Consider the following 565,712-nt stretch of genomic DNA (forward strand, 5'->3'; position numbering starts at 1 on the left):
TAAAGGTGAGGTTCTAGACCACAAATCCCAGTGAGGGATTGGCCAGCTAGAAGGGAGTCTACCATAGATGGTAGGGTAGGGGGATAGGGGTGGACGTGGGGGGCAGCTGCAGATGTATGTCTTCTTAACCAGTCTAGCCAGAGATTCTTTGGGTGTTTTCCTAACATTCTCACATCCCAGCCTATATCCATGCTCTGGTCTCTGTCTGAACATTTTTCCCAACATCTTTTAATCTTCCCTGTGTATTTTAAGACCCCAGGCAAACCACTCGCCTCCAGGAAGTCCTCATCAACCCTCTACAACCCCCCTGAATCCCCCATGGCATTTCCTTCTGTCTCTCAGGGAACTCCTTGAGAACAAGGCTCGCGCCTTTGCATCTCTGTGACCCTGGGGTATGGCACAGGGACAGGCATACTGAGCATTGGCAAGTGTTTGTTGAATGAATTCATGCCTACTCTGATGTTATAGACTCCATTTTTGTGCCCCACCCCCCAAAATACATAAGTTGAAATCCTAACTCCCTACGTGATGGTATTTGGAGGCAGGGCCTTTAGGAGGTGATTAAGGTTAGATTAGACCATGAGAGTAGAGCCCTCGTGTTGGGATTGATGCCTTTATACAAAGAGAGGAAGACACAGGCTCTCTTTCTCTCCGCTCCCCACCATGTGAGGATCCAAGGAAAAAGTGGGTGTCCACAAATGAGGAAGAGAGCCCTCACCTGACACCAGATCTCTCAGCACCTTGAACTTCCCTGCTTCCAGAACTATGAGCAACATCTGTCATTTAGGCCCTCTGGTCTTTGGTAATTTGTTATAGTGGCATGAACTAAGACACTCGTTTATGGTCTGCTTTTACTGAGAAAATGTTGGCACTTGGGGGATGGTAAGATGTCTATTTATGGTGTGGCACAGAGTTCGATACAGCTGTTGGCTTTACCTAGTTAACTGTATTGTTCATTTCTTCTATGAATTACCAGATTTTTAGAGTTAGAGTTTTAAAAATCATCTAGTCCAGGGGTTGGCAAACTTTTTCTGCAAAGAATCAGAATAGTCAGTATTTTCAGCTGTGGGGGCCAGGCGGTCTCTGTTGTAATGACTCAACTCTGCTGTTGTAGCTCAAGAGAGGCCATTGGCAGTATATAAACAAATGAGGGTGTCTGTGTGCCAATAAAACCGTATTTGTAAGCACAGGCAGTGGGCCAGGTTTGGCCTGTAGGCCATAGTTTACCTACCTTTGACCTAATCCAACATTTTCATTTAACTAGGGAGGGGTTTGCCCAGGGTCACGTGGGAAGTTGGGAGCAAAACCAGAACTTACTCTCAGGCCTGCCAACACCCTATCTTTATGCCTTCACTTTGATCTCTTGATTGGCTTCTATGAGCTCAGTTCAACTCATTTCCTGCGCTAATTGAACTGAGACTTTTCCCAGATGCCTCTGGGCAAGTACCAACCAGAAAGGGCAATGTAAATACACTTCTAACCACCTGTGTCTGTGGTAGCTGGATGGTTGCCTTACCTTCCCAGAGGCAGAGACTCTGCTACGATCTTCCCACACATGTATCTCATGCTTCCCTAAAGAGACTCAAAGAGGTGAAGTGTAAGTGGAAAAGCATAGGTTTTGAAATGAGTTAGAACTGGGTCCTAATTCTGCTTCACTGTGAGCTCTGCGTGACTGCTGGCAGGCTACTTTGCCACTGGGCCTAAAAGTTGTCCTATAACATGGGAGGAACAACCCACGTCAAAGCCAAACCACTTGTAAAATACCTGATTTTGTGCTTGGCATGTTGTGAGCACTTAATAGGAATTCCTAGGTATGGTCATGGCCGGGATTTGCTTACAACAGAGTGGGCGGCTTCTAGGGTGGTCCCTGTGGATCCCTAACTCCTGGTACTCACACTTTTGTATAAGCCCTACCCTTGAGAGTATAGGACTTGGGATTGGCTTTTAATGAACAGAATATGAAAAAAGGGATAGTATGTGGCTCCTTGGACAATTAAATACACAGTCACCCCATATGATCCAGAAATTTCCACTTCCTGGTATAGATCTCAGTATATATCCAAAATAATACACAAGGAAACTCTAGATGATAGAAGTGTTCCTTATCTTGATGATGGTGGTGATTACATGGGTGTCTACATTTGTCAAAATTGGATAAATGGCATGGGGGGTGGAGGGAGGGTGAGGATGATGGAATGCCACTTTCAAGATTAGGTTGTAGAAATCTATGACCTAGAAATTCTACTCTGAACTGTATAACCCAAAGAACTGAAAACAGGCATTCAAACAAATGTTTATAGCAGCAGTGTCTCAATGGCCAAAAAGTGGAAATAACCCAAATCTCCAACAATGAATAAAAGGATAAACAACATACCGTATATGCATGTAATGGAATATTATTCAGCCATAAGAAGGAATGGAGTTCCAACATATGCGACAATGTGGAGGAAGCTCAACGACACTATGCTGAGTCAAAGAAGCCAGACACCAAGGTCTATGGTGTGTGATACCATGCATATGAAATATTTACAACACGTAAAATCCAGAGACACAGAAAGCAGATTGTGGTTGCCAGGGACTGGGGCTGGGAGATGGGAAGTGACGGCTATGGGTACAGGATTACTTTTGGGGTGATGGAAATATCTTGGAACCAAGTAGAAGTGATGGTTATACGACATTGTGAATGCACTAAATGCCACTGAATTGTTCACTTCAAAATGATTAGTTTTATGTGACATAAATTTCACTGTACTTAAAAAAGAAAACCCCTCTATGACTTCTGTTTTGCTAACAGGGAAGAAACTTCTTGTTGGCTACGATAAAGGAAGTTGTCAGGTTGGAAAGGCCCCTGTGGTGGGGAATTAAGGGCAACTTCCTGCTGAAAGCTGGTGAAAAACTGAGGCTCTCAATGCAACATGCCATAAGAAACAAAATTCTGCCAACAATCATGTGAGCAGGATCCTTCTCAGGATGAGACCTCTTCACTCTTAGTTAATCCTTACAATGACCCAACATAGAGACGATGCTTGAATTTTAAGATGTAAAGTCACCTGCTCCGGGTCACACTTTTAGTGGGCTTACATGAGCCCGAGACCCTGCTCATACCCCCAGCTCTGTGGCCTCCTGCGGCTAAGATCTGTAAGAGGTACAAACAGCCAAGGTACAGTTTGCTTGGTAAATATTATTTTGATTCCTCTTCCCTTTCTTTGGTAGGGAGGGCAGAAAGGCATCACTTAATAGTTAAAAGAAGACTTCACAGATTTCTCTCTACAGGGGAAGACTACAATATACCCTGCATTGTTGAGCTGGAATTGGAGGTTTCTAGGCAAACTCATGGCTGATGATGGGCATAGATGACTGAATACAGATATGTGTGTATCATATTCGTACATATATTTCAAAGCTCTGAGCTTTGGGATCCAGAGGCTCTGCTTCCTCATCTTTCCTGCTTCAATAACCTTCCTCTCAATAGAAGGCAGAGTCTTCAAGAGATATTTGCACACTTGTGGTTACAGCAGCATTTTTCATATTAGCCAAAAGGTAGAAACAACCCAAGTGTCTATTTATGCGTGGATAAGCAAAAATGTGGCATAGCTATACTGGAATAATATTTATCCTTAAAAAGGAAGGAAATCCTGACCCAGGCTACAGCATGGATGAACCTGGGAGACATTATGCTAAACAGAGACATAGTCAGAGGGAGAATCAGGCTCCCTGTGGGGAAACCGACGCGGGGCTCAATGCCAAGACCCTGGGATCACAACCTGAGCCGAAGGCAGACGCTCAACCATTGAGCCACCCAGGTGTCCCAATGCAACTGTATTTAATGCCACTGAACCATGCATAGAAACATGGTTAAGATGGAAAATTTTATGTTGTGCATTTTACCATAATAATAGTAATAATGATAATGATGATGATGATGATAAAAGAACATTTCTTTCAACCCAAGACAGAGGAAGCTACTGAGCATGACTCCTGCAGCTATAATTAGGCTGGACTTGAGAGCCTGGTCTTCAGAGTTCTTACACCTACAGGGGCTGGCAGGGTCAGCCTGTCCCGCCAATCATCCTCCAGCCAGACAGTGGCCTACCCACCTCCTTCCCAAAATAGGCTGGGAGGCTATTTTGGTACAATCTGTTCTCTCATAAAATGAGATCCCAGAACATCCATCCCTGCTTCCAGGAGGAGAGCGGCTTATCACCCACACCCACCAGGTGCTAGATGCGCCTCAACAGAAGTGCTCCGGGGAATTACAGATCTGGTCTTGGGAATCGGGCTCCAGGCACTCCCTCTAGTCATCCTGAGAGGAAATTGAGCCTCAGAGAAGGGGAGTTACTCCCCCAACACCAGGCACCTTGCAGACAAAAAGCCAGGATGCGAACAGGTCTGAGAAGCTTTGCAACCTATTCTGTTTTTCCTCTCTCTCTCTCTCTCTTTTTTTTTTTTTTTTTAAGATTTCATCCATTTATTCATGAGAGACACACACACAGAGGCAGCCTGCAGGGAGCCTGATATGGGACTCGATCCTAGGACCCTGGGATCATGACCTGAGCCAAAGGCAGACGCTCAACCACGGAGCCACCCAGGTGCCCTGTTCCTCTCTTTTTTAGATGAAGGTGGAATTCTCAGCCTACATATCTGGAGGCTTTGGCAAAGACACACAGTTGTGGATTCCCCACCATAATCAAAATATAGCACCGTTCTATCCCCCCACCCTGTTCTGCTGGCCCCTTTGAGGCAGTCTCTCCCCCCACTCCTCAGGCCTGGCAACCATGGATCTGTTTCCTGTCCCTATAATTTTGCTCTTCCTAAAATATCCTCTAATGAGAGCACACAGCTCTCATAGACTCAGCTATAGTCTGAGTCTGGATGCATTTGCTGGGCAAATGCCTCTGAGACACATCCGTGTTGCTGTATCTGCAGCTCGTTCCTTTTCATCACTGAGTACTATTTCTTAGTGTGATGAGACCATGGGATGAGGTTCATCCACTCACCAACTGCTGTACATTTAGGATGCCTCCATTTTTTTGGTGATTTCCCCAAACAGCTGCTTTGAACATTTCTTGCATGAACACCAGTCTCTGTTTCATTCAGAAATGGGATTGCTGGGTTATATGGAAAACAATGTTTCATTTTGAGAGAGACCATCCAGTTGTTTTCTACCAGCACTCTGTGAGCATCCCAGTTGCTCTGAGTCCTTACCAGCACCAGCATTGTTACCTATTCTTATTTTATTTTATTTTATTTTATTTTTTAATTTATTTTACTTAAGATTTTATTTATTTATTCATGAGAGACACAGAGAGAGAGGCAGAGACACAGGCAGAGGGAGAAGCAGGCTCCCTGCAGGGAGCCTGATGTGGGACTCGATCCAGGGACTCCAGGATCACGCCCTGGCCCTGGGCCGAAGGCAGGCGCTAAACCTCTGAGCCACCCAGGTGTCCCTCTATTCTTATTTTAAACATTCTAGGCAGTATCATATTAACTTGCTATGGTGGCTCTAATGACAGACTGAGCAGCTTTTTAGTAGAAATTGATTTTCTTGGGGACGCCTGGGTGGCTCAGTGGTTGAGCATCTGCCTTTGGCTCAGCGTGTGACCCAGTGATCCAGGGATCAAGTCCTGCATCAGGCTCCCTGCAGGGAGCCTGCTTCTCCCTCTGCCTGTGTCTCTGCCTCTCTCTCTGTGTCTCTTATGAATAAGTAAATAAAATCTTTTTTAAAAAAAAGAAATTTCTTTTCTTTTCTTTTTCTTTCTTTCTTTTTTTTTTTTTTTTTTTTAGAAATTTATTTTCTTACAGTTCTGGCAGCTAGGAGTCCAAGATGAAGGCACTGACGGCACAAGTGTTTTCTTCTGAGGCCTCTTCATCGCTTGTAGATGGCCATCTTCTCCCTGGGCCCTCAGATCAGCTTTGCTCTGCTCAAGTCTGTGTCCTAATCTCCTCTTCTTATGTGGACCCCAGTCAGACTGCAGTAGGGCCCACCCAAAGAGCTCATTTTCACTTAATCACCTCTTTAAAGACCCCTTCCAAATATGGTTACCTTCTGAAGTATTGGAGATTGGGAGTTCAACTTGTGAATTTTGAGGGGACACAAGTCAGCCCCTAACAGATATGCCTGGCATTTTGTTATAGTTTTCACATGTATTTATTTCATGGGATTACATGCCATCCATGTATTCTCTTTGATGAACTGTCTGTTCAAATCTTTTTTAAAAAAATAGATTTTAGGGATCCCTGGGTGGCGCAGCGGTTTGGCGCCTGCCTTTGGCCCAGGGCGCGATCCTGGAGACCCAGGATCGAATCCCACATCAGGCTCCCGGTGCATGGAACCTGCTTCTCCCTCTGCCTATGTCTCTGCCTCTCTCTCTCTCTCTCTCTCTCTCTGTGACTACCATAAATAAATAAAAATTAAAAAAAAATATATTTTATTTATTTATTTCAGGGAGATAGAGAGGGAGAGAGAGATAATGAGAGAGGGCACAAGCAGGGAGAGGGACAGACAAGGAGAAGCAGATTCCTTGCTGAGCAGGGAGCCTGAGACATAGGGCCGGATCCCAGGACCTGAGCCAAAGGCTCACCCTTAACTGACTAAGCCACCCAGGCGCCCCTGTTCAAATCTTTTGCCTAGTTTTTTATGGAGTTTTTTCTTTCTTAAGTGAAATTTTTTTTTACATTTTTATTGAGATACAATTGACATACAATCAACCATACTTTTTTTTTTTTTTTTTTTTCAAATAGGCTCCACAACCAACGTGGGGCTTGAACTTACAACCCTGAGGTTACCAGTCCTGTGGTCTACCGACTGAACCAGCCAGGCATCCCTAAACTGTGCACATTTGAAGTATATAATTTGATAGGTTGTGATGTGCACATAAGACCTGTGAAATCAGTTATCCTTAACTACGATCAGGATAGTTAAGATTTCCATCACCCAGTTTCCATGTGCCTTTTTGGCCACCACCCACCCCCCCACCCGGCCCAAGCATCCACTGATCAGCCCATTGCCATATATTTATTTGCCTTTTCCAGAATTTTATATACAGGGGCTGGAGGAGTATATATCCCTCTTTACGCGGTCTCCCCCACCCTTCAATTGTAATGCAATTGAAGCTCACTCCTGTTGTCACTGCTGGCTCCTTTGGCTAATGGAATCGGTGAGCACAATTCTGCTGGGTGGAGCAGTTATTCATCCCCTCACCTTTTGATGGACATTTGTTGTTTCCAGTTTGGGGCTATCACAAAGCGCCTATGCGCATGGGTGTCCATGTCTTTGCAGGGACACATATTTTCATTGCTCTTGGGCGAGTACCTGAGAAGAATAGCTGGGTTATATGATAAATGAACATTTGCTTTTTTAAAGAAGCTGCCATTGTCTTCCAAAGCAACTGCACCATTTTATTGTCTATTCAAATCATTTGTTTATTTTTATTTGGGCTGTTTGTTTTACTATTGAGTTTTGAGACTTCTTTATATATTCTGGATACGATCCTTTTTTTTTTTTTTTTTTTGATTCTATTTATTTGAGAGAAAGAGATCATGAGCTGGGGCAAGGGCAGAGAGGGAGGGAGAAACAGACTCCCTGCTGAGCAGTGAGCCTGGCCTCCATCCCAGGACCCTGGGATCATGACCTGAGCCTAAGGTAAACACTTACTGACTGAGCCACCCAGTTACCCTGGATACAATTCCTTTATCAGATGTGTGATTGCCAAGTTTTTCTCTTAACAAGGCCCTGTATGGACTCTTAACTGCAAACCTTGATTGCCCCATTAATTCACCCATCTATCTACAAAGGGCAATGATAATCATTATCCCCCGGTCCCCAAGAAGCAAATAGGCTTGGAGAAGGGGAGGCCTTGTGATCTGTCGGTGGCACGGTGAATATTTGAACCCCAAACTCAGACTCTACCCACTGGGTCCATCCCTTCTTGGTGATTGGGGGCTGTCATGAGCCTCATCTCCCTGCAAACTCTGAGTATCTCTAAGGACAGAGAACCCTACTGTGTCCTGAGGCCGAAAGCAGGAATGAAAGAGCCAAGGCAATGTGCTTCTTCCATAACAGATTTATTTGCTGAACCTTCATGCCGAGCCTTGATAAACATGCAAGAGGATGAATTCGGAGCCTCAGGACCCATCCGGCTCCCAGGTGTCACCAATCAAGGCACTTTCCCAACAGCTGGGCAATACCTGGGACCCTGCTGCCCCCGTGCTGATGTTTTTTGCAGCTGTAGGCTGCTGCCCTGAGCACCCCTGTGCGGACGACAGCTCTAAGCCGGCCCCGTCTGGGCCAAAACACTGCCGGAGACTGGCCACACCTAATCTACCCATCCTCAAGGGTGTCCTGATAACAGGCTGAGATGGAGGGGTGGTGGTGGTGGGGTGCCGCTCAGCTACCATTCCCCTCACTCACCCCGAAGCATGTTCCCAGGGCCCAGCAGCAGCACAAGGCCCACCATAGAGCAAGCCAACTCCTCTGGGTGATTAAAGGAGCCCTGGAGGCCGCTAGCATGGGGGAGGCCCAATGTGTCTAGGGCCCGACAAGTACTCAGAACCCCTTTACAGACCTGGATCTTGGGGCCCCTGCCCAGCCAGCTGCATTTCTTTGGTTTAGGGGTGGCCTGAAGCCAAAGATAAGAACAAGCCTTCCTCACCCTCCGAGCTCTCAAGACTGGCCTAGATGTGTCAACTGAAGGCCTCCTCTGTGCCAGGTAACTTGTTGTGGGGGGGCGGGGGATGTTCTCTGATCCACAAACACAAATAGTCTAAAATGCAAAGCTGTTCTCAAGCACGAGGAACATCCATCAAGGCCTCCCCACCCGACTGCACGGTGCTTAAGAGTTTATAAGGCACACACCAGCACTTCCACACAGAGGAGGGCTGGGCGTCTCCACTATACAGAAGGGGAATGCAAGGCTCGGAGGGGGCAGCTTGCCCAATGTTGTCCAGGAGGAGTAGGTAAGAAGAGACAGAAGTCACAGCAGCTGCCTCACAGCAGACACTTAGGAATTGTCCATCAAATTCATGAGTCTCAACCTGACTTGAAGTTCTTTTAGAGTCAAGATGTAATTTTAGAGAGGAAATAATAGAACCAAGAATATAACTGCTAGGGTTTCTGGCTGGGGCCACTGCCCGGATGCTGTGGGCCTCCCCTCAAATAAAGCTGTGTTGCTATGGTGGCCTGGCAGAAAGAGAGGGACCCCTCCATTCCTACAAATGCCCCTCACCCCCATATCTCACTTAACCCCCCCACATCAGCCCTGGAGGGTGGACTGTCAAATGGCCCCAGTTTGCAGACTGGGAAGTAGAGGCCCGGAGAGGGGAGAGCTGAGTCCAGGATGCCCCCGCACCGGCTCTGAGGGTCTTGGGTCAGGGTTCTCTCCCTGGCACCCCTCAAGGCCTCTGGGCCACCCACTAATCTGCCTTCTTGGTCTTCTTCTTCCTGGAGCCCTCACTCAGCTCCTCTTTGGACTTAGCAGGCAGGGCTGAGTGTGGCGAGCCGGGCCCACCGCCACCATGGGACCCGCCATGGTTGTCATGGTGATGGTCGCCCCCCCAGGAGGTCCCAAACAGCACAGGGCAGATGTAGCCTTCCAGGACATCAAACGGGGAGCTGTGGGAGTGAGTGGCCGTCAGGAATACCTGAGGTGGGGTGGCAGAAGGACAGGGAGACAGCAAGACAAAGGGAGATGGAAGCGGAAAGCAAAGTGGGGGGAGGGGAGAGGAGGGAAGAGGGGAGAAAAGGTCAACTACGTCAAGGTCAGAGGTAGCACAGACCCATCCCTCTGGCTTTATGCACCCCCAGAAGGGTGACCAACTATCCTAGGCTTCCCAGGATGCAGGACTTCTGGTGCTGAAACCCAGACAGTATTGGGCACCTGGGGACAGTTGACCTCCTCCCTCCCCTTAGGGGTCCCCCAACCCTTGGGCTCAGAGAGGAACAATGCTTGGCCTGTGGCTGCTCACTCCCTTCCCCTTTCCAGTGGCCTATAGGTCCCCTCTCAGATCCATGGGGAGGACTCTGTAGTCCCCCAAGGCCCCTCCTGGGTGAGCTAACCCCAGCTCAAAGCCTCAGGATCAGACCAGGACCATTCCTTGTCTAGCCTGGGTCCTTGGTGTCCTGAGCATACCTTCTAGGGTCTGGTCCCTCAGCTTTCCATCGCTCAAGCATGAGGTCCTGATTGTCCAGACTCTATGCGCCCCTGCCCCACTCTCCAGCCTTTGCTCAGCCTGGACCCTCAAAAGGGTCTCCCCTGCTCAGAAGGCCTTATTCTCCTTACCTTGTCCCCACCTGCTGGACACTCCTCTTATCAGACCTTCCTCCAATGCACAGACCTAGTGCCTTAGGGTTGCCCTTTCTGGGACCCGAAACTGGAAACCTGAGCTCCCAAGCTGGAAGCTGGAAGTCAGGGCAGGAGGGCTTACCTTGCAGGACACCATGAACATGGTGAAGATGAAGATAAGGCTGGCTTTGGATACCGGGAGCCAGCGGGTCTGCTGGAGGGTGAAGAGTATGGCTCCGTACAAGCTGGCCTTTGTGGGGCTGGAGGGGGGCAGCCTCTGTTATTGTGGGATGCCATGTAGCTCAGGTCTTTTTCCCTCTGGCCCAGACCCTCTATTCCGCCTGCCCATTGCCACCCCAGCTTCTCCTGAGTGTGAAGCGGGATGATGCCTGCTTGCCAAGGATAAGGTGGTGTCTCCTTGCACGGTCAAGGGTGGCATATCTCTCTTTGGCCCAAAGAGAGATATGCCTTTCCCCCCGGCTCCTGGGAGGTATTCGCTAAGCCCTGGACATGCTTTGCCTGAGAGGAGTGTCTTTGTTTACTTGGGGACTTTGGGTCATACCAGTTAATAACGACGTGATTTAAGGTGGGGTCTTGGGCCACGTGGTATCAGCTCGACCTCTGGAGGGGCTGGAGACAGGGCAGGCATGCAGGCGGTCAGCTATGTCTGTGTGACCAAACCCCAGTAAAACACCGGACACCAGCACAGTGCCCCCGGAGGTGGGGTCACAACACATGGTTCTTCTTTTTTTTTTTTTTTCACATGGTTCTTCTTAACCTTCCCTTTCTTTCTTACAGGATAGGTTTTCAATATTTTAACTTGTTATGAAAGAGAGACCCGTGACTTCTGTTTCCAACGTCTGTTGTTCACTGCTGTCCTTAATGATGATAATTCTTCCGGATATTTCCAAAGCACTCACCAGGTGCCAGGGCCAGGGAGTTTATGAGTGTGATTCCATGGAGCCCTCACACTCAGCTGATGAGGTGGAAATAGAATCCAAGAAAGGAAACCACTTGCCTACTCAGTGGCAGGCAACACAACATTCTGGGGGCCCATTTCCTTGTCGGTGAACTGAGGGTGGGAGTAGATTTTTGGCAGGGACAAAATGAGATAATGCTCTTTTTTTTGAAGGGTGGAATGGGAATTTTCATTGGTATATAGGTGAGCCTTTAAAAAAATTTCTGTCATATTTTAATGGCTACCACTTTATTTATTGTAGATTGGGAGAAAATTTAACTAGTCCAAACCAATTAGGTTTTTAAAAATCTATAGGCTGGGCAGCCCGGGTGGCTCAGTGGTTTAGTGCCGCCTTCAGCCCAGGGCGTGATCCTGGAGACCCAGGATCAAGTCCCACGTCAGGCTCCCTGCATGGAGCCTGCTTCTCCCTCTGCCTGTGTCTCTGCCTCTCTCTTTCTCTCTCTGTGTCTCTCATGAATAAATAAATAAAATCTTTAAAAATAAATAAATAAAAATAAAAACTCTATAGGCTAAATGTAGCATGGAGCCCGAGGTCAGGTTCTGGATGCTGCCACAAGGTCCTGTCCACGTAGTCCCAGCCACACTCCCCACCAATGCCCTGTATCCCATGCTCTGTACTCCTCATTCCCACCCATATTCTGTACCCTGACCCTGCGGAACTGGGCAGAATCATTGCTCTTTTCTGACTTGACATTGGCAGAGGTGCTCACCTCTGTCCAGAGACTCCTCCTTTGCCAGAAAACTCCTACTCACTCTTCAAAACCCAAATCAACCCAAATCAACTCCCTGCTGCTCTGCCTGTCCCTTTCCTCTAGGCAGAACCATGACTCCCCTTCTGTTCCATGACCTCTGGAAGCTTCTGAAAGACAGAATCAGGCTTCTAAGTTACCAGGGCATCCAACCCAGGGTTGGGCCCCAGAGGCACCTATACGTACAGGAAGGATGGGGCGGGGGATAGGATACTCACAAGGACATGTGCAGGATCTCATTGGTCTCTGGCTTCCAGACCCCTCGGAGCAGCTGCTCAAAGTTGGACATGAGGGCGACACCAGAGCCTACGAGACAGGGTGCTCCTGAATGAGCCTGCCACCTCCAGCTCCCCATTCTTCTTGGCTGAGTTCCCAAGGAAGCAGCTTCTCTGCTCCTAGAGTCTTTTCCAGAGGGACACTGAGGCTGGGTGTATGATAATCAGTTGCAGTGGGGAAACTGAGGCTCAGGAGGATTACATGCATACTTGGAACAAAACCCGCATGAAGGAATTGAGATCATATTCTATCTGCAAGGTATGTTTTGAACAACAGCGTTGTCTGCCCTGATCCTCCTAGTCCAGGACCCTGAGCCGTGCATGAGGCTTTTGGAAGTCTCTCCATCCTAGGCTCTCTCCTCCTTAGGGCTCTGAACTTTCAGTCCTTCTCAAGCCATTTGCCCTCTGGGAGGCATGCTATACCCCTAGGGAATTCGTTCTATAGCACAGGCTTCCTGGAGAGCGAATAAGGAGACCCATATGGGACATAATGGCTGAAGTTCTAAAAGAACCTTTCCATTTACTCCAAATGTACTGGTCAAAGAGGCTTGGACACCTACTCCAGGAATGGCCACACTGAGGTCCCTGGTATGTACCACTGGACCAGTAGTTCATATCTGGAATGACTTTGCCCCCAAGGAGGCATTTGGAAATATCTGGAGACATTTTTGGTTGTTGCAACTGGGGTGAGGCTACTACTGGTGGGTTAAGGCCAGGAATGCTGCTCAACATCCTACAATGCAAAAGACTGCCTCCACCACAGGGCATGATCCAGCCCCATGTGTCAATGGTGCTGAGTACACTGTGGCTCAGTGGAGGGTACTTCTAAGCCCTGGCATTTTGGCAGTACCCACTTTGGTATAAGGGAGCAGGGATGAGGTGCCCAGTGGTATTAGCACCTGCTTGAGCCTCCTTTCCCTGTCTTTCTGTTACTCTTGCTGCACTTCTACAATTATTGTTGGATTGTCTATTTCTCCTTTAACTTCTTTCAGTTTTTGCTTTATATATTTTGGTGCTGTTTTTAGGTGCCTATATGTGTATAATTGTTATATCTTCCCAATGGGTTGACCCATCACTGTAAAGTGCTCCTCTTTATTTTTAGTAACATTTTTCGTTTTAAAGTCTATCTTGGTCTGCCTCTTAGCACAGCTAGAGGAGAAGGAAAAGGAGGACTTCAAAGTAGTAGGAATGGATGCTGAATTCAGAGGACCTGGAGTCAAACCTAGCTGCACCCCCTTAGCTGTGTGACCATGTGGAAGTCATTTCATTTCCTTCCTCAGTAAATAGGGGGTGATGTTAGACTTCTCCCGAAGCAAAGTCTTAAGAATCAAATGAGATTAAGCTGTGTAAAGGCCTCAACTCAAGTCTGCCCTGAGTCATAAAGTCTTAACTTGGGGTCCACGAACCCACACAGGAAACAGAACTACTTCATTTTCATGTGCCTCACTGAAATACACACTTTCCTTCCATTGTGAAGGAAGGCAGTAAGCTGATAAGGATTTGCAAGGCTGTGACTCCAACACCAATGGAATTCATGGATTTTTTTCCTTTTTCACAATCCCATTGTTGCAGATGGTTTCATAATATCATTTGTGCTCGACAACACTTCAAAAGTTCAGAAATACCTATGTGCTAAATGAATGGTCTCTTACTTAATGCATTGGTAAAGATGTATAAAATTACTGTATCATATTAAAACTTTTTGGTAACTATTTTATTAAAAATTTTTTTGATAACTATTTTAAAATAATGGACCTCTTTTATCATCCTGTATATTTTATCTTATGCATTTAGAAACATAAAAGTCTTTACCGGGCTCAAAGAGGACCATGGCCCACAAAGGTTAAGGACCGCTGTAGTTATAGGGGTGTGGTTTCTTCTCCAGGAGGCATTTGGCAACATCTAGAGACATTTCTGGTTGTCACACAGGTGGGTGCTACTGACATCTGGTGGGAGGTGGCCAGGGATGCTGTTCAATATGTTACAAAGCACAAGACAGCACCCACCACGAGGATGATCTGACACCAAACATCAGTAGTGTCGCAGTTGAGAAAACCTGCTTGAGAGACAGGTGTCATTGTCTCGTTGTCCTATTTATCCCTGACAGTTAAATTCTGGAAGAACCTTCCCACTAACTTTAAAGCTGTTGGCTAATGAGGCTGGACTCCCACAACAGTCCTCTGAGCCTGGAGTAATGTCTGGCCTGACATGTACCACTGAGCAGGGGTTCTCAACTGAGGTGACTTTCCTTGTAATCATGGTCCTGTTTACCTTTGACCCAGCCAGTGGCAATCATGACGAACCACCCGTGGTGGTAGTGGTGATGGGCGTGATGGATGCCCACGGCGATCTTCCGGACTCTCACTACCTCCTTCATGGCCACGAATATAAGTTTCACAGGCAGGAAGCAGACACACTTGTAGAAAAGGTCCAGAGGGCAGAAGAAAATCAAGTACCTTTGGGGAGAGAGCATGGAATGTCAGGGGGAAACAGACTGTTGGGGGTCCCTGGGAGATGAGATGGTGCCCAGATCCCCCTCCCCAACTTGCCGGGCTCAGGAGAGAGCTGGGCAGTGGACAGCAGTGCATTCAGGTCCACCGTGGAGGTTCTGTGATGGGTCCTGTTTCCTCCAACCTCCTGCCTCCCACTTCCCAGGTGGCTGGATCACCCCTGCCCCCAACTCTGCTCTCCCACACCCCACCAGCCTGACAGTGCTTACCAGACAGCTGAGGCCAGCAGGACGCTGGAATTGTTGCTGAAGTAGTCGATCAGGGGCTCCCCAAGGAGAAGATCAGCCAAGATGTAACTCCCGAAGCAGTGCAGCATGGCACACAGCCAGGATGCCATGGGATGGCGTCGGGAAAGCTCGACTGCTCCTGGGGGGCATGGGGGTATCCCCACTGTCACCAGGGTGCCAAGGGTCTGCTTTGTCCCCATACCCTCTGGTCAGCCCATCCTAATTCAACTGCCTTGCAGCTTGCCCACTTCAGGGGAAGAACTCAGGCTCAGAGAGGGGACAATGATGGTACTGCCAGCTTACATTTAGCAAGCACTTCCAGGTCTCAGACGCTGGGTTTACTTTTATATGAAGGACTCGTTAAATCCTCATTGATAATCACAGCCAAGGGATCACTCTCGTTATCCCTATAAGAGAGGGAGGCGTGGACACAGAGCAATGTACAGATGGGAACACTTCCATGCGGCTTCTCCCGCCTTGGGCTGATGCCAAGATCCCTACAGGCTCATGCCTGCCCTCTTGGTCTCTCCCTCTTTTTAAATTCTTTTATTGTGGTAAAATATACATGAAATGTGCTACTTTAACCATTTTTAAGTGCCCAGCTCAGGGGGCATTAAGCACATTCACATTGTCATGTGACCCTCACCACCATCCATCTCTAGGACTTTTTCATTGTTCTCCACTGAAACTCTGTCCCCATTAAACACAGACTCCCTATTCCCTCCCCCAGCCCCTGGCTCCCACCATCTACTTTGTCTCTGTGAATCTGACTGCTCTAGGGACCTCAGGTGAGTGGAATCACATAGTATTTGTCCATTTGTGTCTGGCTTATTTCACTCAGGATAATGTCAAGGTTCATTCACACTGTGGCAGTGTCGAATTCCTTCTTTTCTAGGGCTAAACAATATTCCATTGTATGGATATTCCACAGTTTGTTTATTCACTCATCCATCAATGGACATTGGAGTTTTTCTCACCTTTTGGCTATTGTGAATAATGCTGCTAAGAACATAAGTGTACCAATGTCTGTTTGAGTTCCGGCTTTCATCTCTTTTGGGGATATACCCAGAAGTAGAATTGATGGATTTTTTTGAGGAACTGTCATATTGTTTTCCACTGCGGCTGTACCATGTTGCATTCCTACCAGTGGTTCACAAGGGTTCCAACTTCTCTGCATCCTCCCCAACATTTGTTGTCTTCTGTTACAAGCTAGTGGCATAGAGAAGGAGCAAAGACACAAAAGCAGAAATGGCCAAGCACAAATGCCATCCTCTGGGAAGGCTTCCTTGCTCTGCTAGGTCAGTCACTCCTGCCTCTGGGCTCCCATGACCCTGTGGACTTCATCCTATTATGGGTCTCAGTATTTTATTTAATTTTTAACACTAAGAGAAGGTAGATTAGAGATTGCTTAGGCTGGAGGGAATAAGGGAGATGGGAGGGTGACAGCTAAAGGATACAGATTTGTTTCTGGAGTTGATGGGTACACAATTCTGTGAATATACTAAAAACCAATGAATGGGATGCTTTATAATTTTTATTTTTAAAAAATATTTAATTTCTATGAGAGAGCAAGAGAGTATAAGCAGGGGGAGTGGTAGACGGAGATGGAGAAGCAGACTCCCTGCTAAGCAGGGGGCCAGATATGGGGCTTGATCCCAGGACCCTGGGATCATGACCTGACCCAAAGGCAGATGCTTAACCAGGTGAGCCACCGAGGTGTCCCGAATGGGATGCATTCAATGGGTGAATTGGGTGGTATGTGAATTATGACTCAATAAAGCTGTTATAAAATAAGGACAACAGAAAAAAGGTGACTTATTTCAGTTTCTGTAACTGAGGATACACACTCATAAATGATAGTAAACTGAGTCTTTGTATAAACCCAGGGCAACAAAATACAAAAAAGAATGGTCTGGTCTTGCTTAGCAAAGAGAAATAGGAATCCAATCCATCAAGAAGATGGCTCAGTGCAGTGGCCTCCAATTTGGCTGTATATCAGCATTGCCCGGGGACTTCACAAACCAGATACTGGAGATCCATCCCAGAGCATCTCAGTTGGTCAGTCTGGGGTATGGCTGAGCTTATGGACTTTTTAGTGTTCCTGGTGATTCTGATGGGCAGCAATGTTAAGCACCACACAGAGATAGAAGAATGAGCTGGCTGATGTCCTGCAGCCCTGATAACCCAAGATCATCTATCTGTGGCTAGGAGGATAGGCTCTCAAGGACAAAGGTTTTCAAACTGTGTTCGTAGGAACCCTGGGGCTTGAACTCATGACCTGGAGATCAAGAGTCATACATTGTATTGACTGAGTCAGCCAGGCACCTCCTATCTTTATGTTAATGTGGTCATATCTCCCTATGGCCACACCCCCAAGTTGCGCCCTGGGTGTCTCCTGGTGTGACAACTGTGTCATCTAGACTCCTCCCCTCCCCGACTAGTTTCACTTTCCAGAGAATGCCTTTAGGATTAAGTTGTCAGGCACAGCTATTTAGCTCTCAAGGCCAGGGCTGGTACCAATAACTCTCCTTAAGCAATTCACTTGAATCTAATGACAATTCCACTCAGTGTGGGCGTGAGATGACAAGGTTACATGTGATCTATTAATCAAAAACTAATCAAAAGATATGATCTGTTCAGGTTTGTTTGTTTTTTTTTAGATTTATTTATTTATTTTAGAGAGAGCGCATGCACTAGTGGAACTCAGGTGGGGGAAGGGAAGGAGGAGAGGGAGAGAGACTCTCAAGCAGACTCCCTGCTGAGCACGGACCCCCCCCCCCCCCACACCAATGCAGGACTTGATCTTATGACCCCCGAGATCATGCTCTGAGCTGAAATCAAGCTTTGGTGAGTAGGGAGAACTCATCAGTCTTACCTGCAGCTGCACCCCCAGCACATGGTGGTGTGACACATAGTAGCTGCCCAAAAAATAGTTGTGAGTGAATGAACTACTGCCCTCATGGAACTTACATTCTAAATGTGGACGAACACCTCCTAGGCATTGAGGTTGCTGGGTACTGTGGGTCGCGCTATAACAAAACCTCCCCTGTTCCACATATTTGTGGAGTTACTATTTTGTCCCAGGCAACTATATGCCTTCACTCTGCCCTTGAGAGCTTTTAACCACACATAATATGAGGATCAATATCCCCACTTGCAGTGAGTTATGTGGGGGGCCAGTGTCCCCCTGCCCAGAATTCACATCTACCAGAACTTTAGAACGTGACCTTATTTGGAACAGAGTCATTGTAAGGTCTTTCATTCCAAGAAACATGAAGCTCACTCCCTTCTGTAGAAGGAGCTGCCTTCTTAGCTTGGTCAACCTCACAGAGAAGTAGGGGTGGGTGGTGGAAATATCTGCCCCTCCTCCAGAGGGGGAAAAGCCCAAGTTTTCCTCTACACACACATTGGGAATTGGGAGGATCTACAGGCATAACCACCTTGGAGGCAATTTGCTAATACTGAGCGAATCTGAGGCTGTGCATTGCTTATGTCTTAGCAATTCTGTTCCTCGCTACTGACCCAAAAGAAACCAGCAAAGGAGATGTGGAAAGGATTTCACTGCCACATTGTCACAGTGGAAAAGTAAAGTCTATATCTTTCAGTGATGGGGTGGAGAGTCACACACAGAGTCAGTATTTAAAAGTGAACTGCATCTACATCCAGGCTCAACCGCATGTGTCACTGCTTTCCTATGGGGCTGGATCATTTCCTGCTGCAGTAGGGGCTGTCCTGTGCTCTTGGGATGAAGAGCAGCATCCCTGGCTTCCACCCACTAGATAGCAAGGGCATGTTCCTACCCTGGTTGTGACAGCCGGAACTGCCTCCAGATATTGCCAAATATCCCTGGGGACAAAATCTCTTCTGGAGATAAATCAACATGGATAAATCCTTTGCGGTTATTACGGAGTAATAAGGTTAAGTTGCAAACTGATATATTTACGTATATTTTATGTATATATTTAAAACACAACACACTCTGAGTAGTTCATAGACACGTATATAGTGAGAAAGTGTAATTACAGGCATGAAACAATACACGGGGATTTTAGGGTGGTGGTCACATCTAGAGAGGGAGGAGGGAAAAGGGATGAGGTTGGCTGTGTCTCTCAATCTATTTATTAATAATCATCTGAAGTGGGGCAAGTGGGTGGCACAGTTGGTTAAGTGATCGAATCTTAGTTTTGGCTCAGGTCATGATCTCAGGGTTGTGGGATCAAACCCTGAGCTGGGCTGCACATTCAACTTGGAGTCCGTTTGAGATTCTTTCCCTCTCCCTCTGCCCTTCCTCTCAACTTGCATATTCTCTCTCAAATAAATGAGTAAATAAATAAATAAATAAATAAATAAATAAATAAATAACATCTTTTTAAAAAATTTGAAGCAAATCTATGTTCACATCTGTTAAGTCTGTGTGGAGGGGAAAGAGGTGTCTGTGATACATGTTCTGTGTGTATGAAATATTTAATCACCCAAACTAGCAAAAACAAGAGTCACCTGGAAAGCTGGTAAGCAGGAGGGACACGGGGTGCTCATCTGTTTCATCATACTGGGCTCCACAGGCTCCCTCATCAGACCCTCACTACCTGTCCCCTCTCTGATGGCCATGATCAGAGGTCCAGGAATAGGAGGTGGGCAGGGGGGAACTGTGCTATATCCTACTGGAAGAACCCAGCAAAACGTTCTGGAAGACTCTTAAAAAATCATGTTCACAAGCAGCACTATTCACAATTGCTAAAGGGTAGAAACAACCCAAGTGTCCACCAACAGATGAATGGATAAACAAAATGTGGTAGATTCACACAATGGAATATTATTTAGTTTTAAAGAGGAATGAAGTCCTAGCATACACTACAACATGGACAAATCTTGAAAACAAGCCAGACACAAAAGGTCACATAGTGTATGATGTCATCTATATTAAATGTCCAGAACAAGTAAATTCATAGAAACAGAAAGCAGATGAGTGGCTGCCAGGGGCCGGGGCCTGGGGGGATGGGGAGTGACTGCTCATGAGGATGGGGTTTCCTTTTGGGGTGAGGAAAATGTTCTGAACCTACATATTTCATAGAGGTAGAATCATATAGCCTTTTGCCTCTGGCTCTTTCACTGAGCACAGTATTTTTTTAAAACATTTTTTGCTTTAAGTTACATATCTTTTAAGATTTTTTAAAAAAGATTATTTATTTATTTATTTACTTATTTATTTATTCAGAGAGAGAGAGAGAGGCAGAGACACAGGCAGAGGGAGAAGTAGGCTCCATGCAGGGAGCCCAACGTGGGGCTTGATCTCAGGTCTCCAGGACCACAGTCCAAGCTGCAGGCAGCGCTAAACCACTGCGCCACCACAGTATTTTTAAGGGCAATTTTCATTTTTCTCTGCTGTAAGATAGTCCATCTTAGGAATAGATCACAAGTTATCTACCCATTCTCTTATGCAAACTACATTTTATAATCAGGAAGCATGCCTAATAAGAGTTGTTTGACAGAAAGTTATAAACACAATCCTCTTTCTCTTCGCCACCCCCAATTAACCATGTGACCTTGGACAAATCATTTTTCTTCTGTGTCCTGCTCCTTCTGTCAGGTGTGAACCCCAATCCTTTCTTTTCCTAGCTCCTAACAAGGGCTGGAATTGAAATTTCCCTCTTCAATCTCACCCTGGAGTTACAAGCCCAGAGTGCATCTTTTCCCTGCCCTCGAAGTTGTCCTAAGTCTCAGCATTTACAAAGGTCCTACAGTATGAAGCAGAATGTTCTCTTCTCTTCTCTGGGGTGTCTATTTAAAATGCTGCCAGCTGAGAGTTAATCCTTTGGAGCAGCTGGTGGGTCCTGCAAGGGCTGGGTCAGGTGAGGCACCCATGTTTTGCAGAAATGGATACCTCTGCATCTAAAAATAACCCATAGGGGTTGAATTCTTTCCAGGGTCATTCTTGTGCCCTCTGGGACCATCCCAGGGACTGAGGCCACGGAGCCCGGGGTGGAGGTAGTTTGTGGGAGTAAAGCAGGCTCCCGTGTTTGCACCATGGGTGAGTCCTGGTGGAAAAGTCACTGACTCAGGTTCGGCTCTGCTGCTAACTCTGGTGTGGCCTTGAGCAAATAAATGGTCTCCACCAGCCTCAGCTTCCTCTGCTTTCAAAAGAAGAACATGAGAGCACCCCCTGCCAAGTTGTATCATCGATGATTCAATGGGGTGTGTATGATTGTCAATATGATTCTTAGCATTATCAAACTTATCTCAGCAACCCCAGAAAGAGCAAGGTCAGCCTCCCCATTGCCACAGAGGCCAAGACGGAGGCTGATGGGGGATGAGCCTGCCCTGAAGATCCTTAGCAAGGTGATGCTAAGAACCTTCCCTCTAGCTCTTTCCCTTTGCCATACTCCTTCCTGAGTTCTCTTGCTGGGTTTTGGGGCAGCACCAGGAACCAAGAGAATGTGGATTGCAATCCCAGGTTGGCCACTAAAGCACTCCCCTCTCATTGGGGGAAGCTTTTGACTCCTGTCTCTGGGCCTGAACGGGCGTATTTGTGTATCATGAGGGTGCTATCTAGTGACCCACCATCCCAGTTGGCCTGACCAAGGGGTTTCAGGGATGTGGGACTTTTGGTGCTTGTTCTAATGGAACCTGGGCGAGGTGATCACCCCAGTGCTATTATTCCTTTCAAAGGGCACCAGTGAAGACAAAAAGAAATTGCTTAGTGCTTAGCAATTATGCACAAGTGATTCTTAGCATGGAATTGAAATGGAAAGTACCTGTGGGTGGAAATTTTAGCTGATGGATTTCTAAAAATCAGCTCTGCCTTAGGAGGGAGGAGGAAGCCGTGACTGCGTCCCTAGTTCTGGCCTGAGATAGGCACTATAACAGTCCCTCTCTGGGGTCAGTGTCTTGTCTATGGATGGCAGGGAAGCACTAGAAGGTTCCCAGGGCTCTGCAGTGGCTCTGTGCTCTTTAATCTGAGGTCTAAACATGGGAAGTATGTTTACAGAGCTTCTCAATGACTTGAAGGCAAGTCTTCTCCTGAGCCTTCAAGCTCGGGTGTCTGCCTTGGTTTCTTCCCCTGTAAGAGATGGCAGCCCCTGCCTTGCAAGGCTGGAGGATAGTCAGCCCTCCACCCTCAAAAAGCTTACAGTTCATGCAAGATGTTTCAAAACAGGGGTCAAGGAGCTGTCTCCTTAGCCCCACATTATTTATTTTAGAAGATGTTCAAACTGCAACCAAGATGTCTATTCAGTAGATGAGTAACTATGATGCATATATACTATGGGATATTACTCAGCGATGAAAAGAAATGAATTCTCAAGCCACAAGAAGACATGGAAGAAGCTTAAATGCCTATTACTAAGTGAAAGAGGCCAGTCTGAAAAGGCTACATACTGTATGGTTCCAATTCTATGATATATTGCAAAAGCTAAAACTATGGAGACAGTAAAAAGATTGATAGTTGTCAGGGGCTTGGCGGAGGGGGCAGGATGATTATGTGCAGCTTGGGGGATTTTTAGGTTAGTGAAACTACTGTATGATACTGATATGGTGGATACATGTTATACATTTGTCAAAGTCCACAAAATGTACAACACAAAGTAACCCTAATATAAATTCTAGACTTTGGTTGATAATATGTGGTAGTGATAATATAATTATAATGATGTAGGCTCATTGATTATAACAAATGTACCCCTCAGTGCAGAATGTTGATGGTGGGGATGTCAGAGAGTACATGAAAACTGTACTTTCAGCTTAATTCTGCTGTGGATCTAAGGCTGCTCTAGAAAACAGTCTATTAATTTTTTTAAGAAAAAATGTTATTCTTATTTAAAAATTTTTTAAATTTATTTTTACAATTTTTTTAAAACAAAAAAAAATGTTTGAGCAGCCAATCCATAAACATAGGGAACTGAAAATCACATTTCCAGCTAATCACTTTCCAGCTTCCCTTGAAAAATCACTTCTGGATGTCTGGATCTCACCTGGGGACAGTACCCACCTGGCTGGCTTACTGCTTCCCATATATCACCTGCCTGGCCCTTGAAAGCATTGGAGTTTGAGACTCAGTCTAGATTATTGGTTCTCAACTGGGGGCAGTTACATCTGGCGACATTTCCAGTTGTCACAATTGGGTGTGCTACCAGCATCTAGTGGGTTGAGCCAGAGATGCTGTGAAATATCCTGAAATGCCTGTAATAGCCTCCACCTACAGAGAACGATCTGGCCCTCACTGTCACTTAGGCAGAGGTTGGACAACACTGGTGCACAGAGTTGATTCTTAGCTGGGGAACTTAAAAAAAATACTGACACTGGTACCGTGCATAGTGCTCCTGATTCAAATGGAGGAGTGCTGTCGGAACAAGAGGAGTCTGAAAAGCTCCCCAGGTGAGTTGAATGTGGAGGCATATTTGAGAACCACTGGTCTGGAAGGTTCTTTGGTTAGGCTGAGGCTTAAAAGTGTCCAGGACTATCATTCATTCATTCAATCATGCAGCCGACATCCACTGCTTCCTCTTCTCTTCTTGCAGAGAGTTAGGGGTCCTGGAGCTGAGCCAGACCTGGTCCTCTCTGCCCTGTTAAGGAGCTCCAGGTCTAAGAAGGAGCTCCTGCCTCTTTTCATCCATCACTTCTTAAATGTTATGCAGATTCTGGTTCAGCAGGTCTGGGTGGGGGAGGGCCTGGCATTGTGCATTTCTTAACCAGCTCCCAGGGGCCATAGATGCTGTTCACCTGAGGACCACACTTCGAGCTCTGTCCTCATTCAGGATTCTCATGAAAGCCTGACCCAGAAAATGCCCGCATCCCAGGAAACACATCCTCCCACGGCCTTACAAATAATTGTAACAAGTGCCTTAGACCCTACTACCGACAAAGCTCTCAATACATCTTCACAATAGCCAGGCAGAAGAGTTCAGGATTATGTTCTGACGAGCCTATTTCATAGGCTAAAGCTCATGGAGGCGCAGTAACCAGCCTGATATTTAGTCAGTGGTAGAGTAAAACATCTGACTCTTAATTCAGAGATTTTTCCTAAAAGCCAGCTTGGCTGTCAGCTTCACAGGTGTGCTACCTTTGCAGTTGCCCAAGACCCTGTGTTTGGAAGGGTCCCACATTCAGCTTAGTGCTCTGTTGTCTCCATCTTGAAATTCTGAATTTCTGAGTGAGGGGCCCTGTAGATTCTGTAGCTGGTTCTGTAATCTGGCACATAGATTCTGGGAAGAAACCTTTATAGAGGCTCAGCAGGAACACCAAACAGGGGGCTAACAGCTAGGTCCAACACTTCCCTTTTCTAAGGGGAAGCAAGTACCCCAGGGAAATTGCAGTGAGTCTTGGGGTCTGGCAGACCTGGGTTTGCCTCCCAAGGCTGTCATCTACCAGCTGTGGGACCACAGGTTCGTTGCATATGTAAATTAGCTTAGCCACTATTTCCTATTTCCCCAGGTACAAACAGAGGGGGTTTGAATTGGGCAAGGGTTTCTGAATCTTGACAGCATGCAGTAATCACTGGGGAGGGGAGCTTGAAACATGGGCATGCAGGGCCCTATCCCAGATATTCTAATTCAATTTTTCTGGAGTGGAGATGAGATGGGGGGTTAAAAGCCCCCGGGAGACCCTAATAAGCAGCTAGAGTTATGAACCACTGAATCTTCCCTACCTTCAGGAACCTTCAGGCTCCAGTACCTCTAGTTCAGATGATTTATTTACTCTGGCAGAAATATCTAGACCCCCCTCCCTCCCCTCGCATGCTCCCAGCCAGTGAGGACCTCTTTCCTCTAGACACTTGTGTCCTACATCCTTACATGGCTCCAGCCCTCTACAGTTATAGATTTCCCAAGGTGTGCTAGGTTCTGTACTTGCCCAAGGGACTGGCCAGAGCCACCAAAAATTCATCTTAGACAAGGAAATGCAGTCCTGTGCTCATGCTAAGACATACAAAGCTTATTTTGCTTTGCAAAGTAACTGATCTGCAGAATAGCTTTTAAAGAATAGGCTCTGGCTTGTGAACGGGCAAAAATAAAATGGAACAAAAATACTTGGCAAGCAGAGTATGATCCCATTTGCATAAAATCGTGCTTTACCATCTCTAAGTACAGGGTTATAAAGGCACAGAAGAGAGGTCTGGAAGGATGGGCAATACCTCAACGTAATGATCTCTTTTGCGTTTCTCAGCTTGATTTTTAAATACACAGAAGCCCCCTTTTTTATAATTTGAAAAAAAAAGGTATTCCATTTCGGAGAGGAGAATACAGGGGTAATTTACATCTAAGTGGGAGAAAGGGTCACTAAGTTTCGGGATGACAGATCCCTTTTCTAAAGCTAAATTCTCTAGTCCGTTTCGTTTGCTGGTGTGCTATACTTGTTAAAACGCTAGGAGATGAACAAGAAACATTCAGTGAGCCTTATCTAAAAATAGAGCACATTCTAAGGAGGCTATTTACCATTATCTAAAAAAAAAAAAAACGCTTAAGAAAAAAAAAAAAAAAACCAACAACAACCCAAGAACCAGAGTCTCTTTTTCCTTCTGCGATTCTCCGCGAGGGTCTGGAGCTGGCGGCCGTACGCTAACCCCAAGTCACCCTGCCCTACGGCCGATGCTGCTCAGTAAGTAGAAAGGATCCGCGCCACGGCTGGAAAAATTCCCGCCGGGAGCAGGAGACCCAGCTCCGCTCGGCCCGAGGAGGAGGGGAGATCGCCCCAGGGCCGCAGCGGAGCGGGGGCACCGGTGTCACTTTCTGCGAACAGGATTACTGCCCCCAGCACTGCCGGCCCTTATATAGACACTCAACAGCCGCTCGGGCTCTGCGCGCCAAGGGCAAGGAGGGAGGTCACGGCTGCAGGCGGCCAGGACACCTGGGCAGGCCAGCAGCGCCGACCCCCGCCTGCGCCCTCACCATGGCCTGTGCCGCTTCCTCAAGTCCACGCGACCCTGCCGGGACCCCTGACCTTCTCTCCTAGCCCCCTCCCCAGCACCCGTTCCCTCCGCTCTGTGCAGCCGCATTCCTCTCCAGCCCTCCCCCACCCCGGCCCCCCCATCCCGGGGGCTTCTCTCCTTGCCCTCCCTCTGGTCTTCTCCCTCCTCCTGCCCTCTCCCCGCGGAGGAACCGCACGATCCCGGCACCTGCTGCTCCCCGGATCCAGCCCCGGGGGCTGTGCCCCGCCACGATCGGGGGCTTCCCGCACCTCGCCACCCGCAGGTTTACCCCCGCCCCGCGATGCCGGCCCCCACGGGCTCCTCGCCCTGGCTCACCTGGCTCATACTTGAGGTAGAGGATGGAGACGATGAAGTAGCTGAGGTCGAAGACGGGGAAGAGCGGCACCCGCGAGAAGCTGAGCGCCAGCTCGCCTAGGCTCAGCGCCGAGAGCAGCTCCATGGCGCCCGCCGGGTCCCACCCCAGACCCCGGCCCAGTCCGTCCCGCAGCCCGCGGCCCGGCGACTGCGCCCCCGCCGCTGGACCCGCCCCCGCCCGCCAGGCACCGCCCCCAACCCGGCCCCCGTGGGAGAGGAGGCGGGTCGCCCCGGGGCGGGTGGTGGGGCCGTCTTGTCCCCAAAAGCCGTCGGTGTCCCAGACTCCGTCCCTCGGGCCATCACGACCCTCGTCAGCCCAGCAGGGAGGGTGTAGGGGTCCCTATGGTGTGATTTGGACAGGCTGGCTGCCCATTGGGGGGTCCTGCATCCAGGAGGGATGGATCAGTCAGGACTCCTTAGGACCCACGTCCCCCGGAGCCCTTGGATCGCGACCTGCATCCTCTGTGGGTCCCGGCCAGTTGCGAACCCCATCTTCCCGTGCCCTAGAGGGTCAAGACCCCCGTCCTTTACGGAGCTGTCATGACGCTAGGCCTCCGTGGGGCTCCGTAAGTCATGACCTCCATTCCCCACCGGGATCCCGATTCTCCGAAGGGACAGCTCGGTCGGCCCTCCGCCCCCCGTAGCTCCAGCCTAGTGGGGATCCCTGCCTCCCCCCGCGGGAATCCTGCCCGGAGAGCCCCCTGCGTCAGGACCCATTCATTCCCCAGTGCGGCTCAGGGGGCAGGAGGCCGGGTTCCTCCGGAAGCCGAGCGGGAGACCCCAGCCCAGAAGGAATAGTTACAGCGCCAATCCTCCAGCGCGCCGGGGCCACACGCCTGCGCGGCACGCCTCCAGCGCGTAACCCAATCCCGCCCGGGATGACCAACGCTCCCGGGTGACGTCACGCTCCCGCCCCGCCCCTTCTTCGCTACCCCCGAGGCCTCCCCAGCGAGCAGGGGCGCTAGTTCTTTCCTAAAGGGGCCTGGGCCTGCGGAGGGCGGGACCCTGCCTGCCTTGGCCTTCGCTTGGACCAATCCTCGCCCGCGCGGCTTCAAGATTGGTCGGCTCTTGCCCTTCTCTCCGCCCCCTCCGGGACTTCCGCTTCCGGTTCTGACGGACGCTTCGGCCGTAACGATGATCGGGGACATCCTGCTGTTCGGGTAATTAGGGGGGCCAGAGGCTGGGGTAAGAAGGGTGAGAGGGACGAGGGGCGGTCCAGGTAACCTCATTCTCCCTTTGCAGGACGCTGCTGATGAACGCAGGGGCGGTGCTCAACTTTAAGCTGTGAGTAGGCCGCTTTGGATCGCGACTCCACCCAGGGGACCGTAGCCCCACCCCCCGCGAGCGTGAGCCCGCCCCGCGCTGCAGGCCACGCCCCAAGCCCCAGCCAGCCCTCTGGCCACGCCCCCAGCCTGGTCCTCCAGTGACCTTTTGCTTCGAGGTGACTTGAAAGCAAGGCTGCAGTTTCTCGGGGATCTCTCTTCCCGCATCCTGGAGAGCCTCTGGCCCTTCCCCTCTCTCCCCCCCACAATTTCTTTCTTTCTTTTTTTTTTTTTTTTTTTAAGATTTTATTTACTCATGAGAGACAGAGAGAGGGAGAGAGACACAGGCAGAGGGAGAAGCAGGCTCCACGCAGGGAGCCCGACACGGGACTCGATCCCCGGTCTCCAGGATCACGCCCTGGACTGAAGGCAGCGCTAAACCGCTGAGCCACCCGGGCTGCCCTCCCCCCCAATTTCTTAGCCCTATTCTGTACCCACGGACCAACCTCTCGACCCTGGTGGCTGCAGCCCTGTGATTGATGGGTAGTTGATGGCCCAGAAAGGGGCATTGAACCACCCGAGGTCACAGAGCAAGTCAGCTGCAGGGCTAGAGCTGCAATTGAGTGTCTGAGGCCTTCAGGGCTAGGGGACTGAGTGGACTTTATGTCCCACCGAAAGTGGACACTGTCTGTTCCTCTTTGTAGGAAAAAGAAGGACACGCAGGGCTTTGGGGAGGAGTCAAGGGAGCCCAGCACAGGTAAGGCCTCCTTTCTGGACTCTGACATTGGTCCATTGGAGAGAGGACAATTTTTTCTCACCAAGCCCTACCTTAGTTTTCTTTTCAATTGTGTCTGTGTGTATGTGTGTGCGTTTGTGAGAGGGAGAGAGAGCGAGATGGGCCTAATGATGTGCTGTTCCTTCTGTTCACTTCTATCACCCTCTTCTTTCTCCTATCAGAGCTCCCTGGGTAGCTCCTCTAACTTCTTGCAGTTATAATTTTCTTTTACGCATGCTATCATCTGCAGTTATGATTTTCCTTTACGTATGCTATATTTGCCCCTCACACTTGATCTTGCTTGCTTTGGCCCATTCCTGTGTCCTTGAGGTGCCTATCCTCCAGCATGAATGAATGAATGAGCAGGTACCTGTTCTTTCAGAGTGCTGCAGACCTGTTCTTTTTAAATTAGGTGCCAACATTAGCTTCCAGATAAATCAGATGTCATGTAAGGATTCAGATGTCTGATTTATCAAGAAAAATCTGAACATCCTAACAGCTCAGGGTTCAAGCAACTTCTTGGCACCCTTGGATCAAGTTGAGAAAAACAGGACCCCAGTGAGGCAGGGTCTGTGGCCTCTACTTCCTCCCAGCCCCAACCCCCTCATCTTTATATCATCTTACCTGTCCTGGAGGCCCTGAAATTTACACTTTCTGACGAATTTATTCATGTAACTGAAACCTAGTGGGACCTGCACATGACTCTTGTGTCCATGCATTTATTCATTCACCAAGCATTTACTGAATACTTGCCACGTGCTGGCCACTGTGCTGGATGCTGGGGACACGGCAGGGAATAAGACAGAAATTCCTGCCTTGTGGGTTGTACTACTCTGGGGTGGGACATGCAGTTCCTAAACAAGGAACCAATGGTGATGGAGGTGATGTTAGGTGAGCATAGTGTTGGGATTGCTGCTCCAGCTGCGGTGTGTGGAGGGAAGTTCCCCTGAGGGGGGTGGCATTGCAGCCATGGGTGCCATGATGGAGTGTTTCATGAATGCGATAGGAACACAAAGGCGCAGTGAATTTGATGACGATCTGACCACTCCCTTTCATTGGGTGCCTAGTTGGTGGTGGCTGCCTTGCCAGGTGCTTCCTGTGGGTGTGTCACTCCACCTCTATCCCTTTTAGATAGGAAACTGAGGTTCAGGGTTGTGGCTTGACTTGCTTGTGACCATGTAGGAAATCAGTGACTGTGTCGTGCTTCAACCTGGGTTTTTCTGCCCCCAGAGGTGGTCTTCTCAATCACTAGTCCATCCATCCATTCATTCTTTGGTTCATGTGTTTCATTCAGCAGCTGTATATATTGGTTGCCCATTGTGTGGAAGGTATTGTACCAACTCCTGGGGTGGTGGTCTAGAGATCTAAATTGGAGCTGGGGTGGGTGGGAGAGTAGAAGGACTTGATGGTGGTGAGAATGTCAGTGATCAGGATGGTCACAACAGTGACTTCTCTCTGATCAGGGGCTCTCTGCATGTTCCTTCCAGCCAGTCCTCTGTGCTTGCTGCTGCCACTGTGGAGGATGTGCCTCTCCCTGTGCCTGGCTCACCCCTGATATCGTAGTGGCTACATTTGTTGAGAGCCGTCTGTGTGCTAGGCACCGTGCTTCCTAGTGACTTGTCACCTCCATTTACACAGGAGGAGGCTGGTGTATGTATAGGCTAAGGACTGAGCAAGGTCACCTGTGTGGGAGGGCAGGAAACTCCTGCCGGTGTTTAAGGTTGGAGCTTATGCGCTTCGTCGAAGTTTTCTGACCCTTGCTCCCCGACATAGGCTAGGTTGGAATGCCCCCTCCCCCGCCATTGTATGCTCCCATGGCACCTGGTATAGTGAATAGTCAGGTGTGTGATTTCTTGTTTAGCATTTTTCCTGCGTGTGATCTTCTTAGGGCAAGGATACCTATCTTTTTCCTTTGTTCCTCCCTGTGTCCCCTGAGGTTGGCTATTGCCCAGAACAAGTGGCCTTCAATTAGCATCTGTTGATGGCAGGAGAGCCTGTTTTTGTGATGCTGGGCCCAGAGAAGGGCCTCGCAGGCAGAGCCTCTCATACATCCTGGGGATGGACCTGTGTTTGACATTTGCAGTTTGGGCTGGGCTGCATGTGGCTATCCCAGTGGGTTGAATAATACCGGGCTCGTCTAAACTGTTTGCTCATCGTGTATTGGATGGTGCTGCGGTGCCAGGTGGCTGTGTAAATTTCTGAGCTCCTGCCTGGTATTCTGTGCTTACTGGGCAGCCCTGGTCTAGAGATGACACTTTGGTTGGCACCCTTGTGGATTACCCCACCTGGACCCATTTATTTCATTCTGGAGGATTAGAGAGGGAGGATGATTGACTTAAAACCCTGGAGGAAGGTTCTGGAACCCATGCCTCTAGAATCTTAACGTACTAAACTGCTTCCCCTTGGAATGGGTTCTGTTCTGTGGCATTGGGGGAACTAGTGTAAGTCATCATCAAAGCAGAACTCCGCTTTTACTTGCCTGAATTAGTATGCTTTTTCAGTGCCAACACCAAAAACCCAGCCCAAAGTGGTTAAAGAAAATTGAAACCTCCAAGGGTAGAACTGTTTTCAGGCACCACCCAGACTGAGGCCTTAAATCAGCTCTCCTGCATGACCCTCTCCAGCTCTCTCTTTCCTTCTGGGTTGATTTTACTATCAGTCTGGCTTGTGTTGACAAAAGATGACCCTAGAGCAGAGCTTGGCACAATTTTTCTTTTCTTTTCTTTTCTTTTCTTTTCTTTTCTTTTCTTTTCTTTTCTTTTCTAAGATTTTATTTATTTATGACAGAGAGAGAGACAGAGAGAGAGAGAGGCAGAGAGAGAAGCAGGCTCCATGCAGGGAGCCCGACGCGGAACTCGATCCTGGGTCTCCAGGATCACGCCCTGGCTAAGGCGGCGCTAAACTGCTGAGCCACCTGGGCTGCCCTGGGCACAATTTTCTGTTAAGGTCTCAGATCGTAAACATTTTAGGCTTTGTGGGTCACACATTCTTGGTGCAGCATGTCAACTCTGTTCCTTGAAAGCAGTCATGCGAAAGAGAGGCATACCTTGTTTTATTGTGTTTGCTTCTTTTTTCAAGAAAATATTTTATTTATTTATTCATGAGAGAGACAGACAGAGACATAGGCAGAGGGAGAAGCAGGCCTCCTGCAAGGAGCCCAATGTGGGACTCGATCCTGGATCCCAGGATCACGCCCTGAACCAAAGGCAGATGCTCAACCGCTGAGCCACCCAGGTGCCCCTTATTGTGTTTCTTTATCATGTTTTGCAGATACTGTAGTTTTACAAACTGAAGGTTTGTGGCCACCCTGTGAGCAGGTCTGTTGGCACAATTTTTCCAATAGCATTTGCCCACTTCGTGTGCCCATTTGTCACATTTTGGTAATTCTTGCAATTTTTTCAAACTTTTTCATTATCACTGTATGTGTTATGGTAATCTGTGATCAGTGATAATCTGTGATCAGTGATTATGACTTGCTGAAAGCTCAGATGACGGTTAGCATTTGTTAGCGGTATTTTTGTAATTAATGTATCTACGTTATTTTTTAGACATGATGCTACCACACATTTCATGGACTATAGTGTAGTGTAAACATAACCTTTAGATGCACTGGGAAACAAGAAAATTCATTTGACTTGCTTTATTGCAATGTTCTGGAACTGAACCCACAGTATCTCTGAGGTATACCTGTATAAAAATAAGCAGGCATAGATGTATTTTGATAAAGCTTTATTAGTAGACACTGAAATATGAATTTCATGTAATTTCTGTGTCTCACAAGATACTGTGTTGGTTTTCTTTTTAACCTTTAAAAAGTGTTAAAAACGTTCTTAGCTAATGGGCCATACAGAAGTAGGTGGTAAGGGCAGGCTTTGGCTCACAGGCCATTGTTTGCCAACCTCTGCCCTAAAAGACTGGGCTTACATCTTCCTGGCCAAAAAGGGTGATAGAAAGCAAGTTCCTCTTTCCCAGTAGTTGAGACAAAAGTCCTAGGATTGACTCTTATTGGGCAGACATGCCCCTCCCTGAGCCATTCAGAGGCTGGGGGCTCTCAGGGTCTGGTTAGTGGCAGCTCCTGTCAAAGGGCCAAGGTTTGGGGAGCAGAGGTGACCCACAGGAAAAGCTATGCTGCCCCCAGAATGTGGGTCAATGGGATCGGGGCAGGCAGACACTGCAGAAACACACTGCAGCCGTCTCAGCAGAAATGTCAGCAGGGCTTGTAAAAACGCGTTCTGACTTTCCAGGTGACAACATCCGGGAGTTCTTACTGAGCCTCAGATACTTCCGAATCTTCATCGCCCTGTGGAATGTCTTCATGATGTTCTGCATGATCGTGTAAGTCCAGCCTGCCTGTCCCCTTTGTGTCCCAACCCTCCGTGTTGTTCTCCAAGGTGACCCACTACCTGGTTGTTCTCTGGCCTCTCTGTCTTCATTTTGGAGTCACACTTTCTGCTTTCAAAATAAGAACTCTCCGAGCTAGAGAGGGGAGCAGGGTCTGCAAAGGTTAAACTGTGTCACTGTGGTCTAGGCTGGAGCTTTGATTGGAACACGGTGTTCTCTGAGTCCTGGCTGTTCCTGGCACCTAGCAGAGGCTGCCAAGAGATGCCTTCCCTTGAGCCCATGGCCCTGTCCACCTCTTGCCAGCTCTGCTGTGTTTAGCCTATACTTGGTATCTGCCAAGGTGGAAAATGTGGCTTAATGGCCACTGTGCTGCTGGGTCCTGCTTCTACCCTGTCAGTAGCCAGCAGAAGTGTATTTATTCAGACTTTTTTTTATCTGTTTTCATGCCCATTTTCCATTTCCTCATTAGGCTTAAAAAAATCGAATTGGATTGGTTTTCCTTCCACAGTCAGAGCCTTAATTTTAATGCTGCTGATAACGAATTGTGAGACACAGTAGTGTTAAGCAGACTCAGGGGAAAAACAGTAGGAGAATCTGGCAATCACTTGGGCTAATCATGCTGGGCTGGTTCCATTCTTGTCCTAAAGAGGAAGAGAATGAAAAGTCAGCTCTCCCGAGTAATTGAGATTCTGAATTTGGGGTTGCTGGGTGATCCTTGTGCCAGCCCAGTGGCTGTTTGAGATGATTCCTGGACTTGGGACATTTTTTTTTTTAAAGATTTCATTTATTTATTCATGAGAGACCCACAGAGAGGGACAGAGACATAGGCAGAGGGAGAAGCAGGCTCCATGCAGGGAGCTTGATGTGGGACTCGATCCCTGGACCCGGGATCACACCCTGAGCTTAAGGCAGATAGAGGCTCAATCACTTAGCCACCCAGGTGTCCCAGGACTTAGGGGTTTCACTGGGCTACGGAAAGTGTTTTAGAGCCCAGAATGAGGACCGTGATATATGCCCAGAGAAGCCCTTTTCGGGAGCTCATATGAGGCCTGCCCGGGTACAAAGAGGGCTTGTGAAGAAATCAGGGAATTTGCACACGATAGGGAGTATCATTAGGATTCACAGGAAGTAGGACAGTGTCAGGTGGTGCTCTTCCAGCTTTGGTCTTTCCAGGTTCCCACTTGTGCTTTCCTCCCTTCATTTATTTACAACTATTCAGCGTGGGCTGTGCCTTGGGCTTATAGCTGAGACCAAGATAGGCATAGTTCCTGCCATCAGTGAATGCACAGTATAATAGATGGGACAGGAACAGAAAAATAAATAGGGAAAAAATCACTAATGAGGTGAATGGGAGGTTCTCAGTTTAGGAGATGGTCAGAAAGAGGCTCACAGAGAAGTGCTATTTAAATAGAAACCTGGGCAGCCCGGGTGGCTCAGTGGTTTAGCGCTGCCTTCAGCCCAGGCCGTGATCCTGGGGACCCGGGATTGAGTCCCACGTCAGGCTCCCTGCACGGAGCCTCTTTCTCCCTCTGCCTGTCTCTGCCTCTCTCTCTGTCTCTCATGAGTAAATAAATAAAATCTTTCAATCAATTAATCAATCAAAACCTAAAGAACATGTAAAAGCCTTGCCATTTGCAGAGCCGGAGAGACATGATAGCATGTGCAGAGGTCCTGGGGGCAGAGAAGAACACTGTGTTTTCATCATTCTTTTATGTCCATCAGCTTCATCATCCTCTCGCCCAGCTAGCTCCCTTTACTGTTCATTTGCTGGCCTGTGACCAAGATGGTCACCTTAGGCTCTGTGACCTCCTGGCTCAGCCCAAGGCTATCTTTGTCTGTAGCCCGGTGTCCTGATTTTGCTTCCTGGGAGCAGAGCCTGATTGACCTAGCTAGGTGTGACTCAGGTCCAGTTAGATTGGGGTTATCCTGATTCCAGCATAATCACTTAGGTCAAGTCAGCAAACCACAGCCCATGGGCCATATCTAGTCTGCTTCCTGTTTTCATGAATGAAGTTTTATTGTCATACAGCCACACCTATTTCTGTGACTGCTTGTGCACTACAGCAGAGGGGTTTGAAGCCATGTGACAGAAACTGCTAGGCCTACAAAGCCCAAATTCTTCATCCTGTGGGTTTTTGCCGACCCCTGACCTAGGCCATCTCTTTCAGTAGGGGCCACAAGTGAGGGAAGATCCTCTTCAGAAAAAGGTCTGTCAGGGAGGCAGTGAGTAGCTTTCCCAGGATATTAGAAAACTGGAAATCACCGGGGGCACTTGGGTGGCTCAGCAGTTGAGCGCCTGCCTTCAGCCCAGGGCGTGATCCTGGAGTCCTGGGATCCAGTCCTGCATCAGGCTCCCTGCATGGAGCCTGCTTCTCCTTCTGCCTATGTCTCTGTCTCTCTCTCTCTGTCTCTCTCTCTTTCTGTGTCTCTCATGAATAAATAAATCTTTAAAAAAAAAAAACAAAACTGGAAATCACCTAAATGTCCAAGAACGCGGGAAGAGTCAGGTAACTCAAAAGGATGCCCATCCAAGCAGCTGTCACGGCACTATCACTGTTGATGTGCTGAAAGTTCTGTCTACATGGGGGGCAATGTTTTGCAGGTAAAGAAGGCTGCCTGTCACTTATATGCACACTCTGGCCTCAGTTGTGATTTGCATATAGCAAACATTGAGTACATGCCTGAAGTCTGTGGAGAAAACCCTTCCAGCCAGGGAGTTGGAAGCATCTACTCCAGGCTGTCCACAGAGATGACTGTGCTCAGATTGGAGAAGAGATTAACAGGGCCTGAGAGGATGGTTCGCGGTTCCCTGCCCCCACTTTTATATTGTTTGAGCTGAGCTACTTTGGAAATTTTTAAAAGTCCTGAAAAACATGAAATTTGGAGAGAAACGTGCCTGAGTGTTTAGGAACTAAGAGTATTGATATCTGCAACTTAAGTATGAAATGCATCAAAAATAAGGTAGATAAATGAATAGGTACGCTGTAAAGCAGAATTATTTTTTATTTATTTATTTGAGAGAATGAGAGCATGGGCTGGAGGAGGAGTAGAGGGAGAAGCAGACTCCCCGCTGAGCAGGGAGCTTGACATGGGACTCGATCCCAGCACCCGGAAATCATGACCCAAGCCAAAGGCAGATATTTAACTGACTGAGCCACCCAGGCACCCCAAGCCAACTCCCTGCTGAGCCTGGAGCTTGACGTGCGGCTCCATCTTATGACTCCGAGGTCATGGCCTGAGCCGAAATCAAGTCAGAGGCTCAACTAACTAACCACCCAGGTGCCCCAGTAAAGCAGTATTGATTGTAGAATTGAGGTGGTATATATGCGAGTGTTCACTGAACTATTCTTTTAACTCTTCCATATGTTAAAATCTTCATGATAAAATGCTGGGTGGGAAGACAGGGAGAAAAATGAGCGTGTCAAACCATGGAGAATGATTAATAAGTAAAAAGTGGAAGTCAGTCTTTACAGTTCAGAGTTTTGTAGTATATTCATGGGGTTTTGAAACCCCTGGCATAATCCAGTTCTAGACATTTTCATCACCCCAAAGGGAAACCTCAGACCCATTAAGCAGTAACTGCCCATTCTTCCCTCCAGTTCCTGGTAATCAGTTAATCTACTTTCTGTCCTTTTGGATTTGCTAGTTCTGGGTATTTCATGTAAATGGAATCGTAACGATATATGGTCCCTTTTGTGTCTGGCTTCTCTCATGCAGTGTGATGTCTTAAAGGTTCCAGCGTGTTGTAGCGTGTGTCAGCACTGCATTCCTTTCTGTGGCTGAAGAATAGTCCATTGTGTGTCTGTGCCACAGCTTGTTTATCCTCTCATCAGTTGATGGATATCTGGGATGTTTCCATTTTTTTGGCTGTTTATGAGCATTGCTGATACAAATACTTGTGTACAAGTTGTAGTGCAAACTTAAGGTTTCAGTTTTCTTTGCTCTATACCCAGGAGTGAAATTGCTGGGTCATATGGTAACTCTGTATTTGTCCTTTTGAGGTTCTGCCAGAGTAGTTTTTAAAAGTAGCTGCAGCAATTTGCCTTCCCACCAGTAGTGTATGATGGTTCCAATTTCCCCCACATCCTTGCCAACGCTTGTTATTGTCATTATTTTTTTTTTAAGGATTTTATTTATTTATTCATGAGAGACAGAGAGGCAGAGACACAGGCAGAGGGAGAAGCAGGCTCCATGCAGGGAACCCGATGTGGGACTCAATCCAGGGACCCCAGGATCACGCCCTGGGCTGAAGGCAGGCACTAAACCGCTGAGCCATCCAGGGATCCCCTATTGTCATTATTTTTGATTAGAGCCATCCTAGTGGATGTGAAGGTTGATTAGCATTTCCCCAATGGTTAATGACATCAAGCCTCTCTTCATGTGTTTATATTGGTCATTTCTATATCTTCTTTGGAAAAATGTCATATAAGTCCTTTGTCCATTTTTAAATTGGGTTATAACTGAGTTATAAGGTTTTTTTTTTTTATAGTCTAGAAACCAGTTCCTTACCAGATACATGATTTGCAAGTATTTTCTCCCATTCTCTGGGTTGTCTTTTTTACTTTCTTGATGGTATCCTTTGAAGTGCAAAAATACTTAATTTTGATAAATTCTAATCTATTTCTGTAGTTTCATCGTTTGTGCTTTTTGTGTTGTAGCTAAAAATCGTTGCCCAAACCAAGGTCATGAAGATATAGGACTAAGTTTTGTTTTAAGAGTTTTATTATTTTGGGATCCCTGGGTGGCTCAGTGGTTGAGCCTTCAACTCAGGTCGTGATCCTGGGGTCAGGGGATCGAGTCCCACATCAGGCTCCCTACATGTAGCCTGCTTCTCCCTCTGCCTATGTCTCTGCCTCTCTCTCTCTCTCTCTCTGTGTCTCTTGAATAAATAAATAAAATCTTAAAAAAAAAGTTTTATACTTTTAATTTTACTCGTTAGGTCTACAATATACTTTGAGGTAATTTTTACATATGGTGTGAGGTAGGGATCCAACTTCATTCTTTTGATGTGGTGATCCTGTACCATCTGTTGTTCTTTTTTCAAAAGGCCTTTTTATCTTGGAAAGAGTTTAGATTTAAAGAAATGTTTCAAAGATATATATATATATATCTTTATATAGGAACTCTGTTATCTTCACACACACACACCCCTCTCCAGGCCTTTCCTATTCAGATTTTCTTCACTGAATAGAGTTAACTGTAATCACCTGTTTACTCAAAAATACCTTTTTTTTTTTCAATTTATGAAAGTCATCACTGACTTACATTAATAAAGAATGGGCTAAAATAAAATGTTATAGATTCTGATGAAGGAGATACTTTCTTAAGTAGCTTTTTTCTTTTTAAAACGTACCATGTTGGGATGCCTGGGTGGCTCAGTCAGTTCAGCACTGACACTTAATATCAGCGCAGGTCTTGATCTCAGGGTTGTGAGTTCAAGCCCTGTGTTGGTCTCCATGCTGGGTGTGGAGCCTAGTCAAAATAAAATAAAATATACTTTTTGGTAGTGTTAAGTATATTCCTGTTGTGTAACAGAAAATTTACTTATAAAATCAATAAACAATATAAAATAATCTTAAAAATAGTGACATAAAATATTTTCTGAAAGTGTTTTCCTAGCTAGAGCTTTCCATCCTTTCCATCCTCATGGCCATTTCTGCCCTCTGACTTTTCCAGGCTGTTTGGCTCCTGAGCCCCAGATACACACCTTCCTGGGAACCAGGAACCAGGAACCACCTTCCCAGATGCCGAGTCTCCCTTCTTCCGTTCCTGACGACTTCAAGAATGGTTTTGACCGGAAAACCAGCGACCTTCCCAGAAAGCCCAAGTTCTTGGTGGGTGGAAAAAATGTTTGCCAAGCTGCACACGGCTTCCCAGCCACGTCATTGTTTTCTTTTCAAAGATATTTTCACTTTGGTCTCTGCGTTGAAATGCTGTCTACTTAAGGAGTTTTAGGAGGGCTTATGGAAGGGGATATGATAACATTGCATTCCCCACAGACAAAAGAACGTGTCTTGATTGTTTTTTTAGATTGAAATTCCTCTTCTACCAGCCTTCTACGAGAAACTCATTTCTAGATGTTTCTTGCTTTATTTTTAATAACCATCCTTTTTGGTTCCAGTTATACAGATTTTTCAAAATAATTTTTATCCAGGGATCTGAAACAGAAAGGTTGGCTTTTAAGATTGATGCAGCCTCTTTATTGGACTATGTTTAGGAATAACAAGCGGGTTCATTGTTTCTGGGCCTATGTCCAGATTCCTTTCCTGTCTCAATGGGCTCTGCTTGGCCACTGAGTGTCACTGAGGTCATCCCCAGGACTTTAAGGGTAAAGTATTACTGATTCCCATGGAAGAGAGGTACAGAACAGTTGGCAGGCACAGATGTGGGTTTTAGGAGAAACTTTGCCCTGCCTTAAAGCCCTTCTGTTAAAGTAACTCTTGGGGCCACTAATTGTATAGTTTCTGGAATGAGAGTGACATACGTGGTAATACTGGGACCCAGTTCTGAAAGCTTGAAACTTGGGGTCTTCTTTTCAAATGAGTGATTTCATGATTGAAGAGCAGTGAGCCTCATTCGAGGAAATACAGCATTTTGGACAGAAGCTTCTTTGAAAGGCAGGTCCTTTAGCGCCAAAATGAAATGCCGGTGGTCGACATCCAGACCCTACAGTGTTTCATTTGTTTGTTGTGGTTTTTGAAATCCTGATTTGTAGGTAAACCTGGTGGGAGGAAGAAGTAAATCTACGGACTTTCAGAACTCAGCATTGAAAATAAAACTCATTTCTAAAAAGGATCTTTTGTTTATACATTTTTTTTTTTTAAACCAAGAAGTTAGTTGACTTCCAACTGGAGTTGTTTTGAATTACCCTCTGGGAAACGCTGAGGAATCATTTTGGAGGCTGTCAAAAAAGTGAGAAAAGAGGCACTGTTAGATTTCCCCCTTTTGGATTTTCCTTAAAAAATGTCAGGCCAGAATTGGGCAAATGTGCTTTTGACCTGGCTACTTTTAGAAGTATTGAAAGAGCCAATGAGAACAGTAGGGTTTTGCTAGACCAGGGTCAAATCCACTTTTACTGCTGCTTAGCTGACATTATTCTGCTCCAGTGCTCCTATAATTTAATTCCCTTGTCAAACCCCGGCCTACAGTTTGTCAGTATCAGGGAACGTAGCTGTTGAATCGAGCTTCATCTGGGCCTGTGTCCTTGTCAGCAAGAACAGGCGTGCCGAGATCTGGGCTGGTCATCCCTCCAGCTGTGTCAATGGTGCGAGGAAACCGAGGAAACCTCGCTGCCTTATTCAGACTGCTGCTGATGTTTCAATGAGGCGAGGCATTTGTAGTTATGGGGATGAATCATGCTCTGAGAAGAGAATGCTGTCATTGAGATTTTGTTTCAATAGTTGTATTTTTTCCCAGAGAACTGTTACCTCGTTGTTAAGCTCCTGCAAGCAGTGTAGCTTTGGAGGCTGCTGTCCATTTTAAAAGTTGCATCTCCCGGATGTTCATCTTTAGGAAGCTTTTCAAGAACCCTGGTTCACAAAGAAGGTTATCGAAGTTTGAGTTTTGGGTGCGTAGTGTTGCCCAACATTTAAGTGCTCACATTCTGGGCCAGTTAGACCTGGGTTCAAGTCCCATCTCTGCTCCTTGCCAGTGGGACCTTGGCTGCTTGCTTCCCCAACCCTTGCCTCAGTTTTCAGTTTCCGAAATGGGTCTGGAAGTCCCATCTGCCAGGGGTCGTTGTAAGGGTCAGCACCTCAAATGTGGGCCGACTGATTGAGCACCTGGCACCCAGAAAGCAACTGAAAACCCGGGTGTCCTCACTGCCAGCATCTTCTGTACTCTCACCCGCATTCGTGCATGCAGTCTGCACACACACCGTCAAAGGGATGTGACATCATTTAAAAGCATTAGAAACAGCTTTCCAGCATGAAAAACCTTCTCCTGTCTTCCTGTTTCCTTTCTAGCATTTTCATTACATGTATCGATATTCAGGCATACCTTGGAGATATTGCAGGTTCAGTTCCAGACTGCCCCAATATAGCGAATAATTGCAATAAAGCAAGTTAAATGAGTTTTTTGGCTTCCCGGTGCATATAAAATGTCGACACATTTATGTTTACACTACACTGTGGCCTCTTAAGTGTGCCGTAGCATCACGTCCAAAAAACCAGCGTGCTTACCTCAATTAAAAAATATTTTATTGCCAAAAAATGCTAATTGCCATCTGAGCTTTCAGTGTGTTGTAATCAGTGATCATGGATCACCAAAGCAAATACGGTAATGATGAAAAAGTTTGGAATGTTGTGAGAATTAGCGAAATGTGACACAGACACAAAGCGACCAGATGCTGCTGGAAATATGGGGCCAAGAGACCGGTGACGGCAAACCTTCAGGTTGTAGCAAACACAGTGTCTGTGAAGTGCAATGAAGTGAGGTATGCCTGGATACGACGTGGCTTGATAGGAGATAAGGTGGTGTAGGGTCTACTGTGTTCATTTCAGCGTCATTTCCTTCATATTTTCTGGGCTGCCAGACAGGCTTCATGGTGCTGGGTTTTAATTACCTCACGATGTCAGTAAATCTCTCTTTGACCTTGGCCCTCTTGCCTGTCCTCTTGTATGTGCTTTGAACTTGTACTTCGCCCACTGTTATAAATGCCATTGTGATTATTATTGTGATCTTTGTTGGCTCCCTTCACTGGTGCTTCTGCAGAACCTAGGGAGGCCACATCATTGTGTACCACCACTGGAGCTTTAGTGGCTTCTGTTTTGTTTTATGTTCAGGTTTCTTACTTACTATCAATGCATGTTCGTTGTAGACACAATTGTAAAATACAGCCTTCCTCTAAGGAATAAAACCACCGATAATCACCTTCCCCACCTTCCCTCATCACTCAAGGTACACATCCTTCTGGCTCTTTCTCTCTGCATGTGCCTTGGGTATGGTGCACACATTTTTGTTACATAAATTATATCTTTGTATCTTTAGCCTGCTTTTGTCACCTGAGAATACATTTCTATATTTTTTCCTACAATTACCGTTCTTAATAACTCCAAATAAGTCTTTATAATGACGTGACATAATTGCTTTAACTTGTCCCAGCCAATGGAGACTTACTTGAGTTGTCTCAAGTTTTTATCTATTATAAATAACACTGTGATGACCATCTCAGTATCATCCTGAATGAATTCTGGGGGTCACCTTTTTTTGTTTTTTAAGATTTTATTTATTTATTAGAGAGAGTGTGTGCATAGCAGAAGGAGAGGGAGAAATAGACTCCCCACTGAGGTTGGAGCCCGACGTGGGGCTTGATCACAGGGCCCCAAGATTGCCACCTGAGCTGAAGTCGGGTGCTTAATTGAGCCATCCAGGCACCCCTTGGGGTCACTTTTAAAAAGAGATCTGTCTTGACAGCTTTGGGTTAAGAACTCCAAAGAAAAATGCATCTTGGACGGTTTGCATGTTCCTTGTTCATTTGTTCATACATATGTACCTTCATATATATAAGAACTGGGTTCTAAATCCCCATCAGCTTTGACTGGGAGTGGTATTAGGCTACTTCAGTTGGTTTTAACCTGTTAATAAGGACGAGATTTTTCAGGCTTCATCTAGATAACTTTCTTTGTGCAAGCGACTGCAGTTGATATCACACCAGTTGGCTTTCCACCTTGGTCTTGATTAGGGACCTTAACCACCATCTATGTAATAAATACCCACTGCTACTTGCCCAGAAGCATGTTACATGGGGTCACGGCCAAGTGAGAAGCTGCATGTTGAGAATGAAAACAAGGCCGCAGTTGGCCACACCTTTTCTTTGGGATTCATGTTGGAAACCCCCTTTCGTTTCCTCCACTTTGGCATCTCGAGAGGTGGAACATGTCCTTTCTTTGGTGGGTTTCTCATTGCACTTCAGTTTCAGTTGTTCTAGAGCAGAAGTCAGAAACTATGGTTCCCAGGCAGAGCCTGGCCAGCTACCTGTTTTTGTAAATAAAGTTTTATTGGCACCCAGCCACACTCCTTCGAATATCTGTTGTCTAAGGCTGCTTTAGTTCCTTCTTGATATAATGGCAGAGTTGTGACAAAGACCATCTGGCCGATGGAGCTGAAAATATTGTCTTCCTGGCCCATTTATGTGATACATTTGCTGACCTCTGAGCTAGGGGACGATAGAGAATCTCAAGGTGCCCTTTCCCCCCAGAGCCACTCAAGTGGAGTTATCAACATACTTTGTGGTCTAGATTTTAATAAACACATTCGAATTTGCTGAAAATTGAGCCAGCCATTTTCAAGCGTATGCTTAATAGACCAAAACATAATTTTATTTCTCTTGATAGTTAGGGGAGAGATCTCTTCTGGGCTCCCTGTGATTCTCCTGAGTGAGAGCTCCTCCGCGCCAGCCACACAATGTGATAATGAGATCGGCTCTCCTCTGAAGTGGTTAGATTTGAAAAGCCATCGAGGCTGTCATTAGTGAGGCATTTTCTTTTCATTTCAACTGTTTCATTATCTCCTCCTTAACCACATTTGTGTTTATGAAATATTTGACAAGCCTCCCGATGTTTTCCCATGTTGATGAAAGACGTACGCTGTTTGTGTATAAAGCAAAAGGCCTGGTCTTTTTTAAAGGAAGATATAAATTCTACTTGGGGGTTTGTTTTCATCATTCCCTTGATTTCCATTATTGCACAGAGAAAAGTACTTGATCCGCTTTGAGCCCCTCTGGCACTTGAGAGTTGCTGGAAATGAGAGTTTGGTAATAGTGAGCATTCCTGCATGAGAAATTGAACAGAGGGGTCTAGAGCAAGATAGAAATTCAAAGTCCACATTTTTCTTTCTTTTTTTTTTTAAGATTTTATTTATTTATTCATGAGAGAGACAGAAAGGCAGAGATGTAGGCAGAGGGAGAAACAGGCTTCCCGCGTGGAGCCCGATGTGGGACTCGATCCCAGGATCCTGGGATCACACCCTGAGCTAAATGCAGACACTCAACCACTGAGCCACCCAGGTGCCCCAGTATTGTGTTGTATTGTATTGTATTTCATTTTATTTTATTGTAAAGACATAGGTGGATTCTGTTCATCTGTGTTTAGTTCACATTATTGTTACAGCTGTTAGTGATAAATGTGGGCCACAAGGCATGGAGTATGCTAGGGGGAGTTGTAGAAATTCTTTTAAGGGGAATAGAGCTTTAGTGCATTTAATTAGAGTTTATTCTGCGAATCAGAGGAAAACATGGAAAGGATGGTTATAGTAGAAAGCAAGGTAGAGGTCTGGGCTGGACCCAGGCTCTGTCCCTTACGGAGTGTCATGTGGGGCAGTGAAGTAGCATCTTTGTACCCCCATGTCGTCATCTATGATATGAGGACAGTGAGAGAGAGAGAGCTTTAATGTGTACCTATAACCTGCCTCACACTTGGTGGGCATTCAATAAATGGTAGTATTTTTGTTGCTGTCATTTCTTTTGTTAAAAGACCTCCTTGATGGGTTTTGTGAAGCTTAAATGAGATAGTGCCTTAGTCTGCTTGGATCATTATAACCAAATGCCACAGACTGGGAGATTTGAACAACAGACATTTCTTTTCTTATGTTTCTGGGGTCTGGGAGTCCAATCAAGGTTCCAGCAGGACTGGTTCCTAGTGAGGCCTTCCTCTTTGGCTTGCAGACTGCTGCCTTCTTGCTGTGTGTTCACATGAACTTTCCTTTGTATAGTATTTGATCAAGGGCCCACCCTATGACCTCAGTTAACCCGAGTTACCTCCTTAAAGGCCTTAAATCCATATATGGTCACTTTGGGAATTAAAGCTTTAACAGATGAATTTTAGGGGACACAGTTCAGTCCATAACATATGGTCAAAGGTCTGCCTGTAGTAGAAATTCAGTAGCTGTGAGTTCGTGTCCTTTGCTAATATGTTTCAAGGCATTAAGAACTTCGAAGAACTCCCTGTGGCCCAGGAACGCTGACCCTGATGACTGATACAGAGGGATTTGCCTCCTGATGTTCCCTAGTGTAGTATTTGCGTGAAATGGAGTGATGGCTTCGATCATAGTGTCTCAGGCTTTGGTGTCCTCATGAATCCCTGAGGGGTCTTGGCAAAGTGTGAATTTGACATAACAGGTGGGGGGTGGGGGGATGGGGGGAAGGGGACAGGCTGCTGTATTGCATTTCAGTCAGCTCCCAGGTGATGCCCATGTTTCTGATCCCCAGACCACACTTTGAGTAACGATGCTGTCTGTTCAGTAGCCACTAGTACCCTGTGGGGCTGTTGTGACCCCAACCCTTGAGTCCCAAGTACATTTCAAGTGCATTTCATGGCAGAAACCTCTTATTGGGCAACACTGCCTCTAAAAAAGAGAGAGTAAAAGGCTTTCTTTGTCAGGGACCTGCATGAGTTGCCCGGTGGCTGCTGTGACAAATGGCCACACTTCATGGCTTAGAATAACACAGATTGATGACCTTACGGTTCTGGAGGTCAGAAGTCCAAAATGGGTCTCACTGGGCTAAAATCAAGGTGCTCGCAGAGCTGGTTTCTTCTGGAGGCTCTAGAGGATAATCTATTTCCTTGCTTTTTGCCACTTCTAGAAGCTGTCCACATTCTGAGTCTGCAGCCCTTCCCTCTGCCTTCCAAGCCAGCAATGGTTGTTCAGGTCTTTGTCCTGATATCTGATTCTGCTTCTGGTTCCTTCCTCCTCACTTAAGGACCCTTGTGATTACATTGGGCCTACCAACTGGGATCATCTAGAATAATCTATCTTAAGGTCAGCTGATTAGCACCCTTACTTCTGTCTGCAACCTTAATTCTCTCTTGCCATGTATCATCATTTATTTGCAGGTTCCAAGGATTAGGACTGGGACATCTTTGGGGGTGGGGTGATGTTATTCAGCCTCACACAGGGCCAGACAGTAAATACTTTTGGCTTTGTGGACCACACAGTCTCTTGCTTAGCTGTGCAACTATGCTGTCATAGCATGAAAACAGCCAGAGGCAGCACACATCTGACCAGGCCTTGCAGGCTGTATGACTTCTTTTTGTATCTTTAACTTTCTTATGGAAAACTATGAACACGCAAAAAAGTAGACCAGTGCTGTGATTTCCTGTGTACCTATCAGGCGGTGGGTTTTGAATCTTATGCTTTGTTGTACTTGACTGATTGTCTGCACCAAACATCTGTTACCCTTGTAGTCAGGAAAGAAGAAACACACACAAAGATGTCAGCATCAGAGCATCTAGGAAACGTGAGGAAAACCACCATCATTACCACGTTTTGAGGTTAAAAAGAGAAAGACACAGATAGAGCTTATGGAACATTTATCCTTCTCCGTACTCCTCTTCCACAAGCCTGGAATGGAGAAGAGCTCGAGATGTTCTCAGGGCAAGCGGCAGCTCCTGTTAGATGGGCTGTGGGTTAGACCCTTTTCAAGTAGGACATCTGCTTGCTCCTGTTTCCTGAACTCTCTTTGTGATGTTTTACTGAGAGAAGGAAATCTCATCCAAGTTTGGTGAAATCATCCAGCTCTGAGATTCATTTTAAGACAAATGAACTGTGGAGTTGCTGGGATGATGGGAGGAGGGAACCTTAGCCATGGAGGGCTTTGGAGGGGGGCGGGGGGCGTTGCAGTTGGGGGACATACAGTTCCCTGGTTTGACCACTTTGCATCAAAATTTTACTCCTTCTTGGGAGTCTGTGGGCCTCAGCAACCTTGGAAAGCACACTGCAGGTTTGGGAGAGGCCAGGAGGAATTTTGATAAATGGCTTGGTCTTGTGCATATGTGTTTGTGCGTGTGTAAGAAGGAGAGAGGCGTATATGGACAAGTACGTGTGACATGTGAGGTATGCGTATGGTATGTGTCATGTGAGTTTGTGGCCTGTCAATGTGTGTGATACATGATGTGTGTGTAGCACGCATGTGATGTGTTCTGGGAGTTGCAGTATGTGTGTGTGTGGGGCAGGTGTGGTGTGAGATTGTGAGATGAAGGAGGTGTGGAATGCGCCCATGTGCAGTGCATTTTGTGTTACATGTGCTGCGTGTGATATGTGTGAGGTGTGTGGGGTGGAGCTGGCATGTGATGTCTATTTGTGTGTTACATGCACCATTAGAGGTGGGATTGGGGTTCCTTTTTTTTTTTAAGATTATTTATTTGACAGAACGATTAGAAGAGCACAAGCAGAGAGAATGTCAGAGGGAGAGGGAGAAGGAGGCTTCCCGTTGAACCCAGAGCCTGGTGTCGGGCTCTCTCCTAGGACCCTGGGATCCTGACCTGAGCTGAAGGCAAATGCTTAGAAGACTGAGCCACCCAGGCGCCCCTAGGGTTCTTTCTTGAACTGCACTTTTTCTCTTACTACATGGACAGAAGTCAGTCATCATGCTGAGGCTTTATACACATAACCTTTATGCTTTGGCACAACAAGTGGTGGCCAAAGTATCACTGTCATCCCATGTTTCCTAATGAGGAAATTGAGGTCAGTCCAGGGAAGTGACTTGCCCAAAGTCCCTGAGGTTATTAGCAGACCTGACATGAAGCGTGGTCCTCCTGCTGCACTCTCACCAGAATACTTTATTTGGGCTCTACCACCTGCTTGCTGGCATGGATTAGGAAAGCATGTGGCTCGTGCCAGCACACAGTAGCTCCTTACCTGTGAGACCTGTCCAGAAGCCTGGGATACCAGAGCCAATTCCAAAGTCAGAACCTCTCTTGCTTTCTAGCAGCATGCTGCATATATGCCACGACCCCCCTGAGGCATCTGCGCTAGCGCTCTCTCATTGAAGAATAGTATTTCTTTAGCAAAACAGCCTAACATTCACACAGACCTGGCCCAGCAAAGACCAAACAGCCTTGGACAAGCTTTGCCAACCAAATGGGTGTCATGCAAAGTTAAAGAAATTCTTTGGGCTTTTTGAGCAGTGGGGTTTGGGAACAATGGAGAGGGGGTCATGGGCCTGCACTGTGAGTCCCTACCTTGTCCCTTACTTGCCAGTGATTTGGGGACAGGTCATCACTCCTGTTTGTGTGTCAGTTTCTCTGTGACACCGATGGCTCAGGACCTAGTGTTGCCAGGACTTGACACTCTTCCTCTCTGTGTAGCTTGTAGTGTTTGTAGGAAATACTTTCTAGATCATATAACCTCTCATCATGTTGCTTTCAATGTCAAAGCGCAACACTGAGCTTTTGTTTCTAGGACATTCTGTTGGCCAGTTTGGGACCTTTTACTGTGGCTTCTGTCTGCTCCTGGTTGCTTTTTGACATCATTCCCTTGGTTCTTACTGCTCCTCAGGGAAATGGCTTGTACCTGATTTGGTTCATTATGTTTCTCTACTGGCCTTTGCACCCAGAGTTCTGGGTTAGGGTCATCATCTTGTCCAAAATCCAGTCACATGACTTTAGCTAGGCCACTCCTCTGAGGAACATGGACCGGGGTACCTGGTTGGATAGTTAGGTGACCAGTGTGATAGGAGGGGAGAAAACCCACTCTTAGGGATGGTGACGAATAAGGCTGACCAGGAACCCGGACAGTGTATATATGTGGCATGTTCCAGTGGGTGATATGTGTGACGTGCGGTGTGTGGCAAGCGGGCCTCACAAGGCCAAGGGCTTACATGAGATGAAGTGGGAGTCCCCTAAGTTTTAAAGCAGAAGACAAGAAGATCCAAACCCTTTGTCATCCAGAGCTGTCTGGAGCAGAAAAAAGCTACAGCAGATTGGTACTTTATCCTGCGATTCCTTTACTGAGGAAAAAAAGATGATCTTATTTCTGTGGACGCTTCAATAAAATGTTTATCAAAATCATTCACTAGAGAATTAAAACAGTCCCTGATTTTATTTCTTTGCTTAATAAGAGTCACTGCGAGAACATAAAACTGCATTAAGCAAAATGACAGCCTCTACTCTAGCAGTGATTTAGATCACTTTATCAAGTGATTAGATTATTTGAGCACTTCAAAGGCACCATTTTAGCAAGTTTTTTTTGGAGGTCTTTTTTAAAAAAAGAAAAGGCAAGAAGAATTTTATGATTACAAACCAAAACCAGACAAAATCGGTTTTACAGTCTCCCAAGCATATTACCTTATGTGTCTTCTTAAGAATTAAGTGCAAATGAAAGAGATCCATAGGAGTATACCTGTAGCTACCAGAAAAAAAAGCATGGGCATTCACCAAAAAAAAAAAAAAAAAAAAAGGCATGGGCAGCAGTGGAAAAGTGGAATCAAAAGAGAGAGTGATCCTTTATTCTCTTTGTGTGTACATGTGTGTGTTAAGATGATGTGCGCTGTGTTGTTTTTATGTATGATTATTCTTTACCCTGTACTTAGCTGAAGGTCAGCATAATAAAGGAGATAATTAAAGCTTAAAAAGAAAATAAGCTACCTGGACATGTGTGTGCTGCAGATCGGAGGAGAGAACTGTCAGCAGGCAAGATTGGGACAGGGCACAGGTTCAGGAGAGGACAGAAACAGGAGACACGTGGCCAAAGATAAACAGGCGGGAGGTGCCTGGGAGTTAAGGAGCCATGAGGGCCAGAGGGCATGGTTTGGCATTAGAAAGATCCAGCCTGAAATCCCAGCTGCACCATTTGGGGTGAAGGGGTCATGACTGTGTGTCTCTTCACTGCTGACCTCAGAGTCTTCCTTCCTTGTGTGTCACTTGAGGATTCCATTAGCAACTGTGTCTCTGTTAGCTAGCACTGAGTAACAAATGACCCCAGTACTCAGTGGCTTAAACCCTCTATTATTGAGTCACAGTTCTGTGGGCAGGAAATAGGATGGGGCACAGTGGGGCTGGCTCTGGGCTCCGAGGGCTTCTCAGATCACACGCCTGGCACCTCGCCTAGGGTGTCCCAGCCTGCTAGGATTAGGCATGTGGGCGTCAGTGTTGTCTCTCACTGGGAACCTTGTTCTTCACAGAGGCCTTGGGCCACTACCACTGGTTGAGTCCCTATATTCTGACGTGGCAGCTCCGTGTTCCCAGATCTGCAAAGGTGGATGCCACCCTGCTGCTGCTGCCTCTTTTTCATTTCTTCTCGTGCCTTTTTATGGCTAATATTCCAGCTTATGGACATACATTTCATCAATCTGTTCACCAGTTGATGGACATTTGGTGTTTGTACTTTGCACCTATCAATAGTCCTGCTGGGGACTTAAACCTGTACAAATCTATGAGTGTAGGTTTTCAGTTTTCTTGGCGAGATTGATAGGGGTGGATTTGCTGGGTTGGGTGTTAACTGCTAGGCCTTCTTAAAGCTTCAACCTGGACCAGGTAGGGCATGGTTCTCCTGCATCCTCTAAAGCAAATTGTAGGCCCCTTCCCCCAGAGTCAAGGGGAGAGGCTGACACAAGGGCCTGACTGCCCAGTGGGGTTCATCTTGGTCGTCAGGTAAAGCCCTCAGTGTGCAACCTGACACATGGTAGGTACTCAATGTTATTTTCTTTTTTACTAAGAATAATACAAAACCAGGGCAGTAGGGAAAACATAGTCTATTAGGATTTAGATGGACATCCATCATAGGCAAATCCATGTTCAGGATTTTGGAGATTATGGGCACGCTTCAGATTAGCAGTATCCAAATCAGAAGATGATAACTAAAGGCTACTAGAGGTCAGAATAACCCAAGCACTGGATGAGGTGAGGAGGAGGCACTCCATGTTCATTCTAGAAAATGCGAAACTTCAGGGACAAGTATCAGAAAAAAGATCACCTGTTATCCTGCCTGTCAGAGATAACTACTATAAAAATTTTGGCTTCTTTCCTTCCAGTATTTTTTCTGTGCATTGGGTGCATGAAGTATAGATTTAATAAAACCAAAATTAAGATTGTAATGTATATATGGATTATATACTGCATTTTAACATGTAATATGAAGTTGGGAGCATTCCATGTTGTTCAATACTGATTTCAGTGCCTGAGATTATCTGTCATCTGGCTGTCTAAATCTTTTATTTACGTATTTTTGAAGTATAATGTCCAGCTTTGTGAAATTTCTACATGTTGCATACACCCATAAGACCACTACCCAGGTGGAATTACAGAATCCTGTGGTCCCTTCCTGTCCATAACCTTCCTGTTTGTGAGTCGACCCCTAATTTATTTACATCCTCACCTTTTACTGAACACTTGGGTTGTTTCCAGTCGTTTGCCCTTGTAAATGATGCCGCTGTCAACTTGCCCGTATGCACACATTTGTCTGGATCTGATTGCTTGCTTTGGATACATTTCTAGAAGTTGTGAAATACTGGGGCAAAGGATATGAACATATGGAAATGATGTCAGTCAAAATGCTGTTAAACATCTTTCTTAGTCCTGCTGTCTCCAGAGTGGCTTTGTCCTCTGGTGTTCCGGTCCTGCTCAAACAATATACTGGGCCCCCAACCTATTTCCAGTGCTTGGCTTCTCAGGAGCAGGCTTTGTGCCTCTTAATATGCCTTTGTGTCCTATCCCGCTACTTGAAGACACAGTAAAGTTATTTGAAGTTCTCTGGTCTGTCTTTGGAGCCATTCCTAAAAGCAGTGATATGGGGACTATTCAAAACCAATTGAAATTTTTTTCACTTTTAGAAAAAATAGGACTTGCTGCAAAGCCAAGCAGGACTCTGAAGCCCATCTCTTGGTACTTCTGAGATCATCGAAAAGGTTGAATGAGTTAATATATGAGTGTTTTCAAAAATTTCCCACCAGATGTTAAATTCAGAGTAAACAAATTGGTCAAAGTGGGGTAGTGGTTTGCTCGTATTCATTTTTCCTATTAATCATCAAAGCCCTCACATACTTTATTGGGATAAGTCCAATCACCTCGCCTTTGAATTGCCCAACTTCTGGGGGTGTAGGTGTCTAAGGAGGCACAGTTGCCTTTCCTTTCTGAATGAATGAGTCCACCTGGCGAGTCCCTGCCACCATGTGGTGTCGCTGTTGAAGACTGGTCCTGAGCAGTTGTGGGAGCTGACCTGCTCACAGCTTCCTTCTTTGATGTCCTTGCCTGTCCATCTGGCTTGAGCCACTGAAGTTCATTGAGGGAGAAGGAGCTGGCTCCCTCACTGCCAAGCTTGGCTAAGGATGCTCTGCACCCAGGCTCCTAAAACCACCTTCCTGCCACTTCCCATGGCAAAAGCCAAGTCATGGACTCAGAGCCTCTTACCTTTTTGTGGGCCACCTCACTAGCAGGTGTGATGCTCCTTTTCAGGGGCATCACAAGCACAAAATATCTTGTCTTCTCAGAATGGGGGCAGGATAGATGTTCTTGGGACCACACTGTTGTAATGGAAGAACCATTACAAGAGGATTTACCTTGAGCCCCACCTTTTTTTTTTTTTTTTTTTTAAGATTTTATTCATGAGAGAGACAGAGAGAAAGAGGCAGAGACACAGGCAGAGGGAGGAGAAGCAGGCTCCATGCAGGGAGCCCGATATGGGATTTGATCCTGGGACCGATCCTGGGACCGCAGGATCACACCCTGGGCTGAAGGCAGGCGTCCCTAGCCCCACCTTTGTGTAACAGAAGTCATTTCAAGTATCTCTTCCTTGAAGCAGGAAGTCTTGCTAGGTGAACTGCAGTATCTGTCCTGGACCTAAGAGAAGCTAACAGTTTCTTTTTTAAAAGATTTTGTTTATTCATGAGAGATAGGGAAAGAGAGGCAGAGACATAGGCAGAGGGAGAAGCAGGCTCCATGCAGGTAGCCCGATGCAGGACTCCATCGCAGGACTCCAGGATCACGCCCTGGGCCGAAGGCAGATGCTAAACTGCTGAGCCACCCAGGGGTCCCCGAGAAGCTAACATTTTCAAGACTCTCATTGAGTGGTGATCTGATTTTTAACCACTACATCTATGTTCAATGTGGAATAAAACTATATACATATATGTGTGTCTGTGCATCCTAATGTGTACAGTATTTAATATTGCATTCATTTGTTAAATATTTATGGAGCCCCTCTATATGCCACATCTGTGGAGCTGAACTGTATACCTATGTCTTGGTGTGTGTTTAGAGCTGGCCATGCAGAACTCAGTCATCTTAATGTTTAAAAAAAGCAGGTAAGTTGAGTGCTTTCCACATTTTTCTTAAATAACATGACCCATGCAGAACAAATTGCTTCTATGTGACCCTTGATTAAAAAAAAATAAGATCTTGTACGTCTGAGTTAGAAATTAAAAGAAAGGCAGAACCAGAATATGCTTGGGGGAAGAGCTTGTTGATTTTGCTTATCTTAAGTGAGATAAAGAGTATCTCCAAATGGGCTGGTTTCCAACCTGGACCATGTACACAAATCACCTCATTTCTACGAGGGAGAGGAAATTAAAGGAAGTATTTTGCCCGTGTTTATTTTCTTCTACAAGTGTGATGTAAAACTTTTCACATGTGCAGAAGGAAGCAGCCACAACCACGTGCAGAAACAGCCGTTTTTGCAAATAAAAATGCTTCCCAGAAGCATGACAAATGCAAGACTAACAGGTGTAGCACAGATCCGAGGCGCGCGTGTGGTTCTCATCAGCTGCCTCTCTCCTGTTTTAAATCTAGGTCTTCCTGTAACAACAACAACAAAAAGTTCTCTCTCGGGAGGCTGCGGCTAATAACCCACTCAGCCTGCCTTCTAGCCCCATAACAGTATCGGGGCTTCCAGGCAGCGAGGTGGGGGTGGGGAAGGAGACTCCACTTAGACTTGACATTGAACAATTCTGGGTTTGACCTAGAACTCTGGGTGACCTTGGGCCTCAGTTTCCTCTCTTGTGAAATGCTTTGTTCAGAGAATGAGGGTTTCCGTTTCTCAGCACCCTCCGCGCCAGCAGGGTTCTCCACCGGGGCCGCCCTGCCGGCCAGGGGACGTCTGGCGATGACTAGACATTTCTGGCTGACCTGACCGGAGAGCGCCACCGGCGTTGAACGGGTAGAGCCCCAGGATGCGGAGTACCCTAAAATGCGCAGGACGGCGCCTGCGGCCGGGGCCCGCCCACCCACGTCATCGGTGCCCAGGATGAGCAACCCCGGCGGACTCGGGTTTGCGACCTCGGGGTCGGTGGGCTCCCTGGGCGGGCCGCGGCGTTTCCCGAGCTGGCGTGACGGCTCCGCCTCCCCCCGGAGGCGCTCGGCGACCCGTTTCCGTGATCCCAGCACGCCCAGCGCCGCAGACCTCCGCCCTCGGGGGGGCGCCCCCCGCTGACCCTGCCGCGCGCGCTACCACAACGTGGACCTGTCGCCCTCGCCCTCGGGGCCGAGGACCCCCGGCTCGGAAAACGTGGCAGCCTCCCCCGCCCGCGGCTCCCGTCACCTCCGTCGGTGGGGAAAGCTTTTCTCCCCAGTGAGGAGTCCTTCCGCTGCCCCCCTCTGAGGCGGCCGCCCGGGGCGCCCAGGTTCAAGGACTCGGCGCGCTCCGCGCGTTTCCGTCGGAAACCTCAGTTCCCCACGGCCCGGCCGGGGGCGGGGCCTCCAGGCGGCGGCCGTTGCCCCGCCCAACCGCCTCCCAACGGCTCCCTCGGCCGGGCGGTGGGCGGGGCGGGGCGGCGGTCCAGTGCGCTTGCGCGCGCATGCGTGTGGGCCCTGGGCGGGGCTCGCGCGCAGCCCCGCCCAGGCCCGGCGTCTCCGCCCGCCCTATCTCCCAACCTCCTCAGCGTGGCGCCGACGCTGCGTGCGGCGCGGGTTACCCAGAGTGCTCCGCGCGGGGGCAGCTCACTGGAGTTTGGTTCTCGAGGCGGCGGCAGCAGCGGCGGCGGCTCCGGTGGCTCCTCCTCCTCCTCTGGTGGCGGTGGCGCCCCGGGCCCGAGCCCCGGCTCCCCTCTCCGCCACCCCGCGCGCCCCCTCCTCCCCCGGCGCCGCGGGGAACATGAGGCTCCGCTCCCGGAGGCCGGCGAGTGAGTGACCCCCGTCCCCCGCCTCAGCCCGCCCGCCCGCTGGCCCGGCCGCTCCCCCCCGCCTCGCCCAGGCAATGACAGCGGCTCCGGCGTCTCCGCAGCAGATCAGGGACCGGCTGCTGCAGGCCATCGACCCCCAGAGCAACGTAAGTACCCGCTGCGCGGGCCGGGACGGAGGCCGCGTGGGCCCGGGACCCTCCCCCTCCCCAGTGCCCCTCGCCCGCTGGGCTCCGGGGAACCCGCCCGACGCCCACCTACCCCCGAGGGCCGCTGCCATCCCGGTCTCTCGCCCCACGGGCCCGAGCCGGGGGCAGGTCGGGCAGTCTGGCGGCGCTCGGTACGTGAGGCCGAGGCTTCCGTGCGGCCTGGGCGGACGGAGCAGACGGGAGCTGAGGCCAGAGCTTTCCCTTCTTTCTCGCTCCAGCTCTACGACCCCTGCTGCTCCTGACGGAGCTCACCCACCTCGCCCTTCCCCGGGGACCCGCGACCCCCGGGAAGTCCTCCCGGCGTGGGGGGAGGGGAAGGAGAAAGGCTGTGGAGCAACTGGTGTCCGGGGTATGACTCGGGAGCCTATGCCGCCTGTGTCTCGGCCTTTTGGGTGATCAGGGAAGTCCTCCTTCCCTCTTCTCCCGGCTGGAAGCACCTTCCTGGCTTCATAGGGAACCCCCAGCCTACTTTGCCCTTAGCCGGTTGCCCAGGGCGCGTGGAGAGTCCCCCCTTGGTTCTGCCGGTGGACATGCCTTTGCCCGATCCCTCCTGGGAACGCTGCTGACGGTAGATGATCTCGGGGACGGTGGGATTCTTCCTATTACCTTTCTGGGCCTAAATGCCCGTTGCGTCTATAACCGAGCCAGAGCCCCGCTTCTTGGTGTGAATTAGAGGTGATTATTTTCTCTCCTGTTTGTTCAAGAGCCCTCCTTCGTCTATCCCTACCCCTCACCTGAGTGTTCCAGCTTGGTGGTTTGTCACCTAGACGGTCAGGGTTAACCCCAGAGTGTGGCTTTCTCAGACGGAGGTCCACCGAGGCTACCGTTTGCAAAGGGATCTCCTCTGCCCCCCTTCGTGTGTGTAGGGGAAGACTCATAGTGTTCTCATATTTTCTCCAAAGGATTGTTGGCAGTAGGGGTTATTTTCCCCTGTGGCAGGAGCAGGTTGAGCAATAGGAAGATGTTGTGGTATCCAGGTATGAAGCGAGCCCCTGCATTTGCTGGGAGACCAGGAAGTGGCCATTAAGATCACTTTTTAATATGCTGGAGATCGAAGGAAAAAATATTATCTTGGGCTAGGTAACTCAGGTTTCTCTTTCTGTAGGGTTTTTGTTTTTCCTTACATGAGTTTGACTAATTACTCTTAACACTCTGTTTTAGGTTGGTATTTTTAGAGTTATTCGCCTTGGCTTGTATAATTTTGGTAAAAATTGCGAAGTTATGATCTTCTTAAGACGCTGGTTTTTGTATCATAAGTAATCCTCTTCAGGCCCCAATAAGATCAACTTGGTGGTAATTGTCTTTAACAAATGTCGTATACGTTTTTGTTATGACTTTGGGGGTGGAGTAGGCGCAAGCTATATAAAACCTTCTAGAATTTTTTGCAGTACCTGGTGCTGCTGCAGTTTCCAACATTGAAATATTAGAGGACAAAACAAGTGACACGAGAAACGTAACCTTGGTGACTTTTTGCATCTTTTATCCAGAGTGTAATTTCTTGAATTCCATGTGCTTGTTTGCCTTCAGGAGAGTCTGAGAGGTTGCTGAGATATTAGCACTGATCCTTAATGCCACCTAGGAGAGCTTTGGGATCAGGAGGCGCTTTGACAGGCGGTCACGATGTTGTAGATTAGGTGGAGCAGTGACCTCAGGGGTTCCAGTGTTCTGTAACGCTGTAATCTAAAAGGTTCCTAGGGAGAGAGGAGGAAGGAAGGTTAGCCAGAAGAGAGAGAAGAAAACAAATCTCAGTTTTTTTGTATTTTAGTGAGTGCAGAGATGATACATTCATAGAAGCCCATGGTTTTAATGGCATGTAGTTCACATTTCATATGGTTTGTTTTGAGGGACTACCGATGGGTGTGCATAGAGTTCTGCTAATAAAAGTGTGGTGAGTGGAATTGGGAAACATGTCTCTGAATATGAGCGATGAGGAAAGTGCCTCTTTAAATGCTGCCATTGCTAGTGACCATCCATGAGCCTCGTCAGAACCTTTTGACAGGAGTGTGGCTTTGAGCAAACTCCACTGAGAAACTGGAGCCGTGGCAGAATAGGTTACCGGCAGAGATGGTGCGACCATAATTTTGCAGTTTCTCTGGATTGACCTGGGCTCAGGTGAGAGTGAGGTAACTACAAGAAAGCATCGCTGGCGCACAGCTGCTTTTCTCTACCTTGCCCAATTATGAACTCCACTTTGGGATAGTTAGTTGACACATATTTAAGATACTCATGGAAAAAAAAATGGGGACAGTGTTGAAGAGCCAACACTAAAATTAAACCTCTTCTGAGAGAAGCGACACAGAATTGTGTCATATAATGCTTACCTTTATGGGCATGCAGTTATGGTTAACAAACTTAGCTTTTGCTTAAAAAATCAATGTCAGGCAGCTGACCTAATACCCACAAGTATCTGAGAAGTTAGTGAAGTAACAAAGTAACTGACCATCTCCTTGACAAATGAGTCCTTAAGAGGAAAGTTGTCTTTATGTTCTCAATTCTAGCCTCTGGAGTATTTGAATTTCTACAACAGCAGGCTCTGAGTTAATAATTTTGTCAACTCAGTAATAAAGCAAATCCTTTATACTCTGTTTCAAAAAGCAACTAACAGTTTTTTCAGAACAACCTAAGCCTTACTCTCCTTGTGGCATATGTCAGCCAGGGTGTTGAAAATCTCTGAAGTGCAGTGTGCGCATTTGTCCCAGCTTAATCTTGGTGCACAGAGTTGGGGGCTGTATCTTCCTTCTGCCTAGAGATTGGAGTCTGTCCACCTAAACACGGTCTCTTCAGCAGGTGATTAGGTTCTCGTCTGTGTCTGTAGAACACTCGTTTCATAGGAGTCTTCCTGACCAGAATGTGGGCTTCAGTGAGTATGGTTTGTTTCTTTTTCTAGAGCAGAAGCATTAGGTACTTTAGAGACTGGTTAAACTGACTGAACCCTAGAATCCTTCTTGGGCCTGTGAAGCCTGTGTGACTGCTATATGCGCTGAAGTTCAGTCTGCGCTGAATATTCTAATTCAGAACTCTCTAGAACCGTGAAGAACACAGATGTTAGTCCAGCATCTGAGAATAGGTCTGACAGACAGTAGAGTGGGTACTGTATCACCATAACAAGGTGAATAATGACACAAGGCAGGCCTTGCTCAAAGCAGGTGAGCATCTCTGTAATCAGAGCAGAGAGAGGCCAGAGAGGGCACTGGGGGGGGGGGGGGGGGGGCGGTGGAAAGGGACTTGAACTTGCCCAAGGCATCTGTGTAAAGGCCTCCCGGTGGTCAGGCTTTCCAGCAGGAAACTTCAGAAACTTTTTCTCACAGTTATGCAGACATCAGGCGCCAAGGGGAGATGGTCAGAGACCAAGGGGCCTCTACAGAGAGGCACACACACAGTAATTTTCCCACCTAGGAATTTGAAGATTAAGATGTCACTTAGCTTCTCTGGGCTGCAGGGTCCTTGTGTACAAAGTGAGACTGGGAACCATGTATACACCCATAAAGCCCCTTCCAGATCCTGGGTTCAGATTCTAACATGAATTGTTCTAAGAGCTTTTTCTTTTAATGCGAGATGTGTTGTGTGAACTTCTTAAAATAATAAAATTCTGACAGAACTCGACAGAAAGATATATACTTTACATGACTTTGCATTATTTCACCAGGGTCTCCTGCTTCCCCCCAGCAGCTTGGTAAGGGAGGTGGAGCAAGTAGCCCATCTCCCCTTCCTGCAGGGCAGAAGCCAACAGCATTATGATAGTAGGTGCTGTTTAGTGGGCGCCTTCTGTGGCCAGGAGAGGACAAGATGTTTTTGTTTCTACTGACTTCATTTGAGGCGACTGCCCTAAGGTTAGGGACTTACCCAGAGTTTAAGTGTTGGTGCTGTTTCTACTTCTTTTTTTTTTTTTTAATTTATTTATTCATGAGAGACACACACACACAGAGGCAGAGACACAGAGGGAGGTGTGGGCTTCCCCGCAGGGAGCCCGAGGTGGGACTCGATCCCAGGACCCCGGGATCACAACCTGAGCCAAAGGCAGACGCTCAACCACTGAGCCACCCAGGTGCCCCTAAGTGACAGCACTTTTAAACTCACAATGCCACTACACACTGCTCTCAAAGGTGGAAAGATGACTTCAGAAGAGGCCTGAGAGAGCAGTGTTCTGAGCTGGTAAGAAAAGATGTGGGGAGCCTCTTCTGTCCCACATAAGTTTATATGAGATTACAAATTGGTTTAGATTTACCTGTGATCGATCTAACAGGCTGATGATATTAGCCTGTCCTGGAAACATCTTGAGGTTTCTGTCAGGGACAGAGTCCTAGGCCAGACCATGCTGTGATGTATGGCAACTGCCAACTGATATGGAGTTTTTCATAAGTCTTGTGTGCCAGCTTGATTTTCTGCTTCAAGATTATAGCATTTATGATGTTAGCTTAAAATGCTGTTGATTCTGCAGAAAGGAGGGCTGTTAAAAATTATAAAAGGGAAGACTATTGGTTCTGATTCTCTTCAGCATGTTAAAATCTAAACATGTGGATTCTCTCTGATTACTCTGGTTGCTCAAATGCAGTGGCATTCTCATCTTTGTTCTTTAGATATGGCCAGAATGTATGGAAGACAGCAGTGTGGCATTTTATGAGTTTGGGAAACAGGTGGGTAACAAGTGTCACTTTTGAAATCAGTGTAAGTCCTTGTTCTTTCTCTCTCCTTCAGAAGAAGGTGGATTTTACTTTCTTTCTTCACAGACGTCTCCTAGTGGTCCTCGAAAGTGACTTGAGTTGAGATTAGAGTACATTGTCCTGGTTGGAAGGTCACAGAGGCCTGGAAGACTGTCCACAATCAGTTTCTGGGAAGGGGCTTCTGTCTTGATACAGATATAAAAAGGTTATCCATGGGCTCCTGGGCTCAAGATGTAGCTGCATGTGGAAGGACATGCACCTCAAGAGTGTGCCTTGGGGTTAGGTGAAGGAGAGGAGCTGTGTTCACCTGCACCTCAGTTTTGGGGTCTAAGTCAGCATCTTCTTAGAGCTCCACTTAAACTAGAACCAGAACTCAGTCCAGTCCCTAGGTGACTGCAGGTCCTGCCCGGTCCCCACTCTAAATTGCCATCTGGAAGCTGGGGGATTTGTCTCTTCGTGGAAGTTGTGCCTCCCCCCCCCTCCTCCCCTCGCCATGGTGCTGTCCTGAAGAACCCCTCAGCTGGTTGTTGGGATGGGTGACTGAGTTTGTGGTTTGATGAGTGACTGCATAGGCAGTGCATTTTCAACCTGGCCTTTCTAGTGCCCACACTTGGAGCCCCCATCTGAAACTCCTCCTCTTCATTCACTCTCTCAGGGCCTGCATGTAGAACTGAACAAGTATGACATGGGGGGGATTCTGTGAACTGGAGGATATTTCCTACATAAGGAAGACATAACCAATATTCTGCATGCGGTGTTTAAAAGTGGTCTCTGAATTCCAGGTCTGGGGAGGCCATACACTTACATCTCAGTTGCCAGCTGATTACACTGTTTATGGCAAAATATGGTAAAACTGAAAAAGGTGGCTCAGCAGTTGAATAAACATTTCTAGCAATTACTTATGGTGCTGGGTATGTGAGATTCAGACCTGTAGGTGCCCAGCTCCTGCCCTAGAGGGACCTGGAACAGGAAGAGAATTTGCAAATGGGCAGTCTGGGGTGGGGTGTGACGTTGAGGGGGCAGGGGTAGTCTTACAGGGCTACAGCTCTTAGGTCCAAATGGAAAAGTTCTTTGTGTGTCTTATTCAGATATAGATATAGAGGATATAGATATCCTCTTATTCAAAGAGGATGAAATTACTTCTTTAGAATGCTTTATAATTTGAGTTGAATGAAAAGTTTTAGAGTCAGATGCAGGAAGTCAGTTCTTGGTTCGTCTCTGACCCAAGGGAAACAGAATTTGGAGGGATAGCTGGCAAATTCTCTAACAGTTTGCCTTCTCAGTAGTGGGATGGGAAGGGGGCAAGTATCAGGCTCTGTGAAGGTCCTGGGGTCTGCTTTCAAGTATTTGAAGAGCTGTGTACCCTCGGGTTGGGTTAGCTCTGTGTGGCTTTCCAAGGCAAACCCAGAAGGGGAAGGCAGGAGTTCCTGGGAGGCAGGCCCTGCTGCGCTTGGGGGAGCTCTTGCTTATTGCCAGAGCTGGCTCGAGACAATCCAAAACCTCTGTGCCAAGTGGGTTTGCAGACATGCCTGGGCCTTCCATCTAGAACCTCTGTCTGGACCCCCAGACTCCTGCCCAAGAGTTCCTAGAGGTTCTGTGATTGTGTGAGGAGCCCACTAAAAAGGTGAAGGGTCACATCAGGTGATGTGCCACTGCCAGGCAAGTAAGGTTGAAAGCCTTTGAATGCTCCTGGGACCAGAATGAAGTTTTCTGTCTCTACCTGCTGGAGGCTGTAAAATGGACAGCTGTAGCCTACAGAGCACCTACTATGTGCCAGGTACAGAGTGAAGTACTTTGCATCATGGCTTGCTCTCTGAACTAGTCCTGGAGGTAGATGCTCCGTTTTCATTTTAGGGGAGAGCAGAGATTAATGAACTCTCCAGTGTTGCAGAGGATGCTATGGGCCTAAACCTGGTGCGGGTAGGCTTAAAAGTGGTGGGCTTAATGACAGTCTCATGCCTCCCACGCAAGCATTGCCCAGCAGGGAATTTGGACTCCACTGTGTCTTCTGAGGTTTAACCTCATAAATACAAAGTGTTTTTAAATGTTAAGTTTTGTGTTTCCATTTCCTTCACAGTTCCCACAATCTTTCCCACTTTGAAATCTTCTAGCCTAGTGTTTCCTAATCTTTTTGCCTGTCAGGATCCATTTCTATGATCAGAAATATTCAGGAGCTTCCACATAATGACAGGTGTACTTTGAGTAGCTGTTTTTGAGAAAATTCAAGGAAAGAACCTACTCCTAATCTAGTCATGCTTTGAAATGACGTCGTGTCTTATCATCAGAACAACATCTACTTAAATCTCTAAGCTAACCTTACTTGTTTGTGTGTGACACATAGGATGGGACCCTCTGTACCTCACATTTGTGGCCTTCTAGAATCCCTGCTACTCTCCTTTTCCAGGAACTTTACCTGCTTTCATCCCAGACAGTTGCCCTCAGGCACTCTGCATAACTTAAAAACCCTACATTCCTGCTGATAACAGGTCTTGTTGATTACATTTTCCATGGGCTTGCAAGCTCTTTGGTAGTGGAGCATGAGTTAATCCCCATGTTTCTAGGACTTCCGTAGCAGGCTGGTGCTCAGAAGGTTGTTGATCTTCCTGTGAAAAAGGCCAATCTTAGGAGCTGGCTGTCAGTACTTACTGAGCAGGTAGTAGGAGCCACTACTTTTCAGCACTTCTCAATACATTTAATCTGTACAGCAACACAGGGAGGGAGGTACTATTGCATAAACTGAGGCTCTACAGATGCACAGTTAGAAGGGACCACACTGGGATTGGGAACCACCCCCCCACCCCCCCATCAGTCCTCACGCATGTGCTGCCGCCTCCCATGTCACCCGAGAGAGCATAGTAGGTACAAGGTAGCATTCCACTCTCCTGCCCCAAGTCTGGATCCTCATGCTGGATTTCTGTAGTATGTTTTTCTGCCAGGCTGGGAGGAAAGTTGTACCTGAAATGCTTGTGCTTTCTCTTGAACTGACTGAGGAAAAGGCATGAGGCGTTTTTTTTCCTTTTTGTATTTGTCTGGCATGTTTCACCCCAACATAGAAAAGACGACTCTTAATCTTAGATCCCTGCCTCTCTATGGGCCCTGGAGATGCTGTTCAAATGCTGGCTTGGGACCCCTTTGGTCACGTGACAAACCAGACCTTTCCTAGACACCCCTCCCCGCTGGGTTTCAACAAGGCCAGAAAGTGGGTGATGCTTCCTCTAGGCCATACCTTGTGGTGGGTCAGCCTCAGGACTACTGGGGAGATCCTGGTCACCTATTTACTGTGTATAGAGTGATTTCTTAGGTGGCTGGCTGTGGCTGGCCTTGACTCTCTGGTGGTGGCAGGGTGGGGGGCGGAGGCAGTAGTTCTGTGGTTCTTTCTAGAAGATTCATGTATATGTGACTGCAGCTTAGTAGGTGGCCTGGCAGCCCTCTTCGAGGCACTGGTAGCCCCACTGCCCTGCCCATACCTGTACCTTTGGCTCCACCCGCTACCCTCACCTATGGTCACACTTGGCTCTGGGTAGCCACCTGATCCACTAAGCTGACTGCTTGCACACATGGGGACTGGGTTCTTTTTGTCCTCCCTCCAGTTCCATTAGCTCTCTTGATCCCTCTTGTCATCAGGTCCCTGGCCCAGCTCAGATTGGAGTATGAGGGGTGACCATGTTCTATTTCCCCAGCTGACTTCCAAGGTAGCTACCTGCCCTCCTCTTCTTAAGGCCAGCCCTTCTGGAAGCTACTTCAGGTAGATACTTCTCAATTTTATTTACCCCATGCATCTTGCAGCTTTGCCAAGCAAGCAGTTGGCACGCTGGCTTTTGAGTGCTGTCTATGGGGGATGAGCGACGATGATGTGTAGTTAAAATAGGAACAGTTTACCCTTTTTGCCAATTGTTTCACTTTATTTCTTTCAAGTGTTCAGTTAGATAGATGCCAGCAGAGCATTTGTCTTCTACTTTTACTAATTTTATTGGCCAGCTACCTCCAGAGGGAGGGTCGTACTTTGCTTATGACAGGAGCTTAAATGCAAAAGGGCTGATTGGCTTGTGCCAAAGGCTTAAAGGTGATTCTGTTCTCAGGTGAGGATCTGGCTTTGCTCCATCTCTTTTGTAGTATTCCGTTCACACAGTGAGGTGTCTTCCAGCTCCCCCAGTTGGAGATTCACCTTCTTTGATCATCATCCAGAAGGAAGAGAAGGAAATGCTTTTCCACAAGTTTCAGCAGACGTTTCTTGGTGCTTTTCTGGGCTTTGGTAGAATTAGTAGGCTCTGTTGATTGATTTACTCCAAAGTCTGAGCATGGTATTAGTTCCTCCCAGAATAGAGAGGATCCCCCCAAGAAGCATCAGGGTCCTGTTGCTGGGAGGGAGGGGATTGTGGGGGGGGAATGAGCTGGCAATGTCCCCTGAGTGCATGCTGGTTTAATCACCTCTTTGACGTGATGATACCATTAAAGAGTTGGGTATTGTGCTGGCCTGGGAGACTTGAGTCCAGACACAAAATGAATGTGACTGAAACGTAAGGTCTGGAGTAAGCAGTGGAGTGGTTTGGATGATATGAGGTCACGGCATGGGGTTCTGAGTACCCACTCCTGGTTGCATCTGTAGACTCTGATTTGCCTGTAGTCACACTTGGGTACTTTGCTGTTACCTTGTATCCGTGCTGGTGCTGGGTTGCAGCTTCTGACTCCATTCTGGGCTGAGGAGCACTTCAGTAGTCTAGGAGAACCTGCCACAGTGCTGCTTGATCCCTAGTCCCCATCATTTCTCCTGGTGCTGCAACCAGCCCAGGCATAGGGATGTGCTGCAGTCCAGGAGGCCTCTTGTCGCCATGAGGCAGCACCTAGAAGCAGGCAAGAGCTGAGTTCTCCAGACTTCTCAGAGGTATGGATGGGCACTGGATGGTCTGTTCAGATCTGATTGTCCAGCCCATTTCCTCTTGCCCTTGGTTAACCTGGGTAACTGGAAACTGGTACCTGTACTTCCCGGCCTGGCTTCTTCCCCTTAGGTTAAACTGAGAAGGGTAGGGTCAGGTGATCTTTCACAGCCTTCTCTATTTTTCCCTCCCTTTGTTTTGGGGGAAGGGGCAGCTCTCAGAAAGCACCTAAAGTTGGTGATGTGTGCTCCCCCTTTGCTGGATTCGGGAAGCCTAGCAGTAAGAGAAGTGGTCCACATGTTAGGTTTTAGGCATGGTCATGGGAGGAAAGGTTTGTGAATGGGTATTTCACTTTCACTTCTATTTTAAAGGAGCTTCTCAAGCATTTAAAATTGTTGACAAGGTTGGTGGTTGGTGACAAGACAGTGCCGCCACTGAGTGCAGGAGCTTAACTTCTTACCAAAGAGCAGAAACATCACCCTACCAGGTCTTATATGAGCTTGTCCTGCCTTTGCTTGTAATGCCCATCAGACCCATCACTGAGTTAAAGTGGTATTTGTGAGTGCGTGCGTGCGTGCGTGCGTGCGTGTGTGTCTGTCTTGTGGACAGACCTCTTCCACATAGTGGGAAATGTAGCAGCTCCAGAGTTTGACTTCTTGAAAGGTAGGCCATTGAAGAAGAGGGGATTTACTCTCTTGCTTCCAGTTTGAAAACTCCTGGAGAATCACCCTGGCTTGGCTTGGGGGTGAAGGAGGCCTTGTAAGAAAATAGCAGTGCCCACAGGAAGTCAGGGAGGAGCATACAGAAGCAGGGTCTGCGGTTCAGACAAAAACAATAGGTGTCCCCAGCCTGCTTTCCTTCTCCTGTGTGACAGAACAGGAACAGTAAGGACACTGGTCCAGAGTGGGGGTAAGCCTATCTTGGGGTTTCTGGTGAATCTGCCTGTCAGCTCTCCTTAGAGGGGAGTGGGTGCCTGCTTGTCATCACAGGAATGATACTCCTGTTAGGATTACAGTGAATGTGATTTTCTATCTGGTAGGGGGTGGGCTCCTCCAAGTTGGGAAATAGGAAGTGGCCTCATCTGCTTTGTGAGATGAGCTGACCTGGGCACAGGAATGTACTTGTGTTTGTACTCCAGGTTGTCTTCTTGGGTCATCATAACTGTCTTCAGTTCCTTACTATAGGGTTGGTGCTGAGTGCACCTGTGCAGGAGTGAATGAGGCCTGAGGCCTAAAACTGATCAGTGCCCTGTTCCCCTTGCACGTTGCTGTGTTGGCTATTCCATTGTCTCCAAACCCTCTGCCTCTGCCATGGTCCCTCCTTATCCCTGAGCATTTTGGCTTTGTCCAGCACTACCCAAGGCCCTGTCTGTCTTTAAGGCTTACTCCAGGTGCTCTTAGAGCCATGGTTTCCAGCAGCACCTGAACCCTGTCTCTCCAGCTGACTGTTGTCCTGGATGTACAGCAGCCCATTCCAGAGTGGAGGCACCTTCTTCCCTCCTGCCTTTGGTATGCTGCCCTGTGGTGGTTGGCGGTGCCACCGCTCCGCAGGCTACCTCAGAACTTTCCTGGTGTCCCCCTCCTGTGGCAGCCCTTTTCCTGCAAATTGGGATCTCCTGGGAGGTCTAGTACAGCTGCTTAGCAGCTGGTCTGCCTCCTGCTGTCCTCTCCACACCAGCTGAAGAGTGAATGTCCCAAAACACAGACGTTTCATCCCCTCTGTTGGGGCTGTGTGGCTGACTGGATAATGTGAGTTTTTTAGATAGCATATAGTGAGTGAAGAAGACAGTCTTTCTCTGGATGAAAAACTTGGGCTTTGTCATTAGGCAAAACCAAGTTGGAATCTTGATTTTCCTCTTCACCTTGCAGCCTTGGATGAGGTCAGGTTTTCAGCCTTCATTTTCTCAAGAGGATATACATATGCTGCTTAGGAAGGCTCTTGAGGATGGGATGTGGCCCCAATCCCAAAGTGCCCTGGGTGCTGACATACATGGCATGGCTTGATAGTGGGCAGCCATGTAGCTGCCAGTTCCTGTCCTTCCCCTCTGATTCATGCCTGTTGGATTCATGACTGGGAACTAGCCAGTCATTGGGTTGCCTCTTCCTGGCTAGTGATTGGTTTGAGAATGGACCTGTGACCCAATCAAAGCCTGTGAAAGTTTTAATACTTTGCTGGGGTAGTAGAGGGGAGACATGAATGGGAGAGGATATGAGCAGTTGCTGCTAGGGTCTCCTACTTGGGGACAGCCTGCCCAGGAGTGAGACCAGCCCAGAGAGTTGAAGGGAGGATTAAGTCACCACGGCATGACTGGTCCAAGGTGAGCCCTGTCTGAACTTTTCAGTTAAGCGAGCCAGTGGCTTCTTTTCTGAATGAGGCCTATTTGAGCTGGCTTTTCTGTTACTTGCAATCAAGAGTCTAGACAGAATCCGTCAAGTACAGTATGCTCCAGTCTCTGGCTTAGGCATCCTCTCCCGCTGCTCCAGCCGTGCTCCGTTGCTCATCAGGCAGCTCTTGAGCTGCTAGTGTACCCACACCTGGATAGCTCTCCCTCCCTTTTTTCTCCTTCCCTCCTCACTTCTTACCTGCCTCTCTGGGCTTTGGGCCCAGGGCACCTCCCCCAGGAAGGACAGTGCCAGCTATCTCAGGAGCACTGTCTTCTGGCTGTTCTGGTATCCTGGTCTGATCTTTCCCACAGCACCTTCAACCTGTCTGACATGCCTTATTGCACCCCCTTCCTCCCACACACGCACATTGATTGTTTTGCTGGTGCATAGTGAGCCCGTTCATTCTGTTAGGGTCAGTGACCAGTTTATGAACTGATGTGGGTCCATGTCTGATTTCAAACTATAGACGAACACAAGCAGTGCCTAACTGGGGAGGGTCAAATTGGGTTGAGGATAAGAGTTCAGGTTTGATGGGGCCTGGGCAGGGCAGCTGGGATGGCTGGGTCCCTGGAGGACTCTTTGTTCCTATTAGGACTACGTGGCCCTCTCCAGACCTTAGCCTTTTTGGGTCCTCCTGTAGTATGTGAGTTCTCTTGGAACTGTAGTGGCATAGTTAGCACTCAGGTACTGGGCCTGTCCCGTGTGTGCCCCATAGTTCTAGGGATCCTGGGGATCCTGGCAGAGAGTGACAGGACCCAGCGCTCTAGGTGTCGCCACACTTGTCTAGCCTCTTCAGTGGGCAGTGAGCCCTTCAGGCCCAGCCCTGCAGGAGAGCACAGGCTGCCTGCCTCGTCTCATGAGTGAGTCTCCAGCCAGGATGACTCCTCCCCACTGCAGGGGCTTCTGAACCCTGAGCACCTACTGTGCAGTGAGAGCAGCAGCTTCAGTCCTTCTTTTGCTTTTGTCTGCTTGGCCTTGAGGCAAATCACTTCCTGTTTCTGAGGCTCGGTCTCTTTATTTGTGGCTCGGGGCTATTGGAGCCATCACCTGGTAGTGGTGTCCTGAGAGGCTAAGCATGTCTGGTACAGTGCCCAGCTTCTGTTGAGTCACTGACCATGAGGGAACAGGTACTATCTGTGTGATAGGTGAACAAAAGAGGGAGGGAGGTTGTCCTTGCTGGAGGGCATGCAGAGGGGGGAGAATAATCCTATCAGTGACCAGAGACCTGCAGATGGAGTTCATAAAGGTTATTTTTAAATTTTGAGGCCTTAATAAAAAAAATAGGAGGACCAAAGCAGCAGCTCTTAAGGTGTCCTTGCTCTCTGCTAGGTATTATCCCATTTCTCCTCCCATAGAGGTGGCAGAGTCTTATTAGCAGGTTGAAGTAGCTAGTCACCTGGCCACTGCGTAGCTGAACTCAGAGCATTTGCTTTCATCATGAGATAACACTGCAAGCCTGCAGAGCGGGAGAGGGGTGTAAGAATCCCTGTGGAGGTCTTTCCTTCCTTCCAGAGCACTGCATGCTGATGGAGATGATCAGTGTGGTGATCACACACGCTGTCCAGTGTAGTGGCTCTGAGCCACACATGGATGGTGAGTACCTAATACACGTGTGGCTGGTAAGACCAAGGAATTGACATCTAAATTTCTATTTAATTTAATGACCACCTGAATTGGACAGCGAATTTCTGGGGCCTCAGATTACTTGTGCTTCAGTTAAGAGCTTGGGACTGTTATCTTTTTCCACATGGGAAGTGGGGGAGTAGGTTGTACCTGGCCTAGCAGAGAGGTGTAGAATGGGGTTGCTGTCCCTTTCTGGCCACGCACTTGTCTCAACCCCTCTCCAGCTAGACAGCTCTGGTTTCTCTAATGTCTCTGAGTCTCTGAGCCATATCAGCTCCATTCATGAGGTCTTGTCTTAAGGAGAAGAAAGCCCCTTCTCATTTCTTAGGTTTGGGTTGATGAATGCAGTTAACAATCAAATAGAAATCCTTTGAGCCTCTTTCCTTAAAAAAAGAGAGAGAGAGAGAGAGAGACAGGTGGACAGACAGAAAGATAAAAAGAAAGTACTTAATATGCAGGGGTTTTGGAGTTAGATTCGGGGTTCAAATCTCTACTGCTCTGTCTCAGATGTTTGTCATGGGACAGTCACATCACATATTTGCTCTCAATCTCAAATTTGATGTCTATAAAATGAGAACAAAACAAGTCTTGCCTTAGTAAAGGGTACATCCTAGACACTGAACCATGTATAAGCCCCTCCCCACCTTTCTGGGAATGGGGGCAGGAACGGTTATTCCCCTGGATGAGTTTGTAGATATTTAACTTTGGTTTTCACAGATGCTGTTCTTTCTCAAAGATAGTCTTCCCTTTAGTGTGAGCAGTGAGCAGTTACCAGACAACATTGCATAATTTTACACATTTCTAAAAGCTCCCTGGGGGTGGGAAACAGGAAGAAATAGGTTGTAGAATAAAATCTGAGTCTTGTAGAACGCATGATGCACTTCTTTGGAAGAGGTGCTTTGGTTGGAACTCCCAGTCAGAATTAAAACCTGTCTGAACTTTTCTGAATCCCATTGTATTGCATTAGTAGATGCGGGTGGTCAAGATGTGAATTTGTGAGTGAAATAGCCTTTAGGAAACAATGTCCTTTCTGAATGGAGAGGGTATTCACAACTAACAGTCTCAAGATCTCAGAGACATTACCAGACAGAGAAATGTTGATGTGGTTAATAATCAGAAAATATACCTTGTACTCAGATGTGTGGGAAGAATGGCATTGGCAGGAAATCAAGACTCGAATCGAAGCTACCCTGTTGCTATTTTACATCTCTGAGTCCTTCTCCCACCCTGCTCACCTCATCCCACACCACCCTGCTGCAGGAACAGGGGATCCAGGAGCTATTTCATACTTCACTCTTTTGAAAAATTTTTATGTAGGGAGAGGCATAGCCACGTTGGTGTCCTTTGATCTAGTCATTTTACTCCTAGGAATCTATTAACAGGTACATGATAATTTTAATGACAATGTTAATAGATACATTCACATAATAATGATTGTTGATGTTATTAATTTAACGGCATGGGAGAAGCTTAGGAAACACGGTGCATGTACAGAGTCAGGTAGCATAGAGCTGTGAAGAACAGACCTAAAAGCTCTCTGGGGGATCCCTGGGTGGCGCAGCAGTTTAGCGCCTGCCTTTGGCTCAGGGCGCAATCCTGGAGACCCGGGATCGAGTCCCAGGTCGGGCTCCCGGTGCATGGAGCCTGCTTCTCCCTCTGCCTGTGTCTCTGCCTCTCTCTCTCTCACTGTGTGCCTATCATAAATAAATAAATAAATAAATAAATAAATAAATAAATAAATAAATAAATAAATAAATAAAATTTAAAAAAAAGAAGCTCTCTGGAAAAATGGACAAGTCTTGCCATGATGAAGGAGTATTTTTGTCAGACAAACACAGCTTAGGAAGGCACAAAAACTAGAGCTTTAGATAAAATGAGAACCACTTGTATTGGGGCAGTAGGAACACTTTTTGTTTTTGTTTTTCCTATGCTCCATTGTCTTTTTAATTAAACAGTAAAAAAATGAAAATAAAAAGTAGACTGCCTTAGTCTGAAGAGCACTTGAGAACTATTGAGAGCAATCAGATATGGAGTGGGCATGGGGCTGGTGTACTGCAACCAGTGGAGAGGATAGTTATTACTCATACATATCCAGGAGGTTTAGAGCAATGGTGTGCAATGCTTTGCTCTGGTCAGGGCCACTAGTCCTGTTCTTCATGTAAAATAGTAAATTACACAGCCCTCTTTCTTATCCATTCTCTGTACCAGTTGTTTCACAGATTGCTTTCTTTGATTTTTGCTGAACTTTTGTATCTGTAGTCAGCTTATGAGTGTAGTTCTGACATGGATGTCAGTTGATAGTTTTGTTTATTATTATTATTTTAAGATTTTATTTATTTTCATGAGAGACACACACAGAGAGGCAGAGACATAGGCAGAGGGAGAAACAAGGCTCCCTGCAGGGAGCCCGATGTGGGACTCGATCCCAGACTCAATCCTAGACTTGATCCCTGAGCGTGACACTCAACTACTGAGCCACCCAGGCTGTGTATTTTACTATTCATAAACTGCAGGGTACCTATCCTGAATATCAGAGTAAAATGTATAAACCAACCTGTGTATGTATATGAATACTTTTCTTTTTCCCCAGAAAAGCCAATTGCCAAACGTTTACTGGCACACCACAGGGTAAATTAGAGTACATTACTTCAAAGAACCTGAAATAAAGTTTGAAAGAAACAGAAATCTATTTGCATAATTACTGTATTTCAACATTACATACAAATTGAAAAGAAGGAAGAACCTGGATTCATAGATATGGCAACTCTTGTCAATTACTGAATGTTTACTAAAAATTGGCTGTCCCAATAGTTTTGTTTATGTTAATGCTGAATCAGATAATTTTCAGGTACTGGAAGGATATGTTCTTGTTTGTGCTATTCCCCTTTTTTTAAAACAATTTTTAACAGATTTTACTTATTTGAGAGAGAGAACGTGCACACAAGGGTGTGCTCAGAGGGGGAAGAAGAGAGGGAGAAACAGACTCCTTGCTGAGCCTGGAGCCTGACACGGGGCTCCGTCCCAGGACTCTGAGATCATGATCTGAGCTGAAGGCAGACACTTAACCAATTGGGCCACCCAGGCACCCCTGGTTTGTGCTGTTCCTAATGTAGTGGCTATAGGCATGACACACTTAAATTTAATCTGTATTATTAACATTTTCTCCATCACTTTCTTAAATCTAAATTCCAGGGGTTGGCAAACTATTTCTGTAAAGGGCCAGATGGTAAATATTTTGAGCCATAGTCTGTCACAACTCTGCCTTTATTTATAGCATAGAAGCAGCCATAGACAGTATGGGAATGGATGGTTAAACTGTGTTCTGATAAAACTTTATATGGCTATATTCATGTTACTTTAATTTCATTGTGATAAAAAGTATATAAAATGAAAAAAAAAATCCTGTATTTACAAAAACAGACATTGGACTAGATATGGCCCAGGAGTGAATGAAACCCTGATTTGTAGTGTTTGCCAATTTCCATGGTGTAAATACTTCCACTGTGGCTGATTTCCAGACACTAACATGATGTCATCACACATGGAGTTGGAAAGAGATGCTTCAGTAGCACATCTTCTCCCTGCAGATAACAGTAGTCATAAATAAACTAAAAAAAAATCTAGATAATAGTAATGTGGCAAAATAAGTAGGAAGTGATGAGTTGTATTTTATCACCTTTTTTTAAAAAATATTTTATTGGGATCCCTGGGTGGCGCAGTGGTTTGGCGCCTGCCTTTGGCCCAGGGCGCGATCCTGGAGACCTGGGATCGAGTCCCACGTCGGGCTCCCAGTGCATGGAGCCTGCTTCTCCCTCTGCCTGTGTCTCTGCCTCTCTCTCTCTCTCTGTGACTATCATAAATAAATAAAAATTTTTAAAAAAGACTATAACTGCACCATTTCTACAAGCGTTTAAAAAAAAATTTTATTTACTTATTTGACAGAGAGCTAGAGGGAGAGCACAAGCAAGGGGAACAGCACAGGGAGAGGGAGAAGCAAGCACTCTATTCAGCAGGGAGCCTGATGCGGGGCTCGATCCCAGGCCACTGGAGTCATGACCTGAGCTGAAGGCAGATGCTTAACTAACTGAGCCACCCAGACACCCCATCACCTTTGTTTTCAGTACAACTTGTTATGAGTCTCTATCATTGCATTTTTCACTGTGTTGTGTTTAATAGCTGGTTCCCAAGATTCCTGAAAGCTTCATCCCAGGCTTTCATGAGTTGGTGTGAGCTGGCTCCGGCACAGTCCTGGATAGAGTCCTTCCACCTAGCCAGTGTGGACCCTGGCTGCAGGGCAAAGCAGTCCAGGAAGAGCAGAAGTATTGGTATGTGTGCAAATGGAGATATGGGCTCTAGGCCACAGGCTTTTTGTCCAAGATGGCATCACTGCCTTTTCAACTGGCTGTTGGGGTTGTTCTCTTGGTTCAGAGGCTGTGCTCAGATCCCATCAGGGGCATGTGGTTAGCCAGCTGCCCTGAAGGTAGGGCAGGGCCAAAACTCTGCTCCAGATCCTGTGCCATTCTGGTTCTTTGTGGCCCCTGGGACGGAGGTTCCCATCTCTCCTGGCCAGCCGTCAGAGGAAGCGTTCCTGTAACATGGCACATGATTATAGCTTTTGGTACACTCACATTGTCCCGTTAGCCTGTCTGTTGCCCGCCTTCCCCAACACGTGTGGAAGTCTCACAAGCTCTGTCTGCTTCCTGACTTCCTCTTCACCACGTGCACAATACATTTTTATTTTCCCCGTAAATAGATAGCTGCTGAATGAACGCTCGTGTCTGTTCTCTGCTGGCTGCAGTAGTTGGCAGTGTGCAGTCCAGATGGGCTTGGGCTCCCACGTCCAAGGTTTTCCTGATGTTAGAGACAGGCATTCCTTCTGAGTGTGTACAGGGTGCCCTCCCCACTGAAAAAAGCAGCTCCATGTTCTGACTGCTTTCTCCTCCCAGTCAAGGTATCACTGTTAACCTTACCTGTGGGCCATAAAAGTTGCTCTAGGTTTCAGTATGGCTAATGCTATATTTGTTTCTGCTCCCTCAAAAAAGGAAAGAATGTAACCCAAGCTCAGTGCATCTTGACACTGCCATGTGCTGGTATGGGCCTTGTTTACAGGGCGAGACAGCTTTGGAGAGTCCAGAGGCTCAGTGGTTTCTCCCCTGCTGGCCAGAGGGGCCCAGCATTCCTGCTTTATGGAGAGTCACACTGCCAGGTCAGTGAGGTAGAAGGACTGGCCCAGCTTGGAAACCTGTGTCATTCCTAATTAGATGAAAGTGTTTGTACTTTTGGGGACCCAGCCTCAAAGCCATCAAATCCCTGGTCTTGTAGGGAGAAGGGAGGTAGCCGCCCCTGAGAAACCAATCCATGGCAGCCTCCAGGTGGGCCCAGGCCTGTAGAGCCCTACTACATCCACTAAGGATGAAGTAAAGCCTCCTGTGTGCTCTTTCAAGCTGCATGGTAGGTTAGTGATCTGATACTCATCCCTTTACAGGGAGGTGGAAATGAAGAAGTGTGTGAGTTAGGTGAGTGAGGAAGGAGGAAAGCTGACCCCACTGAATGACAGATTTGCTCAGAGTTGGGTAAGAAGACAAATGTGCAAGGGTGCTTTATTGCTAGGAGCCCCATGCAGCCTTCAGCTGTTGCTTTCAGAGGGGCTTTCATTTGCAGGGTGGGCCCTGTAGGTCCATCCTTCCCAGCGCTATGGAAGGTGGGCTAGTGCTCTTTTCCCTGGGCATCTTCCACCTCACCCCTTCCTCTGTCACTGCTTCCGATGTCTCCCTGCCCACCGCTCCGCTGGGCCTCTCGCCTTTCTGTTAGTGCCAACCAGCACCAGCTGGAGACTCTACTCCTAGAGTGCCTCAGCATTTTGGAGGTGCCACCTGTTGGCAGGGTGCCCTGTGCCAGTCCCTCCTGCGGCTGCTCTCGCTGTGTTGGGAGAGATGTGTGGAGATGGACTGTAGGTGGGTGCTGGCAAAGGCCAGTGGAGTTTCCTGTGGAGGCAGGCCCCTGGGTCCCCCCCCCTTTTTTTTTTTTTTAAAGATTTTACTTATTCGTGAGAGACACACACAGAGAGAGGCAGAGGGAGAAGCAAGCTCCATGCAGGGAGCTGGACATGGGACTCCATCCTGGGTCTCCAGGATCGGTCCCTGGGGTGAAGGCGGCGCTAAACTGCTGAGCCACCCGGGCTGCCCTCCCTCTTTTTTACATCCATTTCTTCTTTTTTATTCACTTGGTCATGTGGCCTTCAGACTACATCTCAGTCTGAGGACCCTAGGGTCTCACCCAAGTCCCGCCCATGCTGGTGTCTTAAACTCTGTGTGAGCTGTGTCACTTTGGGCAGGAATCTCGTTTCTGAGTCTCCTGTTTCTGAATCTGTAAAAATGCACTATGTCAGTGCAGCTCTGGGACTTGTGAGACAATGCCCTTACAGTAGTGGCACAGTGTGTAGCCTACAGTAAACATAGGAGGTGGTGGTGTACGTGAGGCCTAGCTATGATTCATTGCCCTGACCCCATAGACAGGGAGACTATATTTCTTATCCTCCATACCAGGACGTTTTTAGAGTGAACTAGGCACTATTAAAAGTTACACTGGGCAACAGGTGTAAATGTGTATTCTGGCAAACCAGGTCTAGGGTCACCTTCCACACCCCACTGTCTCTGTTTGAAAGCTGATGTCCCTATGTGCAGTTCCTGCAAATTCAGAATGTCCCCTCTGCAGAACCAACTCTGGTGAATCACAGCCCTCCAGAATCTTGGCGACCTCCCCAGCCTGCACATCCAGGTGTAGCCTGTCCTCTTATGCTTTCCTTCACCCTATCCTCTGCCTAAAATGTTGTGTTTTCTTTCCTTTTCACTAATCTGTTGGTACACAAGCAATAAGTACTTTTTTTTTTTTTTTTCTTTTTAATGTGTTTAAGCTACAGCTTTGGCCTCTTTGGCCTCTGTCACTGATGCAGTTTCTTCTGTCACTCTGGAGGGGAACCACTGTCGTGAGTCTGGAGTACGTCTTTGTGTGTAGAGATACATCCTAGAACACCATGCATGGTTTTTAAATAAATGCTGGCACACAAGTCTGTCATTTTGAAGGCAGCTCATTTCCCTCAGCATGTCTTGGCTCTTTGTTACATGTGAGTATAATTCATTCCTTTAACTGCAGCATAATATTCTGATAGTATCTGTTTCATTGTCATGGAACTGGCTTCCAGAGTTAATTAATAAAACAGTGCTATTTGAATATTTGTGTGCATGTTTCCACTGAGTCTATCAGACAGTAAAAGTGTAGAGTGCTGGGTTTCACAGTGACAGATGTGGTGGGGCAACTTCTGTGGGTGCCCTCTCCGGGCAGGGCAGGGCAGGGCAGAGCAGGCAGCTGCCACCACAGGGCCCTGTGAACCCCTCCCTCCTATTCTCTTTCTCAAAAGTTGGAGTTAGGTGTGAGAGGGCAGGTGCGGGTGGAGCTGGCATTGGCTCCAGGAGGCAGGCCTGGCTGAGCGCAAGGGCATGTCTGTCCCTGACACACAGAAGCTGCTAGTGTTAGGGCCTTGCTATTTTTCCCCGGGGAGACTGCTGAAGTCTGTTGCCTGGATCTTCTGCGGCTCCTGTCAGATATGACTTAAGCATTTAGAAAAGCCCTCAAGCACTCAGGAGCACATCTGGTTTAGCAGTAGCCCAGAGAGGTGATGATTGCAATGATTCCCGTTGCACAGATTGGGACCCTCAGCTGGCCAGCACTTGACCACGTGCCAGGCAGATTCTCAGACAATCCCATGGGAGGGTGATCCCCCCCACCCCCCGAGACACAGAAGCTGATGACCTTACAGTAGAAGGCTCTGGGTTCTATGCCCCACCTCTTTGCTCTTTTGGCTGCCCCATCCAGTTGCATATGCAGCGCTTGTCAGCCACAGTGCTGTGTGAGCATGAACAGGGTGACAGGGTGTAGTGGCTCAGGGCAGAAGAGGAGCAGAGGAATGACAGTGGATGAGGTGGATGGGGCGAGCCAGAGGAGGGGACTTGAGGGAGGGCAGTCCAAGCAGAAAGGACCTCCCAGGAGCTCAGGCGTGCTGAGGCTTCTTTCACTAGGGCCCCAAAGCTGTTTTTGAATGGAGTGTGGAAAGGTTGCTGGTGGAGCTGTGGGCGGATTGGGCTGGGAGACGTGGCATTTAGGTATGGCAACTGCTACCCTGGCCCCGGTGGGAGGAGAGAGGCTGTATGCCAGCCTTAGGATCTGTTCAGACATGGTTGAGGGGAGGGGATGGTTGGGGACAGTATCTGGTCCCAGGTGGTGTGTTGGATGTGAGGGAGACCATGTATTCTGCCCACCTTTGTGCACTCAGGGTATGAGGACTGTGAGGAATGAGGTGTGTCCCTTTCAGTCACATTTTAGAGTCTCTGGGGCCAGGCCATGTCTTCCAGTTGGCCCCATTTGTCTCTCATGATTGGTGACAGAGTGGCGCATCTCAGGGTAAGTGAAACAGGATGATCCACAAGCAGTCTGTGCTCAAAACCTTGGGAAGTTAGCAAGCGTCACTGGGACATTGCCACAGTGGTTCCCTGGCATCCAGCTGCAGGGCCTCCCTTCCTGCCCTGTCCCTCTCCTCAGGCAGGCCCTGAGCCCCTGGGACCTGCCTCAGGGCCCCCCCGCCCCCTTATCTCACATCCACCCTATCTTGCCTGTCATCATCTCTGTGGGGCTGGCTAGCACCTACAGATTTTCTCTCTGCTTCAGCTGTGAGTTCTCCACCAGGTAGCTGGATCCAGCTATTTAAAACTGTAGTTTGATCTGTGTCACTCCTTGCTCTGAGCATGGCGTGGCCCCCCTCTTACTCTTACCTGGTATTCTCTGTAATCGTGCTGCTGTGTGCTCCTGGTCTGGCCTACAGACTGCTGTGCACTCTTCAGGCCTCCTCCAGAGACAGACTCCATCCTGCTCCTTAGAGGCCTCAGAATACTCTGAATATCCCAGAGCCCTGCCTGCTTGCCCAGCCACACTGGGAGTGCCTTCAAGGCCACGCTGTGCTGTATCTGTGTATTTCTGTGAGAGGCAGTGGAGCATGTGGTGAAGAGCCAGGTTTTGGTTGCCAAGCTGCCAGAGCTCCAAACCCAGCTGTGTGACCTCAGACAGAATAAGTGACCTCATTGTGCCTTAACTTCCTCCCTGTAGAAAGGGGCTGACAGAGCCTGACCCCTTTGGACAATAATTTGTAGAGCTATGTATAAGAATTTCTTTTCTTTTTTCTATTTTTTTTGTGTGTAGTAAGAATTTCTTTTCTTTTTTAATTAATTTATTTATTTATGATAGTCACACAGAGAGAGAGAGAGAGGCAGAGACACAGGCAGAGGGAGAAGCAGGCTCCATGCACCGGGAGCCCGATGTGGGAGTCAGTCCGGGTCTCCAAGATCGCGCCCTGGGCCAAAGGCAGGCGCCAACCACTGCACAACCCAGGGATCCCCTGTAGTAAGAATTTCTTCATCAAGTAGTGCCTAATTGGCCTTACCGAGGCTCTTTATAGCGCATCTTCCAGGCAGAGCTCCCACAATGAGCAGCGCCTGCAGGCTTATCACTAGGAATGACAGACTGGGGAGAGGGGTACCCAGGGACCTCCTCATGCTTGGTGGGAGAGCACTATCAGAGTTGCAGTGAAAGGAAGCCTTGGAAGCAAGGAACCTGGGGAGCTGGTCGGGGCTTAGGAACAGGGCCAAGACTTCCTGACAGGGCCTCTGGGGTCTGGTGGTGTGTGCATGCGTGTGTGTGTGTGTGTGTGTGTGTGTGTGTGTGTGTGTATTTGTTTCAGAGTCTTGGTCAGGCACTCAGACGCAGGGGCCCCGTTTAGGTGTTATTGGCAGACGTGCAGTTAAAGGAATCCAGTTAGGGGAGGGGGAGATTGCTGGATTTAACTGAAGAGGATAGGCCAGGCTACCCCTGCACCCTTAAGCTCTGGGTTAAAGAAGATTCTGAGGCCAGATCCAGTTTCAGGAGCAAAGGGCCCTGGTCAATGATCAGCGAAGGGGAGGCAGGGTATATCTGCTGTTCCTTCAGTCAGCCTGGTGGGAACCCAGTGTTACACCAAGAGGGAGGCAGAAGCAAAGCTGGTGCCCCTATGGCAAGTGGTGGGTAGTGCCCTTTGGTAGAGCTACATATAGGACCCCAGGGTGTGGGTTTTGTACACACTGCAGTCCTCAGAACACTTATGAGCTGGATGGTGCTGTCCCCTCAAGGCACAGACGAAGCCTGAAACAGCTGACCCTGCCCCATGGCAGAGTGCTACAGCAGAGCCCCAGTTCCAGCCCAAGGCTGAGGGAAGCAGTGTCAGCAACATGTGGAAGGGCTCTGGGCACATGGACAGATGGACATTAGGGACTTTGGCCAAGGGACTCAGATGGGCTCAGGACACTTCTTCAGGTGTGATGGGAACTGCAGCTCAACTCCGTCCCCTCCACTGCATACCCTTGGGGCACCCCAACATCTATGGACCAAGCCAAGCTTGGAGTTCCCAAATCAGTGTCTGGCACAGCAGACCCCTGCCTACTTCTTTCTCCTGGCCTCACAGTTCCCCTTACCTCCCCCTATTTTGTGTCTATGCATGCTTGGGGCTCTGCGCACCCCCCCACCCCCGTTTTTCCCTCCTGAGCCTCATGCTCATGAAGGCCACTCTGCAGTGCCTTCCCTGGAGCCCTGCTTGGTGCACTCACTTGTCTCCACCACCAGAATATGGGCTTCTATGAGCCAGGGCTTGAGAATAATCCCCTACCCTACCCCAACACAGAATCTGGCACATAGCAGGCACTGCACCAGGATTAGATGAATGCCTGCCACCCTCAGAGGGGGCGCCAACCAAAGTCCTAGAGAAACAGGGAGGAGTGAGAAGATCCCCTCGTCAGGAGTTTGGCAGAAGCAAAAATGCAGCAGTGTTTGAGTGGTTCTTCTCTGGCTCCCGCCACCTTACTGTGGGGTTCAGGGCCAGAAAAAGTGTTGAGTAGAAGCACGGTCCTGCCCTTCCCTCTAGTTGCTGCTGCAGTCCCATTCTTCTGCTTCCTGCAGGGCCTGGAGATACTTTACGTCGTATTTACAATCTTTTTTTGTGAGATGCGTGGAATCTGTTTTGGAGGAACAGAGACTCAAGCTTATCTGTGAGTTCCAGAGACCACCAGTAAATAAAGGCTGTGGGCTGGGGGATCAGTATTGCCTGCCATACAGAAGGGCTTTATAGGTTTGTTGGAGGTAAATATATTTTATTTTGATAGCTGTGCATTTATTGTAATGGTACTAGAAAAAATACAACCTGCTTCCCAGAGCCCAGGCATTATTGCTTAGAAAAAGAGTGAAGTGGGAAAAATGTAAAGGGCAAGCCATCAGGTGGCACTTGGAACCCTGAACTGACTAGCAATCTCTTTTTGAGGCTTCTTCTGCTTCAGGGCTCAGGGGAGCATGGACTCCTTCCAGGGGCTTCTTGGGAATATTTGTGGGGCTCAGGAAGTTTGAGTGGGACCCAGGATTTGGTATCAGTTGTTTTTACAGTTGATGTACTATATTTTTTGTATTACTTCGGATTTGTTTATTGAAGTTGTTAGATTTCTGTTCATCAGTGGTGTCTGTTCTGATATGTTTGTCATCTTAGCACATTTCCCCTCTTACGGTTAGTCTTACTGCTTTTTTACAGGTGATCAGCATAGCTTGGGAGGCCTGATATGCTGGTGTCAGAAGTGAGGTCATCTTCATCATTTATCATTTGTGTTGCAGGTGGCCTGGGAGCTGTGGACCTATGGGGTCTCAGGGCATCAAGCTAGGGGCCTTAGCTCTGGAACAGCCCAAGAGACTGGGACTGTTGTCTAGTGCCATGCAGCTTGCACAGTTCAGCTGTCAGAGGGTGTGCAGAGGATGCTGATTGTAGTTGTGACTTCTCAGTGGGTAACAAATTTCACAAATTTTATTTGCTGTGTTGGGAGAGAGAAAAACAGGATTCTAGTGTGAAGACTAGGAGGCAGGCCAGGCCCATTCACCATTGTGTTCCCAGAACCCACATGGGATCTGGATCAGAGAGATAGTTGGTGTTTGGATTGGCCTGGGGCTATGGGACCAGCCTGGGCTCTGGGAGCATCAAGGAGGCAACTTGAAAACAGCCTCAGAAAGTGGCCATGTGGTGATGCTGCAGGACTATGGGACAGCTGATGGTTGAGGCCTCCAGGTAGCCCACACAGTCAGGGGCACTTCTGTGTGCCAGTAGGAACTGGAGAGGGCAGACTCCGGGAAGGTGGTTTCAGTGTGGTTTCTCCAGGGTTTTCCAGTGTCAGTTTTTGAGAATGAACTTGTCTTAATGCTTGCCTATGCGTGATTGTCTTAATTCATTGCTTCCAGTTTCTAATCTTAAACATATGGATATTAAACAATAGTGGGAAGTTGACTTCTTACTTCCAAAGAAAGAGATTGCCAAAATAGACTTTAAAAAGTAGAAACATTAGAGAATTTTTTATTGCAGGACACAGTATATAGGGTAGAAGCACCAGAGCCCTTGCATTTGGAGTCAGGTGGGTGTGAGTTCAGATCTTACTTTAGCTCGTCTGGCCTTGGGCAAGTCCTTCTACTTTTGTAAGCCTCTGTGTCCTCATCTGTGAAATGAGAATTTTAGTTTTTATTATTTTAAGTTTTAAGATTTTATTTGAGTGCACCTGTGTGGCTCAGTGGTTGAGCATCTGTCTTTGGCTCACATCATAATCCTGGGGTTCTGGGATGGAGTCCTGCATCAGGCTCCCTGCAGGAGCTTGCTTCTCCCTCTGCCTATGTCTCTGTCTCTCTCTGTCTCCCATGAATAAATAAAATCTTAAATGCAACCACAACCACTGCATCAAATCTTAAAAAAATTTTTTTTGGAGAGAGAATGAGTGAGAGAGCACAAGCTGGGGGAGGGGCATAGGGAGAAGGAGAAGCAGACTCCTCGCTGATCAGGGAGCAACATGGGGTTCCATCCCAGAACCCTGGGATCCATGACCTGAGCAGAAGGCAGAAGATGCTGAGTGGCCTGAGCCACTCAGGCGCCCCTGTGAAATGAGAATTAAACTTGCCTTCAAAGCTGCTCTGAATAGAGATTGTGATCATCAGCCTGTAGTGCTGGGGACATAGACTGGAATGGTGGCTGGGGTTGTCATCCCATGTGATCATCAGCCTGTAGTGCTGGGGACATAGACTGGAATGGTGGCTGGGGTTGTCATCCCAGGCTGTGGCTCACCTACCGTACAGATCCTAAAAGTACCCAGAGCTTCTGGAGAAAGAGCCAGACACTGCCACCATCTAGGTGTGATGTATGGTGGACATGCTCAAGGGCTCATGCCTGCTTTCTTCATGGGCCTGAGGGTACTTGTTAACTCTGACATTCTCTATCACATGGGCACAAAAGGACCAGCTTCTTGATGCACAGTGTGCAGGATGTAGACCTCACGGTGGGGTTTCCGTCCTCTTGTGGGTTTGAGTCTGCATAGCCTCAGGCTGGCCCAGTTCATGGCTAGTTGTTTTCAGGTTTGGGGTTGTAGCATGGTGTGCCACACAAGGGTCACGGGCTGAGAGTTGGGGCCAACAGGAAGGGACAACAAGTCATACCCTGTTCAGAGCCTCACTTGCCCAAGACACCCAGAGGAGTCTCTAGAAATCCCATCCCAAGTCCTGTTGCCCCATTCTTTTTTGAAGGAGTAGAAGAGAGTGATGTCAAGGTAGGGCTATATCTCCTGTTACTTCTGCTTCAAGCCTCCTGGCCTGCCCAGATTCCCAGGAATGTCCCCAGCCCTGTACCATCGTGTTCATGTGGGTATGTCATTGCCCTCCTGAGTAGAGTGACAGTCTCATTGATAATGTGCCTGTCTCCCCAACAGCTGGGTGGTGGGAGTCCAGTTCTCTCTGTTATGTCTGTGCTGGCAGGTGGCTTCAGTGCCAGACCTGGAGGATCACTTGCACTGGGTCCTCTTTCCCTTGCCTTCTGGCAGTCACATCTGGAGACACACTGTCATACTCTTGCAGAGTTGATGGATAGATGAAATGGGCAGGCTAACAGCCGTGAAGCCTGTGTGCGGTTTTGCCAGGCAGGTGAGGCAAGTGAGCCCACCTCTCTGGGAGGCTTTGCTTTCTTACTCCCCTTGGCAATGGGATCACTGCATTGTGTAAACTGAGAGTCAAAAGTATTTGGGGCAGTATCAGTTGCTAGCAAATTTTAATACCGGGGAGTTATTCCTAAGGCAAAAAAAAAAAGAGAGAGAGAGAGAGAGAGAGAGAGAGAGAAGGAAGTTGCATGTGTGAAGACCTTCACTTCGATATTGGTTGGAATAGGAGAACATGGAAGGAGATGGAATGTCCAGCAGTTGGAGACGGTGAAGGGAATTCATTGATGAAACATTGAGCTGTTAAACATCATCATTATAAAGATTATATGGCAACAGGAGAAAATAAGGGTTAAATGAAAAGAGAAAATAGCATATATAATGCAGTTTCAACTGCGTCATTTTTGGCTTGCTCAGGACAAGTACGGGAAAGTCACCCACAGAAACATTGCCATGGCTCAGGTCAGTGGAATTGCAAGGGGCTCAGGGGAGACAGTGCCACAGAGTTTGGCTTTTGGGGTTGGACCTGAGCCATGTCAGTATCTACCTCTTGGGCTGTCGGAAGTTTGAAGAAACACGTGACAAAGATGGGGGCTCAGAAGATGCTTTCAGAGGAGAGGAAAACCAAAGGGGATTAAGAGACTCGGTTTGGAAAGTTATGGAGCCATATGTAGTAGGCATGCTCAGACAAAGCACCTGTCACAGTTGGCTCAGGCCCACCACCATATCAGGGGGTTACAATGAGAGTATGAAGAAGGCATACTTGGGGTTTAATGTGGGGGGGTTTGTTTGGAGGTGCAGTGCCTGCCACAGGGAAGGGGAAAGGGAGCTGGCTAGTGGGCTTCAGGCTCGCCTGCCCCACCCATGCTGTTCCTCCGGGCACACAGGCCTTGCAGGAGCAGGGTCCATCGTGGGGTTGGGGAGTTGGCCAGTGGCCTGTGGACACCCTTTGAGGGTGCCTTTGAGATGCGAAGAAGAGCTGCCAGGTGGTTGGGTGGGAGATCCGTATGTCGCACCTGGACTTGCAGTGCAGATTTGGAGTTGCCTGAGGTGGGACTGTCCAGGAATGCCTGAGAAGTGGAGACAGAAGGAAAGGGTGTGGGGCTGGGGCTCAAGGAGCACTGGGTGGAAGGAGATGAGGCTGCAGAGGGGCTGCCTGGAGGGACTGCTGTGAGAGATGAGAGGAGGCAGGGCTGACAGCTCCCCAGTTTTTGGTGACAGGTTGCCTGGGCAGAGCCGTTTTGGTACGGTGACAGGTAGGGATCCTTTTTAATGTTACTGTAGGTTATAGTAAAATCTTGCCTTCTGTTTCCTCCTCTAGTTGTACTACAGCATTTTTTCTTGCTGTGGCCGACTGTGTTTGGTTACTCAACTTTACAGTGGGGATGAAAAGGGGAAAAAACAGACTTAAAACACATTAAGAAATAGATTTAAAATATTGAGGAAGTTATGTTAGCAGATGATACGTAGAAGGAAATACAGTGAAAAGCAAAATCGTCTCTGTTCCGAGTGCTGCTTAGCCGCCTTTGCCTGCCTGCATTTAAGACAAGGAAAAGCTGCAGTAGTGCTTCTCCTGGAGCCCAGCTGGGACCCTGCCTTCCTTGAACCTTGGTAAAGGAGACCTTGAGGCTCCCTGCAGGATTTTGTCCTGTGACACTCAGCCACAGGCGGGCTCCTGGTCTCAGGATCAGTTTTGCTGCCACTTTCCTTTCTGTGAGAGACAGGTAGTTTGGGGCAAGACAGGGAGTGCCACGGGAGTCCACTCCAGCCCAGTGAGCTGCTGTTGGGCTGTCAGGCTTTCTCCCCTTTTAGGCCTCCAGCAGAGAAGGTTGTTAGGAAGCAGTTGATTTGGCTCCTGGTGGCAAGTAGCCTCGGGAGCTGTGGTGACTCTCCATTGTGCCCTCATCTTCTCCCAGCAGCCATCCACTCGTCTGCCATGCCAAGCAGTGCCACCACCTTGCAGATGATGCTGTCACTGCTGTCCCCGAGTTACCACTGTGGCTGTGATGTTTGGTTTCCATGTTCCTTTTATGTCTGGCTTTGCAAAAACCTCACATGGTTTCTCTTCTCCCTCCTTATGTAACCCCTTGGAATAATTTCAGGGTTGCCAAGAAGGTAAGTTGGAGAAAATATTTGTGGTTATAGTAACTTCCAGGCCACTGTATTGAAAATGAAAGACTCTCCCCAAAGCCACTGAGTCCTGCTGAGCAAATATGTTTGTCTGGAGGAGTAACAAAGTCTGTGCCATCCCAGCCACGGCCTCAGGAGACAGGAACAGCTGGCTTCCTCCTGTTCTTGCCTTGGCTTTCCCTCTGCCTGTCCCCCTACCCTCCACCCCATCCCCAGACAATGGTGCCTTTTGCCTTGTTCTTCCTAGGGATGCTTGAAGACCACTGAAGAGTCACCTCCCTGTTCCCTTGACCCTCGGGAGGCGGGTGGTCAGCTAGAAATGGGACAAGGTATGTTTGCTTTCTGGACACCAACTTGGAGGCAGCAGATTCTGACTTGCCACAGAGGGAGACCTTTGAGATATTTGCGATATTGGAATAAACATGGTACCTATCAACGGAGGAAAGTAAAGTGGGGCCCTCATTCATCTATCCGTTTGTTCATTTGTTTGTTCATTCATTTATTCACTCACTTTTCCAGTTCCTGTTATGTGCCAGGCGCTACTCTAGGCACTGAGGAAGCAACAGTAAACAAGACCAAGGTCCTTGCTCTTATGGAGCATACCTGCAGACAACAAGTAGGACAGTACACAACAAGCTGGAATGTTGTGTTGTGTGTGGGGGGAATGAGGGCTAGGAAAGAGAGAGCAGGCATGTGGGCCTCTCTCAGCTCACTCTCCCCTGCCCATCCACCCTCCCAGAAAAACCCAAGGTTAAGATGGTGTGTTGGCCTTACTTTCTGCGGTAGCAGTTACGGGAGGGGTGCCCGTTTCACCATGCCTTCCAGGTAGGTTCCTTGGCACCAGGTTCTTGGATCCATGAGATATTGCTGAGGGTTGTTGAAGTCCTTTCCTATTTGGGGACTTGTGCTTTTCTCCCTGCAGGTCATGGAACCTGGCAGTAGGTAGAGTTTGGATGGGTAGGAATCTGGCAGAAGCAACACCAGCTGGTCAAGTTCTGTGAGGGGTTCAGCTGTGTGACGTGTGTGAGTTACTTTAGTTGACTTGTGCTTTCAAAACTGAGTTTGGCGATGTTCTTAACAGCTGCTACCTTTTGAAACAGGTATATTCCTCCAAGGCAGGGTATGTAAGTAGTTGACTGGAACCTGGAAAGTTCTTCTCCCCTTATTTAGAGAATGTCACCAATGTTGTAATTGGTCATCAGCTCAGCCCACAGAAGCTACTTGGTCCTTGTTGGAGCTGAAGCAAAATTATTTCAGAAATGCTGGCTTTGTGGTTTGGAAGAGGGGAGATGCATTTTGGGGCAGGAGCTCTGGGAGTGGATGAGGCCTGGGCCCTGGCAGCCCTGGGGCATGGTGGAGGCTGCCCAGGTTATAGAGCTGGTGGTGACAGGTTCCACGTGTCATATGGGGTGAGTGGGTAAAGTTTGCTGCTCTTGGGCTCCTGTTTGGAAGGGACATGTGTAGTTTGATTTGCTAATGTCCGCTGAGGGGGACTGCCTGCGCACAGGGCTCTTCAGCCCTGCAGCCTGCGTTTGCCATGTGTTGTGGTTTCTGACAATGGGCACCACTGCTGGCTGGTGGCAGCACATCCCTCTCTTCCCCTCAGCCTGGCCGTCAACCATCCTTCCATTCTGTGATGGTTCATCTGGACCCTGTCACACCACATCTGGGCAGGGCTTTCCCTGGGGTTGTCATGAGATGGACAGGGTCCCACAGCTGGGCCCATTGGGCTCTGTGGGGAATGGATGTATGCACAGATTCTGCAGCCCGCCACTGGTGGGGCAGTACAATGACCTGCCTGGCCTGTGGATGTGTGAACTTGAGGATATCACATCCTTGTCCAAATTTAGGTTTGTTCAGGATTGGAGGAACCCTGTGCTCTGGAAAACAGGATGCTGCTGGTGGTGGTGGCATTACTGCTGGGGAGTATCTGAATGGGCTGGGCTGGGCACAAGGTGCCAGACAGAACCTTCTGCCTTGGGAAGGGTGGTTCTGTCCACCATCTCTCTGTTTGTGAATTTTCTCACAGGCTTATTCAAATGCATCTCTGATCTGGGAGGTCTGGACTTGAGTCAAGATTGTGCCTGTCCAAGCAGCTCTGGGTGACACTGGTGCTACTCAGCCCCAGGTCACACTTGAAAATAGTAAGAGTCTAGCTCACCTGTCTGGAGGGAAAGTCAAGATTTCAGACAAATTCAGTTACAGGAGGCTAATTCCCATTTGGAGAAAATCATGCAGAGCTAGGAGGGAAAAGAAGCAATTAGATAGATGCATGGAAGGTATTTTCATGTCAGGAGGATGGATACCAGGTTATTTCTCACACCACTGTTTGGGGGAAGAACAGATTGTCATTTGCCTAAGATTGATTCATTTCTCTCTCTCTCTCTCTTTCTTTCCTTTTTTCTTTCTTTCTCTCTCTCTCTCTCGTTTTCTCTCTCTCTTCCTCTCTTTCTTTTTTTTCTCTTTTTCTTTTTCTCTTTCCTTTTCTTTCATGTGTATGTATGCCTAAGATATTCTGTAGATGTTTGTGGCCACTGGCCTTTCTCTCATTTGAGCATGGGAAATTGGCTCCCTCTCTTGGGTCTCCAGTAAAAGTATGACAAAACTTTGAGGGCAGGATGAGGAAGGCACATGTCCTTAAGTTCAGCCTTTGATGGCTGATGAGCCTTTTTTTTCACAACCTTTGAGACATTGTTATCCAGCTTCAGCCATAGTCTGTCCTCCTGAGGGCTGGGGCCCAGCTCTAAGCCACAGATCACCTGTTCTAAGCCATAGTTCTGATACACAGTCTGTTGGATGTGCAGGTGTTTGCAGGGGCATGTAGAATGTCCTAGAAAGAAAAGCTGATATTTAGTGGTGCCTGCTGGAGCTGTTATATGCAACATTGGGTTTGTTGTTCAATCTTTATATCCCTTGGTTGCCCAGGCATGATAGTCCTCTTCATTTTACTGAGGGGAGAAGGTTCGGCCCCATCCTCCAGCCCCAGGGAGGGCTGAGCCCAGGTTGGGGGTCTTAATGCCTCCTCTGCAACAAAGAAGTGTTTCTACTCTCTGCCTACCACCACCCCTTCTTTTTCTGGGCTCTTGTTACATGTATCATTTGCTTCCACAGTAATTTACAGCTTTACTGAAGTATAATTGACATACAGTAAACTGTGTACATTAAAGGTGTGCAATTTGATATATTTTGACCTATATACATCTGAGAAACCATCCAATCAGGGTAATAACATATCCATCATTTCCAGAGGTTTCTTTTTGCCCCTTTGTAATCTTCCATCCAGCCCACCCTAGTCCCCATGCAACTGCTCATATGTTTTCTGTCACTGTAGAATTTGCTTGCCTTTTCTAGATTTTGTGAAATCATGCACTATGTACTATTTTATTTTGGTCTGGCCTCTTTCATTCTGCATATTTATTTTCAGATTCATGCATGTTGTATATATCAATAGCTCATTCTTTTTTGTTGCTGAGTATTAGTGCATTTTATGGGTATACTACAATTCATTTATCTACCCATGTGTTGATGGACTTTTGGGTTAAGAATCTGCCTGAAGGACTTCCAAGGTGGTTGTATGATGTTACACTCCCACCAGCAGTGTATGAGAATGTCATTTGCTCCACATCTTGGCCAGCATTTGGTATGGTCAGTCTTTTTCATTTTAGTCATTCTAATAGGTATGTAGTGATATCTTACGGTGATTTTAAGCATTTATCTAGTGACTAATATTGATGTGCATCTCTTCATGTGTTTATTTGCCATGCATCTCTCTTCTTTGATGAAAGACTTGAATATTCTTTTTTTTTTTTTTTTAAGATTTTATTTATTTATTCATGAGAGACACAGAGAGAGAGGAAGAGACACTGGCAGAGGGAGAAGCAGGCTCCATGCAGGGAGCCCAACAATGGGACTTGATCCCGGGTCTCCAGGATCAGGCCCTGGGCTGAAGGCAGTGCTAAACTGAGCCACCCGGGCTGCCCTTGAATATTCATTCAAACCATTTTTCCATTTTTTTCCCCTTGGGTTCTTTGCCTAATCACTGAGTTGAGTTTTTTTTTTTTTTTAATGTATTCTAGATGCATGTCCATTCTTAGATATATGATTCATTTATACATTTTCTGGCTTGCCTTTTTTTTAAAAAAAAAAAATTTAAGTGTCGTGTTTTATTTATTTATTTATTTATTTTATTTTATTTTATTTTTTTAAGTGTCGTGTTTTAAAGAGCAAAGATTTTCAATTTTGATGAAATCCAATTTATGTTTTCTCTAGATTTTGTGCCTTTTCTTTTGTACTTTTAGTTTTTCCCAAACCCAAGGTCACTAAGATTTTCCTCCTATGTTTTCTTCTAGATGGTCTATAGTTTTAATTAACTTTTATATTTACGTTTGTAATCCATTTGGTGTTAATATTTGTGTATCTTATAAGGTAGAGATTGAGGATTTTGTTTTTTATTTGTTGTTGTTGTTTGCATATGGCTGTCCAATTATTCTAGCACTATTTGTTGAAAGATCATTCACTGAATTATCTTAACACTTTTTTGTTAAGGATCAGTTGACCATGAATGTGTGGGTCTGTAAATGGACTCTGTTCTATTCCATTGATCTGTTTATCTGTTTTTAGTACCACATTGTCTTGATTATAATCTTCTGGTTTTCTTTTTTTCCAAATGTGTTGGCTATTCTAGGACTTCTGTGTGATTCCATATAGATTTTAAATCAACTTGTCAGTTTCACTCAAAGACCCTGCTGGAATTTTGATTGCAATTGCATTGAAGCTATATAGATGAGTTTGGGGAAGAAATGACATCTTAACACTCTTGACTCACTCTTGACTTTTCAATTGAAAAGATTTACTCAGTATATCTCTTCATTAATTGATGATTCTTTTAATTTTTCTCAGCCATGTTTTGCACTTTTCAATGTTGCACTTTTTGGTGTTGAACTCGTTCATGTCTTTTGTCAAATGTATTCCTAAGTACTTGCATATTTTTTAATTGCTATTATAAATGGAATTGGTTTTTTGAGATTTCATTTTTCTGAATGTTTGTTGCCTGCATATAAAAATACAGTCAGATTTCCTATTGAACTTGTATCCTGCCATCTTACTAATAAACTCACTTATTCTGGTAGCTTTTTTGTAGATGCTATAAGATTTTCCATATGGACTATTCTGTTATTTGTGAATAAACAGTTTTACTTCTTCTTTTGAATCTTGATGTCTCCCCCTCCCCCACTCTTTTCTTGCTTTATTACATTGGCTAGAATCTCCCGACAAGACTGAATAGCAGTGGTGACCACATATCCTTGTCTTGCACCTGTGAGCGGGGGGACATAGAGTCATTCACCATCAAGTGTGATGTTAGCTCTGGGAATTGTTGAAGCACTTATCAGGCCAAAAAGGTTTCTCTTCTATTCCTAGTCTGCTGGAAGTTTTTTATCAGGAAAAAATGTCCAATTCTGTCAAACCTTTTTTCCATATCTTTTGAAATAAGCTAAGGCCTTTTCATTTTTGGCCTCTTAATATGACAGATTACATTGATTTTCAAATGTTATCTGCCTCCCTCACTTTAATTTCTAGTCTCCCTTACTTTGATAGCTTTTTCTTGGGTTAGGCACGAAGAGTTTCCTTATCCTCATTGTTCCATTGCCCTCCTTCAAGCCAGCTGTCTATTTCTGCCCAAGTTACCAGCATGACTTGTTAATGGCCTATTGCATGGAGTCAGACATGGGCTAACTGCATAGGATTAGCAGCTTAGATCAGTAATGAACCTGTGGCCAGATGTTTAATAGGTGCCCTGGCTTCCATCCTGGGGAAACAGCATAATACCTACTTTAGGGGTCTGTAGTTTCAGAAGAGACCATGGTATGGTAAGAGACAGATGCCCAGCACAGCACTGGCCAGCAATACCTAGGCAGTGGGTGCTGCCTGCCTGCTTATCCAGTAAGTTTAGAGCTTACTTTTCTTGAGGACACTGAGCTGTTGAGTGCTTCTTCCCTGGAACCTACAGAACCCTTGTCCTGCTCAGAACTGAACCCTGCCCAGGGCAGGAGTGTATGGACATGTTTCTCTGAGCTTTGAAACATAGTGCATGCTGTGTGTCTCAGAGATAGCCTGGGCTTGTGCAGCCCTCTCTGTGGGACCCTGAGAGGGTCTGTGCCACTGTGGGGGACCCAGGGGCTGACTCACCAATGTCTCCTCCTCTTCAACCCCAGCAGTTCTCTGGCATCTGTTTCTAGGCCAGGATGGCCTCATCCAGAAAAGCGTACAAGTTGTTAGCTTTACATTTAATTGAATGCTTATGAAGTGAACTCACCTGAGTAACCTGCCACCCAGGGCAAAGAATAGAGCATTTCCCGAGAAGCTACTCTTGTTCCCTTTCCCAGCAACTCCCCATCCGTTTTCCCTGGCTTTAGTCTTGCCTGCTTGGGAGCTTTCAATCCAATACAGAATGTATTCTTTTGTGCCTGGCTTTTTTACTGGACACTGTTTTGAGATTTATCTCTGATGTTGTGTGTAGCATAGTTTGTTCATTCTGCGCTGAATGGATCGACCATGATTTAGTCACTCATGATGCCAGTGATGGCCATTCAGGTGGTTTTTAGTTAGGGCTGTTCTGAATATGTTCTCCATGCATGGGTGTTCACGTTTCTGTTGGTATGTGCCTCAGAGTGAAATTGTTGGGTCGCAGGGTATGAATATCTATCCTTATACGATGTTTGACACAGAATGTACAACTCACCTTCCTGTTTCATGAGTGACTCTGTTCTTGGTTCTCTCCATGGCAGCCCCTGTTGCAGGAATGCCCGCTGAGAAAAGTCCCTGTGCCCAGTGGTTCCTCTAGCTCCACATGGAGCCTTGAGTTGCAGGGCAGCAGGTAGGGGGAGGAGTGGCCTTGGGGCTGATGCCTGCCAAGTGTAGGGGGTGACTTCTTTTTGAGTGCTGATAGGTGTGTCAGGCAGCATCCTGGGTGTCCATGTGTGTCTCTTGTTCCCCTTCCAGGAGCCTGTAGGAAGCCTCTGTCATCCTCCTACTTAGTGTCTGAGGGAACAGCTGAGTGGGCTGAATGGGTGGGTGGGATCAGAGCCATCTACTGATCTCTGGTGCTTTATGCCCTGGAGCACTCAGTATAGAGTTTATGGCCTAGCTGATGGCCACCACCCTGTGTAGGACAGGCACACCCACCCTTAATTATGTTTGTGGTGAGTTTGCGGGTCTGTCAGATTCCTATTTAAAAGGAGACAAGAGCTCCTTGATATTTAACCTGAGACTTGCCAAATGATTTACCCATTGTGGCCCCAACCCAGATTCTGGCAGTTCCTGTTGCTCTTTTCCTGTCCGCTCAGCTCAGAAGGGACATGGTGACCCTGTGGGAGTGCTCAGGAAAAGGAGAGCTACCAGACCCTGCATGTCATTTACATGTCAGTAACACTTTTACTGCTTACCTGGGGCATCCTGGACTTCATTTATGGTATGGTTACTTTTACCCAGCGTCCCATGGCAGCTTCTTCAAGTTCTGGGGCTAGTTCTGGTTTTGAGTCCCTCTGAGAGGGTATGTCTTGGTTCTCTACTATGTAATCCTTCTCTTCTAAAAGAGCTTGCTGGATGTTGCTGCAGTTCTGGGCTCCTTGCACCTGGGCTCCTGGCAGCTTAACTGAGCCTCAGTCATGATGTTCCCCCTATTGTGTCTGTCCTTGCCTCCGGCCATCCCTCAGGACTGGGCTATACATGCCTTCCTGCGTACTCTAGGCCTGCTGTAGTTGTTCAGAAAGCATTTGGTGACTTGTCAAGGGGAATTCTGGAATACCTTTGGCTCCCAGGATCTTTCAGCAGCCCAGGTTGGTGGACTGGTAGCCTGGTACCATGCTGGGCACTGTGCTGCCTGAAGGGATCTTAGAGACCACAGAGCAGACTGTTAGTGAACTTGCAGAGCCCACCTGACCTGGCCCCATAGGCAGAGTCTCTCAAGATGGTGGGCAGAATGCCATTCGGATTCTACAGAAATGATCTGTGGTTTTTCCAACATTCCGCCCAGGCTTCCCTGTTGATGGAGGAGGAGCTGGACTGATTTGTGGTTGGTCTTGCTTAAGTCCGAGTTGGGCAGCGTTAGAGGCTAGGTTCAGCCCCACTGTATCTTTGTACAGCTCTATTGCCTGGCCCTTCTCTACCCAGCCCCACCACTGGGTGTTTCATTTGGCAGCACAGGAGCTCACTGTTGTCACCTTGATGTTTTACTTCACAGTCTTTTGGAGGTTGGCCCCTATCAGTTCCTAAAAAGCTGGCTGGTTCTCACTTTGGATTGCCTATATTCTGCATGCATGTGGGTCAAGCATTGTGTGCGCCCCTCTCGTGGGCATTGGTCCCTTCTGTATCTGTATTCTTACTGCGAGGATGGGAGAGGGAAGTCCTCACCTGACAATGAGTGCTGTCATCAGATGCTCTGCTGCTGAGACCCTTCTGTGAGCATGTATGGCAGAAAGGAAATGCTCTGCCTGGCTTTCTAATAGTTGTGTCAGTGCAGGAATGAACCAGTTCACAGATTACATATTGAGAGCTCTTGTGCTCTCAATATGTAATTCTCTAAAAGAGAATTGTGTGTGTCCTGTGGACCTGATTCAGAGGTCAGGAAAGTTTAAGTACATAGTTTTGTCGGAAAGAGCTACTGAGATAAATAGTAGTAGGGAGAGAGGGACAGTTTGGGTGCTGGGGCTGCAGGGAGAGTGCTACCTCTCCTCCCCTCCCCACATCCCCCTTCCCATCTGGTAGCCTCTTGGTGACCAAGGATGGCAGTTGCTCGTGCTGCTCATGTGTGCTGATGAGGAGCTCCAGCTGCTGCCCTGGGCTTCCTCTTCCTGCGCTATGCTGCTCATGGACACTGCTCTGCCTGGTCCCTGGTTGGCCCAGGCTGGGGTTTCTATCCCCTGGGCCGAGTTGCAGCTGCAATTACATGCTCTGGCCGGCCGCGGGTGTTCTGTGGGCTGTGTGATGGTCAGGGCCATGCAGGCAGTAGCCATGTTCCAGCTGTGGACTCTCCTGGGGAGCATATGGGCCCCGCTGATGAGGAAGTGCTTTTTTTGTAAGTGGTGAGCTTGGCGGCTACAGCTGGGACACAGCACCGCTGCCCCCTTCCCCCGGCCCAGCCATGTCATTCTTCTAAGAAGCCATGAATGAAAGAGACTTTACTCTATGGGTGTGAGGCTCCCACTGGGGTCCTGGAAGAGAACGGTACCTTGACCAGGCCAAGTGCAGATGACCTGAGGGAGGTTCCTCTTGCTCCTGCCTGGCTGTGGAACCAGAGCAAGGCCAGGAGGATGCACCTTCCAGAGCCAAGAGGAAGGGTCATGCCACACTGATGCCTTTTCCTTACTCAGGGAAATGGGGTGGGACATGCGCTGTGCTCAGCCGGGATCTCTGGGGGATGTAGGTGTTGCCACCTCTTAACACCAACTTGTAGCGGAGGCAGTTTGAACCACAGAAAGAATGGCACCCACCTGGGAATGTGTGTGCAGTTCATCAGAAGCAGGAAGACTTATGCTGTGTGCCATTGCCGGGGCCTACAGTGCTCTTGTTGTCTACTAAGTGACCTGCTGCTTAGGGCAAGCACTGGGTGGGCTGAAGCCCCTGTTGTGGGTAAGTGTATGGATCTCCCTGGCTCTAGGCTGCCTTGGAGGGAAGGCAGAGGCAGCCCAGAGATCTGCTAGGCACAAAGCCAGTGGCTCTGTGTGGCTTCAAGGAACTCTGTAACCTGTGTGTTTACCTGCTGTGGCAGGTCAGGGAGAAAATATGGGGGCGAGATGCCGACACCACCAGCCTGGTGGCATCTTGGTGCCCTCCCTCATCCCACCTAGTAAAGTACCAGCGGGGCTGTCTGTGATAGGCGGAGTATATGCCTGGCTAATATAAGACTATACTCTGCCACCTTCTGGCTGAGTAGTGAGCCCTGGATCTCCATTACCTTTCCAGACCCTCAGTTGCCTTATCTGTAAAGTGGGATTGCAAGGATGAAAAGCTAGAGAGCTTAGCTCCTGGAGGAACCCAACAAATGGTGGTCCTCTGAGAATCAGGCTGAGGTGGGCTGCTCACAGCTCACTAATCGTGGGCCCCATCAGTGCTCAGACCTCAAGGAGCACAAGGTTTCCCCTTTGCCACCATGGCTGCACACATCCAGCTTAATTTCTAAGAGAATGGGGGTTTGGGGCAGGACAGAAACCCTTGATGCATGGAGAAAAGAAGGGTGAGCAACAGGCCTCCCAGACTCTGAAGCTCAGTGTCTCGGTTCCTTGTTTCACATGGCTTTGGAAATCCCCCATGGGGTGGTAATTACTCAGGGTCTGGGGTTTACCTACATAGCCCCTGAAATAGGGGAGGAGGAGGCTGGTCAATGGCAGGTTTACCCCACTGCACTGGCCCCACCTCTGCACACGAATCCAGGATCAGACCAATGATCTGATTCACAGAGCAACTTTCAGACATGTGATGAGGGCCAGTTAAAATATTTTTTCCAGTGGGGTTTTGTTTTAAAGATGATTCCATGTACCTTGTTACAGGCAGGTTTCTGAAGCCAATCTGGTTGGCGTCCTGGACTCTGGAGGAGCCAGTGATGACACTGGGTTTCAGAGGGCTGCCACAGGGCAGCATTGGCTGGCTGTCCCTTCCCTCTTCACTCTTTACCGTGTTTCCACCTTCTCTGGTCACCCGACCTGACCTGGGCCCCACTGTGAGATGTCCCCAGACTTTGCCCTTCCCCTAGCTTCTGACCTCATGTGTGTGTGAACACACACATGCTAGCCTCTGCAGATGGGCAAGTACTTTGGTGTGGCTTGGGGCTTGCAGTCTCGTCAGAAGCCTAAGGTGCTGACTCCTCCCTCCCTGGCCTTAGCAGTCTGGCAGCCCAGCCACAGAACCTGCTTTCTCTGTGGGTGTAGCCATCCCCAGCTCCCTGGAGAGCCCCTCAGGAAGCTGTGTGGCCCATGTCTGGTTGGGTGCCCCCCTGGACCCTGTGGCATCCTCCCTGAGGGCAGGGAGCAGCTTTGGAAGCATGAAGAATCAGACATGCCCAGTTTCCAGTTCTCTGTGGGCTCTTTGCAGGGAGTTGTGGACCTGCCTCAGAGAAAAGACCCCAGACCTTGTTCCACACCAGGGATGCAGGCAGTCTTTACAGAGTCTGTTGAGTAGCAGCTCAGTTGCCTGCAGGGGGCTTAGTGAGAATGTCCAAAGGTTGCACCAGATAGAATGTGCCCTGTAGTTTGACTCAGAGGTAGTGGGGGCTGAAAGCAGGCTCACCGTGGAGGGAGACGGCATCCCACCAGCCCTTGGCCTCACTCCCCACACAGGTACCAGATGAGACAGCGAGAAGCTACCATGTGCAATTGGAAAACAGGTATTTGCTCACTTCACTTCCATGCGTTGGTGTGTCTGCCAACTGCCGTCTCATTCCATATCCAGTAACCCCTCCCATCCACATGTGAGGAAATGGGTGAATTTTGTAGCCATTTAGATTTGTGGCTAATTTCAAACATAAAAGTAGAATAATGTAACTGTGCCCTGGCTTCAGTAAAAATCAGTTTACAGCCAATCAGCATCACTTCATCCATCCCCTCTCTGCCACCCACACCCAAGTGCATCATTTCTCCAGTAAACATTCTGAACTGTGTCATTAAAAGCTGGGGTGAGCAGTGTACCTTTAGCGGTTCCCACAGAGCTCAGCGTGCCATGGAGTACCACGCAGACTCCTCACTGCCCCCACTCGGCCCCAGGGGGTGGGGGAACAGGGATGTCACCAGCCTTGGGCACAGAGTGGTAGCATCCTGTGTTCCTTGGCCCAGAATTGTGCCCAGGCTGCTTCTATGGGGTGCTGTCCTCTCCTTTGTGCTGTCACCTGTGTGCATCCAGCCCCCCTTCCTCCTGTGCTCTGTGAGCCAAGCAGCAAATACCACTGGTTAGCCTGGCGGGAGTGGTGACTTAGCATGCTCTGAGGGTCTCCCCAGGAACAAAGGCCTTTCTGCTTCCTCTGTGCCTGCTCTTGGTTCTCATATGGTGGGAAGACCCTCCCTCCCCCATAAAAGCCCTGGGAACTGGGTTGGTAGTAAGGAGCATGTGTCCCTGGGGTGTCCCGTAGATGTGAGTGAGGATGTGCTTTCTCTCTCCCCATGCCAGAGCTGGGGGGTACCTTGTTTAGGGGTGCCTGTGTATCCAGTGCTGCAGACACTGGCTGATTGAGCTGCCTGTGTGACGCTGACTTTCCTGTCTTACAGAGTATATACGTGATTGTGCCCCCATGAACCTCCAGTCTAGGATCTGAAAGCACTCAGTGAGGTAGTTAAGGAATAACTTCCACCAGTAGTCACCTACTGGCTTCCTGCCCTTCCTTTGGAGCAGACCTTGGGGTCTTCTCTGTGTGCCCCCCCCCCCCACCACTGCCCGGCCTGCCCTGCCTGCTTCCTGCACTTCCAGAGTAGCCCTCCTGTTCTGACACTTTACTTGCCCAACTACCATGGGCACAGGGTAGGGCAAAACACTACCAACCTGTGGGCTCCTTAGCTAGGTGATTAATTACTTCCAATGAAGAGGGCGTTCAAATAATAAGTGGACTAAGATGGTGAGCAGTTCATTCACATGGGAAGTCCTCATTGGTAGAAAGCAGAGGTGACACTTGGCTTTTTTAATTAAGGGTATACAAATTAAGTTGCATCTGCTGAAGGAGCCCTAAGGAGAAAATGAGACTTTGGGCACTCAGACATCCTTCAGTGTGAATCCTGCCCCTTTTGGGAAAGCCCTTTGGCAGGTGGTTTTGAGAGGTGTTTTTGTTTTTGTTTTTTGAGAACAAATCTCAAGGGATAGCCAGAGGAGGAAAGGGCCACCGATGCACCAGGCTATTCCTGACAGCAAGAGGTTTGCACATGGCCCTGGGACTCTGGCCTGCAGAAGTGCCCAAAGCCCCACTTGAGGGCAGTGCCCAGGAGCTGCCCAGAGGCTTCTTCCTCATACAGGAACGGAACAGTATCTGTGCTGTGATTATGAATGGTGAGTATATTTTCCTACAGACAGGTGCCAGGAGGGACCCAGAATGGGGCAAAGACAAATGGTCTTTTGGGGTCATGGCAGCAGTTTAGCTCCCACAGAAGCTAAAGTTGAGAGTCAGGTTGTGTAGGAGCCAGCTCACTTCCCCACCGTCTCTTCTTCCTCCTGGCATCCTGGCTCATGCCACTGTCTTCACACTGGTCCTCCCTCCCCTCTCCAGGGTTTTGGTGCCATGTCACCATCTCCTTAGGTGCTAGGACCTCTGCTGTCTACCCTGGGAGGCCCCACTCAGGTGCTGACCTCTCCATATGTATGCCTGGTGTGCCTTACACTTCACACTGACCTCCCAGGCCTGAGGGCCCTGTGCTGAGCTTTGCAGGCCTGGAACCAGTTAGGAGCTTCCCAGTGGCCACATCTCATCCCGTCTCTGCTAATCATAGGGCCCTCTCATCAAGAGTGAGAGGTCTGCCACTCCTATGTGGGTGAGTGGGTGGGTTGGTAAGGCTGGTTCAATAGTCTTCCATCTTGGCATGCCCAACCCAGGCAGAGACATGGGTTGGCTGGGGTGACACTGCTTACTGGGTCTGAGGCCCAAGCCTGGCCAGGCACTGCACAGACTCCTGCCTATTGGGTGTGGTGAGCGTTAGGGCTCGGGGCCAGACTCCTTGTAGCATTTTCTGGGTCTGCTTCCTGGTCCTCAGGGGACTGACTGCACCTGGAATGCCCAGGTGGCACCTCCCACACAGTGCTCAGTGCCCTCACCATCATGACTTTGGGGTGGGGCAGAGCCAGAGGAATGAGCCCCCAGGATGGTCCTGAACTTCTAGGCAGCCAGGGCAGAAAGAGGTAGGTGGGGTAGCATCTTCCACAAGGTTGAGAGGTGGAGAGCCTGCTCAAAGCCAAACTCTGACACGCACCTAAGTGTAGGAGCTGCTTAGCAATGTCAGTATGGCCTGTAGACTTCACCCTGTCCCATTCCTGCACGGCTTCCAAGAGGGGCTCCAGCTGCATGAGCCCTATGGTACCAGCTTGCTTCCAGCCTCCCGAGTTGCCCAGGTGTTGTGCCTCCCCCCTCTTATCTGGCAGCAGGACAGTGTCTGCCTCAAGGACAAGGACAGTCTGTGCTGCCGAGCTTGCTCTCCAGGGACTGTGGTTCAGGAATATGTGGGGACCCAGGGCTCTAAATATATCAGGGTGAGGTCACTGCGGTGGAGATAGGCCATGTGGCAAGCCCAAGACCCCATTGGGGCTGGAATCCCAGGGCTGGGGACAGGAAGTGGGTGGCCTCGCTGTCCCTGTGGTACTGGCCTCCTCACTACCCAGTCTCCTCTTTCGCTGAATCCCTGTCCCTGGCACGTCAAGGATATGTAAAGGATAGAATGTGTCTCCTCTCAGACCTATTCCCTCAGTGCAACTTGGAGTAGGTTTTTGGGGCCCCCTGGCAAAGGGGCAGCTGTGTGAGAGCTGTCAGGCAGAGTCAAGGCAACTGTTGTTGCTCTGTGGTTACTGCAATTTACAAGCAGAAAAGACACATGGAACCTGAGGTGGCAGTTGGAGGTGACAGCTGCCTTCAGCTGAAAATAAGGCAGATAAGCTGGGAATACACATGACCAGCAAGGTACCAGCCATCAAGGATGTCTACATCCTAGTCCCTGGAACCTGGGCATGTGGTACCTTACATGGCAGAAGGGACTATGCACGTGTGACTAAGGGTGTAGACCTGGATTGTCTGGGTGGGCCCAGCCTAATCAAATCATTAGAACTGGAGACTCTTTCCTGGCCGGGCCAGGGATACAGTATGAGGACTTAGCCCTGTTACTGACTTCGGAGCTGAACTGAGGTGCCATGAGCTGGGGAACGCAGTGCCCTCCAGAAGCTGGAAATGGCCTTCAGATGATAGCCAGCAAGAAAAGGGGCCCCTCAATCCTACGGCTAGGAGGAGTAATTCTATCAACACTTGAAGGAATAGGAAACGGCCCTTGAGAGCTTCCCAGAGAGGGTGGCTTGCCTACACCTGGATCTCAGCCCATGGGGACCTGAACCACACACCTGAACCACGCCCTCCACAACCTGACATGATATACACGCATGGTATTTCAGCCACTCAGTTTGTGATCCTGTATGATCATTTTGGCAGCAACAGGAAACCAATACAGCACAGTGCTGGCGAGCATGCAAGAACTAGGCTTCCCCACCTTCCTCTCCTACAGTGGACATGGAGTGGGAGCAGCCTCCCCAGCAACTAATTACAATCATTGATGACCTTGGTGCCAACAACCCCTCAAGCAGCTTGTGTTAGCCCTCTAGTAAAGGTGGAGATTATAGCTTTGTCTGTAGCAGTAAGTGAGAAAGGAGGGATACAGCACTGTTCAAGTGCCCCTGCCCCCAGCTGGAAGGAAGAGCAAAGCGGGGAGGTCTGTGATGCTGGGGGTTTCTGATGTTAGAAGAAGCAAGGCATGGAATCATACTTTGCTTTGGATTTTTTTTTTTTTTAATGTGCAATAAGTGTATACACAAGCTTCTGTATGCAAGGAGTGTTTTTGGAAAAGATACAAGGAAACCCTGCAGCGGCTGGCTAGGAGATGTACCTTTCCTTGTGCCCTTTTGCGTGCCTGCGTAGCTCAGTTCTAGTGTGTGTGGGTGTGTGATGTGCTTACTGTGTGATCTTGTGGGGGAGGGGGGCTTCCTCAGGGTGTGGGCTGCCCTGTCCCGCCAGCCCACTGAAACCAGCAGCTGCTGAGCAGGAGCTCTTTATCTCTTCTGGAGCCGAGCCCTTCACTGGGCATGCTTTGTCAGCACGTGCTCCCAGGCTGAGGTTTGCTTCTTGTAGTAAACAGAAGTTCTGAATCGTGAAGCCTAGTTTGTCAGTATTTTTCCTTAGACAGTGACTGCTTTGGAGGTCCTAAGAAATCTTTGTCTACCCCAAGGTTGCAAAGATACTTTCCTGTGTCTCCTAGAAGACTTAAGAGTTTTTGCATTCATATTTAGGTCTGTGATTGATTTTAGGAGCTAATATATACATATTATATATAATTTTTAAGAAAGCTCTATGCCCAACATGGGGCTTAAACTCACACATGCTCTACTGACTGAGCCAAGTTCGTGACTGATTTTAAATTAATTTTTGAGCATGCTCTGATGTTTGGTGTAAATAGAATCATGCAGTCTGTGTTTTCTGTGACTCTACTCTCCGTGATCTGAGCTTCATATTGTTGGTGCACTGAGGCTACTGTTGGCTTACTTCTGTTGCTCTTGAATTTTTCATTCTGTTACTTTGACTCTTGGAAAGCACTGGTGTTGCGTGACCTACACCTTTGTATGCCGTCTCCTATCTATAAAATGTGATGATAACGGGGCCTTCTCCTTAGGGTTGTCGCAGCTCCAGAGTGGTGCTGTATGGACACATATGGTACGAGGGTAGGGCCTGGCCCACAGCAGGCAGCATACAAGCGATGGGATGGCTTGGTCAGAAGGTCTGCACACGTGAGACTACCAAAGGCCATTGCTCCCCAGACTTGGCTGCGCCCCAGAACTACCGGGTATTGTCAGATGCCACTTCTGCTGGTTGGCGGGCATGTCTGTAGGGCAACTGCTCCTGGCTTCCATCTGTACTCCCTGATGCCTGTGAGAGCTGAGCACTGGGGATGCCATCTTCTGTTTTACCCAGTGCCTGTTACTGTCTGCTGGCCTGGGGTTTCTGTGTTCCAGATACAGATCCTCAGGGCTGAGTGGTATCTGTCTTCTCCAAGTTTGTGACTTTGTGGTGACTTTGCGTGAACTCTAAAGATCTGGTTAATATAGCCAAATTGATTGGATTACTGTGTGCAGGCATTCATTCCTCAGGAGATACTGCAGATTAGGCTTCAGACCTCCAAAATAAAGCGATGGTCGCAGTAAACCAAGGCAAATGAAGTTTTTTGTTTCCCAGTGCATATAAAAGTGATGTTTACACTATACCATAGTCTGCTAAGTGTAGAATAGTAGTAAGTCTAAAAAAACAAGGTATATACCTTAACTAAAATACTTTATTACTGGGGGCGCCTAGGTGGTGCAGTTAAGCGTCCAACTCTTGATTTCAGCTGAGGTCATGCTCTGAGTCATGAGATCAAGCCCTGAGTCGGGTTCCACACTGGTTGTGGAGCCTACTTAGGATTCTTTCTCTCCCTTTCCCTCCCCTAATTTCTAAAACAAAAAACAACCCCCCGCCCCCAGCTTCATTACTAAAAAAAAAAACAAATACTAACCATTATCTCATTTTTAGCGAATCATAATCTTTTTGCTGACCGAATGTCCTGCCTCTGTGGTGATGGCTGCTGACCGATCAAGGTGGTAGTCGCTGACGGCTGGGGTAGCTGCACCAGTTTCTTAAAATCAAGACAATAAAGTTTGATGCATTGATGGGTCTCTTCCTTTCATGCCCAATTTCTCTGTAGCATGCGATGCTGTTTGATAGCATTTTACCCGCAGTAGGACTTTAAAGAAAATTTTTTTTTATTTATGAGAGAGAGAGAGAGGCGCGCAGAAGACACAGGCAGAGGGAGAAGCAGGCTCCCGACGTGAGACTCGATCCTGGGTCCCCAGGATCAGGCCCTGGGCTGAAGGCGGCGCTAAACTGCTGAGCCACCCAGGCTGCCCAGTAGGACTTCTTTCAAAATTGGACTTAGTCCTCTCAAATACTATTACTGCTTTATCAACCCAGTTTCTATATTCTAAATCCTTTGTCATTTCAACAATCTTCATAGCAGCTTCGCCAGGAGTAGGTTCCATCTCAAGAAACCATGTTTTGTTCACCCATTAGAAGTAACTCCTCATCTGTTCAAGTTTTAGCATGAAATTGGAGCAATCCAGTCCCATACTCACGTTTCACTTTTTTTTTTTTCTTTTTTTTCTTTTTTTAAATTTTTATTTATTTATGATAGTCAGAGAGAGAGAGAGAGAGGCAGAGACATAGGCAGAGGGAGAAGCAGGCTCCATGCACCGGGAGCCTGATGTGGGATTCGATCCCGGGTCTCCAGGATCGCGCCCTGGGCCAAAGGCAGGCGCCAAACCGCTGCGCCACCCAGGGATCCCTCACGTTTCACTTCTGATTCTAGCTCTCTTGTTGTTTGCATCACACCTGTGGTTACTTCCTCTATGGAAGTCTTAAACCCTCAAAGTCATCCATGAGGGTTGGAATCCACTCCTTCAGATTCCTGTTCATGTTGATATTTTGGCTTCTTCCCATGAGTCACAGATGTTCTTAATAGCATCTAGAATGGTATACCCTTTCCAGAAGTTTTTCAATTTACTTTGCTCAGATCCATCAGAGGAATCACTATCTATGGCAGCTATGGCCTTATAAAACATACTTCTTAAATAATGAGACTTGAAAGTTGAAATTATTCCTTGATCCATGGACTGCAGAATGGGTGTTGTGTCAGCAGGCATGAGAACATTAATCTCATTGTTCGTCGCCATCAAAGCTCTTGGGTACCATGTACACTGTCAACAAGCGGTAGTATTTTGAAAGGAATCTTTTTTCCTAAACGCGGTATGTCTCAAGAGTAGGCTTAAAATAGTCTGTAAACCATGTGGCAAATTGATGTGCTGTCATGAGGCTTTGTTGTTCCATTTCTAGAGCTCATGCAGTCAATTTGGCATAATTCTTATGGGGCCCTAGGATTTTCCAAATGGTAAATGAGCATCGGCTTCAACTTAGTCACCAGCTGCATGAGCCCCCAATAAGAGTCAGCTTGTCCTTTGAAGCTTTGAAGCCAGACATTGACTTCTCCTCTCTAGCTATGAAAGGCCAGCATCTTTTCCCAATAGAAAGCTGTTTGGTCTACATTGAAAATCTGTTGTTGGATGTAGCCACCTTTATCAATTATCTCAGCTTCTTCTTCTGGATACCTTGCTGTGGCTTCTACATCAGCACTTTCTGCTTCACCTTGCACTTTTAGGTTACGAAGTTGGCTTTTCCTTAAACCTCACGAACCAACCTCCACTGGCTTCAGACTTTGCTTCTGCAGCTTCCTCACCTCTTCCAGTTTTCAGTGAATTGAAGAGAGGTAGAGCCTTGTTCTAGACTAGGCTTTGGCTTAAAGGAATGTTATGCTGTTTGATCTTATATCCAGACTACTCAAACTTGGTCCACATCAGCAGTAAGGCAATTTTGCTTTCTTCTGCTTGTTCACTGGAATAGCATTTTAATTTCCCTCAAGAACTTTCTTTGCCTTCACAGCTTGGCTAACTGTTTGGAACAAGAGGCCTTTCTTGGTTTGGGGCTTGGGGCAGGCCTTCCTCTCACTAAGTGTACTCATTTATAGCCTTTTAAAATTATTATTAAAAGGTTTTATTTATTTGAGAGAGACGGGTAGCGAGAGAGAGCACAAGTGGGGAGGAGAGGGAGAAGCAGACTCCCTGCAGAGCAGGGAGCCCGACTTGGGGCTCAATCCCAGTATCATGACCTGAGCCAAAGGCAGACGCTTAACAGACTGAGCCACCCAGATGCCCCCCATTTCTAGCTTTTGATTTAAAGTGAGAGATGTGTGACTCTTCCTCACTTGAACACTTCGAGGCCATTTTGTAGGGTTATGGGTTGGCCTAATTTCAATATTGTTGTGTCTCAGGGAATAGGGAGACCCAAGGAGAGGAGACAGAGGAATGGCTGGGCAGCGGAGCAGTCAGAACACACACAGTATGAATCAAGTTTGCCATCTTGTATGGGTGCAGTTTGTGGCACCCCAAAACAATCACCAATAGTAACATCAAGAATCACTGATCACACAGATCACTGTAACAAATATAACAATGGAAAAATCTGAAATATGATCAGAATTACTAAAATGTGATACAGAGACACAAAGTGAGCAAATGCCGTTGGAAAAATGCCACCAACACTTGCTCAATGCAGTGTTGCTACAGACCTTCATTTGGTAAAAAACACAGAATCTGTGAAGTGTATTAAAGCAAGAACAACAAAAGGAAGTATGCCTTTATTGTTCTTTTAAACTTGGTGTTTTATTTGATAAATCTTCAGCACCCTGCCCCCCGCCCCCATGAGATGGTAGAGTAGAACACCTCTGCCATATCAAGAGCAGATCTTATTTCATGAATGTCATGGGTTTCAGCCATGTGACAACCACTTGGGCAGGCAGGCATGTCCATGGACGGGCTCATGAGCACTGGGTACCTTGTTGGCTCTGGGAGCAGGTAGGAGGAGGAGGCTGCATGGGGTGAGAACTCTGGTGTTGCTTGACTCCACTGGCCCTTGGGGAGAGAGGCCAGAATGGGCTAGAACAGGGAGAAGGGCAGAGGTTTGACAAGCGGCTCTTGTTTTGCAGATCCGGAACATGGTGGCGGTGCTGGAAGTCATCTCCAGCCTGGAGAAATACCCCATTACCAAAGAGGCACTGGAGGTGAGTGTCCCCAGGACCCAATATTGGGTGGGCAGAGCTTGGCCTCCCCCAGCCCAAGTCCTTCGTGGCTTCTTGGAGCCTTGTGCTCTCACTGGCCAGATGAGGACTTAGTAGTGCTGAGTGAGGGGGGTGCATACTCTCCTGGCCTTTGCTGTGCCCAGAAGCAGCATTTTCCTATAGGTACTGCAGGAATCGGGTGGCTTTAGTCCCAGGCCTGGGAGGCATGCCTGAGGGGTTAAGCTCCAGTGAGTGATGCTGGCTCAGGCCCTCCGTTTGCTGTTGCCTTTGCCATAGCATTTCTCCCAAAGAGCTTCCTTGGCATAGTGTCATTTCACTGGCTTTGATGGTCCACAGCCTCCAGGTCAGAAGCCTGTGGGATGGTGCTTTTTTTTTTTTTTTTTTTTTTAAGATTTTATTTATTTATTCATGAGAGACACAGAGAGAGAGAGAGAGAGAGAGAAAGAGAGAGGGGCAAGCAGAGGAAGAAGCAGGCTCCATGCAGGAAACCTGATGCGGGACTCAAGATCATGCCCTGAGCTGAAGGCAGGCGCCAAACTGCTGAGCCACCCAGGGATCCCGGGATGGTACTTTTGAAGATGCCTCCTGTGGCCCTGAGACCCTAAAGTTTAAGGACTAGATTCTTGAAGTTAGATGTCACAAAGGACACCAAATCCTTATGGGTTTTGTATCCAGGAACTCTGTGGTTTAAGGGTCAGTGGGATTAATCAAAGACTAGGGGCCCTTCCCACCGTTTCTGGCTCAGCTCCCTTTTCATGGGGGACTTCTTTCCCAAAAGCATGTCATCGTCTCTCTGGTTGTAGGAGACTCGACTTGGGAAGCTCATCAACGACGTCCGCAAGAAAACCAAGAACGAGGAGCTCGCCAAGCGGGCCAAAAAGCTGCTGCGGAGCTGGCAGAAGCTCATCGAGCCCGTGCACCAGAATGAGGCGGCGCTGCGAGGGCTGGGGGGAGGCACCGGCTCTGCCAACGGGGGTGCTCATAACTGCAGGCCGGAGGCGGGGGCGGCCGGCACGCCTAAGAGCATCCATGACCTGAAGAACCGCAATGACATCCAGAGGCTGCCTGGGCAGCGGCTGGACAGGCTGGGCAGCCGCAAGCGCCGCGGAGATCAGCGTGACCTCGGCCACCCTGGGCCACCTCCTAAGGTCTCCAAAGCCAGTCATGACTCCCTGGTACCCAATTCGTCCCCTCTCCCCACCAACGGGATCGGTGGGAGCCCCGAGGGCTTCCCTGGTACCCTGGACGGCAGTGGGCACTCGGGCCCTGAGGGCGGCCGCCTGGAGCACGGCGAGAGCGACAAGCACAGCGGCAAGATTCCGGTCAATGCCGTGCGGCCGCATACCAGCTCCCCGGGCCTAGGCAAGCCACCCGGCCCCTGCTTGCAGACAAAGGCTGCAGTGCTGCAGCAGCTGGACCGGGTGGATGAGACTCCAGGCCCTCCCCATCCCAAGGGGCCGCCTCGCTGCTCTTTCAGTCCCCGGAACTCACGGCACGAGGGCTCCTTTGCCCGGCAGCGGAGCCCATACACACCCAAGGGCTCCATGGCCAGCCCCTCTCCACGGCCCCAGTCGCTTGATGCCACACAGGTGCCATCACCGCTTCCACTGGCCCAGCCGTCCACACCACCTGTGAGGCGGCTCGAGCTGCTACCCAGTGCAGAGAGCCCGGTGCGCTGGCTGGAGCAGCCTGAGGGCCACCAGCGGCTGGCAGGGCAGGGTTGCAAGGTGGGGCTGCCCCCAGCTGAGCCCATCCTTCCCCGGGCGGGCTTTTCTCCGGACTCCTCCAAGGCAGACAGCGATGCTGCCTCATCTGGTGGCTCGGACAGCAAAAAGAAGAAGAGGTACCGGCCTCGTGACTACACAGTGAACTTGGATGGGCAGGTGGCTGAGGCGGGTGTCAAGCCTGTTCGGTTAAAAGAGCGGAAGCTCACCTTTGACCCCATGACCAGACAGATCAAACCTCTGACCCAGAAAGAGCCAGTGCGGGCTGATAGCCCTGTGCACACAGAGCAGCCCAGGACAGAGCTGGACAAGCCCGAGGCCAAGGCCAGCCTCCAGAGCCCTTTTGAACAGACGAACTGGAAGGAGCTGTCGCGCAATGAGATCATCCAGTCCTACCTGAGCCGGCAGAGCAGCCTGCTCTCATCATCAGGCGCACAGACCCCTGGGGCTCACCACTTCATGTCTGAGTACCTGAAGCAGGAGGAGAGCACCCGGCGTGGGGCCAGGAAGCCGCATGTGCTGGTGCCTCACAGCGCGCCCACGGACCTCCCAGGCCTGAATCGAGAGGTTACACAGGACGATCTGGACAGAATCCAGGCCCACCAGTGGCCGGGGGTGAACGGGTGTCAGGACACACAGGGTAACTGGTATGACTGGACGCAGTGCATATCGCTCGACCCGCACGGCGACGACGGGCGGTTGAACATTCTGCCTTATGTCTGCTTGGACTGACCAGCCTGTCGGCCTCTAAGTGCATTCCCACCTTGCAGTTAGCATGGCAGGCGGGCAGCCGGGGCCTGGCTGCCTCCAGTGGTTGGGAATCCGGGGAGTCCGGCCCGGGGCGGGAGGGAGGGGGCGAGAGTCTCGAGGTCTCTCCGTGCTCTTCCCTCAAAATTCTCCTTCTTTTGTGAAATGCTGCTACCAGTTTACTAACAAAATTGCAAAGGAAGGACCGTGTGTGGAAGGAAGGCCGGCAAAGTGAGTTCAGAACTCTATAGCAAACCAGCTATAAAAAGCGTTAGTTCCCCACCCCGGAAGAGGTGTGGACACTTCCCAGCACCCGTGAGCTGGGACCTCAGTTGCAGGCAGGCACAGAAAACCTAGGGGAGAGGTTACCTTTAAACACAGCAACAGAAGCACGCATCTCATCTATTTGCATTTTCCTTTTTTAAATTTGGCCCTGAGTGTCTGAGGCAGTGGGTGGACCTACACCATGGCCTCTGTTTGCACCCCACCTGGCCAGTGCTTCAGTCCTGACACGAGAAGCTTGTCAGCTGCAGCAAGCTGCTGGCAGCAGTTGGGCCAGCTGGCCAGCCAATACGACCTACACTCCATGGGCATCCACACATTTTCATCTGGTTTCGGTTCAAACCCCGGTTTGAAAAAAATGCTGCAAAAATTTAAGTTTCCTAGGAGTTTATTTTATCCCCCCCTTCCATCTGACCACCAGCCAAATAATTTTCCTCTTTCTCCTTTTTCAGTTTCCCCTTCCTGCACATAACTCAAGAATTTCACCTTTCTAGAGTCCCCTCCCAAAAAAATACAAAAGTAACCGCGGGTGCTACTGGTGTGTATGCTGTATTGTTGGGCAAGAAGAGACCTGTCTGTACGCTGGAAACACTCATAACCATTCCTTTAGATTCGTTTGCCTTATGGTTATTTGTCATAAAAGCGATTTGCAAAAACAAGGAGCCTTAGTGAATGTACAGTACCTAGACTTCTGTGTTCTCAGGACACAGAAGGGAGCAACTTTGCTATTTGGTCCAGTAAGTGGACACCTTGTGATATAAATGTGGAAATAAAAAAAAAAAAAAACCATTTGCACAAACCAGTCTCAGAATCGTTACTAATCTGGTCCTTTACAGTCAAATCAACCTTTCTGGATTTGCTAAGACTGGGACCTCCTCGTGTCCGAGGTTTGGGCTGCATAGCCAGACTGCAGGGAGGTGGACAGGGCAGGGTGGCCAAGCCTGCCCTATTATTCTTCTGCATGAAAACTGATCTCTGCCGGCCTTTCCCTCATTTGGGTCCAGGTTGCCTCTCCCACCTCAGGGGTCACCTGTTAGCTTTGATTGACAGAGACTGAAAGTCCACATGAAGGAATGTTACCCCGTCTCCATCTGGACCTCACCTGCCCCAGAGAAAGAAGCCCTCCAAGGAAGTTCCACGTCCCAGGTCTCGGTAACCTTGTTTTACCCCACAAAATATCAGGCTCTTACAGGGTATGGCCCAGAGCTATTTCTGGCAGTGTACCCCTTGGCTCTGCCGCAAGGCTGCTAGGTCCCCATGCAGGCCTGGGACTGTCTTAGTAACTGGCAGGTGCTACATTTTAAAAATAACTTTTCTGCCTTGACTATAAAGGTGATAATATTTCCTTCTCCCTCCATCCCTCAAACCATAAGCTAAGAATTTGGTTTTCAAACGTTTTCACTCCAGAATAGGTCATGTTGGATGTACTACTTTATTTCACAGATGAGGAAGCAGCTTCCCCTGAGGTACAGTCCCCTAGAGCAAACCAAGGGGTCCAGGAGCAGTGAGTCAACACAGAACCACAATCTCAGAAGCAGCAGGAATATCTGACCTGTCCTGAGTGCAGGGACCCACCCACCCTTAGATAAGGGCAGTGGATGAAGTGGCTTTGAGGACAAGCTGAGGTTGAACTCTGGACCTGCCATCTATCAGTTTGTGTGGCCCTAACAATCACTTCACTCCTGTACACATGTCTATCTGGAAGATGAAAGTGCTTACCGGGGAGCTGTTAGGATAAGTTAAAAGAGTTTGGGGGGGGCTGTCAGGGGGCGCATTTCAGTAGAACCCTTTGTGCTATGGAGTAACTACTTTCCTAAGTTACTGTGCCTGTAATGTGGGCCAGCCCTGCTGCTGTGAGTGTCCCCAATAAGTGACTTACTCTGTGACAAAGGGTCATAAGCATAGCTGGAAGACCCTAGGGTACAGTCTGGCATCTTAGGAGCACCTCTTTTTCTCAGACCTGGCTCTCTGCCCCCACCTGCAGGGTCCAAGTCTGTGTCTGAATATCCAGATAAACATGCTGCCTGCTTTTGAGAACACAAAGTTAAGCTAAGATTTCCCTTTTTCACATTTTGGACATCAGTGGGTTGCCACTTTCTAATTTACCAAGTAAGGACACTGTAAAGGGGCATTAAACCTCTCCCCCCACCCCTACCCCACAAAAAAGTTGTCAGTACATAATTTTTGGAACAAATCACAGTCCTTTAGTATAAGACTCTCGCTGAAAACACCATGTTTTCCTCCGCTGGGGTCCGGGGCTGCTCTGTCCTGCCCTTGGTCATCAAGCACTCCTCCCTCCTGCAGAGAGCTCCAGAGACCCGTGCCGGAGCAGGCTACCATGGCCACGGCTCCCCAGTTGGCCAAGTCGCCTCCCTTCTCTGGGCTTCGGTCTGTCCGTCCGTGAAATGGAGATGGTAATACCTACCGCAGAGCACACGTCGCAGTGGTTCCCAGAACGCACTCCCGGAGACCGGGCGCTGGGGCTAGCCCTTCTGTTGAAGTCGGCCACGGAAGTCGCTCCCCTGTTTTTGCAGAAAAGAAATGAGCCTATGGGAAGCTTTTCACAATTTGGTTTCTTTTCCAGAAAGGTCTGATCCTTCTTCCTTGGTGTCCGCCGCTGCGCGCTCATCAGGAATCTGGTTGGAGGGCGCCGACGTAGCGCGGGCATCGAGGTTTGACCCCGAGCTCAGTGGCCCGCTCACACACCCTGACGCGGCAGGGCCCTTGCACGCCTGCACACTCAGCTGGAGCCGGGGCTCCAGGGTCTCCTGGGCCAACCCACAGCCGGCTCTACCCGGCTAGGAGCGGATCCATGTCCCCACCTTCCGCTTCCGCGACAGGCGCCGCCCCCGCCGGAAGCCCACCAGAGGGGCGGGGCCTGCGCCCGCTACGTGGTGGCCGGCGCGTCGGCCGGCGCGAGGCGGTGACGCGAGGCAGCGGCGGCCAATGGGGAGCGGCGTTGGCCGGCGCGCCCGCCCCTCCCCGGCCCCGCCCCCGCCCGGCGTCGGGCCGTCGGACAGGCGGGAAGAGGTGGCCGCTCGGGCAGGATGGCGGCGGCGGCGGCGGTGGGCGCGGGCGCGGGCGCGGGGGGCCCGGGAGCGGCGGGCGGCGGCGGGGCGCGCGAGGGCGCGCGGGTGGCGGCGCTGTGCCTCCTGTGGTACGCGCTGAGCGCGGGCGGCAACGTGGTCAACAAGGTGATCCTGAGCGCCTTCCCGTTCCCCGTGACCGTGTCGCTGTGCCACATCCTGGCGCTGTGCGCGGGGCTCCCGCCGCTGCTGCGCGCCTGGCGCGTGCCCCCCGCGCCGCCCGTCTCGGGCCCCGGGCCCGGCCCACATCCGTCTCCGGGCCCGCTGCTGCCGCCGCGCTTCTACCCGCGCTACGTGCTGCCGCTCGCCTTCGGCAAATACTTCGCGTCCGTGTCAGCGCACGTCAGCATTTGGAAGGTGCCAGTGTCCTACGCGCACACCGGTGGGTGCCGCGGCCGGCCGGGGGGCGGCGGCCGGGGCGCGCGCCCGCGATCTCGGCGCTCGGCTAGGAGTGCGCTGGCCGGGCTGTGGCCCGACGGCCTGAGAGAAGTCCGCCTGTGTCAGGAAGGCTGAGAGCCAGCAAGGCTTTTAGCAGGGGAGGGACTCGCACAAGGGTTTTGGGGAAGGAAGTGGCCGAGGAGAGACCTGGGAGCTGAGCAGGGCAAATCACAATCCCACAGCCCCTCCCCAGGTAGGCTGGCGGGGGTTGGAAGAGCTGCCAAGCCCTCCCATTGCACTCGTGGAGTTGGGGCAGGGTCCCAGGGTGGGTTCTGGGACTGGGGCGGCTCCCTGAGAGCCCCTTGCCTCTCTTTGCAGTCAAGGCCACCATGCCCATCTGGGTGGTTCTCCTGTCCCGGATCATCATGAAGGAGAAGCAGAGCACCAAGGTAACCCAGGAGGGTTCTGGGCAGGTGGGGGCCCCAAGGGCTTCCTGGCTGGTGCCCAGCTGGTGACGTGGTCCAGGCTCCTGGTTTCCTCTCAAATCAGGAAGTCAGCTTGGAGGCTTCTGGTGGCCCTTTACTGCAAATGTTCTGTAATTGCTTTGGAGGCAGTGATGTACGTCCCTGAGTTACCTCTGCTCTGTGGTCTCGGGGATGCCCCTCTTGGGTCCAGCTTCCCTTATGTCTTGATTCCCGACGTGTGGTTGCTGGTAGGCAATGACTTGGTCCCATCATGGCCAGCCATCACGTGCCCCTCCAGGGGGACCAGGGATAGAACATCTGACGCCTTGTTGAAACTCTGATGAAGTCTCCCTTCTTGGCAAGTGACAGTAGTCAGGTTGGGGACTTCTGGGGTCAGAAGTGAGATGCCAGTCAAAATAGTCTGATTTGGGCAAAATCCAGCAATGTCTTCGAAATAGAAACAACCAGGAATTGTGAGTGTCTGGGAAGGGAAGTGAAAGCAACATGCAGAGCCTAGGACTGCATAAGGAGGATGCTTTGGGCACAATCCAGAGTCTGTTCAAGATGCCAAGCCAGGGTATTTCCTGGCTTGGGGCGAGAGAAGCTGTGGCTTCAGCCAGAGACAGCCTTGTTCCTTAAGTGGAAGTGGGACTCCTGTTGTCCCAGCTGGAATCCATTTCATGCTGGACAGAGCACTTCTTTTCTAGATGGTTGGTTTCTGGCATCCTGTATTTTATGTAACCCAGAGTGGCGGTGCCCTGGATTGGCTTATGGAAATTGGGCCACCTCTGGTTGATTTTTTGGTTCAGCCCAGCTTTCTCTCTGCAAGGACCCGGGTGTGCTCTGTAGCCTGCCCCCAGGGTGATGTCAGGTGTGACTTTTTTCCCCAGGTCGGAGTTGCCTGGGAGTTGTGCAGCTTCATCACTCGGTATCACATCATGTTTATCAGGTTTCCTTGTTGTACAGGACATTGTACCCAGCTTGGGCAAGGAGCCAGCACCTTACCCAGTGAGGAGGGACTGAGGAATGGCCTAGGCAAAGACTAATGATAAAAGCAATATGTATGGACCCAGCCTAGGAGACAGATAAGGCAGGTTATTGTCATTCTTGATCACATGGGAAGAAATGGGATGTAAAGGGGTGAGTCAAGTGCCTGAGGCCCACAGCCAATAGTAGCTGAGCCGGAATTCAGGCCCCACAGTCCAGAGCCTTTGCTCTATCCTCCAGGGATGGATAAGAAGCCTACACCCCCCCCTCCGAAAATTTCTGCAGTGCTTCAGTGTCCTTTGTAGGAGGAGGGTGAGCTGGGAGTCAGAAAAACTAGATATCAAAAATGGATCCCATTTCCCTGGAAGTTTGGAGCCATTTAGCCACCAGAGCTCAAGAACAATTGCATACACTAGGCCTTGGAAAGTCTGGACCTTCTAGAAAGCCTCGTGCCACGGCACTCTTTCTTCACTCAGCCAGCACTTATTGGATGCCTGCTATGTGTTGGGCATCAGGACAGAGCAGTGAACAAGGACTTGCCCTAAAAGAGCACAAGGATGCAGATGGGCCCTTTCAGTGGGCGGAGAAAGCCCCAGGCACCCGGGGACCTGACAGGGTCTTGCGGGGAGCGGGGAGGTGCGCTGGGGAAAGTTCTCCTGGTCTGTGAACTGAGACCTGAGGGGGAAGGAGGTCTCTAGACAGAAAAGGTGTAGAGGGAGTGTCCCAGCCAAGGGTAACTGCTGCATGTTGGAAAAGACTAAAATCAGAGATACCTGGCCAGCCTTTGGAGGATTGGGGTTTTATACCTTGGTACGTTGGCAGTGGCAGCTGGTTAGAGCTGGTAGGGCCAGCCCCAGTTCCTAATAGAAGTGATGATACAGAGATTGGGGCTGCACACAGTGACACAGCCCTGGCCCAGGTACTCTGCCCCATATGCCTCTCTCGCCCCTCCAGCATCACTGCCACAGCTAATGCTGATGCCCAGGGGGTAGGTGGAGTCCCTTTGCTGAGGGAGGGGAGAGCAGCTGAGGCTTTCCTCCAGGCATCTGTATTGGGCAGCCTAGCTCAACTCTGGCCATCAGCCCTTCCTGCCCTCCTCCTGCAGGTATACTTGTCACTCATCCCCATCATCAGCGGCGTTCTGCTGGCCACCGTCACCGAGTTGTCATTCGACATGTGGGGGCTCATCAGTGCCCTTGCTGCCACATTGTGCTTCTCGCTTCAGAATATTTTCTCCAAAAAGGTATTTGGGCACCATCTGGGATATGCCTGATGATTTGGGGGTGGTACAGGTAAAAAAGTGGTCAAGTAGGGATTTCTGTGGTGTTGGAACAAGAAAAAAATCCTGTTGCCCTTCTACTGGTTTTGTATTTGTTTCATTTTTTCTTGGAGTTTGTTACCTATAATAAAATTAGCATATGCTCAATGTGAAAACAATAGAAAACCGCCCCCTGCCCTGCCCCCCCAGCTCAAAACTCAGAAACTTAGTGGGTGCTGGAGATGAGTAAATCAGTAAAGAACTGCCCCCTGTCTGTGGGTTTCCACTCTGAGAAAAAGTCACAGTACTGTCCCTGAAGAGAACTATTAATGCTAGGGGGCTTTTCTGTACAGTTTTTAGAATTGTAATATTATAGATTCATTTCAAATTTTTGCTTTGCTCATTTATTATAACATTCTCCCATATCATTAAAAAATATTGCTATAAATCCTGTAATATACTCTTTTCTGGCACCACAGTTCATGTAGTCAATTTCCCTACTGCAAATGCAGGCTATTTCCAACTCTTCATCATAAGTAACACAGTAATGAACATCTCTGTGCATAACATTATTCTGTCTGCAAGTTATTTCCTTACAAAGGCTTACCATTCTTGGGTCAGAGTATATGAGATATTTATGGCTCCTGGTATACTTTGCCTGGTTGTATTCTAGAACCACTGTATGCCAATTTAGACATAAACCAGCGGGATTTCGGAGTGCGTGTTTCACTGCAGCTTCACCAGTACTGAGTGTTGTTGGGTTTTTGTTTTGTTTTGTTTTCCTATTTCTCAGTCCTTCATATTTGTTTGGGGGCATTTTGTCTCATTGCAGGTGCACTCATAGGTTTGGTGGTCAAGGTCAGATGTCAGGGGCTAATGTACAGTCACTGTGTTTGGGACCTGGGTAACCGGAGCCCTTCTTGCCACTTAGAGTTTCATTTGGCTTTTTTTTTTTTTTTTTTAAGTTTTATTTATTTATTTTATGATAGACATAGAGAGAGAGAGAGAGGCAGAGACACAGGAGGAGGGAGAAGCAGGCTCCATGCCGGGAGCCTGACGTGGGACTCGATCCCGGGACTCCAGGATCGCGCCCTGGGCCAAAGGCAGGCGCTAAACTGCTGAGCCACCCAGGGATCCCCTCATTTGGCTTTTTTTTTTTTTTTTTTTTTTTCATTTGGCTTTTTAAAAGGTTTTTCTCTCTTTAGGTTTTGAGAGATTCACGGATCCACCATCTCCGGTTGCTGAACATCTTGGGCTGTCACGCTGTCTTCTTTATGATTCCCACGTGGGTTCTGGTGGACCTTTCAGCTTTCCTGGTCAGCAGTGACCTGGTGAGTTGGCCAGCGCAGTGAACAACACCCTTTTCTTGAATAGTTCCAGAGTAGTTGCTTTGTTGACATTTGGGGCCCCTGACAGCCAGCCCTCTTAACATTCAGCTTTGTCATGACTCATTTTTCGTGTAGTCGAGGAAGTTGGCTTCCTTTGCATTTCCTCCTCCAGCGGGCTAGATCTCAGGTGTCGACAGCTGCTGCATTTGAGCCAGTGGCATCAGGAAGAAAAAAGTGCCAGCATGGGCTACTCTCTTGTCTCGACAGCCTGGTTCAGATCTCACTCTGACTTGTTAAAACTGCACTTGCATTGCTGGATTCCTTTGTCAGTGTCATTTCTGTCCATATTCCCATGTATTATGGAGGCACCCATAGCTCTCTGAGCATAGGAAAGGGAATCTGCCCACCACCTACCTGCAGGGCCAGCCTCCAGACAATGCACTAGACACGCAGGTGACTGTGATAAGGAAAAGGTGGGCGTGGTTTTTCCAAGCATGAGTTAGAGAGAGGAGCAAATGTGTATTAGGACTTAATGAGGTCTGATGAGGTTCTTGACATTGGTCTTTAATCGTTATCGTTACCTGTAGACATAGTGCCCATTATCTCCAGTCTCTAGCTGAGGAGACTGGCTCTATTCTAACTTCCTGTCCACTCTATTCTAACTTCTTCTATTGATTAGCTGTAATTTTTCTGCAAAGAGCTTTCCATCATCGACCAGGAATAGTTGTTACCTTGAAGTACACAAATGGTCAGTGCTTCTCCTTTTTTTTTTCAATTAACAATTTTCAGAGAAGAGTTCTAGCTTACTGCAAATGTTAACCAGTGAGTTGGCAGGGGGGTAGGGTTGGGGTAGTGAAGGAAGGGCCTTCTTTTTTTTTTTTTTTTTTTTTTTTTTCAATATCATTGTGGACTCCTATGTCAGTTGCACACTTCCTCTTCATAATCAGATTATCCTGTCCAGGGCAACGGAGTCCTTCCCATGGGCTCCCTGTCCTTCCGACAGCACAGGTCAGCCTTCAGCAGCTTTTGGGCCCAGCAGAATGTATGTTTTTCTCCTCTTGCACGTCTCCTGTCTCTGGCCTGCAGTCAGCCACTCCTTTGGGAACCTGGGTTGCTTGTAATAGAGAATGTGGTTTAGAGACACAGTGAGTGCTGTGTGTGCTCACCACTGTGAGGTTGTCTTTGCTTTTGAGTCTTTGCGGTGACAAGTTAGGAAGGTCCTCTTGGGGCAGAGGGGAGGGTTCATACCAACTTACTCCAATTCTGATTTAACATTATGGAATTTATAAGTGCTGTGATTTTTAAATTTATATCTTTTCTGGTACACTTGGTTCCTTGCAATGTTTGTTCTTTGCTTATCGTACCCCAATTATTCATGTACGAGACTCTACTACACACACATTATCGCTGCAGAGCGAGAATCCCCACAGAACTGCAGGTAGAATACTGAGAAAAGTTTAAGCTTTCTTTGCTGCTCTGTTTGTCCTTAGGACATGTTCCATTAAAGATGTACAATTGGAATGCTGTGTTCTTTTTTATTTTTTTTTAATTTTGGAGAGAGAGAGCAGAAGCAGGAGGAGGGGCAGGGAGAGAGGGAGAATCCCAAGCAGACTCTACACTGAACACACAACCTGGCGTGGAGCACAGTCCCGGGACCCTGAGATCATGACCTAAGCTGAAATCCAGAGTCAGATGCTTAACTGTGCCCCCAAGGCGCCTATGGAATGTTGTGTTCTAAGAGCAACAGAAGTAATTTTTACAATGTGCTTGTATCATTAGCTTGCCCAGTTGGGTTCATCTGCTTCCATTTGTTTTCCATTTTTAGGCATTGCTTTTCTTTTTCCACACTGAATTTGTCAGACTTTTGTATTTCCAAAGCCAGATGATATGAGAAAGTTTATTCCAAGTCTGACTTCAGTCCGTCACCTCCCCCACCCCTTCTTGTCCTTCCCCCACAGGTAGTTATTTTTATGCAGTTGGTTTACCTTTTCAGTGTTGCTTTTGACAAATATAAGCAAATCTGTATACCTACCTTTCTCTTCCTTACACAGAAAGTGACTTTATAGATAGAAAAGAGCACCTTGCTATTTTCACTCAATGATATGTCTGGGGAATCACTTACTACTGACATATTTAGGTCTTTCTCATTCTTTTTATTGGCTGCAAAATATTGCTGATAGGTTTGGTGTCAATTCTCTTATTTTGGCCTATGTTACAACTCTTTGGTGTCTATATGAATACATGCATACAAATATGTACTTCTAGGTTTTGCTTTGGTTACTTTGTTTTTATTTGTGTTCAGGGACTTTTAGTTTTATTCTAGTGATTACCTTTTTTGGAATACCTTTAATTACCTGTTTCTTTTTTTCTTTTTTTTTTTCCTTAAGATTTTAATTTATTCATGAGAGACACAGAGAGAGAGGCAGGGCCCCTTGGGGAGCCTGGTGCAGGACTTGATCCCAGGATCATGACCTGAGCCAAAGACGCTCAACCACTGAGCTACCCAGGCATCCCCTGTTTCCCTTCTTGAGGCCATATGTATTTTTTACCTTGATGGGGCCCTTGTATGCTCTAGTAGTTGCTCTAGCAGCACACAGTATTTGACAGTGCTGCAGTCTGAAGGCAGTGTTCCCACCTATCTGGGCTCCTCCTTTCTGCCCTGTGTCTCCCATAGATGTCAGGTGATTTAGTTCTGTCCCAGTCCTGTGGTTTATAGTGGTAGGAAGAAGGATCATATGGGAGAACATGCCCTGGAGTCTGCAACTTACCACATTACCAAGAACCAAAGGCTACAATGGGTAATTCCTGCATATGGGCAGCCCCACTGCTGACAGCCTGGCTGAAGCCAGGTGGGGATCACCAGACTCTGAAGCAGGCTGCCCCATTTTAAAGTTTGGACAGGATGAGTGAAGCAGCTGTTTGAGAACTGGAAAGTAAAGGGCAGTGGACAGGCTGGGGTTGAAGACCAGATTTCAGTCTACTGCTTAGTTAGCAGTCAGTTTGCCTCTCTTTTGCCACCTGTATCTATAGCCTGGGCTTGAGGCAGCCCAAAATGCAGAAGTAGGCACTGGGTAAGAACAGAGCAAGAAGCCCTCTCCTTCTGGATCATGGAATGGGAAAGGGGATTCCTGTTGCTCAGAGGGAAATTCCCTGCTGGGGATTTCTATTATTTTTGTTTCTTGGTTCTCTTGGGTCTCAGGCCCCTGCCAATCCCGTGGTGGTAGTGGCAGCAGGGTCCCACACGAGGGCAACCACCCTCTGCAGTCAGAGTAGGATTAACTGTCATTGTGTAAATTTTTCTCTTTTTATCTGCCCACTGCTTGGTCCCAAGTGGAGGTGCAGTTGTCAAAAAAACAAAGCAGAGTGGGGTCATTAAGCCCCAGCTCTCTGATTAGAGGACTGAAAAGGGGAACTCTAGGAAATAGCAAATACCAAGGAGATCATGGAGAGGGAAGAACTTGGGAAAGTGACCTCATAAAATACCATGAAATCCTAGGCTCACCCCTGAGCTGCACATGTAAAGATCTGATCCTAATAGCATAGCAAAGACTTAGAAACTGAACTATGGGATAGACTACTGCCCCGATCCCAGCCTGACCACTCGGTAGTGCACGCTCAGGATGGAGCCACATACCACTGGAAAGGCTTTGAAAACAGACTCACATTGGAACCACAGCCCACAGAAGGCTGGTCAAGCTTGTAGCCTAAACCCAACCAAGCTAAAACAAAATATCAACATTCTGTATAGGATTTAAATAAGACCTACAATCTTATAATATTCTAAATGTCCATGGTATAATCCAAAATTACTTGGCATATGAAGAACCACGAAATTTTAAGTCTTATAGGAGAAGACAGTTAACAGATGCCAACAATTACATGACACAGATGTTGGAATTATTGAACAAAGACTTTACCTTTTTAAAATATTTTATTTATTCATTTGAGAGAGAGCAGGAGCAGTAGGGAGGGGCAGACGAAGAGGGAGAAGCAGGCTCCCTGCTGAGCAGAATGCCCAGGACCCTGAGATCAAGACCTGAGCCAAAGGCAGATGCTTAACCAACTGAGCCACCCAGGTAGGTGCCCCTTGAGCAAAGACTTCAAAGCAACGATTATAATCATGTCCCAGGAAGTAAGGGTAAATACTCCTGAAACAAATGAGAAGAATGGAAGATAGGAGAAACAAATGAAAATTTTGGAAATTTAGAAACAGCAACTTAAAAACTCACCAGATGAAAAAAATAAATAAATAAAATAAAAAATAAATAAAAATAAAAACTCACCAGATGGACTCAATAGTAGAATGGAGATGACAGAGGAAAGAGTCAATAACTTGAAAATAGATAAAGAAAAATTATCCCCTTTGACCCACAGAGAGAAAAAATATTAAAACACAAGCAAGCAAAAAATCTGGAAGTAGCCAGAGAAAAATGTGCAGTAATTATGGAACAGCAATTTGAGTGACTGGATTTCTCATTAGAAACCATGAACACACACACACACAAAAAGAAACCATGAACACCAGGAGCACCTGGGTGGTGCAGTTGGTTGGGTGGCCAACTCTTGGACTCAGCTCAGGTCGTGATCTCACCTGAACTCATGTGATCTCAGGGTCCTGGGATTGAGCCCTGTGTTGGGCTCTGCACTCAGCGGGGAGTCCATTTCAGGATTCTCCCTCCCTCTGTTTCTCCCCCTGCCCCTTGCCGCCTTTGCACACTCTCGCTCACTCACTCTTTCTCTCTGGAATAAATGAATAAATCTTTAAAAGGAAAGAAAGAGGGCAGCTCGGGTGGCTCAGCGGTTTAGCACTGCCTTCAGCCTAGGGCGTGATCCTGGAGACCTGGGATCGAGTCCTACATCAGGCTCCCTGCATGGAGCCTGCTTCTCCCTCTGCCTGTGTCTCTGCCTCTCTCTCTCTCTTTCTCTCTCATGAATAAATAAATAAAATCTTAAAAAAAATAAAAAAGGAAAGAAAGAAATCATGAATACCAGAAAGAGGTGAAATAACATTTTTAGAATACTGAAACTACCAACACATAATTTTATATCTAGCAAATATAGAATCTCCAGAACCAACAGAACTATAAAAAATTAGCAAGAATAAAGAACTGAATAATATCATCAACCAGCTGGATATCTATTTCATTGACATTTATAGAACATCCTACCAACAATAAGCATAATAGTCATTCTTTTCAGGTATTCATGAAACATTCACCAAGACAGACCATATTCTGTGCCATAAAAACAAAGTTTAATAAAAGATCTGAAAACATACTAAGTATTCTCTGACCACAGTAACTGAAAGGTAATAGGAAAATCTCCAAACATTTAGAAATTAAACAACATATTTCTGAATAATCCATGGGCCAAAGAGGAAGCCTCAAAGGAAATAGAAAATATTTTCAACTGAAGCAAAACTGACAGAAGAAAAAAAGATGACATTACAAATATCAGGAATGAGAGGGGGAGTATCACTATAGACCTCGCAGATACTAAAGTAGTAAGAATAATACTGACAACTCTATATACATAAATTCATCAACATAGATGAAAAGACCAATTCTTTATAAACCGTAAACTACAAAAACTCACCCACCCAAGATGAAATAGATAATCTAAATAGTCCCATAGCTATTAAGGAAATTGAATTCACAGTTTAAAACCTTCTAATAGAAATCATCAGGTCCAGATGATTTCACTGGCAGATTCTACCAAACACTTAAGGAAAAATAAATACCAATTCTATACAGTCTCCTCTAGAAAACAGAAGACAAGTGAACACTTTGGGACATATAACAAAACCAGTATGGTTGCATCGTGGACAATGATGCAAAAGTTGTTAACAAAATACTAGCAATATATAAAAAACATCACTATGACAAAATGGGATTTAAATTAAGAATGCAAGACATTCAATATTTGAAAATCAATATAATCTATAACAGTCTAACAAGGAAAAATCACATTCATATCAACTGACAAAGGCATTTGACAAAATCCAACAACATTCATGAAAAAAAAAAAGTCAACAAACTGGAAATAGAAGGAAGCTCCCTCAGCCTGATCAAAGGTATTCCTGCTAAATTCAGGAATAAGTTCAGGATGTTCACTCTCAACATGCCTATTCCACATCATACTTGACATCCTGGCCAGTGCCATAGGACAAGAAAAAGAAATGAAATAGATTCAAAGTGAAATAAAATTCTAACCAACAAGATCTTATTCTCTTTTATTTTTTTTAAGATTTTATTTATTTATTCATGAAAGACACAGAGAGAGAAGGCAGAGACACAGGTAGAGGGAGAAGCAGGCTCCATGCTGGGAGCCCGATGCCGGACTCGATCATGCGACTCCAGGATCACGCCCTGGGCCAAAGGCAGGTGCTCAACCACTGAGCCACCTGGATGTCCCACAAGATCTTATTCTCAATTATAAATAATTGCTTGAATTTTAACTTGAAATTTTTTCCCCTTGGAAAAGGTGATGATGAAAAAAAAATTGAGATACATTAATCTATACAGGCATACCTTGTTTTATTGTGCTTAGCTTTATCACACTTCACAGATAATACATTTCTTACAAATTGAAGGTCTGTGTCAACCCTGCATCAGGGAAATCTATTGGTGCCATTTTCCAAATAGCATTTGCTCACTGTGTGTCTATGTTTCATTTTAGTAATACTTGTAATCTGTCAAACTTTTAAATTATTATATTTGTTATGGCGATCTGTGATCAGTGATTATGACTCACTGAAAGCTCAGATGATGGCTAGCATTTGTAAGTAATAAAGTTTTGTACATTTCAGGCACGCACACTTTTTTTTAAAGATTATTTATTTACTCATGACAGACAGAGAGAGAGAGGGGCAGAGACACAGGCAGAGAAAGAAGCAGGCTCCATGCAGGGAGCCCAACGTGGGACTCTCGATCGGGGTCTCTAGGATCACGCCCCAGGCTGAAGGCGGCGCTAAACCGCCGAGCCACCGGGGCTGCCCAGGCACACATATTTTTTAAGACCAGATGCTATTGTGCATTTAATAGACAGTGGTATAGTGTAAACATAACCCATACATGCACTGAGAAAAAAATTCACTTGACTTGCTTTATTGCAATATTTCCTTTATTGCAGTGGTCTGGGACCAAACCTGCAATATCGCCAAGGTCTGCCTTATATCTGTGTGTGTGTGTGTGTGTGTGTGTGTAGATAGACAGATAGATACTACATTTTTTTTTAACATAGAAAAGCTGATTGGGAAATGTACTTAGATAAAAGAACTACAGTAGTCAAAATTAGTCTGGGAAAGAATAAACTAGGAGGAATCATCTTACTTAATTTTAAGACTTTGTATAAAGGAACATACTGGTGAAGGCAAAGAGACATGAATCGGTGGAGCAGAATAGTGTGAAACTAAACACACTCAAATTTGAGTAATTGACTTTTGATAGAGAATAAAAGGGAAAAGTAAGTCTCTGTAACAAATGGTGTTGGAACAATTAGACAACAATGTGTAAAAATCTGAGCCTTGACTTAGACTTCACACATTATACAAAAGTTAACTCATAATGCATTCTAGACTTAAATGTAAGAGCAAAAATGATAGGGGCTCTTGGATGGCTCAGTAGGTTGAGCGTCCCAACTCTGGATCTCAGCTCAGGTCTTGATCTCAGGGTTGTAAGTTCAAGACTCGCATTGAGTCCCACACTGGTGTGGAGCGTACTCTTAAGAAAAAAGACAAACTAAAATGATAACCTTTAGGGAAGAAAACCAGAGAAAAAACTTCATGACTTGGAATTAGTTCTTAGACATTACACCAAAAGTGAAGTCCATGAAGAAAAAATTGGTAAATTGAGTTTCATCAAAATTTAAAACTTTTGCTCTGTGAAGACACTATTTTTTTTAAGATTTTATTTATTTATTCATGATAGACATATCATGAATCCCCCTGGCAGAGAAAGAGAAAGAGAGAGAGAGGCAGAAGCAGGCTCCATGCAGGGAGCCTGACGTGGGACTCCATCCTGGGACTCCAGGGTCACGCCCTGGGCCAAAGGCAGGTGCTAAACCGCTGAGCCACCCAGGAATCCCCAAGACACTATTAAATGAAGGGAAAGACAGGTTACCAACTGGGAGAAAATGCTTGCAAACAATAGAGGACTTGTGTTCTGAATACATAAAGAGCCCTTAAAACTCGAGAGTTAAGAAAACAACTTGCTTAAAAATAGGCAAAATTTCAACAGACTGTTTCCCTCTGAGGATGTCAAGATGGCATATAAATAGGCAGGTAAGGTAAGTTCAACATCATTAGTCACTAGAGAGAAACAAAAGCATGATGAGATACCATTTCATACCTATTAAAATAGCTACAATAAAAAAAAATACTAAGTCAAGGATACAGCATAGCTAGAATTCTTATGTATTGTTGGAGCGAACACAAAATGGTACAACCAACCTAGAAAACATTTGGGAGTTTCTTCTGAAGTTAAACAACACTCACCATATGACCCAGCAATCTCACATCTGTGTGTTAATTTTTTTTTAAGATTTTATTTATTCACGAGAGAGGCAGAGACATAGGCAGAGGGAGATGCAGGCTCCATGCAGAGAGCCCGATGTGCGATTCAATCCCGGAACTCCGGGATCACGCCCTGAGCCAAAGGCAGACACTCAACTGCTGAGCCACCCAGGCATCCCATGTGTGTTAATTTTAGAGAAATGAAACTCAGGTTCCCACAAAAGCCTGCACACAAATGTTCATAGCAGCTCCACTCATGACCTCATGACCACCAAAAACTGGACACAACCCAAGTGTCCTTTAACAAGTAAGTGGACTAAAAAAACCCAGAACTTTGGTACATTCATAAAATGAAACATTACTTGGCAATAAAAAACATCACCAACTTTTCCTTAGGACAACTTGGATGGATGGCAGCGGCATTGCTGAGTGAAGCCTGTCTGAGAAGTTTCCATTCTGTATCATTCCACCTATAGGACAAACTCTAAAAGACAAACCTAGGGATCCCTGGGTGGCGCAGCGGTTTGGCACCTGCCTTTGGCCCAGGGCACGATCCTGGAGACCCGGGATCGAATCCCACGTCGGGCTCCCGGTGCATGGAGCCTGCTTCTCCCTCTGCCTGTGTCTCTGCCTCTCTCTCTCTCTCTCTCTGTGACTATCATAAAAATAAATAAATAAATAATTAATTAATTAATTAATTAATTAATTAATTAAATAAAAGACAAACCTAGGAGCACCTGGGTGGCTCAGTTGGTTAAGCATCTCTTGATCTCAGCTCAGTTCTTGGTCTCCGGGTCATGAGTTCAGGCTTCATGCTGGGCTCCACACTGGGCATGGAACCTACTTAAAAAAAAAAAAAAAAGGGATCCCTGGGTGGCGCAGCGGTTTGGCGCCTGCCTTTGGCCCAGGGCGCGATCCTGGAGACCCGGGATCGAATCCCACGTCGGGCTCCCGGTGCATGGAGCCTGCTTCTCCCTCTGCCTGTGTCTCTGCCTCTCTCTCTCTCTCTGTGAGACTATCATAAATAAATAAAAATTAAAAAAAAAAAAAAAAAAAAAAAAAAAAGACAAACAAATCTAGAGTGAAGGAGAACAGTAGTTGCCTGGATTAGGGGAGGGGATTCATACAAAGAAGTCTAGGAGAGTGTTTTGGGGTGATGGAGCGGTTCTGAATCCTGATTGTGGTGTTGGCTACGTGAATCAGTGCAGGTGTTAAAATACATGGAACTGTGCACTGTGAGGAAGACACATTTGACTTTATTGCATGTCAGTTGACTTCATTGTAAGTAAATTTTTTTAAAAAGCTGGATTTGCTGGGGTTTTTTCCTGAAAGATAGGTATCTATGCAAGCTGGCTGGCTTATAAAAATAGCTCCTGAGTCCCTATTGGTGACCTCAGGGAAGGACTCCTGAAAGAACACGCCAGCTCACCACAAAAGCATGCTGGTGGGCTTACATGCCTTACAGAGGCTGTTACACCAACTAGGGGCAAAAGTCGGGGTGACCTTGAGCAGGTCATCTAAGTGTATCCCGCTCTCCTTTGAGAGGACCTCATGATCCCTCCCTCTCAGAGGGTGGTGGAGATGAAATCAGGCAGCCATTCGAAGACTTTCAGCTCCCATCCTGGCAGGGCCACTAAATGCCACCATTCCTGGGGGACCCTGCTGTGTCCTGTGACCAGTGCCAATGCAGCCTGAGAATTGGGATGCAGAGAGCAGGTGCTGCCAAGCAGCTGTGGCTTTGCTCCTTTGACTGAGCCACACTGGGTGTTGAGACTGCTGTATGCTCAGATGTCCATGTCCAGAGTACTGTCTCCTGAGGTCATTCCACTGTCCTGGCAGCCCTGCCCTGAAACAGCCTCTTGGTTCCCTCTGGTTCCCCAGGACTGGTATCGAGGTGGGACTGGGGGAGGTGGGGAGGCATGGGAGTGTGGCTGCAGCCCTGAATAGATGTCCATAAATGTTCAGTGCTGGGCATCCCCAGCCCTCTGGCCAGGGCAGCAGCCATCTGATTGTTGCCTGCTGCCTGTTCTGGGATCAGCAGAGACTCGAAGGTGGGGCAGGGAGTGGGTTGTTCTGTGGTCCAGATGTCTGCTAGTTGTGGGTTCTTAGCTTCTCAGCCCCCTTAATCAGAGTGCCTCATTCTGGTGAGGGTCAGATGGTTACCAAATTTCTGATAACTTGTTTTTGGCTTGGGGTTGTTTTAAAGCACTTTCACACCGTGATCCCTTTGATCTTCACAGCAGCAGCATTGTGTGGGCTCACAAGGATCAGTCTCTTCTGTTGCACAGAGGAAGAGTGTGACTTAAAGGGTCAAGTGGACTGGGTGGGGAATCTCCCAAGGACAGGGCAGACCCAGGGCTTCTGGCTCCTAGCCTGGGGTTCTTGTATTGCTAGGTTCTTTGCTTTCTCCAGGGCTGCCTTCCCAGGGCCTCCCCATCCTATAGAATGCATCGTGTCTGCTACAGTCTGAATGTTTGTATTCCCTCTGCCCAAATTTCTGTTGAAACCCTCTCCCCTCTCCCCCCCGCCCCCCGCCAAGATGATGGTATTAGGAGGTGGGGCACCTGGGTGGCTCAGTGGTTGAGTGTCTGCCTCTGGCTCAGGTCATGATCCTGGGGTCCTGGGATCAAGTCTTGCATCAGGCTCCCTGCCGGGATCGTGCTTCTCTTTCTGCCTGTGTCTCTGCTTCTCTCTGTCTCATGAATGAATAAATAAAATATTTTTTAAAAAGGGGGGGTCCTTTGGGAGGCCCTATCGGTGGAGCCCTTGTCCAACAAGACTAGTGTCCTTATAAAATGAGACCCCAGCGAGCTCTCTCACTCCTCCCACCACATGAGGGCACATTGAGCAGACCCTACCTATGAACCGGGAAGCTCACACCAGACACTGAGTCTCCTTGATCTTGGATTTCCCAGCTTCCAGAACTGTGAGAAATAAGTATCTATTGTTTATAAGCATCCCCCACCCCAGTCTGTGGTATTTGTTATAGCAGTTTGATTGGACTGAGACAGTGTCCAGTAAGCAGATCTTGCTCTGGTAATCGCAGGGCTCCCAGTGTTCACTGTCAGGGACGAGGGAAGCTTCAATTCCCATCATGCTCTACACCCTTTGGGCACCTGGCTTGGTGTCTTGGGAGCCTCTCCATCCTCAGTAGGAATGAACTAATTATTTGTCGTTGTGTTGTGCATGCAGAGTGTCCTGTCAGAGGTGCATATGAAGCACATGTTACTACATACCACACAACTGGGTCTGCTGCCTGCCAACACTGACCCTAGTTGGCCACTCTGCGTCCCTCCCCCCACCTCTGCCAGGACCAACATATGACCCCAGTGCTGTTCTTGCTTCCTATCTCTATAGACCTATGTGTCCCAGTGGCCCTGGACGCTCCTGCTCCTGGCTGTCAGTGGCTTCTGTAACTTTGCCCAGAATGTCATCGCCTTCAGCATCCTCAACCTCATCAGCCCTCTGAGCTACTCTGTTGCCAATGCCACCAAGAGAATCATGGTCATCACAGTGTCCCTGATCATGCTGCAAAACCCAGTCACCAGCACCAACGTCCTGGGCATGATGACAGCCATCCTGGGGGTCTTTCTATACAACAAAGTGAGTCTGGGGTGGGGGCTCCCCTTGATACCTAGGGAGGCACCAAAAGTTGGTGGAGGGGAGAGGAAAGGGACCTTACCAGGAGCTAAGAGACTGGGGCTCTGGCTTCAGCCCTGCCACTGACTGGTTTATGGTGGTGTGGCCCTACCTGGCCCGGTCTTCCTTTCCCATGTAGATGATTCTAGGTCTGTGCAACTCCAGCCGTGGCTCTTGGGTCCACAGAGGCTTTGTCAGGGATTTCATTGTCTCCTCGAGAAGGCCCTGTTTAGTCCAGTGTAAAAACCTGGATGGCTAAGAGGGAGGGCCGGCCATACCTGAGGCCTGCTTGGGTCAGTGCTTCACTGGGCTGTGAAGGGCTGCTTAGATGCCACTTGCTCCCTTCTGTCCTGTGAGCGTGCCCTAGGGAAGGAGCCAACTGTCTCATTGCTCTCTTGACCTTGCAGACCAAGTACGATGCCAATCAGCAAGCCCGGAAGCACCTCCTCCCTGTCACAACAGGGGACCTGAGCAGTAAGGAGCATCATCGGAACCCCCTGGAAAAACCCCACAATGGCATCCTCTTCCCCCAGCACGGGGACTATCAGTATGGCCGCAACAACATCTTAACAGACCACTTCCAGTACAGCCGGCAGAGCTACCCAAACTCCTACAGTTTGAACCGTTATGACGTGTAGAGTCTAGAGGGCAGGGCGGTACCATTGTGTGACTCCTCCCCCCACTCCCTAGCAGTACCAGAAACTTCTGACAACCAGTGAATGTACAACCCAGCCGAGGGGACGGTGCATAACCATCAGCAGACCCTGGGCTTCCCTGCCCCCTGGGGGTAGCAGGACGCTGCCCCGCAGGAAGGACCACTGCCCTCAAGCTCCAGTGTCCCAGGCCCTTTCTTCCTGGAGTCTATCATCTGAGGGCTGTGTTGGTATGGAGATCTTAGCCAGGTTTTTAACCTTTCTTTCTGGACTTATTCCCCGAGTCATGTATTTGAGAGTTCTTGTTCTGCTTTCCAGATAATATTTCCAAATAACTCTCCGGAAGGGTGAGATCGCTGTGGATACAGACCTCCAAGCAGGCAAGAGGGTTTCCTGGGGGCCAAGGAAAGGATGTAAGGAAGGGTGCTTGAGAGCGACAAACTAGCTGCTTCCATTTCACTGCTCAGATAGGTGAAGGGCTGAGGCAGGCATGGAGCAGAGGAGCGCCAGAGTTTATTAAAAGCATCTCCAGAAACAAAGACAGACCCAGTTTCCGGTCTACCCCATAGCTGTTTGCAGCTACTGGCAAATGTCCCAAAGAGAAAAAAAAGCTGCAATTAAGCCTGGAATACCTGAAGCCTAATTCTTTGACCTGCACATCAGAGCCGGTGTTGTGTCCAGATCCAGAGGGAGGGCAGCTGCGTCTCCTGTGCACTCGCTTCCCTTGCCAGAGCAGGGTCTCTCTCCTCTCTGGGGATAGCGAGGAGGAAGTGACTGTGGGGCTGTCAGAAGGAGCATTAGGAAATCATGTCAGTGTTTCAAACTCTATTTCTGTAATACTTGTGTTGTCTTTTCTGATGAGTCTTCACCACTGCTGTGAGGACTTAGTAGGATATTTGGTGGGGAGATGTTAATTTCATGAGGATCTTGCATTTTTCTAGGGAATGTTTTGTAGTTGTGTATATTTATGCCTTGGTTCCCTGTGGGGGGGGGGGGACGCATGAGGGAGGACTGGCTTATGGACTGAAAACCCTCTTGTTCTTAAATGTTTAAAAACAAGAAAAGCTCCTACTGGCAATGCCTGTCTTGATACATTTCAGCATTAGTAGGAGGTGATTCTTTGATTCCATGCCCTGATCTGGCAGTGTTTGCATTAGGATCTGAATCATGTCCTGGTGAAGGGGAGAAGGGGCAAGCACCAAGCTATGATTTGGGTTTGGCTAAATCACAGATCAGGAAAATGATATGGCCCCAGCAGATAACTTGTGTGCCGAGGTTCAGGTGAGGCTCTCCGTCTTTCCCAGCATCACAAGAGGACCCTGCCCTCAGAGAGGACCTCCGGCTTGGCTGGTGAGTCTTTGGTGATGTCTGCCGTCCTCCTTCAGCACTGTGCCTAACTCGTCGAATAGGCACCTGGGGAGCAAGCAGCAGATGGGATAGTGGGTCACCCTTTACCTCCTGGGGAGAGACATCTTCCTGTCAGAGGAGGTACCATAGCATATGATTGATTCCTGGTTTGGTTATTTTGTCAGCTTATGAACAGGCTGTTCCTGGAGAGGTCACCTGGTCCCCTTCTGGCTTGAGTTTATGCACCACCGGCCTCAGGTCCCCGTGTTGTTCGTTTGCTTTATAATTATTTTGGCCCCAAGTTTTGAGACAGTTGCTGTGTAAAACTGGAAGGAGAAATCCTGAAGGTATTTGAAAAGAGCTTGCCGAGTGCTTCTGCCAGAGGCATTACGGTCTATAGCTGAACTTTTCTCACTGGGGAATATAGCAACAAATGGGGTGAATTTTACAGCACAAAGATATTATAGTGGTTGTCTTTATGATGAAAATAACAGACTCCTTGAACAGATAACCAAACTCCAAAATCAACTACACGTCTTTTCAGGTTTAATGAAATTCCTGATGTTGCTAAAATTTGTATATTCATTTGTTTTCCTTTTCCCATGCAAGATCTGCTAGTGAGGGGAAATGACTCATTTTATTATGGTTTATAAATTAATAAATGGGGTATTTAATTCTGTACATAAATCTACAGCCAAGTACATACACTGGAATGAATGAGACAATCATATTAGACCAAATCATCAGATCAAAAAACAAAGACATACTTTTTGAGACTTGAAGGTTCAGAGCTGACACTGACCTCCTGAAGGCCAGCTTTCCAGCCACTTTGGCCCTGGCCCACCAACCCCACCCCACTCCCACATGCACATTCGCAGCTCTGTTCCCCTCACCCTCCTCCCTGCTGGGGTTTGTGGTAGCAAATTTGTCTACCCATCCATGGTATGGTCTTGCCTGAGACACTAACTAAACCCAACTCCTTCATTTTACAGAAGGGGAAGCTGAGGCTCAGAGGGCATTTTTGAATAGTGTTCATTCACTATTTTGAGACTCGGTGTGGACTTTTTGAGCACCTTATTTTAAGTCATTCGTTCTAGGGAAATCAAACCCTTTTTACAAAGGAGAGAAGCCAAATATGTTGAAGTGAAGAAGCCCTTGGGATTTCTGAATTTTGCTGTGTATTTGGCATACACCATAGAACAGGCCCTTTATTATTGCTGGGACATAACCAGACCTGGATACCTTAAGGCCTCACAGCCTTAAGGGGATAAAATATTAAATTATTAAAGGAATTGAAAATTGTGGATTCTTTTTTCAATTGTCACCTGTTTTCAAGACTTAAATGCTATAAACTTCTGTGGGAATGATACTGTATCTATATTCATTGATGGCATTTACCAAAAATAAAAGATGGTCTCCAGGGAATCACGATTGGTCTTAATTTGTCAGGGTCTTTCTGAGTGACCCTGTCTTCAGTGTGCCCACCAACAAAACATAAGACATAGAAAGAACAAACCAACTTGATTCTCCCATCAGAGTACACTGCAACCTTCCCCCCCCGCCCAAGCCAAAAATTAAGACATCTGATCTGTAAATTTATGAGATGGTAGAATAAAATTAGAATCACAGCTTGGCAATTAACATGCCTTTATTGAACAGAACACAGAAAACCTAAGAACGTGTGGCAGCTGTGCATATGAAGCAGATTTCTGAGGAGTAATAGCTAGTACTGAGGACCTACTACGTGCCTAACACACTGGTGGATTTTTCACACAATCCTCATAAGCCCTTTATGTTAAGCTTTATTAACCTTATTTTACAGACGAAAACGAGGCTCAAAGGGGTTGTCACTTGGACTCACACAGTAAGTCGGCCTCCAGGGCCTGTTTCCCCCCCCCACATTACTCAGAAACCAGTTCCCAACAGAATTTTCTTCAGTTACAGTTAAAGGGTAGGAGTTTCTGCTAAAACCACTGCCCACATCCTTTCAGTTCATAATCCTTTCATTCAATTATTTACTGAACACTTAATATGTATAGGAAACTGAGATAGATACAAGCCTCAGAGCACACTTGACTTAATTTATAGACCTATAACTAAGTAAGTGGTATATAAGCGCTATGCTAGATTGGAGGTATGTGAAAAATGCTAATAAGCAAAGTACAGGGAAATTAATTTGAGGGGAGCAGAATGGAGATGTTTTGACTTGCACTTAACGATTCTCAGGATATTTTATTTGCGTATTTTGTATTACATACATCTCATTTAACCATCAACACCCAAGTAAATATTAGCCCCATTTCAGAGGGAAGTGGAAACAAAAGTTGTGTTTGGCCCAGGGAACAAGCCTGGAATCCAGGAGTGTATGATTCCAAGCCAGGGCCCTTTGCCCTGCAGAGCAGCCAAAATAAAGTGAACTGTTTTGTTTTTCCTCACCTTTGTCATATATTCCTAAGAGGAGCTGGTGCCATCCAAGGTGTAGCCTTTCACTGCAGTGGTCTGGCCCACACTGCCACAGTAAGACCTTGAAGGAGCCATCCAGTCGGAGCCACCTAGTGGCTTTGTAGCCTGCCACTGCAGCGCCAACAAGTCAGGGCCTGTTCCCGCAGAGACTAGTTCGTGCTGCATGTGGCCCCACGGTTCAGACACTAGTCTAAACTCCTACCTGGGAGTGTGCTCTCCAAGGATGGGAATACTCCTGTTTGTCTCCCCAGGGCAACTCCTCTGTGACCAGAGGCTTGCTTGGTGATGCGATCAGGCCCGAGGAATGCTGCTGCCCGCTCCAGGACAGAACAGGACTTTCTCTGTTCCCACGTCATTCCTCCTGCCATGCCTTCAGCTGGTTGACCACAGGCAGTTCAGTTACTGCAGGAAACAAGGTGACAGTCACACCCAAGCTTTGCCTTTACTGAGATACAGGTCTGAATGGGCCTGGAGTTCCTTAGTCATCCACTACTTTTTTAAAATAACAACTTCTATTGCCTATGTATTTAAGTTTGAAAAAAACTGTTAAAGCTAAAAGATATCTACACTTTACAGACATCAAAAAGAATGAGATAGATCTATGTATAGCGAGAACAATTTCCAAAATAATGATATATAAATGTGCTTGTGAGTACAGAGCTTATTTCTGAAAGGACAAAAGACTGGACACAGCAGTTGCCTCCGGAGAGGATATATGCACATTTTTTTTTAATAATCTGCTTAATCTCTGAATTCCACCCAAGGCAGATCACAAATTAAAACCCTGATATAGTTCTTTACTGGCATGAAAAAATACCCACACTATCCAAATTACTGAGCTTCTTACTAAACAGACCAATCCCGTATGTTCCCTTTGCCTGGAGTATTCACGTAGCTTGCTCCTGATTAGGATCTCAGTACAAACCTCACTACCCAGAAGCAAGCCCCACTCTCCTCCCTTATCAAAAATCCTGCTGTTTTTCTTAATAACGTCGTAATGATGTATTTGTTTACTGATTTATGCCTCCTAGACTACACACTCAGGAGAGCAGAGTTCAGCCCCAATTCTATCCAGCCTCTTTTTTGTGAACCAGGAGTAGTCTTTACTGGTGGACATTTGCAAAATCAATTAGTGGCAGGAAAAACCTACTTAGAACCGCAAAAAAGCGCATTCCATTCTCCTCCTCAGTAGACCCGTATTTTAAAAACTTACTAGATTTTGAAGGCCACCAATAAAAAATATTAGGGCTGTTTCTCTCTTTGGTTATGCAAGTACCTACATGATATCTCAGTTTTGCCTCTTGGCCCACACGGCCTAAATATTTGCTCTCTGGTCCTTTATAGAATACATTTGGCAATTCCTGGCCTAGACCACTATCTCGCATACCGGAGGCAATCCCTAACCGTCTAAGCGATACATTTGTAACCAAAAAAAAAAAGAAATGTATCTAAAACATGGACATTTATTTGCGTAGAAAAAAAAAGGGGGGAGCGGAGGTACAATCAAGTGTTAATTAACAAGGGCAATCTCCAGAAGGTCGGATTACCGGGACGTCCACAGTCTACGCTAACGTTTACTGCTGCTGGTCACCGTTCTCTTCCCCAACCACCGGCACACGTTCACTTCGTCATCATTTGAGAAGCAAGGTAACTGCATCTCTGAGGAAGGCGCCGGGCACCCGCAGGACGTGGACGCTCCTTCCGCGCCGCTCCAATGACTGCACGGAAGCCGGGCGAGCCCCGAGGGGCCGCAGGGTGAGGCCGGCGCGGGTGGGGAGGTCCCCCGCCCCAGAGTCTTCCCTACCAAAGCACTGCGTCGAGCGGGAGGGTCCTGTGAACCTCAACGAGCCCGGTTCCATCCCTGCCACACCCGTCGCTTCCCGGTTCTGCTTCCCGGCGTCGCGGCCCGGGGGCCTCCCAGACGCACCTCACCTCGTAGTCTTCTCACCGCAGCCCCGCGGGGAGGATCCGCCCACAGCCCCGGTCCAGGGGAGAACGCGGCCTTCCGGGCCCTCCGGCTGCGACGCAGAGGCGGGAGGCGGCCACGGCCGTGGCTAACGGTAGTCTGCGTCGTTCCAGCCGTTCCGGGGCGTAGCGCGACAGCGGCCCAGTCCGCGCAAGCGCGGGAAAGCCCCTGCGCGTGCGTATCGCTAGGCCCCACCGCGCGCCCGACCTCGCGCGGCTCCTTCCCGCCCGCCTTCTGCCCTCACTTCCGCGGTTTCCCGGCGACGGCCGTAAGTGAAGGGCGGAAGCAGCCTGCGAGACCAGCCGTAAACGGCTCCCTCGCGCCACTTCCGGCCGGCTTCCGCAGACGGGGCTGGTGGGCGATCGTGAGGCGCCGGAGGACGTTCCCTGCGGCCGGAGCCATGGAGATGCCGCTGCCGCCCGACGGTGAGGCCCAGCCTGGGCTCGGGGACCGTTTCTCTCTCCTTGGAACCCCTTCTTGGCCCGCCCGGCCTTCCGGGGTTTCCGGGCCTAGGAGGGGGCGGGGCTCGGCCTCCCGGGCTCGCCTGCGGCCTCTCCCGCGGGTCCCCGCATCCCCGGCGCGCGTGTGGCCCCTATCGGGACCCGTACAAGGGCGGCCCCTCCGGAGCCCAGCCCTAGGGACCCCGGCCCGGCGGACGGGGGCTGGGACGCCAGGGCCCCCGGATTTGGGCGGTCCTCGCTGACGCCCCGCGTGGCCTTTTCTCCGTCTTCCAGACCAGGAGCTTCGAAATGTCATCGACAAACTGGCCCAGTTCGTGGCTCGCAACGGGCCCGAGTTTGAGAAGATGACGATGGAGAAGCAGAAGGACAACCCGAAATTCTCGTTTCTGTTCGGAGGCGAGTTCTACAGTTACTACAAGTGCAAGCTGGCGCTGGAGCAGCAGCAGCGTGAGTTCTCTCCAGCTCTCAGGCCGCCCCTTGGAGCGATTCCTTTCTCTGACTCCAGTTCGGGCTCTGCCACAAACCGCCTTTTGGGCCGCATGCTCGGACTTTGAAAATGGGGCAGCTGGGCCTTCATGATCCCTTCCGCTGTTCCCAGGGCCTTGCACCGAGCGGCTGCTGGGTCCGAGTGTAATACGGAGCGAGGTTATCGATCCTCCTCCTGGGCTCCGCATCAGGGATTTCCCTATTGTTTTTGCAGATGGGATGGCTTAGGTTAGCAAAGGTAGAGCAGCTGTTTCAATGATTTCTAGGGTGGAAGTGATAGAAGCTGGACCGGGACCTTCTTAGCATGCATTGTCCAGCACTCTCTTCGAGCTGTCTGTGGGTCTAGCGAGATTATTGTGCATTTCGGGTGTTTGCAGTCCAGATCCAAAAGACTTGCTCTTTGGTTTAGTTTTTGGCCGTTCTTTATATCGTTGTTCACTGAGCTGGTATCAGGATTCCAGCCCTGCCCTTAAGGAGTTTAAGGTGGGTTTAGGGATCACAGCTGGCCTTTGAATGATGAATAGGCACCAGGTGGTAACGTCCCTTAGGGCAGAGCCCACATCTGTCTTGTTCCATACCGCATTTCTAGGTATATTGTTTGAAGGAGTAGGGGGCTGCCAAGTAGATGGGCATTGACAGGTGAATTGTTTCCTAGACTACAAGCTCCCTGAGGTCAGCCAGACCTTGTTTGGGTCATTGTTGTTCCATGCTACGTGGTACTTAGATGTTCAATAAAAAGTTTGTGAGAAACAGCAAGGTGTGGTGGCTTGAATAAATACAGTGTGTTTAGGGAGCATTAAGAGAAATCATGAGAGGCCCAGCATGGCTGGAGCATGGAACGTGTGTAGAGGAGGGAAGGGTTTGATCTGGAGTGGTAAATGCCAGGAGTGAAGTTCAGATTTTCTCCCTCAGTCTAGGGGTTCATCTGGTGCCCAGTTAAGTTTGAGATGGGGATGGGGGAAATTTGCCTAAAATTGTAGGCAAATTGTTGTATGCACTTAAGTGTTTTTTGGAGCAACCATTCCTTAGCCCCAGCACATCGTTTTGAAAAGTGCTCCTGTAGGCAGTGGAAACTCAGAAGAGTTTGAAAGAAGGGAGAGTGAGTCGGGTTTGTGTGGCCCATGTAGAGGACAGGCTGGAGGGAGCATGAGTGGAGCCTGGGACCAGGGAGGTCTGCAGGTGAACGAACAAGGCAGTTGATGGTAAAATCTAAGTTAGATCAGCGGTTGAGTCAGAGGGAGTGGGCATGGGGGCAGGTGGGATTTAAGGGGTAGAATTCGTGAACTGGGGCACCAGTTGGATATTGATGAGGGTGGCATAACCGGGCAGAAGAGGTCAGTGCTTCAGCTCATGTGACCATGAGTTGAGATGCTTTTTTTCCCTGCAAGGGGAGCCCGTTCCCTCTCTGGAAGGTCAGAAATCAGGAGCCACTTGGTACTATAATGGGGGGAAGGATGGGGTGCTTTTAACAGGAGAAGATGGGGGCTCAGGAAATACCTTCTGCAGGTAACAATGTCTCAGCTAAGGTTAAAGAATGTGTCAGCCTCATGGAAACACAGGAGAGGAAAGTGTTCAGGTAGGGGAAGGAGCCTTGGGAGTGGCTGGGAGTGGAAGGGGCAATAGCTCAGAGTGTTTTAAGTCTAGAGAAAGAGGGACGGTTGGAGTGGACAGAGGCCAGGGTGCAGAGGAGGGAGGGCTGGCTGGCCAAGGACTTAGGAATTTTCCTGGAAGCTTCTGGGGAGGTCTTGGAGGATTTCAGGACTGTTGTAGAGCAGGCTTAACTGCTGTGTACCTGGCCCTTCACCTTGGTAGTTTGAGAAGACTGACCTTCAACACTGTTCTAGAATGGCACTTCACAAACTGGTGAAGGACTAGCTTTTTTCATTTTTTAAAACTTCCAACTGATTGTGGAACTCAGCGGTTGAGTCAGAGGGAGTGGGCATGGGGACAGGTGGGATTTAAGGGGTAGAATTCGTGAACTGGGGCACCAGTTGGATATTGATGAGGGTGGCATAACCGGGCAGAGGAGGTCAGTGCTTCAGCTCATGTGACCATGAGTTGAGATGCTTTTTTTCCCTGCAAGCCTTGGGAGTACAAGGCTATTGAGTACAAGTGTACTATTTTGCAATAGTACACTTTTGCAAAATACAATAACGTGTGATCTGTGAAACGTCGAGTTGCTATAAGTGTGACAGAATGATCCCTTGGCATTTCTTCTATCTTTTCTGGTCCGGGTTTCACCCAGGGCTGGCCCTCAGATCACACAGGCTGTGCTGTTGAGAAGTACAGGGGGCAGGACCAGAAACAGGGAGATCAGTTCCAAGGGTGATGCAGGTGACAGCAGAGTCACAGAAGTGACGGCAGGGACACAGGCTGGAACCTGACTTGACTACACGAGGTGACTTGTTAATGCAAGGTGCAAGGGAGAAAGAAGTGCTCAGACCTCCTGGGCTTCAGGTGTGGGCATAACCTTGCCAACCTTGGGGGCTGGGAGGGCCCGTGGGGAGGTAGAGCATGTGGCAGGAGGACACATGGGCCTGTTTGAGGTGTCTTTGAAAGCCAATGGGCTGTTTGGTCCGTAATCAGATCTATAGCAGGAGGAATCCATGATGGCGATTGTAGAGGTAGGAGTGGTTGCTTGCAGTCCCTATGTCCTGCTGCTCTGTGGGCTGGCCCAGAGGAGAGGGCATAACCAGGCATCCCTGCATTCAGGGGTCTGGCAGAGAAACACTGAGGGGCCTGGGGGCGGCCACACAAGCCAAGTGAGACAAGTATTAGAGACAGGGCTTGCAGGGCTAGGGAAGGATGTCCACAGCAACCCGGGGTGGAAGAAGGGGAAGGGGGGAAGTGCAGGGCTAGACTGCCATGGGGCAAGGTAAATAGAAGCTGAAGAATTGAAGATGAGTCTCAGGTATAAAACGGTTGCCAGAGGGGCATGGAACAAAGGGAGAGATTTTAAAGATGGATAAGGAGGCGGTGGGTGGGGGACATGGATGAACGGACATACCCCTGGGGAGGGCTCTTTGTCCGCCAGCAGCCATGGTCTGGGTTCAGTATAGGCTCAGGCCTGGGGGAGGGGCAGACGGGAAGGGGCTGGGTCTCCACTTAAAGGCCATTGGGCAAGGCCAGATGGTCGGCTGGAAGAGGGGCAAGGTGACGTCATGCAGCAAAGGGTCCAGGGCTGAGGTCCTGTGAGTGGAGAGCAGGGTGGGCCTGGCAGGCAGGTCAGGAGGGCCCAAGTGCAGAGTGAGGGGGCTGCAGTCTAGCACAGGAGTCCTCTTCTGGGTGACAAGTATAGGGAGGGGCGGTCTCTGGCTTGGAGCTGCCCAAGAGGCAGCTGAGGGGACCCTGAGCCGTGGCCACCTCTTCACAGGGGCCACCTTTCCTTCTCTCCCACCAGTTATCTGCAAGCAGCAGGCCCCAGAGCTGGAGCCGGCCGCAGCCCTGCCGCCCCTGCCACAGCCCCCGCTGGCCCCTGCAGCACCGATCCCACCGGCCCAGGGAGCCCCATCCATGGACGAGCTCATCCAGCAGAGCCAGTGGAACCTGCAGCAGCAGGAGCAGCACCTGTTAGCCCTCAGACAGGTGTGGCACCTGCTCCTCCTCCTCTCCCTTCTTCCCCACCTTCCCTCTGCATCACTACATGTCAGCACTGAGGGCAGGGCTGCCACCACCTGGGATGTGTTCAGCTCGACCCCTGATGGTCCACAGGTTGCTTCTTGTTTGGTGAAATCATCCCACAAGCTCTTCGACCCACGGTCTCCCTTTGTGCTGGGATGGATGCCCACAGGTCGGGCTGCACGTTAAAAACTGTGGAACAGTGAATGCCAGGTAGCCTCTGGTGCCACTGGCTCCAGGTCCTACTAGCTAGGTTGCCCCAGGCTGTCATGGGAAAGGAACCTTTTTCTCCTGATTTGTCATTGTCTGATTTTTTGGTTGAGTACAACAGGACGAATTGTCAGAAAAACAAGGCAAATTAAAACAAAGACCTCTAAAACACCAACCCCGTTTTTATTACTAGATAAAAGATGTAAAATTACTGTCATTTTGCTGAAAACAAAAGCTCTAGAATGCTCCTCAGTTTCCGCACAGAGATAGATGGTCAGGAACTGGGTGGCCCGGCTCGGCCAGCCCTGAGCTGACGGCCCAAGCCTGCAGCAGCTCTGGGCCTCAGTCGCTTTCCATTGTGCAGATCAAGAGTGCGAGGCCCTGCATCCCATTTTAATTCCTGTTTCCCTGACTGCTTGTGCACTTGTTCTCCTTTCCCTAGACTGGCGACGGTTTGCACGTCCTCTCTGTGCTGTCGTCTGGCCGCACCCATCATTCTGTTTTTATTCTGTTTTCATTGAACTGACTTGCTGAGGTTTCTCGTTCCTCTGGGTGTTCATTTTTTCCATCTGTCGCCTTGGGGCAGTCGTCGTCTCCTGCTCCGTCCTATCTTGCTTTATTATCCTCTACCTCCACTGCCTGCTGTGATCACAGCCGTGACTATGACTGTCCCAGATGCCTGGCTGAGGCTTTGGGTATGATCTCCTGGTGAACGACCAGACAGGCTAGTCCTAGGCTGAGGTCTCTTCCCTCACGCAGTCTCCCTCCCGCTCGGCCTCCCAGGAACAGGTGACCGCAGCTGTGGCCCATGCTGTGGAGCAGCAGATGCAGAAGCTCCTGGAGGAGACCCAGTTGGACATGAATGAGTTTGACAACCTGCTGCAACCCATCATCGACACGTGTACCAAAGATGCCATCTCGGTGAGGGCAGGTGGGGGCAGGGGGAGGTGCTCCCAGGACCTGGTGCTCCTGATGAGGGGGGCGCCCGCTGCAGCCTGCCTAGGCTGGGACTGCTCTAGGGAAGCCCCGTCTGTCCCTCCCCTTCCCTCTTGACCACCGTGGGCAGGACAGCACGTGGGCAAGGTGTGCTCCCGGCTGAGCGGGAGCTGACAGGCAGGCAGGCAGGCAGCCTCGGTGTGCCGCTGGCCCCTGGGACGCCACACCCTTGGGGTGTGCCCTCAGCCTCCCGGGTCCTGCACACACTGTGGCCCCAGGGAGCCAGTCCCTGCTCACCATCAGCCTGGCTGTTTCAGGCTGGGAAGAACTGGATGTTTAGCAATGCCAAGTCCCCCCCTCACTGTGAGCTGATGGCGGGCCACCTCCGGAACCGCATCACAGCCGACGGGGCGCACTTTGAGCTGCGGCTGCACCTCATCTACCTGATCAACGATGTCCTGCACCACTGGTGAGGGCCCCGCCAGGCTCTGCCTCTCCTCTCACTCCTCGCCCTCTGCTGGGCTGCTCTTCTGCACTCAGTAGCTTGGCCTGGCCTGTCCTGGGATGTGGGGTTCACTTGTCCAGGACCACAGAGGAGGGTTGGTCTGAGCCATGAGCCCTCCTTTGGGAGGACATGCCCCCCCCCCCCCCCCACCCCGCATCTTGGCCCCTTCCCTGGACCCTGACCCGGGCCTCCGTCCATCCCTTCACTCCTCCTCCTTGGGGCCGCCAGCTTCTGGGTGTCTCTGCGCCTGTCTGTATCGTCTGCCGGCTTCTCTTTATGACCTACACGCAGACACAGCCCAGTCACCCGACTGCTTCGGGCCCTCCCTGCTCCCCCGTGGGCTCCCTTTCTCCCCTCTGTTCCACCCTGCTGAGACCAGCCTTCCTGAGGCCAGACCAGTGTGTGTTTCCACATAGCCTCTTAGGTTCCTTATGATAAAGGTTCATTTAAAAAAAAACCACGCACCTGGGCCAGAACAGGTCCAGCAGGGGGCCGGCAGAAGCACATGTCGCTGGCGAAGCTAGTGCTTAGCTATCTAGACTGGCTGCCAAGTTTGGCTTTGAGCTTGGCCTGCCTGAAGGGGATGGCTCCCCCGAGAGCAGCAGAAAGTGACTCTGCCTTTTCCCTGCCCCTTTCTCCATCTTGCCCCATCTCCTGCTACGCACACGTGCAGCCTGGGTCCTCACCCTCTGCTCTCTGTTTCCCTGTGCCACATAGGTGGCTCCCTTGCCACTTGGCTGCTCCTCACCCTGCCCCTCCCTTATTTTTCTGCTGTTGGGGAATAGGCAGCTGCTCAGAACCTTTTCTGCTCTCCTGCTGCCACCAGCCACTCTGCTGACCAGGGCAGCTCTGCAGAGACCCGGCCCCGTTTCTGGCATTTGTCCAGCCACACTCCTCTTGCTCGGCTCTATGCAGAAGCCCAGTGCCGCTCACCCTGTGCTCGGCCCCTCCTCTCCCCGTCCTGGTTCCCAGCCTTGCACTCACTGCTGTCTCTGAGCACCCTCTGGTGGACTTGGTGCTGGGAGGGCTTCAGGCTACTCACCTTTTGCCTCCCTCCTGTCAGAGGCAGCACATGTGCTGTCGGGCTCTGCCGCCTTACGCACGGCCATGGGGGCCACGGCCTCTGCACCCCCTTACACAGCCACCCCGGGAGGATGTGAGGGCAGGCTGCCTCACGTCCCTAGACGCCTGGCTTGCCCCACACACTCCCCCACCTCCTGAAAGGCGGGGATTGAGCTGTGGTTTCATTGTGCATAGGGGGTGACAGGGCTGAGTGAGGCCACATGGACAGCTGGGGCTCCTCAGGCCTTGGGTCTGTGCGTCCTTGTGCCACCCCGGGAGGGAAGGGTTATTTTACGGATCAGAAGACCAGGGTGACAGCCCTTTCTCTGAAGGTCCCCAGGCTGTTCTTTCCCTTCTCCCACTTGCTATCTACCTGTCACTCGGGCCCAGGCGCCAGCACAGGTCTTGTGGGGAGCCCAGCCCTCGTCCCAGCCGGGTTGGGGGCCCGTGTCCCGAGAAGGCAGAGGGTGCTGTGGCTGGAGCCGCAATGGTAACGGGCGCGTGGCCGGGTCCCGCCCCAGGGCCCTGACGCGCGGAAGGTCTCTCCCTCACAGCCAGCGCAAGCAGGCCAGGGAGCTGCTGGCCGCCCTGCAGAAAGTCGTGGTGCCCATCTATTGCACCAGCTTCTTGGCCGTGGAGGAGGACAAGCAGCAAAAGATCGCACGGGTACATGGGGCAGCCAGGAGAGACGGAGGGCAGAATGGGGGTGGGGATTGCTGGTTTTCCTTCTGACACGGCCTCTCCTTCCTCCGCACCCAGCTCCTGCAGCTCTGGGAGAAAAACGGCTACTTCGACGACTCCATCATCCAGCAGCTGCAGAGCCCAGCCCTGGGGCTCGGCCAGTACCAGGTGAATACCTTCCCCACCCACACAGCACCGAGAAGGTGGGGGGCTATCCCCAGAGAGTGGGGCAGTTGCATTCCAGCACGTTCCCAGAAGTCAGGTGGCCAACAGCCCCTGCCTGGGGTGGCACCTGCCGGTGGGGTGGTGATTTCGGAGGCCAGGTAGCATTTTGCACACGGGACTCCCACACGTGTCTCTGGAATGATGGTGAGAGCGGGAGGCTAGGGTCTGAGCAGCAGCCTGTGGGCGGGGCTCCTGCTCTCTCCACAGTGACCAGCGAGCCCCTTCCAGGTGAGCCCGCCTGACTATTTTCCTGGTGCTCTTGTGGTCGGGTGGCCCTATTCAGGCCCTGCTCATGGCAGTGGCTTTGGCCTGTCGGCCCTGGTCCTTTGGGCTTGCTTCTGCATGATGGAAGCATAAAGCAGCCTGGACGTCACCTAGGCTGTCATGGCCACATTGTGCATTAGTCACGTCCTCTGTGTGGGTTTGTCTTCTCTCTGGGGAGGCATCTGCTCAGATGATGGTGGCGCAGGGCAGAAAGGGAGGGCCAGCCAGGTCTCCTTGGTCACTTCTGCTGTGACACCAGCCTGGCTGCCCCGTCTACAGCTGCTGGAATAAAGGCAGAGCTCACACCCCCTCTTCTCAGGCCGGAAGCTGTGGTTTTGGAAAAGAGGAGGTTGAATTTCAGAAGCTGTGCTGTCCATTTCCTCTGCGACGGCCTGGAGGCTACCCGCACAGGGGGGAAGCTTTCATACTCCCACAAAGGCATATGAGGAACGTGCATGTCCAGTTGTGAATTTTTTTATCTTTTTCATTGTTAGAGCAGGCTTATCACACCCTATCGCAGCGGCGTTAGCTGTTCCCGTCCCTCCCGAAGCTGGTGGCCGCAGCTCGTGTTTACTCAGCCACGCTAGTCACTTTATGTGGTGTTTCACTGGGTTGTCCCCACAAATCCTTGAAGGGAGGTCCTGTTATTGTTTTACAGAGGAGGAAACGGAGGCTCAGGGAGGTTATGACTTGCTTAGAACCCCGTAGCAAGTGAGCACCATGGCCCGTGCCTGCGGCTTAGACCATTTGTCTGAGTCGTATCTCTGATAGTCGTGTGATAGGACAGGGCATGGCTCCTTCCTGTTGTTAGGGAATCACACACCTCACTGCAGCCAGCGCTCTGGTCACTCGTTTTGGCAAGATTTATACACTCTGTGCTTGACAAGACCATGTTAATTGTTTTACATGACAGTCACGTGGCCACCTGCTCCGGGCTCTTGCGCCTCAGCACCTGAGGCCCTGTCCTGAATTCCCGGGGCTTTCCTGGCCCTGTCCCTGGGTTCTGCCAGAAGGGATGGGCCCTGAAGTGATCCCCAGGCTTCCATCCTGAGTGCCAGCTGCTCCCCCCTCTCTCTGCCAGGCTACGCTCATCAACGAGTATTCCTCGGTGGTCCAGCCAGTGCAGCTGGCCTTCCAGCAGCAGATCCAGACCCTTAAGACGCAGCACGAGGAGTTTGTCAACAGCCTGGCCCAGCAGCAGCAACAACAGCAGCAGCAGCAACAACAAATTCAAATGCCACAAATGGAGGCTGAGGTCAAGGCCACCCCGCCGCCGCCCGCCCCGCCTCCGGCCCCCACGCCTACCCCTGCCATCCCACCAACCACCCAGCCTGGTATGGGGACTCCTTCGGCACCCCTTCCGTGGGGTGGGGTGGTCTAAGAAGGCAGCTTCGTTCCCCAGAGAAGGGCTCTGGTTCTGTGGACCAGATCCTAAGGCCGGATTCTGACCTGTTTGCAAACACCAGGCCCAGGGATTTCACAGGTAGATGCAACCAAACCCTTAAAGCTTGGGTGATTGCTGTACAGACTATCCCAGAGAAGACAGAGAGGAAAGCTGCCCAAATCATTTTTCAAGACCAGGGTAACTTTTACACCAGATGGACAAAGAGAAAGTTTCATGGATATCAGGCAGTGTCACTTATGAACAAAGATGCAGAAATATGCCACACCTGAAATCCAGCAAGGTGTTTTAAAACAAGAACAACAAAAAAAAAACACCATGATAAGATAGGATTTGCCCCAGGAATGTGTAAGGGTGGTTTAGCACTTAGAAGTTGCATGAAACAACAGATGAGGCGGTGAAGAAACCATCTTTCAAGTAAATGCAGAAAGAGTTTTTAAGTACAATTCTGTAAGTGATTTTGAGTGAACTAGAACAGGTACAGCAGGGTAAGGTAAGATATTTATCGTAAAGGTTTCAAAGGAGGGAGTGTGCCCCGTGTCAGGTCAGCCTCCCTGCTGTCACTTGCTTCCTGGGGGCCATCAGTTTCAGGCAGGCTCACACAGCAAGGGTTTCCCGAGAAGTAAAGGCCCAGTCTGGGTGGTTTCCTGCTGTTGCTAAACATCGTTTCACTCAGCGTCCATGGACATTTGCTTCACTGACCACCTTCCTGTCTGGCACTAGATGACAGCAAGCCTCCCATCCAAATGCCCGGCTCCTCTGAGTATGATGCCTCAGGAGGAGTCCAGGATCCTGCTGCCGCCGGCCCCCGGGGCCCTGGGCCCCACGATCAAATCCCACCTAACAAGCCCCCATGGTTTGACCAGCCTCATCCTGTTGCTCCTTGGGGCCAACAGCAGGTATTTTCCCAAACTTGGGTGGGCCGTCTCCTGTGTGGGTCAGCAGGCTGGTGGTGGCTCGCTGGGGAAGCAGATTTTTGCAGCGGGGCCTGGGGTGGGCAGGTGGTGGGGACCAACCTGCCTCATCTTCCTGAGGGTGGAGGGGTGGGGGCAGTCTCCAGTCAGGACTTCATGCCCATCCCTGCTGCTGGCCATCCAGGCCTCTTAGGAATATAGGTCACTGTCTGTGAGAGTCACGTGGTCAAGTACAGGAGATGAGGGATTTTCCTCCCCTTTTTTAACTGGTTAAACATTGGTTAGCTAGCATGGTGCCAACATTTTGTCACCCTGGAAAGAACATCGTGCTTGCATAAAGAAAGGGAAGGTCAGACATGTAAGGCTGGCAGTGCTTTCTGGGGCAGAGATGCTGGTCACTCCCTCTGGTTCTTTGGGGTCAGAAACTTCTAGACCAGGGCAAGGGTCATCTGACTCAGCTTAGCATGACTGGGGAACCTTGGAAACATCCACTTGCCTCTGGCCACTGGATCTAATCTGACGGAGCCTTTGGGCAGAGCCCGGGCCATTCCTGGACATCCACCTTTCCCTTGATGGGGCCTAGTGGCTGCAGCGCTGCCAGGTGACTGTGGAGAGGGTGGGAGGGAGGCAGCTCCAGACCGACAAGTGGGGCTTGTGGCTTTGAGTCACCTCCCCCACCAACCTCAGCTTCAGGAGAAGAGATTTAATTTCACAAAAGACTGGGCATTCCTGTGAAGATAGCTCCCTCCTCTGCTAATTTTGAGCCATGTACTGTTGAGCATTTTATGGCTATCATCTGTGGGGTATGGGTTTACTCATACTCATCCCTGTTGTGTAGGTGTGGAAATGGGCCCTTGGTATCTCCAGGATCATTCTCCTTTCTGGGGACTAGTGGGATGGGCTCCTGACGATAAGGGTCACCTCCCTGAGGGTCTGCCCAGGGGCAAAGGTACACTTGGCCTGGCCTGCCCATTTGCTATCTTACACATTTTGAAGTAACTCCCACATTTCTTAAAAAAATTATTATTTATTTTTTGGTAGACATTTCCTGGTTTGGGCCCTTGAGAGCAGACCCGAGACAGGATTTGAGGGCCGGTAGTATGGGAGGTACCCAGAAGACCATGTAGGGCAGAGGGGAAGTGACAGGGAGGGGGCAGTCGTCAGAGCAGGCTTCTGCCGTGTGTCCCTGGGGCCTAAACCCTCCCTGCACTCTGCAGGCTCTGGGGGATACACCTCTGCCCCATCTGCCAGCTTCTGTGTCCGGCAGCCGTGCTGGGAGCGCACAGATCTCCGGCACTTGGGGCCTGCCCAGCCTCGATGTGGGCACAGGAAATTCAGCTGAGAGGCAAGTGCCCTGTCGGAGCATCTGAGCCCAGGGGTAGCCTCCGCTGCACCGGGTCAGGGCCAGGTCGCCTCCATGGTTGGAGACTAACTCTGCGGATGTGTGGCTGGTGCTGGCCAGAGGAGGTCATGTCTGCTCTTTGCCTTACAGCCTCCCGAGCAGCCCCCCTACCCACACCATCAGGGTGGGCCGCCCCACTGCCCACCCTGGAACAACAGCCACGAGGGCATGTGGGGCGAGCAGCGTGGGGACCCTGGCTGGAACGGCCAGCGCGACGCACCCTGGAACAGCCAGCCAGACCCCAACTGGAACAGCCAGTTCGAGGGCCCCTGGAACAGCCAGCACGAGCAGCCGCCGTGGGGTGGAGGCCAGCGCGAGCCCCCCTTCCGCATGCAGCGGCCGCCACACTTCCGAGGGCCCTTCCCGCCCCACCAGCAGCACCCGCAGTTCAACCAGCCGCCGCACCCCCACAACTTCAACCGCTTCCCGCCCCGCTTCATGCAGGATGACTTCCCTCCGCGGCACCCCTTCGAGCGGCCACCCTATCCTCACCGCTTCGACTATCCCCAGGGGGACTTCCCTGCCGGTGAGTGCCAGGGCGCCCTCTGCGGGGCCTGCCCTCATCCCAAAACACTTCCCTCTCCTGCCCTGAGATGGTCACAGCAGCTGCTTGCAGGGGGGCACCTGACGGGCTACCCTCCTAGTGGGCTGATGGTGCTGCTTGACGTCATTGCCGCGGGACCTGGCAGGTCCCCAGAGTCGAGGTGACAAGCAGAAAGGGTCACGGGATGGTGTGGAAGCCCAGTCTCAGCCCTTGGGAAAGTGGGGAGACAGACTGGCGGCCCTGGTCCCAGCATGTAGCCCACGCCAGCCTGGCCTAGAGTGAAGTCCTGTTGCCGCTTCCTATGGACCCTGCGAGTTGGGCACTGTGTCTGTCTGGCTGCAGAGGAGGAGGGACGAGAGCCTGATGGAAGGAGGGTCACTCCTGAGCCCCGCAGCAGACGGGGCCGGCCAGGGCAGGGTGTGCAGGACCCATGGCGCCTGTGGGCCCTCCCCACTTCCTTGTCTTCACTTTTTTCACCAGTTTTTCTCTTTTATTGTCTTGTTTCAAAGAATCTCTAGATTTAACTTTTTTTTTCTTCTAAAAAAAAAAAGCAACTTATTTCTACTCTGCTGCTGCTTCTATTTTTACTTTAAAATCCATCTTTTTACTTTAAAATCCATTTACTTTAAAATTCATTACTATAAATCCAGCCAAGACCACCAAGCACATTTACCGTCAGTACACATTTCCTGGGGGTGGCTTCCCTGGTAGGGCTGCTTCCTCCCAGCTCGAGGGGCTGGATGTCAGGGGGGTGTGGGGGGGCCTTCTCTCCATCTTCACGCCATCCTCCCCCTGTGCATACCTGTGTCCTGTGCTCCTTACCAGGACGCCAGTGGGGTTGGGGTGGGGCCTGCTTTCGGGGTCTCCCTTCAAGCCAGTCACCTTGTCCAGTGCCCTGTCTCCAAATATAGTCCTGTCCATTCGGCCCATAATGCTGCTTTAATGTTTTATGATTTCCCTTGTGGGTGCAGGACAGGTCCCCCCCCCCCCCCGCCCCGAACCTGGCTCTTTGCCATCTAGTGCCATCACCCTGGGCAGCGGGAAGCAGCTGGAGAGGAGGTGCCAGGCAGGGCTGCCCAGAAGCAGGTGTTGGTGTCTCTGGCACTCACTGAAGCCTCTCCGCAGGCTCGGGTCCCCTTGCAGATCCCGACTGTGCCATCGGCAGCACCCAGCTCACAGCTCTCCAGTAGGCCTGAGAGGACTTTCTGTTTTACAGAGATGGGACCCCCTCACCACCACCCTGGCCACCGCATGCCTCATCCTGGGATCAACGAGCACCCACCCTGGGGTGGGCCCCAGCACCCCGACTTCGGCCCTCCTCCTCATGGCTTCAACGGGCAGCCCCCCCACATGCGGCGACAGGGCCCTCCCCACATCAACCATGATGACCCCAGCCTGGTCCCCAACGTGCCCTACTTCGATCTGCCTGCCGGGCTGATGGCTCCGCTTGTGAAGGTAACATCGCCATGGCGAGCACCCAGCCTCCTAGTGTGCCGCTTCCGGGGCCTCCACATGAGATGCTCCTTCCTCTGCCCCGTGAACGTGACTGACTAGTCATTGCAAACATGCCCTGGCCAGTGCCTCTCCCTCCACTTGAATTCCTGAGGCCCGTGGTCCCCTCTGCTCCTTCCGCGTGTCCCCCCTGGTGTTGGACATTCTGTGGCCACCCGGAGTGAGCCGTGCCAGGCTGGGTGTGAAGTGTGGGTTCCCTCGATCCTGGCCCTGGGCAGCCACCTTGTCCAGCAGCTAACTGGGAAGGGATTTCTCAGAAGGGGCGGCCTCTGAGGAAGGCCCGCAGGGAGCATGGGGAGGGCAGTGCTGGAGACCAGGGGAGCGAGGCTGCGTCGTCGGGAGCAGCTCTAGCTTGAGAGACTTGCTGACGGAGGAGTCGCTTCCCATCCCTCTGAGGCCCCGTCAGACCAGAAGTTGAGAAGGGCCATACTCCTTGGGCTGCAAGCAGCGAGGGGTTCTTTGGGTGGGGCTGAGGCTGTTCTGACCCCGGAGGGGCCCCAGGGTAGGGAGTAGGACTCGGGAGCACAGGGCAGAAGTCTGCAGGCGGTGGCATCTGGGATCCACATCGCGTCTGAATGAACCCAGGGGTCTTTTCCATCAGTCCTACTTGGAGAACATGTGTTTTCTGGAGAGAAAGCTTCAGGCCCTCACTGGCCCCAGAGAAGTCCTCCACCACCTTACTTAGGAATCGGATCATTGGTGTGGCTGCAGCCCTAATGGGTCCCCCAGGAATCGGGAGGAGGAGCTCTGATGCCCAGGGTAACCCTGACACCGCACCAGGGCCCTGTGTCCCCCGACCTGCTCCCCCTGTCACTGTAGCACCCCGGGTGGGCCTGAGGGGGCCTCTGGCAGGGCGTGCATGACAACAGTTCTCCACTGCAGCTGGAAGACCATGAGTACAAGCCTCTGGACCCGAAAGACATCCGCCTCCCGCCCCCCATGCCGCCCAGTGAGAGGTTGCTGGCCGCTGTAGAGGCCTTTTACAGCCCCCCGTCCCATGACAGGCCCAGGAACAGGTATGACACTTGGAGGGACCGGCGGTGGGGGGATGGGGAGGCCTCTGTCCCGTCTCTTAACCTGACTTCCCCTGAGATTGCTTCATGAGACTCTTAAATGACCATGCCTTCTACCCAGGGTGGTGTGAGGCCCCGGTGAGGAAATGGGGTGTCCTGTGAAACGCTAGGCCGAGTCAGGGTCCCTCTCTCTACTGGCCATGGGTAACGTGTGTCACACTTACAGTGGCCCTCCCCACAGGGCCTCTCGTTGAGCTGTTTAGTGTAAGTTGTCATCTCAGGGGTGGGGTGTTTCAGGAGCGGCTGGCAGCTGGGTGCAGGCAGCCCCTCTCCTAACCCCCCTCCCACGGACTTATCACCAGTCTGGCTAAAGCCACCTCCTGCCCTGTGCTGGGTCACAGGCCTGTCCATCTAGGAGTCAGAGCTCCTTGTCCCCAGTTAGGAAGATCACAGGCAGGAAGAGCCACCTGGGCTACTTCGGGAAACATCAGTGTGGAAAGGCACAGGAACCAGGCGTGCGGCCTGGCCTCTCTGCTTCCCAGTGGGCCGCCCGACCTCAGCCTGCTTCCTCGTGCGGGGAAGGGCAGCCCGTCGTGCTGGGCCCTGCTCAGCCTCCGAGTGAGTGAGGGACGGGAGGGCCACATGCCGGGACGCGTGTCTGGCAGGTCAACTCCTGCCGACTTGCATGAGTTCCCTGCGGGAGGAGGCTGCAGAATCACGCAGGGGACGCCTGTGTCTTACAGCGAAGGCTGGGAGCAGAATGGTCTCTATGAGTTCTTTCGAGCAAAAATGCGGGCACGGCGGAGGAAGGGCCAGGAGAAGCGCAACAGGTGAGCGTGGAGGTGCCCGCATGCAGCCATCCTGGGTTCCCAGCTAGTGCGTCCTGGCCTGTGCCCGTCACATGCTGCGGCAGACCCACCTTGGAGTCACACTCAGGGCCATCCTGTCGTCCCTCCAGGGCAGTGGGGGGTCAGCTCGGCCTCTGTGTAGGTTGGAGGGTGGGTTTTCCCACAAGGCCCAAAGCGTTGGGGAGCACGCCTCTCTGTGGGCAGCACATCCGGGGCCAGCCGCTCACCTGGCATCTCCCTGCAGTGGGCCCTCGCGGTCTCGGAGCCGGTCCAAAAGCCGAGGGCGCTCTTCCTCCCGCTCCAACTCGAGGTCGTCCAAGTCATCGGGCTCGTACTCCAGGTCCCGATCACGCTCCTGCTCCCGTTCCTATTCCCGTTCCCGCTCCAGGTAAGCTGGTGTGCCCCGAGGCCCCCACCCCCCACCAGCACCCATGCCCACCACCTGCTGACCCGGCTGTCCTTTCCTCTCTCAGGAGCCGCAGCCGTTCCCGCTCCTCCCGAAGCCGCTCCCGCTCCCGAAGCCGCTCCCGCTCCAAGTCCTACTCCCCCGGAAGGAGACGTCGGTCACGCTCCAGGAGTCCCACCCCGCCGTAAGATTTCTGTCTTAACTGTCCAGTGATCGCCGGTAGCTCCGGAACCCTCTGATGCTTTGCTGTGAATGTTGAAACCTGTCGCTAGAAGATGTGCTCACGGTGGCCCGTGCTGAGGCGGTGCCTCAGGGACCCTGAGTTCTAGCACAGTGACAGTGGCACCTCCTCATCTCACACCACGCTCTTAACCTTTTTATGGTAGAGTTGTAACACCTGACGTAGCGGCTGGGCTGTGACCGGTCCTGGGGTTCCGCGTGGCCTGCCCTGGCTGCACGGTGTGGGGCTGGGGCCTCCTTGGGGAGCTCCCCTCCCTGGCTGGCGAAGATGACCGAGAAGAAGGCTAGAGCCCCGGGCTGTGTGTGTGACCCTCTAACACTGGTGAATGTTCACATACGCCACATGCTGTAATATTCTAAGCGTTTTCATTCCAATAAATGTCTCGACTCTTTTTTTAAAAAACGTAACCTGTCTTAATTTTAGTTCCTCGGCTGGTCTGGGTTCTAATTCAGCACCTCCTATACCTGATTCAAGGCTCGGGGAAGAAAACAAAGGACATCAGATGCTGGTGAAAATGGGTAAGGCTCCTGGGAAGAACCATCAACCACTTTGGGCTTTTGGGGCTGGGGAGCCAGGGAAGGTTCCAGCTCGTGGCCAGAACTGGCAAGGCCGAGCCTGTAGAGTTGTCGCTGGGCGCTGTCTCTCACCACAACAGTTTGACGTTTGTAAGCCACACATGTGCGTGTCGTTTGGCTCTGCACGTGAGGTCTGGTTTAACTTCATGGATAAATGTGCCGGATTTTGACTTTTGTGCATTGTAACCACCCTCCCCCCTTTCTTCCTAAGGCTGGAGTGGATCTGGTGGCCTCGGTGTGAAAGAGCAAGGGATCCAGGACCCCATCAAGGGGGGGGACGTCCGAGACAAGTGGGACCAGTACAAGGGTGTGGGCGTGGCCCTGGACGATCCATACGAGAACTACCGCCGGAACAAGAGCTACTCCTTCATCGCCCGCATGAAGGCCAGGGACGAGTGCAAGTAGGCACTCCGTGGGCAGGAGCCACTCCTCGGCTACCGCGTCGGGCTGTGGGACCTTCCTGGCTTCTTGGCAGTGACAGACGGTAGGGACACCTCGGTTCTCACAGTCTCCACCTCCGGGGGGCGACAGAAGAGAAGGAAGACCACAGCATGTGCCACCGCGTTGGAGGCCCTGGGCCCTGCCTGCAAACCAGCTCTAAAGTAGAAGCAAGAACCCACCAGAAGGTGCCCCCGGCCAGCACGGCCACGAGCTTACTTCCCCTGACAGAAGTGAGACACGAGACCCTCCACCTCCACCCCTGGATGAGAATCCCTGCCACCCGAAGGCACGGCTGTTGCGCACCCCCCGCAGGCTGCTCTGAGCTCCTGCTTAGACCGGTAGGAGCGTGTGGAGCACAGGCCCTGGGCGAGCGCCCCGGCAGCTCAGCCAGGCACTGGTGACAAACAGAAAAACAGACCCTTTCTGATTGGCAGAGTGACACAGGGCCTTCGTTTTTACTCCAGATGTTTAGTTTGAGAGAAGGGAATGTTGATCTCAGAGGATCCCAAGGAGAAGTTGCAACCTGATTCCTCTAAGACCTGCCAGCCCGTAGTTCAGTTACTTTAGTTGTTTGAGTTGAAATTTTTTTCCCCAAACGTTAGCCGTTGGCTGTCCCTGCAGACACGGGTTCTAAAGAAACTGATCTGAGGCATCTTCAGGTCACGGAGCGACGCCCTCCAAGAGCCCGCACCGTTAGCGTCTCTGCCTGTTTTTCACTTAGAGGAACCCGACACCAGCGCTCACGTGGACGGCCCGCACAGACCGGGGTGTGGAGGGCGCCCCCGGCTCTCCCTCGGCCAGCCCAGCACCCAGGGAGGCCAGGCCAGGAGGGCAGACGCCGCCGGGGCCTGCGTGGGGACTGGCTGCGCCTGGCGTCTGTGGGCAGCTCGTGTGGCGCCGTCTCTTTGTACAGAAACATTTTTGAAAAATTCTTTTCAATAAGATGCAAAGTCCTCTCCAACTTTTCGACCTGATGTGATAAAATATTTGATTTTGTTCTAGATTTCCTGTAGCTGTGAATTGTTCAAACGTGTCTGATTCAGGATAAAACGTAAACACGTGCTGTTAACGATTTCTTGTGGATTTTACTGTTTTGCCTTCAAATAAAAACTTTTTTTAAAGACCTCTTTCTCTGTGTGTTGGAGTTAGAAGTGTGCTCAGGCAGGGTCCGGAGGAGGCGTGTCCCGGCGTCCCACATGTTGTCCCTGGTGTGGACACCTGGCGCTGGCTCCGCGGAGCAGATGGGGCTTCTCGCCCTCCCGTCTGCCTCAGCTCATCAGGAAGCCAGCACCTGGCCCCCATGGCTGCTGCGCGGGGCTCCACAGGCAGCCGTCCTATGTCCTGCTGTGGCTGGTGACTGCGCCACCCGGGGTTCCGTTTCCACTGGCTTATGTGTCCCCTCGGGTGGGGCGCCGGGCACACCAAGGAGGTGGGGGCTGGGGGAGAACCACTCCGCTCTGAAAGGCTGGACCCGGGATGCCACTCAAGGGAGTCTTGGGTGCCGCCTGCTCCTGCCACCATCACCTGGGAAACAACACGTGAGTGTCAGAGCCGGTGTGCCCGGCCAGCGTGTTAGCTCAAACCCACAAATCCTGCCTCACCTCGTGGTACTCAGCTCCTTCTTCACCTCCTCCAGGGCATCCTCCATGGACAGCGGGGCAGGCCTATGCCGCCTGAGGTACTGTGGGGCACAGGACAGACATGTCACCCTGCTGCCTCGGTCTACCGAGGCCGTGGGCGTTAGAGGCAGCGCCTGTCCCCACTGGTCCCGGACAGGCGGACAGAAAATAAAATGGCGTGACAGTGCTGTGGAAATGCAATGAACCCAGACGGGCTCCAGGCAGGCAGCCTGCGAGGGGCGAGCCCTGACGGCCTGAAAGGGAGGAAGACGGTGGCTGGGGGCGGGGCTACGGGTTCCCTCAGAGCGTGGAGCCTGGGTGCCACTCCCAGCACCCCAGCACCCCAGCACGTGGGCCCAGAGCAGGCAGGTGGCAGCTCCAGCCCTCCAGCTGTAGCCCATCAACCGAAGTAAAAGGATGCTGCAGGGGCTGCGGGGGTGCTTGGACAGTCCAGAATGGGGGAAACCGCCGAGCAAACCACCTGCTTCCTTGAACAAATAAAGTGCAAGGAAGCATGGGGGGGGCAGGAGCAGGGGAACCTGCAGGGCACGGGCTCTCACGGTGGGTCCCAGGTGTCCACAGGCGCCCCGGCTCTGACGCTGCCCAGAGCCGAGGGCCACAGCTCTGACCAGGAGTCTAAAAAGACCCTAGATGATCTTGGTGTGTGGATCTTGGGTCTGATAAAAAAGCAACAAAATGTACAACTTTCATAAGACCAGGGAAAATCTAAAACTGGATATTAATCCCATTGGGCTTTGGTACTATAATGGTATCGTGACCATATTTTTCAAAAGTCCTTTGTTTTGAGAACCATATACTGAAGTATGTATAGGTACGAGGACAGAAAGCACCATGCAGAGCAGCTCATCTAGCATGATGCCATCTCTATAAAGAAAGAAACCATACTAAAAACATTTGGGACGTCTGGGTGCTTAGCGGTTGAGCGTCAGCCTTTGGCTCAGGGCGTGATCCTAGGGTCCTGGGATCAAATCCCACATCGGGCTTCCTGTGGGGGACCCTGCTTCTGTCTCTGCCTCTCTCTGTGTGTCTCTCATGAATAAATAAATCTTTTTTTAAAAAATGAAAATTTAAAAAATAAAACATATATTACAACCCAATAGGTATAATGTTCTCTTTATTTTTTTTAAGAGCAGGAAAGGAAGCCTGATGTGGGACTTGATCTTGCACCCCGGGATCACGCCCTGAGCCAAAGGCAGATGCTCAACTGCTGAGCCACCCAGGCGTCCCGTAATGTATATTTTAGAATATACAGTAACATGCAATGTCGTACATTTTATATACAATGTAGTTCATGTTTTACACCGGGAAGACCTAAAGAACCTCAAGGTGGTAACAATCACCTCTGCCGTCATGGGGGGCTTTATAAATCCCCTATCTCTAACAACATTTTTATGAAAAGAACGGATTGTTTATAATCAGACAAAAAGGGCAGCCCGGGTGGCTCAGCGGTTTAGCGCCGCCTGCAGCCCAGGGCGTGATCCTGGAGACCGGGGATCGAGTCCCGCGTCAGGCTCCCTGAATGGAGCCTGCTTCTCCCTCTGCCGGTCTCTGCCTCTTTCTCTCTCTGTGTCTCTATGAAGGAATAAATAAAATCTTTAAAAAATAATAATAATCAGACAAAAATTAGATTTGGGGAGAAAGAAGTGAGTGTGCCATTCTCTGCGTTTCAGCTGACTGAGGAGGAAGCCCGCGGGCAGAGCTTGGGAAGGGTCTGCCTCTGCTCCGAGGACAGAAGAGGGCTCCTTTGGGGGGACCGCAGGTGACTTGGGTGTACAGTGGCCCCAAGGCCCCCTCCGAGGCACAGAGGCTCCCGCCCTCCCCCGGGGAAGGGGTGTGCGCCGCAGTCACCTGCTTGGTTTCCTCCAGGGTGTGGTAGTGGAACGAGTCCTGATCCAGGGACCGCACGAGGGAGCCGTGCAGGTGGCGGCTGGCCTCCAGGAACTGCTGCGTCAGGCTCAGCTGCTGCTTCAGCATGTCGTGGAGCGCCAACACGGCCGGGCTGTAAGCTGTCAGGGCTGCACCGGCTCTGGTCACCGGGGCGCACCCCCTCCCCGTGACCCCCAGGGCAGGGGAGGTCAGCCGCTTTGGGCCCGTGTGCTCAGCAGCGCCCCCATGCGGCCACCAGAGGGACCAGAGCGCCGGGCTGTCCCTGCTGTCCCTGCCGATGGCTTGCGAGGGACTCTCAAGAGCTGCACACGTGGGAGGCCAGCGGCCAGGCAGGCCCACGGGTCTTAACCAAAGTCTTAACCAAACGTCCAACCCGCAGGAACAAGCCCCGTAAAGTGGCACCACGAGTGCCGCACCCGCACCACGGGCGCCTTCTCGGTGCCGCTCACCCGGCACTTAAAAATGGCCAAGGGGGTAAATGTTATGTGTTTGGAAACACAAAACTAAAGTAATTAAAAGTAAAAATACAATTAAAAATAAGAGTTTTAATTAAATTCAAAATTCATCGGAAACCGGAAGTTGTGCGCCCGCGCTGGAAAGGCCACTGGGAGGCCTCAAAACACCCCGGGCCACTCCCTGGGCTAACAGTAAGCTAAACGGGAGAGTTGTCTGCAGGGACAGAAACATTCCCGTTGTTGTGCCACTGTTTTAGTAGCTTCATCTTTAAAAAAACTGAAGAGGGCAAAAACATAACCGGTACTGGACGGACTCTAGTTTGTGTCCCTCAAGCCGCCAGTGGCCCCATAGGGACCTAATGCAGCCTGGGCTCCTGATGGTGGCTGCTGGGGCCGCCTGGGACCCCGCCACTCCCTGCACTCGCCAAGGTGCCAAGGCCTGTGGCCGCCACTCAGTACCGGCCGAGGAAAAACTCTATGTACTCTGGACACAACGGCTCAGAGGGGAACCCACAGCAACAGCCCCGTTGGCGTGGAGGGGCAGAGGGGCAGAGGGTGCTGCCCGAAACTTCCCTGTGTTATCTGACACGGGTGTCCTTTGGCAACACAGACTGAAGGTTCTAGGATCCCAGGAACCATGGCAGTTGCCCATGACTGCAACAATGTCACCAACAGATTCCCCGAATCCAGCACTAACGTGGGGCCTGCCCCTCCCACGGTGAGCGCGGATCTGTAGCTAAGCTGCCTCCACTTCACCGCCAGGCCCCGCCGGGCTGGGCTCTTACCTTCTATCGAGTCCGCACTGATGACATGACTGGCAACGGGCACAGGATCCACGTAGGCACCTCCCAGGGCTGGCCCGATGGCCGCCACGCCGGCCCCTGTCCCAGGGACAGAGGGGAGGGGATGAGTGGGCAGGAGGCGGAGCGACGCCACTCATCAGCGGATGGATGTGAAACAGGCTACACAAGTCTGATCTTTTCTCCTCCCGACAGGACAGCCACCCTTCTCGCTCTGTTAACCTCTACCCCGTACAATTTCCCCAGGCCTGCCTCCATCTTTCTGGTAGATTCTCCAGGTACAAGTCAGTTGAGCTGGCTCAAGCAGTCACTGCAGTCACACTGGCAGGTAACCCAAACATCACGCTCTCCCCACCCTTGGCCTTCCTGCCACAGGGTCACATGCAGGCTTCAGACTGTTCCCTGGACTCTGATCAGCCCGTTTATTTAGGCTGTTTTCCTCTCCTTTCAATGTCAGGCCTGGTCTAGGAAAACAGCATCAGCTGCACTTTACAAAACCTCCCTTTAAATTCCAAAATAATGGGGATCCCTGGGTGGCGCAGCGGTTTAGCGCCTGCCTTTGGCCCAGGGCGTGATCCTGGAGTCCCGGGATCGAGTCTCGCGTCGGGCTCGCTACACGGAGCCTGCTTCTCCCTCTGCCTGTGTCTCTGCCTCTCTCTCTCTCTCTCTCATGAATAAATAAATAAATAAAATTTTAAAAATAAATAAATAAATAAATTCCAAAATAAGACAGAAATGCACATATTTGTCTGCATTTGACAACCGCTATGCTGTCGGGCAGCAGGAGGCTGTGGAGAGGAAAACAGAGGTTTCTAAGTCACAGAACCGGGTCCAGTAGCCTTGAACACCTTCCAGCGATGTGACTCGGCGCATCTGACTTTCCTCCCCGAGAAACGAGAGAATGGGCATGCCCTACACTGGGGTGCAGCCCAGGCTGATCTATGGCTAAGCCCCCCCAAATCAAAATGAACACAGGTGAGAGTTCCACCCCCTTGCACAGTCCAGGAAAAAGCTCTGGTGACACCGTGGGTGTCCATCTAGATGAGAAGAGAGTGAAGAATGTTTAAAAGAAAGGGACCTTTCCATTCAGATGGGTCAAGGCTAAAGCTGGGGATAAGAGAAATGTCTGGAAGTCATGCCTGGGCGTGAAGAGAAACGTCCCCTACACCATGGGAGGGAACCCACCAAACACACTGAGTTCAGACAACCAGCTAGACTGGCTACCCAGCTACGCTGGAAGCCCCCATGCAGGGACTCCCAAGCCACCTGAAAACACACCGTCCCAGAAGGTGGCTCTGATCTCAGTGCTGTCCCCAGGCTCACCTAGGCAGTGCCAATGTTTGGGGCTGGGTCACTGGTGGGGCCATTCTGGGCACTGCAGGACCCTGAGGAGCATTCCTGGCCTCCACCCACTCCACTGTCACCTGGTAGCGACATCCACAACTGGCACCAACCTTGAAGTCCCCCGGGGACAGGATCACTACCATGAGAAGCACCTCCTGGGTCACTGATCCTGAAACCTTTCAGGATGTTTCAGAGCTCCGCGGGCAGCGGCAAACCGCCAGGGCAGCTGCCCCTCATCCTTGGAAGAGGAAATGGGGCCCTGAGGCCCGCCAGCTGGGTACTGATGACGACCCGAAGCTCTCCACCGTGCTGCCAGGATGCCCGCGGCACGCACCTAGAGCCCGCGCCTCCCTCCTGGGGCCCGCATGCTCACCCTCTGCCCACTGGTAGGTGAAGGCGGGATCGAGGGTCTGCACGGCCATCTCCCTCACCACAACTCTGGTAACGTCCCTGACCTGCGTTTTCCAAGGCTTGACGGTCGGCAGGGGAAGGTCTGTGTGCAGGCTTGCGGAGAATTCTGACGAAGTGTCCAGCATCCTGTCGGGAGACTCCTCAGGATGGGCCCTCGACTCGGATGCCGTTGGATCTGGGGATGTTTCAAAATCTTCGGAGTAAGCCGAGCTCATTGTGCTCGCCATGGGTTCTTGGGACGTCGGCCTCGGGCTAGGAGCACCGTCGGGCCTGGCGGAGGCGGCGGATGGCTCAGTCACGCACTCTGAGACCTCACTGCCAGTGGGGGGACCCCCTGCCTGGGGGCGTTGGCTGAAGGCCTTTTCCAGCTGGCCTTCTTTCTAAAACGAAGAATGAGAGAGGTAACTGGAAAGTGGCTTTACGTGATCAATACGCTCAAAATACCCCTGCACTGGAATGGGGTACAGGGTACCCAGGGGGCCCAGCAGGTAAGGGTCTACACTGGTCCTTCAGCGGCTTTGGGCAGGCCCAGTGTGGGGAGAACTCGTTAAATGCTTCAGCTCGGGGATCCCTGGGTGGCACAGCGGTTTAGCGCCTGCCTTTGGCCTAGGGTGCGATCCAGGAGACCCAGGATCGAATCCCACGTCGGGCTCCCGGTGCATGGAGCCTGCTTCTCCCTCTGCCTGTGTCTCTGCCTCTCTCTCTCTCTCTGTGTGACTATCATAAATAAATAAAAATTAAAAAAAAAAAAAAGATTAAATGCTTCGGCTCGGGGCTGCTGCACTTTAACACTGATGGGGTGAGCACGTGCCGGTGGCCCGTGGATGAGATCTGCTAAAATGTCAGCACGGATCATGACAACGCGCATTCGGTAGGGAGGAGGTGACTAACTCGACAAGAATCACAGCCAGGCCCCGGGATGGGCACAGGTCATGGGGTGTCGCTACGGGGTGGTTTAGTGGGAGCTGCTTCAGTGGTCTGCTACACGGAGTAGCTTTATCCTGTTACCACCTACATCAGGGTCCCCGACCCGGGGCACTCTTGGCATTTAAAACCCAAACATTCGGGCAGCCCGGGGGGCGCAGCGGTTTAGTGCCGCCTGCAGCCAGGTGTGATCCCGGAGACCCGGGATCGAGTCCCACGTCGGGCTCCCTGCATGGAGCCTGCTTCTCCCTCTGCCTGTGTCTCTGCCTCTCTCTCTCTCTCTCTCTCTCTCTCTCTCTGTCTGTCTCATGGATAAATAAATAAAATCTTAAAAAAAAAAATTCTTTGGAGTGGGACGTCCTGTGCATCGAGGGCCACTGAGCAGCATCCCCGGCCACCACCCATGAGATACCACGAGCAGCCTCCACCCCGTCATGATAACCAAGTGTGTTCTCCAAACGCCGCATGTCCCCTGGGGGCTAAGGACCGAGGGCCCGAATGAAGCACAACAGCCACGAGCCTTTCCACATAACCTGCAGGGAGAGGTGAAGCGGGCTGTACTCACTTTCTGTTCCAAGTCTGAGTTCTCGCTGACAGCTGGAGCCAGGTCATCAAGGGACAACAGATTGATTCTAAAATCTGTAATCAAAAACGTAACACGGCAACGTTTACTCATTTATTTACCCCAACGTGTTTACCATTACGTGCAAGACACCAGGTGAAGGCGAAGGACAGAAACACAGGAAGCGTGCGGGTCTGTCCTTAATGAGCCAGCGCATGGATCTACACGCTTTTTGTCTAAGTGTTTTCCACTTTGTATCCTAGACCGTCTCACGGGAACTCCTGGTCCTTGAGGTGCCAAAGCTACCATGGGCCGTGTGTAAACAAATGGATGTGGCCGTGTTCCGATAAAACTTTATTCATAAAAACAGACCCTGGGCCAGATGAGTCAATGATGACAATGCAGTGAAGGATGCGTGGTGACAAGCGAGCTCACGGTAGGGGGGGGTGGGAGTGGGGGGACAACTCATCAGACACAAGGCTAGACCCGAAGGGTCCTAGGTTCCCACTGAAAGCAAGGCAAGAGCACAGGAGGCTAAACTGAACCAGCACCGGGCACGTCAAATGGCCAGGCGCCAGCGCCTGAACGCATGGGTGCTGAGACTTGGGAGTCCAGAATCCCCTGTGGAGTTCTGGTGTTCCACACAGATTTCTTTCTTTCTTTCTTTTAAAGGTTTTATTTATTTATTCATGAGACACAGAGAGAGTGAGACAGGCAGAGACATAGGCAGAGGGAGAAGCAGGCTCCATGCAGGGAACCGGATGTGGGACTTGATCCCGGGATCCCAGGATCACGCCCTGGGCCAAAAGCAGATGCTCAACCACTGGGCCACCCAGGTGACCCTCCACACAGATTTCTGTGGACCCAACAGATGAACCCGCGCCTCCAGGCAGGCGGGCAGGAACCACTGGACCAACATGAACAGGGGCAGCCCAGGCCCTGAAGCACACTCGGGTGGTGGGGGAGGGGTGGGCATAGGAGGGAGCAGGGCCCTCTGTCAGCAGAGCTAGAGGTGAGAGGGCGAGGTCCCCCTGCCTGCCCCTGCCACCTGCCCGTCCTAAGCCCTAGAATAAATCCCCCTCATCACCCAGTCCGGGGGGCTCACCCCTCCCCTGAGCTCCCAGACTCTCACGGTCACCACAGTTCATAGGGCCGGCAGGTCCAAAGATGCATCCCTGGAAAGGCCTCTGAACCAAAAGGCGTCCCAGCTGGCCCAGACAAAGGCACTAGGGTGATCTGGGACTCGAGCACTTGGGACCAGGCCTGGCACTGGCTGAGGAACAATGTTATCGTCACGTCGGCCATCCCTTCCACGCTGCCAACCCCGTGGAGGACCAGTCGAGGTGCTTCACATGCACTAGCTCACTAGCGTGGCTCGGTCCCCACTGCGCAGATGAGGAAACTGAGGAACAGAGAGCCCGAGATTGCACAACCAGTTAAGACGTGAGGCCAGGACGTCCACCCCAGAAGGTCCCCCTCTCGCAAGAGCCCAAACTCAGATTGCATTTGCCACTCCCAGCTGCCTCCCCTTCCCTGAGGCTACCTCTGGACATTTGAGGGGGGCAGGGGCTGGCCACCAGGAGAGGCCCCTCCAGGCCAGCAGGGAGGACAGAGAGGCAGCGGGACTGGCAGTAGGGACAAATGGCAGAAGGGCAGGAAGGTGGGTCTGTGGCCTGCTGCGCCAGCCTACGCCCACCTTCCCATCCACATGCTGAGCGAGGCGACATAGGACCAGGGGGACAAGGACACTTACCAGCCCCTTGGCCCCCAGGATCAGAGCCCCAGTGAGTGAGGTGTCATGTGGCATCCAGTAGATGGCAGCCACTAAGGGGGCCCACAGAGGCTTCTCACATGGGCAGCCTAGAGCCTATCCCCCTGCGATCCCTGATCCCATCGAGGGCCCCTGGAAGGGGCCACCTTTGTTGGCAACACCCCACACACACACTTCGGCAGATCTGCTGCTGCCCTACCAGGGCCTGCACACCCACAAGAGTCTGTGACAGCGTTCAGGACACGCCACCCCGAAACCCGGCACCTTGGCATACTGATTAGCTCAGGCTGAAAGAACCTGAGCAACGGCAGGTGCTGTGAGTATTCTCGGCCCTTCTCACACGAAGCAGTTCCAAAGACCCTCGTGTGAGAAGGGCCTTCCCTCTAATGTAGGCGAGGAGCCTCCTCTTTCTAAGATGGACAGACGCCCGGAGGCATCCCAGCAGGCCTCACTGGGTTTGCCTATTGACCACCCTCAGCTCCTTCCCTTTTGTGCAATCATGTTTTCCCACAACTTTCCACTCCCCATCAAGCCTAGCAGAAAAGCGCTCACATACAACTGATTCTTCGGGTCTTCGTTTCCTTAGGAAGGCTCCTATGTCATGTGAGACTTAGATTGGATATTTATTTAATATTTATTTAACATCTGTATGCTTTTCTCTGGTTAATCTATCTTTTGTTGCAAAGACAAGGAAAAAGCGATTTTTCCTCCCCTACCACTGAGTCAAGGAGTTGCGGGTCACCCAGCACGCGGGCAGCAGGGTGCTCACGGGCCTGTTTGCCATCATCCTCCTGCCAACACGACACTAGGCGAGTGCCAGCGCCCAGTGGACCGTCAAGACACGGTTTAACTTGGATCTCATGATGAAGCGCCCAGACAGAAGACAGAAGTGTTGGCTGCACATTTTTTCCTGTTTTTTAAATACGTGTAATTTTTTTAAGACTTGTTTATTCATGAGAGATAAAGAGAGGCAGAGACAAAGGCAGAGGGAGAAGCAGGCTCCTCTGGGGAGCCTGATGCGGGACTCGATCCCAGGACCCTGGGTCCAAAGGCAGATACTTAACTGCTGAGCCACCCAGGTGCCCCTAAATATGTGTAATATTAAGATAAAAATAATGTTGGTGTGCCTGGGTGGCACAGTCAATTGAGCGTCCAACTCTTGGTTCAGCTCAGGTCATGATCTCAGGGTTGTGGGATCGAGCCCCGCGTTGGGCTCTGCGCTCAGCAGGGTGTCTGCTTGGGATTCACGCTCCCTCTGTCCCTCCCCCTGTTCATGCTTGGGCTCACTCCTTTCTCTCTCTCTCTCAAATAAACAAAATTTTTAAAAAGATAAAAACAGGGATCCCTGGGTGGCGCAGCGGTTTGGCGCCTGCCTTTGGCCCAGGGCGCGATCCTGGAGATCCGGGATCGAGTCCCACATCGGGCTCCTGGTGCATGGAGCCTGCTTCTCCCTCTGCCTGTGTCTCTGCCTCTCTCTCTCTCTCTCTCTCTCTCTGTGACTATCATAAATAAATAAAAATTAAAAAAAAAATTTAAAAAAAAAAAAAAAAAAAAAAAAAAAAAAGATAAAAACAATGTTGAATAATGTTGAAATGAGAAAAATGTCTAGTTGTGACTGGTTAGATTTACTTCCTTTTCTGAATTTAAAAAATGAGGCAAATTTGTCTTTCACCAAAAGGAACACTGAGTTGCCCTTCTACTGTACATGGCTCTAGGACTTTGTTTTCGGGTTATTGTTCTATAATTGGTCAGGGTCACTGGATGAAGACATTAAAGATAGAACAAAATTCTGACTTGACCCCTCCTCCAGGAAAGGTCAGGAAGCAGAGGGTGTAGCGTGAGCCATGCACTCCTCATGGCAATACCCAGGGATCCTCCCTCCCAGAACCCCTCCAGGTGGTCTCGCCCTTCCTGCCCAGAGTGACTGCGTGGCATGGGGCTGCAGGTTACCGTTCAGGCTGTCATCGGCAGCTTCTGAGGGCGATTCATCATGAGGCCCAGCCTCACTCCTTCCGGGAGAGGAGAGCTTGCCAAGCCGCGTTGAGCCTGACTGTGGAGAGGTGCCAGTGATGGGAAGCGACGCTGTGCGGGCGGCTGTATCCTCTGAAGTGTGAGTCTGTGGGGAGCGAGCTCTTGAGCGCGTGCTGCGAAGGGTCCTGTCTGTGGACTGTGAGGCTGGCAGACGTGATATCCGAAAGGACTTTGGGCTGGAAAGTTCCTCACTGGGTAGTGAAAGGATTCTTGGCTGAGTTGGGATCTGATCCTACTTTGGCGGAAATAAATGAAATTAATTACCAAACAGGTAACAATGAAGTTCTTTTTTTTTTTTTTTTTTAAGATTTTATTTATTTACTCATGAGAGACACAGAGAGAGAAAGAGGCAGAGACACAGGCAGAGGGAGAAGCAGGCTCCATGCAGGGAGCCCAACGTGGGACTAGATCCTGGGTCTCCAGGATCACACCCTGGGCCGAAGGTGGTGCTAAACCACTGAGCCACCCGGGCTGCCCGACAATGAAGTCCTTATCACTGAACGACGTGGCCGGGTCAAGGCATGAGGCCAAGGAGCAGCCATCAAATAGTTCTCTTTCTCTCCTCATTTCTGGAAGTCAAGCTACATTTAGACCAGAAATACTCCACAAATAATCAGAAATATCACTTGGCTTTCAAATATATTTTTTTTAATTACACCTTTTCTAAATTAAGGGCCCTGTGGGGCATCTGGGGTGGCCGAATCGGTTAAGCAACTGCCTTCAACTCAGGTCATGATCTCAGGGTCCTGGGATCGAGCCCCACATCGGGGATCCCTGCTCAGTGGAGAGTCTGCTTCTCCCTCTGACCCTCTCCCATCTCATGCTCTCTTTCTCCCTCTCTCAAATAAATAAAATCTTTTAAACAATAAATAAGATAAGTGAATGAATGAAGTCCCCTGAGTACATGATCCATGACAGCTGGGACCTTCAACAGAATCAGTATGTACGTGCGGATTTTTTTTCCCCCTTAAAATACAGCCTTCCCATCACTTCACACCCACAAAGATGGCTCAAGTCACCAGTGTTAGCTCTGACCACAAGTGCTGGTGAGGATGCAGGGAAAGGAGAACTCTCGTGCACTGCCAGTGGGAACGCGAAATGGAGCAGCTGCTGTGGAAAACAGCGTGGTGTTGCTTCAGTATGTTACACGTGGAATTCCTATAGGGCTCAGTAATTCCACTCATACGGATAGAGCCCAAAGAACTGAAAACAGGGACTCAGATATGTGTACACACGTGTTCATAACAGCACTATTCACAAATAGCCAAAAGGTAGAAAAGATCCAGGTGCCCATCAACGGATGGTGGATAAAGAGGATGTAGTATATTCACACAATGGAGTGTTACTCAGCCATAAAGAGGAATGAAGCCCTGACAAATGCAAAATGTGGATGAACCTCAAAAACATTATGCTGGGGATCCCTGGGTGGCTCAGCGGTTAAACGCCTGCCTTCGGTCCAGGGTGTGATCCTGGAGGCCCGGGATCGAGTCCCAGGTCGGGCTCCCTGCATGGGGCCTGCTTCTCCCTCTGCCTGTGTCTCTGCCTCTCTCTCTCTGTGTCTCTCATGAATAAATAAATAAAATCTTTAAAAAAAAAAAGAAAAAAAAAAAACATTATGCTGAATAAAAGCAGCCAGTCACAGAAGGCCACATACTGGATGATTCCTTGTACATGAAACATCCCTAACAGGCAAATCCACAGAGAGATGTAAAGCTGATTAGATGTTGCCAGGGGCTGGGGGAAGGGAAAACAAGGAGTGATTATTTAACAGGTCACCTTTGGAGCTGATGGAAATGTTCTGGAACCAGACAGAGGGTGGTGGTTGCACAGCATCATGAATGAACTAGATGGCGCTGAATTGTTCGTCTTAAAAATGTTAATTTTGGGGATCCCTGGGTGGCTCAGTGGTTTTGCGCCTGCCTTTGGCTCAGGGCGCGATCCTGGGGTTCCGGGATCGAGTCCCGCGTCGGGCTCCCAGCATGGAGCCTGCTTCTCCCTCTGCCTGTGTCTCTGCCTCTCTCTCTCTCTCTCTCTGTGTCTATCATAAATAAGTAAAAATAAATCTTTAAAAAAAATGTTAATTTTACGTTTTGTGAATTTCATCTCAACTGTAAAGGAATCGAAGTGCAGCTACAGCACGTTTCCCAGGTGGTGCCACCGACAAGCAGGTGTGGACCACCACTGGCGAGCAGTCACACAAAGTGCTGACCCGAGGTGTACACACTTCCTCCAGATATTGCGAACTGCCTAATATGTCCCAAATCCCGTCACCCACAGAGCAGACCCCAAAACAGGTAGCTGTGATTGGCTGGAGCCCAACCGCTCCTCAGTAGTTCTTGGGAGACAGCCGCGGTGGAGTCTCTAGCGCCATGGCATAAAGAGCAGAGGCAACGCTTTGTTAAATATAAGTACACATGGGGCACCTGGGTGGCTCAGTTGGTTAGGCATCCGACTCTTGATTTCAGGTCATCTCAGGGTCGGGAGATCGAGGCCCACATCAGGCTCTGCACTGGGCATGGAGCCTGCTTAAGATTCGCTCTCTCTCCCTCTCCTCTCCTCCCCTTGCTCATGCTCTCTCTTTCTCTAAAATAAATACATAAAATCTTAAAAAAATAAATAAAAAAAGTACATGCAGGGGAACCTGGGTGGCCTAGCTAGTTAAGCCTCCGACTCTTGGTTTCGGCTCACGTCATAATCTCTGGGTCGTGGGATCCAGCCCAGTGTCGGGCTCCACACTCAGGAGGGAGTCTGCTTGAAGATTCTCTTTCCCTCTCTGTCTGCCCCTCCCCTATCAAATAAATAAGTAAATCTTAGGAAAAAAAAAAAAAGAAAAGAAAAAGTGCATATGCAAACCTTACCGAGAATACTTTAGTCTGTTCTTTCTCATTGACTTTGGGGATAATGAAACGCTGATTCACGTATGTTTCTTTTTCTCTAGAAGATTCTATCAAGCTTCCCAGCAACTTTTTCATTTCCTCCTCATCGCTGTCTGGAGAATCTAGTTTTCTGGTAGGTTTTTTCTCTTTGGGTGTTTGAAAATTCCTCTCTTTTCCAAAATGTGCCTCAGGGATGATACTTTCAATGCGTGGTTCCCTCCTCTTTAGAAATCTACTGCCCTTCCCAGTCCAAGTGCTGCTCTCAGCCACAGGAATTTCCTGGGCTTGTTTCTGGGAGGTTTTATCCAGGCTGGGTGGAGAAAGTTTGGCTGTACTCCTGGGAAGGACCATGTCTGCACTCCTTGGAAGACTGTCCTCAGAGGTCTTCAGGTCAGATTCCGTGTCAGACAAATCCATCTGCGCCTTCCGATTCATGATCTTGGTTTCTATTTGAGCCAGCTTCGTGAGTGCAGCGCTGGCCCTGAGCTTCGAGGCAGTGGTCGGGGGTCTGCCCGAGGACAGGCTGCGCCAACCCTCGACAACAGCCTTGTCTTTTAGGAGTGAGTGTCCTACACCCATGGTTTGGTTTCCTTTTAGAAATCTGCTATGACCAGGAGCTATTTTGGTAAGACTTCTACTGATTTTCAAGTTTCTGATTTCTTCCATTTTTGAATCTTCTAAGGAAATGTCACTAAAATCACCAAAAATGTTGTGCACGGGATAGCCGGCTCTTCTTATGTAAGCCATTCTAGGGAGTAAAGAGAGAAAACATAGAGTAAGAACACCTGGTGTTTGAGGCACCTGTGTGGCTCAGTCGGTTGAGTGTCTGTCTGCCTTTGGCTCACAGTCCTGGAATCTCAGGATCCAGCCCCCACACTGGACTCCCTACTCAGCAGGGAATCTGTTTCTCTTTCTGCCCCTCCTCACCCTACTTGTGCTCTCTATCTCTCTCAAATAAATAAATAAATAAATAATTTTTTTAAAAAGAATACCTGATGTTTATATCGTGCCTTCACATCTCTCAATGCCTCCCATTTGAGAGATCAAATTCTTCGCAGGCTGGCTAGAGCCTTCCCTTCAAGCCCCACAATGACAGTGAAAATGTCAACACCCAAGAGCACCTGGGTGGCTCAGTGGTTGAGTGGCTGTCTTTGGCTCAGGGCATGATCCCAGGGTCCTGGGATCGAGTCCCGCACTGGGTCTTTGCAGGGAGCCTGCTTCTCCCTCTGCTCTGTCTCTGCCTCTCTGTGTCTCTCATGAGTGAATAAATAAAATTTTAAGAAAGAAAAAGAAAATGTCAACACCTAGTACCACCAACTGAATTATGGCTCTATGTCAGGTCTTCAATGAGACATGTTAAACCTTAAACAGAAGAGCCAGTGCTTCTCAGGCTCCAGTGGTGTGCCCACACTCTGCTCAAACTGCATTATATCATTTAAGTTTCATGCAACCCTGAGTCAGTGACCTTATCCCCTTTTAACAGAGGAGGTGAAGGAAATGAAAGGTTAAATAGTCCCTAAATAAAAGGTTAATAAAACCCTGAAAGGTTAGGTCATCGGTCAAGGTCACCAGTCGAGGTCACCTGGCTAGTGAGCAGTAGAGCCAAATTCAAAGCTCAAGTCTTATTCCAAAGGCCCCCTTCCCCACCATGCTTTACTGCCTGCCCAGTTACACCATCACCACTCCAAGAGTCCTGCTCCCGACTCACTCCCCAAATCAGGGCTCTTCCTTTATCCAAGTGTCCTCAGCTCTCTCACAAACAACTGCTTGAATACAATCTGTATATTTAAGGAGCCCCCCCAGAAAACCGTACTTTACTTTAATTGTGAAAACCACTGCTCTGGAAGGGTGGGGGGGCTACAGACACAGCACCCCCACCCCCTCACCACCAAATACCAGCTGCATGTTGTGTGCACATGCTTGTGTATGTTCTTTGGGGGAGAGGGGTCAGTGCTCTCATCATATTCTGAATTTCCATGAGCCCCTAAAAGAATAAAAACAACCTACTACGAGATTTACAAAGGTTTCCAAAAAGTTTAAAATCTTCAGATGGAAAAATCTGGCACGAGCGAGGGTGCGTTTGCTGCAACCCCTTTCGTAAGGAACATGGTGGCTGCAATGAAAGTGGGAGATGCAGAGACCCTGTGACCTGGCAATTCCACATCTGGGAATTTACCTACAGTTACACTCGGAAATGCATACAGGGATGAGTGTTCAAGGAGTGTCACGGCAGCATTGTTTGTACTCATCAAAAATCTGAACCCATCCACAGAGACCTGGTGCAGTCCAGAAGAGCGCATGCATGAGGGAATACGATGTAGCCATTAAAAAGAACGAGGGAGAGCTGTTTGCATAATAACGTGAGGCAGAAAAGACAAGATGTACAACCATTGCTTGTTTCCGTACTATTCGAGTGTTTTAGCAAGGCCATGCATTATTTACTTATTTTTTTTTAATTCACTGTGAGACCTGAAAAAGCCATTTTTTCCCATCCCTGTCCACTTGGAAAACAAGCTTACTGGGATTGCCAGATTAAATACAGGACCCCCAGCGATGTGAATTTATTTTATTTTATTTTTAAAAAATATTTTATTTATTTATTCATGAGACACAGAGAGAGAGAGGCAGGGACACAGGCAGAGAGAGAAGCAGGCTCCATGCAGGGAGCCTGATGTGGGACTCGATCCAGGGACTCCAGGATCACATTGTGAGCCGAAGGCAGGCGCTCAACCGCTGAGCCACCTGGGTGTCCCGTGATGTGAATTTATGATAAATAGTAAATAAGTTTTAAAATATAAGTATGACCCCAATTTTTTTTAAGTAGGCTCCATGCCCAGCAGCAGAGCCCAATGTGGGCCTGAACTCACAACTCTGAGACCGAGACCTAAGCCGATCAAGAGTTGGATGCTTAATCGAGTGAGCCACCCAGGCATCCCTGGCCCGGGCATTTTTAAACTAAAAACTAGTCTGTTCCAAACACTTTCAGACTAACAAAATTATTTGCTATTTATCAGAAATTCAAACTCAACTGGGTGTCCCACATTTTTATTTGTTAAATCTGGCAATCCTATGTCTTCTGCACCTTTCAAAGCTGAACTCAAATGTTTTGTGCAAGGAAAAGTATCTAACCCAGCACTAAGATTCTGTATAAGAGTGAATTATTTTGGGCAGCCCGGGTGGCTCAGTGGTTTAACGCCACCTTCACTCAGGGCCTGATCCTGGAGACCCAAGATCGAGTCCCACGTCGGGCTCCCTGCATGGAGCCTGCTTCTCCCTCTCTCTCTGCCTGTGTCTCTGCCTCTCTCTCTCTGTGCCTTTCATGAATAAATAACCAAAATCTTAAATAAAAAAAAAAAGAGTGAATTATTTTTCTCTCACTCTGTTTCACATTCTGCGTGGTGTGCTTGCCTGCTTATCCTCATCTTAATCACTTGGGTATTAAGGACTGCCCAGGGTACTAACAATGCTTAACACAGGCCTGACCCCAGGGGTCAGTGAATACAAAACCATACCCGACAGAAACAGTGCAGAATTCCTAGCCTGAGTGATACTGGGCAAGTTACTTGACCACTCTGTGCTTCAGCTTGCTCATCTGTAAACCGGTGGTAGTAACTATCACCCTCACGGAATTCCTATGTTCATTGTAGGGCATGGAATAAATAGTAAGATTTACAAAGTAACGTTTAGAATACCTGCATTAACTGAGCTTTGAGCTGGAACCACCCAGTAAAGGGGAAGTGGAGACCACTGGCACATCGACAGCTACCTTTATTAATATTTTTGTAACTGAGGCTCAGGAGAGGACTTGGTCCCCGCCATCCTGTGGGTCAGAGGGAAAGCCTGATCACCAGGCCGGGTTTCCCCCACATCTAGTTCTTCTGAAAGTTCCCCTAGGTTTAAAAATAAATCAATAATGGTTAAAATGGCAAATTTTGCGTTCGGTCCATTTTACCTCAACTAAAACAGATACATTTTTAAAACACCCAATTAAAAATAAACCAATGGGCAAATGATATGAACAGATACTGAAAACAAACAAACAAACATACGAATGGCCAACAAACACATGCAAAAGACATTCAACGTCACTAGCCACTGGGCAAACGCAAATCGAAAACCACCAGGTCTCCCTTCACAGCCACTGGAATGCCTATAATCCAAACTACAGAGAACAAATGTGGGCGAGGATGTGAAGAAATTGGCTCATACACTGTCACGGGGGATTGGAAAACGGTAAGCAGGCCAGTTTGGAAAACTGTCGGCGGTTCCCAAGATGATGGAGACGTACGCCAATATTCCTAGTAGCACTGGTAGTAGACAAGAAGTGGAGACAGCGCAAAGGTCCATTAACTAGTGAATGGAGGAGAGCTGAGGTCCATCCATACGAAACACCAGCCAGCAACAAGAGAACAAATGCGCACACGCGCACACACACACACACACACACACACACCAGCATCCGTGCGTCTCAGACGACACATCATGCTAAGGGGGAAAAAATAGAGAGAGAGCACACAGGATCCCAAGCAGAGAAGGCAGAGCCGTAGGGCCGCAGGGCACCGCGGGGGTCGCGCGGGGTGGGAGCGAGCAGGGACCGCAAAGGGCCAGGAGGGGCCCCCGTGGGGCGGCGGTAAAGCCCAACAGCCGGCTCGCGGCGACGGCCGCACTACTCGGCAAACTTAGTCAATACGAGTACCTGAGTTATATGCTCAAGCGGGGTAAATTGCACGGTACGCCAACGAATCCTCAATAAAGTTGCAAAAAATAAATAAAGCCAACTTTGGAAACCCCGGCGCCCCTCAGACCATCGGGCTCTTCCCAGCTCCCGGAGCTCCCACCCCCGACCACGCTGCCAGGCGGGCCGCGAGGGGAAACAGGCGCGAGGCGCCGGGCCGCCCTCCAGCCTCCCTCCCGGCCCAGCTGCAGGACGCTCCCCTGCTCCCGCAACTCCTCTCCCGATTCTGGGCGCCAAGCCTCGAGCAGCCCAGCCAAGCCTTCCAACCTCCTCCCACGACGTCCATCCGCAGAGGCCGCCGCCGGGTTTCCGGCCACTCTGGCCAGATGGGACCGTTGCCCCGGGCAACAGCGCCAGGGCGGAAGAGACTACATATCCCGGCGCGCGCTGCGCTCTGAGGATCAATGGGCGCCACCACTCCGCCCCCAGGTCATAATCGCGGAGCATCATGGGAGTTGTAGTACCGGGGCGGACCCGACGTGCACTGCGCGCTGGGGGGCCAATGCTTGCCTCAGATCACAATCGCGAGGCGTGACGGGAGTTGTAGTTCTGGGACGGCGGGCACGCCTGGGAGACAGCTGGTAGCAAAGGGGCGGTTACGAGAAGTGCCACGTGCCTTCCATGGCTTTGGTTCACGTTCCGCTTTGGGCGGTGTGCATGCTGCGGGTGGCCCTGGCCACCGTCTACTTCCAAGAGGAATTTCTAGACGGAGGTGAAGAGGCGACCCCCTTGGTGGTGGAGTGGGGGTGTAAGCTCACCAGCCCATAGCCCGAGTCCCCGCTGGCCCCGATCCACCACCGCGAGGTCTGTGGTGGCGAAGCCTTGAAGCTTCGAAACTTCGAAGGTTCGAAGCCTGGAGCCTCCTTCTCCTCCCCTCCCCCCGCAACACATACACCCTCCCTGACTCCAATAAGGAGCCTCAGCCCTAACCGGTGTTGTTTTCCCCCATAGAGCACTGGAGGAACCGATGGGTGCAGTCCACCAATGACTCTCAAATTGGTCATTTTAGACTCTCGTCCGGGAAATTTTATGGTCATAAAGAGAAAGATAAAGGTCAGTGCAGGAATGGTGAGAAAATCGAGCTAAGTGCACTCACACACACACACCACCACCACCACCACTATGCCAACCTTTCAAGGTAGGTGTGGCACACTCCTAACACCTCTTACAGCCCGTTCACCACTGGGGAAACTAAGGCTTGCATAGGGTCTGGCATTACTTTTCCTCTTTCCTTTCTTTACTTGCCCAAGATCGCCTCATTGTACACGAAATTGGTCGCATGAGTTTAGAGACCCCAGGTCTTTGACCTGCAAAGGGAAAAAGGTCAGGGGATACTTCTCATTTTTGTTTTTACTTTACGAAGAAGAAAAGTGTGGTTAAAAGGTATGTGCTTTCAGGTGCATAGATCTTATGGGTACAGAAAGGTTTATATATGTACGCTCTGCTCAAGATAGGGAACATTTTCAGAAGTCCCCCTTGTGCACACACCCCCGTCTCCCCAAGTCATCCCGGTGCCAAGGATGACTTCTGTCTTCTTCTCATTCCTGATGGTAAAAAGTGGACAAAGCGCAACTCGTTTGCCACCTACTCGCACAGAGCTGGTGAGATAAGAATGATTTTTACATTTTTTAGTTGTTGGGGGAAAGTAAAAAGGGGGATATGACATAGTATTTTATGACATGCAGAGATTACATAAAATTCAATAAATATATGAAATTTCAGGGTCCATAAACAAAGTTTTAATGGAACACAGCCATGGCCATTTATTTACATAGAGCTATGGGTTTTTTCCTGCCCCAAGGCAGCAAGTTGGGGCAGAGACCATATGGCCCACAAAGTCTAAAATATTTGTTCTCTGACTTTATAAAAAAAGGTTTGCAGACCCCTGATTTAGATGGAAAGTTTCACTTTTCACCAACCTCCCACTCAGCCTCTACCTTGGCTATTACTCCAGGGTTGTCTTCATGGCAGCTTCCGGTTTTCTGTTGAATGTACATTGTTTTCTAAGTTACATGTTGACCAAAGAGTTGGTCAAAATTCACCCCATAGTACAAAAATGGAGTGAAATTAACAGATTGTTCCATCAAGCTTGTCCAAGGATGGGGTTTCCACTTAGTCATTTGGGGTTTTCCCTCACAATGTTTTTTCTTCTTCCAATCTGGAATCCCGAGATTCTGTGTTTCATTCACTCCAGCACACATCTACTAAGAGAGCACAAGAGCAAGACACTGGGGATACCAATTAATTTGGCCCCTTTCATTGTGGTCTCCCAGGGCCATTACACAGAAGTGGTAGATGGAAAGATGAATAGAATTTACTCCGACAGAGATGGGAAGTGGTGAGAGATGTTGGGGATGGTTGAGGAGGGTGGTGAGAGAGAGGAAAGTGGTGAATCTTGGCCTTAGGAATTGCCTAGATGGTAAGGTGGTAGAGAAGGGGGTGAACCTATGAATTATTTGAGAAAGGAAGGATGGGAGGGGGAGAATGAGAGAGAGATGAGTGTAGTAGTGGGTAGTCAGCTATGAGTTCAGGCTTGGACATATTGATAGAAAATGAAAATACCAAGTGCATTTATGATGGATCTCAGCATTGGCAGGTATGGGGGCAGGAATGTGGAGCAAGGAAGACTAGATTCTAGTAAGACTGGATCTATTTTCAAGTCTATCTTCTACTCCAGTATAAAATAAGGATTTGGTACAGAGCCTGGTGGCTACTGAAAAAAGAAGGGTTTAGTCTTGAAGTGAACACCTTAACTTATAAAATATGAGATGATTCATGTGACAACAGGGTGGTATCTTTGTAAAAAGAGGGCAGCTACAGGCCAGTGCATCCCGTGTAGTGAAGTACATTTTTGCAGGTCAGCACTCTGTCCTCCATTCACTGTGGTATATCTGAAGCAACTATTTCAAGATGCAATTTAAAGAAAAGATGTAGGATGCTCTGTTTCTTAATTGAGTTGCTACATAAGCCTTAATGTATATTCCCTCCCTTTGGAAGATGAATCGAAACAAAATTCACTTCTTATCCATAATTAGGTTCCATATTTATCATTTAAAGCTGAAGTGTTTTTGTAATTTGAGACATGACAGTGGTATACCAAGCAAAAAAACAACTGTGTGTGGAAAGTTCTGTGGCAGCAGAGAGGCTGTTAGTGGTATGTCCATCATGTTTTATTGTAAAAATGCGTTTTGAGGCTCTGAATTAACATAAATTATTATTATTGGGGATGGGAGGACCACTATTTAATTCCCTGTAGAACTGAGCACAGTGTCATTCCTAATCTTTCATGAGTATTTTTTGTTTAAAGGTCTGCAAACCACTCAAAATGGCCGATTCTATGCCATCTCTGCACGATTCAAACCATTTAGCAATAAAGGGAAGACTCTGGTCATTCAGTATACGGTGAAACATGAGCAGAAGATGGACTGTGGAGGAGGCTACATTAAGGTCTTCCCTGCAGATGTGGATCAGAAGAACCTGAATGGAAAATCCCAGTACTATATTATGTTTGGTGAGTTTAGATAGTACAAAACCACCATTTCTGGTGACTTTGAATCCTTCCACTTCATAGAATCCTCAGACTAAGACTTTACCGAAGTAGTAGTATCGGATATATCCAACCAAAGGTTTTTAAACTAATATAAAAAGGCAACTGTGCCATTCTGTTGTACTTTCTTTAAATATATATATATTTAAAGATTTATACATATATTTATATATATTTACATATATATAAATATTTTTATATATTCATATATATTTATATTTATATATATATATATATAATTTTTTTTTTTTTAGAGAGAGAGTGAGTGGGGGAGAGGGGAAAAGTGAGAGAGGGAATCCTGAAGCAGACTCCTTGTTGAGTGCAGAGCTGGATATGTAACTCAGTCCCAGGATGTGTAACCCTAAGACCATGATCTGAGCCAAAATCAGGAGTTGGCCACTTAACCAACTGAGCCATCCAGGTGCCCCCTATTGTACTTTGAGAAAGTTACTCAACATTAATGTAGCCTCAAGTATTGGAATATATCAGGAGTCAGCAGACCTTGGCCATGGGCCACATCAGCTCACAGCCTGCGTTTGTTATGCCCCATGAGCTGATAATGGTTTTAACATTTTTAATCATTGAAAAAAAATTGAAAGAAGGATAATATTTTTGACACATGAAAATGATAGGAAGGCCAAAATGTTTCCTGTCTAGCCCCTGCTGAGCTCTGGTATGCTTTAAATATTTCCTGATAACAGGAGTAATTGATTAAAAGTTGTGCTAGAATTGGGACAGGACCATGTTGGGCCACAGGAACTAGACATAACTGAAGGATGTGGATTCAAAAAGCTTTCAGAATGAAGAGGATTTGGGGAAAATGGAATAGGAAGCACCAGGAATCCATCTTCCCACCTAGACAACTATTGTAACAACAGAATCTGATGTAACTGTTTTGGAACTCTGAAGTCTGTGGAAGGATTGCATCTTCCAGGGGAAGAATGGAAAGGTTAGTTTTAGTCAGTTAGCTCTTAGCACAGTAAATACGTAACCTCCATTTCAAGTCACTCAGCAGGCAGCTGTGCATGTGCTCCTGGAGCAGTGTACACACAGCTTACAGAGAGGGTGGACAAAAAGGACCCTGTCCTCCAAATGTCAAATCTGAGCTCTGATTGCTGATTGCTGCTTCTGATCACAGAGGTGCAGACAAAGAGGTGAACAGCAGAGTTTTGTGTGTTATTAAAGTTAAAATGGTATAAATTCAAATTAGAGCATTATAACTTTAGGATGTTAAATGTAATCCCCATGGTGACCACAAAGAAAATATCCATAGAATATACACAAAAGTAAATTAAAAAGGAATTAAACATTTCCCTGAAAAAAAAAATCAAGTAAAAGCAAAAGACAGCAATGCAGAAATGAAGAACAAAAAGCGGTAGGGCGTATAGAAAATAGAGTGACAGGTGAGTCCCTTCTTAGCAGTAATTGCTTTAAATGTAAATGGATTAAACACTCCAGTTAAAAGACAAAGATTGGCAGAACACATGATCCACTATATGCTAATCTACAAAAGACTCATATGAGATCCAAAGACACGGGTTGAAAGTGAAAGGAAGTGAAAAGATATTCCAGGCAAATAGCACCCAAAGGAGAGCAGGGTGGTTATACTAATATCAGACAAAATCGACTTTAAAGAAATCAAAAAGGCTATAAGAGACAAAGGACATTATATATTAGTAAAAAGGTCAATATAGCAAGAAGATGTAACAATTATAAACATTTACACATCTAATGAACATCATAAACATGAACAAAGAATGGTAAAATTGAAGGGAGAAGTGAATAGGGATGATAAATATTAGAGCAGAGATAAATGAAATCATGAATAGAAAAATAACAGAGAAAAACAATAAAATCAAAGTTGATTCTCCAAAAAGATCAACAAAATTGACAAAACCTTTAGCTAAATGAGCAAAGAAGACTCAAATTACTGAAACCAGGAATGGGATATTACTTCCAATTTTACAGAAATAAATAGAATTATAAGACAGTGCTAGGAACAGTTGTACACTCCAAAATTGGATAACCTTGATGAAATAGACAAATTCCTAGAAACACAAACCCTGCCAAGACTCAATCATGAATACACAGAAAATCTGAAGAGAGCTATAAATAGTAAAGAGAGAAGTAAGCTGAACTCTCCAAAGAAAAGTCCTAAATCTGTTGATCTCTCACAAATTCTACCAGATATTTACAGAAGAACCAATACCAATCCTTTTCAAACTTTACCAAAAAAAATGAAGAGGAAGGAACGTGTATTTCCTGACTCATCCTATGAGCTAGCATTATCCTGACACCAAAGCCAGATGCTACAAGAAAACTACAGAACAATGTCTTTGTGAATATTGATGCAAAAATCCTCGACAAAGTGCTGGCAAGAAGAATTCAGCAGCATATTAAAAAGGATTGTACCCCATGACCAAGTAGTCTTTCTTCCTTGTCTGCAAGGAGGATTTGAAATATGAAAATCTGGGGCACCTGGGTGGCTCAGTGGTTGAGCGTCTGCCTTTGGCTCAGGGTGTGATCACAGGATCAAGGACCCTGCTTCTCTCTCTGCCTATGTCTCTGCCTCTCTCTCTGTGTGTCTCATGAATAAATGAATAAAATCTTAAAAAAAAAGAAATATGAAAATCAGGCAATATTATATGATACATCAACAAAATGAAAGAAAAACACATAATCATCATAAATGATCAGAAAAGGCATTTGACAAATTTAAAATTTTTACCATTTCAAAAACAGCTGACACACTAGGAATAGCAGGAAACTACTTCAACATAATAAAAGCTATCTATGAAAAACTCACAGCAAACCTACTCGGTGGTGAAAGATAAAGCTTTTTCTGTAAGATCAGGAACAAAGAAAGGATGCATTCTCACCACTTCTATTCAACATAGTACTGGAAGTCCTAGCCAGACCAATTAGGCAAGAAAAATAAGTAAAAGTCATCCAAATTGGAAAGGAAGAAATAAAATTATCTCTATTTGCAAATGATATGATCTTATACATAGAAGACCATAGGGATTGCACACAAAAAAACTATTAGAACTAATGAATGAATTTACTGAAGTAGCAGGATACAAAGTCAACATACACACATACAAAAAAACAGTTGCATTTCCTGTATATGAACAATGAACAATCTGAAAGGGAAATTGCAAACACAATTCCATTTATAATAGCATCCAAGAGAGTAAAATACTTAGGAATTGAGATGAAAGACTTGTACAGTGATAACTACAAAGTATTGCTGAAGGAAATTAAAGAAGTTGTAAATGAAAGGAAACATATCCCATGTTCATGGATTGGAAGACTTAATAATGTTAAGATGTTAGCATTAGCCAAAGCAATCTACAGATTCTATAGCAATATACAGATTCAATTTAATTCCTATTAAAATTCCAGTGATTTTTTTTTTTTGCAGAAATGGAAATATCCATTCTAAAATTCATATGAAATCTCAAGGGAGTCTGAATAGCCAAAATAATCTCAAAAGAGGAAGACCAAGGGGCACCTGGATGGCTCAGGTTGGGTGTCTGACTCTTGATTTCAGCTCTGGTCATGATCTCCGGGTCCTGGGATTGAGCCCCGTGTTGGGCTCTGCACCTGGCAAGGAGTCTGCTTCGGGATTCTCCCCCTCCCTCACCCTCTGCCCCTCCCCCCACTTACACATACACACGCATTCTCTCTCTCTTTCTCTCTCAAATGAATCTTAAAAAAAAAAAAGATGAAAGCTGGAGGACTCAAGTGTCCATCAGTGGATGAATGGATGAACAAATGTAATGTAGTGTCCATACAAGGGATTATCTTTCACCTTCATAAAGGAGACAAATACTGACACCTGTTACAACATGAATGAAACTTGAGGACATTATTCTAAGTGAAATAAGCCAGACACAAACAGACAAATACTACACAACTGTACTTATTTTAGGTCCATGGAGTAGTCAAATTTACAGACATCGAACATAGAATGGTGGTTGCCAGGGGCTGGGGGTCGGGGGGAATGAGAAGTTAGTTTTATGGGTATAGAGTTTCAGTTTTATAAGGTGAAAAGAGTCAGGGGATGGATGTTGGTGATGGTTGTGCAACAGTGTGAATGTATTTGATACCACCGAAGGTACACTTTAAAATGGTTAAGGTGGTAAATGTTGTGAGTATTTTACCACAATTTAAAAAATGAAAAAAAATCTTTTAAGAATGGAGATGTAGTTTTAAAATATTCATTGGTAATTTAAATTTGAGGAATTGTTTTTTTTTTTTTAATTCTTTTCTCTCACAATGTGGATGTCTTGAAGAAGTTTCCTCTGAATTTATCATGATCAGCATCAGGTTTCAGATACCTATTATGCTGTACTTGTGTTTGTATACACCGCTGGTCATAGTGTTATACAGAAGCAGACAGAATAGATATTAGATTATTTATTGGACTTAGATACAATCCCAGGGGCAGATACAGCAGATACATCCTACCCTGTCTTGGAGGGTGAGGTGACTTGTCCAAGGCCACCGCGTTACGTAGGTGTAGAGTTTCCGCCAACTGCATAGTTCCTGAGCCCTGCTCACTTCTCTCTACTCTCCCTTGCCTCCCTTTTACTCTTGAATTTAAAATGTGGAATGGAAAAGGTCTTTATTTTGATTAAAAAGGAAATTAAAATGACTTGGTTTGGGTTGTTATTATTCTCTTAAAATAGGATGACAGATATATCTGGCAAAAAAAAAAAAATATATATATATATATAACCTGTTGAACCAGAGATGATTTCACAGATATTTGATTTAGTTAGGTGTGGTGAACAAAATCACCAAATATGAGCCAGAATCCCCATCTTTTAAATATACATAGTATATTTGCTGCATCTGAATTGTGAAACCGCATACTTTGGAGGGAAAAAAAGTGAATTACCTGTATTCTATTTGCTCTTTTTTTTTAAGATTTTATTTATTTATTCATAGAGATGCAGAGAGAGAGAGGCAGAGACACAGGCAGAGGGAGAAGCAGGCTCCATGCAGAGAGCCTGACGTGGGACTCAATCCAGGGTCTCCAGATCACACCCCAGACTGCAGGCGGCTCTAAACCGCTGTGCTACCGGGGCTGCCCTATATTTGCTCTTAACTCAGTTACATTTAACTTAAACCCACCGTGTTACTGTTAGAACACTTCCCTGTGATGCCTCAGCTCTCCCCCTTGGTAGGAGAGCAGCTTGCTGAGGCTTGTGATGGTGAAGGGGAAGAGAGTATATTTTATGGGGCCATTGCCATGGGCCTTACAAATGCAATCTTAGATAACGTTTAAAGCCCTAGGAGGAGCACCTGGGTGGCTCAGTGGTTGAGTGGCTCCCTTTGGCTCGTGTCGAGATTCCTGGGTCGTGGGATGGAGTCCTATATCAGGGTCCCCACAGGGAGCCTTGCCTCTCTCTCTATGCCTCTCATGAATAAGTAAATAAAACCTTAAAAAAAAAAAAAAAAACCCTAGGAAACTGGTAACACAGCTCTATTTTGCAAATAACAAAAGAAAAAACTGAGGCTCACAAAGATTAACTTTCTTGCCCAAAAAGGCAGGTCAGCCTGTTTAGAGCCCTTCTGTCTGCCCCATTTCCTCATAAAAATACATGATGTGCATAAATATTTGATGATCGCTGTTAACAAAAAATGTCCAGATTTTCTGGTCATGTCTGGGCATGTTGTGAAGCTTAATTTAATATTTAAAGCATGTAGGTGCTTAGAAATAGGGAAATTCTGACCAATATTGCAGGAAAAATTTCATGGTTTAATCCCCAGGTAGTAGACTTTCATACAAATAGTTCACATACCATAGCTTTTGTTTTAAAAATTGAACTGGAATGTTTTCCAGTGATAAGAAAAAAAAAAGGAAATTACATAAACAAGCATCCTCTGAGAGTTCTGGGAGGTAGACATGGTGTTCTTTGTTGGTCCCTCAGGATGCTACTTCCAAGTTCAATGTCACATCCACTCTGGCAAATTGATAATATCCTTTAAGTAATTATATGCAGCCTGGATCTCTCTAATTCGGAAGGTTCATCACTGCAAGTTCTAGAAAAAAAATCGTAGTCATCTGCCTGTGTTTACACAGCCTCACAGAATCCCCAGGGGCCGGTGCTGGCACGGGTCAGCTGTGGTGGAATTTGATTTGAAACAGAAAGACTCTCGATGCTCTAGTACATTCCTATTGCTTAAGGTCAATAGAGCAGCGGCGGGGTAATTCCAAACATCCTCGGAAGGTCTGACAAATTTTCCAGATCCCTCTTGCAAACCTTGTTTAGTATATTCAGAAATCCTTAATCTGAATGTGTGTGTGTGTGTGTGTGTGTGTGTGTGTGTGTGTTTGGTGGGGGGGTGGTCTTGGGACAAAATAATAACAAATAGTGAGCTTTGCCATATTAAATGCTTTACACACATTAGCGCATTTAATTGGCAAAATAGCTTTGGAAGATTAACATCCCCATTTTAGAAAACAGGACACAGGCATCGGGAGCTGGATAGTTGCAAATATGTCTCAGCACAATGAATGAGAGCTGGAATCCAAGCCAGCTAGTCTGGCTCTGAAGCCCTCACCCGGGCACAGGACACCGCTCAGAGCTTTGGAACCAGCCCAAGCCTCAGACAGCATGTCAGGGATGCTTCCTAGGCTGTTAAATGTTTTTCTTACTCATGTGCTGCCTTACACTTGAGTCCAAAGTAGCTGCAGTGACCTGAGAAGTAACCTGAATGGAGAAGGGAGTCACTGTATCCACGACAAAGTCTGATTATGCCTGCACACGTAAGCTTCCGTCCTGGGATGTTACTCCAGGGGAACGGTTGGAGGTTTCCTGTGGTGATGCATTAGAGAAGGAAATTGAGAGCAGCTCGTATTTTTTTTTTTTTTTTGTAGGACCCGATATTTGTGGATTTGATATCAGGAAAGTTCATGTTATTTTACATTTCAAGAATCAGTATCACTCAAACAAGAAATCAATCAGGTGTAAGGTAAGCGCTCTCATAGTCAAATCTGTAATTGTGTTAGCTCTTAATGATAACATAATTTAGAGAAAATAGTTTTGATCTTAAAATACGTAATTGAACCAGGGATGGATCTTAGCAACACGCCCCTTGCCTCTGGTTTCCAGTTTAGCAGGCTCGTTAGAGACGCGTATATACTTTGGTGGCTTGTTTTCTGAAGTTTGTGCCCATCAGGAGGGCAGACTCACTTTTTACTGTGAGCGGTATTATGATTTGCCTTGTAAGGGTTACAACAGTATAGTCTCATTTTGGCTCTATCCATCCTCACTAAGGAATGAAATATTCAGGATGGGAAAAAAATGTCCTGGAGAAATTAATCTTCAAAATACCAAAGCATTTACAAATGGGAGTGTTTCAAAAATGAGAGCATACTTTCTTACCCATGGATCCTGTGAAAATAACACTTTATGCCTTGAGGCCCAGCCAGGGCTTCTCCAAAGAGGCAGTTTGCATCAGGTCCTGGGCGCTGGGCCCATGGAAGGGAAATACACTTCCTGATGCACCCTCTCTACTTGACTGTGGCCGCCAGGAAGGAGGGGCCTGTCCCCGGGAGCACTCCTAGTGCTCAGAGCTCCAACATGGGAGGCCTCCATGGATCTGGGCAATTCTGGGCAGGAGGCCAAAGTGCATTTCCAGAGCATGTTGACAGCATGAAGGGGAAGTATCCATAACCACCCTTTATTCAGTCCTGACCCAAGCCGGGGGTGTGGGGGGAGGTGAGTCTCCATCAGCAGCAGCATGGTTCTTCTTGGGGTTCCACCCACTGACTTCATGGCTACAAAAGATCATTGGGTCCCCTCTACACGGGAAGGCCTGACATCCCTCCTGTAGGTGTGAGGGAGGGCTCAAAATCCAAGTCTTTCTCCCCTGTCAGCATGCACATTTTGCAATTCCCAAGAAATTGTCTAGTTGCGCATCAGGTGTTTGGGAGGAAGCAAGGGTGATACCATGGAGGCTGTGCAGTCTGGCCTGAACTATGTTGGGGAGGTTAGAGCTTGATCAGCTCAGGTCAGCCAACCAATAGCCCTCACCACCCAGAAGGGCACCCTCAGGCTGATGACACTCTCAGATGTGTGCTATTTCTGCAAGCTGTTAGAAAAATAAAATACTTCTATTGAAGGAGCACTGACAGCAGGGAGTCTTCTGAAGTAAGGAGCAGCTATCTCCGGGGAGGGGCTTCTTTTCATTCTGTGACGCCATGAAGGAATGGCTGAGAACCTCCCCTGCAGGTCAGCCCTCAAGGGTCTTCAAGGAGAGGGTCAGATCTGCATGTTAGAAAAATACCTCAGGTGTTCTGGGGACAAGGGGCGGAGAAACATGGTGATCAGTAGGCAGAGAGAAATGTGAGATTGTTAGGCCAAGGCTTCAACGGGATGCAGAACAGGGGAACGTTTTGACAGATAATTCAGGGGTGGGACCCAGAGGACTTCACAATGTTTGCAATGTGAGTACTGGGGATGTGGACATTAAGTCTCAGCAGCATTGATTGCTGCTAATCAGCAGGAAAAGCAAAGGCCAGTAAGGGGGCCAGGGCACACTTGGGATTTGTGTCTAGAACTGTTGGTTGTGAAATCCTGGCAGGCATCCCGGTAGAGGTGTCCAGTAAGTTGTTGGAGACTGTGGTCTGAAGCTCAGGCCAATGGTTGAGATTAAAGATCCTGGCTTGGAGCCACTGTATATGTGCAGGGGTGGATGTTCTCTCTCAGGAGGCTCTGCACCTGTGGATTTCTGTGGTTAAGTCCTGGAAGGTCCTAACAACCCGGCCAATGAGGCCAAAGTCTAAATTAGGAAAGGTGAGTGGAGACCAAGACGGGCAGGGATCAGGGAGTGAGCATTGGAAGAAGTGTGTACTCAGCTGTCACAGCAAACTACAGAGGTTGAGAGGGACACAGAACAGACAGAGCCATTTGGCCATGGCGTGGACAGCAGTGGCCTATCCCGCAAGGCAGAGCAGAGGCGTACTGCAGGAACTCTGACTTTTGGCTCTTAGCAGAGGGAGGATAATCCTGACAGAACCTTTAAGATGCTGAGGCCATGGCTTCCAAACCTGAGCAGCATCAGCATCTCTGGAGGGTCTGTGAAAGAGACTGGAGGGTCCGCCCAGGGGCAGATACAGCAGGTCATGCTGACCTGGTGACGGACATTCCCCAGGCATCCCAGTGACCCCCATGCTGTCCCAGCCCCACTTCAAGAACTGGCCGCTGCTGGAGCATGATGCAGGATTCCCCTCTGCTGCTGAATGCTTCCCTTGGGTCTGGTCTGGGGCTTTACGACCAAGACAGGCACTGGGCCTGCCCTCGCAGAGCTTAAATTGTTGGACAGCTCAGAGCATTAGAAAGTTCTTCCTTGCATTGAGAAATCGACTGGGCTTCATTTGGTATCTTTCAGAGTACCGAACAGGAAGTTGTTTTCCACGTAACTTGTCATAAATCAAACAGAGCAGTGGTCCCTTGGCTTATGCCCACCACCCTGTCGTAACCACCTGTGGGGGGTCTAACTAGGTAGGAGCCATCATCTACGCCAAAGGGGATCATCCACTCAAGTCTGCTTGGCAGTGAGGAAGTTTGGTACAAAGGGGTGATTTCTTCTGTAGGACGCATTTTTTTAAGTCAAGTCAACCCTGTCCCTAGAACCACTCTCCTTGCTATTTGTAACGAGCCTTTGAAGTCTTAAACCACATATGTAGACCTGCCCTGAAATGCCAAGGATCTCATCGTTATCCTTTCTCCCCTTAAAACATGCAGGTTGATGGCTTTACACATCTCTATGCTCTGATTTTAAGACCCGACCTCACTTATGAAGTGAAGATTGATGGTCAGTCAATTGAATCCGGCGGCATCGAGTATGACTGGAACTTAACATCACTTAAGAAGATGGAGAAGACCTCTGCAGAGTCCAAGGATTGGGAGCAAGTTGAAGATAGCAAATCCCAGGTGTGGATTTTCCCCCAAAAATTCTAGAGAGTGTGCCAGTGAGGTTTGTAAGTACTCAGGTCCTGTGGGATTGTTGTGATGCTAGTAATCAATCATGATGTCAACATTATCACAAAATGTCTTCTCTGGGGGCACCTGGGTGGCTCAGTCAGTTAAGCATCCAACTCTTGATTTCAGCTCAGGTCATGATCTCATGTTTGTGAGATGGAGCCTCATGTTGGGCTTCCACGTTGGCATGGAGCCTGCTTAAGATTCTCTCTCTCTCTCTCTCTCTTTCTCTTTTTTTTTTTTTTTTAATTTTTATTTATTTATGATAGTCACAGAGAGAGAGAGGCAGAGACACAGGCAGAGGGAGAAGCAGGCTCCATGCACCGGGAGCCTGATGTGGGATTCGATCCTGGGTCTCCAGGATCGCGCCCTGGGCCAAAGGCAGGCGCCAAACCGCTGCACCACCCAGGGATCCCTCTCTCTCTTTCTCTCTCTCTCTCTCTCTGCTCCTCTACTCTGGCTCCCAGCCACACTCTTTCTCTGTTAAAAAAATAATAAGAACTTTTAAAAATCGATCTTTCTAAAAAAAGTGTCTTCCCCAGAGCATCTGCTGCTGATCACAAAGCTTCACCCAGTGATGTAGAATAGTTTTATAATATTTGAGATGAAAGCAAGTAAATTTTATTTTTTAACCAAATTTTTTCTAAAAAGAAAAAGGAAAATGCATCAGCAACCTTTATAAAAATGATTTTTTTGTAATTTGGAATTTGAACAAAGTATTTTTTGAGCATCACACTTGTCACTGACAACGAAGAATCCATTACCATAATGGCTACGCATTCGTTTCCTAGGGCTGCCATAACAAAGTACCACCAAGTAAGTGGCTTAAAATGGCAGAAATGTATTCTCTAATGGTTCTTGAAGGCAAAAGGCAGAAATCTGGGGGTCAGCAGGTTCACACTCCTTCTAAAGGATCCAGGGGATAATCTGTCCTTGTTTCTTCCAGCTTCTGTTGGCTCCAGGAGTTTCTTGGCTGGTAGACATCATTCCCTGCCTCTGCCTCCTCATAGTCTTCTCTTCTTGTGTTCTTTCTGTCTCTTATAAAGATGTTTGCCCTTGGGTTTAGAACCCACTGGATAATCCATAATGACCTGCCTTCAGATCCTTTTCTCATTATAAGCTCGCATTCCAAGATTCTGAGATTTAGGATGTGGACAAACCATTCCTGGGAACCACCGCTCAACCCACTGCGAGCTACCTTCTGTCTTGTTTTGTTTTCAGTTTGTGTTTATTGTTGCAACATTTTATTTTGAACATCAAGCACCACACCAAACCCATGAGCCATTTATCTTAAGACAATTGTCTTTGCCATAACTAAAAGTACTGGACTATGTGGTTTGTTGTTGTTTTTTTTTTTTTTTTTAAGATTTAAGAGTGATAGCGAGAGCCAGAGAGAGATAGCATAAGAGGGAGAGGGAGAGAGAATATGAGGCAGACTCCCATGCTGAGTGCAGAGCGTGACACAGGGCTCCATCTCACCACCCTGAGATCACGACCTGAGCCAAAACCAAGAGTCAGTCACTTAACAGACTCTGCCACCCAGGCACCACTGGACTGTGTTTACAGTTAATTTCGGCAACTTAAAACTGATCGGTTGCACTGTTGATGATCAAATATGCCATCATGGACAATGTAATCAGTAAAACAAAAGAACAAAGTTTCTCCCTCCCTTGCTTACCTTCAAAACAGAACAAAATAGTAGTTTTCACCTGGAAAGAGCACTTACTTTATTTTTTTAAAAGATTTTATTTATTCATGAGAGACACACACACACACACAGATATAGGCAGAGGGAGAAGCAGGCTCCCTGTGGGGAGCTGATGAGGGACTCAATCCCAGGACCCTGGGATCACAACCTGAGCCAAAGGCAGTTGCTCAACCACTGAGCCACTCGGATGCCCCAAGAGCACTTATTTATTTATTTATTTATTTAGAGCACTTACTTTAAACAAGGCAGAGAATGGCAAAGGAACTGAACCTACAGCCCTCTGGGTGTGCAGAAGACAAGGTCTTGGGGTGAAAGTCCTGGATGCCTGAGTGCCAGCTAGCAGGGCTATGTGTCTCAGGGCCGAATGTCCGCAAGCGGGATCCCTGGTGGAGCCTAATCAACCTTTCAAAAGCTGGCCTCCAGACTGGCTGTGTTTTGTCCATATGTTTGGTTCCGTGTGAGTTCCTCAACAAATTAGTTCATGATGACATTATGATTTAATTGCCCGCAATCATAAGGAGCCAGCGACTCAGATTGAATTGTAACCGTTTCCTTGTCCCAGCACAAGAATGGTTCATCTGTTTCCAGCTGGGGTAGGGGCCAAAAGCAGTAGGGGAGGTGACCAAATCCTGGGTACCAATCATTGAGAAGTATTACATATCATGGAAAAGCCACAGTCTAAATGCAAAATGTTACTGTTTTTCAGTTATTCTAAAAGAGAAAGTATCTTTATATACAACGTTTATGTGTTTATGTTATCTGAATATTAATCCATAGCACCTTTTCTTCATCCATTTATTCAAATATTTGTTCAATACTACTAAGCCACATATATACAGAGATGTGTATGTATTATGTACATGTGTATATATGTGTATTACATGTGTGTATGTGTACGTGTACCATACATGTGTATTATGGATGTGTATACAGATGTGTTCATATGTATCATATGCCTGCATATGTGCATATATGTGTACATATGTATCTATATGTGTATAGTGTGACTGTTTATGTATATATAGAGAAGGTCTATATAACATAACTGCTTTTCTCCTGCTACCCCAGATAAGTCTTGGAACATTCCTTGGTGGTCCAGCTTCTCTGGAACATTCCATGTATGAGTGCTATGTAGAAAAATCACCTAACCAGTAGTGACTGTGTGGCCCCTCACTTCTCATTCCCTTTTGGCCCATTTTTTTTTTTTTTTTAGATTTATTTACTTATTTTAGAGAGAATTTGTGCAAGTGGGAGGGAGGGGCATAGAGAGAGAGGGAGACAAGCAGACTCTGTGCTGAGCAGGGAGCCCGGCACAGGGCTCAATCCCAGGACCCTGAGATCATGACCTGAGCTGAAGCCAGGAGTCGGCCATTTAACTGACTGAACCACACAGGCGCCCCTTGTCCCCTCATTTTAATTTCAGCCACTATTTTGAGTTTCGCCCACTGTTGTTCCTCTCACCAGCGTGGGAACGGTAGTGTAATCATGCCAAGGCTTATGGGAAAAATCCTGGCAGGGTGTGGCCCCCTGAGACCCTCGGTGGGACTGGGAACTGAGCACTTGGCCCTTTAACCACCAAATTGATTGCGATCAATGCCATGGACCCACTCCTGACTCTTGGTAGGCAAGAATTTCTTTTCTCAAATCTGGGAATCAGGTTTTTTTCTTACACACATTTAAGGACTGGGAGAAACATTTTCTGGATGCCAGTGCAAGCAAGCCAAGTGACTGGAATAGTGAGCTGGATGGGGACTGGCAGGCACCCATGCTACAGAAGCCTCCATACCAGGTACGTGGCACCTTCTCCCTGGGATGACCCTCCCTGGCCTTGGCCTGCATCCTTTGGGGTCACCACTTAGAGTTTGTTGTTGCAGGATGGCCTGAAACCAGAGGGTATAGACAAAGACATTTGGCTCCACCAGAAGATGAAAAACACCAACTATTTGACAGAATATGACCTCTCCGAATTTGAGAACATTGGTGCCATTGGACTGGAGCTTTGGCAGGTCATGTGGGTTTTTTTTTTTTTGAGATTTATTTATTTATTCATTCATGAGAGAGACAGACCGAGGCAGAGACATAGGCAGAGGGAGAAGCAGGCTCCCTGCGGAGTCTGACGCGGGACTCGATCCCAGGACCCCGGGAACATGACTTGAGCCAAAGGCAGATGTTCAACCAATGAGCCAACCGGGTACCCCTGATCATGTGGTTTTAAGTTTGCTGTAGTTTGAGGACTCTGAGCATCGGCCTAAACTCCTTCATTAATATAGCTGGTACTGTGTGCCTGGCGCCCATACCTGGATCCGAGACATACAGTGCAGACAAAACAGATATCCTTTCTGCCCTCTGGGCACTTCCTAGCTGCCGCCCTGCCCCCTGGGAATTCGTCACTCTTCTGTTTGGGTGGTGCTGCCACTGCTGGCCATGGCCTACTTTGCCCAGTAAGGTTCTCGGGCAGCAGTTGGCAACCATCGTGGAATGCTCAGGTCACTTGGGTGCTCTTCCAAGTCTCCATGCCCAGATAGCACTGAGGACCAGTTAAATCAGCATGCCCAGGGGTAAGGACAGGCATCAGGAGTTTCTAAAATGTTGTTGGCAATCCCAATATGCAGCTAAGATTTTTTTAAAGATTTTATTTATTTATTTATTTATTTATTTATTTATTTATTTATTTATTTATTTATGAGAGAGAGAGGGAGAGAGAGAAGCATGAACAGGAGGAGGAGGCAGAAGGAGAGGGAGAAGCAGGCTCCCAGCTGAGCAGAGAGCTGCCCGTGGGGCTTGATCCCAGGACTCTGGGATCATGACCTGAGCTGAAGGTAGATGCTTAACCAACTGACGCACCCAGTGCCCCAATATGCAGCTAAGTTTCAGAACCAGTACCTGAGAGGGAACAGGACGTTTTAGAAATGGGTTTAAGCAGGTGCTACTGTCAAGGGTCAATCACTGTGATGGCACTGAGCCAAATACAACTGTTTCTTGGTGGAACGCTGCCATATTCCTCCCATCAGTAAGGAAGGCCTCATTTTCATCCACAGGTGAGATCAGGAACCATCTTCGATAACTTCCTGATCACAGATGACGAAGAGTATGCTGAGAATTTTGGCAAGGCTACTTGGGGGGAAACAAAGGTACAGTGCACACAATGAACTTTTTGTTCATTATTCATTTATGTCTGTACTTGAGTCTAACATACAGGAAAGGGCTTGATGACTTTTCAATAGTGAACATCCCACCCAGATCAAGATACAGAACGTTAGCTGGGTTCCGGGAACCTCCTTGCATCCCCTCCCAACTGCCACCCGTCCCCAAAGGAACTACCACCACACAACAATTTGACTTCCTTTTGAAATTTGTATAAATGGAGCCACCTGATATTTACTCATCTGGGCAGTGGTGTGAGATTCATATTATCAAATATGGCAGCAGCTCAGTTTTAGCGTGTGAATATTTCAGAAGGTAGGTACCCATTCTCTGTTGATGTGGCTCTGGATTGCTTCCAGCTTGTGGCCTCATGAATAAAGCCATTACCATCATTCATGTGTATGCCCAGGAGAGGACAGGCTGGGTCACAAGATCCCACGCAGCCAGTTTTCAAGGTGTCATCCTATTTTCTGCTTCCTTGTGCGGTAGGTGAGAGTCTCAGTTTACCCACATCTTTGGCTATTGCTTGGTACTATTGTTAGTTGTTGACGAGTCAGATTTCTGAAGTATAATTTAGATACTGCAAGACACTCTTTTTTAGTGGAGAGGCCTGTGAGTTTTGGCAAATGAATCCAGTTGTGAAACCACCACCACCAATCTAGATGCAGAAGAGTGTCATCACCCTTAAACTCTCCTTGGGCCCTTGGTAGCCAGACCCTCTCCCACTCCAGGCCTCCACTGATCTGGTATCTGCCCCTATTGTCTCACCTTTTCCAGAGTGTCCTTAAATGGATTGACCTAGCATGCGGTCTTTTTTGAGCCTACTTCTCAAGCATAATGTGTCTGGGATCCGTCCATGTTGTTGGGGTAGCAGTCAGTAGTTAGTTTCTTTGTATTGCCGAGGGGTTTTTATCTGTTCACCAGCTGGCAGACAATTGGGCTGTTTCCAGTCTTCGACAGATGAAGGAATAATAATAATAAATAATAATAAATATTATTATTATTATAATAATATTATAATAATAAATATTTGCTTACATTTTGTGTGTGTGTGTGTGTGTATGTGTGTGCTTTTAGTTCTTTGGGATAAATAGCCAGGAAGAGCTGAGTCCGACAATAGATATTTAACCCCATAAGAAACTGCCAGGCTGTTCCCAAGGGCGCTGTGCTGTCTCCCATCCTCACCGGTGCTGGGGAGTGGGAGTGTCTCTAGGTAGGTAGTAGTAGCTCCAGTTTTAGCTTTAGTTGTGTTACCCTGATGACAAATGAAGGTTGGCACTGTTTTATGGCTTTTGTGGCCATCCAGACATCCTCTTTTGTGAAATGCCTGTGTTTTACTTATTGTTTTAATTGAAGTACAGTTGGCATACAATATTATATTAGTTTCGGGTGTACAACATAGTGATTCAACATGTATATACATTATGAAATGCTTGCCACCATAACTCGCTACCATCTGTCACCATACAAAGTTATTACAATATCATTGACTATATTCTCTATGCTCCACATGACATCCCCATAACTGACTTATTTTATAACTGGAACTTTATACCTTTCGACCCCCCTTCACCCATTTCACTCACCCCCTAACCCTGCCTCTGGCAACCATCAATGTGTTCTGTTTCTGTAAGTTCATTTTTAAAGAACAATCCATATAAATGAGATCATATGGCATTTGTTTTTCTTTGTCTTACTTATTTCACTTAGCATAATGCTCTCATGGTGTTGCAAATGGCAAGATCTCATTCTTTTTTTATGGCTGAGTAATATTCTACTGTGTGTGTATGTAGACACACACGTACGTATACATACATATTTATCACATTTTCTTCATCTGTCGATGGATAGTTGGGTTGCTCTCGTGTCTTGGCTATTGCAAATAACACTGCCATAAACATGGGGGTGCAGATGTCTTTTTGAGATAGTATTTTCATGTTCTTCAGATAAATAGCCAGAAGTAGAATTACTGGCTTATATGGTATTGCTATTTTTAAATTTGGAGAGGGTGTCATATTGTTTTCTGTAGTGATTGTACCAATATACATTCTCACCAACAGTGTAGGAGGGAACCCTCTTCCCTACATCCTTGGCCAACACTGCTTATGTAGTATTTTTTTGGTACTAGCCACTCTAACAGGTATGAGTTAATATCCCATTGTGGTTTTATTTTTTTAATTAATTAATTTATTTATTTATGATAGTCACAGAGAGAGAGAGAGAGAGAGAGAGAGGCAGAGACATAGGCAGAGGGAGAAGCAGGCTCCATGCACCGGGAGCCCGACGTGGGATTCAATCCCAGGTCTCCAGGATCGCGCCCTGGGCCAAAGGCAGGCGCCAAACCACTGCGCCACCCAGGGATCCCATCCCATTGTGGTTTTAATATGCCTTTCCCTGGGACGCTTGGGTGGCTCAGTGGTTTAGCGCCTGCCTTCAGCCCAGGGTGTGATCCTACAGTCCCAGGATCAAGTCCCACATTGGGCTCCCTGCATGGAGCCTGCTTCTCCCTCTACCTATGTCTCTGTCTCTGTCTCTCTCTCTGTGTGTCTCTCATGAATAAATAAAAATCTTTTACAAAAATATTATGCCTTTCCCTGACAATGAGTGCTGTTGAGCATCTTTTCCTGTGCCTGTCAGCCTTCTGTATGTATTTTTTGGAAAACGTCCGTTCAGATCCTCTGCCCATTTTTTAATCAGACTTTTTTTTTGCTATTAAGTTGTATAAGTTCTTATACCTCGGGTATTAATCCCTTATCAGATATGACTTGCAGGGATCCCTGGGTGGCGCAGCGGTTTGGCGCCTGCCTTTGGCCCGGGGCACGATCCTGGAGACCCGGGATCGAATCCCACGTCGGGCTCCCGGTGCATGGAGCCTGCTTCTCCCTCTGCCTGTGTCTCTGCCTCTCTCTCTCTCTGTGACTATCATAAATAAATAAAAGTTAAAAAAAAATTAAAAAAAAAAAAAGATATGACTTGCAACTATTTTTCTCCCATTCAGTAGGTTACCTTTTCATTTTGTTGATGGTGAGCCATTTATTCTCAAATCTGATTTCTGCTGCAAAGCTTTACTAAAGTTCTTCAAGAAGAACTTTGGAAACCTTCTTGATGTGCCTGTACCCCTAGCCCTTCTGTTGGTCCCATGTGCCTGAGCTTTCTCAGTTAGGCTCAGAGGACTCCTTCATTGCCTATCCACTGCTCAGCTTATTGAAGGATGGGGGCCCAGATACTCTGGGAATAGAAAGAAGTGGAGGGGGTTGTATTTATTCCCTGTGACTCTTGCAACAATTACCACAAACTGGATGGCTTGAAACAACACAAATTTATCACCTCACAGTTCTGGAGGCCAGAAGTCCAAAATCCAGTATCACTGGGCTAAAATCAAGGCCTTAGCAGGGCAACGCTCCCACCAAAGGCTCTAGGGGAGCATCCTTCTTTCACTTCTTGCAGCTGCTGGTGGCTCCTGATGCTCCTTGGTTTGTGGCCACGTGGCTCTAATTTCTGCCTCTGTCTTCACATTGGTCTGTTCTTCTTGTATCTTTGTATGTATCAAGTCTCTCTCTGCCTGTATCCCATGAGGACACTGGTGATGGAAGTTAGGGTTTGGGATAATCTTCCCATCTCAACATGCTTAACTTAATCATATTTGCAAAGAGCCCTTTCCCAGAGAAGGTCTAGGGATTAGGGCCTGGCATCCTCAGGGTAGGGGGGTGCGGTTCATCCAAGCTGCCCCTGGGGCAGTGTGGAGGCTTGCAAGAAGGCAGAGGCAGGCTGAATGTGGACACCCAGTCCACTCCCTGGAAACATAACCCCCAGCAGCTAATGTCTCATGTCTCTGTTTATTTCTCCAAGGGCCCCGAAAGGGAGATGGATGCCATACAGGCCAAGGAGGAAGTGAAGAAGGCCCGTGAGGAAGATGAGCAGGACTTGCTGATGGGCAGGTTTGGTGGGCAAGAAAACATTTTCCAGAGATTTCATAAGAGGGATGAACTTTAGTCATTCCCACCTCAGATAAAGATGACTGGTAAAACCTTGCCTTTACTTTAATCGACATGTAAAAGTGCAAATGTCAACATACGTGGTAATTTGTCCAGTTTTCTTTGAAAACGTTCCTATGCTTCTCAGTGGGGTTGGCCTGGTGTTCCGTCAGCCTCAGCCCTGCGTACCAACATGTTGTCTCTCGACAAACCTGAATGCTAGGAGTCAGAGGCCGGTAAGGGTCTGGCCAAAGATACGATGCTCTTTCCTGAGCCCCTAAAATGTTTTATAAATAAAAGTTGGTAAAACATATTTTTAAAAAGGAAAAATGATGCCTTATTTCTTCAGGCTGCAAATTACCAACAGCATATGCTAACCTTTTCCAATATGAAAACTTTACACAACGTCATTAGTGTAGAAAGGTTTTGCAGGCTTCACCTGTACACTGGTTATTTTGGAAAACCCGGATGTGTGTGCACAGACCTTTGACGTGCCATACAGAAGCCACTGCTTCTTTTCCCTCTGTGACCCACTTCTGTGGCCTTTTGTTCTCTGTAAGACAGAGGAATGAAATTCATTTTCTCAAGTGAAAATAGTAATTACTTCTCACTTCAATTTTTTTGCCTTGATCAAATAATTTGCTTTTTATTATTATTATTTTTTAAAGATTTTATTTATTCATTCATAGAGACACATAGAGAGAGAGGCAGAGACACAGGCAGAGGGAGAAGCAGGCATCATGCAGACAACCTGACGTGGGACTCAATCCAGGGTCCCCAGGATCACACCCTGGGCTGCAGGCGGCACTAAACCGCTGCGCTACGGGGGCCGCCCAATAATTTGCTTTTTAAAAGTCATGCATAACAGTCTTCTGATTTTTTAAAAAATATTTTATTTATTTATTCATGAGAGACACACACAGAGAGAGAGAAAGAGGTAGAGACACAGGTGGAGGGAGAAACAGGCCCCATGCAGGGAGCCCGACATGGGACTCCATCCTGGGTCTCCAGGATCATGCCCTGGGCTGAAGGTGGCGCTAAACTGCTGAGCCACCCAGGCTGCCCTAGTCTTCTGATTTGAAGGCAACTTTTTTCATACAGAAATCTGTGTTGGAAGTAATAAAATTTAGGACACTAAATTTGGACACTGGAATTTGGAATCCAGTGATATTACAAATAAGCTGGATACATTCGAAATTATATATGGCATGTTGCTGGATGATCAATGTGGAAAGTCTGCCTATGAAGTGAAATTCTGGCAAGTTTTGTTCTCACTTTGGCTGAAGTTGGCAGACCTTCAAATGTGGACTAAAAAAAAAATTATTTTTAGAGAGAGAGTGCGCATGTGCGCGTGCTCACACTCATGCATGTGAGTTGGTGGGGGTTGGGGGGCAGAGGGAATCTCAAGCAAGCCCCCCGCTCAGCACAGAGCCTGATGAGGGGCCTCTCTCACCAACCCTGAGATCATGACCTGAGCCAAAATCAGGAGTTGGATGCCCAACTGAGTGAGCCACCCAGCTTCCCCTAAATGTGGACTTTTTGACTGATGGCTAATGGTTTCTTGGGGGTTGGTTATCACTCTCAGAAATGACTCATTTCCATGAAGTACAGGGATGGGATTCAACAGTCTACCTCTTTAATCTCTGAACCAGGTAAGAAGCTACTGAGGAAAGAACTGAGGAAAGAAGCAGAAACAGGTTTAGAGGGAAAATGCTGGAAATAGTTGTATGAAGTTGGGTCAGACCAGCTCAGATCCCGCAGAGCTCATCTCCTGGAGCAGTGCCATCCTGGGGAACTTTTCTGTGAAGATAGAGATGTTTCCCACTTGCACTGGCCAGTATGGTGGCCACTGGCCACACGTGATCCCTTGAAATGTGGCTAGTGGGATTGAGGAATGATTTTTTAAAAAGATTAATAAACACTGGTTTTAGAGTAGTTTTAGGTTCACTGCAAAACTGCAGAAAGCACAAAGAGTACCCATATGCTCCCACTTGTACACCACACATCCTCCCCCACTATCAATATCTCACAACATGGTGGTACAGTTGTCACAATCATTACCTCCCAGAGTCCATAGTTTACATTAGGATTCACTCCTGGTGTTGTACATTCCATGGAGAAATGGGTTTTTAACCTTATTTAATTGTAATTAATTCAAATTGCCACTTGGACACACATGATGTATGGCCACCATGTTGGACAGTGTAGCTCTGGACTCTGACGAGAAAGGTTGCAGGATGGTGGCTCACTGCCCGGTGTGGTGGGTACAGGAGGAAAAGGGAATCACAGGCCGCTAGCTGGGTGGGACTCATAGCATCAAGCTTCTGTTTCCAGGCATGGATGATGCAGGAGAGTCTCTGTGGTCATTGCCTCTGTAGGTTCTGACACTAAGGCTGGAAGCCTGCATATGACAGACATTTCACAGACACCCTTACCCATTGGTTTCCTGTCATGTTCTGTCACAAAGACGCAGGAAGGCAGGCAGAGAGGCCTTTTTTTTTTTTTTTTTTCTTTTTTCAGGCTTCTGCCAGCACCTTAGGCAGTGGTGAGAAAAAACATCAGTGACTTTAGCAATGGCAAAACAGCAGTAGCTGGGTTCCTGCTCATGGCCCAGTGATGATGGGTTTTGGGTAACACTTTTTTCCCTTTTGACCTTTAGCCCTAGAAGGGCTAGCAGTTTCCTGCAGTTTCTAGTCTTTAGGTAACCTTATATTCCTGTTCTGTTTTTCCCAAACTTTTACACTTATTCTCCTATATCAAATGGTCCTCTGCCTGAAATATCTAGAATGACATGACGTTTCCTTATGGAACACAGACTGATAAAGGAGTCAAGACAGCTAAAAGCCTCTATTACCACACCTGGACCACTGCTCTGGCTTTTCAGCTGGCCCACCCCCATCCATCCATCCATCGATGCTCAGGCCACTTTGCCTGCTGCATTGAGAGTCACCATTCTAGAACACAAATCTGATTGTGTTCAAACCCTCTGGTGGCTTCCCATTGCTCTTTACATATTGAACGGAAGGGTAAAGGAGCATGCTAAGCTTGAAAACTTGGAACTAAGACTGCAAAACAGTCTCAAGAGAGGATCAGATGACACATGGTCTTATCTCATTGCTATTGGCTCATGGGTGTCTCATTAAGACCAGCAGCAGCTTGACTCCAAAATGGAGGAGGTGGACAGGAACCTGTGCCCCACCCCTGCGATCACATGGCCTCCTGGCTTGCCTGCCTAAGACACGGTTGCCTGGCTAGGTTTACTGTGCGACCATCACAGGAGGCCAGGCAAGGGAGGCCCACCTGCCCTAAGGAAACCTTGTGCCACTGTGGTCAGCTGCTTGGCTGCCCTGTTGGTGGAAACTAGCCACAGATGAGTGTGTGTCCCTAGGCAATAGAAGACAAAACATCTAAAGCAATAAATGTCCCCTCCAGTATCGGTTCTCCAGGAAACATCAGGCCCAGCTCTGTGCCAGGCACAGTGTGAGACGTGGAGGGGGAATAACAGCAAACACCTATTACCATCCCCTCTTTTCAGAAGGGGACTGGGGGCTCAGAGAAAGTACTTAGGTGACTTGCCAAGGTCACTGTGCCAGAAAGTGGCAGTTGGGAACTTAACACACACACACCCCTATCCTAGAAACAGGGAGCGTTTGGGCACCGCGGGGTTCCTGACCCTCTGCGGGGTGGGCAACAACTCCCCACAAGGCGTTTGGCAGGTGCACCGGGAAGGGGATGAACGAGAGCGCGTCAGACTTAGGCAGCGGGCCGGGCCGCGGGTAAGTGAGCAGGTGAGCTTGGCGCGCGCTGGGGGTCCTGCGCTCCTCCCCGGCCCCGCCCCCGCCCCCGCCCCCTCCCGGCTGGGCTAGGCGTGAACGGCCCCGCCCCCGGCCCCGCCCCCGGCCCCGCCCCCTGGTGTTCGGTTGCGCGTGCGCAGCCCCGCTTCGGCCCCGCCCTCGCCCGGACCCAGCTGCGCGCGCACCGCCCCTCGCCCCCGTGCGCACGCGCGGCACCGCCCCCGTCTCCCCGGCGCTCGGAGCCCGAGTCCGCGGGAAGATGGCGGCTCCGCTCATCCCGCTCTCCCAGCAGGTACGGGCCGGCGGGAGGGGGTGCAGCGCGAGGGCGCGGGGCGCGAGGCTGGCGCGGCGGACAGGCTGATGCGCGGGGAGCCCCAGCCGGGCGGCGGCGGCTCGCGCTGAGGCGCCCCCGCGGAGGGCGGGCGAGTGGGCGGGCGGTCCTGAAGGTGACAGGCCGGCCCAGCCCGCGGCCTCCCGCGCCCTGGCGACCCTCTGCGGGTGGCGTACAGGCGGGGCCGCTGCCTGTGTCTGCACGGCCCGGGCCCTGGCTCGGCCCCGCGCCCGGCCTTCGCCGCAGCTCGGGCAGGGCGAGGCGCTGTGGCAGCGGGCTCTCATTCGGGGAGGTGGGCGAGGGGAGTGAGCCTTCCTGCCGGTGCGTCGGCCCCGCGGGTCTTTGTCTCCTGCCGGGTCCCAGCGCCGGGGCGGACGGTGTCCCCGCCGGGGTGGTGGGGCGGAGAGCCCTGCCAGAGCCGGGACCCTCCCGCAGCGCGATCCCGGACTCACCGCCTCTCTTCCTTGGGAGCTGTTTCTGCCACCCTTGAATCGAGAAAGAGGAGATCGCACGTCCCCGAGACCCTCTCCATGCCGTCAGATGCGCTTGGTGGTCTTACTAAGGGGCAGGAGCAGTGGCGCGACAGATGCGTGCAACAAGGAGCCTTGCGCAGGCAGCCCTGCTCCCTGGGAGCGACGTTCATTCATTTCTCCGTCAGACGTGCAGGGAGTGCAGCCGTCCCCCAGACAGACAAGGTCGCTGCTCTCCCGGAGGTGACACTCTCATGGGAAGTGGAAACTACCTGTGCCCTGCTAATAACAGCCGCCTCTATTGACGGAATACCCGTGTCGTACCAAGCACCGTACGATAAGCATTTTGCCTGAAGTATATCTGGCACAGAGGTGGGAGTAAGAGTGAAGACACGGGGTCATTATCGTCTTGTGTTTATTTCTTGGCTCCATCATTTATTTCTCTGAGTTTCCTTGAGCGACACGTTTAGAACTCATTTGGAAAATGGATATATAAGGAGTATTGGGATAACGTGAAGATTAAGCCTGTAAAGTGCGTAGTGCAGTGCCAGGCACATCACAGCACACAGTGATACTGTATTATCATCATTTAATTCTCTGGCAGATTGGGACATATGGGAATGTAGACCACAGCAGCAGGAATGCTAAACCTTGAGAGAGAGCGGATAGATGTGTTGACATGACCATGACCAGCTGCTGTTCAGAGGAGGAACACATGCACACCTGCTAAATCTAGCAAGAACCAGCCAATTTGTAACACTGTCACTAAATTAAAAGTATTAAAGACCAGTGGTTATTGACTAGCATTCTCATAGCAGACACCAAAGTGCTATGTAAACTAGGTGCTCTACAGATGTGGGGTATTGTTGTCATTGGCCAGTTGTTACAGTTGAGGGTATGTGTGTGTGTGTGTGTGTGGGGTACAGGTTCGATTAATGAGAAAGTGCTCCCAGTTTTTTGGGGGAACCTTTTTAGAATTCCTATCACATTTTGACAGTAGCCCTAGTTTGAACTTTAATGAAAATAATGGCTAATGTTTATTGAGTGCTTTAGAGTTTAAGTGCTTCTTAACATGTTGACACTTATCCACACAACAAGGGGAGGGGAATTCTTATTTTACTGATGAAGAATTAGCCTCGGAGGAGGGCAGTGGTTTGCCCTTGTGGGTTAAGGTAAGAAAACCTGAATCCGGTCATGTGATTCACCTGCTTAGCACCTTTTTTTTTCTTTTTTAAATATTTATTCATGAGAGACACAGAGGGAGGGAGAGAGAGAGAGAGGAAGAGACACAGGCAGAGGGAGAAGCAGTCTCCATGCAGGGAGCCCGATGTAGGACTCGATCCCAGGTCTCCAGGGTCATGCCCTGGGCCGAAGGCAGTGCTAAACCGCTGAAGGCAGTGCTAAACCGCTGAGCCACCCGTGCTGCCCTGCTTAGCACCTTTTGGAATAAGATCTCAATTCCTTCTCAGGAAGCCTTGCTGGTCTGGTACCTGCCTGCCCTCTCCCACCTCATGCTTTACCTGTACCCACACTGCAGCCATGCTAGCTGCTTTTTTACTCCTCCTATAGTCCAAGCTCCTCCTATAGTCTGACCTCAGGGTATCCTCACTGGTTGTTCCTTCTTCCTGAAGTTCTCTTCATAGTTTCTTCTCTTGGTGCTTTCAGTGCCTGGCTCTTTTCCTGTCTTTAGGTGGTAGCTCATTCTTCCCAGAGGCCTTTGCTGACCCCTCTGCCGTAGCACTAGCAGTGTGCTAGTGTCCACACACCCCTCAGTACCAATCATGGTCTACAGATGTCTGTTTCTCCCCCATTAGACCAGGCACCCAGTGAGAGCAGGTACAGGCCTCTTGTTCCTATGACCAGCACCCAGGAGGTGTCTGGTAAACTCATGAAGCAGGAATCTGAGACTTACACCTATGAGCGCTAGTTACAGATGGCTTTTCTTCTCCATGTGTGGAATGGGGCTAGGGGTGGGAGTGGAATTGAAAGAGGCCTTGCAAGAGACCGTCAGCCAGGAGCCTGTGACAGCTTTAGGTCTCTGACTTCTATATTTTTTTCTTGTTCCTTTATATGTCAAACAAAGGCATGACCAGCTTTTCTTCCTTAGGTAGCTATGCCAACATTTCTCTATACCTCTTCTTATGTGGAGTTCTGCGCCAGGTGTTCCTGTTGCCCTAGGTGGGAGGTGTAGCCCTTCCATGTGTTTTTAGCCCAGCTGAGGGATCACACAGGTTCAAGCATGGGTATGATTCCAGGATAGTTTCTGGTGGGTGGCAGTCAGGGAGCCCCCTGGAGCATGAGGCTGTGCTCTGGTTGGACTGAGGTGCCAAGTGCACTTGGAACACGGGTGGCCAGTTGAAGGTGAGTAAAGTGGTTGCCAGCAGGTTTGCAGAGGGAGAAAGGGGTGTTTCTTCTCTGTCCCCAGCACTTTTCCTATTGGCATCTTTCCTGGTCTGCTCTATTATCCCCAGGATCTGTGACACCTCTTTCACTGTATAGTCTCTGAATACAAATCTTTCCCGTTTGAAAAGTGAGGATTCTAGGGTTGATTTCTTCCTCCACTGGCGTCTGGGTGATTTCTGTTTCTCCCTGCCTCCAACCACAGCTCCACTGTGCTTCTCTGACCCCAGATATGACCCATGTCCCTCACCCCCTTTGTACCATGTGGTCTCTTAAGCTACTGGGCATCATGCCATCCTTAACCCCAGTGGCCTGTCGTTGGTCATCCTTGAGCCCTACCACATGGGTCACTGGAACCCACCAGTTGGCCTTCATTGTCTTCTGCATCCTTTCTCTCTGCTCCTGTTTTAGGGCCTCCCCACAGAGGATGCCCTTTCCCTACCAGGACCCTTCCAGAGTCTAGCCTCTCTTTTCTCCCTTGCCAACCCCACACCCCACCCCCATTGGTTGTTTGCTGGAATTGGCCACCTTCTTGCCACATCCATAAGTTCACAGGGCTGGGGCTGTCCCCCTTCCTACTTAGCCTCTCCCTCTTAGTTCATTCCACACAACCACCCTCCCTGCTCCAGCAACTTCCAGCTGCTCCTGTTTCACTCCCCTCAGTATGTCCAGCTCGACTGCTCCTGGTTTAGCATTTCCCACGCCCCCTGTGCCTCCACCTGACCTTGCCGGCTTGGTCTCCCACACTTGCACCATTTCCCCATATACCCTTGCTCTTCCCAGTGCTCCCCCTATGCCCTCCGTGGTGCTGTTGCTCCCTCCTCATGCTGTGACCTCCTGCTGTAGCCTTCCCCACGTTCTGCCCACTGGAGGCCACTCTCGGAGGCCTCCTTGGTGGTGTCTTCCCTCAGTCCCACCCCAATGACAGTTCTCTCTGCTGCACCTTTTGTGGGTCCCTTGTGTGGCCCTCGACCCAAGAAGCACATGGAAAGCCTTGGGCTCATTGATGAAGAGAGTGCCCTGTGCAAGGAATTCCACACCCCCACCCCCAGGTGCCACTGGGGTCCTCCTCCTCTGCCATGTGCTTCCTATGCCCAAGCACTTAAGATACATCATCTTTTTAATGGGTGCCAGGTTCTAGGAGGTTTTTGTTCCCATTTTGCAAACAGAAAACTGAGAACCAAAGGGATTTAGGTAACGGAAGTCCCATAGTTGGTGAGTTGAGCCCACATCTGTCTGCCTGCAGAGCCCTGCTCTTTCCCTTCTTCCAGGCAGCCTTCTGGGCACCTCGCCCAGAGCAACACCCGGTGAACGTGTCTGCAGTGAATGCCAAGTGCTTGGGACACTTGTTTGTCCTTTCGTTCCTTGTTTTTTTCTCTAAAATAATTGCTAGTCTCTCTGTCTTACTAGAATGCTAATGGTGATGTGTTATAAATTGGTGGGTAGAGAGGAGGTTTTTAGAGTAAAGACTGGCCCTGCCCTGGAAGATCCTGAATTCCCTGTCTGTATCTTACTGACCTGCTCTGGCCTGGCATTTGTGAGCTGAGTAGCTCCCAGTTAAGTACGTTTTGCTCCCTCAGCCTCAATTTTGAACTTTATTTTTTTTATTTTTTATTTTTTTTAAGATTTTATTTATTTATTCATGACAGACACAGAGAGAGAGGCAGAGACACAGGCAGAGGGAGAAGCAGGCTCCATGCAGGGAGCCCGACGTGGGACTCAATCCCGGGACTCCAGGATCATGGCCTGGGCCGAAGGCAGGCGCTAAACCACTGAGCCACCCAGGGATCCCCCAATTTTGAACTTTAAAGCAACTTAGCTATGCCTATTTCTTTAGCCGATCAGCTGATCTGGGAAGTGAATGTCTTTGATCAGGTGGTACTTGAGAGCTGAGTGTCAACTCTCTGATGCCTCAAGCCACTTCATGTCATCATACCGACAGATGGATACAGCTGCTGTCACCTTCATGAGAGGCACCCTGTCAGCCACTGAGGGGGTGCTCTCAGGCTCTCCCCATGCAGACCTCACCTGAATATCTGGCGTCCGTGCAGAAAGCTACTACACATTCTTTCCCAAAGAGGACTTCCCCTTCCCATTTTCATTTGAGGTCCCTTTAGGGTGTGTGTGTTTTCAGTGTTAGGGTCCCCAGATGTTCTTTCAGTGCCCTCAATTGTGTAGTGTTTTCAGTTTCTCCACGTGCGAGCTGACAGTAATTCTATATTATGTGTCTGCCTCCTGACAGTGGAATGTCAGCACCTTATGTGTGCACTGTTCATTCAGCAGATACATATCAGGCATCTTCTCTTTGCTGGGCACTTCCAGGGCAGTGGGATGTAGCTGTGAACTGGAAGACAGCCCTGTCCCACATAGCCGAGGGTCTCAGGAGCAGGGCACAGGTGGAAGGAAACAAACAAGTATGTAGTGTGTCCCAGGGTGAAGTGATCTGCACAGTGAGAACTGACTCGGAGTCTATGGTCCACGTGTGAGGTTGGGGAGGCCTCAGGCGCCACAGACTGACCAGGAAAGGCATTTTGCATTGCTCACTGTATCCTCCCAAGTCACCCTAGTCAGTCTTATTCTCACTTTATAAAAGGGTAAACTGAGGCCCAGAGGCATATGTTACTTGTGAATGGTCACACCTGGCGAGCTTGCACTGATGCAGCTCATCTAATGCAGGCCTGGGGCTCTGTGTTGCATTGTCGGTTCTATTTGTTTGTTTATTTAAGTAGGCTCCATGCCCAGCATGGAACCCAGTGCAGGGCTTGAGCTCATGACCCTGAGATCAAGACCGTAGTTGAGTCGGAGGCTTAATTGACAGAGCCACCCAGGTGCCTCTTTTTATTATTATTATTATTTTAACTGCCAAGCATACAACAGTGTGAGATCTCATTTGGTTTTAAACTGGTCGTGGGACGCCTGGGTGGCTCAGTGGTTGAGCGTCTGCCCTCGGCTCAGGGCGTGATCCTGGGATCGAGTCCTGCACCAGGCTCCCCACAGGGAGCTTGTTTCTCCCTCTGCCAGTGTCTGCTTCTCTCTTGTGTCTCAGTGGTTGTGCCACCTAACCTCTAGATACTGTGGAGTCTGATGGAGAGAAGATCATTTGTTTAAATTCTTATTTTGTTTTAATCATATCTCACTGAAAAGTCATGGGAGAAATGGCAAGGCAGCCTTATCGTCTTTACAGGTTTCCCTGCTCAAGTGGGTATTTGTTGCTTCACTGAGACTGATGCAGAAATGAGTAAGCCATGCCTGGCCCATGAGGAGGGTTGGTTTGATCCAGGCCACAGTGGAGGCACAGGCCATGAGTGGTCAGAGCTGGATGAGGGGTGGATAACTTGCGTCCACTTGGAGAAGGGGCATTTGGGCTGGGCTGTGGGGATGCTGGGAAGAGAGGAACGAATGCTTTTTCAGACGGAGGCAGAACAAAATGAACAGAAGCCAAGACGCTGGGATTCTAGCTCAAAGGGCCAAATGTGAGGCCAGGACTGTGTTCTCTGGGGTCCACAGCCCTCTTTTAACTACAGTGATTTAGAGATTAAAGGAAGGAGGTGGTTTGGTAAATGGAACACAGTCTGTGCTTGGCCTACAGATTGACCTGAGACAAAAGGGACTGATACGGTGTCTGCTTGCTTAGAGAGCGGCCCATGTTGAGGGAGTGGGGAATAGTGGGAAGGAGACCTGCCTGCTGGGTGACCCAGAGGGCTCCTTGGAATGCTCTGCCTGCCATAGTAGGCCCAGCCCTTAGTGTCACAAACTGCTGGAGGGAAGTAGAAGTTGCAGATGACCACAAACAGCCATGTCCTCAGACTTCCGTCTGGCCTTACCTATTGGGTGGGATTGTTGTACTCTTGATGGCAGAATCAATTTACCAATTCTGTTTCAGACCAGCTGATACAAAGTCAGTTCTCCTTTTGTAGACACTGGTTGAGAGCAGGAAAGGATGGTGCCCGGAGGGCTGGTTGTCCGTCACTGCAGACTGGAATTGGGCTTCTGCCCCATCCAGCTTCCTACTCATCTGCATCCCACTTTCCCAGTTTTGCCCTCCCTGTTTGCTCTGCCCTGCGGCCCCTGGGCCTTTTTAAAAAATATTTATTTGAGAGACAGAGAGCGAGCAAGCAAGCTCACAAGCTGGGAGAGGGACAGAAGGAGAGGGAGAAGCAGGCTCCCCGCTGAGCAGTGAGCTCAATCCCAGGACTCTGGTATCATGACCTGAGCTGAAGGCAGACACTCAACTGACTGACCCACCCAGGTGTCCCAACCCCTGGGTCTTCCTTTCAGTTACTTGTTCAGGTGACATGCCCTCTTGCCTCAGGGCCTTTGCACGTGATTTTATGGCCCTTTTCTGAGATATTCTATCCCCCACTTTATTTCTGGGTTAACCTCTGCTCCTCCTCATATCTCAGTTGGCACATCACTTCCTCAGCTAAAGCCTTCCCTGACAGGCTGGCCCAGCTTCTCTGTTGCTGCCTGTGGGGATACTCTGTACTTTTCCACATCCCAGCCTGTAATTTTCTATTGGTGGGATTATTAGATTGATGGTCATTCTCTCCTACCATGTAGACTAGGTCCACAAAGGCCTGTTTTAACTCGTCCCTGTTCCCCAGGTGCTCAGTAATCATCTGTTGAAGGAATGGCAGAGTGATAGGGCAGGTCCACAGTATGTGAGGCAGGTAAGGGCTATGGCAGGATCTTAAGGAGTGAAGTGACTGGTGGCATAGAGAATGGGCAGAGCTGGGTACTAGCTCAGAGACGTTAGTTGTGATGTGGGCATGAAGTGATAAAGAGTAGCCTGGCCTGAGGTGGTTTCCGGAAGAGCAGAAGGGGTTGGTGATTGAAGGAATGTGTGAGATGGTTATTTGCACCAGAGCCTTCTAAGTGTGGGGAGGAAGAAGAGGCAGGTGGGGTGTGTTCAGCTAGCAAAGCAAGACCAGCTTTCCTGGGTGTTGCCAGGTGGGTAGCTGGGTCAGTTGAGACAAGAGCCATCACCTTGCAGTGGGCCCTCCGGGCTTGATGGGGCCCTACATTTAGGTGCAGTTGAGAAGCAGCCTAGCTCCTGGGGTCACTGTCACATCCCATTTGCTGAGCACCCATCCTATGCTGGTCTGGGACTAAGAGAAATAAAACGGAGCCCCCACCCTTTAGATGGCTCAATTGGAGCTGGGTTCCCAGGCACACAGATAGATAGGACCCCAGGTGGCAGATACCCTCATGGAGGTCAGGTGGCAGCCTGCAGAAGCGGAATGAATTGCCTCCACTGGGTTGGAAATAAGGAAAGGAGGAAGAGAGGGCCTGGGTCTTCCTTCCTTTTTTTCCTCTTCTGTTCCAGCAGGACTGGAGGAAGCAGATGGGTCCAGCCTTTGAGACAGGCCACTCATCATCCTCTCTGACCCTGTCAGAGCCTCCTTCCCTGACTCTGGTAACCTAGGTGTTGGGGAGAGATTGGGGGTGCAGGTCTTGTACAGAAGTAAGGGAGTGTGGTTGGACACCCACTTTGTGCCCATTCACCACTGACTCCCCATTAGGGAAGTGTCATTGTCACTGTCTGTGCTCGTTTCTGAACAAGGAAACTGAGAAGGATAGAGCTAAAATGACAGGTTCCAGGCCTCCCAGGGAGTTGGGGTGCGTGCTTGGATCAGATTGCAGCTCCAAAACCAGTGTTCTCTCCTGTGGACACTGCACCGTGGGCTCCTAGGGGGTGGGCAGGAGCAGCCCTGTCCCTGCTGTGTCCCTAGTCCCTGTAGCAAGCGGGTGATGACTGTTGATTGGCGGCTGCTCGCTCCAAATAGCAGCCAGGAGCAGTCTCTAGCTGCCATTCACAGTAGTTGAGTGGAAATGTCTTATCTCCTTGGTGAAGAAGCAGGAACCTACTGCGCTGGTGAGGTAACTCAGGGAGGCCTTGAGGGCCAGCATCCTGATGGCCAGGCCCCCACCTTTCACAGGGCTGCCCATGTCTCTGCACTTCAGCTATGAGGTGTGGGGAGGGTGTTCTCTGATTTACTAATGACAGTAATAAGCATACCTGTGGAGTCATAGAAGATGTGTCTTCCTTTTTTTTTTTTTTTTAAGATTTTATTTATTCTTGAGAGAGAGAGAGAGAGAGAGAGAGACAGGCAAGAGACATAGGCAGAGGGAGAAGCAGGTTCCCTGTAGGAAGCCCGATGCGGGACTCATTCCCTGGACCCGGGATCACGCCCTGAGCCGAAGGCAGATGCTCAACCGCTGAGCCACCCAGGTGCCCTGAAAATTGGCTTTTCTTAATCCACAAGGATGTTTGCCGCTTTACTTACCCAGTGGGGAAAGGAAATGATTTTTCGGACTGCTTTTAAAGGGGGAAACAAACAAAAAAAAAAAAGAGAGAGAGAGAGAGAGAAAAGGCCTGTTGATGGTGAGGTCCTCACAGGGAGATTATTAAGCCAGGACTGGAAAGTTGGGGGCATGGATTAGCCCCCTAAATTACTCCACATCCTAGAAACAGCTAGAAACAGCACTGTTTATGGCTAGAGGTGCCCACATGCAACCGACCTAGGTGTGTGCTATTGAGAACATTTCTCCTGTTGGGAGTGTTCTTTGATCAAGACCAGAAGGGTCTCTGTGCCCTCAGTGCTGTACCCCTGGATCCACTGTGGACACAATCCATGGAGAAGAGGATTCCATAGGGGATGAGCAGATGTCCACGGTTGCTGAGTGGGTGCAAGTAAGTGCTGCTGTTTCTCTCGCCTACACACCAGCTCAGGGAATCGGCATTTTCTTTCATGCCGAGCTCATTCTGTTGGCATTCGGCCTCTTGATTTAATTCTATGTTGCCTTTTAGCTACCAAAAATTATCCTTTAATTTACAGCTGCTAAGCACTTAACCTACTGTGTGTGCAATTGCCCACTTCTTTTAAAAAAATAAATAAGACTAAGAGAACTAGTAAAAGACTCTTGGGAGTGGCTCAGCCAGCTAGTTGAGTGAGAGTATGAGTACAACATGTACTGCAGCGTATCCAACATTTGGTGAAATATTTTATTATTTTTTGGCAAAGATCATTTGGTGTGGTGTGTTGTAAGGACTGTGATTTAATTCCTGCCAAACACGCCCTGATTAGTAGCCTTGCCTGACTTCCCTTCCCATCCCCCATGATTCCTGGTCAATAAAGCTTGCTCCTCTGTCTCAGTGATAGTATTAAGAAGGGTAGTAATGGACACAGTAGCGTCTTGGGGTTTGTAGAGTGCTTTACCTACATGTTCTCATCTGGTACTTGAGGTAGTCCTCAGGGCAGACACTGTATTATTCCCACTTCATGGATGGGAAAACTGAGGCCCCAAGAGGCTTTGTAACTTGTCTTCACTCTGCTGCTAAGTAGTGGAGCTGTGTCTGCTTGAGCATCAACATCTCTGCACCCATCTCACCCACTCCCTCCTGAGGCTCCATCAATATCTTACCCATTCTGTAAACAGTTTATTAAAAAAAAAAAAAAAAGTCTACGGAAGCTTCACTTACAGTGCCAGCATTGCAAGAGGTAGAATAAATCTGAGACTTCTACCCCACTCCCTACACCCCAGAATTGAAAATATAGGAAGGAGGGAGCCCCAGTTGTTACAGTAGCCTTGACAAAAATTGGACATTAAGAAATGTCCCATTTGTAGATTTGGGGCTATGGGAATGTGGAGGAGAGATGCATTTCTTTTGGGGGGGAATTTGGGTGGCTTTTTAAAGCAGGGGGTCGGTTTTGGGGCTGGGAGGTAATTGGCCTTGAGCCGCGCCAGCCCCTCCCCACCCCCCCCCACCCCTGCCTCAGGCACAGGGAATGATTTGTGTCAAGATAAGGAGTGTATGGTGCGCAGGACGTAGGGCATCTGCCAGTGCAGGAAGGGAAAGCTGGGATTGAGTGCTGTGTGTGCACAAGTGTGTGCAAGCGTCTCTGGGTGAATATGTATCAGCATCCAGGTGTATGGGTGTGTGTTGGATGTGGGTAGTGGAATTAGCTCAGAAGGGGCAGGGGATGGCTGAGAGTTTGAATCTTGTGCTCCTCACCAACCACAAAGGGTCTTTTCTGAGCTGGGGAGTGACCAGCTGGGGAGTGACCACTGTGTGAATTCCTCCCCCTGCTCCTGCCAGTGTTTACTCTTCAGTGTTTGTTCCCTGAGCAGATCACTGTGCTCCGCTCCCCTGTGGTAGTGGTGAGTGTTTTTTGCTCACAGTGGAATCCAGGAGCCTACTCGGTGCCTGGTGCCTAGAGGATCCAGGCTCTGTAGAAGAGCAGTGGGTGCTGGTTGGCTGCTGCTGCCACCCACAGAGAGGAGGGGAGGGGCACGGAGAGCTGCTGACCCAATCTGCCTTGGGGATCCCTGAGTCCTGGGCAGTGTGCCTGCTTAAGAGGTAGTGAAATATCGGGCCAGGACTCAGATATGGTAGAAGATGGTAGAGATGTTGGAACCCCAGTGTGGCTGATCCAGGAAAGGAATTTTGGGAAGATTCAGGGCACACTTGGGAAAAGTTGGGAGCACTGTGGGCCATGGGCAGTGGGCATTCTCAAGGAAGACAATAGGTGCCCTGCTGTGTGGGGACCCTGTCACCCCTGTGAGTCTGTTCAGGGCCTGGTCCACTGTGCAGAGAAGGAAAGACAGAATGGATGGGCGGGGGGGGGGGGGGGGGGTGTTCTGTGAGATACTGGGAAGAGTGACACCAGAAAGGGCTCTAGGGAGGCCAGGGTTGCTTTTGATCTTAAGCAGTATTTTTGGGAGAACAGGCTAGAATCTGCCCCATTCTCCACCGGGAGCTTATTGCCTGATCCTTTTCTGTCTTATCCACCTGCCCTCTGTGTGGCTGCACTAAACCCCATACCCCTCCCTACATGCTCAGCCCCTGGTTCCTTCAGGATCCCACTGCCTTGGTGTTTGCCCACCAGTGGGGACTCTTTCCATCTGTGTTGTAGGCCTGTCTACCCCAGTGCTTCAGTGCAGGTGCTCCTTGTCCTGTAGCCCCTCAGGCAGGCTCAGCTGGGGCCGTGGTGGTCTCCCCACTCTCACAGGTGCATGTTTGGTCTGCCAAGCGCCCCCACCACCCCTATCTGTTCTCCCAGCACTTAACAGCCTTCAGTATGCATTGTCATGTGTGATGACATTCCCCTCCAGAGTAGGAGCACCGCCAGGCACTCTGTAGAAAGAGACTGCTTGAATGAGAATGAGATTTCCACCTTGATGGCCCTTGAGGACATCCCAGAGTAAAGTATTTAAAGGTGAACAGCCCCCTTTCTCTGTGTTTGTGCAGAGTGAGTGGCTGCATTCCTTGGCCTTCCCCTCCTGGAGGCCCACCGAAGTCTGTCCCTGGTGGCTCTTCTGTCACCTACTCCGAGTAGCTAAGTGCTTATTCAGTTCACTGGTCGCTAGCACATCTGCTCAGGTCACCATGGGGACCACATTCCGGGCTTTTCAGTGGGTGGGTACAGACTCTGTTACTCACTGGGTCCACCCTTACCGGCTGGCTGAAATTGTGCTGAATGACTCCCAAGTTCCTGGCGGCCCCCTCTGCCTTGGAGACACCTTGCCCATCCCTGACCCGTGGCTCAGGCCCTGGAGGCTTCGGTCGTAGACCTCATTTCCTGTGGCACCTTGTGATGTAGTCATGCTCTCAACCTTTCAGGCCTGTCTCCTCATCTTGAGCACTGGAGCTCTGTCTCACACCCTTTTGTATCCTTGATTCTTCCTCATAGTATGGCCTTAACATGTGTGTGTTGAACGCACGAATGAATGAATTTACAAGTTCCAAGGCAGACCACTCTTTCAGGAAGTTGTCTGTGAAGAGTAGGGGGGAGGTTGATAGTCTAGGGTGGAACTGACCTAGGGACACATTTATAGGGATGGGATACATTTTCCCATTGGAGCTGGTGGAAGGAGAGGACAAGGAAGAAAACGGGCCTGTAAACAGCTGGCATTGGAGGAGTGCTTACCCCATGCCAGACTCTGGTAGAGGGCATGCTCATCCTTAGTTTCCAAATGAAGAAACTGAGGTACAGAGAGGTTGTTCACTCTCCCCAGAATTGTACAGTACTCTGGTGGTAGGTTGGACTTGAGTCCATATTTGTCTGGTGGCACCTCTGGTTGACCTCTCTGGTTCTGTTTCCTTTGGTGCTAGGAATGCCAGGCAAAGAGGTGTGGGTGGAGACCTTTGGGCCTAAGTCTCCTCCTTGGACCCTGCCTTCTATACAGGGCAGCATGTCAAGGTGGGAAGGTTGCCTCAGGTGACCATGGTTTCTCTTTTACTTCCATTTCTGGCAGACAGGGCCAAGGGCAGTGGTCTCCTGGGAGCACTGATGCTTTTATATCTTGAGACTGTCTTCCTCCTGATAGTTCCTGGCCTAGAACTCCCTCTGGCTGTCTTGTTTGCCTTGAGGATGCTTCATTGCATGTCAAAACTTCCAGGCATGGTTCTTCTGTTCTTTGGTTCTCCTCATAGGTGGGGAGGCCTTACTTGCACGCCTTACCCACCCCCCCATGACATGTTCCCACCCCAGGCCTTGTGTTCCAAGTGGGTTAGACAGAGGCCCTGCATGCTGTGCTGAATGGCAGGTACACATCTTCCCCTAGTCCTTCATCATGGTGGTCATTTGGGCCCCCAGGGAGAATCCTGTAGCTTTACATCCCTCCTCTTGTATGTGGTTCTTTCCTTTTCTTATTTACAAAAGCAGTATGCACTAATGTAGAACACTGACAGACTCAGCCACGGCAGAGAGGGGAGGCAGGGGTAGCCAGTTCACTGGTAGGAACCACTGTTAGCATATGGCGTCCATCCTGCCACATTCTGGTCCATGTGCATATATGATCGTTATGGGCTTACCAGCCAGGTCATAACTATGTTTGCTGGTTTGGGCCCTCCCTTTGGACTTAGCCAATACATGACGATCATACCTCACTTGTAAATGTTCTGCCCGGATCCTCACCTGTTTTCAATCTTTGCCCTCACCTGGAGTCCTGGCCCTCCAGCAGGGTAAGCTGATACAACCCTCTTGCCTTTCCTCACCTCCTGCATAGTTGATCACTTCCTCAGGGTAGACTCCCAGGGCGAGACCTTACAGTAGCAGAAGAGTGTGTGTGTGTGTGTGTTAAAGAAGTGCTAGTTTTTATTGTTTGATAAAAGTATGACACTGCTGGTGATAAAGCTACTCTTCGTTTCTAATACTTAACACCTGAGATGGCTTGTACTATTAGGATCCTTGACAAAGCAGAGACATATCAAATGTTGGTCTTTAATTATGTAACATTTTACATACCCTCAAAGTAGAGGGAAGAGGTTAATGAACTCCCATGTGCCTAGCACCATTTACAACAAATGCCTTTTTTTTAAAAACTGGCTCCATGCCCAACATAGGGCTTGAATTCACGACCCTCAGATTGAGTCATATGCTCTATTGAGTGAGCCATCCAGGCACCCCAACAAATGCTGTTTTGCAAGTCTCTCTGCAGTTGTCTACTATCCCTTGTCCTCTGCCATATGCATTTTTTCCACATACATTTTTATTTCTGAAGCTTTTTTTTTTTTTTTTTTTAGAATTTATTTATTTATTCATGAGAGAGAGAGAGAGAGAGAGAGAGGCAGAGACAGGCAGAGGGAGAAGCAGGCTCCACGCAGGGAGCCCGACCTGGGACTCGATCCCGGGACCCCAGGATCACGCCCTGGGCCAAAGGCAGGCGCTGAACCGCTGAGCCACCCAGGGATCCCCTATTTCTGAGGTTTTTATTTTAAATCTCAGAAATTGAGGCGCCTGGTGGCTCAGTTGGTTTGGCACCTCAACTCTTGATTTCAGCTTGGGTTGTGATCTCAGGATTGTGAAATTAAGCCATCGTGCTCCTCACTGAGTTGGGAGTCCACTTGAGATTCTCTCTTTCTCTCTCTCTCTCCTTCTCTCCCTTTCCCCCATGCTCTCATTGCTCTCTCTGAAAATATCTTGAAAAAGGAAATCTCAGAAATCATGTTTCAATTTGCATCTCTGACAGAAAGACCACTTTTCATTTTGTAACCATAGTGCCATATCAACACCTTACACATGTAATCATTCTTTAGCATTACCTGATTGATACCAAGTCCATTTGCAGATTTCCCTGATTGTCTCAAAATGTCACCTTATTTTGTTGTGAGGTTTCCTGTCTTTCTCAGTATCTTTTTAAAAATTATTTTGAGGTAATTATAGATTTACATGCAGTTAAAAAAAAATGCAGAGAGTAATCCTGTGTATTCTTCACTCTGTTTCCTGCAGTGGTAGCAGCAAATCTGTAGTACACCATCACGGCTGAAACTTTGACATTGCTGCAGTCAGATGCAGACCAATTCCATTCCACACGGAGATCCTTACTCTTGATTCTTTTAGCCACTCCTATGCCTTCCTTAACCTCTGGCATCCACTGCTGTTCCTTTCTAGAATTTCAGCACTTTTATCAGTTTTTAAAAAAAGATTTTATGTATTCAAGAGCGACAATGAGAGACAAGAATAACACAGATAGTGAGAGAGAGAGTGAGAGAGAATAAGAGCTAGTAGGAGAGGGGGAAGGGAGTCTGATGTGGGGCTGGATCCCAGGACCCTGAGATCATGACCTGAGCCAAAGGCAGATACTTAACTGACCGAGCCACCCAGGCACCCTAAATTCAGCATTTTAATGATGTTATATAATAGAATCATACAGGACATAACCTTTGGAAATTGGCCTTTTTTACTTAGTATAATCCTCTGGAGATCCTTCCAGATTGTTGTGTGTATTAGTTCATTGCTAGGGATTTTTCATTGCCAAGTGGTGCTCCACGGGTGGGGAGGGGGCGTCACAGTTCATTTAACCAATCTCCCATTGAAGGACATCTGGTGTGTTTCCAGTTCGGGGCAATTATGAGTAAAGCTGCGCTAACCATCTGAGTACAGGGTGTTACATGAACCCAAGTCTTCATTTCTCTGGATGGATGCCCAGGACAATTGCTGGGTCCTGTGACAGTTGCAGGCTTAGTTCTTTTTAAGAAACTGTTAAACTGTTTTCCAGAGTAGCTGTACCTTTTTACCTTCTCACTGTCAATGTGTGAGTGATCCGGTTTCTCAGTGTAATCAGTGGTGTCATTGTTATTTTCACCATTCTGATGGCTGTGTGGTGGCATTTCCCTGTGGTTTTTAGGAAATTAGCATTTCCCTAATGACTAACGTATGCTGACCATCTTTTCATGGGCTTACTGGCCATCTGTATGTCCTCTTGGGTGAAATACCTCTTATACCTCTTCATGTCTTTTGTCCGTGTTCTCATTTGATCATTGGCCTTTTTTTTTTTTTTTTTTTTTTAAGTAAACTATACCCAACGTGGGAGTTGAACTCACTACCCCAAGGTCAAGTCGCATGCCCTACTGACTGAGCCAGTCAGGCACCACCCCACCCCCCATCATTTGCTTTTGTGCCATTGAGTTTTGAGGGTTCTTTATATATTCTGGATACTAATGTTTTGTGAGATCTGTGATTTGCAAATATTTCTGTGACTTGGCTCGTCATCCTCTTACCAAGGTCTTTCACAGAGCAAACATTTTTAATTTTGATGAGGCCCAATTTATCAATTTTTCCCCTTTTTTTTTTTTAAGGTTTTATTTATTTGGCAGTGAGAGCACAAGTAGTGGGAGTGGCAGGCAAAGGGAGAGGGAAAAGCATGCTCACGTCCCAGCAGGGAGCCTGATGCAGGTTTTATTTTCCCAGGAACCTGACCTGAGCTAAAGGCAGAAACTCAACTGACTGAGCCACCTGGGCACCCCTCAATTTTTCCTTTTATGAGTGAGCCTTTTAGTATCAAGTCTAAGAACTCTGACCTTGATCCTAAATATTTTCTTCTATTTTTTTTTTTTTTTTTTCTCAAAAGTGTTCAGTTTTCCATTTAAGCCTGTGATCCATTTGGAGTTAATTTTTGTAGAAAGTGTGAGACTTAGGTTGAGGCTCATTTTCTTCTGGATGTCCATTTGCTTCACTGCCATGTGCCGCTCAGGCCTCTTTCCTCCTGAATGGCTCTGCACCTCTGTCAGTAGTCAGTTGAGTATACCCGTGTGGGTCTGTTTCTGGGCTCTCCATTCTGTTCCATGGCTCTGCGTGTCTACCCCTTCATCACTGCCACGCTACCTTACAGTGAGACTTGAAACCAGGTAGACTGCTTCTCCCACTTTATTTTTCTTCTTCAAAATTGTTTTAGCTATTTTGGTTCTTTTGCTTGTCTCTCTATGTTTTAGAATAATCTTATTTTTATCTACAAAAAAAAAATCTTGCTGGAGTTTGGTAGGAATCAAGTGAAGCCTGCATATCAGGGGTGTACACGTTAAGTGTGCAGTGTTGTATGGCCCTCCAGAGAAGACAGTTGGTCATCTTCCCACCCACAGGACCCAAAATGCTTGTTCCCCCTTTGCTGACTCTGCCAACCTGATAGCAAACGCTGGCACTTCTGTTTTGCAATGCGGAAATTGAACATTTCCCCCAACTTTGCTGTGTCTTTTCTTTCTGAATCGCCTTTGCCTTCTACTTTGCTCATTTTTAAATTAGGATCTCTTTTTCCTTGTGATTATAAAAGCTCTCTCTCACATCAGTGTTCTTCTTTTCTCAGCAATGCTTACCATAACTCTGGTTTAGAAACCTCCGATGGAGCAGTTGGAAAGAGCTGTCAGTCCCTGGGAGGTTAGGGATGCCTCAGTGTTTTTTAATGTTTTTAAATGCTGCTGAGCTAGATCCCAGTTTCCTCAGCTGCAGAATATGACTGTGCACATAGCCAAGGTAATGGCTTTGCAAGCAGTGAGGGCTGCTAATGGTAAGTGGAAGAGAGAAACATAAGGACTATTAAGTGTGAACACTTCTTTGGGCTGCATTTAAAAAAAAATCATTATTATTTTAAGTTTTATTTATTTAAGTAATCTCCGCACCCAATGTGGGGCTTGAAGTCACAACTTTGAGATCAAGAATTGCGTGCTCTATCAACTGAGCCAGCCAGGCACCCCGTGGGCTGCAGTTTTGTATCAGCATCTGGTTTCCCAAGTAGAAACTCAGATCTGGATGTTGTTTAGTGTTACCTGCCTAATTCCCACAAAACTTGGCAACCTGGTTGAAAAGCACACTATTTGCATTTCCCTGATGATGCATGATATGGAGCATCTTTTCATGTGTCTGTGACATGAAATGAATGAATGAATGAATCTTTTCATGGTTACCTTCTTTGGAGAAATGTCTGTTCATGTCATCTGCCCATTTTTTAAAATTAGATTTTTTTCTTTGATGTTGAGTTGTATAAGTTCTTTATATATTTTAGATACTAACCCTTTATCAGATACATCATTTGCAAATATCTTCTCCCATTCAGTAGGTTGTCTTTCAGTTTTGTTGGTTGTTTCCCTTTGCTGTGTAGAAGCCTTTTATTTTGATGATGTCCCAATAGTTTACTTTTTTTCTAGTTCTCTTGCCTAGGGAGACCCATCTAGAAGGATGTTGCTATGACCAGTGTCATAGAAATTATTGCCTGTGTTCTCTTCTATGATTATTATAGTTTTGGGTCTCACATTTAGGTCTTTAATCCATTTTGAGTTTATTTTTATGTATTTTGTAAGAAAGTGGTCCAGTTTAATTTTTCTGCATGTTGCTGTTCAGTTTTCCCAACACCTTTTGTTGAAGAGACTATTTTTTCCCTATTGGATATTTTTTCCTGCTTTGTTGAAGATTATTAATTGACCATATAATTATGGGTTTATTTCTGGACTTTTATTGTTTCCATTGATCTATCTATCTCTTTTTGTGCCAGCACCATACTGTTTTGGTTGCTACAGTTTTGTAATATAACTTGAAGTCTCAAATTGTGATCTCTCCAGTTTTGTTTTTCAAGATTACTGTGGGTATTCAGGGTCTTTTGTGGTTCATACAAATTGTAGGATTGTTTGTTCTAGTTCTGTGAAAACTGCTGTATTTTTTTATTTTTAAGATTTACTTATTTATGATAGACAGAGAGAGAGAGAGAGATGCAGAGACACAGGAGGAGGGAGGAGCAGGCTCCATGTCGGGAGCCCGATGCGGGACTTGATCCTGGGACTCCAGGATCGCACCCTGGGCTGAAGGCAGGCGCTAAACCGCTGAGCCACCCAAGGATCTCCTATTTTTTTTATTTTTTAAAGGATTTTATTTATTTATTCATGAGAGACACACAGAGAGAGGCAGAGACACAGGCAGAGGGAGAAGCAGGCTCCATGTAGGGAGCCCGATGTGGGACTCGATCCCGGGTCTCCAGGATCACACCCTGGGCTGAAGGCGGCGCTAAACCGCTGAGCCATCAGGGACGCCCCAAAATGCTGTATTTTGATAGGGAGTGCGTTAAAGTGTACATTGCTTGGGAGTGGTATAGACATTTAAAAAATATTTGTTCTTCCAGTATCACTCATCATCAGGGAAATGCAAAACAGAACCACAGTGAGATATTACCTCACACCAGTCAGAATGGCTAACATCAAAAACACAAGAAACAAGCGTTGACGATGATGTGGGGAAAGTGGAATCCTCATTCACTGTTGGTGGGAATACAAACTAGTGCAGCCACTCTGTAAGACAGTATTAAGGTTCCTCAAAAAATTTAAAATAGAACTACCCTGCAATCTAGTAATTGCACTACTGAGTAGTTACCAAAGGACACAAAATCACTAATATGAAGGGATATATGCACCCCTATGTTTATTGCAACATTATTTACAATAGTCAAACTATGGAAAAAGCCCCAAGTGTCTATCGATAGATGAATGGATAAAGAGGAACTATATATATATATATATATATATATATATACACGATGGAATACTACTGAGCCATAAAGAAGAATGAAATCTTGCCATTTGCAACAACTTGGATGGAACTAGAGAGTATTATGCCAAGTGAAGTAAGTCAGTCAGAAAAAGAAAAATACCACATAATTTCACTCGGATGTGGAATTTAAGAAATAAAACAAACAACAAAGAGAAAAAGACAAACCAAAACCAGACTTTTAACTACAGAGAACAAACTGATGGTTACCAGAGGGGAGGTGGGTGGGGATGGGGGAAACAGACAATGGGGATTAAAGAATACAATTATCTTGATGAGCACTGAGTAATATATGGAAATATGGAATCACTATATTGTACACCTGACACTGATATAACACTGTGTGCTGACCACACTTGAATTAAAAAAAAAAAAAAAAAGATACAGCCATTATGGGGTCTTGTTTTCTGGGGGAAATGACAGGCTGCACTGGTTTTCAAATCTGTTTATATACTTGAGTTGAATCTTGCACTCTCACCTCTTGGATTGAATAAAATGCACCATTACATAATCACATGCATGCATTTTTTCCCAGGCTTCCATGGATGGGAGGCTGTACTGTGACCAGTGCCCAGTTCTGTCATGCCTGGACTATTTTTTCCAGTTGCAAAGTAGGTTAAGGGCCACATGACCTGGGTGCTCCTCTAGCTCTCTCCCTTATTGGCTCTGTCACCTTGGGCAAGGTACCCTCAGTCTCAACACCCATAAATTAGGACCAACAATATACCTGTGCCATAGTGGTGTTGGAAGATTAAATGAGGTGTACTGGATAGGAAACATTGAGTGCTCCATAAATGTGACCCCCTATTTATCAGAGCAAGGAACTAAACTTTTTCTCCAAAAGTCTTAAAATGAGTTTAAGAAATGCCAGTTTGAAGTGAGCAAGGTTGGCAATCATTGTTTTGTTTTGCATGAAAGCACATCTTTTGTGGGAAGAATGGGAATTCTGATTCCGGGCATAAAGATTTAGGAAGGGTCCTGCCTGTGGACAAAAGTGGGGATCAGATCTGGGTGGACTCAATCCTCAGAGGTTTAGGAATGGCTAGAACCCCGATCATCAGAGGATTTCCCCTCTAAAGTGGTACTACTGTGTTCGTAATCTCAAGATGCTTTCTCCTGCATTAAAATTGTGTGTGCTCACATGAACTGTCATGTTCAAAGCTCTCCCAGCCAAAGGCTGTGAACTTGTTCTTAGTACACTCCCTTCCCTGTCACCCTGCTTATAAATTACATCGAGGCTGGAGGATAGAGCAAAGAGGCCAAAGGAACTTTTCATGTTATCTCTGAGTATTTTAAGATACCACGAGCAACTGAAAGGTCAAATTGAAAATTACAATCGAGGGCAGCCCCGGTGGCTCAGTGGTTTAAGCGCCGCCTTCAGTCCAGGGCGTGATCCTGCAGACCTGGGATCAAGTCCCACCTCAGGCTCCCTGCATGGAGCCTGTTTCTCCCTCTGCCTGTATCTCTGCCTCTCTCTTCTTTCTGTGTCTCTCATGAATAAATAAATAAAATCTTTTAAAAAAAAAGAGAAAATTACAATCGAGCCTCATCAATATTTCAGTCACTGCGAGTTGAAGATGGCCTCTTAGCAGAGTGGGTTGGCGAAGGAGATCGCTGTCCGGGCTGGCTGTGTCCTACTTCCATTTTCAAAGACCTCACCCAGCTCTCTGCAGCCTCTGACACTGAAAAGCCTTGTCCCCTCACTCTCCCTTTGTGCCTGTGCCCCAGGCTTGGCCCTGGGCTAACTTCGGGGTCAGAGAGAGGGGAACAGCTCTGGTGTCCACTCTCAGTGTGCTCTGTCCCAACAGCTGTAACAGTCCCACTGGGAGCCGCTGCCTGCATGGGGGAGCTGGTTGTGATGGAGATCTTTGCCCACAAGCTGGCCACATTGACCACCAGTCACTGGGCGATTCATGGTATTAGTGTCTTCAGCGCGGTCTCAGTGGCATATTGGGCAGCTTGCAGACATGATTTCCACTGTCCCCAGGATGAGGCGGGGTAGTGAGAGGAAGTGCCAGCTAGTGTTTCCCTCTTTTTCCCTTCTTTTGCTTTTGCAATAGCTGAAGTATGAGTAATCAGATGGAAGCTTCTAACTGTGGTCATTGTCCCAGCTTAACTGAATTGATTCCCATAGAGAAGAATAGTTGAGGCATACTTTTGTGGTTTTCTGTCACTTGTGAATCGTGTGGGATTGAAACCTGGCCATAGACTGGGGGATGAGCCCTTAGCACAAATGGTTGGACCTTTGGGTCTGGTGCTTCAGTGGCCTTTCCAGACTATTCAGGGTCATGTTTTTCTTGTGTGTGGATGTAATTGCTCAGAAGCAGTTGGGAAGTTGGGAGATGGTTGTTAACTCTGTATGCCCCAAATACTGTAACTCTTTTCACTAGAATTACAGTAGCTTGGAAATTTCTTTCTTGTCTACCATGAGATATTAAAAAAAAATCCCACTGGAAATGTATTTCAGACCTGAGCCTCTCTGATTGTTGGTGGGAAGGGAACCTTTGCCATCAAGGTGAGGGCCTCTGGGGCTTATGCAGTCCATTCCTGTGAGCCAGTGGCAGGAGATGTGCCGTCTGGCCGTGGCTGCTCTCACCTTGACAAACAGCCTGCCTGACTTGGCTTCCTCTGTGGGCCCTGCTCTAGGGAGATGTGCTTTGGGAGCGTGCCAGGGTTTTAAGCCCTAGAGGTCATGCAGGGTGTGATAGCAGGCACCGTAGTCTAAGGTCCAAAGGAGCTGAGTGAGGGTGACAGACTCCCCCAATGACCATGTCGGGCAAGTGCACCAGGCAGGAGGAAGCAGCTAGCCACGGAGGTGCTGTAGCTGTGTACTTACCTCTGGGTCCTTCTCCCAGGTGTTGTCTACTTTTCTTTCTCCGCTTCTTGTCACCTGGCCTTCCTCTCCTTTCCATGTTGCTCTGTGTTTAGTTTTCTCTGCTTTTATAAGATTTGCCCCTTTTTTGTTTTGACTTTCCCCTTCCCTCTTTCAGGTCTTCATGCTCTTCTATTTTCATTCTGTCTTGGTGGTGTTCTCTGCACTTTCGCTTCTTTATATGCTTGCAGGTGTTGGCATCCCCCAGAGAAGCTGACCGTAATCTTGGCATTATTTTTAACCTGAAGTGAATCTCTTTATGCCACAGCAGTATGCAAGTGTTAGGCTGGTTCAAATCCAGTGACTATAACTGGAAGAAACCCACCTCCATCAGTTTTATTCATTACAAAAAAATCACAGGACAGCATTCAAAGACTTTTAAAACAAACATGGTATTCCCACCTCTCATTCAGTCCTCGCTTTCCCCATCTCTCTTGTCTTTAGTGGTTTCTGTGCCTGTTCTTCTATACGATTAAGCATAATTGGGTATTCTTTACTTTGCTCACTAAGTCGACAGGCTTATGTACTGCTATTTTCCCTTCACGTGGCAAAACATCCAAAAGTGTAAGCCTTTAGAGCTGACATTTTAGTGGCTACTTAATTCCTCCCCCAGCTGACATCTCCCTTGGGGGACAGCTCGCTAAGGTCGGGAAGAGAGGCTGTGGACAGGTGCAAAGTGTGAGAGTTTGGCCGCCAACCAGGCCAGATCCAGACATGGCTTCAATGAGCCACATGACCCTAGAGTGGGTGGTTCCCTTTTCTAAACTGTGATATCTTGGGGATCTGATGGCTAGAATGTGGAGTGTCTTCTGTGCTGAGCTGAGGACTTTGAACTTCTGGCCTGCCACAGTAGGAGTGGTCACTAGCCAGCTGTCTCCCAACAGGAACCAGTCAGTGTGTATCCCTTGGTGGCTGGTGGAGGACGGGATGGGTGGGGATGAGATATGGGGCAGGGAAACCAGTCTGAAGCTTGCCTGTCTAGTGATTTGTGATGACATGCAGAAACTCCTGTTTGGATTCTGGAACCAGAGAACAGTCTCAATGGATAGGGTGTCTTTTCCCTCTGAGCTCCTGGGTACATTGAAATCCCTTCATTTGGTGACTGGAAGTCATCTCGGCTGCTCCTGCTCCCTGAGTGCCAAGTTGTTTGTATAGGAATTAGGACTTGAGAAAGAGCATTAGCGTTTCCTCTTCCAGACAGAGTAAGTATGAGATCTTTGTCTAAAAACAAGCTGACCTGGGTGGCTCAGTGGTTGAGTGTCTGCCTTTGGCTTGGGTTGTGATCCTGGGGGTCCTGGGATTGAGTCTCGCATTGGGCTCCTTTGTCTCTGCCTTTCTCTCTGTCTCTCATGAATAAATAAATAAAATCTTTTTTTTTTTTTTTTTTTTTAAGATTTATTTATTCATGAGAGACATAGGCAGAGGGAGAAGCCGGCTTCCTGCAGGAAGCCTGATGCGGGACTTAATCCTGGATCCCTTGAGCCATAAGCAGACACTAAACTGCTGAGCCACCCAGGTGTTCCAGTAAATATAAACTTAAAAATAAATAAATAAAAACAAGCTGCAGTCTGTGTAGGGAGGACCTTCAAAGTACCTACATTTTGATTTTCACTATTGTACATTTTGGTAACAGCACTTTGAGGGGATGACACCTTTTTTTAGGGTGGGCCGTGTCCACTTTTTGACCAGTGTCTGTGGTTTTGTTTACAGATTCCCACTGGAAATCCATTATATGAATCTTATTACAAGCAGGTAAGTTTCACTGGTGTCTTTTTGGATTGAATTAGAGAGGACCTATCTTGGCAGGCACAAACCTTAATAGAAGCCCAGTTTAGTCCCTTTCTATCCTCCAAGTTATCAGCCAGTAGCCAGTGGGCTATGCACTGCTTTATCTGTTGTCCGTTTGCTGAGGTCTTGTCTCAAGAGTTGTCTCCTATTCTAGGTAGACCCGGCATACACAGGGCGAGTTGGGGCGAGTGAAGCTGCGCTTTTTCTAAAGAAGTCTGGACTCTCAGACATTATCCTTGGGAAGGTACGTGAAGATGGATAATGACTTCTCTTCTGAGGCCACCCTCAGGGCTCCCCTGGCAGGCAAAGACCAGACTTCTCTTCAAGGGGATGTGCCTCCTGGGGAGTGGGCTGGTCACTGTGAGCCTGGCAGGCTGTCACTGGTGGATATTCCACTTACTTCTTGGGCAGCAGACAAGAGGCCTGAGTGCTTTGGGGATCTTGACAGCTTATGGGTTTATTTTGGCTTTGGAGCCAAGTGGACCTGGGTATTCTCTAGGTTTTGCCACTGACTAGCTGTGTGCCCATGGGGAGCAGGCAGGTCATTCATCTGTTCCAAATTTGCCTCCTCACCCAGAGCTTGGGAGTGACCATTCCAGCTGACTTGTAAGGCTCAGACACAGGGGCATCAGTTCCTGTTCTGTGAATAAATGGGCAGTGGTTGGCAGTTGTACTTATGAGCACTTTTGTGTTTCCACAGATATGGGATTTGGCCGACCCAGAAGGTAAAGGGTTCTTGGACAAACAGGTATATATATATATATATATATATACACACACACACACACACACACCATAAACACAGCAAGTGGAGAGGCTTGAGCCAGAACCCCACAGGCTGGGTCACCTCTGCTCTTCCTTCCTTGTTACTGCCGCGGACAAGTATTACTAGACATAAGTGCGGCCATCAGACCATTAAAATTGGAAGGTTTCATTTTGAAATAAAGGTTTTTTGAAAACACTTGGAGGGAGCCATCTTTTGTGGTTAGCAGATCTTTTAATATTTTGTGTGCTTACAAGTGATGAAAATGTTTTCAAAATGTTCTATTTTGAAATAAGACTCATGGAAATTGCAAAAATAGTTCAGAGAGTTCCGGTGTATCCTTCCTCCGCTCCCCACAGCGAGAGCTGCTTACGTCACCATAGTGTGATGCTCAGAGCCTGGAGTGGTACTAAACTAGAGGCTTGCTCAGAGCTGATTAGTTTTACATGCAATTTTTGGTGTTCTTTGGTGTGTATAGTTCTGTGTAATTTTATCAGTTGCACAGATTCATGTAATTACCATCAAAGGATATAGAACTGCCTGGCCCCCAGAAGAATCTCTTGTGTTGCCCCATGGCAGTCACACCCTAACCCTGGCACCCCACTGGTTCTTTCTCCATCATGACTTTGTCATTTTGAGAATGTTCTGTAAATGGAAGTTTATGGCGTTTACAAATGACTTTAAGTGGTTGTATTTTAATTCTGTTCAGTCTTTCCCTAAACTAAATCCCAAGGGAATGTTGTTCCTGTTGTCCTACTGTCCATGATCTGATCCATTGGGAAAGCACTATCAGCTATTTCTCCCTTCCTTGAGATTTGCACTGTATGTCTGCATGTTGAAAGATTCTGAGCGTCCTTGTGGGCAAGAAACCTGTTAACTTTGTCTGATGCAGTTCCTAGAAACTTTCTTACATCCCCTTTTCTGCATATGCCACCTGGGCATTCTTGGACACCGGTCTGAGAAGGGCTGGTTTAGTGTTTATCTCTTTGAGGAGGTTTTTAAAACTGTACTTGTGTTTACAGCTTTAAAACAGTTCATGTTCTCAGACTATTTGATCAATTTAAAAAATTAGATGATGCTGCCTGAGTTCACTAAGACTGTGGCATGGCCAGTTCTGGGTTAGGAGGAGGCAAGGAGGAGCAAAGGTCCCTGATGGCCTAGTTCAGGTCCTTTGTCCCTGTGTGGGAATGAGGTCCACATTAGGCCACAGAGGGCAGGTGGGAGAGGCTATCTCCAGCAAGCCAGGGGGATCATAGCGAATTGTGCGTATCAGTTCCCTAACAACTATATCTGTTTCAAACCATTTTTAAAAAAGTCAACACATATTTGACTCATCATTTATTTATAATCTTAAACTTTAGTTTGTTACTTACCTAATCTAACATTTTCCTAAATGTTGGGAGCTTGTTATTGCCTAAAATGTATTTATTTGAGGGGTGCCTGGCTGGCTCAGTCAGTAGAGCATGTGACTCTTGATCTCATGGTGGTGAGTTCAAGCCCCACATTGGGCATAAAGCTTACTTAAAAAATAATAAAGGTATAAAAAAATACATTTATTTAAAATTTTACAGTGTCCAGAGTGTGGTGGACTAAGTCCACTTGGCAGGCATATTCATTTAAACAGTGCTCCCAGGGGGAAATTTGTTCAGCTTGACCCTCAAGTGACTTTTGCACATTCAGTCTTTCTTGCTGCAGTGAAGAGAAATCCCTCTTTCCTGAAGCCCATGACTGTAGACAGCTCTCCCCCGTTATCGCCAGCCAGCTGGTGTTCACACCTCTCCCTCTTTTGGATTTGCAGGGTTTCTATGTTGCGCTGAGACTAGTGGCCTGTGCACAGAGTGGCCACGAAGTTACCTTGAGCAATCTGAATCTGAACATGCCGCCACCTAAATTCGTAAGTATTGAAATCCTTCAGCTCATGCTCTTCTACTATGATCTATATTCTCTCTTTCTTTAATAGAGGTGGAATTTATATAACCTAAAATTCACCATTTTATTTTTTTTTTAAAGATTTAAAAAAGCTTATTCATGAGAGACAGAGACAGAGACATAGGCAGAGGGAGAAGGAGGCTTCCTGTGGGGAGCCTGATGTGGGTCTTGATCCCAGGACCCTGGAATTACAACCTGAGCCAAAGACAGATGCTCAACCATGAGCCACCCAGGGCCCTAAAATTCACCATCTTAAAGTGAACAACTTAGTGACATTTAGTCCACTGACAGTGTTGTACAACCATCACTTTTCTCTAGTTCCAGAATATTTTTATCACCCCAAAAGGAAACCTTTTACCCACTGAGTAATCAGTCACTCATGGGTCCCCCTCCTCTGGCCGCTGGTGGCCACTCGTCTCTCTGTGGATCTACCTGTTGTGGGCATTTCTGGAATCCTAGATCTGGCTGCTGTCACTCAGCATAATGTTTCCAGGGATCATCTGCCCTGTAGCAAGTGTTGGTGCTTGGTTCCTTTTCATTGCTGAGTCGGATTGCATTGTATGGCCCATCCATCCCTCTGTTGGTGGACGTGATAACTTGTGTTCCGGGATTTGTTGGTGTACCTGTCTCTTCAGTTCTCTTGGGTCTCTACCTCGGTGGGTAACTGCTGGGGCATATAGTGATTCTGTGTTTAACTTTTTGAGATCTTTCCCCATTTTGAAAGCACTTTGAAATGTGTGTCCCTTTTTTTTTTTTTTTAAGATTTTATTTGAGAGAGAGTGAGCGCACAAGCAGGAGTGGGAGGGGCAGAAGGAGAGGGAAAAGCAGATTCCTTCCTGAGCAGGGAGCCTGATGTGGGGCTTGATCCCAGGACCCTGAGATCATGACCTGAGCCCAAGGCAGACACCTAACCAACTGAGTCACCCTGAAACGTGTGTCCTTTGCACAGACACATTTTCTGTAGTTGAATTCTGTGCCATCCACAGCAGAGTATTTCTCTTCCTTTACAGCATGACACCAGCAGCCCTCTGATGGTCACGCCGCCATCTGCAGAGGCCCATTGGGCTGTGAGGGTAAGTGACCCCCGGGCAATGCCCCTCAGGCATCCCTTTACGTGCAGTTGTATCAGCCATTTGTGGTGTTCAAAACGTTGGATGGGATGATTGTTCTGTTTCAGAGTGAGTCTGCCACAGAATTTAACCAAGACACTCTTTCAGATTAAAATCTGAAATGGCCGTGACATTTTTGGGTGTTGCCCTGCTAAGGCCATTAGCTGAGTTTCAGGCAATGGATTCTTAAAATTTTACAGTTAATATTTTGCATTTGTAGGTCATGTTATGTGGTTTTTGCTGCCTGGGTTGGTTAATCAGGATAGAACGAGCAGTTGTGAGAATTTGCAAGTGTGAAGACATCTAAGATGTCTTTGTAACTCTCGCTCTTATTTCTAGCCAGTTTGGGTGTTGCTATTCATTCCTTTCTGATGCTCTCATTGCTTTTTGAAAAAGCTTCTTTCAGTACCTGAGGGGACTGTCTCCATGTCCCATGTCTTTCTAGAAGCAGCAAAAAGAGGCAAGAGTGGTAACCTCTAATAGGTACAGAATTAGCTCTAAAGGAAATGTGTGTGGGACATGGAGACGGTGCCCTAGAGCCTGAGACCTCCTCACTCCCCACTTGTAAGGGGTTTATAACATTTCCTCACTTTTATTTGGCTTAAATACTAACCTTAATAACAGCCTTGCTATAAAATAAAGATGTCCCTCCACCCCCACCCCACATCAAGTACACTTGTCCTGTTTTTACACAATTTTTCTGTCCTGTCCTTTGAAGGGTTTGGACAAGGGGAGGTTTATGTAGGCATAGGGCAGAAGGAGGCCTCTTCTGACCCAGGAATTGGGGAAGTGACCTCTGGGAGCAGCTGAGCACTTTGCCAGCAGCAGTCACAGTACCAAAAGATGTTCCTTCTTTGTAGTCTGCAGGGCACCTACTCTGAAAAGGAGCTGCTTTATTGTGGAAAATGAAGCCAGAATTGCCTTGAGCTGTCCTGGCCTCTTTCCTGCAGGGCTGTGTTGAGGCCTCATGAGAAGGGCTGGCGCCAGAGGAGGCTGTGAGGCCTCGCAAGCACGGGAGGCTGGGCGGGAAAGGTGCCATTACAGGAGTAGACTGTTTTCAAGAGAGATTCAGCTGTTTTGATCAGATAAACATTGACAGAGCTGAAGTGCCAAGTGTTCTCTTCCGTTGGGAGAGCTCCTGGGCTGCTCAAAGCAGTGAAGTATGTGGGCATGATTCCAGACACTCAAGGTGGACACAGGGTGCTCGCCTTAGTGTTCCCAGTGCCTCACCCATGCAGTGTCTGCTTATGTGCTCCCTTCTGTTTTCTAGTTTTCTTTTTAATTGTGGTAAAGTGTAGGTGACATGAAGTTCATGAACATCTTAACCATTTTTTTTTTTTTTTAAAGATTTGTTTGTTTATTTGAGAGAGAGAGAGAGGGTGCATACATGTGTGAGGGAGGTTAGGGGCAGGGAGAGGGAAAGATAATCCTGAGCAGACTCCATGCTGAGCAGGGAGCCCAATGCAGTACTCTCTCCTAGCACCCTGAGATCATGATCTGAGCCAAAACCCATTTGGACGCTCAACTGATTGAGCCACCCAGGTGCCCCCACCATCTTGATCATTTTTAAGCATATAGTTCAGTAGTGTTAGGTACATTCATACTGTTGTGCAGCCATCTTCACTGTTCCTCTCCAGAACTTTCTCATTACTGCAGACTGAAACTCTGTCCCCATTAAACACTGACTCCTCCCCTCCCTACTCCACCTCCTGGTGCCTAGAGGAGAATGTGACTCCTCTGCGGACCTCATAGAAGTGGAATCCTACAGTACCTGTCCTTTGCTTTCTGGCTTATTTCAGTCAGCATAATTTTCTCAGGATTCTTCCATGTTGTAGCCTGGATCAGAATCTCTTTTGTTTTTGAGGCTGAAGAATATTCCATTGTGTGGATGCACTACATTTAGGTTATCTGTTCTGTTGATGTATGCTTGTTGAGGGTTTCTTAATGCTCTTAGGGGCTCCAGCTCATGGGCTGAGTGGGTGGTGAGGGCTCTCTATCCCCTGGGTCCAGTCCCTGTGGGTTTCATTTCTGGAGGAGGGCAGACTGCAGGCCTCTGCCCAGACCCACCTCCCTGATGGCCCCTTTGACATGTGTGGCCATGTGCTATTAGTCCTGCCCAGGGCTCTCTGTTTACGAGGAGCTTTTATAATTTATTTATTTTTTTTACTGTAAGAGGACTTCCTGTGCTTAAAGTTGATTTTGATAATTGGTTGCTTAAGTCTTGGTTTATTTTTATATTTGGTTCTTGAGCTCTTTTAGTCCTGTAGGTTGATATCCAGATTTAGTTGTTTGTCTTAAAGAATGAAAGTCCATTCACACTATGACCTTTCTTGTCCTAGTGAGCTCCTAGGAGGGAGGTAGGGTGATCTTTGTCTCCCAGGCGGCCCCTATGGTGGAGAGTAAGGCTTAGAGCCAGGTCCTGTCCCTCCATTGACCTTGGTCTCCAGATTCGTAGTTCCAGTGAGCTATTTCCTTCAGGGAAGATGTTTACTCTGGAACTGCCATAAGACCATCCTGTGCTTTTAGGCGAGCCCAGGGGTGGGTCCTCGCCTGTTTTCTCTTCTCTTCTCTTCTCTTCTCTTCTCTTCTCTTCTCTTCTCTTCTCTTCTCTTCTCTTCTCTTTTTTCTTTCTTTTCTTTTCTCTTTTCTTTTCTTTTCTTTCTTTTCTTTCTCTCTTCTCTTCTCTTCTCTTCTCTTCTCTTCTCTTCTCTTCTCTTCTCTTTTCTCTTTTCTTTTCTTTCTCACAACAGACTCAGAGAGAGACAGAGAGACAGAGACACAGGCAGAGGGAGAAGCAGGCTCCACGCAGGGAGCCCGACATGGGACTTGATCCCAGGTCTCCAGGATCACATCCTGGACTGAGGGCGGTGCTAAACCGCTGGGCCACTGGGGCTGCCCTCCTTGCCTGTTTTCATTCAGTTTCGGGTCAGAGCTCATTTTGGACTCTCCCACAGTTTTTTTTTTTTTTTTTTTTTTTTTTTTTTACTTACTCAGGCTATTCTTTTCCAACTAGGTGGAAGAAAAGGCAAAATTCGATGGAATTTTTGAAAGCCTCTTACCCATCAATGGGTTGCTCTCTGGAGACAAAGTCAAGCCAGTCCTCATGAACTCAAAGCTGCCTCTTGATGTCCTGGGCCGGGTGAGTGATTCTCTCACATCCTACACTGCTGCTGACTGCTGTCTGCCCCATGCATGGTTCCCACGCACACATGAGGCTTTACACAAGGCCATGCACCATTGGAGGCTTTGTTAGAGCTGATGTTCATGAAGAACTTGCTATGGTCAAGTTGGCTTAGGGCTTTATGGATGTGGCTCACAGATGCTCCCTGGGCTGTGGGAAGATGCTGGTGTGGGCCCATTACACACTTGGGGAGGCAGCCTCAGAAGTGAACTCGCTGCCTGGGGTCTAGAGACAGGCAGAAATGAGATTTGAACCCACACCCAGGATTTCCGCATCTCCGTGTGCTCCTGGGGAGAAGTATGGGAGTATATGTCCAGAACTTTTTTTCTTTTTTTAAAGACTTATTTATTTATTTTAGAGAGATGGGACATGAGGGAGAGGGAGAAAGAATCTCAAGCAGACTCTGCGCCAAGCATGGAGCCCAACACAGGACTCAGTCAGACCTAAGCCCAAACCAAGAGTTGGATGCTCAACTGACTGCACTACCTAGGCACCCCTCTTTTCTCTTTTTAATTACCTTTTTTTTTCTATCTGGGAACTTAAGTTAAAGGTACTTTAAAATCTGCTGTAAGCTTAGAAGAAATTTTACACGTTCTCTTAAAAGAAAGCCCTTAGTTTTGTTCCTATTAAATGCAAGTTCTTTTTAGTTACAGCTTTCTATTCCAGACTGTCTTCCCTCCAATGAGGTTTGCATCATGGCCCTGTGTGTTTGCTCTGTGACAAAGCCCAGTTCCACAAGGTGTCTATACTGAGTTCCCTGCTCTTTACCAAGAAGGGATGGGTGTTGTCATCTGTCTGGATTGGATTACAGCGATGTGGCAGGCACAAACCCAGAGCAGGGGACTGAGCATAGTCTCTGCTGCCTTAGGCGACACCTGTAGGTCTAGCTTACGACATTTGGGACAACCTTTGGGAAAGATGCAAATTCCTGTCCCTTGGTTTCTGTTTGAGTATGACTTGTGGACACTGGCCCATTTGAAAGGACCCAAGTAGAGCCCATCTTAATACTTTGTTTTGAAGGAAGGCTGCTAAGAAAGGCAATCTCTCAATTCCCTTTGTTTCCTCTGGGCTGTGGCATGGTATAGGTGGAGATCTGTGATGGGGACCAAGAGTCTTTACAAGGCGTGAATTTTAATTGCAGCAAAATGCGGTGACCCAGTCCTGTTCATTGTGTGCATTCATTTGGCAGGCCTTGCTAAATACCTGACAACTGGATGTAATAATTCTATAGAGCCAAATTACAAACAAGACAGAATGATGGAGGTGAAGGTAGCTTCATTACAAAGGGAGATGTGGCTAGGAAGGGTGTGTTCTGCAGATCTCCTGCCCTGGCTCCAGGTCTTGTGGCATAGGAGTCGCTTCTTATCTGCTGGGCTTTCTCCTTCCCTCCTTTTCTGCACACACCAGCCTTATGTGCACCCATTCAGGCATGTACACATGCATCCATATCCATATCCATGCACCCATCCATGCACTTATCCATATCCATGCACACATGCATTCATAACCATGCACCCATTCACCTGTGCACCTGTCCATCTAGACATGTGTGCATCCATATTCACGTACCCATTTATCTCTACACCTATCTGTGATATGTGCATCAGTGTACTCGTGCATCCATGCATCTATGCATCTGTCCATTCATCCATGCACTAACCATCCATTCAGCCATTCAGGAAGTTTGGAGTCTGCTCTGGGTCAGGCCTTGTGCTGGGCACCAGGAAGATGAGGATGAAATTAGAAATTAGTCCAAGGGGTCAAAGAGATAAATAATGGTTAAGATTGTGATATTTATTTATTGAGGTCTTACTATATGCCAATCCCATTAGAACACTTTGCATGAATGAAGTCCTTCAGGACTTGCAGCCGCCTTGTTATGAATGGTATCACTTTCATCTTCTAGATGAGGAAAAGTGGGCTTTCAAAGTGGCTAATAAGCCTCCTGGGGTCTCATGGAGAGGGGAATAGGACCTAGGTGGTCCCCAGAGCCCTCATTGTTTCCTGGTGACCCCCTACTGCCCATTGCCTCCCTGATAATTGTGATTCTGCCCAGTGGGGACAGTGGCAGAGAGGAAGCATAAAGGGCAGGCAGGGAGGGCTGCCTAGAATAGGCCCTTCAGGGTTGTGTCCTCCAGAGTGAAGAGATGAGTGGCCGATGACAGGATGAGGAGGCCAGGCACATAGTGGCATGAGCAGAGGCATGCTGGGGAGGGCTGGAGGGTTCTTACCACGTACTTCCTCCCCTGGAGGATGTTGAGCCGTGTCTGGAAACAGTTCTGGTGGTCCCACATGGGGCAGGTGTTGTTGGCATCATGTGGGTGGAGGCCTGGGATGCTGTTCAACACCATGCAGTGCCAGGTTAGCCCCACCATAGACACCAGTATGGTCCCGAATGGCAGTGGTGCTGAGGCCCTGGGCGGGGAGAGACATGGAGTCAGGAAGTCTCATTCTCGTTCAAGTTCCCCCAGGCAAGTGCCATATCTTTGGAAAAGTTACTCTTCCCGAACCCCTGCTTCCTGCATTGAAACCAGAGGCATAAAGCATTCAGCCTGATGCAGAACACCTCCCAAAGGCCATCTATATGCTTGAAGGGACTGCGAGCAATTTGGGCTCCCTAGAGAGTGAAGTGGATGGAGTCCCTGGAAGCTGGAATGTGGTACAAGGACCTGTATAGGCCACAGGAGGTTCCATGTGCCAGTCTAGGGGACAGGCTTAGAGTGCATTCTAGAACAGTCCCCATTGTAACCCTAGGGAAAGGATCGGAGGCAAAGAAGCCAACTGGAGGCTGTGGCCTTTGTGGAGTATTGGAGAGGCCCAAGTCAAAGATGGTGGCAGGGCTGGGGAGGGGGACTTGCGTGGGAGAAATGTCCCTGGACTGATGTTGCTCATGATTGACTGAGAGGGTAACCAGTGCATGAAATACCACCATGTTTGGATGCTAAGGGGTCTGCTTGGTTCTAGGTACTGGTGCCATACCCAGTGTTGTCCGAGTCGAACAGGCCTGCTGGTTTGAGTTGGGGCTGACTTGGGTCAGGAAGTTAGTGCTTTGATTGTGCTTTAGAAAAAAAATCTGGCACCTGACCTTTGGCCCAGTATAGAAACTCTTACCTGCCAGCCTCATCTTCAAAGTGTGAGGTGGGCCATGCATCCTCAGTGGCACCTGCCTCATCATCCACCAGCGGGAGAGGAGAGGAGACTTGGTGGACCTCAGCTCAGCACAGTGTGAAAGGGGGGGGGGGGGGGCAGTTTGTGTTGGAGCAACACCTGTGCCAAAACCAAACCATCTTTTCTGTCCAAGAATTCCTTGTAAGACGGTAAAAAAAACCAAGGTGGACCCGGTTATTATTATGATTGTATGTTAGAGAAAATGAATGTAATGTAATGGAAAGGATCTTGGAATTGACAATACTTCCTCAGCTGGTGGTTTTTCAGACAACCCACTGACTGGTTCTTAAATGTATTTTGATTGCCTTGTCGTAGCCCTGGTATGCCCAGAGCACTCGGAATCTGAGTTCTGGCAGGTATGCTTCCTTCCCCAGTAAGCCTTGCTTTCTTTCCCTTGCAGGTCTGGGACCTCAGTGACATCGACAAGGATGGGCACCTGGACAGAGATGAGTTTGCTGTGGTAGGGCCCTGCTGCAACTCGCTTTTCCCACCCTACTGAGGAAGGAAATGTATAGTTCATGTGGGATTTCTGGAGTCTTTTTTTTTTATCTGATTTTTAAAAATCAGATAAAAATTGATATATTTTGGATTTAAAGAAAAGTGGCAGTAATACAGAGAATTCTTTGGAATACCCTTCAGTAAAATTCCCCAGTGGTATTATTTTACCACATTGCTTTATCTGCTTCCTCCTTCCCTCTCTCGCCATACATATGTACGTATACACACACCTAAAATTTTCCTTTGGGCCGTTTTGGAGTAAGTTACAGACACCATACTGGTTTGTCCCAGAATACTTCAGTGTGTATTTCCTAAAACCAGGAAATTCTCTTACATACCCAGCGTCCAATTCAAAATCAGTAAATTAACATAGACAGTGTCTATCTAATAATTATAGTATCTGTTGTGTGTCTTGTCATATAGCTTCCATATTAATATGTCCTTATGTATTGTCTAAGAATATGACTGAGACTGTACCACTTTCCCCATTCTTTGCAGCTAAGAAGTTCCAGCCTCCTTTGTTACATTCCACAGTCTCTTTCCTATCCTCTAATCTGGAGCAACAGCTCTATTTATCTCTGTGTCTCATGGGCCTGTGGGCATTTTGAAGAGTGTAGGCCAGCAGTTTGTGGAGTGTCCCTTAGCTTGGGGATATCAGCTATTTCCTCTGACGATCCAGGTCATGCCCTTGTGTGTGGCAGGACTCCACTGAGGTGATGCTTGTTATTCTTGGGGTCTGTGCCATTGACAGGACCTGTGCTATCTTCTTGCCCCGTTGTCGACATGGTGTCCATCTTGATTGTGGTCAGTGGAGGCTGCAGGTTTCTCCCTGCAGAGTTACTCTTTTCCTGTGACTCAGTGTCTTGTGGGAGACACTTGGAGACTGGACACTTCATTACTCTTCCACCTCTCACCCACTAGTTCTCATGTCCTCCCAGGACTCTCACCTGATTGAAGATTATGGTGGTTGCCAGACAAGTTTCTAATTCTGGCACTTTTTGCACATTTTTAGTTAGCCTTCTACTATAAGGAATCTGTGTCAGAGTGGACTCATGGCTGTATCCTCTGTTCCACGGTTTATAATCTTTTAGTTGTGTGATTTACTCTGCCCATGTAGAGCTCCTCCCAGCTGCCTCCTTTGTCCTTTAGTCACATTCCATCATTGTCAGAGCACTTGGCTTCCTTTTGGCATGGTGAGATGGCTGATGGCTCCTCCTGTATATTTCCTGCCCCAACCCTGTTTCTCCAGGGAGCCCTGGTTCCATGTAGTGGAGAATGGTGTTAAAAACCAGGATGTGGGCTCTGGGGTGCTCAGTGCTCCTGGGATACCACTGCTTCCAGGACCTCTCAGTAGACAGAGTTGGGAGTAGGTGTACATGTAGATGTACTCAGCAGGTGCTCCAAGGCACCACCGTCTATTTTCAGGTCTGCTTATGTCCAACCCTGGTACTCCTGCCTTCTCCTTTTAATGGCAGTGATGTCTGTGTGTTGATCGGGGCTCTCCTGTACTGTAGGCTGCCTTCCCATGCAGCTGCTCCCTTCACACCCTTCCAGCTCCCCACCCCCTTCCTCTTATGTGGCCTAGCGGCCATGCTCAGGTCCTCACATGCCAGCCCTCCTCACCCTGGGCCTGTGTCATTCTGTCTCCTCTTCTTCCTCCCTTCCCTCCACCTCACATCTTTGACCTTTTCCATTCATGAGATTTATTCACTCACCTTGTTCCCTTGAATCTCAAAGGAGAACAAAGTAGCTTCCTGTAGTTAAGGGCAATATGTTTTAATTAAAAAAAAAAGATTTATTTATTTCTTTATTAGCATGAATGAGTGGGCAAAAGCAGGGGGAGGGGCAGAGGGAGAAGGAGAGCAAGAATCACAAGCAGACTGCAGTGAGACCTCACAACCCTGAGATCACAACCTGAGCTGAAATCAGGGTTGGGTGCTTACTTTAACTCACTGAGCCATTCCAGGTATCCCTGTGTTTTTTTTTTTTTTTTTTTTTTTTTTTTTTTTTTTTTTTTATTGTGGTAAAATATATATAACATAAAATTTATCATCATAGCCATTTTTAAAAAAATATTTATTTATTAGAGAGAGCACATGAATGGGGATAGGGGCAGAGGTAGAGGGAGAATCAGACTCCCTGCTAAAGCAGGGAGCCTGACATGGGGCTCGATCCCAGGACCCTGGGATCATGACCTGAGCTGAAGGCCAACACCCAACTGACAGCCGCCTAGGCACCCTGCCATTTTCAAGTGTGTGGTTCAGTGGCATACTTTTATATAGCTGTGCAGCTGTCACCACCTCCCATCTCCAAGATCCTTCATCCTACAAAACTGAAACTCTTTCTCCATTGAATACTAGCTTCCCTGTCTTCCAGTCTCTTGTTATTTATTTTTTATATTTCCAGTGACCACACTTGTCTTAAGGTGCTTGTTTCATTGAACTGCTCTTAGGGTGATTCCCAGGAATGGGATGACTGGCCTAGAGTGAACCTGGGAATATGCCCCTCTCTGCACGGCCTCAGGAGCCCCAAGTTTCCATTATTGTTTTGTTTGTATCATTTCCCATCATTTCAGCTGAGATTTATGTTGTTCTGTAAATGGGTCTTATAATTGTGTCATTTGGGTTTCTTTTCATCACTTGCTGGGTTTTTAGCATTCTATAGCATTTTTAAGTGATGGTAAATTTTACTTATGTTAGTGATCTGGTCTAAATGCAGATAGCACCTCAAGGAATATTTTTAAGTGGGAAGGGTTAGAATTTTGATTTTGTCCTTTTTTTTTTTTTTTTGAGAGCGAGGTCTGGGGGAGAAGGAGAGGGAGAATCTTAAGCAGGCTCTATGCCCAGCACAGAGCCAGACATGGGGCTTGATCTCAGGACCCTGAGGTCATGACCTGAACTGAAATCAATACTGACTGAGCCACCCAAGGACCCTTGGTGTAACAAAGGGTTTTGTTAAGCTTGAAAACAGACTTAAATCTTTGTTTTAGACAAAGTTTTCTTTTCTTTGCCTGTCTGAAACAGGAAGTAAGCACAGTTCTCAGTGTATCTTTAGACTTCAAATTCTAGCACTTGGGGAGTCATCAGCCCTGGAGCTGTGTGGTGAAGGGACGTGTGTGGAGTCTGGCACGATTGAATTCCTTTTGTGCTTGTGTTGGTCTTATGTGATTAAACACATCCTGGAAAAATGATGCATTGGAAGAGAATGCATCAGTAAAGGTTTATTTTTTACTTTGTTCCGCTTAGAAGTGGCCTCAAAAAGAGCAGTCATTGTCACAGCATCACAGTCCCAGAAAAAGCTTCCCTCTCCCTGCCACGGCCTGTGCCTGGCCACCTGAATGTTATTCTCTTTCGCACTCACAGGCGATGCACTTGGTGTACCGAGCCCTTGAGAAGGAGCCTGTGCCCTCTGTCCTGCCCCCATCCCTCATCCCACCTTCTAAGAGGAAAAAGACAGTGTTCCCAGGCGCTGTGCCCGTCTTGCCTGCCAGCCCCCCGCCAAAAGACAGCCTCCGCTCCACGCCTTCCCACGGCAGCGTCAGCAGCCTGAACAGCACGGGAAGCTTGTCTCCCAAGCACAGCATCAAGCAAACACAGGTATGGTGCCCTCTGCATTCGTGGCTGCTTCTCGGAGCAGCCGTGTGTACTTGCAGAGTCCCAGCCAGATGTTCCTTGGGAGCAAGTAATTTGTGACTCCAGAAAGGTAACATTTGTGATTGTGTTTTTTCAAATGATATATATGGTTGGCACCTTAGTACCATACACTCTCTGACTGTAACGAACATTTATTTCTCCCAGAAAACCTAGAGGCTAGGAAGTCCCAAGATCCAGGCACAGGCAGATTTGGTGTCTGATGAGAGCCTGATTCTGGGTTCACAGATTGAGTTTCCTCGCTGTCTTCAGGTGGTAGAAAGGACGAGGGAGCTCTCTGGGGTTCCCTTATGAGGGGAATGATCATATTCATGGAACTCCACCCTCATGAAGTAATCACCTTCCGAAGGCCTCACTTCCCAATACCATTACATTGGGATTAGGGTTTTAACAGGAATTCTGGGGTGAGAGGCGGGGGTGGGTGGCACAAACATTGAGTCTATAGCTATAGGGATTTGGAGTTAAGTTTCTCATTCCTTTGCAAACAAATGCCATCCTTCCTCAGACACACTTAGTTTGCTCTACCCTTTGGGCTCTCTATTCCTTCTGCCTCAGGCAGCACCTCTCCTGGGCTGGTGCTTTCCCAGATTGTACCCAGCACTTTGCTTTGCAAGGCCTCTGCTCACAGGGCATCTTATCCAGGGGCTTTGGTGTGATCATAGCCAGTGTGCCCTGGGCTCTTTCCACCCTGCATTCTAGATTTCCCATGCCTGGCCTGTTTCGTTGTTAATTATGTATTATCTGTCTCTTTCTCCTACTCCCCTCCCGCTTAGCTTCATGAGAGCAGAGTTAGTTCTTGGTTGTAATCTCAGTGTCAGAACAACCCAGATACTTTGATGCTCAGTAAAGATGTTGAATACCACAGGAGCAAGGGAGACATCTATGTCTTGTTAAAGACAGTGTGGGGGCTCTGACTCCCAGCGGGCAGCATCTTCTATTTCAAAAAGACATTTCTTGTTCTGGCAAATGTAGCACACCATAAAGGGGTCTTTTATAAAAAGGTGCCTTTGAGATTATCTAAAACATGCAAGAATGTGACCATGAGTTACATCCTGAGTCATGCCTTGCTTTCTGCCTTATTTGTGGTTTCAAAGGGAAAGCAGTGCAGGTGACATGAAGAGGGCCAGCCAGCACTGCCATGCAAATTCAGATATGAACCATAAAAGTAGAAATGAGAAACCATCTTGGTCTCAGCCTATCAGTAAGTGACACTGTTGGCTAGGAATGGCTGTGGCATTCACTTAGGCCCCCTGTTACTTTTGGCAAGCCCCCACAGATACTTCCTCGACTGGAGCAAGTGTCTTTGTGGCTCTTGTTAGGATTGCAAAATGTACTTCAGCAACAACCATCAGGAAAATTTTAAAAACTAAGATTTATTACTCACAGGTCCTGCAGAGTGTACATCACACCCAGGGCCACCACAGCAAAGCCAGGGGTAGAGAGAGAGCGAGCTCAGGCATGGGGCTCTACCTTTTTGGGGTCGAGGATGGGGGCCTAGGGTTTCTTGGGTTCACTCTTTACTGGTGAATTTAAAACATAAGAGTGGAAATGAAAGCATGGAAAGGGAAAAGTGGGGTCACTCAGGAGGCCATTTATCTAGGACACCCTGAGTTTCCCAGGGAACCGTCTTGGGCTGGCCTGGTTCTTTCCCTAGTCGTGTGGTTGGTAATGTTTACTCAGGATGGCTGTTTTTGAAATGGGTGCCTCAGCAATCAAAAGCGTAATGACAGACATTTAAATTACAATAAAAAATGAATTGTCAGATACTTAATGCTTCAGAAACACAGGGTCAGATGATTCTGTTATACATGACATATTTTTTTTTAATATTTTTTAAAAATTTTTATTTATTTATGATAGTCGCAGAGAGAGAGAGAGAGAGGCAGAGACATAGGCAGAGGGAGAAGCAGGCTCCATGCACCGGAAGCCCGACGTGGGACTCGATCCCGGGTCTTCAGGATTGCGCCCTGGGCCAAAGGCAGGCGCTAAACCGCTGCGCCACCCAGGGATCCCCTGCATGACATATTTTTGAAGTTAAACATTCTACTTGGTGTTGGTGGGGAAGTGAGTGGCTCATTTTCAGGAACTCGCCACACCATAGAGCAAGAGTCCTCTCTGAGAGGGTCAAGGTGGTTTGGTCGGGGGGCTAACATAGCCCCTGTCACTGCCCCAGCTGGGCAGAGGGGCAGAGGTGACAGGGCTTCCCCTCAGGTTGGTGAGTATCTATTAATAAGCCCCATGTCCAGATGGTCCAGTCTGGGCATCTTAACCAGCTCAGCAGCTCACCAGCCGTGCCTGGCACGTCCTGGGGATGTCACGGTGACTGTGGGACTGGCCTCTGTGCTTCTTGGAGAGATAGATGATAACCATATCAATAAACCAAGGAAGGTCAGGTAACTATGAAAAGCAGAACAGGGCCTGGCCTGGAAGCACTGGGGCGAGGAGAGGGCTGTGCTCCTACAGATGGGGTCAGCTAGAAGGTCACTAAGGAGATGATACCTGAGCTGACACCTGAATGACAAAAAGTCATCAGAGGACTAGTCTGTGTCAAGACTCTCAAGTGGTAACCTCTAGAAACAGGAAGAAGGGTGGGATGGAGTCAGAGAGGGGGCCAAGACTGATAACTTAGACCTGCACAAGCTGTTTTCCAAGACAAGCAGCACCTATGTCTGCAAAATTCTTGCTGAAAGTTCTTACTAAGTACTGCAGGTTAGGTTAGTGGTGACAGGTTTAACTGACAAGGAGGCAAGTGGGGCCAGAGTTGCTAACAGGTGCAGGTTGACCAGCCTTGTAACTCCTGTCCATGGTGATCTGGTGGCTCTCCCCAGACCCTGGGAGCATGCTGCTGATTACAACTAGACTTATGTTACCAGGGTGGGTGGGGGTGGGAAGAAATGGGTGCTTTCCCACCCCAAGGATGGGGACAGCTGTTAGAATCACAGATGTGAGAGCAAGCAGTTCCGGGGACCCACAGTCACCATGGTGTCCCCTCCCTCACTTCTCTCCCCACCAGGCAGGGGCCACCAGGTACTGTCCTCCTGCCAGCTGTGGGGTGCAGCTCCTTCTAGCTACCAGGTTCTGTTGCTCTTTATTGGGGGGGACCTGTGGCTGCTAAGCCAGCCTTAAACCCAGCCCGTTCTGGGAGACCAGCTCTGAAGAGAAGGCTGTCCCATGTTGGATTTGTAGCCATGTAGGCTTCAGAGTGTTGCTGCTGACATACTCTGAGACCCAGAAATCAGGCAGCAAGCTCATTTTGTTTGCAGGTTAACCGTTAGGTTAATCATGGTCAACCATGATTCTTGTCATCCCGGGGTTGTAATCTCTTGGGACTTGTGGATCACAGAAACCAGCGTCTCCCTCAACTTATAGCTTGTCTGACCCGCTTTTACAGCCTTCTCAGGTTTCTTGGCATTTGAGGTTTCGCTTACTCTAGTTACTGGGTGTAAAGGCAGCAAGCCTCTTCTTCATTAGAGATCTTTTACGTGTATCTTTACGTCTACTCTGGGGTAGCTTACAAAAATTCACGTAATGCAACAAGCAAAGTGCAAGTCTCTCTTGTTATCTGAACTGCTGCCTGAGCCCTTGCTGTTTGAATTTGGTCCATAAATTCTGATAAAGCCTTGCTGGACTAAATCATTTTCCCTATCCAGAATCCTGAAATTGAAATAATATGGGTACCATGGTGTCCGTTGCTTCCCACCCTTGCTTTCTGGATTCCCAGTGCTCCCGTCAGGATCACGCTGGATTTGGATAGCGAGGGAGACCTGTTCAGAAAAAGCAGATGAGGAAAAACATCCCTAGAAAAAGGAGCAGAGGCACTGTGGATCTTGGTTCAATGAGCATGCTAAAGGTCAGAGGTGATGCGTCCAGAATTAGCAGTTGAAGGGGCCCCGATCTTCCTGAATTAGGAGGTGCGTGGTCCCTGGTAGACCCTTGGTGGCATTTGCCCTCTCATGTAGACCTGAGCAGGCAGCGTGAGGGGTCACACGTGTAGCAGGGGCCAAGCCCCACAGCTGCCAAAATAGCACCACATGAGGCTCTCAGATTCTCTTACTTCCATCTGCCAGAGCATTGTCGAGGGTGGTGGGGCCCTTGTGGGTGGATGGCATGCTTGTTCGGGGCCCAGATTCCCCCACCAGCACGCAGGGACCCTGGGTTCCTGCCCATCTAGCAGACACCATTTTCATGTCTGCCTCATTGGTTGCCCATCAGTGCTGGGTGTGTGCCAACACCTCATGGGGAGATTGCTGTGTCACAGAGAACTGAGTCAGGGCAAAGGATGGAATCCGCACAGAATCCCAGATGGTGGGCATCAAGGATACCTCTGGCAGCTGCAGAGCAGTGTTTGCAGGCAGAAGACAAGAGGACCAGAAATCCTGGCATGGGAGTGGGGCTGCCTGGTTGTCAGGAGACTGTCCTTCTAACATGGGCCGTCAGGAGGGTCTTGCCTTGCACACTTGGAGCCCTTCTCTGGAAGGAGGTCATCAGCTTCCCTTCGAGCCCCCTTCACCTGCTGGATCTTTACCTCCATCTAAATATAAGGAGGAGGAGATGCTGCGATGGGCTGGGAAAGGCTCACCTTGGCTGCTGGGTGAGGCTGACTGAGTGGTGTTCACTACTCTCAGCCTCAGTTTCCCCACTCAGAACAGGGCTCCTATCTGCCCTGTTGGTTCATGGAGCCGTGCTACCCACAAGCACTCAGTAGTCCTCCCATCAGGAACACATGGAAGTGCTTTAATAGCACATGTTTACGGTGACGAGAAGCTCAAGACCAACTATTTTGAAACCCTTTCAGCCAACAGTGAGCTGGGTGGTGCCAGTTGCAGATAAGATGCGATTTGACGAGATATTCCTGAAGACCGACCTGGACCTAGATGGCTATGTGAGTGGCCAGGAGGTGAAGGAGATCTTCATGCACTCAGGCCTCACCCAGAACCTTCTAGCACACATATGGTAAGGACGGGTAGCTGGACATCTGTGTGTATGGGCCTCCTGTGGAGAGGCAGTGACTGAGGGTAGCTCCGAGGGCCCTGAGGAAGTGAGGCTGGTGCTGAAGGAAAGCAGGCGGCCATCAGAGTGCGGCGGTCAGGGCCACCTCTCCAGCCCCGCAGCAGGCCTCCAGATCTGCCTGGTTGGGTAGGGGCTGGTGAGGTATAAGCGTGAAGGCCCTTTCCCTGTTCCTAGGCATGGCAGCTCTCTCTCCACCTATTTGGACCCTTTAGAGAGCTCTAGAGAGATATGCTTGAGTGGCTGGGGCAAGTTCTTGCTGTTGGTTATGCTGGTTCTAGCAGGAGGTATAGGCCTTTGCCACAGCCAGTTGGGGGTGCACTCACCTGGCCCTGCCCCTGTATGGGGGCGGTGTGCAGTATAATTCCAGCAGCTCCTGGGAGACCCTGTGGTCAGTGACTTGGCTCCCATCAGGAGACTGAGCAGTCAACAAGACTCTGGTCCATGCCTCAGGGCCAGTCAGGGAGCCGTCCTCACCCCCACTTTCCTGCAGGGTAGACCAGAGCAATCTTCACGGTGCTGGGAGGCCTCTTTTTGTAACTGGCCAGTGGGGAAAGTCACTTTCTGACTTTGTCTTCGGGACTTAGCGGAGCTTCACTTGGGAGTCAAGGAGAGAATTTCCATGTAATTCTGGAGAGGTGAACCCCTCCAAAGAAGAGCAGTGAAATTTTGCATGTTAGTAGGTTGGGAAAATAACTGTCCTCGGTAGTCATTCATAGACGTCCACATTGTGAGGGGAGTCCCCAACCTGAAAAAACACGCTGTTATCCTTTCTCTTCAGAAGGAATGTATGACGCACAGAGTTAATCACGAAACAGCTTGGGGAGGCTGATGGCTTCTGACAGGTCAGGAGCAATCATTCTCTGGCCCTTCAACTCCAGTGCCCACTTTTAGAAGCCAATGAAATGCATTGTCCACTTTATCACCTTGAAGTGGATATGCATGCGATCAACGGTAGTGATGCAGCACCCTGGTCATTGTGTAGGGATGTCCTCTCAACCTGTAAGTGGTGCAGCAACAGGGAAATGGCACAGTGAAATCATGAAATATACTTGGATTCAAAGAAGGAATGCAGAAAGCATTGCATATAAAGAGCAAAGGGAAGGGGCACCTGGTTGGCTTAATGGTTGAGTGTCTGCCTTCGGCTCAGGTCATGATCCTAGGGTCCTGGGATTGAGTCTGACATCGGGCTCCCCACAGGGAGCCTGCTTCTCCCTCTGCCTGTGTCTCTGCCTCTCTGTGTCTCTCAATAAATAAATAAAATCCAAAAGAAAAAAAAAAAGCAAAGGAAAAAGGCAGAGTGAGCAAGCTCTAAGCTCTAGAATAACTGCTGGGAAAGTAAAACGACAGTCTCAGTTTGTCTGCAGGTAGCCGGAGCTAGAGAGCCATAACTGAAATCCAGATAACATGCCCGGAGGGCTGGCTGGCGGGGCGGGGGGTGGGGGGCGGGTGCGCACAGCCCTGGAGCCAGGGTGTGCACTTGAGCTGTCATGGGTGGGGCTGGCCAGGCACCGGGCTTGCGGGCCTCAGAGCCCATGCTCCTTTAGAGATAGGGAGCAAGAGAGGGCCTAAAAGAAGAGGCCTTGGCCCAGGAGTAGCTGTGGGCTGGGTGTGCGACAGAACTGGCCCTGATGTGCAGAATCCGCACATCTCGCCCTCAAACTGCAACAAGAATGAAGATGTTTCTATATTTTTAATTTTCAAAAACATTTTAGAAAAAGATCGTTTATTTCTTTGAGAGAATGCGAGCATAAGCAGAGGGAGTGGCAGAGGGAGAAGCAAACCTCCCCACTGAGCAGGGAGCCTGATGTAGGGCTGGGTCCCCGGACCCTGAGATCCTGACCCCGAGCCGAAGGCAGACACTTAACTAACTGAGCCACCCAGGCGCCCCTGAAGAGGCTTTTAAAGCAGCCTTTATCAGTGATAGTCAGTGGGGTCTCTGCCTCCCCTTGGCTCTGTTCATTGGCTGTTTGGGCCCGAGTCTGTTTACCATTCCTGGCTCTCTTCTCCTATGAGTTAGAGAGTGGCGTCATTGTTCTGCAGTCACTATGAGTAGTGGGAAGTGAGACCCTCTTGAGTGGCCAGAATGAGACAGTTTTAGACCTGGAGGCCTTGTCCAACCACTTGAAGCTTTCCTTCCCATAATGGCCAGCTCCTTGGTTACTGGGCTGGTTGCAGAGCTGCTCTCTCAGGCTTTGCAGGAGTTCTGCGTGCTGCTGGTTTACGTGCTGCCTTGCCTGTCAGCCAGGATGCCAGAAGGCCAAGTGAGCAGGGACACCTTAGCAGTGAGGGACTGTCCTGTGCGGCATGGTCAGGTGTGGCTTTCCGGGGCCCATCTCCTCTTGATGACAATCCAAAATGCTGCTGCTGTCATCTCCATTAAAAGCCAGCAGCTCAGGCTGCTCACATAACCTAGGCTACAGGGCTATGGCTAAAGACCCAAGGGTGCACAGTCGGGCCCAACATCTGTGTCTGTCAGAACAGCTGCTCCATCCTGGACCATTGCAGTTCTCCATGTACAGGCCATAGAGAGTTGGTGGCATTTCTGATTATTGCCAGTGAGCTCTTCCCAGAGGCCTGCCACCTTGGCCTGTGAGGTGGGGTTTGGTGGTTCTCCAGCCAGGTGAGGCCCCCCTTCCTCTCCTGACAACCCCCTCCTTAACTAGTAGCCGCAGGGCAGGGTGCTTGGGTGGGAGGGGTGTCGGGATTGCTGTCGGGGTGTTCAGTAGAAAAGAAGTTGCTGCTGTGCCCCATTGTTTGTATTGTCACTGTTCATTTTTTAAAAGGATGGGTTCTGTGATTTGTACTTACCATGCAGGGCCGAATTCTTGTCTCCGATGTGTAATTAGCATCTGCACGTTTCTCCCAGGGCCCTGGCCGATACGAGGCAAACGGGAAAGTTAAGTAAAGACCAATTTGCATTAGCTATGTACTTCATTCAGCAGAAGGTCAGTAAAGGCATCGACCCCCCTCAAGTCCTGTCACCGGACATGGTCCCGCCCTCTGAGAGAGGCACTCCCATCCCGGTGAGTACTGCTGGCCACCCCATCATGTTTGTGTGGTTTCCCGCGGCCTGCCACCAGGTGGCGGCAGTGGCCCGTGTGAGCAGACCAGTGCCCTGCTTTCCTTGCCTGCTTTCACCAGGGGCCCAGGGGTGGGTCTGGGGGGGTGTCTGGGCCTCTGGGATAGTGTTCCAGACTGGATGCTGGCCCTTTGGCTACTGTGAATTGGAGATACTATGATTCTGTCCTTCATACTAAGACCTACTAGGACCTGCTGGGTGGTAAGGTCAGCTTGTCAATTTTTTTTTTTTTTTTTTGTCCAACTTTTTTTTAAAGATTTTATTTTTAAGTAATCTCTGAACCCATGTAGGGCTGGAGATCCAGAGTCACATGCTCTACCAGTTGAGCCAGCCAAGCACCCCTTAGTTTGTCAAATTTTTTTTAAGGCAGGAGGGGCAGAGGGAGAGGGAACAGGAGAATCTTAAGCAGGCTCCATGCTGAGCATTGAGCTCAGTCTCACACCCCCAAGATTATGACCTAAGCCAAAACCAAGAGTTGGATGCTTAGGTGACTGAGCCACCCAGGCACCCCTTAGCTTGTCAATGTTTAATTCTGTATATGAATTTGGTTCCAGGATGGTTCAAGTTGTCTCGGATCCGGGGAGTTTACTGGTGTGAAGGAACTTGATGATATCAGCCAGGAGATTGCTCAGTTACAAAGGTGGTTAAAGCTCCTTCCCGTGTGAGCCTGGATCTCACACAGCCCCACCCTAGCTTGGCACCACAAGCACCAGGGGCCTGTGAGGCGTGCAGCAGGTTGACTATCCCAAGTTTGTGCAGCAGAAATGCAGGGCTGCATGTCGCCCCGATTTCCTGAGTTGACTTAACTAAGCTCGAGTGATGGCGTCTGCGGGAGTCCCTGTGGGCTGGGGGGGTCTCAGGCAGGTGTTACTGGGCTGCTACCCCCAACCTCAGGAAGGCCTTGTTCTCCCTCTGCACATAAGACCACTGAGCCTTAGATGGCAAATTAATGGCTTCAGATTAATAGACCAAGAGCTAAACTGAGAGAGGTGTCATGTCCAGGTCTCTGGTTCCTCTCTGTCCCTACTGCCTCAGTTTCCTCACCTGTAAACAAGGGCTCTGGATGGGGTGTCTGCACTCTCAGAAGCTGGCATAAAGAAATGCATCCACTTTATGTGTCCCTGGGATCCTCTTTGAAACCACAGATAATTCTGGGGGAGGGCAGTGAGCAGAAGGGCTCAAAAAATGCTTTGCCGTCCCTGAGCAAGGTCAGTGAGGGCATGCTGAGCCCTCCTCACCCTGGCCATCGCTCTGACCACTTCCCCCTGCTCCAGGGGCTCGAGTGGTCTCACTGGGAGTGATGCCTCATCATATCCGCAGATTCCACTCATGCTTGAGGGGAAGGAATGACGTAGGGTGCACGGTCGCTGGGAGCCAGCTGAGCTGGGTTCTGTGGGTGTGGACGGAATCGGGTGTGGAGAAAATACATGATGGCTGTCGTCATGTTGTCGCTCATCTGCGCTTCCCTGAAATCTTTCAATGCCCAGAGAGAAATACTCCCTGGAACAAGACATCAGAGAAAAGGAAGAGGCAATCAGGCAGAAAAGCAACGAAGTACAGGTAAGTATAGTGCCCACCCTGGGCAGGCAGCTATGACCTGCACCTCACAGGCCACGCCTGTCTGTGGGTCGGGGCTTCTGGGGGGCTTCTAGGTGGGATTTTTAAGTTTCCTATAACCATAGACAGGGGTGTCTTTTTTTTTTTTTTCAATTGAGCTATATAAGTCACATTACATAAAATTTGCCACTTTAAAGGATACAATTAATTCAGTGGGTTTTAGCATATTCAGTATGTTGCTTGGCTGTTCCCTCTGTTTCATTCCAGAACATTTCCATCATCCTGAAAAGAAACCCCATGACCATTGGCCCTCACCCCTCTCCTCCGTGACCTCCCCTTCCAGCCCCTGGCAACTACTAATCTGCTTTCTTTTTCTATGAATGTGTCTGTTCTGGACATTCAATGTGAGGTCTTTTGTGTCTGGCTTTTTTCACTCAAGTCTCAGTTTTTGAAGTTTAGACAGTAGCTGCTAACCTTTTTCCAGGACAGTCCTGCTTCCTGGAGTGTCTCCTAGCAGGTGGTGGTGACACAGAGACTGGGGGTCTGACTGCTGAGCTCGAACCCAGTTCTCCTTAGCTGTGTGACCTTGGGCAAGTTACTCAACACCTCTGGATCTTGTATGACATTGGTAATGAGTGTTTTACTTTCCTGGGTTGTGGGTCTGGAAAGTGGGGTCTGGCACATGCTCAGCGCTCACTTGGGGCCCTTCTTGCTCTTCTCATAATTTGAGCAAAAGGGATTCTGCATCAGGATCAAATCAGTCAGCACTGGGCAGCAGCAGCATCAAAGAGATGTGGGTTCCCACGATGCCTTGGGTCTGAATGGACAGAGAAGGCACTGCCACTGTGAGAATACTAGATGTGGCTATGGCACCCTGAGAGTGACCCCTAGAATTGCCACTGGTACTGGTGGTCTCTACTTGAGTCCTTTGAATGTTCTGAGCTCAGACTTGGGCCAGGGGAGAGGACCACAGCCAAGTAGGCAGGACTCCAGCTCCACCATGTCTCACCTGAGTGACCTGGATGGGTGGCTTCTATCTCCCCAGCTGGCAATGAGGGTCAATGCCTGGGCTGCTCACAGAGCCAAGAGCAGCAACTGTCTGCCATGTGTACCACAGGAGTGGCCGGTTCTTTCTGGTCCACCTCCTAGGGTGTAGACCCGAGCCAGGGGAACTAAGTAGCATCTGACTCATTTGGGCTCCTGAGGTGCTGGGTGGCCCTCCCCTGTACTACCCACAAGGGGACTGGAGGACTCTGGGGTACTAGGTGGATAGCACATTTCACCAATCTGTGGGAAATGTCATGGCTATGGTCTGCGGGTGAGGTGGGGTGGATGTGCCCACCCTGCTTCAGGACACCCATCAGTTTGTGCTGTGCAGTGTCCAGACCCTTCTTTCCTTTCCCAGCATCTCACTCTCTGTGAGAAGTGAGCAGTGAGGATGGGGCTGTAGATGGTCTCCTGGAATGTTTTGGATTGGAAAGCAGGGACTGGCCTGCCTCTGGCAGGAGGAGCTTTTTGCTCAAATGAGCTGCTTCAGTTGTAAGAGCACCTTGCAGGTGATGTTACTATTTTTCTGAAAGCCCCCACAGTACTTTCATCCTGTCACTTTATTCTCTCAGGCCTCTGATTTCCATCCATGTCCTAGAATTGATCCCTCAGACACACACTCTTGCTCCTCTGTCACCTGCATCCCCTCATGCTCCATCCTTTTAGCCCTGTGGTGTGGTGGAGCTGGCCTTGTGTTCCCTCATGCCTGTGCTGGGCCCAGCCAGTGACAGGATGTGTGGCTGGTTCTCCCTTCCTGTTGTGTCTGGATTGCCATGAACATGCTTTGGTTTGTATTCTGGTCCCTGGGGATCTGGATGCTATGATGTCCTTTAACTACTGAGGAAACCAGTCATCAGGTCTCTGGTGCCTGCTCTGGGTGATTCTGAGGAAGATGTCAGGTCTTTGTGGTGACTTATTCTGACATCTGGAAGTGCTGTCCTCTCTGGTCTGCGCTAGGTGCATTCAAGCCAATTGGAACCCTAGATGGTGGGCTCTGATGGCACACACCTGCAGCCTTTGAGGTGCTAGGGTTCTTGTGTGCCCTGATAGCCCCCCAGAGCTGGGAGGGAGGGAGCCCAGCGCCAGCCAGACTGGCCCTTGTTCTGTGGGGGGCCTCATTTGTAAGCAGGCCAGCCCGGGGCTCTGCTGTAGTGCTTACTGGTAGCTTTTTGGCCATAGACAGAACACTGTGTATTTTTTAAAAGTTCCCCCTGTGAAAACCAGGTTTGGCTTTGGTTCCTGCCACCTTTCCCCACATGAGTCTGGCCAGATGATCACTTGCCACACCCGCTAGCAGTCTTTGGGTTGGGCCCCCTATAGAGTATGGGTCCTTTGTCCTCAGGCCTGTTTATGTTTGGTTTTAGGCAGCCAATGCTTTGGCTTCAGCCCCCACTGTCCTGTTCTCATGGTACCCCTTCCCCATCCTCCATTGGGGTCTCTCACTTCCATTTACATCGCTTTTGTTCTGGTGAACATCTGCAGCATCTTTGCCTGGTTTTTCGTTTTATTTTCTTTCTGTGAAAACAGCGTTACTGAGATAGAACTCACACACTACACAATCCATCCACTTAAAGTGCATAATTCAGTGGTGTTTCATGTGTGCACAGAGTTGTGCAACCATTACCACTATCAGTTCTTCAGCACTTTCATTACTCCAAAAGGGAGCCCCATCCCCATTAGCAGTCCTTGTTCCCCTCCCCAACCCCCCAGCAGCCACTTGTCTACTTTCTATCTCTGAATTTACCTGATCTGGACATTGCATGTAAATGGAATCGTACATTGTGTGTCCTTTGTGTCTGGCTTATTTCACTCTGCCTTGTGTTGTCAAGGTTCACCACATCATAGGATGTCTCAGTGCTTTATTCATTTTTATGGCTGAGTAATACTCTGCGGTATGGCTGGACCACATTTGGTTCATCTGTTCATCCCTTGATGAATATTTGAGTTTTTCAACTTTTTAGCTATTGCAAATGATATTGCTCTGAACTTTCATGTGCAAGTCATAATGACATATGACTTCACTTCTGTTTTGTCTATTACCTAGGAGTGGAATTGCCAGACCGTATAGTAACTCTATGTTTAACCTTTAGAGGATCTGCTGGACTGTTTTCCAAAGTGGCTGCACCATTTTACCTTTTTTTTTTTTTTTTTTTTTTTTACCATTTTACATTCTAATCTATAATGCATAGGGGTTCCTGTTTCTCCATATCCTAACACTTATTTCCTATTTTTTATTTTAGCCTTCCTAGTAGGTATAGAGTGGTATCTCATTGCCCCCAATGCTCTCTCTCTTTTTTTTTTTTTTTTTTAAGATTTTATTTATTTGAGAGAGAGAGGGAGCATGAGCTGGGGGAGAGGCAGAGGGAGAAGTAGACTCCCCTTGGATCAGGGAGCCTGATATAAGGCTCAATCCCGGGACCCTGGGATCATGACCTGAACTGAAGGCAGATGCTTAGCTGGAGGAGCCACGCAGGGGCCCCACATTTTATCATTTTAGCTCTTATATTTAGATCTTTGATCTTTTTTTCAGTTAATTTTTGTGTATGGTGTGAGGTAGGGATCCTACTTCATTCTTTGCATGTGGAGATCCAGTTGTCCCAGCATCATTTGTTGAAAAAACTGTTCTTTCTCCACTAAATGGTCTTGGCACCCCTGTTGGATAGCACTTGGCCATCGATGTGTGGCTTTATTTCTGGACTCTCAATTTTACCTCACTGATCTACCTCCATTTCTGCTTATGACAGTACCATACTGTCTTAGTGACTGTAGCTTCTTAGAGGCATACCTCATTTTATTGTATTTCACTTGATTGTGCTTTGCAGATACTGCATGGGTTTTTTTGTTTGTTTTACAAATTGAAGGTTGGTGGCAACCCTGTGTCAAGCAAATTTATCAGCACCATTTTCCCAGTAGCATTTGCTTACTTTGTGTATCTCTGTCCCATTTTGGTATTTTTTGCAGTCTTTCAGACTTATTCATTATTGTTATATTTGTTATGGTGATCTGTGATCAGAGATTATGACTCACTGAAAGCTCAGATGATGGGGGGCAATTTTTAGCAATAAAGCATTTTTTAGTTAAGGTGCGTATGTTTATTTTTAGACATAATGCTATCGTATACTTAATAGATTGCCGCATAATATTAACATAACTTTTATATGTACTAGGAAACTAAAAAATTCATTTGGCTTGCTTTTTTGTGATGTTTGCCTTATTACAATATATCTGGAGTATGTCTGTTGTAAATTTTGAAATTGAAAAGTATGAGTTCTCTAACTTTTTTTCTTCTTTTTCAAGATTGTTTTGACTATTCTGAATCCCTTGCATTTCCTTATGAATTTTGGCATCAGCTTGTCAGATACTGCACAGAAGGCAGCTGGGGATTCTGGTTGGGTTTGAATTGAGTCTGTAGGTTGTCTGGGTTATTTCTGTGTTCTCTTTGCATAAACATCTCCCCCTTTCTGACCCCAGCTCCTATCCTAACCATGGGGGTCTTTGTCCCTGTGGGGCTCTTTGATTCTTCCCTCTTCATTACAGAATGAGGCCAAGATTCCTTGATGTCCCAGGCTGCTGGCCACCTGGTGTCCCAGGCTACCACACTGGGCCTGACCCTCCTCCCTGCTTCGTCTCCTCCTCCTCCTTTGTTACTTGTTCTTCCCTCAGATGTGGCAAACCCATGTCCTGGACACCCTACCACCAGTCTCTTCTCTTCCCCAAACTTGTCAGACTGAGAGTCAGCTTCTTGAATTAAAGGGCAGGGAGACTGGGGAGCAGAGAATCCAACTTCCCAGAATAACTCAGAGGTGTATTTTGGCTGTCTAGAGAGGAGAGAGCCATGACATTTTTGTCCTCGAGGTAGAGGGGAGACCCTGTGCCTGCTTTGGGTTTTTTTCCTAAAATGACACCAGCAACGCACAGCCCAGGCCAGCCCTGGGGGTTGGTCTCACCATCCCTATCTTTCTGTACCCCCAAAGGTCCCCTCAAGTCTTTCCTCTGCTTTGGTTCCCATGGCCACCATCTCACCTAGGCCCAGGTCCTCTCCTGCTCCCTTCATCAGCCCCCTCGGCTTCCATCTTCTCTGCCCCATCCATTCATTATTTTTTTTTTTTTAATTTTTATTTATTTATGATAGTCATCAGAGAGAGAGAGAGAGAGGCAGAGACACAGGCAAAGGGAGAAGCAGGCTCCATGCACCGGGAGCCCGACGTGGGATTCGATCCTGGGTCTCCAGGATCGTGCCCCGGGCCAAAGGCAAGCGCCAAACCGCTGCGCCACCCAGGGATCCCCATTATTTTAAGTTTAGTTATAAGACGTTTGATAAGACGTTTGCCTGGTTGGAAACCGGAAGGCTAGACGCTTTCCGCTGTTTCCTTCGGCCCCTCAGAGATACAGTCCGTTAGCTATCATGAGGCCTTCCAGGAAGGTCATGTGCATGTTTAAGGGGAGAGATCTGTGCATATTCTTTCCTTCCTGTTTGCACGAATGCCACAATACAACATACACATGCATTCTGCCTTGTGCGTTATTTGCTTCACATTGTACCTCAGAATATGAGGTACAGCTTCCCTTAGAGTAACCTTTCCCTAAGGTTAACCAGGCCTGCCTGGTAGAAATTTACATTGCTTACAGGTTTTGCTGCATGTTGTCGCATGTGCCATACATCTCTAAGATGCTTTTCCTAGAGTTCTCATAATAAGATCCAAGGGTACCGGCATGTTTCCCCTTGATAGATGCTGCCAATTTGGAGGAGTGTTAGCAGTAAGAATTGTCATGTCCCAGGCCCATACTTGAACTTCCTGCAATGGCTTCCCTCCCCAGAAGCAAGTGTGGTCTCTTTGGTGTGGCCCTGCTTCCTTTGGCTCAAACTAGAGCCCAACATCCCCTTCCCCACCTTGGGGGCCCCCTTGCAGCTCCCCACCGCCGGGTTCCTTTCCTCCTGGCTCTTCACTTGGTTGCTGCCTGCTTGCCCTTTGGGTCCATCCTAAGTGGTGCTTCTCTGGGGGTTCCCTCTGTCCATGGAGCATCAGTCCAGTCTCCCTGTGTGCACCCTGGGTCCACCCAACAGCACCCATGCATCCTTTTGGTTCCATTCCTCCCAGTTTGTGTTTGGGTAATGCCTCTCCTCTCCCCACCCCTGACCACATGTCACTGGACAGCTCTTCTTGCTGGGACCCAACCACATTCCTGGCCCCTGGCCTTTCTTAGGCCATCAGTATGTATTTACCAAGGAACTTAGTGAGAGATCAAGCCACAGCCACCGAGCCAAGATGCACACATTTACAACAGGTGTGTGCAGGATGCCTGTCGAGCAGACTGGGGACAGGGGGCAGTTTTATAGGATGTCTTGGGGGCTCCAGCCCAGGCTGAGACCATGTTATCTTGGATGTGCCCCAGTCACCTCAGTCTCAAGTAAATCGATGCAACTCTTCCCTAGGAATTACAAAATGATTTAGACCGGGAAACAAGCAGTTTGCAAGAACTAGAAGCTCAGAAACAGGACGCCCAAGACCGCCTTGACGAAATGGATCAGCAGAAGGCCAAACTCCGAGACATGCTGAGCGATGTCAGGCAGAAGTGCCAGGATGAGACCCAGATGGTGAGTCTCATACCCAGCACTGCAAGGGGGCTTCCTGTGGGCTTCTTTGAGCTCACAATGACCTTGAAACATAAGGCTGAAATATTCTCCTGGTTTAATAGAGTTGCTGGACATACAATTTGAGAAAGCAACCAAACATTTGTGGCCTGACCTCAGTCTCTCCCACTGAGCCATATGGTGAATGGCCTTAATCCCTACTAACCTGTGTGTGTGTGGACACCTCACCCTGGCCCCTGACTCACAGCACAGCAGGGCCAGCACACCCCTCTGCCCACTTTGGTGTCTTCACTGCTTGTTACAGACTGGGGGCTGCAGCCTCAGCAGATTGTAAAGCCCTTATGTCCCCTCTGAGACCTTGTACGGAGATGTTTAGCCCCTGGGAGACAGACATTGCCTTTGCTTATCCCTGGTCTCATTTTTCCTTATCCCAGATTGACTTTCTGTCAGTTACATGGGCATGAGCATGTTTGCCTTGTTTTTCTCTGTTTTGCAAGTGGAGAGAGAGCCCTAGAAGGAAGCCAGGTGCCTGGCCATCAGAATGGTATCTGCCACTGAGTTAGCTCATTCCAACAATGTGAATTAAGACTTCTCCCTTGGGGAGCCTGGGTGGCTCAGTTGGTTGAGCATCCAACTCTCGGTTTCGGCTCAGGTCATGATCTTGGGGCTGTGAGACCGAGCCCCACATCAGGCTCTGTGCTCAGCCTGGAGTCTACTTATCCCTCTCCGTCTGCTCTCTGCCACCCCCCCCCCCCCCACACACACACCAATTGCATGCATTCTCTCTCTTTCTCTCTCTCTCTCTCTCAAATAAATTAGATCACTAAAAAAGAAAAAAAAAAAAAAGAATTCTCCCTGAATCATATTTTATCTCATTTCAGATTTCCTCGTTGAAGACCCAAATCCAGTCTCAGGAATCTGACCTCAAGTCCCAGGAAGATGACCTGAACCGGGCTAAATCTGAGCTGACCCGATTGCAACAGGAAGAAACCCAGCTGGAGCAGAGCATTCAGGCTGGGAAAGTTCAACTGGAAACAATCATCAAGTCCCTGAAATCAACGCAAGACGAAATCAACCAGGTATCTTGCTAAGGGTGGGTCCCTGCCTCTGCTAGTGGTGGCTGGGAGTGGTTGCAAGTGGAGTAGCTGCTATGAATGGTCACGTTGGTATGTGACCAGCCTGCTCCAAGGCCACTTGTTTCCTTTGGTGTCTCCCACTTCATTTACATTAAGTTCTCTTCTTAGAAACTATTATTCTGGCCTGGAGGGTAAGAACCCAGCAGTGTCCTCCAGCGTCATGCTAACTGTGGCCCCAGTGGCAATTTGCTTTGCCTCGCCGTTCTTCCACTTCCCCTCCTGAGTGCATGTCATTTTGGGGGAATGGACAGGATCTGCATGAGGACTTTAATGGCTCCTTTGGAGAGAGTCTTGGGTGCAGAAATTCCTTTACCAATATGGTTCTCAGACAAGCAGGAGGGACAGAGTCCAAGATCTGTTCTAGCACCTCTCTATCCGCATGCAATTTGAGGACTGGCACATTGAGGAGGCCCCACTGTATGAAGAGCATCACCCCATGGCAGGTCCTTTTCCAGTTCTTCAAGCTGTCTGGGCACTCCACCCTTCTCCTGCTCTGGTGTGAAGGGCTAAGGCCTGCAGCAGCTGCTCATTAGCAGAGAGAGGGCTCCTTTCCTGCTCCCCTGGATATAATGGCCCCTTGGTGTCCCATTTACAGAGTGGGGGCGATGCTCACCTTTGGCAATGTCAGAATGGCTAGTCATGCTTCCTCTCTTGACTGGCTTAATCTCTTGCCCTTTTTTTCCAGGTTACAGACAAAAATTGACCACAAACATGTCAGATATTTCATACCCTTTATTGTGTTTCATTCTTAAGTAATAGGTATAGAATTCTCTTAGATTTTTTAACTCCAAGGAGTAAGAATTTGTACAGTGTAAATAGGAACCGAGAAATGAGTGTGTGTTAGTAATAATAATGGTGATATTTGCTGGTGCCTATTAACACCCCCCCTGCCAGATATTGCAGGAGGTGTTTTACCCAGCATTTGTGGTGGTCCTTTTTGGAGAAGAGCTAATAGAGGTTTGGTCACCAGTCAGAGGTCCCACCATGTGGATAAGACAAGATACATTTCTGGATCTATCTGACTTTATGGATTGTCTTTGGCCTCACATCCCTCTCTGGGGTAAGGTGGGCAAACAGGATGATAAAAACCCCATAAAGGAAAATGTCAGCTTTTGTCAGGAACAGATTGTGAATCTTGATCTTACCAGTTTCAGTTCGTTAAGAATTGGCAAACGTTTGTTTGAACATGGGCCTCCCTCAGGAGCCAAGGATACCAAAAGGCCTCGTGGAGCAGTGAGAAGGACTTCGTTCTGGTTTACAAGTGGTCTCGATTCTTGTAAACTCTGCGGGTAATTCAGTTACCCACGTGAATCACTTGGGGTCGGGGAAAAAAATGTCTTGCCTGACACTTTTCCCCTAAACCCCGTGTGATGTCAGCAATCTTTGTTGTGTAGGCAAGAAGCAAGCTTTCCCAGCTGCAAGAAAGCCACCAGGAAGCCCACAGGACCCTGGAGCAGTACGACGAGGCACTCGACGGGGCCCACGGTGCCAGCCTGACTAACTTAGCCGACCTGAGCGAGGGCGTCTCTCTGGCAGAGAGGGGCGGTTTTGGAGCTATGGTAAAGGTTGAATAAACGTATTCCAGTCCTGGAATTAGGGCCACGTTGAGGTCAGAGAGTGCCCTGCCTGCTGGATCCGGCACTTGCCAGCCTTGATTCTATCCAAATGCAGGGTGTTTCTTGTTCTTGCTGCTGCTTTGTGTGTTCCCATGGGCTCTGCAGCCCAGGGTATATGGTTGTATGCCACCCTCGCTTCCGAGACAGAGTGAAGGATGGGCCTGAATCCTCTGTAAAACCGGTTTTTAAAGGCTGTTGTCTCTGGTAGGCCAACCACCCAAATTTGGAGGGCTTCCCAGACTTAACAAAAATTGAATCATGCTCTCACACATTGTGAAGCCCTATACCCTACTAGCTGGGGAGACCAAGTGTCTGTGTGTGTGTGTGTGTGTGTGTGTGTCTATGTGTCTGTGTTCCCACAGGGACAATCTTGAAAACCAAATGTATTGCTAAAGGTCAAGAAAAGCGACAGCCGTTTTGAGGCACTCCTGTTTGACCTATGCACTGCCCTCTCTCTCTTGCAATTCTTATGCTGAAAACCTCAGCACTTTCTGACCCTAGGGGCCCTGGTCAAGGCCCAAGGGGCTGTTGGCCACCTACGTTTCTGTGGACTGTAGGGCTGCTGGCATCCAGCCAGTGTTACTTTCTCCTTGGTTTGTCACATTCCCTTGTTCCTGCCAGAGCCTCCTCTCACAGCCCTGAGCCCAGCATTTCCACTTTAGTCTGGCTGATGAGAGCATCTTGTGTCCCTCAGGGACCAGTGGGATGCAGTTGGTCTCTTTGGTTTGTTTGTGCTCTGCTTCCAAAACCTTTCACTGCTCCCCCTGCGCTGCTGTCCGGCCCCCGTCCAGGAATCCTCTGAGCCTGCCTTTTCTGCTCCTGACCCTGTTGGCTTCACAGATTCCTTTTCCTTCCTTCCTGTAATAATACAGCTCCTTGCTCTCTCAACTAGACACTTAGCTCTTCCTGTTCACTTCTTGATGTGTTTCTTTCCTCAGTAGCTGAGTACTCAGTCCCGGGAATTTATGGGGGAGCTTACACCTCCTTCCCTGAATAGTTTACAAGATGCTGTTGCTGCTCTCATCTGTGTCCTGTCTCTGGCTCTTGCTGCTTCCTTCTGCTGTTCCCAGATTCCTTTTTCTCGTGGAGTTGTAAACAGGTGAATTCCATACCCACCCTTGGGCCCATGTCAACTTGATTGTCCAAATGTAGACGACCAACATCCACTCTTCGTTAAACGCGTGAGGCAGAATTGCCTGCTTGGCTGTCTGACTGTCTCCTGTCCTGGTGTGTGCATTTCAGCTGCTTTCACTTTTCCCATCTGGCGTTGGTCCCCTTGCACAGCTTTGGGCTTGTCCTGTTTCATCTTAGTTCATGGGACATCTCACTCTCAGACCCTTCTGCAGATTCGAATAAGATCGAGTTCCTTGGATGAAAAGTTGGCAGCGAAGTGGCAGTTCACAAGTGGCCAGTGATTTCTCTCCTCCCCCCGAAACTCCCAGATTTTTAATCTTTCCTGATTTTCATTCATCTTGTAAGCGGGGCAGAGTTTACATGATAGTCCATTCGTCCTGGAATGTCAGCGTCAGATATGTTACATAGAAACTTGCAACTGGTGTCTGAGAGAAAAACTATTATTTATCTTGTTGTACAAATACAGTTTTTAAAGCACTTTTTGGTTTGTTTCCTTTTCTTAATAAATACTTTGAAGAGGGCTTTTTGCTTTACTCTTGAATATTTCAAGACTGCTTCAGAGAGCTGAGTTCTCTTCGAGGTGGGCGAAAGTGAGGGGTTTATTCCCCTGAGAATAGTGTAACCAAAGAGGTGCATCTAGAACTTTCTAAGGCTGGACAGTTCTACTAAAGTTATTAACTTCTGCATTAAGCTCATACCACATTATTTGGTCTAAGAGACGGAGAGTTCTTAAAGCCAAATTTTTTTTTTGTCTCTCATCTGATGATGAGAATGCTGGCCTCTTGCCCTTGAAGACAGCACCCAACCAACCTGTCTGGTAGAGAGAAGGTAATAAATCATCCCAGACTTATGCCTCACCAAGAACTCATCATGAAAGATTAGGTTGTCTTTTACATCCAGCCTCACTGGAGTGTTGGAGTCATACTTTTCTTGACTTTCGAGAGCTGATTCTTAAATAGGAATTCTGTAGCCTGATTGTTCAACCTTTGGTAACTTAGATTCAGCCACATTGGGAGTATTTACACCATGGGAACTAACAGAAGCTACCAATCAGCCCCCCCCCCCCCCCGCCCAGAGAGCGGGTTCACCAGCACACCACTGCCCAGCCCCCACCTAAAGGGAAGGAAAGTCACAGAAACTCCTTTCAGAGTTATCACATCTGTTTCTTAAGTGCAGAACTTAAAACTGGTTACTGAACTCCATGTTCGAGTTTTACCTCTGCTAAGGAATCTTTAACCCTGGTGCTTGTCTGCTGTACTTGTGTCTCCCAAGTGGCACAGGTGGCTTAGTTCTCAATGATAAGTGCTCAGTGGATGGTAGAGTTTACAGCATCTCTGCACCAGGGGAAATCTAATTTTCTGCTCTGAATCTGTGAAATGGAATCACAACCACTGGTGGTTACCTCACATACATGTTGAATCCTACTGGGGTCTCTTTAGACTTCGCCTTTGAAGTGGGAGAGGAGGGTGCGTTTGCTGCCTTAGGTAAATAATTGCTCCTGAGTAAGATTGTAGACCTGACTTTCAGTTCAGGGGCTCGCAGCCAGAGCTCCTAGAATCACAGTCTTTCCCCTCTGCCATTGCCCACCATTATTTGGCAGGCTTCCAAGTGATGATTGAAAACATTAAAAATAACAAAAGCCTACCAACTTGTAAATTAATACTATTAAAAACTAAATAGAAGCTTCCAGTCTGAGACCAAGCTATCATTCCTAAATGCACACCTATATCCAGGTCATTATCTCTCTCTGTTCTTCTGGAACAGATACATCCCTTCCCCCATGGTACCTTGTGAGACATTGATTTTCCATCTTGGCCTCTCAGCTTCTTTAGTTTAGGACTTCTCCCTCATGTTTATCTGTGTCTGAGAGGCCCATCAGATGCTTGCTGGATGCATGCATCATGCACATGTTAGCACCATGATGTCCTTAACGAACCGCATGCTTCCTCCAGATGTGGTGCTTGTGCATATATGTACTTACTTGCATATATGTACCTCCTCCCTGTGGTTGGAGGCCACAGATGATCTTTCCCAGGTAAGAAAAATCATTTCATATTCATCAGAGGGCAGGGGTATTGGTTGTCCTTCTGAAGCCCGGGGCTTCCCAATGGCCCAGTGCCTCTGACAGCCACTCTGCCTTCCAAAGTCAACCAGTCCAGAGGGCTAGGAGCCTTGTCAGGAATCTTCATTTGGCACCTTTGACGTCATTGCCCTGTAACCATGGTCTGTATTTTCATGGAAGCCCTGGCTCTTTAATTATTTGGCTTTGGAATAATGGATGTTTGCTAGCCTCACGGCTGCTGACACATCTGCCAGGTTCAATGAGGATGTTGTGCTATTTCATATCACAGTGAAACCTTCGTGTTTTCACTGAGGGTGTGTCTTTATTAACCAAAATATACTCACTGTTTCTGAACGAAGTACATTGTTTCTGTGTAGATGACCCCACTGTCCTACATTTGGGTCATTTTCCACTATAAAAATGTGCTCTTCAAAAGCAAATCTTTTTCTTCTGGTTTAAACACGCTTGTTTGTTTCTAGAAATAAGCCTTTTTTAAAAAAAAATGCAAAGTGTTGTATATGCTCTAGTAGTTCTAACTGCATAAGCAAGTCATTTCCTCCCAAGATGTAAATAGCCAGCATGTTTCTTGGTGTGGAAACAGCATTTTAAAAAATGCCCACATAGGTAGACATTCTATGAAAAAGATGATTGAGGGAGTCCACACTTTTGAACAAGGCCCATGCTGTTGTCGTTGGGTGGCTTGCTAGGTTTTCTTTTTGATATTTCCAAAACTACCACTTTTTTCTCTTCTTTTTTAATATTTTATTTAAATTCAATTTGCTGACATATAGTATAACACCCAGTGCTCATCCCATCAAGTACGTTCCTTAGTGCCCATCATCCAGTTACTCCATCCCCCCACACCCCTCCCCTTCTGCAACCCTTTCTTTGTTTCCCAGAGTCAGGAGTCTCTCATGGTTTGTCTTCCTCTCTAATTTTTCCCCACTCAGTTTTCTTAGTGATTTTTTTAAAAAAATTCTAATTGTGAGAAAATACACATAGAATTGATCATCTTAATCATGCCTAAGTATATTCACATTGTGCAACTAAGCTCCAGAATGTTTTCATATGCAATAGAGACTTAACTCCCTATTCTGCCCCCCAGCCCCTGGCACCCACTGTTTTACTTTCTGTCTCTGTGAATTGGTCTCCTCTAGGGACCTCGTATAAAGTGACACTGTCACACAATATTTGTCTTTTTGTGACTGGCTTGTTTCACTCAGCATAGTGTCCTTAATAGTCAATAATATTCCTATATATACACACTACATCTGATATATCTGTCCACTGGCAGGTGGATGTTTGAGTTGCTTCCACTCAACTTTTAAATAAACTTATTTTGTGAGAGTGGTGGACTTACAGGAAAACACAAAGAAAGTCTCCACATGCCCCACACCCAGCTTCCCCTATCATTAACACCTTGTCCCTGTGAATGAACATATGTCACTGCGAATAAACTAGTGTCGACACGTCATTATGAACTGATGGCCACGGTTCTTCAATGATTTTTTAAATCATTCTCCGTAGGGTCCCACTCCTTGAAGCAGAAATACGCAAGTTGGGTAGGGAATTCTGTACTTTGCTTTAAATTTGAAATAATAAAATTCCTGTCCTGTCTCTTCACAAAATTATAGGATGATCCTTTCAAAAATAAAGCCTTGTTATTTAGCAACAATGCCCAAGAATTGCATCCGGATCCTTTCCAGGCCGAAGACCCCTTCAAATCCGACCCATTTAAAGGAGCTGATCCCTTCAAAGGTATCTCGCTTGGTGCCCACTTCATCTTTGGAGGGCTGTTTACTTTATGCCCTTTAGAACTATCTGATGACTCGAATGGTTGCAAGATAGCACCTCCTGGAATGTAGGAGGAAGTGAGTTCTTGGAGCCTCCTGGACTGCCTGTGTGTTTTGCCTCAGCCGGTTCACTACAAAGCTGAGGCATGGGCCTGTGGTGGGAAGAGTTGAGCTCCTGCTCCCAACAGAGGTGCCCACGTTCAGGGGCAGCTGGCTCTGCCCTTAACCTCTGTACGCTTTCGTACCTAGCCTCCAGTAGAGGTGGTAAGTTCTCCCTTGCTCTCCTGGCGGGATCAGGAAGGCAATCAGATGTAGTTGCAGTAATGAGACTACCCAGTGAAGGACAGATCCCCACTTAAGTCTAAGATTTTCATGGGACATGTTTACCCAGAGCCACACAGGAGTCAGGAATAACTAAGACTTCTAGAAACAAGTATTCCTCAGTGTCTCTGTTTTTTTTCAGAGCAAGGCACTATTTCCAGGAAAGCTACCTGTACGTTCCTGAGCTGGGAAGTGCTGGGGTGGGGAGAGGGCAGTGGGGGTGCCTTCCCAGTGTCAGATATGGGATCAAAGAAAGCACCACAAGTCCAAGGGAAGAACTGGGCAGCTCCTGAAGCTCATACACGTGGAGCTCATTGTGGCTCCAGGTTGGCTGTAGGTTGAGGACGAAGGCAGCCCCAGGGTCCTATGTTGTCGCACTGCGGGGAAGTGAGAGGGAGATGACATACAAACATAAAGCATGGGGGGGAAGAGAGGAGTGAATTCTGGCTCATTCCACATTTTCCCTGCCTCCACCACATGTTGAGAAGCCAACAATATCTCATTTCATCTTGAATGCCCCAACTAAGAAAAACTGCCTCAGCCAGTGGCTGCTCCCATGTGGCTCTGCCAAAATCATTCCTGTCGTAGAGCTAAACATTCCTCTCTCCTCTCACCTAGGTGACCCATTCCAGAATGACCCCTTTGCAGAACAACAGACAGCTTCAGCAGGTAAAAGCCTTTGTTGGAAAGACTTTTTTTTTTTTTTTTTGGTGGACTCATCCTCAGAGTATTTCCATTCCTAGTTCAAGTTGAGGGAAATGAAAAAGCAGCTTGTCTGCCAGGCCTCCTACGATAGGGCAGCAGGGGAAGTTAGTTTCTGAAGAAGCCTGGCAGTGGCATCCTCCTCCCCTTCACGGTTGAATGCCCCTTCTTGCCAAACTCACAGCATGATGAGAAGCAGAACTAGGAAAGTAGCTCCTGGTGGCTAGACGACTTTGCAGACATGCCCATGGCAACTTGGTCCCTTGTACCCATTTGTGTCATCTGTGGTAGCATCAGGGGGCCCCCGTGTAGCACCTGTCCACAGCAGGGCTTCAGTCTATATATGTCAAAGATGGTGGCCCTAGCAGTGGTGGCAGCCCCACGGGAGGATGGCCATCTGCACCACATGAAAGCCTAGTATCTTGTTCCCTCCTGGCGACAGCAGCTTTGCTGCATGTCCATTCACTGTGTCTGCACCCCACATTCCAGGGGAATGAATACACTGTGGTTGTGGTATTGCAGTCGTGCTGTTTATTCATCTATTTCTTTATTTCTCTCTCTCTTTTTTTTTAATGGAAACAAAACTCTTATAACACAGAACTCGCCATTTTAAAGTGACAGTTCAGTGGCATTTGATACATTCATAATGTACAACCATCACCTCTGTGTAGAACTAGAACCTTTCCATCCCCTAAACAGAAGCCTCATCCCCATGAGCAGTCACACCCTTTCCCCCGCCCCTATTCCTGGCAACCACCAATCTGCTTTCTGTCTCTGTATTTATCCATGTTTTTATTAAAATCAGCCTTTTTGGGAGGTATAATTTTTACACAACAAAATTCACCAATGTTAAGTGTATAATTAGATGAGTTTTGGTAAATCTGTGTGGTTGTGTGAGATAGAGAACATCTCCATCATCCTGTAAGGTTCCCTGTACCCCCTACACACCACCCCCCAAACCCCTGGCAATCACTGACATGCTTCCTGTCATTATAGTTTCTACTTTTTGTAGAATTTCATATCAATGGCATCAATCAGCTATGTGTTCTTTTATATTTGGGTTCTTTCACAAAGCCTACTGCAGTTTACTCATGAGGTGTGTTTTTCTCCACTTTCCAAACACCCTCTAGATCCATTTGGAGGGGATCCTTTCAAAGAAAATGACCCGTTCCGTGGCTCTGCGCCTGATGACTTCTTTAAGAAACAGACAAAGAACGACCCGTTTACCTCAGACCCTTTCACGAAAAACCCTTCCTTACCCTCAAAGGTGAGTGATGCTGGGGAGGCGGAGGTGCTAAGTGTACGTGCACAGTGCTCATCCCTGTAGGGCTCGTCCTGTGACTCAAGCTGTCACATTCCATGGACCAGAGAGCCCATGTCAGGATGGCTTGGGTCCTGAAAAGCTCTCTTTTCTCTGTTCCTTTCTGGGACTGTCACTTCAGCTCAGGCCCACCGGGTGGCTTCTCTCTTCTGTCACCTGCTCCCACTGCTGCCCTGTCTCTGTACAAAAAGAAATAAAACAAAGCATCACATGCTCCCTATGACCGCCCTGCCATCTTCCTGGCAGTGCTGAAAGGATGTGAGGCATTCACATGCCCCCTCTCCATCCCCAGCATCTAGCAAATCATGTGTTTTGCACGATGTTCAGCCCAACGCACTGCATTAAATTGGTAGCAGCTGGGATTTAAAAAGCAAAAAAGTGACTCTGATTGAACAGAGAATTCTTGTGTCTAGGTGAGGATGCTGTATAGCCTCCCTTCAAGTTCTAGGCTGCATCTCCCTCTCTGCCCCACACAAGTCCTGGTTTTCCTCTTCTCCATGGACCTATTGGTCTGTTGTACTATTAATCCTTGAAGGCAAGGATTAATTTGCAGCATTTCTGTTGATAGACCTATTGCAGGATCCCCCTTTCATTTCTGGTACTGATCTATGTGTGCGAACTCTGTTCTTACTCTGTTGACCAATTTTCTTGAGCTTGTCCATGAACTGTTTTTTGGCTGTGTTAATTTCCTCTTCTGTTTGCTTCTTCATTATTTCCCTCCTATTTATTTTGGGTTAGTACTTGCTCTTCTATTTCCAACATCTTAAGATTCAACCATAGGTCACTGATTTTAGACCATCTTTTCTAATATAAATATTTTAAAACTACACATTTCACCCTAAGCACTACTTAGCTACTTTCCACACATTTTGTTGTATTATTGTTGTCCTTTAGTTTGAGATATTTTTAGTTTCCCTCGTGATTTCTCTGTTGAACCATGGATTATTTATTGTTTCTAGAGATTTGTTCTTTCTTTTACTTATCTTGTAATACTGATTTTTAATTAAGTCTATTGTTAGAGAGCATATTTTGTATGTTTGCAGTCCTTTTAAATTTTTTGATACCCGTGTTATGGTTATGTTATGGTTCGTGTTGTAGTTCCTACCAGGTACGGTTGAGAAGAATGTTTATCTCTAGTTGTTGGGTGTCACATCCTATAAATGCCAGTTATGTCACTGTGGTTGATAATACTATTCAGATCATTTGTGTCTTTACTGTTTTTGTGTGCCTATTTTGTAGCTCTACCACTCCACTGGTCGCTGAGAGAGGAATGTTAAAGTCTATGTGAAATTGTCTATGTCTCTATTAATTCTATCAAGTTTTGCTTCATATATTTTAAAGCTGTCTCTGTTGCCTACACATTTATACTTCTTGTATCACCCTGATGCAATGACTTTTAAAAAAAATTTTTTTTAATGACTTTTTTATTATTATAAAAGCTTCCCTTTTTCCTCTGGCGATACCTCTGTCTTGGGATCGGTTTTATCACATATTGAAATAGCCTGTTCATCCTTTTTATGCTTACTCTTTGCCTGCTATATCTTTTTTCATCCATTTACTTTGGTCTCTGGGGCTTTATACACAAAGGGTCTTTTATAGTCCATGTATAGTTGGGGTTGCTTTTCTCTCCAGTCTGGAAATCTCTGCCTTCAAAATAGAGTGTCCAGCCCACGAACATTTAATGTGATTATTGATATGGTTAGATTTAAGTCTGTCTACTGTTTTATTATTTATTTGCTCTTTATTCCCTATGTTTTGCTCCTCTGTCCCTCTCTGCTTTCTTTTAGATTACTTGAACGTTTTCTAGAATTCCATTTTCTAGTATCTCTTGGCTTCTTTAAGCTCTATGTATTTCTGTTATTTTTTTTGGAGGTTGATTTAGGGATTACCATAATATGCCCTTAACTTTTTGTAGGCTACTTGGAGTTAATATTTTCTTAGTTCACGTTAAACGTGGAGAACTTGCAACCACATAGGCACATTTGTCCACCTCCTCCCCAGCCAGCAGTGTCTCCTCTTATGTTCTAGCTGTCGTATATATAAATATGCCATAAACTCTATTTCTTTTTCCCCGTCTTCCTACCTTGATAGATGCGCGAACTCTTCTCACTGTAGCGTTTCAGCTGGTCTCTCTTTAAATCTCAGGCCGAATTCATAGATTTTCAGGATAATTTGAAGGTTTTCTAGGTAGTTTGGTGGAGACAGGTGATTTGGAGACCCTACTCTTCCGCCATCTTGCTCCTCCCCCCCTGCCATAAACTCTATAAGACTGTCTTATAAGCTTTGCTTTAACCCACTGTATGTGTCTGAAAGAAATTTTAAAGAGGAAAAAAGCAGTCTATTTTTACCCATATGTTTGCCATTTCTGATGCCCTTCATTCCTTTCTCAAGATCTGATTTTCCCTCGTGGTCCTTTTCCTTAAGCCTGAAGAACTTTCTTTGGCACTTGTTATAATCCAGGTCTACTTTGTTGTCATTTTTGAAGAGTATTTGTGCCCAATCTAGTAGTAGTTTTGTCCCATCCAGCACTTACATGATGTTTTCCCACTGCCTTCTGGCCTCCCTTGTCCTTGGAGAGAAGGCGAGTCTCTCAGGCAGTCGTTACCCTGTAGGTACCATGTTGGTTTTTCTCTGGGTGCGTTACTTTACCTCTTTATATCTGCTTTTCAGTAGTTTGGCTGTGAAGCATATATATGTGGTTTTCTTTGTTTTTGTTTGTTTGTTTTCTTTGTATTTAAGCTGTTTGGGGTTTGCTGAGGTTCTTAAATCTGTAAATCAGGTCATTTACCAAACTTGACAATTTTTTGGCCATTATTTCCTTAAACATTTTCTTTTTCTACTATATTCTCTCCTTTCTTTGTGGGATTACAATTACTGGCATATTAGAGGTTTTGCTGATGTCTCCCTCAAGCTCCCTGAAACTCTGTTTTCTCTTTTTTCTGTAGATTGGGTGAATTATACTGATCTGTCTTCAACTTCACTTACTTTTTTCTTGATCATTTGTTATTTAGCTGACCTAGTGAAACTTATTGTTGATATTCTCCTTCTTTCAGTTTTTGAATTTCCATTTGTTCCTTTGTATAGTTTCTATTTTTCTGCTAAGACCTCCTATCCATTTCTCTTAAGTGTATTTTCCTTTATCCCATGAGCACAGTTATTGCTGCTTTAAAGTCATCCTCATCAAAGAATCCCAACATCTGGGTCATCTTGGGATTGGTTCTGTCAGTTGTCTTTTCCCTTGAGAATTGGCCACATTTTTTTGGTTCTTGTTATGTTGAATGATTTAGAAATGTATCCTATATATAGTGAGTGCTCTGTTGTGGTGACTGGATACTGTTACATACCTCCAGAGAGCCCACATGGTCTTGTCTTAGCAGACAATGGACTTGGTGAGGCTCCATTGCAAACTTACTTTCTCTTGCCTCTAACTGTGTACTTGTGACCTTAGCTGTAGGCTGCATCAGGTCTGCTCTCCTGCACACAGTGCTGGGGTCAGCCCTTGTCTTTGGCAGGGCTTATCGTGAAATATCAGACTCGTGTTCTCTGCCTCTCCTTTCTGGGTCCCTGTCCCTTTCCCGTGACTGCAGTTGTCCTGGTCCACCATCTTCTGGTCTTTAGGCCAGAAAGATGGTGAATTTTCTGTTGGGGTCTTAGCATCCCGAAGCCCTCAGATTATAGCTGTCCAGATGGAAGACTCAACTTTGTGCTGTTGGCTCTTGCCAAATTTGAATTCTCATCCAGAGTCTTCCTGCTTTCGTTCACTTCCTAAGCCATCAGGTGGTTTCTTGTGTTCACTTATTTTTTTGCATTTTGTCCAGAGTTTATAGGTATGATCCACAAAAGGGGTCAGTCTGTTGGGATTTTACTCTGCCCGGGTTTAGTTTAAATCATTTTATCCTCTCCTGGCCAGCCCCAGATTCAGTGAATGCAGATGGCAGGAAAATCTGTGGTTGGAGGGATGGCTGGGTGAACGAATGAACTGCTTTTTACTCTTCCCTCTCTCCTTCTACTCAGCTCGACCCCTTCGAATCCAGTGATCCTTTTTCATCCTCCAGTGTCTCCTCAAAAGGATCAGGTGAGACTGGTGGCTTATTTTCCTTCTGACTCTCCCCCAACCAGTGGAAGGAGCCCACCCAATTCACACTTTTGTTGCCGAAGCTGTGTGTCCTCAGAGTTTTATGTCATTAGTCAGTGGCACCCAGATCCTCACCTAAGGCACTTCATCCAGAGCTAGCTCCCCGTCCCAGCTGCTTATCTTTCCAGAAAGAAAGGTTGGCAGTAGGAATTAAGTCAGTAATAACACCAGTGTTCCTGGTTACTCTTTACTTATTTCTCCTTACAAATCTCTGATTTGTACCTTTGGATCTTTTTTTTGTTTGTTTTTAAGATTTTATTATTCATGAGAGACAGAGAAGCAGAGACATAGGCAGAGGGAGAAGCAGGCTCCCTGTGGGGAACCCAATATGGGACTCAACCCCCAAACCCCCGGGATCATGACCTGAGCCAAAGGCAGGTCAACCACTGAGCCACCCAGGTGCCCCATACCCTTGGATCTTTTTCCTAAAAGAATCCAAGTTTGACTGAGGGTCCTGGCTTGTGCAATAAGGGATGGGGGAGCATTTGGATCCCCCTTGCTTTGGGGAACAGGCTCTGCTTGGTCTTGCTGCCTCACCTAGCAGCTCTTGCTTATTGGTGATAGTGTTTGGGTTAATAGGTTGGTGTGTGGGTTATGCAGACAGATTGTCCCACCAAAAGAGCAAGCTCTGCAAAATCTGCACCCACAGACAACCTCCCCACATACATAGTATAGATGGTGGGTCACTGTGGAAATGCACCTCCCTCCCTGACCTGGGGGAACAGTCAGCTGTGCTTCCGCACTTGTCACTCTTTTACTGACCATGAACAATGCCACCTAGAAGTACAGATATGGAGCAAGTTCCTGTGACTTTGCCCACGGATACCATCATGGCAAGACACTTCTGGCTGAGTTGCACCAGCCATGTGCCAGAGCAGGTTGGGGGCAGGGAGGCCCTGTGGAGGGACCGCATCCAGACGCATAACCCTAGCAAGCAAATGCTGCCTTCTTGGATGTTCCGCTCTGGGGGCTGTTGAATACTGAGAGGTAGCACCTCCCCCTGCCCCTGGAGGTGTGTGCCATGAATTCCTTGTAACCCTGTCTCTGTTGATGCTACTTGCAGGTCCCTTTGGAACCTTAGACCCCTTCGGAAGTGGGTCCTTCAATAGTACTGAGGGCTTTGCTGACTTCAGCCAGATGGCCAAGGTAAAGCCCCTCCCATGGAACACGCGCACCTCTGCCAGTGTCTTTGTGCCTCTTGTCGTGGTTGTGTCGTGAGCGGCCAGGCGTAATTGTTAGCAACACGTATGTATTTCCCAGCACCGATCAGATGCTGAAACTCATCCTCATGTGAGGTTGTGAGCCAACAGGCAGGGTCTAGAAAAATGCCTGTGTTTGTGATTGGTATCGTATACCTTCCTCTAAGTGAACTGCCAGGATACCACATCCCTCCATGCGGCATAAATGTCGAGAGCTCTCCCAGTTCTACCAGTGTCTGTTAGTTGCCCGATCTCAGGGAATAAAGTTATGGCCGCACAGACTCAGAGAAGGTGTTAGGCACAGAGGACTCAGGAGGGTCATGGGTGACAGGCCTGGTGTGCAGGCAGCTGAGGCTGGAACTGGGCAACAGGCTGGCAGGCGGGAGGCAGCAGAGAAAGTGGGTCAGTTATGTAAGTGGGAGCTGCCTGAGAGAACCTGAGAAGGGTTTGGAAAGTGAGAGCTAGGTTCTGTGAACAGAGACATTGATGAAAAGGGAGCTGTTCAAGACAGATGACATTCCTTCAGTTGTCAGGCTGGGCAGGATCTGTGTGGCCACAGGTAGGTGAATATAACTCCTGATGGTGTTGGGGCCCTGTTGTGAGCAGGGGCTACGAGAGATGTAGCTAGAAAGCTAAATCTTTAATGTAGCAGGGAGTCAGTAGATCATGTCCAAAATGGATGGGTAAAGAAATAATAGTAGAAGTCCATGATTACAAATTACCAAGAAACTGGTAAGAAGTAAAAAATATCGGCCTTGGAGAGTGGGAAAGGCAGTGATCTGAGGGTCTACTGGTCTTTGTTACCATTTTTAGTGTCCCTTGCTTTTGAGTAAGAGCATATATTTCTTTGATAAGAATTTAAGGAAAGCAATGTTGGTTGTGTACCATTTTGGCCTCCGTGCCCCGTCCCCAGACCTACTTGTGCTCCACTGCTTCTTGGCCACCTCTCTGGCAGGTGAGGGCTTCCTGGAGCACAGCCTGCGGCCACAGAGTCATACTTTCTTCACTCACTCTGCCAGTCTTCAGTAACCACCTGCTCCAGCCCAGGTACCATTGGCATGGGGCGGGGGTGGCCACAAGCAGAAAGCAGTCCCCATCCCCTGATTTTACCTCCTATTGGGAAGGCCAAGAAACCAAATGGTGGAGAGGGAGCTGGGGAGGGAGTCTCTGGGGCATGTGGGTGTGGGAGCTGAGCATCTGCAGCAAGGAGTCACTTGCTTCCCGTATCCCACCAGCCCCTGCTGGGCAGCCCCGCCATGCCAACTCCATGTTCACTCAGCCTGATGGGCAGACACTTGTCTGGGCACCAAGCACTTGTGGTGAACCTGTGTGTGATTGTGGCACACAGCTTTTGAGAAACATCTGAGATTCCATTTAGGTTTTCAGAGAAGCACGTGACCGTATGTTGTTAAGGTAGCAAATCCAGCTTCTGGCCGGAGAGAGAATGTCTGTTTGCCCATCAGCTGTCGCAGGAGGGAGCCCAGAGGTGCTGGTGTAGCCGGCTCTCTCATTCCAGTGCCTGGAGGGAATGAGCCTCCATCCTCCATAGGGAAGCTGTGACACTGATGGTCGGGATGCTGTCTGGGAAGGCACCAGGGCAGGAAGTCTGCTCGAACATTTGTCTGTTGTTTGGTGGCTGTTCCACATGCTCCTGCTCTTTGAGTAGAGCTGTGTGTCCTCTGCTTCTGTCCCTGCCCAGCAGGCAGGAAGTCAAACTCCTAAAATCAGAGAACTTGTGCCACACGATGGCAGCAATCCCCAAATGAAGGGGTCTGTATTGTACTCTTAAGCTGTGAGAGCAGGCCTTCCCGTCTCCCTGCAGGAGGCTGAAGCCGGTGGCTGAGCAGGTGAGAGCTACCGGTGCCCAGGGCTGAGATCAGGACAAGGGCACTGATGAGGCCCCCGTTTTGAGAGGTGTGCTGATAGAGGCTGCCTGGGCGGCCAGTCCGGACGGTCTCTGGTCAGGAGGAATGGCCTGCCCCCTCCCTTCCAGGCAGTGTTTGAGTGTCCCGGAGCTGTGGAGACTCCCCGGAGCCAGGTGGTTCAGAGCCTGGCCCTGCCTGTCTTTTCTGCCCATTCTAACCTAACCTTGCGTTTTCCCTCTGATGCGGCTGCCGTCTCCCTGTCCGTATGTCCCTTGATCAGGTTGCACACACACGTGCACTTGTGACTTCAGAGCCGGTGGCCCCTTCCTGTTCGCGGCGCCCGGCGGGACAGAGCTGGACGGGGCCATGGAAAATTTGTCTCTGGTGCTCCTTTGTTTGGTTTCCACGCTCCTGTCAGCGCCTGATGCTGTGCCACTTGTCCAGTGGAGCACCAAGCCCTAACCTTATAGGTCTCTGTTTTTCCCTTTGGTTCCCTTTCTGTTTTTCAAGAAAAACATCATGTGTATAAATAAAATGCTGAAGGAAATGAAAGTAAAGTGGCAAGAAGGCTTTTTTTTTTTTTTTTTTTAGCTTCTTGGTTTTATGTTTTTTTGCGTGTGTGTTTTTTTCATCGCCAGCTTTTGCCCATCTGAGTGGGGTGGCGAGGTGATACACACTGGCGCCCTTTCTTAACTCCACCCTAAATTGAGGTATCCTCCTCTGCCTGGCAGTGCTGAGTGAAGTTGACAGCCAGTGAGCTGGTTCCAGCAGATTTCCTTTGGGAGATTCTTCAGGCTTGAACACAAAGTTGAGGTCCCACCGTACCTGCAGAGATTTTTCTTTTAGACCATGTCAATCTGTCACCTTGCTCTGCAAATTCTGAGCATCTGAGAATAAAAACAAGACTCAGACATAATTATTTAATCCCTGCCCTGTGAGAATAAAAGCTATCCTTGCAGTCCTTGGCTGGTTTTCAGGGCCTTTCCATTCGTTTCTCCAGTGGTGTTTAAAGCTATCCATTCCCATTTAGGGCTGCTTCCTTAAAAGTTGAGAGTCACTTGCTTTAAACTAGCTCTTTAAACTGTGAACCCCAAACATGTTCCTCTTAGAGCTGCTTTTTATAGTGGCTTTTCTTTCTTTCTTTCTCTCTTTTTTTTTTTTTTTTTTTTTATTTTATTTTCTGAGCACATTTCACATTGCGCCAGCCCAGAGAGCCCCTGCCGGCTCTACTGAAACCTTTCTAAAAATAGCCACTTTCCCTGAAGCTGCAGCCTGAGGAAGAATAAGGCAGGTCCTAGAGGAGGCGTCTTGGGAAACCTGGAGTCCTGAAAAGTGGGATTCGGAAGTGACGTGGGGCTTGGCGGTGTTTGAAGTGCTACTACTCATGGTCGTGTGGGGAGTGGCCACTATGGCTGGAGCCCTGTCCCACTGAAGCGAGCCCACTGACTCAATGGGTTTGAACTCAGAAGGTGGGGCAGAGTGTCAGCCTGGCCTGTGGTGCCCTCTGCCAGCCGGGACCATCCTTCCAGGTTGAGGTCCAGGCTGCAGCACATGGGCTGGGTGGACGCTCAGTGGGTTGTGTCCAGAGGGCTCCAGGCGCCAGTCTGCATGCCTTCCCCAGAGCTGGTGCGTTCCCAACACCCAAGACAAAGATTGGGGTCCATGCAGGGGGCCTTTGGGCTAGTCACACCTCCTCTTTGCTAAGAAATTGGTTTTGATTCCTGCCTGCCCTGGTCTCAGGCTATATGGGAATTGTGGGAGCCCGTGCTCTGTTCCATGAATGGCAGAGGCAGAAACAGAATCCACGTGCCCTCCCAGCTCCTTTGCCCACTCCCCTGCCCCTGTTCTTCATTCCCAAACTGCAGACCCTCAACCCCCATTTTAAAGCTAAGCTGTGACTCAACACTTCCCCTCTACTCCCATGCTACCTTTCTCTGGGTAAAGTCCATGGATAACTGCAAGCAGCAGGAATAAAAGATTGGTGGTTAATGGGGCGGCTGCAGATTCTTATAGGCATCTAAAGGAATTCCAGTCATGTCTGTATCCTTGACATGATAATAATTGTGTCATCTTTGCGTCATGTTGTTGTGGTGCCTTGGAGCAATTTATACGTGACTTGATTGTGTTTTTTTTTTTTTTTTTTTTTTTTTTGCGGCAGCCCTAGGGTTATGGTGTGTCTTTATGGTCATTTCACAGATGAGGAAGTGGAGCATGGAACAGTTAGTAGTGGCAGGGCTGGGACTCAGGATTCTAACCCTGACCACTGTGCTCTGTAGTCTGGCCGGCCAGATGTTCCAGAACTTTGAGCTGCAGGGTTTTCAGAGACTCCTCAACTTTTGTATCTGAGAGGACAAGTGGCCACAGGGTCCAGAAGAGGGAAGCAGCAGCCATGGAGGGAGGCACCTCCTTACCCTACTGCAGTCCTGCCAACCCCATCTGCCCCTCTTGCTCAGAGCTTCCTGGGGGGCCAATGTGGTCTTGGCAGGGAAACTAGTCTTCTTCATTTGACCCCTGTCTGCCTCAGGGCTTTCTGTGGCCCCCTGGCCCTAGGTCTGCTCTGCCTCTTGCTTGCATCTTTGCATGTCTCTCCCACAGGCCTGAGGATGGAGCTCTGCCTAGAACGAGGCCCCAGACTTACCTCGGGGAGTGGGCTGCCAGCAGCAGAGGGCAGAGCCCAGGAGCCCTGGCCCTGGAGGCAGACAACATGGGTTCTTACCCTGAGTCCGCCACTGAGGTGCTGTATGACTATAGGCTGTGTTGCCTCTCTCTGCCTCAGTTTCCCTGTGTGTAAAATGGAGCGGGTTGTTGGGAAGATGAGGTGAGAAGATCAGCACAGAGCCAGCATCTCCTACCCTTGAGGGTCCTAGGAGCTGGTAGAGGGGAACCAGGATGCCCAGTGGGGTGCCCAGCAGCCTTTCCTGCCCACCCCCCATACTAGACTGGCCACCTCTTTCCCTCCTGAGAGTAATATCTATGGCTGTACCTGAGGCAGAGGTTGCCAAATCAGGGTCCCTGTGACCACATTCTGGAGGAGAGGGAGCTATGTCCTGTGACCGGATCTCAGAGTGGAGACGGAGGGTCTTTCACTATCACCTGAGCTGACCCATCTGTGGCTCATCCATCTGCTGGTGGAGGTTTGTCGTGCCCAGCACTGTGCTGGCATTCAGGATATGGGGTGCCCACAGAGACAAGTCACAGCCTGCCACAAGCCCAGCCAGCAGATGTGCTGCTCCATCACCTGTGCCCACTCACAGCAGATGCGGACAGGTCGGGGGCATGTGCTTATCCAAGTTCCACTGGGATGTCAGGTGGCACAGTTGGCAGGAAGGGGTATCAGAGATAGCTCTAGGAGCAGCAGTGAGATCTGGTCTGGTCAGTGTCTGAGGGAAAGAGGGGTTTGGGGTGGATGGGATAGACTGAACTTCCCAGCTGGAGACCCTATGTGCGTGGGGCCCTGGAAACCAGGGTGCAAGGGGTTCCAGGGATTGGGGAATTGTTAAGGGGGTGGGGGTAGCTGCAGGGGTGAAATGGAAGAATTGGGTAGTGGGGGGCTGTGAGTAGGGCCCCATGTGCTTTAACAAATACTCTGGAGGTTACCTGTGGGCCCTGGGGCTGTTAGGTGTACGTACCTACTTGTCCTCTCTACCCACCCACCCACCTGTGCATTTCTCTCCTGCTGGGATGACATGGCCCGATTTGCATTTGAGATGGGGTTGGGTAGGGGCAGGGGTGGAAGGTCCAGGCTGGAGGAGCCTGACAGGCAGCCAAGGCTGTCCCAACTGGAGTGGGGTTGGGCTCCAACCAAGCCACTGTGTGGGCAGCAGCACCCATGGGCCACGTGGGGGCGAGGAGGTCATTGCTGCCATTCTGACCCAGTGCCTGGAACTGCCCTCACTGACCAGAGGTAGCAGCACACAGGCCAGTTACTCAGCCCAGAGATGGCACAGGAAGGGATCTGCAGCCAGTGCAAGGGTGAGGATGGGGCCTCATGAGCAGGAGGCCCAGGGGACCCTGGAGTCAGGAAAGACTTAATATCCCTGTGTGGGTAGAATGGTGTGTGTGTGATAGGGGACACCGCTCATGTGATATAAGCTGGTTGAGGCAGAGGGTGGCTTGCCTGCTCTGTTGGCTGGCTTGCCCCTCACAGGCCAGAGGACCCTGGCTCCTGAGGGTGGAGGAAAGCAGAGGTCTCGTGAGAGACTTGGGTCCCGTGGGGGCCGTGCCGTGGAACCCAAAGGGTTGGGGCCTCACCAAGGCTCTCGGTACTTGAGCATTGGCTGAATGGACATCTGTTGCCTCCATTTTAATGATTATTTTTGCCTCTCTTTCATGTCCTCTTTTACAGCCCCCAACTTCTGGTCCTTTCACCTCCTCCTTTGGAGGGGCAGGATTCTCAGATGACCCCTTTAAAAGTAAACAGGACACTCCCGCTCTGCCTCCGAAGAAACCTGCTCCTCCACGGCCTAAACCGCCCAGCGGTCAGTACGCTTTCTTCTCTCACAGCCGCCTGCCCACCGTCCAAGGACGGCATGGGGAGGGGAACCAGGGGCATCTCTATTTACCAGCCCAGAGTGGAGCAGATGCTGGGGGACCCGCACTTGGAGCAAGAGAGTCTCCCTACTGCTTAGTGGCCTGGGTCCTCACACAGTGCGTGCCTGGGGCACGCCTGCGATCCCACCCACCCTCACCCTATCCTGGGGCCCTTGGCTCTAGGCTCAGTGTGAGCCTCCATAGGGGGCCTCTAGAAAAGACTGGGCTCAGCCCTTGGGGCGGCAAGGTGTGTAATCAGGATCCAGTGGCCTTTCTGACCTTCCTCCACCCCGAGCTCTTTCCCAAGTTGGCTGAGGCCACCCCCTCAATCTGGTGCTTCCCTACTGGTTAAGGACTCAGAGTGGGGTTGGGACTGGGGGTCTTCTTTGGCCGTCTGATGCAAGAGGAACCAGAGGGCTCTGAGCTCCCTTCTGCTTGGCTCCTGCCCAGTATCTCTCCAGACAGCTCCAAGCAAGGGGCCACCTCTCCTGGCTGTGGCTGGTGCTACCGATCTCTCTTGATCTTGGCCCTGGAGCTCCACTCTCGGGAGAGGGCCCAGTTATCCTCCTGAGGATGCTAAGGACTTTGAGCTTGTGCAGGGGCTGTGTCTTCTATGATGGCCATAGGCCAATAAGTCAGGTTGCCAGACTCAAAAGGAGAAGGCTATTGCTTCAAGTGGCAGTGATCCATTGCAATTTGCCAGCGCCACATCCCCAACCCCACCCCACCCCGACCCCGCTGTGCAATTTTTTCTTGGTGTCTTGGCTCCAGGCTGTCTCACTTACGCTGTCCCAGACTGGGGGTGGCCGCAGGAGACCCACATGCTCTCTCAAAACCTTGGTCCTGCCTGAGCTAGCTGTGCCCTGCGCTTGACCTGGGGCTCCACTTGATGGCCCCCATGAAACTCTCTAGTTACAGGTGGTCATTGGTCCCAGGGCCTCCAATCATCCTACATGAGATCTACCTGTTGAAGTCCTCTTTTTAGTAGAGATGAATGGAGGGGAAGTTATTAAGAGGCTGCCTGCCCACAGTGCCCCCTTTGGTGACCCTAAGGGGACACCCCTGACAGTCTCCTAATGGCAGGGCATCGAGCTTCCATGCTCCTCCTGAAAGATGGGAGCCAAGGCGTGCATACACATGCCTGCATACACACGTACACACATGCATGGATTCCTGCTTGCGTGCATACGTGTGTGCACATGTGCTGATATACTGTTCATATATGCAGATGTGTGTGCACATGTGCACATAGTTCCATGCACCATCACATGTACACATTCTCACAGTGCTTACTTGCACACAGCATGTATACACACTCTCATGTGAATGTACATGTGCACACCTGCACACACAGGGCCATGCAGTATTTGTCAGTCCTCAAGGAGATACTCCATGTGCTCGCTAGCAGGTGCAGAGCTTCATGCGTAGGGTTTCTTGGAAACTCTTATTTCAGCCGCTTCCCCTTCCTTGAACAGTGCTGGGTCTACTTTTGAAGACCTTCACTGTCCCCTCTCCCTTGTATTACCCTCTGCAAGCCTCCCCACCTCATTTTGGCTTTTGTTTTTAATGTATCGCGCATGGACTTAGAGAGCAGAGAAGCCATCCCCGTCTTGGGACGTTTGGGCCTGAACCCTGGAGAGTTTCAGGCTGCTTTGCTCTTGGCTCTGGGTCACTGCACCCTTGCTCTGTCATGGCTGGTGAGGTGCCATGTGCCCCCAATATCTTGTTTACATCCATGGACTCTTAGGAAATACTTGTGGAACTGTTCCATAGCCAGGTCCTAGCAAGACCCACAAGATAGGACAAATACTATGATGCTCTTTTCTCAGAAGAGGAAAGGGAAGTGAGAGAGGTCACATGGGCCACCCGCTATCACATAGCAAAGTGCAGCAGGGCCAGCCCTGGACTCAGTGACCTGCTCCACCTGGACCTCTCCACCCCCATCTTTTGTAATGAGAATCAAACCATGAGGTTCAGAGTTCTCACAAGTTCTAGAGAATGGTTGATGCATGTGCAGTGTTTATTCTATAAGTGGCCAGGACATACCTGCGTGGAGGTCTAAATGTCTCTCATCTGATTCTCTTACCTAGAAGCAATGGCTGATCAGAAAAACTCTGCGCTGTACACACTGCTGGGTGGTAGGTACAGACCGTGTGGTGATTATCGTTTGACCAGCTTCCAGTGGTGGCTCTGCTGTGATTTCATACTAACCTCTAACAACATGGAAATTGCTGCCCATGCAGATGCACCCCATGCGTGTTGACCTTTTAATAAGTTGCATTTGGGGGAAGCGTTTGGTTCTTTCGGGGGTGCAAAGGAAGGTGTCTGCCCCACACTGCTCCTCTGATGGAATCAAGACCCAGTGTCGCACACTGCCCTCTCCATCCTTGTCCATGGTGCACAGAGCAAGGCTGCTGACTCCCCGGAGCAGCCCAGGAGTTAGCTGGTTATTAGCAGGACAGGGCAGCAGTGCTGGAGGAAGTCCTGCTCCAAGCAGTCTTTATGAAAACACAAGGCACAACTCTTGTTTTCTTAGCTGTTTATGATAGGAAGCAGCCAGACTGATGGCCAAGTTGTGTTGTTTTGTTGTTTTTGTTTTTTAAGAAAACAAAGTCCAACAGTTTGACAGGGAATAGATTGTGCTCCTTTGCTCTTCTCACTAACCTGGCCTCCTCCCTCACGGAGAGGCCATGTGGCCAGCATGCTGTAGTGGCTGTCGCCACCTGGAATGCCATATGATCATACTCAGGGGCCTTCCTGGCATGTGGAGGGAGCTGCAGCCCTAGCATGGCAGAGTGGGGACAAGGTGAAGTGGGTACCCTGCTCGGGGGGCCCTGCAGCCCTCTTGATGGAGCCTTGATCCTGTGGAGATCTCAAATGGACAGACGAGACTGCCTGGAGAAAATGGTTTTTTTCCACAGACCAAACACAGCTTCAAACCTGCACTCAGAGAAACCAAGGTGAAGGGACAGCTCTTCCATAGTCTTTAGAACGCTGTCAGGCCTCTGTGCTTGGAGGTCACTCCGATATGTGAGGCCACTAGGATCTAAGAAGGTTACTTGATCAGGTTCAGTCCATGTTTCTGGATGTTGGAGCCAGGGCCTGGGTTTATGTTCTGACTCTGCCACCATCTCCTTGGGGGACTGTAGGCAAGTGTCTCAACCTCACCAAGCCTTGGTTTCCTTGACGGAACGTGGGACCAGCTCTGGCCTAGCAGGTGACCGTTGGGGTAAAGTGCCTTTCACAGTGATTACCTGTGATGTGATGTGTGTGACATGTATCCTCATCCTGTCCCTACGGTACCGGGACCAGGACACAAGTCCTTCATCCATAAAAGCCCCTTTCCCAGGGGCAGACAGGCTAGGGCTGAGGCAGCCATATGCACACAGGGTGTTACCAGGGGACTCTTTTTCCCCACGAGATTGCAGTTTGGCAGAAATCTTTGCAGTTGAAAAAGTCAGAGCAGGGGTACTTGAACTTCAAAGAGGGCTCCAGGGTCCTTCCTCTCTGGCGAAGCTCAGCCATAGTCACTTGTCCAGGACCAAATGCACATTTGGGTCTGAGTCACGAGTGGCTTTGTTTTTTAGGTACCACCTCTTGTATTCTGTAGCCTGCAGTTTTCACATTCTATGCAAGCTGTTTTTGTTTTTAAAAACTTGACCAAGCTTTACATGACAAGCGATAAAGTCACATAAGTGTCAGCCTGTTCAGTCATAGTGGGGCCCCCCACCCGACCTGGGGGCCTCACGGAGGTTCCCTGTGGAAGGAGTCCTGGCATCCTGCATGTGTGACTAGAGCAGCCCACTGCTGGCCGTCTGCTTTCAGTGCTAAACATGGAGTTCTTGGCTTGACCCAAGCTAGAAGGCATACCCTCGGGCCATCGAGAACCACCCATGGGGGGCACACCCGAAGCTCTAGTGTCCGCACTGAGTTCTATGCGCTCGGAGCTCTTTTCTAGAAAGGTCTATCAAGGTATTGGGTAACTAGCAGGTGCCTGTTTGGGGGAGAGAGAATTGGTTTCTTCCAGGCAGATGCAAAACAGGCCCCACTCACAGCCTCCGAAACCTGTCAGTTAAAGCGGGCACTGGCACACCTCCCCCAGGTAAACAGTGGTGTATTTTCTGCAACGGATCAGAGACCGAGATCAGTCAGAACTCACCGCTGAAGAGTTTCTAGGTAAAAGTTGTTGATTTGCAAAGGGAGAAACAGATTTTTTTTTAAGGGCAGGAAATGGCTGTGTGGGTGTCAGTGATTGGGCCTCCGCACCCCAGCGACAGATAGCGGGATCCTGCGCCCGGCCCCACCCTTGCCACTTCCTGCAAGTGCAGCCCTGCGTTCGGTCCCTGCAGCGCCCGGGTGACACCAGCTCGCGGGCCCTCACCGCTAACCATCCAGTCACCTTTAACCTCTCCGCAATTTATTACCCTTTTATTACTGCTAATGACCTTTTCACCTCCAGAATAAAGCTGTGCACATGCCTGGGGTGTCTTTTTGCCCCTCTGCTCCCTCCCCTCAATTCTTCCAACGAACACAGGAAAGCAAGATAGCATTTAATCTGTGTCCTGTTTGAGTCAAATGATTTTCAAAAAAAAAAAAAAAAAAAGAAGTGCTGTCTACCCTAGAACGTGAGTCCCCTCCCACACCTGTGTGTGCAGATGCCACACAGGGCAATTGTGGCTTCTTGCTTCATGCGGTTTTCTGGCCACCGCCCACCTACAGGCCACCCCACTTGCCCATGGGTCACCCTGCCCGTCCTGGGGGAGCTGCCCCATGGGACTTGGGCTAGGAGGGAAGCCCGCATTCCTCTGCAGTGCCAACCCATGTTCGCACTCGGCCCTTGGCGTGTGCCGCAGGGCCAGGCTTGGGGGGAGCCCAGGGTGGCCATCCTTCGCCCATACGGGTCCGACCTCTTGTTTGCTCAAGATCCAGTTTTAAAATGGCTTCTCCACTTGAGCCGTGCGGTTAGCACCTCAGCCTTGAACTTAACTACTTTAATTCCGTTCCCACGATGCTTTCAAAGAGATAATTCGGTGGGTACTTGTAAAGTTCTAGAATGGGACGAGAGTGGTTCACTGCCATCACAAGAAGCCTGGAAAATCCCAGCACTTGCGGACCAGCCGGTGTCAGGGTGCACCAGCGGAGTGGAGCCCTCCTTGCCCGCACACCACCTCTGCCAGCTGGGGTGGGGGGGGGTCTGTGTCAGGCCTGGGGGTGACGCCCTGGTAGCGCGAGCTCGCCGCCAGCCCCGCTTCCAGCAGAGAGAGAAACACCCTCTTCCTCCCAGCCTCTTCCTGGTGAGATGCCTGGAGACGGACTATTCTTTGGGGAACATTTCTGCTCTGCAAGGTCGGCTTCGTTTGAAAATAGAAACATTTGCCTATTTTAGCACACGCCCACCCTCCTGCACCCAGGAGGGAAGATTGAGTAGGAGTTCAGTGACACAGTTGTCACCCCTTGTTCAGTGGTTTAGGGTCTTGGAGCAGAGGAATCAGAGGCTTAGCCAGCCAGGCTCCCGGGGTGCTGTGGGGCCTCAAGGTGGGGGACAGACTCAGAGCTCCGGGGCCTCCCCCATCCTGCATCTCTGTGTGAACAGATAGGAGCCACCGCCCTACCGCCGCCCCTGGCCCCTCCCTAGCCACCTTGAGGGCCTCTTGTACCTGCCACCAGATCCCCCCTAACCCCTCAGTTCCATCTGTAGCAATGTGAGGGAGCCGAGGAAGATGTGCCCAGTGTGGCCCCTCATCCCTTTCTCAGATTCAGGAGACCCAGTCAGCCTCTCTTTGCCTGCCATTGTCAGCTGAAAAACAGCACATGCCCATGCATGGGATTGATGTGTGGGATGCAGGGGAATCTGTACAGAGCAAGAGTAGGGGGGCCCCCGATCTGCTAAAGGCTCTCCTGACTGCTTCCAAGCCACCCCGACAATGAGAGGGAGCTCCTGATTGGCTCTGCAGATCCAATGCATGCACACCTTTTAATTGTCTTTCAGACCCGCTGCATGAGACTGGTGATTTTGTGAACTGTGGATTCGATACCTTTGTGCCTGTGCAGAGGTAGCGCTTTGACAGCTTTGGAGCTCCTCTGCAGGGGGTAGCAAAGGCTGGGCCGCCTTGGTCCTGTGGCACAGACCCAGGGCTCCCCCCCGCCCCCCCGTCTGGCTGCTGTGTGGCTACGAGTGTCTCCCTGTCCTCCAGGGCGCCCTGAGCCCCCGGGATGGAGACGGGGTTGGCACGCAGGGCTGCTCTGGCAGAATGTGTCGAAGGCAAAAAAAAAAAAAAAAAATCAAAGAACAAATGTGATTTTTTGAAAAAGCAGAACTGTGAGACCTGCAGTCGGTATTGTTTTTGTTGTAAAGACAAATTTGGGATTTGTAAATGCATTTGTAAATCATGCATTTGTAAACTCTCCTCCCTGTTTTTGCTCAGAACTAAAGGAAGCTTTTGTTGAAACTTCTCGTAAACTGTGTCCCACTCCCAGTGATACTTGTCTTTTGAGGACCCCAAAAGCATGGCCACTTTTCTTCCTCCCTCTTTTCTCTGCTCTCTTGTCGTGGTGGGCTGACCCTGCATCCATGGGGCTCGGCACCAAGTTTGCTTCCATGACCTTTGACCACCTCCAACACCACATAGGCTGAAAAACATATTGGTCGTGGAGATGCCTGGTGGGTAATAGTAAATATTTGTTCAGCTTTTCTCAACAATTCGGTACCAAACCTCATCCTGTTCCCTTCAATGCATTAAGCAGATTTTCTTAAAATTTAGTAAATATTTTTAGTGGAAAATCTCAACGCTGTGATGGTGAGGACCTCAGATTTTATCTGCCAGGGCTGTGCTACTTGGCACAGCTTTGATCTGCCGGGTTTGCCTTCCCTCGCATGTGCATCAGCGAGAGCGAGCAGGGCTGGTGTCTGCAGGACTCCTCACTTACAAGCTGTTAACATGGTCCCAGGTGTCCTATTTTGAGAAGTTAGCTTCCCTCACTCATCTGTGTCCCACCGTAGGCAGGAGCCAGAGGGAAACACAGATATATGTTGGCAAAAAAAAAAGGTCTCTTTCCATAAAAGATGCCCCAGTGATTATGAATTTGAAAGGTGGTGCTCTGGACAGCCTGCTTTCTTTCTCCCCATGTCCCCCCGCCCTCTAGTTAAGCTTTCCTGCCGAGGGCTGGGGGCAGTGGGGACAGCGGGTGGGAAGGGAGAAGCTAAGGAAACAGGGTGTGTCCCCTCCGCAGCCGCGGTTCTCCCGTGCAGTGTGACAGTCAGAAGCCTGGCAGTTGTGTGAGGGTCCATGCTGTGGAGGATGAGTGGCAGTTGCGTGGGTGTCCCCTGTCGTGGAGGGCCAGTGACAGCTGCGTAGGTGTCCCATGTCGGGATAAATGGCAGTTGTGCAAACGTCCTGTGTTGTGTAGGGTAATAGCTAAGGTGGGGCAGCTGTCCTGACCACAAGCCCTTTGTTTTTTATTTTTTTGTTGTGTTTTGTTGTTTTCGTATTTATCTCTCATCTACAGAAATGTAGTTGCATTTTCCAACTATGGCCCTGAATTTTATAAATAGAACCCAGCAAGTGTCCAGTTGGGATGAAAACAAACTCACGGTTAGATGTGTATTTTCGATATCTTTACCCATCAGATTTATTGAGACCCTAAGTCACCCAAAACCTCTTTGTCTCCTAATAAGTTAAAGACTTTCGAACAAGGGAATCTACCTTCTTTCAGAGTTTTGAGTTTTGCAGTTTTTCAAATGTGCATTCCATCATTTTTTTCCCAACGGGCGGACCAGGCTCTTGGGGACCATTCCCGGACAGCGGTTTCCTGAAAAGCGTGTTGGGAAAGGCGCAGCGAGAGGGAGCTCTGCTGCCAGACACTCACTCGGGAGCACCTGCTCAGGAGCACCTGCCTGGGGCCCGGCTGCTTCCTCGACCCAGGGTGCCTGCAGTATGGGGGCTTGGGGACACGCATGGCCTTGAAAAGTTAAATAGGAGAATTAAAGAAATTTTTTGCCAGGGTGGAGTCGGCCACCGAGTTTTTTTTTTTTTTTTTTTTAACAGCACACGCTGTGGTAAACCATCGGGTTCATATTGTTTTTGCTAAAGGCAGTCCTGTGTGCGGTTTCGGTGCACCGCTTGGGTAACTGTTGAAACTGCTGCGGTTTGAAATAAGCCCTATTTTGCCTTTTCTTCAATCTTGCATTCTTCTCCCCTATTAATGAGGAAGACTATGAATATTGGGGAGTCACTCTGGGGGGCAGGCAGCAGTTTCCAGCCCCTAGGGGGTCATCACTCTGTTGGTCCTCACTCCCCACCTTCCCACTGCTGAGGGGTCAGGTGGCACCCCGGCCCCGCGTGGACATCTAGGAATGGTGGTGCCACGCCTACCACATGGCTTGTGCGTCGGGAATCACCCCCAGGAGCTCTTGCAGCAATTTTTAAAAACTGATTATCGCTGCCTCCTCTGAAATGTGCCACAGTCCACATCTTTCCTATTCATGGTACCTGGAGCCGCAGAAAGCCTTAAAATGACAGTGAGTTCGCTCAGGGGCACAGAGGCAGCTGAAAATGACTTTGTCACGTTTAAGATAACCTATACCCAGAAAATCGGAAAAACGAGTAAGGCGTTAGCAGAAGTGGTTACGTAAAAGCAGGAACTACACCCAGAATGTTTTAAAAGTGCAGCTGCTAAAAATAAATGGGGGTGCAGAGTAGGAAGTTTGGACTGAGGGCAGTCAGGGTGTGCGTTTCTTGGCAGACAGCCTCTGGTCACTAGCACAATGTCAAGCCAAGCCAGGGATGCCATCGATTTTGCACGTGTCACGTCCAGTAATTCAGCCTCTGTGCCAAAGCACAAAAACAGACAACCGAGAAAAAAAACGTTCTGTTTCTTTTTTTCCCCTCTGAAATCAAGAGCAGTTGATGTGCCCTGGTTTCATATTAACACAGTCATGATTTCTAAATAACAACGGTTTCAGCAACGGAGCAAGACCAGGCCCCAGCAGTTTTGATGTGAACGGAGCTTTTCATCTCCCCGATCACCTCTTGGCTTGTCAGAAACCTCAGCTTGAAATCCTAGCAGGCTAGAATCTGAACCCCCCCCCACAAAGCAATTTAAAAACCACAACAAACCCAAACCAGGGTGGGGAGATGTTCCCAATTTAAAAGAAGGAAAGAGCACAGAAGTGGGTGATACCTTTGAACATTTGGACTGTTGTGCTCACCCTTGGGGTTGGGCTGGGGTCAGCTGGCCCCTTTATCCCTGCTCAGATATCTGCCCTTTGGACCAGACCCTACAAGAAATGCTCCAGGAAGTCAGGCAGTTGTCTACCTGGACTTACTGTAGAACCAGGAGCTGTGCCACGCCCTGAGATTTTTCAGCCCGTCCCCAGAAACTCTACTTTTTCCTGTATCAGAAGTTTTCTGTTTGGTCTGTTGTCATTTTAGTTTTTTATTAAAAAAAAAAAAAAATCAACCCAAGAGTACATCAGTGAATAATATTGCTCTTTCTTGCAAAGGAAGGAAGCCAAATGCCTTATTCTTTCCTAGCTCACCAGAGGGGTTCCCTGAAAGGGCCTCAGGTCCCATGGGACAGTCCTGTGGCTCTTGTATGGCAGCACCTGGCCCAGAAGGAACCCCCCCACCCCCACTGAGGACAGGGATTGGCATTTACTTGTATCAGTGGTTGCTGAGCCCCACCTATGAGGAACTGACCCTCACATGTGGAGGTCAGACCAGGAAAGTCCAGTGTCATGGGAAGCAGACAAGGCATGGGGAGCCCTGCAGGGGAGGAATGAGCCCTGGGGGATGTCTGCCAGGGTAAGGGCGAGGCTGCATGCCAAGGCAGGGAGAGACTGGCTGGGCTGGATGGTACAGGTGGTCAGGCAGTGGAAGTAGCTACAGGAAGGAGGCTGGGGGTGGCCAGGCCATGAGGACCATGCATGCTTAGGTCGGCATCCCTTCCTCATGCAACCTGATCCTATGTCCCCAGCCCTCAGGACACCGTCCCCCTATGGCACCCCTGCCTATGGCCTTGAGAGTCCTTGCACATACCAGCTAAGTGTGCAGATGAAGGACAGTGTTCTGGGCCCTGAAAAGGCTGCGAGTGCCCCAGGAGGCCCCGGAGTGCCCTTCACTCAGGAATAAGTGTATCTACCTGCGATCAAGCCTTGGGTAGTGCCGCCACGGGTGTGGAAGGTGAGCTGGAGTCGGCCTCCTGGCAAACGCCACAGGGGACCTCTCCTGAGGCTGTGCATCTTCTCTTGGGGTGGCACCTGGTATGTGGCACTACTCCACAGTGGGGAAAGAGGGTACTGAGAGGTGTTTGAGGAGACGGGATGGGCAGGTGCCTGTGAAGCAGACCATGGGGAAGGTGACGTTTTCTGGAGGCTGCAGGTGCCACCATGCTGCACACAGAGCTTCTGAGTGACTCTGTCAGAGCTGCAATCCAGGGTCCTCTGTTTCCTTTGGGGCCCTCCCTGGGGCCAACAGTATCCTTCAGTGTCCCAGAAGGGCCTGATCACCTGGCAGTAGCATGTGTTGTGCTCATCGCCTGGCAGGTGCCTGAGCTTAGCGCCTGCTCCATATCACCAGTATGCGCGGGGTTCCTGCGAAAGACCAGGGAGTCACTATTTGTGCCCTTGCAGGCCTTACATTATCCGAGCTGCTCAGCTCTGCTGTTGTGGCATGAAAGCCACCATAGAGTGCACACAAATGAGTTGGCCCAGCTTACTGGCGTTGGCATGCCTGTAAAACTTGAGTTACAACAGTGGGCAGCCGTGTCGTGGGTCGACCCCTCCTCTGGGTGACCACTCTGGCAGCCCCACAGGGTGGCCTTCCCCTGACCCTGTGTGAGTGAGCTCGAGCTGCCAGAGCAGGGCCACGGGCTGTGCAGCTTAAACAACAGAAGTGTGTCCTTATCTCGTGGCTCTGGAGGCTGGAGGGCCAAGATCAGGGCGTTAGCAGGGCTGCTCTCCTTAGCTGGTAGCTGGCCATCTTCCCTCTGTGTCTTCACATCCTCCTCTTTCTGTGCATGTCTGTGTCCTAGTCTCCTCTTCAAATGGAATCACCAGTCTTAGTGGACTGGCACCCACCCATAGGACCTCACTTTGACTCAACTACCGTATCAAAGACCCCATCTCCAAACAGTCTCATTCTGAAGTACTAGGAGTAAAGACAACGTTAGGAATTTGTGCAGTTCAAAGATGCAGTTCAACCCATCACAACCCCTGAGTCTGGGAACAAGGTGGGGGTGGGTGCTGCTGTGCTGTTCCCCGTCTTCTAGGGGTAAATGTGGCCTGCCCCAGGACTAGGCTGGAAGAGATGAACAGGGGGACAGGAGTGCACAGGGGCTTCCTCAAGAGGGCAGTAGTTGGGAGTGCTTCCTGGGCAGAGGGACCAGCCAGATAAAAGCCCTGAGTTGGGGGAGTTCCCAGGAAAGGAGGTGCCACTCAGGCCCTGGAGGGCTGGTGGAAGATGAGTTTGGGAAGAGTTTGGCATGGGTTGTGGAGCTTTTGGAAATCACCACGAGATGGCGGAAACATGGGCCCAAGGCAGGGTGTGGAGGGGGGCAGGGGGCAGAGGAACTTGCACTGTGGACAGCAGGGCCCCAGCCTCACAGAGCTTACATTCTGTTGAGAGTAGAAATACACATGTGACATAAGGACAGAATGTCACTATGGCTGCAGAGCAGTAGACAGGGAAGCATCTCAGCCAGAAGGGGAGAGGGGCAGCCTCCTAGTGTTTGGTATCCACAAGGGGAAGGGCCTCCCAAGCCTGGGAGCAACAGATGCAAAGGCCTGAGCTAGGCAGAGCAAGAGGTGGCCGTGGTGGTAGGGCAAGGGGCAGGTGGATGAGGCTGCTGGGTGGTATTTCTAGGGCAACCTCAAGCCTTTGGGAGATCCAGGCAGCGTGAGGATCAGCTCTATGTTAGAAGACCACTTTGCTGGGTGGGGATGGCCTTCCAGGCAGGAAGCCGAGAAGAGGAGCAGCCATTGGGCAGCCTAACTGACCTATTGGCTCATCCCTCAGGCCAGGGAGTAGGCTGGCTGTGCATAGTGGCCATGGGGGAGGCAGGTCTTCAGGGCCAGTGGGACAAGCCAGGGAAGCTGTGGCAGGCACCCAGAGCACCCTGCTCTCTGTAGCCCGGGGGGCACTGAGATCCAGAATGGGGAGGAGGTGGGAGAGTGAATGTCAGGGAGGAGCATTTGGTGCTGGAGAGAGCTTGAAGATCTGGGCTCTGTCATGGATAGAGGAGGAGATACCACTGGTAAAGACTCGACTGGTACAGAAAGTGGGGGCGGCACCCCCAGGCCTTCGCTTTGACAAGTCATTTGCTGTGGGAGAGAGAAATCCTAATTCTTGTTGCATGGTGTCAGTGTGGCCCACCTAGGGGCTTTGGCAAAGGCTTTCCGTCAGGGACCCTTCTAGCTCACAGGGCCCACCCACCATGGGGCCCCATGTATGCCTATGATTCAGCTGGAGGCCACAGGGAGAGACAGTCCTATGCTTCAGCCTCCCCCTCTCCCTTTCCTTCTCCCCCTGCCTTGGTCCACGCGAGTCCTACTGGTACTGCCTGGGGCCAGCAGGGTGACCGAAAAGGTACAAGGTGCCAGAGCAGCCTCAGAGTGGGGCACAGGTCATGCTGCTCAGAGGAGCGCTGTGCATCAGACCCCTGCCTCTTCCTTCCCGCTTCACACATAGGAAACAGGCCATCTAGGGCCGAGGTGCTTGTCCTGGTTGAGGTCTTGGAGTTGAAAGAAGCAGAGGCAGGCTGTGGCTCCAGAGCTTCTAGGAAGACACCTTGGAGCCTTTGGAAATGTGGCATCAGAGAGAATGGTTTTAAGAGCTGGGCATGGAGATTGAGAGCCAGGTGGTCTCTCTAGCTGGCAGGTCATGTGGCAGAGGCTGGCTGGGTGAGGAAGGCAGGTGTCCCAGGATCAGGTACCCCTTGGGGCTGGGGGGATTTTCTGGATGTGCACCTAGACGTCCAAGGTCATATGTGGAATGCGGCCCGTGGCTTTTGGGTTCTTTGTGCACATAGTTTTGAAATTGTAAGAGTAACCATAAGCAGCTGGACTGACAAATTGGAGTCTCTAACCTGGGGCTTGGACTACATCCAATATCTCACTCTTGGTGCCCCAACCACCCTGGCCAGCCACTGGACAAATGAGTGGCTTCGGGCAGGAACCTGGCCTATGAAACTGGCAGATACTGGAAGCTCATCAAGTGTTGGCTAGGCAGGCCTGGAGAGGCCCCTGGTTCCCAGTGGAATGTTCCGGCACATTGGCAGGACTTGTTAGGAGAAGCTACCTACCCTCAGGCCACTGCCCCAAGCATGGTCTCATGACCTTGGTTCCCTCTAATTCTGAGCCCGTCTATCCCACACATGTCCGGCCATCATCTGCGTTGCTAGGACCCAGGCATTCTAGTGCCACCTCTCAGCAAGAGCCCAGAAAGGCCCAAACCCTGCCTCCTGGAGCCACCTGCACCAAAAGGCAGAAGCGGGAGCTAAACACAGATCATAACCCTCAGGACAGCTGAGGCGGTTGTCTGGTGAGCTGCCTCTAGACCCTCACAACCAATGCTAACTCTTTCCCATATTGTGAAACTAATCACTCCTGTTAATTGCAAATACCTCTCCACCTACCCGCCCCCCCCATTCCACCCACCCCGTTTTTTTTTGTTTGTTTTTTTTTTTTTTTATTGTTAGAAGCTTGCAGTGTGTTTTTCTGCTCAGCCATGACTTTTTTTTTTTTTAACTCATTGTGATAGTAAATGTGTTGCCTCACTAAAATGAGTCCCTTTGAAACATGCCTGCGTGTAAACTCGGTAAAGACAGTAAATTTTAGCTGAGCGGGGTGGGGAAGAGAGGGAAGGGGGCTGTCTGAAGTGGTTTTCTTGTATCGCCCACAACTCCGTTAAGCCTCCGAGATAAGGTGAGAGTGAAGCGAGATCCATCCAGGATGCCCCTGGGATCTGCCCCCCAGCGAGCCACATCCTGGCCCTTTCCAAAGAGGGAGAGGGCATCCCTGCCAGCTCTCGCTGCCCTCCTCCTCAGTCAGGACTCTGTTCTGTCCGTGGTCAGTAACTTGTTTTTCTTTTTTTTTCTTTTTTCTTTCTTTCTTTCTTTTTTTTTTTTTTTTTTTCTCCTAAACTTTCCAGGTAAAAGTACACCTGTAAGCCAGCTTGGTTCTGCAGACTTTCCCGAGCCCCCCGATCCATTCCAGCCACTCGGGGCTGACAGCAGTGACCCGTTCCAAAATAAAAAGGGGTTTGGGGACCCGTTTAGTGGAAAAGATCCATTTGCTCCCTCCTCTTCAGCTAAACCTTCTAAAGCCTCTTCCTTGGGCTTTGCAGACTTCACCTCTGTAAGTTGAGTTCCCTCCGCGCCACCCCCTCCACCCTCGGCTTTGCAGCTTCTTTGGGGTTCTTTTTTTGTCTCTTTGAAACAGCAAGCCTGGTTTATGTCTCCCGGTACCTCCATGCTCTCATTTGTGTTATTTATTCTGTACTGCTACTTTGTGTAAGAAAAACAGTTTCTCAATAAAAAAAAAAAAAAAAGAAAAGAAAGAAACGAAAAGAAAAGAGCTACAGTTTGGATACTCTGTGATAAGGGCATGTTCTCTTCCAGCAGGGTGGCTAGATGTACCTGTTTCCGCCCTCCCTGGTAGACTGTATCATTTCTGCGGCCCGGAGGCCGTTGTGTTGATGGATTTTTGGAAGCTGAGGGGTCAGATGCTTCTGAAGTACACACACAAGATTGCAGAAGTCCCATTAGGGTCTCACTGTCCTCAAAAGGGTCTTTGGGCGAGAGCTGTGATGGTCCCACTCCAGGGCATTTTGAGCAGCAAGTGAGAATCGAAGGACCCTGGCAGGGCATGCAGAGGAAGAGCAATTTGATTTTTTAGAATGTATTTCAGTTCCCAGCTATGATGGAAAGAAATCCAGCCTGGAACAACTGCTCTGAAGCCCTTTTCCCTCTGCCAAACCAAAACCCTAACCCTCATGGAGCCATTTAGCAAAGCAAAGTGCCTTTTCAGAAGCTAATCCTGGGACTTGGAAAGCCTGGCTGTTGTTTCTCGGTGTGCAAAACATTCTGGATTGTGAAACGCTGTCACTGGGGGGTGTTTTTGGTACACCTTCCTCGGTACCAAGAACCTTATTCTCAGAGAGCTTCAGATGTCATCTTCCCAGAATTGGTTTCACCATCCGTTGTGCACTGTTTTTACATCCTAATTTGCAAAGTCCTTTGTTTCCTGGTTCGGTTCGGGGTGAGATATATTGTTTAATAGACGCTCCAGCTCCTAGAATCTCTCTTAAAACCAGATCTGCCCTGGCGGGGCCCAGTGAGTGCCTGATGCACTTCAGATCCACCTCGTGTGCACAGCTATCCTGTGTCTTACTGCAGTTGCCCAAGACACCACACATTCCTGGCTCTTGGCGACCTGTAAATATTTTACGACTGCAGTTAGCTCAATTTTGTTGACAGCCAGTGCACACCGTGGATGTATCCAAATGGCGACGTTATTAATAAAAGCCAAAAACAAAACCCGCTTTATCTACAGTTTCTTAAATAGTACTGCATTTGTGTTTTGGTGGAAAAAAAATTAAATGCCGATGAGAGAAAGAGAGCTATTCACGCATGATTCAGGTACTCTGTTTTGGGTAGGGACGAAGGGTAAGTAGATGTGATTGGTAATTTGGAGAAATAACTATTCTCTTTCTGAAATGCAGGATTCTGTTTGTGTTTCCCCCCTAACCCTCACCCTGATGGCTGGTTGGGGGAGAATATTTAAAAAAAAAAAGAAAAAGAAAAAAAATCCCAGGTTTTAAGCTATCATTTGGCCCACTATTTCTGGTCATTCCAGAAACATTCTCAATATTGAATCCTTGTTTCCTAGTGGTGGGTCAGATTCTGCCTTGTTGGTACCCCTGCTGTTCTTTGTTTAAAATCACCTTTCCTGCTTCATATGCCCCAGTTTTCCCAGAGGAAATACCCAACAATGAGATTTTACCCCTCTGATAGGATGGAGTGTGGGATAGGCAGGACACCTAACTGGTTTGATTTTGTCCCCTTCAGTCATACCATAGTTCAAAAATGGTCAACCTGTCCCACTTCAGGGCACTTGGGATGTCTTTGCATTTTTGTGACATCCGGGGATGCAGTCCATTGGCCAGTGGGCTCTGGTTTGCTAGACCTTGGAGGTTTGTGCTAACTCAGAAAAGGCCAGAGTTGGTCCCTCCGGGTTGTAGGTTTCCTCAAGTAAATGCTGAGAGGTCGCTTGCTGCCCAGTAGACTGGCACCATGACTCTTTCAGTGTGAATGTTCTAAGAGAGCCCCCAAGACATGTTGTTACCCATGCATAAGCAACGTGGTCCACGTTGGAGTCCAGGGAAGCTGATGTCACACGCGTGTGCAGTCCCCCCGTTGGCGCCCTGGTCCTGCCATTCTGGAAGCCTCTAATTTATGAGCCCTGAGTTTCCATCAATGGGTTACTTGTGCTTGTAGCTAGTCACAGGAAACGTCTCCAAGATTTCTTAAAAAACAAGACTTTCTGTCTCAGGCAAATGTGTTTATTAGGAAGTAGCTTTTATAGGTTAGCAAAACGACTTTTTTCCGGAAGTTTGTGTTAAGAGCAGAGCAAATCTCAGATGGGATGTGCTGTGCTGTGCACCGTTGGACAAGTTGGATGCGATTCTCACAGCATAAGTGAGCCAACGGGAGGTGCTGTCGGATGCCTCAGGCCCCAGTGAGGAATGGCCCCGGGTGCCTTCGTGCAGTCTTCTGAATCCTGGATTTCTGCTGAGAGGCTGCTAAAGGAAAACCGTGTAGCATCCTCCCCGAACACGGGAGATGCTGTGGCAGGGCGGCATTCTGTGCCCCGCTGTCTCAGCTCCAGGAAGGCGCCGGGGTGAAGCAGGAGTCACCTGCCGTTCACGGAGTGGCAGCTGTACCCACAGGCGCCCCAGGTTCCGGCCATCACGATGCATGCAGGTTGGAGAATCCGAGTGGCCTAGTCAAGGGGTCTCCACTGGGGCCGAGAGAGGCCTTTGTGCTGATTGGAGGCCCAGAGGGAGCTACAAGCAACCCTCTCCCTCCAGGTCGTCTTCACGGACACCACGGTCCAGCCTGCTTCTCCAGCACGCACAAACAGCGCATGCTCGGTGCAAGTCTCCAGACAGGATCCAGAAGCCGGCCCCAATCCAGTCTGCTCTGAAGGCATCTGGAATGTTCCTGTCAGCACATTTCATTTGAAAATGGGGACCCCTTGAGCAGGAGGCTCTGCAGTGACATCCTGAGACTCTGGGGCTGGGCAGGAATCATAGTGTGGCCACATGATCTCCACTGATACTTGACCCCTCCTGGCCTGGCATCCAGGCTGTGGCTGGATCACCCTGGGCATTACTTGTCAGCCCCCACCCTCCCCAACTGGGCTGACAAGGGCGAGGTCCCTGTCAGCCATGCTGTCCTCTCCTGCCGCTGTCAGCAGCACCAGGGAGCTGTTTCTGCCAGTATTTGTGGTTTTTTTCCCTTGTTTTTCTCCTGATGAGCTGTTGGAAAAACCCCAGGGAGTGTGAGGGTGGAGGCTTGCTGTGATGGGCGGTGGCAACAGGAGGGGTGAGGGCTGCATTCCATGGAGTCCTACCTGGAGACCCATCAGCCCCAGAATGCTTCCTGGCTAGTTTCTCTAAGAAACTGGAACTCAGGCTTTCTTCCTGGGGACAGCTCGTCACGCTGACCCCACACCTGTCCCCACCTGACCCCTAAGGCCACGTGGAGGAGGCCTCCTCTCCTGCCTCATCTCCTTCTCCCGGCCTCATGTGGTCCAGATCAGGCTCCCTTCACCGCACCCCTCCACCCACCTGCGCACAAACCCCTGGCAGTCTGGTCCCTCCCACCCTGTGCTACATTTTGGCAGCACCAGGCTTGGGTGCTCGACACCCCCCACCCACTCCTACACTCACAGAGGTGCCCTGTTGCCCCAGCCCTGCAGCTGTAGCTGACTGCCCCCCACCCCAGACCCAGAGAGAAAGTCCAGCCTACTGAGGGCCCAGGTTCTGCAGCCACTGCCCCCATTTCCCCAGGCCTCCGCGTCCCCACCTGCCAGAGGAGCTCACCTCCCAGGTTGTCACTCAGGCTCTCAGTACATGCGTGAAGAAGTAGTCCAGAATTTGTCGTGCTTCCCTCCCCGATGCTCCCAGTGGGGTCTGTACAGGCCTCCGTGAAGCCTGTGTCGAATTGGGATTGTTTGTATGTCTGCTCCCAGGGGGTGCCTTTCAGAGGACCGGCCTGCCTCTTTCTTTGGTGTCACCTGGGGCTCCGCAGAGAGCTGGCCAAGCCGGTGCAGAGGAGAGAGATGCAAAGGGAGGCCGAGCCCGTGGACAGGCCGCAGCTTTGCTCTGGGGCGTGGGGCATGTGACTGGGGCTCGTGGGGGAACCAGAGACTCACACCAGGGGAAGAGCACATGAGGTCTAGCTTTGCTTTTTTTTTCCGTAGAGCTAAGATACCTTGAATGGTTTGAAACCACCCATCTTGGTGTCAAAATGGTTTCCTCCCTTGTTTGAAAATATATATATATATATATATATTTTTTTAACTGAACCTTTTGGAAAAAGGACCTCAAGAACTCCCGGATGGATCGGCAGCATTAATGCCAGGGCTTCTATAAATGTTGAAGTAGCTGGTGGCTCTTAGTGAGTCTGGTGCCCCCCGGGCCATGGCTGGGGTAAAGAGGCGTTTAAACGTGCACCGTGTCGTCCGTGCACGTTTAAACGCAAAGCCGTGCGCTGCCCGAGCTCTCCGGTCGCAGCGCCTCCCACCCGCTGGTGTCGTCGGCCTGCTGGAGGCTCGCTGTTCGAGCTCCTCGGTTCAGCTGACCTCTGCTCCACGGCCGCTCTCAGAGATGCCCCCACCGTGCCCGGAGAGGAGGCCAAGCGGAGCGGGGACCTGTCCCTCACCCTGTGAAGCCTCGGAGACTCTGACCCGGGGCTCACGGGAACTCCCCGTGTCCCCAGACCGATGCCTAGCATTGCCTGCTTTGGTTTCCCGCAGGGGGCCGGGTGGCTGGTTTCTCTGAGGTCCGAGGTGGTAGTTGGGGTCAGACTCAGCCCTGTTTCTCAGTGCATGCGACTGCGGGTCAGGACTGGGCCATGCGTGTCCCCTCCCGGCTCCCAACCAAGACCTGGGCTTCTGGCTTTGTCTGGTTTTCACGTGCACGCCAGGCAGCCCCACCCCGCCCAGTGCCCCCAGCACTGCATTTCCCTGCACCCTGACAGCACGCGAGGGGCGTCCTCGGGGCCCGGCCCCCACCCCTGAGCGGCAGGTTGCAGCGCCCAGGCCAAGTAACCCAACCTCCATTTTCCTTTGCAGTTTGGCAATGAGGAGCAGCAGCTGGCGTGGGCCAAGCGGGAGAGCGAGAAGGCGGAGCAGGAGAGGCTGGCGCGGCTGCGGCGACAGGAGCAGGAGGACCTGGAGCTGGCCATCGCGCTCAGCAAGGCCGACATGCCCGCCGCCTAGGCCCCGGTCAGCGGCCACGAGCGCCAGGCGGGACGGCCGCGGGGGCGGTTATGCAAAAGGAGAAAACTCAAGTCTATCTATACACACATACACACGCACACACACGCTCACAGTGGTCCCCGTTCGCGTTGTGACATGTCACAGCCACTGTTATGTCAAGGACTCGCTGGTCGGAGGGCCTCGGGCTCTGGGGGCTCGCCCAGCAGAGAGGCCCGGAGAGGTGCCTGCAGACGCTCCTCTCCGCGGTGTCCCTGTGGAGTGACAGCACCGGGTCTTCTTCCTCCACCTGGAGCACAGGACGAGTAGAGGAAGCGCGGTGACTCCTTGCCTTTCATCTGCTCGTACCAGCGCCCAGGCGCACCACCCCCATGCCTCCCCGACTTCCCTTCGGAGACAGACACCTGGGCGATGTATGCATTCGTTGTATAAAATTAAGTTTGAATGATTAATATAAAATATTTTAATACAAAACAATCTTTTTTTTTCCCCTTTCATTTAAATATTATTTTCCTTGCAGTAACCTTCACGTGTGGTGTCACAGAGGCAAACCAGCCCCACAGTGGGTGGAAAACCAGATGGAACATTCTTGCTTAAATCCTCAGTGTTTGAGCAGCTTCTAGGGCCACAGAGCCAATTTGGGAAGTTTGTAGGGGGCACCCCAGGATACAGAAGGTCTCTGAGATGGTTGGTAGTAACCTCACTGTCCCTAGAGCAGGTGGCCCTTGGTAAGGGCCCTGCAATTGGAAGAAAGATTCTTGCACAGTTCACTGAGGGCTGGTCTACATGGGGGGCGAGGCCACTAGGCAGTCCTCATACCACGAAACAAACCCATAGTCAGGGTTGGGAGGTGGGAGTTAGCCATTTGAACTCAGCTGAAATCCCCTAGAACATTCCTGAAGCTCGGACATCACTGGGGATGAGCTCAGGAGTTGCCAAGGACGTTGCAGATCTGCCCAGCTTTTCTTCTCCCTGTCCCCAGAGAGATGAGACACCCCAGGTCATCTTCTCTCAGACAAAGATGATCAATCTTTTGAATCTGAGCAGCCTGGGCACAGCCTTCATCCTGAAAAATGTGGCAGAGAGCCTCTGACCCCCAAGGCTGCGCAGGCTCGGAAGGGGAGGAGCCGGGGACGCCAGGACGGCAGGCCTACAGTGTTCCCCGCCAGGATTAGCCTCTTTGGGAAATCTCAGGGGACACGGCCCCAGCCCCTCCTGGTGGGGTGGATGCTGAGACCCTTCTCTGTTCTGTGTCTCTGGGCCAAGGTCCCTGCTGGCTTCCCTTCCCCAGCCAAGGTGGAGCTGCTCACCCCCGCCCCCTGCATGCTGCCTCTCTGCCGCCTGACTCCACGGGCTTTATCGGCTTTATCGCACCCGGGGAATCACAGGTATTTACCAACTCGTTTTTACATTTTAATAAACTTGACGTTTTAGACAGTTTTAGATTTGCAGAAAAATCACAAAGATAATACAAAGGGGTTCCCATAAACCCCGCATAACTTCCCCTGTGCTGAACACGTTAACATGGTATGTTTGTTAGAATTCATGAATCAATACTAAGAAATTACTATTAAGGTCACACTTTATTCCGTGTTTTTAAGTTTTTGTCCCAGGACCCCCACTGTGTAATGTCTAGTTGTCCTGTTTCCTAGGCAGGAGACCTGCTTGTCTTTGCGGACCCACTTGTCTTTGCAGACCGTGGCAGTGTGGAGGCGGCTGGGCAGGTGCCTCACAGCATGGCCCTCGGTTTGGCTTGTTTGAGGTTTTCCTCCTGCTGGGACTCGAGGTGACAGGTTGGGGCTGAGCACAGAGGTGAAGTGAGTCCCCATCACCAAACACCATGTCGCTGCGGATGTTAACCTTCATCTGAGACAGACGGGCTTTCCAAAAGGCAGCTTTTCAGAGCCAGGTATTCGGTGACGTAGACTCATCTCAGGGTGAGGCTGAGAGGACACCGTGAATCGAGGTAGGGTAGGGGATGTGGAGATCACCCCAGACAGTCCGGGCCCTTGGAAATTGCCCATTTCTGGGCGATTTTTGGACGAAAGGCCCCCAAGATTCCCTGGTGCCCATGAGACAGCCTTGCTTCTCCGTCACCAGCAGTGATGTGGGCCTGTGGGCTCCCTGAGCTCTGATGTGCGCCTCATCCTCTCTGGAAGGGGGAGCAGCTTCCAGTATGTGCCTTGAGATGGTTCCTAAGGCTTCCTCCAGCTGAGGTGGGACCATCGTGTATCCCCTTGGGGAAGTCACTGTGTCACCATCCCCAAGCTGGTCACGGCTCCACGCTTGAGTACAAGGTGAAAAGCTCACGGTTTTTGGGGTGATGCAACTTGCATCCTTCTGTCCTCAGAGCCACCTTACAGGTGAGGCGGGAGAGGTGAGAATGCATTTTCCTGATGGAAAAACAGGCTCAGTGTCTGTGCTCATTTGCCCAGAGCCCCGAAGCCCTGGAGAGGTGGTGGCTTGGTGTTCTGCTCGCCTTAGGAAAGATTTGTTTCATCTTGCCTGCTGCTTTTTTATGTATGCACTGCCACGCAGAAGAGGTACAGAGTCTCTTTATGTCTTAGAAATGGAGGGCCAGGCACTGAATTAGGAGTTCTTACCCAGAGGGGTGCAGTGGGCTTCAGGGAATCCTTGAACCCCAGAGAATACATTTGTGTATTTCTTCTTGTTTGTTTTGTGGGGGGTGTCCTTGAAGTTTTCATGCTGTCGGCAGCGGTTCTCAGACCACCACCACCACCACCCCAAAAAGGTTATAAGCCAATTTTAAATCCTGTTTCCTTTTTCCCCAGCCTTATACACACACTCATGGATACTCACACACAAACACACACACCTGCTTGCTGTGCAAATAACCGAGCCTCAAATCCACCGATACCATCCCAACTCCCACAGGCTCTCTCTGCCTCTTCCTTGGCAAGGAGCACACACTTTCCTGAAAAAAATAGTGTCCAGTATGAAAGCATTTATTATGAAAATCTCCCAACATAGTAGCAAGAAGAGTACCGTGAATACCCTGTACATGCGTGGCCCACTGTCACAGTCCACCACCTTCCCTCCCCCAGTCCCTTTGCAGACAGGCTGTAAAGGCTATTCTGTCCCCGTGTCACTTCATCCTTCCAGATTCAAGGACATGTCACTCAAAAAGGTGGGCACCTTCTCACACAGCTGCCAGGCCACGATCACACCTACAACTAAGAGTCACGCCTTCCTTCCCTTTAGTCACATCCTGCACGTGAGCGTCGACTTTTGATTTGGTGACATCACTGATGTACTGGCCGATGGCTGGAAGCCTGCCCCCTTAGGAGGTGCCCCCCCACCCCGCCCCACTGCAGGTCCCACCTGTGGCAGCTGCTTCCCCACCTCCTTGCCCACCTGCCAGTGACCCAGCTCCGGCTGCAATGGGGCCAGAGACCAAGGGTTCAGGGTACCTGGTCTGAGCAGCCTTTTGTAAAAGGTTGACTGTTGGTCTGCAACTCGCTCCAAGTAAACGGAATTGCATCTTCAAAGCCAATTGCATTTAAAAGGACATCCTAATCCTGGAACAGTTGTGGAAAGCTATTTTTAAAACAGGAAGCGTCTGAGAAACAAAGACCCTGCCTCTTGAAATAATGGAGTAAATATTTCTGCCCCCTTATCAGATCTGGTTCCTTTGAAACATGGTTCTTTTTTTTGTTTTGTTTTTTTTCCCCAAATTTTCCCCAGTAAAAGTTACCAGGAGCCGTACAAATTGTATCATGAGCTGTTGTTGGAAAAAACATAAAGGGAAATGTGATCCTTATCACCAACTTATTCCAGAGAAATTACGTGATGTGTGCTTGCATGGCTCGGGTTGTGTTTATGTTTAGTGGGTTTTTAAATATCTCTTTGATTTGCTTTCTGGCGGCTGCGCTGTGTGCACTCTGCTTCATGACCTTGAGCAAGCTACCTAAGTGCTCTGGGACTCACTTTCCTCAATTAGCCAAGGAGGTTGGACTGGACAACCAGTGGAAGACCCTCCTTGCTTTAGAAGTCTGAAAATTATTATTCAAGGCCGTAGAAAGACATGTATTTTAGGATTTCAGGTACCATAAGAAAAGAAAATGGAAATCGTCCCACTAACCTCATCTTTACTTAAAATATTTTGTGCACATATAGACAGCAATGTTGTATTATGATCACCGAACATGGTAAGAGACTAGAACGTAATTATTCCAACCACTAAAAAGAAATTACAATTAAGTCATGCAGGGACACCTGGGTGGCTCAGTGGTTGAGCGTCTCCCTCCGGCTCGGAGTGTGATCCCAGGTCCAGGGATCGAGTCCCACATCGGACTCCCCACAGGGAGCCTGCTTCTCCCTCTGCCCGTGTCTCTGCCTCTCTCTCTGTGTGTCTCTCGTGAATGAACGAATGAATAAGTAAGTAAATAAATAAATCAATCTTAAAAAAAATAAACCCAAACAATTAAGTTGTGTAAGAGGGGTGCTAATTATTGCTACAATGGGAATCATATTATAATATATAAGTGTATCTATCAAATTAACATGTACACCCTACACTTACACAATGTTGTACAAATTTACATAATGTTATATGTCAAATGTATTTCAATAAAAGTATTTTTCCATGCATCAAAAAAATCGAAAAAATATTTTTCCACTCTTGATAACCATTGAATAGCTAAGGGAGAGATACTAGCTTAAATAACGTGTATGTGTGTGTGCGTGTGTATACACTATTGTATATTTACTACCTATACTATTATATATACTATTATTATACAATTACTAGCTTGACATAATAGACTATTATGTATAATAGTAATACTCATATATAGTACATATAACATCAATATCACTACATTGTGTTGATAATAGATATCAAAAATAATTATATATATCTTATAAACTTTAAAAAACCCAGTACATTATAAGAAACCCAAGTTTAATAAATGAACAATTCTATGACCTTGCAATGGTTTTCCTACAACTGACCTTCAACCTTGGGAGTCGAGGCCCTTTCTGAGGACCAGAGCACAAGGACTTTTGAGATAGTGGTCTGTAGTGAATATTGTTTCTTTGTACTAAAGACAAAGGGCAGAGTTTCCATTCCAAGAGCCAAAAAAAGACCCAAGATGAGATGGAGCCATTGTTCAACCATAAACACACTTTTCAAAGGAAACGAGGATCTTGGTTCTAAGAGAACAGCATGGAAGACCGGAACTGGGATTCATTTCCGGTTCTAGATCCTGGGATAAGAGACCTATGGCTTCTCTTCCCCTAGGGGAGACCAGGGAAGACACAGCCGTGTGAAGAAACCATGGGTGTGCTGGGAAGGACACAGCCTTGAGTCAGACTTGATAGATCTTGGGGTGCCCACTTCACCCCTTGGAGTCATTGCTCCTCCTCTGTAAAGTGAAGATAATAACTCCATCTCCCCAGGCTGTTCTGAGAATCCATAGCTGAGTTCCTAGCACATTCTATGTGCTCGAGCTAGAAAGAACAGTAGTAGGAGTTTTGTTATCTAGTTTGTTACCGATTGTGGTTTTAAAAAAAAAACCAAACCCCACTTAACAAAACAACCATTTTTAAAGTACAACTCGGCAGCGTGGACTGTATTCGCATTGTTGTGCAATGCAATAATAGCTCTCTAGAACGTTTTCGTCTTGCAAAACTGAAACTTCATACCCATGGAACAACAGCTCCCCATTTCCCAGTCAGTAGTAGTGGGTTTTGTTATTACTGATTCTGATGCATATTATTAACGCTATGGTTCCTACGATAGTGATTGCTTTGCACTTTGATAGCAAAGCTTATGTATTCTAGTCCTACTACCCAGGAACCTGCGGACAGAGGTAACTCTGTCTATACTAGCTAAAAAGCTACCGCACTATTGCGCTTTTTTTTTTTTTTTTAGAGATTTTATTTATTCATGAGAGACCCAGAGAAAGAGACAGAGACATAGGCAGAGGGAGAAGCAGGCTCCCTGCGGGGACCCTGATGCGGGACTTGATCCCAGGACCCTGGGGATCACAACCTGAGCCCAAGGCAGATGCTCAACCACTGAGCCCTCCTGGTGCCCCCGCACTATTGCTTATGAAGGGAGGCTCTGGTATGGGGTCGCGGGGAGATAGGAGGCCCAGACCTGCCATGAAGCTCCCCCAAGATTGTGTCAAAGTCTGTAGACAGAAGGGGGCTCGAGTGTACCGAGGATCTTGCGTAGACCAAGTCTACTGTCAGCCAACATCCGGGAAAATGGTGCTTATGCCTGAAACCAAGGGCTACCTTTCATTCAGAGGCTTGGCCAGGGGACTTATCTCTGGAGGAGGACAGATGCCACTGCCCTTGTGTGGCACTGCTGGACTGAATCACGGGCTTGTCACCACTTCAACAGTGGTTATTTTTATAGCCGACAATGAGACTTACTGGAAGTGGCTTGGCATTCGTGCATAGAAAGCTCCTGCAGTTAAATTTGAGGAGTTGGATGGAGGATATGAGCCCCGGGATGTGGGAGCTCTTCAGGCCCTTGACCAAGACGTTCCCACAGAACAGATCCCTTCCAGCCCAGCAAGAATTCCGGGGATCCCCAGCCTTCCAGAGGACTGGTTCTTTCCGGAAGAACCGGTGTTGGATGCCACAGACCATTACCCGTACCACGGTGCTCCGACCCTCCGGGCTTACCCCAGCCAGCCTGGCCACCTGCCCCTGCCTGGCCCTCCGAGGGAAGGAGTGCGTCTGGCCAGCAATGGGAACATTCTATCATTTTCCATTTCCCACGCTGCTTTCTTGAGTTGTGTGAGCTGCTCAGCTGGGCTCTCTCTCTCTCTGTCTCTCTCTCTCCCCTCACCGTGACTGGGCCATGGAAGGTGGTTCATTTAACAGAGGAGGTGCTAGGAAGCTGATGTTCGGCTGGGGGGCTCCTTTCAGACATGGAGCACACCCCACCCTTTGCGGACGTCTCTCTGTCCCCCGGGCACGTGCCCCTGCGTGGAGCGTTTTTCCATACTTTGTCTTCAGGACACTTGCCACATTTCCAGCCACTCTTTTTCTCCGTCTTCAACTCCCCCTCTCACACCCAACCAACATTTTAGAACCCTGGTTTTGCTCACATTGTCTTGCTGACACGACACCCCAGTTCCTGGGGTGGTGCCGCATGTATTGTCTGAACTAAATTTTTTCCTTGGAAGCGGGGTTGAGCAAACAAGCAGGGGATTTTCCATTGGGCACCAGCTGGTTGCCTCCCCATGAAACAGTCTGTGGGTCCCTTGTGCCACTGTGGACTTTCTTGGGGGACGCAGGGACCCGGGACAGGTGGGGGACTTTGGCAAGGCATCTGCAAGGGTCTAAGTCAGGCCGGGAGACTCCTCCCCTGGCCTTCACGGAGGGCCTGTGGTGGCTGTAAAACTTGATCTAGAAAATTCTTCCCACTTATATTCAAAGGACGCAGAGTCCATTGGCACTGAGTCACCTCCTCCCCCCTACCTGCCAGCCTGGGACTGACTACTGTGTCCAAGCTCTGGGGCCTGGGGTGCTTTCTTACTGTTGGTCATTTGCAACTTTCTCTTAGGAGCCTCAGAGAACCGGGTAGATGTGCCGTATTTCTCCAAAAACTAGACACCCTCAAATGCAGTTCTGTTTCCAGAAACAGGAGATGCTGCCAGCAGCCAAGTGTTCTTTGAATCAGATTTAATTCCACAAATATTTGCCATCGTGTTGTTCTAGACCAGGGGTCAGTAGACTTTCTGTAAGAGGCCAGATAGTAAATATTTTTGGCTTTTAGGGCTATATGGTTTCTTTTTGGGGGGTGGGGGGAGAGGCATATGGTTTCTGTTGCAAGACTACGGTTGTAGCACAAACGCAGCCTGAGAATATATGTCAGTGATTGCCTGTGGCTGCCTGCCAATAAAACTTTATTTACAAAAACATTTAGGGGGCCAGGTTTGGCCTTCAGGCTATGGTTTGCGCCTCCAGATCTAGGGTGGGAGCTGGGTCCTGGGGAGGCAGTGGAGAGCCACGCATTTTCTCTGCCCTTACAGAGCTCCAGCTGAATTTTTTTTTTTTTTAAATTAGGGCCAAACAGTTTATGATTTCTATCTTTCTCTGGGGTGCTAGTGGTATTACTTGGAAGTATAAAAATGAAATGCTGCGTTGTTCACAATACCATTAAACCAGAGGTCCCCTCCCTGTTTCCCCATAAGTTTGAGAGTCAACATTATGTTTAAAAGGAAATTATGTGAAGTGAAAACAGCCCCTTGTGTGAATCTAATGACAATATCAAGGTCATACCACTGTTTGGATTCCCCCACTCTCTCTATGAGAGTCTCTCTTTTCCATCTTGACCTAAGGCTGACAGATGCATGGCTGAAAATAATTTTTTTAACCACAAAATGAGAAATCCGTCATTTTTCTGATGATTTTTTCCCCTCATATATCCAAGGATACACATTAGTGGAGTTCCTTGAGTATTTCCTAATGAAACGGGGAAAGGAGTTTGAACTCACCCTTTCTGGGTATCTATTCTATTGTCTGGTTAATAAAGGAGTGGATGCTCCTGTCAGCGAAGCAGAGGCTGTTACTAGCTGGGAGTCTGAGAGGCTCCAGGTCAGCTTTCTGTTTTTATATCTGATTTTCCAAATGCTATGTATCTAGTTATTTATTTATAAAAGAGTGGTAAAATACGCATCTACGGGGCGCCTGGGTGGCTCAGTGGTTGAGCGTCTGCCTTTGCCTCAGGTTGTGATCCCGGGGTCCTGGGATCAAGTCCCGCACCAGGCTTCCCATGGGGAGCCTGCTTCTCCCTCTGACTATGTCTCTGCCTCTCTCTGTGTGTCTCTCATGAACTAATAAAACCTTTTTTAAAAAATACACGTTTATTTATATAATATATATTTATATAAAAATACGAAGTTTACCGCCTTACCCATTTCTCAGCGCACAGTTCAGTAGTGTTGAGTACATGTATGTTGTGCAGCTGCCCCTACAGGTCATCTCCAGAGCTCTTCATCTTGTGACAGTGACACTGTCCCCATTAAACACAAATTCCCCATCCCTTCCCCTCCCCCATGCCCACCCCCACTCCATCCCTGGCCTTTGCCCTTCTTTCTGCCTCTGTGAATCTGACCACCCTAGGGACCTCGTCTAACTGGGTCCTGCAGTATTCGTCTTTTGTGACTGGCTTCTTTCACTCAGCAGAATGTTCTCGAGGTCCATCTGTGTTGTAGCAGGTCAGAATTCCCTTCCTTTTTAAGGCCAAATCATATTCCAGTGTGTGTGTGTGTGTATCACGTCTTGTTTTCCATTCACCCTTCAAGAGCTGGGACACTGGGTCTGCATTTTATTTTATAGTCACAAAAGAATTTTATTAAAAATGACAGTTTACGACTGAAGCCTCTATTCCCATTTTCATTTTTTTAAAAAAAGATGTTACTTATTTATTCATGAGGGACACAGAGAGAGGCAGAGACACAGGCAGAGGGAGAAGCAGGCTCCCTGCGGGGAGCCCAATGTGAGACTCGACCCCAGGACCCTGGGATCACGACCTGAGCCAAAGGCAGATGTTCAGCCGCTGAGCCACCCAGGCGTCCCAAATAAATACATCTTTAAAAATAGATAGATAGATAGATAGATAGATAGATAGATAGATAGATAGATAGATAGACAAAATGTGCTCCTTTGAAGTTCCTTCATCTCTGAGTAAACGGCCAGCATTCCTTGATTGAGCGCCTACTGTATACCAGGCATGGTCCAGGCCTGTCCGTCAGAGGGAGCCCCTCCAGGGCAGCAGCTCAGACCCCCTTTATAGGGCACATGAGATGCAACCTGAGAGCCCCAGGCTGACAGTGGTGAACTCGGGAGCCTGCTTGGCCCTGTCCCGTGTCCCCAGCTCCCACCTCGTCGCCAGCGCTGCCCCCTGAGCCCCCCGAAGCTCAGGCCCTGGTGGGCAGGGAAGAGCGGGCCCTGCAGGACCCGGACACATGCAGGCAGAGAGGGTTGGTGGGAACCTGCTGTGCTTGATGTTACAACTTGTGAGATAAGAAACCTTTCCTTCGACAAACCTCTGTATGACTCAAAACGAACCCACGAGTCCCCGACAAGCTGGCCTGTCACCCCGGGCCGCGTTGAGGAAATGAGACATCAGGATGTGTTTGAGGTTTGGGGTTCAACGGAAACACACCGGGAATGTGGAGAATTCTGTCCTGGAGAGTCGGGATTGGCCCTGGGTCGCGTCTCAAAGCCAAGTGGAGGGACAGGGCTGGCCGGGCTCCTCCTCGCTTTGGAGCATCACAGAACCCAGAGGCCGCAGACGAGGGGCTGGGCCGAGGAGCGTGTCTTTCAGACTTGGGACAGTCCCCAAAAGGCCAACTTGGGGTCAAGGTTGAAATCAGGGGTGACTGAGGTGGAGGGAAGCAGAATGCGCTGGAGAAGGCAGGATGGCAGCCTTGAGAACGGCATCTGGCGTTGGCGGGCGCACAACTATTTCCTGAATGACTGTGACAATTTAGAGCCGCGTGTCTCGCAGTGCGGCCCGCAGACGGCCGAGCCAGAGTCCCCGCGGCGCTGTGCACATGCCAGCTCCTGGGCCCTGCGTCAGGCCCTCCAGACGGGGTCCGTCTCTGCTGGAGGACAGCGGGGAGGGGGCAGCCCGGCTGAGCTCCCACCGTGTGCCATGAAAGGACTCTCTGATTTACTCTTCTGAGTGGCTCGGGGCAAATTTGGCTCAGACGGACGGGCCGTTGCTCAGGGCTACGGCGGGAGGAGGGTGCCAGAGCTGGGGTCAACCCGGGCCACCGACTCCCCAGTCCTGTCTACACTGCACTCTGCACAGTACCCAGCATCATCTTGGCCTCTGAAGTCCTGTCAACCTGGGAAGCCCTGGATTTGGGGTTTTGCTGCTTATGAGTACCAAAAGCCAAGCCATACTGTGCCAGTTCATGGTGTTGACGGACTCCTTCTCTCTTTTTTCTTTCCTAATTAATTTTATTATTTATTTATTTAAAAATTTTTTTTATTGCAGTTCAATTTGCCAACATTTAGCATAACACCCAGTGCTCATCCTGCCGAGTGCCCCCCTCAGTGCCTGTCACCCAGTCACTCCATCCCCCCGCCCACCTCCCCTTCTACTACCCCTTGTTCGTTTCCCAGAGTTAGGTGACTCTCACGTTTTGGACTGACTCCTTCTCAACCACACCGCTCACTACTGGCTGCTCAGACCCAGTTGAATGGTGGAGCCAGATACCCATCCTGACACCCCCACCCTGGTTAGGTTGGCCCGTGTGACAGTGGGCGGGGCTCCTGCTGCGGAGAGTCAAGGCAGACTTCCCGGCAGAGGTGACCCTTGAGCTGGGCCTTGAAAGGTGGGCTAGGTTTGTCCCATGGACACACGGGAGGAGCTTTTTCATATGAGGAACAGCCTTTGCAAAGAAGTGGACTTGGGAAGGAGGGAGGGAGAGTGGGGTAGGGTGGGGGGACCTTGGAGATTGAGGTGCATGAGACACCCCAGGGGACACCCAGAGATCTCACGGGCACCCCAGATGTGCAGATGAGATGGGTCTCAGGTATACCCAGGCCCCTTGGGCCAGACCCGGATCTGCCCCCCACCTAGCGTGCAGGTCCACCTCAGGAGCTCAGGCCCCCAGCAAATCTCTTGGGGCCAGGATTTGCTCATTAAGGCTCCCAGCAGGTTCTCCAGCATCACTGTTGGTTAATTCCCATGTATTTCTGAGTTTGCCAAATTCATCCCCGGTTTGGATTTCTAGTTTCATTCCATTGTGGGCAGAGAACATGCTTGGTATTATCTGAAACCTCGTCAATGCATTGAGGTTGGTTTTGTGGCCTATCCTGGGGAATGTTCACGTGCCCTTAAGAAGAATGCATTCTGCTCCTGTTGGGTGGAGCGTTCTAGAAAGATTTGCTATATCTAGTTGATTTATAGGCGCCTTGTGCTTAAAAATAAGTTTTCAAATAGTCGGTGGGGGAAGAAGGAGGAAAACAAAAGCTTGTCAATAGAATGTTCTGTTCACTTCGTTCTAGGTTAAAACAGTCGAGTCCTGGCAGGCAGTGCACTGTTGGGGCTCCATGGGGTTTGTGTCTGTGGTTCCTGAGGGCCTGGGGACCCAGGAGGCCTGTCTGGCCTGTCCCGGTGAGTGGCCTCCACTGTCTCCGAGTGAGAACAGATGGTGGCAGCCCGTGTGAGGGCCCTGGATTTCTGGGTCCTGGCCCAGCTCAGGCCCTGGCCCAGTGGAGGGTCTCCGGGTCTGATGTTGCCCCCACCCCGAGGAGGCTGTCCTGGGACATTCGGGGCCTGGTGGTGTGGGGTGATTGCTGCACGCCGAGCAGTCTTCAGGATGAGCAGGCGGGCAGGCGGGTGTGCCGGGTGTGAGTAGCACCTCGACCGCAGGCCTGTCCAGCTCCTGCACAGCCTGGGCTGCTGCGAAACCCTAATTTTAGGGTGGCCCCAAAGTTGGGCCACTGGCAGTGCTCACCTCCCCATTGTTTCACAGAGGAGGAAACTGAGACCCAGTATGTGGCCAACTGAGGCTGACCCAGCGGTGAGCTAATGAAGAATCTGCTGGGACATTTGCAGGCCCCCAGCTCAGGCCAGCGGCACCTGGGTCAGCTGCTCAGGAAAGAAAAGCATTTCTCAGCTCCTGAGCAGCCCCGAATAAAGCTTTGAAAGAGAAGACAGGGGATCCAGCAGCTCCAGGTCTGGGTAGGCCCCCCTCCCACACACACAATAGAAAGCAGGGTCTTGAAGGGATGTTTGCACGCCCGTGTCCACAGCAGCGTCTTTCACAATCGCCAGAAGGTGGAAGTCACCTGAGTGTCCAGCAGTAGGGGAGCAGATAAACAGAATGGGGTCGAGCCGTCCGGTGGAGTATTACGCAGCCCCAAACAAGAAGGGAATCCTGACACATGCGTGAACCTGGAAGACTAAGCCAGACACAAAAGGACCCATACTGTGCGGTTCCACTTATGTGCTGCTTCTCGAGGACTCACAGCCACAGAAGCAGGAAGTAGAGAGTGGGGGGCTGGGGGAGGGGAGGGGGAGTCTGTGGTCCGTGGGGACAGAGTTTCAGCTTGGGAAGATGGGAAAGTTCTGGAGAGGGACCGTGGGGCTGGCTGCGCAACAGTGTGAATGTGCTTCATGCCCCTGGGTTGGACACAAAAATGCTTAAAGTGGTTTTTTTTCATTTTTAAAAAAATTTTATTTATTTATTCATGAGAGACACAGAGAGAGAGAGAGAGAGAGAGAGGCAGAGACACAGGCGGAGGGAGAAACAGGCTCCATGCAGGGAGCCCAAAGTGGGACTCGATCCTGGGACTCCAGGATCACGCCCTGGGCCGAACGTGGCGCTAAACCGCTGAGCCACCTGGGCTGCCCTTAAAGTGGTTTTACCACCATGAAAAAGTAAGGAAAATAAGGGATGTACGGGGAGAAACTCCGGTGATGGGGCAATAGAGCTGGAGAAAGAGTGGGGCCTGCCTCACCCTCCTCGGTCTACAGGGGCCACTGGCAGCGCTTGGTGCCAGCCTGGATTGGGTCTCTGCCCCCAGGAAGCCCCCAGACAGAGCCAGCCTGGGACCAGGGATCCCCTCACTGGGGAATCTGGGATGAAAAATGCTCAGGGAACCCAGGGAAGAGCAGAGGAGGGTGTGAGCACTCAGAAGGGAAAAGGGAGGCTCCTCAGCTGCGGGTCACGGCGCAGCAGGGGCACAAAGCCGGGGCCCTGGGCAGCCCTCCTTAGGCAGGGGGGGAAGAAGCTGGCTCTGGAGTCTGCATTCCCAGCACCTCTATTCCTGCCCCGCACCCACCGCCAAGTGCCCCCCACCCCCACACTGGCAGTGGTCACTCCCTGCCTTAATCCCTCCGTGGCCCCCCGCTGCCCTTCAGGCCTGTGCCCTAGCTCATCCCTGCCTCTCGCCCTGTGCTCCAGTCAGAACCATCTCCTCCTTCCCAGAAGCCCCAGGTGCGGCCCTCCCCCTCCACCCCACTCCCTCCCACGTGGGGCAGCCCATGAGCCCCAGTATTGGAGGCTGAGAGAACCAGTCATGCCTGCCCAGAAGGCCCAGATGAGGACCTGGGATTTGTGGAGGGGAGAGGCAGCGGGAGGCCCAGAGACTTCCAGCACTGGGTGGTCACTGGGTCTCAGCCCTGGGGAGTCTGGGTAAGGATCTGGGAGGAGGATCCCTGAGGAGCTCTAGCCTTCCTTGCTGTGTGATCCTGGGCAGGTGGCTGCCCTCTCTGAGCCTCCTCATGCATCCCTCAACTCCTGGCACATCAAGAAGTTCATCTGCCCCCCCAAGTTCCGGGAGGGGGTCGGTAATTTGCTAACGTGCGGTCAGGCCCAGAGGAGCCCAATCGTTTGACAGAAGTCGCTAGGTATGTGTTCGGCAGGGTGAGGCACTGGTCCTCCCTCCATCCCAGGGAGTGGGTGAGGTCAGCTGGACGGTCAAGTGTCTGGAGGACCGATAGCCGCTGGCCCTGGGAAGGAAAAGAGGAAAAGAATTTCCAGCTGAGGAAAGAGTAAGTGCAAAGGCCCTGAGGCAGGATTGAGGGTTGTTATCTGTTCATTCCCAGAGCCACAAATGACCATAAATGGACCCTGCCTCACCGTCCCTCTCCTCCAAAAAAAAAAAAAAAAAGAATTGGTGAAATATGGAGGATTGAGATTTGCCTCGTCATGAGGTGGGACTGCACCCGGCCTTCTGAGCCCACACAGCTGAGGGAAAGGGCCTGACGCTCAGAGTGGGAGCATCGGCGGGTGACTCTGGCAAACACATCTGGGCCTCAGTTTCCTCTGCTGCAAGGACGAGGAGATGGTGCCTCTGAGGGGCTTAGGCCTATAGCAGAAATGATGTGTGAGGGCCAGTGTGGGGGTGGGGGGCACTTGGCAGCGGGTGTGGGGCAGGAATAGAGGTGCTGGGAATGCAGACTCCAGAGTCAGCTTCTTCCCCCCCTGGCTAAGGAGGGCTGCCCAGGGCCCCAGCCCTCTGTCCGGGGGCCTCCTGCTGTCATCTGAGCATCTGCCTCCTGGCTTCAAGCCTGAGAAACGGCCCCAGTACAGCTCGGCTAGGCTGCTACCAGCAGCTGCAGCGAGAGCACATGAATCAGCATTTCAGGCCCGGGGGATGCAAATGCAAAGGTCCTGAGGCAGGACCTGGGGAGAGTGTTTGGCTGACAGTAAGGAGGCCAGCGTGGCTGAGTGAGCACACAGGAGCAAGATGAGAGGCGGGACGGAGGAGCTGGGGCCCCTCAGACCACAGTGAAGTCTTCAGATTTATTCTAGAATGATGGAGAGCTCCTGGAGGACACCATCTGATTTTACAGGGGAGACAAAATTGTCCCCAGTATGGTGTCCACGTAGAGGAGCTATTGGTCTAGGGCCTTCGCTTCCAGATGGGGAAACTGAGGCCGGGAGACATGCAGTGACTGCCCCCTGCAGTGGGGCAAAATTTTCATTTCAAGCAGACAGGGCTTCAAGGCTCAGCTCCAACAGGTGGACGGCAGCCCTGCCTCCCCACACTGCCATTTTCTCACATGTAAAATGGGCACAAACTCCTGGAAAACGCTCATCACGGGATCTGTCGCAGAGAAATCTCACCCCCTGCCTCCTGTCTATGGAGACTCTCAAGCCTTTTTCTTTTTAAATCGTGATAAGATATACATATGTAACATCAGATTTGTCACTTTAATCATGTTTAAGTATGCGATTCTGTGCTATTAATTACATTCGCTGCCATACAACCATCCCCACTGTTTCCACACCCTTCCATCACGTCAAATGGAAACTCTGTCCCATTAAACATTAGCTCCCCGTTCCTCCTCCCCACTGCCCCCGGCCCCCACCATCCACTCTCTGTCTATATGGACAGAGCTCCCGTAAGGGTCCCCCGTGAGTGGGATCAGAGCCTATGTGAGCTTTCCTGTCTGGCATCTTTTAGTAGGCATGATGTTTTTCTCTTTTCTTTTGCTTTTAAACCTTTTATTTATTTTTTTTAACAGAGAGAGAGAGCACAAGCAGGGGGAGAGGCAGGCAAAGGAGAAGGAAAAGAAGGCTCCCCGCTGAGCACAGAGACCAATGTGGGACTTGATCCCAGGACCCTGAGATCATGACCTGATCCAAAGGCAGGTGCTTCACCAGCTGAGCCCCCCAGGTGCCCCAGGACGATGATCTCAAGGTTCACCCACCTTGTCGTGTGTATCTGAGTTCTGTTCCTCTTTATGGCTGAAGATTAATCCAGTGCATGGACGGACCACCTGTGTTCACCCACTCAATTCTCGGTGGACATTTGGGCTGTTTCTACCTTCAGCAGATGCTGGGTCCTGCTGCTGGGAAAGTTGGCATATGAGCACCTTTTGAGTCTCTGGTTTTCTTTTATTTATTTATTTATTTATTTATTTATTTATTTATTTATTTATTTATTTATTATAGACACAGAGAGAGAGAGAGAGAGAGAGAGGCAGAGACACAGGCAGAGGGAGAAGCAGGCTCCATACTGGGAGCCCGACGCAGGACTCGATCCCGGGTCTCCAGGATCGCGCCCTGGGCCGAAGGCAGGCCCTAAACCACTAAGCCACCCAGGGATCCCTGAGTCTCTAGTTTTAAATCCTTGGGGGTGGGGGCAGCCCAGGTGGCTCAGCGGTTTAACGCTGCCTTCAGCCCGGGGCCTGATCCTGGGATCGAGTCCCGCGTCGGCCTCCCTGCATGGAGCCTGCTTCTCCCTCTGCCTTTCCCTCTGGGTCTCTGCCTCTCTCTCTCTCTCTCTCTGTATCTCTTTGTATCTCTCATGAATAAATAAATAAAATCTTTAAAAAAAAATCCTTGGGGGTCTATAGCAAGGAGCGGAATGGCTGGGTCACATGATAACTCTATTTCACTTTTTGCGGACCCACTTGCTGCCTGGGCCTCCTTTTGCTTCCTATTGTAGCATCTCAGGGAACCCCATTCACCCATCCTGGCTCCCCCAAACATTCGTGTTTCCTGACTCTGTTTCTCTCTGTCTGGGACTTTCTTGGAAAAGAAACTTTCCACGATGTTCAGATGGAAGCCTCGAGGGGATTCCCTGGGGCCATCAGGAACCACGATCATGCTTGTAGAGGAAGGCGCTGCAAGCTTGATGTGTTTCAGGATGGAGACATTCCGAGGCCCGGGTAGGAGCTGTGACATCAGGCCGCCCAGGGTTTGAGCCCTGGCTCCACCACCTACACCTGAACGGGGCCCAGGCCAGGCTTCCCCTCTGTGAGCCCCGCTTTCTGCATCTGGATAACTGGGGTGGCTATCCTCCCGCCCACATCCCTGCCTGGTGGGAGGGTTCAAAGAGAGAACTTGGGGGAGATGCCCGGGATGAACGCACCTGCCCCAGCCCTCGTGCTCAGTTCAAGTTAGCATTGGGTTAGTCATTCAATAAACTTGTTGACACTGGCTCTGGATGTCAGCCTGAAGCTGAGTCACTTCTGAGTCACTGCTGCTTCCCCAGGACTCAGCTCAGGGCTAAGGCATTGAGTGCATCTGCCGAATGAATGAATGAGAGAGACAGAGAGGAGGGGGGAGAGAGAGGGAGAGAGGGAGAGGTGGGGAGAAAAAGAGACGGGAGAGACAGAGACCCAGAGAGAGATGGGGTGCGGGTTAGTCCAGGCCTCACATCCGAGTGCCAGCCTGCACCAGGGTAGACTTGCTGGGCTGGCCACAGCCCGGGGCTGGGTGCCGCCCCCACCCCTCTGTCATTCTGTCCTAAGGGCAGCACCTTCACTTTCCAGACAAGGAAACAGGCCTGGGAGGCCGGCGTGGGGCTTCGGTGGGAGAAAAGGGTTCTGCGGCTCCCTCCCCAGGGGAGACTTAGTGAAGTCTGGAGGCTGTCGTGATTGAGGGGCTGGGGGTGCTACTGGCATCTGGTGGGTCGAGGCCGGGGATGCTGCTCAACACCCTACAGTGCACAAAACGGCCCCCGACACCAACGAAGGCTCCAGCCTAAATGTCAGTGGTGCCAAGGGAGACAAACCCTGCATCAATTATTTGGAAAAAAAAAGTCACTTTAGCCCCGGGCCCACACTACACGGCAGAATACATTTGCCATTCGTCAGCTGATATAAACCAGGGTGATCCCGTTACTCCCTCGCTCCCTCACTTGGTGTACTCAAATGTGTGCAGTGTGGTAGGACCTCAGTGAGCCATAAAATGAGAGACACAGAGGGGCGCCTGCGTGGCTCGGTTGGTTGAGTGGCCGGCTCTCGGTTTCTGCTCAGGTCATGATCTCAGGGTCCTGGGATCGAGCCCCGTGTTGGGCTTGAGCTCAGTGGGGAGTCTGTTTGGGATCCTCTCTCTCTCTCTCTCTCTCTCTCTCTTGCTCTCAGTCTCTCTCTCTGCCCCTACCCCTACTCTCTCTCAAATAAATCAATAAATCTTTAAAAAAGATTACAGATATGAAGTCTTAGGTAGTCATGGAACCCCGAACCAGTACTTCTTGATCTGGGGCGATTATGCCCCCAGAGACACTTGGCAATGTCTGGAGACGTTTTTGGTTGTGACAACTCGTGGAGATGGCTGCCACTGGTGACGAGGGGGTGGGGCCAGGGATGCAGCTCAACGCCCCACAGTGCACAGGGCAGCCACGGCTACAGAGCATGATCCGGCCCCAAGTGTTGACAGAGTCAAGGTTGCGACTGGCTCAAGGCTGTCCTCAGCGCCCACCAGCTCAGCGTTGGAGCTGCCTGGTACTTGTGCCTTCATGAGCGGTCTCTGGCCTGTTGCCCTGGGACTCCCCAGGGTGATGCTGGGTCTGGGTGCTAACTCAGCTTTGCTGATGGGGCAGGGTGCTGAGTCAGGGACTCACCTTACCCTCTGAAAGCTCCCATTTCCTCTACTTCACACTGTATTTTGTCACCAGCCTGGGTGTCCCGGGCTCCCTGACATACAGGAAACTCCTGGCAGAAAAAGACAGCTCTTGTACACTTCCCCCCACCCTGGAGTTACTCTTGGGAGGTCATTTTAGTGATGCCTAAAGTCCCCCCACCCCCTGCAAACCTTCATCCCTTCCAACCCCTTTACCCAACCCCCTGGAGGACAATCTAAAATATGACAATCTAAATATGACACTCAGTGCTTGTTTGCATAAGCAGCTTTTGGCATGTCTAATGGAATATTATGCAGCCATTTCAAATGGTAATAAAAACATCATGGAGGGAAAAATATGGAAAAAATGGTTTTAATCTTGCTTGGAAAAAAAAAGGGGGGGGGTATGCTGATCATCACAACCATGTGAAAGCAATTCAACACCTAAACAGAAATCCCTCCCTCTAAAAACCTTTGATTGGAATCGGGTTGTAGAATGCAGGATAAATTGTTTTTCTTTTTGGTATTTACTATTTTTCAAATGGGTGCCAGGACTTCTTTATGGAAAGGAAAAGTGTCCAGGTTCTGTGTGTTCTCACGGTGATCTGAGATGGGGCTCAGCAGTGAGATTTTAGTCATACTAGTCTCTGGGTGATACCTGCCATCAGCGCTTGCTCCGGGGACAGGGCCACGTCCTTGATGATCAAAGCATTGAACGCTGCTCTTTTAGGAATCAGCAGTGCCCTCCACCCGGGGCACTGATGATATCGGGGGCTGGAGCATCCTCTGGGTGGCGGGGTGGGGGGGCCTGCTATATGCATCAGAAGCTGCTTAACAGCACCCCGAACCTCCCCCCACCGGATGCCAGCACCCCCCCACCCCCAGTTGTGGCAGCTAAAAGTCTCTGGACCAGCTGGTTGAGAACCACGCATCCTGAAGATGATGGATATTGTCATTTGGGTTTTCAGAAAGGGGGAGCACAAACGATGACAGTTATTTTCTTATTAATCAGCGAAGGAGGCTGAAGCGCACACGGCACCTCTTTCTAGCAGTTGGAGGCACTCGGGGAAACAAGTTCAACATTGTCAGTGGTCCCGTTACAAAGGCCTCTCATCGGACTCCGAGGCCTCCGGGGAACCTGGGAGGTCTTTTTGAGCAAGCCAGAAAAATGGTTTTACCTGCAAGTTTAAGCTCAACCGGAAAGACTGGAGACCCTACGCAGAGTTATTTTAAAATCTTTTGTGAGTCTTTGTTCTATCCTCATGGCCTCCGGAACCAGCTGTGAGCAAAGAAGAGCATTTCCATGGGTCGGCGGGGCCCCTGCTCTGCTCTGAAACGGTTTTTTGCAAAAGCCGCAGAGTGGGTATGGGGCGGCTCACACTCACACACCCTTCAGCAGCAGCGGCGCTGGGCCCAGGCTATTCACTCGAGAAAGATGAATCAGATTGTCATCTCCCATTTCTGCTTTTTGTGGATTACCAAACGCTCTCAGCTGTTTCCAGGACTGCCTTTGGGGGGGAGGAAGGATGGAGGGAGGGAGGAAATCCCGGCCTCTGTCGCAATGGGGCGAGAGTGTTTTAAAATAGGCGCTGCTTACAAGCTATTTTCACTTTCTGGAAACAACTTGTGCAATTGTTGGTAGTCATGGTTACCCACTGGGGCCCTTGACAAGGGAGAAAATGAGGGGGAACCTGCCAGGGAGAGGCACCTCCTTGCCTGACCGAGACATTCAGGGTGCAGTGCAGGGGTCTCCCCCAGCTTACGAGCTGAGTTTCTGGAGCGGCCACCTCCAACCACCAAGGCAGGGGCTCTGATGTGATTCCCTCACACCAGGGCACCTGCAGGAGTGCGTCTCCTAGCCCTTCAATGCAAGCAACAGAAAGCCCCTGATCCCTTCTAGTGGGGTTCAGGGATCCCTGGGATGCAGACAGACCAGGCTTGCATCCTAACGCCATCACTCCATAGCTACCTCTCTGAGCCTATTTTCTCATCTGGGAAAGAGCACCCACCATACATAGCCCTCAAACATGGATTTTATTTTTTTCTAACAGGATGGGGAACTCACTCTTTAAAAAAAAAAAAATCCTGCTAAAAGGCAAGACTAGTAAAAGGCAAAGCAGGTCAGAAAATTAGCATTTTGCCCCTTTCTAAAGAAAGAAAGAAAAAAAAATAAAGGTGTGTGAGGCGTGGGGCGAGCCTGCACACTCCAGAACTTTGGTTAAAACCTCAGAAGCTTCCAGAAAGAGGTAAAGCTTTTTTCAGCCCAGAGGAGGCCACGTCAGTGGGACCAGCACTTTCCCCAGCTCAGGGGAAAAAGAGGCAATTTATGGCTCGGGGAACAACCTTAAAATAACTCTCCCTCAGTCTTAAAATGTAGTGTTTAAATTTATAGAAAAACCCACAGGTTCCTGGCAGCTGGGTGCTGCAGCTGGCAAGCCAGGGTGCTGGCTGGGGCAGGACACACTTCACCCCACCTCTTACGGGCTGCTTTCCACCCAAGCTGCCGGTTCCGTCCCCAGTCCCACCCTACACCCCAGCTTCCAAGCAGACCAGCGCCGTGATTTTTCAAAAGATGCAAAACTTTCTTTTAATTAAAAAACAAACAAACAAACAACAACAACCAAAGTCTTAAAAAACTGAACCAGGGAGCCAAAATGCCCACCTGTCTCCTTATTTACAGTAATACAATATGTCACAGTTGCTATGTACAATATTATAAAAAAAATGTCGAAGACAGTACAAATTAAGGCTGTATTTCTCACAAGGCATCAAGCCTCGATCCTCTAGTGTAGACCCGGTGGGATGGGGGGACGGGAAGACGACACTGAATTATTGCACCATTTTGAAAACAAAACTCGTCAAGGAGGATCGCGGTCTTCTCCCACCGGGCCTTCAGTCTCTGATGGGGGCCGGGGCGGCAGCGTTGGCGTCGCGGGGAGGGGCCCCCTCAATGGCCACGCTGTGCCCAGCCCGGTCCTCCGGGCCCAATAAATACCAGTCACAGTTTGGGGGGGGCCGCGCCCGGCGCGTGGGACCCGCCACGGCCGCGCGCGGGGGGGGCGTCCAGGCTACATGTGCCGCTTCATGTGCAGCGCCAGGTGGTCGGAGCGCGAGAAGGCACGGTCGCAGAGGTGGCACTGGAAGGGCCGGTGGCCCGTGTGCTTGCGGTAGTGGCGCGTGAGTTCGTCCGAGCGCGCGAACTTCCAGCCGCAGCCGTCCCAGTTGCAGTGGTAGGGCTTCTCGCCTGCGGGGGGGGGGGGCGACAGCGGGACTCAGTGGGCTCCCCGGGGACTCCGCGCGCGCACCGCGACTGTGGCTGCTCGGGCGCGCGCACCCTAGTCCTAACCAGCTCCCCGAAGCTGCGCGGTGGGGGTGCAGGGGGGAAGGAACCTACGTTCCGCACCTCTAGGGATCCCAGGCACCAGCCCCCAGCTCTCGAACTTTCCCGATTCTCGCCCCCAGGGCGCGCAAAGGGCGCGCTGCCCGCTCCCTGGCGTCTCGAGCCACGCCCCCAGGAGTCCTAGGCTCGCATCCTCTCCCTGGCGTTCCGAGCCCCAGCGACCTACCCTAGGTCTCAGGGCGCGCGCACCCCCTCTTCCCAAAGCCCTGAGCCACGCTCCCAGGAGGGTGCTAGCGTGCGTTCTGAGACAGAATCCCCCCTGAGGTTCCCAATCGCGCGCCCCCTCCGCAGCCCCTGGAGCCACGCCTCCCGGGGAGTCCCGAGCGTGCGACCCCCTCCCCGTCTCCAGGGCCACGCCCTCGGGGAGGGGTTCCTAAGCCCGCGGCCCTCGGACCCCCGCCCCCCGGCCCGCGCTCGCCGCCCACCTGTGTGCGTGCGCAAGTGCGCCTTGAGGTGCGAGCTCTTGGTGTAGGTCTTGCCGCAGCCCGCGTAGCTGCAGGTGTGCGTGGCGGTGCGCTTGCGCGGCCAGGAGCGGCGGCCGCGCTTGGGCTTGGCTTCCAGCAGCTCCAGCGGGGACGCGGGAGGCGTGAGCAGACCTCGGGCGGCGGGCGGCGCCAAGCCCAGGGCCGCGGCGGCGGCGGCGGCGGCCGCGTCGTCGAAGAGACCGAAGGCGGCGGGCGCGGGCGGCGGGTAGTGCAGGCCGGGGCCGGGCGCTCCGAAGCCGGGGCCGCCGAAGGGCGGCGGGAAGGGCGCGCGCGGACCGGGCGCGGGCAGGCGCGCGGGGCCGTCGGGGCTGAGCGGCGGCGTGTCGGGCGGCGGCGGCGGGCGGCCCCCGGGGCCTCTCATGCACGCCGCTGCGGGGCCCGGGGCGCCCTCGCGCTTGAGGCCCCGCGGCCCGCGGGCCAGGCCGGGCGCGCAGCCGTAGCCGCCGCCGCCGTCCGCCTCGGGGGGCTCGGCCTTCACCAGGCGGCCGGGGGGCGCCAGCAGGAAGCGGCCGTGCAGCGCGGGTCCCGGCGGCACGTCCAGCTCGGGCCGCAGCAGCTCGGACACCAGGCCGCCCGCGGGGGCGCTGTAGGGCGGCGGCGCGCCGGCCTCGGGGTAGTAGAACGCAGGCGGCGGGGGCGGCGGCGGCGGCTCGGGGGCGGCCTCGGCGCCGAGGCCGTCCAGCCCCATGGACAGGATGAAGTCCAGCACGCTGTTGAGGTCGTCGTCGGTGCCGCCCGCCTCGGGCTCTGCGCGCGGCCAGCGCTGCGGGTGACAGAGCGGGAGGGCGCGGGCGTGAGCGCGGCGGGCCCCGGGTCGCCGCCCGCCGCCTGAGTTCCGTTCCCCTGAGCCCGCGCTCCGCTACCCCGCGGCCCGAGCTTTACTTCCCCGAGCCGGCCGCCCCCGCCGCCCGCGGTCCCGCCGCCCCCGAGGTCCCTGCCGCCCTCACCTCCTGCAGGCCACGCTCGCGGCACGGACTGGCGAAAGTGGAGAAGGACGGCAGGATGGGCTCGCTCAGCGCCATGGCTGGGGCCCGGGGCCGACGGGGCTCGGGACGCCGGTGAGTGGCTGCCCGGAGCCGGGCTGGTCGGGGCGCGGGCGGGCGGGGACGCTCTGCGGCCGCGGCCGGGCCCGCCCAAGCCTTATAGGCGCGGCGCGCGCGGGGGCCGGGCCAAAGCGGCGGCGGCGGAAACGCGTCCCGGATGGGGACGAGCTCCGGGCGCAGCCTAAATTTAGCCGCGGTATATAAGCCGGCGGGCGGCGGCGGCCGTGGCCACTGCTGCCGCCAGGACTCCGCGCAGCGCCGCCGGCCCCTCGCGCACCGCCAGCCGCGCCCCCTGCCGGCCCCGCCCCCGCGCGTCTCCCCGGCGACGCGTCAACACGCGCCCCACAACAGCCGCGTGACGCCCAGGGATCCCCGGGGCGCCCCGCGGGCTCCCGCCGGCTCGGCTCGCGGACTGGAGCGGAGGCGGCATCCGGACCGGGCTACGGCAGAGCGGGGCCGGGGCCTCGGGGATCCCCGGCGCAGGGGGAGGAGTGGCCCCGGCGCCTCAGAGGGGCTCCCGGACGCCCTGACGCGGGGCGACGTTGCCCCCAGTTTCAAGGGCGTCCCCAGAATCCTGGACCCCAGGAACGCTGGCTGGCGGACGGGGGCTCGGGGTCCCCGGGGTTCGTAACGGGTCGGGAGACTGGGCCTCCCATTTTCAGGGAGCCCGCTAAGCCTGACCCGCCGGTATGCCCATCACTGCGTAAAAAAGAAAAACAAAACAACTTTGCACGATGACGTCAACAAGTGTTAGGTCCTTGAGACGCTCTCCCTCAAGGAAGCCCCCAGGGAAACTGAGGCCCCGGCCTCCAGAGGCTGGTAGGCCCGGTGACCTGCGCAGGTGAAGAGGCTGAAGACCAGGACGACAGTCTCTACTCCAACACAGACCCAGCGCTGGGCGGGAGGGGCTGGAGGTGGCAGCAGGGGACCGGAACGAGCCTGTCTGGTCCGCATCTTGAACGGACCACAGGGGCCACCCACAGCGCAGCCCTGCCAGCAAGGGACTGTCACCGCCATCCTCACTGTGTGCTGGGCCTGAGAGGGCACTGGGAGCGCAGCAGCCAGCAGCCAGGCAAATCCCCCTGCTCTTGGGGGCTTCCAGGAGGAGGTGTAAGATAAACAACCGTACTGGGAATACGAACCTTCCGGAAACGTGAAGCAGGGGGTGCAAGATACAGCGGGGAGGGAGAAGTGTGAGCGGGGGCAGAGAGGATGATGAGCATGTGAACCCCACCTCAGCCAGGGCCGTATGAGTCCAGAGCTGGAGAAACAGGGAGCCACGTGAGTGTAGAGGGAGAGCATCTCACGGCGTAACACTGAGCCAGCATCCCGCTCGGTCTCTTGACTCCAGAACCTATGGATGTTCCTGGCCTGGAGGCACCCGTGGCGAGGTGGTGAGGGGTACACGAAGCTCCTGACCCGGATGCCTTCTCGGAGCCAGGAGGGCTTTCCCACTGACAGCAGCTGGACCACCAACAGCCCAGGGCCACTGTGTGGGGGGTGGCCTTGGCACCACACAGGGACCAAGGGGCCCCTTGGGGGTCTGTGATCCTGGACCCTCCCAGCTGCAAGGAACCTCAGAGGTGTGTCACCCCGCTGTGATTCATCCAACTGTAGAGTCGGCAAACACATGTGGATAAGCCCCATGCGTCAGGGGATGGGGATCCAGAGGGGCCCCGGTGCCAGGAACAGTGGCTGGAGGGGACAAGGATCGCCTCTGCAGCTTCCCTGGGCCTCTAGAGGCTCGGGCTGAATTCAAACATCCCTCCTGTCGCTGCCACTGTGATGCTTGAGAGTCAGCTTCAGCCACTGACCCCTGGCTGTGTGACCTTGGGCAGGTGGCTTTGGCTCTCTGGGCTTGCTTCTTCATCTGTAAAACACAGATAATGATGGTACCTGACCCCACAGCGGTACTGTAAGAGTCATGCAGTTTCTCCCTGTGTGTGTGTGTGTGTGTGTGTGTGTGTGTGTGTAAGTGCTGATGACATCCGGTGAGCTCTGCAGGTTCGGGTTTGATGAGCCATCTGTATGCTTTTCTCACTGCCTTTTCCTGGGCCTCTGTTTCCCCATATGACAATGAGGGAAAGATGAAGGGAATCGAATTTGGTCCCCAAGGTGTATGATGGATGGTCCATTCCTTCCCTCCACCTCTGACAGCCCCCACGGCTCCCTCCAGCTCAGCCTTCTCCCTTCTTGGATTCCTTGCAGGTTCTGGAATGCACCACGCACCCGCCGCCCTCCAGGCCTTTGTACTTGCCGTGCCCTCTACCCGGCGTTTCTTCCTCTCACTTCCCATTTGCTTGGCTCCGGCTCATCTTCCCTTCCCATCCTCTTCACTAGTGAACTTAATTTTTTAAAATTTTGTTTTATTTTATTTATTTATTCATGACAGACACAGAGAGAGAGAGAGAGGCAGAGACACAGGCAGAGAGAAGCAGGCTCCACGCAGGGAGCCCGACGTGGGACTTGATCCCGGGTCTCCAGGATCACACCCTGGCCAAAGGCAGCGCTAAACCGCTGGGCCACCGGGGCTGCCCAGTGAACTTAATTTTTTGAGGCGCTGTTAGGTTTACAGAAAACACGAATAGAAAGTAGACAGAGTTCCCATGTACCCCGCCACATAGTTTCCCCCGGCATTATATGATTCATTTTTTAACTTGATGAGCCAATGTTGATGCATTGTCGTTAGCTAAAATCCACAGTTTATACAAGGGTGCACTCTTGATGTAGTACCTTGTATGCATTTTGACAAATACACACCATGTATCCACTCTTACACTATCATACAGAATAGTTTTGCTGCCCTTAAAGTCCCCTGGGCTCCAACTCTCCATCCCTCTCTCCCCCCTAACCCCTGGTTCAGGTCCACAATTTTGCCTTTTCCAGAATCTCTATCGTAGCACATACAGTAGGTAGCTTCAGACTGTCTCCTTTCACTTAGCGATGTGCGTTTTAAGATTCCTCTATGTCTTTTGTGGCTTGAGAGCTCGTTTCTTTTTTAATGCTGAATAATATTCCGTGGTATGGATGGAGCTCAGTTTATCCATTCACTTATTGAAGGATATCTTGGCTGCTTTCAGTGTTTGGCCATATAGTTGCCAGATTGAGTATATATTGAGTATGGCTGCTGTAAACATTGATGTGTAGGGTTTTTCATGGACATGTTTTCAAATTAATTGGGTATACCCAGGGGTACAACTGATGGATCGTAGGCTAGGACTGTGTTTAGACCACCGAACTGCCCTCCAAAGTAGTAGTACCATTTGTATTCCCACCAGTGGTGAATGAACAGAAGTTGTCACTGCTCCGCATCTTCGCCAGCATTTGGCATTGTCAGTTTTTTGTATTTTAGCCGTTCTAATAGGTGTGTGGTGGTATCCCATTGATGTTTTTAATTTGCATCTCCTGATGACATGGGATGTGGAGCATCTTTTCATTTGCTTGTTTGCCATCTGCAGATCTTCACCAGTGAGGGGTCTGTTCAGATTTTTGGCCGGGATTTTAACTGTTTGTTTTCTTACAGAGTTTTAAGAGTTGTTTGCATATGTCGGACACCAGTCCTTTACCAGACCGGTGATTCGCAAAGATTTTCTCCTAGTCTGTGGCTTGTTTTTTGAGTCTCTAACAGCGCCTTTTGCAGAGCACAAGTTTTTCAGTTTAAGGAAGGCCATTATATCACATTTTCCCTTTAGGATTGTACTTTGGTCTTATATCTAAAAAATCACCAACCCCAAGGACATCCTGATTTTCCCCTATGTTGTCAACTAGAAGGTTTATAGTTTTGCATTTTACGCTTCAATGAATGAGTTTAAAAAAAATTTTTTTTTTTTTTTTGGCATGTGAATACCTAGTGGTTCCAGGACTATTTGTTGAAAAGGCCATCCGAGCTCATCTGTGCATTTCAGGGTGAGCGTGGGCTCCGCTGACCCCACCCACAACAGCCCTCCCCACGCTGTGTAGTTCCTTTTCTCGGATTCCATTTTTTGTTTGTTGTGTAGCACTTTGGTTCACTGGTGGTCATTATTTTATCCACCCAGTTGTGCTTTTTTTCCCCCTGTCATGCCCATAAGTAGTGTGTGAACTGCAGGGAAGGTGGGAACCAGGTCTGGATCCTGGGCCAGCCTAGCACACAGTAGGCACTCAATAAACATTCAGTGGGTGGTTGAACAAGCAAACAAATGGATAGATCTCCTGCAGCTCCTCAGAGGAACTTCTGTGGGTGGCTCTGTGCTTCTGCAGGCCTGTCCACAGTTTCTCCTCCTCCACCCAGCTTTAAGTAACCTTCCTTGTCACCATAGCTAATGGTTTGAACACGTCCCCAAGAATATGTCCGAGTCCTCACCACTGGTGCATGTGAATGTGACCTTATTTGGAAAGAGGGTCTTTGCAGATGTAATGAAGGGCCTTGAGGTGAGGTTATCCTAGGTTAGCATGGGCCCTACATCTAATGATCAGTGTCCTTTTCTTTTTTTCTTAAAGATTTTATTTATTTATTCACGAGAGACAGAGAGAGGCAGAGACACAGAGAGAGAAACAGGCTCCCTGCAGGGAACCCGATGTGACACTGGGTCCCAGGACCCTGGGATCACATCTGAGCAGACACTTAATTACTGAGCCACCCAGTGGCCCCGATCAGTCTTCTTATTGGAGAAGGGACACAAAGTCACAAGCACAGAGATGACCCTGGGAAGATGGGGTCAGAAATCAAAGCAATGTAGTCACAAGCCAAGGAACACCAAAGACTGCTTGGAACCCCCAGAAGCCAGGAGAGAGGCCTGGGACTGATTCTTCCTCCGAGCTTCATCAGAAGGAACCCACTCTGTCAACACCTTAATTTCAGACTTCTGGGCCCCAGAACTGTGAGAGAATACATATCTGTTGTGTTAAGCCACCCAGTTTGTACCATTTTTTTTTTTTTTTGCAGCCCCAGGAAACTCATACATCATGGTAACCAGCTGTTCTCCCTTCTGGCTTCCTCTCCAGACAGGGAGCCCCCCAAAGGCAGGGGCCTCCCTTGATTCATCTCTGTGTCTCCGGGGCCCAGCTGTGGACCTGGTGTTGAAACAAACGTGATGTGAGGATGCCGGCCACCCACCGAGGACCTCCCAGGGCAGCGTGAGAGACTTGGGCAGAGCACCTGGAGAACAGAACCAGTGCTCAGAGCCACCAGTGAATGGGAAGAATGTGGACTTCAGTTGCCACTTTACCTGTGTGACCTTGGGCGTGTCATTTGACCTCTCTGAGCCTCCGGTTTCTTTGTGAGGCAGGAGAGATGGCGTTGTGTCAATACTCAAAAGACTATCTGCTGCCTGGTTATGAGCAAGAGTGAGTGAACCAGATAGGGGATCCCAGGCCAAGGGAGAAGCCTGGCACTGGGAGGGCGGGTTCAGAGCATGGCACCTCTCATGCTGTGGTCCTCTCACTCTGCTATCCAGGCCGTGCATACCCATGTGAGTGTGTCCTGGCGGCGTCTTGGGTGACGATGCCTTGGGAGAACGAGCCAGGTCCCCAGTACTGCCTCTTCCCAGCTGGGTGACTTACCTTTGGCAGAGCTTCACAGACTCTGGGCAGCCTGTCCCATCAGCTGCTAAGTGGGAGAGAACCAGATGCATCTACGAAGGTTACATGATCAGCAAGTGACCTGATAGTGCTGAGGCACAAGTGTATGACCGCCCTTCTCCCTAAGTGTCACAGGTAAGTTCCAAAAGAGTAGGGACTGGCTCTGGGTCTGTACCTTGCTGTCCTGCTCACAGTGGTGAACTTTATGCTTCTTGATGGCAATGCCCTCACTCTCATGTCATTCCCAAGGCCTCCCATCCTCTCCTAACAAGTCAATATTTATAGTCTAAGCCGGGGCAGGAGGCAGATCATGTCCCTCCAGTCACTTGATACTATTTTGACCCTGCGCTGGCACAGGTTCTGAGATTGTACCGAGGCTCAGTGCTCGGAAACGGTGCTGCGATTGATTGGTGATGTCTGTGACTGTGAGAGGCTTGTAGGATTGGTTCATGTGCTGCTTTGCATTTACCAGCTCCTGTCACCTATCTTTAAGGGCTCACGAAGCTCGCAAATCAGAAAGGTTTTTTTCTGAGCAGCTAATAAATATCAAGCTCCCTCTCTATGCTCCACTGGACACGGAGAGGAAACTAAGGAAGTACATAGCACCTTTCTGCCCACAGAGAGCTTACAGTCTCCTTTAACTGGGTCCTGACCATTTCTACTATCCTTCACTTCTTTCTGCTTTGCTTCTAGTGTCTAGACTGCCTCTCCCTTTACCAGCTGTTCTGCCCCAAATAGCTATTGTGTGCACTTGGCCCAACTCCCAAGAGCAAGCACTTAGGAATTCTACAGAAAATACGTCACCTAAAATACGGCTGAGCTTCCAAGACAAGTTATGAATGCTGTAGAGGAATTATAGTTGCATGACAGCAGCAACTGGACAATGACTCCCAGCTGGGGTGATTAGGGTGTTTCTGCCTAGGTTTGCGCAAGCTTTCTGTGGCACGTTGCCAAACTCCGCTCCCCATGTTGCAAAGATGTTTGGCAGCTCGGCATTTCTCGGGGATGGGAAGTAATGTGGGCAAGGACGCCCTGCAAGTGGGTTTTGTATCGTGGGTCACCACCTTGCTGTTGCCGGGCTCAGAGCAGAAACCCCACGAGAAGGGGCACTTCCCAGTTTGCCTCACTGTCTCTGGGACTCTCTTGATTCTTTTTTTTTCAATAATAAATTTATTTTTTATTGGTGTTCAATTTGCCAACATACAGAATAACACCCAGTGCTCATCCTGTCAAGTGCCCACCTCAGTGCCCACCACCCAGTCACCCCAACCCCCCACCCACCTCCCCTTCCACCACCCCTAGTTCGTTTCCCAGAGTTGACTCTCTTGATTCTTAGGAATAATTAGGAATTCTTAGGAATAATTAAGTAGTGGTATGTGGGGGAAGCTGCCGAGTTCCATTTGGTTGGTGACCAGTGGATTCCTGTGATAATCCCCCATCACCTCCTCACCAGCCAGGCCACGATGGCCTTAGTCTCATTGATACAGAGGACAGAAAAGGAAGAGGGAGCAATGTATTAAGCACCTGCTGTATGCCAAGACGTACATCAAAGAATTGCATGTGTTTTTTTGTTTAAGTCTCAAGCAGATCTGTTTAGCATGGTGAGTGATAGATGGGAAGGAGGGGCAGGCTCATCCAGATCCTGGCCCTGGCACCTGCAGCTTGGAATGAATGGCTTTCTCTTGTTGGACCGTGGTCCCTCATCCATCAAAGGAACATGAGAAAGCCTCATGATGTGTTGATGAAGATAAGAGACACCACATATAAAGGGCTTTTCCTGGAAGAGGCCTTCCAGTTCTGGTAGCTGCGTTTAGTGGCCTAAATCAAGGGCTGGCACACCCTGGCTTGCAGCTTTAAAAAATAAATAAATAAGTAAAAATATATATCAAAACATCAAAAGTATTATTCTTTATATTTTACGTATATTCCAATGTTAATTATATGCATGTATATATGTGTATATAATTTTTTTATTGAGGTGAAGTTCACAGAATATAAAATTAACTTTTTAAAAAAGATTTTTATTTATTTGAGGGAGAGCGAGAGAATCTGAAGCAGACTGCACTGAGCACAGAGCCCAAAGTAGGGTTCGATCTCACAACACTGAGATCACGACCTGAGCTGAAACCCAGAGTCAGAGGCTCAACAGACTACACCACACCAGATGCCCCTAAAATTAATTATCTTAAAATGGCCTTTAGGACATTCACAGTATTATACAACAATCATCTCTATCTAGATCTGGAACATTTCCGTCACCCTGAAATGAAACCCCCACTTTTGCAGTCACCATCCCCCCATTCCCTACCCCAGCCCCTGGCAGCCACCAATCTACTTTCTATCTCTGTGGATTTGCCTGTTCTGGACATTTCATATAAATGGAATCACATATTATATGACCACAGCAGCTTTTGCTTGGCTTATATCTAAACATGGTTTTTACATTTATGAATGGTTGAAAAAAAGAGAATATTTTATAGTATGTGAAAATTCTATGAAAATCAAACTTCATGTCCATACATAGGTTTTCCTGGCAAACAGCCAAGCTCGCTAATGGATGTATTAGGACTGTCTGTACGGGAAGAGATTGGAATGGCTTGCAAGCAGAAAATGCTAGATCTCTGGCCCGAAGCTCAAAGAGGCTGACTCTACAGGGAGAAGCCAGCAGAACTGCCTTTAGACTCCAGAGTCAACTGGCTCCCCAAACCACTGCAGCCTCTCCGTGTGCATTTAATAGACATTTATGGAATGCTTCTTACTGGCCAGGTGCCGGAGAGTGAGCTGTCAGCCGGTATAAGCTGGTCCATGTCCATGCTTAGTTCCCAGGTGTTTAATCAATAACTAGCCAAATAAATATGGGGGTGAATCTGAAGACAGCCTTTAGATCAGCAGCTTGGATGTTCAGCATCAGGGACATCTCAGGCACCTGGTCATAAAGGTGCCATTTATTAATAATGATACACTTGAGAGCAATTTTTGTTTTTCCGCTTTGATTTTTTTTTTTTTTTTTTTTTTTTGGTAAACTCTAGACTATGACATCTGAGCTAGGGCTTGCTTTTTATATTGTTTAAAATTCATAAACTTTAGATCTTTAACTTTTAAATTCTTTTTTAAAAAAGATTTTATTTATTTATTCATGAAAGAGAGAGAGAGAGAGAGGCAGAGATAGAGAGGCAGGCTCCACGCAGGGAGCCCGATGTGGGACTCGACCTGAGACTCCAGGATCACGCCCTGAGCCGAAGGCAGATGCTTAACCACTGAGACATCCCTAATTTTCAAATTCTGTTGAGACTTCTTTTTATTTTTAAAAACTTTAAAAAGTCTTATTTAGATGTAAATGTAAACAGTTTTATTTAGATTTACTTTTATTTGAAAATTTAAAATTTTCTCTAGATTAAAACCTCAAGTTTTATTAAGATTTCTTTTTATTTTTCTTAAAACCTTTTGATTTTATTTAGATTACAGTGTTTTGGTTAGATTTACTTTTATCTTATTTGAAATTCTACAGTTTTTCTTTAGATTCTTTATGATCTAGATTCTTTAGATTCTTATGATCTTTGGGATCATCTACGTACTGTAAAATTTACTGAGTGGCGCAACCATCACAACGATCGAGCTTTGGTATATTTCTGTCACCCCCAAGGATATCTCTCTGGGACTTTTTTTTTTTTTTAGATTTTATTTATTTATTTGAGAGAGTACAGATGCAGAGGGAGGAGGAGGCAGAGGGTGATGGAGAAGCAGATTCCCAGTTGAGCATGGAGCCCGACGTGGGCCTTGATCCCAGGACCCTGAGATCATGACTTGAGCTGAAAGCAGATGCTTAACCGACTGAGCCACCTAGGTGCCCCCTGGTTCCAGGCAACCACTGATATGTGGCTTTCTGAGTCTATAGGATTTGCCTTTTCTGAACATCTCCTATAAATACAATCATACAGACTGGTTCTTTGTGTCTGGCTTCTTCCACTGAACATCACTTGAAGTTCGCCTATCCTGTTGGGTGTTTGTTCTTCAACACGACTGACGGACGGATCACCACTTTATGGTCCCTTCCACCTGTTGAGGGATGCAGGCTGCCACCCAAAGTGCAGTAATTCTCTACTATCCTTGTCACCACCTCTTGGAGGTCAGGGACAACCCCACACTCATAGCTTAGAATAGGCAGGAACGTCTCTCCCTGCTTTGAGGGGCCTGGCCTCCCCTGCCCTCGGTGGCCTGGGGCTTCAGCACTGTTGACTGTGAGGTCACCCCTTGGGGCAGCTGATCAGATGTGATAGGCACCTGACACACCCTGGAGCTTACTCTGGTTTCGCGTCACCACCCGGAGGAGCTAGCTTTGAATCAACGTCTGCCCCTTCCAGGGTGAACCGCCTGGAGCGTGTTGCTTCACCCCCAATGACTTGCAATCGGGGTGGAAAATGATGACCTTATTATGTAATTATGTCATTACCATATATTATTAATAATGACAACAACTCAGCGAGCTGGCCCACACTCTGTCAGGGTAAATCACGGAAGGACCCCATTTAACATTATTAAAGTCTGTTTATAAAACTTCTACATCTTTTGGGTATTTCTGAATGCCTGGAATGATGTCTCTGGGAAACAAAGGAGGGTAAATACCTTTCAGATCTCTTTTTTTTTTTCACTTTCAATTTTTTTTTTCTTTACATCGAGGTGAAATTCATATAACAAAGTGAACCATTTTAAAGCGAACAACTCAGTGGTATTAAATACATTCACCATGTTGTACCACCATCTCCCTCTATCACGTTCCAGAACATTTTTATCGCCCTAAAAGGAGACTCCTCCCTTCTCCCTCCCCCTCTGCCAGCCTTTGGCAACTGTCAGTCTTCTTTCTGTATCTGTGGATTTGGCTGTTCTGGGTGTTTCACATACATGGAATCATGTACGTGATTCCACTATGTGATCTTTTGGGTTTGGCTTCCTGCACTCAGCATGATGTTTTTGCTTTCTTATTTTTTTTTTTAAGATTTTATTTACTCATGAGAGGCACAGAGAGAGAGGCAGAGACACAGGCAGAGGGAGAAGCAGGCTCCCTGCAGGGAGCCCGATCACGGAACCCCAGGATCACGCCCTGATCTGAAGGCAGATACTCAACCACTGAGCCACCCAGGTTCCCCAGCATGGTATTTTCAAGATTTATCCACGTTGTAGTGTGTGTCACGGCTGCATCCCTTTTTGTGGCTGAGTAATATTCCATCATTATGGATGGACCATATTTTGTTTCCATTCACCAGTTGATAGATATTTGGAATGTTTCCACTTTCTGGTGGTTGTGAATGGTTGTGAACAGTGCTGCTACACATGTGCATGTGTGAGGATTTGAGTCCCTGTGTTTAATTCTTTGGGATCCATAGGTAGGAGTGGAATTACTGGGTCAGATCGTGACTCTAGATATAACTGTTTGGGGAGCCACATAATCATTTTTAAAAGGCTTTGCTGGGCTGGAGAGCATTCTGGGGTCTTCTAAGTATGCTTTCACCCCCCACCCCCAGGGATGTTAGTTCTTCCTATGACATTTCTTTTGAGCCTCTGTATGAACAGTCCCATTCCCTCTCTCCAGCCCCCATGCCATGCGTGCTCTCTCTCTCTCTCTGTCTCTCTCTCTCTCTCTCTCACACACACACATACACACACACACACACACACACACACACACACATTCTCTCTCCTGCTGTTCCAGGAACACTGGGCTTCTCCCATCTTGGGAGCCAAGCCATGGGACTGGCCAAGGAGTGAGGCTGCTCCTGTCCTTTTGTCCTTGCACCTGTGACAGGATGGATCTCACCTGGATGGTGGAACCAGCCCCTTTCACAGGTGAGGAAAATGTGGCTGAGGTTTGGGAGCCCCCCGCCAGCCCCCTCTCCTTCCTGGTTCTACAACATCTGTCCACCTGTCCACTGTGGGCCAATGGCAAGGACATGGTCTCGGTGCTGCAAACATTTTCTTGGCTGAATTTGGGGGGAGGGGTAGAAAACTCAGTAAAGAGAGACAGGCTCTGATGGCAAAACATCACGGTTATAGTGGGATGAATAGTGTTTCCCCAAACGATACGCCCACATCCTAACGCCCATATTGGTGACTGCCACCTTCTCAGAGATGAGGTCTTTGCAGATGTATTTAAGTGAGTTCTTGAGATGAGGTCCTCCCAGATTTGAGGCGGGCACTAAACCCAGCGACAGGTGTCTTTATAAGAAAAGAGAAGGGGTGGGCAGCCCGGGGGGCTCAGTCGTTTAGCGCCGCCTTCGGCCCAGGGCGTGAACCTGGAGATCCGGGATCGAGTCCCACCACCGCTCCCTGCAGGGAGCCTGCTTCTCCCTCTGCCTGTGTCTCTGCCTCTCTCTGTCTCTGATGAATAAATAAATAAAATCTTAAAAGAAAAAAGAAGGGGTTTCAGGTGGAGGAAGAGGCTACATGGAGGCAGAGATCAGAGAGACGCAGCCAGAGGCCCAAGAACACCAAGTGCTGCCGCGGCCCTCGCAGGCCGGGAGAGGGGTCTGAGGCACATTCTCCCTCAGAGCCTCCAGAAGGAAGCCACTCTGGCCACCCTCTGATTTCAGACCCCAGCCCCTCTAGGACTCTGGGAGACAATACATTTCCGTTTCAAGCCACCTGTTCTGTGGCCATTTGTTATGGCAGCCACGAAACACTCATACACACCGGAGCCGGCTGGAGGGGAGAGCTGGGGTCTCTGCATGCCGGGGCCCAGGGATGCACCCCATGAAGGCCCCCCACCGCGGGTTCCCTGGGCCCAGCAGGGAGGCAGACACGCCCGCAAACAGCCGGGGTGGAGCGAGATAAATGCCATGGGAGAGGTGCAATTATTACTGTTGTCATCCCCATTAGTATTATTAGTACTAATTATTATTAAAGAGCTTCTGTGAAATGAGGGGCTCGTTATCCCCCCCTGCTCTGGCCTGATCCTCTACTCCCCACCCCAGTTAATGAAGCCCCCAACTGTGTCTGGACTTGCCAGATCCAACAGGGACGCCCAGTTCAGTCTGAATGTCACAGAGACGAGAAATGACCTTTTCGTGTAAGTATGTCCCCCTAGCACTGCTTTCCCCTCCCTTTCTCAGCAAAGAGTCATTGTTTTTACAAGTAACCTTTTTATGTTGTGGGAATGACAAGCCCAGCTGTGGAGAAGCCGCAGAGAGAATGTTTGGAGCTCCTGTGTCCCCTTTGCCAGGGGTCCCCCAACGTTAGCATCTCGCCGGACCACCGCACGTCCGTAGAAACTGAGAAACTGATGCTGGGACGGAGCTATTGTCTGGACTCAGGCTTCATTAGGTTGTCCCCCAGATTTTCCACACACGCTCTCATTCGGTTCCGGGATCCCACCTTGCATTGTCCTCACGTTGCTCTGGTCTTGTCCAGTCTGTGACACCGTCCTCGTTTTTTTCATGACCTTAGCAGAATTTTGGAGTGCTGGCCAGGTACCACGATCCCCGCGTTTGGGGACATCCAAACGTCCCCCAGCCTGGATTTATCTAATGTTTCCTTGTGATTCGATCGCGAGTATGGGATTTGGGGGAGGAAACGGCAGAGGTGGGGTGATGGGGTATCCTCCACATCCCATCATATTGGGGGTACCTGCTGTGCCCATGACTTCACCGTGATGTGCTTTATGGCTGGGGACACCAAATGAACATTTGTTGGGTGTCTTTAAGAGCCAGAGAAAGTTTCAGTTCCTTGATACCAGGATTATGACAGTAGCCTGTGCCAGGCAATCGGTCAGGCCCCTGGATGCACCCCTTCCAAGGCGCTGCTCGGCCAGAAGACAGAGAAAATGGGTGTAAACACGGGGCACCTGGGTGGCTCAATGGTTGAACATCTGCCTTTGGCTCAGGGCGTGATCCCGGGGTCCTGGGATCGGGTCCCGCATCGGTCTCCCCGCAGGGAGCCTGCTTCTCCCTCTGCCTGTGTCTCTATCTCTCTGTGTCTCTCATGAATAAATAAATAAAATCTTAAAAAAAAAAAAAACAGAAAATGGGTGTAAGAAAGTTTGCCAGCTGCAGAGCCTGGAACCCCAAAATGGTCCCCTGATCTTCCCAGTTTCCCTGACGTGGATGCTTTACAGCCTCAAGCACACGACAAGCCGCGAGAGGTGGGACTGAAGTGTGCTTCTCTAACTTACAGCCTCGAGAGTGTGGACCAAGCCACACTAGTGCTCGGACTTGACTTGATCTGCACAGGCACCTCCGGGAGGGCATCTGAGTCGCCCTGAGAATGGAGGCTCAGAGAGGCGGGGATACCTCTTGAAGGTCACAGAGCAGCTGGGGTCTGCTTACAGCACCAATTCCTCTCCCTAGCGCGAGAGGAAGTCTCTGCGGTTCAGTTGCCATGGCCCCTAGAATGTGTTCTCAAAAGGCAGGGCAGACCAGGGTGAGAACTGGGGTACCGGGCCCCCTAAGCAGGATTTTCTAACCTTGGCACTGTTGACGTTTCAGGCTGGATTGTTCTCCGGGGCAGGACCGTCCTGCCCACTGTGGGGTGTTGAGCATCATCCCTGGCCCCTACCACCAGGAGCAGCCCCCACTTGTGACCCCTAAAAGCATCTTGACGTTCTCCCCCCCAGGGTGTGTGGAGGGGCGGGTGCTAGAAGGGAGCCTCTCCGTCTAACCATAGGAGGTGGAGCTGTCCCTCAGAGCTGTGGTTTGCATTTCCAGCAAATTCTGGGGCCCTGCTTGGTGGCCGGCCCCTTCCCTCTCCAGATCTGGGAAGGAAAGCTCTCCCCACTGTCTCTGTCATTAGCGGGGCTGAAAGATCCTGGATGTTTGCAATTTAGTAAAGAAAAATCGGAGCTCTCCTGACCCAGGAGAGCCTGGCGCTCAGTGATCTGTACTGTTTACCTCAAACAATGACTTATGAACCGCAGAAGGCCCATCACATGCTGGTGTGTGCAGGGCAAGAAAAACCAGAGGGGCAGTCAGTGTTCCCAGCCTGACTCATGGGCCGCTGTGCCGGGAACCTGGTCAAGGCCTGACCCGCGACATCACACCTGTGGCCCCAGAGACAGGGCCCCCTGAGAAAATAGTGGCTACAGTAGGGTCTGACTCTTCGCTTGCACGGCCAGGGCGGGAAGCAGCGTGGGACCCGTGATGGCCTTGAACACTCAGGAGGCTTGGGCAGTTGGTAGGAGGGAGGCTGTGTCAGTCGTGGAGGGCGGTGCCAGGCAGAGACCCCTGGAGTTAGGGGATAGGGAGCAGAATTTCAGGTATGCGCCTTCTGGTTTTGTGAATTTTGTTTTTTTAAAGATTTTGTTTATTTATTCATGAGAGACCCAGAGAAAGGCAGAGGCGTAGGCAGAGGGAGAAGCAGGCTCCCTCTACGGAGCCTGATGCAGGACTTGATCCCAGGACCCTGGGATCACAACCTGAGCCAAAGGCAGACAGACGCTCAACCACTGAGACACCCAGGCGCCCCTGTGCATTTTGTTTTTAACGTTTTAAAAAATTGTGGTGCAATTCATATAACACACAATGAATCTGTCTCAGTCGGGGTGTTATAGGACAAGCTACCGTGGACAGGGTAAACAGGCTTAAACAGAAATTTATTTCTCAGGTTCTGGAGGCTAGAAGTCCAAGATCAAGGTCCTGGCGGTTCACTTCCTAGTCAGGGCCACTTCCTGGTCCAGAGATGCCACCTTCTCTGTGTCCTCATGCAGCGGAAGCTCTGGGGTGTCTCTTTTATAAGGCCACTGATCCCATTTGTGGGGGCTCCACACTCACGACCTGATCACCTCCCAACAGCCCCCACACATACCATCACATCGAGGGTTAGGTTGCCACATATGAGTTTTTGGGGAACACAAACATTTGGTCTTCGTGGTTGAGCATCTGCCTTTGGCCCAAGGCGTGATCCTGGGGTCCCGGGATCGAGTTCTGCATCAGGCTTCCTGCATGGAGCCTGCTTCTCCCTCTGCCTGTGTCTCTGCCTCTCTCTCTGTGTCTTTCATGGATAAATAAATAAAATCTTTAAAAAAATAAGTAAAGTGTACAATTCAGGGGTACCTGGGCAGCTCTGTGTGGGTTAAGTGTCCGACTCCTGGTTTCAGCTCAAGTCGTGATCTCAGGGGTCATGAGATCGAGCTCCACGCTCGATGTGGAGCCTGCTTCAGATCTTCTCTCCTTCTGCCCCTCCCTGCCTCTAAAAATAAAAAAAAATAAAAATAAATAATAAAGTGTGTAATTCAGTGGCAGGCAGTGCACTCACGATGTTACATAACCACCACCTCTATCTGTTCCGGATATCCCATCAGGCCGAGGGAAAACCCTGTCCCCTTGAACAGTTGTGCCCCTCCCCCTCCCCTAGACCCCCGCGACCACTCATCTGCCTTCTGTCCCTATGGACTGACCTGTTCTGGACGTTTTGTATGAAAGGAATTGTACACTGTGTGGCCTTTCGCGACTGGCTCCTTTCGCGCAACATAATGTCTTCTAGGTTCATCCAGGTCACGGTGTGTGTCGTTGTTTTTCTGTTTTATGGCTTAATAATATTGCATTGTGTGGACGGACCACACTTTGTTTATCCACTCATCGGCTGATGGATATATATACACACACACACATGCACTCATATTTGGTTTTTTGGCTATTGTGACTTGTGCTGCTAGGAACATAAGGATTTGTTTGAACACCTGTTTTCGATTACTTGGGGTCTATACTTAGGAGTGGAATTGCTGGATCATGTGGTAATTCTATGTTTAACCTCTTGAGGAACCACCAAAGCGGTTTCCACAGCAACTGCATCATTTTACATTCCCACCAGAAACGCACATTCCAAAACTCCACACTGGCACTTGCTACTTTCTATTTTCTTATTGTTTTGCTTTGTTTTTGGCCAACCTGGTGGCTTTGATTCGCATCCATTTTAAGCGTCTGCTGGGTGCAGATCCTCTGTGGCCAGGCTGTGCTGTGCTCTGTAAGGTGTGGGGCAACACCCGTACCCCAAGCACTGGAGGTGGGGGGTCCTCTGGCCTGGAATAAATTGAAGTCAGGGGTGACGATTCTTGACTTGGGACAATGGAAGCATAGCCTGATGGGACATCCAGGAGGACTTCCTGGACGGGCTTCCTGGAGGGTGGGTAGGAATTGGTTAGGCCAAGGATCTCAAACTACAGCCCCTGGACCAACTGCCTGTTTTTATACATAAAGTTTTATTGGCACACATCCACGCTTGCTCGTTTACATTTTGTCTATGGCTGCTTTGCGCTACGACAGCAGAATTAAGTCATTTTGACAGACTGTATGGCCCCAATAGGTGAAAATATTTGCTATCCGGCTCTTCTTAACAAAAGGTTGCTGACTCCAGGGGATCCCTGGGTGGCTCAGTGGTTTAGCACCTGCCTTTGGCCCAGGGTGAGATCCTGGAGTCCCGGGATCGAGTCCTGCGTCGGGCTCCCTGCGTGGAGCCTGCTTCTCCCTCTGCCTGTGTCTGCCTCTCTCTCTCTCTATCATAAATAAATAAATAAATAAATAAATAAATAAATAAATAAATCTATCTATCTTTGAAAAAATAAAAAGGTTGCTGACTCCAGCCGAGAAGGAGCGGCATGGACATCACCCAGACTCACAAGGAACTGGCACCGTTGAGTTTCCTAGGTTCTCTGTCTGGTTGGGGTGTCCAGTGCCCAAGGGGATCATGAGAGAGGAGGCTGGGGATGAGGAGACTCTGGGGCAACCTGTAAATCATCCCCTACACTGAGCTAGGAGGTTGGCAGTGAGGCCTGAGCAGGCCCTGTTCTCTCTCCTTCTCCATGCGGCCCTGGAGGGAGGGCTGAGGGCAGGAGAAAAGTGACAGGGGAACTGGCCCTCTGGGGTCCCTCCTGGCAGGTGGCTGAAGGTGGTTTCATCTGCTAAGGGAGGCTGCCCTCCCCTCCCCAGCAAATGTACCTGCCCCTCCCTCATCCCTGCTGCCTTAAGGTAATAAGAGCTCATGGATGGTGCTCACCCTGGGCACTGCACCAGACCTGCTGGAGTCCCAAACTCCCACGCTTTGCCTGTTCCTTCCAGTTACCCAGGGGCAGACTCCTGTTGAGCTGTGTCCTGGAGGATGCAGGGACCCTCCTGGGAGAGGTTTCTCCTTTTCGTTTTTAGTGGAGGAAGATGACAAAACACCTTTTTTACAGACTGAATGTTTGTGTCTCCCCAAAATTCACATGTGGAAACCCTAACCCTCAGTGCCATGGCATTACCAGGGGGCATTTGGGAGGTGATCAGGTCATGAGAGTGGAGCTCTCATGAATGGGATAAGTGTCTTCATAAAGGGGACCCCTGAGAGCTCCGTTGCCCCTTCTGCCCTGTGGGGACACCAACCATATGTCAACATGACGATTGTCCGCATCTGGGAAGTGGGTTTGCACCAGAACTGGCCCATGCTGGCACTGCACGCTCAGACTTCCAGCTTCTAGACCTGTGTGAGAGAGAAGGCTGTTATTTTTTTTAAGATTTTTAATTTATTTATTCATGAAAGACAGAGAGAGAGAGAGACAGAGACAGAGGCAGAGACACAGGCAGAGGGAGAAGCAGGCTCCGTGCAGGGAGCCCGACGTGGGACTCGATCCCGGGTCTCCAGGATCACGCCCTGGGCTGAAGGCAGCGCTAAACCGCTGAGCCGCTGAGCCACCCAGGCGTCCCCAGAAGGCGGTTATTTATAAGCCACTCAGACTGTGTTACTCCCTTACGGCAGCCTGGGCTGACTAAGCGGGTCCCTATCCTATCCCAGACACCTGCTGTGGCACAGCTAGTCGAGGTCCTGCCAAGCGCGGCAAGCTGTCAGCGGGGGCCGGGCTCTCACCTGAGGCTCGAGCTCTTCCTCCGGGCTCCCCGCGTGCTGGCGGAACCTAGCTCCTTGCAGGCTGTGGGACAAAGGCCCTAGGTTCCCGGAGGCCACCTGCCACCCCATCTCTGACGACTCAGCGGTGAGCTTCCTCCAGAGCCGTAGGATTGGGGCTCTTCACGGCTTCCAGTCTACAGTTCAAGACCCTCGTTTTTAGAAAATGTGGGTTTTTTCATCCGGTCTGCTTCCACTTATTTTTCTTTTAATTTTTAAAAAGATTTTATTTATTTATTCATGAGAGACACACACAGAGAGAGAAGCAGAGATCCAGGTGGAGAGACAAGTAGGCTCCCTGCAGGGTGCCCGACGTGGGACTCGATCCCAGGACCCCAGGGATCATGACTTGAGCCAAAGGCAGACGCTCAACCACTGAGCCACCCAGACATCCCTAACCGCTTCCATTTAATTTGGGGTCACTCAACACCCATCTCTAGAACTTGCTCATATTCCCACACTGAAACTCTGTCCACATTAGACACTAACCACCCACCCGCGCCCCCAACCCCTGGCCCCCACTATCCTATTTCCTGTTTCTATGGATTTGCCTGTTCAAGGTGCCTCGTATAAGTGGAATCATACAGTATGTCCTGACCATACTGTCCTCAAGCTTCATCCATGTTGTAGCACGGGTCAGAATTCCCTTCCTTTTGTGCCTAATGGTCCATTGTATCGATATACCACATTTTGTTTATACGTTTATCCATTGATGGGCACTTGCATAGTTTCTATTATATAGTTTAACTCTTTTTTGTAATTAAAAAATTGTAGGGTGGGGCACCTGGGTGGCTCCGTTGGTTGTGTCTGCCTTCGGCTCAAGTCATGATCCCAGGGCCCTGGGATTGAGTCCTGCCCACATCAGGCTCCCTGCTCAGCAGAGAGCTTGCTTCTTTCTCTCCATCTGCCAAGCAGCCTGCCTCTTCCTCCCCCTGCTTGTGCACATTCTCTCTTTCTCTCTCTCTCTCCCTGTCAGATAAATAAATAAAATCTTTAAAAATTGTGGGAAAAAAACCCCGCAGAACATAAAACATAGACCTTCACCTGATTATGTCAGACCCACCCAAGATAACTTCCCTTTTGATGGACTCAAAAATCAAATGATTTGAGAACTTAATTACATCTAAAAAAATCCCATCACCTTTGCTATATAATACCACGTAATTGAAGGAGTGCTATCCTAACATATTCACTGGTCCCACCCATACTTAAGAGATTATACCAGACTAGAAAGCTGGGAATTTCCTAGAGTCCCACCTACCATGAGCCTTCACCTTACCCCTTGCATTGCCCTGGGCAGTTGTGAAAGGGTCTTTTGGGTGGCTTAGAGGTAGAATTGGAGGTGAGGGACCCCCTTGTCCCCTATCGGAAACAAATAAAGACAATGTGCATCCAGTAGGTGAAAGTCCTTTGTCCTTCCTTGGGGTCGAATGGTTGAGACTCCCTGAGGCAAGAATGGAGAGATCACATTCGTGTCAAGAATCTTCTGTCCCGGGATCCCTGGGTGGCTCAGTTGTTTGGTGCCTGCCTTTGGCCCGGGGCGCGATCCTGGAGTCCCCGGATAGAGTCCCAGGTCAGGCTCCCAGCGTGGAGCCTCCTTCTCCCTCTGCCTGTGTCTCTGCCCCTCTCTCTCCCTATGTCTATCATAAATCAATCAATCAATCAATCAATCAATCAATCCTAAAAAAAAAAAGTCAACAACAACAACAAAAAAAGAATCTTCTGTCCCCATGCACAGAGGTGCATGTGCACCTTCACTTTTCAGGACTTTTGGAGGTGATTGGCCATTGGCTTTCAACTTCATCAGGTCTGAAGGGGGACCCCGGGCTGGTCCACCAACTGCCAGGGCTTTTTACCAAGGTTGTTAATTTGTGGAGACAAAGGGCCCTGTTGCTGGCAACCTGAGGCTGTGTCCGGGGCACCCAGAGGCTGTGTACTAAAGGTGGTGGCCATCGGGGAAGGCTGCATGCGTGCGGACAGCTCCCAGACACACCTTGTCCTGGCAGCCATTGAGTCACCAGGGAAGCCGGCGGCAGTGGGGACACCGCCACCTCCAAGGGGCCAGCCTGGGGGCTCCCACGCAGCCTGTCTGCCTCTTCAGGGAGATGTGTTCCGTGTTTGTGCCCAGTTTGGGGGCCTCGGGCACGTCCCTGGGCCTCGGTTTCCATACCTTCCTAATGGGGCTTAGGAGGGCACGGGGGGATCCGGATGGAGGCTGTACCGCGCCTCGCGTGTGGGGAGCACTCACTCCTGGTGCTGCATCATCGATTATGGCTCGTCCTGCGCAGGGAAGAGGCCCCTGGAGCATGGGGACTTTCAGACCTTCTCTCTCTACCACCATCTGTTTCAGTTCTACCTACAAAACCAGAACAAAGGCTTTGTGGAATCCAGCAATCAGTTCTTCCCACTGGGGCCCCTTCCAAGGTGCTGCCCGGGCTTGAGCTGGTGGGAGGGCCAAGGTTGGCACCATCAGTGCCTTTTCATGCATGCACTAAGTGTTCAATAAATGCCCATTTGATCTTTTTAAATGAAGCTAAAGCTTGCACATAGCTGAGTGTGCCAATCAGTGGGTTTTGTTTTTTTAAAGATTTTATTTATTTATTCATGAAAGACACACAAAGAGAGAGGCAGAGACATAGGCAGAAAGAAGCAGGCTCCAAGCAGGGAGCCCGATGTGGGACTCGATCCCGGGTCTCCAGGACCACGCCCTGGGCTGAAGGCAGGCACTAAACCACTGAGCCATCCAGGGATCCCCCAGTCAGTGGGTTTTGCTGATGGGACCATCACCCAGATCTAGACCTGGGGACGTCAGCACCCCTGGAGGATCCCTCTGCTAGTGAGGGAAGCTGCGCCTGGGAGCTCTGTCACCAGAGATGGGCTTTGCCCACTGCTGATCCTGCTGATGTGGGATCACAGTGACACTCCGTTTCACATCTGGCTTCTTTATTCAGCATCATGCCCAGTTGGGTCCCCCACATTCTGTCTGCAGCAGAGTGTTTTCTTTTTCGTCGATGTGCAATATTTCACTAAATTCAGCACAGTCCATTATATCGATGACACTTGGTTGTTTCCTTTTGGGGGGCATTTTTTCTAGATTTTTAAAATTTATTTATTAGAGAGAGAGAACACAAGCAGGGGGAACAGCAGGCAGAGGGAGAAGCAGGCTCCCTACAGAGCTGGGAGCCCAATGTGGGACTCGATCCCAGGACCCTGGGATCATGCCCTGATTAAAGGCAGACGCTTAGCCGCCTGAGCCACCCAGGCACCCTGGGCAGGTGGGGGGTGCATTCTGAATAGTGAAATTCCATTTCTTTTTTATGCGGACACAGGGCTTATTTCTCCAGGACTGGGATCGCCGGGTCATAGCTTTAGCAGATCCTAACGGAACGGCCGTACTGATTAATTGCTTGCAAAAGCAAAACAACCACGGGAGGACAAAGCACAGCTGCCTAAGGGCATGACCCATGGAGTCTGCAAACAGATGAGCACGAAGCCCGGACCGGAGAGCATCTTCTCCGCCGGCTCTGGGCCCAGCCCCCCGGGAGTGAGGCAGCAGATGAGCAGAAGCGCTCAGGTTTCGTTTTGTGAAATGAGACATTCCCACTACACCTGCGCGGGAGGAGAGTCATCATCCCCACTTTTCACATTTCTCAGGTCCTGATTCCAAAGATCGCCCCGGGGTGGAGGAGGGAGCAGGTGGTCTTTTTTTTTTTTTTTAAGATTTATTTATTTATTCATGATAGACATAGAGAGAGAGACAGAGACAGAGACACAGGCAGAGGGAGAAGCCGGCTCCATGCAGGGAGCCCGACGTGGGACTCGATCCCGGGTCTCCAGGATCGCGCCCTGGGCCAAAGGCAGGTGCCAAACCGCTGAGCCACCCAGGGATCCCCGAGCAGGTGGTCTTTGAGGAACATCTTGCAGAGACCAGACCGGGGATGGGACAGCCGGAGCTTTGGGTGCCCTCGGTGCCCGCTTAGCCTGTGCGCTGCTCCCCTGGGGGGCAAGTGGCCTCCCTTCTCTGCACCTTGGATGGCTTTGCTTTCCTGTGCAATGGGAAAGATGTTGGGGCCAGGTGACACCCTCCCCCCACCGAGGGTGCTAGGAGGACTCGGGAGCCGCTGAGAGATCCTGGCTCACCCCGGGCACCTACCAGATGTGCCCGCGGCGGGCGGGGGAGCAGTTTCCACGGGAGACCCCGCGCTTGCAAGAACGCGGCCTTGCCAGCGATATTTCAAATATGCACTTGGCCTCCCCGCGGCCGTCCGCATTCCCCTTATCACTCTCTCGTGGAGGAGTCGGGGCTCCCCGCCAGAGCTCCACTTTCCCGGCTCGCATCTTACTGCTGCCAGCACGGCCTCCGCCCTGGCCTCCGCGGAGGCCCCTGGAACTGTTTCCAGGGGCCGGTTGCATAAACTCCGTGTTACGTAAGTCCTGAGTTGAATTTTGGAAAACTGTATTTTTTTTTCTCCCCTCCACAAGATTTTCCAGTGTCACCCAAACACCCAGCTGCAGGCGGGGGGGCGGGGGGGGTGGTTGTTTACGCGCCTCGGTCAGAACAGTGTGTTTGGAGGCCGGGGTGAGATCTGTGTGAGTGCTTTCGATTGTGGAAAAACAAATGTGATTTGAGAGAAAAGAGAAAAAAAAAAAAAAAAAGAAGAGGAAAAATGAAACAGAAAACAACTGCTCACAGAGCTGGAACTTTGAGGCACGGCCCGGCTGGATGATTTCTGACCACCTGAGGATGAATGTTCCGGAATATTCTAGGAAGCTCCTGGTGCTCCCCGCAGGCTGACAGCTCGTGCCCCTCCCCCCTCCCCCACCACATCACTGGGGCCACTCTGGACGTGCGGTGGAAGACAAACGGCTTCTTCTTTTCCCGGGGTTGCAGGCATGTGTCCCCAGGCACTTAAAAATAGCCACACGTTTATTGCAGACCTGAGTCTAACAATCAGGTTTTTCTTAAGGCGTTAAAAACTTTTCCACCAAAAGGGCAGTTTTTGGAAATATGTCTAGTAAGGAGGATTTTTTTTCCTTTTTTTTTTCTTCCCAGGAGTAGATGTAAAGGTCTTGAGTTTGAAATGGCCAGTCAGCTCGGAGCGTGTGTTTGGGGGTGGGGGGCTGCAGGGCCAAGGAGGGGGAGAGAAGACGAACATGGATTGAAGACCTACTGTGTGCCAGGCCCTGCGTGGAGCCCCTGGGGCCCTGGGACTCGGACAGCAGTGCTTACACCATGTCATAGTGAGGTGGGGAAAGGGGTCATGACTGATCCTCAGCTGGGCCAGGAGCTCGACTGCCTGATATATTTTTTTTAAGATTTTATTTTTATTTATTTTATTTATGAGAGTGAGAGAGAGAGAGAGAGAGAGAGAGCCAGGCAGAGAGCCAGGCAGAGGGAGAAGCAGGCTCCATGCTGGGAGCCCAATGCGGGACTTGATCTGGGACCCCAGGATCGGGCCCTGGGCCGAAGGCAGGCCCCAAACCGCTGAGCCAGCCAGGGATCCCCTCGACTGCCTGATTTTGAAGGCTCTGGTCCTCATGCAGTTTTGTTTCCCTGTGTGAGCCTCAGAGGGTCCGCGGAACCCCTGAAACAGAAGTTGTCAGCATCCTTATCTACACGAACATGTCTACAACATTCATCACATGGGGGCCCGGGACATTAGGAAAGGACAAAACCATTGCCCCAACAAGGATTTGTAGAGAGCCATGGCCTAGAGCTTGGTCAGGTTGCGTCTGCTTTCCAAGCCTCTGTTTTGTCAGATGAGAAGTGGGTACATGCTGGATACGTGTCGCTGTGTCCCTCCCCACACTCCGCCACATGTTGAAGCATCCAGGGGTAAAGAGGCCCGCCGTCGTGGTGCAAGCCTGTGAGGAGACCACCTTGGTCTCTGTGGGAGAAGTTCAGGGTGACGATATGACTTCCCAGGGCTTGAGGCACATTTGCTTCTGTGTTCGGTTTCTGCCCAGCTTTGAGAACAACTGTCGCGAAAATATTAGGGTGCCAGATTTAGCAGAGAGAACATGGGATGGCCAGTTAGGTTTGAATTTCAGCAAGGCCTGGGTGGCTCAGAGGTTGAGCATCTGCCTTTGGCTCAGGGTGTGATCCCAGGGTCCTGGGATCGAGTCCTGCATCAGGCTCCCCACAGGGAGCTTGCTTCTCCCTCTGCCTGTCTCTGCCTCTCTCTGTGTCTCCCATGAATAAATAAATAAAATCTTAAATAGTTTGAATTTCAGTTAAATGACATATTTTGGCATAAATATGTACCAAATATTGCATGGAACGGGACATATTTCCTCCATTTAAAAAAAAATTTAAAAAGTGAAATTCATTGAGTGGATTTTTGTAGGCCCTACTGAGGCCAGAGTAAGAAAAATGTGAGTAGGAAAACATTTCTTCCTTAGAAGTTCCTTTTCTTCTTCTCCTTATTTACAGTAAACTAAGACATTTCTGTAAACTCCTGAATGTACCAGGGCTCTGGGCCTCTTCACCCTGATCCATCAGCCAGCCCCAAAGACGGTCGCCTTCCCTCAAAGCCACATCCTGGGGTGCTCAGTGGGTGACATATACATTTTGCATTTATATGGCAGGGACCAGCAACTCCCCAGGCTCATGCCCCTGCAGGGCCCAGCACCAGGTTCTGGGAAAAGTCGAGGGGAAAAGTGTTGCCTGTCCAGGCTGACCTGCCCCTCACAGAGATGCTTCCGGCCCTGGCGGGCTCTGTTTGAATACGAGGAAGCGTGAATCAGACCTTGGTGCCCCGGGAGGCAGGCCCCAGTGAGGTGTCTTTTCACCGGGCTACCCTGGATGCTCACCCCTTTGCTCACTGGCCTTCCGGTGTCCTGGGGTTGGGGACAAATTTAGATCATGTGTCATCTGACCGACACAGGCCTTCAAAGATTTCCCAGGGTCCCAAAAATCTCAACAAAGTCTTTGTCACCAGACTGCTCTCCAGGAACCCATGGAGAGTTGAAGCTATCTCAGCAGTTCAGGTCCCAGTGGGGGATTCCCTGAAGCGGGCCAGGTGGATGCGATGCGTGGGGCCCCAAAAGCCCAGAGTCGTCTTCGATATCTGTCTGGCTGTGATTTGGGGGAGAGTTCTGTCCAGCTGTGAGAAGCAACTGTCCCAAAGACTGGCCACCAGGTTTTGCAAATGAAACACTGGTTGCCCAGTTGAATTTGGATTTCAGATGAACAGCAATTTTTAAAATATAAGGATATCCCAAATTTTGCATATTTTGAAGTACATCTCAAATTATCCAGTTTATCTGTGCCCTGTGTTTCATCTGGGAACCCTGCGCTAAAGAGAGGACAGAAATCTTGGGGAGAGCGTGGAGATGGGAGAGCAACCAGCTTGACTTGTGGTCCTAGCAGGTGCCAGGCCACTGCTGGGCTTTCCCTGTGTCACTTCCTTCAGCTGTCGCCATGGTCTGTGCCCTGATGAGGAAGCCCCAGACTGAGAGAATCTGGCAAGTGTTAGGGTCCTTCCTGGCGGGCACCTGCAAGGGTGCCATGCACAGCACGTGTCCATGAGGGCGTGGAGAGTCTGAGCTTACTCCTGCCACCATCAAATGGGGCAAGATTCCTCAAGAAGGTAAATGGAGGGACGCCTGGGTGGCTCAGTGGTTGAGCATCTGCCTTTGGCTCAGGAAGTGATACCGGGGTCCTGGGATCAAGTCCCACATGGGGGTCCCTGCATGGAGCCTGCTTCTCCCTCTGCCTGTGTCTCTGCCTCTTTCTCTATGTCTCTCATGAATAAATAAAATCTTTTAAGAAAAGTAAAAAATAAAAAAGAAGGTGAGTGGAGAGTGACCATATGATGCAGCTAGTCCACTCCTGGGTATCTACCCAAAAGAAATGAAAACAGGTGTTTGGTTTGTTTGTTTTTAAGATTTTATTCATTTATTTGAGAGAGAAACAGAGAGAGTGCACACAACAGGGGGAGGGGGAGGGGGAGAAGCAGACACAGGACTCGATCCCAGGACCCTGAGATCATGACCAAAGCTGAAGTCAGATGCTTCACCAACTGAGCCCCCCAGACACTCCTGAAAACAGGTGTGTTTACACAAGTACTCGAACATATGTGTTCATAGCAGCACCATTCACAATCACCAAATGTAGAAACAACCCAAATGTCCACCAGTTGGTGAAGGGATAAACGCAATGTGGGCCATCCACCCAGGGGGATATTACTCAGTCATGAAAAGGAATGACGCTCTGACACACGCTACAACATGAATGAACCTTGAGGACATCGTGCTGCGTGGAAGCCAGACACAAAAGGCCCCTCAGTGCGTGTCCCATGTATATGAAATGTGCAAAACAGGGAAATCCATGAAGACGGAGAGAGAGCAATGCTATCAGAGCCTGGGGAAGTGCGCTCACGGGGATGGGGTGTGCTTGGGGTGATAGAGATGTTCTGGAACCAGGCAAAAGTGATGGTTACTTGACATCGTGAATGTACTAAATGCCACTGAATTGCACACTTTAAAATGGTTAGCATGGTAAATTTTATGTATATTTTACCACAATTTAAAAAAAAATCAGCCAGGGCAAGTCCAGGAGGAGACGTGGAATGTTATCAAATCTATGGCCAGGGCGTTCAGGAACAGCTGAGAGCAGGGAGCAGGGGCCTTTCACTGGACAGCTTCTGCCCCGAGCTGTGCTAGGTGCTTTTCAGACGTCAGGTCCCACTGAATCCTGCTCAGCAGAGACCATGGGACTGCCTTTTTTTTTTTTTTTTAACAGAAGTGGGAGCTGAAGCCCATGAGGTCAGGGATTTTGACACTGGTCTGTGTGACCCCTGAGCCCAGGGGATCCTTTCAAGGACATGCCATCTATGGGCCGAGGGTGCTCAGGTCATAGCTGGAGCAGGTGGGCCCAAGGGAGAGCCCCCATGGGCCAACCTCTGCCTGGAGTGGGGTGCTAGGGAAGGGGCAGGGCTAGGGCTACTCCTCTGACAGCACTCCCCGCTGTCAAGGCGGCCTCATGGGCTGTGACCCCACCACCCCTCAGGCAGGGGCCTGACCCTCTCTCTAACAGACCCGGCATGCGGGGGTCAAATGAGGTCCTCAAGAGAGCTCGAACCTCAATAATCAGGAGACACAGCAGTTAAAAGCCTCATTCCTGGAGCCAAACAGACACCCCTTTTGGGTTGGGGAGGCAATGTCACCTCTCTGAGCCTCAGTCTCCCCTCTGCACTTGGCTCCCAAGGTGGAGGAGCATTAGCAGGTGGGTGGCTGCACATGGGTGGCTCGCAATTGAGCCCAACCCCTTGGGAGTTCACCATCCTCCCCCCACCCCCACCAGGACTTCTCGGGGAGAACGAGAAACCTCTTCCCGGAGAGCCCTGGGCATCTGTTTCATGAAGGAACTTGGATCACAGGGAGAACACAGGCTCATCCTGAGATCTTCGAGCCGGGCCGAAGTCCACTCACTCTGCTGCAAAGTGAATCAAGGGCGCCTGCGCACACAGGGCGCTCTGGGGGTGGGGGGGTGATCTGGTCCACCGGCCGAGCAGTGATGCTTTCTCTGATTAGAGAAACTGAGGCAGGAGAACTGGTCTTCTTGTTCTTGGCGGAGAGAGCGGCTCAGGACAGAGCGGGGCACCCTGCGGAAGGGGTGATCAGAGTGAGCAAGAGTAGGAGAGAGAGACAGAGAGAGCTGGAGAGATGGAGAGAAAGAGGGAGAGCCAGACAGAGATGGGGAGAGAGAGCCAGAGAGAGCCAGGCAGAGGTGGAGACACAGAGCGGACGGAGCGGGAGCCTTGGATTGGTTGATGGAACCCGGCTCTCGGGCTACTTTGGAATTGAAGCCCCTGATGGGCTTCAAGCCTCCATTTGACAGATGAGGAAACTGAGGCCAGGGTGCCCACTGGGCGCCTCTGCTCACCGTGGGGCAGGCCTGAGGGCGCGGCTCGGCATGGAGCTCCCGGGCTGGCCCCCACGTCCTGCATCGTCACAGACGCCCCCTCTCCTGGCGCGCTCCCGGCCAGTAACGAGTCCCCTTTGGCCAGTTAAAAATAGCTGGTGGGGGACAACAGTGACTCCTGAATGGGGCCTCAGAGCCCTGGCGGCCGCGATGTGCAGGCCGCAGCCAGAGTCGGCGCTAATTGTGGCAACGCTCAGGGTACAAAGGCTCTGTTCAGGGGAACTGGCACGTCTGGATCAGATTTCTGGAGAGCAAGCGTTTCTTTCATTTCCCCGAGCCCCGGCGGGGATCTGCACTCACAGCAGAGGAAAACATCCCCCTGGAACAAGATCTCTTTGAGGGTGGGGTAGGGTGGGGGCCCCACACTCTGTTCAACACTGTTGAACACTGGAAGTCCCCAGTGCGCCCCGCAGCAGCCCCCCGTGTGGAAAGAGTTGGGAAACCGCCTCTCCTCTTTCAGCTGCAGGAGAGCATTTGTGTCAAACTGGCATCACTCCTTCCCAAAATGTTTCGGGAAATTTACCACTGATGCCATCCAGAGCTGGAGGTTTTTTTGTGGGAAGGTTGTCAACCACACGGTCCATTTCTTTCCTAGATAATATGGCTATCCTGGCGATCGATTTCTTCTTGAGTGAACTTTGAGAATGCGTATCTTTCAAGGAGTTGGTCTGTGTCAGCTGAGCCATTGAATTGTTTATAACGTGCTCTTCTGATCCTTTTAAGATGTGTAGGGTCTGTCACGGGTCACCTCTTTTTCCTTCTTGGTACCGGTCATTTGTGTCACCAATACAGCTCAGCCCAGGTTGAGAAGCCCTGGACCCCGACGTTGCGTCTGTCCTAAAATTTGGGCATTGGTGGGTCTTAGTTCTCCTCGCTGTGCCGATGACAATGACAGTCTCTTATGACAAGGTGACCTTGCCTAGCTCAGAGCACAGGAAAGCTGCCTACAAAGGGCCATCATCCTCTACCGGTTGTGCCCTCCTAACTCTCTGAAAGCTCAACATGTAAGGATGGGACAGAAAGAGCATGAATCTCCAAGGCAGGAAGACCTTGGTTCAAATCTGTTACTTTTCATCAGGGTCAGGATAGGGGAAGGCAAGTGAGGCACCATTTCGGGAGCTGTTCCACCGGCAGGCTCCGAGGCCCACTGGCCCGTGAGCTGGGGTGTCGCTGTGACCACACATGATGCCAATCCTCGCATTTTGGAGCAGGGGGCGCAAGGGGACGGGGGTGGGGGTGGGGCGGGGGGAGATACTAGAACGGATGAGCAGGTTAAATGAGAAAATATATGGATACCAGGCCCAGCAAAGTAAAGTCCCTGAAATAACGCGAAGTCGCAGTAATTGCTCAGCCTCATGGAACATGCACTAGCGCTTCTGTTGTATTTGTTTAGTGTTTCCAGGGATGTAAGAGCTACCGTTAGTCCCACTGTGCAGATGAGGAGAAGGGGACCCAGAGTTAGGTGGCAGAGCCGGGATTCGAACCCCGGCTGCCAAGCTCACAGGCCGCGTGAGCCGTGGACGTCACAGGCCCGGCACAGCCAAAATCTCAGCTCAGCTGAGTTCCTGTCCCCTGATAGCACCCGGGGGTTGCATTCCCCGCTGGAGACAAGCGATTAACACAGGAACACCCACGGTGTCCCTGACTCTACGTTCTGGAAGCCAGGCAGCGCCGGGACTCTGAACTTGGCCGCTGTTTCCCCAGCCCCCGGCTCGGGACGGGGCTTTGGCCCGCCCGAGGCCCCAAACCACCTGCTTGGCCCTGCGTCCAGCCGGCCTGCGCGCGAGTGAGGCAGAGAGGGGACCCTCCGCTGTCTTTATATACCGGGGTTATTTTTAACCCGGCCTTCCAGAACATTACAGAGTTTCCTCTCTCCGACGCGCAGGAAGCCCTACTTGGCTGTGTTTCCTGCTAACACGCGGCCCCGAGATTGCTGAGAACAACAGGCCCAAGACTGCTCGGCTCCGGGGGGAAAAAACCTGGCCCCCTTTCAAAGCCCTGACAGAAAAGCCTGCGGAGCCCGGAGCCCCCCGCCAGCCCGAGGACGGCCCCCGGGGCGCTGGCAAATTGGCCAAGCCTGTGCGTGGGGCTCCCAGGCTGGGCCCCCAGCCCCATCGTCCCTTCCCCTGCAAAAAAAAAAAAAAAAAAAGTGTGCCCACCCCCCGCACCCCCATCCCTACTGGAGATACAAATGCTTGCATTGGTGGATTTTTCTCTGCTTCTGTTTTTTATTTTGATCCCTGTCTTTTTTATTGAGGTGAAATTCACATAACATAAAATTAGCCGTTTTAAAGTGGAAAATTCAGTGGCATTTAGTACGTTCACTATGTTGTGCAACCACCACCCCTGTGTGGTTCCAGAACGTCTTCATGACTCTGGAAGAGAACCCCGGCCTGATGAGCTGTCCCTCCCCGTGGCCTCCGCCACGGCCACACGCCTCCTCCCGCCCCCCAGCCCCTGGCGACCACGGATCTGCTTGCCTTCTCCGTGGATTTGCCTGTTCTGGACATTTCCTGCAGAAGGGAGCATGCAGTATGTGGCTTTTCGTGTTGGTCTTCTCTGTCGCAGCACGATGTCTGAGGTGTCCCCATCACAGCATGAGTCAGGGCTTCATTCCTTTCTAGGGCTGAATAATATTCCGCAGGACACCGCTACCTCCCCCCCCCCCCATTCATCTGTTGATGGGTGGATTTTATGATTCAACATAAATTTAAGGCTTGGGTGTAGAAGAAATTATTTTTTGTCGATGTTGTGTCGTTTTCTTCTTGGAAACGGGGCCGCTGCGCTTTGGCGGAAGGCGCCGACACCTTTGGCAAAGGTGCGCGGGGACAGGAGTAGCTCCAAGCTCCTGCTCTGGCTCCAGCGGCTCCTCCTTCCACGGTCTTCCCTGTGCGGGGACGGTTTCTCTCGGGGAAGGCGTGGGACGCGGCGGGAAGCCAGAACCCGGTTCAAATCCCCCCTCCTGGATTTACCCCAAAGATTCAGATGCAATGAAACGCCGGGACACCTGCACCCCGATGTTTCTAGCAGCAATGTCCACAATAGCCGAACTGTGGAAGGAGCCTCGGTGTCCATCGAAAGATGAATGGATAAAGGAGATGTGGTCTATGTATACAATGGAATATTCCTCAGCCATTAGAAACGACAAATACCCACCATTTGCTTCAACGTGGATGGAACTGGAGGGTATTATGCTGAGTGAAGTAAGTCATCGGAGAAGGACAAACATTATATGTTCTCATTCATTTGGGGAATATAAATAATAGTGAAAGGGAATATAAGGGAAGGGAGAAGAAATGTGTGGGAAATATCAGAAAGGGAGACAGAACATGAAGACTCCTAACTCTGGGAAATGAACTAGCGGTGGTGGAAGGGGAGGAGGGCGGGGGGTGGGGGTGAATGGGTGACGGGCACTGAGGGGGGCACTTGACGGGATGAGCACTGGGTGTTATTCTGTATGTTGGTAAATTGAACACCAATAAAAAATAAAATTATTTAAAAAAATCCCCCCTCCTTCCTGGGGTGCTGGGCAAAGCCGCGTGGTTCTCTCAAAGCCTACAACTGACCCTTTGCGCTCTGACTTCAGTCCCCAGGATCCAGAGGAACTCTGTGCACAGGAGGACCAGCCCATTTGCAGATGGAGAAACTGAGGCTTGGAGAGAGCACATAACTTGCCCAGGGTCTCTGGGTGCAAGATGAGTGTGTGGCCCCAACACCAGGCCCCGTTTGAAGTGAGCTTCTTTCCTGGGGGCGGGGTGATGCTCAAAGGAGCCCCTCCCCCTGTCCCTCTGGGCCTCTCCGCTGGGGCCCCTGAGAAGTCCTCAGAGAAATCCCTGCCCTCTTCTCTGATCTCTTTTGACATCACCTCCTGGGGTCCCCTGTTCTACTGTTTCCTTCTTTGTGGCTTCATCTCGGGTGGGCTCTTGTCGCTCCTGTCCAAAGACATTTGTCTGAGTCAGGTGATTCTGCACCCCAGCAGATGTTTGGCAACATCTGGAGACATTTTTGGTTGTTACTACGGGGGATAGTGGGTAGGGGTGCTATTGGCATCAAGTGGATGGAGACCAGGGGTGCTACTCAGTGCCCCGCAGTGCACAGGACAGTCCCCTGCCCCAAATGACAACAGAGCCCCCAGTGTCAGTAGTGCCAGGGTGAGAGGCCCTGCCTTAGCACGAGAGAGACCCTGTCTGCTGTCTGTTTCTATCCATCATCTATCAACCATCTGTCCATCACAGAGAATGATCTGACTCCAAACATCAGCAATTTGGAGAGTCTGAGAACCCCAGCCCAGTGAATGCTCAGATGCCTGTAACAGAAGGAGCAGAGGTCCTTTGTGGGCTAGGTCCTGCTTGCCTCCCCTCACCCACGTGTGGTCCTCCTGCAGCCCTGTGACGGGTTATCTATTGTCTCCAGGTGAGGAAACTGAGGCCCAGGGAGGTTAGGGACCTCACATGAGAAGTGGAGCTCAGGCTTTATTCTGAGGGCAGTAGGGAGCCATGAGAGGTGTGAGAGCAGGGAAGGGATATCGTTAGGTCTGCATGTTGTGAAGATGCCTCTAGGGCCAGGATCTGGGCTTGACTGAGGCCGGGAGCCCAGAGAGAACTCCCCTGGGTGGGTTGGAGGACCCCTTGAGGGCAGGGGCAGGGGGGAGGGGTGCTCCAAGTGGGGTTGAAGAGAGCTGTGGGAGACAGAAAGGCGAGGGTCTCTCTGTAAAGCCAGCTGTGGGATGTGGCTGCAGAGGGGAGAAAGAAGCCCAGGGACTGGCCTTGTAGGACTCCTGCAAGGTGGGGATGGGGAGGAAGGATGGCATCTTCTAGGGGCCAGTCATTGCTTCTCCCACTTGTCACTGGATACACATTTGTCAATAACTTTTCCAGGACAGGTACTGTTCAGTGGGGACACGGGGCTATTTTGAGTGAGGACCTGGCATGGGGGTGGGGAGTGTCCCAGTCTGGGGGATACAGAACTGGACATGGACACTCCCAAGCCCTGTGGGGTCAGAGCTGGCCAGATGGAAGGATCTCAGTGTTGGAGGCGCCCCGAGAGGAAGCAGAGGCTCTGCCTGGGGGCGAGGAGCATGGCCACACTGCACAGTTAAGTAATGTTCAGGTCCAGCCACACACACACACACACACACACACACACACACACACACACACCGGGGAAGGGCATTCCAGGCAAAAGCTTAGAATTGAGAACTCAGCGAATTTGGGAAATTGGAGGAATTTAATGCACTGGAGAGAAATCCAGGGAGGTGAGGCTGGATTATAAAAGATCTTAAGACAAATTAGAGATGATGCCATGGGCAGTGGTGGGGATCAGAGCCTCTCCCCCGGCCCAACCCCCAGCCCCAGCACCCAACAGATGGTGTCAGCCTTGTCCTGGGGCCTCATCTCAATAGACACAAGGGGCCCCTGGCTCAGGGCTCAGTGCATCTAAATGTATAGAATCTGACACGTGGAGCGGAGACAGGGGGAGATGGGTGGTCAGTCCCTGCAGAGGAACAGCATGTGCGAAGACCAGGAGAGCTGAAGTGGCCAGGGCCCGCTCACGCAGGGCAGGGCAGCCTGGGCGTGACTTGCAGGCAAGGCGGCAGGGGGGGTGTCCTTGAAGGGGTTCGAGCTGGGGAGTGGCTGAGTCCTGAGTCACACTCCATGAGGGACAGGCACCCGAGCTGAGGGGTCCTGCTGCTCTCGGCGGGTCGGCTCCTGGGCCGAAGATGGGATGTGATGCCACCAGCATCTTCTGGTTTCTCGCCTCCAGGGACGCCACCGCCAGCCTCCTGCTTCCTCCCCTGCCGGATCATTTTTGCCCCAGAGTGTCAGCTTCGACTGTGCTCCCTGCCAGGTGGGGCTTGCAAGCATCCCTTGGGGTGGCATGTTCGGATCTCAGCTCCGACGTCCCCCCACCCCCACCCCGCGATGGCTCCCTTAGTCCAGGCAATCTCAGCCTCAGGACAACGGACATTCTGGGTTCGGATCATTCTCTGAGGCTGGGCTGCCCTGTGCGCTGCAGGTCTCCACCCCCCAGCTGCCAGTGGTACCCCCCTCCCAGGTGTGACAATGTCCCCCTGGGCCAGGGTAGCTACTATAGAACACTTCATTGTTTATAAAAATGGTTTAATATTCAATTCTATGAATACATGCGTTGTGTATTTAGCTGATGCCGCAGCTGCTTCCAATCCGTCACCATTAGTAGGAATAATGTGTAACACACATACTGGCATGTAACATTGAATCGTATTTTAAATCACAAAGTCACCTACCTGAAAGTCATCCAGATGCACGAGAGATACATTATTTTGTTGTAGGTTCTTACCGCCCACATCACTGACATTTGGGGCTGGATCGCTCTTTGTCGGGGTCGTTCCTTACACTGTAGGGAGCCGAGCAGTGTCTCTGGTCCCCACCACCGGATGCCAGTGGTATTCCCTGCTGGTGGTGACAACCAAAAATGCCTTCAGACATCAGCTGGTGTCCCCTGAAGGTCAAAATCACCATTCTCACCCTCTACCCCACCCCACCTGCCCTAATGTGATGGGAGGCCAAAGGGGAGTGGGAGATCGCTCCCTCTGGCACCCGAAGGCCAACCCTGGGATGGGCTTTTTACACCCAGCATCCCTGCGTGTGAGGTACTCACCCCTTTAGCAGATAGGTAAACTGAGATTCGATGAGTAATCGAATCAGTAATCTGTTCTCCTTCTCCTTTCCCCTCAGGCTTTCTCTCTGAGCAGCAGAAATTACAGCCCTCGGAACCCAAAATAGCTCCTCGCTCTCCCTCCAAGGCCATCAAACACACTGGCCTGTGGTTCGGACTCCAGAGCTACAGGGATAAAATAAGAGATTCAAATCCCGTCTCGTGGGGGCCATAAACTTCAAACAGCGGTTTGGTCCCTGATGATGGGGCCTTGGTGAGTCTGCCCCCTGCACTGGGAAACCACCACAAGCATCTGCTGGGTAGAGTCACAATGAGCCCCTAAATGGGGGGGGGGGCAGTAAAACTCTGGGCTGTCCCACTGGATCAGCTCAGAAGGAGGCTCCTATAGACTTGGTGGCAAGAACCTGAGATGCTGGGATGGCACTAGGTGCAGCCCATTTGCAGGCACAGCTTAGAGGTCCCTTCTCCAAGAAGCCTCCAAGAATGCATCCCACCCTCCCTCTCCTGATCCCCTTTATGAACCTCTTCAGGGTTAGGGAAGGGTCTGAGCTGTGCCTGGGCCCTCTTGGCTCCTTTTCACCTGGCCAGACAAGAGGCCAGGGTAAGGAAGTCCCGAGAGAAGTGTGGAGACTCGTGTCGGCAGGGCTCCACAGCTTTTCCGCATTTGCAGAAAAGAGAAGGGGATTGAAGCCAGACCTTTCCAGCTCTGCCTGGATGTTCCTGCAGAGAACATCCCTCTGGGGAGATTTTAAGACATCTGAGCCTACCACCTGAATCGGGTGAGCACAATTAACATCACCGGCAACAGGACAAGTCAGCCCCAGGTGCCTCCCCATGCGACACAATGGGGCGAACAAGCATCACTCCTGTGGATCCTGCCCTGGGATGCACAGCCTGGACCCGGTCACAAGGAGCCAGTGAGCCAGTCTGCTGGGGGAGGGGGTGTCTTTGAAACAACTGTCAGGACCCTCCAAAAAATATCAATGCTGTGAAAGACACAGGAAGGCTGAGAAACCGCTCCTGAGTAAGGGAAGCTTAAAAAGACAGGACAGCAAAGAGCAGGTGAGTCTGGATTGGAGTTTAAGTGAGAAAAGGAAAAGTTGCCAACAAAGGACGTCATCCTAGTCTGTTTGGGCAGCTATAGAAGAACAAACATAGACCCAGTGGCTTGTCAACAAATGTATTTCTCACAGTCCAAGATCCAGGTGTGGGCAGATTTAGTGTCTGGTAGGAACCCTCTCCCTGGTTCATAGAGGCCTCTCGCTCCCTCACCATGTCCTCACGTGCCGGATGGGACAAGGGGGTGCTCTGGGATCCCCCAGGGCCCCCATAAGGTGATAAGGGTGCTGATCCATTCACAGGGCTCCACCCTCATGACCTAATCATCTCCCAAAGGCTCCACCTTACTTAGTACCATGTCACTGGGGTTAGGGTTTTAACATCTGAATTTTAGGGGGATGCAAACATTCAGACCCTGGCAGATATTACGGGGGAAGTTAGGGATAGAGGACTATTGTAGATTAGATAATGTTATTCCTCAAGCTGGAATCTGGGGAGGGTAACATTCGTCTGGGGATTGGGTTGGAGAATCTTCTGGTTCTTAGGTGTCGTGGAGCATCATGTCTGCAGTGCACCCTCAAATGGCTCAAAAATGATATTATATTATATTATATTGCTATGGACTGAAGATTTGTGTCCCTGCCCCTAAACTCATTTGCTGAAAGTCCTCACCCCCAGCACCGCAGAATGGGACTGTGTTTGGAGATTGAATCTTGGATGAGGTGACCAGGGTAAAATGAGGCCATAGAGTGAGCCCTAATCCAATTTACAGGTGTCCTTATAAAAAGAGGACACACAGAGACACCGGAGGTGGGTGTGCATTCAGGGAAAGGACATGCGGGCACAGCAAAAAGGCGGCCATCTGCAAGCCAAGGAGAGGGGGCTCAGGAGAAGCCAACCCGACCAACACCTTGACCTTGGATTTCCAGCCTGTAGAAATGTAAGACAGTAAATTTCTGTTTTTTTTAGGACACCTGGTCAGTGGTATTTTGTTATGGCAGCCTAGAAGACTGATACCATATATATTAATATATAAATCATGTATATATGTCATTTGTATATATATTTATAAATAAACATGGATATATTTATAATAATTGTGTATGTATATTTATACACAGAGAAAGTGGTAAATTGTAAGCAATTTGGAGGGTGCAGGGTGGAGGGTACATAGATGTTCACTGTATTATTTTGGCAACATTCCCCTAGGTTGCATGTTTTTCTAAAGAAAATGTTGCAAAACAGAGCCTTGGTTTCCCCACGGCACAGAACTTGGCTAAGTCAGGTCTTTGGGCATGAAGTGGGCACCAGAATTTTGGGAAGCCACCGCCCCATTCTTCAGAACAGAAGAATCCGTGGCTACAGCGGGAGGACCAGGCGGACAGGGTCCTTCTCCCAGGGGCACCGCGGGGGCAATGCCGGGAAGGGCATAGGGCACAGGGCACAGGCCCGGCCAGCGGCTCCTGGGGCTGCTCCCTCTCCTCTCCTCTGCCCCGCCGGCCTCCTCGCCAATCTCTGCAAGCTCAGGTCCGCTTGGCTGCCTGGTCTCTGGAGCAGCCCTGTCCTGCCTGAGCGCCGTGTGAGCTTGCAGAGCAGAAGGTGACAGGTCTGGCTGTCCTAAGTCGAGGTGCCACATATCCCAGAGGGCAGAGAAACCCGTACCTCCCACTAGCACCGTCCGTCCCGCCGACCTTCTCCTGGAGAGCACCGATCCGCTCCCCATTTCTGGACATTCTGGACATTTCATATAAATGCGACTGTATGACACGCGGCCTTTTGTGTCTGGCTTCCTTTGATAAGTCACCATTTCGAGGTTCACAAACATTGTAACAGCCTTCATTCCTCTGTACGGCTGACCAAGTGCATCATTTTTTTTTTAAATCAGGGCTTTGCTTATAGAAATGCAAAATGCTATATTTGGCAAACATCAAACAATGTTTGGTTTTATTTTTTTTTATCCCCTCCACAAATAGCTCAAAATTGACTCAAGCTGCCAAACATCACACACTCCCAACGCTTAGCCGCAAGCCCGTGGGTCTCCTGTATGAGGGGTCCCGAGCTTCGGCAGCCCTGGACGGCCCCTGCGGGAATAACATTTTAATTAAAAAGTCTTACAATGACAGGCTGGAAATGTAAACTCCCAGGCAGCAGAGGCCCCGGCCTGGCAGGGCGCGGGCCATGCCTGACATTCCAGGCCGGCCTCCTTGGAGCCCCAGCAGCCACAGAAGTCCCCAAGCCGAGCCAGGAATAGTTCTGCCTTTTATTTGGAAAGAGAATTACAGGGCGCATGGCCCAGCCCCGAGCTCGCTGCTTCACAGCCGTATTTTTGAACACAACCGTAACCGCACACTTGCTTTCGATCGCCTGCGCCAGGCTAAACGCTGCCAGCTGCCTGGACACTCAGCTCACGGCTCTAAACACAGGTTCTTTTTCATTCCTGCTCTAAGATCTCTCCGACTATTCCTGTGCAAAAACAGATTTAAAATCTTGCTGGTTTTAGAGTCTGTGGCAGCTGCCAAGCCTCCCTCTCTCTGCTCCCCCGCAAGTGGGTCTCAGGCCTTGTCCGTGCGGGTTTTCCTAGCTGGAGGCGTTATTTCGGGTTCCCCCAATTCCACCCTCCTCCCCCACCAAAGCCTGGGGAGTCCGGGGCTCTGGGATTGATAGACCCCTGGCTGGGATGAGAAGGTGATTCCTGGAAGGAGAACCTGGTGTTAATACCAGACAAAGCAGGATGCATGATGGGGAAGGAAAAGGATCATGTGGTCACAGTGGTTGGCCAAGATTTGAACTTGGGTCTTAGTCAGGTGACTTTCTTTTGGTGCAGGCGCTGAAGCTTGGCATTTCCTCAAAAATTTACACATAGAATTACCATATGACCCAGCAATTATACTCCTAGGAATAGACACCCCCTCCAAAATAAAAAACAGGTGTTCAAACAAAAGCGTGTTCACGCATGCTCGTACCAGCACCATTCACAATTGCCGAACAGCAAAAACAACCCGAGTGTCCATCAGAGGAAGAACAGATAAACACAATGTGGTCCACCCACACGATGGTATATTACTCAGCCCTACAAAGGAATGAAGCCCTGGCACATGCTACCATATGGATGAACCATGAGAACATCGGGCTGAGCGAAAGAAGCCAGACACGGGAGGCCACCTGTTGCAGGATCCCATCTGCACGAAATGCCCGGAATAGGCAAATCCATAGAGATAGAAAGTAGATTAGCGGTTGCCAGGGCCTGGGGGAGGGGAACACAGGACAGGGTCTCCCTTGGGAGCTGATGAAAATGTTCTGGAATTAGAAGTGGTGATTGCATGACATTGTGAATAGACGAAGTGCCACCGAGTTATTTACTTTAAAATGGTAAATTTTATGTCATGTGAATTTCACCGCAATTAAAAAAAAAAAAAAAAGTTCAGCCCTGCCCTTGGGTTCAAGGAAAGGAAGTGTCCAGGAGCAGGTGGGGGGAGATAACGGCATATCTGTAGCACCTGTGAGAAAAGCTTTAGGGTTCCGTTGGGTTGATATGACTCAGCAGGGGGCGGGGAGGGGAGGGCCCTGGGATGCAGTGAGGCTGTGCCACATCAACAGAGGTATATGGTCCCGATAGAGGGAGGTGGGTTCTCTGGCCAGGTCACGGCCCTGGAGCTGGGCTCAAGAAGGCTGAGAAAATTTGGAAGCCTGTCCCTTCGACGAGAAATAGCACCGTGTGAACTCTCAAGCTGGGCTGACTGCATTCAAATCTTAACTCGGCCACTTAACCAGCTGTGTGACCATGGGCAAGCCACTTAACCTCTCTGAGTCTCGGTTTCCTCATCTGTAAAATGAGGATAACAATAGTACCTGTTTCATAGCTGTGAGAATTCAGCGCCTTGTAGTACTGGCCGCGTGAGTTAAGAACCCTGTGTCCGGGGACAGCAAGTTCTGAGGCACTCAGATACTGAATAGTAACTCAGGACAACTGAGTTGTGTCAGTGGGAGAGATGGGTCACAGCAAGTTTATGGGGTCGGGACTGTGTTTTCTTGGTCGACGCTCCCCTGTATAAATGTGTGGTAGCTGGATGGATACAAGAATGGGAATAAGCAGCAATGGTCTCACAGAGGAAGAGGGTTTGATCTGGGTTTTGACGGATGAGTAGGAGTTTTCTGTGTTGCCAGTGGAGCAGGCGAAAGGGTGTTCTAGGCAGAGGGAATTGCATATGGAAAGTGGTGGAAACGTGTGGCAGAGTAGTGAGCAGAGAGCAGATCTCGAGAGAGCCCGGGTCGCCCCTTCAGGGACACCTGGCACATAGCAGGTGTTCAGATGGCTCCTGAGGAAGCTGCCCATCCTTGCCAGAAGGAAGCTGGCCACTCCCCTTTGCTTCAGAGTAGCCCCTGGGAATTAAAAAAACAAACAAAACATGTTCTAATCCAAAGAAGATATACAAATGGCCAAAAAAGCACATCAGGGAAATGCAAATCAAAACCACCACGAGATACCACTTCACACCCATTAGGATAGCTACTACCCCAAACCCAGGAAATAACAAGTGTTGGTGAGGATGTGGAGACGTTTGAACCCCCGTGTGCCGTTGGTGGGGAATGTAAAACGGTGCGGCCACCGTGGAAAACAGTATAGCTGTCCCCCCCACCAAACTGAATATGGAATGATCATACGACAATGGTCCCACCTCTGGGTGGTATGTCTCTAGAAGAATCGAAAGAGATACTCGCGTGCCATGTTCACAGGAGCATCATCCACGGTAGTCGAACACCAGACGGAAGCAGCCCAGTTGTCCCGGGACAGATGGTGGGATAAACAAAGCGTGGCATCCCCACGATGGCATAATGCTCAGTCTTAAAAAGGAAAGACATTCTGACACCTGCTACAACACGCACGAATCTTGAACACGTTCTGCTCAGCGCAGCCCGCCAGTCACAAGAGAACAAATACTGTCTGGCCCCACTTCTGCGAGGTCCCCGGCATAAATGAATGATCTGTTCTCTGATAGACGCATCTCAGGATCAGCTTCACTGAGCTGGGAAGTGGATGGTGGGTGCCGGGGGCCGGGGAGGGGGCGGCGGGTCCGTGTTCAGTGGGGCCAGAGTCTCAGTTTTGCAAGATGAACAGGTTCTGGAGATGGACGTGCGGCTGGCCGCTCACCTACGGGAACGCACTTAATGTCGCTGAGCTGGACACTTAAATGTGGCTGCGAAGATGAATTTTGTGTGTATTTGATTACAGATATTACCAAAGTTAAAAAAAACAAAAAACAAAACCCAAAACCCAACACGTCCTGAGATGCATCTATCAGAGAACAGATCATTCATTTATGCACGGAGGGGGCTCCCCCTGGCAATCCCCTCTTTGATGAGGGTGAACATCACAGTGTCCGTGACTCAGTGCAAGCTCAGGAGGAGAGGCTGCCCTGCGGCATCATTGGGAAGGTCAACATAACATATAGGAACCCAGATGGGGCCGAAAGGGTTCTCGGCCCAGCCACGCGGCTCCCTCGGGAATTCGAACCAGCGTGTTCTGTTTTGGCTCAAGGAGCCCCACGCCTGCCCCTTTATGGGTTGAGGCGGAGGCATTTAGGCAACTATAGATCTAAAACTTGCTGACATTTGTCAAGTGCTTGTCGGTGCTCGGGCCATCCTCCTGGGAGGCTGGCACCGCATCCATGCACTTTATAGAAGAGCCAACAGGCTCGGAGACGTGAAGTGACTCACTCAAGGTCACACAGCAGGGTAGGGCCGAGGTAGGACTAGAAGCCCTAACCTGCCTGACTCCAAACTTTAAGTCATGCGAGTGTGAGGAGAGCCTCTCCTGCCCCAGAGGTCCCAGAGCTCTCACGACTTGTTTGAAGGGAGGGGTCCTCTTGATGGTTTAAAACCACAGGGGCACCTGGGTGGCTCCGTTGGTTAAGCATCTGACTCTTGATCTCAGCTCAGGTCTTGATCTCAGAGTCGTGAGTTCAAGTCCCGTGTTGGGCTCCACACTGGGGATGGAGCTTACTTAAAAGTAAAATCAGGGCAGCCCCCGTGGACAGCAGTTTAGCGCAGCCTTCAGCCTGGGCTGTGACCCTGGAGACCCGGGATCGAGTCCCACGTCAGGCTCCCTGCATGGAGCCTGCTCCTCCCTCTGGGCCGCCCCCCTCTCTCACATGAATAAATAAATAAAATATTTTTTAAAAAGTAAAATCAAATCATATCACGGATGGCCTCAGTGTCTTGGTTCCACCAAACACACCATGGTTGTATGAGACGTCCACAGCGGAGGAAGCCAGGCGGAGGGAATTTGGAACTCTGTTCTAGCTCAGCAATGCTGTAAAGGCAAACTGTAGTAATTTTCATGAACGTGGAGGGGAAGGGGGAGAAAGTGCTGTTTTGAACATTGATGCCCAACTTGGGGTATCCACGTAGATCCTGGAACACCAGAGGGAGACGTGGGGAAGTCTGAATGAGGTCTGGAGTTCGGTAAACAGCATTGTCCCAGCGTTAATCTCTCTGTTCAACAAAGGTCCCCCAGCCGTGTAAGAAGTGGTTTCAGGGGAGCAGAAGGGAGGGGAGACCAGAACTCTCTGTACCATCATTGCAACTTTTCAAAAATCATAATCTGGATGATCTAAAAGTATTTTCTTTACAAACCTGCTGCAGTTTGGGCTCAGACATGGGTGTATCTGTTGGGGAGGCCTCTCTCTCTGGCCATAGAGGACATAGGGCCCTTTGTCAGCATTGAGGACCAGCGACATTGGTCAGACTGCCTTGGTTTGCCAGGACTCAGGCCTGGGGTCACCCTGGGCCGAGTGGATTGGAGGGACATAAGGGACAGGTGCTCAAACCCTTGCTCTCCCTTGCCCTGTCATTCAGGCCATTGGAACCCCCTCAGCCTCCAAAATGTACCCCGATCGTGTTCCTTCCCTCCACTGCTGCATCTGCTCTGGCCCCCATCACAGCGCCTAGACACCCCTCTGGCCAACCCACCTTCCCCTTGTTTCCCTCATCACTCTGGTCCAGCCACACAGGCCTGCCTACCCAGGGCTTTCCTGCCTCAGGGCCTTTGTACTGGTTGTTCCCTCTGCCCAGAACACCCTTTCCCCAGGAAACCACAGGGTTCCTCCCCCCTTCTCTTGAGTGGGTGGTAATCTGTGCTCTGGAGTCCCCCGGGAGCAGCTGTCCTTATTCACCCTGAATAAAACAGCCCCTCCTTGCTTAGTGCCTGTCCCCCTGCTAGAACCTGAGCTCCAGGAGCACAGGAGATGCAGGTTACAGCTTTATTGTGATGCAGTGCGCAGGCAATCAGCTGCACTTATTTAGAGTGTGCAATGGATGTGTTTTGAGATAATTGGACACCCGCAGTACAATTAGTGAACAGGGTCACCCACACGTTTCCTGGATCCCTTGTAATCCTTCTCCTCCTCGTCTCCCACTCCCTCCTCCCAGGCATCCACGATCTGCTTGCGGTCACTCCAGCATATGTACACTTTCTAGAATTTCACATAAATGGAATCATCCAGGATGTGCTCTCCTGTCTTTTTCCTCTTGGCATCATAATTCCGAGCACCCTTGGGATTTTTTTTTGCGTGGCTCGGCATTTTCTCCTCCTCGTGGCTAATGAGTGTTCTGTGTGTGGGTGGACACGGTTTGCTTCTCCCTCCACCAGCTGAGGGGCATCTGGGCTCTCGCCAGTCTCCGAGATTACACACAAGGCCGATGCGAACATTCCTACGGATGTACGTTTTCATTTTTTCTGGGTAAATAGCTAGGTGTGGACGACTGGGTCAAATTGTATGTGTGTTGTCTAATTCCTTTTTTTTTTTTTTTAAGATTTTGTTTATTCTATTTGAGAGAGAGAGAGAGAGCATGAGCAGGGCTGGGGGGGTGCAGAGAGAGGGAAAGGCAGACTCCTTGCTGAACAGGGAGCCCAGTGCAGGGCTCAATCCCAGCACCCTGGGATCATGACCTGAGCCGAAGGCAGATGCTTAACCAAGGGAACCACCCAGGCGTCCCCCCTCTTTTTTAATGGAGGTGAAATTCGAGTGATATGAACTTAACCCCCTTCAAGTGAACAGTCCAGTGCACTGAGTACATCCATGTTGTTGTGCAACCATCTCGTCCATCTCGTTCCAGAACTTTCCCATCAGCCCAAGAGGTTTAAAGGTTTAAAGCCGCCAGGCTGTTTTCCAAAGTGGTCGTACCCTCTTACATTCCCTCGGCAGCCTTGGAGGAGTTCTAGCCCATGCACGCCCTCGAGAGCAGGTGTTTTTATCTGCTTGTCTTCACTCAGAGCCAGCCCCGGCTCAACAGGTGCTCAAGAAATATTTGTTAAATATGAGAGTGAATGAATGACCACGATCACTCCTGGGGCAGCCTCTGAAATATGTGGCCAGGGCCTGGACTATGTCCGCTGAGTGGTGAGGAGGGAGATGCCCCACCCCGAAGCGCAGACACCCCGGGGCATCTGGGTCACAGTGGCACCAAACAGTCCTCAGCTCATCAGCTGATGAGGCATGTCCCATTTACACAGAGGGAGATGGAGGCTCAGAGAGCCCCCGCCTCCAGGGGCACTAGCAAGGACCCTGCAGGGACCCCAGGGACAAGGCAAGAAGGCTCAGCCCGCAGGGAGGCCAGGTGAGAACGATTGGCTTGAGGACAGGGACTGGGTTCAGATCCCAGCTCTGCAGCTGTCACTCTGAGCCCAGGCAGGCCAGCTCCCTCTCCTCCTTCCCCACAGGATTTATACTGAGGGTCTTGTGCGGGTAGTGGTCAGAGCTGTGACCTGGACACTTAGTGCCATCGAGTCAGATTCTAGGAAGTGAGACCAAGGAGAAAAGACACACTGGAATACCAACTGGGGCTCATTTGTGCCTTTTTGTTTTTTTAAGTAGTAAATCTGACTATCCTTTTATTTTTTAATAATAAATTTATTTTTTATTGGTGTTCAATTTGACTATCCTTGATTTCCACATAAATAATATATATGTTGCATATTTACTTGAATAAATATGTATAAGCACCTAAGTATTCATGGTATTTCTATCAACATTTGTAGCTAAGTATAAATTTGTATACTATGCATCAATATTTCATATGCTTATGTTTTTATATGGTTGCAGATATTATATGCAAATATATGCCATCAATCCTCCTCATTCGCAGATTCTGTATTTGCACATTCTCCCACTCACTAAAATTCATTTGTAACTCCCAAATCAATTTTTAAAAAAATATTTTATTTATTCACTCATGAGAGACCCAGAGAGAGAGGCAGAGGGAGAACAGGCTCCATGCAGGGAGCCCGATGTGGGACTCCATCCTGGGACTCCAGGATCACGCCCTGGGCTGAAGACAGACACTCAGCCCCTGAGCCACCCAGGCATCCCTGTAACTCCCAAATCAATTCATGGACAAACACAGAAATTTGAGTTGCTGACTTTCACATCCCCAGCTGAGGTGGCCCGAGGCAAGGCTTCGCTGTCTTGTCCTGCAGCTCTCAGACTGTACACACGGAATTTTTAGTGTCAGGTTTTTCACATTCGTGTGCTTCCCGTTGGTGACTTATCTGTTTAAAAGGCCCCCATGAGTAGCTCTGGTGGGCTGTCAGGTGTCCCAAGCGTGCGGAGAAAATTCAGGCAGGCACAAGTCATCGCGCCGCTGGCAGTGTGCTCCGTGTTAACACATAAACACGGTGTCTTGAACACACATAACACAAAGTTATGGATGGACTGGTTGACGACGAAGTTGTGACGGAGGCTCGCAGGAACCTAACGGAGAATTTCCACTAGGGACGACGGTCTGCTAGTCTCTAATTCAGTGCTTTTGGTGAATAATGAGAACTGTGTGTATGTGTGGGTGTGCCTATATTATATACCGAGATAAATGTTATTATGTAAATGTGCAAATGTATGTGACTATATATGTGAATATATTATACACAAATATATACCAACATTTATATTTACATGTATATAATTTTAAAAATATGGGATCCCTGGGTGGCTCAGCAGTTTGGCGCCTGCCTTCAGCCGAGGGTGTCATCCTGGAGTCCTGGGATCGAGTCCCACGTTGGGCTTCTGCATGGAGCCTGCTTCTCCCTCTGCCTTTGTCTCTGCTTCTCATGAGTAAAAAAAATATATAAAATCTTTTAAAAAATAAGTAAAATAAAAATATATGTGTATCATGTATTTGTACATATATTTGTTTTTGCAGTTGGCTTGTTTGAATCCTTTTTCAAGCCATAGTGGCATTGGATTCAAAGACCTTTTATGTCTCTTTAACTGCTTCTCCTTCCTCCTTCCTTATTTTTCCTTGCTCTTTATTTATTATAAGGAACTGGGGACCCTTGTCATGTACCTTCCTGCAGTCTGGATCCTGCCACCAGCATCCCTCACCCATGTTGCCCGCTGGGCTTGGACTCAGGGTTGATTTTCCAGCCTGCTGCCATGTTGGTCACCTCCCTGTGACACTCAGTGTGTCCCTGGGCTCTGAGCCATGGGCCGGATACCCCCCATCACCGCTCCCGTGGACACAGCCTCTGATGATCTCTGTCTGGAACCAGAACTTCACCAGGGACTGTGTTAGGCGCTGGACAGCTGTCCCCCTAAAGCCAGGCTTTCCTCTGGGAGTGGGGTGGGGAGAGTGAGGCGGAACCCGCCCTGTGCCAGGTCAGATCTGCCTTTATTTAGAATGGCCATACTTTGTTCAGGGTGGATGTTTATGCATTCATTTTGATTTTCAGAAATATTGCATCACATTTTATTTATCTCAAGGATGGGGTTTTTGGAGCATGCAAGGCCCCCACTTCCCTTCTCTGGGCCCCTGACTTTGTTCCTCATCTGCACGGGAGGACAGTGGTGGCATCTCTTCTCTCTGCAGGGCCAGGGGAGGCTGAGAGGAACCCACAGGCAAGAGTGTTTTTAACCCCCTCCCCCCAGGATGAGGTGGCCCTGAAAGGGAAGTGGTTCAAGGGAGGATATTGAGAAAGAAGATGGTCAGTGGGGTCAGTGGGGCATTAGTGGGGGGATAGGGGCAGAGGAGCCAGGCACATCCCCAGCTCCATCGCTGGGTCCGTGCATGAAGTGGCAGCCCTTCTGTCCGCAGACCTCAGGCTTCCCAAAACTGACATCCTTAGGTCTCTAAGTTTACTGAGTACCATTCACTATGTCAGGCCCCCCTTCCCCCGCACCCCGCCCTGGGGACACAGCAGTGAAAACACAGACTCAGTCCTGCCTCATGTTGCTGACATTCCAGGGAGAGGGAGTCCGATGATCTGATTACAAGTCCTGGTACAGACGGGGAAATTGAGCAAACAGGACAGCAAGAGAGGGGGGATGAGGTGGCCATTTTAGGCACTGAAGGGACTCCCCAGGGGCCCTCTCTGAGGAGGTGGCATTTGAGCTGAGACTTGAAGGAGGGGAGGAATGTACGGTGTGAGAATTTGCGAGATTGGCACTTCTGGGCAGAGGAACAGCATGTGCAAAGGCCCTGGGGCAGGAGACAACTGAGTTTCCAAGGAGCCACGAGGCTGCAGAGCCTGTGAGGAGGAGAGGGCAAGGCAGATGGTGGGAGGAGGTTGGGTGGGGAGGTGGGTGGATGTTGGCCAGAAACTCCAGGGAACCGGGAGATCAGTTTGGAGGAAAACATGCGAGGCCAGCTTCCAGTTGTAATTTCTCAGTGTCTGCCTTTCTGGGGCCCGGTGGCTATACTGGGCCTCTAACACCTCTCCTGAACAAAAGGGCCAGCCTCCCCCTGAAGAGAGAGCATTTAACAGATGGTAGCAGTCATGATATCGCGAATGCACAAGCTGGGGGCAGAGGCAGGATTCGAACCCAGGATTGGTTTGTCAGCTCAGCCCTCACTCTTGCCAATCCTCTGGGGCCCCCTCCCCAGCCCGGGCTCCCATGTTCTCTCAGCCTAGAAGGGGGGGCAACACCTGTACACCTCCCCGTCTTGGAGCTGTGCAGTGGGAAACAGATCTGTGTCTCCCGACCTTGGAAACAGCTATAAGTGCTCGGGGGTGCGGCAAGGGAAGCCCCCGAGGTTCCAGATGAGGGGGTGTAGAAACCGTGGGAGAGCCCCAGGAATGCCCAACCAGGCTCAGGCTAGGCTTGGATATCCTGGAGGCCTTCCCGGAGACAGCATCCATACCGAGGCCTGTTCCCAAGCGGCCATGTGGGGCAGGCACTTGCTAAACGCTGTACCCCAGGCCTCTGCCTGGGGCTGTGGTTGCCCTGAGAGGCCCAGTGTTCTTATAAATCTCCTCCCTCTCCTTGCAGGTAATTTCTCTGATCAGACCCTGGCTCAGGAGAACGGGCCCCGGATGGCAGGAACAGGAGCTCCCAGTGATAACGCACAGAGACCTGGAGACAAGGGTCTTTTCCCCTTTATTGATTCTGGTTTGGGGACCATTCATAGACAGGCAGGGGTGGGCAAGGTGGCCAGGGGCAAGCCTTGGGGGGGTTCCCAGGGTCCCGCTGCTCAAACTTTGCTTCTTGGAGGTGGAAGATTGGAGGTGGGGCTGGATCCAGCCTGACCCTTCCCCAAGCAGAGAATTTCTTTGAGGTTTCGGGATTTATCTGAAAACTCGCCTGAATTTTGCACTCAACTCTTTGACATTTTCTTGCTAACTTTGCTGTGAAATCACATGCAATTTTCCCCCTTGAATCTGTGAGCATAGTTTCAGCAGATTGGCTTCCTTAATCATGCAAACCATAGACATGGACCCCCTGCTGGTGCCAGGGGCTGTGGGAGTCCTTTCCTTTTACGGGGTTCTCAGGCCTGTGGGAGATAAGAGATATCTTAGTAGAGAGACACAAAATGGAATGTCAGGTACTGAGGTGCCCAGGAGAAGAATGAAGTAAGATGAGGGGGACAGAGAGGTTGCATCTGTGCGTGTGGGTGGGGGGAGTCAGGAAGGACTTCTCCCAGGAGGTGAAGGAGGCCAGGGAGAACTGTGCACCTGGCAGAGGGAGCAGCCCGTGCAAAGGCCCTGTGCCTCATAGCCATTCTGTGTGGTTGGCAATTTTAGCCTCGTTGCTCAGGTGTAGAAACTGAGCAGCTCAACTGTCCTGGAAGACCCCCTGGGAGTGGGGGGGAGCGGTCAGTGGCAATGCCAGCTCTGATTCTGGACCCCCCGTTCTAGAAGGAGGGTCTGAACTGGGCCTCCCTCCCGACACGTGAGGTCCTGCCTCCCTCTCTAGGCTGCTCACAAGGAGGCTGGACAAAGGAATCCAGGTGGGTAAGGAAGGGCAGGCCTTGCCAGGAGCCGGGAGACGCAGGTGCCCGGCGAGCAGACAGACAGGCAGGCAGGCAGGCAGGCAGGCAGGCGGGCGGCGGCAGCCTGTGGAGGAAGTGGCTTAGTAGGTAGACAGGTAGCAAATGTGCACGGAAACCCCAGGCTGGCCCGGTCTCGTGGGCGGGCGGGGGGCCGGGCGCCTGATGCCACATCTGAGAGGTGGCTCCTGGCACCTGTCCCGCCAGAGGAGGGGGAGGAACAGCTGGGTTGGTTGGAGTCCCTGGCGGAGGCTCACCTGGTTCCGACTTGGGCGACAGAGAGCTCACTCCCTCGCTCCTTCGGCACCTGCCCCCACAAAGCACCTGTCCGGGGGGGTCCGAGCCCTGCCAGGAGGCCAGAGAGGCCTCCCGCTCCTTCCAGCTCTAAAGAGGAAAGGCCTCCTTTGTTTCAAGCTTTACTGACGTATAAGCGCACATACCACATAATTCACCCATTTCGAGCCTCAATTCAAAGGTTGTTCGTATACTCGCAGGGTTGTGCAACTGTTTCCACCTTAAAGCATCTCTGTCACCTCAGGAAGCAACCCTGTAACTTTAGCTGTCATCTCCCCGCTCGCCCCTCCCCCAGCCCTCAGCACCCACTAATTCACTTTCCAACCCCGTGGGGTTCCCGGTATCTCCACCGCATGGCCAGCCCGGCCCCCTTCGGCGTGTCCCTGCTGGGGGCTTCTCCCTCATGCCCCTCCCAAGATGGGGCACCCCCGTGGGGTCAGTGCTCCCACCGTCCCCATTTCACAGATGGGGCCCAGGGTGCAAGCTGATGGCCCTTCACATGGCCAGGGCAGGACGGGGATCCGAACCTCACCCTTGACCTCCCCTTCCCCCTCCCCTGGCTTAAACTGCAAAATCCCGCCCCCCACCCCCAAGATGAGCTCCTGCTTGTGAACCTGAACTTGCCAGGTGGCCCTCACCTCCAGGCCTGTGACCCTGTGGGTCCCTCCGCCCCACTTTCTGTGACGAGCCCTCATTCACTCCCCTCCCCTCACCCCCACCCCTTCCAGTGTCCCTTCCTCCAGGAAGCCTTCTGGAAGCCCCCTGGCATGAGCCTGCTCCCCTGCTCCTCAGCTCTGACCCCTTGGCTGTGAGACCAGGAGGCATCCGGCCAAAAATCTTAAAAATAAGTCCCGTAAACAAGTCATTGGGTGCGTTACACACTCTAATCGGCCAGGATCGCGATGAGGAGGCCTGATAACCCGGCTGTTTTGTGCCAGCTACCCTATGATGACATGGGCCGGCTTTCTGAGAAGCACACATACTGCGAGGCCCCAAAACCACCCTCACCCCGCCACTGATAGCAGATAACAGCCTCTGAACTGTGGTTTTCGCAGAGATCAAACTTGTGGTGCCAGGTCGACCGAACAGAGCGAGATCAAAACAGTCTCTGGGCCCGGCCAGGGTCAGGGGCGGAAGGGAGCATGTGGGGTGCTCGGGGATGCCAGGGTGAGGCAGGGGCCCAGCGCTCGGCAGTAGCGTTGGGTTTCATCAAGCACACTGGGGCTTTCTGTGTCCATTTCACAGAAGGGAAAACTGGCATCCTTTTCTGGGGCTGGCTTGGCCAGTTGGGTCTTAATGCCTATTGCCTTCTACACGGGGTTCAGGAGTAGTGGAAGGAGCCCCCCGTCAGGCCTGGGACTGTTCAGGGCAAATGCATGAGGCTGGCAGGAAGTGCCACCAGCTCAGTTTCCTCTGTCCAGCGTGTGCCCTCTTTTCTGTCGCAAAGTCAAGTCTCTGTGCAGGGGCAGCGTGTGGGAAGCAGTTAAGTCTCCTTGGGTTCAGGCTTGAGCTGGGCAGTTCTCGGCTCAGGACTCGGGTCCTGGAGAGCTGTTCTCAGCTTGGCCCTGCTAGAGACAGCCTTGGTTCCTGAACACATCCATGCTGTGCCACACAGTTTCACACTGTTCCAGCTCCTCAGGCAGGGCTGATATCTGCACCCACAGGCCTCCAAGGGCAAGTGTGAAGGGTCTGAAGCTTCAAAGGCAGGGCTGGGTCAGCAGAGCAACTGTAGTGTGTGGCCCTGTCCCGGTATGTCCACAGGCATGTTTGGAATAAGATCCAAACCCCTTACAGAGGCCCACAGGGCGCTGTGCCCCAGGCCTGGCCACCCTCTGACTCCCTCTTCTTCCATTCCCTGTTCCAGGATCACACCAGGCAACAGTTGTGTCTCAGGCCTTTGCACTGGCTATTCCTTCTGCTGAGAATGCTGTTCCGCTACTCACTCTCTCACCTCCTGCAGCTCTGAGCTCACACGGGGAGGCCCTTCTTGACCTTCCTGGCTAAAATAACTATCCTTTCCCGTCGAGCCGAGTGAGAGAAGCCAGGCACAAAAAGCCACCTGTTGTCAGATCCCGTTTATATGAAATGTCCCAAACAGACCAATCCATAGAGATGGGAGGTGGCTGCCAAAGGCCTGGGGAGGCAGCCAGGGAGAGACTGCTCATGGGGACGGGGCTTCCTTTCTGGGGTACTGAGATGTTCTAGAATTTGATAAAGGCGATGGTGATTCCTTTTTCTGTATCACGAAGGTCTTATCCGCTGTTATTTGCACCTTTCTAGGTCTACCGTCTGTCTCCCTGCTGGTAGGATCCTGTGTGTGCTGCTCACTGCTGTACACCTGCCACCCCCACAGCTGGCACGCCTCAGCTGCTAGTAGACAGTTGTGAGTACATGTGTAAAGTCCAGCAGAGGTGTGGAGAGCAGAGGGACCTGATTTGGTTGGGAGAGGGCAGCGGGAGGCCTCAAAGGTTCCGTCCTGGGAAAGTCGTGACAGCTGTGCTCCAGGCGGGGTCCGGGCAGGTGGCGACTGCAAGGTGAGGGGGTGGCTGGAATCTCAGATTCTGAGATTTTGTATTTCTGCTCTCTAGATGGGATTCTGGGTGTCGCTGTGTTTTCAAATCCGGCCTACTCTTCAAATTTGTTATTTTGGAACCACTAGGCTTCCTGACCGGTCACTCAGGTAGCCCAGGGAACCCTGGATGTGCTCCTTTCAACTTTCCCCATCAACATTCAACACTGTCATGGTCCCTTGGCCAAATCGAAGGAACCCACCCCTGTGATTTTAGGTTGCTATCAACAACATGCCAGACTTTATTGAATACCACCAGCCTTTGCATCAGATTCCCCTCCAGATTCAGGAACCCACATTACATTTTGTGGTTCAGCTGTTTTCAAAATGTGGATTTTACTTATCAGAGACCTAGCTGTGATAGCTGGGCAGTGCTTGGGTGGGTACTGTGTGGTGTCCATGGGCCTCTGTGAGGCCGGCCCCCAGCAGAGATCCCCAAGGTTGGGGCCAGAGGCGGGGGCCAGGGAAGAATCGGGCTCCACCTCAGAAAGCACCCCCTGATCCTGGGAGCTGTCCGGGGCGAGGGTCCCGTCATGCAACCACATAGATAGTGAGCACCCCACAAGGGGGCATGCAAGGAGGCTCTGTTTGGGTTCTTGGAGGAGGTTTGTTTGGCCCTTGTTCTGTTGGAAGTTTGAACCTCCAGCCTGAAACATCCCATCCGGGGCTTGGATTCATTTTTCAGGAGAGTTGTCTGGCCATGTCTGCCCATAGTCCCAGGATTCCACCCCCATCTCTCTCTGTCTTCAAGTCTGGGGAGTTGAATTTTCATGGTGGGCAAGTTTTTGCCTCTCTGAGCCTCAGTTTCCCTGTCTGTAAAACAGGGGCTTCCACTTAACACTCACTAGGATGGCTGTCGTCACAAAGGAAAATGAGCACATATAGGCAAGGCTCCAAAGCTGCAGGCCTCCCACCTCGCAGGGGAGAATGTAGAATGATCCCACACTGCGGAATGGAACATATTGGTCCCTCAAAGGTCGACTGTGGGGGAGCCCTGGTGGCTCAGCGGTTTAGCCCTCCTTCAGCTGGGGTGTGATCCTAGAGACCAGAGATTGAGTCCCACGTCGGGCTCCCTGCATGGAGCCTGCTTCTCCCTCTGCCTGTGTCTCTGCCTCCCTCTCCTTCTGTGTCTGTCAAAAATAAATAAATAAAATCTTAAAAAAAAAAAAAAAAGGTCGACTGTGGAGTTATCATAACTGAGGACTTCCACCCACCAGTGTAGACCCAAAGGGTGACAACAGGCATCCACATGAAAACCTGCACACGCATGATCATAGCAGCCCCGGTGACAATTGCCCCAACGTGGAAATAAGCGGATGTCCCCCAAAGGATGAACGGATAAGCACAGTGCGGTCCGACCACACAACGAAATGGTACTCAAGACCCGACAGGGTCGAAGCCCTGACCCCCCGCCCTCCACAGTGGAGACGAACCTCGAGAATGTCATGCCCAGTGAGAGAAGCCAGGCGCAAAAGACCACCTGTTGTCAGAACCCGTTTATATGAACTGTCCCAATCAGACCAATCCATAGAGAGGGGAGGTCTCTCCCAAGGGGCTGGGGAGGCAGATGGGGGAGACTGCTCATGGGATCAGGGCTTCCTTTCCAGGGGTGGGAGATGTTCTAGAATTTGATAAAGGCGATGGTGATTTTTTTTCTGCCTCACGAAGGTCTTATCCGCTGTTAATTGCACCTTTCTAGGTCTACCGTCTGTCTCCCTGCTGGTAGGATCCTGTGTGTGCTGCTCACTGCTGTACACCTGCCACCCCCACAGCTGGCACGCCTCAGCTGCTAGTAGACAGCTGTGAGCACATGTGTAAAGTCCAGCAGAGGTGTGAGGAGCGGCGGGACCTGATTTGGGTTGGGAGAGGGCAGCGGGAGGCCTCAAGGGTTCTGTCCTGGGAAAGTCGGGGCAGCTGTGCTCCAGGCGGGGTCCGGGCAGGTGGCGACTGCAAGGTGAGGGGGTGGCCGGGATCTCAGAATCTGAGATTTTCTATTTCTGCTCTCCAAATGGGATTCTGGGTGTCGCTGTGCCTTCTTGTCTGGCCTACGCTTCAAATTTGTTAGTTTGGAGCCGCTAGGCTTCCCGACCGGGCACCCAGGAAGACCAGGGATGCCTGGATGTGCTCCTTTCAACTTTCCCCATCAATATTCAACACTGTCATGGTCCTTTGGCCAAGACGAAGGAACCCACGCCTGTGATTTTAGGTTACTATTAACAACATGCCAGGGATCCCTGGGTGGCGCAGTGGTTTAGCGCCTGCCTTTGGCCCAGGGCGCGATCCTGGAGACCCGGGATCGAGTCCCACGTCGGGCTCCCGGTGCATGGAGCCTGCTTCTCCCTCTGCCTGTGTCTCTGCCTCTCTCTCTCTCTCTCTCTGTGACTATCATAAATAAATAAAAATTAAAAAAAATTAAAAAAAAAAAAAAAAAAAAAAAAAACAACATGCCAGACCTTATTTGGATATCACCAGTCTTTGCATCAGGGTCTCCTTCAGGTTCAAGATCCCATGTTCCATTTTGTGCTTCAGCTGTTTTCAAAATGTGGATTTTACGTATCAGAGACCTAGCTGTGATAGCTGGGCAGTGCTTGGGTGGGTACTGGGTGGTGTCCATGGGCCGCGGTGAGGCTGCCTTCCGAGAAGATCCCCAAGGTCGGGAGCAACCTGGCTTGGGCAGGGAAGAATGGGGGATCCACCTGAGAAAACATTCCCTGAACTTGGGAGCTGTCTGTGGCGGTCCATCCTCACGTCGGAATGGTACTGACTCCGACAGGGTTGAAGCCTGACCCCAGCCACAGTGGGGATGAACCTCGAGAACGTGGCGCCGAGTGAGAGAAGCCAGGCGCAAAAGGCCACCTGTTGTCAGATCCCGTTTATATGAAATGTCTCTATCAGACCAATCCATCGAGCCGGGAGGTGGCTGCTGCCAAGGGGCTCAGGAGGCAGTCGGGGGGAGACTGCTCTTGGGGACGGGGCTTCTTTCTGGGGGACAGAGATGTTCTAGAATTTGATAAAGGCGATGGTGATTCCTTTTTCTGTATCACGAAGGTCTTATCCGCTGTTATTTGCACCTTTCTAGGTCTACCGTCTGTCTCCCTGCTGGTAGGATCCTGTGTGTGCTGCTCACTGCTGTACACCTGCCGCCCCCACAGCTGGCACGCCTCAGCTGCTAGTAGACAGCTGTGAGCACATGTGTAAAGTCCAGCGGAGGTGTGGGGAGCAGAGGGACCTGATTTGGGTTGGGAGAGGGCAGCGGGAGGCCTCAAGGGTTCTGTCCTGGAACAGTCGGGGCAGCTGGGCTCGAGGCCGGGTCAGGCCATGTGGCGACTGCAAGGTGAGGGGGTGGCCGGGATCTCGGATTCTGAGATTTTGTTTTTCTGCTCCCCTATGGATCTGGGTGTTGCTGTGCCTTCTTGTCCGGCCAACTCTTCAAATTAGTTCTTTTGGAACCACTAACCCTCCAACCGGTCACCCAGGCAGCCCAGGGAGTCCTGGATGTGCTCCTTTCAACTGTCCCCATTGACATCAACACTGTCATGGTCCCTTGGCCAAATCGAAGGAACCCACGCCTGTGCGTTTACGTTGCTATTAATCACATGCCAGATTTTATTTGAAAATCACCAGCATTTTCGTCAGTTTCTTCTTCAATTTTCAGGAACCCACATTGCATTTTGTGGTTCAGCTGTTTTCAAAATGTGGATTTTACGTATCAGAGACCCAACTGTGATTGCTGGGCAGTGCTTGCTTAGGTTCTCGTGGTGTCCATGGGCTTCGGTCAGGCTGCCCCTGAGCAGAAGATACCAAAGGTCGGGGGCAGCTGGTGGGGGCAGGGAAGAATCGGGGCCCACCTGTGAAAGCACTGCCTGAACTTGGGAGCTGTCTGGGACAAGGGTCCCGGCATGCAGCCCTGTAGATAGTGAGCACCCCACCTGGGTGCATGCAAGGAGGCTCTGTTTGGGTTCCTGGAGGAGGATTGACTGGGCCTCCGGTCTGTTGGGAGGGTCAACCTCAGCCTGAAACATCCCATCCGGGGCTTGGATTCATTTCTCAGGAGAATTGTCTGGCCACGTCTGCCCATTCTCCCAGGGTTCCACCCCCATCCCTCTCTGTCTTCAAGCGTGGGGAGTTGAATTTTCGCCCTTAGCAACAGGGTTCCTCTCTGAGCCTCAGTTTCCCTGTCTGCAAAACAGGGCCTTCCACTTCACACTCACTAGGATGGCTGTCGTCACAAAGGAAAATGAGCACGTGTTCGCAAGGCTCCCAAGCTGGAGGCCTCCCACCTCGCAGGGGAGAATGTAGAATGATCCCACACTGTGGAGGAGAACATACTGGTCCCTCAAAGGTCGAGTGTGGAATTATCATAACCGAGGACTTCAACCCATGGGTGTAGACCCAAGGGGTGACAACAGGCATCCACATGAAAACCTGCACACGCACGCTCATTGCAATCCCGTTGACAATTGCCCCAAAGTGGAAATAACCGGATGTCCCCAAAGGATGAACGGATAAACACAGTGCGTCCATCTACACGACATAAAGGTACTCAGCTCCGACAGGATTGAAGTCCTGACCCTGCCACAGAGGGGACCAACCTCGAGAATGTCATGCCCAGTGAGAGAAGCCAGGTACAGAAAGCCACCTGTTGTCAGATCCCGTTTATATGAAATGTCCCGATCAGACCAATCCATAGAGAGGGGAGGTCTCTCCCAAGGTGCGGGGGAGGCGGACGGGGAGAGACTGCTCATGGGGACGGGGCTTCCTTTCTGGGGGACTGAGATGTTCTAGAATTTGATAAAGGCGATGGTGATTCCTTTTTCTGTATCACGAAGGTCTTATCCGCTGTTATTTGCACCTTTCTAGGTCTACCGTCTGTCTCCCTGCTGGTAGGATCCTGTGTGTGCTGCTCACTGCTGTACACCTGCCACCCCCACAGCTGGCACGCCTCAGCTGCTAGTAGACAGCTGTGAGCACACGAGTAAAGTCCAGCGGAGGTGTGGGGAGCAGAGGGACCTGATTTGGGTTGGGAGAGGGCAGCGGGAGGCCTCAAGGGTTCTGTCCTGGGAAAGTCGGGGCAGCTGTGCTCCAGGCGGGGTCCGGGCAGGTGGTGACTGCAAGGTGAGGGGGTGGCTGGAATCTCGGATTCTGAGATTTTGTATTTCTGCTCTCTAGATGGGATTCTGGGTTTCGCTGTGCCTTCTTGTCCGGCCTACTCTTCAAATTTATCATTTTGGAACTACTAGGCTTCCTGACCGGTCACCCAGGCAGTCCCGGGTTCCCTGGATGTGCTCCTTGCAACTTTCCCCATCAATATTCAACACTGTCATGGTTCCTTGGCCAAATCGAAGGAACCCACCCCTGTGATTTTAGGTTGCTATCAACAACATGCCAGACTTTATTGAATACCACCAGACTTTGCATCAGATTCCCCTCCAGATTCAGGAACCCACATTGCATTTTGTGGTTCAGCTGTTTTCAAAATGTGGATTTTCCGTATCAGAGACCTAGCTGTGATAGCTGGGCAGTGCTTGGCTGGGTACTCGGTGGTGTCCATGGGCCTCGGTGAGGCCTCCTCCGAGAAGAAGATCCCCATGTCGGGGGCAACCTGGCTGGGGCAGGGAAGAATGGGGGCTCCACCTGAGGAAACATCCCCTGAACTTGGGAGTTGTCTGTGGCAAGGGTCCAGGCTTGCATCCTTGTAGATAGTGAGCACCCCACATGGGGCATGCAAGGAGGCTCTGTTTGGATTCCTGAGGAGGTATGACTGGGCCTCCGGTCTGTTGGGAGGGTCAACCTCCAGCCTGAAACATCTCATTCGGGGCTTGGATTCATTTTTCAGAAGAGTTGTCTGGCCATGTCTGCCCATTCTCCCAGGGTTCCAACCCCATCCCTCTCTGTTTTCAAGTTGGAGAGTGGAATTTTCATTCTGGGCAATTTTGTTTCCTCTCTGGGCCTCAGTTTCCCTGTCTGCAAAACAAGGGGCTTCCACTTCACACTCACTAGGATGGCTGTCATCACAAAGGAAAACGAGCACGTGTTGGCAAGGCTTCCAAACTGCAGGCCTCCCACCTCGCAGGGGAGAATGTAGAATGATCCCACACTGTGGAGGAGAACATACTGGTCCCTCAAAGGTCGAGTGTGGAATTATCATAACCGAGGACTTCAACTCGTGGGTGTAGACCCAAGGGGTGACAACAGGCATCCACATGAAAACCTGCACACGCACGCTCATTGCAATCCCGTTGACAATTGCCCCAAAGTGGAAATAACCGGATGTCCCCAAAGGATGAACGGATAAACACAGTGCGTCCATCTACACGACATAAAGGTACTCAGCTCCGACAGGATTGAAGTCCTGACCCTGCCACAGAGGGGACCAACCTCGAGAATGTCATGCCCAGTGAGAGAAGCCAGGTACAGAAAGCCACCTGTTGTCAGATCCCGTTTATATGAAATGTCCCGATCAGACCAATCCATAGAGAGGGGAGGTCTCTCCCAAGGTGTGGGGGAGGCGGACGGGGAGAGACTGCTCATGGGGACGGGGCTTCCTTTCTGGGGGACTGAGATGTTCTAGAATTTGATAAAGGCGATGGTGATTCCTTTTTCTGTATCACGAAGGTCTTATCCGCTGTTATTTGCACCTTTCTAGGTCTACCGTCTGTCTCCCTGCTGGTAGGATCCTGTGTGTGCTGCTCACTGCTGTACACCTGCCACCCCCACAGCTGGCACGCCTCAGCTGCTAGTAGACAGCTGTGAGCACATGTGTAAAGTCCAGCGGAGGTGTGGGGAGCAGAGGGAGCTGATTTGGTTGGGAGAGGGCAGCGGGAGGCCTCAAGGGTTCTGTCCTGGGACAGTCGGGGCAGCTGTGCTCCAGGCGGGGTCGGACCCTGTGGTGACTGCAAGGTGAGGGGGTGGCTGGAATCTCGGATTCTGAGATTTTGTTTTTCTGCTCCCCTACGGATCTGGGAGTTGCTGTGCCTTCTTGTCCGGCCAACTCTTCAAATTAGTTCTTTTGGAACCACTAACCCTCCAACCGGTCACCCAGGCAGCCCAGGGAGTCCTGGATGTGCTCCTTTCAACTGTCCCCATTGACATCAACACTGTCATGGTCCCTTGGCCAAATCGAAGGAACCCACGCCTGTGCGTTTACGTTGCTATTAATCACATGCCAGATTTTATTTGAATATCACCAGCATTTTCGTCAGTTTCCTCTTCAATTTTCAGGAACCCACATTGCATTTTGTGGTTCAACTGTTTTCAAAATGTGGATTTTACGTATCAGAGACCCAACTGTGATTGCTGGGCAGTGCTTGCTTGGGTTCTGCGTGGTGTCCATGGGCTTCGGTCAGGCCGCCCCTGAGCAGGATACCAAAGGTCGGGGGCAGCTGGTGGGGGCAGGGAAGAATCGGGGCCCACCTGTGAAAGCACCGCCTGAACTTGGGAGCTGTCTGGGACAAGGGTCCTGGCATGCAGCCCTGTAGATAGTGAGCACCCCACCTGGGTGCATGCAAGGAAGCTCTGTTTGGGTTCCTGGAGGAGGATTGACTGGGCCTCCGGTCTGTTGGGAGGGTCAACCTCAGCCTGAAACATCCCATCCGGGGCTTGGATTCATTTCTCAAGAGAATTGTCTGGCCATGTCTGCCCATTCTCCCAGGGTTCCACCCCCATCCCTCTCTGTCTTCAAGTGTGGAGAGTTGAATTTTCATGCTGGGCAAGTTTTTTGCCTCTGTGAGTCTCAGTTTCCCTGTCTGCAAAACAGGGGCTTCCACTTCACACTCACTAGGATGGCTGTCGTCACAAAGGTAAATGAGCACGTGTTGGCAAGGCTCCCAAGCTGGAGGCCTCCCACCTCGCAGGGGAGAATGTTGAATGATCCTACACTGTGGAATGGAACATACTGGACCCTCAAAAGTCGAGTACGGAGTTTTCATAACCGAGGACTTCCACCCATGAGTATAGACCCAAGGGGTGAGAACAGGCATCCACATGAAAACCTGCACACGCACGCTCATTGCAGCCCCGTTGACAATTGCTCCAAAGTGGAAATAACCAGATGTCCCCCAAAGGATGAACGGATAAGCACAGTGTGGTCCGTCTGCACGACGGACGTGTACTGAGCTCCGACAAGGATCGAAGCCCTGACCCCCGACACAGTGTGGATGATCCTCGAGATCGTCGGGCCGAGTAAGAGAAGCCAGGCGCCAAAGGCCACCTGTTGTCAGATCCCGTTTATATGAAATGTCCCGAACAGACCAATCCATAGGAGCCACAGGAGGAGGCAGCCAAGGGCCTCGGGAGGCAGACAGGGAGAGACTGGGGACGGGGATGGGGTTTCATTTCAGTGGGATGGAGATGTTCTAGATCTTGATAATGGTGGCGATGGTGCAACATAGTGAATGTGCTAAAACCTGCAGATTTGTGTACCTGAAATGGTTGACTGGTTAATTTTTTGTTATTTTATATCAATTCTTAAAAATCAAATCAAATTAAGAACATGAAATAAAATTCTAAAGTAAAATAAAATAAAAATCAGAGCTGGCTCTAGGATCACCCCTAAAGGGGGTGCGGGGATGTGTGTCACACATGCTCTCCCCTCCCTCTACCTCTTGCCTAGCCACTAGGGCAGATTTGGAGACGTGGACCCTCAGAGCAGATCAAAGCAGGTCAGAGCAGGGGGGGTTCTGGAAGCCAGCCCGGTGGAGGCCGCCTACTGTCCTTTGGCCCTCCCACCTACCACACCCAGGTGGCTGTCACCCCAGGCTAAGGTGGTAAAGGGGGAAGTGGGGCCTTTCGAGGTCGCTGGGCCCCTGGATTTGCATTGGCCACTTTTACATAAAAATCTTTCCAAGCTGTGCCCAGTGGGCCCTGAAGCCGGCTGTGGGGTCAGCCAGTGCGTGGAGGTCAGCCTCACCGGAGGTTTCTGCAACACCCAACATACTTGTTCCTGTTTTGGGGGAATGTTATCACCACTGGCTTCTTAGAAAGAGCCTGAGGTGGGGGAGCCTGCCAGCCCCCAGCAAGTCCTTGCAGCTGCCTCTACCCTTTGTTTTCTTTGGGGGTGCAGGGAGTGGTAGTGGACAGGGGCTCAACCCCGGGGTCAGCAGGGATTCGAGGTGGCCTCAAGGGGGTGACAGTGACCATTTTTGAAGCACTTCCTGTGTGCTGTGGGTGATCTCCTGGGAGCTCCCCCATAAGATCATCACCCCAGACCCCTACTTTAGCTGAGAACACTGGGACACAGAAGTCTGATGGCAGAACTGTGGGGGCCAGGCGGGGTTCTGGGCTGCTGTGTGGTGCTGGGCCAGGCTGATAAAGCCCCCCCCACCCCCGTCAAGATAAGATGGGGAACTGACCTGTCACCATTTATTCAGCCAACAAATATTTACTGAGCACCTCCCGGTGCCAGGGCCAGGCTGGGAGCCGGAAATTGGATGGGGAACAAGCCAAGGAGATTTCACCCTCCCGACGACCCATGGCCGATGGGCAGGGGACGGACAAAGCCAAATGAGCAAGGTGAGTGCGGAGAGTGCAGAGGGGTGATGGGGTGACAGGGTGACAGGGTGGCAGGGTAATGGGATGGTGGGGTGACAGGATGGCGGGGTGATGGGGTGACAGGGTAGTGGGGTTACAGGGTGATAGGGTGGTGGGGTGATGGAGTGATAGGGTGACAGGGTGGCAGGGTGATGGGGTGACAGGGTGACGGGGTGGCGGGGTGATGGGGTGATGGGGTGACGGGGTGGCAGGATGATGGGATGGGATGGCGGTAAGGGGCAGACTAGGGAGGCAGGGGTGGAGAGGCTTGGTGGGGGATGGGCCCTGGCTCTGCACCAGGAGGGTGTCCCCTGACACTCATCTCCTCTGTCACTCTCTCTTCTCTGCTTTGGTTTTACTCCCATAGGCCTGAATTTGCATTATTAGGACATTTCTCTTTTTAAAAACTCCTGCCTTCTACCCGCCCCCCCCCCCCAGGCAGAATCTCTCTCTGTGCAGGTTGAGGGGTGCCACCACCATCACCACCACTGTGGGAAAAGTGTTTCCTCCTCAGCTGCAGGCTTCTCAGAAGAACCACCCTGAGCTCCTGGGCTCTGAGATGCCCCCAGGGCTGGCCGGACGCCCTCCGGCCCACCGGACTTGCTGCCTGTCCAGCGCCCCCTGCAGCGGGGCTGGAGATGACCTCCCTTCGCCCTCCCAGATGCCCATTTTGCAGAGGAGGACGCTGAGGCCAGCGAGCTCAGCCTGAGACTCAAACTCAGGGTGCCTGGCTGCTCACTGGGCACGTCCCACCCTTCAGTGGCTGGAGGGTGCTGGACTGGACAGAAAGAGGCCCTGGGAGAGCCAGGCCAGGCTCTCCCTGATGTGTAGCCAAGCAGCTGACCTCGCTGGGCCTCAGTTTCCCTCTATGGCAAATGGGCTGAGCACCCCTCACTTGTTCCTGTTTGTGGCTTCAGGGGCCTTTACATGTGTCTACCCCACATTGTCAGCCTCTGCATATACCTCTTGCTGGCATTGCAGTGGTCACGGGGTAGCGTCCCAGGCTGGCTGTGGCTTGTGAGGCTCCGCGTGGCCAGTCCCGCCCCCCACCTGGGCCACATGGGCCTCTGATGGATCCCTAAACACACCAGGCTCCCTCAGGACCCCAGGCCTTTGCACCTGCTGTGCCTGTCGCCTGGAACGCTCTTCCTGCTTCCATCCATGTCCTCAAACAATCTACTTAATGCCTGCTCATCCGCCAGTTTCGGCCCAATGTCAAACTGCCTCCTCTCCTCTTCTTTTTAAGCGTTTTATTCAACAATAATGTAGAGACACCAAAGTGCCTAAACCCTACATATGCAGCTTAATAAATTTTCACAAAGTTAACACACCCATGTAACCAGCACCTGGATCAAGAAATGGAACATTCTCAGCCTCACCCTCTCCTGATAAACCTCCCTTTTGAATTGATGATTAATGATTACATGAGGGGCCCTCTGCCTGTGACATAGCTGCTCAATAAATTGCTGGGCTCATGAGTTGCATTAATAGATTATAGACTCCAGAATGAGGAGGTGATTTCCTTCCTCATTCTGGGCTGGTCAGAGTAGGTAGGCAGCTGCCCCTGCTGGTTTGAAATGGGGTAGACATATGGCAGAGGGTTTGGGGAAGACCACCAACCCCCGTGGGGTGTGTGTGTTGTGTGTGTATGTGCTTCTGAGTGGTGTCCTGGGGGAAGGCACTGGAGCCTTTAGGGAGTTCAACTAGACAAGGACAGACCCAGGTTCCTGTCATCTAGATGCTCCAGGTGGCTCAATCGCAGAGCAGGGTGGGGTGGGAGTCCACTCAGAGAGAGCCACCAACTCTCATCAGCCAGTCTCTGAACTATAAAGCAGGCCAGTTCGAATGGCACCTTTTGGGAGATAGATGCCAGCCCAGTGCCCCCTGGCAGCAAACCAAGCAGGAAGGGGGACAGGGAGGTACTTTGGGGACAGGTAGCCACACTGAGACCTTTCTTGGAGGAGTGAGGGAGATGGGAGCCCCGAACTGGACAGCGACCTGCCCGGGTCATCCGGCCAAAACCAGCTCTCCAGGCACAGGCCTGCCTTGGAGCTCCGGCTTTGGGTGGAGTTCAGGTCAGGTTATATCTGGCATGGCCGTTCCCTCTCGCCGGCTGCAGCTGCCCGGGGTGGGGACGGCTGGGCATGCTCCGCCACTCGCACTGGCTGGTGGCCCGCAGGTGCTGGGCCGGCCATTTACATAACCACGCTTGGTCTCCCCCGCCTGGCTTGCCGTCCCACCCCCTCACCTCTCACCAGGAAAAGGCTGAGGGTCTGAGAGCAGGAGCCGACTCTGAGCCCCACTGAGCTCTTTGAGTATTTTATTTCACTTCTGCGTTTCACTTTTACTGTCCTGGGCAAAATGTGCATGTTAGCCAGCACCCCAAGGGGTAGCAATGGGGCCTGGGACGGCTCTGTCCTGGGCGGCCCAGGCGTGGGGGTGAGCAGCAGGTGGACCTGGGTTTGAATCCCAAGGCTGCCCCTGGCTGGCCTGTGACCCCTGGAGCTGCCCTCTGTGTGGGGCCCGGGGTGCAGGAGGAGACCCAGGGCCAGGGCTCTGATGCAGCCTTGCTTTCGCTCTGCTGTGTGGCCTCAGGCAAATCCCTTCCCCTCTCTGGGCCTCAATTCTCTGTAAAAATGAGGATGTCTGCAGCCACATCCTCATAATGTCTCTCTGATCCAGCGCTTGTGCAGGGTCTGGCTGCGTGCAGGGCCAGGGGCTTTTCTCGGCTGGGGGTGGGGGGCGGTAAGAAGAGGCGGGTGCCACATCAGGCACGTCCGTGTTTCCTGGGACAGGACCAGGGGAAGGCTGTGACGAGGGGGATGGGAGGCACAGAGAGGTGAAAACACTTGCTCCGGGTCGCTCAGGAGGCAAGCGGCTGCACCAGGAACGCGCAGGGGGCTCCTCGATCCAGAGCTGGGGTCTCCAGTGTGCGGCGGCATTCGGCTAGCACCTGCCCCTGTAGCTCTGGAACCCTGGGCGCCTGTTCCCAGCAGCCACACGGGTGGCAGGGGCTGCCGAGGAACGTGAAAGCTCAGGCTTCCCCCGGGGAACAGCTAGGAGCGGAGTCGGGGTTTATATAGTGGCTCCCAAAATATCTGGCCACGGATAGGCCGAGGCAGGCGAGGGTGCGGCTGACCAATGCCGTGGCTTCCTGTCCTGCCAAGATGTTTCCTGCCGATAGCTGGGCTCGGTGGCCTTATCTCTGACCCCTGGGCCACTGGGAGGACAGGTCCCCCCCATATACACACACACACACACACGGGACAGGCTGTTCTGGCCCAAACAGGAGCTGCAGGGACCCAGGACGAGGTCAGGGTGAGCAGCCCCCGGCAGGTGGTGGGTTGTTCAGCTAACACACAAGTGTTGGGAAGGAGCACTGTTCTCGGAGTCCAACTGCTCCAGAGTTGAGTCGTGAATCTGGGGTTAAACGGCGGTGTGAGCCTGAGAAGTTGGGCCCCTCTCAAAATCACTGTCATCCACTAAGGAGGGATTTGTGGTGCCTCCAGTTTCTTGCAACACTCCCCACCCCAGGCCCCTAGTCCTCAAGGAGCCACGTCTCTGGGGAGGACAGAACTCGATACAGACACCCCCTAGCCTTGCAGCATCAAGGCTCGCCTGGAGGGACCCAGGTGTCCGTCTGTCTGGGACGACTTCCTGGAGGAGTCACAGCTGGGGTTTAATGGATGGAAGGACCTCCCCAGGCAGAAGTCGTGGAAGGGACAGCCACGCTGAGGGAACAGTGTGAGCGGTGCTTAGTAATCAAAGCGCCACGCTCCCCAGTTCACAGAGCAGGAAACTCAGATTCCCAGAGGAAATGATGCTGTGCTTCTGAAACCCGACTCTTCCCCCTGCACCCTCTGCCCGAGACCTGAGCTCCTGGGGAGGTGGGCAGGGGGACATGTCCCCTCTCAGTCGAGACCCTGGGACCTTGGGAATGTTTTAGATTTCAAAATTGGTTTTATTGTATCGTGAAGTGGCCTACATGAATAACCCAGCTTGCTTAATCTGGTGCAAGTGTGACACAAGTCCTTGCCCTTCTGTGGCGGCTAATGCACCGCACCTATGCTGCTTTATAAACCGATTTGCTGAAATTAAATGTTGCTCTTTTCATTCATACTCTGACTCGCCTCTGTCACATCAGCACAGCTGTGGTGGCTGGAGAGGTCCTCAAAGTCCTGGTGGCTGGGGCTGGGGGTCGGACCGGAGCCACGGGGAGGGGAGGAACTGGGGTCAAAGTGAGTCCCCAGGTACTGGCTGCGGTCAGAAAGGGTCTCTCTGGCCCTGCCTCTGTCTTGCCCTGTGGCTTCAGGAAGGCTGTCCACACCCTCGCTGCCTTCAGAGGCCAAGGCCCCCCAAGGTGCCGGCACCCCAGAGGACCCAGCCCCCATTTGCTCACCCCATCTTTCCCTCACTGGTTCAGGTCTGGGGCTTTCGTGCACAACACAGGAAGGGCCATTGGGGAAAGAGGTGAGGGAACCTTTGGTTTGAGTCTCCTCTAATAATTTTTCAAGAGATGTAGAACAAAATGTAGAACTTTGTTCAATAAATCAGCACTGCCTCCGTGGAGCCTGAGCTACTTCCTGGTTGGGGGACGTAAAAATGTGTGTCAAAGGGACTCATACAAATGCATGTACATGAATATTCACAGCAGCACGATTCACAGCAGCTGAAAAGTGGAAAAAGCCCAAGTGTCCATTGACGGGTAAATGGATAAACAAAACGTGGTCCCTCGGTATGGTGGGATAGTACTTAGCCATGAAAAGGGACAAAGCCCTGACACCTGCTACAACGTGGATGAATCCCAAAAATATCGTACTGAGAGAAGCCAGCCACAGAAGGCCACCGAGAGCATCATCTCACGTGCATGAAGTGTCCAGAACAGGCGAATCCATGGTGAAAGAGGATTGAGGTTGTCAGAGGCTGGGGGAGGCGGAGGAGGAAGCGACTGCTGATAAGGAAGGGGTTCCTTTCAGGATGATGGGAATGTTCTAGAATTAAATGTCGGTGGTAGTTGCACAGCTTTGTGAATGCACAAGATGCCGCTGAATTGTCCACTTCAAAATGGTTCATTTCATGTTGTATGGATTTCACCACAATTAAAATTTAAAAAAGATTCAAAAAATGTGTGGCAGTTTCTTCAAGGGTGGTTTCTGGGTGGTTTTTAAAATTTTAGATGGTGGGGCACCTGGGTGGCTCAGTGGTTGAGCGTCTGCCTTTGATTTAGGTCGTGATCCTGGAGTCCTGGGATCGAGTCCCACATAGGGCTCCCTGCATGGAGCCTGCTTCTCCCTCTGCCTGTGTCTCTGCCTCTCTCTGTGTGTCTCTCATGAATAAATAAAATCTTTAAAAAGAAAATTTGTTTTAAATGGTGAACCTTTGCACTCTCTGTTTTCTGACTCTTTTTGGCTCCGGGTAGGATGGGTTCCCCCGTCACACACAGTCAGTGCTTGATAGGAAGACCAATTGCTGGAGCTGGGCGGGGTCCCAGCCCCGCTATAATAATGGCCATGTGGACACCGAGGCCTGGGAGCCTTAGCTCTTCCAGCCCGCTGGGGCCCTTCCTGCAGCGTCCCCCAAGTCCCCTCATAGAAGCGTCCCTGAGGGGCAAGGGCCGCTGTCAGCCCATTTCCCAAATGATGGACTGAGGCTCACATGCCCAGGTCACGCTCAGACCCTCCTGGGCCCCGCCCTTCCCAGCGGTGGTGTGTGGGGGGGGGCTGCAGTGTGATCACACGCCTCCACCCGCACCCCCTCACGTGGCCAGGCTCCTGCCGCCCGGGGCTTTCTGGGATGCAGTGCCAGGTGCAACCTGTTTCTCTTGGAAGGGAGCAGAGCCAGGAGTGGGATGGGAAATGCTCTCAGCGGCTGAGCGCAGGACGCACAGGAACTGCTAAGGGGCTGGGAGTGTTCTAGGCTGTGGTGGGAAGAGGGAGCGGCCAGGCTGCGGGGCTCAGGAGCTGGGACAGGCCAGCCCCTGCTGGGTGGCGCAGGCCGCGTCCTTTCTGCGCTCTGACCTCAGATCTCTTCTGTGAAGCGGGCTGTCCAGCGGTCAGTGCCTCTCAGAGATCTGAGGGATGGATGAAGCAACTGAGGGGCTCAGCAGAGGGGAACCCCCACTCTTCTTAAATAAAGATTTTATCACTCATGAGAGACACAAAGAGAGACAGAGACATAGGCAGAAGGAGAAGCAGGCTCCCCATGGGGAGCCTGATGAGGGACTTGATCCCAGGAACCGGGATCATGCCCTGAGCTGAAGGCCGACGCTCAACCACTGAGCCACCCAGGGGTCCTGAGAACCCCCACTTTTCAGACATAGGTAGGGACAGGGAGGGCTGTTTGGGTCCTAGATGGGATGACTGAGAAACCCTGGTTTTAAAGCAAATAAGTCAACACTATAGCGGTTCCTCAAAACTTAAAAATAGAATTGCCGCAGATGAAGGCGTGAACAAGATGTGGTGCCTACGTGCAGTGGGATATTACGCAGCTTTAAAAGGGACGGCACATTCTGATAATGGGCTACCTCGTGGACAAATCTGGAGGACACTGTGCTGCATGAAATAATGTCACAAAGGGACGAATGAATAGTGTAGGATCCCACTTACTGGAGGTCTCTGGAGTCGTCAGATTCACAGAGATGGTTGATGGTGGGCGCTGGGGGCTGGAGGAGGGGTGGGGAGTTGGTGCGTAGTGGGCACAGAGTTTCAGTTTGGGAAGATGAGCACGTTCTAGAGATGGGTGGTGGTGGACACATGACAATGCATGTGTTTCACGCCACTGGATTACGTGTTTAAAGATGATGAATCGTACATTGTCTATTTTACCACAACTGGAAAAGAAAAACCAAAAACCAAAAACCAACAAAAAAAGCAACCAGACTGATGATCCTTCCTGCTGGAGCTGCTGTGGCTCAGACTGCACTAGGGGAAGTTGCTGGGGTATCCCTCCCTCTGACTAGAGGATTCCTCAGCCCCCTGACAAGCTCCAGCTCAACGTACAAAACCCAGTACTAATGCCTCCTCCTCCAGGCAGCCCTCTCTGACCTCCTGGGTAAATTCCAGCTCTGCCACTGGGCCCCCCCAGCCCTTCATCTGGCTCATGCCTGACCCCCTGGAGCTGAAGTGTCTATCTCTGCCCAGGAGTGAGACGGAGCTGGGGTGAGAGGTAGGGGGGTGGGGAGCCCTGCTCTGAGGGTAGGAGAGTAGGGCAGCAGCAAGGGCAGGGACACTTAGGGAACCAAGACCCCTCTGCTAGACTCCCCTGCCCGCACCTGCCGTGTGGCCTTGGGGCGATCCCTGTGTGCGGAACAGAGCAGGATGTGCATCGCGTGGTCAGGACCGGGCAGGGGCTGAGGGGCAGAGAGGGACATTCCATGGGCCCGAGACACTTGAGCCTGGCCTGGCCCCACGTGGGGACTTGTGGGGACTTAGGGACCCTGCGGGGAGAAGCAGGACGGGCAGAAAAGACTGTCCTTTCAAAGGCCAGATTTGAAAGGGAGCATGTGTGTCTGTGCGTTGCATGTGTGTCTCTGTGACGTGTTTTGCTGCGTGTTTATGTGTTGCAGGCGTGTGTTGTGTGTGTACATCTTTCTGGGTGTGTGTGGGGTGTGTGTGTGCACGTCTGTATGCGTCCATTGTGTAGCTGTGTTTCGTGCTGTGTTGTATGTGCATCTCTGTGCGTGTTGCACATGTGTGTCCACGTGCCTATGCGGCAATTTTGAGGAACTGAATCCCCTGGTCGGATGTGTTTGCTGCCTGGAGGGTGTGGGAAGCTCCTCCACGCCGCCCTCAGCCCCGTGGCGGGGAGCCTTCTCGGCTCTCTGGCCACACCCCAAATCTGACTTTTCTCCCTCACTCTCAGTCTCCCGTCCCTAACCTCCCTCCTTCCTGAGCTCTCCTCTCTCCTGTCAGCTGCCAGGGGAAGCTGTGCACACCTAAAACCCTCTGTGGCCCCAGCCCCTGGCCCCAAGTGTCTGCCTCTGTCCCAAGCCTCGGGCTTCACCGTGAGTTGGTGCTCAGGCCGGGCCTTCCGTGCCCCCATCCAGCCCCCACATGCCAGGAGCATGGAGCTATCTGTCACCCCCACCCCCGCCAGGGCAGGGGTCTTGTCTGGTCTAGTTGCCACCCTGCATTGAGAAGAAGACCCAGTACACAGCAGGTGCTCAATAAACACTTGAAAGAATGAAGGTGAGGGAGGGCTGGGGAGGGCAGAGGAGCCAGGCCGGGTGAGGACTTGCCTGTGGGTCTGGGCCTGGCCAGGGCACAAGTGCCGGCCAGTAGGGGAAGTGCGGTGAGCCGGGCACCTCATGGTCTAAGGAGCGTCCCTTTGGTGGCCTGGACAAAGGGGCAAATGCCAGTTGTGGGGGGTGGGACCTGTCAGGAGCTGGGCTCATCCAGTGTCGTGGCTCAGGCTAGGTGAGGTGCGAGGGGAGGTGAGATTCAGGAGGTGGAAAGAGTGGGAATGTCGCTGATTGATATGCAGGGGTGGGGGGAGTGAGCCTCAGTTTCCCCTTTGTGCCTTGGAATAGCCAAGCCAGTGTTCACCGAAGCAGGAGAGGCGCCTGAGGAGGCCTGGGGATCCAGGGGTGAGTGAGGTGGAAGGGGAGGAAGAGTGAGGAGGAAGGAGGAAGGGGATCCAGGGGTCAGGAAAGACACCAGTTCCTCTCGGGACTGGCCCACCCTGGGCTCTTTCCTAGGGGGCCCGAGGACCTGAGGACATGTCCTCGCTTCAAGGTCAAATTGAGAAAGGATCCGTCTGAGGGGTGGCGATGGAGCGGTGGGGGGAAGGCGCGGGAGGAGGTGGTGGCCAGGAGCCAAGGGCGGAGGGGCGGCTCAACGAGGGGCGTGGGGTCAGCACCCCACGGGTTCACCCCACTGGGCCGGACCGAGGGCAGGCGCTCGGGTTCGGTGTGCTTGGAACAGGCAGGAGCCCCAGCACCCCCAGCACGGCTGCCATGAGGAGGCCTGGGTGCCGGTGAGGACGTGGAGCAAGCGGAGTGCTCACTCCCTGTGTGCTCGGAGGCAAAACGGTACGATCACCCTGGAAGACTGTCCGGCAGCGTCCGCCCAAGCCGAACCTCGGTCTCCCCTCCCGCACCCCGGGCCTCCTACCCCTGGGCGTTTGCCCACAGAGAGGAACGCACGCAGCAGCGCAAGACGGGCTGGGGCACTTGTGCCTTCGCTCTGCACGCGGCCCCGGCGCCCGTCAGCAGAAGCTCTACGGGCACACCGTGGGCGAGTACGCAGCAGGGAAGGGGGCCAAGGACACGCATGGATCTTTTTAAAAAAGATTTATTTATTTATGAGGAGGGGGAGGGCAGAGAGAGAGGGAGAGAGAACCCCAAGCGGACTCCAAGCTGAGCGCAGGGCAGGACGCAGGGCTCCATCTCACAACCTCCGACATCACGACCTGAACCGAAACCAGGAGTCCCCGTTGCTTAACCTGCTTAACCAACGGAGCCCCCCCAGGCGCCCCAGGGCGTGGATGAATCTTAAAAGGTGCAGAGCCCAGCGAATGCAGCCGGACCCAGAACTGGACACCCTACGGGATTCTGTTTGTCTGAATTCGAGAACGGTGGATACGAAGCAATGCTGTGAGCTCATAGCACCGTGGCTCCCTCTGGGAGGCCTTGGCAGGGAGCCTGCGGGGTAGGGCGGGGTGCGGGGTGGATGGAGGGGTGTTCTGTGTTGAGGTAAACATGCATCAGGCTTCATGCAAGATCTGAGCACCAGGCACACTTCACTGCCTGTTACGTCTCAATCCAAAAGTGAATATACAGAGTCACTTAAACAAAGAAAAAATTGGGTAGACTTTAAATATGCAAACTATCAGTAGCATTAAAAGTGTGCAGGTCGGGGCACCTGGGTGGCTCAGTTGGTTGGCATCTGACTCTTGGTTTCAGCTCAGGTCATGATCCCAGGGTCCTGGGATCGAGCCCGGTGTCTGCTTGTCCCTCTCCTCTGCTTGTGCTCACGTGCTGTCTCACTCTCTCTCTCTCAAATAAATAAATTAAATCATTTTTAAAAGGTGTGGATGTGAAGCAGTGCGTCGTCGCTGCTCTGAGATTTGGCAGGGTGGGGGTGGGGTCGCCGTGGGGAGGGGCCGTGGCCAGTCAGGGCGGAGGAGGGGCTGATGGGAGAGGCAGGTGGGCGCAGAGGAGAGTGCTCATCCACAAGAACTTGCCAGAAATTTCCAGGCACGGTATTCCCAGTCTGGCCAGGCGCCATGACCTTTTAACATTATAAAAAACAGTGAAATCTCTCAAAAATTAAGCCCGAATTACCATATGATCGGCAATTCTGCTCCCAAGTATATACCCCGAAGAAAGAACCGAAGGCAAGGATGCAGACATATTTTAGTCCATGTTCATGGCAGTGCTTGTCACAGGCACCAGAAGGTGGAAACGACGCAGGTGTCCCTCAGGGGATGAGCAGTCTAACAAATGTGACCGATCCACACAGCGGCCTATTACTCATCCACGAAAAGGAGTAAAGCATCGACGCACCCTACAAGGGGATGAGCCTCGGGAACATTTTGCTGAGCAAAAGAAGTGAGTCACAAAAGGCCAGATATCGTGTGATTCCATTTACATGAAGGGTCCAGAGGAGGCAAAGGCGCGGAGGCTGAAAGCAGATTGGTGGTTGCCAGGGGCGGGGAGGGACTGCTCATAGGGACAGCTTTCCTCTTGGGGTGTCAGAATGTTCTGGAATGAAAGAGAGGTGGTGGTTGCGTAATACTGTGAATGCCCTAAATGCCACAGGATTGCTCACTTTAAGATGGTTAACTCTATGTCATGTGAACTTCACCTCGCTTGAAAAACGATGACAAATTGGCACCACCGTGGTCTTTGCGCCTTCTGAAAGGACCGTGGCCCCCAGAGAGGGCGACCGAAGTGCTCCCACCTGGTTGACAACAACCTAGAACCTCCTTCTTCAAGAGACTCTTCTAACGAAGTGGCCTGTAGAAGGCCCAACACGGACATGGAAAGAGTCCCAGAGGGTAAAGAGTCTGCTCAAGGTCACACAGCAAGGGAAGCTGGGCTGGGGGGGGCGGGGGTGGGGGGTCAGGTCTGGACTGGGGACCCTGGGAAAGCCTGGGTGAGGAATGGACCCAGTTCCTAGTTTGTTGAATGAGGAGCTGGAAGGAGGTGGGTGAGGGGCCCCTGGGCCCCCTTCCGCACCCAGAGGGCAGCTGGGGCAGGTGGGGCGGACAGCACCGGACCCAGGGGACAGCTCTGGCCTGTCTTTGGGCCTCAGTTCCCCCTGTGTACAGGGGGCTGGGTGGGGACTGCCGTGAGCAGAGGTTCCCTGAGTTTGGGAGGGTCAGCCTGACCCCTGGCTGGCCCTGACTTGGTCCCTCTAGTCGGGACAGAGTGGCCGTGGGGATCACAGGTCAGGGCTCCCAGGCTCCCCGACCCCCACCTGCAGCTTTCCTAGATTCTTCCAGCACGTCGGGCCATCTTGGCTCATTCAGAACCCATAAGCGTTCTGTGACCTTTCGGAGCCTCCCTTTGCACTTGTCCCAGTCAGCAGGGCTAGCAGGGGTGTGGGGCACCCCTGTGTTCAGGGAGGGCCTGCCCCGCCCACCTCTCCCAGGGGCCCAGCCCTGGGTCCCCCGCGTTGATTTCTGACCTGCACGCGCCCCCTTGTGGCGACGACTGCCAGAACCTGTGGGCGTGTCCTCAGACCCTGTCCCAGCGCAGGATGGTGGGGGAGCCTGGGGACACAGCAGTGACAAACCAGAAGGGGGACCCTGCCCTTGGGGGCCTTCTAAGGCAGAGGGGGAACACAGGACGATGTGGAACCAAGGACAGTTGCATGTAGGGACGAGCTGGAGTGGCAGGGGGAAGGCGACATTTGAGTTGAGCTGTTGGTGTCAAGAAGGCAGCCCAGAGGAGGCTGCACCAGGCCCCCGCTGGACCGGCAGGATGAGGGGTCTTCCTCTTGAGGGCCCTGGGGAGCCATGGTAAGATTTTGAGCAGGGGAGAGACATGATCTGAATTGCGATCTTTATGAAGAGCCGTCTTAGGCCGTCACAAAAACACCGATGATAATTTACCAAATATCCATTTATGCACCACTGATCGGAAGAAAACCTGACAGATGAGGTCGAGGCACGTGGTCTCCGGCTGACCCTCTCCTGCCCCAGAGCGTAGCGCTGTCTAGAATTGGGAGTCAGTCTTTCCTTCATGTGTTTTATACTTTATTATGTACTATGTAGGCCACAAACAATATGATTTATGTGATTTTTTAAAAGGTTTTATTTATTCATGAGAGATACAGAAAGAGAAGCAGAGACCTAGGCAGAGGGAGAAGCAGGCTCCACGAAGGGAGCCCGACGTGGGACTCGATCCCGGGTCTCCAGGATCACGCCCTGGGCTGAAGGCGGCGCTAAACTGCTGAGCCACCCAGGGATCCCCTGAAACTTTACATAAATAATAGGACAACATTCTCTTGCGATTGGCTCATTTCATTAATAGTTTATATTTTTAAATATTCATATTTTTATTTTTTAAGCTTTGAAGAACTGAGGTGTGACACACGTAAAACATGTAAAGTACACATGTGTTAGATGTACGTCTTGGTGTGTGTTACCTACGTGCACAATAGGGGGAGCAGCACCCAGCTCAAAATATTGGCTCTTTCCATCATTCCAGAAGGTTCCCTCCAGCCCACAGCCTCCTGCCCCCAGGAGTAGATGCTTCTGTGCATGCCCTCGCTCTGTTCTGCGGTGGTGGGGAGCGGGCCTCTGAATTTCATTGCTGTGCCCTATGGGGTTGAGTGGGGCCACTACCCTATGTGTTTCCAGTTTGGAGCTACTGTGAGTCAGACTGCTGTGAACATGCACATCCATGTCTTTTTGGGGGGACTTGTATGCCCCCTCCTCTTGGGTAGATGCCCAGGGGTGGAATTGTGGGGTCGCAGGCTGGGCGGATGTTCAGCTTTGGTGGGAACAACTGAGCGTAGCTGTGGGGTGTGGCCGTCAGCACACGCGCCCTGGCGGGTCACCGAGCGAGCAGAATATTCGCCTGGATGGACACACAGCAGCCCCCCCTCCGTGCCCCGCTGCGTTGGGCTGTGTCCTGCTGTTCGTCCTCATGGGGCCTTGGGGCAACCTTATTGAGCGTTTGTGCCTGTTCCAGGGGGTGTACAGGCACCTGTGATGGGACTCGGGCCAGGGTGGCGGGGCAGCAGTGACAGTGTTACTTTCACTAGCCCCTAAGTGAGATTCAGCATCTCCCAGCTGCACCCGTGACATCACGGGGCTTCGGGGGCCCCCGTTCCAGCCCTTTCTGCTTGCTGTGCGTGTGGCTGGAGAAAGACACCGACCCGACTCTCCTTCCCTGCTTGTCCGCTACAGCCTCCGAGAGGGCTACTTCCGGACGTGTGGTGGGAGACGGCATCGTTCGTAGTGGGGAGGCCTCTCCCCCCTCTTGCTGGGCCTGTTTCCATTAGGGATGTTTGCTGTGGCAACGTTTCTTTCTCAAACTTACGGATATGGTTTGGTTTGGTGGTGGGATGAGTTACATGGATTGAGTGGCCTCCGTGGAACCCATTCGTGTTCCTGGAATCGACCCCGCTGAGTCACAGCATATGATACTCTTCACCCGCTGCTCCATCCTGGTTGCTAATATTTTGTCTAGGAGTTTTGCTTTGTTGTATTCATAAGTTCCGCCCACGGTTTCTTTTCTACCATCCTTAACTGGTTTTGGGATTCAAGTGCCAGCTGCCTAAAAGAATGAATTGGGGGCTTTCCATCTTTTTTTGATTGTCAGGAACTGTGAAATGACATTAAACTCATCTGATTTTTGAGGCATTAAACATCATTAGAACATCATACTGTAAGATGCATAGATCATATACAGTTCAACACAATTATGAGCAAACACCCGTGTCACCACCACCACTCAAGAACTAGCCAGCTAGAACCCCAGAGCCCTCCAGTGCCTTCCTCTCTTCCCCCCACACCACCAAGTAGACCCATTCTACTTCCTCTTCTTTAGATTTGCCCCTCACGATGGAAGCTTCCCTAAAGAGCCCAGTTTCCCTGAAGCCTGTTCTTGAACTTCATTCTAAAGCGACCACACTGTTGCTTTGTATCTTAATTACTATTGATGGAATAAGCCTTCATGACCAAACTGGTCATTCTCCCCCTCCTTTTTTTTTTTTTTTTTTTTTTTGAGAGAGAGAGAATGGGAGTAGGGTGAGGAGCAGAGGAGAGAGAATCTCAATCAGACTCCCCACTGACCATGGAGTCCATGTTATGGCTCGATCTCACGACCTTGAGATCATGATTTGAGCCTAAATCAAGAGTCCAATGCTTAACCGACTGTGCCACCCAGGTGACCCATTTTATTCTTCAAGATACTTATTCTCAGTTCTGACCTTACATGTAAATTTTATTTTATTTCCATGAAAATTTTAGAGTTCGCTGGTCAGGTTCCACAAAAACCTACCTGGAATTTTGAATGGGAATGCCTTTGACCTATATAGTTTTGAAGTCTATTCATTTCCTATTGCTGCCAAAACAAATTATCATGAATGTTGATACAGATTTATCTGAAATGATCTCATGGGGCTGAAGCCAAGGTGTTGGCAGGGCTGTGATCCTGTTGGGGACTCAGGTGAGAATTCACCTCATCCTTTTTCCAGCCTCTGAAGGCTGCCCACATCCTTGGTCCAAGACCCCTTCCTCCACATTCACAGCCAGCAACCACTGGCCGGGTCCCTTCCACACCACCGCTTTCTGCTTCTCTCTCCTCTGTCCTCTTCCTCAGCTGTTAAGGACTGCTGTGATGACGTTCGACACACCAGATGGCTTGGGGTAACCTCCCCCTTATGTTCAGTTAATTAGCAACCCTAATTCCATCTGCAGAATTAATCTCCCTTGCCATGCAACTTAACATACTCACAGGTTCCGGGGATCTCAGACATCTTTGGGGGGGGACCGTTATTCTGCCTACCACAAGGAATATTGGCATCTTTGACCCAGACATCCATTTATGACCAGGGTGTACCCCTCTCTCAATTAGGTCTTCCTGAACACACTCAATAGAAGTTCACCTAGAGGCCTAGTGTGATTTTTTAATTTAATCCCAGGTACTTCATTTTTGGGGGTACTACTGTCAATAGCTTGCAGTTGGCCTAAGGGTAGTTTATCCCTTAAGGATATCCCTTAAGGATAAGGGTTGGCTTAAGGCATTCCCATTTGTTGATCATGAATGTTTAATTTTACCAAACCCTCTATCACACCCATTGAACTGATGTTTTCCCCCTTACTCTTAAGACAGCAGATTGAATTAACACATTTTCCAGCATTAAACCAACTTTGCGTATCTAAGATTTAACCTTAGACACAAGGTTATGTCCTCTGTATGCAGCACCACTTCCCCTCCAATTGTGTTTAGGATATTCACATCTATGCTCATCAGTGAGCTTCGTCTATAATTTTCCTGTTTCATATTGTTTTGAGGAAATGCTGGTCTCATAAAGTCAGTCAGGAAATGTTTCCTATTTTTCTACTCTTCAAGAGAGTTTCTTTCTTCCCCTAGATTGTTGGGTAGAGCTCTCCCAATAAAGCCATCTGGGCCCGGAGCTCTGACTGGCTCAGGTTCTTTAGCAGCTGTAGGACTACTCAGATTTTTACTTTCTTTTTGCGTCAGCTTTTGTCTTCTAGGAACTTACCCGTGTTGGTTAACGCTTTCAAGTGTGCTGGTACAAAGTCGCTCCCAGCGTCCTTAGCCTCCATTGGGGTCTTCAGGTGGCTGGGACAAGACCAACCCCTCCCCCAGGTGGCTGGAGCTTGGGGGCAGAGGCAGCCTGAATGTCCTGCCAGGTGGTAGCTGTCCTGCCCTAACCTCTTTCGTCTTTGAAAAGCTATAGTAATGTCTTTCGATCCCAATGAGTGCTACACGTGCCTCCTTTTCATTCTGATCCAACTTCCCAGCAGCTTTTGAATTCATGTTTTAAAAGAACCAACTTGTGGTTCTTTTTATTGAATGTTTGTTTTCTATTTCCTTCGTGCCTATTATTTCCTTCTTCCTAAGCTCTTAGGCTTCGTTGTTTCTTCTGACTTCTTGAGATGGATGCTTAGCCCATCATTCTTGGTCTTTCTCTTATACTAAATATCACATATATACATGCTAGTAGCAGGAGGGGTTGCAGATAACCTTGTCCCAGGTGTCGCTGGGAACAGAGGGCCGCCTCCCCACTGTGGATGACCAACAGGGGCTCTGGAGGCTGCAGCTTGGCCTCCAGGGATGGCAGTGAGGATGGAAAAGGCTGTTGGAGCCAGAGTCTCCTGGAGGGAGACCATGCTGTGGATGTGGGTGTGGGCAGTGAGGGACCAGGCATCAAGGATGCCTCTAATGGCTCTCGTCTGAGCCCTGGTCCCAGGCCATGTCTCTACTCAACGAGGGTGGGAGGCCAGGCTACTACTTGGGCTGATGCTCACCAGCCCTCCAAGGGGGAGCTGGGTGATATGGGAGAAGGACAGGGGAACACAGCCCTGAAGGTAAGAGGGGCTGAGCCAGGCAGGGCCAGTGGCACTGGGGGGGCAAGGAGTGTGAGGCAGGTGCCTGCTGGGGTAAGACAGGGTGCTTCCTGCCCATGTACCCACCATGATCCCCTCTGAGGACCAGGCAGCAGTTCTCAAGCTCTAGTGCACATGTGGAATCTGTTAACTGGTCTCCTGGGCCTCAATCCCAGAGACTGTCTTGGCAGGTCAGGGTGGATCTCTGGGTGTGCATTTCTAGCAAGGTCAAAGGGGACACTCATGCGGCCACTCTGAGGGCCATACCACTCTGAGGAAGACCATCGGGTCAGGGTGAGAGTTGATATGAGCCCTGTACCTGCCCCTGGTCACTCAGAAGGAGTCTGCTGTATGCTACACCAGAGGGAAGGCAGGCACCATGTTTAAGTAATGGAATTTAATGTAATTGTGACACAAACATAGACAGGGTGGCAGTGGGATGACCAAGCACAGATGTGGATGACCTGTGCCTCCAACCCTCTGAGGCCAGCAGTCCTTGCTGGACACCACTCCCTGGTGGACAAACACTGATGTGGCTGAGGGACAGCATCACATGGCACAGCTGACCCTGGGAAGGCACCTCCGCAGAAGCCTCAGGGAGGAGGCCAGGAGCCTCTGAGGAGCAGGAGCTGCTGCCACAGATGCCATGGCTGGGGTTGGCCAGATGTGGGAGGAAACCCAGCACCAGCCTTGCTGAGGAGGGTGGTGCACCCTCAGTAAGTGCTGCCCAAGAGCTTCAGGACAAGGGGCAGGAGGCGCGGACGGTGAGCTGCACGTAAACAACAATGAATGGACGAGACAGAACCGGGGAACAATCATGAACCTACAACATTCAACAGAATGGCACCCAAACAGTGGCCCTGCTGGCTGGGCCGGAGGCCGAGTGCAGCCCGCAGTCTGGTGAGTACTGCCCAGTCTCTGGGTGCCTGGGAGCTAGACAGCACAGGAGGCTGCATTTGATCTTGAGAGGGAAAGATTTTGTTCCCTTCCCTTCAAACTGACTGGGGGGTCAGAGACACAAGACTTCTCCAAGAGGAGCCTCTTTTGGGAGAAGCGACCTCAGAGACGAGAGTGGCAACGGCAGAGCAGATGCGCCTGGAAAAGGAGGGATCCCCAGGAGGAGCCAGGAGGGTGGCCAGCGGCCAGGGGCGCCCCTCCTCCACCCAGCAGGCTTGGCAGGTGCTTCCTCCCAGTCTTCCACCAGGAGCCCCAGCGCCAGGGCTGGGGGCGCTGGCCACAGAGCCCCTCACTGGGTCCGGAGCTGGTAATCTAGAATCAGGGAGGGAGGTGCTGGTTTTCTGCTCTGTACCCGAGGGGGAGGAGCCCCACCCTGCCCCCCACCCCACCCCGGCCCCCCCATCCCCACCCCCAGGGCTGCTCCACGTGCTGCACGCACCTCCGTTCTGAGTGATGTACCGGACCCATGGGAGGGCCTGGTAGCCGCTCTTCTCGATGATCTTCAGGTAGCGCACCTAGGGCAGAGGCAGCAGGGCCCTGAGCATGTGCTTGCTGCCTCCTCTCGGGCCCTGTCATTACCACCTCTGGGGCTGTGACAAGGAGTGGGCAAGCACAGGCAGCACGGGGGGCTGGGAGGGGCATGTGTCCACCTGCAGCATGCTGATGCCATAGGGGGAGGGGTCACTGCTAGCAGACATGGGAAAGAGCCAGGATGTGCACCTCCAGGCAAGGCCCTCCAGCAGCTTCCTGGGGCAGAGGGCCCAGAGTTCACTTCCCCTCGCAGATTTGTAGCGGACCTGGGAAACCATGGCCCCTGGTGGCAAGTATATAGACAGGAGAGGCTCAGCCTCTAGTTTTGGGAGTCAAAGGGATCTCTGAGCTTGGAGCTGAAGTACAAGGTCAGGTCTGAGTAGATAGGTGCAGGCCCAGGCTGGCCAGGGAGAGAGCCAGAGCCAGGGCAGCACTGCGGTGTCCCAGGACAAGCTGACTAGTCCCCCTGCCTGAGCTGGTTGCAAGGATGTCTGTCATCTGCAGCTCTCAGAGCCAGATGGACCCAGGGCCTGCCCAAGTCTGCTCTGGGGCCCTGGCAACCCTGGCCACACGTACCTGGATGCCAGAGGTAGTGAAGTAGGGGATCTCAAACTTGACGCTGATTGGGGGCTTGCCCTCCTTGTCCTCCGCCTCCACACTGGGCAGGCCGAAGTGGGCCCGCATCAGGTACTCCTTGCCCCCCTGGAGGAGCAGATAAGGTAGACATGGTCAGGCCAAGGCCCCGGCCCCTCCTGGCCAACAGCTGCATCTGTCTAGAGAGTTCCAGGTTGCCCTGGCCACTGAGCCCCTCCCTGTGAGGCTGTGGTCACCCACAGTCTCAGCTCCTCCAACACACTTACACTTACCCCAGGCCTCACAGACTGTCCCACTAGCCATGCTGGGCAGATCTGAGGCATGCTGGGGAAAACTGGTAAACTCTAAGGATCAAGAGAGTTTCATAAGCTGTCAGGGAAAGGAGACTAGTTGCTTCAAGGAAGAGGGGGCACCCAGTGTACAGACTGTGCAGGTGCGGACCACTACGGGACACGTGGCTCCTCTGCCCAGGCCAGAGTCCGAGTGAACACCCCCAGGTGCCCAGTGTTCAGGCGGCATGTGGAAGTAAGGGGGAAAGGTCAAGGGAGGAGTGGTGAACAGGGAGAGGTATAACAAAAGTAAAAGACCATGGTTGGGGCTGACTGAGTTAGACTTGAGTCCTGCTCCCAGTGGGTAAGTAAGGGGGCAGCTCTGGCCCTGGAAGCTGAGCAAGGACTCTAGAGATGCAGCCTGAGGCAGGGCCAGGAATGACTGGAAGCCCTGGATAAGACTAAGGCATCTCGGTCTGGCTGTCCAAGTGCCTGGTGTGTCTCATGTACAGCAGCCGGGAGTAGAGAGCAGATTTCTCGCCATACCCAGGGCATAGTACTCATCAATCCCTGGGGCTCTGGCAAGAGTGGCTGCTGACCAGGGCCGCTTCCACCCTGAGCAGAGCTGACCTTGTGCTTCTTGGGTAGAGCAGGGCAAAGTCATGGCTCCCCAGTGCCACACTTGTGCCCCCCTCCCCGGGATGGAGCCAGCCGGTGGCCAGTCTCTGCTCACCACCACCAGGGCCAGTGCGAGAGCGGGGACTCTGCCCAAGTCAGTGACATGTGCTGAATAAAGACTCTGGGACAATGAGAGGAGAATAATGTGCAGACAAAGCAGGCAGCAAAGGAATAAAATCAGCTCCATCAGCCTGTGTATGAGACAATAACCAGATCCCAAATCTGAGCCTTATAAAGACAAAAGGGAAAATGAAAGCCAAAGAACATGCAGAGGGCCAGGCCCTCCCAGCGGAGCAGTGGAAGTCTGCTCCCCTACCCTGGTGTCCATCATACCGATGTCAATGGGTTTAATTCTCCCATGAACGAGAAAGACCCACAGGCTGGCCCAAGACCAAAACACAGCTCTAGGCTGCAAAGGTGGAGAAAAGCTACCACAGTAGGAAGAATAGGTGAAGGCGTGCCAGCCAAGGGCAGACAAAACAGAGCAGGGCCTGCTGTCACAGAGAATTCAGGGCAAGAATTATAGGTGCAAGGGAGGGCAGGCCACGGTCCTAGAGGCTGCAGCCCTGTGATCTACAGGGAAGGTGTCACAGGCACCTATGAGTGCACCAACTAACACGGCAGCAACTTCTGATAAGCAGATGCTACATGAGATGTAAAGGGAACCAGAGGAAGGCAGAGCTGACCGGGTGGAAGCTGCCGCAGCATCACAACAGACCTTGTAGGTTCCCTACTCTGATAACAGAAGCTTATCTTCTTCTCAAGTGCATCTAAGGCATTTACAAATGCTGGCCTTCTGTTAGCACACAACAAACACTTCAAGAAATCCCAGAAGTGGAAACAGTAAGAATAACATTCTCTGGCCTCAGTGCTCCAAATTGGTAGTGAGGAGAAATGAAAATCAGAAGGCCTATCCCCTAGGAAATTTAAAAAGAACCATCAGGGCAGCCTGGGTAGCTCAGCGGTTTAGCACTGCCTTCAGCCCAGGGCATGATCCTGGAGACCCGGGATTGAGTCCCACGTGGGGCTCCCTGCATGGAGCTTGCGTCTTCTTCTGCCTGTGTCTCTGCCTTTCTCTCTACCTCTCTCTGTGTGTCTTTCATGAATAAATAAATAAAATCTTTAAAAAAATAAAAAAAAAATAAAAAGAACCATCAGGGCACCTGGGTGGCTCAGTCGGCTGAGCGTCCGACTTATAATTTCAGCTCAGGTCATGATGTTGGGGTCCTGGGATCAAGCCCCGTGTTGGGCTCCGCACTCAGCAGGGGAGTCTGCTTGAGATTCCGTCTCCCTCTGCCCCTCCCCGCCATGCTCCTGCTCTCTTTCTCTCTCTCTCTCAAATAAATAAATAAATCTTAAAAAATAACAACCAACTCTATCCGATTACAGAATTTCTAGATGAGTAAGTCAAATATGGTGTCAGAATCAATGGGTTATACAGCTAAAGCAGGGCTCAGAGGAACATCTATGGCTTAAATTCTTGGATCAGTATAAATTTTAAAACAAAATCATCAAATGAAAATATGTAATCTGAATAATTAATTAGAACAAAGAAAGGATGAAGAAATTTAAAGACTTATAAAAGAAAAATATTACAACAAAATTAAAAAGTAAATCTGGGAGAAAATAAAAGACAAGCTGCTAGACAGCCTTATCCAGGGAAACAGAAGGCCCAAATACACACAAGAAGAAAGAACAAGAGAGAAAAAAAACATCGCAAATAGAAAGAAAAAAAAAGATCACTTTCTCCAACTTTGCAGATAACTGTGAAAACTTGGTTAAGATGGATAATTTTGTTGTTTTTTTTAAAGATTTTATTTATTTATTCATGAGAGACACAGAGAGAGAGTCAGAGACACAGGCAGAGGGAGGAGCAGGCTCCATGCAGGGAGCCCGATGTGGGACTCGATCCCGGGACTCCAGGATCACGCCCTGGGCCAAAGGCAGATGCCCAACCACTGAGCCACCCAGGCGTCCCCAAGATGGATAATTTTGAAGGGAAATATAATCTGCCCAAATAGTCTCCAAGAGAAATGGAAACTCTGAATGGCCTGATTTCCACAGAAAAGATGGAGAAAATAGTCGAGATCCAGAAGGTCACACAGCCAAATTCTATCAGCCTTCACAGGACCAAATGATGTCCAGGCCACTTAAACATAAAACACTGTGCCAGTGTTTTGGTGAGTGGGGTCTTCTCTTCCACTATGTCTTCCAGCAGGTAGCTGGTGTTTGTGTGGTAACTTCATGCCCTGGTCCCTCCCTGGGGGCTGCACCCGAGAACTCGGACACCGAGTAGTTACAAAGTAGGTCCATCACTAACACCCAACAGACAGTGCACCCAAAAAATCCACCTCAGTTATGATCATCAAAGTGAAAATGTTATATACAATGTTATCCACAGAATCCAACGGTGCACTGCAAAGAAAATATACCTCGACCAGGTGGAGTTTACTAAGATGTAGGGATGGTCCAGCTCTACCTGCTGACAGATATGAAGGGGCATTTGGATAAGCCTGTTACCCATTTGTGCCCAAACCACAGTAAAGTAGGGCTGCACTGAGTCCATGGCCCAAAGCAGCATCATACTTGGAGGGGACCTGGAGTCTCTGGGAGGGGGTAAGACCAGGAGGCCACTGTCCACGGACACGTACAGGCCCTGGAGACAGCAGCCAAAGTCGGGAGGCTCAGAGCCAACAAATGCCCAAGAAGGGCAGAGGTGAAGGGAAAACTGTATCTGGCTGGAAATGATATAAAAGAATATCATATTCCTGTTTTTAACCCATAGGAACTGAAAGAAAAACTACCCTATATCGAGCCCCCATGGGATTTCACACCATTGGGGAGATGGACCTTTTAGTAAGTGATGTTCACAAACTGGATAACCATTTGGAAAGTAAAACTGGACCAATACCTCCCCCCATTTACCAGATCTAGCTCTGAAAGGACCTAAAATCTAAGGTGAAAATGCCACTGTACAGGTTCTAGAAGCAATATGGGTAAATTCCTTTATATCTAGGAATGGTGAAGCTTTCAAAGCATGACTTACAATTCAGAGGCAATAAAAAGGAAAAGACCAAGAAATCTAACTACATTAAATAATAATGAAACAAAGAAGCAATAAAAAAGGGTCACACAACAAAACTACCAGAAACAAAGCCAAAAGATAAACATTAAACTGAGGGAAACCATTTGCAACTTATATATCAAAGAAAAAGTGCTCATCTTACCCATATATAAAGAGCTCTTGGAAACCAAGAAAATGACCAAACCTGACAGAAAAATGAGCAAGAGACAGATGCTACAGTTTCTAGAGAAAGAAATGCAAATGGCTCTCAGATGTAAGAAAAGGTGCTCCAGGGCACCCGGGTGGCTCAGTCGATTAAGTGTCTGCCTTCAGCTCAGGTCATGATCCTAGGATTGAGCCTCACATCAGGCTTCCTGCTCAGTGAAGAACTTACTTCTCCCTCTCCCCCTTCCCCCCTATTTGTGGTCTTTGTCTCTTGCTCCCTATCTCAAATAAATAAATAAAATCTTTCTAGAAAAAGAAAAGGAGCTCCATCTTGTTTATAATGAGAAAACAACAGGCCATAGTCAGCGCGGGAGCACACATCCACCTTCGTCTCTCTCGGCACTACTGCTGCAAACCCAGACTCAGTGCTCAAAATCCTGAACACAAGCCTGAACAGGCAGCTGTGCCAGCATGAAGTGCTCCACATTCCTGGAATTGGTGCTGGATTCCCAAAAGCCATGCTGCTCAGGCCTCAAGGCAGTCTGGTCCCCTCGAGGGAAGCTGAGCTCTGAACCAGTGTCAGAGAGAGAGAGCAGGGGTGGCAAGTGCTGCCCTGATACTGGAGACTGGCCCGTTCACACACAAGCTGCCTCTGCCAGCTCCAGCTTGCCCTCCTCGCTCTGCTAGTTCCTCAGCGCTCCATCCACTGGCCGCCCAAAATGCCCAGGTGGGGATCCTGGCCCTAGGCCCGGTTTCAAGGCTGCCATGCTGTGATGGGCACAAGGAGCAGGTGGGGTGTGGGCAGAAGTCAAGGGGGGCATCCCACTGAGAAGGGCACTCACCGGGAAGGACTTGATGGACCACACAATCTCGCTGTTCTCAGGGACCCATTTGACACTCCCCACCGTCGTCTTGAACTTGGGGGAGTCGGCATCGTTGGGCACAGGGATGTGGATCTCCACGTTGTTGGCCGTTGACCGCCGCTTGAACTGGCTCTTGGCCTGGAGACGAGGCCAGTGCAGCCAAGGTTGTGGAAAGCACAGCCCCTACCCTGCCTGCTCCCACTAGGGCCCTACTCCATTTGGCCTGGCCTGGGGGCCCCACCCAGCTGACCCCTGGTCCTCTAGGCACAGCTTACACCCTCTCACCACTCGAGATTCCCCCTATGCTCCCCAGTTCCCTTGGCCTTCAGGGCTCCCCATCCTTCCTTCTGGCTCACAGTGAGGCAGCACAGACATCAACCACAGGCCTTATTTCCCAGGTGAAGGGGCACAGAGCCCCATGGTGCCCCTGTCCCAGTTAGGACCCTCTGCCAAAGGCCCTGAACAGGCAGGGCCATCCACCGGCCCCCTGCTCTTACTGCCGTGGCCCCAGGCTGACACTGTGTACGGGATGCCCACGCACCTTGATCATGTACTCGATGCGGCTGTGGGAATGCTTTTCAATCACAGACTCGATCCATATCAAGGGCTTGACCTGTTGGGGAGAGAAGGTGGCACTCACACATGGTGATTTTACAGAGGCCCATCTCATAGAGGGGAAACAGGCTCAGGGCAAGGGACCATCCGCTCAGGTGTGAGCCCAGCACGCCACTGCCCAGGGCTACTGGAGGAGTGCATAGCCAGACTGGAATGGACGGAGTCTGAGGGGCCTCTGTGGAAATGCAGAGAACATCACTGGGGCTGCCCAGAATGGGGTCTGGCCCCTCAGAAGGCTCAGAGCCCCAAGTGATTGAACATGGGCTCTGTGGAGCCTGGGCAGTCCATGGGAGCTGTTACCTGCCCTGTCACCTGGTGGATGTGAGACTCATTCTGGAGGAGACTCTCACTATCCACCCACTGGGGAGGAGATAGGAGCCTGTGTGGGGCCTCCACACACTGCCCCCTGCTGCCTGAGTGGAAGCCCACCCCAGGGGCGGGTGCCTGTGGGCTCACTCACGTGGGTGTTGAGACGGTAGGACATGAGTTCAAACTCGCCATCGGGAGGGATGAAGGAGATGGTGCGGTCATTCTCGAAGCGTGAGAGTCGCACACACTGGTGGAACTTCACATCTTCCAGCTCCACAGACTTGCTTTTGCCACCTGAGGGGAGGTGGTGTAAGGGTGGGACAGACCTTAGGCCCTCTGGCTCATTGTCAGCAACACTCCCATTGCCTGGGGCTTACCCTGACAGAGCAGAGCTGCCTCAAATCTGTGGGTCATGATGCCAAGGGGCCTGGGTTCCCAGACCACCTCTCCTGTCCCTCCTCAGCTGCTTGGAAGCTTTGTTGCATCCTGACACTGGGCACAGGCTGAGCAGGGCTGGGCGGCCTGGTTCACTCTTGAGTCCTTAGCAGCTAACCCAGGATCTAGCCAGGGCTGCTGCTCTGGGCATGTTTGGTGAATGACTAATAGACTGGGCTGGGGAGGCAGGGCAATGGTTCAGGGCTCCCAATGTGCCCTGGCCCCATCACCATCCCTTGGGTTCTGGGTTCCTGTCTTAGTTTTCCATCCTGTAGAGGAGCTGTGCAGGGCGGGCCCAGCCAGGGAAAGGAGGTATCCTGATGGGCCAGTACTGGAGAGGCCCTCGGTCCTGCTGCTATGGAGGTAGGTACGATGGTGCAGCCACTGCTCCTGAGGCTGGTGGGCCAGGAGTAGGCTGGGAGATGGGTGGTCCAGTTTGTAAACACAGAACCTCAATAAACTGGGTCTGTGGGGTCACTATGGCCCCTTCCCTACCACAGGGAGTGCTACATCCAGGCCGGGTGGTGGGAGCTGCAACCACTGTGTGTGGCCTTCCAACAGCCCAGACCCAGCGCCCTGTGTGGGGGGCAGGAGCTCCACAGGAAGGGGAGAGAACAAGGCCTAACCTTGAGGCCATAGCTCCCTTCAAGGTGGTGTAGGCGGGGCTGGTGGTGTAGCTGCATGAAAATCTAAGGCAATGGCCTATGGGGTGGTGAGGGGACTTGATTTTGGGAGCTTTGCTCTTCTGTATTTTCTATGTCCCGGTATCGATTTATTAGTTTCCATGGCTGTCTTACACACAACGTGAAGATGTTTCTAATGCAAGTGCTTGAGATATATGTGTTCCCTCATGCAGCTGAATATCCCCTCAGCTCCGTTTTGGCCACGGGAACGCAGTGGGGGTGGCAGGGTACTCACGGCCCGTGTTGTCGAAGAGGACCTTGTCATTGAGGCCCAGGCGCAGCTCGGGCATGCCTGACAGGAAAACCCGCATCTTGATGGAACCCACGATCTCGCTGCGCAGTACGTTGCCATTGGCACTGACCTAAGGGGTGGCGAGGCAGGCGTGAGGGGAGGTCCCCATGTACCAGCTGCCCCATTCTCGATGCCCTTCTCACCATCCCCTGAGCTGGGCCAGCCTCTCCTGCCTCCCATCCAGCTTCATGCAGGGGTCACAGAGGCCAACACGTCGGCCCTGCCTGCTTGGCCTCAGGCACACCTGGTGGCGACTCTACCCGTGTTTGCTCACCCACCAGGCAGGCCTCTCAGAGTGGGCCATAAACTGCTTTTCTTTCTTTTTTTTTTTTTTTTTTTTTTTTTTTAAACTGCTTTTCTTAAAATCTGTTTTTCCATGTGGGGCCTGAGGAGGCCACCCAGCCAATATGCCCTACTTCCTAAAGCTGGAGCTTCCGGGGCCTTGACCCCTCCCTCAGGGGTGCCCTGAAGTCTGATACCATTGATCCAAAGTAACAGTGTACAGTCACGGTAGTAACTGACTGAGCCTTTCCTCTGTGCCAGGTGGGGCTCTGTGCACCTCAACAGCCTTCAGGGCAGGGCTAGGACCCTGGCGACCCTCTATCTCATGTGCAGACCCAGAAACATCTGAGCACGATGAGAAAGGCAGAGCAGGCCAACAGCCAAGTCCTGAGACTGTCCTCAGGAAGCCAGGGTATGGAACACCTCTTCACATGCCCATTTTAGATACAAGGACACTGAGGCACAGAGCGGAGACTGCACGGTGGCTGGCACAGGCGCTGTGGCCACAGGTGTGACCACCACTCCAACATCACTATGTCCATACCCACAGGCGAGAGCAAGGGCTGCAAACGCAGGGGCCTTGGGGCCACACGGGCCACTCCTCAGAGGTGCCAGTCACATTCACATAGTGGAGGGGGCCCAAGTTATTTCTGTAGAGAAGGAAGACTCTGACCAGCCTTTACCTCAAGTGTTTGGAAAGCACCTCATGCACATCCACTAGAGCCCTTTACCTCTGAGGGAGGCAGAGAACTGAGGCTCTAAGTAGATGACAGCCCCAGGAAAGGCACAACACAGGACAGAAGGCCCTGCACGGTCTACCTTCATCACCCCGTTGCTCACTATACTCTGGCCACACTGGCCTCTCACTGGCCCCACCTGGCAGGCAGCTCCCTGACCCCACAGCACACAGCGGCTGCTCTTCCTCCTCTGCCTCTTACCAGTTCTGTCTGCCTGTCCATCTCTGTACCCCCTCTGGTGGGGAGCGGGTGTTGGGCTGCTCACTGCTGGGTGAGCACGAGCACAGCACCCAGGGCCAGGAGGTCCTCAGAGAGCACGTGCAAACGTGGGCCCTCGCTGGCTAGCCAGGTGGCTCTGGCACTCTGCCTGGCCTTACTCAGGGCGCCCTGCATGCTCCCAACTGTGACTGCTCCTAGATTTGGAGGGCTGTCTTCCCCTTGGGGAGTAGGGCCTCACAGCCCTCTATAACTGAGCATGTGAGGTTCTGGATGCTGGGAAGGCAGGCTCAGGAAGGCGAGCAGGGAAACCGTGCAGCCCACAAAGCTAATCTCAGCCCTAAAGTCAGCAACCAGGATGGTGGGCACAGAAGAGATGTTTGTTGAGCTAAGTACACCCCGACGTCCAGATTACCAGAATCTGTCTGCCAAAGTTGACTCGGCTGCCAGCTCTGCAACCAGACGTAGGAAGATGGTGTTCCAACACATCTGGGATGCCCACAGCTGCCATGTGCCGTCCCGTGTGGGGAAGAACAGCGGTCCTTGGGGCATAGCCACATGCTGGGGTGTACTGTGGCTGGACACCCCTTGAACTCCTAGCACTTTCACAGATAGCTATTTATAAGCTGCTCTTTGGGATCTGCTTTTCTACCCCACGATACTCTAGAGCCAGAGGGACCACATTCTGGGCTCAATAAACAATTCAAACAAAGGTCCTCAGACAGGAGGGGCATGTGGTTACTGAGGCCACTGTCTTGCTCCACACCTTAGAAAATAAGAAGGCAAACATGCTTATATTAAGTCCACTGGCAGAATCTTTTGGGGAAGTGCTCTCAACAATTCCAAGATTGGGCCCTCACCCCTCTAGGATTCCCACCCCCGTATGGGAGATGCCCCAAACACACACCTGAGGATGAGGAGGCTCTCTCATTTCTGCACTGTCTGCAGCAGCTGGAAACAGCACACCCAAGTGGGCCCCACAAGCAAGGCACATGATAGGATTGGCCCAGTCATGGTAGTCTCCCAGGTGAAAACAAAGCAGGCTGCAGGTGACATGGGGTCGGCCTGCATCTCCTTTCCTTGCTGCGGACTACAAGGACAAACCTGGGCAGGGTGCACAGGCAACCATGGGAGACTAAAAGGCAGAGCACGTGGATCTGGGAAGAGCCGCTCTAGGAGGAGTGCCCTCCCTACCTCCCCTGTCTCCCCCACTGTGGGAACGTGCAGAGGAAACCTGGAAATGGAAGTGAGCACTGGGGTGTATACTGAGCTTGCGGAAGCTTCTAGCTCTGGCTTCAGGGCCAGAAGGGGAACTCCTGCCTCTTTGAGTGAGTGCAGAAATCCCCTAAATCCCCTCTTCTGTCTGTTCTCTCACACCCAGGCCCCAGGCAATCTAGCTCCTGTTCCCAGAGGGTGGGACAAACCTGGGATGTTGCGGACTGGAGACTACAGGCAAGCATGACAGAATGGGGATCTAGAGCCCCCAGTTGGTCACATAACCAAAAGGGGGTGCCCCAGGCAGCTGGAAAGTGCCAGAAAAATAGCAGAGAATGAGGAGCTCAGGAAAACAAACCCATGCAGTTGTTTATGTCTCCAGGGCTCTCTAGAACAGGGCTTGAGTAACTGTGCTCCTAATTAGTATGCCAAAGATTTTGAGAAACAAACTGCACAGTCTTAGACTGACCACTGGGCGGTGCCTACTCTGGATAAGCTCAAATAGCAAACAGCAGGAAAGCTTCGAAAACAACTGATACTCATGGCCCATAGATTGGGGGTTGCAACTTGTGACCCAAACCTAACTGGGATAACTGTCAGCTGAAACACAAATATTGACATTTTGGAGATAATCTAAATAAGACCTAACATCCTATAATATTCAAAAAGTCCAGGATCTAATCTATAACACTCAGCATACAAAGAACAGTGACAATTTTAGCTCCCGTGAAAAATACAGTCAACAGGTGCCAACGCTGACAAATACCTTAAACAGCTAGGTAAAAGTCACAAACTCCCTGGCAAAAAAAATGTTAAAATAGAAAGTCTCAGCAGAGAAATAGACTACAGGAAAAAGAATCAAATGGAAATTTTAGAACTTAATAAATGCAATGATTAAAATACAAAACTTGCTGGATGGACTCAAGAGCAGAATTAAGACAAAACAGGAAAGGGTCAGTGAACCTGAAGACAGATCAAAAGGAATCATCTAATTTTAACAACAAAGAAAAAAGAAAAGATGGGATCAAATGAAAAGAGCCTAAGGGCCCTGGAGACACTAACAAATGGTCTAACATTCATGTCCTGGAATCCAAAAACAAAGGAGTAAGAGTAAAATGATGCAAACCTATTTGAGGAAATACTGGCTGAAAACATCCCAATTTTGGTAGAAGATATAAACCTGCATATTTGAGAAGCCAAACAAATCCCAAACAGTAGAAACCCAAAGATATCCATACCCAGACACATCATAATCTATCCGCTGAAAATGAAAGACAAAGACAGAATCTGGAAGATATCCTGAAAAAAACAATGTGTTACCTACAGGGGACATGGATTCGAGTGACTGTGGATTTCTCACCAGGAAGCATGGAACCCTGAGGGAATGGCAGGACACTTCCAAGGTGCCAAAGGAGAGCTGTCAACCCAGAATTTGATATCCAGTCAAATATCCTTCAGAATGAAGGTGAAATGAAGACATTCTCAGATGAAGGAAAACCAAGTAGATCTGTTCCAAAAGAAATGCTAAAAGCAGCTTTTTAGGTGGAAGGGACATGATCCCAGAAGGAAACCTGGAAAATCAGGAAATCAAGGGAGAGCGACGGAAGGGGCAAATGTCTGGGTTACATCAGAGACTGTTATTATTCTCCTCTTGATTGCTTTCAAGTATGTTTGAGAATTGAAAGCAAAAATCTTAATATGGTCTGATGTGGTTTCCAATGTATCTAGACGAATATATGGACAACTCTAGCATCAAGGGGTAGAAAAGTTTCTGGATTCCAAATGAAGTGGTAAAATATTAATTCTAAGTAGACAATGAAAAGGTAAGTATGCATTTTAATACAGCTACTAGAAAAACTATACAAAGAGGTATAGTAACAACCACAGTGAAGAAACAAAATGGAATGCCAAAAATATTCAAACAGACCATAAAAGGATAGGGGAAAAAAACCCCAAAGGAATGAAAAATACAGGGAACAAAAAGAAAACAAATAATAAAACGGAGAATTTAATCTAACAAATTAATAGTTATTATAAGTTTGAATGCTCTAAACTTATCAATTAAAAGACAGACTCCCAAAATAGATTTCAAAAAATGACCCAGTTTGAGCAGCAGGTAACATATGGAAGTGTTTAATCACTATCCTGGACAGCTGAAACTAATACTATATGGTACCTAACTGGAATTTAAATAAAAACCTTTAAAAAATGACCCAGTTATATGCTGTCTACAAAATAATATGATGCAGTCAAGTCAATAATAAAAAGATACAGTGCCTGGCTGGCTCATCAGTAGACCATATGACTCTGATCTGAGGGTTGTGAGTTTGAGCCCCATATTGGGGGCAGAGGTTACCAAAATATAAAATCTTTGAAAATAAAATAAAAGGATTAGAAAAAGAAGTAAAAGGACAGAAAGACATACAATGTGTAAACACTGATCAAAAGAACTCTGGAGTGAAAATATTAACAGCAAAATAGGTTTTTGGAACAAAAAATTTACCAGGGATAAAGAAGGACATTATATAATGATAAAAGAAAGGGTTGGTTCACCAAAGAAACATAAGAACCTGAAATGTGCTTGTACCTATCAGCACAGTGCTGAAATTTGCTAAGCAAAGACATAATTTATAATTAATAGCTGAAGCTTTTAACACTGTCAGTAATAGGTAGAACCAGTAGACAGAAAATTAGCAAAAAAAAAAAAAAAAAAAGCTAGAAGAATTGAATATCACTACTCAAATAACAGGATTTAATTGGCATTTATAGAACACTTGCCCCAACAACAGCAAAATATACTTTTTTTTTCAAGTGCATATGGAACATTCACCAAGACAGATCATATTCTGGGTCACTAAAATAAACTTTAACAAACTTTAAAGAATTGACATTACAAAAAGTATATTCTTAGACAATAATGCAATTAGATTAAAAACCAGTGACAATAAGAAAACAGAAAAATCTGCAAACATTTAAAAATTAACATACTTTTCGTTAAATAATCCATGTGTCAAAAGGAAGTCTCAAGGGAAATTTGAACATACGCTGAACAAAAATGAAAATTCAACATATCAATTATGGGATGCAACTAAAGAATTACTTAGATGTTTATAGCATTAAATATTTATATTAGAAAAGAGGAAAACTTTCAAATCAGTATCTTCAGTTTCCAACTTAAGAAATGAAAAAAGGAAGAGCAAAATAAACCCAAATCACAGAGAAGGATACAATAGTGCTAAGATCAGAAATCAATGAAACTGAAAACAGAAAGACAACAGAGATAAATCAATGAAATAAAAAACCAATTTTTAGTAAAGATCAATAAAATAGGTGGCTCTCACAAGACTGACAAAGAAAAATGACATAAATGACCAATATCAGGAATGAAAGAGAGGACATAAGCACAGACCCTGCAGACATCAAGAAGATTCTGCAGACATTAAAGGGAATACTACAAAAAACACTATGCACATAAACTCAATGACTTTGATAAAACGGACCAGCTTCTTAAAAATAAACTACCAAAACTCAACCAAGATGAAACCAAAAACCTGAATCGTATAACCGTTAAGAGGATTGAAATTTGTAGTTAAAAATATGCTGAAAAAGGAATGCCTGGGTGTATCTGTTGGTTAAGCATCTGACTCTTGCTTTTGGCCTAGGTCATGATCTCAGGTTGTGAGATTGAGCCCCACACTGGGCGTGGAGCCTACTTAAGATTCTCTCTCCCTCTCCTTCTGCCCCTCCCCTCTCTTAAAAAAAAAAAACCTGAAAAAGAAATTTCTAGACTCAGATAGTTTCACTATCAAATAAATTAATTCTACCAAATAAAATTAAAAATATACAATTTACGATACCTTCAAAAAATGAAATACTTAGGTATAGCTCTAAAGAAAATGTATAGGTAGTAAAAACTACCAAATGTTGATGACAGAAATCAAAGATGACCTACCTAGAGAGAAAAAGACACATACAGCGTTTTTGGATTGTGAAGCTTAATATACTAAAGATAACAGTTTTCTTCCATACTGATTAATACAGTTATTTAATAAAATAACAATTAAAATCCCAGTAGGATCTTTTTGTAGATAGAGACAAGTTGATTCTACAATTTTATACAAAGGGACTAAATAGCTACAACAATTTCAAAAAAGAAGAATGTTGGAAGAATCACATAATCTGATGGAGACGTAATAAAGTTACAGTTATCAAGACAGTGTGGTATTGGCAAATAAACAGATACACAGATCTGAGGCCAGATATAGACTTGCATGAATATGGTCGATTGCTTTTTGACAAAAATACAAGTGCATTTAATGGAGAATGGGATGGTTTTTTCAAAAAATTATATTGGAACAACTGCAAAACACTGTTCTACATGCAAAAATAAATGCATATAAACCTCGTACCTTATGTAAAACTTAACTCAAAATGATCATGGATCTAAATGTAAAACTACAAAACTATTAGAAGAAATTCAGGAGAAAACCTGTATGACCTTAGATTTGGTGATGAGTTCTCAGACATGGCACCAAAGGCACACATCAAAAAATCGGTAACTGGACTTTCTCAAAGTTAAAAACTTTTGTCCTGTGAAAGATACTGCACCAAAAGAATGAAAAGACAAGTGACAGACTAGAAGAAGACATCTGCAAATCACATATCAGATGAGAGATTTATAATCCAGAATATATAAAGAACTTTCAAAATGCAACAATCAGAAAACAAACAACCCAATTTAAAAATACTCAAATGACATGAAAAGACACTTCTCCGAAGATGATATGTGGATGACAAAGGAAGCACATGAAGAGGTGTTTAACATCATTAGCCATTAGGGAAATTACAAATTAAAGCCATGATAAGCTAACACGACACACTGATTAAGATGGCGAAAATTAAAACACCGATCAAGGATGTGGAGCAACCAGAATGTTCATCCACTGCTGATGAAAAGGCAAAGATGGTGCAGTCACTCTGGAAAACGATTTGGCAGTTTCTTATAAAGTTAAACATACACTTACCATATGACCCAGCAATCCCACTCCTGGGTGTTTTCCCTAGAGAAATGAAAACTTCTGTCTACACATAAACCTGGATGTGAAACATTTATAGCAACTCTATTCACAACTGCCCAACACTGGAAAAAAACCCAAAAGTCCTTCAATAGGTTGAATGGGTAAACAAGGTATGCTTCAGGATATAAAATAAATATAAGAAGAAACAAACTTCTGGTAAACGTAGTAACTTGGATCTATCTCAAAGACATTATGCTAAGTGGAAGAAGCCAGGGACGCCTGGGTGGCTCAGTGGTTGAGCATCTGCCTTTGGCTCAGGGCGTGATCCTGGGATCCGGGATCAAGTCCCACATTGGGCTCCTTGCAGGGAGCCTGTTTCTCCCTTTGCCTGTGTCTCTGCCTCTCTCTCTCTCTCTCTCTCATGAACAAATAAATAAAATCTTAAAAAAAAAAAAAAAAAAAAAAAAAAGGAAGAAGCCAGACTCAATAGGCCACATACTGTACAATGCCATTCATAGGACAATCTCAAAAAGACAACATTCTAGAGTTGTCCTCCTTATCTGCAGGAAATATGCTCCAAGACCCCCAGTGGATGCCTGAAACTGCAGACAGTACCAAATCCTATATATACTATGTTTTTTCCTATATAGATCTCTAATAAATTTTAATTTATAAAATTTAATTTATAAATCAGGCACGGTAAGAGATTCACAATGAATTAATTGTGACATGGGACAATTAGAACAATATACTATAATAAAAGGTAAGTGGATGTAGTTTCTTTCTCTCTCAAAACACCTGATTGTACTGTTACCCACCGTTCTTGTGATGATGTCAGAGGACAAAGCGCCTACATGACAACGTAAAGTGAGGTGAATGACATAAGCCTTGTGATGTAGTGTGAGGTGGCCACTGACCCTCTGACAATAGTCAGGAGGAGGACATTCTGACTGAGGACCATGGCTGACTGGGGAAGAGAAACTGTGCAGTGCCAGGGACTGGAGTGGTGGCTGCCAGCAGTGGGGGGAGAGGCGGAAGGGTCAGACTGCCGAGGGCGGCAGTAGGGAGGGCTTAGAGGGGATGTAGCTCCTGATTATGGCACTGGGGTACAAAAATCTGTACATGTGCAGAAATTAACAGAAAAGAAGGTCAATTTTATTAGTGAAAATTTAAAAAATAAAAGGAAAAAGCAAACATACACAGTCAAACAACAATAATAAAACAAGTTGCAGAACCACATCCTACGCTCTCGGCTTCATGGAAAGAACAGTGCATGTTTGTGAATTTACAGAATGAGGTCCAAAAGGATGCTAATAAATCTTAAATGAGGTGGTCTTTCTGAAAATGGAACACTCTGCTAACTCTCCACACTGCTTTAAAGAGTGACAGCCACGATGTGTCTGCATTGATTCTAAACAGGAACACAAGCTAGTGGAGAGAAAAGAGGCTCAGCCATGAGTGGCCTAAGCTGAACCCTGCTGATCTGCTGTCATAAAGAAAGTAAATGTCTCTCAGCGCCTTGCTAGTTTTAAAAGTCCCAGTGCTTTTATTTCAACCATGGAAAAGACAAAATTTTTCTGAAAGAAAAGGAAGGAAAGGAAGCCTACCAAGAGGTTGACAGACTCGATGACATCCAAGAACACCTCATTCTTCCGGTACTTGATGCCCTCGGACCGCCAGGACACTGCATTGGTGACAGTGGCTGGGGGCCTCGGGGCCCCCGTCTCCAGCTTGTGGCCTTCCTGAGTGATGTACCTGTGGGACCGTGCCAAGAGTTAAGGAGTTCAGGCACTGACATTTTGAAAACATTCCCTCCCTAGAGCAGGTTCCAGAAAAGGCAGGCTCTGGTTTCACCTGAGCTGTTTAATACAAGAATATCTTACAATGTGTCCATAAAGCCCTGACAAACTTGAGTTACAATGAGCATAGAGTGTTCATTTTTCACTTGAGGGATGGTGCAAGGAGGGGACCTGAATTTGCTCTTCTGCTCGATGTGCAGAGGGGACTGACCCTTGGGGGAGAAGCTGGTGACCCCAATACCACTTGGGGAACAACAGGTGTGAGATGTGGGCCAGTTATGTGGCTTCTCTGAGTGCCCCTCTGTGCCATGTGAAACAGGGAGCAGCACTCCAGACTCTGAAAAGAGTGAAGGGGAAGTGCTCGCATGGGAAGTCCTTAATTCACCTGCCCCCAAGTGTGAAGCACACGACTGCAAAGAAGAATGTGCTTTTCTCTCATGTAGGACGGTGGAAACAAATATTGGTGACTCCCGAGCGACAAAGCATTTAGTGCACGGCTTAGCACCAGGGGGGACACTGAACTGCCGAGAGCCTACAAACGCCCCAAGGGATGGGTCAGGGTGGCAGCCCACAATGTGCTGTCGCCAGGCCTGGGTCCCTGCCCTGCCCACTCACTCCTGCAGGATCTTGCTGTCGGTGGTCTGGGGGTAGCCGAAGTCCATGAGCTCGTCCAATAGCTCGTAGATGATGACAAAGTTGTCTCGGATGCTCTCCTCCTCCAGCTCCTTGAAGTACTCTGAAAACACCTGCGGTGCAGACGGCAGGAGCGGCAGATGGGTGAGCCAGGGTGGAGGATGGGGAGCGCCTGCACAAAGCCACCTGTCCTTTGTGCCCTAGATCCCACAGCCCTCTTGCCCACAAGCTGCATCTGCCCATGTGCCAGGCCTGGCGACAAGCCACAGATTAGGCCCTGAGCTCAGGGATCACAGGCAGGACGACAGCACTGGCTGACTGAGAGGCAGGAAGCGGGCTGTAGGCAGTGCAGGCGTCCTCAGGGGGCCTGGGAAGAAGCCCTGTATCTCCACCTCTGAGGATCTCTCCTCTCCTCCCTGACAGCCCCTCTACCCCCGCCCCTGGTCTAGGGCCCCATCTGAGCTTCTCTTTAATCCCTGTTCTAACTGTCACCCTTTGCCTCTGAGTCACAAGTGACTCAGGTGAGGGCCAAGAGCCACTGGGGACAGAAGTAGCAGTTCTTCCAGACTCTGCCAACTCCCCTGAGCTGCGGACACATTTCCTCTGGTTCAACAGAAGATGAAGAGGATCAGAGAAGGGAAGGGAGAGAAGTTTCATTGGCACGAACACTGAAGGAAAATCACTGAGGCAAAAAGGAAATGCCAAACGCAGCGGAGAGGACCTTCCCTCTTCCTCTGCCCCCTTGTGGTCCGATGGTGCCCCCCTGCACTCCAGGACCAGCTGCTGGGCCTCTACTCAAAGTCACTCCTATAATGGCCTCACTGCTCCGGCACAAATGCCTACACCCTAGCCCACACTTAGGGCTCCCTGGGGGGACACATGCCCTCCTGCCCCCATGTCCTCATCATCCAGACTGGCTCCCGTTCCCCTTTATTTAAGGCAAGTGGCTCCTGGCTAACTGCACATGGCACCACCTGAGGGACAACAGCTCTCCTTGGCCCATGCCAGGCTTCCTGGGTCCCATCCTCCACTTTCTTCAACCCCACAGCCCCTGCTCCAGCCAGGCCCTCCCATTTCTCCTCTGGAAGCCTATGGCAATGTCCTTACTGGCCTCCCTGCCGCCCTCAAGTTCCTCCTCCACTTCTCAGCCAGCCAGACAACCTCAACCCTAATCAGGTCTCGTCAGTCTCCTGCTTCAAGTCCCCCACCATCTCCCATCAGGCTGGAAACGAAATCCGAATTCCTCACTGGGCCCTGTGTGCCTCCGACCCCCTAGTCCAGCCCCGCCTACCTGGTTGACCTCAGCCCAGTATCCCGGGCACACTGGGCAGCCTGAGGTCCCCCAACCCCACCATACCACATGCACTCCTGCCCCAGGGCTTTTGCACCTGCTGCTCTTACCACTTCTCCATCTCGGAGCAGAATTTGGTTCTGCCCTCCTCCTGGCTAGCCTACCTCCCTAAACTCTGACTCTCAGGTGGTCATGTTCCACCCTTCCACAGCCAGTTGCAGGGCACAGCTGTCCCTCTGGGGTCAGGGTGCACTGACCTGTCATGAGCTCCACCTCTTGCTCACTTTCCTCTCCTCACCAGCGTAGAGGAACAACTAAGGCCATAAAATCCCACACACGGGGCAGGTGGAGCTCCCCTTTCCCATTTGCTGGGGCTCCAGCCCTACAACTCCCTAGGGAGGCTGTAGCCCTCGGGTGGCCAGTGTGGGTGGAGGCCTGCAGCAGAGCCAGGCCTATGGACACCCCTCCAAGGCCCCTGTGGCTCAACTCACCTGTACCACCTTATAAAGGAAGGAGAACACCAGCGACACACATGCATTCTTCTTGGACGTGGCAACCACTGCATGGCGGCCACAGTTAAGGAGTGTTCAGAGGCATGAACAGGCCTAGCAGACCCCGATGCGCAGCACAATCTTGAAAGGACCCCCACCTGCACCCCAGGCTCAGAGCCTCCCTCGCCCCAAGCCCCAGCCATTCACTTGGCCTTCAGCAGGTTACGGAGCTTATGGTCTGAGCCAGGCCTGGGACACAGTAGTTAGCAGATGTGGTCTCAGCTCCAGGGGAGTCCTCAATGACAAAGAAGCAGCAGGGGGCTGGGGATGAGGGGCTGTCCCGAGGAGGGGATATCTGGGCTGAGAGCCAAAGTCCGGGGTGCCAGTGGGGGTGCACCTCAGGTGGGGTGAACAGCCCAGGGTGGGGAGGCAGTGTGGCTCATTCTGGGAGCAGAAGGCAGGACCACAATTGGTCCTTCCCCCAAAGCTTATGTGACTCTCCTGAGGTCCAGGGCTCCCAAGCTAGGCTCCAGTGGAGGCAGCCAGGGCCAACACTGGCTCTCGCGCTTCCTGCAAGCCTTGGCTTCTAAAGCAAACCTTTTAAATAGAAGCTTCATTTTCTTGCTTATTTGATGGAGGCCCAACAATGGATTCACTGAGGTGATGTGTGTAAAGAGTGTGGCACAGACTCTCCCTCCCACACAGGGGAGGGTCCCTCAGGGGGACAGTATGTGCTGGACACTTCCTGTTCCTTTCCTTATAGGGCCTCAAGCCACCCGGGGAGTCTGGTTCCTCCACTGCAGGCCCGTGTGCTATGCCCTGGATGTGCCCGGTCATGACACGCCTTGTGGCCCTAGTGCTGTGATATGAGAGCCAGGTGAAAGGGATGGCAGGGGCCAGTCCACCACACTTCCTGCAGAGAGTGGAGACACAGAAAATGGATGCTGGGCTAGTTGAAGCAGTGCTGGCTTCCTCCCTCCAGCCTGGGACCACATGCCTGTCAGGCACTTTCTAAGGAGGGGTAGTGGGCACCTTCAGTTCTCATGGCCTTACCCTGCTGGAAACTATTACCCAACAGCGGAACTAGGGAGCAGGAAGGGGGTGCCATGCAGCAGCACCCCAAGGGATTGAGCCATTGCCATCTCCTCCCTGGCTGCCCAAGCATGAAACTGGGACCCAATTGGAAACTGGTCAGACGGCTCCTACTGAGCTCACACCACCACCACCTGCACACCTGGGCAGCCACCGCCCAGACCCAGGGTGGCTTCACAGACAGCCAACTCCCAGGTTACAGGCTGCCAGCGGTACTCTGTAGAGCTGCCCCTCACAGGCCCTCTGGAGAGAGGGGAAGGAAAAAGAGAGGCTACAGGGGCTGGACCTTAGGCGGCCAGACGAGGGTCACAGGCCAGGACCTCCCTCATTGTAATGTGCACGCAAGGCTCGAGGGATGACCCCAGCTTCCTCGTCCCCTCCCCACATTAACTCTTGTCCCCTACAGTCTGGCTTCTGCTCAGCAGCCAGGAACCTTCAGAAAACGCAAATCTGATTTTATGTCACCCCATCTGCCTGAAACCCTCCAAAGGCTTCCTGTCAAAAGTGACGGCCTATGAGACCCCTTGGTGTTGCTGACCACTTGGGCCTCATTCCCACCATACCCCACTTGCCTGCCCTTCCCCCTCCCCCGATGCTCTAGCCACCCCTACTGTGGCTTCCAGAATAAGCCTCACTTCCCCTTTGCAGAGCCTTTTCCCAGGCCTATGGCTCCTGGTGTCTGCCCACTGCTCTGGATAGTGGATACATGGTCTTCCTGCAGGTCTCCTCCAGGTGTCCCTTCTCAGAGAAGCCCTCCTGGATCCCCAGACTACCTGAGGTCCCCTGCCATACCCTCTCCTCTCCCAGCGCCCATCACACTTGTTACTGTCTGTTCCCTGCTCATCTCCTCAGGCCGCGGGGAGCTCCAGGAGGGTGTGCCTGAACCAGCCCTGGGCCTGCACATGCACAAGCCCAAATGGAAGGCCCCTGGGGGCTCCCCCGCAAAGGGATACGATACAGATTGTTGTGCTTGATCCACATGAAGCGGACACCCCCGTGAGCCAGGATGGGCGACAGCATCCCTTCCTCCTCCTTCTCCATCAGGATAGGCATGAAGTGCTCCACCTCCGACATGTCCACGTCGCCGCGGTAATTCCGGCAGATGAGCACCTGGGCGGAGGTGGGGGAGGAACACTGCTTTCATTGCGAGTTCCCCAGCCAGGTGCCTGGGGTGGGGGGTGAGAGCGCCAGCCTCCCTCGGCACAGGAACCCTATTCACATCCCTGAACATCAGAGACTCAGGCCTGATCTCTATCCCCCAGGGAATTCCTCAAGGACAGCAGTTTCCAAAGTGAACATCACAGGGGCCAACCGGGTGCTCTGCAGGAAAGGGGAATGCAGGGCAACGGTCCAGGACTGAGTCAAGCGGGAGATGCCAGGTGAAGACGACCTGTAGGCTCTCGCTGCAGCCTTCCCAGAGCCTTTCCCATGCTGACGCACCCTGCTCTTCTGCCTGAGGCAGGGTGCCCACTCACACTCAGGGAATACTGCTGAGTGCTGGCAACCACCAGAACTCCCCTGTGGCTTGAGGACATGGCATAGTGCTGCTGTTTCTTCTTTCTCGCTCTTTCATAACCCGTGGCTTAGGACATGCAGCATCTGGAACCTTCGTCCACTACTCCTGGGGACTTAACATGGGATAAGCACTTTGGTAAAGTCTGGCAGGCTCTCACACCGGTAAACCTAGCTTCAGACCCAGCTGTTCCTCTCTTAGGTATTTACCCAAGAGAAACGAAACCGTACGTCCTTGTGAAGACAAGTAGGCACATGTCCACTGCAGCTTTATTGTAAATAGATCCAGGCGGAGAGAGGGCCAATGTCCTTCAACAGGTGAACGGGAACAAGAGCTGCGTCCACCTACAGCCCGGAGGCCCCTCAGCCATGAGAATGACTATTGACGCGGCGGCAGCACGGGGGGCTCTCAGGTGAGGGGCCAGACAACAGACGGCGTATCCCGTCCCACGGGATCCCACTTACTTTAAATCCTCGCAGGCGGTGAGAGAAAACACGTAATGGCTGCCTGGGGACGGGCTGGACACGAGGGGCGTGAGGAAGCCCCAGGGGGCGATGGAGTTTCCCGGGTTTGCACGGTGACTGAACTCATCAAAGAAAGGTAGTCTGGTCCACCTGCGCTACCCCTCCGTGAGGGGACGAGGGGGGCCCAAGGCTGCGCCAGGCTCTGTCTGGAGCCGCTGCCTAGAGCCCCTGGGACGACGGGGCTGCAGGACAGCGCCGTGCTGACAGGGGCCCTGCTGAGCAGGCGCGCTGGGCAGCACCGGCCTTAGAGCTCATAGTTCCACAAAATACACCACTTTTGTTGTGTAAAGCCAGGACAGAGAGAGAATCAGAGAGAGTCCAGACGAGAATCTCTTTCCTGGTTTCTCTTTCGTTGTCTGTGCCCTCTTCCTGCTGAGGTCCAGAAGGCCTCTTAGGGACCCAGCACCCAGTGGGTGTGAGCTCATGCGCATGTGGACCAGGCCCGGGCTGAGGAACTCCCGTGCACCCTCTCATATGCTCCTTGCCGGGGATATATACCACGAAGCGGAACATGGTACACGTTCTCTCTTTGACAGAGATACACAGTGACACCCAGAAACCTGGCACCACCTGCTTGAGGTCACACAGCCAGCAGAGGCGAGCCTGGATTCTAACCTGTTCTTACCCCCTACATGGTCCCTTCTGCTCACTAAATGTTGCTTTCCTGGGCTTCGCAAGGCCCATCTTCTTCCCCAGGTACACAATCGGGGGGGGGGGGGGGACAGCTGTTGGCAGGGAGCCCCAAGGTCCCCAGAGTGCTCAAAGGAACGAATAACTTATTTTGCTCGCCTTCATCACCAGGGCTGCAGAGAGGCCCGCGCATCCAAAGAGCAGGCACTGTGCCCCTCTACCATACGCCAGGCTGGGCCTGGGGACACAGGTGGCCCAACAGGGTGCCTGCATTGTGACACTTGCTTAGGAGGAACTGAGAACCTCCCAAGGGTGTGACCTTCCAACTGAGGCCAGAGGGGGAGGAAAGATAGAAGCAGAGGGACCAGGGTGGCTGAAGCCACAGGGTAGTGAGAGGCACAGCCCATGGGGGGACCTGGGGGTACTGGTTAGGTAGAGTGAGGACAGCCTTAGAGCTTGGGCTGCAGGTCCCAGATGAGAAGACAAAGGCAGGGGACAGGACAGATTGAAGGAAGGCAGGCAACGCGGCGGCGGTGACAAACCGCTGCCCCTATGGTTGCTCTTGATCCCCACAGTTCCTTTCCCACAAAAAGCAAGAGGGGTCTCCTTCAACAGAAGGTTCTCCCTGCTGAAAGTGTCTGAAAACAAACTACAAGTTGAACCCCAGGACAAACTGGTTCTTCATGGCCCTGCCAATGCCTCTCCATTCATCTCGCCCCACCCCCACCCCCCCTCCCACTGTTCCACCCCCAGGTCATTCCATTTCAGCCATCCTGGTCCCCTAGCCACTCTGTGAGCCATCCACACCTACTCCTGCCTCCAGGCCTTTGTACTTGCAGTTCCCTCTGCCCAGAATGCCTTGGCCTCTTCTAACTTCTCATGCCTCACCTCAGATGGCACCTCCTCCAAAAAGTCTTCCTTGCTTGCCCTGCCAGAGAGATCATACCCCAACTCCACTTGTCCTTCACTGCCCACAACACTGGTTCACTATAATCTCTATCTTCTTTTATGGTCTGTTCCCCCTACCAGAGTCGAACACTCAAAGAACAGGGACCACTTCCAACTTGTTGAGGGCTATGTCCCAGCATCCACAACAGAGCCTGACTCCAGGGGGTGCTCAGGGAATGTTTGTGGAGTGAACGTGGTGGTGAGGAGAAAAAGGCCAGGATAATACCCAGGTCTCCAATGAGGGCAGGCACGTGGACAGTGGCGTCATTCACTGAGATGAGGAGAGCAGGCCTGGGGTGGCAGCGAGTTCATTTTGGGAAATGCCAGATTTGTGGCAGCTGTGGGACCTCCGAGATGTCCCTGAGAACAATGGATCTCCAGGTGAGTACTGTGGACTACGGTACAAACTTGAGTTCCCTGCACACTGACTTGAATCAAAACCCACCCAAGGAGAGGGACAGTGAGGGTGGGACCCATAGGCCTAAGCCAGAGGAGCCAACATCCCAGGGGAGGGGCCAGGAGACGGTGACAGAAAGGGGCAAAACGAGAGAGAGCAGTGCCTCAGGAGGCCAATGGAAGCCCACTGAGGAGTGTGGCAGTGGTGTCAGAAGCTGCAGAGAAACAAGAAAGATAAGGGCAAAGTGTCGGTGGAGGGCTTTCTAGCAGCTCAACATGGCCATGCTGGTTTCCTTGGTGATCCAAGGCACTGGCTGGCTGGCTTGTGGTCATGAATTTCTTACTGTGCTACTACCTTACCTTTTATTAAATATAGTCTGCACAAAAGGTCCTTTCAAAACCTGAGGTCCATGGGGAATGGAGTAATAAATAGCACGATGGTTGCTGGGGATGAGAGGCAAGCCCATGGCTGCCCTGGGAGCTTCCCAAAAGGCAGGTCTGCTCATGCTCCTCCCAGGCTACAATCTCCTCCTTTCCAGGATCACACTGGTCCTCTCTGTTTCTCATACCCATGGGGACATTCTCAACCACCCATGGCCCTCCTGGTGTCACCCTCTAGGCTCCAGCATTACCCAGGTTTTCACCTGCCAGCCCCAGCAGGCTGCTCTGATCCCTCGGGCCAACTGCGATGCCTCCTGGCCCACCTAATACCTGGTCTGCTCCCAGCTCTGGCGAACTCCCTCCTCCAGGAAGACTTCTGTAACTGCTTTTCATCTGCAGCCAAAACTGAGGCTGGCAACTGTATTACCTGGGGCTGTGTCCATGCCCCTGCAATCTACCTAGATCTGATCATTTGGATCTGCCAGCTTCCATGTGTCTCCCCTACTAGACCTTGAGGTCCTCAATGGGGTTAACAAGGACCGTGGGCCATGCGAGGTGCTAGCCTGTCTCAAACGTTCGCTCAGAGAGTTTGTCCAATAACACCATAACCAGCCTGTGCGAGCAGTGAGGAAAACAAGGCTCAGAGAGGAAAAGGTACTTGCCTGAGGTCACACAACTAAGCAGCAGAGATGGGTTTTGAACTCAGCCCTACCTGCACAGTCACAGTGAGGTAGTCAGCACTGGGCTTGGTGCATGCAAGGTGCTCATGAAATGTTTGCTCAAGGAATGAGAGATTGAGATAAGGCAGCCTTTGGGAACTCTGCGGACACGGTGGCCAGGGTGGAAGGAAGAACAGGAGTTCCAGGCACTCTGGAATGCTGCACACACTCAGCCCCTGGGGTGCCCTGTGTCTTCCCTTGCCTGAGGGCTGGGAAAGGGAGCCCAGCACTGGGCCTCACTAGCTGTTGACTTTGGGTGGCATCCAGAGCAGGCGACCCACTCAAGGAACTCTCGGAAAGTGCTAGGGTGGGGTACCCTGGGAGTGGGGGCAGGAAGGGATAGCCACTTCACGTCTTCACTCCCCACTGCTTCTGAGCTAACTCCTGCCTGCTCCGCGAGGCCCAACGTCCACCTCTCTCCCAGGGATCTGTGCAGGACTTGTTAGCGTTGTTGCTGCCGTTCCTGTGACTCCCAGATCAAGAGGCCAATACTCACTTGCCTTCTAGCCAGGACGGACTCGGGGAAAGGCAGCAGCCCACTTGGAAAGGCTCTGAGACCCCCTCCTTTAAGAAGTTTTCCCAGAGTCCCCTGGGAAAGGCACCTGGGTCCTAGTCGTGTGCAACTCTTCCTTCAGATCTGTCACTGCCTCCCGGAAGCCCTCCCTGACCCCTGGTCCAGGCATAGTCTCCTATTACAACCTCACTGCTCTAGTAGGGCAACTGACATTGATTTGTGCTTTCTGAGATCAGTGTCCCTTTCTCTCACCAGGCTGCGAGCTCCACGACGACTCCCAATTTTGCTCACCAAAGGTGGCCCAAGACTAAGCACCCCGTGCAGCACTTAGTAGGTGCTCCCCAAATATCAGCTGACTCCTAGACCCGCCATTCTATGGCTGGGGTGACCTTGGGCAGGTTGCCTGCCTGTGCCTCAGCTTCCCCCTCTGTAAAATGGCCCTCCCACCACCCACTTCACTTAACCCTGTAACTCAGTGTCACACCAAACGTTAAGAAATTCTAGCCGGGACTGCCAAGATGAAATCGCCGGGTAAAGAGGGCGGGGCTGGCCCGAGGGCGCGCTGTCCCCGACACGCCTCGCCACCTCCGGCCAAGGGTCGCACAGCCCCTGAGCGCCAGTCCTGGCTTCCCGGACGGCTGCGGCCCGTCCCTGCCGCCGCCTCGGGTTTCCCGATGCCCCTACGAGGCGGGAGCACCCGGCGCACAGTGGAGGGGGGAGGGGGTCATGCAGCTGTGTTACCTGGCGACAGGGCGCGGCTCGCGGATCGAAGCCCCCGCCTTGTTACTTAGCAACAGGGTGGGGCCCTCAGGTGAGGCCCAGCAGCCTCTTTGCCTAAGACTAGGGTGGGTCCCATTGGCCAGTTACCTAGCAACAGGGTGGGTCCCCCCAGGGGGCGAGGCCCCACCGGTTGCCTGGCAACGGGAAGGGTGGGGAGCCATATGTACCTTGCCCTTTAGGTCCAGCACGTAGACGGCGCTGGCGGACATGACGGCTGCGGGAAGCCTCGGCAGCTGCCGAGGGCGGCGGCGACGGCGGGGACTGCCGGGCGTTGAGCAAGGCCGGGCGCGCCCCGCGACAGTTCGCCTCCACTTCCGGTCCGGGGAGCCGCGCGCGGACCGTTATGTCCGGTCGGGGAGGGGCTGCCGGAAAGGCGCAGGCGCGAGGCGGAGTGCGCGCAGGCGCGATACGCCCGATGTGACCTTATTTCCCGCTCCGGCGTCAAGCGTCCCGGAAGTAAGGCCCAGAGGGGCGGGGCCGAGCTTGGCCGAGCGGAGCCGGGCGGGGCCGACCGAAGCGGCGCACTCGCTGGCTGCCAGGCCCGCTGGAAACCCTGCCCCGCCTCCGGGGTCCCAGGGAGGTGACGCACCGGTTGTGGAACTCACCTTGGGCCCAGCCCCATGACACTCAGAGTCCGGTGGGGGACTCTAGGAACAAATAAAGTTACCAGTTGTGACAGCGCCTTACGGGGGAAGGGGAAGGTGGCGGTCACTCGGAGAGAAGCCCAACCCTGAATGGCAGTCGGGCCTTATCGACAGTCACTACCTGTCACCTGTCAGTGTCAACCCTCGTCAGTGCCTGTTGATTGCCTGGAATGACCTGAAAACCACGCCCCACCGAATCCTAGAGAAAAGCACTTCTTTCTGTAGTGACTGCAGTGGGTGATGCCAACTGTGTCCCCTGCTGAAGCAGCGGAGTATCTCATTGCTTTTATGAATACTCGGGCTGTGGGAAATGCCTCCACGTTGTCCCAGGGAACCAGCACAATGCTCTGGGGACCCCAACCCTGCAGCATCAGTCCCATTTACTCAGGCTGCCTGCCTCCGACTTTTAACCTTCCCCTCCTACCTCCTTTGGGGTTTTGAAATATGGCTTTTGATTATATACACACTCTGCTTTGGATAGAGATGAAGTGCAAGAAAATCCAGAGGAGAAAACGGGAATATTTTAAGACTACTGGGCTCCACGAAACATCTGGGAGAGTTTTGACAATGTCTTGTACTGCACTCTCTTATGCCTAGCCTCATGGTTTGCCCAAATTATTTCAATGTTGTAGGAAAACAGGTCTTTTGAAAATTACAAAATTATACACCTCACTGAAAACTAAGGAAATGCCAAAAAGCCTAAGACAAAAAGAAAAACCACCCTGGAGAGGTGACCCTCTCATTATGGAGCATTTCCTTTCAGGCTTGCTCTAGGCAATATTTAGATGTTTAAAATCAGTACTGAGGGGGGCAGGGCTAGGAGTACAAATTGGACAAAAGTCTTTTGGAGGGAGGAAGACTCCCAAGCACCAAAAGCACCATCGCGGTAAACCGTTTACACAAAATGACTCGTATCCTCCTTTTTCCATGTGTGTGTGTGGGGAATTCAAATCACATCTGAATGTCATCCTTGGCGTTTACACTTAATGTGTAAGCCAGATTTGACCTCTGCAGCATCTCAGAAAAGACCAGACCTGCTGTGGTAGACCAGGGTTTCTCAGGCTTTGCTGCCTATTGGGGTCCTCTGAGGAGCTTTTAAAAATCTCAATGACTGAACCCCACCCCAGGCAGCATCAGTTCATTCTTAATGCTCCCAACAGGGTCTAACATCCACAAGAGTCTGAGAAACACTGTGGTAGACTAAGTGATGGCCTCCATTCAACCACGTCTCCTGGTGTTCTTGCCCGTGGAGTTCTCTCCCTGACGGGGTTTGGCAATGTGACTTGTGTTGGCCAAGGGGATAGGCTACACAGAGGTTCTGAAGGAGGACCTTCTGGCCCCAGGCAAGTCAACACACAAGTGAACTACTCCACATGGCCTAGAACCATCCAGCCTAGCAGTTAACCCACAGAAGAGAAATCCTGCTGTTTTAAGTCATTCAGCTTTAGACTGGGTAGGCAGGGAGGTGGAAGATCTATCTTCCAGCATACGGACAATGGCTTTTCACAGCATCCCACCAAGCTCACAAACCCGGCTGCTGGCTCATGGATGGAAAAGGCCGCCAAGTGTCTAGCCTTTCTGCTAGACAGTGGGGGAACCTGCCTAAAGAACCACCATTAATGAGAGTACATTACCTCTCGGATGGGCTGCAAGCCACAGGTGGAAAAACAGGTCACCTAATTCTTTCCAAGTTGAGGGTGAACAGTCACTTTGCAGTATGCACATTCTACATGTGCAATAATCCCCAAAAGCAGCATTTCTAGTGGTAATCAAATAGCATATAATTAAGACACTCAAACTTCTATTTAACAATTATTTTTTGCTTTATTTTGTTCATACGTGACAGCCCCAAACCCAACACTTGGTTTTTCTCTTTTGACTTTACTACTCTGCCATTACCTAGGTCAACAGTCTTCCTCCCAGTAGTATATATGGTTTGATCCTCATCACGCAGTTATAACACAGGTCCTCAGAGATCAGGGCTCTCCAGCACCAGGACCTCCGTCATCCCCTTTGACTGTACTCTTGGTGCTGGGGCTCTGCCCAGGTCCTGTCACCCCTGAGGTGTCCTTAGGCCAGAAACACCAAGCAGGCTACATGTTCTCTGCCAACTCTGAATAAACGTGGGGACTGCTTAGAGCCTAGGGTTGAGGGTAGTGAGGCAGGCTGTGTCTGGGTCCATTACAAAGGGATGCTGTGCTTGATTAACGAAGTCTGCCACGGCGATACCCTCTAGACATGTCTGGAATGGGGACCCTGGGGGGAGACTGCGTGCCGGCTACAGGCTGCTCAGACAGGGACAAGGTATGTACTATATCCTTGCATTTGGCGATTCTTCTGCTTCCCAGGCTGCATTGTCTCACACACCAGGTGGCTGAGGAGGCATTCTGAAGGCCATGAAGGTTTAAGTGGCTTCCCTAGGCTCTGGAAGGAAGAGAATAAGCCCCAAGCTAAAGGGTGCTTGGGAGGACAGCTCACACAGGCCCCGCAGGCCCCGTGGGGTCTGTAAGCTCAGGCTGTGCTGGCATTAGCTCCTTATCCTCTGGAGTCCATGCTGGCATTAACTCCTTATCCTCTGGGGTCCGTTTCATCCCGGTAAAGACAGCTAGCTGGATGACTGTCAGAATGAGATGCAACTTGGGGGTAAAGATGCTTTTCTGTATGTGACACAGAAATAACCTTAATCTCTAAATAAACCTGTACAAAATTTCCAGTCCAAACTAAAAAAGTTTACCTTCTATGCTACCAACAAACTGAAATGGAGTAAAAGAACAGTCTTACTTTAATCAAGTTCCAGCAAGAGGGCACACTGCTTTGGAAAGCATCTGTCTCAGCAGAAAACGCAAGGGTGTGTGTAAAAGAATGTTTCTAGAAAATACCAAAGGCACCAAACAGAACCTTAACTTTGCCTTCCAATTCCCCTCGATGCCACTGCATACCCTGGGTGGGGAGGCTACTTCGTCCAGCTGACTTTGGGAATGTCATAATGCTCCGTAAGGGTGTCCAAGTGTCTGTTGAAGTCCTGGGGAAGCCAAGAAAAACCACATCAGCACTGCCTCAGACAGGGCACAAGGGTTGTGTGGTGCTGCCCACCCCCACTTCTCCACTATCCTGCCTCTCCTCAATGAGCCCCCTCCTCCCAAAGCCACCCACCTTTGAACCCTGGGCTCATCCTTAAATGATTCAGAGGGAGGCGTTGCTTCTATTGAGTACCCCCATCCCGCTGACCCCAACACTCCAATGGCTCCCTCTGCCAGGCTCCTAGCCTCTGGGCCCAACTCGGACCCTACATAGCCTGGTCTTCTGCATGGGCATGTGACTTACCTCCACTCTCTGCTTGTGGGTTTTAGATGCTTTCTTTAGGATCCTTTCCATTTGCTGAAGATAGGAGAGAAATGGAGGTGAGTTCACACACTTGATCCAGCCCAGGCAATATGGGGTGGAAGATGGATGCCCCCACCAACTTAGTTTAGCTCTCACACCTAGAACGGCTGGAGGTCTCAGGGTATATATCTTTCCCCTCCCTTAATTCTACTCAGACTGGTCCGACAGGGACATGCAACCACAACATATCCCACCAGGAATCCAGGTGGGCTGCCTTTCGGTCAGAGTGGCAAGAAATGTACTAGCGCTGACTTGAGTCGACTCTGCTGGGAGCTTTATGTGTGCTTTCTACACCCCTGGGCAATTGACTGCATTCCCATTTTGCAGAAAATAAAGTTTCAGATGGGGTTTGAAGAAGGATGAAACATGAGGAAGGTGAAGGGCTGAACAGATGGTAGGAGCTCAAGGGAGTAGGTGCTGGTGACGCATGCCATGAGGGCTACAAGATCCAGATCACTTTGGTAAGTATGACTGTAGAATATGTATCCTGCACCACCACGACCTGCCTTACTCCTCATGCCCAACACCCGATGGTAGCTAGTGAGAGTTAAGAGCATGGGACGCAGAGCCAGACAAACCTGGGGCTACACCTGGCTCTACATTTACTGACGAGGTGACTATGGCTGACTTTGGTGGTCCCCCCACGACCCATGCTGCCTGGTATTCGTGCCCTAGTGCAGTTCTCTTCCATAATGACTCCGGGCTGGCCCTGTGACTCAGCTTACTTAATAGAATGCAGTGCCTGTGCTGGGCTGAAGCCCTAAGACCCAGCAGCCTTTGGCTTTGTGTTCTTGGGAAGCCAGCCACCATGCAGGAAGTCTGAGGACCATACCATACATGGGGAGAGAGGCCACGGGAGGAACGACAAGGCATCTAGACATGTGATGGTGGAGCTATCTTAGATGTTCCAGCCCAGTTGGTCGTCCAACCTGAGCTGCCACCTGACTGCACAGATTCCAAGTGAGGGAAGGAAAAGAACTATCCAGCTGAGCCGAGTCAATCTACAGAAGCATGAGATGACCCTGTCAGCCACCACCTAGCTGTTCCTCCCTGTCCCTCATCTCATTTTCTGCCTCATTTTCCTCTGCATCCAGCCGGCTCCCATCCCTGCCTCTTCCTGCTGCTGTGAGCCTGAGACCTGTGCCTCCTTACAAGAGGCCACACTGACTTGACTAGCTGCCACCAATGCCAGGCCCTCGGTAAGGCTCTGCCTTCCCTCTCCGCCTTCTATGCACCAAGTTCCCAGGGTGTCTTGGGTACTGTCGCCACCCCTCCTTCACAGACAGAGAAAATGAGGACCACTGTGCACAGTGGGTGATGCGGTTGGAGATGCCAAGCCCTAACCCTTCAGGCTGGGGCCCTGCCCCACGGGCACTTCTTCTAAGAGCTGTCCAGCCTTTGCACTCACTGTGCTTAAACATCCTTCCACAAGGGAATCCGAATTTCCCAATCCCACCTACCTTTGCCCATACTTTCTGGCATCTCTCTCCTGGTTCAAACAAAACCCACAGCATTACTTCCAGTTCTCAATGCCAGCTACAGGTTCATTTGTCTATTCCTCTTGGTAGATCTCCCAAGAGTTCTTTTTTTTTTTTTTAAAGATTACTTATTTATTTATTCATGAGAGACAGAGACAGAGAGAGGCAGAGGGAGAAGGAGAAGCAGGCTCCATGCAGACAGCCTGACATGGGACTCGATCCCAGGTCTCCAGGATCACACCCTGGGCCAAAGGCGGCGCTAAACCACTGCGCCACCAGGGCTGCCCCCAAGACAGCCCTGCATCAGCCCTGCATCTTTCTGCATCTTGTCTCTACTTCTGCCTTTCCCCACCTTCCCTTGGATCCCCTCTAATCAGCCTCTCTTCCTCCTCATCCCAAATGCCAACTAAGAGCTCTTGGGGCTCATAAGACCTCTTGATAGCATGACACTGGTCATCACTTCCTCCTTAAAACACTTTCTCCACTCGGCTCCTAAGGACACACACTCGGTTTTTCTCCTTCCCATGAACCTTTGCAATTTCAGATCCTAGGCCTCATCTCTGTCACTGTGCCTCCCCAGAGGATCTCATCCAGTCCCACAGCAATTCTGGGATATTTGCAAGAGAGGCCAGACCCCTCCTCCAAATTGCAGATTCAGGTATCAAGGTGTCCACAAGAATTCTCCATTTGAATTTCTAACAGCCATTTGAACATTCAAGCGTTCTCTAAAACCAAGGTCTTGATGCCCTGCTTTAGAAACCTGCTTTACCTGCTGTCCTTCCTATTGCATTAAACAGCACCTTCATTTACTCGTCACTTGCCACCAAAAATCTTGGTCATTCCTCATTTCCTGGCCCACACCCAATCCATCAACTAATCCTGCTGTTCTTGCTGCAAAATCAATCCCAAAGCTGGTATCTTCCATTGCTTCCACTATTACTGTCCTATTCTGAGCTGCTGGTTACTCTCCCCCACTCCCACTCTAGGAGTAACATCCCAGCCCAGCCAGGGACTATAACCTCAGGGAAGGAACTTAAGTGCACTCACTTGTTAGATCCTCTCCACAAACCTCTTAGGTAAGGACTTCAGCCCCACTTTACAGTCAAAGAAAATGAGATGTGGGAGGTTAACCAACCTGCCCGTTACACCACCACCAAGAAACGGTAGAGACAGAATAGAACCCTCTGTCTTGTCAAAGCCAGTGAATCTCACCTTTTTCTTTTCTTTTTTAATGACTCAATTAAGCCTGAGAGTGATGAGTCAACCCTTCCTGATGTTACTGGACCAAATCACCCAGACGAGGGTTAGGGTTTTTCAGCTTGGACACCTGACATTTTGGGCCAGATCATTTTTGCTATGGGTGTGTGTGGGGGGGGCGAGGGGGGTGCTGTCTTTATTACTGTAGGATGCTAAGCAGTATCCCTGGCCCTATCCCACTAGATACCAGTAGCACTACCCCCAATCAACACACCCTGAAGTTTTAATAAACAGCAATGTCTTCAAACACTGCCAAAAATCTTCTCGGGAGTGGATGTAAGGTACAAATACAACCTATATGAGCCTGCCAAAGTCATCATGGAAACAGACTTTGTGAAAACTTATAGCCGGAAGCATGACCATTTAGTATCAACAGCTAACATCAACTGAGCACTGATTTTATGCCAGACCGAGTACCAAGTGCTGTATCTGCATGACTTCATCTGAAGTTCCCATCCCTTTTAGGAGAAAGCACTCTCCTGACCCCTACAGATAGGTAAGTTGAGGCAGGAAGAAGATGAGTCATTAGCCCTGTGTCACCGGGCAAATGAGAAACTGCGCTGGAATCCAAAACCGGTCCCCGGGTCTGGCCTTTCAACGCCAGTTCTAGCTTTCTCCTCTGCCATCCACTCTGGCGGGGCGCTTCCTGTCCTCGGAGCTCCGCCAACCGCGGACTCAGAGTTAAGGTCTCACTGACCGCTCACTACCGCTCCGAGAGGCCCGGGTCTGACCCCAAGTTCGAGTCCACCGGCTCTGCCTCTCCATCCACCTCCGGAGACCCAGACCTGCTGCGCGGGGCATCCCCAGCTTCCCCACCCGCCTTACCCGCTTCTCCTGCATCTTCTCGAAGGCCGCCTGGGCAGGGGTTCGCTTGTCCAGGCCTCGCCGCTTCTCCTCCTCGTTCTTTTTGCTCGTTCCCATCGCTTCCAAGAGTTTCGCCTTGTCTTTGTCCTTCTTTTTCTTCTTCCTGGGAGGGGAGAAGCGGGGAGAGGAGGTGAGGGCGGATCAGGGGGGCAAGAGCTCGAGGACTCTAGATGAGGCTTAAGGGGGCAGAAGACAAGGTTTTGCTGTGCTCTCGGGGACTCACCGCTTGGTCACACCGAGCTCTGCAACGCCTTTTAGTTTCAGGGGCCCCTTCTGAACCTGCTCGTAGGCCGCCATGATCCCTCTTGCTTTTCCGTAAGTAAACTGCCACACTTCCGGTTTGAGTGCCCTATTTGCATCCGAATGCCCGCCTCACTTCGTCTTGATTGGTTGAGCTAGGGGTTGCGCCTGCGCTCTTGGCATCTGGCGCCACACTTTCCGGTTGTGGAGTGTGATTGGACCTCATCCTTTGCATCGGGTCTCCTGCCACACTTCCGGCTTTGACAGGCACTTCCGGTTTCTCTGGGCTTGAGCCACCTGGGTCTGCAAAGCTGTTTTGAAAGTTCTCCCATTTCTTTCTTTCTTCTCCTTCTTTTTTAAAGATGTATTTATTTATTTGAAAGAGGGAGTGCACTCTAGTAGCGGAAGGGGCAGAGGGAGACGCAGAATCTCAAGGGCACTCCTCGCTTTGCATGCAGCCCACTTTGGGCCTCCATCCCAGGACCTGAGCTGAAATCAGGAGTTCCATGTGCAACGGAAATCCCCATTTCCTAAAACACAGTGTTCTCTTGCGTATTTTGTGTGCACTTGGATGTTATGTTCTATTTTACTGCTGTATTTTGAGAGTTGGGTTTTTTTGTTTGTTTCAGAGTTTTTTTTTTTTTTTTGTAATCCCTACACCCATTGTGGGGCTTGAACTCACAATCCCAAGATCAAGAGCGTGTTCTACTGACTGAGCCAACTAGGCCTGCTGGAGAGTTTAATAGATAACCTAATTTTGTAAACCTCATCAGTACTTACTAGTTTTTTTTTTTCCCCAATTTTGATGAATGATAATATTATTCTGTGAAATGGATGTCAATTGCGTTTGAAAGAAATTTTTAAAAATACATCCTATGGAGTATAATTTATAAGCAGTAAAATACATTCGTTTTAATTGTATCCTTTGATGAATATCATCATGTTTACACACCCATGTATTGATCTCCACAATCAAGATCTAGAACATTCCACCAACACAAAGTCCCTTGTTACTCTTCCCACTTAACCCCTAAGCCCATCATTCTCCCCAGGCAACTCCAAATCTATTTTCTCTCACTATAGATTAGATTTGTCTTCTGTAAAAGTTTCACATACATGGCTTTATAGATGTTCTTTTGAGCTAGAGTTCTTTTTTTTTAAAAAAAAAAGATGTTACCTATTTATTCATGAGAGATACAAAGACATAGGCAGAAGGAGAAGCAGGTTCCCTGCAGGGAGCCCAATGTGGGACTCCATTGTATAAATATATTAGATTTTTAAAAAATCCACTCACTTGTGGTTGGACACCTGAGTTGTTTCCAGTTTGGATCCCTAATGAATGGAGATGCTGTGAACATCAGTATATAAGTCTTTGAATAAACACAGGTTTCGTTCTCTTGGGGTCACTCCTGATGCCTGCATTACTTGAAGTAGAATAGTAGCAAGGTTTGGTTTTTCTCATTATAAAATGTTGAGTCTCAGTCACTCTGTTTTGAAGGTTTGATAAGAGAAAATAGTTGCATAGGATGTACTGAAACAGAGGGAGAAGCTGACTGGAAGCCCACTGAGTGGGAAGCCCAACATGGGGCTCAATTCCAAGACCCTGAGATCATGACCCGAGCCAAAGACAGATGCTTAACCAACTGAGCCACCCAAGTGCCCCAAAACATTTCTATTTTTTGTTTCCTTCTATCATTTTAAGCATTATGTTTCCCTTTTTTTTTTAAGCATTATATTTCTCAGTGTGAGTCATCCTCTTCAGAGTCTGGGTGAAAATGCTGTCAGGCCCTATAGCTTTTCTCTCATTTTTTATGTGATATATAGTACTATTGTCACTTTATGTAGTACATAGGTCTCAATTCAATATGTGGAAGTTCTGGACCTTGATTTGGTAGGAATAGTCTCACCTTTTCCTTAGCTGGGATATACACATTAAAAAAATAAGGCAACATTGCCTAAAATGCCTTATACTAATCCCCACGTTACCGAACAGAGACTTAACTTCATTACAGTTTTGGCTCTTCAGAAATGAAATCTTAAACCAGTCATCCAGGAATTCTCTGATCAACACTGGGTAGGTTCTCTGCTGGACAGATCCCTGCTATCACATAAAGGAAAGTAACCTTGCAATAACCAAAAGGGTAAAATACGCAAAAATAAAATTTACCATTGTAACCACTTTAAACTGTGCAACTCATTGGCAATAAATACATTCACAATGTTGTGCGTCTATTTATTTTTATCTGATTACAAAAGATATACAAACATTAATTTTTTTCCATTTTTTATAATAAATTTATTTTTTATTGGTGTTCAATTTGCCAACTTACAGAATAACACCCAGTGCTCATCCCGTCAAGTGCCCCCCTCAGTGCCCGTCACCCATTCACTCCCACCCCCCACCCTCCTCCCCTTCCACCACCCCTAGTTCGTTTCCCAGAGTTAGGAGTCTTTATGTTCTGTCTCCCTTTCTGATATTTCCCACACATTTCTTCTCCCTTCCCTTATATTCCCTTTCACTATTATTTATATTCCCCAAATGAATGAGACCATATAATGTTTGTACTTCTCCGATTGACTTACTTCACTCAGCATAATACCCTCCAGTTCCATCCACGTTGAAGCAAATGGTGGGTATTTGTCGTTTCTAATAGCTGAGTAATATTCCATTGTATACATAGACCACATCTTCTTTATCCATTCATCTTTCGTTGGACACCGAGGCTCCTTCCACAGTTTGGCTTTTATGGACATTGCTGCTAGAAACATCGGGGTGCAGGCGTCTCGGCTTTTCACTGCATCTGTATCTTTGGGGTAAATCCTCAACAGTGCAATTGCTGGGTCGTAGGGCAGGTCTATTTTTATTTTTTTTCAGGTCTATTTTTAACTCTTTGAGGAACCTCCACACAGTTTTCCAGAGTGGCTGCACCAGTTCACATTCCCACCAACAGTGTAAGAGGGTTCCCTTTTCTCCGCATCCTCTCCAACATTTGTGGTTTCCTACCTTGTTAATGTTCCCCATTCTCACTGGTGTGAGGTGGTATCTCATTGTGGTTTTGATTTGTATTTCCCTGATGGCAAGTGATGCAGAGCATTTTCTCATGTGCATGTTGGCCATGTCTATGTCTTCCTCTGTGAGATTTCTGTTCATGTCTTTTGCCCATTTTATGATTGGATTGTTTGTTTCTTTGCTGTTGAGTTTAATAAGTTCTTTATAGAACTTGGAAACTAGCCCTTTATCTGATACGTCATTTGCAAATATCTTCTCCCATTCTGTAGGTTGTCTTTTACTTTTGTTGACTGTATCCTTTGCTGTGCAAAAGCTTCTTATCTTGATGAAGTCCCAATAGTTCATTTTTGCTTTTGTTTCTTTTGCCTTCGTGGATGTATCTTGCAAGAAGTTACTGTGGCCGAGTTCAAAAAGGGTGTTGCCTGTGTTCTCCTCTAGCATTTTGATGGAATCTTGTGTCACATTTAGATCTTTCATCCATTTTGAGTTTATCTTTGTGTATGGTGCAAGAGAGTGGTCTAGTTTCATTATTCTGCATGTGGATGCCCAATTTTCCCAGCACCATTTATTGAAGAGACTGTCTTTCTTCCAGTGGATAGTCTTTCCTCTTTTATCGAATATTAGTTGACCATAAAGTTGAGGGTCCACTTCTGGATTCTCTATTCTGTTCCATTGATCTATGTGTCTGTTTTTGTGCCAGTACCACACTGTCTTGATGACCACAGCTTTGTAGTACAACCTGAAATCTGGCATTGTGATGCCCCCAGCTATGGTTTTCTTTTTTAAAATTCCCCTGGCTATTTGGGGTCTTTTCTGATTCCACACAAACCTTAAAATAATTTGTTCCAACTCTCTGAAGAAAGTCCATGGTATTTTGATAGGGATTGCATTAAACGTGTATATTGCCCTGGGTAACATTGACATTTTCACAATATTAATTCTGCCAATCCATGAGCATGGAATATTTTTCCATCTCTTTGTGTCTTCCTCAATTTCTTTCAGAAGTGTTCTATAGTTTTTAGGGTATAGATCCTTTACCTCTTTGGTTAAGTTTATTCCTAGGTATCTTATGCTTTTGGGTGCAATTGTAAATGGGATTGACTCCTTAATTTCTCTTTCTTCAGTCTCATTGTTAGTGTATAGAAATGCCACTGATTTCTGGGCATTGATTTTGTATCCTGCCACGCTACCAAATTGCTGTATGAGTTCTAGCAATCTTGGGGTGGAGGCTTTTGGGTTTTCTATGTAGAGTATCATGTCATCGGCAAAGAGGGAGAGTTTGACTTCTTCTTTGCCAATTTGAATGTCTTTAATGTCTTTTTGTTGCCTGATTGCTGAGGCTAGGACTTCTAGTACTATGTTGAATAGCAGTGGTGAGAGTGGACATCCCTGTCTTGTTCCTGATCTTAGGGGAAAGGCTCCCAGTGCTTCCCCATTGAAAATGATATTTGCAAAAAAAAAAAAAAAAAAAGAAAAAAAGAAAATGATATTTGCTGTGGGCTTTTTGTAGATGGCTTTTAAGATGTTGAGGAATGTTCCCTCTATCCCTACACTCTGAAGAGTTTTGATCAGGAATGGATGCTGTATTTTGTCAAATGCTTTCTCTGCATCTAATGAGAGGATCATATGGTTCTTGGTTTTTCTCTTGTTGATATGATGAATCACATTGATTGTTTTATGAGTGTTGAACCAGCCTTGTGTCCCATAGATAAATCCTACTTGGTCATGGTGAATAATTTACTTAATGTACTGTTGGATCCTATTGGCTAGTATCTTGCTGAAAATTGCAAACATTAATTGCAGAATGTGTCATTGGAAAAGTACTGAGAAGCCCAAAGAAAACAGTAATCACTCTCACCCAGAAATAATATATTGTAGTTTTGATTTCTCTATTTCTTTTTTTTTACTTTTTTATTATTTATTTATTTATTTATTTATTTATTTATTTATTTATTTTTCTCAGTCTAATTTTTATTTTTATTTTTTAAATTTATTTTTTATTGGTGTTCAATTTACTAACATACAGAATAACCCCCAGTGCCCGTCACCCATTCACTCCCACCCCCCACCCGATTTCTCTATTTCTAATTGGTTTCTCTTACTATCTGTAATTTTAAAAATAAAATGAGATTTGGGATAACTGGATGGCTCAGTCCATTAGGCATCCGACTCCTAATTTTGGCTCTGGTTATGATCTCAGGGTCATGGGATGGAGTCTTGAGTTGGGCTCCCTGCTGAGCATGGTCTGCTTGGGATTCTCTCTCTCTCTCTCTCTCCCTCTGTCCCTCCTCTCTTGCTCTCAAATAAATAAATAAATAAATACATTTTAAGAATGGGATTTTATTCTATACTTGCTTTATTACTGAACTTCTCCCATCTGTATATGCTTTTGTATGTTGAGTTAATACTGAAACAGAAAAGAACCTCCAAATTTCCATAATCCATTGCTAACATTATATATATATATATATATATATATATATATATATATATATATATATATGCGCGCAGGCCTGTGTGAGAAAACCGCACAGTACAAAAATAGTTAAAAGAAAACAAAAAAGTAGAAACTTCCCTTCTCACCTCTTTTCAGAATGATTAACAATTTCATTTGTGTATTTTTCAGCACGAAAGTGTGTATGCCAACATTTGTACATCTGCGCAATGTTCTTTTATTTCTGTCCTCAGTTTTCATTTAGCAAAATGTCTTTTTTTCGGATTTTTATTTATTTATTTGAGAGACAGATAGTGAGAGTGAGCATGAGTGGGGCTGGAGGGGCAGAGGGAGAGGGAGAAGCAGACTCCCCGCTGAGCAGGGAGCCTGACATGGGACTCGATCCCAAGACTCTGGGATCAGGACCCAAGCCAAGGGTAGACACTTAACTGAGCCACCCAGAAGCCCCAGCAAAATGTCTTTTTTTTTTTTTTTAAGATTTTAAAAATTTATTTTGGAGAGAGAGAAAGTGCACCCAAGTGGGGGGAGGGACAGAAGGAGAGAGAGAACTCTCCAGCAGACTCCGCGCTAAACCGGGAGCTTGACGTGGGCTCCGTCATTATCAAAACGTCTTGAAGCTCTTTACAAGGCCCCGGTTACCTCCACTCACCTTCCTCAAACGCTGGATGTCCTGTGGCTGAGTGAGGCACTCCCTAACCAAAGCCCATCTACATGCCCACAAATCTCAGGTCACTTCTGCAAGTGGCCTGAATCTGTAGTAGTGCAATTTCTGGGCTCAAGATTATGTACATTTGTGCATTTTAATTTAGACTGCTAATGCCCAAATTGTGCCAAAGACTTGAAGGATTGTAGAAGCTCCAGAGAAGCAAGCATCCCCCTAACTCAGGCCAGAGGGCTGGGTGCCTGACATTTCCACTTCTGCCTGAAGGGGGCAGCAAGCGACTGCTCAATTCTCCAGCTCGTCGGCTCAACCCTTAGCGTCCACAGAGAATGGGTTTCCTGGTGCTACCGGCCAGGGCAGGGTTGCTGATGGGGTGATCCTTGACAGAATCAGCTCCTCAGGGACGAATAGGACAGACTCAGCGGGGGGAGAGCTCTTCTTCCCCAGCCCACCTAGCAGGTTTGAAGCTCCTCTCTGGCACTTCCAAGGCTGTGTGCCCTGCAGGAAGTAGCTTGACCTCTCTGACCTTCCCTTTCCACCTTTATAAAGTGCTGCTGCTGCTGTTAACAACAGCTAATGCTTTATATGGATTTATATGGGTCATTTATTCCCACAGCCATCCTGTCACACGAACCATCCTGATTTTACAGGTAGGGAAACTGAGGCACAAACTGTAATCCGACCTATGCCAAGTGTTCCATTCCTTGCTTATGTCACATGGCCTGAGGCCATCCATTGTGCCACTATTTTATAAACCTCTATGACGGCATTTTTCAACTTTTTTTTTCATTATCATCTCTTAAAGAGAACAGCCCCTAAAGAGAACTTAATTAAATTTAAGGAGAAAGGTTAAATCCCATATAATAAATTTGTGTCAAGAAGGATGAGCTTTGGAGGGCCACAAACCATTGAAATATCTAAGTTTTTTTCATGTTCTCCCCACCCACTCCTGAACCATTTTTCACCACCTTAGGAGCAATACTGCTCGCATTGATAATTTATGTTCTAAGAGAGGAATTGTGCCAAATTCCTGTGCTTTTGCTTACTTAAATTTTTAACTTTATATCCACTTAAAGACTCTTGAGCTTTAAATAGACAGATTTTTTATTATATACTACTCTTTGGTATACATACAAAGAAAATACAATAACTCAGTAGGGTTTTCTAAACATCTTCATACACAGAGAATACACATACTCATAGAAATCACTTTCCAACTATAAGTGTTGATAACATCCTTCTCTGTGCCATAGAGGACCCTGATAAGGAGCATTTCTTTAAGACAATTTGCATTGTTTCCAAAGAATAGAGTATGGAAAGGGAAAACAGTTACCAGAGGGTGGAAATACAGGGAAAACACTGCCTTACCCAAGAGTTCAAGGTCAACATTGTTGGTGACTTCAGGTAGCTATCAAGTAACTCCAGGTATGATGCGATGAGGACTTCTGAGGTCTTCCCCCCCCCCAAAAAAAAACCCCAAACTCCATTTCAATCATGAGAAAACACCAGACATATCAAATTAAGGGACATTCTACAAAGTACCTAGCTGGCACTCTTCAGGACTATCAAGGTTATGGAAAAAAAAAAAAAAAAAGAAGACCAAAAAATCAAAATCAAATAAAACAAAACAGACTTAAGATCAGGAGTCTAGGGGATCCCTGGGTGGCTCACGGGTTTAACACCTGCCTTTGGCCCAGGGCATGATCCTGGAGTCCTGGGATCGAGTCCCACATCGGGCTCCCTGCATGGAGCCTGCTTCTCCCTCTGCCTGTGTCTCTGCCTCTCTCTCTCTCTGTGTTTCTCATGAATAAATAAATAAAATCTTAAAAAAAAAAAAGATCAGGAGTCTAAGATCCTAAATGCAATGTGGGGTCCTGACAGAAAAAGGGACATTACTGCATGTATACACCTATGCTCGTAGCAGCGTTGTTCATAATACTCAAAAGGTGGAAAGACACCAAATGTCCATTGATGGATGAATGAATGAACAAAGTGTGATCTATCCATATAATGGAATATTAATCTTAAAAAGGAAAGAAATTCTGACACACGCTACAAAGTGGATGAATCTGAAAGACATGCTGAGTGAAAGAAGCCAGACACAAAAGGACAAACAAATGCTGTATGATTCCAATTACATGTGGTTTCCAAATTCACAGAAACAGAAAGTAGGATGATGAGTTCCAGGAACTGGCAGGGAGGGGAGGATGGGGAGTTGCTTAATGGGGACAGAGTTCCAGTTCTACAAGATGAAAAGAGTTCTGGGGACAGATGGTGGTGACAGCTGCGCAACACTGTGAATGTATTTCATAGCACTGAGCTGTACACTTAAAAATGGCCAGAATGGTAAATATTATGGTAAAAATTTTACCACAATAGAAAATTTAAAAACAACAGGGAAATGATAGAGATCCCGTGTGCCCTTTTGCTAGTTTCCCTCAATTGTAACATCTTCCAAACTCTAGTGCGATGTCACAACTAAGATATTGGCATAGCTACAGGCAATACACAGATCAGTCAGTCCATTATCTCCAAGATCCCTCTTGATGCACTTGATCCACACCCATCCCCTTGATGCACTTGATCCACACTCATCCCCCAACCCCATCCCCACACACTGACAGCCAGCAAGCTGTTCTCATTCCTATAATTTAGTCATTTTAAGAACACTGTAAATGGAATCACACAGTTTGTAACATTTTAGCATTGGCTTTTCCCCCCTCCACTGAGCATAATACCCCAGAGATTCATCCAGGTTGTCAGATGTATCCCTTTTATTGCTGCATAGTGTTGTGCGGTATGGATGGATGGACCAGTTTGTTTAACCATTCATCTGTTGAAAGATAGATGGGTTGTTTCCTGTTTGGGGGCTATTATGAATAAAACATCCATTATAGGTTTTTGTGTGAGCATAAGTTTTCATTTCTCTGGGATTGCCCAAGAGCGCAAGTGCTGGGTCTTATGGTGGTTATGTTTTTGGTTTTTTATTGTATTTTATTGTAAGAGCACTCAACATGAGATATAACCTCTTCACAGATTTTTAAGTGTACAATGCAGATATAATGTTGGCTACAGATATAATGTCCAGTGGATCTCTAGAGCTTATTCATCTTGTTTGACGAATCTTGCTTCATGCCTGCTGACTAGGAAACCCTATTCCCACTTCCTCCCAGCCTCTGCAAACCACCATTCCACTTTCTCCTCATAGAAGTGGAATCCTACAGTATTTGTCTTTCTGTGACTGGTTTATTTCACTGAGCAAATGCGCTCAGAGGTCATTCACGTTGTGACATATTGCAGAATTTCCTTCTTTTTAAAGGTTCAGTAATATTCCTTGTGCATGTAAGCCATATTTCCTTCATCCTTTCATCCATCCATGGACATTCAGGTCGTTTCCATAGCTTGGCGATTGTGAATAATGCTGCAATGAGCATAAGAGTGTTAATATCTCTTTTGAGATCCTGATTTCAATTCATTTAGATGTATACTGGACCCTATGGGAGATCTATTTTTAATTTTTCTAGGCACTTCCATGCTGGTTTCCATAGTGGATGCACCATTTTGCCTTCCCACTCACAGTGCACAGAGTTGCCATTTCTCTACATCCTCACCTGATGGCTTTTTTTTTTTTAATTTTTATTTATTTATGATAGTCACACAGAGAGAGAGAGAGAGAGAGAGAGGCAGAGACATAGGCAGAGGGAGAAGCAGGCTCCATGCACCGGGAGCCTGATGTGGGATTCGATTCCGGGTCTCCAGGATCGCGCCCTGGGCCAAAGGCAGGCGCCAAACCGCTGCGCCACCCAGGGATCCCGGCTTTTGTTTTTTTAATAGCCATCCTGACAGTGATATCTCATTGTTGTTTTGATTTGTTTTCTCCTGATGATTATTAAAATTCTGTATTGTCATTATGATTCTGAGTTCTATGTCCTATATTACAAGGGGATATGGTTGCTTATTATTTATCATAGTAAAGCTGGAATTTATCCATACAAAGATAAAATTAATTTACTTATACCATGAAAAAATGATTTCTTGAAAATGCAAAAAGGCAAAAAATCCCATTGTTGGAGTTGGGTGTCGGAAAGGCAGCTCCGGTGGCTGACCAACATGAGCAGCAGCTTACTAGTTGACATTATTGCTTGTTGAGCTCCAACACAGCACCAGCTGCCTTGCCCTCTTCCAATGGTGTCAAACTTACCCCAGCCCTCAGGGCCTTTGCACTTGCTCTTCCCCCTGCCAGGACTCTCTTCCCACTGACTATTCCCTCACTTCCCTCCAGTCACTACTCAAATATCACTTCATCAGGGGAGCTTTCCCTTCCCAATCTATTTAACCCAACTTCTTCTCTCTATCCCTTCTCTGTTTTATTTTTCTTCCTGGAACTTAGCACTCCTGACTAATGTGTTTACCTGGTTGCTTGCCCACCAGAACGTGGGCTCATTGAGAGCACTGCTTTTGTATTATCAGGATGTAGGGCAGTGCCTACACACACCTACACACTAGGTGCTCAATAACTAATCATTGATGGGCACAGGTTGGGGGCACATAAGCAAATCACAGGGTGTCTGATGGGGTCAGGCATAGCAATCAGGACTTCAACCAGGAGGCACTAGGGAGTAAGGTGTTTGCTAATTAGTTTTCTTAATTGTCTTCATTTTTCAAAAATGCATTTACATGCAAAAAACTCACCCTTTATGGTGTTTAGTTCTATGAGTTTTGACAAATGAATACAGCTATGTAACCAACGCTACAATCAAAATATAAGACAGTTTCATCACCCCTAAGATTCCCTTGCTCCCCATCTGCAGCCCCTGGCAACCATTGATCTGTTTACTGTCCCTACAGTTTTGTCCTCTTGAGTATGTCATATAAATGGAATCATCCAATAGGTAGTCTCTTGAGTCTGGCTTCTTTCAGTTAGCATAACGCATTTGGGGTTCATTCCTTTTGTGTATATCAGTAGTTCATTCTGTTTTATGGCTGAGTAGTAGTCTATTGTATGGATGGAACTCAGTCTGTTTAACCATTCCCCAGGTGAAGAACATTTGTGTTGTTTCCAGTTTTTAGTAATTATGCATAAAGTTGCAGTCATTCTTTATGAACAAATATTTTTAAAAACTGAGATATAGGGCCCCTGGGTAGCTCAGCAGTTAAGTGTCTGAGCGTCTGCCTTTGGCTCAGGTCGTGATACCAGGATCCCGGGATTGAGTCCCGCATCAGGTTCCCCACAGAGAGCCTGCTTCTTTCTCTGCCTTTGTCTCTGCCTCTCTCTCTGTGTCTCTCATGAACAAATAAAAAATCTTTAAAAAAATAAATAAATAAAACTGAGATATAATTCACAAATCATGAAAGTCACCCTTTAGAATGAGGTGAGACTTATCACCTTCACAGAGTTTTGCAACCATCACCACTACCTAGTTCCAGAACATTTTTAGCAACCCCAGAAGGAAGCCCCCATCCCCATGAGCAGTCACTCTCTGTCCCCCTCCCCCGGCCCCTAGCAACCACTCATCTGCTCACTGTCTCTATGGATTTGTCTATTCTGGAAGTTTCATATACATGGAACCACACACTGTGTGGCCTTTTGTGTCTGACTTCTTTCATTCTGCATGATGTTTTAAATTCTCATCCACATTGTGGCATGTATCAGGACTTCATTCCTTTTTTTTTTTTTAAGATTTTATTTTATTTATTCATGAGAAACACACAGAGAAAGGCAGAGACATAGGCAGAGGGAGAAGGAGGCTGCCTGCAGAGAGCCCAATACGGGACTCGATCCCAGGACCCTGGGATCATGACCTGAGCCAAAGGCAGATACTCAATCACTGAGCCACTCAGGTGCCCTGACTTCATTCCTCTATATGACTGAATAATATTCCATTGTACGAATGGACCACAATCATTTGGGTAGTTTCTACTTTGGGGGCTATTATGAACAATGTTGCTATGAACATTCACATACAAGTTTTTAAGTGGACATATTTTCAGTTATGTTCAGCTTGGAGTAAAATTGCTGGTCATATGGTAACTCTATGCTTAATCTTTAAAAAAAAAAAAAGATTTTGGGCACCTGAGTGGCTCAGCGGTTTAGTGCTGCCTTCAGCCCAGGGCCTGATCCTGGAGACCCGGGATCAAGTCCCACATTGGGCTCCCTGCATGAAGCCTGCTTCTCCCTCTGCCTGTGTCTCTGCCTCTGTCTCTCTCTCTCTCTGTGTATTCTCATGAATAAATAAATAAAATCTTTTTTTAAGATTTTATTTATTTATTAATGAGAGACACACAGAGAGAAGCAGAGACTTAGGCAGGGGGAGAAGCAGGCTCCTCGCAGGAAGCCTGATGCAAGATTTGATCCCGGAACCCTAAGATTATGCCCTGAGCTGAAGGCAGACACTCAACAGCTGAGCCACCTAGGTGTCCCTATGTTTAACCTTTTAAAGAACTGCCAAACTGCTTTCCAAAGCAACTGCACCATCTTAACATTCCCACAAGTGGTGTATGAGGGTTCCGGTATCTCCACATCCCGGCCAACACTTGCTATTGTCTGTCTTTTTGTTGTTGTTGTTGTTGTTGTTGTTGTTGTTGTTGTTGTTGTTGTTATAGGCATCCTGGTGGGTGTGAAGTAATATCTCATTGTAGTTTTGATTTGCATTTCCCTAATGACTAATGATGTTATGCATCTTTTCATATACTTATTTGCCATTTGTATATTTTCTTTGGAGACATGTCTACTCAAATCCCTTACCTGTTCTGTTTTGTTTTAATAGACTTTATTTTTAGAGCAATTTTAGTTCACAACAAAATGGAGCAGAAGGTACAGAGATTTCCCATGTGCTTTCTGTTCCCCCCACACACAAACCCACAGCCTCCCCCATTACCAACATCCCCCACAAGACTAGTGCATTTGTTACACGCGATGAATTTACATTGACACATCATATCATCTAAAGTTTACATTAAGGTTCACTATTGGTATTGTGTCTTCCATGGTTTTGGACAAATGTATAATGCATGTATCCACCATTACAGTATCATACAGAGTAGATTCACTGCCAAAGGGACATCTGGGTGGCTCAGTTGGTTAAGCATCTGACTCTTGACCTCACCTTAGGCCTTGATCTCAGGATCATGAGTTCAACCCTCGCATTGGGCCCCATGCTGGGTGTGGAGCTTACTTTAAAAAAAAATCACTGCCATAAAAATCCTGTGTTCCATCTATTCACCCCCCCCAATCTTTGCCCATTTTTAAAAATTTGTGCAATTTGTCTTTTTATTGTAGTCTCATTAGAGTTCATTATATATTCTAGAGATCAGTCCCTTATCAGATATATGATTTGCAAGTATTTTCTTCATGCTGTGGGCATGTACATGTTTTTGTGTGCCCATAGATCTTTTCATTTTCCTTGGGTAACTACTCGGGAGTGGGATGGCTGAGTCATGTGGTAAGTATATGTTTAACTATAGGAAAGTTCTGATCCATTTTCCAGAGTGGCTAAACTATTTTGCATCACCATCAGCAATTAATGAAAGTTCCAGTTGCCCCACATCCTCTCCAACACTTGATATTGTCAGTTTTTTTTAAAAAAAAATCATCCTAAGGGGGTGTTTGAAGCCTGATCATAGTTACATTCTACGAGATGACTTCACAGACTGGGGCTGAGGAGGGTTGATGAGAATGGGAGGAACTGTGATCGTCCAGACCAGAACGAGTGGGGATGAGGGAAAGGGAAGATCCAAGAGCAGTTTAGGGGGCCTGGAGTGTGGCACTGGAAAAGGCTGAGCAGGAGAACAAAGTGGAGAGACAGGAGAGATCCAGAACAAGACAAGCATAGAGCACTGGGTTAAAGGATTTTTGACCTTTAGGTGTTCTGCCCAAAAGGATTCTGGGTCTTAATAAAGTTGGCAGCTACTACATTGTACCTACCCATTGAGGATGCATGGTGAACATCAGCATGCTAAAGGCTCTGACAAGTCCTGCAATAAAGAATTCTGTTTGGTATCATTTAACTGATTGTTTCTCAAACTTATACCTTGGATCACTTTTCTTAAGTCATATCATCATCATCATCATCATCATCATCATCATCATCTCCAATGCACACCTGGGGACCTCATTTATCTCTTTCACCCAGTTATTATGCTCCCAGTGCCTAAAACTGGCTCATACCCAATATCAAAAAATTGGGGGTTTTTTGGTTGCATTAATGATCTTGTTTGGTCTTAGGGCAACTTGATGAGTTGGGTACTAATATAACTTCCATCTTACAAACGAGGCTTAGAGAGACCAGGTGACTTGTCTAAGGCACAAGGCTACTGGGTGGAGAACTGGTATTTGAGTTGGGATATGTTGCAGTCTCTTCATCACCCTGCCTGGCTCTGGAAGGTGCCCCATGCCTTCAGCCTCACCCAGTCGTGGCAGACATGGTCTGCTGTTCTGTGACCTCCGACAGTCCTTCTTGTCCTGGTGGCCATGGACATACTCAGGCTATTGCCCAGAGAGCTCAGCTGTAACTTGATCTCACCCAGGCTGGGGGTGACAGGGCAGGTGGGCAGGTGACGGCCAGGGCAGGGATATTTGCCCAGACGCTGATGTGCAGCAGCCTGGCAACCCGTGTGGCTCTGAGAAGACTGGGGGCTTGTTCCTGAGTCCCGGCAGTGGTCTTTCCCATGGGCAACAAGCAGACAGTCTTCACTCATGAGCAGCTGGAAGCATATCAGGTAGGGGTGATGGGCTAGGCCCTCAGTAGGCTTAGCAGCCTTGGTTTCCCCGGCCTGCGAAGTGGGGACAGCATCATTTGTCCTGGCTGTGCAGTCAGCAAGGGTTTCTGGTGCAGCTCTGCATGCAGCATCAGGCAGAGATGGGCATGCAGGGAGAGGGAGAGGAAGGAAGCCCCTGAGGCAGGCTCTGGGCCAAGTCAACATCTCTCTCCGCAGGACTGCACCTTCTTCACGAGAAAGGAAATCATGAGGTCGGTCTGGGGAGAAAGAGAGGAAGACCTAGGACCATTTTCTATCCGTTGCTGGAGGATGTTTGCAATTGGACAGGACTGAGTGCCTCATGGTGGTTAAAATGCAAAGGGGGGGATTGCAGGCATGGTCAGGGGATGGAGGCAGAGATGGGGACGATGAGAAGCCACATCCTGTCATATTGTCACAGTCTCTAGGTTGATTAGCTTGGGCTTTCTCCCATGGGTTGTGCGGAGCCATGGAGAATATGTGACCGGGGTTGGAGAGTTGGGGGGAGACGTATCAGCATGTTAGAAAGATCCCCTGAGCCCAGTGTAAAGAGGCTGGGACTGGAGGCTGGGAACCTGGGGGTAGAGTCTAGAGTCATCTCTGGGCTGTGGGGGTGGCACCAAGGTAAGGGTGTGGGTAGGCAGCCTGATGCTGCTGCAGGTCGCTTGTGTGAGCGAGAGAGGCATACATGAGTATCCCACATTACTGCTCAGCCTGGGGCCATTGTCCAAAGGCCCCGACCGATGAACTTGGAGCTGTGAAACCCAAGCTGGCTGGGGTTCAGATACAGAGTGATAGGGGCCAAGGCCCCAATTGTGTGGGCATGGGATATCCATTATTGATGGGCACACCTTTCACCAGTGAGCCCCATTGTCTGGGTGAGGACAGCTCGTAGGGTCATCCTGGCCATTATGATCAGATTACTGATGGGGAAACTGAGGTTTGGACAGGGGAGCTGGCCCCAGCTCTGCAAATGGGCAGAGCTCCAAGGAACTTGAGGGCTGGTGTTTTGTCCATCATGAGCTTCTTATTTGGCAGCATAATAACGAAGCTCAGAGGGGAAGAAGGACATGCTCAAGGCCATACAGAAGCCCAAACCCAGGCTGTTCCATGAGGCAGCCTGGGCAGAGAACTGGGTGGTCAGGGTTTAAATTCCAGATACCCCATTCTTGAGTTCCTAGCCATCATATGACCCAAGGAGCCCTTGGGTCCAAAGAGCTCCCAAAGAGCTCCTCATCTCTCTCAGAAACAACCCCTAGCAGCTTGGGGACCTCTGACTCACCAAGCATGGTCTCTACCAGGCTGCCTAGCCTCATGCCTCTGGTGAAAATAGAGCATCAGCAGGGAGGACATTGGAGTGGAGAGCTGGCCTCACAATCTAGGTAGTGGGGGTGGCACTTGGTGTTTTGCAAAATGCCTTGCATGCATTAAAAAAAATCCTGAATATTGGCCTTTGTCTCTGCTCTCCCCATTTAGAGAACCCTCACATTCTGGGATGAGAGGAAAATGTGAGAATAGGGAGTCTTTAGAGGCAGAGTCTTGCCAACATTGTGATAATATCCAGGATTCATAGATTCACTCAGATTCTCTGAATGTTTGGCGTGCAATGATCTTGCCTTAAGCACTCTCCTTTTTGCTGTCCCCACCTGCCTGGTCAGCTCCTATTCATTCTTCAAAGCCCAGTACCAGTGTCCTCACTCAAGTCTCCCCTAGCTCTGGGGTCCTTTATCCACTTTGGCCCTGTCCCCAGGGGGTACATGTGTCTGTGTTCGGCTCTGTGTGCCTGAGGGCTGGGCCTAGAGCTGATGACTCTTGGGCACCCATGATGTGTAGCGAGTAGCTGCAAGAATGAGAGAAAAGGGAAAAGCCCTTCCCACCCCATCTCCCAGCCTTTCCTGGTGTTTCCCTCCCCACACCAGGCTCTTCTATCGCTACCAGGACCTGGCTCCCCAGCTTGTCCCCCTCGACTATACCAGCTGTCCTGATGTGAAGGTGCCCTACGAGCTCATCAGCAGCATGCCCGAGCTGAAGGTGTGCGTGGGCCATGGGGTAGGGAGGGGGAAAATAGAGATGCTCCCTGCTGCATTCCTATGAAGCGGATACATTTTACAGATGAAAGAAGTGAGTGAGGTTCAGAGAGGTTAAGACATTTGGTCATGGTCACACAGCTAGGATGTGACAGAGACAGGATTCAAACCTGGGGTTGTCCGAACGATGAGATGAGATAGTGCAGGTAAAGGACTTGGCACAGGGCCTATTGCATGGCAAGTGCTCAGGGAATGGGAGTTCTGCTTCTCATGGCAAGAGCCACTAAAAAAGCAGGTTCTTTTCTGCTGGATGTTTGTCATGTAGTTTGTGTTGCCAAAAGGTGACTTGTGGGGTGAGTGACTGAGTAGAGATGATTTTATCACAAGGGACAGAAACCTCATTCGAGAGGGATGAAATATAATGGAACACAGGAGAAAAAACTCTAGGGGCAGAGCTAGCGCCAGGTACAGCTGGAACCAGGGTCTCTGAGGTCATGCTCGGGAGTCTCCCTCCACCTCCCAGTTCCTCCCAGGAGGGGGCTTCAGTCTCAGGCAGCCTGTCTGCTTGAGGTAGTGAAGGGAAGCCCCAACAGCCCCAGATTCCTCTGGTCAACTCTGTGACCAGCAGAAAGCAGATCCCTCCACCTCCATCTTTCGGGAACCATCCCAGGGCAGCCTCTGGCCAGTTTGAGCCCCCCGCCCCCAGCCTCCCCCAGAGTCAATCACGGTTGTCAATGGAGAGTGACCTCTGATCGACCTCAACCAGTCAGGTGGCTGCATCCGGAACCAGAAGTGGGTCAAGGCCACCAAGATCACAGGGGCAGAGGCAGGAGTTGCCTGAAGTCCTCTCCTGGGACCGCGGGAGGGAGGAAGTTTTCAGATGGGGGGTACTTGAAGGTTTCAGGAAGGTGGGTGCTGAGAGTGATCCCATATGGTGCCCTGAGTCCCCTCCCTGCTTCTTGTCCCCAGGACAACCCGTTCCGCCAGAGGATTGCCCAGGTGTTCTCTGAGGATGGGGACGGCCACATGACCTTGGACAACTTCCTGGACATGTTTTCCGTAATGAGTGAAATGGCTCCCCGCGACCTCAAAGCCTACTATGCTTTTAAAATTTATGGTGTGTGCAGAGCTCGGGGGTAGGGGAACATGGGGGTGGGGTGGGGGTGGGAACAAGACCAGGTGTGGGGCCAGGAGCTGCCCTGCAGTCACAGATGTCTCCCCAGGGGGCTTTGAGGCCCCGCATGGACTTGTCCTGCGCCCCATATTGCTACTTGCTGACCTCATCCCCTTACTCCTTTCCAGCCACATTGGCCTCTCTCTTCCTCCAGCTCCCCAAACTCCTCCTCCCTCTAGGACTTTGCATCTGCTGTTCCCTCTGCCTGGAACAGCTCTGCCTTGACTCCTGCTTACCTTGAAGTCTAGGTCAAAAGCAGCTTCCACCTTCAACCACTCTACACCCCACATCCTATTTCCTCTCCCAGCATGGAGCAGTGCTGCTTCATTCCTCTTCATACTGATTTCTCTCTGATGAAACCCAAGGGCAGCAAGAGTATCTATTTTTGTCCCCATCTGTCTTCCGTGCCTGGGAAAAAGTAGGCATTCAATATTGTGTGACTAACTGACAGAAAATTTATCACAGCACCTAGCATTCAGTAGGTGCTCACTAAAAGCTTGTCAAATGAACAAAACTTTATCACGGTGCCTAGAACATCGTAGGCACTCACTAAATACTTGTAGATTAAAAACAGTCACATATGCCCGGCACATAGTAGGTCCTCAGTAAATACTTATGGGGGGAATGAATGACCTCCCAGCAGGACTCTGCCCAATTCTAAAGCAAGATCCAGCTATTACCCCAGGGTCTTGGGCTCCTTCCGGTGCCTCAGTTTCCTCCTCTGCAACAAGGGGACAAGAGGCCCGGCCTGTCTACCCCCAGCTGTGCCCCCACTCCACATCCCCTCTATCCCACTGCACAGACTTTAACAATGACGGCTACATCTGTGCATGGGACCTGGAGCAGACAGTGACCAAGCTGACACGAGGGGAGCTGAGCGCTGAGGAGGTGAGCCTGGTGTGCGAGAAGGTGCTAGATGAGGCCGATGGGGACCACGATGGGCGGCTCTCCCTGGAAGACTTCCAGAACATGATCCTGCGGGCACCCGACTTCCTCAGGTGTGACACTCCTCGCCACTTTGCACAATCCATTTCCATGTCTGAGAGGGGCTCCTGCAGAACTAGTGTGCGGACTCCACTTGTGAAAGCTCCTCCATTCATTCATTTGTGACTATAGGGAACTTTCCCAGCCTCCCTGGCCTCAGTCCCTGCATCTTTAAAGTGGGGATAATTGGGGGCCCCATGAGCACCCCCTGTGGGTGGACACAGCTCTTTAGGCAAATGGAACATGGCTGGTCTTCAGCCCTCTCTTGCCTGAACATTTTGCAGTGAACAGAGTGGGCAACTGTGTTTGGCAGTCCTGGGAGGAATCAGAGCCCTCACCGGAGGGCTGATAGCAAGTTAATGGGGGTGGCCAGCCACCTATTTTTGTACCTCGCGGGAGCTAAGAATGACTTTTACATTTTGTAAATGGTGGGGGAAAGGTTAGAGACTAATAGTACTCCACGACACATGAAATGGATATGAAATTCAAATTTCCATGTCCATCAACAGTTTCACTGGGACACAGCCATGCCTGCTTATGTATGTACTGGCCACGGCTGCTTTTGAGCTACAAGGCTCAACTGAGTCATTGCACAAAGCTGGAAATATCAACCATTTGGCTCTTTGCAGGAACAGCTGGCTGACCCCCGAGTTAGTACATGGGAAGACTTTAGGGCAGTGCGTGGCACACAGTAGGTGCTCAGTATCTGTGTGCCGGGGTTGCTGTCGTGGCTATAATTACGGGTGGTGTCCTTATGTGCACGGAGGTCCCCCCATCCTCTACCTGAAGGAGCCCGCTGGTCTCTTAGCTGACAGAGACAGGAATAATGACAATTGAATGAGCCCTATCGCTGATAGCAGCTCTGTGCGACAGCACCCTGTGCCTTTGCCCCTTTCGCCCTCATTACAGCCCCATGTAGGAGGGACGGCTATTATCCTTCGTTTACAGAGGAGTAGACTGAAGCCCAGGGCGGGGTAGCCACTCACTTAGAGTCCCACAGCAAGTCTGGGGCGGAGCCGGAAGGTCAACTCCCATCCAAAGAGGTGTGCTTTCCGCCCCTGTGGGAGTCAGGGGAGCCACCGCCTGGGGTTCTTAAGCGGACCCATCTCCCCTTAGTAGCTCCTTGCCTGTGTCAGGGACTCCCCTTGGGAGAGTTCAGGAGGAGGACGAGCCAGGGCCAAGCTCTGCCTCATGACGGACTCTATTTCTCTTTGCACACAGCACCTTCCACATCCGCATCTGAGAGCACCGTGGGCGAGAAGCTGGGTCAGAGGAGGACCGGGTGACCCCTCACTCCACTGTGGAATCCGGTCTCCGTGGGTTCTGGGAATAAACGCACATCACTGAGTCACATCTGCTTGGAAGGCATGTTTTTCACCTTAAACCTGCCGGATGAGAGAGAGGATGCCTGGGATCTCACCTCTGCCCTCACTGTGTGACCCTGGGTGTGGCTGCGCCCTCTGTGAGCCATGATCTCCCCAATTATACAAGGAAGTGGCTGATTTCTAGATCTTTGTCCACCATGAGGCCTGGAAGTGCCCCGGTAGCTGTTAGTTTAGGTGGGCAGAGACCAGATGTAGAGATCTGGCCGAAGAGATCTCACCCCAGGGCCTCCCAAGGCTGAGCCCTACCCCCAACCTCCTGAGTTCCCTCTCCCCCCAACAATCCTTGAGTTCCTCAAGGGGACCAAAGCTTTAACTCCTTTCTCATTCATTAGAACTGCCAGAGGAGGCCTCTGAGGGGGTGACAGTAATGTCATTCACTGAGGCTGGCACCATACTTTACAGTTTACAAAGCACCCGTCTCTCTGCCATTGCATTTGCTGCCTATGGCATCCCAGCAGGGCTGACTGAGAAGCAATCACCCTTCATTTAGGGCAAACAGAGTGATTTGCCCAAGGTCACACCTCAAGTCGTCTGCAAAGGCAGCCTTGGATGCTGGAACCTCTTTCCAGATCCCAGGCATCTACACCTTGCAGATGCGAGAAGCCCCCCACCCACTCCACCTATGGTCTTCCTGGGGCCCATCTATAGCCCAGTCAGTCCAGAGAGTGGTCATTCCTGCGATTGAGACTAGCCCCCAGGCACCTTCCCAGACACTTGCACTGTGCATCATGTACAGAGCACCCACTCCCACCCTAACCTCCACTTACTAAGCACCTACTGTGAGCCAAAGCCTCAGCTTTGTGTGCATCCTACTGCTTCATCCTGAGGAAGAGGGACTGCTCTTCTCCTCATTTTCCAAATGAGGAAACAGGCCCAGAGATGTCTAGTGCTCATCAGGGGTCTCACAGCCCTGTGACCTGGGATTTCCTCCAGGGCCCACTGCTAACAGCGACCCTGGGTCATGTCTCTCCTTTATTTAAAAAAAAATTAAAAATATTTTTCATATATATTTTTAAAGATTTTATTTATTTATTCATGAGAGACACAGAGACATAGGCAGAGGGAGAAGCAGGGAGCCCGATACGGTCCTTGATCCGAGGACCCTAGGATCAGGCCCTGAGCTGAAGGCAGATGCTCAACCACCGAGCCACCCAGGCATCCCATCTCTCCTTCTTTAAAGAAAGGAGCTCATATGCCTCTCCTAAAGCTGAACGTGGTGTCAGGAATGTGTACTGTGTGCCAAGCCCTCTACAGGTGTCACCTCCTCCACCTGCATGAGAACCACAGGAGGAAGGTGTGAACAGCTCCGTTTACAGGCGAGGATGTACTTGGAGTTGAGCCAGGTGCAAAGGATGTGGGGAAAGGGCTCCAACGGACTGGGTTTCAAATCCTGACACTGACGCCCTGTGGCTGGGTGACCCTGGCCATGTCTCTCCTGCTCTCTGACCCTTAGTCTCTTCTTCAAGATATACAGGATGAGCCTACCTACTGGGCCTGCTCAGAGGCGTAACAGAAATGATGAACTTAGAGGCTTTGGCATGGGGTCTGGCACCCAGTAGGTGCCTCAGACCCTTGCTGTAACCGATTGTTATTATTATGCAAGTAACCAGGCCACCCCATTGGCAACTGCAGGACCAGACCCAAGCAATGTCTGTATTACATTTCTCAGGTTTCTGAGGACTGGCAGATAGACCAGGGGTCCAGTGTGAGCAGCCCCTGGCAGCGAGGGTCCCAGAGCCAGGGCAAACCTCCTCTCTAACAGTACCCAGGGGCAAAGGGCGGTGGTGGGCGGTACTCCTCAGGGAGCCAGTCCTTCTGGGGTTCTATCAAGTCCTTTGTCTCTGATTTGGACACTTTTGAGGACAGGGCCCTCACGACCACTTGGTGCCAACTCCTGGTACTCGGGGTCGCCTCGCTCCAGCTGGCCAATCTTGAGGCCCTCCTGGAGGGGTCACCTCTGTTTCTCAGATCCTGGGGCTCTGAGGGGCTTGCAATGGGCGTGGCCACAAAGCAGTCTGTGTTGACATTATCTTCACAGTTTGTGTCACCTGGCCTGGCCCCCGAGCTGTGTGTCACCACCGGTGGCCCAGAACTCCAGAGTGACGACGAGTTCATAGATGTCTGGTGGGATGTCAGCTGCTGCTGGACCCTCTTGCCCATCTGTGGCAGCATCTTGAGGTTCTTCCAGAGTTTCCGGCGGGTCTCCGCAAGAGGAGCTTTCGGTGGGGAGGGGGAAGTGGCTTCCTGCATGGAAGCTCTGTCCATCTCTGCTGCTGGCTTCCTTCCCTTCGGCCAGTGGAGGAGGGCAGGCCTCGTTGAGGTCTGAAACCAAGAGCAGGTGAGACCTGGGACCATCTCGCTCCCCAAAACTCTGAATCTGCCTTGGAGGTTGGGACATGGGTTCCACTCAGACATCCAGGGGCTGAAGCCCCAAACCTAATCCCATGCCCTATCCTTCCTATCCCCACAAACAGCTCCACTACCTCCCCCAGGGATGGCAAACTCTTCATAAAGGACCAGAGAGCAAATATTTTCAGGTTTGTTGGTCATACGGTCTCTCAGTCCTCAGCCTAGCTGCTGTAGGGCAAAAGCAGCCAGAGATAGTACATCGATGAGTGAGTGCACCTGCATTCCAGCAAAACTATGGACACGGAAATTTGACTTTCCTCTGATTTTCACGGGTCATGAAATATTACCTTTATTTTTATTTTTCTCAACCATTCAAAAACATAAAAGCCACATTTAGCTCGTGGGCCATATGGAGACAGGTCAAATGTGGTGCTCAGGCCCTGATCTACTTGGTTGTTCAAGTGACTAAATTAGTGGCAGATGCCGACAATGCCCCATCCATATCCCTTTGTCCTGGGCACCCAGGGCCCCCGGCTCCACTCCCAAATGCCAGCAGTGGAGCCTACCTGGGGTCCTTCTTTGGCCCTGTGGCAGATCAGAAGTGCCAGAGAATTAAAATCTCCCAGGAACAGCACTTGGCCAGGGACTAATGGAAGATAGAGGATCAGTATCCCAGCTCCTCACCCCTAAGCTGAGATAACTGAAGTGCATGCCCCATGCAGATCCCCAGCCTTCCAAGGGGTAGTGAGCCCTAGATAACCACAGGGAACCTGCTCACTAACACACCCTTCATGGGGCTGCTTTCTCCCATCCCACTTCCCCGCTCCCTTAGTGGCACATCCTTGCCTCCCAAATGATGGAGGGCCCAGGGACTCAAACCATGACAAGGTCCTGCTTCCCCTCACCCTCCACCTCCAAGCCACCAGCAGGCTCCCTTCTAAAATGGCCCAAATATCCTCTTCTTGCTCCACCCCCAGAGATCCTTCTCTTGCCCCTCCCACTGGACAGTCCCTGCCTCCTTCCTGCCACCTCCACCACTGCTGCCAGGCAGCCCCTTTTGCAGCTGGCAGCCACAGGCTCTCTGGTGGCAACTCCTCTGCACACCTGGAATAGGACGCCAGCTCCTCATCCTGGCCCCAAGGCCCTGCATGATTTGGCTTCTGCTGATCCTGGCACCTCGGCTCCCAACAACCACCCTTTCACTCACCCCACTCCATCCACACACTGGCTTTTGTTCTTCAAATACACTGAGTCTCAGGACCTTTGCATGTGCTCTTTTCTGAGCTGGAAACACCCTCCCTACATCTCTGTGTGTGACTGACTCTTCCTTATCCTACGTGTCCCAGTTCTATGCCACCTCCTCCAAGAGGTCTTCCCTGACTGTTCTCTTTACCCTTTATCCCACCCCCCCCCCACTGATATTCATCTTATCACCCTGTTTCATGTCTACTATCATCAGAACTTCCCTGCCATGTGGGAGGCATGGAAGACACTTAGCCTAGGGGCTCCTGAAGGTCCAGTCAACCCTGAGAAGGTGGGATTTGTTACTTTATTCATTCATCTACTCTACAGATTCACTAGTTGCTCACTTTCTCTGTGCCCGGTCTTCTCTGAGGGGAGGAGAGGCAGATAGATGAACAAGATAGGATGAACAAGCCGGATAGATTCCCAGGCCTCCCAGAGCTCACAGTCTGATGGGGGAGGCAGCCAGGAAATGTGAAAACTCACACATTAGCTTTTAACTCAAAAAGAGCTTTTAAAGTGTGAGGTGTTCTCTGCAGTAGATAAACAGGGTGATGTGATGGAGAATGCAGAGGGGACTACTTTCAGTCTGGAGTCTGGGGAGGGAGACACTTGAAGAAAGAAGCGAGGCATAGGAAATCTGGGGGCAGAGCACACACAGCACGTGCAAAGTCCCTGAGGTGGGTGGCACCAACATGCACAAAGGCCCTGAGGTGAGACCAGGACATGCAAATGTCCTGAGGTTAGCTTGATGTCTCTGAACAGCAGAAGAGATAGCAGAGGGGCGGGAGCTGGACTGGTGATGAGCACAAAGAGTAGTGAGGTCACAGTTGGGATCTTAATGGCAGTGTCTTGAAAAATCACTAGGTTTCATGCTTGGAGCTATAGGACCCAATTTTCACTCTAAAAAGTCTCTGGCAGCTATTGGCCATTTCTGCTCCTGCCCCTCCCTTGTGTTGGAAGTGCCAGCTGCTTTTCTGTCACATACCTCCTCAGGTGCAGCAGCCCTGGGATAGGAGGAAGGACTCTGAAGTTCCCTGGGGCCATGTGCGGGGCTGGTGACTTCCTCAGTCAATGCATTGGAGTAAAGGAAGAGATCCTCATAATCCACATTCACTGGATCCTCCTGTGGGGCAGAGGAAACCTGCAGCTCAGCCCCAAGGAGGGGGGTGGGCTGGTCCCAGGGTCCCAGACAAACTCTGGAAGGTGGTGCTCAGGAGCTGCATTGCCCACAAGCCTTGTATGGAAGCATGCCCCTCCCACAGGAGCTTCTGAGGGCTGGGACTCCCCCTGCACCCCCTCCTCAGCTCCTGACATGAGTCTTATAAGGAGATACGCTATTCCTAGAGATCAGCCAAGGTTATACCCCCACCACAAATGAACCCTTGTAAAAAAAAAATTAGCCTGGGGGCCTGGGGTGAGGCAGGGAACATGGACCAGGAAGGGTGAGGCCATGGGAGGGGGGACACAGGGACCATAAGAGTGACAGATCACCAGAGGCTGAATGGGGTGTGTGGGAACAAAATGAGTCTGGGGCTTGGCCCCTGGCAGGGCGGCTATGGCTCACCACGGTCCCAACCTCACCTGCCCACAGGGCTGTGTCAGCAGGTCTCCATGTGGCCGCACCGGCTGCTGTTGGTGAAAAGTGACCAGGGCATCCAGCGAGGCATGGGTCTTCTCCTCCCCAGGGATCCTGAAGCTCCCATCATCCAAGAGCTTCACCATGAAGTGGCGGCAGCAGCTTTGTGCTCTGTGGCGGCGACAGAGCTAAGGCTGGGAAATCCCATTCCCCCTCATCCCGTCCCCATCTTCCCACTGAGCTGGCAGCAACGAGGCTGCAGTCCGACTGTTCAGGTTCCCATCAGTCTTCTGCACTTTTCAGCCATGAGACACTTGGTGGGTGACTGAACATATTCTGCCTCAGTTTCCCCATCTATAATGTGGGGCTAATGAGGCTGACCTCGGGAGTTCTCATGAAAATGGAATAAGCTACTGCAGATGAAAGCTTAGCTCGGTGCCTGGCCAGGCTCAAATGATCAATAGAAGTGATGATAATGAAAATGGGAGCCGGTCCCAGGCTAAGTCTAGGTGCCTGGCACATGGCAGGTCCTCAGTAAAAGCCCTGTTAATGAATGGATGCATTTATTAATGGTGCATTATGTGCTTACTTAATTTTCACAACAAGACTCTGAATTAATTTTAGCATTCCTGTATTAGAGGTGAGGACTTTGAGGGAGGCACAGGTAGGTCGAGTAACTTGTCCAAGGTCACACAGTATATAAGTGGCAGAGCCAAGCCTTTGATTGTGTGACTCAAAGCCTAAGCTTTTCCCACTGTCGGTAACTCTGTAGTGGAGCCATTGGGTTTTTTATTCCTTCGGCCTAGAATCCTTTTGAAAAGTAGTTTGTATTGCTGAACTGGATCAGGTTTTGAGGCCTTAAGGAGCTGGACTGCCCTGAGTTTCCCTAACACGTTTCTTCCAGGTGGAGTCAGAGGGTTGCCAAATAGGTGGTTGAAGGGAGAGGGATGGTTAGGGGAGGGCAGTAGTCACTCCTGGGCTCCCAGCAGCCCCTGTTCTCAGACACACAGGCTGTTGCCACCAAGACCCCCATCTGCTGGTTACAGCCGGACCTGCAGCTGCTCACTTGAGCCAGATTTGGACAGAACTTTATACCAGTTGTTCTCTAAGAAGTTGTGGTATGAAGTGCCCCTTGCCCCCTCCAAAAATCCCTGGAGCCCTCGTGCCCCTTCCCTGGCCCCTCACCCAGTCCTTACTTGTAGGACAGTGTGTAGCCCACGTGGCTGTGACTCACTCTAATGAGAAAGGATCCCAGTGGCTGTAACTCCAGCAAATTCTCGGCATCCCTGGAAGGACACATACAGGAGGGAGATGGCTGCAGTTCAGCTGCCCACCATATTAGCCAGACTCCTGGTGCACCCGTCATCCCAGGCCTGAACAAGCCTGAAACGCTTTGTGGTTGTTGTTTCAGACCTTGGGCTAATCAGGGACAGGTGTGTTCCCATCAGTGGCAGAAGGCCTCTGATGACCTTGACCCCAGGACAGTCTTCCTCCTATCCCCCACAGCCTTCACAGCGCCTGCCTGCTTCCCCAGTGCCTGAAATATCCCCATTAAGGCATCTTTGAGTGGATCAGGGTGTCAGAGGTAACCATGCAGGAGCTGTTTTCAGGCACACTTGAGCTCAAACCACAGCTTCTCTGTTCATTAGCTGTGTGACACCTGGCAAAGCTCAGGCCCTTTCTGACCTTCAGTTTCCTCAAGGGGAAAGAAAACCCTCACTCCCAGGGCTGATGCAAAAGCAGATCAAATGAATGGAACACGAGTGTGGGAACTGATACTTGGTAACTGCTCACCAGATGCTCACTATGATTATTACTATATTCACTACCATTATTACTACTATTATCTGGGATTCACAGAGAGGAACGTGACCTTCTATGAGACAAAATGGGGAGATCCCAGCTGTCTGCTCCAGAGGCCACTGACCACGTGTGGCACTGAGCACTTAGTGTGGCCAATCCAAATCAAGATGTGCTTTTGGCACAGGATACCAGATTCTGAAGACTTAGCACAAAATAAAGGAACGTATACTATCTCATGAATGAGCTTTTAGTGCTCATGTTAAAGTGATAATATCTTGGATATCGTGGGTTGAATAAAAGATTGGTTTAAAATTAATTCTACCTAAGGGCACTTGGGTGGCTCAGTGGTTGAGCATCTGCCTTTGACTCAGGTTGTGATTCCAAGGCCCTGGGACCGAGTCCCACATGGGGCTCCCCGCAGGGAGCCTGCTTCTCCTTCTGTTTATGTCTCTGCCTCTCTCTGTGTGTCTCTCATGAATAAATAAAATCTTTAAAAATATATAAATAAAATAAAATTAATTCTGCCTATTTCTTTTTACTTCTTTTAATCTAGCTGCTAAAAACTTCAACATTGCAACGTGTGGCTCACAGTATGTTCTTACTGGCGCACCCCAGAACTCAGAGACAATGGCCAATTCATTCTCCCTGTGGCTTTCACAATGTTCTCTTGATTTCTCTACATGCTAATGGTGGCCATAAATGTTCTTCACTTTGTTTATTTAGAACCAAGGGGGTGACTAATGAGGTGGGTTTGTTCATGTCCCCAGAACTCAGTCCAATGTAAAAAGTGCATGTTGGTCATATCCCTGACGGATTGAGAGCAGCTGTTTGGGACACTGTGTTAAGGAGGATTCGGAGGCTGCATCCTGCCGTCAGTGGCCAATGCCTGGCCTTGGGGGAGGGGTCTCTGGCAGTGCTGGTCTGGTGGCCACTTGTATAGAGAAAGCCAAGGTCTGGAGATGGGAAGTAACTGGCCATGGTCACACAATCAGTCCACAGAAAAGGCAGGACTCAAGCCCAAGACTTAAGAGTTGTTTTCACCAAGCCAAGCTGAGCCCAGAATTCTGCAGAAAATCTGCCCAGCGTGGGTGGGGGCAGACAAGGAAAGACGGTGAAGGGCAGGGTAGAAGATATGCGTGTGTCCTTACTCTCTCGAGATGGCACCGTGGAACCATGCAGGAACCCCTCCTTGGGCCAGCTGGCCCACCTGCGTCTGCACGAACCAGTCCAGCCGTGGGGGCAACGGCGGGGGCAGCTTTCTGGCCTCCGTCATGGCTTCCTGGGGGGGGCGGTTACCTGGCAGTAAGATGGAGAAGAGAGAGTCAAGCCTCATCCACTGCCTGTATTTTTTCTCTATTCTTTTATTTTTATTTTATTTTATTTTTTTATTTATGATAGTCACACAGAGAGAGAGAGAGGCAGAGACACAGGCAGAGGGAGAAGCAGGCTCCATGCACCGGGAGCCCGACGTGGGATTCGATCCCGGGTCTCCAGGATCACGCCCTAGGCCAAAGGCAGGCGCTAAACCGCTGTGCCACCCAGGGATCCCTTTTTTCTCTATTCTTACAGCTAGCTCATGGTGCCTCCTCCTTTGAGAAGTCCTCCAGGCTGGGCGGAGCAATGGGCTTGAAACTGCCTTGTGTTTCTTGAGCACCTACTATGCGTGGGCACTTGATGTACATTCATTCATTGGTTCCTTCCAAAAATCCTCCAAGAATTTGTCCTTGTCCTTTCTTATTATGCCATTACTAAAAGCGTTAGAAAGTTCCGCTTTATAAATATATGCATTTAAGCTTAAAAAGCAGGCTTTATTTAGGGATGCCTGGGTGGCATAGTTGGTTAAGCACCTGACTCTTGGTTTCTGCTCAGGTCACGATTTCAGGGTCCTGAGATGGAGCTCCGCATTGGGTGCTGCGCTCAGCTTGGGGTCTACTTGAGACTTCTCTCCCTCCGCCTCTGCCCTTCCTGCTTGTGCCCTCTCTCAAATAAATAAATACTGTTTTTTTTTTTAAAGAACTGACTTTATTTAAATAAATATCAACATCCCAGGAGGGATGTGGACATGGCAAAATGGTAGTGAAGAAACACTAGAGAGCTGTGGTCCCAAGTAACTCCCTTCGTTCCCAACATCGTCATGTCTGGTGGCCACTGAAGGCACACCTGTAATGTGTCAGGTACATCATTAATTCACATGAGTTTCGACAGTTTGAAGCTCAAGGTAACACTGGACTTTGTGAGCCAATGACATGGAGCTGAAGACAATTAACAGCACTGCTTTATAAAAGAGTATCAGATCAATGCAAAACCAGGTCATGCCCTGCTGGGTGGTCCACTCATGACCCTTCATGGTCACCCTTAATTCTGTCCCTAACCTAGCCCACCCCCTACGCTGGCCCTATCTAATGTTTCAATATTGCAGAAGGTTCATTGTTACTGGGTTGTTTCCAGAGGGTGGGGACATAGTAACTAACCCGGTCAATATTGACTTTCTTCTGCCAGGAGACAGACAGATGCTGAGCACACCCTCCTGGGAGAGACCCAAAGGCATTCTGGGACAAGTAAAATTAAAGAGATAAATTAAGAAATATTTAATAAAGTAGGGTGATAAAGCAATGAAGAGCCTGGAATCAGAGCCAGATAGTCTGGGTTCAAGCCCCAGCTCCCCCACTTAGCTGCTGTGGGACCTTGGGTAAGTCACTTAGTATCTCCGTGCCATTCTTTTCATCTGTAGTTTGGGGATTTGATATTTACCTGGGAAAGTATGGTTGGTTGGTTCAGAACTAAACACTCCATGTATATAATAAGTATTCATGATCCAGTAGTGTCCTAGCCTGGGGTAATGTATACAGGTTTGTTCTTTTTTCTCCCTGGGAGAACTCCTATTTATCCTTCAAGACCCAGCAAAAATATCCCCTTTTCCAGGCAGGTTTCCTGTCTATTTCCCTGGACAAAGCCTTGGCACCCTGCTTTGTCTCCCATCTTCTCCTCTGTTCCTGCCCACGTTTTTGCCTAGCCTTACCTTGTGGAGCTCAAGTGTCTGTGTGTAGTGTGAGCCCTGACAGTTGGCTTTTACAAACATTTCTTTCTGTAATGCAAGTGCCTGACTTAAGCTTTGAGTGCCAAGTCATCTGCTTTAACTCAATGAACTCTATCTCGAATAAACACATTGCCAGGCCTACAGCTAGATAAAGAGCCAGGATGCTCTCCCTGGACCCCCCTCCCCACTTCCTTACCAAGAGGCTCCTTTGTTTTAGGGATCCTGGTTGATTTAGATAACTGGCCATTTAGGTCACTACCCCCACTTCTTTTTTTCTTTTTCTCTCTTAGCATGCTTTAAATTCCTGCTTTTATGTTTTATACTTATCAACAAGGAGGCCCCCCAAACCCTAGCCCCCCACCCTCAACCCCAGTAAAAGCAGAACCCTAGGGCCATGTGCATTGGCTTTGTCTCTATCAGCAACCTGGTTGTGTGCCCCCCTGGCGTGCCTTGTACACATCAGGGCTGGTAAGTAAGATTTTGTTTTCTTCAAAGTTTCCAGATGGCCATTGCTGATGGGCAGCTTGCAGTCATAAGAACCACAAGGATCAGTCCTGCCTAACTTTGGTTTGGCAAGGGGAGGTGTTTGTGGGAAACTCTCGGGCCTAGGTGAGTATCCCCAGGCATTTACTATTAATAAGCTGAGCACCTACTATGCGTGGGCACTTGATGTACGCTTGATGTACATTCATTCATCGGTTCCATGCACAAAGCACTGCATCTGGCTTTGACTCCCCCATCTGGCTCGCAGAGACCAGGCCCAGGGCTAGGTCTCTAGGTCCCTTGCACTACCTGATACTGGGCAGGCACAGGGGTGTCTGCTGATGAATAGCTATCCCGGGATGAATGAATTCACACTAACTTTCAACTGCCTGACTCTGACATCAGGGCCTCCCCATCTCCTCATCCCCCACATTCCAGCCCTAAGGCCACTCTTGCTCTGTCCTGAACTGACCAAGCTCTGTTTCCCTCCACACCTTCGCCCATGCTGTTCCCCTTGCCAGGAACACCCAGCCCCCCAGCCCCAGCTCCATTTTTCAATGGTCAGCTCCCACTGAAAATTCCTCCTGCTTTTCTGGTCTCTTACACTCTGTCCCTCCTTCTGGCCTAGTCTGGTTCCCATGCTCTGTCTTCTAGAAATCTGGGCTGGAGCTGAGGCTCTTGGGGCCCTGGCCTCACCCAGCATGGGGCAGGCACAGAGTGGGCCTGTGGCTGGCTGAGGGATTCCGGCCCGGCACATACCTGGGAGACTCTTGAGCGGCCCGGCACATACCTGGGAGACTCTTGAGCAGCCGAGGCTCTCACTCTTGCTGGGCTCAGAGCCTGTGGGAGCCTTGGTTTCGATTCAGGGTCTGCACGTCAGCGGGGTGGGGCTGTTGCCCCTGGCCTGTTCCTGTTTCCTTAAGCAGGTGAGCCCCAGGGGCGGGACCAGGACAACCCTGGTTGCCCTCGGTCTGCAGTCCAAAAAAGCTGCTGAGTTGCAGGTGGAGGGACACCAATTGCTTCACCCACAACAAGCTGTTATTGAGCACCTACTGTGTGCCAGATCCTCAGGGGGCAGAGAGGGGACCCCAAGAGGTGTGAGCCCCACTCCCTTGGCATCTATGATCTGGCAAGCAATGAAGAAGAGTAAGAAATTATTAATGCTGCAAAGCAGACAGCCTGTCAGGAAGGAGTGGCATCTGTTGCAAGAATCCCCAGATGGGGTCTTAACTGATCTGGAGGAAGAAGGACTTGAGTGGGGGCAGGTAGTTGTTAACTTGATTGTGGGGTGCGAAAAGGGAGGGCAATAGGTGGGGGATGAGCATGGGCAGAGGCCCTGAGGCAGGGTCAAGCCTGGACTCTCTGGGGCCTCATGATGCACATGGAGCCACGTTATGACTTCTTCTGTAACAAAACGAAACACAACAGAAAACCACATTTAAAGAACGTCTGGGTGGCTCAGCAGTTGGGTGTCTGCCTTTGGCCCAGGGCATGATCCTGGGGTCCTGGGATCGAGCCCCACATCAGGCTCCCTGCGCGGAGCCTGCTTCTCCCTCTGCCTGTGTCTCTGCCTCTCTCTCTCATGAATAAATAAAATCTTAAAAAGAAAGAAAACCACATTTAAAATGATATTTTATGACTGTGATGGTTCCTAGACTGGTATAGTCTGGGCTGGATTATTATATATTAATTATTATTGCATTCATTTTTAATTCTGATAAAAAAACAAAACAAAACAAAACAAAACAAAACATTCTAGGGAGCCCTACACACATTGTAGGCCCTGAGTGTAGGAACTTGTGTCTAACGGACCAGGCAGCCCGGATGTGTGTTAGCTACGCCTCCTTCCCCAGTACTGGACAAAACCACTTCCTTCTCCCCTTTTAGGCAGCAGTGGCCCAGATGGTCGTGGCTGAGCTGGGGGCCTCCCCTTGGGCCTATCACCTCATTGCAGGCTCCAGGTCAGTGACCTCACCGCCCCCTGCTCCAGGGGTGGGGAATGGCCTTGTCTGGAGTCTTCAGGTCTACAAGGCCCAAGCAGGAGACATGTGGAATCTGGCTTCCTACTCACCCCACTGTGAAGCCTTGGGTGGCTTTCTCAACCTCTCTGGGCCTCAGTTTCCTTAACTATGAAGTGGGCTTAACAGTCTTCCTTAATCACATGATGATGACAGGGGCGACAGCCATCAAGCATGCAGCATGGGGCTCATGTTAAGAGTAAAACCAGGACTCTTCACTGTGACTTAATCTGATGCCTTTGTGCCTGGCTGGGGAGATGCAAGCTCAGGCTCCAGACTTCACAGGCTGGGCCACCTTGGGCCACTCGTGTCACCCCCATGATCTCTGTAGCCCAGTGGGTAAGCTACCAGCCTCCATGATAAGGAGCGACACTGTTGGGGAGGGGCTTGTGCCTGCCTCAGAGACCCTCATCCCTTAGAAAGCTTGGCCTCATTAGCATGAAGTTGTTTCCAGAAATGTGGGGTGTTTCAGGCCACTTCTGGCCCGCCCCCAAAGCCCCACCTCTCTGACCCACTTGGGAGATGTGGTCTTACACATATCACAACAGAATCATCCCCCACTCCGTGGTGACCACATTCCTCAAAAGTGTGAACGGACAGGCGGCCCCCAGAAGAACTCGCGGAAGAGGACTGGCAGGGGGGATATGGGGCTGGGACTACAAGGTCCCTCCTGCTTTGGTGTTAGGTCTGGACTTTTCACTGGAGGCCTCAGTCAGTGAGCAGGACTTTCATGGCCTTGTGGGGGTGGCTCTCCCAGGAGGGACCACAGGGCCTTCTCAGCTCTGGGGACATGCAGGGGTGGGGCAGCCAGGCTCTGCCAATGCTGAGCTTTATGTGTTTTCAACCATTCTATGGTCCTACAATGCTTTCATTCTTACTCACTAACTCATTGGCTCCACAAACATTGGCTGAAAGCCCCAACTGCGGGCATCGGGCACTGTGCTAGATGCTGGGGATGGAGCAGAAGACAAAACAGGCACTATCCCTGCCCTGCTGGAGCCCACAGCCCCATGCCCTTGGTTACCCCTCAAGTTTGCACGCAGCAAAGGCTTTCACAAGAGAGAAGAGCAAGGTAAAGGCTTGGGGTAGGAATAAACCTGGCACCCCTGAGGAATAGCCTGCCAACACGTCCAAAGGGTGGAAATAACCCAATGTCCACCAGTGGATGAACAGATTTTATAAAGTCTGTCCATACGATGGAATATTATTCAGCCATAAAAAAGAATGCAGCCCTCACATGTGCTACAACACGATGGATCTAGAAAACCACACTGAGCCAAAGAGGCCAGATAACAAAAGGAAAACCACAGTGTATGATTTCATTTACATGAAATGTGCAGAACAGGCCAATCCAGAAACAGAAAGACTAATGGTTGCCAGGGGCTGGGCAGGGCAGGTGGGATGGGGAGTGACTGCTCATGGGGATGGGGTGATGAAAATGTTCAAAACAGACTGTGGGGACAGCCACACAACTCTGTGAATATACCAAGGATCGCTTCATTGCACTTTGGTGGCTGGATTGTTTGGCGTGTGAATTACATCTCAATAGAGAGGTTACAAAAAAAAGTCGAGGTGTCACCTCTCCCTCCCTACAGGGGGACAACAGCCGAGGAGCCACTTCCCTGCCACCACAGCGAAGTCCTAGCGACTCTCAGAGGCTGAGTTCAAGCACCCCAGCCTGACCTGGTTGGGGGCCATGGGTGCAAAGTTGGGACAGCATGGTGCAGATACTTCCAGCTCAGAGCTGTGAGCTATGTATGTGACTTGTGCCCTGTTAAGAGATAAGATGTGAAGAGAAGTGAGTTTTTCTCTTGGGGCACAAGACAAATAGCGATGCTAATAATAACGATGACAACTGTGATGTTGGTGGCAGCTCATCTCTGAGGGCTTAGTAGACATCAATCCCAGCCTGAGATGCGCCATCTCACTGGCTCATGCCTGCTTTACAGATGAGGGGATCTAATGAGGCTCAGCCCAAAGCTGTGCTGGGGCTCAGATAGGGGTTCGGAACCCAGCACTTGACTTGGCAAACATGGGTGCCGCAGGGATCCAGATGAGAGAACCATGTGGAAGAGATGGGGTCTAATGTTGACCAGGAAGGTTCAACAGGGAACGTGGCGTCCCAGGTGGTACTGTAGGTGCGGACACCTCTCTGTTTTCCTGCAAAGTCGGGGTGGAGCTGGGGGTCGGGAAGCTTCTTCTTCTAAGTCACAGTATCATCTCAGAGTTTGGAGTAACCGACCACCTCTGCTTTGATCCTCTCTAGATCTGGGGTAGCAATGAACCTGGCACACCTCAGGTGCAGACAAGAGCCAAGCATGCAAAAGGTACTGGGTCTGGAGGCCCCACCAGCCGGGCCTGTGTTAAATTACAGGCCTCCTGAGGACCCTCAATCCAATACCCAGCCATATCCATGTATCCCATTAACTTTAACCTAGTCCAATCTCTAATTTTACAGGTGAAATTAAAACCAAGAAATACGCTATATAAAAAAAAATCTGTTAACTTTAAAATGAGCTTTAATTTGTTTTCCTTAAGTGCATTTATCGATGTAAACAGAGCATGTTAAGAGATTTCAGGGGAGAGCAGACTATTGCTGGTATGTTGGTTTTAATTGACAAAAGAAAAAACTACAACGCCAATGGCTTGGACTGACAGTAGCTTTGGGCGGGGTACGAGGGGCCGGTAGGAAAAGAGAAAGAAAGGCTCCCAGGTGACCCCCCTCTAACCTGGTTACCTGGTCCCAGTTGTACAGTCTCTACAGGAGGGCAGAGCTGTCACAACAGAACCGGGCGATGGCAGTTAGAAACCAACTCAGACTGCTCTGTGGTCAGTCTGGTGCCCCTGTGCCCCAGCCTGTGCCAGGCGCTGCCCCACGCCTCCAGCCTGTCCAGCTGGAGGTGTGCGTGAGTTCCCAATCACCTGGGTCTACCGCTGGAAATCAGAGACGGAATCACTTCATGACACTACAGATCTGAAAAAATAAAAATCTCAGCTAGAAAGGATGTCCGATTTGGAGACAGCGGGAGGGAAGAGGAGCGGTGGGGGGTGGAGGGGGGTTGCTCAAGGGCCAAGAGGCAGGTGCCCTAAGCACAGGCGGACCATGCGTGGTGGCATGTTTGGGGTCACCTGTGGCACATGTGGCATCCCCTCGGTGCTCAGGCGGGGACTACCATGAGGCCCACTGACCACGCCCGAGGCCTCGCTGGACTACAGACCAGCACCTGGCTGTGAAAAGGAAGGTGCTTCTTTCCTCAGGATTTCCGTAATTTGTGCTTCCCTTTGGTTTGGTTTGACAGTTGAGGGGGGGGGAGGGGGGGCGGAAGAGCGGTTTTTGTCACTTGTCCAAAACTGACAGAAGAGGAGAAAGTGGGCGTCAGATGTACTAGGTGGACGCTTCGTGGGCCCGGCGTGCATCGCCTCACTCAGAGTGTAGAGCCTGGCACTCCTGGCACCCTCGCTGGCCTCTGGGGGCCTGGCTTCTGTGGTGGGGATGTGGACGGGCTTTTCGGCAGGGCTTCCGTTGTGTTGCAGGGTGATGAGGATTAAAGGCCTGGAGATGGAGGCCTGCCATGGTGGCTGATGCTGATAGCCATGCCTCACCTCCATCTTTCTCTCTGGTGACACGACGAGAGGGCCCGTTCAGCAGACATCGTGGGAAAGATACCAAATTCTTAACTTACTCCATCTCCAAAGTTGAAAAAGATCAGACAGTTACTAAAATAAACGATTTCTTAATTGTGTCTGGTGGCCATGGGCCCAGTGGCTGGCACGGCAGGGAGTATTGGAGGGGGAGGGCCCCGGCTGAGTGAGGAGGGCTCACTCAGGACAGGCACAGTCAGCTCAGCTGAGCGAGGCTCAGAGTAAGGCAGTGTTCCTCACAGAAGAACACATCGGAAAAAGCTGCTCCTCTTCTGCTGGTCTGGTGTGATTTTGACTCCCTGGTTGCTCCCTTGGGGACTGTTGCCTTCCTGAAATGGCAAAAGATTTTCTGAGGTCATGGCTGAGCATCAGCACAATGTCTCTTAACCAATCAGTCAACCCAACCAATGAACCAACCAACCATCCATCTGCCAGTCTATTTACCTATCCATTCTCCCCCATCTGTCAAACCTCTGTGACCTTCCAACCAGCCAACCAGCCAATTGTCCCTTCCAACTGACGACCCACTTTTCACAAACCCACACATCTGCTACCTGCCTCCCCTTTGCAACCATCCCATACTTGCCTGCCCATAACCCCCTATTCATCCCTTCAACATCTTTCCCATCATTTGCTCATCCCACCCATCTCAACCTCCTCTCCCTAATTCCTTTTCTCCATTCATCTACCCATCTGTGCTGAGCCCCTCCCAGTGAGGCAGCCCAGGGGCAGCAGAAAGACTGTTCCCTAGGATTGCGTTCAAGGTCACAATGCCACCCACATGTGGCTGGTCTTCACGTCCCTGTACCAAGGCTCTAGCTTACTGCCTCCTGCCTTGTCCATCTTCTGCCCCACAGCTGGTGATGTGAGCCCTAAACTCTAATTTTATCCACTCACTCCATAATGAAACCCACCCATACTCCCCCATTTTCAGGGGAATGCCCTAAATCTGTCTCCTAGCATTTGAAGCCTCTCCCTGTGATCTAGCCCCTGCCTACATTGGGAACTCTGATTCTATTTTCTCCCATTTCACCCTGGTTGCACAATCTGGTCCCCTTTTCTTTGACTAATTCCTACTCATCCTTCTGCTCTTAGGTAAAACCTGAATTTATTTAAGTAACCATCAAATGCTTATGCTGTGCTGGGTACTTTTGTGGGCACTGGGCATGTGGTGGTGCACAAAAGATCCTGCCTTTGGGAGCTCACACCGTATGGGGCAGATAGATCGCACGGGTAAACAAATAAGCAGTGATTCCCCATAGCAGCAAGTAATGAGAGACAAAATAGGCAAAGGGTGAGAAGTGTTTTTGCTGAAGTGAGGCCACGGAAAGGCCAGGGGTTGTGGTCAGAAGAATAACTGCCCCCCAGGATGTTTATGCCCTAGTCCCTGGAACCTGTGTGGATGGAAATCTGATGTGGCAGGAGGGGCTTTGCACATGTGATTGAGTTGAGATGGGGAGACTGACCTGGATCATCCAGGTGAGCCCAATCTAACCATGTAATTCCTTAAAACAGCAGAGCAACTTTTCCAGCTGTGGTCAAGAAAGAGCAGGAAGAAGGAAGCAGGGTTGGAGAGATGCTGGGTGGCTGGCTCGGAGGATGGAGGAAGGGCTCGTAAGGTGAGGCAGGTGGCAGCCTCTAGAAGCTGGACAAGGCAAGGAAGCAGGTTCTCCCCTAGGGCCCCCAGAGATGTGGGCACCTCTGCTGATACTGTAATCTTGGTCTGGTGAGACCCGTTTCAGACTTGTGACTTCCAGAACTTTTATATGTGTGTGCTGTTCAAGCTGTTAAGACCATTGGGGGAATCTGTGGTGGCAACCCCAGGACACTAATGCAGGAGGGGAGCACGTCAGGTGGAGGGGAAAGTCCAAAGGAACATGGGGGTTGCGGTTCAAGGCCGGTGTGGCTGGAGCAGACGACAGGGAAGCAGCAGGGTGCAAGGTGGGGAGGGTGACCTAGGCAGTGAGCAGGGCTGGGTGGAGGAGAGCGGGAGAACGCCAGGGATCTGGGAGTAGGGTGGACATTGGCAGAGCCTGGATTTCTAGGACACTCTCAAGAGAGAAGGCAGGGGTGGGCAGAGCCAGCCGCATCAGCGATGTAAGAGACAGGAACTTGCAACTAGTAGATGAGTAGGTTCTGGAGATATGATGCACAGCATAGTGATTACAGCCGACAAAGTTGCTAAGAGACACAATCTTAATTGTTCTCAACACAAAGAAGGAATGATAGCTAAGGGAGGTAATAAAGGTGTTAGCTAACGCTACTGTAGTAATCAGATTTCAAAATACAAACGTATTAAAAACAACATACTGTACACCTCGAACATGCATAATGTTACATGCCAATTATATTTCAATTAAGAAGACAAGACCGAGATGAAGTGGTATGGTGCATGAATATAAACAAAGGTGCCAGGAAATGAGTAGGAATTTAACTGTCAGTATTGTGCGATTCAGTTCAGACAAAGAGGACTCGCAAGGACTGTGGCTGCACCTTAGGGCTTCAGGCTCTGCTATGGAGGATACAGTGCTTCTGGAGGCAATCTACAGGCTGATGCCAAAAGCACAGGCTGAGGAAAGCAGGGTGTCATCATGACTGCTTCACATAACTGTCAGTGGGCAAGTGTCAGAAGGACCATCCAGAATCACAATTTTACTGTCATACTGACGAGAAAAGAAATGATAGAAAAACGACATGCTGTTTCTGGTCAGTGTGTTTACGTGGGCTGCTCCCTGTTTTGGTTAAAAGGCTGCTACGAAATCGGTTATATCCCTTATGACTCCATTTGCAGCACCTCAGAATGATGAAGGCATGTATTAAATCGGAGGTGAACTATTTGAGTGGCGTTTTGTGTTATACTGACACTCCTGTATGACCAGACGTAACCTGAGCAACAAATAGATGGCTTTACACTGTATCAGACGACAAGGGGAGGGAAAGGGCTGGGAAAGAGTGGCCACTGGATTGGAGGCTCTGGGTCAAGACTCACGGCAGTGTTCAGGTGCTAAACATGCCCAAGGTATATAGCCAAGTGTGTAGACATGACCAGAGGTGCCACTAGAAATGCCCAGTGCCTGGGACCATGAAACAAAAAAGCCAGAAAATAAAAGGTTGGATAGAGAGGAATTCAGGCAGGACCCCTCAGACGCCCCAAGGCCTGGGGACCCACTGAAGGTCACAGAGCTGTCACCGGGTGGACTGAGGCTCTGGACTAGCCTTGAGAGGGCGTTCTCTCCTCACGCATGCTGTCTCCCGGATGAGACAGAAAGGGCCGTGTGTTCCCTGCTAGCCCACCGGCTAAGCAGACAGCACCTGGCATAGGGCAGCTCCGAGCCATGGAGGAAGGATGGAGCAGACCAGTGCACCTGGCTGTGGATGCCCAAACGTCTCCTGCTAAAACCCTTGCCCCTTTCCCAGAGATGCCCTACTGGGTCTGGCTGGGCCCAGATGAGTAGCATCTGCCTGGGGATGCATCACAGAGCTAAGGCCAAGTACAGCTGGCTCCATCAGGGATCCATGCAAGGATTCAAAGAGGACATACACTCACCAATTTTTTGTCCATCTTTGCTTTGATGTCTCTGGCGAGAGTGAAAAATGCCTGTGGAACAAGCATGTCATTATGTCATTAGTGCCCCTGGAGCAGGGAGCAGATAGGGGCTTGTTAGTTCCGGGCTGCCCCTGTGTAGGAGACATGGTGGGGTTGGGGGTAGGGGTGGCCAGAGTTAGGGTAGCTCCCTGGGTGTGGGTGTCACCTGTCCAGCCCCATCTCCTGCCACTACTGGGGTACTCCTGCCAACCTGGATAGCCACCTCCCTTGAACCAATGACCTGGGATGTGGGGACTCTGTCCTTAACTGAACAGAGAGGAAACTTTGGTTCAAAGCAGTCGGTGACTTGTCTGAAGGCAGTCAGTGTCTAACTGTCAGAGCTGGAAGGATCCAGTAGGAGGACCTAGCTCCCCATCCCGGACTCCCGGGCTCTGTCCACTTCAGCCCCTGCTTCTGATGGTCAGGAACGGAGCAGAAACAAAGACAAGCCGTTCTTAGTCAAACAAGCTTCATTTGGGGCCCCTGTTGGCAGGGAGGCCTAGAAGGGGCGGTACCAGGTGAAAAGTTATCTCCTCATGCTTGACGAAGGCTCGCCCAGGCCCCTCTTGGGGCCACGTGATGTGGAAAGTTCTGCTGTGGCGGGTGACTTGGGGGTGCTAGGGAAGCCCAAAGCAGGGGGGCATATGGGTCTAGGAGACAGGAGACACTTTCCTGGGGAGGGCCCACCTGGGCTGGCTCCCAAGGGTAAAGGGGGTACGAGGAAGGTGCTGCACAGGCAGCCTGGGATAGAGAGCGGTGGGCAAGGCCCAAGCAAGCTGTGGGTGGCACACACTGGCTGGGGCTGGTAAGGAAGGACCTTTTCTGCCAGGCGTATTGGGTTGAGCTTGGGAGCAACATGGAAGATCCATTTTAGAAAGATTACTGGGGCAGTGGGATGGAGGCTTGCAGGTTAACTGCAAGGCTGGCATCGCCATGGCGAAGAGAGTGGCCTGGGCCAAGGCTCAGCCAGGGTTCCTGACTCCATCTAGGCAAGCGCCTGGGGCCTGTCTGTGAGGGTGGTGTGTCCAAGAGAACAAACTTAGAGCCAGACCTGGGCACCAGTCAGCTGGGCCTGTCTGAGCCTCAGTTTCTCTACCTACGAAACTGTGCCTGCTCCCCAGCATTGCCCAAAAGCCACTGAGCTAATACTAATACCCTAGGTGGCCAGCCAGAGTCTGCACCTGCTGATGTCACAACATGGCAGCGAGTGATTCCCCTGGGGGGCCTGGCATGTGGCACTGCCCAGAAAGTGTCTCCCGGCCAGCTGGCTGATAAGGCAGCCCGGAGCCTGAGGCAGACCCTCCCCAGGGGGTACAGCCTGTCCCTCAGCCCAGAGGGTCTGTGCTGCAGGCCCAGGACTCACGTTCTCCACATTGATGTTGGCCTTCGCACTGGTCTCCATGAACTTGATTCCATAGTCCAGGGCCAGCTGTGAGGAAGGGAGACACACACATGCACACCGGCCACCAGGCACTCACCCCCAAGCCCAACAAACCACCCTGAGTGGGTAGAAATGAAGTGTGGGGGGGTGTCTCAGGCTGTGGATCTGACCTCCTGGGCTGCTCCCACAAGTCCCCAGTGGAGAGCAGGTGGTGGATGTCCCTGGCAGGAGGATGGGGGGGCCTGGCTCAAACCACGGCTGTGTCATCTGCTCCCAGTGGTCTCAACACGTTCCCACCAGACACCATACAGGAGCAGAAGGACACCCTAGAAGCCCCTGTGCTTGCCGTCTTTAGACTGAAGCCCAGCTGGGTGAGTGCTTTCCACTCTCCCTTCCCAAGGAAAGCACCAGAATGGTGCAACCAATGTGTCCTGGTTTGCTTGGCAAAGTCCTGAGTCTCAGACCCCTGAAGTCTTGTACAAGCCAGGATGGCGGGTCACTGTATGCTCATAAAGACTGTGAAGGGGTCTCCCCCAAAGCCCACTTCACCAGCAGCAATCGGGAACCCTCCATGCAGAGAACCCTAAAATCCCAAGGTCCCTTTGCCATGCGGCACCAGGTCCAAACCAGTTGCCACACTCACCTTTTCTCCCCGTTCCTTGGAAACTTGTCTTTTGTCGTTCACATCACACTTGTTTCCGAGTATCATCTTTTCGACATCTGCAGAAGCATGCTGACAGGGAGAGGGGACGGGAGGTGAGGGACTACAGGCCAACATGCAGTTTGTCCCGAAATCAGCATGGTGGGCGAAGACCGCAAGCATACCCTTGTACAGGTGACAAGCTGAGGCTCAGAGGGGCTGAGTGGCCTGTCCCACATCACACAGCTAACACAAGAGCAGGGTCTAGGTTCTAATACCCTGAGCAACCACATGCCTTCTGGCTGCTGATGACAGCTTCTCTATGGGCTGTGTCACCCAGGCTCCAAGGTCATCCCTGGACTCCTGGCAGGGACTAGCCTATGGGAGGCAAGCAGGGCTGGGCTATTTAGCCCTGTTCACCTCCCTCCCTTTGTGGCTCTTCTGCCGGAGGACCCTCTGCCTCCCCACCCCCCAGCTCGCTCTGTTTGGGCTCTGGAAGTGGGCCATGCCTGTCTGGGGTGCCCCCACCCCCACCCCCCTACTGCAGCCAGTCCTGGGTGCTTCCCTATCCCTTGGCACTCCCACCACTGCCCCCGGGGCCTGAACAGGGCTCCTCCTCCAACCCTTTCTCCAGAGGAGGGGCCTGTGCTTCCTGAAGGACCAGAGTGTGAGAGCTTCCTAGTGTAGCTTAGATCTGGTCTTAGTGAAATACCCTGTACTGCTCCCAGCCTAACTTCCTGTTATCTGCAAGACCCCCTTCTTCCACAAAGATCCAACATGAGCGGTCCTTGTCCTCAGCCAGGGCCCAGCCTCTTAACCAGCAAATACAGGGGTGTCAGGAGGAGGCCTGATGCCACTGCTCACAGATGCCAGCAGTGATATGACCTTTGGCCACGGCTTTATGGATGGGTGAAGTCCTCTGGCTGCATCTCAGACCTGAAGCCCCACCTAATGAGTCATCAAGAGCCTCAAGTGCCATTGTCCAAGAAGGCTTTGCAGGTGACAGCAAGCTCTATGCAAAGCTGAAGGGCAAGGGCACTGGTTGTGGGATGGGAAGGTAGGGATAGCTGCCTTCTTTTCCCTCCTTGGTTCCAGGTCTTCTTTCCCAGCCAGGTGTAGCTGTAGAGCTGCTGCCCAAACATGGTTAGCTCAAACCAGCTCATGCCCTGCTCTGTTGAAACTCAGTACAATCTGAAATGCCATCTCACAATATCCACCAAATGCAAGGGTCATGCCTATTCTAGAACCTTCCTTTTCTAGAAAGCACCAAATGCTGATGGCAATCAAGAGCTCAGATATCCCTTCTTTCCTGAGACACTGCCCAAACCCAATAGCCTGCTGGGGAAATGGGCTCTCAGGGCCACCCTATAAGGCCAGGCCCTTGTATGGACTCCAGGGTCAGCCGCCTGGGTTCCAGTCTCCATTCTGGTTATGTTCTTAGCTACGGGGCTCTTGGCAAGTGACTTCTAGTGGTCTCTGTGCCTCAGTGATCTCGTCTGTGAACTAGGCAGCTCTGGGGTGGGGACTGAGGAGACGGCACGTATGAAGCTCCTAGGCATGTGAGGAGCAGCAGGCCTTACCTCCTCAATGTTCCGAATCCAGTTCCGGATATTGTCAAAGGATTTCTCGTTGGTGATGTCATAGACCAGCATGATGCCCTAAGGGAGAGAGACATGCACGCCGGATGAGCTGTGAGCTGAGGGGGAGGCCCCCAGCAAGGTGGGATGGCCGGGACCAGCACCAACAGAACACACCCCCCACTACCTCCCTCCACTCCACCCCTGGGGCCCTTCCTTCTGCTGAACTGCAGCACCAGCTCCTCCCCAGGCTCTAGTCCTGCCTACTTAGCCACTAAGGTCCTTCACCTTACAGACCAGATCCCACCATATTCATGCTTACAGATGAGCCCTATAGGCTCCTCAGTGCCAGCAGGATAAGACTGGCCCATGCCCTGGCAGCCCTCAAGGCCCTGCCGACCTCCTAGCGTCATGTCCCACAGCTCCCTGCCCTGCATGCTGTGTTCCATGGCCCCAGCACCCACTGGGATCCCCCTTACACCCACCCTCTACTGTGCTCAGCCTCCTCCACACCCTCCCTCACCCCGCCATGCCAGAGTTTCGTCTGGGCACTCCAGCATGACCTCTCATCTGGCACCTACTATGGGCCAGGTACTGCAGTAGGGTCTCACTGAAGCTACATAGGTGCTGGTCAGATGGGTGCCAAGGTCCCCACTCTGCAGATGGAGACCCTGAAGTGGAGGGATGGCTAGGCCCACTTGTCCCATGGGAGAGCCAAGGGCACAAATGGGGGCTGAAACCTTGATGGCCTGATCTTGACACCCTTGTGCATTCTAGTGACTCCATCTAAGTGGGGGCCAGCTTGGAGCATGGGGCTGGGCAGCACTGAGGTCCCTGAGGTTCCACAGCTAATGCACGAACACCCAGGAGATAGTCCAGGGGTCTCGAGAAAGAGCGGCAGAATGAACCCACTTCCACCTTGGCCCATGATCTTACCACCATCAAGAAGGGCCAACATCCTGTTCGATACAAGGGAAGCTGAGGCACACAGAAGTGGCCTTTAAGATTGAAGCCCGGACAAGACTAACTCTGAAGAAGCTGATCACACCAGCTTCAGTTAGGAACCTCCCTGGGTCCTCATCAGGACCAAGCAATGCTGAGGGCCACCTTTGAGGCCCATGGCCCCAGCTATCCTGCCCTAGCCTGGTTTACTGCATTCCCTCATGCCACCCCCTCCAAGGGCCCAGCCATGCACCCATGACCTCTGGTGCTGGCTAAGATGTGTCTGAGGCTGCCTGAGTCTGCAGAGTAAGAACACAGGCTGTGGGTGCCAGGAGAGCAGGGTGCGTGATGATCATGAGGAGGATGTGTGACAAAACCTCAAAGACAGGGCAAGAGAACCACCAGATCCCGCATCTCAGCCAGGAACCTGAGGAGACACATGGCAGCCTCATAGCTTGCCACAACCACGGCCATAGCCAGGACCCATCAAGATGCTATCTGAGGGCCCTTTCCCAGGGCTCTCTTGGGGGGACTGAAGAGAGGCCACTTGCAGGATAACTCAAAGGAGCTTTCAGCAGCCACACTGTCTACCATCCCCTAGCCAAGGCCAGCTTGAGTAGGAGACCCTGGCATGCCATTAATCAAGCATCATGGAGGCCTCTGCCCAGTAGCTGCCCTCTGGCCATGAGGGGCAAGAAATGCCACAGGGTCCTGAGGCCTTTCCATTCATTTACCCAGGGACTGGCCCTCTGGTGGCCCAGGACTCTGGCTACCACCAGCAAGTTGATACCCCATGCCCAAGATTCCAAGGTCCCAGATATTCACCAACCAAGGGGTATAGGCAGTAGGTAAAGCTCTACCAGGAAAGAGAAGTATCTAGAAAACACAGGATCACCCTATTCTAGGTCCTCCTGGAAACTCTCCTTGGAGCCTCAATGGACCATTCTCCCAGACTGCATTGCACACAGCACCCTCATTGGGTTGTAAACTCACGATGGGACAACAAACATCAAATGTTGCCCAAGTTTGGGACCCAAGAGTCTAGTACTGTGCAGGGAAAGAACAATGGCTTCCAGGGTGGCACTGTTCTCTGAGCTGTCCTGTGAGGTTACCACTGGCCACACGTGGCTCTAGGGTAGCTAAAATGCAACTAGTGCTCCTGAGGAGTTGGACTTCTCTTTTAATCAATTTAAATTCAAAGAGCCACATGTGGTTGCTGGGTTATATATGGGTTAGCAGAGATCTAGGACTGTAAGCCACAAACTCCTACGGCTGGACAGGGCCATACAGATGGCTCAGCCCAGGGTCACCAGGGGCTGGCTGAGGATGTGGGCAATGGAGGCAGCCAATCAGTAGTGGCCCAGCCTTCTACCCTCTGCGTGAATTTAAGCAGGGCACGGAACTGAGCTGAGCCTCAGGTTCCCCATCTATAAAATGGGGATAACCGTAGCACCTATGCTCAGGGATTAATGGCCAAGACCTGGGCCCCAGCAGCTGGCCCAGGAAGGGGCTCAGTGAATGGAGCAATAGGTGGCTATTTCAGGCCAGACAGGGATGCGGCCCACCTGAGGCCACAAAGAAGAATCTCCCCTAGGACCCCAGATCCCCAAGGCCCCTGCCCCACCAAAGCACAGCAAGGTGAGAGGAAAATTGGTAAATAAATTTTAATGAGGAGGGCTAAGGTTGCAACCCATGTGACTGAGTTTCTATTATATTTCAGAAGCTGTGTAGGATACACTAAATACTTAATTACTCCATTCATTTCTGCTGTCCACCAGTATTTCCTGAATACCCACCACACACCCAGCATGGTCCCAGGCACAAGGCATGAGGCCGTGACCAACCCATGGCCCTGCCCTCACAGAGTTTATGGGCTAGTGGGGGAACTAGGCCATCTAGGTAGTTACAGGATGGGGTATACGCTGGGAAGGGCAGTGTACAATGGGAGCTGCCCATCCATCCTCACAGCTGCCCAGAACATAGTCCTGTTCTGTGTTCTACTTTCCAAGTGAGGAAGTAGAGCTCAGAGGGTGAACCAGGGCACTGAGCCTGGTCGTAGGGGTTGGCCTCCCTCACTCTCTGGCCCGAGTGCTCAGTTCTGTACACATCATACACATGCATACACATGTGCATGACCTGCTCGAAGCCCTTGAGGGCAGGAACTCGGCCTACCTCAGGTCCTCCTCTACATGTAGCTCAGGCCTGGCCTAGAGAAGGTGCTCGGTAAAAGTACTTGAGGGGTGAGGAACAAGTCTTCCTATCATGTCACCCTGCCTCTGACCCAGGTGACAAATGTTAACGGCCAATAGCCCAGATCAAGTGAGCTCCTGGATGATCTTCAAGTTTTCAGTAGCAAATTCCATAGAGACTACGTGGGCCACGTGAACGCTCCTAAGTGTTGGGGCATGCCATCTCCAATTTCACTGACCTCACCTGGAAGAACCGGCTTCCTGGGTCTTCCCTCATTTCCAAAGAATTAGGTTTCCTTAAACCCTGCAGAAGGGGATGTATGCAGGGGTGGGGGCAGGGCACACAGTCTTTTCCTGAAACTAACCTGGGACCAAGGACCTCTAGGAAGCCTGAGCATGGGCTCCCTAGAAGCTTTGGTATCCAGGCTTTGGTATCTGAGACAGTGATGTTCATTTTGACTTAAAAAAAAAAAGGAAAAAGAAACAAAAACCAATCCATACCATTGCGCCCCTGTAATAGGCTGTTGTGATCGTCCGAAACCGTTCTTGACCAGCTGTGTCCCTAAAGGAGAGGAAGGGATACTAGTAACAGCAAATAGGAATCACCATCACAGTGGGAACAATGGGCATTTACCCAGGATGGACACCCCGCTTTCTCACAGGTCTCACAGGTCATCTCCTGTGAGATTCACTGTCCTGCTGTGGGGCAGCAGCCTCATTCTCTGTTCTTACAGAGAAACAAACTGTGACTTGGAAGTGCTAAGGATCTGTCCTATTGGGCATAAAGTCATGTCCCCCCATGATTCCTCTGTTTCCTGGGGATTCTCCCTAGAGTTTCTAGGTCACCAAAGATCCAAGGTCAGATATCTGAAAATCCAGGGCCACATGGGTATAGGAAGGGCTGGTTACACGGCTGAAGGGCTGAGCTGGGCAATCTCACAAGGGCCCCAGAAGTACTTTTGCACTTGTTGTTGGGGTTGAGGCCAGGGAGAAAGTCCCTCATCGGTGCCGAGGTGATACCTTGGTAAGACACCCCATGCCCATCCCAGCATCTAGCAAGGAGGGTAGTCAGTGTTTGGGGTAAAGGGGACTTTACTGATTGGTGGCAGAGCCAGGTAAAGACCCAAAGCTTTTGTCTCTGGACCCAGGGTTCCTTTCACGACCCTGCACCCCCATCCTGCCCTGGGAAGGACTGCATGTCTGGACTGCACAGAAGTGCCTCCCTTGGGGCTCTGCTGACTTTCTGATGCCAACAGCAGGTGACATTAGTGGTTATGAATAGCCATTTTATTCTCAACCATGGCTCTAGTCTAGAAAAGCTTTATGAAAGTCACTAACCCCATCAAGATTGCTGAGAGCACAAGAAGGAAGGGAGGAGGAGAAGAAAGTGAAACTTCTGGCTGCTGCTAGTGTCACTTTGGACTCCAGGCACCCGAGGCTGCTGGGAGCCACGTGTTGCAGGCAGAGGTACTTCTAGGGCTTACAACTTAACTGACAAGCCTTTAGGCCTCATTCAGATTTTGACTCAGAGGTGAACACCATGAAAGCCAAGGAGGTGCACTCAGCAAGCAGGGTGATGCTTGCGCTCTCTGAGGCTGCAGTGAGGGAGACAGGCTGCAGGGAAGGTGGCTCTGTGGTCCGTCTCACCGCCTCCTCCCCACCCCCCTGCCAATAGGTGCTTGCTCAGACTGGGAGACTACACCACCCTCTCAAATAGGACTTCTCTTTAACTTTGCTCAGGGCACATACTTCCCTGTAAGTGATGTGGCTACAGGGTGGGACACCCCTCCATCTGACCAGCTCAGCTAGGCTTCCCTGGCGCCGTGGGCTATCAACCACGGTCAGCCTCAGTGACAGGGACTTACAATGCCTCTAATTTTATGTGTCACAAGAAGTCAGCTCCAGGTAAGCAGATTAGAAATGGGTCTTACCAGTGGGCCTGGCCGTGGTTTATTTTTGGTTCTGGGGTTTCAGCTCTGTTAGAGAAGTAAGGCCTGGGCTTCCCCAGGACAGAAAAGAGGAAGCGACATCTGGCCTTCTTTAGCGGGCTGATAGGCTCAAGAGGAAACGCTGGGCTGGGGAATCTTACTGTTCCACAGCCCTCACCACTGCCTGGGCAGAGGGAGTGCTGCAAGTTCAAGGGAAGCAGGCCTCCCGGAAGACTAGATCCAGCTGTGCCCACATCAGCATGTTGAGCTAACCAGGACCAGTGGCTCTGTCCCCAGAAGGTGCTGATGCAGACTCCAGGCCTCAGTAACCAGCAGGACACATGTTCTGGGGTTTCTGAAGAAAGCCTGACGTGTACAGCTGGGCACCAAGAGATAAGAGGCCATGGTCACAGAGAAGGGGAAGAGGCACCAGAGCTGCTGGTTCAAAGCACTCACGGGTTAAGGGGGTGATGGTGGCAATGACTCTTACCATATCTGTAGCTTAATTCTCTTGCCATCGAGCTCTATGGTCCTAATTTTAAAGTCAATTCCTGGAAGAAAAAAAAGGAAAAAAAAAAAGACACATCACTGTCAGCCTGTTTCCCACGCTGCATCTGAGGAGGGCACTGCCAGCATGTACAGGTAATAGCATCCACGGCTTATGGGGCACCTGGCCTGGCACCAGGCATGTGGGCTCTCCGAATCTCCCACAACAAATCTGGAGGCACCTGGAGAGCTTTTCCCTCTTGCGGCAGGGGAAGCTGAGGTTCAGAGGGCAGACAGAGCTGTCCAGAGTGAAGCCACAGGTGGCACAGCTAGCAGGCAAACCCGGGTAGGTCAGGTGCCAAAGCCTTGTTCTAGCCCCTCTCTCCACCCAGCCACCTCTCAGGAGTAGGCCTCCACAGAACGCTTTGCAAGCCAGAACCCCACACTTTCCGGCACCCAGCACCAGGCCCTGCAGGCACACAGGGCATGGAGCCCCCAGGACACCCCACAATGTCGCCCCCTCAGCCTCTGGCTTTCCCACGCGTTGGTCCTTCTCTGTGGGTGGTCCCCACCCCATCCACCTGTCAGCCTGACAAACTCTCTCCTTTAAGACTTCCTGAAAAATCACCTTCCAAGCTTTCCTGACTCTGCTTCCCCAAGTCCCCTTTCCCCATGCCCAGGGTGACCTGGTCTTCTTCAATTGCTCTCCAGGCTTCCATCCTCTCAATCCCCTCCCCAGCTTTCCAAACCACATTCAACCCTGTCACAAAGCCAACCTCTGTTCCAAATCTTCCAGTGTGTCTGCCAACGGATGGATGGATGACCCAAATGTGGTCCATCCACACTACTAGTCAGCCATGACCAAGAAAGAAGCCCTGACACACACTGCCACATTGACGAACCTTGAGAACATCACGCTGAGTGAGAGAAGCCATATGAAAGGTCACATAGTGTATGACTTCATTCTTATGAATTCTCCAGAACAGGCAAATCCAAACAGCAAGGAGATTATCCGTCGCCAGGGGTTGCAGGGGGACTGAAGATTCAGGGGGTTGACTAAGGGGCTTGGGGTTCCTTTTTGTTGTAATGAAAACGTTCCAGAATTGCCTGTGATGATGTTATTCAAACATGTGAATATATCAAAAGCCACTGACTTGTATGCTTTAAATGGGTGAACTGCATGGTTCACAAACTGTCTCTCAATACTGCTAAACAAATAAACAAAACAAAACAAAACTTCCACTGGCTTCCTACCAGCCCACTGGCCCCAAAATAAAATGAGAACAGTTGTGTGTGTGCTCTAAGGTCCTGCCACCTCTCCGCACTCAGGGCTTATGTGACTTTTCCCAAAATCCCAAGCACAACCTGGCCTCAGGGATCTCATGCTTGGTCTTCCCATTCTTGGGATGTTGTTTCCTTCACCTCCTCCAGGGAGCCTTCCTGACCATATTTACTCTCTCCTCTCGCTTTTTTTCTTCTTCATGGGCTTATTCCTGACAGTGTACATTTGTTTATTTGTTCCATGGATCTGGGAATAAAACTTGCCCATCTGAATGGCCTGTATGGAGGGCAAATAGCCCAAATCTCTGCCTGTGAAGCCTTGAGGCTGAAGCCTGGCTTGATCCCTCAGAACTGATGATGGGGATGCTAATTCCATCCCTGCCCCACCGCAGGGACTGTCCAGGCGACCACAGGGAATATCAGCCTGCACTTGAAATGTGTCCACTGGAACATAAGCTCCACGAGGGCAGGGACTCAGATGTCTAACTCATGGCTGTGTCTCCAATAACTTAGCATGGCAGAGGCCAACAACGTATTTGCTAGAAGCTGATCACCCAGTCCTTGCACACACACCTTGACTACAGGCCTTGTTACATTTGTTTCCCTGATTCATCCAAGTTATGCAGATGCAGACCGGCTGGCATGCAGTCATTCAGATGTGCAGCCCTGCTGGCAGCCAGCAGGCATTGGGGAAAGATGGCAGGACAATAGAACTAAGAGGAACGGGGTCTACATGGTGCTGCGTGGTTTACGAAGCACTTTGACGCTGTGCCATCTGTCTCCCTGAAGGAATGAGTGAATGGGACCCTGAGGAGACGTTGGAAGCTGAGCCAGGCTGTGAAGAAGCAATTCCAGGAGCCACGGGGCCAAGTTTACACCACAAATGATTGATGGAGCTTAGGAGAATAGGCTTTGGCAAAACGAAACGTGGGCAGGAAACGAACAGCCACTTAATCCCTGATCTATAAAGCAAGCCCAGAGGTACACTCAGCACCAACAGAGAATCACCTTTATCCAGTCAGTTTGTGTCTCAGGACTCAGGGGCCCAGTGCTATTCCTTCCTAAAACACTCCCCACCTCCTGTCACAGATGCACAGGGCCATATAAAATCAAGAAGCACCGTTCTACTGGCAAGGTTCCACAGCATCACTCTGTCCTCATCTCTTCCTGCATTTCATGAACACACCAAATATAATTAGGAAGTGTAAACTTTACAAGGCTAAGAATTATGAGGCCATTACTTCAAGGCCAGGATGAATTAAATTTTCTTAGAAGACAGAGACCTGCAGGAAAACTATAAATGTAATGAGAATGCCAAGGTGGGAGGAGGGAGGGATTCCGGGCTCAAGTGCGACCTGTGTCCCCAGGTGACCTGGCCCAAGTCATATCTTTGTCTGGAAGTGGAGGCCAGTCTTCTCAGAGCCCTAAAGTGCTAGACTGGGCTTTCTGGTTGAGAATTAGAAACCGAACAAAAAAGCCCAATCTCTGAATTGATCTCACTAGTGCCTGTACTGAACAGCAAGTTCCTGAGGCTGGGAAACTGAGGTCTGGGTTGAGGACGAGCCACAGCCTGCCAGGAGTTAACATCTCTTCCTGACCGGTGGGGATGGGATGCAAGGGTTGTCCCAAAGTTTGACCTTGGGGTGGTGGAAGGGGAGGAATCAGAAGCATCTGTGTCTAGGGAGGGGATGGTGTCACTGCAGGAGACATTCTGCTTCCTCCAGGCAGCCTCTGGCCATGATGACCACCTCTTATTCACTATATAGTTCTGATCCTCAACCATCCAGGGCACTGGCCAAGGCAGAAAGCATTAGTCCTAAACTGAAGGAATAGGACTCAGAGAGGCTAAGTGCTGGTTCAAGGGCAAACAACAGCTGGCAAGCAGGCATGACGATTTCCAGTGCGATTCTCTCCACTCTGCATCAGGAACATAACTGTAACGTGCAGCTCCTGGAGGAGGGCAAGGATGGAATGAGCAGCTCATCACGGGGTTCATAGAGATAAGGTGATTGGATTCAAGTTACACGGGGGTAAAGCAAAGCCTGGTGCCCAGGTTTTCCCCATTCAGAATCAACTCCTGAGCTTGGTGACCACTCTGCAGCAAGGCTGTGGAGCTCACAGGCCACGCGATTTGATCGGCGTTACTTCCAGGTCAAATGTTTTCACATGGGCAATGGCTGTTTTTGTGGCGTCGGGAGAAGTCAGCTCCACTTTTGTGGATATCAGAACTGAGAAGCAACAAGCCAATTCTGTTCAACCACAATGTGGGCTGGCCCTGTGGGAAAGGCTGTTCTGCAAAGTGACAACTGGTGTTCTGGGCCTCCAGATAGGGAAGTCAGGGCTGTCTGTGGCAGCGGCTGATTTTGGTTTGTCACTCAAGTTTTTATCTGGCATCTCCTTGGGGGTGACAGGTCCTAGGGCAGGCAGTGGTCACTCACCCTTGACACCCTCAAGTGATGGAAGTTTGGGCGGAGAAAGGCTCCAGACTCCTTCTCACCATTCCTTCTAGGAGAAATTCACCCATAGGGGAAACAGGGTCAGGGAGCCGGGCTTACCCCCTGAACATTCCAGAGGAAAGAGCAGGAGAGAGTTGGTTGAGAGTGCTGGTTCTCAGATGGACCAGCAGTGTTTGCCCTGGGGACCAGCGCTCACATCCCTCCGGCAGGATCCTGCCTTGAGCTTTCGTGTTAGACCCACATGGATTCAAATTCCACCTCTGCCACCTGCAGACGTGACCTTGGGGGAGTCCCCCGTTTCCCTGAGCTTCAAATTCCTCATGTGAGACGGGCTCATTTAGAGCACCTAACACAGAGGACTGGAAAGTGTGATAATGCCCATAAAGCGGCTAGCACACAGTAAATGCTTAATAAGGTTCAGATGTCACAGGCCTCTTCCGATGGCCTACTCCCCAAGCCTGTTTCGCTTCTGTAAGGCGGGGACCCCAAAGGAACAGCTTCGAAGGCTGCCGTGTGAACAGAACGAGACGACCGGAGCCGGGACCCCAGCCCGAGACACATACTTCCTGACAAGCAGCCTGAGGGGTGGGGCCTCAGTCCCCCCATCTGCAAAATGGGCACTTGGTTCGCCGCCTCCCCCCGCTGCCCGGTAACCCCCGGAAGGCGGCGGAGGCGGCTGCTCTCCGCCCCTCCGGCCCCCTCGACCCTCTCAGATCCCTGGATCCGTCCGGCCCAGCCGCTCCCTCAACCCCAGCCCTTCAGGGGCGCGCCCGGCCCGGGCCTCCGGCGTCCTCCGCCGCTCCCCGGCCCCGCTACCTATGGTGGAGATGAAAGTTGAGTTGAAGGCGTCCTCGGAGAAGCGGAACAGGACACAGGTCTTCCCCACCCCCGAGTCCCCGATCAGCAGCAGCTTGAACAGGTAATCGTAGGTCTTCGCCATATTACACTCTCTCCCCGACGGGAAGTGCGGCCAGCGCCTCGCCACTGGCCGCGGGCCCCGTCCATCAGCGCCGAGCCCGCCCCCTATTGGCTCCCAGCCCGCCGCGCGTCACCGCGGCCGCCGCCCGCTCCCGCGCCCCGCCCGTCGCGGGGAGAGCTGGGGAAGGGGCGAGCGAGGCGCGGTGCCGGAAGCGGCCCGAGCGCGCCGCTCATTGGTCGGCGCTCGGGACAGGGCGGGCTCCAATTGGCCAGCCCTGAAGAGTCGGGGGCTTCAAATGCAGCCCGGCGGGGGGCGTGGCCTCCCGGGTCCCCGCCTTCTTTCCCTCTCCCCCCCCCCCCCACCTCTCCCGGCTCCGGGGCGGCCCCGCCCCCCGGCGGGAGGGGAGGGCGGGGCACGTCGCCAACGGCTCCGCGCGCCCGCGGCTCGGGGGCGGGGCTTGGGACGTGCGTACGGGGCCGGGGGGATCGTTAGGCGCCAGCAGAGGGCGCGCGCGCGGCGGGCCCTGGCTCTCCCGCCCTCACGCCTGCGCAGCCTCAGTAGGCGCTGGGAAGAACGCGGGAAGGGGCCGCGCGGGTGGCCGCGTTGTGCGGCGGCTGCGGCGTCGGGCCCCGGCGCGCGAAGGGGAAGGCAGAGCCGGGGTCGAAGCGAGGTCCCCGCGAGACGTCCTCCGGGGCCTCGGCGCTGGCCAGGGGACCGCTTGGCGCTGCCGGGCCTCCGCCACCCGAGCCGCGAGGCCCTCGGACCTAACCGGAGCCTGCCCAGAGCCCGAGCGCCGGCCGCCCCGCCGCGGATGCAGCCCCGTGAGGATGCTGGGACGTGGCTCCGAGCTTGGTGTTGGCCTGCCCGAGTGGTCCGCACTGGGAAAACAACACCAGGTGGCCCCACTCCGACCCGCCGGCTTGGTACTGGGCTTCCCGCCCGTTGATGGGTTAGAAAACCGAGCTTCAGTGATTTCCCCAGGCTCCCGAATGGGGAACCGGGCCCGAGCTCAGACGCGCAGGCTTGGGAAGCCCGAGATGACCTGCGGGTCGGAGGTGGGCCGCGCCGTCGGGGGGTGCGGGCATCTACACTCGGATCTGGATCCGGGCGCGGCGGGGGGGGGGGGGGGCCGAGGGGGGAGCTTCCAGCGGAGCCGCCGCCCACCCTCCTTGCGGGTGTCTCCCGTCGCCCACGCCTGGCCCCCTCTGGGTGCTGCTCCTCGGATTGTGTCGCAGTCCCCGGGGTCCCCGCGTGTGCTTTAGGCGTTGCCGGTGGTCCCAGGTCTGCTGGCACCCTGGGGCAGCTCGTTCACTCTCCGTACAGGTGATTCTTTGAGGAAATCCATCCCCCAGCCATCCACCAGCCGCTTTCTTGGATTTGGCCCAGGGACTTCGACCTGTCTGGCAACTGAACATGGCAACTTCTACTCCAACGGGCCTGGCCCGAATTGCCTTATGAGTGAAGCCGAAGTCATCCTTGACCCTGCTCTTTCATCGTCTCCCATCTTGGTTCTAAGTAGTTGTTGAACCTTGCTCCTCTCTCCACCCGCCTCCCTGATGATTCTGTTCTCTGATCCAGATTTCCCTCCGCAGTGTACTCCTCCTAAGGCACCTGTCAGTGCCCCCCACTCAGGGTCTGTCAGGATCAGGTCTTCACACTCTGCTCCTAAGCTCTCCCTGCGTTCCACAATACACTTCACGGGATCTGGAACTCCGGGAGATCCGAGATCGGTTTAACAAACCCAGAACACTTCTTTATGTAGCGAGGCACCTGATTGACTGGAACAGTAGTATCCTGAGATTAGGTTGCAGCCCAAGGCGATGGGCAAGAGGGGGGAGAAGGAACTTCTGTCTAGTAATGGTAGGGCCCTTAGAGAAGGCAATTATACTTTAGTCATTGACATTCTCCGCATCTACCATCTAAACAAGGTCACAGGGACGCCTGGGTGGCTCAGTGGTTGAGCTGCTGCCTTTGGCTCAGGGTGTGATCCCCGAGTCCCAGGATCGAGTCCTGCATTGGGCTCTCCCCTGCCTGTGTCTCTGCCTCTCTCTCTCTCAGGTCTCTCATGAATAAATAAATAAAATATTAAAAAAAATAAGCTCACAGCAGCAGCTAAATGTTAATACTCAACATCAAGGAGATGTTTTTAATTGTACTTGGTGGCAAAAAAAAAAATGGTTTGCATACCACATTAGTTTTTTAAAGGCTTTCATTTCTCTTTTTGATTCCCTACCCCACTTCCCCAAGATCAGATCTTGAGGCAGATAGCAGAACAATTCAGGTAGTGAAACTGCAGTCATCTTTTGACACTTTTCTTTTTCAGGTCACCTGCCAGCTGGTCAGCTGTCTTAAGATTACTTCCTCCAGATCACTTCTTCCTTTTCATTCCACGGCAAGCACCATCTGGGGTTAATGGAGACATCTCCCTAACTGGCCTTACTGCCCACTGGTCTGCTCCCACTCTTGTCCTCCTTGAAAATAGACTAAGTGAATTTTCCTAATGTGTTTCTTTGTTGATTAGTCTTTAACAGCTCTCCTCCTGACCAAAGTTTTAAGTTCAGGCTTTCTTCAGTATGGACCCAGCTTACCTACTTCTTTCCTTTATATATGCAGGCAGGCCTTGTGCTTTCCTGACTCAACAGGGACCATTTTCCCTGCTCCTGTCTCATCCTAGTAAAATCCTAGTTATTCTTCACAGCCTGGCTCAGGCATGACTGGGTCTAACAAAGGATAGGGGCTTTTGAATTACTGAGGCAAAGTGCTCTCCTGAATGTAGAGATCATAATCCCCATATGAAGTCATTGTATAAAGCAAGGAACGTTTGTTAATAATCTTGGCACAGTTATCTTTCCCTCCCATCCCATTAACACTCATTGAACAGAGTACCTTCCACGTCACCCCCCCCCCCAAATACATTCTAAAGTTCACACAAATTATAGTTTATGTAAAAATTTATTTGACCAAAATGTAGAAAAAGTGATACTATTACATATGATACAGTTGCAAGAATCTAAATGAAAAGTGGGTTTTATTCAATTGCACAATTTGCTAGTGTACCTTTGGGTAGTGTGATGCTTAATAAATAGGAGTGAGGGGCAGAGGATTTGGATAAGCTAGAAGCAGGGTAATTTTGTCAGCATTGTAAACTTGAGTTGGCCCCCACACTGCTGGGGAATGTGGAATGTTTCAGCTCTGAGATGTTAATCAAGAAAGCAGAAATTACAACAAAGCCAAAATGTGCAGCCCTGCCTACAAAATACTCCATATCCAGTTTAATCAGGAGTTTCTTCTTGGTCTTTTATTAACTTGGTCCTGAAGAAGGAATTAAAGTCCTACATAACTAAATCTTCAGTTTGCCATTCCTGAAGTTTAAAGGAGATGAAACTAGGCCAATTACTTTATCTCTACTTTGCTGTCAGAAAGGCCCCCTTCTGCCCAATATTTGTTAACAACTACTCAGTTATTGATGGCTAGTGGTCTTCCTGATAGGACTTCTCGAAATAAGACTGACTTCTACCCACACTTATTCCTGCTGAATAGACGGTCTCAGATCAGAGCAGACAAGCATGGGTCATTATTGGAATAAGCTATCTGCTCCTCAGAGACCAACTTTAGAATGAGAGGAACATGTAGAAGAGCGTAACATCAAGGATCTATCCAGAAAATATTTGGGTAATTATTATGATTATTTCCTAAGTATTCTCATGCTGACTGCTCAGAGAATGTTTGTTCTGCATGGTGGAGTGTGGGAAAGAGCCAAGATGATTAGGTTAATCTTTCTATGGTTTATGAATTCCCACAAAGCCAGCCCCCTCCCCCTGGCTTTTCACACCGCGCCCCCCCCCCCCCCCCCGGGAAATCCCTACCCATATTTTAATGTGATGGTCCCTGGATACCTGTCGTGTGACACAGTGGCCCAGAAGATTATATATTCCTTGGCCTTTTAAATTGACCCTTGACTAGATACTGGAGTTGTTTTTGAAAGTGTAGGGTTGTCTATTCTCCCAGGAACCAAATGCCCTCAGTCTTAAGAGAGTATGCTCAATATGAAATACCCTGCCTACCTTATGAATAAATGCAACTTAAGGATAAAAATAGAGCTGAAAAAGCTGGTGCCGTTTGAAAAAAAGGAAGGAATTTGATTTAACTGGTGCTCAAAGCTTCTCTGATACAAAATATTTGGTCATGTATTCGTAATTTGCTTGACATTTCCAGCAAAGCGAAGATTCAATAGCAAAAGAAACTTCTTACAAGAAAAGAGAAAGACACGGAGCTCTGGAGTTTCTGTTGGAACAAGACTCTTCTGTTTTGGTTATATACAGTTAAGTTCGTTTAGTGTCTGATCCAGTGTCTGATGTAAGCCCACATTCTCTTCCTTGGCCTGGGCAAGTTTTTCTGGTAAAGATTAAGAGTGGGGGGGAAAATAAATTAATAAGCATCTTTGTTAAGGAAAAAAAGTTTCTAAACTCCACAAACTGTCAAAGTCAGAGCAGAGAAAGTACTTTACATTTTACTTACAGTAGTATACCATGGGATAATAGAGATCAAGCTTCAAAAATATGGGAGTCAGAGTTGTAAGATAAAATACACAGTCTTCAATTAAATTTGAATTTCAAGTAAACAAATAATTTGTTAGTACCAGTATATCCCAAATGTTGCGTGAAATATACTTATGCTAAAAAACTATTCATTGCCTATCTGAAATTCAAATTTAACTGGGTGTCCTATGTTTCCATTTGTTAAATCTGGCAATCTAGAGTTAGAACACCTGCACTTAAACTCCAGCTGTGCTACTGGAATGCGCCATTTAACCTTGCTAACTCTCAGTTTCCCCATCTGTCAAGGATAACAATAGCAATACAGGGCATGGGGATTAGCATAAGGAAAAACAATGAGCACTTCAGAACTGAAGAAGGGTTACACAAACATAAGACTTTAGTCCTAGATATGGGAAACTACATTTCCCCCCCTAGTGCCAGTTAGTTAGCCTTTGGTAGGAAATTATAATCCTGAACCTGATTTTCCTTTGGAGGTTTTGGGAGCGGCCATTTAAATTCCAGGCAAAACTGTGTTACTCTTATCTGTGTCCATAGCAATATATATAGTCAAACCCTAGATAAATGCAACATGCCTCAAAATCTAAGACTATAGGTGAGTTACTACGTGACTGAGCTGACAAATTTTTAAACACTGAAAAAGTAAGGTGCCCTGTAGAGCTATGCATGACAGTGATCATGACAGAACTGGTTTGCAATGAGTGATGGCTGATAACAGACTAGGCCAAGAATCATTAAAATACTGGAGGAAAGCAAAATGCCTCAACCGTGATAGGATCAGCTTGGAAATTTTCAGAAAGGAAAAAGAAAATGACTGCAACGATGGCAGTCTTTCAACTAGAACTGCTGAACCTTTCATCTGATGCAGTTAAAAACATCACGTTGCTATGATTGGGGCGAATTCTGTCAGAGAAACATACAGCGAGTGCCGTGGGCCTGACTAACATGGATGGACAGTGCCCACTCCGTGTGAGCCAGTTTCTCCACAATCTCACCTAACCCTCAGTAACTGAGCTACCACTTTTGCAGAAAAGCTAAGCAGCTTGTTGAAGACCCTCAAATGGCAGGGCTGAGATTCAAACCCAGGTCTCTCCACTACAAATCCTGACCTCCCTTCACCTTGCCACTTGGGATTCCCTGGCAGCCACTCTGTATTAGGTGTGAGATAAAAATGACTTTCTCTTAAAGTATCAATTGCCCTTGAGAAGTGTGACAGGCTCGTAGACTGTCAACGGGTAGTGGCTGATCTCCACAGCCCAAATCTCTGTAAATGAAGTTCCACTTAGGCACTTAGTTAAGCAGAATGACTGGATAAGCAGGGCTGCAGTTATTTCAAAGGGTGGAGGCTACATACATTTGGAAAAATCCCAGGAACAAATATACAGAGTGAACAAACAACACCCACCCCTACATAGTCTAACCTTTCCACGAGCGTAAGTATGTCAGTGTGTGAGGGGAATGGCTTATGGAAAAGCTCAGGGTGGATAACAGGAAACCAGGGAGCGGCTGGGGGTGAAAGGCTATACAGTTTAAGGGGAGAGGGATTTTGGAGGGATGATTATGAAGAATTGGGACAGAGGTTCCCACCTGGATAAGAAATTCTAGGATGAGGGATAAGCTATAGTGACCAAAAAAAACTGATGATCTAATTGGAGATGTTCATTCTACTCCCAGGTTCAAGGGGGAGTCTAGAAGACAAGCTGGGACATCAAGATGGCAGGGTTTCTGAGATAATTTATGGTGGTGTGGATGGGGTGCAGAGAAATGGATAAAATATTTAAAATTTGGATTTTTGTGGAAAAATCTATGAGCTTTCGGTTACTATATGCATGGTCTCTTCATGCCCATAGGCTAACTTTATGAGTTCTCACCAAACCAAACCAAGGTTCCTGCTTTGAGTTAAATTAAGGATGAGAAGATAGATGTTAGCATCTCAGGCAACTTTGTTTGGAACTCGGGAATGAATCATCTCTTTCTGTCTGGCTTTCCAGCAGCTTCCACCCCCTTTCCCTGCTAATGGGATACACTTTCATTCCTTGTGTAGTTGTTTTCTATTTTTTTTTTTTTTTTTTTTTTGTAGTTGTTTTCTAAGGGCAAGGGACAGAGGTGAGGCTCACTGGTGAACTTCCTGGCAGGACAGAGGGCTGGGTAGATGTTCCATGCACAGTGAGGACACAGGGAAACCTGGACACCACTCTCAAAACACAGAGAAAACAAATGCGAAAAGGAAGAAATAAGGAGACCAGAATGCCGTTGCCGCTTTATGAATCCGTAGGTCAAACCCCATTCAAGAGTAGCTTCTTTTTAGACGCAAGCCTGCCAGTTTTTGCGAGTTCTGCTGACTCTACCCAGCTGCTTAAGAGGCTGGATGAGTCTCCATTCAAAAACAATTTCTATTTAAGGAAAAACTGCTATTGGCATGCAGATATAGTTAGCTAGTGCATATTTGAGAGCTCATGCCAAATTGGCTCTTGTTTCCATACAGGCAGAAAAGAATCATGTGGGCACCATTTTCCTTTTGAAATGAGCTCTTCATTCGAACCACCCACTTTCTGTTGTAGCCATCGTCAAGGGCCTCACAGCTACGGTTCAAAAGCGGCAAGTGAAGAAAATGAAAATGAGGGCCTGGGCATGAGGAACGCCTGTCTTTATTTCAGTCACACAGTCACAGACACAGCAGAGGAAAGCTTGAAAGACCAAACCAGGAGGCAGGAAACAGGCTTCTAGAAGCCCACGGGAAGCGTAGGCATCACAGTGAGAAGGCCAACTTCGGTATTGCTAGGACAGAGGGTGGCACCCCAGCTCCCTCTTAGAGAGAGGTCATGTCGTTGAGAGCATGGTCCAGTTCCTCGCTGATAGCTTTGTACTTGAGCTTCTGAGCGTATAGCTCGTCTAGAGGGTGGAGGTCCCCAGGGAGAGAGTTCGGAAGAAGAGGTACAGGGAACAGAACGCGAGGGTCGGAATGGAGTGCCATAGATGAACAATGAGAGGAAGGGAAAAAAAAAGTGAGAAAACAAAGCATGAACTAGAAGAAAGTTTCGTCCTATGTAAAACAAATGAAGCAGCCAAAGATCAATGGAGTGGTTTCTAAGTGATTTGAGGCTCTGGGGGATTAGCCATAATGAGCCTTTAACAGAATGGGGCTCAAAATGGACACAGCTTCTACACCCCAGGTTATTTCCGACTTTCAGTGACATCAGCCAGACCAAAGGTTATACTTTGGGGGGTATTTTCACTTATACGGAAGCCTCACCTCCCAAACCAAACACTGGGACACGTGGTCTGAGGAAGAAGTTTGGCACCCTTTCTGGGTGGGACAGATAGTTTTAGGATGTTCTGTCTGAATCCCAAGATGCTAGAATTTCCCAGTTATTTTATGAAAAACACAGGACAGAATTCTCTCTCTCTCTCTCTTTTTTTTTTTTTTAGTTGGAACTCTTCAAGAGATTCTGGGATATGTGGGCACCAGACTTGCAGACTGGAGTCTTTTTTTTCAGTCTACATTCTCTGTATTTCCATTTTCTCATATTGTGATAAGCTCTGAGCTCTCTGGGAGAGAGCTTCTGTAAAAATGAAAGGCATTTAAAAAATGCAAGGCGTCTTTCAGGAATGAGCAAATTGAAGGAAATTCTGAAGACGTTTAAAACAAAATCAGCCATATTTGGGTCTCTGTATTCACATGTGGCACCAATTAAGCAAAGAGATTTTTTTACTCATTGAAAAATGGAAACCCAGGTCTGAATTTAACTTGCGCTGTCCTGTTCCAGTGCTCCAGATTTCCAGAATGTGCTGTCACTCCGCACTTCACTTTCCCAGGATGAACAAAGCCCAGCTCAACCCCTCCCACCTATCAGCAGACTGTCACGAAGTGGGAGGCAGAACAAACATAATTAGGTAGTAGCTTCATACCTTCCAGGTCATCAATTGTCTTTTCCAGTTTTGCAACCGTTCTCTCTGCAAATTCAGCACGGGTCTCAGCCTAGAAGGAAGGAAAGGAGTCACTATGATTGCTTCAGGACTAGCCGCGAGACGAACTTGAACTAGCTGAGTATGATCATGCTCACCTCTTTCAGTTTGTCGGACAAAAGTTTGATTTCTTCTTCATATTTATCCTCCTTTTCAGAATACTGTGTGAGAAACCAAAACAGTACTTTAAAAGAAAAAAAAAAAGTACCAAAAAAAAAAAAAAAAAGCATAGAAGAATATAGGTTCTCTATTCCTTGGAGAAAAGCATGTACTTGAAGCACTATGGACATGCCCAAGAAGCAAAGTGGACGCAGCATCTTTTCAGGTAGAAAAAAAATGTGTACAAAACTCAAGAGAAAAAAACAACAAAACTCAAGAGAATTTGTCGAGGAGCCCTCTGGGATGGGACTGAGCTGAAGGCCTGGGCTGGATAACTTGAGTTGACATTGTGATGAAGTTGGAGCAGATGGCTGAATGGAAATACAAGCCACAGAGAGCCCTCCACAGCTGGCCTAATTGATGTTTCCAACCCCACTCCCCACCAGCTTTCCCAAACACGTTCTGTGCACTCTCCAGGCTCCCAGCCTTGGGCCCCCCAAACCCCAAAGCATAGGATGTTCCTTTCCCTGTGACTACCTGTCAGAAATTATTCTTGTCTTACAAGGTTCAATTCGGATGTAGTATCAGCTAATCTTTATAGCTGCTCACTACGTTGTTAGATATACTCGATCCCATTTTACAGATGAGTAAAGAGTCACAGAGAGGTTAAGTAGTTTGTTTAGGGTCACATGGCTATGAGGTGACCATACCACGACTGGAACCTGACTCTGGAATTTGAGCTCCTGGCCTTCATCATGCTTTATAGCCCTTTTAAATGTCACCTCCTCATGACACATTCCCCAACTTCCCAAGGTCCCTTTGTTAAAGTCCCTTTATTACTGGGGTCAGAGTCTACTCAACTACAGTCTGAGGCCTTGAAGAGTAGAAGCTATATTACTACTGTAACATCTACCCCCCATGGCCCAGGACAGCATTTAGCATGCACACATGAGCTACAACTGCTCATCAACTCTCCTGGTATCCCTGTTAATACTAATGACACAACTCTAAAACAAGACAGACATAGTCCCTGTCCCTAAGACTTACAACCTAGCAAAGAAGGCATGTAATTAATTATGACAAATGTGATCAACCATCATGATAGGAAAAGAAGTATGTGGGGCTATACAGCCGAGAAACCCCTAACCTAGAGGTTCAGTGCAACTGGAGGGCAGTAGGAGGGCAGGAGACTGAGGAAGTGAGGACAGCGAATTCATAGGGCAGGCCATGGAGGAGTACGTACAGTGTTCCTCGTATGGTTCTATCCTGTAATGACTGCTTTGGGTATGGTTTCAACCTAAAGAGCCCAATTCCACCTCTCATATCTGCTGCTCAATCTTTTAGAGTGTTATTTCTGAGGATCCAAGGGATTCATGAGAGTGAAGCTCTGTATACAATCTTGCTCAGATCTCCCTAAAAGGAGCCTGACCAGGTACGAATCCCATAGTCCATCTCCACCTCACAGAAAGTGGAGATAAAAGATGGTGCAAAGACCCTACTGAAGGAAATCTAACCACCGGACAGTTCTTTCTATGGGGGAAAAACCTTGTTTCTGGGCACCAAAGCTACTGTTAGGAAATACAGGTTAGACCCCTGATACCCTGGCATACTCCCAAGCATCATGGGAGAAGAAAAAAGTCCAATGAATCACCAATGCCAAGCCAACCACCAACCTTTTCAGATGCAGCCTCGAGTGACTTCAGATTGTTAGTGACATTCTTGAGTTCTTCTTCTAGGTCACCACATTTACTGTGCAAAGACAAAGAAGTTTTATGTCCCATCCTCCCTAGCAAGGCAATTCCCCTGAAAGCTTTCAAAAAGAGGAATCCACGCTGCCTAGGGCCCCCAGAAGGAATGCGGGGGAAAAATGTTAATGGCTTTTTTCAGAGCTATAATGCTGTGCACTTATCAAAACCCTATCATGCCTGGCAAAGGCGCAGCAGGCCGAGGAATATTTGGAAGGTTTGTAAAGCACTCCTGGGCTCTCGCCAAGGGTGAGGCAACAGGGACTTGTGAAATCTATGATTGATGAGGCTAACTCCGGAAGGTGTAAGAATGAAATGGAGTGCAGGAGGCTGAGATACAGCAATCAGTTTGCACCCAACACTCCAGGAGGCAAGCTCTGAATGGATTTGCGAAACTAGATCCTCTCTCTCAGCACTGCAGGATGCTCCACTGGGCTGAACTCCTCACAGAAAGCCAAGGGGAGAGGCTTTTTGTTTGTTCAGAGCTTGCAGGACCTGTGGTCAGCTTCTCACCTCCACACCCCCCAACCCCAGGAATGTGTCACAGGCAAACAATGACATCAAGAACAAGGCAGTGAAACGCTGACAAATCAGCCTTCCATAGGTAAGTGTTCTCTTAAGAAGGCACAGCCTCCTGAGCTATCCTTTCTGGGAAAATGGGACTTCCAGGTTTCTCTGCTACTGCCTTGCTCACTTCTATTTCCCAATACCTTTGTGGGAAGAGTCAACACATAGGCAGCACTTTCCAGGGCAGCAAGAACAAAAAGACACTCTCTGTTAGCCAGGGAGGCCCGGAGGAGGGGCCGAGCTACGACTCCCAGCTGCCCATCCAAGTGAGCAGAGGCCTTACCGAGTCAGTCAATTTCCTACCTGACAAACTCCCTCCCACTGTGCCCTAGGAGCCCAGCTGGGTCCCTCTCTGTCCCGCTCTACCACTCACAGTTCAGACACCTCGGCACGCTCCTCCGCCCTCTCCAGCTCGCCTTCCAGGATGACCAATTTACGAGCCACCTGCAGACAGAAAGGATCAACTGAGACCCCCAACATCCATGTCCACTAGGATGCCCCCTGCCACCGCCCTCATAGACAGCAAGGCTTCATCCAGATCATCTGCGAAGATGTGGGCCCCAGAAGTGAGGCAGACGTCGGGGAAGCCGACTACCGAGGCCGGCAGGAAAGCAACTGAGCTTTCGTGGTCTGAAGATCTCGGATTCCCAATTTGAGCCAAACCGTACTAAAACACCCGGTAGCGAGACAAAAAGTGATCTGATCAATTGGTTTCCCTACTAAGGAAGACAAGTGTCACACAATTCCCCGGGCCTTTCTGGCATTGTGGAAGATAGTTTCCTAGCCAAGTGGCTATCTCTGGAAGAACAGATGTGGACACAGAAGGACAGCTGAACTAACCAAAAGCTTCCTTTGGCGGCCCCAGGGCTCTCCCTATCGCAGATCCATTTCCTCCCCACTTCCTGCTGCTGCCATCTGCCAGCCCCACTCACCTCCTCATACTTGCGGTCGGCCTCCTCAGCGATGTGCTTGGCCTCTTTGAGCTGCATCTCCTGAATCTCCATCTTCTCCTCATCTTTCATGGCCCGGTTTTCTATCACCTTCATTCCTCTGCAAGGAGCAAGCTTGTCATTACTTTCACAGGTTACCGCTCATCATACAGCTGCATACATCTGCTCATCCAAATACCCCTCTCACATCTATCTACCAAGAACCATGCTCTAAAGAGTACATTGAAAAGCGGTTCTCATTCACTTCCCCTTTGCCCTCAACTTCATGAATGCCCTATGAGGGACACCATCCCCACTTTACGGAGGAAGAAGCTGAGGCATAGGCCAAGTAAGTTGCTCAAGGTTGTGTAGCTAGTAAGTGGCAGAGCTGGGATTCCAACTCCAGTGATCTGGCTCCAGGGTCCATACTCCCATCCTATACAGCCTCTCACTGACTAGTAACAAGAGGTACTTATGTGCCAACAGTTACCACAATGTGATGAGGTCTGGGACAGCCTTGCTGTGGGAATGATGAGTTCTACCGCACGGGGGGCAGAGGTGTGTTATGTGTCATGGAAGCCTTTCCAGAAGAGAATACAGGGAAGCAGAGGATGGTTTCAAAAACAATGAATGGAAACCAGAAAGATGAAGGGAGTACAGTGGGAAGACCAGGTCAGAGGCAGATGCCCACAAAGGGAAGGGTGAGAAGGACCTGAACTGAAGTGGATACATCCAGTCTGGAAAGGACAGTGTCCTGGGACAGCTGGGAATGTACTGCACAGCTTGGTGACTATGAACTGAGCTCACTGGCCTGCACTGCTTGGAGTGTACTACTTAAGATCAGATACCTCCAAAGAGGCCAACCCAGGATAATGTACTGACGTGTGTCACGCCTGCCCTGAGCGGAGGACCATACAGGTCTTGCTGTTCAATAAAGACTTCCATTTGGGCTGTCACTAGTGTTTCTAACTCACTGTCAAGACGTCTTCACATCTGTGCTAAGCCTTAACCTCAGCATCCGAGCAAGCTTGGGAAACCTTTGCAGCACTGGAGAGATCAAAGTGACTTGCCCAATATGAAGTAAGCAGCAGTGGAAAAGACCTGAATCTCAATCCTCTGGTTCCCAAGTATAGAATTCTTTCTACCATAACCAGCAGCCTCCTAACAAGGGTGTCACCAAAGGTCTCTGGTGATAGGAAACAGATAAGTGAGGGGCCCTCCCAGGCTCTCTGGGTTTGGTGAGGTCCTGGAAGTGAGACACCTGGCCAGCCTGGTCTGCCTATGAACATGGGCAACAGCTAACCCAGGCCCCAGGCACAGCTATGAGCAACCTGTGACCAGATCCTCCATACTTTTTGGTGGCTGAAGCAGAGTCTCCACTGGGGTGTATGCCCTCCCCTGACACAGGCCACTCCACTGCCTGGGGAAGAAATTTCCTACATGGGCAACTGGCAAAGTCAATCTCCAAGACTCCCCAGTTGGTTCTGAGTCTCCAATTTATGGTTACAACAGCATAATCAAAAATTAATCCTTTGGAGGGGTTTATACCAGGAACCCACAGTGGATGGGTGAAATGAGAATCCTGGTGTGATCGTGTGGTAGATACACAATGACCAGTGGCCCAGCCCACACCATCACCACACAAGGAACCCATTTACCACCACACAGAGACGGCTGCTTCTGTGAATTACACAATCTGCCCTCAGTCCTCCAGAGCCTGCACCAAGGAACGCAGAATTATCCTGCTCTGGAGGACGGAGTAACCTTTTGGAGGCCCAAATGTAGAGGGCATGCCACAGAGGTGAGGGACACTGTCAGTTCCAAGTACGTTAATGGTGCTGGTTTGCATGTGTCCTTGACACACAGTTGTCACTGCCCAGCAATCTAAAGCCTGCCTGATGGGAGGGTGTTAACAATCCATCCATCCATATGGCCCATTTCAAGTTTTCACCTCCCTTCCCCCTCTCCCATTCCCCAGGGAACTTGGTATCCTGAGAACACCAGTGAGATGCACTGGCTCTCAGAAAACACACGAAATAGCCCTCTGCAAACTGGTGGCCAGTGACAGTCATATTTGTAGGCTTACATCTACCCATTTTTAAATCTTCTCTGCCGGTTTTGAGTTTTCTTCATAATCACCCCAATGACAAACACTTCTACATAGCATGGCAGCCCACAAGGCACTGTCGTGCCTTCCTATGTGTGTGCACATGAGCACGTCCATGTTGTCTCCTTCAGTTGCACCCCGGCTCTAGGTGGTGAGCCACATAGCACAATCCCCACTTCTGAGAAGCAAACACTGATGCCGCCAGGTCTAAAGTGTCCTTACCTCTCGCTCTCATCCGCAGCCTTTTCTGCCTCTTCCAGCTTCTGCAGGGCTGTGGCCAGCCGTTCCTGAGCCCTGTCCAGCTCCTCCTCCACCAGCTGGATGCGTCGATTGAGAGCTGCTACATCCCCTTCGGCCTGGGGAGGTCAGAGGTGCAGCCGGGTTAAGAAGGAAAAGGCCAGCCTGGCAGCAGGGAGTCCCCAGCTCACATGGCACTCTTCCCTTGGTTGACAGGCTCCCCCCTACCCCCAAAGCCCACCCGGGAATGCAGGCAGTAAGGAATTCACACTCTCCTCTGGAGAATGTGAATTTTCCATTATGATCTCCCCCGAAAACATCCGGGAACATCCACCACTCAAGGACAAAGATGTGTATCTCAGTATAGGACAGGCAGTCAAGTCAACGCAGAAGAGTGACAAGTGTACCCCATGCTGTGAGAAGACAGCGCTGGCTGGCCTCTCTGGGATTCCCAGAGACTAAGGCCACCAGTGCCCTGGCTCACCCTGTCATATAAGGAGCTCCTCCGCTCCCTGTCACCTCCATGGTAAGAGGCATGCAAGAGCATGGAAGCCTCAGTTCAACATTGGCCATGCAACATGGGAGAGGTGGGTGACACCATCAGAACACCACCCTGAACTAGGTCTGGCCCAGAGATAAAGGGACAAAAAAATCTAAGTAAGGAAAGAGAACTCGGTTACAGGCACAGAAGGGATGTCGGAACAGTGATACCGGCTTTTCAAGGTATTTTCACCTACGAGGAAGGTAATATGGCAGCATACATAAAAATAGGAACTCCAGACTCAAAGAGCCCTGGGTCAGAATCCCTTGTTTGGCCAATTTGTAGCCATGTGGCATTGGGCAGGTTGCTTCACTGCTCTGAGCCTCCCCCGTCCCAACACCACAAATACCTGTCACTGAGGGTGTGGCATCGCACCTGGTGTGTGGGAAGTCCTATGATTTCACCTCATTTAATCCTCCAGTGTTTTACAACGGGGAAAGTGAGAGGTCCAACTACGTGCAGTCAGAACTGGTGAGAAATGGCCTCAGGAACCCCAGCCCACGGCTCTTCCCTGGCTGAACCTGTTTATACCCTGCGGAGTCCCGTGGGGGCTTCGAGGGCAGCCACCCGCAGCAAGAAATATTGAAGAGTTGGTGAAATTTGACTCAACCAAGAGGAAATGTGGGAAGCTACACTGGCTGCTTCATATCAAGGCAATCTCTGAAGTGGGGAAGGCCATAAAAATTAGTAGGAAACTGCTCCCTCCCCTAACCCCCTGAATTTATAAGCCAAAAAAAAAAAAAAAAAGTGAAAGAATGAGGCCAGAGATGCTGAAAAACGCAGAGATTCAGGAAACTTTCCTCAGCTCCAGATTCTTAGCAGCAGATGGAGGGCATACTCCCACAGGTGTTTCTGATTGCAACTTCCTATGAAACACCAATTTGGAGAATACATTAAAACCACCAATGAACTATTTTAAGAAATTCACCCACTTCTTCCAAGGAGTGGGTGCCTTTTATTCTTTTTAATAACATGAATCTTAATTCCTTCAGCAATGGGGGCGGGTATTAATCTTTTTTCCCTCAATAGTTGTTAGTACTCCAAAAACCAACACCACAACCTAATTCCAGAACATGTTCATCAACCCCTCCCCCCCAAAGAAACACCATCCGCATTAGCAAAGTATTGATTTTTAAAATCATACAAATGTGCTCTATTCATGAGTTGTCTCTTAAAAATTAAAGTGAGACTTTCCTGATGTGGGGAGCTCTGAATCCTGAAAATCATGCATTTGGCACATTTTCAACTGTCCGGGATTCAAAGAATGCTGATCCACACAACTATATACATGCAGACATATATATGTATTTTTGAAAAACTGCTAGTCACTGCTAGTCATTTTGGGCTCCACCCCTTCCTGCAATCAAAGCTTCTACACTCTACAAAGGATTTCCCTTATAAGGTAAAAGAGGCTTGCTAGATACATGTGGCAAGGGAACAGGAAGATGTCGGTTAATCACACAAAAATCTAAACGAAACCAGCTGTTGGGAGGCAGACCCAGAAGTCTGCCACACGCCGGCTCTTGGCTTTCTCCACAAGAGACTGAGAAACCTTTTATTTTTTGCCCTCCCCTCTGGGCTCAGTTCCTTTGCCCAAGAACTTTCTTCAGACTTCCCCGTCCTGATCAAGAGGAGCATGCTTTGAAAAGCAAACTTTTGAAGAAATCCACAACTTTCCAAAAACATCTTTCCTCCCAACTGGACGGTCCTACTCCTCAATCTTGGCTCGAGGCTGAGGGCCATTTTTAAGCAGGAGTAATTGTCCTCCAGCGAGATGACTTGGGATGAGATCAGAGGGAGGGTTCTGCTGGTTACTTGTGTGAAAGAGGCCAAAGCAGCTACTGTTTGAGGTTTGCACCAGGTTTCTGAGGCCTCCTCACGCCAGAGCTACCCTGACAGGACGAAAGGCTTCCACTCAGGCCAACACTCAGGCGGTGTGGGGCTCTCCTCCAGACTTGTCAATACCTGGGGCACCTTTTCCACTTCTGGGGTCTGCACCCTTGAGCCTTGAAACTCCAGCTTTCGGGGGCCCTGGGCTTCCACCCTCTCCCCCAACTTTCTTGCACACCTAGGTCTCTTTTTCCCAGCAAACTCTTATGCTATAATCATAAATGCTCAACTTCCATTTTGAAGCCTGCCCCGCCGGGTGATTGCTTCCCCGTCCTGCTCGCACAACGAACCCCCTCTGCAATGCTACCAGCCAGCCTGATTTGTACCCATCACACCCATTAGACTGAGCTCTTCTGAGGTGACAGGGAGGGCTGGAAAGACTGCCCTGCCCAGGAACTGAACACCTACTATGTGCCGTTCCTCCCGGACCCTCCCAACCATCCTAGGGGGCCAGCATTAGGGTCACCGCTGCTTTACGGATGGGGAGGCACGCTCCCAGGGGTTAAGGACAAGTGGTAGGAGATGGATGGCGTTAGAATCCCGACGCCTCCCCAGCCCCGGGAGTTGCCACCATCGGTCCAGCCCCGAGGGGCAGTCGGAGGCAGGAGGGAGGGCGGAGAGAGCCCTCCTCCTACAGCCCCATTATCTGTCTCAGGCCCCACAGCGAGGATCTGGGGCACACCAAACCGTCTTGGGTCGAGGGCCCCCGAGCTAACATCCCTAAGATCTTCTGGAGAAAGGCGGGGTCCCGCGGCCGGTCGCTCGGCTGCCGGGACCAGGCGGGGAGGGAAAGGCCGGCGGCTCCGGGCTGCACTTCCGCCCCCCGCCGGGAGCAGACACGTCGCCGCCGCGCCCCGGGAACAGCTGGGAAAGTTCAGCTGGAGCCGGGAAGCCGCGTAAGGGGGAGAAAGTGCGACGCCCCCCACCCCCACCCCAGTCCGGGCCGGCTCGTCCAGCCCAGACAATGGAAGCTCAATGTTTCCACTCTCACTTCCCGCTCCAAGGTCCAGCCGCCGGCCGCCTCCACCCCCCGCCCAGGACCCCGGCGCCAGCCCGGAGTCGCACGGCAGCGCGGCGCCCCCACCCCCCTCCCCACTCCGGGATCCTGCGTCCTCCTCGGCCCCATCCCCCCATTACCCGCTCGGCCGGCCACGCCCGATCCGGATGCGGCGCCCCCTCCCCCGTCCCAGGCTCGGGGAGGAGGATGACTGCGGAGGAAGGGTGGTCTCAGCGGCCGGCCCGGGGAAGGGGGTGCAAGTCGGCGATCCGGGAGCTGCCAGGCCAGAGGGCTGATGGGGGGGGGGGGGGCACCGGGTAGTGGCCGCCGAGCGCAGGCGGGGAGCGCGGGAAGCGAGCGGCGCAGAGAGAAGGGGGGGAGCGCGCGCTGGGCCGGGGGCGCCGGGGGTGCCGGGGGTGCCGGGGGCGCGGGGGGTGCCGGGGGCGCCCGGGCGCGGGCTCTCACTTTCTCGCGCCGCTCGCGCTCGCCGTCCAGCTCCCGCTGCAGGCCCTGCGCGCGGTCCTCCGCCTCGTCCGCCTGCTGCTGCAGGGCCTGGATCTTGCGTTTCACCGCCTCCAGGGAGTTGAGGCCGGCCATGGCGCGGAGGCGCGGAGGCGCGGAGGCGCACGCAGCGGGCGGCGGGCAGCGGCGGGCGCTCGGCTCGGCTCGGCTCGGCTCCGGCGAAAGCTGCACCAGCCGCGCCCCGGCCCCCGAGCCTTTGCCTGCGCGGGGGCCGCCCCCGCCTCTCCCCGCCCCCGGCCCGGCCGCCGTCGGGGCGATGAGGTCACCCGGCCCGGCCGCCGACGTCAGCACCGCTGGGGGAGGGCCTGACGTCGGCACCGCTGGCCACAGCTGCTGGAAAGTGCCCCTTTTCGGGACTTATTTGGAGAAAGCGCCGGGAGGCACCGCCTTCTCCTCCTCCTCCTCCTCTTCCTCCGGCGCTGCCCGCCCGCCTGCCCGGCCCGGCCCGGGCCCGGGGCTCCCGCCTGGCCCAGCCGCCGGTGCCCCCACCACTGCGCACGTACGTCGGAGGCTTTCTTCTCCGTCAGCTCCAGCTTCTCCTGGGCGTCCTTCAGGTTCTCGGAGTATTTGTCCAGCTCATCCTCCGTCCCCTTCAGCTTCTTCTGGAGGTGCGTCAGCTCCTCTTCCACCTGGGGACAGACGGGGGACGTGTCAGCCTGGGGCCACGCGCCCGAGGCGCAGGGCCGTCTCCCTCAGTCACCAGGGCCCTCAGTCTGGGCCTCAGTTGCCTCAGCTGCAAAACGGGGATAGGGATACAGTGCCCCACTCCAGTGCTACCTGTTAGTATGGTTTTCACCTCCTCCCCATCTCTTGGGACCAGCTGCGCTTATCTTTTCGGGAGTCCTGGATACTCTTTCAGAATCGCTTACAGATTTTGCGAAATGAGTACCGGAAACACACTTCCCAGAAACACACATCCGATTTTACATCCCAGTTTCAGGGATGCCGACTGCTGGTGGCCCTGAGGTAGGCAGCAGTAGGAGTCTCCTACTCTGGGCCTAGACCATCCTCCGAACCCCAGCCTGCCCCCCTCTAGTTCGGCCTCCTACATTGGCAGCCAGAGGAAATTTCTAATTGTATGTTTGCCCTCCCCCTGCCTACAACTGCCATGGCTCCCCGTTGTCCAGGAGAGGAATTCTCAGACTTTCTCACAAAATACCCTGAAGGGTTGGGACCCCTGGAGGGCTCAGTAAGTTAAGCCTCGGGTTCTTGATTTTGGCTCAGGTCATGCTCTCAGGATTGTGAACTCGGGGAGGTGAGATGGAGCCGCTAGTCCAGTTGGCACTGGGCGTGGAGCCTGCTTAAGATTCTCCCTCTCCCTGTACCTCTGCCCCTTGCCTTCACCCCCACCCGGTGCTTTCTCTCTCTCTCTCTCTCTGTCTCTCAAGAAAAAAACCGAAATACTCTGAAAGATTGAAGGACTCAGGCCTGCCCCACTCCTGTACTTGGGGGCTTGGCTAGAAGAGGGATGCTCCTCAAAGACCACTTTCTTCCAAGGCTAAGGTTAAATCTTTAAAATTATTGCACATCTGGCTTGTGTTCATTTAATGCAAATGTCCCCCACATTCCTCAAATTTTTGGTTCTTTGTTTATCCTGGGAGCCTTGTCCCTTTCTTGGCACCCCAGTTTGAAAAGTTCACGTCTATGGGATACAAACCACAGACCCTCCATCTCCATCACCCTCCACCACACCAGTCACGAGTCCGCTCCGGAAGCCTTCTCTGTCACCTCTAGGCTGCACCTCCCTCCCTAACTCTGGTCCATGGTGGTCAGTCCAGCTCATAATTTGATCTGACTTATGTTTGACCCCCTCGTCCAGTCCATGCTCCCAGGGTGGGCCAGCAGCCGTCTCTGGGCCCTGCTTCATCGTCAGCTTCCTCTTCCCAGCAAGAAGCCCAGAGAGGTGGAGTGACTCTCTAGGTCACACAGCACAGAATTTGAACCCACTCTGGACAGGCCCTTATGCCAGGCCTGATTTCCTGCATCTCTTTCTGACTTCTTTTCTCTAACTTCCCGAAGAAAGTATGTTATAAAAGCTGATTTGGCTTCTAGGTCAAGCTCTGAATCTGATCTGGGTTACACATTCACCCCTGAGATGATATGTGAAATGTGCCAGATGCTTTATGTGTGTGTGCCCATGCAAATTCCCTCTCTCTCTCTCTCTCTCTTTTAGATTTATTTTAGAGAGAGAGAGAGAGCACAAGTGAGAGGGGTAAAAGGAGAAGGAGAGAGAATCTCAAGCAGATTCCATGCTGAGAGTATAGCCCAATGAGCTTGATCTCACAACTCTGAGAACACAACCTGAGCCAAAACCAAGAGTCAGACGCGTAACCAACTGTGCCACGCAGGTGCCCCCATGCAAATTCTCAAAAGGCCCCTGTCCCATCTTCAAGGCCACCAAATGTCCTACTGCTGAGTTAGGAAATGGGGAGTGGAGGCTCAGAAGAGGAGGGTGACAGCAACTTAGGCCTATGTCAGTCTCCACAGGGCCTGATCTTGACCTTCAGGCAATAAGCCCAGAAGCCTGGCTCCAAATCCCAGCTGTATGACCTCTGTCCCCTTTTCTGGCCTCAGTCTTCTCATCTGCAAAATGGAAGCCTTGACATGGTAGTCTCTGAGAGCTTAGCACTCCTGTAAAACTTCTGGCTTGACTGAGAAAATGAGCCAGCATGACCCAGCATTCACCTGACTTCCTCCTGGAAGGATCTGTGGGGTGCAACATTTACTAGGTGCCAGCTATGTGCCCAGCATAGCACTCTCTTAATGTGACAGAGTGAGAGCAAGTTCTGCAGCTTTGGGCTCATCCAGGTGGAAAGATGGTTGGGTTTTTCATGACATTTTCGAGCCGGGTTTGGATAACAAGGAGTGGGGACCGCGATAACGTGGGTAGGGGGCTATGAAGTGTTTAGAAAGTACCAGGCCCACTACATGTACTGTCTCACTGAAGCTGCATGTCACAGAAGGGTAAACTGAGTCCTAGCATGAGGAAGGGACTTGCCCTGGGCCATACAGATAGGGGACTTGAACTCTTGGCAGACTGATTCCAAAGCTGGTTCACTTGACTTCTAGGTGATGCATGCCTACTGCCCAGCACACCCTCTTCCACTCCCAGCGCCAATGTCTCCTCCCCTGGGAGGCCTGCCCTGCCGCCCTGGGCAGAGCCTCACCACCCCCTTGGACCATCCCAGTCCCTGTCCTGCCCTCTGGTCCAGCCCTGACTGCTGAGGCAAGGGGCGTCCCTCCATATTTGGCTCCATCTCTCCCAGCTTGGGCCCCTCCAGAGTTGGGCAGAGCTCAGGTCACGCTGAGCCCCTGAGCCGAGCCCCAGCATCACTCAGCGTGGGGGCTGGGCCGAGTGCTCACCAAGGCAGTCCAGAGGAAGTTTGCAGGATGAATCAATGACACACCCCAAACCCTTCAGTGGTTGGAGCCAGGTAGAAAAAAATCAGTAAGACTGACAAATCAGGTTCCTTTCCCTCGTCCGATTTCTAAGCATGAAGCGTGTGCTGGTGTATGGCACCTTGCGGGGAGGGTAGCCTTGCCCTGGCTCTGGAAGGTCTCCGACAAGTCACTTCCTTCTGTGGGCCTCAGTTTCCCTGCCGGTAAAATGGTTAAGAAGGTCACAGAATTCACACCTTAGTCCTTGTAAATGGAGCCCTAGGACAGGGCTGAGGCAGGATGTGGGGTCAAAGGCCAGTTGTGGCGGATGTCACTGCCCTGGGAGGGGAGCGAGCAGGAAACGGGGAGGGCTGGGCCTCCTGGTCCTGTTCCCACACTGGACAAACAGGACCTAGAATGGAGATTTTGCTGCAGGGTCCTCAAGGGGCAGGCTGACCCCAGGACCCACACCCTGCCCCCCTGAAGTATAAGGCACTCTAGGTAAATCAAGTCCGTCATTGCCTCCTGCCTCTGTTCCCAGGCAGGACAGGCCATCAGGCCCCTTAGGAATATGGCCTCTGCTTTGGGCTTCTGGAATCTTGGGTTCCATGCCTGGCCATCAGAAAGTAGCCTGTGCCCCCATTTCACAGATAAGAACACTGAAGGTTCAGAGAGGGGCAGCAATGTGTCCTGAGTCAAAGTTAGAAGACCCAGCCTGGATGCGACCACAAGTCCACCCCAGTGGGTGGCTTTGTGGAAAAACAAGAACAGAATGAAAATCCGGCTGGAGGCCACAGAACCTGTCCCTGCCTTTTGGCCGTGCAGCTGGCTGGAGGCATTGAGAAGCCTTCAATTTTGAATTTGTGTCTGCCTTGGGAGATTATGCTGTATCAGTCACTCACACCTTAGTGAACATTAGAGCCAGAAACTTGCCTTTCTCTGAACCCCTAGCTAAACCTCTCTCTCATGGCAAGGGCTAAATGACGGATGGAAGCAAGCAGCTCAGGACTGGTGGGAGAAGGGTGTCTGTCAGGGAGGGGAACCAGGAGGGAGGAAGGGAGTATAGCAGGGAGTGCTGGGGTGGGGCTGGCCTTTGTGAATGTGTCACAGGCTCTTAGGGAAGCCCGGGATCACTGGGGGATGGGGGAGGCCCAAAGGGGAAGTAGGGCAGGGCAGGAAATAATCCTGCATTTATTGAGTGCTTACTCTGTGCCAGGCACCAGGACAAGTGCTCCACCTGCAGTCACCTCTAATCCTTCCGTGGCCGTAAGGGAAGCACCATTGTCACTTTCCTGTCTCAAATGTGGGGCCACTGAGGCACAGACCAGCGAAGGCCTTTTGCTCCACGGTGCCCAGTGACCTAGTTGAACAGAGCCAGGCTGAGCTCAGAGCCTGCCCTTTTTACCTGCCAAGCTGGCCTGGCGTCTGGACTAGGCAGGGCTAGGCACATAGTGTCACTGTCCTGGGTGGCTCCTGGGACTTATCTGAGACCTTGATGCTCCTGAGGGCTGGGTCGTTGATGGTGGGGGAGTGGGGGAGCCCTGTGGGGGGCAGGGTGCTGCGGAGAGAGCAGCACTCCCTGTCTCCTCTTACTGGCTGATCCACCACCCAGCCCCCGACAGCTGACATCTGCTCTGCTCCAGGCCGTGGCCTTGGGACTGCCCAGCCCAGGCCTCTGTCCACTCGCTGCATTGGCTCCCTGGTGTACCCTATGGCCAGAGTCTTCTGGAAAGCTTGTCTCCAGAGCTCTAGGTCCACGGCCTCCACCTGCCACTGGCACCCTCACCTTTCCCGTCTGGGCTCCCAGCAGGGACAGCCCGGGCACCTGAGATGCACAGAGATGCATCGAGATCCTCAGGTTCACCCCTAAATCTCCAACCATCCCAGGCCCCAGATTCTCTCTCAGTTGCCCCAGCAGCTAGACATAGCTGGCCCCACCACACACCCATACTCGGCCGCCCTTCCTACACAGTCACACCTGGGACTGTCCTGACATGGGGACAAGGTGACGCACACTCACACATAGCTCCCCACTGCCCTCTTCACCACTACACATGCCCATGCACGCGCGCACACACACACACTCTGACAGCAATCACCCCAACAAGCACACACATGCCAATACAAATACAGTCACCTCGACACACACATACTCCCTGATACACACACATTCCATTACCGTCATGTCAACTTTGGCACAGGCACACACACAGCCAGCCTCTGCCCGCTGTGTCAACTTTGGCGCACACACACGCACACACAAACCCATGGCAATACCACCACCAACGCCCTCACAGACTCACGAACACATCCAAACTCTTCTCATACCCACCTTCCGACAACCACACGCTCATGCCTCTGTCTGCACGTACTGATTGTCACAGATGCATTTACTCCTCCACACTCTCTCCAGCCAAAACACACACACTCACACCCCACTTGTGCACACCCCACCTGTGCACACACGGAAGTGCCCAAACGCACAAATACACTCTCACACATGACATCAATCAACCACCCCTTCTACTACACACAACCCCACACACTCACACTCTTATCCCAACACACCTACATGCGCACTCCAGCTTGCATACTCCTCCAGCATGCACAAATACCCCTCCCTTGCCCGTGTGTGCATTCACTCTCACTTTGCTTGCCCCGGCCCTGCTAGGGTATCGTCACCTCTCTCTCCCATAAATAAAGATTTTATTTATCAGGGACCCTGGGAAGACAATGGTCCCCTCACTCTTGGCCAGAGCATCACCCCCTGTCCCTGCCGTGACTCTAGGCACTAAGGATTCTGAGATTCCCACTTGGGGTCCCAGAGCCTGGCCTCCGGGACCAGGAGCAGCCCAGAGAGGGCACTGGGTAGCCAGACCCGGCCCAGCAGATGGCACCTCACCTGCTTGCACTTTTCCTCCGCAGCTTTCTTATCCGACTCCGCCTGCTCGGCCCGGTCGATGGCATTCTCCTTGTCCAGCTTCAGCATCTGCATCTTCTTCTTGATGGCCTCCATGGCTGGGCGGTGGGGCGCGGGCACAGAGGACTCTGCGGAGGGGGCTGCGCTGCGGGCCGGGGCGAGTGAGCAGCCGGGCGGGGGTGAGGCCCTTATAGGCTCCCGGGCGCACCGCCCCGCTGCCGGGCGAGTCCTGGAGGAGGCCCAAGCCCAGGCCGCCGGGCCAGCCGCCACTCGCTTGCTCAGGAGGACTTGGCCAGCTCACCCGCCGCCCCACAGCCCTCGCCTTATTTGGGCCTAGGATTTTCTCAAAGGAAAAAAAAAAGAAAAGAAAAAGCCCGACCCGTTTCCATTTTTAACCTGGTGACACAGGTCCCTTGTGGGCGTGCGGGCACAGCGCTGGCTCAGGAGGACCCTGGCAACCTATCGGCCGGCCTCAATTTGCCCACCTGTGCTGGGGAGCACAGAAGAGGGCTTGCTTGTGGGTGCAGGGTAGGGGCGAGGTAGGGTGGGGAGGCGCCTGTCCCCCTTCTCTGCTCTGGTCCTGCCTCCAGGTGTTGGGAGTTAGAACTCCATCCCATTTCCCACTGCTCTGGGGGCTCCCTGGGTTATCCCCTTCTATCTGGCAAGTCTCTGACTCATCATCTTCTCCCCTGGTCTCCTTTCCAATGAGCGTCTCTATGTCTCTCTCTGTCTCTGTGTCTCTCCACCCCGTGTTTGTTCATTTCCCTGTCTCCCCATCTCTCGTGGTCTTGTTCTCTCGGATTCTCTCTGTATCTCTTTGTCTTTGTCTCTCTATCCCTTCAGATTCTTCCCTTGTCCTTCTGTCTTCTCCTGTGTCTGTCTCTCTGTCATCAACCCTGCCCCTGTGGGCCAGCATCACCAGCGTGAGATTGACCTGCATCATGCCTTGGAAATTCTTGGAGGCCAAGGCCAGCCCAGACCAGGCCCTGATGCCCTCCTTAGATGGCACCACCCTCGCTTCCCCGCTCAGTGTCCGTCTGTGGCTCCCCAGCACCACTGGAACAGGAGGTGGCCTTAGCTCATCTTGTCACCCAGACTCCTACCCACTGCTCTCTCCCCAGTACTGCTTCCCAGGCGGGGTTGTGGTTTCCCCACCTCCAGGCCTTTGTAGGTAGGAGTACCCTCCCGCACCTCGTTGCGCTTTTCCTCTGTCCTCCAACAATCTGCCTTCAGAAAGGTGTATTCACTCCTTTTTTCATGCGATGAACACTGAGAGCCTTTCACGTTTCAGAATGTGGCACCTCCTACTGTTGTTCTGTTGCCTGTGTGTGCACAGTACGTTGTTCTGTTGTCAGTTCTGGACTGTGAGCTGCTTTGGGGCGGGCCTGTGCCTCAGCCTTGTCTGTGGGTGTCCTCTAGGAGATCAGAGAACTCTTGTTAATTAAAGTGAACCGTTACCCCTATGCATTCACATACCACTGCCCGTACCCCATACTTCTCCACTAGGAAATTCTATTCATCCTTTATTTTTTTTTCCTAAAGATTTTATTTATTTGGGAGAAAGAGCATGAGACAGAGTGAACAAGCAGAGCGGGGTGGGGGTGGAGGGGAGAGGGAGAAGCAGGCTCTCCGCCTGAGCAAGGAGCCCAATGTGGGGCTTGACCCCAGGACCCTGAGATCATGACTTGAGCTGGAGGCAGACGCTTAACTGGCTGAGCCACCCAGGTGCCCCTCTATTCATCCTTTAAAGTCCAGATCAGATGGCTCCTCCTCCAGAAAGCCCTCCTGGACACCTAGACAGAGCCCTGGACCCCTATGCCACCCACCATCAAAGCTTCCATGTGGGATGACATAGGACTGAGGCTTCTGTGTTTCCTGCCCAAGACCACAGAAGGAGTGGGATAAGGAAGGACTGGGCAGTGGCCAGCATCGCTGGGGAGCACGGGTGTCAGGCCCAGATATAGAGTCCCTGCTTCTCTCTGCCCATCTTAAGCCAGCTTCCTTTTTTTGTCACATTGAGAAGTCCTGTCCCTCCCCCACCAGCATTGGGGCCCAAACAGTAGCAAACTGAACATTCTGGAACCTTTCTCATACTCCAAGGACATTGGCTTCTCCCCATGTTCAGGAATCAAGAGGACTCAGCCCAGATCCCTCCCCAACTCTGTCTCCATCTCTCTCCCATACCCCACCCCTCCCAACGTCCTGGCTGCACAGACCTGGTTTCCTCTTATGATACAAACAGATCATCATAATTGCGTCTTGGAGAATGTCAGTGATGATTGAAAGACTTGGGATAGATAATGACATGCCATGCTGAGTACTCCACTCAAAGCAACTCACTTCAGTCCTCTGAACCCTGGGAGGTAGAAGACTGTATTTATTCCCATTTACAGAGGAGGAAGCCTGAGACCCAGAGTCGCCCACCCAGGGTCACCCATCTTGTGAATGGCCGAGCTGGAACCGGACCCAGATGCCTCTAGACAGAGTTGGAGGGAGATCCTAAGATGCCCTGCCCCCATGTCTTTCTGTGCCCTTCTCCTATCCTCTGACTGTCTCAGACCGAGTTATCAGAGGTCATCTCCCTCCTCCCTCCACCCCACCCCTCACCCCACCCCCTACCCCACCACCGCCTCCTGGGAGTCCCCGAGACCAGCCTTACCACAGGTGGTGTAGCTAATTCCAGGCCTGACACTACTGGCTCAGGAAAGGGATCCCTCCCTCAGGAGCTGCTGGCTAGCTCGGTGGCCTTGTAGGGTAGACCCTCGTCACTGGAATGTCCTTTTGCTCAGGGAGCTCCCCGAGGGGGAATCTGATACTGGGTAGGGGAGAAAGAGTCCGGGAATGGTGTTAGAGCCCAACTAGGCTGCCCTGCAGCCTTGGGACTTGTGCCCTCTCTGCGTGTCTGCTCCAGGGACACCCGAGGAGTGATGACCAGGGCTGGAAAGGGTCATCCAGGGTTCCTGGGGGGCTGGCCCAGCTGTCCAGGCTGTGGGGCATGTGGGGCCTTTACAGCTCAGAAGGAGTCAACTCCTGCCCCCGCCCCCAACAATGGGTTTTGTGGATGCTGGTGAGCGTCGAGTGACCAGCTGCCATCCTGGCTACCTCACAGCCGTGAAACTTGGGATCATTTATTGAGCATTTACTATGTGCCAGACACTATATGGGCTTTGAAGACATGGCAGTGGACCGGACTCAATCCAGGGGGAGAGATGACCAACAACTACAAATAGATATGGAATTCATTATAATAGGGCAAACTGCTGCCTTAGGTTGGACTCCCCCAGAAGGAGATGCTGAGGCAAGAATTCGAGGGCAAACAATTTATTTTGGAGGCAACCCAAGGAAACATGGGTAGAGGGTAGGAAAGTGAGACAGAGAAGGGAAGGAGGCCAGTAAAGGCTGCCCTACTGAAGCCGGTTACTTCTCTGGACAATAGGGTGCAGTCCCCCAGGAGACCTCTGGCAGTGCAGCACAGAACACTCCTCAGAGTCCTAGGGGTTGATGGGGGTGGGCAATAGTGGTGGGGGTCATGGGGGTGGGGGTGAAAAATGGGTATTTATCCACCAATCCCCAACCTCCTTGGTTGAAAGTAGCTAATGTGTGGAGGTGGGTGCCCTTGCATGGGGCGCCTTCCCCCTCCCCCACTCCCATGCAGGTGCAGGAAGGAGGCCTTCCATGCCAGCGGGGACAGTGGGAGCCCAGGGTGCCTAGGTAGGCACTGAGCATGTCTGATAAAATGTTAATGGTGTGTGCAGCATGGGGGACCTGACTGGTCTTGGATGGAAGTAAGGAAAGCCTTCCCTGGGGAGGTGGCAATTGAAGTAAGGTCTGAAGGAGGATGGAGAGGTGGGGTGGTAGAAACAGGTGTTGCATACATAAAGACCACAGGTGAGAAGGTCTGACAGGAGGGGAGTATGCCTTGACTGGAGAGACAGGTGGGAAGAGTGTGGTAGGTGGGAAATGAGCCCTCAAACATCAGATGGCCGAGGAGAGTATGGGGGGGCCCTGATGTGTCTCCTGGAGTTTGAGGCATGCAGAAAGACCGAGAGGGCCAGGATGAACTTAGTATTGGTGGAAAAGAGCAAAGGTCTCATCTTATACCCTCTGGAGTCTTTCTCATTGGATAATAATATGACAACAATGATAATCAAAATGGCACTGGCAAAGATGACCCAGAGTCTATACCGGGTGGGTCACATGCAGTGTGTGTGTGTGGTATTTGTGTGAGGGGAGATTTATTGACCCTTTATCCAGACCCTTGTGTAGTAAGAACCTGGAGTCCCCTCCACAGGGACGCTGCTCACCAGTCACACAGAAAGCACATGGTAAAGCCAAGATTCGAACTGAAGTCTGACTGATTCCCTGGGACCTGAAACCACCACCACTCCAGCCCTACTGCCCTGTTTATTAAGTCAGTGTGGGGAGGAGGGAGCAAAGGTCCCTGTGTCCTCCCAGAAATCTCTGAGACAGACTCCAAGGGAACTGTGTGGGTTACAGAGCTTGCCCACAAATGCCAAAAAACAGGCATGACCACAAGCTCTGTGGCATTGTCATGATAATTAATAATAATTATAGTTAACACCGACGTGGCTCTCAATCTGCTCACACTCTTCTAAGTGCCTTGCATATGTAAGCTCACATATTAATTTTCACATAACCTTATAAGAGCTATTACCATTATATAGCAGGAGAAACTGGAGCACAGAAAGGTCAAGTCCTTGTTCAAGGCCACACAGCTAAAAAGTAACAGAACCAGGATTTGAAGCCAGACTGTCTGGCTCTAGAGTCTATTCACTGAACCACTACACTGTACCCTGGGCAGCCTTCTGTGCTCCCAGACATCTAATGGGTAAAGACCAGGGCTGCTGCTGACCCCAGCTTCCAGCCCCAGTTACCCTTACAGACAATGGTCACCACCCATTGGGTGTCACTGCTACTGCTATTGAGAAACAACTCTCTGAGGCTTTGGCATTTCTATACAGCTCACAAGCAGTGGTGTGGGCAACATTTTTTTCTGGCTATCTTTTCAAGGATGTTTGTATAGCAAACAGCCACAGAAGACAGAGAATTTCTTACTGCAGAGCAGAGGGCAGGTTTGTTTACTGTCCATATAAAAAAGATAATGCCTCCCTCTGAGATATAAGTAGGGCAGGTTTGTCTGTAATCTACTGGAAAGGACTGGGATTTGTCAGCTTGGAGTTCCTCAGCTGTAGTAAAACACAATTTGCATCCAGTGGCTATCTGGGTTCACCCACGTGGTCTCTGTGGGACTTAGGAGGAACCAGGACAAATAGGAAGTTCATGCTGCCTGCACCACAAGTAATAAAGTCTTCTGTCTCTGACCCTGGAGACTTGTGTCTTCTGCAGGCATCCATATCGGTGGCCGGTTAAATTGCCAACTTGCAAGTAAGGTGAAATCCCAGACCCTTCATAGTTCTTGATACCTATTTGCTTTCTCTGATGTCACCTGTCACCAAGGTGTCTCCCATGAGATCCTGGAATAGCATGTTGAGGTCTCATCTCTGCTGCTGCCTTTCTGAGCTAGTGTAGAATGGGGCAATGAAGAATTAAAGCATGCCATCTTTTTAAGGCTTAGTTCTCAATCTTGGCACTATTGACATTTGGGTCCAGATCATTCTCCATAGTTCAAGGCTGTTGTGTGCAGTGGATGTGGAGCAGCATCCCTGGTCTCCACCCATTAGATGCCATTAGCACCCCACCCCCAGTCATGACAAACCAAAAATGTTCCCATACATTGCCAAATGTCCCCTGGGAGAGAGGGGGCAGTCTAAATTGTCCTCCTTGTTGAGGACCACTCCTTCTAGGAAGGACCAACATCTTGAGCATCCAGCAAAGCTGCCTTCTTTGACTTAGGAAGTCTGGTTTTTTTTTCTTTTTTTTTTTTTTGAGGAATCCCTCTATACTCCCACATTATATGGAAATGATTCCTGAAATACCCTTAGTTTGAACATTGGCATATCAAAATTCCTGGGACCTTGAATGAATGGATGATAAAAAGTAACCATAGGGGTCGCCTGGGTGGCTCAGTGGTTGAGCAGCTGCCTTCGGCTCAGGTCATGATCCCAGGGTCCTGGGATCAAACCCTGGGTCAGGCTCCCTGCTCAGTGGGGAGTCTTCTTCTTCTCTCTCTCTCTCTCTCTCTCCTTCCCTCCGCCCCTCCTCACTGTTGGTTCTCTCTCTCTCAAATAAATACAATCTTAAAAAAAAAAAGTGACAACAGCAGTGTGAACCCATGTTCACAGCAGCATCATTCACCAAAGCCAACAGCTGGAAGCAACCCGCGTGTCCATTGACAGATGAATGGATAAACAAACGTGGCACATCTATACAATGGATTATTCAGTCTTCAAAAGGAAGGAAATTCACAGGCTACAGCATGCATGAACCTTGAAAACGTCATGCAGGGTGAAAGAAGCCAGTCACAAAAGCATAAATGCGGTTTGACCCCACTTATAGGAGGTCCCTAGAAGAGTCAGATTCATAGAGACAGGAAGAGGATGGTGGGCGCCAGGGGCTGGGGGAGGGAATGAGAAGTCAGTGTTTAATGGGAACAGAATTCCAGTTTTGCAAGACGAGAAGAGTTCTGGGGATGGATGGTGGTGATGGTTGCACAACCATGTGAATGTGCTCAGTGCTACTGAACTGTACACTTAAAAATGATGAAGATGGTAAATTTCCTGTTTCATGTATTTTTCTATAATTTTAAAAAGTAACAAAAATAACAATAACATTTGTTGAAAACCTACTATGTACCAGGCACTGAGTGTTTTAGATGCACTATCTCAGGGTTTACAAGCTTCAGTCACTCCTACAACACCTCTGCCTTTATCTGCATGTCTTATTTTGGGTTTCCCAAAAAGTAGACCCCAAAACAAGGACTTGTGGGAGATGATCCTAGAAGCCTGTTGAGAGAATGGAGAAAGGAGACAGGGAGAGGAGGTTCATTCACGAGTAAGCCACTTCTATGAGCAACTGGGCATTGGTTCCTCTTGGGATCTTCTGAGCAACTTCTGACCTTTACTCCACAGACAGTTTAGAGTCACTTAACTGAAGATCAGGAAACAAGGGGGAGTTGCCTACCAACTGTTGACCATCACTGGCTGATGTTTACCCTCTAGGCATTGATGCCCTAGAGCTCCTGGTCTGCCCCAAGGTGGTGAACACTCTGTTGGAAATCGTAGGCATGTAATGGGAACCATGTGACAGGTGAACTATGGGTGGGTTGAAGGAATATAGGGAAGGAGCCATCTCCAGTCTGCTAAGGCCATATCTGTGTACCAAAGGTACTACTATGTACTTGATTTTTTTTTTTTCTGTAAGTCTATCATTTTAAAAAGTCTCAAGAGGATTAGTGTGGTCCCTGTGAGCTTCCACCAGGCATACTATGATGAAGGCTAAAACGCAGAAGGTGACAGTACAACGCATCATTTTCAGATACTTGTGAAAGAGATTTTGGATTCAGGAGTGGCTTTATAAGCAAGTGAATGTGTGGACAGAGGGCTACATGATTGGTTTTGATGAGTATAGGGACCTTGTAGTAGATGATTCAAAGAGATTCATTCTAAAACAAAATCAAGGGACACCTGGGCGGCTCAGGGGTTAAGCATCTGCCTTCAGCTCAGGTCGTGATCCTGGAGTCCCGGAATTGAGTGCCACATCAGGGTCCCTGCGTGGAGCCTGCTTCTCCCTCTGGCTATGTCTCTGCCTCTCTCTGTGTGTGTCTAGCATAAATAAATAAATAAATAAATAAATAAATAAATAAATAAAATCTTTAAAAAAAAGAGTCAAGAGAACAACTGATTTGGATCATGCTAAAAGGAGATGATATTATTCGGCTCCAAATGAAATGATCAGGGGTACCTGGCTGGCTCAGTGAGCAGAGCATGCGACTCTTGATGTTGGGATCATGTGTGCAAGCCCCACGTTGGGTGTAGAGATGACTTAAAATAAATACTACTTAAAAAAAAAATGACCAACGAAGTGAGAAATTGTTGAAGAGACAATAGTTTGGTTTTTTTTAGGTGTCCTTTGTTAGGAGTATAGTTCTAAGGCCTTTGTTCATGTTGTTACCCTTATTGTTATTACCAGATGACAATAAATGCTGTAGGATTGTTTTTATTTAAAAAAAAAACCCTCAGATAACTTCTTTGGCCTCATCCTAATGTAAACTTGAGGTACTAATTTGTTTTAAAAGTGAGGTGCTGCTATAGCAGTTGATGACATTATCTTAATGGCTGAGTTGTGAGGACACAGGGTTTCAGGCTAGAAAGCTGGGTATCCTCTTTAGGTCAAAGGCAAGGTGAAACTATAATTGTTGAGAATTTGAAAGATCAGTCAAATGGTTATGAAGTTTGCATCTCTAGATGAAGAGATTAGGAGGAACAAGAAATCACTGTGAGTTCTTGGCTCCTTGCCAATTTTTGCAAAGTGTTACTAGAAAGATGTGGACTTGGGGGAATGAGCATTAGCCTACAGAGGCATAAAAGTCCATAGCTGAGAGTCCTCAAAGGGTTGGAGAAGCCCCAGAATCCTGATTTCTGAAACAGTGGTATGTGGGGCTTTGCCTTCTGCAGGGTGAATGGCTGACTTAAGCCTTTAAGTGCTGAGGCATCCATTTCAAAAGATGTCCATTTTTTTAAAAAAGTGTATTTCAATCCAAATTTATTTACCAACAAAACAGGGGATGGGCTAGACTTGGCCCATAGGCTGTAGCTTGCTGAGTCTTGTCCTAATTCAGATTGTTATGTTTGCTTGCTTGTTTTTTGTTTGTTTGTTTGTTTGTTTTTTAGTTTCAGGTGTATAATATAATGATTCGATATTTGTATATATTGTGAAGGACCACAATAAGTCTAGTTAATATCTACCACCACACATAGGTATACTACTTTTTCTTGTGAAGATAATTTTTAAGACCTATTCTCTTAGAGACTTTCAGATATACAATACAGTTAACTACAGTCACCACACTGGATACTTTGCTTGATGACTATATTATAGCTAGAAGTTTGTACCTCTGACATCCTTCACCCACTTTCCCTATCACTCTCCCTCACCCTCTGGCAACCATCAATCAGTCCTCTGAATCTAGGAATTTTTTTCTTTTTTGTTTGTTTTGTTTTAGACTCCACATATAAGTGAGATCAAACAGTATTTGTTTTTCTTTACCTGACTCATTTCACTTAGCATAATGCCCTCAGGCCATTCATGCTGTCGCAAATGGCAGGATTTCCTTTTTTTTCATGGCCAAATAATTCATCCATCCTGAAGAAATGTATTGCCATCAGTATGACACGGCTACTAGCAGAACAACCAGGTGAGGAATTAGGGCACCCTCACCATGAAGTTTGTCTTTTAGAAAGCTCTGAATAATCTTGGTAACTAACCTCTTGAGAGACCCCACTTTTCCCTCCCCACTCCCTAATTCCTGCTCTTATGCTTAACTTTAAAGACATTTTTTTTAAGTTTTTAAATGTATTTTTTTAGTAATCTCTGTACCCAGTATGGGGCTCAAACCCACAACTCCGAGATCAAAAGTTGCATACTCCACTGACTGAGTCAGTCAGGTACCTTTACTCTAATGCTTAACTTAGCCAATACAGAGTGAACCCTTGAAACCCTGGACACGTCATCCAAGGACCCTAGTAAATGCAGAGGCCGAGGTTTGTGCTCTGTCTCCCCACAACCTTGCTGCACGGCCCCCAGATGTGCTGTATACCTTCTAGGAAAATCAGTAATAAATATTTTTTCAAAGTTCCCTGGTGTTTGTTACTGAGGTGCATCCCACAGCCATAATAAGAACCAGGAAGGCTGGTTCGACCACGATATTGACTCTGGAAGGGAAATGTCTGTGGGAACTCCCACAAATAACACAGGCCAGGTGAGGGCCTCAGGCATTCCTAGCCAGAGCATCACTATTAGTAGGCTGAGACCAGCACACCATTCCACTCAAGACCTTTGTTTCAAATGACCTCAAGTAGCAAACATTAACATGATAGACAAACCTGAGTAAATCAAGGAATGCAAAAATTCTGTCCAGGAAAGACCTTTGGGTGTGGTTACTGAACTCAAAGCAAACTTGGCCTCCTAAATGTTCTAGAGAATTCCTTGGAAATCAAGAGCCCAGCCTATGCCTTTTTGAGCCTTAAAACAAACCAATTTGCTCTAATTTGCACCAGAAGAATCAATCTATGATGGCTGCAGAGTTTCTAAGAAAGGCATCAACTTCTATGTTGACTTTAAATGTGGTCATTCATTAAAGGCATTCGAATTGGCAAAAAAGAAGTCAAACTCTCCCTCTTCGCCGAAGACATGATACTCTACATAGAAAACCCAAAAGCCTCCACCCCAAGATTGCTAGAACTCATACAGCAAATTGGCAGTGTGGCAGGATACAAAATCAATGCCCAGAAGTCAGTGGCATTTCTATACACTAACAATGAGACTGAAGAAAGAAATTAAGGAGTCAATCCTATTTACAATTGCACCCAATGGCATAAGATACCTAGGAATAAACCTAACCAAAGAGGTAAAGGATCTATACCCTCAAAACTATAGAACACTTCTGAAAGAAATTGAGGAAGACACAAAGAGATGGAAAAATATTCCATGCTCATGGATTGGCAGAATATATATTGTGAAAATGTCAATGTTATGTTACCCAGGGCAATTTACACATTTAATGCAATCCCTATCAAAATACCATGGACTTTCTTCAGAGAGTTAGAACAAATTATTTTAAGGTTTGTGTGGAATCAGAAAAGACCCCAAATAGCCAGGGGAATTTTAAAAAAGAAAACCATAGCTGGGGGCATCACCATGCCAGATTTCAGGTTGTACTACAAAGCTGTGGTCATCAAGACAGTGTGGTACTGGCACAAAAACAGACACATAGATCAATGGAACAGAATAGAGAATCCAGAAGTGGACCCTCAACTTTATGGTCAACTAATATTTGATAAAAGAGGAAAGACTATCCACTGGAAGAAAGACAGTCTCTTCAATAAATGGTGCTGGGAAAATTGGACATCCACATGCAGAAGAATGAAACTAGACCACTCTCTTGCACCATACACAAAGATAAACTCAAAATGGATGAAAGATCTAAATATGAGACAAGATTCCATCAAAATCCTAGAGGAGAACACAGGCAACACCCTTTTTGAACTCGGCCACAGTAACTTCTTGCAAGATACATCCAGGAAGGCAAAAGAAACAAAAGCAAAAATGAACTACTGGGACTTCATCAAGATAAGAAGCTTTTGCATAGCAAAGGATACAGTCAACAAAACTAAAAGACAACCTACAGAATGAGAGAAGATATTTGCAAATGACGTATCAGATAAAGGGCTAGTATCCAAGATCTATAAAGAACTTATTAAACTCAACACCAAAGAAACAAACAATCCAATCATGAAATGGGCAAAAGACATGAGCAGAATCTCACAGAGGAAGACATAGACATGGCCAACACGCACATGAGAACATGCTCCGCATCACTTGCCATCAGGGAAATACAAATCAAAACCACAATGAGATACCACCTCACACCAGTGTGAATGGAGAAAATTAACAAGGCAGGAAACCACAAATGTTGGAGAGTATGCGGAGAAAAGGGAACCCTCCTGCACTGTTGGTGGGAATGTGATCTGGTGCAGCCACCCTGGAAAACTGTGGAGGTTCCTCAAAGAGTTAAAAATAGACCTGCCCTACGACCCAGCAATTGCACTGTTGAGGATTTACCCCAAAGATACAGATGCAATGAAACGCCGGGACACCTGCACCCCGATGTTTCTAGCAGCAATGTCCACAATAGCCAAACTGTGGAAGGACCCTCGGTGTCCATCGAAAGATGAATGGATAAAGAAGATGTGGTTTATGTATACAATGGAATATTACTCAGCCATTAGAAATGACAAAAACCCACCATTTGCTTCAACGTGGATGGAACTGGAGGGTATTATGCTGAGTGAAATGAGTCAATCGGAGAAGGACAAACATTATATGGTCTCATTCATTTGGGGAATATAAATAATAGTGAAAGGGAATAGAAGGGAAGGGAGAAGAAATGGGTAGGAAATATCAGAAAGGGAGACAGAACATAAAGACTCTTAACTCTGGGAAACGAACTAGGGGTGGTGGAAGGGGAGGAGGGCGGGGGGTGGGGGTGAATGGGTGACGGGCACTGAGGGGGGCACTTGACGGGATGAGCACTGGGTGTTATTCTGTATGTTGACAAATTGAACACCAATAAAAAATAAATTTATTATTGAAAAAAATAAATGTGGTCATGGAGGGTAATGGAGAAGGTGACAAACCCAGAGATCAGAGTGAGCAACAGACAATGGAAACTCCCCCCAGCTAGCCCAAGAACATGTTCAGGTTCACAGGCAGGGAATTCTTTTTTGTTGTACTTTTAAAAAAAATTTTTTATTTATTTATGATAGTCACAGAGAGAGAGAGGCAGAGACATAGGCAGAGGGAGAAGCAGGCTCCATGCACCGGGAGCCCGATGTGGGATTCGATCCCGGGTCTCCAGGATCACTCCCTGGGCCAAAGGCAGGCGCCAAACCGCTGCTCCACCCAGAGATCCCTTTTTTTGTTGTTGTTGTACTTTTTTTTTTTTAATTTTTATTTATTTATGATAGTCACACAGAGAGAGAGAGAGAGAGAGAGAGAGGCAGAGACACAGGCAGAGGGAGAAGCAGGCTCCATCAGGCAGGGAATTCTTAAATAAATCCTGCCCCATGAGACTTGATCATTATAATGGAGTAGCAGGTGGGTCTTACATTATATATTGGGTGAGGGGAGGCCAGATAAATGGACTTTTAGTTTCCAAATTATTGGATCACTGGGAAACATTCCACTGCGGTGAAGAAGGCTGTGTATCAGCCAGAGATTTTGACTGAGTTGAATGCATCAGTGAGATGGGACTTCAGGCTGTCTTCAAGGTGGGGTGGTAAGTAGATTCTCTGGGTGAGGATAAGCCTGTATGCATGTAATTGATGGCTAGAGGGATGGAAAGTGGACTGCTAATCTGGACAAAAATCTACTCTCTCTCTCTTCTGTAGTAACAGAATCACAGCCTGGCAACCTGTACCACACTTCCTGGCCTCTCTTGCAGCTAGGTGTAGCCTGGCATGGGATGTGAGAAGTATTTGGCACTTTGAGATTGAGTGCTTGCCTCCCCTGTGCTCTCTGATTCTTTTTTTTTTTTTTTTGTAATAATATTGTAATAACGATTTCTGGGAAATGGGCCAGAAATGACATGGGGAACTTGCATCTGTGAATGATTTAAAGCAGAGTCACCGACTGACCTAGAACACCAACTGGTACATAAGAGAAAAATGAACTTTTACCTTACTTAAGCCATATTCCTTTCTAGTCCTTTTTTTTTAAGCAAATGTTATGGGTTGAATTAATTCCCTCCTCAAATTCATATCTTAAGTCCTAATCCCCAGTATTTCTGAATTTGAGCTTATTTGGAAATAGGATTGTTGCATTAAAATGATGATTAAAATGATGTCATACTACACTAGGTTGGGCTCCTAATCCCAAAGAACTGGTGTCTTTATGAAAAGCTGACAATTGGAGATAGACATGCATGCAAGGAGGATGCCACATAGAGATGAAGCATGATGTGCAAGTCTTGGGACACCAAAGCTAGCCAGCAAAGCACCAATTCCCACCAGCTAGGGAGAGTCTCCCTCATAGCCTCAGAAGGAATCAACCTACCAACACCTTGATTTTGAACTTCTGGTCTCCTCCGGAACTGTGGGACAACAAATTTCTGTGTAAGACACCTTGGTTTTGGGTTTTTATTTTGTTTTGTTTTTATAGAATCCCCAGGAAACTAATACAGCACATTCGCTATTCATCCTAACAAATACAGAGACTGGTATCTGAAGTGAGATGCTGACATCACAAGAATGAAAAATTAGTTGCATGAGCTGAGTGGTCTGGTGGTAAGGATACAAATATTTCATCCCCAGGGGATCCCTGCATGGCTCAGTGGTTTGGTGCCTGCCTTGGGCCAAGGGCATGGTCCTGGAGTCCCAGGATCAAGTCCCCCATTGGGCTTCCTGCATGGAGTCTGCTTCTCTCTCTGCCTGGGTCTTTGCTTCTCTCTCTCTCTGTCTCTCTCTCTCTCTCTCTCTGTGTGTGTCTCTCATGAATAAATAAATAAAATCTTCTGGAAAGCTGGAGCTGGAGACCCTTGTATGCCATGAATATCTGGTAATACCATCACTGGTGATAACTTGGGAAGTAGATCCTATATGTTCACTGAGCCCATGTTTCTAGACTGATTGGAAAAAGCTAGAATATCAGTGTGAGTTGCCTGCTTCTTGCTGCTTGAAGGAAGGAATAACAAGAAAGAGATGATCATAGACAAGAACTGGCCACATTTCAAAGTCAGAAACAACACGGGTTGTCTAACAACAAGATTAGAAGAGCCAACAGCTTCCTTTCTTTCAAAACAGTATAAATAAGGATCTTACCTCCTGCCCAAAGCTATTGTTTCAGACGACCATCAACTGAGTGACAAAAAAAAAGGTAATTCAAGGAAGCAGATATTGCAAAATCAATAAACACAAGAACTCTGGCTAGGAAACCCCATCAGATAGGTTGCCTAGCAATGAACTAAGTAGAGACAAGTAGACCAGATGTCTACTCTAAGTTTTTTGAAGGAACTATGTTGTTGAAACAAATGAGTTCAGTTTGCAAAATCATATGACTTTTTGAGCCTCTGCATTTGCATCTTTTTATAATAGCAGATTAGCCTGAATCTTAACCAAAGTGGGGCTTGTATCCTGGTCTCTTTAGTTCCCTGATTACTTCCTTTTAATTGTGATGTGTTCTTCAGGTTGCAGTGTGAGTGCTACAGGGGTCAGCGATTTTGTTTGTTCCCTGCTGGACCCTCAGCCCTTAGAGAGTGTCTACACTGTAGTAGATGTTCAAGGAATAATTGTTGGAAGAATTAGGCAATAAACAGGAGTGAATAAGAAGGAAACATCTAAGATTGGGACTGTGGAGGGAAATTTCATACAGACGGGCCCTGGATTAGGGCACTCAAACATCTCAGTGCTGTGGTCACTGACTAAAAACTGGCTTCCTATTGATGAGGGCCCCCAAAGCCCCCTTCATGTCACTGTTGCGTAGGCTGTAGATGAAGGGGTTCAGCATGGGAGTGACCACGGTGTACATCACCGCAGCGGCTGTGTCCTTCTGGGCCGTGTGGGAGGACATTGGGCTGAAATAAACCCCAATGAGTGTCCCGTAGAATAGGGACACCACAGACAGATGAGAGCCACAGGTGGAGAAAGCTTTCTGCTTGCCTCTGGTGGAAGGGATCCTTAGCACCGTGGCAAAGATGCGTATGTAGGAGACCAAGATGCCCACAAAGGGTGTGATGATGGGTAGGGCGCCCACAGTGTACACCATTATATTATTGAGAAAGATGTCAGAGCAGGCCAACTTCAGCAGAGGGCTGAGGTCACAAAAGAAATGGGGAACCCGGTTGTGGGTGCAGAATGAGAGGCGAGTCAGTAATACAGTGTGGGTTAGGGCATTCCCGAAGGCTGCAGTCCAGGATGCAGCCACCAGGAATCCACAGAGCTGTGGCGTTACAGATGTGGTGTAGTGCAGAGGGTGACAGATGGCCACATAGCGGTCATAGGCCATGGCAGCCAGCAGGAAGCTATCGATGCCAGCAAACCAGATGAAGAAGAACATCTGGGTCAGGCAGCCCGCATAAGGGATCCCTTTGTGTCCTGATACGTGGTTGGCTAGCATCTTGGGAATGGTGGTGGAGGTGAAGCAAATGTCCACAAAGGCCAAGTTAGCCAGGAAGAAGTACATGGGCGTGTGGAGTCGGGGGTCAGTGGCGATAGCCAGGATGATGAGCAGGTTTCCCAGCCCCGTGACCAGGTACATAGTCAGGAAGATTATGAACAGCAGCTGCTGTTGCTTGGGGTTCTCTGAAAGGCCCAGGAGCAGGAACTCAGTGACTGACGTGAGATTTGCATCTTCCATGGCCATCCTGGATCAATCAGAAAGGAAACCCAAGGGTTTCCTTGGAAACCTTGCACTGCACCCGAATTTCATCCTCTCTTGTTAGTTCAGACATTCATCAATTCATCCCACTCTTTCCTGCAACGGGACCCCACCCACTCACCCTCCTACCTGTTTGCTGGGATATTTCCGTCAGTGAACACAGCATTCACTCTCCACAACCCACCTGCAGGCTGGGTGGACAGCTGCCACACACTCAGACCATTTCTCACCCTCAATCCCTACACCTCTATGCCGCAGGGTGTCATCTGGGTACAGTAGCGAGCGCAGCCTGTACTCGGGGTAGTGTGGAAATGTGGGCATTAACATCCCCAGGAGTGACTTATATCTGGCAAAGGACCTGTTCTTGTTAGGTGGCTCCCCTGGCTTCATCACTCCCCAGTAAGGCCGTTCTGAAGTGTGTTCTCTTGGGGATCCATAGAGATTCATCCCTTAGCTGCCCCACATGGGAATCTGCCCATCTGTCTCTCTTTCCCAAAGCTCTTTGGATCTCCTGGGATCACCTCCTAAACATACTATCTGTACTCAAGTCCTTAACTCAGAGAGGACCTGCTTTGGGGAGGATCCAAGGTAAGACTCAAGGATTCCAGAATTTCTTCCGTCCTTGAGAATGGAAGAATGCCATCCTTCCATTCTTTATTCCTAATAGCCCTCCAGCTTCTGCCCCCTTTCTCTGCTTCCCTGAACCTCAATATAGCTCAAAAATATTGCCTGTCCTTGCATGTCAAGAGCAACCATGACCTGCTATCACCACTCCATGGCTAGTATGCAGCCAGTATGTGCCAGTATAGTTGTCCATTTGCAAAATATAGAAGTATTGGGCACAGGCTAGAACTCTTATAGTACTTCCAAAGAATAGTAAAATTGACAACACTAATTATAAAATAAACTCAGTATTTCAAGCTCATTGTTGTCAAAATTTGGAATGAACTTTGATACACCAGAAACATCTGAAGTTTTTGCAAAACTTTTGCCAGTTTGGCCACCATCACTGTGAGAAGCTTGGTCTTGTGCTTACAAAATGCTCTGCCCTATAGGAGAGGGACCAGTTTGTCAGTATTCTCAAAGCTGAGGTTGGCTCTGGTTTTAGATAGTTAAGGTTTTCTTCAGTGTTTACATTTGTGCATTATAATTTTTGCATAAGTGTGCAATGTTTGGATAATGATCAAATCAAGTTTACAATAAAACATTAAAGGAAAGGATCCAGAATGAAAAGGCACAGAGCTTGGATTTTTTAGTGTTCCTATTAAATATTATGAGCAGGGGGCCCTGGGTGGCTCAGTTGGTTAAGTGTCTGCCTTAGGCTCAGATCGTTTTCCCGGGTCCTGAAATTGAGCCCTCTTTTGGGCTTCCTGCCCAAAGGGGAGTTTGCTTCTCTCTACCACTCTCTCTCTCCCTCTCTTTCTCCCTTTCTCTCTCTCTCCCAAATAAATAATTTTAAAGATCATTTCAAAAATATATATCGTGAACAGTACTCTGCTGAATTTGTGGGAGAACAGAGGAGGAATGTTAGTCACAGTGAATTGTAGCCTTGCAACATCTGATGCTAGAAGAAGTCCAAACAACCTGAAACAGTTTTGCTTCTGCGTAAGGCTCACTGTAAAATATGACAACTCATTTATATTTTTTGCAAACAATTATTTAACGACAAAAATATGTGTAGTTTATAGTAACAGGTGAAAGAAATAACTGTTTCCAAGTACTGCTCACAAGCTATTCACTGAGGTTGGAAATGCTGATACCTAATGATTTCATCTGAATGGCACTCGTGTTTAGTTCATTTGGGGTTCAAATAAAGAAAATTTGTTATAGTCAATCATGAAAGATGTAAAGAATGTCGTTATTAAGTGTCACACTAAAAAACACTGGAATAATAAAAAGCTACTAGAAAAAACTTTTATGTCAAAGTATGTTGGTAAAGCAGACATAAAGTATTTAGAAAGCAATATGCCTTTTAACATACTCTGATGTATGGTTGAATGTAACTGAGACTTTCCAGATATGAAATAATTAGTAAAACATCAAAAATCATACTGTCAAAATGGGCACAACACCACCATTCAGACTCGTGGATTTGCTTGTGGAAAAACCCATTTCCTGAAAAGAGAACAATTTTGGTAAACAATTACTCAACTAGGAAAAACCTCAACCATGATCAATTTCACTACAGGAGTTTTTCATAATTTACTTTAAAAAGTGAAATTATATATATATAATAATGATATAATGTAAGTCCAGAGTTTCAGGCAAAATATGCAGAACTTTCTGAATGTTTTAATTTGGTATCATTCAAATCTCTTTGTTCAGCTTTTTCTGGATGATACAGAGAAGATACAACTAAAACGGAGCACTTTAAATATGCCTCTTAAAACTTTACATATGGCACCATGCGTCCAATAAACACACAGAGAATAAAGCAATGTACCTGAAGAGCTGGGGATTGAAATAGCCAAAATTGGAATTGTATATGGACACAAATGACAACCTGAGGACCTCAGTCTGCAAGGAATAGCCTGGCAATTGTATCGGGTCTTGTAAATTCTTCTCAGTAATAATTGTGGGAAAGGAGCCAGCACTTAGTAAATAAAGGTGTATTTTTTGGTTTGCTTTTAGTTTTCAAGAGTTGCGTTTAATAGGAGTCTCTCTCTCTCTTTTTTTTTTTAAGATTTATTTATTTATTCATTCAGAGAGAGCAAAGAGAGAGGCAGAGACAGGCAGAGGGAGAAGCAGGCTCCATGCAGGAAGCCTGATGTGGGACTCGATCCTGGGTCTCCAGGATCACACCCCAGGCTGCAGGCAGCACTAAACCGCTGCGCCACCAGGGCTGCCCCAATAGGAGTCTCTCTTAACTCTGGGAAACGAGCTAGGGGTGGTGGAAGGGGAGGTGGCAGGGGTGGGGGTGACTGGGTGACGGGCACTGAGGGAGGCACTTGATGGGATGAGCACTGGGTGTTATTCTATATGTTGGCAAATTGAACACCAATAAAAATAAGTTTATAAAATAAAATAAAATATTTCAAGAAAAAAAAGAGTTGCCTTTAATAAATGCAATTCTAGGGGCACCTGAGTGGCTCAGCTGATTGTATCTGACTTCGGTTCGGGTCAGGATCTTAGGGTCTGGGGTTGAGCCTTGCCTGGGGCCCTGCTCAGCAGGGGATCTGCTTGTCCCTCTGCCCCCCCAACTCATGCTCTTGCTCTCTCTCTCAAATAAATTAATTACTTAAATTAAATAAATGCAATTCTAACAGTGTCATCAACATTTATCTGGTTTTATAAGAAAGGAACGATTGGGTTATTAAAGCTGATGATAATTTGATATGTAAAAAGGACTGAACACCTGAAAATAACTGAAAAAAAACCCCTCTGAGACAGAAGTGTGAGATATTACAGGAATGAAGATACGTAGGACACTCTCTGAAATTCAACAAAATAAGTATCGATCCCCAGGTGTGGGGGTTGGGAGACTATACGGGGTTCACAACTAAATTTTATTAAATTGAATTTGTTGTTTGATGACAAGAGTAAAAATAAATCCATTTATTGACTCCAAAGTGTGGACCAAAGTATACTTGTGAAGATCTGCGGGACAAATATTAATAAAATCAAGCTTTTCAAATAAATAAGACTATTAAACATTGCTAAAGCTTTATCACATGGAGAGGTATTGAATATATAAAAATCTCAGACGGGGTTATGAGAGATAGGACTCTGCTTTCTTAAATAGTTTGTTCAGGAGAAGGTGAGAGAGGACTTTGAGCACCTTGAACAACAGTATTGAGGTTAAGAGAAAATCTCAGTGTTGGAAACTGCAAGTGACCTAACGGCCATCACCTTGAACTGTCCCTCCCTCCATCTTTCTGTCCTCATCTCTGATTTCACCTCCTACTCTACATTGCACTCATTCTGGTGTCATGATGGTTCTTGAACAAGCCAGGCAGGCTCCTGCCTCAGGACTTTTGCACTGTCTGTTCCCACTGCTTAGAACATTCTTTTCCCCAGATATCCACATGGCTCTACTTTCCACTTCGGGCCCCTAAAATAACATCTTCATTGAGCTGGCAGGAGTAGCTCCTACAGACGTAAACTAGATCTTGTCCTTCACATAGCACCCTCCTCTCCATAATATGTAAAGTACAATTCCAACTGCTGGTGCAGCTGCTATGGAAGTCAATGTGGAGATTTCTTGAAAACCAAACAGGAAATGAAAACAATATCTGGGAGCTATCTGCAATCCCACGTTCATCGCTGCATTATTCACAGTACATGAGTTATACAAACACCCCAAGTGTCTGTAGGTGGATGAAGGGTCAAGAAAATATAGCATATACACGACTGGATTATTGTTCAGCCACAGGAAAGAAGGAAATCCTGCCATTTGTGGCAACAAGGATGGACCAAGAGGACTTTGTGCTAAGTGAGATGAGCCAGGCAGAAAAAGACAAATACTGCATGGTATCTCTTATGTGCAGAATCTAAACCAAAATAATGGAACAAGACAACTCTTACAAGGTAATCCCCTGCGGACCTCCCCAATTTCTACTTATGGCACTGTCCTCCAGCCACACAGATGTGTCCAGGTTTGGCCCTTCCTCTAAACCCATGCATTTGTTGTTTCCTCTGCTTTGAGCACTCTGCCTTTAAAAAGCCATTCTATCAAAAAAAAAAAAAAAGCCATTCTAGATGTCGGGACCCACCTCAAATCCTTCCATCTCTGAAGCTCAACACACCGTGGCTGCTGCAATCCGTCCTCCTGGAACTGTGTTCTCTGGACCTGAAGCAGAGCCTCTTCCCTGGGTCCCTCTGCCTGCTGCACTGTCTCTCTCCTCCCCTGACCTGGAAGTAAATGTGCCATGTTTTACTGCTTGTTGATTTGTTGACCATCTATGGGGCATCTTCAATATGGCATTCCCCAAGACATGGATGGGAATTTTGAGATGACAGCAAACACAACCCCCTCCTGACCCTGCACATCCACCACAGAAGAGTTCTCTAGAAGGTATGTGGTGAGATAAGTTCAAGGACGTTTGGAACGATTAGTGCTCATCCACACAATAGGGGTGCATACATCCAATGGCACACTCTTACTCAGTGAACATTTTTATAGTCACAGAAATGGAAGACATGTGGAAAGGCTCTCACCAACCTGGATGAATTTCAAAAGCACGAACAGAAGAACCAAACATAGAAGGGTGTGCATCGAATCATGTTGCTCAGGTAAAGTCTAGGGGCATGCACACAATTCTATGGATCCTTCGTGGATATGTCCCATGTAGTGAAGGTGCAAAAATGTGTATGGGAGTGAACACTAGTGATAGGATGTTTGTTCTCTCAGAGTTAGAGGAAGGAGGGAGACGGAGGAAGGGGTGTGACACAGGCAGTATGGGAGCATGGGAACAGAGGGGGGATGTAAACAGACATTTTACTTCTTAATCTAGATGATGAATATAAACCAGACTCTAGCTTGAAGTATGATCTATGTCTTTTGAGTGCCTGCAATAACACACACACACACACACACACACGTCCCCACCACCCTCAGGAACTCATAGGAGAGAGAGTCCAGATGGGTGGATAAGTAAATGATGGATTCTACCTCATTCCCTGGCCAAAGTCACTGTGTCCCTTGAGGTCCCATCCCAAGTTTGCACACACACCTCTTGGTGCTCCTGCTTTGCTGAACTTACCCTGGCTCCCAGAGACCCTGTGTCAAGCCCCGCCCAGCATCTACCCCCAAATCTTTCTGCCTTCTGTGCCCAAGCTGAGCACTGGCCCTGGTGACCCCCAGGCACCTGGGCCAGAGATGTGGTCGGTGGCCTCCTCTGCTTCCTCCTACGCCCTGCATCCCTATGGTTTTACCTGAACTTCCTCTTCTTTGTCTCCTCCCAGTATCCTACCCCAGCCCAGCTTCTCATCTCACCCTCTTCACTTCATCCCTGCCCCTCCTCTGGGTGCTTTGAGGCCAGGCCTCTTCTTCTGGTTGAGCCTCCATAATGGCCACCACCACTGTGAAATGACCTGCCTCTCCCTTGCTGAGAAGCCTGCACTGGCTCCCCATCACCTGCTGGTAATAGTTAACATTTCTTACACACCTCCTGCACACTACACACCATGGTAAAGAGTTTGATGTATTTGTCTTACTTAATCCTCCAGAGAGGCCCTTTTACCTCCACTTCTAGGATGAGGAAGCCTTGGGAAGAACACCAACTACACACCTCGCAGTGTTTCTTGTTCCAAAGCTCTTCAAGCTCTGTTGTGAGGACCCAGAAGCTGGAACCTTTGAGCAGGGCTTACAGTCCCAGGACGCTTCCTGTTTTGGTTTGTTTTCATTAGACAGACAGATGAACCGAGCCCAGAGAGGCAACATCACTTCCCTGAGGTCACAGAGCAGGCCTGGCTGGAGACTCCAGGGCCCCCTGCTTGCTATTTACTTACCTTGTCTATCTCCCTATCTTCCAACTCATCTATGAAAACCACCCACCATGGAGATATGTGGCCAAAGGTGAGCCAGCTTTGGCTGAGAGAGTGCTGTGGGCCACATGTGATGTAGAGGCAAGTCTTTGGGCTCGAAGGAAGAAGCTCGAGAACCTGACAGAGCCAGATTTACCCCTCTATCCCACTCCTCGGACCTAGTCCCTTGTGCCTTGTTAAGGCACCTGCTAATTGTCTGCCCCACACTCTGTCCCTGTTGGCCTACCTCTTTGGGGAGGAGGGCGACCTCAGCTAGCCCTGGGCTTTTCCCTCTATCCCTGGGCTGGGGGTGTCAGGAGCTCTGGGCCGCATTGAGGTGACCTTCGCTGTAGGGCCCGTGCACAGTTGATTCCCTGAGCTCTGCTGGAGCTGCCTCACCATGGGCTCCAATGGTGCCCATGTCCATGGCCTCCCATTGTGGGCTCAATAGCCTACTGATGATTATTTCTTAATTAACGTGATATTTATACGACACAAGATTAACCATTTAAAGGCAAGCATGTCAATGGCATGCAGCGTATTCATATTTTAGTGCAGCCACCAGCTCTCTCTAGTTCCAGAACATTTTTACCACCACAGAAGGAAGCCCTGTTCTTGTTAGCAGGCATTTCCCTCACCTCTCCCCAGTTTTAGGCCACCCCCAGTCTGTTTTCTGCCTATGGATTTATTCATCTGGCATTTCATAGACATGGAATCATACAGTGTGTGGTCTTTTGTGGTCTTTTGTGTCTGGCTTCTTCCACTTAGCATGATATTTTCAAGGTCCATCCATGGTGTAGTATATGTCAGAACTCTGTTCCTTTTTATGGCTTAGTAGTATTCCCTTGTACAAAAGAACCACGTTTTGTTTGTCCACTCACCATGGACTTTTGGGCTGTTGCCACATTTTGGCTGTGGTAAATCAGGCTGCTAGGAACATCTGTGTACTGGTATCTCTTCGGGAGCCTGTTTAAAGTCTTTTCAGAACATCCCTATGTGCAGAGTGGCTGAGTCATGCAGCAATTCTATGTTTAAACTTTTGAGGAACTGCCGATGTATTTTCCACCACGGCTCCAACATTTTAGCTTGCACATCTACTGGTAAAATAGATTCAGGCACATACTCCTGCTATATGAATATTTGTTTAAAAGTATTTAAAAGTATTGCACCACTATTTAGTGTTATGTTTATAGTTTAGAGTATTCTAAAACACTCCCCCCAGATAGAACTTAAAAAGAGAAACTCTTAGGATGAAATTGGCTCTTGGTTACTTCAAATCACACTTCCCTTTACTTTTGTTTTTTAAATATTTTATTTATTTATTACTGAGAGACACATAGCGAGAGGCAGAGACATAGGCAGAGGGAGAAGTAGGCTTCCCGCAGGGAGCCTGATGGGGACTTGATCCCAGGACTCCAGAATTAAGACTAGAGCCAAAGGCAGACGCTCCACCACTGAGCCACCCAGGTGTCCCTCTTCCCTTTTTCTTCTTAAATGTTCTTTATTTTGAACTCATTTCAGACACATAAAAATCACAAACATAAGGGAAATGATCCTTCACTTCAGCCTTTAGTCAGATGCTCCCAATAAAAGCATTTTATAATTATATATAAAACATATTAAAATTATAATTATATATTACATTAGATATATAATTATAGATTTATATGTATTAAAAGTACATAATCATGGTACATTTATAAAAATGAGGACATTGAAGTAGCACGATACTGTTAGCCACATATCTTTATTTGGGTGGGGGGAATTCACCACTGTTTATATGCACTCAATTTTTGAAATGCTTTATGAAATTTTGTCAATTGTATGGATTCATGTAATTATCACCATAGTCAGGACACTTAAACATTCCACCATCTCAAAGAAATTCCCCGTGCCTCCCTTTGTAGTCAACACTCCCCTCCCTAACCTTTGGCAACTATAATCTGGTCAGTAAAGTAATTCTGATGTTTCAAGAAAGTCATGTGTATACAGTATGTGGCCATTTAGATTGGCTTCTTTTACTCAGCATATACCCTTGAGAACCACCCATGTTGTCACTTGTATAAATAATCCATTCCTGGGATGCCTGGATGGCTCTGTTGGTTAATGTCTGTCTTCTGCTCAGGTCGTGATCCTAGGGTCCTGGAATCAAGCCCAGGTACAGGTACTCACTCAGCTGGGAGCCTGCTCCTCCCTCTCCTTCTGACCATCCACCAATCTGCTCTTACTCATCCTCTCAAATGAACAGTGGAGAAATCTTTTTTAAAAATCAGCCCACTCCTTTTCATTCCTGAGTAGTGTTCCATCCTATGGCTGGACCACTGTTTGGTTACACATTCACCAGTAGAAGAACGTTTAGGACTTTCAGCTTCTGGTTAGAGCAAGTAAAATTGATATGGATATTCATGTACATAAGTCTTTGTTTCTCGAGGGTAAAACTCAGGAGTGAGACTGCTGGGTTATATGATAAGTGTAAGTTTAACTTGATAAGACACTGTCAAACTATTTTTGAGAGTGGCCGCACCGTTTTGCATCCCCACCAGTAATGTATGTAAATCCTGGTTCGCAGCACTTGGTATTGTGGCTACTTTTTTTAAAAATAAATTTATTTTTTCATTGGTGTTCAATTTGCCAACATATAGAACGACACCCAGTCAACATATAGATACTTTTTATTTTTAAATATTTTATTTCACATATTCATGAGAGACACAGAGAGAGGCAGAGACACAGGCAGAGGGAGGCGTAGGCTCTATGCAGGAGCTGGATGTGGGACTTGATCCCGTAGCCCCGGGATCATGACCTGAGTCTCCCAGGTGTCCCTGTATTGTCGGTATTTTTATTTTAGCCATTCTGATAGGTGTGTCATGGTATCTCCTTCATAGCTTTAATTTGCATTTCCCTAACGGCTAACGATGTTGAACATCTGTTCACCTGCGTCTTTATCATCTGTATATCCACTTTGGTGAAGTGTTCATGTATGCGAGTCTTCTGTCCATTCTCTAATTACTGTTACCTTAAAAGTATTTGGAAGGTAAAAATTAATGTACATGAAGTCCTGAGATCTCCCTACATGCAGGGCCACTACAGAGATAACTCCCCAGTGTGGAGCATGTGGTGGAGCACCATTGTCACTGCTGCCTGTGTGAATGGCGCCCCCTGAGGTTGGTGTGGTGTGCACCACCTGCTCCACTGTTCCTAGTAGCCTGATTTTCACTGGAGCCACTTGCCTGCCCCACACTAACAATAGCTGATGCTCATCTATTGTTTTGGGGTGGGATATAGTCCCTCACTTCCCTCACTTCCTTGGTAACAGCATCCCTTACAACCTTACTCCAGTGGACCTTGCCAGTCTCCTCTATAGCCAGTTCTTATCTCTAATCTATCCTAAAATCATGCTTTCTCAAGCCTTAGGGCCATTGCATACGTGGTCTCTCAGCTGGAAAGCCACCATGGACTAACGAATCTTTATACTCTGCTCTCCATGCCATGTTCAAGCCTCTTTTCTAGGATATTTTCCCTTTGCTGCTCATCAGCCCCCAAAACCCTCTCTTTGACCCATCTCTAAACACTCAGGCTGGAAGGTGTCTGTGTCCAGCTATGTGTTCCCAACCCAGACCTGAACTTCTCAAGAGCAGAGTCTGGGACTGAGCATTCTCTGCTACCTCAACACTATTCAGCCTAAGACTGGACAGAGCCAGCAGGGAAAGAGGGGACTCTTGTGGAAATAATAAGCATGCATTTAAAGAGAATTTTGACAGCTAATATTCAGAGTTTTGCAATGGAATAATAGGAATTATGATTTGGATTAGAGGACCAGACAATAACAGGTTTATCATTGTCATGTACCTGTTTGGTCATTTTCTTTCTTTCTTTCTTTCTTTCTTTCTTTCTTTCTTTCTTTCTTTCTTTCTTTCTTTCTTTCTTTCTTTCTTTCTTCTTTCTTCTTTCTTTCTTTCTTTCTTTCTTTCTTTCTTTTTCTTTCTTTTTTCTTCTTCCTTCCTTCCTTCCTTCCTTCCTTCCTTCCTTCCTTCCTTCCTTCCTTCCTTCCTCCCTCCCTCCCTCCCTCCCCCTTCCTTCCTTCCATTATTACTGAGCACCTACTATGCGTCAAAGCCCTGGACCAGAGGAGGAAAGACAGCATCTTTGCTCCTCATCAGTTCACCCTTGAATGGAGAAGACAGACAGAAATCCAATAGTTGCACAAATGATAAGTTTATGGATATGATATGACATGGTCTACAAAGCATGTGATGCTAGTGTGAAGGCAATGGGAGCCTGAGTTGGGGTTAAAGAAAGCTTCCCTGAAGACGTGGCCTCAGCTGATATAGGAAGGAAGAAAGGGAGTGGAGTTGGCCAATGTAGGGAGGGAAAAGTGACTGAGTCCACAGGAAGAGCTGGTGTGAAGGCAGGAGGCTGAACAGGACTTCCCTGGGCACCTGCACTCTCAGAGGTCCTATCCTGCCTCATAGCAAACATTGTAACAAGCCACTCACAGTTAAGTGTATTTCTTCCTATGTTTAAAAAAAGAAAGTATAGAAAATCACTCTGCTTTTGAAATTATTTAGGTGTCTTGAAAATTATTGCACGTTTTGCGGATTTGGGGGTCTATGGGGATTCTTGCAAATGGAGAACAACTAACCCAGAGATAACTTCTAAATGTAATGACATTTGGAGGGGGGATACTAAGGTTAACAATGAATAAGAAGACATTTCCTCTGTTTATTGATTTTGATTTTTGCAGCCTTGCATTTATGTTTTCAAACATCTGAGTGTGTGAGTTTTAACATTTTCTTTCAGGTCTTGAACATTTTCAGACTTATAGATAACCTGGCACATCGACGAACTGGTGCCCCTGAGCGTCCATACTTGGAAATGCACCTGCGAGGATGCAGGGTTAGGCCCATCTTGGGGCTGCAGAAAAGTCAACCCTCAAGCCACTGATGGCCTCACAGCTCAGCAAACCTCTCTGTCATTGTCCTTGCTTCGTGAAATCCAAACTCCAGCTAGAAGGAAGTGTGTTTCTCCCCTACGCAAGATTCTTGTCATACCTCTCTGCCTTTGCAAGTGAAGTTCGCTCTCCATTCTTTTACTTCTTTATTTTATTTCTAAACTAGTTTGATTGAGGGATCATTGCTCTAGACAAGTGGCACATATTTAGAGTGCACGATTTGATAAGTTCTGATGTACATGTATGTGTATACTTTAAAAATAATAATTTATAAGAATTTTAAATATATAAAATACAAATAATATAAAATTAAAATAATAATTTCAAACTCACAGAAGAGTTGCAAGAATATTACAAAGAATTCTTTCATGTCCTCCTCCCACTTTGATTGTTCACTTTTTTTTCTTACATATGTTTTATAGCTCCATCTCTGTCTATAAACATACTTTTTTCCTGAACCACTTGAGGGTAACTTGCAGATATCATGTCCTTCTACCCCTAAATACTTTATGTGCATTTCCTAAGAACAAGGGCATTCTTTTATGTAACCACAGCAAATTTATGCAATTCAAGAAATTCATCACTGACACTTTTTATTATCTAATAGCTAGTCCGGATTCTGATGTCTCCAATTGTCCCTGCATAACTATGATTTATAGTAGTTTTCTCCTCTGAACCAGCCTCCAGAAGGTAGAAATGGGATCAGATGCATCTATTACTAGTCCAGGATCTAGCATCCATGTCTAGTTATCATGTTTCCTTTGTCTCCTTTCATAAAGGCTACCCTCTCAGCTTTTCTTGCTCTTTCATGACATTTAAACACATATTTAATTTTTTACTATAACATTTCCTAATGGATATAAACATTGAGAAAGCTTTATGACAAACTCTGATATGCCAGTCACCTAGGTTCTATGGTTCCCAAAGTTGCAACATCGGCATGTTTGAAGAATCCAGGTGGATTTTTATGTAGATGCTCTCTCTATGTGGGTTATCAGATGTTTCCTCATGATTAGACTCAAGTTATATGGTTTGGCAGGAAACAGTCCCCTTAGCGCATCATTTTAGGAAGTGCACGATGCTGTTTCTTTCTCCCTCTCTAGGGACCCAGAAGTCTCATGTTCGAATGTTTCTGGGGAGGCTAAAAGATGAGGTGTCCTGAGGAAGAGGTAGCAAAGGCTGCTTGGGCAGGTGGTTTTGTGGGCAGAGGGTGTATGGGCTGCAACGTGCCGGGGCCAGAGAGGGTGTGGTGCTTCCCAGGGCGTGAGGAGGGACGTAGTCCCGTTCTCTTCTCACATTCCCCTGTTTCTCTGGGTTGCTGCTTCCTCACTTTCTAGCTGGCTTCCAATGAGTTTCTTCTACCCTGAGTGCCTCAGAAGGCTCAGAAGGTTAGAAGGAGGTAGATTCAGAGACAAGTGGCTGTCATAATGCTGGCAGTTCTCTTGGTTGCATCAGCAGGCCTCCTTTGGTTGGTATTTTCCAGACTTGGATGAAACCCTCTTGGCCTCATGGGCTCCTCTGCCTGCCACTTGACTCTCTTCCTTTCCCAGTGAGTCTGCATGCACAGCCTCCACTTTCTCATTCAATCATCAAACACTTATTGAGCATCTCATCTTGGGGGTACTCCTAAACTGTGACCAGACGCTCTGATGATCAGCGTAAGCCCCCCTCCTCTGCCCTACCTGCAGCAGAGATGTGAGGAAACAATATGGTAGATAGGGGAACCCAGATGGCACATGAGAAAATACAAGGATCCTCAGTCTACCAATAATGTGGAGCTAGAAGCCATTACGACATCCCCTCTCACCCTCATCACCCCAGGCGAACGTAAATCTAGCAACAAAAAGACTTTTTCAGGATGTAAAATAAAGAAACCCTTATGCACAGCTGGCAGAGAGGGAATTGGCAAGATCACTTAGGAGAATAAGTTGATGATATCTGGAAAGGTTGGTAAAACACATGTTCTAAAATTTAGTAATTCTTAGCTTTATAGCTACGGAGATATAGGGCATATAGATGAGCCCTATGGGGAGTGTAGGGTATATGCTTCTGTGTGAGCACATGAGAAAGTGTGATCAGGAATGTATGTGGTGGGTAAGCAAAATATGGTGCATCCATATAGTGGAATATTACACGGCCCTACAAAGGAAGGGCATTCTGACCCAGGCCACAACATGAATGAAACTTGAGGATGTTATGCTAAACGCAGTAATCCAGGCACAAAAGGACAGATACTGTATTGTTTGACTTGTGTGAGGTCCCTAGAGTTGTTAGATTCATAGAGATAGAAAGCAGATAGAGCGAGGGGATGAGTCAGTGTTTCATGGGGGCAGCGTTTCACTTTTATAAGATGAAGAGAGTTCTGGATATGGACAGTGGTGAAGGTCATACAATAGTGTAAATGTACTTAATGCCACTTAACAGGACACTTAAAAATGGTTAAGATGGTAAATTTTATGTCATGTTATTTTACCACAATACAAAATTTGGAAAACAAATTAAGAACAACACTTCTCATAGTAATGGAAAATTGGAAATTGCTTAGATGTCCATCACCAGCAACATGGGCAAAGCAGGAGGACATATTTCCACCATAAAATATTGTATCTCTCTGAAAGTAAATAAACTAGATTCACGTGTATTGACTGATATGAATATTTTTCCTAAAGATTTTATTTATTTATTTGAGAGAGAAAGAGAAAGAGAGAGAGAGAGAGAGAGAGAGAAATAGAGAAAGGACAGAGGGAGAAGCAGACTCCTCATGGGCAGGGAGCTGGATGCAGGAGTAGATCCCAGAATGCTCGGATGATGACCTGAGCCTAGGCAGACACTTGACTGAGTGAGCCACTCAGGTGCCCCAACAGATATGCATCTTAAAATTGTGATTCTAAGAAACTCACAGAAGAAGTGATCCACAGTGTGTGAGGCACAGTAGGGGAAGTGCAGGGTGATGGAGGTCTGGGTGGAGGCCACAAGCACACCTGACAACCAGGAGGTGCCCACCATGAGCAGACAGACTTGACACCTCATGAGCACAGGATAATGCAGGGGGTGACACACAGCAACATAGCAGTCATAGGACATGAGGGATAGTAGGACACCCTCAGAGACACCCAGTAGCATCAGGAAGAACATCTGAGCTGCACAACCTCCAAAGGAGATGGAGCCCTCTCCCTGCAGGAAGTCAGCTGCCATCTTGGAGTTGACCATCTTTCTTGTGCCATCACAAGAATGAGATGATCCTAGACAAGAACTGGTCACTTTTCAAAGTCAGAAACAACACAAGTTGGAAGAGCCAACAGCTTCCTGTCCTTCAAAACAGTATAAATAAGGATCTTACCTCCTGCCCAAAGCTATTGTTTCAGATGACCATCAACTGAGTAACAAGAAAGTAGGTAGTTCAAGGAAGCAAACATTGCAAAATCAATAAACACAAGAACTCTGGCTAGGAACCCCATCAGATAGGTTGCCTAGCAATGAACTAAGTAGAGATAAGTAGACCAGATGTCTACTCTAAGTTTTTTGAAGGAACTATGCTGTTACAGAAACAAAAGAGTTCGGTTTGCAAAATCACATGACTTTTTGAGCCTCTGCATTTGCATCTTTTTATAATAGCAGATTAGCCTGAACCTTAATCAAAGTGGGGCTTGTATCTGGTCTCTTTAGTTCCCTGATTACTTCCTTTTAATTGTGATATGTTCTTCAGGTTGCATTGTGAGTACTACAAGGTCAGGGATTTTGTTTGTTCCCTGCTGGACCCTCAGCCCTTAGAGAGTGTCTACACCGTAGTAGATGTTCAAGGAATAATTGTTGGAAGAATTAGGCAATAAACAGGAGTGAATAAGAAGGAAACATCTAAGATTGGGACTGTGGAGGGAAATTTCATACAGATGGGCCCTGGATTAGGGCACTCAAACTGTGGTCACTGACTAAAAACTGGCTTCCTATTGATGAGGGCCCCCAAAGCCCCCTTCATGTCACTGTTGCGTAGGCTGTAGATGAAGGGGTTCAGCATGGGAGTGACCACGGTGTACATCACCGCAGCGGCTGTGTCCTTCTGGGCCGTGTGGGAGGACATTGGGCTGAAATAAACCCCAATGAGTGTCCCGTAGAATAGGGACACCACCGACAGATGAGAGCCACAGGTGGAGAAAGCTTTCTGCTTGCCTCTGGTGGAAGGGATCCTCAGCACCGTAGCAAAGATGCATGTGTAAGAGACCAAGATGCCCACAAAGGGTATGATGGTCGGTAGGGCGCCCAAGGTATATACCATTGCATTATTGAGAAAGATGTCAGAGCAGGCCAACTTCAGCAGAGGGCTGAGGTCACAAAAGAAATGGGGAACCCGGTTGTGGGTGCAGAATGAGAGGCGAGTCAGTAATACAGTGTGGGTTAGGGCATTCCCGAAGGCTGCAGTCCAGGATGCAGCCACCAGGAATCCACAGAGCTGTGGCGTTACAGATGTGGTGTAGTGCAGAGGGTGACAGATGGCCACATAGCGGTCATAGGCCATGGCAGCCAGCAGGAAGCTATCGATGCCAGCAAACCAGATGAAGAAGAACATCTGGGTCAGGCAGCCCGCATAAGGGATCCCTTTGTGTCCTGATACGTGGTTGGCTAGCATCTTGGGAATGGTGGTGGAGGTGAAGCAAATGTCCACAAAGGCCAAGTTAGCCAGGAAGAAGTACATGGGCGTGTGGAGTCGGGGGTCAGTGGCAATAGCCAGGATGATGAGCAGGTTTCCCAGCCCTGTGACCAGGTACATAGTCAGGAAGATTATGAACAGCAGCTGCTGTTGCTTGGGGTTCTCTGAAAGGCCCAGGAGCAGGAACTCAGTGACTGACGTGAGATTTGCGTCTTCCATGGCCATCCTGGATCAATCAGAAAGGAAACCCAAGGGTTGTCCAGGGTCCTGATATGGACAGCCCTTGCACTGCACCCAAATTTCATCCTCTCTTGTTAGTTCAGACATTCATTAATTCTTACCACTCTTTCCTGCAACAGGACCCCACCCACCCACCCTCCCACCTGTTTGCTGCAACATTTCCATCAGTGAACACAGCATTCATTCTCCACAACCCACCTGCAGGCTGGGTGGACAGCTGCCACACACTCAGACCATTTCTCACCCTCAATCCCTACACCTCTATGCCGCAGGGTGTCATCTGGGTACAGTAGCAAGCTCCTCCTGTACATGGGGTAATATGAAATGTGGGCATTAACACCCCCCAGGAGTGACTTATAGTCAGCAAACAACATGTCCTTGTTGGGTGGCTCCCTTGGCTTCATCACTCCTCAGTAGGGCCATTCTGGAGTGGTTTTTTTTGTGGGGGATCCATAGAAGGATCACCCCTCAGCTACTCATCTGAGTCTGCTCATATGTCTCTCACTTTCCCAAAGCTCATTGGATCTCCTGGGATCACCTCCTAAACATACTATCTGTACTCAAGTCCTTGATTCAGACAGGACCTGCTTTGGGGAGAATCCAAAGTAAGGCTCAAGGATTCCAGAATTTCTTCCATCTTTGAGAGAATCCCTTCTTTATCTCAAATAGCTCTCCAGCTTCTGCCCCCTTTCTTTGCTTCCCTGAAACTCAATAATGCTCAAAAATATTGCCTGTCCTTGCATGTCAAGAGCAACCATGACTTGCTATCGCCACTTCATGGCTAGGATGCAGCCAGTATGTGCCAGTACAGCTGTCCATTGCTAAAATCTGGAAATATTTGGCACAGGCTACACAATACCTTGATAGTACTTCCAAAGAATAGTAAAATTAACTGACAACACAAATTATAACATGAGCTCAATATTTCAAGTTCATTGTGGTTGAAGGTTGCAATGAGCTTTGATACACCAGCCACATCTGGAAGTTTTTGTAAAACTTTTGCCAGTTTGGCTATCGTCACTGTGAGCAGCTTGGCCTTGTGCTTACAAAGTGTTCTGCCCTATAGAAGGGGGACCAATTTGTCAGTATTCTCAAAGCTGAGGTTGGCTCTGGTTTTAGCTAGTTAAGGTTTTCTTCAGTGTTTACATTTGTGCATTATAATTTTTGCATAAGTGCGCAATGTTTGGATAATGATCAAGTTTACAATAAAACATTAAAGGAAAGGATCCAGAATGAAAAGGCACAGAGCTTGGATAAGCTTTTTAATGTTCCTATTAAATATCATGAGCAGGGGGCCCTGGGTGGCTCAGTTGGTTAAGTGTCTGTGTTAGGCTTAGATCCTTATCCTGGGGTTCTGTGATAGAGCCCTGTATTGGGCTCCCTACTCCGGGTGGAGTGAGCTTCTCTCTCTCCCTCTGCCCTCCCCCGCTTGCTCTCCCTCTCAAATAAATAATAAATAAAATCTTATGAAAAAATAAGTATCATGAATAGTACTCTGCTGAAATTTGTGGGAGAATAGAGGAGGAATGATATTCATAGTGAATTGAAGCCCTGCAACATCCGATGCGGGAAGAAGTCCTAACAACCTAGAACAGTTTTGCTTCTGTGTAAAGCTCACTGTAAAATGTGAAAAGTAATATATATTTTTGGCAAATGATTATTTAACAGTATAAATATGGTAGTTTATAGTAACAGGTGAAAGAAATACTGGATCCAAATACTGCTCACAAGCTGTTCACTGAGGTTGGAAATGTTGATACCTAATGATTTCATGTGAATAGCAATCATGCTCAGTTCACTGGGGGTTCAAAGAAAATTTGTAATAGTCAATGACGAAAGACCAAAAGAATATATGTCACACTAAAAAACATTAGAATAATAAAAAGTTCCAGGAAAAAATTGTGTTATGTCAAAGTATGTTGGTAAAGCAGACATAAAGCATATAGAAAGCAATACGCCTTTTAACATACTCTGATATATGGTTGAAGTAACTGAGACTTTGCAGATATGAAATAATTGGTAAAACATCAAAAACCATAATATCAATATGGACATGACACCGCCATTCAGACTCATGGATTTGCTTGTGGAAAAACCGATTTCCTGAAAAGAGAAATCAGCTTGGTGAACAATTACTCCACTAGGGAAAACCTCAACCATGATCTAGTGTCACTGAAGTTGTTTCAGTAATTTATTTTAAAAAGTGAAGTTCACTGATATAATGTAAGTCCATAATTTGGGGCAAAATATGCAGAATTTTCTGGATGTTTCAATTTGGTATCATTCAAGTCTCTTTGTTCAGCTTTTTCTGGATGATACAGGAAAGATACAACTAAAACAGAGCACTTTAAATATGCCTCTTAAAACTTTACAAAATGCACCGTGTGTCCATTAAACATACAGAGAATAAATCATTGGCCTGAAGAGCTGGGGATCAAAGTAGTGAAAATTGGAAGTGTACTTGGACACAAATGGACAACCTGAGGAGCTGAGTCTCCAAGGAATAGCCTGGAAATTGTGTCGGGTCTCGTAAATGTACCGTTTCACTTGCTTGTTGATTTGTTGATCATCTATGGAGCATCTTCAATGTGGCATTCCCCAAGGTGTGGATGGGAATTCTGAGATGACAGCAAACTCAGGGACCCCCTCCTGACCCTGCACATCCACCACAGAAGAGTTCTCTAGAAGGTATGTAGTGAGATAGGTTCAAGGACGTTTGGAACGATTAGTGCTCATCCACACAATAGGGGTGCATACATCCAACAGCACACTCTTACTCAGTGGACATTTTTATAGTCACAGAAATGGAAGACATGTGGAACTGCTCTCACCAACCTGGATGAATTTCAAAAGCATGAACAGAAGAAAGGATGTGCATAGAAGGATAGAAGGGTGTGCATCAAATCATGTTGCTCAGGTAAAGTCTAGAGGCATGCACACAATTCTATGGATCCTTCGTGGATATGTCCCATGTAGTGAAGGTGCAAAAATGTGTATGGGAGTGAACAACACTAGTGATAGGATGTTTGTTCTCTCAGAGCTAGAGGAAGGAGGGAGACGGAGGAAGGGGTGTGACACAGGCAGTATGGGAGCATGGGAACAGAGGGGGGATGTAAACAGATGTTTTGCTTCTTAATCTGGATGATGAATACAAGCCAGACTCCAGCTTGAAGTATGATCTATGCTTTTTGAGTGCCTGCAATAACACACACACACACACACACACACACACACACAGGTCCTCACCACCCTCAGGAACTCATAGGAGAGAGTCCAGATGGGTGGATAAGTAAATGATGGATTCTACCTCATTCCCTGGCCAAGGTCACTATGTCCCTTGAGGTCCCATCCCAAGTTTGCACACACACCTCTTGGTGCTCCTGCTTTGCTGAACTTACCCTGGCTCCCAGAGACCCTGTGTCAAGCCCCGCCCAGCATTTACCCCCAAATCTTTCTGCCTTCTGTGCCCAGGCTGAGCACTGGCCCTGGTGACCCCCAGGCACCTGGGCCAGAGATGTGGTCGGCGGCCTCCTCTGCTTCCTCCTACGCCCTGCATCCCTATGGTTCTACCTGAACTTCCTCTTCTTTGTCTCCTCCCAGTAACCCCACCCCAGCCCCAGCTTCTCATCTCACCACTCTTCACTTCTCTGGGTGCTTTGAGGCCAGGATTCTTCTTCTGGTTGAGCCTCCATAATGGCCACCACCACTGTGAAATGACCTGCCTCTCCCTTGCTGAGAAGCCTGCACTGGCTCCCCATCACCTGCTGGTAATAGTTAACATTTCTTACACACCTCCTGCACACTACACACCATGGAAAACAGTTTGATGTAATTGTCTTACTTAATCCTCCAGAGAGGCCCTTTTACCTCCACTTCTAGAATGAGGAAGCCTTGGGAAGAACACCAACTACACACCTCGCAGTGTTTCTTGTTCCAAAGCTCTTCAAGCTCTGTTGTGAGGACCCAGAAGCTGGAACCTTTGAGCAGGGCTTACACTCCCAGGATGCTTCCTGTTTTGGTTTGTTTTCATTAGACAGACAGATGAACTGAGCCCAGAGAGGCAACATCACTTCCCTGAGGTCACAGAGCAGGCCTGGCTGGAGACTCCAGGGCCCCCTGCTTGCTGTTTATTTACCTTCTCTATCCCCCTCTCTTCCTACTCATCTATGAAATTGTCCTCTCTGGCCGTGGAGATATGTGGCCAAAGGTGAGCCAGCTTTGGCTGAGAGAGCGCTGTGGGCCACATGTGATGTAGAGGCAAGTCTTTGGGCTCGAAGGAAGAAGCTCGAGAACCTGACAGAGCCAGATTTACCCCTCTATCCCACTCCTCGGACCTAGTCCCTCGTGCCTTGTTAAGGCACCTGCTAATTGTCTGCCCCACACTCTGTCCCTGTTGGCCTACCTCTTTGGGGAGGAGGGCGACCTCAGCTAGCCCTGGGCTTTTCCCTCTATCCCTGGGCTGGGGGTGTCAGGAGCTCTGGGCCGCATTGAAGTGACCTTCGCTGTAGGGCCCGTGCGCAGTTGATTCCCTGAGCTCTGCTGGAGCTGCCTCACCATTGGGCTATGTCCATGGCCTCCCATTGTGGGCTCAATAGCCTACTGACGATTATTTCTTAATTAACATGACAGTCATACGACACAGATTTAACCCTTTAAAGGCAAGCATGTCAATGACATGCAGCATATTCATAATTTAGTGCAGCCACCAGCTCTCCCTAGTTCCAGAACATTTTTACCACCACAGAAGGAAGCCCTGTTCTTGTCAGCAAGCATTTCCCCCACCTCTCCTAGTTTTAGGCCACCCCCAGTCTGTTTTCTGCCTATGGATTTATCCATTCTGGCATTTCATAGACATGGAATCATATAGTGTGTGGTCTTTTGTGGTCTTTTGTGTCTGGCTTCTTTCACTTAGCATGATATTTTCAAGGTTCAACCATGGTGTAGTATGTGTTGGAACTCTGTTCCTTTTTACGGCTTAGTAGTATTCCCTTGCGTTTTTTTTTTTTTTTGAAGATTTTATTTATTTATCCATGAGAGACACAGGGACAGAGAGAGAGAGGCAGAGACAGGCAGAGGGAGAAGCAGGCTCCATGCAGGGAGCCTGACGTGGGACTTGATCCCAGGTCTCCAGGATCATGCTCTGGGCTGAAGTTGGCGCTAAACCACTGAGCCACCCGGGCTGCCCTAGTAGTATTCCTTTGTACAGAAGTGTTTGTCCATTCACCATGGACATTTGGGCTGTTGCCACATTTTGGCTGCTGTGAATAGTGCTGCTATGAACATCTGTGTACTGGTATCTCTTCGGGAGCCTGTTTAAAGTCTTTTCAGAACATCCCTACGTGCAGAGTGGCTGAGTCATGCAGCAATTCTATGTTTAAACTTTTGAGGAACTGCCGATGTATTTTCCACCACGGTTCCACCATTTTATCTTCCCTCCAGCAGTGCACAAGGGTTCCAATTTCTCCCCATCTCACCAACGCTTGTTGTTCATCCTTTTTACGATGGCCACTGTGTGGTGTGAATTGTTGCCTCACTGTTGTTTTGACTTGCACTTCTTTTCAAGAATAATCAAGTTGAACATCTTTTCACGTTCTAAATACTTTAGAGCTTGCATATCTACTGGTAAAATAGATTCAGGCACATACTCCTGCTGTATGAATATTTATATAAAAGTATTTAAAATATTGCACCACTATATAGTGTTATGTTTATAGTTTAGAGTATTCTAAAACACTCCCCCCAGATAGAACTTAAAAAGAGAAGCTCTTAGGCTGAAATAGACTCTTAGTTACTTCAAATAACACTTCCCCTTTACTTTTATTTTTTAAATATTTTATTTATTTATTCCTGAGAGACACATAGAGAGAGGCAGAGACATAGGCAGAGGGAGAAATAGGCTTCCCGCAGGGAGCCTGATGGGGACTCGATTCCAGGACTCTGGGATTAAGACCATAGCCAAAGGCAGACGCTCAACCACTGAGCACACAGGTGCCCCTCTTCCCTTTATTCTTCTTAAATGCTCTTTATTTTGAAACAATTTTAGACACATAAAAGTCACAAACATTGGTGAAAGGATCCTTCACTTCAGTCTTTACTCAGATTCTCCCAATAAAAGCATTTTATAATTACATATCAAACATATTAAAATATAATTATATATTACATTAGATATATAATTATAGATTTATATGTATTAAAAGTACATAATCATGGTACATTTATAAAAATGAGGACATTGAAGTAGCACGATACTGTTAACCACATATCTTTATTTGGGTGGAGAGAATTCACCACTGTTTATATGCACTCAATTTTTGAAATGCTTTATGAAATTTTGTCAATTGTAGAGATTCATGTAATTATCACCATAGTCAGGACACTTAAACGTACCATCTCAAAGAAACTCCCCGTGCCTCCCTTTGTAGTCAACACTCCCCTCCCTAACCTTTGGCAACTATAATCTGGTCAGTAAAGTAATTCTGATGTTTCAAGAAAGTCATGTGTATACAGTATGTGACCTTTTGAGACTGGCAAATCTTTTACTCAACATAATACCTTTGAGAACCACCCAGGTTTTCACTTGTATAAATAGTCCATTCCTGGGATGCCTGGATGGCTCTGTTGGTTAATGTCTGTCTTCTGCTCAGGTCGTGATCCTAGGGTCCTGGAATCAAGCCCAGGTACAGGTCCTCACTCAGCTGGGAGCCTGCTCCTCCCTCTCCTTCTGACCATCCACCAATCTGCTCTTGCTCATCCTCTCAAATGAATAGTGGAGAAATCTTTTTTAAAAATCAGCCCACTCTTTTTCATTGCTGAGTAGTGTTCCATCCTATGGCTGGACCACTGTTTGGTTACACATTCACCAGTAGAAGGACACTTAGGATGTTTCAGCTTCCGGTTAGAGCAAGTAAAATTGATATGGATATTCATGTACATAAGTCTTTGTTTCTCGAGGGTAAAACTCAGGAGTGAGACTGCTGGGTTATATGATAAGTGTAAGTTTAACCTGATAAGGCACTGTCAAACTATTTTTGAGAGTGGCCTCACTGTTTTGCATCCCCACCAGTAATGTATGTAAGTCCTGGTTCGCAGCACTTGGTAATGTTATTTTTAAAGATTTTATTTTATTTATTCATGAGAGACACAGAGAGAGGCAGAGACACAGGCAGAGGGAGGCGTAGGCTCTATGCAGGAGCTGGATGTGGGACTTGATCCCGTAGCCCCGGGATCATGACCTGAGTCTCCCAGGTGTCCCTGTATTGTCGGTATTTTTATTTTAGCCATTCTGATAGGTGTGTCATGGTATCTCCTTCATAGCTTTAATTTGCATTTCCCTAACGGCTAACGATGTTGAACATCTGTTCACCTGCGTCTTTATCATCTGTATATCCACTTTGGTGAAGTGTTCATGTATGCGAGTCTTCTGTCCATTCTCTAATTACTGTTACCTTAAAAGTATTTGGAAGGTAAAAATTAATCTACATAAAGTCCTGAGATCTCCCTACATGCAGGGCCACTACAGAGATAACTCCCCAGTGTGGAGCATGTGGTGGAGCACCATTGTCACTGCTGCCTGTGTGAATGGCGCCCCCTGAGGCTGGTGTGGTGTGCACCACCTGCTCCACTGTTCCTAGTAGCCTGATTCTCACTGGAGCCACTTGCCTGCCCCACACTAACAATAGCTGATGCTCATCTATTATTTTGGGGTGGGATGTAGTCCCTCACTTCCCTCACTTCCTTGGTAACAGCATCCCTTACAACCTTACTCCTGTGGACCTTGCCAGTCTCTTCTATAGCCAGTTCTTATCTCTAATCTATCCTAAAATCATGCTTTCTCAAGCCTTAGGGCCATTGCATACATGGTCCCTCTGCTGGAAAGCTACCGTGGACTAATGACTCTTTATGCTCTGCTCTCCATGCCATGTTCAAGCCTCTTTTCTAGGATACTTTTCCTTCGCTGCTCATCAGCCCCCAAAACCCTCTCTTTGACCCATCTTTAAACACTCAGGCTGGAAGGTGTCTGTGTCCAGCTATGTGTTTCTAACCCAGACCTGAACTTCTCAAGAGCAGAGTCTGGGACTGAGCATTCTCTGCTACCTCAACACTATTCAGCCTAAGACTGGACAGAGAGAGCCAGCAGGGAAAGATGGGACTCTTGTGGAAATAATAGGCATGCATTTAAAGAGAATTTTGACAGCTAATATTCAGAGTTTTGCAATGGAATAATAGGAATTATGATTTGGATTAGAAGACCAGACAAGAAGTCAAACTCTCCCTTTTGCATATGACATGATACTGTATGTAGAAAACCCAAAAGACTCCACCCCAAGATTGCTAGAACTCATACAGCAGTTCGGCATCATGGCAGGATACAAAATCAATGCTCAGGAATCAGTGGCATTTCTCTACACTAACAATGAGACTGAAGAAAGAGAAATTAAGGAGTCAATCCCATTTACAATTGCACCCAAAAGCATGAGATACCTAGTAATAAACCTAACCAAAGAGGTAAGGGATGTATACTCTTAAAACTACAGAACACTTCTGAAAGAAATTGAGGAAGACACAAAGAAATGGAAAAATATTCCATGCTCATGGATTGGAAGAATTTATATTGTGAAAATGCCAAGGCTACCCAGGGAAATTTACACATTTAATGAAATCCCTATCAAAATACCATGGACTTTCTTCAGAGTGTTGGAACAAATCATCTTAAGATTTGTGTGGAATCATGGGATCCCTGGGTGGCGCAGCGGTTTGGCGCCTGCCTTTGGCCCAGTGCGCGATCCTGGAGACCCGGGATCGAATCCCACATCAGGCTCCCTGTGCATGGAGCCTGCTTCTCCCTCTGCCTATGTCTCTGCCTCTCTCTCTCTCTCTCTGTGACTATCATAAGAAACTAAAAAAAAAAAAAAAAAAAAAAAAAAGATTTGTGTGGAATCAGAAAAGGCCCCGAATAGCCAGGGGAATATTGAAAAGGAAAACCAGAGCTGGGGGGCATCACAATGCCAGATTTCAGGTTGTCCTACAAAGCTGTGGTCATCAAGACAGTGTGGTACTGACACAGAAACAGACACATAGATCAGTGGAACATAATAGAGAATCCAGAAATGGACCCTCAACTCTATGGTTAACTAATATTCGACAAAGCAGGAAAGACTATCCACTGGAAAAAGGACAGTCTCTTCAATAAATGGTGCTGGGAAAATTGGACATTCACATGCAGAAGAATGAAACTAGACCATGCTTTTATACCATACACAAAGATAAACTCAAAATGGATGAAAGATCTAAATATGAGACAAGATTCCATCAAAATCCTAGAGGAGAACACAGGCAACACCCTTTTTGAACTTGGCCACAGCAACTTCTTGCAAGATACATTTATGAAGGCAAGGGAAACAAAAGCAAAAATGAATTATTGGAAGTTAATCAAGATTAAAAGCTTCTGCACAGCCCAAGAAACAGTCAACAAAAGTAAAAGACAACCTACAGAATGGGAGAAGATATTTGCAAATGACCTATCAGATAAAGGGCTAGTATCCAAGATCTATAAAGAACTTATGAAACTCAACAGCAAAGAAACAAACAATCCAATCATGAAATGGGCAAAAGACATGAACAGAAATTTCACCAAAGAAGACATAGACTTGGCCAACAAGCACATGAGAAAATGCTCCGCATCACTGGCCATCTGGGAAATACAAATCAAAACCACAATGAGATACCACCTCACACCAGTGAGAATGGGGAAAATTAACAAGGCAGGAAACCTCAAATGTTGGAGAGGATGTGGAGAAAGGGGAACTCTCTTGCACTGTTGGTGGGAATGTGAACTGGTGCAGCCACTCTGGAAAACTGTGGAGGTTCCTCAAAGAGTTAAAAATAGACCTGCCCTACAACCCAGCAATTGCACTGCTGGGGATTTACCCCAAAGATACAGGTGCAGTGAAATGCCGGGACACCTGCACCCCAATGTTTCTAGCAGCAATGTCCACAATAGCCGAACTGTGGAAGGAGCCTCGGTGTCTATCGAAAGATGAATGGATAAAGAAGACGTGGTTTATGTATACAATGGAATATCACTCAGCCATTAGAAATGACAAATACCCACCATTTGCTTCAACGTGGATGGAACTGGAGGGTATTATGCTGAGTGAAGTAAGTCAATCGGAGAAAGACAAACATTATATGTTCTCATTCATTTGGGGAATATAAAAAATAGTGAAAGGGAATAAAGGGTAAAGGAGAGAAAATGAATGAAAATATCAGTGAGGGTGACAGAACATGAGAGACTCCTAACTCTGGGAAACCAACAAAGGGTAGTGGAAAGGGAAGTGGGCGGGGGGGTTGGGGTGACGGGCACTGACAGGGGCACTTGACGGATGCGCACTGGGTGATATGCTACATGTTGGCAAATTGAACTCAAAAAAAAAAAAAAAAAAAAAAAAAAAACTTTAAAAAAGAAGACCAAAAAAAAAAAAAAAAAGAAGACCAGACAAGAACAGGTTTATCATTCTCATGCAGCTGTTTGGTCATTTCCTTTCTTTCTTTCTTTCTTTCTTTCTTTCTTTCTTTCTTTCTTTCTTTCTTTCTTTCTTTCTTTCTTTCTTCCTTCCTTCCTTCCTTCCTTCCTTCCTTCCTTCCTTCCTTATTACTGAGCACCTACTATGTGTCAAAGCCCTGGGCCAGAGGAGGAAAGACAGCTTCTTTGCTCCTCATCATTTCACCCTTGAATGGAGAAGACAGACAGAAATCCAATAATCGCACAAATGATGTTTGTGGATATGATGTGACATGGTCTACAAAGCATGTGATGCTAGTGTGAGGGCAATGGGAGCCTGAGTTGGGGTTAAAGAAAGCTTCCCTGAGGACGTGGTCTCAGCTGAGATAGGAAGGAAGAAAGGGAGTGGAGTTGGCCAATGTAGGGAGGGAAAAGTGACTGAGTCCACGGGAAGAGCTGGTGTGAAGGCAGGAGGCTGAACAGGACTTCCCTGGGCACCTGCACTCTAGAGGTCCTATCCTGCCTCATAGCAAACATTGTAACAAGCCACACACAGAAAGTGTATTTCTTCCTATGTTAAAAAAAAGGAAAAGTATAGAAAATCACTCTGCTTTTGAAATTATTTAGGTGTCTTGAAAATTATTGCACGTTTTGCTGATTTGGGGTCTATGGGGATTCTTGCAAACGGAGAACAACTAACCCAGAGATAACTTCTAAATGTAATGACATTTGGAGGGGGGATGCTAAGGTTAACGATTAATGAAGTCGATATTATGCTGGTTTAAGAAGACATTCATTTCCTCCAAGTGTTTATTACACTTGATCTTAGCCAAAAGGCCGAGAAGCGATCCTCCAAGTGTTTATTTTGATTTTTGCAGCCTTGCGTTTATGTTTTCAAACATCAGAGTGTGTGAGTTTTAATGTTTTCTTCCAGGTCTTGAACGTTTTCAGACTTGTAGAAAACCTTCTGGCGCGTTGATGAACTGGCTCCCCGATCGTCCATAAGGGGAAGTGCATCCTGCGAGGACGCGGGGTTAGGCCCAAGTCAGCCCTAGGGACGCTGGGTGGTTCAATGGTTGAGCCTCTGTCTTTGGCTCAGGGTGTGATCCTGGATGCCCAGGATCAAGTCCCATATCAGGTTCCCCTCAGGGAGCCTGCTTCTCCCTCTGCCTGTGTCTCTGCCTCTCTCTTTGTGTGTCTCTCATGAATAAGTAAATAAAATCTTAAAAAAAAAAAAAAGTCAACCCTCAAGCCACTGATGGCCTCCCAGTTCCACAAACCCTTCTCTCTTGGTTGTCCCTGCTCCATGAAACAAAAACTCCAGCTAGAAAGAAGGGTCTTTCTTCCGTACACATTCTTGTCGTGCCTCTCTGCTTTTGCAAATTACGTTCTCTATCCATTTTTTTACTTATTTATTTCTAGTTTGAGGAATCATTGGCATATGACAAATGACAATATTTAGAGTGCACAATTTGATAAATTCTTTCATGTGTATATATGTATGCTCTTAAATAATTTATAATAATAATTTTAAATATATAAAATACAAATAATATAAGATTAAAATAATAATTTCAAACTCACAGAAGAGTTGCAAGAATATTACAAAGAATTCTTTCATGTCCTTCTACTTTGACCAATTGTTCACCTTTATTTTTCACATTTGTTTTATAGCTCCATCTCTGAATAGAAATGTACTTTTTCCCTGAACCACTTGAGGGTAACTTGCAGATATCCTGCCCTTCTACCCTTAAATAGTTTATATGCATTTCCTAAGAACACAGCATTCTCTTATGTAACCACAGCAAATTTATGCAATTCAAGAAATTCATCACTGACACATTTCATTATCTAATAGCTAGTCTGGATTCCGATGTCTCTAATTGTCCCTGCATGACTATGATTTATAGTAGTTTTCTCCTCTGAACCAGCCTCCAGAAGGTAGAAGTGGGATCAGATGCATCTATTACTAGTCCAGGATCTAGCATGCATTTCTAGTTATCATGTTTCCTTTGTGTCCTTACATAAAGGCTAGCCTCTCAGCTTTTCTTGCTCTTTCATGACATTTAAACACATATTTAATTTTTTATTATAAATTTTCCTAATGGATATAAACATTGAGAAAGCTTTACGACAAACTCTGATATGCCAGTCACCTAGGTTCCATGGTTCCCAAACTTGCAACATTGGCATGTTTGAAGAATCCAGGTGGATTTTTATATAGACTCTCTCTCCATGTGGGTTACCAGATGTTTCTTCATGATTAGACTCAAGTTGTATGGTTTAGCAGGAAACAGTCCCCTTAGGGCATCATTTTAGGAAGTGCACAATGCTGTTTCTTTCTCCCTCTCTAGGGACCCAAAAGTCTCATGTTCAGGTGTTTCTGGGGAGGCCAACGGATGAGGTGTCCTGAGGAAGAGGTAGCAAAGGCTGCTTGGGCAGGTGGTTTTGTGGGCAGAGGGTGTATAGGCTGCAACGTGCCGGGGCCAGAGAGGGTGTGGTGCTTCCCAGGGCGTGAGGAGGGACGTAGTCCCGTTCTCTTCTCACATTCCCCTGTTTCTCTGGGTTGCTGCCTCCTCACTTTCTAGCTGGCTTCCAATGAGTTTCTTCTACCCTGAGTGCCTCAGAAGGCTCAGAAGGTTAGAAGGAGGTAGATTCAGAGACAAGTGGCTGTCATAATGCTGGCAGTTCTCTTGGTTGCATCAGCAGGCCTCCTTTGGTTGGTATTTTCCAGACTTGGATGAAACCCTCTTGGCCTCATGGGCTCCTCTGCCTGCCACTTGACTCTCTTCCTTTCCCAGTGAGTCTGCATGCACAGCCTCCACTTTCTCATTCAATCATCAAACACTTATTGAGCATCTCATTTTGGGGGTACTCCTAAACTGTGACCAGACGCTCTGATGATCAGCATAAGCCCCCCTCCTCTGTCTTACCTGCTGCAGAGATGTGAAGAAACAATATGGTAGACAGGGGAACCCAGATGGCACATGAGAAAATACAAGGATCCTCAATCTACCAAATATGTAGAGCTGGAAGCCATTACGACATCCCCTCTCACCCTCATCACCCCAGGTGAACGTAAATCTAGCAACAAAAAGACTTTTTCAGGATGTAGAATAAAGAAACCCTTATGCACAGCTGACAGAGAGCAAATTGGTAAGATCACTTAAGAGAATAAGTTGACAATGTCTGGAAAGGTTGATAACGCACATGTTCTAAAATTTAGTAATTCTTAGCTTTATAGTACAGAGATATAGGGCATATAGATGAGCCCTATGGGAAGCGTAGGGTATATACTTCTGTGTGAGCACATGAGAAAGTGTGATCAGGAATGTACGTGGTGGGTAAGCAAAATATGGTGCATCCATACAGTGGAATATTACATGGCCCTACAAAGGAAGGGCATTCTGACCCAGGCCACAACATGAATGAAACTTGAGGACGTTATGCTAAACGCAATAAGCCAGGCACAAAAGGACAAATACTGTATGATTTCACTCATGTAAAGTCCCTAGAGGAGTCAAAGTCAGAGACAGGAAATAGATGGTGATAGTGAGGGTATGAGGAGTCAGTGTTTAATGGGGACAGAGTTGCAGTTTTACAAGATGTAGAGAGTTCTGGATATGGATAGTGGTGAAGGTCATACAATAGTGTAAATGTATTTAATGCCACTGAACTGGACACTTAAAAGTGGTTCAGATGTCGTGTGTATTTTACCACAATACGAAATTTGGAAAACAAATTAAGAACAACACTTCTCATAGTAAGGGAAAATTGGAAAATACTTAGACGTCCATCACCAGCAACATGGACAAAGACAGGAGGGTATATTTCTACCATAAAATATCATATCACTCTGGAAGCAATAAAGCAAGAGGCGCATGTATTGACAGATATGAATCAATCATTTTTCCAAGATTTCATTTATTTATTTGAGAGAGAAAAGAGAGAGAGGACAGAGAGAAAATGAGTGGAGGGAGGTGCAGAGGGAGAAGCAGACTCCTCAAGGAGCAGAGAGCCCAACTCAGGACTTCATTCCAGGACCCTGAGGTCATGACTTGAGCCAAAGGCAGACACTTAACCAACTAAGCCACCCAGGTGCCCCAACAGATATGGATCTTAAAAATATGATTCTAAACTAAATCCAGCAAGATGCAGAAGGATGTGTAGAGTGACTTTATTTACATAAAAATTTAAAAACTCAGGGATCCCTGGGTGGCGCAGCGGTTTGGCGCCTGCCTTTGGCCCAGGGCGCGATCCTGGAGACCCGGGATCGAATCCCACGTCGGGCTCCCGGTGCATGGAGCCTGCTTCTCCCTCTGCCTGTGTCTCTGCCTCTCTCTCTCTCTCTCTGTGACTATCATGAATAAATAAAATCTTTAAAAAAAAAAAGTGCATCATTAAAATTTAAAAACTCATAAGGACATGAAAAATGCTGTATTTAGAATAGTGGTCACAGTAGAGGAGAGAAATAGTGGGACAGGAGAAGGTTCACACGGAGTTTCAATTGTCAATATGATGCTTTATTTCTTAAGGTAGGTGATATTTGTTGTATTATAAACAATACTTTAAATTTTTTTCTTTTGACCTTTATTACTACTTTTTTGAGGTATACCTTGTGTAGTAAATGATGTATATGTGAATGTAGAGTTTAAGGAGTTTGGACAATATGTATGGCCTGTAAAGCTATTACCACAATCAAGATACTGAACATTTTTGGAATGCCTGAAATCCAAATACTTCTCTTTTTATTTCTCTCCCTCTCTGTGTCTGTCTCTGTCTTTCTTTGTTTCTGCCTCTCACTCTCTCTCTCTCTGTATCTCTGTCTCAGTTTCTGTATGTCTCTGCATCTGTGTCTCTCTGTCTCCATTTCTCTCCCTGTCTCTGTATCTGTACTGGTCTCTGTCTCTGCCTGTCTCTCTCATACACTCTTGATAAGGTTTCTGGTTCCTGTGCTCCATTCCTAAAGAATAATGTGGGAACGAGTAGAGTAGACTCACTGGCCTGTATCTTGGTTCTGTTCCCAGTGTTCAGGGTGATGTCACCCTTTGGGGCTTTCCCTGGTGGATATTCTCCAGGACTTCCAGGCTCCCTGATATTCCTCCCATCCTCAAGGCAGAGTCTGGGAGCTGTCCACCCCTCCCCTTAACCTCCTCACATCAATGGCCAATAGGTCACCACCTCCTGCTGCTCTTTCCTCCTAAAATGTCCCTCCTTCCTGTCCCCTACTCTCCTCTCCAGTCCCCTGCCTCTCTGCTCTCTCAACTAGTCTGTGCCCTCATCAGCCACTCTTATGTCTCCTCTTTCTCTCCTGTCTCCTGGACAATCTCTAAAGTAACCTTGTAACCAAGTCCAAGCTCCCTGCAGGACAGGCCAGTAAATGGAGAGGCAAGATGTTGGGGTAGGAAAGTGACTTTATTTATTAAACCAGGAACCTGAGGATGGTAGACTACTGTCCCAAAGAGCCATCTCCCTGGACACGAAATTTGAGCTTCTTTTATATTAGCAAAAGGAAGAAACGGGGATGTTGGAGTTGAAAGTAGACTGACATCCCAGGAAGGTTATGAGATTTCTTTCTTCTTGGTCAATAGATCCTTGCATACAGGAATCTGGTCATATTGTTCCCGAAAATAGCAAATCTAGCACAGTCATTTTTGTACATCCTTTCTTATCTCCTCAAGTGAGGTAGGTTTGGGATAAAAAAAAGCAGTTTTTGCACATCTCAGCTACAAGCAAAATTCCTTTGATGATTAACATGCCTACATGCAGGGCTCATCAGAAGTTTCTCAGTTACAGGTCATAGCAGCAAGGGAACCAGAAGCAAGGAGTTGGACATTCTCCATTTCTCCCTCACCCTCCTTCTTGCTGGCAACCTTGCAAATAGCTCTTCCTACTGACAGCTCACCTGTACAGAGGGCTCACTATGTGAGTGATTCTACGCACATGACTGTATCTGATTCTCAAGGCACCTACTGCTACTCCTCTTCTCTAGGAGGAAGACTTTGAGGTGCCAGGAGGTCAAATGGCTCAGATCTACTTGCTTCCAAGGCCCACTTCTAGAAACCAACACAACATAGACATTAGCATGGCTTACACACATAAAGACTTTCTGGTCCCATTCATACAATTTGAAGACTAACTAGTCAAAACTCAGAGAGTGAAAGTCACTTGCCCAAGGTCACATAATGGGTCTGACTATCTCCAGAACTCCTGCTCTTTCTTTCTGTTCTCAGTTGTTCTGCTTCTCTCTGCAGTTACCTGGCAGATGAGCTGTGACATCAGGCATTAAGCCCAGGGCAGGCCATATACCTCTGCCTTCTGGATTTGGAGGTATCTATTAAGTGGTGAGCTAGATTGCATGGAGAATGGGGTCTGGAGCTGTAAGTGATAGGGAGGTGAGTCTTCAATCCCTTGGGAAGGGGCTTTAGTGCTCATACTCCGATTCCATTACCCTGGGCTGAGATTGAGTGCTTTGTTAGGAACCCAGATGCCAAATAATTGTCTGCCTTAAACGGAACCCCTGCTAGAAGAGGCCTCTTGGGGAAAGCGAGCAATACTCATCATTTCTTTCTTTTTGTCCTGTGGATTCTTTTCAAGAAACTTTCTTTTTTTTCTTAAAGATTTTTTATTTATTTATTCATGAGAGAGAGAAAGAGAGAGAGAGAGAGAGAGAGGAAGAGAGAGAGGCAGAGACACAGGCAGAGGGAGAAGCAGGCTCCATGCCGGGAGCCCGATGTGGGACTTGATCCCGGGACTCCAGGATGGTGCCCTAGGCCAAAGGCAGGCACCAAACCGCTGAGCCACCCAGGGATCCCCTCAAGAAACTTTCTTTAAGCCACTTGTCCATTATGTGAAGGGTGGTCTAGTGAAATCTCAATTCAAGTCATTCATACACTTTACCAAGCACGCAATCTCCTATAACACAAATTAAGACATATATATATTTGAAATAGATATTTATGTATAAACATATATGTATTTTTCTATAAAAAAGGAAATGATCTCTTGAGGAAAAAGTGGACATTTCTCTCTTGAAATTATTTTGTTGAGTATATTGCCTATTTAACCCTTAACTGGATACTTTGAGCATCAATAGACTTTCTCATTAAGCTAAAAAGAAAAAAAAAGTTAAAAAGCAAAGACATAAATGACTTCCACTGGATTTTTTAAATATGAGAATGAGTCTTTATTACTAAAGTGAATTTTTGGGTTTTTTTTGTTGTTGTTCAACTTATTTCAAAATAGTTACAGATACACACGTTTCAAAATGATAGACACACACACACACAGAAAGAGAGAGAGAGAGAGGCAGAGACACAGGCAGAGGGAGAAGCAGGCTCCATGCCAGGAGCCTGACACGGGACTCGATCCCAGGACTCCAGGATCGTGCCCTGGGCCAAAGGCAGGCGCCAAACCGCTGAGCCACCCAAGGATCCCCCTTTGCCAACACTTTAATCTCAGACTTCTGGCCTCCAAAGATGCAAGAAAATACGTTTCTGTTGTTTAAATGACCCAGTCTACGATACTTTATTCAGTTAGCCCTAGCAAACCAATAAAGTGTAGAATACCATTGTATGGGTGTATTGGTATTTGTTCAATCATTCATGTATTGAAGGACATTTGAACAGTTTCCAAGTTTTGGTTATTACATATAAAGCGACTCTGAATATTTATGTGCAGGGATTTTTGTGTGGGGGGGCTGCATTGTCGTTTTTATAAATGCTAAAGCCAATATTAGTGAAACTGATGTAACATTTCATTTGCTAGTTATTTCTTTAAACATGTATTGATTTCAATTTTGTGGTTTTACTTTGGTGCCTTGGAGCAAAACTCTTCTCTTTTTTCATTTTGTTTTCATTCCTAGATCTCAATTATTTCCAGAAGCTCCTGGGATGCTGCAGAGTGCTGGTGGGTAGTTCTGGCTTTGACGCTTGAAGAAAGAAATAAGGGCCTGGTTAGATTCCCCAGGGGTGAAATATGCCTCTGGAAAACTTTGGGAATGATCCACTTGACTGAGAAACACTAGCGTCCCCTAGCGCTTGGTTTGTAATACACAACAAGGAAGAGGGTGAATGAGGTTGAGCAACAAATTCCTCTACAACACTTGTTTGTATCTTCTTGATGAATTGATCCTTTTATCATTATGAAATGTCCTCCTTTATCTCTGATAATTCTCCTTGCTTTCAAGTCTGCTTTTTCTGATATTGATATAGACGCCCCAATTTTCTTATGATTAGTATTTTCATCATTTGCTTTCCATACTTTTATAAGAAATCCATAGCCAAAGAAATTTGAATGGCCAGTAAACAATGAAAAGATGCCCACCCTCACTAGAAATTGGGAAGGTTGGAAGTAAAGCAACAAAGATATGTAATTTTACTTCATGAAATTGTCAAATTTGAAGTTTTATCATTCAAATGTTGGTGACATGGCTGGGAAGATGACCACTCTCCTCCATGGGTGGCAATATTTTCAGGATACTTTGGCAATATCTATTCAAACAAAAATGTGTACACTTTGTGGAGCAACTCATCTTTTATTTAGTTTTTAATTTAATTTAATTACTTTATTTTTTTGAGAGAAAGAGTGTGGGTGAGCAGCTGGAGGAGGAGTAGAGATTGAGGGAGAAAGAGACTCTTAAGCAGGCTCCACACTCGGCGTGATGTGGGTTTAGATCTCATAACTTGAGGTCATGACCTGAGCCAAATCAAGAGTCAAAGGCTTAATGGACTTAAGGCACTTAGTGCCCTACAATTCATCTTTTGCAGATCTCAGCTGGGTGTGAGAAGGAGGAAGAGAGGGGAGAAAGAGAGAGAGAGACCCAGTCCTTCTGACAAGGTCAGTGGTATACGTGAAGGTGGAGAAAGAGCTAGACCCAGGTTTGGTATAATTTTCTCCACTAAACTTGCTTAAAGCACCTCATGCCTATATTCATAAAATGTCTAAGAAATAAAACTAATCAACCCCACAAAACCTTACTCTTTCCTATGTTCCCTTCACTGTACCCACCACAGTGAAATATTTCTTTAAAAATATCTCAAGTTTGGGGAGAAATATGCACACATCCAGTCTCTCTCTTTTTTTTTAACTTCAGGGAAGCTTTACTGGATCTGAGAGGAGCAGGGGTAAAAATGAAAGAGAAAGGCAATAGACAAGATGCAGGTCCTTCTGGCTTGTTCTTACTGGTTTAAAACTGGGAGCCTGTAAGAGCGTAGATGTGTCCCGCTCCGCTACTGGCAATGAGCGCCCTAGCCATGCCCCAGGAGCTGCAGCTGCCCCAGAGCCAGAGGACTCAGCCCACATTTAGAGAACAAAGAAGACAAAAACTCAAGGAACATATGTTAAAAAGAGAAACATTTTTTTGTACATAAACAGGTAAATCATGTATCAGGTAGTAGAGACCTGAAAGTGATGAACTCTGAAGGCCAGGTCCAGGAAGAGACCAAAGTTCTGAAATTCAAAACAAAAATGTAAAAAGAAACAAATATCCACAGAAAAACCGAAGCGAGATGCTAACATGTCCAAGAAGCTTGTGCTTCGGTCTTACCGTGGTCAAACTGTTCAGTCTAAGATTAATTCATTTAGAAAGCCCCTACCAGTCAGAGATGAGAGTTCTGCAGCAACAAAGAAACTTTCAGCAACTATCCTAAAGCCCCAGAGCCTCTGCCTGCAGACACTTGCAGTTTGACAGTGAGAAGTGACACAACCCGAAACATGATGACCACCACTAGACTTGTGAGCACTGCCTCTCAAGACAGACAGCTGGTGTGGCCTCCTATCAGAAGTCACGAAATAGTGCTTTGGGACCTTGTGAAACAAGGCATCAGGAGAACTGCTGCCAATGTTACAATCCAGAAAGGGCCTCAGGAGAAGGAATTACTGCAATCAAACACAGTTTCATCTAGAGCCAAAACCAGTTCTCAGGATGTAGAGAGAAAGAAGACACTGTCAAGAAACCTGACGTCTGAAATTGTAGCCAGGCCTGCTTCATCTTCTAACTCCAGACTGATTCAGAAGTCAAAAAGCATTGACTCTCACAGACACACTATAGCAAAAGCAACTATTGATAGATCAACTCAGCCCAAAGAAACAGCAAAAGAAAGAAAAGCTTGTCTGAGTGAGTGGAAAGCTAGCGAAAGAAAAGTGCTGAAAAGCCCTCCTAGCTCAGGAGTTACCCAGCCTGAAGGGCGAAATGAAAACTCAGTTGGGTCCTTTTGGACTACCATGGTAGAAGAATATGAACAAAGATTATTTACTGAAAATGTGAACAAGACATTTTCTGAATGCCTAAACCTGATTAATAAGGGGTGCCCAAAAGAAGAAATATTAGTCATACTGAATGACCTGATTAAAAATATTCCAGATGCCAAAAAACTTGTTAAGTATTGTGTATGCCTTGCACGTATTGAACCACTTCACAAGCTCTATTCAAAATATCACAATCTATGAGAAAGCTATTTTGGCAGGGGCTCAGCCTATCGAAGAAATGCGACACGTAATTGCAGATATTATAACAATGAAGAGTCCAGAAAAAGTCAAATATGGAGAAAATGTTGAGGCTTGTGCAACCAAGGAATACATCCAGGATATCAGCAGTGAAGATATAGGTGTTAATCTAGAGTCAGGAAAACCAGAAATGGAAAAGAAACCTAGAAATGTGGTATTTCAAGATGACAAACAAGAGCAAGATGACAAAACAAAAGATCTAACCAATGATGTTAAAACTGTGCAGAAACTGGGGGGAGCTGCTTAATTAAATATAATGTGTCTACTACACCATACCTACAAAGTATAAAAAAGAAGATACAGTTTGACAATACAGATTCTACATTTAAAGAGTTAAAGTTTCTAACACCAGTTAGACGTTCTCAACCTATTCAAGAGAAGATTTCTTAATTGCCAGATATGTTAAAAGACCATTATCCACCCGTCTCTTCACTGGAGCAGTTAACAGAGTTGGGAGGTGAAACTGATGCTTTTGTATGGCATCCTAACACAGCCCTATGCCTGATGTACTCAGAGACTGGAACAGCACAAGAGAAATAAAGCAATGATAAGAAATGGGGCTTTTATTGTTCCTGAGGGTTTTGTTTGCTTGTTGTAGTTTTGTATGTCTCTTAGGAGTTGGCCAAATACTTAAGTATTCATGACAGTAAGCTCTTTTACTGATGTTCACATCATAGCAGGGATTGCCTTCTGTTCAGCAAAAAGCTAATCCTACCTTGTCAATCTCAGCAGAGGGAGTTACTTGAATATAAACAGGTTTGATCATAATGTTGGCTTGTTCACTTTTAATAGTATCAAATTGTTAGCTATTAAATATAAGTAAAAGTGCATAATCAGAAAAGGTCTTCTAGATTAAATTTATATATTTATGTGGACATGTTCTTAAAATTTAGAATATACATGCCAGCCTTTAAGCAGAATACTGACTCTACTATTAAGTCATGTCCGTTAAAACATGATAGTTATGTACAATTAAGTTTCTTCTCCCCACACATAAATATCACTTGTAAAATTGTCTTATAAGTCTCCAAACTATCCTTTATCAATTCTACAGTTTCAAAGATTCAATAGTTTCAAAACTGTGTAATATAAATGTGCTTGAAAATCACAGTCTTTTGTTCACTCATTCCATTTGTATACTAGCACCTATCTTTGTTCTATTGTCTTTTGCTCTAGAGAGGATTTTTATTCTTTTATAAACTGTGTACCTAATATCTATAAATAAATATATCTGTATATATTTATATATAAAAAAAAACATGCCCTCTGCAACCCCCTCAACTGCCTAGTCCTGAGAGCAGCAAGACCATGATAAGGGCTTCCACTCATGTCTCTGACCTTCATTTCACCTATGACCTCAGAGTGATCAGCCCAAGAATGACTGAGGCCAGGAGGAGACAGAGTATTCTCCTTAACTTGATTTTTAAAATTTCATTTCTAGTCTTCAGGAACCATTTGCCAGTTGGAAGCACTGTGATATATTGAACATGGACTCCGACAGCCTGTGGTAGAGTCCCAGCTCCCCTATTTCCTAGCTGGGGGACCTTGGATATGTTGCCCGAACTTCCCATGCTTTTGTTTTTTTCACCTATAAATAAGACAATAGTAGTATGTACTCACAGGGTTGTTGAGGGTATATGCTGTGATAATAGAAACCCTATTGGTTTTACAGGTAAAAGTTTATTTATTGCCCACATAAATTCCAGTGTAGGTCATCTTTGATACCACACTATACTACCCTGATACTATACTGTAGTCAAGTTGTGATAGTATATTGCAGTATTGTGTACTAC

General features: G+C 49.4%; 17 protein-coding genes, 5 long non-coding RNA genes and 1 pseudogene across 62 annotated transcripts; 11 read left to right on the plus strand and 12 right to left on the minus strand.

The window, feature by feature from the left end:
* Positions 1-8,045: 8,045 nt before the first annotated feature.
* TMEM38A (transmembrane protein 38A) lies at positions 8,046-26,468 on the minus strand. 2 transcript variants are annotated; one of them, XM_038566952.1, is made up of 7 exons: positions 26,254-26,280; positions 15,324-15,427; positions 15,003-15,159; positions 14,555-14,739; positions 12,227-12,314; positions 10,423-10,540; positions 8,046-9,639 (listed from the first exon to the last, which is right to left on the minus strand). In XM_038566952.1, exons 3-7 carry the CDS (start codon positions 15,128-15,130, stop codon positions 9,412-9,414), a joined length of 747 nt encoding a protein of 248 aa, XP_038422880.1. In that variant the 5' UTR covers positions 15,131-15,159; positions 15,324-15,427; positions 26,254-26,280; the 3' UTR covers positions 8,046-9,411. The 2 variants fall into 2 exon arrangements, with proteins under 2 accessions (XP_038422880.1, XP_038422879.1); XM_038566951.1 differs by lacking the exon at positions 15,324-15,427 and having other exon boundaries at positions 26,254-26,468.
* Positions 26,469-27,322: 854 nt separating this feature from the next.
* Positions 27,323-39,465, plus strand: SMIM7 (small integral membrane protein 7). 2 transcript variants are annotated; one of them, XM_038566954.1, is made up of 5 exons: positions 27,343-27,452; positions 27,535-27,576; positions 28,259-28,311; positions 32,574-32,664; positions 38,347-39,465. In XM_038566954.1, exons 1-5 carry the CDS (start codon positions 27,427-27,429, stop codon positions 38,360-38,362), a joined length of 228 nt encoding a protein of 75 aa, XP_038422882.1. In that variant the 5' UTR covers positions 27,343-27,426; the 3' UTR covers positions 38,363-39,465. The 2 variants fall into 2 exon arrangements, with proteins under 2 accessions (XP_038422881.1, XP_038422882.1); XM_038566953.1 differs by lacking the exon at positions 32,574-32,664 and having other exon boundaries at positions 27,323-27,452.
* Positions 39,466-39,523: 58 nt separating this feature from the next.
* On the minus strand, positions 39,524-53,910 carry LOC119864721. Its single transcript, XR_005375037.1, has 3 exons — positions 49,032-53,910; positions 45,772-45,895; positions 39,524-39,571 (listed from the first exon to the last, which is right to left on the minus strand). It is a non-coding gene; the product is annotated as an uncharacterized LOC119864721 (long non-coding RNA).
* Positions 53,911-54,386: 476 nt separating this feature from the next.
* On the plus strand, positions 54,387-108,433 carry MED26 (mediator complex subunit 26). Of its 5 annotated transcripts, none has more exons than XM_038566957.1 (4): positions 54,536-54,642; positions 95,780-95,826; positions 104,789-104,863; positions 105,685-108,433. In XM_038566957.1, exons 3-4 carry the CDS (start codon positions 104,798-104,800, stop codon positions 107,335-107,337), a joined length of 1,719 nt encoding a protein of 572 aa, XP_038422885.1. In that variant the 5' UTR covers positions 54,536-54,642; positions 95,780-95,826; positions 104,789-104,797; the 3' UTR covers positions 107,338-108,433. The 5 variants fall into 5 exon arrangements, with proteins under 5 accessions (XP_038422883.1, XP_038422885.1, XP_038422887.1 ...); XM_038566958.1 differs by lacking the exon at positions 54,536-54,642 and adding an exon at positions 84,764-84,778; XM_038566956.1 differs by lacking the exon at positions 54,536-54,642 and adding an exon at positions 97,268-97,469 and having other exon boundaries at positions 95,776-95,826.
* Positions 108,434-110,681: 2,248 nt separating this feature from the next.
* On the plus strand, positions 110,682-130,711 carry SLC35E1 (solute carrier family 35 member E1). Its single transcript, XM_038566968.1, has 6 exons — positions 110,682-111,102; positions 111,477-111,547; positions 113,655-113,792; positions 115,013-115,138; positions 127,005-127,250; positions 127,694-130,711. The coding sequence occupies exons 1-6, from the start codon at positions 110,682-110,684 to the stop codon at positions 127,922-127,924; spliced, it is 1,233 nt and encodes a 410-aa protein (XP_038422896.1). The 3' UTR covers positions 127,925-130,711.
* LOC102154238 lies at positions 124,614-134,043 on the minus strand. 7 transcript variants are annotated; one of them, XR_005375040.1, is made up of 5 exons: positions 133,677-133,970; positions 133,297-133,467; positions 128,572-132,151; positions 126,506-126,571; positions 126,282-126,339 (listed from the first exon to the last, which is right to left on the minus strand). It is a non-coding gene; the product is annotated as an uncharacterized LOC102154238 (long non-coding RNA). The 7 variants fall into 7 exon arrangements; XR_005375042.1 differs by having other exon boundaries at positions 126,329-126,343; XR_005375043.1 differs by lacking the exons at positions 126,282-126,339; positions 126,506-126,571 and adding an exon at positions 124,614-124,646 and having other exon boundaries at positions 133,677-133,969.
* CHERP (calcium homeostasis endoplasmic reticulum protein) lies at positions 133,982-152,586 on the plus strand. Of its 2 annotated transcripts, none has more exons than XM_038566960.1 (17): positions 133,982-134,140; positions 134,450-134,623; positions 138,063-138,247; positions 139,274-139,411; positions 139,744-139,895; positions 141,515-141,659; positions 141,753-141,842; positions 143,245-143,497; positions 144,289-144,464; positions 145,972-146,407; positions 147,642-147,880; positions 148,820-148,953; positions 149,694-149,780; positions 150,043-150,186; positions 150,272-150,388; positions 150,869-150,963; positions 151,232-152,586. In XM_038566960.1, exons 1-17 carry the CDS (start codon positions 134,116-134,118, stop codon positions 151,423-151,425), a joined length of 2,784 nt encoding a protein of 927 aa, XP_038422888.1. In that variant the 5' UTR covers positions 133,982-134,115; the 3' UTR covers positions 151,426-152,586. The 2 variants fall into 2 exon arrangements, with proteins under 2 accessions (XP_038422888.1, XP_038422889.1); XM_038566961.1 differs by having other exon boundaries at positions 141,548-141,659; positions 151,232-151,727.
* On the minus strand, positions 151,882-171,646 carry C20H19orf44 (chromosome 20 C19orf44 homolog). Of its 6 annotated transcripts, none has more exons than XM_038566962.1 (10): positions 171,165-171,319; positions 169,855-170,052; positions 166,145-166,910; positions 163,206-163,518; positions 159,488-159,561; positions 157,961-158,378; positions 156,229-156,324; positions 154,950-155,116; positions 153,063-153,142; positions 151,882-152,985 (listed from the first exon to the last, which is right to left on the minus strand). In XM_038566962.1, the coding sequence occupies exons 3-10, from the start codon at positions 166,907-166,909 to the stop codon at positions 152,982-152,984; spliced, it is 1,917 nt and encodes a 638-aa protein (XP_038422890.1). In that variant the 5' UTR covers position 166,910; positions 169,855-170,052; positions 171,165-171,319; the 3' UTR covers positions 151,882-152,981. The 6 variants fall into 6 exon arrangements, with proteins under 6 accessions (XP_038422890.1, XP_038422891.1, XP_038422894.1 ...); XM_038566963.1 differs by lacking the exon at positions 171,165-171,319 and adding an exon at positions 170,859-171,139; XM_038566966.1 differs by lacking the exons at positions 169,855-170,052; positions 171,165-171,319 and adding an exon at positions 171,408-171,646.
* Positions 171,364-193,390, plus strand: CALR3 (calreticulin 3). 2 transcript variants are annotated; one of them, XM_038566969.1, is made up of 9 exons: positions 171,364-171,609; positions 171,849-171,950; positions 174,205-174,408; positions 181,337-181,431; positions 184,209-184,397; positions 187,835-187,942; positions 188,028-188,159; positions 189,192-189,284; positions 193,147-193,390. In XM_038566969.1, exons 1-9 carry the CDS (start codon positions 171,519-171,521, stop codon positions 193,288-193,290), a joined length of 1,158 nt encoding a protein of 385 aa, XP_038422897.1. In that variant the 5' UTR covers positions 171,364-171,518; the 3' UTR covers positions 193,291-193,390. The 2 variants fall into 2 exon arrangements, with proteins under 2 accessions (XP_038422897.1, XP_038422898.1); XM_038566970.1 differs by lacking the exon at positions 171,364-171,609 and having other exon boundaries at positions 171,899-172,035.
* Positions 193,391-197,251: 3,861 nt separating this feature from the next.
* Positions 197,252-294,113, plus strand: EPS15L1 (epidermal growth factor receptor pathway substrate 15 like 1). 11 transcript variants are annotated; one of them, XM_038566971.1, is made up of 25 exons: positions 197,252-197,357; positions 221,660-221,701; positions 221,892-221,981; positions 222,438-222,485; positions 224,299-224,394; positions 225,440-225,502; positions 228,552-228,677; positions 232,288-232,347; positions 235,748-235,981; positions 240,831-240,988; positions 243,912-244,068; positions 244,679-244,764; positions 245,612-245,684; positions 252,163-252,324; positions 253,203-253,400; positions 254,852-255,016; positions 259,904-260,027; positions 261,002-261,052; positions 262,216-262,352; positions 266,421-266,481; positions 267,605-267,687; positions 273,951-274,083; positions 276,226-276,273; positions 288,283-288,488; positions 293,493-294,113. In XM_038566971.1, exons 1-25 carry the CDS (start codon positions 197,325-197,327, stop codon positions 293,637-293,639), a joined length of 2,781 nt encoding a protein of 926 aa, XP_038422899.1. In that variant the 5' UTR covers positions 197,252-197,324; the 3' UTR covers positions 293,640-294,113. The 11 variants fall into 11 exon arrangements, with proteins under 11 accessions (XP_038422899.1, XP_038422900.1, XP_038422902.1 ...); XM_038566976.1 differs by having other exon boundaries at positions 197,270-197,357; positions 221,896-221,981; XM_038566972.1 differs by lacking the exon at positions 276,226-276,273.
* Positions 294,114-315,003: 20,890 nt separating this feature from the next.
* On the minus strand, positions 315,004-317,437 carry KLF2 (Kruppel like factor 2). Its single transcript, XM_038565301.1, has 3 exons — positions 317,278-317,437; positions 316,271-317,093; positions 315,004-315,689 (listed from the first exon to the last, which is right to left on the minus strand). Exons 1-3 carry the CDS (start codon positions 317,350-317,352, stop codon positions 315,514-315,516), a joined length of 1,074 nt encoding a protein of 357 aa, XP_038421229.1. The 5' UTR covers positions 317,353-317,437; the 3' UTR covers positions 315,004-315,513.
* Positions 317,438-317,781: 344 nt separating this feature from the next.
* Positions 317,782-324,206, plus strand: LOC111091361. Its single transcript, XR_005375045.1, has 3 exons — positions 317,782-318,956; positions 322,298-322,698; positions 322,809-324,206. It is a non-coding gene; the product is annotated as an uncharacterized LOC111091361 (long non-coding RNA).
* Positions 324,207-378,421: 54,215 nt separating this feature from the next.
* LOC119864590 lies at positions 378,422-384,170 on the plus strand. The gene is made up of 3 exons (XR_005374455.1): positions 378,422-378,544; positions 378,923-379,064; positions 383,734-384,170. It is a non-coding gene; the product is annotated as an uncharacterized LOC119864590 (long non-coding RNA).
* An 11,819-nt stretch (positions 384,171-395,989) lies between these two features.
* Positions 395,990-424,580, minus strand: AP1M1 (adaptor related protein complex 1 subunit mu 1). 2 transcript variants are annotated; one of them, XM_038566982.1, is made up of 13 exons: positions 424,414-424,580; positions 418,795-418,951; positions 416,750-416,817; positions 414,950-415,080; positions 414,143-414,290; positions 412,542-412,577; positions 405,011-405,137; positions 403,809-403,951; positions 403,275-403,346; positions 402,713-402,871; positions 397,677-397,802; positions 397,009-397,084; positions 395,990-396,881 (listed from the first exon to the last, which is right to left on the minus strand). In XM_038566982.1, the coding sequence occupies exons 1-13, from the start codon at positions 424,453-424,455 to the stop codon at positions 396,859-396,861; spliced, it is 1,308 nt and encodes a 435-aa protein (XP_038422910.1). In that variant the 5' UTR covers positions 424,456-424,580; the 3' UTR covers positions 395,990-396,858. The 2 variants fall into 2 exon arrangements, with proteins under 2 accessions (XP_038422910.1, XP_038422911.1); XM_038566983.1 differs by lacking the exon at positions 412,542-412,577.
* A 2,111-nt stretch (positions 424,581-426,691) lies between these two features.
* FAM32A (family with sequence similarity 32 member A) lies at positions 426,692-432,186 on the minus strand. Of its 2 annotated transcripts, NM_001287071.1 has the most exon segments (5): positions 426,692-427,314; positions 427,830-427,912; positions 428,215-428,268; positions 431,835-431,976; positions 432,097-432,186. In NM_001287071.1, coding segments are annotated over 4 exon segments (339 nt in total). In that variant the 5' UTR covers positions 432,171-432,186; the 3' UTR covers positions 426,692-427,314; positions 427,830-427,843.
* Positions 432,187-446,906: 14,720 nt separating this feature from the next.
* On the plus strand, positions 446,907-452,403 carry CIB3 (calcium and integrin binding family member 3). Its single transcript, XM_038565362.1, has 6 exons — positions 446,907-446,957; positions 447,174-447,208; positions 448,895-449,006; positions 449,972-450,119; positions 450,979-451,174; positions 452,382-452,403. Exons 1-6 carry the CDS (start codon positions 446,907-446,909, stop codon positions 452,401-452,403), a joined length of 564 nt encoding a protein of 187 aa, XP_038421290.1.
* Positions 452,404-453,564: 1,161 nt separating this feature from the next.
* On the minus strand, positions 453,565-464,172 carry HSH2D (hematopoietic SH2 domain containing). 6 transcript variants are annotated; one of them, XM_038566986.1, is made up of 7 exons: positions 463,829-464,167; positions 461,990-462,067; positions 460,667-460,814; positions 458,912-459,001; positions 457,721-457,886; positions 457,125-457,262; positions 453,565-454,867 (listed from the first exon to the last, which is right to left on the minus strand). In XM_038566986.1, the coding sequence occupies exons 3-7, from the start codon at positions 460,789-460,791 to the stop codon at positions 454,301-454,303; spliced, it is 1,086 nt and encodes a 361-aa protein (XP_038422914.1). In that variant the 5' UTR covers positions 460,792-460,814; positions 461,990-462,067; positions 463,829-464,167; the 3' UTR covers positions 453,565-454,300. The 6 variants fall into 6 exon arrangements, with proteins under 6 accessions (XP_038422914.1, XP_038422913.1, XP_038422912.1 ...); XM_038566985.1 differs by lacking the exon at positions 461,990-462,067 and having other exon boundaries at positions 463,829-464,166; XM_038566984.1 differs by lacking the exon at positions 461,990-462,067 and having other exon boundaries at positions 463,798-464,164.
* A 4,635-nt stretch (positions 464,173-468,807) lies between these two features.
* On the minus strand, positions 468,808-486,113 carry RAB8A (RAB8A, member RAS oncogene family). The gene is given in 8 exon segments (NM_001003152.1): positions 468,808-469,027; positions 472,246-472,296; positions 473,648-473,713; positions 474,309-474,398; positions 475,886-475,963; positions 479,515-479,575; positions 481,432-481,492; positions 485,981-486,113. Coding segments are annotated over 8 exon segments (624 nt in total). The 5' UTR covers positions 486,105-486,113; the 3' UTR covers positions 468,808-468,934.
* A 640-nt stretch (positions 486,114-486,753) lies between these two features.
* On the plus strand, positions 486,754-488,584 carry LOC111091362. Of its 2 annotated transcripts, none has more exons than XR_005375047.1 (3): positions 486,754-487,138; positions 487,407-487,598; positions 488,407-488,584. It is a non-coding gene; the product is annotated as an uncharacterized LOC111091362 (long non-coding RNA). The 2 variants fall into 2 exon arrangements; XR_005375046.1 differs by having other exon boundaries at positions 486,795-487,006.
* A 432-nt stretch (positions 488,585-489,016) lies between these two features.
* TPM4 (tropomyosin 4) lies at positions 489,017-510,717 on the minus strand. 4 transcript variants are annotated; one of them, XM_038566990.1, is made up of 9 exons: positions 510,520-510,713; positions 504,743-504,868; positions 500,275-500,408; positions 497,949-498,066; positions 497,390-497,460; positions 496,378-496,453; positions 494,704-494,766; positions 494,549-494,618; positions 489,017-490,478 (listed from the first exon to the last, which is right to left on the minus strand). In XM_038566990.1, the coding sequence occupies exons 1-9, from the start codon at positions 510,631-510,633 to the stop codon at positions 490,396-490,398; spliced, it is 855 nt and encodes a 284-aa protein (XP_038422918.1). In that variant the 5' UTR covers positions 510,634-510,713; the 3' UTR covers positions 489,017-490,395. The 4 variants fall into 4 exon arrangements, with proteins under 4 accessions (XP_038422918.1, XP_038422920.1, XP_038422919.1 ...); XM_038566991.1 differs by lacking the exon at positions 489,017-490,478 and adding an exon at positions 493,270-493,531 and having other exon boundaries at positions 510,520-510,717; XM_038566992.1 differs by lacking the exons at positions 504,743-504,868; positions 510,520-510,713 and adding an exon at positions 504,183-504,495.
* A 14,928-nt stretch (positions 510,718-525,645) lies between these two features.
* Positions 525,646-526,593, minus strand: OR1AB2 (olfactory receptor family 1 subfamily AB member 2). The gene has a single exon (NM_001388519.1). The coding sequence runs from the start codon at positions 526,591-526,593 to the stop codon at positions 525,646-525,648; it is 948 nt and encodes a 315-aa protein (NP_001375448.1).
* Positions 526,594-541,946: 15,353 nt separating this feature from the next.
* Positions 541,947-542,888, minus strand: OR1AB3 (olfactory receptor family 1 subfamily AB member 3). Its single transcript, NM_001388647.1, is given in 1 exon segment — positions 541,947-542,888. A coding segment is annotated over 1 exon segment (942 nt).
* Positions 542,889-562,795: 19,907 nt separating this feature from the next.
* On the plus strand, positions 562,796-564,459 carry LOC100682806 (annotated as a pseudogene).
* The last annotated feature ends 1,253 nt before the right edge of the window (positions 564,460-565,712 follow it).

Source organism: Canis lupus, chromosome 20 (genome assembly GCF_011100685.1).
Source record: "Canis lupus familiaris isolate Mischka breed German Shepherd chromosome 20, alternate assembly UU_Cfam_GSD_1.0, whole genome shotgun sequence".
In the NCBI taxonomy this organism is placed as follows: domain Eukaryota; kingdom Metazoa; phylum Chordata; class Mammalia; order Carnivora; family Canidae; genus Canis; species Canis lupus.

Bases quoted from the DNA above. Each gene is read 5' to 3' on its own strand.
- TMEM38A (XM_038566951.1), bottom strand. From the start codon at position 26,377: ATGGAGCTGCTCTCGGCGCTGAGCCTAGGCGAGCTGGCGCTCAGCTTC. The intron at 15,160-26,253 runs GTGAGCCAGGGC...CATGCCCCCCAG, and splicing joins CTACCTCAAGTATGAGCCAG to GAGCAGTCGAGCTTTCCCGA. The intron at 9,640-10,422 runs GTAAGCCCTCCT...ACCCCACCTCAG, and splicing joins TGTTCATGGTGTCCTGCAAG to GTATTCCTGACGGCCACTCA.
- SMIM7 (XM_038566953.1), top strand. From the start codon at position 27,427: ATGATCGGGGACATCCTGCTGTTCGG. The intron at 27,453-27,534 runs GTAATTAGGGGG...CTCCCTTTGCAG, and splicing joins GGGGACATCCTGCTGTTCGG to GACGCTGCTGATGAACGCAG. The intron at 28,312-38,346 runs GTAAGGCCTCCT...TGACTTTTCCAG, and splicing joins GTCAAGGGAGCCCAGCACAG to GCTGTTTGGCTCCTGAGCCC.
- MED26 (XM_038566955.1), top strand. From the start codon at position 54,571: ATGACAGCGGCTCCGGCGTCTCCGCAGCAGATCAGGGACCGGCTGCTG. The intron at 54,643-104,788 runs GTAAGTACCCGC...CTTGTTTTGCAG, and splicing joins CCATCGACCCCCAGAGCAAC to ATCCGGAACATGGTGGCGGT. The intron at 104,864-105,684 runs GTGAGTGTCCCC...CTCTGGTTGTAG, and splicing joins TTACCAAAGAGGCACTGGAG to GAGACTCGACTTGGGAAGCT.
- SLC35E1 (XM_038566968.1), top strand. From the start codon at position 110,682: ATGGCGGCGGCGGCGGCGGTGGGCGCGGGCGCGGGCGCGGGGGGCCCG. The intron at 111,103-111,476 runs GTGGGTGCCGCG...CTCTCTTTGCAG, and splicing joins AGTGTCCTACGCGCACACCG to TCAAGGCCACCATGCCCATC. The intron at 111,548-113,654 runs GTAACCCAGGAG...CTCCTCCTGCAG, and splicing joins AGGAGAAGCAGAGCACCAAG to GTATACTTGTCACTCATCCC.
- CHERP (XM_038566960.1), top strand. From the start codon at position 134,116: ATGGAGATGCCGCTGCCGCCCGACG. The intron at 141,660-141,752 runs GTACATGGGGCA...CTCCGCACCCAG, and splicing joins AGCAGCAAAAGATCGCACGG to CTCCTGCAGCTCTGGGAGAA. The intron at 146,408-147,641 runs GTGAGTGCCAGG...TCTGTTTTACAG, and splicing joins CCAGGGGGACTTCCCTGCCG to AGATGGGACCCCCTCACCAC.
- C20H19orf44 (XM_038566966.1), bottom strand. From the start codon at position 166,909: ATGGCTTACATAAGAAGAGCCGGCTATCCCGTGCACAACATTTTTGGT. The intron at 163,519-166,144 runs GTAAGGTTTGCA...CCGCCAAAGTAG, and splicing joins AACAGACTAAAGTATTCTCG to GATCAGATCCCAACTCAGCC. The intron at 153,143-154,949 runs GTGACTGCGGCG...TGTGCCCCACAG, and splicing joins CCCTGGAGGAAACCAAGCAG to TACCTCAGGCGGCATAGGCC.
- CALR3 (XM_038566969.1), top strand. From the start codon at position 171,519: ATGGCTTTGGTTCACGTTCCGCTTTGGGCGGTGTGCATGCTGCGGGTG. The intron at 171,610-171,848 runs GTGAAGAGGCGA...TTTCCCCCATAG, and splicing joins AGAGGAATTTCTAGACGGAG to AGCACTGGAGGAACCGATGG. The intron at 187,943-188,027 runs GTACGTGGCACC...TTGTTGTTGCAG, and splicing joins TACAGAAGCCTCCATACCAG to GATGGCCTGAAACCAGAGGG.
- EPS15L1 (XM_038566971.1), top strand. From the start codon at position 197,325: ATGGCGGCTCCGCTCATCCCGCTCTCCCAGCAG. The intron at 232,348-235,747 runs GTAGGGCCCTGC...TCGCACTCACAG, and splicing joins ACAGAGATGAGTTTGCTGTG to GCGATGCACTTGGTGTACCG. The intron at 252,325-253,202 runs GTGAGTCTCATA...ATCTCATTTCAG, and splicing joins GCCAGGATGAGACCCAGATG to ATTTCCTCGTTGAAGACCCA.
- KLF2 (XM_038565301.1), bottom strand. From the start codon at position 317,352: ATGGCGCTGAGCGAGCCCATCCTGCCGTCCTTCTCCACTTTCGCCAGT. The intron at 317,094-317,277 runs GTGAGGGCGGCA...TGTCACCCGCAG, and splicing joins GCGAGCGTGGCCTGCAGGAG to CGCTGGCCGCGCGCAGAGCC. The intron at 315,690-316,270 runs GTGGGCGGCGAG...CCCCCCCCGCAG, and splicing joins GCACTTGCGCACGCACACAG to GCGAGAAGCCCTACCACTGC.
- AP1M1 (XM_038566982.1), bottom strand. From the start codon at position 424,455: ATGTCCGCCAGCGCCGTCTACGTGCTGGACCTAAAGGGCAAG. The intron at 418,952-424,413 runs GTACATATGGCT...ACCTCCGCCCAG, and splicing joins TGCTGGACCTAAAGGGCAAG to GTGCTCATCTGCCGGAATTA. The intron at 396,882-397,008 runs GTGCGTGCAGCA...CCCTGATTCTAG, and splicing joins GTACATCACTCAGAACGGAG to ATTACCAGCTCCGGACCCAG.
- FAM32A (NM_001287072.1), bottom strand. From the start codon at position 432,170: ATGGCGGCCTACGAGCAGGTTCAGAAGGGGCCCCTGAAACTAAAAGGC. The intron at 428,269-431,834 runs GTAAGGCGGGTG...TCCTATCTTCAG, and splicing joins AGAAGATGCAGGAGAAGCGG to CAAATGGAAAGGATCCTAAA. The intron at 427,913-428,214 runs GTAAGTCACATG...TGGCTTCCCCAG, and splicing joins CCCACAAGCAGAGAGTGGAG to GACTTCAACAGACACTTGGA.
- CIB3 (XM_038565362.1), top strand. From the start codon at position 446,907: ATGGGCAACAAGCAGACAGTCTTCACTCATGAGCAGCTGGAAGCATAT. The intron at 447,209-448,894 runs GTCGGTCTGGGG...TCCCCACACCAG, and splicing joins ACGAGAAAGGAAATCATGAG to GCTCTTCTATCGCTACCAGG. The intron at 450,120-450,978 runs GTGTGTGCAGAG...CCCACTGCACAG, and splicing joins CTATGCTTTTAAAATTTATG to ACTTTAACAATGACGGCTAC.
- HSH2D (XM_038566986.1), bottom strand. From the start codon at position 460,791: ATGACGGAGGCCAGAAAGCTGCCCCCGCCGTTGCCCCCACGGCTGGAC. The intron at 459,002-460,666 runs GTAAGGACACAC...GTGTCCTTCCAG, and splicing joins CACGGTGCCATCTCGAGAGA to GGATGCCGAGAATTTGCTGG. The intron at 457,887-458,911 runs GTAAGGACTGGG...TCGCCGCCACAG, and splicing joins GGCTACACACTGTCCTACAA to AGCACAAAGCTGCTGCCGCC.
- TPM4 (XM_038566990.1), bottom strand. From the start codon at position 510,633: ATGGAGGCCATCAAGAAGAAGATGCAGATGCTGAAGCTGGACAAGGAG. The intron at 498,067-500,274 runs GTAAGGACACTT...TGCTCCTTGCAG, and splicing joins GCTGCGGATGAGAGCGAGAG to AGGAATGAAGGTGATAGAAA. The intron at 490,479-494,548 runs GTATGAAGCTAC...AATCTTTACCAG, and splicing joins GACAATTGATGACCTGGAAG to AAAAACTTGCCCAGGCCAAG.
- OR1AB2 (NM_001388519.1), bottom strand. From the start codon at position 526,593: ATGGCCATGGAAGATGCAAATCTCACGTCAGTCACTGAGTTCCTGCTC.